This window comes from Ambystoma mexicanum, chromosome 3q, assembly GCF_040938575.1.
Source record: "Ambystoma mexicanum isolate Mex_15411 chromosome 3q, UKY_AmexF1_1, whole genome shotgun sequence".
Taxonomy (NCBI): Eukaryota; Metazoa; Chordata; class Amphibia; order Caudata; family Ambystomatidae; genus Ambystoma; species Ambystoma mexicanum.
This window is the reverse complement of record NC_090926.1, coordinates 482,609,755-483,186,470: the sequence shown is the minus strand read 5'-3', so window position 1 is coordinate 483,186,470 and position 576,716 is coordinate 482,609,755.

Genomic DNA, 576,716 nt, shown 5'->3' with positions numbered 1-576,716 from the left:
CATGTTTAACAACTTATTGGCAATAAGTGCTGTTGTTGCTGGGTTGCCCCAGGGGTTCCCCATTTAACTTTCTTGTGCTACCCTTGAGTGAACTACATTTCCCAAGGGTAGAAAGGATCCTTGGATCCCTTTTTACACTTTATTCTGTGAAACCAGCACACCCCACCTTATGTGGAGTTCTGGGGAGTTACAAGGTATCCCCTTTCACATCAAAACTGTAACAATTCTATTACAGTGACAAGCTTACCTTTAATGGCTGGTGGCAATGATACCTTTTACTAATTTGGTGCACCTTTAATGCGGGCTGTGATCACAGCTGCAGTAAAGGCACCTAAGTGTGCTCATTTGACCAAAATGGCCCCTGTCTTCTTTTTCTGGCAGTTTAGCATTTCTTGTCATTTCTTGTTCCTTTCCCTGACATACAGGTTGGGAAATTCCTTTGTGTGAGTTTTGTCTTCGGCGGGAGTCCCCTGGACACCCCACCCAGGCTCCAGTCAGTCTGTCAGCACAAGAAGTGGGGGAGGAGTCCAAAACGTCCCCATCCTTTGTCTTACGCCTTGCTTCAACTGGGACAAATCCCAGTGGGGCGCTGGCTGTCCTGATTGGACAACCAGACGCCCATTTCTTGTAAAATGCGGGGAGAGAATGCATAGATTGTGCTGTAATTCCTGATAAATACTGGAAACCTGGAAGCTGAAGTCATGTTGACCACTGGAGCAGAAAACTGAAGAGGGTGACAAAGGAAAAGCAGCAGAAATGATTGTCAGCAACCAGAGAGCCTTGTGTAACCAGAGTCTGTTGCAGCCCTTCCATCCAATTGACCTGGGGTCTCTGAAAACGATGACCCAAACCCAGAGCCTAATGTGTCCCACTAGACTTAAGAAGACCTGCATTTTGAACCATCCCACGAGTTGCTGCAACCTTGCGTTCTTGCAGTAACCCAATACCCTGGGACCTCCAGCCACTGTGCAGTGCATGTTCTTCCGAATTCCAAAACTTGCTGAAACTTCATGGGCATCTTGGTGTATCTCCAGAGACACAAATCAATCTTAAAAGTCCCCTCAGAAGAATGTTGAACCTTTTAAATGATGAGAATTCAACTGCGATTTTCTGTCTTCTTTTGTGCTCCGTGAAAAGGCGCCAAATCTGCAGAACTGCATTCAGCTGCAAGATATATCTTTCCTAGAGCCTTCGTCATCAATCCCTGCTGCAAAGTACCTTCTGAGGTCTTGTGTTCCATCTCCAGGACAAGGAATCCACTGACCAGGTATTTGGCTGTAGACCCGGAAGTTCTCCTGCTATAATCTCGTATTCATTGCTGAGGTACTGTGTTGGCTGGGGTATATACTTACCTTAATCCTTTTGGGATTTCTGTGTAGCCCTGGGGTGTTTTCTGTGATTGGAAGGTCCGTCATCCAGTGCACCCAGTCCCACTGCTAGAATTCTGCTGGGGTGTCTTCTGTGAAGCCCTTGGACCCTCTTTTAACTCTAAAAGTAAAGTACTCACCTGTTTGCCCAGTTTTCCCAAGGAACTCTGACTTTTGCTACTAAAGAGCTTATTCTAACACTACCTGTTGTTCACTAGTCCCAGTGACCCCCCTTCTGCCACTGAGAACACTCATGCTCCACGAATAAGGGAAAGACTTTGAAGGAATTGGGACTTCTGCCTAGAAAATAAATAAATAAATAAGTACTTTATTTACTTGTAACAAGTTGGTTGGTAACTGTAATTCTAAGAGTGAACAATTACAAAAGTTCTTACTGATCTTGACTGTGTGATGCACTATTCTTACAAATATGGTTAAAATCTGTTCTTCCTTAGCCACTGTTTTTCCAGTCTAATAGAAAGTAGATGTGGAGGTATTTTACTCTCCTGTGATTAGGTTGTGCCTCTTTACAAAAGTATTGTGTTGGTTTCACCAGATTATTCCTGTAGGGTAATTGTATGAGTATCCTCAAACTTTTGGTATCACCAGGTTAGTCCTGTTAGGATAACTGTATGAGTGTCCCCCAACTGGTTCTTGCTTCCCCTGACTTGCTGCTAGCCTGTCCTTAATAAGTCTACATTAGGTCGTTGCCTACCTAGAATAACTATTCTGTAAAGTGTGACATTGGGTTTTACTTTCCCCTTCATTGTGAAGTTAAAGCATGTAGGTTTCACTTACCTTGTGTTAGCTGTGTGCCATCCCAAATAAGTTGCCAGAGTTATTGCTTACCTCAATCTGGGGTTCCCTGATTTCAAAAGCATCTGTAATTGTATATTACATCCTTAGGTTTTACTCACCTGGTATAACGGTGTGTTATGACAAAAGTAGCTATAGGTTTTTACTGCACCTAGGATAAGTGTTTCAACAAAAGTATATTGTCCAGTTGACTGTTTATGTGATTTCTTCCAAGATTCACTGTACAACTGGAAGGGCTGACTGCCCTTGCATTACTGAATGTAATCTGAATGTAACCATTGGTTGTTTACTCCCAAAGAATAGGCTTGGCCTATACTAAACGTGTATAACAAGGTTTTGACTTCCCTAGAACTACTGTTAAGTGTTCCAAATAAGGTCTATTCTTGGGGCTGTGGATTTCAAGTATAGTGTTGTGTTTGTATACTGTGATTTCTTATAATGTTTTAGTACTTACTTACCCCTAGATTTATCTTGGCCTATCTGTATTTAAATAAATCCTTTATTTTTGCAATACATATGGCCTCATCACGAGTTGGGCGGTAATGCAGGCACTATTACCGCTGGCAATATTAGCCCAACCGCCAAACCCGGGTTAGGCGGAACGGTAGTGCCCATTCTCCATTGTGCCCATTCGGGAATTCCTCATTCCCTATTGGGCCCAATGGGAAAATTTGCGCTATTAGCGTCGGCGGATTTTTTGCCGACGGTAATAGCGCTGACAATCAGCAAATTTGCCGCAGATTTTTCCCCTAGCTCAGAGCTGGGGGGAAATCCGCCAAGGCCATGATCTGGCGGATGCTTAAATGCGGCATTAATAGTGCTACCGCTGCATTTAAGGGTTACCACCAGACTCGTGATGATGCCCATAGTGTTTCCGTGTTTCTTTGGATCACATGTATTACAATTTCTCTTGTACTGCATCTACTGCCCACTCCCCCTCCTAAGATAAGCCTGCCTGCTCTGTCTACGCTACCCTGAACTCAGGTGGTACAGCCTTATACTAAGAGTGGAGTCTTGTATTGCATCAGTTGAATGGTTTTACTAAACCCTTAGTTGGACTTCAGAAAAAACTGTCCTAACACTTCCAAAGTGATCCTAAGTTTCTATCCTTTTAGTGGTCTCTTTTTAGGGGCCCTCTCAGTGTCATACTGACTGTGGTTGAATGTGAGTGCACGGAATGTCCCTTCAGCATGATAATGGGTAAGTGTTACATGGTCCTTCACTGCATGCCACTCAGGGCGTAAGACAGTAAAGGTGTTGTGGGTGGGTATGGTGTCACTGTGTGGTGTGTTCATGTTTCACTGGCATGAGGTGGGTGGATCTGGCTGCATGGGTGTCGGAACACATGGTGATGGGTGGCTGGTGAGTTAATATTTGCATTTGTTAAATGACACTCAGGGGGGCACATGTTTCTGTATGTTTGGGTGCAGCCCTCACATTGTGTTGTCTTTCTTTACAGAGACATTTTGCATGTGAATATGGTTGCTGCAATTGAAGGCGATGTTGCTGCTGGATGCATGAACAGGACACAGCATCAGGGTTTGATGGTTTACATGCCAACAGAGGGGGACATCCATGGATTGCACAGTCCAGCTGGTGCAGGCACACAAGGGATAACATGAGATGTGCATATTTCTTGCCGTGCACTTGCATTTTCTGGATCTACATGACAGCTTTGATGTGACTGTGCATTGCGAGCATAGTTTTTGTCAGGAATGGTTTGGCCACTCAACCTTTTTCTTGTTGTGGGACACGCATACTGGGTCCAGGACTGTCCTCACATGTCTTTGTAGTTTGCATCCATTTTGTAATATGCCTTTCTACTATTATTCTCATGTGTATGGTTTGGCGTCTACGTGCACAACAGTTTTCCATTTAACGATGGCCAGGGAATTAGTTCATCATGGGTGTGCAACATGGACACTGTCATTTGAAGTTGCTATGACTGTATTGGTTATTTGTACACAGCCATACAGATTGGGGCATGATTCAAATAGTGTTTCCCTATTGGATGTCTCTATTTGTTGACACTTTTGTGAATCAGACCCTTGGAGTTTGTCAACCACTTTTGGTCACTTTCAAATTGGCTCATGCTCAGTGGTAATTTTAATATGTGATGTTGAGTCTCCTGATTCAAAGTATATATGTAACATGTGGAATCTTGTGTCCCTGCTTTTACACTCGCAGCAACATCGATAGGTTTGAGACTGTAGTGCATGCAGTATCACAGGCGTGCAATAGAATTTTGAGTGGCTGATTGGAATTAGTGAACTTGCTGCTTTTGATGGCCATGAATTACTAAGTGCAAAGAATTTAATGTTGACAAGTTGTTGCATTTTTTTGTTCCAACAATTTTTACTTAGTTATGTTTTTTTTAAAATGTGTTAATTTTGTCCAACACTAAAATAGCTCAATTTAAGGGACTCCAGACAACGCATAAAGCACCACAGAAACTGGAGATGCTGAAAGAACAAAGAAATATCGAGGCTGAGTACCACAAAGGAAATACACCAATCATGGGCTGAAAAGATTCACAGATATTTTATTACCGTACAGTTCAGAAAGTAAAACAGATAGCTATCTGGCTCCCAACACCTTGCAGTGTGTACCACCCGACAAGGAGAGGTGAGAGAGAGATGAACATCTAAACATTCATGCTTTTATACAATTTGTGTAATATTGTCCAGCCTCTCTTCATGTTAATAATTCGTGGTCTATAGTTTGTGCCTAGTTCACATACAGATGCAAGGATTACATAGGTTTGCATTTCAATGAAGACACAATAGCGATGTATGTTCTCGGATCCTACAGTAAGCCTTATACTAAGTTCCTTTTCAATGCAGTTCAGCTAACACATACGCTCGAGGTTTGTTCTTCATTGTCCCAATGTTTATACAAGTATGAGTCTTGTGAGCACAGACAACACTTGAATAAAAGTTCATATGAAGCACAATGCCTCATTGCTTAGTCTAAACAGTCGGCTCTCAGACAACCTAAACATTAACAGAACTCAAAGGTCGGAAGGCTTGATTGCAAGTCTAAAACATAGTCCACCATTTTAGAATGAAGAACATACGAGTAGAAATCAAAATGACGGATGAATCTTAAAATGGAGGCGAAGTTAACCTAAAAATCGGAACTTTGCAACGCGGTTTTCCTTGTAGCGTGAATAGGTTTAGGCCAGTATAAATACTAAGGAGGTACTATATAATTACCGTTTAACAAACCCTCCTTTTGGCCTAAGCCAAGAGCCTTACTAAAAATATTCGCTATACTCATAACTCCACGTTTCAATGTCCATACATCCTGAATCACATTCATCAGATATATCAATTGCCATCAGATCTTTGACAGTAATATCCTTCATTACAAAAACATTAGTCATTTTCTCAGGTGTGTGTATTTTCGGTCCTAATGTTCCTACAGTTTGCGCACAAGATCCCCCTAACATTGAATATATGACAGAAGACATTGTATGCAACAACAACAGAAAAACAGAATACCAAGGATTACCATTAAGACTGAAAGGAGTTTCCATCCCCAAAACCGTAAAAAGTCCCAGAACCAAGTACTAAGATCCTAGTTTCCCTCGGGAACATGCACTTCTGTACTTTGGAAATGCAGATTTTGTATTGCCTTGAATAAGGTTGGGGAGGAGTCAGGTACGAAAATGCAACAAGCAGATCCCACCAATTTACATACTCCACCACGCTCAGCCAGGATGACGTCTAACACCATCCAGATCTGAAGAGCCACTAATCTAATTGCTTTCTGTTCTAGTGTCATGTTGTAGAGTATATCAGTGGTCCGGTTGATGGTTCTCTCCAATACTCTTGCTAGTCTCCTAATATCCTCAGAATTCATGATCTTTCCCCAAAATGGCACAAAGGATTTTGCTACATCACCCATGACTTGTGAAGGAGTTTCACTGTTCTCATCCCACCTTGGATGAGCCCTAGAGACCTCAGAGGTGCTAGCAACATATACCCCCGGTAGCAAGATACCCAAATAAAGTACCCTGCCAATCCCTAGGTAGCCACAGATAAGCTTCATGACCACAAATGAAATAAACAGGATCCCCTACATACAAAGGTCTCTCCTCACTAGTCAAGTTTGCAAAATGTGTACAGCCCTCAAAAGTACCCATTGACTGAGAACCATTTCATTGTATGCAGAAGGAAACAGAGTTGGGGATGTCATTGATAGTATAGGAAGGAGGCGTAGCATTGCGGTTGCCTACGGGAGCAATCTTGAAAGAAATTAGCAATTGAAAAGGTCTAGAAAGTCTATCGGAAGGCCTAATAGAGGCAGCGTTAAGCTTGCTCCTATCCTAGAGGCGTCAGGACTCGCCTTTAAAAATCATTTAAATTAGTCACGTCAAAATTCGCTGAGATGCTGTCATTCCAATGACCAAAGAATAATGCCATTAAAGAGGCGTAGCATGCAATAGTTAGAGGTAAATGATGAATATACCAGCCCAACCCGTTTTCCCCGTGTTGTGGCAAATGTGAACAGATCCAGCAATTAGTTCTATTAAAGATCGGATGAGTCGCATTCATAATTAACAAAAGTGTATTGTTGTGATAGCTCTGTTTGTGCTGGGAATCCCTAGGAGATAGAGTGTACAGATGCACGAAAGGTGTAGACATAGTGGGAACACTTTCAGTAGGTAAACATGTTTCAAGTGGGCACACACCTTCAATGTACCAAAACCCAAGAGCAATTACTACTGTCAGACCGGTTAACATAATTACAAGGAAACAATACGTCCTCAAGGACCATGTATTTTTCTGTCCAATGTCTTTCTTAGCCACACAATCGATCGGTTGCTCTGTATGAGTAGAGCTAGCGACAGGCATTGTTCCTCGAAGCTCTTTCCAGAAAAAGTTTCTGCGATAAACACTGTATTTCCTTTGCTGGTGATCTCCTGACCACGTGATCTTGATTGAAGATAGCTTTTGCCGGACAGACGTTTCCTGTGGGCACAGCTGTGCTGCGCTGTAAATCTATTGCCATGGACGCAGATCATACCTTGAGACTCCAGGTACTGCGTGATCTGTGAACAGTGTGTCGTTGCTTCCTAATGGAAGTGGTGAAACAGAGGCAAGGTTGCTCAAGGGTGCCTAAAGATTAGAAGAATAATTCAGAGACAAAGCAGAAGTCTCCCCAGGCCCCACGGGCTCAGGAAGAGTCTCCAAAAAACCCTTGCTGTTGTTCAAGACCGATTGATCACCAGGAACAGAGCAAGTAGTTTTCTTCTTTTCTTCTCCGTCATGTGGCAAAGGGAAAGGTATCCTCTTGATGTGTGTCGCGTGTATCCATTGTCGTCTGCCATCTACTCGTACAGCAGTCTGTGTGGGTAACAGGACCTGAAACAGTCCTCTCCAGCACGGTGTGTGGCTGGATGCTCTCTCAAATGACTTTGTGAGCACCCAGTCACCCAGTCGAATTCTGTGACCTGGCCCCTTGTATTTAACTGGGAGGGCTTATGCACCTGTTGATAAATCAAATACAAGTTTTGAGTTAAATGGTCACAGTATTCAGAAAGAAGCAAATGCTCTACATCCTTCATTTCTTTTGGCTTTGGCAAACTCCAAAAGTTAGCTGACCTCCCAATAATAATTTTGTAGGGAGAGAGTCCAGTTCTAGTCTGTGGGGTTGTCCGCATGGACAGAAGTGCTATAGGTAAAGCGTCTGGCCATTTCAAATTACTGCTAGCACAGACCTTGGCAATTTTATTCTTCAAGATACCATTATGGCGCTCTACAAGTCCAACACTTTGAGCGTGTCTAGCTGAATGGACCGTTTATCGATCTGTAATCCTGCGCATAGTTGCAGAATAACAGCAGCGATAAAATGTGGGCCATTATCTGACCAGATGACCCTCGGCAAACCAAACCTAGGAAAATACTCCTTAAGCATGGTTTTCGCCATTGTCACTGCTGTAGCATCTTTCACAGGAAGGCTTCAACCCACTTGTTAAAGGCACAAATGACTACTAAAACATATTTGTAGTTATGACATTGCTCCATCTCGATGAAGTCGAAATGAATCACTTCAAAAGGCACAGAGGGGGGACCAAAACTACCCCTCAGTGTCGTCGTACACTTCCCCGTATTATGCTGTAAGCAAACCATACAATTCTGGACAAAACGCTCAGCAGTTTTTGCGATGTTAGCATTCACCCAGACAGATTCTAGCATTTTACAGATTTTCCTAGCACATATATGAGTGGGACCATTGGACATTTTGATCATGGCAGTGACATATGCATTGGGTAGCATCCATCTTCCTTTTGAATTGTCTACCCAACACCCTTCCTCATCCAACTTTGCCAAACCCTCGGCCCAATGTTTAGGTTCTTCTAGAGTGGCATCAACTTGAATATTCTTTATTGAGTCAATCACTTCATCTACTGTACAAGTGTTTGTGGTTTCCTTTGTAACATAAATTTCTGAGTATAAATCAGTAGCAGTCTGTTTAGTTATTCTGTCAGCAAAAGCGTTCCCTTTCCCTATGTCATCTACTATTTTCTGTTGTGCTGCGCACTTCATGATTGCTAGTTGAGTAGGAAGCGCTAGTGCCGAAAGTAGCTGAACTATCAAGGTGCCATGTTGGATTTTCGTTCTGTGTGAGGTCAAGAAACCTCGTTCTGCCCATAATCTACAGAAGTTGTGAACCACCCCAAAGGCATACTGACTGTCAGTAAATATGTTCACTCTAAGCCCTTCAGAAAGTTCACAAGCTCGAGTCAGTGCAATAATCACTGGGCCTGCGCAGAGTTATGCGAAATTCTCTTGGTTTACATGATCGTGCTTAGTGTAGTGATGGCATAAGCAGCGGTGGAGGTACCATCTGGAAGTATGAAGCAGGAGCCATCGCAAAACAGCCCCCCTTGTGGATAAGTCAGAGGTGTATCATTTAAATCAATCCTGCCTTTAGTTTCTTGTTCTGTGGTATAAAGGCAGTCATGTGACATTTTGTCACTGCAAGCAATATCTTGCGGAAGAGGTAACAATTCAGCCAGATTCAATACACAACACCTTTTAATTTGAATATGTGGTGCAAATAGGATCAGTTCATATCTTTTTAATTGTGGGGAAGTAGATTGTTGTGTTTGTGTTCTATTTAATAGAATGTCTACAGAGTGAGGTACCAACACGGTCAAAGTATGGCCTAAAACCATGCCCTCACTCTGCTTTACAGACACAGCAGCATCTCGGCAAAGCGCATGCAACAGGATCAAGTGCGGAGGAAAAATAACCGCATTGTCTATTCTTCCCCCCATGTTCCTGCGTTAACACAGCCAAAGCACATCCATCACGTTCATGCACATACAACTCGAAAGCCTAATCATAATTTGGTTCGCCCAAACTGGTGCTGAACACAGCGCAGTCTTGAGCAGATCAAAAGCTTTCTGGTGTTCTAAGTTCCACGGTAGTGCCAAAGAAATGCCCGTCTTTGTCAATGCCAACATTGGTTTGATCACTAGTGAGAAATTAGGGATCCACAGTCTACAGTAAGAAGCCATTCCTATCAAGGCTCTGACTTCCTTCTGTGTATTTGGGACAGACATGCTAGAAATGCTTTTAATTTGTTCAGGTGTCAATCTTCTTCCCTCCTTTGACAGGAGATAGCTTAAATAGGTGACCTCCTGTCGACAATACTGAAACTTTTTCAATGAAGATTTATGCCTATGCTTTGCTAGATGAATAAGCAATATCACAGTGCCTGCCTTGCAAGCACTTTCTGAGCCTGCAACTAAGAGAAGTTTGTCGACATACTGTAGCAGTGTACAAGTAGAAGGCAACTCAAGTGTATCGAGCTGCTCTTTCAAAGCCCTACTATAAATGCTCGGACTCGTACCCTTGTGGCGCACAGGTAAATGTAAACGAGCGTACCCCTTTGGCTGAACACAAACAAATATCTACTATCGACGTGTATGTGAATGCTAAGGAAGGCATTCTTAAAATCCACCATACTGAAATGAGTAGCAGAAGCTGGAATCATTGTCAGTATCATCGTTACATCAGGCACAATTGGAAATTGTGGGGCAACAATTTTATTGATATTGTGCAAATCGATAATGAAACGGAAAGGAATTTCATTATCCCCATTCTTATACACCGGTAAAATCGGGCTATTGCACAAACTTCCTGCAATTTCTTCAATTACACCACGATGCACAAAGTCGGAAACTATAACCTTCAAAGCTTGCTCACCATCAACTGAAATCTTATATTGTGAAATTTGTGGCAACTTAACTCCTGGTTTCAAAACAATTTGAACAGGCTCAATTTGCAAAATAACAACATCATTGTTGCAATCGCCCATAAACACGCCGAAACTTTATTAAATCCTGGTGGCAAAGGTCTAGTCATAAATTGTGAGGCAGAACATTTCTCTGGTGAAATCGTCAAACGCACTCCATCCAAAGAACAATGAAATACCGCATTTAACTCCTTCAACAGATTCAACCCCAACAAATTCTCTCCACAGTTCGTTGTGAGAAGATCCCTAAATGGACCCAGTGAAATCGGTACCAGCACAGAAACCGGACTAACCACTGGCGTACCAGAAAACCCTACTGAAACGTTATTCTGCCCTGACAGTGGAATGTCTGGAACCCGTAAATGATCAATGGAAAGCTTCTGTGCTTCTGTGTCTATCAAAAATAGATGCTTCCTATTCCCCACCATAATCTCAATGTAGGGACCTTTCTGATTAACGGTAATAGGCGTCGTTTCCAGACCCTGCTTCGGGCTGTCCAAACCAAACAATATTTCATCGAAGACAAAATCTTCAGAAAGATAGGCAGTTGAAGGATTATCAAAAATATTTCTGCTATCTACAGTAGGTTGCTGATTATCTTGTGAGAAAGACTGAGAATTTTGAGCGAACTGGCTTCTGCCAGGACCCCCTACCGCAGGGCAGCCCCTGGATCGTCTACCCATGACACCATATGTGTTATTCGACCTCTGCTGGAGGATCTGGCATTGTGCTTGCCAATGACCCTCTTCTCTGCAATAAGCACATTGGTTTGCATGTACAGGATCTAACGGTGCATTACTTTGTGGAACAAACTGACCTCGAAACTGTGCACTTCCACCTCTAGGCCCTTTGACCATCTGTTGCAGGAATACTTTGGTTTTTAGATCACCCCTTTTCTTTTCAATCCTTTCTTTCTTATTATTGACTCTATTCTCGTAATACTGAGCCACATGCAATACTTTGGACTGGGATTTAGCTTGCCAAGCACTCTCGGAAGTCATAATTTGTGACTGGATATCAGGCAACAATCCACACACAAACTTATCCAACAAACAATCTTTTTCCTGACTCAGTGCTTAAATCCTGTCCGCTAAAATCTGAGAATACTTGTTCGAACCAATTAAAGAATTCGGTAGCACCTACAGATTTTCCTTGGGTACAAGCAGTAAGTTTGTCCCAAACAATCCTTCTCTCTGGAATTAAAGTCTTCAATTTTGTTACTATTCTATATGGCAAAGTCAGTATCACCTGCGGTGGTCTTTCACCAGCTGTCCTTTCTCCATCTAACCTAACCAAGTTAATCCATGTGTCACCTAACCCCACTGGATCATCTACAGTCCTAATCTGTTTCCATAAATCCGCAGGTAGGAGCACCGGAAACAACAAATCTATATCACCCAAAGTGAAAATTGACGAATGCAAGACAGATTCTATTTCTTTATAAAACCCAGTTGGATTCTTCCTCATTTCTGGAATCGACTGTCTAATAGTATTCACTTCCTGTCTTGAGAACGGGACGTGAACAAACTGTGATACATAGTGAGCTGCAATATCATAGGCTGCTGCACCCGTTGCAACATTAGCCGGAATCTCAACCTTAGGAACGAATGTCGGAGGAACCTCTCTCATAGGCAACTGAGAAGTAGGCAGCTCCAAAAGTTTACTAAGCAACACCGCCAAATCGAGCACTAGAGTGGTGGAAGTAGTATCAGACGCAAAAGCTCTCTTATAAATATTCAATAATTCTGCGGGACCACACATCTTTTTCTTTATACATTTATCCTGCAAGTATTCTACCATTACCTGTAACACTTTCCTCTGCATTTCTGGAGTATACTGACTATACGTATCATAGACTTCTACGGGAGATATCAACATATCTGAAATCCATCTAGGCTCATCCCTCGTGCAAATTTGCGTTTCTTCACTCGTTGACTTACAAAGAGGAAGGAACCGTTTCAGCACATGAAAAGCATCCAAACTATCACCATCTACTTCATTATTCTGTAACCGCTATAACTCCCTTCTAAACTCAAAAACCCTCTCAATATGCTCATGTACTTTCTCCCCAGAATCCCCTGAATAAGCTAAAACATTCAAATCCCTCAACCTTTGAGGGACATTTGTGTCCGTCAATCTATTCCACATTACAGCCAAATGTATCCCCATCCCCTCAATAAAGACATTCTGATCGGGAATACTTTCTAGATTAAAGAGTGTAGCTAAGACAGTAGATTGTTCACCTTTCTCTATACATTGCTTAGCCCATGCATTCAAATCTTTCCTCTTCTCTTTGGAAACTGTGTTCCGTGTTATAACTTTTGATTCAGCATTCACTTTTTTATCAGCTACAAGCGGAGCAGAACCGCTTGGAAAGGAGAGAGTAGACAAATCCTAGTGGAGACACTACCACTGGCAAAGAAGGTGGATCTGTTGGAACATTAACAGTCAATGAAGGTACAGACGGAGGAACAACAACAGGAAGCGGAGCAATAACTGGTGGCGGAGGAGCAACAGGAAGAACAGGAATTGCTACGGGAGGAGGAATGACAGCAGGAAGAGGTAAGACAACGGGAAGAGGTACATAGGGAGGTGGTGCAGTGGCACCAGGCCTACGTTCATTTAAGAGTTTATCAATTAGTTTGTCTGAGGCATGAACATCTTTAGATGTATATATTTTCTGATTACCAAGTTGAAAAGCCCTATCCATGTTTCTAACAGACTCTGACTGTTTTTGTTGATCATACAATAATGCCTTTTCTGGGTTTGATATGTGACGACGTGCATGCTTCTCCTTACTCTTAAGATGCTGCATAGCTTCCTTTTTCCAATTTTGTATTACATCACATGCTGCAGTTCTAGCTTTTTTCTTTAACAATATGGATTCTAAATACTCTATTCGTGCAATCTCAAAACTACCATTGATTGTCCACTGAAGTTCGGAAGCATGTCTAGTTTGTCTGTGCCAAATATCACTGAATACTATACTACCAATGCTGTACTTACAGTACATAGTACATGCCGGCGACCCGTCCTGTGATGCCGGACAGCCAAATTCCAAAGATTGTCTGTCTCTGCGGAATAACGCCCTGAAACAGAAAGACAATTTCCCAGGCATGTAAGATTACTGGTGTTACCTGGCGTCGATTCTACTCACGAGTACAATAATACAACCAAATATCAGGATACTTAGGAATCGGGGCACAGCTCACCTGATTCAAAGGACAAAGGGAGGTCCAATTGGATTACAAAGGACAAAAAAGGACATTTGTGGTTGGTGATTTTGGCAAAACTGCCTGCCTCGATACATGGACCCTCATCAAGATGCCATCTCGGTCCGCTAGCTCACCGTCTAGGGATCGGATCATGCAGTACTGTTGAGGTGTCACATCTCATCCAAGAAGGGGCCCCCTTTTCTCACCTGCCGATCCCGGTCCGATAGCCGCGTCAACTCTTCAACGAGGTGGCATCAATCTTGAGGGCCCCTATTCGGGCGCCATCTGAAAGAACAAAGAAATATTGAGGCTGAGTACCACAAAGGAAATACACCAATCACAGGCTGAAAAGATTGACAGATCTTTTATTACTGTACAGATCACAAATCAAAACAGATAGCTATCTGGCTCCCAACACCTTGCAGTGTGTACCAGCCGACAAGGAGAGGTGTGAGAGAGATGAACATCTAAACATTCGTACTTTTATACAATATGTGTAATATTGTCCAGCCTCTCTTCACGTTAATAATTTGTGGTCTAGAGTTCGTGCCTAGTTCACATACAGATTATACAATATTATGCAAAGGATTACATAGGTTTGCATTTCCATGAAGACACAATAGCAATGTATGTTCTTGGATCCTACGGTAAACCTTATACTAAGTTCCTTTTCAATGCAGTTCAGCTAACGCATATGCTCGAGGCGTGTTCTTCATTGTCCCAATGTTTACACTAGAATGAGTCTTGTGAGCAGAGACAACACTTGAATAACAGTTCATACGAAGCACAAGGTCTCATTTCTTAGTCTAAACAGTCGGCTCTCGGACAACCTAAACATTAACAGAACTCAAAGGTCGGAAGGCTTGGTTGTAAGTCGAAAACATAGTCCACCATTTTAGAACGAAGAACATACGAGTAGAAATCAAAATGGCGGATGAATCTTAAAATGACAGCAAAGTTAACCCAAAAATCAGAACCTTGCAAAGCGGTTTTCCATGTAGCGTGAATAAGCTTAGGCCAATATAAATACTGAGGAGGTACTATATAATTACTGTTTAACAATGCCTTCAAACGTATGGTCCCTGGTTACAGAGATCGTTGCACAAATCTTTCTCAAGTTGGCCCTACCTGAGAAGATGCTGTAGTGAAAGAGTTGGTTAACATTGAGATCTGGAACACAAGGGGTCATAGATCTTTCAGCATGGAAAATAAGGGGCTTATATTTTTGGCAAATTTGACTTTATTATCTTCCAAGAGACATGGTTAAAAGTTGCATTTAGATTGGATGGCTTCTCAGTGTTTCACCAACTGGTCTTTGGGGGGGACTGGACGGCACTCGGGGGGGCTATGTATTGCCTGTAATAAGAACTTTTTTTCCAATCTGTCTACTGTCTGATGAGGTCACAGGTATTTTGCCGGTGAAAACTGAGCTTGGCTCAGAGAGGTCAAGTCTCAAAGGGATCATAGTTAATATTTACTGGAGCCCTCTGAGTCTTGATCTGCTTGTTGTCCATCAAACTCTATCAGAATTGTTTCTCCTTTGGTCAGTCCAATATCCTGACCATAAACTTCTGGTCATGGGTGATTTTAACTCACCATGTATAAAAGGGGGAGCCCAGGGGTCTTTGATGTATAAGCAACTAACAAAGAATGGGGTGCTATGGTGTAACTCTCTGCAAGAATGGGATTCATTAATGGCCAATGGGAATGGGGATTTTCCTCCCGAACCCACTTGGAACAGGGAGGAAAGCTTTTTAATAATAGATTATCTTTTCCTATCTAGAACTCTGTTTAAAAGATGTGCCGATTTTCCTGTTTCTAACGGGACCCCGAGTGATCATGCAATATTGGAAGCGGTCTTTGATATAAAGGTGGATATATCGGCGGACCTCTTTGAAGATGACTTGATCTTGAATAATGTTGGAAATAGGGTCATTAGATTCAAGAAGGGTGGCCGGGCCTTGGTGACAGCCCTGGCTAGGGCCTCTGGTCACCTGTCAAAGAAGATGTTATTATCATTATGTGAGCCAAATAGATGTGTTGAATGCTTATGGGATATTAACCCTCCTGCTGCGGTAGTTGCCCCAATGGCTCCTAAACATAGGCATCATTTGATGTCCAGATATGGAAAAAGAAAAGAGAAATGAGAAAAAACCCTAAAACAACTAAAAATACCTCTTAAAGATTCCCAAGATTTGGGGAGGGAGACCAGAATCCTAAAAAAACAACTATATGAACTTGTCAAGGTCTCTCAAATGCCACTGCTTAGGGAGAACATATGCTGCGGGGGATTTGTTTAAAGAAATCACATAATTTCTAGTCCATTATTGGCTGGCTAGACAAGTCTGTCAACGCAGCTCAGGATGGGGTGATAGAAGAACAAGTTTGGGTTGACCATTTTTCAAACCTCTATGGTGCGGAGAGCACGGTCAGCATCAAGACTGCTAATGATGTGGCGTGGTCACTCAATATCTCAAGAGGAGATACAAATATTGATAATGAAATATTTGTCTTCGAGAGCCTCAGGCCCTAATGGACTAAGTAATGAGATCCTAAAATGAGATCCGGATCCATGGGCCTGAATCTTGGCAGCTCTGTTTTCCAGAATATTAGATACTTAACAAATACCTGAGTCATGGAAAAGGGTGATTACTATACCTATTTACAAGAGAGGGGATCATCTGGCACCTTCAATCCATCGCCAAATCTCTCTGTTGGATGCCGATGGTAAAATCTTTGCTGGCTCAGTGTTGCGTGATCTGGAAACATGGGCAAACACAGAGGGTATCATCCCTAAACAGCAGATAGGCGTTAGGAGACGTCTTTCAACATCCCTTAATTATTGCCTTGTCTTAAGTAGTGTGAGAGGGGGGTCCTATTCGCAAGGTGGCTTACTGCTATTTGGTGCTTGGATAGTTTTATCCCAAGCCTTCAATACCATCAATAGGGATCACCTATGGGGTAAGCTAGGAGAGTGGGGCTTACCGGATAACCTCCTGGGCATTAGATAGATTTACATAAGAACTCAGAGCTTCAAGTTAGACGGAATAAGGCAGTGAAACTCTCTAAATCTATAGGGATTAAGAGGGGTGTACGCCAGGGGTGCTTAGTAGCTCGTTTCGTGTATAATCTGTACCTATCCAGTGTCGCCAGGTTGCTAAAAGAACCGGCCAGAGCAAGTCTCAGACTGGGTAGTACGAAAATCAACTGGTTGGCATACGCCAATGATATTGTTTTGCTAGATCACACCCAGATGGGTCTTCAACAGCTTCTTCTAGCTCTTCAAAACTATGCAGATTTGAATGACCTGAAGCTCAATCCTGAGAAATGTAAAGTCCTAGTATGTAAACATCCATTAAAGATCACTAAACCTTTCACTTGGCGTATAGACAACCATGTGATCCCATAACGAAAGAGGTACCTTACTTAGGCTCTTTGTTTAGATCTTTTCCCAATAAGGGGTTTGTATTATCAACTCTGGAGGCTAAAATATTACAACTAGGCTCACAAATGAAAAAAGAATAATAAGCAAATTTGGTAAATTATCCATTATCCCTATTATCAGATACTATATTGGTAATGTCATTTCAACATTACTATATGCTTTTGATACCAACCCCCAGGCACAACTAATAGACTGGGATAGATTGGAGGGAAAGTTATGGAGACCAGTCCAGGGCCTCCAGAACCGTGTCCCAATAGCATGCCTGTGATACGAGTTGGGACTCACATCTCTGAGAGCATGTCTTGAATGGAAGTGGATCTCTCTCTTTAGATTGATTTTGGCTCCACCTCTGGGTTCTCTCTAGGAGGAGGCCTTTGTTTTGATGCAAGGGTCGTTAAAGGTTTTTTAGAACAACTTGAAAGGACTATGCACTACAATCTTCTTGGAGTCGGAATGTTTGGAAGAGGTTCTGATCCAAAATCCCTTGAAGGTTAATGAACCTATGAAAAGAAGGGATTGGATCAGAACCATTGACACATTGAGATCCTCTAAGGTTTTTGCCTCCATGACCCCAACGGACCCCAACGGATAAACCAAGATCTTTTTTGTATTTGAAGAAATTTCCAGACCCAGTTACTTGAACAACATTTTTGAGATTTCACCTAAATTTATCGGCAACTCTCGAAATCCAAAACATTAGACATGGCGTAGAGTTAACTAACAACATCTGCCAGAAATGCGATAGGGCAGATTCACAGTGAGATATTTGCTGATGGTCTGTCTGGGAATTTTAGAACTGAGGGAATTAAGACTAGCAAGATGTGTTAGTCATAACTGGTCATTGGAAACAGATTGTTTTTGGAAGAGGCTAGCATCAAGTAATGAAGCCTTTTTAGCCTTTTTAACCTTTGAAGTGGTTAAACTTATAAAAGAATGGAGATTGCTGAGATCGTTTTAAGTGTTGATTAGGTGTTTCTTTAAAAGGGAAATGATGATTTGGAGCAGATAAAGCTGGATATTGTTATTGTTTTTTCTTTGGCTCATTTTTTTTTATCTTCAGATATGTCAACTGCAAAACTGTTTTTATAGAAATCTTTCTGATTTATTTTCTTTCAAATGTAAATTCTTTCTTTTTTTGAATTCTTGCAAATGAGATTTAATTTTACAAAAGGTTCTTTTTCTTTTTTATTTACTGTGATAAGTGTTTTGTTTTGTGAAAAGCCGAATTATGGTTTGACTGCTGTATCATTTTACTCCCATCTCTGCAAAGTGTGAGTAGTATACTCCCACTTACAGGTATTTTCTGGGGCTCGGTTTGTGCATGTTGTTTTCTGTCTAATGGATGCACACAATTGTGCCCTCCCAGGGGCACATTCTCACATTGTTGTTGTGGGCACGAAGAATAGGCCCCAATTCATCATTGAATGGCACCTGGGATGTGGCTTCAGTATGTGTGTGCTACACAGGGGATGTTATTTATGTGAGTGATGATTGTCCCAGCTGGGTGCGTGCAGCCTCTCCGTGTGCTATTTGTGTTGTATTGTATCTCACCTAAGCTAGTGTTGTGGGATTCTGGATTGGTGTCATCATGAATGTTGACAGGGGTAGGCACTGTCCCCTGTAAATGTGTACATGGTTGTCATTGTCATTTATTGTCAACGTCTATTGTTCAGTGTGTCAAATGCATGTATGTGCATGACCATACATACTCAATGATGAACCATGCATTTCCATGTTTTCCAGATGCCAGGGCCTGTTGCAGTCGTTACTGGCCGAAAATGTAGCTATCATGTGTGCTGCCCGGGAAATTGGCATACACTTCCATGATGATTCCATTGGGATCGTACACTACCTGCACATTACTGAAGGTCCAGTGCTTTCGATTCTGTAGATGTGCTCCGTCATTCATGGTGGGAAGGCGGATGTAGCGCAGCATGTGTGTGGTCAATTGTGCCAGCCCCACGATGCCCCAGAGCCACTTTGTGCACTTCATAAATTCAAAAAATAGAAAATAAAAATAAAATTGCACCTAGTACATGGGGGAAGTGTTCCACTGCATACAATTCCTGGATCAGTGCTTGCCTTTCCACCAGTGTTCGGGGCATGTATATGTGCCTGCGCACACATGCACAGGCTGTTATGGATGCCAATACCTGGCGTAGAGAGGGGGATTGGGTGGACTGCGATAACCCACCAACTATTTCAGTGGTTGGGCGGAAGGACCCAGTTGCAATGAAATGGAGTGCAGTCAGCATTTTTTCTAGGGGGGAAGGGCCTGGGAGCAGATGGTGGGTGATGCTAAGCCATCTTCCCTTTCCTTGATGAGATCTAGGAACATATGGGGGGACCTGTGCCTGGCATATACCTGGTCCTCTGATGCATGCTGTGAAAATCCAGGCCGTGAGCATCCTCCTCCTCCTGCCGTGTCCGTGCATGATAGCTTTGATGGTATTGTGGCTGTAGATATTGGTTTGTTGGGTGTTGCATTTTTCATACGCATTGCTTACTACGCAAGTTGAAGTTTACGCATACTATCATGTGGCAGATGAATCACATGGTTTGCGTGTGCTTTTTCTTGACTCAATGTATCTGGCAGAATCACATGCAGTACCCTTTGGGAACATTACATGTAATTAAGCCGACAAGTGGCAGTGCAATTTCACCTTTGGTACAAGCCTGTACTAAACAGTTAAGTGGTAGCCATGGCTGAGCAGCCAGACTTATCTCAAGAGCTGAGTGAGCAGTAGGACAAGTTACACATAGGGCCAACAAATAGTGATTCAAACATACACTTTACTCAAGGTTTGCTAGTTAACGGATATACATGTATTTACACAGTCAATTTGAAAACATTGCACTAGCAAGAGCAGCTCAATATCATATACTAATACACTACAAATAGACAACCAATAAGTATTGAACAAGTTCAGCTCCCCTGAAGTGGGAGCAAAATGGCACTTCAAATACTTAATAAAGGGGTAAAAAGACAAGGTTATCAGAACCAACAGCACACATACTTGCATAGTCAGGGCAAAGGGTTTCAGTAAACTACAACCCGCAATTCAATTCATGGGCCTGGACCAAAGTCAATGGTTCAGAGTCTTTGTATAGGGTAGCACAGTTCTGGTAGTAAACGGTTTAGTCTTTGCCACAGGGTTTAGAAGAATTTGGCTAGGCGAAAAGTTAGACAAATGTTTAGGGAAAGACAAGCCTTCGAAGTTGGGAAGGTTCCCAAACTTTCGCAATGACCGAAAAGATTTCCGGACAGCGTTTGCACAGTACGTTTGAATTGGAGAAGGGCTGTAGCTGAGGCAGTTGTTCCTGGCAGTTCGAGCAGATTTTGCTGTTCCTGAGCTTCAGTCGTGGACACAAGAAGGAGGATGTCAAGAGGTTCCTGCACTGCCCACGGATGATGCCACAATCTTAGCAAAACGTCAGTTTAAGGTGTGAGTGCCTTAAAGACCACAAACTGGTATCCTTCTCACTGGCTATCTGGTTTTCCACAGCACTCTGCAGAAAATTCGACCAGGAGGAGACGGTGTCCATGCGGCTTGCGAGTTGGTTGTTCCCACCAAAATCAAGGCAAGAAGTTAACCTTGAAGGGCTTCTCTGTCGATGGAGTTTCAGGCAATTCGGACTTGCAGCAGGGCTTCAATGGTCATCCAGGAGTTGCAGCAGTCCTCTTCCTTCAGCTTGTCTTCGGTTCTTTTGTTCCAGTGGTCGACTCTGCTTTCCAAGTCCCAGAGAACTGCTTTTAAACAGTTTTCCCCCATTCATTCCAGCCTGGCTGTCACTCACAAAGCAGGGTGGCTGTCCTTGCCGCATAGCCAGCTGGCCAATCATGCCAGAGTGCATTCAGGGCTCGTAGGAGACTAAGCACAGGGAGTTTCGGGCACCTCCCTCACATCCTGTCCACCCCAGACACTCAGGCTAAAGGCCAACAAACAAAGGGACCAAACCTTGTTTGGCGCGCAGAGACAAACACAAGAAGGACCTTCCCTAAAAGGAATGCCGAAAAAAGTCGACCAGAGTCTGTTTTTACAGATAGGTCTTGGGTGCCATATTGAAAATCATGGCTGACCTGATTTTTAGCTACCGTTGTTGGCGGTCGGGAAAAATCATGGTAGTTAGATCTAAACCACTGCCACCGGCCATTTATAGTAGGAAAGGGTCACATTTTATTGTTACAAGAGTGTTTTGACTCAGGGGATGCTAGGCAACCCCTCCAGCACTCTATAGGAAGATAGTGTGTGCTGGGTCTGTAATTTTTTAAAATGTTTTAATTCATTTATTTTCAAGATTTACAATAATCAAAATGTACATCACCAAATGTTCAAACAGAGCATAGAACGCAACACTCAATTTTACATAGGCATGGAAGCAAAAGAAGCCAAAGCATGTATAAATATTAAAACATTTCAGATAATACAAGACAAACTTCGTACCTTTCTCAAAATAAAACACCTAATCACAAAATAACTTGATAAAAACTGCAACACAGAACAGTACAAAAACATAAAGACAACACACCGACTACATAAAACAGAACAAAAACAAAACAGGGGGGATCCTCAGCTAACACACATATACAACAGCAGGTAGCCGGATCCAATAGGAACAACTAATCCTCAGATACACAGTCACCATATAAATCTGTAAATGGTTTCCAAAGAGCTTGATACTTGTTTTCCTTGCCTTGTCTCACACCCGCTCAAAGTTTGACAATACCAACAAATCATTAATCCAATTCTCCACTTTGGGCTTCTTCCTCGTCTTCCACACCATCAGTACCTGTTTCACTGCAACCACAAGAGCTTTATCAACCCAATGTCCGTACCGACGAGCAACCGCACAATGTCCCTTACCTGACAACAGCAACACCTGCATAGGCATCCTGGGAAAACTTATGGACAAGATCGCCTCCAGCCTATCCAACATTCCCACCCAAAATTCTAACACCCTAGGACAATACCATAACATGTGAATTAACGTTCCCTTTTCCTCCCCACATCCCCAACACAGGTCATCATCAGTTAATCCAAATTTATGCATACGCAATGGAGTCCAATACAGATGCCCTAATATTTTCAAATGAATCAATCTCAACCTGAGATCCAACCTACTTCTATAACCTACATTCCACATAGATTCCCATTCTTTTTCTGTAATGTCACAGCCCAACTCCTGTTTCCACCTCTCCAACACACTCCTGTCAGCATCAACAGCCTTAGAACATATCGGCATCAAACCATTATAAGTGCTTACCATTCGCGGTGATGACAGAAGAATCTGACCACCCGCCGACACCACTTCCAACGGTCCTGACAACATTGCCAATCTTTCACTAAATAGAGCTTTCAACTTGACAAACCTACTCAGTTCCCTCCCTGCCAAATGAAACGTCCTCTGCAACTCCTCGAATGACAATATACAGCCATCACGCACCACATCTCTGATAAATAGAACCCCTTTCGAGACCCAACGACTCCAACAAAAAAGGTTTATTGGCAAGTTGTAAACTTGGAATAAACCAAATAGATGCTCCATAGTGCAAGTACAAGTTCCCTTGAAAGAGACTCAACCACCACATCAAAACGTCTTTAGTCACCTTAAGAGTCGGAAGTTTACTACCCGTCCCAGGCAGACGTCCCATCGAAGTATTAACATGCAACGGAAATCCATTCAATTTATACCTCTCAATGGGCCTCATTACACGGTAGGTGCTAAAAAACGGGATTTACCGGCATGGCTCTATTAGCGTGTCCACCCTCACAGGAGACCGCCAATAGCGTACCATTACGAGTAAGCGGACACGCGCATAGGGCCATGCCGGTAAATGACCCTACCGCCATGCCGCAAAAGCACCTTACCGGGCCCACCCAAAGTGCTGATAGCACCTCCGCCCTCACTGTACATGCTATTAGCAGTCACCGCTATTAGCGGTGACCGCTATTAGCATCGACCGTTAAATTGCGGAACCGAAAATAGCATCATCGCACCGGAACGGGAAAGAGCACGGCGGCCATCTTTAAAAACACAATCCATTACCATCCTCTGCCCCCTGGACCATTTTGGAGTTGGGAGCTGTGTGAAATCATCCGTGACACCTGCATCATGCCCAAGGCCTTGAAGAAAACCTGTGACAGGTAGCGGAAGGAAAAGTATACTAACGAGGAACTGGTCATGTTGACACAGACCCTTGCAGAGCATGCAGAGGTAGTCTTTGCCAATGACATGCGCCGTGCCACCTTGCTGAAGAAGAAAGCCATCTGGGAGGAGGTGGCTGTCAAAGTCAGCGCCGTGGGCAGCAGCACGCGCACTGTGCGCGAATGAAGGAAGAGGTGGGACGACCTCAGGCTGCGGGTGAGGGGCATCCTGGCGGAGAACCACCGCATTGCCAGTGCCGGTGGAGATGGCTTCCCAATACGCCTGAAGGAATGGGAGAAGAATTGCGCCAACATGATTGCCACCGAAAGCATCGAGGGAGTGGGCAGCATGGAGATCGGCGTGGCTACCACTTCCGATGCAGGTGAGTGTACACATGACAGGATGCGGTGTGAATGTACAGTCACCCCCATATGTGAGCACAGACCCCACGCATGCATGGACACACATCCACACATGCATCCACCCATCACCATGTGAGTGTCAGACCCAAACACACACACATGCACACATCACCAGAGACAAGTCCCAAACTCAACCATGCATGGATGAGGCACTGAACTGGCACATCACCTGCATCCACAACTGCTAAGTCCCAATGGCCACAACTGCATCATTCCTGTAATTTACATTGAGTATATTGAAACGCAACCAATGCCATCCCCCTCCTCGTCCCTGACAGGCTCACATACAGATGGGGAGGATGCCGCTGATGCATCAAAGGCACCATCTACATCCAAGAGGCCAAGAGCACAGGAGCCGGAGGATACCCCTGCAACATCCAGGGGCAAGGGGGGAAGGCCACACCTGAAGAGTGGCAGCCTACGTCATAGTGCCACTGCCAGGGCAGCAGTAGCTGCACCACCAACTGTGGCCCCACCACCGGAGGCAAACCCACCGTCAACAATGCCAGACACCCAGGGCCCACTATCAGCTGCGGCAAGCTCTGCTGGTGAGGCAGCCGCCACTGGCCCCCTGTCCGATCCAGAGGACACCCTACTCCAGCACATGGAGATGCACACCCCAAGCCCCCCAGGAAGCCCAGAGGCAGTGGCATCCCAGGCCCCTGGTTCTGATGGGACTTTCGAGGACACCAACCCTGCAATCATGTCACCCATGCTACCATCACCTGTTGCATTGGAGCCATCTGAGGGCACGGCATCCAATGCACGGTCACCCGGCACTGACCTCCAAATTTCCGCCATCATGCAGCGCCAAAAGGAGCTGACCGTGCTGGTTGGCCAGCATGTCGCTGAGGCTGCCAATCTCACTGAGAACACAGTCCGGACGGTGAGGCACTCCACTGAGCGCATGGACGCCAACACAGACAGGATATGCAATGAAATTGCAAGTCTTAGGGAGGTGCTTGTCCGCATGGCAGACACAATGGACCGCCACTTTCACCAACAAGGCCAGTCTGCCCCATCCTCGTCTTCCGGGTTGACACAAACAAGCCCCCTCAGGCGCTCGATGCGAACCACCAGGCGCACGTCTGGCAACCCTCAAGATCCTTCCAAGGACAATTGAAATTAGGGGGTTGATGGGGATACCTCGGTGTGCATTGGCCATGGCAAAAATGGCAGAGACATGAGGGACTGTTGTGGGGAGTGGTGGGAAGGGTGTTATGGGTCTGTTGGGGGGGTGGTGGGAAGGGTGTTATGGGTCTGTTGTGGGGGGTGGTGGGAAGGGTGTTATGGGTCTGTTGGGGAGGGGTGGGAAGGGTGGTGGGATGTTGTGGGGCTTGCACTTCACCTTTATGTTAGTCAATACACTGGTTTCTGATGAAAACACAGCCTTGGACATCTTCATTGTGTGTGTGTGTGTGTACTTCATTGGCGACAGGGTCCATTGCGTGCTCTGAGACATACACCATTGCATTCCTCCCCATATCCATGTGACAGTACGAAAACATGTTCCGCAGATTGATTGGCTGATCAGATGCTGTCTCACAGCACGTGCTTCCTGGCCATCCCCTCTTGCAACACCTGCATCCCCTTCACCTCCGTCCACATCAACATCATCATCCTCATCATGTGCTTCTATTCCAACGTCAGGGGGCAGTGGGCTATTCCGTCTGTCACACATATTGTGCACATGACACATGCCATGGTGATCTTGGCCACCTTCTCATGTCCATACAGGAGAGCAGCACCAGACCTGGTAATGCACATTCGACATGACTTCAAAAGTCCAAAGGCCTGCTCAGTCACGATGCAGGTACGGGTATGTGCACGATTGATTACCTCCTCGTGCCTGTTATGTGGTCTCCGTACAGGTGTGAGGAGCCAGGTTTTCAGGGGATAGGCCGCATCACCTGTATGGGGGGATGAATGGGGTCCTGTTACTGTTCACCTCAAGGGCAGCCTGTTCACATCACACAAATTGACATAGCATTGTGTTGCAAGTGCTAAAATGAGCGCATACATGCAGATGGTCTGTGTGACGGCAACGTGCAAGTGTGTGGCCGACCCTGCAAGTAGAAATGGCACAATAATGCCTACAACAGTAATTTTCACACGTCCTGGGTGTGGCCAGGTCTTAGGTGTCCCTGGCCCAGGCAAATTTTGTAGCACACTGCTTGTGTACTGACATTCTGACACCAATGTTGCCATGCTGTGAAGCATCACTTCCGTGGTGCTATAGGTGTGTGGTTCAGTGCTATGTCTAGGGGTATTCCCTTTGCATGCATTCAAGGGTACATTGCTGGATTGATGCTGCGATGCGCTGATTCTGTATTACCATCTTGACGCCATGTTGCTGATTTGTGTAATATGTGGCGTGGCATGATGTGCAATGGGGATGGATGTGTAATATTTTGCAGCCTGCATTGTTCTCATAGTCGTGCACCTTCAAATTGCATGTGGATTCTTCTCAGGTACATCGTGGCCTTCCCTGAAGGACATTTGCGTACATCTGTATGTCCATTTTCCCTACGGACGCCAGACAACACCCAGTTGGAGTATGTATCTCCCCCCCCATTCACACCCAGTTGGAGTATGTATCCCCCCCCCATTCACTCCCAGTTGGAGTATGTATCTCACCCCCCAAATCACGCTGCCATGTGCTTGCCCTGCTACTCACCAAGTAGCCACGAACGTTGTCCGGTGTGTCGCTCCATGTAGCGTGGCATACTTGAGTCCCGCAGAACCATGGGATCATGTGTTGATCCTGGGAATCTGGCACAGCAATGTGTGATTATCTTGCTGGCGTCACATACCATTTGGACGTTGATAGAGTGGAATTGCTTCCTGTTTCGGTACACTGCTTCATTGTGATGTGGGACCACCAATTCCGCATGGGTACAGTCGATGGCCCCGATGCAACTTGGAATGCCTGCCAGTGAATAGAAGCCAACTTTTGTGTTTGCAATCTCCTGGGCAGTCTGTGGCATGGATATGTGTTCAGGTGCATGCTTCAGGAGTGCATTGAGTACCTGGTTCAGCGTGCGTGAGGATACTGGTTGTGGGATGCCATGCATCTGTCCCACTGTATGCTGATGGGTGCCTGTGGGCAGAAAGTGGAGCACACTCTCCACCTTCAGTAGCGGGGGGATAGCAGTTCTGATGTCTATGAGGCTTGCAATGTCGTTGTGGATCATGTCCACGATGCTGGTGATGGGAGCCCTGTCCAGACGGTACAGGGTGTGTATCTGCTCAGGGGTCAGGTTGAATGGACTGGCTCTGATCCTGGGTACTGGTGGGTGCCTCTGTGGTATGATTAGGTGCCGTTGTGGTGCCTGCTGTGCCTGTCTTGCCCTCCTCCTCCTCCTCCTCCTCCTGCATCTCCTTTGTGCTGCCTGTTGTTGTAGCAGCTGCGCTGCAATGAGGTCCTCCAGGCCATGTAATGCTGCCAGTATCGGAACCATCTTGGTGTGGGGAGGGGTGTGGGAAGGGGTGTGGTGTGCTCCTTTTGAGCTGCCACAGTCTCCATTGCCTTCACCTGTGCTGATTTGGTCCACCTGTGGCAGGTGGGAACACTGCCCATTTCCCTTAACGGGTGGTCCGCGATGCCGGTATTTGCACCATGGCGGTAAGGGGTTTGGGGGGATTTACCATGCCGCTATTAGCATGTGCACTGGCCTTGTGATGCTGTGCTAATAGCGGCATGGCGTAATTAATGGAATGGAGGGTCGCGCGCACGCGGCCTGCCCGCTATTAGTGGCACCGTAATTAGCGGTGCCGCTAATAGCGGTGTGCCGGGTCGTGATCCACATGAGGATTTAACATTACCGGTAATACATTACAGGTAACGTTAAATAAATACTGCCTTCCGTGTAATGAGGCCCACTGTGTACCCACAAGGGTTCTGGCCCATTCCCCACTGAAAAATAATATGCAGCCTTTTTCAAAAGAAACCCTCTATAGTAGCGTTCCAAATCTAGGTACCAAAATCCCTGTTTTTAGTACTACACGTCAAAATAAACTTAGGAATTTTAGGTCTCTTTTTATCCCCCCATAGAAAGTCTTGAAAAACACAATCGATACTGGCCAGCATCTTTTTCAAAAACTTCAGAGGCAAAGATTGCACAACATAAAGCACCTTTGGTAAAAGAGTCATCTTAATAGCGTTGACATTAGCCCAAATCCCCATCGGTAATCGTTCCCATCTCCTAACATCCTTACGCAAGGTAGCCACCAATTTTCCTACATTGAATTCCACCATTTTTTTGACATCGTTAGTCAGATAAATACCCAAATATTTCACGTGAGATGTAGTACATTTACAATGCAAGTCCAAAATAACCATGTACACAAGTAATAGTGATTGGAAACACCTATGTTTTGTCCCAATTAATTTTATGTCTCAACAACACACTCACCCTATCAAAGACATTTTTTAGAACTACACTACCTCGCTCAGGATCTGCCAAAACCACCACCATGTCATCTGCATATGAAAGGACCTTAACTTCTACACAACCAAACTTCAGACCCCCAATGCCTTGTTCCCCACGTATATAGGCCAACAATGGCTCCAAAGCAAGATTGAACAAGTAGGGTGACAAGGGGCACCCCTGCCTAGTTCCCCTAGACAACCCAAAAGCTTCAGACAAAACACTGTTTACCCAAATCCTAGCCTTGGCATCACTCTAAAGACAACTGATTATCCCTAGAAATCCATTCCCAAATCCCATCTGCCTCATTTCAAACTGCAAAAATCTCCAACTTACTCTATCAAATGCTTTCAAAGCATCCATAAAAATCAAGGCCGCTTCCGATAGATCTTCCTGTTTCAAACTCATTATATCATAACCAAATCTATACCGCAAAAACCCCACTTGGGATGTATGAATCAATTTACCCACACATTTTCCCAATCTATTAGCCATGATCTTAGCAAATATCTTAACATCCACATTCAGTAATGAAATGGGACGATAACTGTTACAATTCTTCCGATCCTTCCCCTCCTTCGGTAACAAGGTAATCATTGCTTCACATGTCGACTGGCACAGATCAAATTCATGAATAAACAGATTAAACAACCTACATAAGATAGGAGGCAAATAAGTCTCAAATTTCCTGTACAATTCCACAGGAATAGCATCCATTCCTGGAGATTTACCCACTCTTAGCTGCTTAATAGGCAGTAAAACATCATCCACCTCAATATCCATTTCTAAATCCCTGCTTTCCTCCAACGACAGCCTAGGATGGTTCAAATCCACAAAGCAACTTTCAATTCCTCCTGAGATGGGAACACATCCTCAGAATACAATTTCTCATGAAATTCTTTAAAACATTTACAAATATCAATATTTTTCATTTTCATATCACCATGTTCATCAACAAGACTTTGAACAAAAGGTTTCTCCGTCATACCCTTCAACCTACTAGCAAGCAGTTTTCCACTCTTATCACCACATTCCCAGAATTTCTGCTTCGTATAAAAAATACCCATCTCAGTCAATTGGTCATTCTTACTAGCCAACAACTTCCGAGCTTGTAACATCTCCTCCTGATCCTTAACCATACCCGACTGCGCATATCTTTGTTGCAAATCAGACAGCCTACTTTCCATATGTTTCAATTCATTCAAATGCTTAATCTTCAAGTGCGTGATTTTACTTATAAATTCCCCTCTTAATACAGCCTTAAAACCATCCCACACCATCCTGAAGTCTGTCGACCCTTCATTTTCTTCAAAATACCTCTCCATAAACTTCTGGATGCTTTCACAAACCTCACTATCATCCAAAACCCCTACTTTAAGACGCCACCTAAAAAACGTGGGACTCTCCCGTTCCATAACCACCTTCAAATCCATAAGAGCATGGTCCGAAATCTCCCTTTCCCTAATGCTCACATCAATTGTTTTATCCAACAATGATTCGGACACCAAAATGTAATCTATCCTAGAAAACGTATCATGCACTGGAGAAAAGAATGTAAATTCCCTCGAAGAAGGATGAACTTCAGACCAGATGTCCACTAACCGAACTTCTGTAGGAAGAAATCAAACTCCTCACAAACACCAAAATTAGTGAACCTACATTGAATAGTCCGGTCAATCTTATAATCTCTAACGCAATTAAAATCCCCCTAAAATAACCGTCTCACCGTGCATTTCACCGAGCAAACGTGATATATCCTCAAAGAAGCATTTGTTCGGCGAACACGGTCCATATATACACCCCAACGTGATCTTCTTACCACAACACTGGATATCAATAAAAATCATCCGACCCTCCCCATCCATCACCACTTTATCAACATTGAATTGTAAACCTTTCCTAAATAGGATGATGATTCCTCTCGATTTAGACAACTAAGAATCCAACAATCCAATTCACCACAACACCCAATTGAGGATCCCCCGCAACAAACAATCCACAAAGACAAAACAAAACAAACACATAAACACAAACTAACAAAGAACAACACCACTTTAGTATCTGGATAAAACCTCCAGATTGCACATGAGTGCACATCACACCCGCATATAGCGCATTCCAACCCATTTCCCCCAGGATCCTAGCCCATAAAATCAGTACCATCACTAAAAATCCTTCCCTTTAAACAAAACCCCCAATCCAGCTAACATATGGAACCCTCCAAAAAATCCCTCAACACCCTCCCAACATAATACATTCACATAGAGATATAAGCATTACATTCAATATGCAGCAACAAAGGCCAAACCAATTTGACTACTCTATACTAGAGCAAATACATTTCCCCACCACGCAAAAATAGATAATGACTAAACTAACAGCATAACAAATGTAAATTTCCGAATACATGCCCAAACAGTTCCACCAAATCCAAAACTCTTAAACATCTCTCACACCCATCTCAATCACCAAAGCCCTTAGCCAGGCCATTCCAAATAAAAGCCAGTATCCAAACATATTGAGTACTTGCACACAGAACCACCCGACATACATCTAGACCCCACAACCATGGCCCAAAATTGCATCAATGAATCCTCATAACCTCCTTTCACTTAAACTGAAGCCACCTCAATAAAGTAATAATAACCATCCATTCAAATCTACATCTCATTCATACATTGCCCAACAGTCAGACAGTCCATTGTATACATATATTGAACCATAGAATAAAGTCATCAACAGTAAGACTCAATGAGACCCATAAATAAATAAAACCACCATTATTACCCCTCTGTAACATCTTCACATATAACATAGATGTAAGAAACATCCAGTACTGTAGACCACTGCAATAACAAGGCCTCAGACATCAAGGGGGTAATTCATAGAATTCAGCGCACAAGTGGCGCATGCGGCTGGCGCACAGTGTGCGCATGCGAATCCCTGCGCCAGCCGCGTGCGCTAAAATACATTTACGCGCACAGCATATTCATGGATTCCAGCCACCAAAACCAGCCGTGGCGCACAGTGGCGCAGCGACCCTGCAGCAGCACCAGTTACGCCCCCAAGAACGCCCCATGCGCAGGGAAAAGCCATCAAAATCCCCAATCCAGCGCAAAGGGCTGCGCTAACCCTGTTCCAGCACGGCAAGCGGGGAACGCGTATCACTGGGGATCGCGGGAAGTTTCACACGCGATTGGCCTGTGCGAGCGAGGTACGTGTATTACTGGGGTGCGCGGGAAGTTTCACACGCGATTTCAGCAGGGTACGTGTATTAATGGGGTGCGTGGGAAGTTTCACACGCGTTTTCAGCTGGGTACGTGTATTACTGAGGTGCGCAGGAAGTTTCACACGCGATTGGCCCTGTGCGAGCGGGGTACGTGTATTACTGGGGTGCGCGGGAAGTTTCACACGCGATTCCAGCAGGGTATGTGTATTACTGGGGTGCGCAGGAAGTTTCACACGCAATTTCAGCTGGGTACGTGTATTACTGGGGTGCGCGGGAAGTTTCACACATGATTGGCCCTGTGCGAGCGGGGTACGTGTATTACTGGGGTGCGTGGGAAGTTTAACACGCAATTTCAGCAGTGTACGTTTGTTACTGGGGTGCGCGGGAAGTTCCACACGCGATTTCACCAGAGTACGTGAATTAGTGGGGTGCGCGGGAAGTTTCACATGCGATTTCAGCTGGGTACGTGTATTACTGGGGTGCGCAGGAAGTTTCACACGCGATTGTCCCTGTGCGAGCGGGGTGCGTGTATTACTGGGGTGCGCGGGGAAGTTTCACACGTGATTTCAGCAGGGTACATGTATTACTGGCCTGCGTGGGAAGTTTCACACGCGATTTCAGCTGGGTACGTGTATTACTGGGGTGCGTGGGAAGTTTCACACGCGATTTCAGCTGGGTACGTGTATTACTGGGGTGCGCGGGAAGTTTCACACGCGATTTCAGCAGGGTATGTGTATTTCGGGGGTGCCGGGGAGTCTCACACGTGATTTGGCAGTGTGGGTCCTCCCAGGTGTTACCTGTACACCCTCCACGGCCCCTGCAGGCAGCCCACATCACAGGGGACTACCCTTTATCCCTGGTCATGTCCCGCAGGCAGCCCACCCAACATGGCCATGCCCCCTAGCAAAGGCACATGTCTCCTTGCACTACTGATCACCAACTCATGTCCCCTTGCACCCCCACCCCCCAGCATTGCGAGGCACCTGCCAGCAGGCCCCCACTCATGTCCCACTCATGTCCCCCTGCACCCCCACCCCCCAGCATTGCGAGACACCTGCCAGCAGGCCCCCACTCATGTCCCCCTGCACCCCCACCCCCCAGCATTGCGTGGCACCTGCCAGCAGGCCCCCACTCATGTCCCACTCATCTCCCCCTGCACCCCCACCCCCCAGCATTGCGGGGCACCTGCCAGCAGGCCCCCACTCATGTCCCACTCATGTCCCCCTGCATCCCCACCCCCCAGCATTGTGGGGCACCTGCCAGCAGGCCCTGACACATGTCCCCCAGCCAACACGTCATCACAATCTAGATCCCTGGCCCTTATGGGCAGCCTCCACATGCCAAACACCCACCCAAGTATTGCATCCACCCACTCAGAAATGCCAATTACATGATACAACCCCAATGTCAAGTATGTAAATGAACACATGTCCCTCACATACACACAATGGGTGTAAGTGAATGTTCAAAACCCATATCATGATATGCATGAAACCAATGAGATGATACTACACTTTGAAGTTTGATGAAAAAAATGTATTAAAAGCAACATAAATGGGATTAAAAATAAACAAACGACAATGGGAATTAAAAACAAAAAGCAGCATGTCCGTAAAATAATGAAAAACCACAAATCATAATCCAAAGGAAAGGTGTCCAAAGTCACAGTTCAAAAAAGTACACCCAAGGGAAAAACAAAACCGAAAACCATTGCTCCATGGGTAAATCCAAAAAAAAAACATAATCCAACAGTCAACTATATACAGATAAACAATCCAGGGTCCATGATCCCAACTAAAGAAAGGAAACCTATCTAAAAATACTACCTAATAAAAAAACTATATACAAAAATGTGGTCCATTGTCCAAAAGGTCCAAAATCAATAAAAAAGCAAAGGAAACCTAACACTAGCTACATAACTATTTACAAGGGCAGCGGGCTAGTCCAACGGCTCACTGGATATTGTCATGGGCCAGGGCATCATCGAACTCCTGTTCAATGGCTTGGAGGCGGGCATGTTCCCTGGCCCCGAGGTCTCGCAGGGATAATGCAGTGTCCAGCTCCAACTCCCTGCGAATACCCTCGAGGCACTCAGCCCGCCTCAGCGCCCTCCGCATGGAGTTCTCCGCCCTGACCAATGTGAGCCGTTCCTCCTCTGCCCGTGCCGCTCCGCACCTATCTCCTGGCCCAACCACTCCCACACGGAAGCCACTCCCATTACAGGGTTCTCCTGCCCTCCGGCCGATGCCTGCACCCCTGATGTTGATGGCCCAGAGCCATGATGCCTCCCACGTCGAGCCTGCCGCTGCCTCCGATGCAACTGCCTGTGCCAGCACAACGGCATCCAGGCTGATGGAACCCACCGACGCCGTCGTGCACGTGCCCTGCCCGATGATGCCGTCACATCCTCCATCTGCTGGGGTCCAGTTGCTGGTGTGTCCACCCCTGCTGGACCTCCGACTCCCGACTGTGGCAGGGATGGCATCCCCACCGAGTTGGCTGCATTGGTCGGGGCAGGTCCACAGGGGGCCCTGGTGGCATCTGGGCCGGAAGACGGCATGGAGAATGACAGGCGCATAGCCTCCACAGAGGAGGAGAGGGTCACCAGAGTGCCCGACACATGTACGAGAACCCCGACCACGACCGCTCCCAACTGGGCCACGTTGGCACGGTGCTCTTCGTGATGACGTGCGTGCTCCCCCCAGGAAGCACGCACCTCATCACGAATGACACCCGTGCGCAATGCGACACCAATCAGGACCTTCTCCATACGGCCAGGGGTCCCCTCGTCCGCAGGTGGAGGGGAGTCAGATGACACGGACATCCCCCCTACCTGCGGACAGGCCTGGGATGGGGCATCCCTGCTGGTGCATGGTGGTGCAGTCACAGTGTCAGGGACAGTGACATGCACAGGCCCCTCCACGGCGGCCAGTTCTGCATCCTGCCCCTGGACTGCACCACTTGCACCAGCAGGGATGCCCCCACCAGGCCCCATGTGCGGCTCAGGAGCGGCCTCCTCCTCCTCTGTGGAAACCACCAACCTGGATGGCTCCACACCGTTTTCCGCCGTTGCAAGCCCCTGTGGGGGCTCACCCACCCCTTCCGCTGCAGCTGGGTGGGTATCCCCACCGCTTTTCTCCACAGCGCCCTCTCAACCCTCTTCTTCACTTTGCGCTGTGTAGAGGGAGACATAGAACACAAGCATCAGGGTACTGTACAATGGCCCCTAGACAGGAAGCAATAGCAGATGAGTGGCACTGTCAAAGATCACTTCCATCATGTCCCTCCACAACACATAGGTCAGTGCAGGCAAAACACATGCAGTAACAGGCATGGCGCATGCTATGGACATAAGCAAACATGTCCAAGGGACTCTTGAAACATACAATGTTGTTTTTGAACTCACATGCATCATGGGTCATGCCTATCACATTCACACACTTCACCGTACTTTCATCCATCTGGATGGACTCGTACACCCCAGACACAGTGGTTGCAAGGATAGCTAGGCTGCATCAGTGAATCTGAACATTGACACAGACATGTGTCATGCACCCATGGCATTCACAAGTCACAGACACGCGGGTCAGACACACAGACATGGACACCATACATGTACATGGCATCATCACCCATCCCTCACCCCCACCCATGTCCAGGAACAGAGACTGGCATGCTCTCATGTGTCCATTCCGCATAGGGCTCCCCAAGTAGCATTTAAACACATACACCAACCAGTGCTTCACACATTACTGGTCTCACATGCATGACCATGATGTCCAAGTTTGTTCGGATTGTGTATGTGTTCATGCAGGTAGTACATTTTCGTGCATTCCCTACTTTCATGTGTCATTCCTCCTCCCCTCTACTGCCACTCATTCCAGTTATCCAGTGTGCCAACGCCTGTCCCGACTGCATATCCCTGACCCTCCTTCCCCACCAGGGTCTCAGAGGCCTGTGTGAGTTTGACCTTGCAGGCACCCGGGCCACGGTGGGGGTGGTTGGTTTGTGCCACTCCTGCGCCTGTACACGGGACCTGTGACAGTACACATCCGTTCGTGGTGCATCATTCTATGTTATGTACCACACATGGTTCACATCCTGTTGTGACATTGTTTTACTGTGCTACCTTGGTTGTTACATCATTGTGGTAGTACTTGGCCTTTGTGAGGTACTGCTACGTCAAGTCATCTACTGGAGGGTGTTCTGGTTCGTTTTTCTGCCTTGGATTTTGTGATTTTGCAAATGAAGGTGGACTCCGAGGGTGCAGGCACCTTTTTACACACAAGGTGGGAGATGGTGACGAAGGGGAAGGGTGATCCTGTGGCCAGGTGAAATTGAGGGTTGAAGGCTCCATGACCCAGGTGCAGTTGTTCAGTGGGTCATGGTCATTTGTGAGGGAGGGGGGGGGGTGTTTTGTTGTTGATAGTTTCCTTGCCCTGCAGTGTGATGGGAACCCTGACATTGTAATTGTGATATCCTATGTACATGTTGTGTTCTGCTGATCAATGCCTGTTCATGTGTTGTGTTTACCTTTCAGGTGTGAGGGGATAGTTGTGGTTTAACATGCTGGGGTGTACACATGGTGAATGTTCACATGTGATGTGTAGAGGACACTGATGGTCACTTGATTGCACATGCATATGTTGAGTGCATGTCCTTACTGACCCACACACTTGCACTATGATGCACTACATGTACAACCACCCTTGGATATCCACGTGTACACTCTGTTTGCCTTCTGGTGCCCACTGTGTCCCTGCAACACATGTTCTGTGACCAATTATGGATCCTGTACATGCCTAATTTGCTTGTTGATGTGGTTTGTCGCTTAGATGTGATGCTCAGGGTGTGCATCACACACAATAGCTGTTCACTGTGCTGTGCGCTGAGCAGTGTGTTGCAGGAGTTGGACACAGCACACAGAAGCTGCAGTGTTGCTTTTGCAATGCACAATGTGCATGTAGACAAGCATTCATTGTTATGTTACGTCTACAACCTTTGTAATGCATTTGGGAATGACTTATTTTGGTTGGGGGGTTGTTGGTCAGTCATTTCATCTGATTCCGTGTGAGGCATCATTGTCTGATGCCACTGTACATTTTTGATATGGCAGTGTGTACCTTATTGGTACTGTGTTGGTGTATGGCTATTGCTTGCCATGTCATGTTGTGGTTTGGGAGGGTTTGAGTGACATAACAGTGATGGTCATGGCCTGTTTTGCAGGTGTGTGTGATTCACACCTTGCATGTTAGGGTCATCCGCTTCTCGAAGCAACTAGCTGGGGGTAGATCTCTCTGCGCAGCAGGGGCCTCCCTCTGGAACAGCCTTCCTGCCTCCCTGGAACTTGAGGAGAACCATCTCCGGTTCCGGAAGCACCTAAAGACCTTCCTCTTTGCTTCTGCTTTCTCTCTCCCTCTCCCTTGCTAAATTCTTCACTGAAACTGCACTGGATCTGCAACTGGGCCACTCTCACTGACCTCGGTCCCGGGCCCAGCCACTCTCCACTTGCACTGCCTCCCTGGCAACCCCTGCACTGCGGGACTGTCTCTCTATCCCTACAGCCCCCTCTTCCCAGCACTTGTCGGCACTTACCTTTGCAGTTGCCACCAGCTGGCCTATTTATTTGTTTTTTATTCTACGTACCCTGTACTGCACTCCCCCCTCCCCTTCCCCTTGCAATTTTCCCTTCCCCCTACCCCTGCACTTGCGCAATCTAAATGACACCTGGCCTAGTAGTATCGTTGTCTGTCTTCCCTTGTTCCCCCCTCCCTGCCTCGTCGCACCTTGAAACACTTGTGTATAGGCACGTTACAAATGCCATATCATGTCATGTCATATGTCATATGTGTGCCTTTTGGTCACACAGGATAGCTTGTGTTTAGGTAGCTAGGGATGCAGACAATGTGGCTCTTCCATGGCAACTATCTCAGGGTGGTAAGGTTCTGACAGTTTACTGTCTCTTTGTCATCAACGATTGTCACATGGTATGTGCCAGGCCTGTGTGCACTCCGCAAGAGTGGGAGTTTAGATGAAAAATGTGGCCACAAGCTGTGTCCAGGCTTCCTCGCCACGTGCCCTGTCCCCTCCCATGGGCAGCGCCTGTGCCTGTGGTTGGGGATGTGGGGGCACCACCATGTCCACTGGTACGCCCTGCTGTGTTGCAACATTGTGCAGGACACATGCTGCCACAATGATCCTGCACACTACTGGGGGTGCATAGAGTAGCTGCCCGCCAGAGCGGTCAAGGGAGCGGAAACGTGACTTCAGCACTCCGAATGTGCGCTCCACTATGGCCCTGGTTGCAATATGGGCGGCGTTGTATCTTACCTGGGGTGGTGTGGTGTGGTGGGGTTCCGGATTGGCGTCATCATGTGGTTGCTCAGAGGGTTGGCACTGTCCCCTGGGGAGGTGTAAATGGTTGTGATTATTGGGGTTTGTGTATTTGTGTGTGTGTGTGTGTGTGACATGCATGCATGTGTAAGGGCATTTGTACTCACCTAGGAGCCAGGTATTGCCATGCTGCCCAGCTTCCAGTGCCCGGCTCAGGGCGGACATTCTGTATATGGAAACTGTCATGGGTGGAGCCAGGGTAGTTTGCATAGACAGAGGTGATGATTCCCTTTGCATCGCATACCACCTGTACATTGATGGAATGCCAGTGCTTGCGGTTTCGGTAGATGTGCTCAGTGGCCCTAGGTGGACGTAGGGCCACATGGGAGCAATCTATGGCACCGAGCACTTTGGGGAAGTGTGCCACCCTTTAGAAATCCAGGACAACGGCCTGCCTTTCTGCGGGGGTTCTGGGCATGTATATGTGCCTGCGGACTGAGGGGCGCGCTGTCATGATTGCCAGTACCTGGTGTAGGCAGCGTGACTGCGTGGCCTGTGAGACCCCCCCCACTATGGCAGTAGTCCGCTGAAATGACCCAGTGGCCAAGAAATGCAGGACATTGAGCACCTTCTCCAAGGGGCTCAATGCTTGGGAGCAAAGGGTGGGGGATGTAAGGTAATCTTCTCACTCCCTGACCAGGTCAAGGATGATATGCGGGGGAAACCTATGCCTGCCGTAGACCTGGTCGTCAGGCATCCCAAAAAGGCTTGTCCGTGGTGCGAAAATGCGTGCCCTGGCTATTCTCCTCCTCCTGCGGTGTCCCACGATCAGTGCTGCGACAAATGGGGCATTCATCGTAGCTGTATATACGTGTTTGTTGTTTGCGCGCACTTTTATACTGTGCGTGGGGATGCTTCCGCCTGCCTTCCTGTGGCGGACACGTTGACGCCTGTGTGCGTCTTTTGCCGTGCGTGGGTTTCCCGTATTCGAATCCATGAGTACGGGTTGTTCGCGTGCGTGTGGGCGTTCCGTGTAGTTCCCTGCAGTACTTCCCCAGTTACGCCTTCTTTTTCACGCGTTATTCCCCATTCCGCATGTTATACCCACTGTTCTGCCCACTTTGGTTGTGTGCACCGTGCTATGTGCGCTTTTGCTGTGCGTGTAGCGCACGCCATGTGTGCCCGCGTGCGCCATGGCAGGATTTGGCGCACGGACAGCGGGAAACACGCACAGCGTCTTCCTTGAATCGCACACGTGCGCGTGCGCTGGGTTTCTCACGCTTGTGCCACCTTGCGCCTGCTTGCGCTGGGATTTTCGGCGCACGTTTGCTCCATGAATCGACCCCTAAATGTATGTACAGCTTGGAGATAAAGGACCTCATTACGACCAAGGCGGTAAATTACCGCCTGGGTCGTACCCTTACCACCATAGTGTAAACTATGTTTACACCATGGTGGATGGCGGATTTACCGCCCCATGAGTGGGGCGGTAAATCCCCATTTCCCATTTTACCCTTCCCCATTCCCATTTTTGCCCCTTAGGGCATAATGGGAGTGGGGAAGGCGCTAATTACGCCACCATAAATTATGGTGGCGTAATTAGCACAATGGTCCCTTAGCGCCATGGATTTTAACGCCTGCAAAAAGCAGGCGTTAAACTCACCATGGCGCAAAGGGACCTCGGAATCAGGCGTTAAGGGTCAGCGCCGTTTACGGCGCCGTTAACCCCGTAACGCCTGATTCGTAATGAGGCCCACAGAGTTCAAAATCAATCTGGAGAGCAAAAACTTCCAATAATAGTGGAGCCTGTAGGTGTACAAGCCGGGGTATGTGGCATGGAGGCCAGCAGACAGGGTACACCCCCAAGTAACCACAATGCACTAGATATAATGCCTGGAGCATGGTCACATCAACCCTCCCAACGCAGCCACATTCCCAAAAGAGTTAGTATCATAGTTCCAAGTGGAAGTTACTGACCAATAAGGCCCAAAACCACAGTAACACCTCAATTCAAATGACAGAGTGAAAGATGAATGAGTATGTGAAATGACACCGGGAAAACGGAGAAGTATCCAAGCAGGGACCGGTAGCATGTTATCCAAAGAAGAAGAATAGCATCCATCCAAGTATGGTCATGTGTCACTGTTGCAACGGCCAGTACCGAGTGCTCCGTAGTATAGGTAGACTCTCCACATGGTTCGTCACATTACACATTCCCAAGGGCAGAGAGCACTCCCTATACATATCTTCAATGCAGAGCTCATTCACTATGGCGTTGCCCTTGGAGAATATGCTTGAGGGGCAAAAGTTGGAACATCCATCAGTGGTGAAGAAGAGGACAATAAACGTCCTTGACTGTACAGTTCCCCAGTCTATCTTTTAAACATAAAGAATACATATAACACAGGACACCTTTGCCAACGCCTCAGACACCATTGATGAATAATTTGAGATGTGTTATTGATAATATTTCACCCGAGAAAATAAGATATTTCAACTATCAACTCCTGCCTCCGCCCGTCCAATTAATATTTAGGACAAAATGTCGCTTCTAACTGAAAACCTGCTCATTCTGAAATGACTTTCAAACCAAATTACATTCAATTATGACAGGGATCGTGCTTCTCATATGTCTACATTTGCATACTGTCAGTCGAGAGTGAAACCAAACTTAAGAGGTAAGAAAGCGGCTTCAGAAGTCATCTTCATCAGGCAGTTGTTGTGATATTCAGGTGGGGAGAATACGTGGGTAACATAATGATAAAATTACACTGGTGAAGTGTTTCGTAAATCCAGTATACCCTAATCCATACCACAACCACATTCCCACTGGCTCCACTCCAACACCCCCAAGGAAAGAGGAAAACAGCTGACAAAGTAGCGGGATAGGTCGTCCGAAGGAAAGTCCACAGTACCTTCACCGCCAGCTGACAATTAGAGCACCGCCTGAAATGGGTGCCGCGCAGCATCATTGGACGATGGATAAGGTATACAGATTCATGGCTGGCACAAATCAACCGACGTACGTCACAGGAGACCCAGTACCAGACCCACTCCTCACCTCAAGACGCATCGGCAGCGGGGAGGGTGTCGATGGCCAGCGTATGGATACAGAGCGGTGCAGATCGCTCGCCCACTCCTGCCAAAAGATAAAATTCCAGTTGCTCCACGCCAAACGACTGTACCCCGACTGCCACGCCCATTTCCGCCATAGTCATCGAGCGTAAGAATCATACTACGCTCAGATCCCGGCAAGCTTCCGCGTCTCCCTTCCTCGCAATGCACGTCACGCATATCACATTGTATCACGTTGTCTTTCCTCAATCAGGTCCTTTCCTCCAATGTTTCAGTTGAAAAGTTCTGTGCAATGAGTCACGAATCCAAAGAAAAACAAATTCCAATGGCATTTGCATTTGACTAAGGTGTAATGAATACTATGAATACAGTTAAAAAAAAATAAAAAATAAGGGTAGATGAAAAAAGAAATGTCAACTGTAGCAAACCACACGCCAAGGCTCATCTTTTCTTTTTTCCATGTAACCCACTTCTCTGTGCACTTGAATATTCCATGGGTTCAACTTCCAGATCAGAGAGAAAGGCTTCTGCACTACACAAGTCAGTGAATAAATGAGTTTGCCCATGTAATACCACTCGCAACACTGCTGGGAACAGCATACAATACTTCAGATGCTTACTTCTAGCTTTATCGTTGGCCACATTAAACACTCTCTTTTTCTCCACAACATCCTTACTAAGGTCCCCAAAGATCATAATTTTGTAACTTCCCCAGTTTAAGTCCTTCAACTCACAAGCTCTTCTCAGAATTAATTCTCTCACAGGAAACCTCAAAAATGTAACAATAAAGTGCCTGGGTCTGGTCTCTGTCCAAAAGCAGGCTTGGACCCCAAGGATCTGTTAGCCCTCTCAATTTCCAGTGGGGTTTTTGGATTTAATTTAAGCATCTTGAATAAAGCATTTTCCAAAAATTCAGCAGGGCATCCTTGTTCAACGTTCTCTGGAAAACCTGCTATGCGCACTTTATTTCTGCGTGAGAAATGTTCTTGTTCAGAACATTTCAAATTCAGTTTTTCTGTTAGTATTTGCAACTCTCTTATCTGTTCAGCCATCCTCCTTGAATCCTCATCCATTACAGTCAAGTGAGTCTCCAAAGATGTAACCTTGGAAGTTAGTTCACCATTTATTTCTTCTGAGGCAAACAACTTGGCTTTGATTTCAGCAATGTCAGCAGTCATTATGGTCAGCATCCCCAAAACGTTGTCTTCTCTGCTCTCCCCATCCACTTTGTCACCTTCCCCCTTCTGCCTCTTGGAAGGTTGTAGCTTCTCTGGTGTCTTCTCAGCCATTTTAAACAAAGAGATAAGTACAGGGCTCAGGAGCTCAGCCCTCAAGCTGCCATTCCCTGGAGCTGCAGGTTCTAGAATTGGTTCTAGAATTTTAAAGAGACTAGTAAAGTCAATGTAACTTTACATGCTCTGGGAGACAGTAGTCAGTCCCAGAGAAGGTATTTAAACCTTGGGACGTCTGAAAGACACCCCTGTGCCACTGCACTGAAGGTGCTGTGTGACACACAGAAAAAGATGATGCCTGTGGAGTTGTGTTAAAACTCCATAACAAAAGCACACAAAAGTAAAACACATTGAAAATGAAAAGTTCAAAGTCCCAAAATATAGCAAAAGAGCTGGAGGGCTCTAAGGTAGAGGAAATTAAGCACTTGTGTGAGAAATCCCCCTAACAGTACCTCATTGAAATCCATGAATTCGGTTGTATTTGCCTTGGAATGGGTGGGCGATTGCTTAGCCATGGACCGCCCCTCAACATGCCCAAATTTTCATGTGTTCTTCCTCATTCTGCATGTTCTGCTCCCTAGTTCGGTCGCTGTGTTTGCCCTCACCACACTCTGCTTGGAGTCTCGTGCTAGGCGCTCGACTACTCCCAGAGACGTGCTGGCCTGGTGCTAACTCCATGCAAGTTCTGGTAAAGTCCTGCGCAGTCAATTCCATAAATCGGCAAATGAGGTTTTGTGCGCAAAATGGCGCATGAAGCCCCAATTTTCTGTGCATAATATTCCATGAATCGGGCCCTCTGTGTAGTCCACTTCTACTAATAAATCGAGACTTTAATATGTTATTTATTGGAAAAAAGTGATTGTCGCTAAACTTGGTTTGTGAGCTGTATTGTCCCGTATTCACGCTGGAGAGAGAAAAGCAACATCATATTTGTAATCATACTTGGTTTCAAGTCAGTTTAGCTGTCAAGTGGAATGATGGAGACCTAAATTACTCTCTTGCATCTCACCAGTTTTTAATCTTAGCCAGAGACAGACTTACCATACCTAAGTCTTTTATGTCATGATTACACTGTTGTAGCCTATGAGGCCGAATAAAAGCCAGATCTTGTCTGTTAATAAATGTAATGAAGGGAAGGAAGAAACAAAAGTTGGTGAACATCAAACCCGGAAAGGCAGTGTTCGGAGAGGAGAAGATGTCAAAAGCACAATAGAGTGTGTGGCTGACGAAAGTGAGACGCGGCAGGTGATAAGTCTCAAGCACTTGTGTCAGCCAATGTGTGGGACGTGGGGAACCGTGACTGGTGCTCTGCTACGAAGCACATCAGATGAGTCTGTCAAGCAGCTTAAGAAACAAGGGAGATTCTTCTAGGCGCTTTTGTGTAGCTTGAATGCCATTGTCCGTGAGGGAAGCGTCAATGCAGGGAGGACGTTGGGGGGGGTTGAGTTGCCACTCAGAACCTGAGGTAAATGCTGCATGGTCCATTTACCAAACATATCTTTAGGGGAAATAGAAAGATGATGCACACCTTACATACCACTGATAAGCAGTGAAGAACACCGGGGGAATGGAGGATCAGAGACAGATCTGATGCTAGATAATACAGAAAAGGATGAGGAGTTTATGGGTGAACACACTGGTGCATAATCCAAGACAAAAAGGGACCAAAGGCTGAAAAATATGCATTATGGGATATGGAGTCCCTAAGCAATCTGTGGATGAGAAAGAGATTGCAAACACAAATACAATTCTACATTCTCTGAAATGGAGACACAAAACATTATGTCAATAAAATCGAAATTGCTTGTAGAGGAAACATGTTGCAGAGCCCTACATTACTCCTTGAATAAGAAACACATTTCACATATAGAGAACATGCTGCATCATGTAAATTGGAGGCAGAATCCCAAAGCATTCTGTGAATGAGACAAAACGTGCACATAGAAAGGAAACACTGCATCATGGCAGTGAGGGACTGCTACAAGAAGCGCAGAATGGGATCCTAATAGCCGGGTCAGAACATAGTGGGTACATTTGGCCTGAAGGTACTCAGCTCCCAGGCCGTAAAAGGCACAGTGCACCATACACATAGATTGAAAGAAGATCCGGTTAGCAACGGGGTTCAAGTGAAGGATTTTCAGAAGAGGGGATATGTGAGATCCAAAAGGGGGGCCAAATATGGAGGGAGCAGACACATTCTGCAATAGTTGGAGTCTGTTAATCAGATAGCACAGTTGTGTCCAATAAAGGGAGTTACAGTAATCAAGGATGCTTAAGGCCAGAGTCACCACCACTGGAGCCTGACACTCAACGGGAATGTATGGCAGGAATTACTGCAAGATGCAGAGTTTAAAGTGACCGGCCCTGCATACGGCGGCCACCTAGTCATCAAGGGCCAGAGAGGCAGAGAGTTTTACCCCCAGGTTCCTGACCAATTGAACCGGAATGCGGAGGGGGCCCAAGCTAGTCGGCCAGAATTCCGAGGTCCAGAACAGTTGGAGAGATTTAGTACCCATGACCAGGACCTTGGTCTTGGTGCCATTAAGCTTCAGTCAGTTTCTCATCATCCATCTCCCCAAATCCTCAAGACAGTTCTTCAACTGAACCGCAGTGTCGGCTTGTGTGAGGTCAAGATGTAAAATAATCTGGGTGTCGTCTGCATATTAATAATAGCGAAACCCATGTGCCCAGATAAGAAACAGAAGAGGTTGAATATAGACATTAAACAGAATGGGGCATAGTGCAGATCCCTGAGGACCACCACAAAGAAGTGAGACCAAAGCCGAACGGAAAGGAGGAAGAGAAATAGACTGGGACTGGTCAGAAAGGAAGGCTGTGAAGCAGTCGAGCACTCAGCCAGAAAGGCCGGCATCTGAGAGGCGGGAGATCAAGAAGTAGTGATCAACAATGTCCCTGATTATATGCCTGGCACTGGCTAAAACCTATATGTTGAGTAAGTGCTGCCCTTTCTTCCTATGTTTATATTGATGTGCCCCTTATTGTGGTGATTAGAACAAGACGTTGGGTTTGGATGACTGTAGCGGAGAACATATAAGTATCATCACAGTGCTCCAAGGAACAGGAGCGTACATTATTGTGTTTTCTTTCTTCAAACTTGGTCTCCTATTCTAATTTTGACCAGTCAATGACATCATAGACATGGTGCCGAATTTCTAGATTGTTATTGTTTTATTTTAAACAGCTTGTTTCCAATTTCTATATTTAGTGAATCTTCCTACCTCAGTTGTGTCCTCCTTTGAGGTCCTATCCTTTATTGGTACCTTGGTGAATTACCCTGGTAGTATGTGATGGTTTTTCCATGGGACGTTCCTTGTTGCTTCCAAAGGCTCTAGACCCTTGTTTGCTTATGGGGCTCCTGAGACAACCTCCTCTCTTGCCTTTTCACGATGTTGTGTTCTTTTACTTCAAGAAAATATGTAGTAGCTGTCCTCTATGCAGGGAAATGTCCCTGTTACCAACATAGATACAATTACTAATGTGAATTTATAACAAGTAACATTCCAATTACAAATAGTGAGGCAAATGACCCACGATGAATCATTATTAAAAATGATCCATATCAATATTTAATAAAGTGCAGGGGGCGACCTGAATCTATTCCCCCAAGTTCTTAGTGTGAATTAGCAGGGAGTACAGTTCCCCCTATCGATTCACACTAAGGACTTGGGGCACTTAGATGATTGACTCTAGAAAGTGAGCACTGAAAACTATTGAACTATGACTTGCAACTGAATGTTTTTCATGTCGATTGTATGTATTTTACATTGTATAAATTGTTATTGTCTTTACAAATGTATTACATGTAGCACTTGCACTTTAGGTGTACATTTTGAGGGGAAATATATTGAGTCATATCTGATGCAATATTGTAACTCATCCTCGGCATGCACCTTGTGACAATAGATTCAGGACACTCCTTGCATTTAAATAAATATTGATATGAATCATGTTTAATAATGATTGACTATGTGTTTGTCAGTTGCCTCGCTATTTGTAATAAGAATGTTACTTGTTGCCATAAATAGACTGTACTAATTGTATCTATGTGCGTAAGAAAACAATGGGCCTCATTACACGTTGTGCGGCAACCATGGCGCTATTAGCGCCCTGGTTTCCGCCGGTATTTTAATGTGTCCGCCTTGCTGGATGGCGGAATTACCGGTCTACTCCAAGGTGAGCGGGGCCGGTAATTCCCCATTCACCAAGGCCCTTCCCCATTCCCATTTTTCCCCCATAGGGCATAATGGGAATGGGTAAGGTGGTAATTACGGTACCGCAAATTGCGGTACCGTAATTAGCACCGAGGTCCCTTTGCGGCACTCTACTTTAACGGCTGGTAAAACCAGCCGTTAAGTTCGGGTCCCGCAAAGGGAACTCGTAGTAAGGCGGTAAGGGTTTACCGGTACCAGTGCTCTTACCTGTACCGGTAAACCCTTACCGTCTACCGTGTAATGAGGCCCAATGTCTTTACTACATACTACTTTTACTTCTAGCAGTTATTAATTGGAAGCTAGCCTGGGGAGATGCAAATGTGCTTTTCAGGATGTTCTATGTCCTAAGGCCACTCTGCAATTGTGATAAAATCTTATTATGGCCACAAGAAGTAATGCGAGGAACAATGGCATCTATGAAATATGCCCAAATGTATATCACAAATCATCTCAGAAATGTTTTTGACATAAAACTAAACTTTGGAAATAATAAGCAGTCCTCCTTAATTTCTTTATTAGTGGAATGTATTGTATTGTATTGGACATTTAATTGGCGCTCTTTCCCCATTTGTATTGCCCCAATGCACTTTGCGGTGGGAACGCCCTCGGAGACCAACGTCCGTGTGGGAGATTCTAAGAGTACATTTGAAAGAGGTCTAGGCTCCAGTAAGCAGCTCAGAGGTCAGACACACGGGCGGGTGCAGTTGGTGGTTTAGGATAGAGTGCCAATTCCGGAGATTGAATGTGTGCCCAGCTAGAGTGACATTGTTCATAGGCTGTCGCTGTACACTGATGGTAGTGGTGTTCAGGTGTGGCAGGGGTTTTAGTTACAACTGCTATTAGAGCTGCTGGACTGTATTTGCTCGATGCAGTTCAACTTCAGTGTCATTTTCCTAGGTCCAACGGGATTGGCTGGTCTCGCCCGTTGTGGTCTCCCTAGGTTGACGGCTTGCGCAGTTGGAAAGGGGCCCAGAGGGATGGGGAAGTGATGTGTGATCATCTGCTGTGAGACGGGTGCTGAATTTATCATGCTGCGATGTAACGAATGCTGCCAGAATCCGTGAAGGTTTGGGTGGATAGGTATGTTGTCGGGTTTGGGTCAGCTTTTCAGTGCGCATATCAAAAATATAGACTGTGAGAATATTTCAAGAGGAGGAAGGGAAAAGCCAGGTTTTGATGGCCTTTATGAATGCCAAGTGAGTATCAATGTTGCGGATGTGCAGGGCAGAGAGCTTCAGATGATTGGCACTTGGGCGGAGAAGGAAGATCCACCCATTCTTGTGCAGTTGTAGTGTGGGACAAGGAGGAGAGATGCTGTGTTGGATCTAAGTGTCCTTAGCAGGGTGTTAGCGAGTGAATATGTCTTGGAGGAATTCTATGTCGGTGTTGTGGATGGCACAGTGAGTGATGCACATGGCTTTATAGGTAGTGTGCCAACCAATAGGTAGCCAACGATCACTCTTGGTGTAGGGCTGATGTGTTCTCTGGAACAGAGGCTGATGAACAGACGGGCCACAGCGGTTTGAATTACTTTGCAGTTTCCATAGTTGAAACGCTAGTGTGCCTAGATAAAGGCAGTTTGCATAGTCCAAGTGGTAGAAGATGATGGAGATGATGGCAGAGAAACAGTAAGGATAGGTGATGTATGGGAAGATATGCCTGAGGATGAGTAGGTGGAAGAAGCAGGTTCTGGATGTAGAGTTGATTTGTTGGGATAGGGATAAATCAGTGTCCAGTGTGCATTCAAGGGTTTTCAACGAGGTAGAGGTTGCTTGGGAAGGGCCTAGGGAGTTAGGCCAGGGAATAGGTTGGGAAGGAGCACTGTTTTCCTGCAGACTAGGATTTCTGTGTTTCACAGATTTTGGATGAGGTGGTTGGTCGTCATCCAGTAGTCAATATCCGAGAGGCTTGATGACTGATCTGGACTGTAGGAGCCTGGCAATTTGGGGATTTTAAGGATGATCTGGGTATCATCAGCAGAGTTGAAGCAGGTGTGATTGTGTGAAAGGATCAGTGTGGGGAGTGGGTTCAAATAGATGTTGAAGATAGGAGATATGGATATGATATGATGACATTTATAATGCGCCTATACACAAGTGTTTCAAGGCGCGATGAGGCAAGGGTGGGGGAACAGAGGGAAGCCAGACAACGATCGTACTAGGCCAGGTGTCATTCAGATTGTGCAAGTGCAAGGGAAGAGGGAAAAAAAAGTGCATGGGGAGTTTAGGGTGGAAAGTGCAGTACATGGGATAATAAATAATAACATAAAATAAATAAGAACGGCCAGCTGGTGGCAAGTGCAGGTTGAGTGCAGACATAAGTGCTGGTTTGGGGACTGCAAGGATACAGAAAACAGTCCCCAGGTGCAGGGGTTGTCTGGGAGGCAGTGCAAGCATGTAACTGGCAGAGCTAGGGCCCGAGATTGGATGGGGGGCCAGGTAACCCGTGCAGTCTCATTATAAACCAGGACTTCAGCAGGGGAGAGGGGGAGAGAAAGCAGAAGCAAAGAGGAAGGTTTTTAGGTGCTTCCAGAACCAAAGGTTGTTCTCCTCAAGTTTCAGGGAGGCAGAGAGGCAGGGAGGATGTTCCAGAGGGAGGGCCCTGCTGATGAGAGAGATCTACCACCAACTCATTGCTTGGAGAAGTGAATGACCCTGAGGGAGTTGGAGGCGGATGAGCGAAGAGATATTAGGAAGAGAGAGTTGAAGGTATTGAGGCCCCGATTAAGTACAATACCCGATGCAGAGGGTATTGTACTTAATCCTCGCAGCCACTGGGAGCCAGTGCATAGATTTCAGTCCTGGAGAGATACGATCCCTGGGCTTGAGGCCAAGGGCAAGTCTCACAGACCTGTTCTGGATGAGTTGCAGAGGCATACAGTAGAAGCAGGCAGATATAGAAAGAGGCTGTTGCAATAGTGCAGCCTGGTGAGAACCAGGGCTCTGGAGACAGTGAGCTTCTGGGGGAAGGAGAGGAAAGGAAGAATACCTCTGATAAGGTGCAGCTGGTAGTGTGACTTCTCAGAGACATCAGAGATGTGAGGTGAGAAAGAGAGTGTGGAGTCGAAGATGACCCCCATGTTTTTAGCCTTACAGGTAGGAGCAGGAATCGGGCCAAGAGAGGCCGGCCAGAGAGCTACAGGAAAGGAGGGAGTGGGTGTGCCAATGAGGAGAATCTCAGTCTTAAGGCAGAGGTCATTGGTGACACACCACTCCTGGATAGCAGACTGACAGTCAGAGATAAGGTTCGGGGAAGAGGTGGCCGAAGGGAGCCTGGAAATGAGCCAAGTGTCATCCGCATAGCACTGAAATTTGGGGCAGAGAGTGGCAATGCGGTGGGAAAGGAGTGCCAGGTATTGGTTGAACAGCCAGGGAGAGAGGTTAGACCCCTGGGGGGACACCACAGGTATAGAAAAATATAGCAGAGAGGAAGGACCCAAGTTGGACTTTGGAGGGTCGGTCAGAGAGGAAGAAAGTCTGCCATGCCAGGGTCGGACCGGTGATACCTAGGTTATCATGGAGACACTTTAGCAGGATGGCATGGTTCCCTCTGGGACCTATTTTTGTACTGATAGAAATGTGGAGGAGTAAGGGGGGGAGTATCATGATTTATGAGTGTTTAGAGATGAAAGAGGAGATCCAAGTGAGGGCAGTTTTGTTGATTCCTAACAGTTTAGCCTGTCTAGGTGAATGGTGTGGTCTATGGTATCAAAGACAGCAGAGATGTCAAGCAGAATGAGTACAGCACATTCTTCTGTGTCGGATGTTCTTTTTTGTCATCTCAAATGGACACTGCAGAGGACTCCGTTCCTCAGAGTGGTCTGAAGCCAGATTGGTCAGGGTCAAATAGGTTGTTGGCTTCAGTGAAATGGCTGATTTGCTTGTTAACTGTGCAGTCCATGAGTTTGGCCATGAATCGGGTGTTGGAGATAGGCCATAGTTCTGGGGGACGAGTGGTAGAGCGTGTTTGTTTGAGGAGGGGTTTGATGTAGGAGGTTTTTAAGGATTCCGGGAAAGATCCCAAAATTAGGGAGCTGTTAAGGATGGAGTGTATGATGCTCCCTGCATAGGTTGAGGATAGGCTGCTTTTGAGGAGGGTTAGCAGGCAAGGGTCTTCAGGAGAACCTGACAGGCGGCTTTGTACTAGGAGCGAGAGGAACTCCTGGTGCAAGTTAGGAGAGAAAGAATAGAAGGTTTGACTTGGGAGAGAGTTTGGACGGGGGATGGGTGGTGACCCGGGTAATGGGCATGGGCATTAGTTCTAATTTAAAGATGATGGCTAGGTGTCTGTCAATAGGGATGTTGTGGAAGTGTTCTGTGAAGGAATTGAATAGTAATTGGTAGTTGGGTGGAGGAGGGGCAGAGAAGCTTGGAGAATGGAATTCATAAATAATTCTATGCAATTTCTTGCTTGGGTTGCAGGAGTTCAGGATTCTGTTCCCAAATAATGCTTTATTGGTTTTTGCAGTATGTAGGCCCTTGTTAGTCTCGTTAGGTGGGTTTTGTTTTGGGTGATTGGGTTGGCTCTCCAGGTCGGTTCCAGATGATATTTGAGGATTTTTATCAATTTGAGGTTGGCCGTGCACGACCAGAGTGTGGGGTGTGGGGGTGGTCTCTGAGAGCCATTTTGTTTCGGAGCAGCAGGAAGCATAGTACCATCAATGCAATTTCCCAATGTCCCCAGTCTTTGGACTGAAGTGGGCTTCTACTCCACAGGAAGCTCCTTCTGTGGTCAGGTGAGCACAATAAATAAATGCAGAGCACCTGGAGGATGACTGTTTGCCCAGCAGCTTGAGCAGGGACTAGAACAGCCAGTCGGATTGTGGTCTCCAGGTGATCCTCCCCTCCAGGAAGAACAGCAGCAACTAGTTGAAAGGATGCCTCACCCACAAGAATGGAGAAAATAAAGCATCAGTGGAGCACATCCAGGATCCAGCCCAGGAATTGTCACCACAGGGGGCCCAAGGGATGCCCCTGAAGTGAATAGGGCAATGTGCCTAGCTGTCCCTACCATGCAAGGAAGATAGCCCCATTGTAGGTTCCTTCTGGTTGAATCAGGAGCCTGGAACAGGAGATACCTTTGGTATGCAGAGCTTCCAGGAGTTATTCAGGATGCCTCCTCTCTGCAACATGACGAAATCCAGACTCAAGATAATGACATGGGGTCTGCATTACTATTCATACTCAAACCCAGATAGGAGCAAAGAGGGGTCTCCCTGTCCTCCAATCACATGCCATGCACCTGTCAAGTTTGGGATCGTTTTCTATTGGTGGAAGCATCCCACCAGAGAGCCAGGATTTGTTTTCAGTAGTGAATCCAGATCCCCAGTATAAACAGGTACATGCTGGTCATTTTCTCCTGTGCTCTCCCAAGCTGAGGATGCACGTATCCCATCGCCAAACATGGCCACTCCCTTTCTCCAATGCAAATGTTGCATTAGTATTGTGAAAGCCTCTCGGGACTTTGTGGATAAACAGTCAGGGGGCACCACTTTTTCCCCTCCAGGGTGCTCATAAATACCCACGTGGTGAGAAGGCTGGGTAGCCATTTTAGAGAAAGCAGCCTTCTGCCACGAGCCCTTTTACTTCCACCCATACCATGTACTCAACATGTACATTGGCACCTGGGGTGCCCTCACGCTTTTGTGCCTCATGGGCTCACTCACAAGGGTGCACATACGAAATTGCAAACAATAAAACATGTGTGAGTTGTGGTGCCAAATATGAATAGAAATGTAGTCTTATTGGTGATGAAAATATTTAGGACTGAGGAAAGGACATCAACAGCAGTGGCCCATGTGGTTCCGCAGCTCTACCCAGACTTCACAAAGTCCAGCAAAGTGGATACAAGTCACAACGTTTAAGAAATCAGGAAAAACAACATGAGGTTGGATTTGTGAAACCGTTTATAATGAGCACCACTCCACTCCCGTTTAACCATGCATTAATTGTATTTCTATGATTAAATGTGCTGCATCCTTAAGGGGTGGGAATCCATTTCAGCAGAACCAAACTATTTTCATATACGTTTTATAATGATTTTACTATCAGTAGTGTGTTGATCTGAATGCTTTCTTATAAATAGTTAGTACTTTGTTATACCCCTTCGCCCCCCGAAAATGCAGACCTCTGCCCCTTAGCAAACTTCTCTTGTTATCTACTTCAAACCAAGCCTATTGCCCCCCAAGCCCAATCGTTCGTTCGTTCATCCACCCTACCACTGAATTTGGTCAGATACTTGGTGTGAAACAGTTTAGCTCTTTTAACTGATGTAAAAAGGGAGCGTGAATAGCCCCAACCCTTGATTTCACCAAGTGAAGGATATCAAATGCCAGAATCGCATTCATGGAGCTGGAACCAAGAAACATTTATATGAATGCTTCTTAATCAGAGTGTTGCAGACAAACCCACTTCATAACACGATTACACACAGCTCTACAAAGTTTAACATGGGCACTGCCATGCAATTGATGATTTAATTACGACTAAACACCACACAACAAGGAGGGGCAACAGCAGAGAACCACTTTTGTGGCACGTTTATGGGGGAGACATTGCAGTACAGCAAGGCTCATTCTGAAAACGAATCTTTTGATATTCATTTCCCTGTTTTTCAAAATCCTGTAGGGCAGATTACACATAAAATAAATCTCATCCTCCTGTGGGCGTTGGGGCGTGGGGTGTTGTGGGTATTGGAGGCTTCATTCATACTTTTAGCCAGCTCCTCGTCTACAATGAGGACACCCCAATAATGGACTATGAGTTAATACAGTAAACGCTGTTGGGCATAGACGACCAACTTACAGCCCCCAGAGTTTAACACATTTCTAGTATGACGTTTCAAATGACATTTGCCTATTATCAACAAATAAACGGATTTGGAGTAACCTACCTTTCATTGCAACATCTGGATTCCACTCATCAACATCAGCCAAGTACCTAGCAAAAGAAAAAAACGGAATTGATATACGACAGATATTTTTCTGCAGGGTTGTGAAACAAAACGGAAGCTGCCATACAACCAAACAACTAAAAAGAGTGGTGAGTACCAAATTGAAAGGAATGTCCAAGCAAGGCTCGAGAAATAGAACAGTCTTTACTAAAAAACACAGAATCACTAAAAACACTAATCACACACCCCTTTTAGCGAAACAGGCACAGCACTAAGGTTTGAATGTAGACTTTCCTCAGACAGGTACACTGGTAAATATACTGCAGGAAGAATAACAACATGAGACACAGAGGCAGGGGTAAGAGACAGGGCTAATAGGAAAGCATGCAACTGGCTCCATATCATGTTATGTTATAAGGTGAGAATGTTGTAACTATTGTCGAAGGCCCACCTTAAAAACCATGCTGTGAAAGTACCTAGGATGACTAGAAAAGGGCAACTAATCAATAAGATCGCTACCTTAGACTGTGTTAAAGTCTTGACAGCATTGATGGTTTGAACAGTGGTTTGAAGGTGGTGAGCTGAATCTATGGAATTCTAGCAGCACATCATTTATATACAAATGGGAATAGCTCAAGCGTTTTTGGAGACTGATTACAATGGTTTGAGGCAACATGGCTCAATGGACTCAACTGTTGTCTCAGTTGTAGTAGAGGCATCTCGATGAGATGTGTGGCACCAAAATACTTGATCACCGGAAACAGGGCATACAGTTTCAAACAGGATTCCCAAGCTGCCTTCCAGGCTAACTCAACAAGCATGCAGGGAGAGCAGGTAGGAATGTGCTCTTTGAAGGACACATTCATGAGAATAGGGCCTGAGGTTTTGTGATGCCAAGAGGCCAGGCGAAGATTTAGAGTACTACTGCTCCCTCTCACCCCCAATGAGCGGCTGTCCCATTTGAATTACAAGTAGACAACCAAAGCAAATAAATCCCTGAAATTCAAAATCAAGAGCAGTGCCCTGGTCTCGTCATTACTGGGCACATGGGGATTGAAGAAGATAAGGGGGAGCTGTGTCTGGAATGCTCTGTGATTTGTGTTAGGAGGAACAGAGGTGATGGCAAGACATTTAGTACAAGGTCAGTGGTGCAACTTTTGTGTGCCACAGCATCTGGGAAATGAGAAGGCCTATTGTCTTATCAAAGCATATTTGGCCATGACAGTTTACTTTGATTGTGTCTGATTAGAGGGGTGCACATCACATGACGGTCACGATTAATTAGTGTGTCAAAATTTGAGTAACCAATCCCGTAACTGGATTCAATAGTGACAATGTAATGGGCCAAGTGTCTAGGCAAATGTGTTTATATAAGGTGTGGCCAATTGGTCCAGGGACTATGGGGGTTCATTGGCATCTTCAATAGGTGGTAGCCAACGAGGGTGGTGGGATAACTTTTTAACCTATACATGCAGATTTGCGGTTTGAAGCTATATAACCTATAACTTTTTTGGGGTGTGACCCACACTGTGTCAGTTCAGATATATGGGACCATCTGAGACTTTTTTGCATGTAATAAACCTTGTTTACCTTTGCAAAATGGTGCAGTGATCTTTTGTTTTCTTGAATTATTTGTATTGTTCAGGTATTGGGTTGCTATTCTCTTTACAAATTAGTGACCCCAATGTGATCTTAGACTCTCTGTGGGATCTGGGGTGTCCCCTCCATGCAGCCTGGGGTGCAGCAGCTAGCTGCAGTGCCCAGACTCCTGTGCAAGAATTGAAGAGTCTTGCTGGCATCATGTAGCCAAAATGCCTGCCTGCTCCTTGGAGCAGAAAGCTGCCCCCAGTTGTACAGACCCTTGATGGGACGCCATGTCCGAGGGGGTCGGGAGAAGACAAAGAGGTATGTGCACCTTTGCAGGAGAAAACAACGAGAGGAGAGTGTGAGTAGAGTGGGTTGATTGCGATTGTGTGGATTCTAAAAGAGCACATGGCAGTATATAGTTTTTATAAAAGCGGCCAGAGGGATCTCCTCCGCTGAGAGGAAAGGTGATGTCACGATAATGTAGAGTGAGAGAAAGAGAAGAGATAGGAAACAGGATCTCCTCCATTATGGAGGAAAAGCAGCACTGCAAGTAAAAGTAGAGGTACAGTATATAGAGGATCTGGTATCCCTTCACTCAGCAAAAGGGAGTGTGAGGAAGGGAAATTCACTCATCCCGAGGCATGGGAACAGAGGAAGGGTCTAAACCATTGTGTAAACCATTGTGTAAATAAGTGTGATTTTGTTGTCCAGGTCCCTTATATGGTAGACCTGAGATCGATTTGCCTGGCATAAGGGGGCGTAAAGAGAAACATTCCTTTGTCTTGAAGCAGAGACTGAGGAAGGGTCTAAACCATTGTGTATATATAATGTGTTTTGTTGATTTGTGTTTTACAGTGTTTTTGAAAGTTTTATGGTGTGGAGTGGTGATTGTTAAATTGTGTGAAGAGGTGTGGTTTAATAAGGGTGTGGGGTAAAGAGGAAGGGAAGGAATACAAGGATCGCAGGTAGTTTTGGGAGGGTGGGGTAGATTGGTGCTGCTGGATCGGTGTTCAGGAATCAAACGATTATTACAAGTATAGAATTATACGCAATCATGAGGACTCTTACCCCACTAAAATATATGTGTTCTGTCCTCCCGCTGTAATGGGAAAAGATAATGAAGTGCCATCATGAGTGGGTTACTGACATGAGAGGGGGATGGATAAATCCTGAATAAGGAACAAAAGATAAGTATGTTCTGGGACACATGTACATTTATCTAGCAGCACAATTTAAGGGGGAAGAAGATGAAGAATAGGTAGGGCATGCTCGAGCTTTTGAGGATGGTTGAGGATTTGGAAGATGCCCCAGAGGACCCTAAAGGGGGAGTAGTTGTGATACCAGTGCCCTGTGTTAATCCTATACCATGTGTGAACCCTGCCCCTTGGAATACATCTACAACCCCCACTGCCTCACATGGCTGATTTGGGTGTTATGTCATGCAAGCAGCCGCAGGTTACACTAATCGCAAATATGTACCAGAGGCAGACTTGTGACAGAGAGCCCTCACCGCCTATGAAAATGTCCCACAGCCATGAGCAGTGAATGCCACACGTGACCCATTGGTTATGAAAACGGAGAATAGGGCATGAAGAGACTTAGAGACAGCACTTCTAACGTCAGAGGCAGAGCTTGCGCAAGTAATGCAAGAATGGGGAGAAGGGTGCCAATAGGTACTGATGGATGGAGAGCGGGGGATATTTTCTTTCAAATTGATAGTACCACCATTAGGGTCTTGCCTGTTGAAATGAAAGGCGGTGGCCAAAATAATGAGAGATATGGAGAGGAACTACAACATGTGGTCAGTTTAGATTATGAGTTAATCAGGCCAGAAGTAGATGCATGAGTAGCAGAGGCGGAACAATAGGGAGATGCCACCCAGGACACAATACATGCCCTGGCCACACATGGATAGAGACAATTTGATGAAGCCACTGCCATTTCTTGCAGCAGGAGCAGGCAAGTGGATATATGCACTTGAAAAACAGATGGCATTACACTAGCATTAGGAGACATAAAAACCTTGTTTGCGGCATTGTAAGGAGATTAGACAGATGATATTTGGAATAAAGCGGGTTATATAGGGGTATGAATGGTGATGACAATCATAACAAAGCACATTTTAATGATTGGTGGGCTAAAGTGTGGTCTGCTTTAATGTTATGTTATGTTATGTTATCTGTTTTGTACCGAAGTACAGGGCAAAGGACACCTAAAAATCAACCTGGCGCTAATGGCTGAAACAAACCCTAAGTAGATGTGAATTAAAAAAGCAGGGTCTTTAAGGCATTTCTGAATTGCAGATGGACAGCCATGGAGCAAAGTGCGCCAGGTAGGACATTCCGCAGTTTTGCAGCTCTCACAGAGAAAGAGCGGCTGCCAAATTTAACACGATGGAATCTGGGCACAGCAAGTAGGAAACAATCCTTAGACCACAACAGGCGGGTGGGAACATAAGGCCAACATTTCCACTGCAAATTCTCAGGGCCCACTGAATGAAACACCCTGTGCACAAGACACAGGGATATAAAATGCACACATTTGACCACTGGTAGCCAATGCAGAGCACACAGAACTGAGAAGACATGATCCCTGAAGGAAGCGCTGGTAGCAAGCTGGGCAGCAGAATTAGGAAGAATCTGGAGGCAATGCAACAGATAGTCAGGTTGTGCCAGATAAAGAGAATTACAATAATCAATGTGGCTAAGGACGAAGGCAGCAACCACTGGAGCACGAAGATGGAAAGGAACAAACTGCAGTACCTTTCTAACAGTCATCAGCTGAAAATGACCAGCTTGACAAGCTGAGTTGATCTTGGATGACATAGACAGGGAAGCCGACAGTTCAACTCCTAGATTCTTAACCACAGGGACAGCAGGAGGAAAAGAACCAAACAAGGAAGGCCAGAGAGACGGGATGCAGGGGAACTTAGCAGGAGCAGAAGCAACAACCAAGACCTCCGATTTATCCCCATTCTATTTGAGCCAATTGTCGCTCATCCAGTTTCCCACAGCCTGCAGGCAATCTCCCAGCTGAGTGGCATGGGCAAGATGGAGAAGGTTCAGCCGAAACAAAATCTGCATATGATCAGCACAAGAGCAACATCTGAAGCTATGGGAGCAGATAAGAGTGACAAGGGGCTCGATGTAAATATTAAACAGGGTGGGGGAGAGAGCAGAACCCTGAGCGACCCCACATACCAAAGCAGAGACAGCAGAGAGAAAGGCTTGCAAAGAAAGCAGCTGTGAATGATCAGAAAGAAAAGAGTGAAACCATGAGAGAACAGAGCCAGAGATCCCTGAAGCAGAGAGATGGCTGATCAGGTTGGAATGATCTACTGTATATAAGGTGGCAGAAAGATCCAAAAGGACCAACGCCACCACTCCACCCTGAGTAGATATCATTGTTAGGTTTTCAAGTACTGAGATGTAAATAGTCTCTGTACCGCGACCCGGTCTAAAACCTAAATGAAACATGTCAAAACGTGCCTTAAGGGTAACCTATCCCGACACACCGGACATACATTTAATTATGGCACACACTATGAAAGCAGATGAAGACTTGGCATAATATATACTCTGGAGTCAGGAAATGTAGAGGACTGAGACCAGCGACTGAGACCACGGGATAAGACAATAGCAATATTCTATCAGATGTTAAAGAAAGCTCTTCCAAACAAAGTACAGAAAGATGTGTATAAAGTAGTTGTGACTGAGGCTAAGGTATGTTCAGAGGTCAAGCAATTATAGTACACCATTGCAGGCAACAGCAGGAGAACGAGAAGGAAATGGTGGATAATGCACAGAATGCTGCAGCACAATTAGTATAGAAATAATTAGAGTTGAGCATACAAGGAGAGGTGATTGCAGGAACATCTGTAGGGCAGGTAGAGCTGAGAATGGCACTGGTGGAAATGTGAATGGTACAGGAGTGGACAGAAGGGCATCAAGACTACCCAGATAATCAAGGTTATCAGGGAGGTTATCAGGGAAGTTACCCATGAGGGAGAGGGGGATTTCATAGAGGACAAGGGCGTAGAGGAGGAGGATTTGGAGGGAAGGGGCCGAGACTTGGTGGACCAGGATAGTGTTGTTCAAATGAGAGAATGGGACATTTTGCGCAAGAGTGTAAGAGCAGAAAAGTATATGCATATGATCGCCATGCATATTCCAGCGGACCAGTGGCCCTAATTGCATATAAAAGGCAATACAGAATTATTCCTCCAAGTGCCCCATATGGAACAGTCCTCGTGCAAGTACAACAGCCCCAGTATCAATACCAGGTGCCAGTACCACAACAGATGCAACTACAGCAGATGCATGGCCAATGCCCAATAGAACACCAGTGTATGAACAGCAACAAACACAACATCCAGCACCACAGGGATACAAATGACGTGCTGCATGGCACAGTGATGCAGTATCAAGGGGAGAGTGCGCTGGGTTGTAACCCTGTCATATTTAAAGGCTTGAACACACATCCAGATTATGACACCACAAAGAAAGCCCTGACATGCCCAGTTCTGTTGATTACATCTGACCAGGAAGAGCAACCCCTCGTAGGTGTGGAGATAGGCAACAAATCATTTCATTTTACAATAGATACAGGTGCAACTAAATCATGCTTAAAGGAAGGGCGTTTTCCTTTATCAGGATAATTAATGGACATATTGGGGTTCTCTGGGGCAATACAATCAGATCCTTTCACAGAAGATGTAACCATCTAGGAAAGTACTAAAGAGGCGTTATCTTGCTATTGTTTTAATCTGAAATGCCAGTGAACTTGTTAGGCAGGGACATGCTCAGCAAGTTAAACATGATTATCATGTCCACAGAATAAGGGGTGGTGCGCTCCACACCAGGAATGTGTTATGCTAGGGTTCTGGCAATAACACAGTACAGTGATGGCACTACTAGTGGAATAAACTTTCACCTGGATGTGTTCATTCATAGAGTTAGTGTGTTGTTGAGCGGAGAATTCTGTCCGAATTGTTGTTCTGCAAGACCATTCCCCAGGTACCATTGTCAAGCTAGATTTGGAGGGCGTGTAGATTGCTGAGTACAAAATATTGTTAATAGGGACTGACGAATAGGGAGATAGGTGAAGCATCATTTTGTGTATTGACCCCGCACAACCACTGAGTGATGATACTGGAAGTTTGTATCCCATGTCAAATAATGATCCAGCACAAAAATGTCCCTTGCCCTACACTTATTGTAAAATTCATGCCCGCATATTTACAGGAAGACTTGTTAAGGGTTCCCAGCACATTATGGCCGACAACCCCATTGATATACGGCTCTTGAAGAGCAAGCATAGGAGTAGTGCATATTAAGTTGAAAAAGAGAGTAGTGTTACCCAGAGTGTAGCAGTATCCATTGTCGAAAGAGTCAACTGAGGTAATACATGACACAATTGTTGTGATATGGCAGCAGGGCATCATAGTAACTTTGAATCCCTGTGTAACACAGCAATTATTCCTATAAAAAAGCAAAACTGTCAAGTTGGCGGATGAGACAGTCCTTACGCCCATTGAATAATATTGTAGAAGCTGAGTTCCCAGGAGTACTGAATCCCACCACATGTTTTGCAATATTCTCACTGTGGTCACATATTTCACTGTCATTGACTTGAAAAATGTGTTCTTCCCTTTTCCATTGCACCCTGATTCTCAATATCTCACTGCATTTGAGTACCATGTGTGAAGGTTCCAATACACTAGACTGCCTCAGGGGTACCGTGAGCCCCCCAGTATTGGATTTGGGTAACATACATGTACAGAGTATTGTCATTCAGTAGGTGGATGACCTCCTAGTGTGCAGCACAACAGAAGACCGGTGAAGAGCAGATTCAGTGACACTGCTATCACTGCTTGCATACAAAGGATATAAGGTGGACAAGGATAAAAACAATATTGTCAGAAGGAGGTTGTGAATTTGGGAAACATTTTATCATCTGCAGGAAAAAGAGAACCCCCAGAGAGAACATCTGCAGTACAAAACACACCACTGCCAACCACAGTTAAAGAAATGCAACAGTTCTTTGGTTTGTATAACTGTTGTAGGAGATGGATTTTCGACTATTCTAGCTACAAAAAGCCTATGCTACAGGGACTCAAGGAAGCACCGCAAAGGGGCACTCACATGGACAGGATACATGATTATATGTTTCCAGGAATTCAGAAATGCAATAAATAATGCATGAGTACTAGTAACCCCTGATTACAAAAAAACAAGTTGTATTTGTTTTACTATTCCAAAGGTCAGGTCATGCCTTCAGTATTGACCCAGCGCATATCCATGGGACACAATCACATGGCTTATTACAGTGCCATATTAAAATCAGTGGTGCAGGGTCAATTCCTTTGTGAAACAGGCACTGGCTGCAGCAGCCTTTGCAATTGAAAACAAATCCACGATCCCCATGGGTTGCTCAGTAGCATTACATGTAGTGTTTGCAATTCTTGAGTGATCCAAATCAATACTAACTACTGCATGAAAAGGATAGTTTTCAATGTCCTCAGATAGTAAACCATTGCATAACCCCAAATGTGCAACTGTTTACAAAAGTGTTTTAAACATTTTGCAAATGTAATGTTTACTTTGATTTTACACAACATTTGAATCCATGTACACTAAGTTAACACATCTTTTCCAGCAGTCTAAACTACACACAAAACGGTGTGTTTACAATAGTTTGTTTGTTTGTAAAACATACCCAATGCATGGTTTGAAATATTTACAAATGGTTTGTGAAAACTTTAAACAAAATGTACAGCATTTTACAACAATTTTGCAGAACATTTGTTTTAATGGTTCTCAAAAACGTGTAAATCTTTCAAACCATACTTTTGGTTAGGTTTACAAAAAAGCTAACATTTGTAAATACAAGGCATTGCAAGCAGTTTACATTTTTGTAAAAGGTTTCAAAATATAGTCTACACTCATGTAAATGTTGTGTAAACTCAAGTACACATTACATCTGGAAATGTTTAAAAGGGCTTTGCAAACTCTTGCAAAGTTGTGGTTATGCAATGCTTAACAAATCTGAGAACATTTATTGCAACACAATGTCTATTTTAGTTCTCTTAAACCAACTCTCAATCAGTGACATCATTCATATGCAAGACATGCATCCCCGTGTCTAATATCACACCTCTCATTCATGCATGTTGCATAGAAGCCTTAGAAAAACATTTGATGTGATATGTCAGTTATAACATGCCTGTACACAAGTGTTTCTAGGTGCGACAGGAGAAAAGAGGGAAGAAAGAGGGAGGCAAAGACAAACAATCTTACTATGCCATATGTCACTCAGATCGTGCAAGTGCAACAACGCCAAGTGCACGGGGAAGGGAGAGGGGGAGTGCCATGGAGAGGGAAGTGGGAAGCGCATTCAGGGCGGCATTGCTCTGAGTAAGTGCAGCCAGTGCAAGCACGGCTCTCGGTATGTGAAAGGAGGCAGGAGACAGCAGGGTTACAGTTACATTCCTTAAGTGTGTGGTAGACCTGGAGGCAGTGCAAGGGGGGCTGATCATGGAGGAGCCTGGTACCCGTTGAGACTCGGAGGGTAGCCAAGCAACCAGTCGGTGCAGCAGACAGCAGGTCAGCAGGGGGGAGAGAGAAAGAGAAAGAAGAGAAGAAAAGGAAGGTCTTGAGCTGCTTCTGGCAACCAGGTGGTCTGCCTCAAATTTGAGAGGGACAGGGATGCCATTCCAGAGGGAGGTACCTTGAGAGGAGAGAGATCTTCCCCCATGCTCTTACTGGAGAAGAAACAATTCTACTTTTATATGAAAAACAGTCGTGAATATGCTGTGTATGTGGGCAGCAATGAGGCTGCAGAATTTTCTGGTGTTCCCAGCGCAGTGCTGTTCACTTTGCATTTTCCTCAGAAATTATCCAGAGTTTTCCTGACACTACCAAAGAAATTCCTTTGGAAACAAATGACCAAGTAGATATGTCGAGGCTGATTTTCAAATGGTGATAACTGTTTTTCCTCCATGGTACAGTGTTCACATATTACAAACTGGTAATCTATGACAGCATAACATATATAACTTAAATTGTACACTGTTAAACAGACAACATGTACATTTCCACATGGCGTACATTTGTACCTTTCAACACAATAAAGGGTGTTCATCATATTAAAATATGTACCACTATCACAAGGCCATAAGTGACCCAATAATTATGTGATGTTATGTATGACATGAAACACACTACACTGATGCAATAGCCACACATAGAACACACATGTATCTCTATGATGCATTATTGAATCAAAATGTCCCACTTCAGTATTCAGCCATAATACAGTGTAGCATCTATAGAAGCATACAGGTCACTCCACACCCCGCCTTAAAACCAACAGTTACAGCACTTGAACAAGACTAAAATGTGACAAACCAAGCATACTAAGAAAAAACACTTTATACTATGCGCTTTGTCCGTCACCAAGATTTGTAAACATGTTGAGGGAATCCAGAACACATCATCGACAGAAGAGGTTGTGTTGAAGTCCCATGCTAGAGGCTAGGTGATGGGGCTCGGGTGATCCTGGGGCTAGTGAATGCCACCTGCTCTGTGATATAGGCCTGGAAAGACACCCATGGACAGCCTAACACGAATAGAGACACAGATCAGGGGGTCTGTGGAGGATGAAACTGCAGGTGTATGCAGAGTCAGTAAGGATATATGGCTTACTGAAAGATTATTCATTTTTCAAATAGTTGCTCACTTACATTTGCAAACTCCTGCATTTGTCAGAAACCAAAGCTCTTACTTGCTTATGACGAGATGAAAGGTTTACACTGAGAGTCAGTGATGACTGCTGCAGATTGTGTTGAAAATCTAAAATGGTAGACAAATGTGAAATAGCCCAGTTAGCAGAGATGCATTGGTTCCACATGATGAATCCTTAGTTCCTGTGCTCCTGCCCCAATCACCATGAACACTTCTGTTCTGCAAACCTGACAGTCCTCAAGCAATTACATGTCTTGTTGTCCATTCAGAATGAGGACACAATGAGACAGCAATCACAAGCAGTATCTGTATACATAGGTCGTGAGGGCCAATAGTGTCTCGTGGGGTCTCTCTCCTGCCATGGGTGGGAGGGGTGAGAAACAGTGGTCCGCAAGATCCTCATTCAGATTAAAAAGGCCCAAAATGATAAATGGAGAATGCTAACACCTCAACCAAAACAGGCCACACATGTCAAACAGAATTAGCATAGGCAATATCCTGAAATCATTTGATGATCATCAAACCACTTTAGAATTCATTCTCACTACATTGGAGATCATCAAGCAGCCACATTCATATGCAAGTAAGATAGCTTAATTGGTTGAGTGTCAGCTGCAGAGAGCTGTGTATAACCTGCATGTCACTAGTTCAACTCCGAATTAGATGGCTCACTGGGTTAATGAACAAGGTGTGGAGGTGTGTTTAGCCAGCAAGTCAAACCCACAGGTTTTGACCTAGCCTTAGGTGATGGCATTCCGACCTTGCAGATTTTGTTGTGAAACAATGAAGCAGGGATTCAAATGCAAGGAGGTATGCAAGTAGACCACAATAGGCTGCAATGGCATATAATTTAAAAAAAGAATGCAATGTACAGAAAGCAAATGTCATGCATGGCCCAATAAGTCCAGTTTTTGTCTTGCATTTTGAGACATGTAATCTAAAATGCAAAACTACGAGTGCAGCTATGCGAAGTAAAAAAAGAGGGCAAATTGACAACATCAGATTGACATTGGTATATTTGAGAGCTCAGTGTTATAGCTGAGGTTTTGATAACAGCATAGAGCCATCATCATGAAATACCTCTCCTTTTTGGTTTTGGTGAATATTTGTGGTGCAAGCCACAATTTTGACAAAATCATTGTTACAAAAAAGGGAGAGAGAGAGAGAGAGGGAAATTGATCTGTGAACTGAGAATAACTGGTTGGCAGAGCAACTACCAATGTCAAGTAATGAAATGGCCAACTCACTAAAATGTATTTTTCCAAACTCCTCTGCCATACAACCCAGAGAGGAGCTCCCTAACAAGATTTGCTCCAATTATCAGCTTTGCAAGAAGCAAGTCAGCCAAGCTTTCCATTTACCAGCCACCTAATGATTTGTCTAATTGGTCTGTTTTGGGCTATTTTCGTCGACTGTTGGCCTCAATCTCTGCACGCTTTAAATATCGTTATAGTCGATCGAGGACAACTGTATCTTCTCCATATTGTCACTCGGGTATGGTTTAAATTACTGTCTGAGTGAATACCTTTTCTTACATCTGTGATACATCAACGACGGTGAGGAAGGGCCTAGGAGTGATGTGCACCTCTCATTTCTCTGCCTTCGGGCTGTGAGTTAGGTGGGCATCACAAGGACCAAACTGGGGTCCCCCTATTCACTCCGGAAGGATTGTACCAATTTAAAGTACTCCCCTCTGGTCTCCATTGGGCACAGGCTACATTTCAGAGATTGATGGATCAGGTACTCCTTCCATTTTTGGCATTTCTTGGGGCCTACATTGATGAAATAGTCATCCACAGACCTAGAGTGAGCATATGTACCACCTTTACCAAGTATCAAAAGCCTTAAGGAAAGCCAGTCTCCTGGCCAACCCCAAAAAGTGTCAGCTTGCCCGATCAGCAGCGAAATACTTTATTTTTTATTGTGGGAAATGGTCTTGTACAACCTCAGGCAGAAAAAGTCAAATCTGTGCAAGAAACACTGACACCCAAGGCAAAGAGAGATTTAAAGGCATTCCTTGGCTTGGTATTTATTTTATTTATGTTATTTTGCATCTGTTAGGTGCTTATACAACAAGTAAATTGTGTTTCAAAGTGCCCATTTGGCAACAGGGAGGGAAAGATAGGATAGAAAACAATATATACACTGGAGGATAAAGAAGAACCTACTAGGCCTTATGAGTATTTAGAATGTGCAAGTGCAGAGAGAGAAGAGGGGAAGAGGGATCAAGGGATAAGTGCTGGAGTGTCTGTGCTCATGAGTGAACAGCAGATGTAAGTCCCAAGAATAGTAAGTGCTGGGGAGCGTTGAGCTGAAATCCATTGGGTAAGTTCAGGCGTACAGTAGCATAGGCCAGTGGGTCCGAGGCAAGTGATCTGTCTAGGCAGAAGCTGAGGCGATTGATTGTGGGAGGCCAGGACGCCGAGGACACATAAAGGCACTAATCACCAATCACAGTGATGGAGAGGTTAGCAGAGGATTGGAGAAGAGAAGGGGGAAATGAAGAGGAATGTTTTTAGGTGCTTCCAGAATTTGATGAGTTCTGGCGCAATACGAACAGGAAGGGGGAGGCTGTTCGATAAGAGGGAGTCTGCTAAAGCAAGAGATCGGCCTTTGGCCCTCTGTTTAGTGAAACACTTTACACAGTGGGAGTTGGTACCAGAGAAATGTAGAGGTCTAGAGTAAGAATATTTAGTAGTAGCAAGTTGCAGGAAGTACGGTTCCTGGTCCCAGACAGCCTTGTGGATGAAGCAGAGGGATTTGAATTTCATTTGTGCAGCAATTGGGAGCTAGTGAATAGTTTTAGGGCAGGAGAGATGCGGTTCCTGGGCTTGAAGCAAATGATAAGTCTTGCTGTTGTATTCTGGATTAGCTGGAGGGGTAGTACGGAGGAGGAAGGCAGATTGAAGAGAAGGCTATTACAATAGTCAAGCCTAGAGAGAACCAGAGCTCTGGCAGGGTTGAGTTTCTGGGGAAAAGTGTGAAGGAAGAGATGAAAGTAGCACTTCTTGGCAATGTCCTGAATGTGAGGAAGGAGAGAGAGAAGTCAAAGATGACTCCACAATGTCTGGCTTCAGGGAGAAGGGAGAGAACTCGTAGAGGAATGCCAGAGTGAGGGGAAGAAAGAGGGATTTGGGGTCCCGATAGGAAGGATCTCAGTCTTGCTGGCATTAAGGCAAAGATCTTTTGAAGTGCAGCATGACTGGATGGCTGATAGGCAGTCCAGGATGATGGAAGAGGCAAGGGGGTCAGCAGGAGTTTCAAAGAAGATCTGAGTATCATATGCATTGCACAGGATGTTGGGTGAGAAGGAAGAAGATGATATGTGCTAGCAGAGCAAAGTAAGTGTTAAAGTGCCAGGGGGAGAATTTGGAGCCCTGAGGGACACCACAGATAGAGAAGGAGGTAGGTGAGCAGAAGGTGCCCAGAATAACCTGCGATGGACAGTCAGTTAGGGAAGAGTTCAGCCAGTCCAGTGCCTGCTCCGAGATACCCAGGGTATCATGGAGCCGTTTTATGAGGATGGAGGGGTTGACCATGTCAAATGTAGAGGAAAGATCAAGTAGAGTGAGTAAAGCTGGAGAGTTAGAATACAGATGCAAGCAGTTCTTCATGGGTGTTCAGAAGAGCAGTTTTCTTGCCTTCGGAGACTGCCAACAAGTTCAGGTTGAGAGGTAAGTTACAGGAAGGCCAGTTCTCCAGGAGTTTACCAAGGGAGGGGGTGATAGAAATAGGGCAGTAGTTAGCTTGACAGGTAGGATCTGTTGAAGGTTTTTTGAGGAGAGGGTGCACAAGAGAGTGCTCGAGGGTGCCCTGGAAAGTTCCAGTAGCAAAAGAGTGATTTCAGAAATCAGCAAGAGTGGTGTCAAGAGAGCCAATGCTGTCCTTGATGGTTCTGAGGAGCAAGGGGAAACCTGTTTGAAGAAGAACTTCATAGAGCGGACAACTGTGGTGACCTCATCAGGTGTGACAGGGAGCAGGAGGAGAGAGAGGAAGAAGGAGGGTGGAAGGCCATACAAGGCAAGGGATGGGGGTGGGGGATAGGGTAGCAAGGGTGCTCAGGATGTCCAGTGTTTTAGTGGTGAATTGTGTGGCCAGTGCATTGCAGATGGCCTGGGACATAAGACTGCAGAAGGGTTGGCTAGTTCCCAACTGTGTTGTTCGATGCACCAGATATTCGTACCTTGATGTTGACTCTTTTCTTGGCACGGATGGAGAATCTGTATTGCCTTTGGAGCAGGCGGCAAGACCAGTTTGTCAGATGGTGAGCCTGAGGTTTGCCACTTCCATTCCACAGCTCTGCACTTGCATTTCAGGGATACAAGTTTGGAGTCGTAACAAGTATTACGCTTGGTGGCAGGTTTCAGGCAGATCTACATGACTAGGGAAAGAATGTCCAGGGTGTTAGTAATAGACAGATGGAGGTTGCTTACAGGATAATCAGTGGTTGAGTCAGGGGTGGGAGGAAAGGTGGGGATGGAGGTTGATGAGAAGGCAGCTGCTGACACTAGTTTCTTCAGATGAATGTACATTGATGAGGATGACAGGCTGGGGGAGGTGCAGTCAGAGGGCTCAGGTGGACCTAGGTAAGAAGAGGGGATTGAGTGGTCTGACCAGGATAGCAGTGTGATCAGAGGGTTTAGAGTAAAATATCTGAGTGGATGAGAGCATCAAGAGTGTGTCCTGCCGAGTGGGTTGGACCAGACAGGAGAATGGAGAGGGAGAGCAAGGTGCAGAGGTCAAGGAAGATGGTAGATGCTGCAATAGAGGAGTCCAAACGGATGTTGATGTCACCCAAGAGAAGGAGTTTAGATGTGGCAGTGAAGAGAGAGGAGCAGAAATCATCTCATTCAGAGAGGAACAGGGTGGTAGTGCCAGGGGGGCTGTAGATTGTGGCAATGGTCTAGAGATGGAGAGCGAGATTACCAATTTGCAGACCAAGCTCTAAAAGGAAGAGTAAGACTGGGTGGTTATGAGGGAGAAAGGGACCCACTCAGGAAAATCTGAGCAACCCCACTGCCAGCATGGTTAGGTCATGGCTTGGGAATGATATTGTATCAATCGGGGAGAAGGGAGTCAAAAGCAATGACTGTGCTGGCATTGATCCAAGTATCAGTAAGAGTGAGAATGTCAAGGTCAATGTCTTCAAGAAGGAGGCAGATGTCGCTGGCGTGTTTCTTGGCTGAACGGGCGTTAAGTGTGGCCAGGTGAAGGAGGTCTCCCCCTTTGAGGTTTTCTGAGGAGGAGTACAGGGGCATGGTACACCAGTCGGAGGGGGAGGGGCAGAGAGAGTGGTTGGGGGAAGGCAAGTGATTAAAGGAAGTTAATGAGGGATGGCATGTGCTGGTCAAAGAGAATGAGGTTGGGTTGAGGACCCTGAAAGAAGATGGTGCCAGTGTGGTAAACATTAATGATACAGCGTGAAGATTAGAAGCCCAGCAAGAGGACTTCCCACTTGGTGTCATCATTAATGGGAGAGGATGTAAAAGGAGAGAGAATGGAGATGAGATGAGGAGTCCATACATCTGGTGAGGGGACAGAGAAGAGGATATCAGTTAAGACATGTCTGGAAGTTGCGCTGACATAGGTGTCTGTGATGTGCAAGCCACAGTTTGCACTCAATGGGCCTCATTACGATTATGGAGGTAGCCATGGTGCTATTAGCGTCATGGCTGCCTCCATACCTGGCTCCAATACCGGGTTCCTTCAATGGGGAATTACCAGGTCATTCCATCATTGGAGTACCCTGTATTTCCTCCTTGAAGGAACCATTCCCCATTGGGAATGGGGAGGGAGGTAATAACGGGCACATTACAAATAGCCCATTATTAGCTTCCTCTTCTCCTCGCGGGACCAAGAAAGGATGTCTGGTTTTACAAGACGTCTGTTCCTGGTCCCGCAAAGGGAACTTCGTAATATGTGCTCCCGTAATGAAGGGTGCCGTCCCAAACCGGCACCCTTCATTACGGGACCGCCAGGGTCGTAATGAGGCCCAATGTCTTTTTCGTGCTTTTCTCTTTGAAACTTTGTGATAGAGGGAGGGTAGGTGATAGTGTAGCAGTCAGAGAAGATAGGAGAGATGTTGCGTGCCATTAGGGTGGCAGAGGATTGTTGAAGGAGAAAGGGATGGTTGCACTACACAGTCCTAGCACAAGCTACACATGGTCAAGTAGTTACAGGAGGACACAAAAAACAATGCAGCAGTGAGGTGCAATATGTTACAAATGCAGCAGTGGGGTGCAGGATGTTAAAAATGCACACACCCAAATTCGAAAATCAAAGCAGGGCACAGAATGCTAATGCAGCAGCAGGCTGCACAATGTTAAAAATGCACATACCCATATTCGAAAATTAAAGCAGGGAACAGAATGCAAATGCAGCAGTGGGGTGCAGGATGTTAAGAATGCACACATCCAAATTCGAAAAATCAAAGCAGGGCAGAGAATGCAAATGCAGCAGTTCAGTTCAGGATATAAAAAATGCACACACCCAATGTGTTTCGAGAATTTCTCTTCATCAGGGGCGTATCATATTTTTCAATTTTTCAACATTTTCTACAGAAAAAAAGTTCTGAAAAATATATATAACTATTCCATTACTTAATAACCATAGTACATAATTTCTTGATCAAATATACATAGAAGTAACAGAGTATGATGAATAAAAACGCGTTGGGCCACATGAAAATTAAAATGTTATGTGAAACATATAGTGAACTGTGATGTGTATTCCTTGAAACAAAGTTGTATAATCTACGTTATAAATTGAAATCATTAAGATCTAATGAGACCAGGTTCCTTTTATAAAAAGGACTAATATATTTTTTCTGAGCCATTTGATAGTGTGCAGGGGACGGGAGTTCCCTAACTGGGAACCTCTTTCTTCGGTTTTGATTTACAACCCATATGCCTGGGTTGATTCTCTTCTCCTCTGCACCTGAAGTTGAAAACTGATTGTCTAGAATACAGATAGAGACCTAAGTTTCAACTAATTATGTAAATTACCTAGGAGTGCTAGGTGCTTAGACATTTGAAGCAGTTAGGAGGTGGCCATGTTATAGGGGATGCAAACAGACAAACTCCAATGCATCACACCATTAGATCGTCAGGAATAATGGTTTTAAAGCACTCCTGGCTTTGGCAAAACACTGCAGGGCGGATTAAAAACAGCTCCCCCTTTTTATAGCAACTATAGAAATATTTTCTTTCAAAAAGTATAAATTGCTTATGGCGCTCTAATCAAGGTGGGGTATTATAGAAGGCTTATACCTAATTATCCTCTATAACAGCTTGCCTTACTGACAAACTTAAGAATGTTTAACCCCAAAAGATAAAATGGACCCAAGAAGATCAAGCCTGTTGTTCAACCCTCTAGTAAATTCTTTGTAATGAACCAATCATGAAAGGGGCTAATTTTAGCAAAGAATTTATCCTCCAGATGAATGCATCTCAAGTTGTATTGGGAGCAGCCCTCTCCCAGGAATATGATGGAATTTAACACCTGATTCTGTACATCAGTTGGAAACTCTTTTGTAGGGAGAATAACTATGCCACAATTGAACTCGAAGTGTTAGCTATTAAACAAGCTGTGACGAATTGCAATAATACCTCACAGGAAGACATTTCAGACTGGTAACTGATCATTCCCTCTAATCCTGGATCAGTCTCTGTAAGGATAATAACACCTCAGTAATGCAATGCTTTCTAGATTTACAAACATATTGTTTTACTATTGAACACAGGAAAGGAACAGATCAAGGCAACATAGATTACCTTTCCTGTTTTCCAATAGATATAGAAGAAACCAGCAGCTTTAGGGGAAGGGTATGCGATGGAGCTAGTAACATCATCACTGATTTCCAAGCTTCTCTTACGAGGTCAGGGAAAGGCAGAAGATACCTGACTTTGACAGTTCGGGTGGCTATCTGCGGGAGGACCATGTAGGGGAGGACAAACTCCATCAAGGCACAAAAATACTGGATCATAAAAATCCTTCAGCTATAATTGTTAAAGACACCATGAACCTTTAAATCGCTCCTATATGGCTTATTGCAATGTAAAAGGATGATTCCCAGGTTTACACAGCCAACAACCTTATGTACCTTCCTCCTCAATTTATAGTACTGAGAAGAGAAAGAGGAATGGAGTAATGAGGATGACCAGAAGGAGTAATCTAGTCTATGGAACAGGATAACCAATGCAGGGAATTTTAAAACTGACACAGCTGAACAGCACAGGAGGGAGCGGGTGATAGAGACACAGAGGGATAGAGAGAGAAAGAGAGAGAAAGAGAGAGGAAGAGGAAGAGGGAGAGACTGTAGCTGGAACCAAATTGTTCTGATGTTGGTTGGGACACTGGAGGTGGCACAGAAGCTGATGAGAACAGCACGTAGAGAGACCGAGCTGAGAGAAGTTTGCAACAATATTTCCATATGCAGCTGGTGCCACCAGAGGCCGAAGGCAGCAAAGCGGGAACCAAGTGGCTAACGGGATGGATGCTCAGTCAGCGAGTCAAGATCAGAGAAGACAGAAGGATGCAAGGAATACCAAAACCGTCAGTGAACACTGGTAAGACCAGGGAGAATGAATGAGATACCAGAGTGCTTCAGGATGAATACTGCATACAGTTGACAGCACAAGAGCGCCTCAGTAAAGCAACTGTAATAACTGATATAAATGCAAAAACTTTTAAGAAATGGTTGGTGACCCAATAATTGAAAGACATTATTTTGTGGTTGCAAGATAGAGTGAATGGAGAATGAAAAAGCCCTGGCAGGATAGTGCACCAGTCAAGCAGCAAGTCTGGGAATCACACCCATGAGAGGACATAAAAGGCCCTGGCATGAAAGCAAACCAGGCAGTGTGTGAGTATTGAACCATCACCCAAGTGTGATACCCAGGCAGTAGACTAAACCTGGGGTAAGAAGAGAAGTAAGAGAACCTAGACGTCAAAACCCCTCCTTGAAACTGCAAAACAGTGACCGTCAATATAAAAGGGAAGATCCGTACCACTTTGGAAGATAATTGAGATCCAGAAAACAAGACAAGTAATAAAGCTGCAAATACCCTAGCTGGAGAGTATACCAGGGTTAGGAAAAGGATTGAGAAAGCTTAGGGGGTCCAACCCCTCCTTGAAATTCTAAAACAGTGACAGTCAGATAGTCAAACGGAGAAGGGATGAACCATACCGCTTTAAGACTATTGGAGATCTAGAGAGAGAGAAACTGAATATATTTAAAAGAACTGTGTGTTAAAAGGAGACTCAAGGGAAGAGTGTTCCCCTTTGCAAAAACTGGAACTGTGATAAAGAAACATTTGAATCACTGAAGAAATCTAAGGGAAGGAAATACCCTTTTCCTGGTGGATCTGTATTCCTTTTCCTTTCTGCACCTTAAAACATTATGTTTGGATCTTTGAAAGACAACTAAAAGTTTTTAGCTTACAGAAATTCCCAAGTTGCACATTATACTGAGTTTAGCGTGTAAGGCTCAGTTTAGGTTTTGGACACAGGACAGAGGACGCTCTTTGGTTTATCATCGTGACACAGATTCTGTTTAGTTTTTTTGAAGTAGGTAAACCCCTTTTAAGATTAGAGATATGGACAGATAGTATTTCTCCAAACCCCTCTTAATATTATGTAGAAAATAAAAATCTGTAATGATCACTTAACATGCCTCTGTATTCGAGTCTTACTCTTGATCACTTACAGAGGTCAGATGGCACACCTGTGCCTCATGCAGCCTCGTTAGAGGGTGATTAATGACCTATCCTACACATCACAAGTGGCTGTGGTCAAATATGCCACCGAAACCCAAAACACAGACTCAGTTTCACTCTGCAAAGACACAGCAGAGAAGGCCGCCAAAGAAGCTGTGTATTTGCGGGAACCAGATGCCACAGCATATCCGAAGGTGTGAATTCAACAGCTGCATTTAGCAATACCTAATACAGCAGTACTGCTTAAACAAATAATTGAACTACAAGGTCAGGCACCCCAAGATCAGAAAGACCTATGGGCTAAAAGGGGTGCTCACTGTCACCAACTGACTTGAAATGAAGAAAACATGTTACAGGTAAAATAGGAACTTCTTATGGTTTCTCTTGAGCAACTGCACCACCCAGCACATACTTCTCAGCAGCATATTGCAGCAGATGTTCAGGAGGAGCAGTTTGTCCCCAATCTGCATGAATATCTCAACAAATTTGTTGCAAATTAAATTATTTACTACAGTATGGGAACAGCCTCAGGACGTTGTGTGGCACATTGTTGAACCAGCTGGATCCTTCTAGAAACTCCAAATTGATTATGTGCACATGCTAAATAGGTGCAGTCATTTATGTTAGCTTATTGTTTTGGTTTGCCCATACTCCAGTTGGATCGAGGCTGGCCCTTGCTCACAACCTGATGCTAAATCAGCAGCTACATTTCTAGCATGCAAGGACACAATGATTTGTTTAAGGGAATTGCATCCTTATTAGGGATTCAACACACACTGTGTTCAATATACCACCCTCAGGCCAACAAGTTTATGGAAAAATTGAACAGGCTGTTTAAATCAAAACCGTCAAAAAAGTGCACTATTTTAGGTAGGAATTGGCTGCATTGTCTCCCTCTTGCTCTGTTCAGCCTCAGGGCACAGTCAAGTACAGACCACCACTTGTCTCCACAAGAACATTTGATGGGAAGAAGAATGCACACACCTCTCACACCTGCACGCACAGCATTATACCCTCACAGGCCAGCAGAAATATTGGAGGAGGAGTTTCAGGAATATTTGAGGGAGCTAAAAAAAGCATAAAGTTCTTGTCCCCACAGATTGCTCCTAGAAGAGAAGAGACAGTGACAAAACCGTAGATGATCCAGTCAGCTTATTAGCGCCCCGCGCCCCGGTAAGTATCCTAGAGATCAATTGTACATCCAGAATTGTGTACAGCACTGGTACGACAGGTGATATCAGGGTCTCTTCACCACTGTGTATTCAAAACTGTTTGAAGTGCATGTGAAGGAGTTGTTGTACTGGGCCCACTTGTCTGATGTTAGAAAAGCATCCAGTATCACCCCACCCTCTTGCAAAAATGCAGACCGTAGTGCATGAAATAAAAGTGCACATAGCTTTCTGTCTCATTACAGTGCTGAACATGATGAGTACATATGATTTCATGAAAAATGATGATAGTTGTGAGCGTTCTTGTCTTTTTTATCCCTCTGCAGGGTCAAGATTTCAAACATTGTGCAATTTATAAACTGGTATAGGTTGTATTGCTTTTGGTTTTTCTCTACTGTCCCTCTTTGTGTATTTTATATGGTTCTGGAATATAAAAGGGGGTATGTAAATTATACATATGAGGAAAAGGGGTGAATAATGCGTACTAGTATGGAAAGTGAAACATAGATAGAGAACAATCATCATAAGGGGTCATTTTAGACACTGTGGCAAATGTGCACCACCCCAAAATGGACAACGTGTGGCATAATCACATGTGTGAGGTGGGAAGGGCAAGATCAAATGAGATCTGCTATGTATGCTCTTTAATACCTCATGTAACAGGTAAAGGCAAGCTGTTCATACATCAAGAAATGCCACCTATTATAGCCCAATGTTTAGTACTCCTGGCCTTTGAAGATTATGAAGCTTTTTTCAAGGATACATGGTCCAAGAGGTTATAATAGACAGAAATGATGAAGAGTGTGCCAAGAATAAACCATTGTTGAAACTGGACAGTGTTCTGTTTTCCAATGATAGATGGGTGACAGGAGTAGTGAGCTGTGCAGCGGGTTCTTACTGGAGTTATGGGGTGATTACGTACCGAAACTGACATGGATTGAGTTAAGCAATAAGCCAGCAAAAGATCAGGTAACGGTGGACTATTCTTTTTGCTTCAGAGTAAATTGCACTATATATGTAGTAATGAACATTTGCTGTAATAAAACATTATTTATTCCAGATTTGACGGAAGGCAAAGCAGCGTTAATGGATGTGTATTGATTGTGTGGGCAATATCCGTACCTCCACCTTTCACCATCTTCGGGATGTCTGTTCACTCACCACTTTACATTCAGCATTCCTGATTCACATCACATGGTTATAAGCATGCCACACTCAGTAGCAACTAAGCTCCTGACCAACGGGCGTGTCCGCGACTCTCTAAGGTGCTATCACCAGAAAAAGTCCAATAACTGGTCACTTGACTCATCTGACAAACTTGACGGTGACTGGACTAGTTTCATCTGTTCACTAAGACACGAAGACAGAGGCCTTTTTTACCTCCCTCCTCATGCCAAATATCCAGACATAACTTTAATGACATTTCATTGTTCAAAAAATGTCGAATTCAATTCAAATTATCTAATAGCTTTAAGCAATTAGCTCTTAATCTTCAAAAGGTTTTGGATTTGCAGGGTCAGTCTGCAATCATACACAAAAACATTTTGTTTCTATCTAAACAGCTTTATTGAATTGGCTGTTAGTTAACTTGTTTTACCATTTTATTTTTTTCAACTGTGTTTCAACTTTCTTTTATATAATGATACAGTGCAAAACAATGTACAAACTAATATGTTCCCTGCTACATACATACATTTAGACAAGCAGGTAATTAGTGCAATACAACCAGTAATGTATAAAGTGCAGAGAACATCAATATGAGTTGATGATGGTCTACTTTTTCTACTATTTTTAGTATTTGAAAGCAAAGAATTTTCAAAGCTACTTGGTTTTGCTCTGATTCTGTGGTTCTATGACACAGGGCCTATGTGTATCCTAGTTCAAAACCTAACATAACATGGAGCAAGAGATGACCAATCCATAGATCTACTCCTGGGGTTGTGCACCCTCAGTGTGTGGTGGACTTCTCAGCAACAGAGGTGCTAGTCCCAGTGGTGTTTTGGCACTTGGTGAATGGGCCTTCTTCCGGGCCTCGGATGGTGTCTCTCTGAGGAGAGGGAAACACATATACATAGTATTTTTAGGAGTATTAAAAACCAAACCCAAACCTAGGGAAATGGATCGCTAGGTGAGTGGGTGCAATAGAAGGAGAGACTCAACTAAATGTCTGTGTTCTCATTGGAGGGAAGGCACTAACCTCAGGTGTGTCCTGGGTGCCAGGTGGTGGCAGACGGGTCGGGGTCCAGTTTCTGTGTACTCCTCCTGGGTGGCTGCTGGTTGCATTGCAATACTGTGTGGCTTAAGTAACTGCACTGTAGGTCAGCTCTGTTTCAAAAGGCAAACGTTCTGCTAGAAAAAAAAAATATACATATATATGAGCATGTTCAGTTCTAATGCTAACAAAAGTCTGGGAGCGTCTGGAGCTGTATGAACAGACAATGGACTCTTTTTAACATCAAAAGTAGCTGGAATTGCATAGACTATGCCAAATGGACGTTCTCTCCGGAGTACTCCAGCTTCTTTGCTCGACTGGAAGACCAGAACCATTGCAGGTGATCCACCTATAAGGTGGCCATCTTGAAGCACTTTTCCGCCCACAGAAACCCCCAGGAGGCTCACAAAATGGCCTACAATCTGCAGTGCTGAGAGGATCAAGCCCCAAGAGAATGTGTGCAGGAACTAAAACGCTCCTTTCAACAAACAACCAGGCAGGAGTGCATGAATAGTAGAGTTTATAACCACCTATTTTCATGCGCTCCCAAAATATATAATGACCCAGCTGGTGAGGGATTTTCACGTCAACAGGACCCTGGACTGGGTAGTAGAGCAGGCTACCCAGATCTATGAGGTCCAAAAACCTGCAGAAAGCAAAAATCCAAACCAACCAACACCCCAGCTGCTGCTAAGGTGGCAGAGGTTCTAGGTTTTAGACCTAGAAATGGGGGAGGAGGGAGGCTAAAAATACACCTTCTCAAAACCAGCCAAATCAGAGGCAAAGAAGGCCATCTGATCAATCAGCTGTAGGTGGTGGTCTGGTAGGTAACCCCACCAATATGACCTCTAACTCTGCAAATTATATCAGTCCTAGATATAAGGGCAATAGACCTATCTTGTGATACATGTGGAATCCGCCAGCCTGAGGGTGAGGATCCAACCAGGTGAGTCCTGCGCCATTAAACATCCCTCCCAACTTCCCTCCTGAGGGAGGTAATCCTCCAAATTCTGGGTTTAGTTTCTTCCCCTGGGACCTTCCAAGCCCCAACATGCAGGATATCCCTTCCTACTCACCCTGCTTTCAGGAGTCCAGACCCCCCAATCCGGGAGAGGGGAGGCCAAGGGTGGAGAGTTCCCAAGGGAATCCCCAATACCCAGGGTACTCCGGGAGAAGGGATAGTTACACTTCCCGAGAACTACCAGCCGGATCGGGTGTCTCAAGTGGAGCGTCAAGTCCAGAACCTCACTCAGGATCTGAGTCCCGTGTTGAGGGCTCAGCAGAAACCTCAGATGAACATGGCACCTCAGAAACCTTCAAACCAAGGGTCTGGCACACCGGAGCAATGACGGGGAGAGAACCCTGACAACCCACCGGTTCCAGTGGAGGGGGCATGGGAGGAAGGGGGGTAAAAAGCCCTAGAGGAAGCTTCCTTCCTCACCCATGAAATGCCACTGGACATGCCAGAACCGGAACTAAAATCTCTTGCCCTGGATATCTGCAACCCAGGGAACAGAGGGTAGGTAGGAGAAACCAAGAAATCAAAAAGACCCATTTTGTGGAGGAAGTCAGTGTCCTCCAGTTTGAAGGGGAAGAATCCTTGGAGGATTCTGGCAAGAAAATCTTCTTCTTCAGGGATGGGGAATTCCTCTCAAAGGAAATGGGTCTCAAGAGACTAGAACTTGGACTGGGTAGGTGTGGGGACTGATGAAGAATCGCCCATCACTGAATCCCAGAATTGCCATCCAGAAAACAAAATATTGATGGAGGGTTCCTCCCAACAAACTGGTTCTAGTGACTGCCACCAAGTAAGAGGGGGCAGCACAGAGCTAAGGGAATAAGGGGATTCCGAAATACCACATATTTCAGGATGCCAAATTTTTGTTACAGATTCTCAGACCAAGGCACAGAAAACTGTCTAAAACTCCACCAGTCCAAAATAAAGAAATTGACTGCCCAGCTTGCCCAAAAAGCCAATTAACTTTGCCCCTGGAAGGAGAAAGAAGGTAGATTCTATGCCCCCGTCCGAGTGCAAGGACAATGTGCACTTTCAGCACTGGTAGACACTGGATCCCAAGCCACTCTTCTGTCAAAAAAGGGCCTTTGAGCAGCTACATTCAGGAAGGGGGGAGAGATACCAAATCCCTCTCACCCCTCTTCCTGGACAACTTCACAACTTCGATATAAATGAAATCCCTGTCGAGGGCACTTCAGATCTGGAAATTAAAGTGACATAAGGTGAAGCACCCGGTTATAGTTGTGACTCCAGAGGGGACCCCATGTCTATTAGGTAATGACCTCCTCTGGAGGTTGTCTCCCATGAAAGACTGTGTGAATAAGGTCCTCTGCACTAACCGGCCGATAAAATTAAAACAAAGTGTCAACCATGTCAGTTTAAATGGCACATTCCACATGGTTGAACAAAAATCTGATCAAATTGAGTTTAATTTCCAAAATAATGAAACACCTGACATTACAGTAATTGCTGTAGGACAACAATCTGGTGCTGGGAACTCCTCCTCTCCATTTCCAAATAATCAAACACCTGACATTACAGTATTTGCTGTAGGACAACAAAGTGGTGATGGGAACTCCTCTCCATTCCTGAAAATCAACCTTCCTCCCAGTTTCAAGTGCCGTTCCACACTGGAAGGAAATACTTAGAAAGGTTATACCAATTCACAATCTGAAGAAAATAAGAGAACGGTTGTTCCTCCCTATTCAATTAAATGAGGAGAAGGAGCCTGTTCTCGCCAGAGTGTGTTTGAACAATGGAAAGAGCTCCATCAGCGAAGCCATGTACAGGTAACTCCTAAAAGATCCAACCATTCCCACGCTTAAATTGATTGATAAGTGGGAAATAGGCCTGGAAACTTTGATGATTCTGAAAAGGCATTTTGGTCAGCTCATTTGCTGCTGTATGCAGTTGAAGTTCAAATTGGAGAGGAGGTCACCATCCCAGATGGACCCGACAATTCCCACTTGACTTAAAAATGAAAAGAGGACAGAACTACAAAATCCAGACGCATATGTACACCTCAATGACCATCTGCAACAGCAGGGGTTTGGGTTAATCCCAACACCATTAGTCAAGGTCAAACACAACACCATTCCAATAGTGGTGGATAACAGTGACCTCAGGAGTATCACTCTGGGTGCAGGCACCCTTATTGGAATGGCGCTTGATAACCAAAATGTTTCCATTGATCTAGGAAATGAACTGATAGTACCAATCCCCAATGACTGCTATGACAATAACAATGACATACCACCAAAAAAGATTTTCACACGGCAAGGGGGGAGTTTCCTGGTGTACTCTTCTTACCCTTATGGGGGGGGGAAGAGGTGACCTGTGACATCAGGAAGGATGAGGTGATCATCCAGGTCCACAATGATAGCCTCTCCTACCTGAAAACCTCTGTGCAGGTCAACACCCTAACCAGAGACCTCTCCACCCAGCAGGAGGAGGCCGCTGAGATAGCAAAACCCAAAGTCTTCCAGGCTTCAGGCAGATGGTTGAAGAGCGGGTCAACCTCACTGATGCCTGTGAGGCTGAGGAGCAAAAGCAAAAGTTGAAACAGGTGTTCCTAGATTTCCAAGATATCTTTGCTGTGGACTCGTATGACTGTGGGCGCACTGAGATATATACTACCTCAATTCCCACAGGCCATGGAATGACTCCTGTGTTGGTGAAGCAATATCGCTTGCCTCTCGCATCTATGGAGTCCCTGACGGAAATAATCATAAAGCTAGAGTCCCGTGGGATAATGCATCTAGCCCACAGCACCTTTAATAATCCGGTGCTGTGGATTCTAAAACCAAATGGCCAATGGAGACTTTGCGCAGACCTTAGGGAGCTGAACAAATGGGTCCACATGTCCCGATGGCCTCTTCCCTACATTGACCAGGGGCAGGCCCAGATCCAGGGATCAAAGGTGTACACCCCTATTTACCTGAGAAATGGATACTGGACTGAGCCCGTTAGTAGGGATGAGCAGTACAGGCTGGCCTTTACCTTCGGGAAGCAGCAGTACACATGGACCCGGACTCCCTTCGGATACATAAACATAGGCAACAAATTCAGCATCTTCTTACACAAGGCCATGCCCAACTTGTGATGTCTTGATGAAAAGCTCAACTGTGGAGGAACACATAGCAGAAATCCGCTATGTTCTGACCCGGTTGATGGTTGCCAGCACAAAACTGTCCTTCCAGAAGGCACAGTGTTGCAGGACCCGTGTCAAAGTCTTGGGACTTGAAATAACCCCTGAGGGTCTCTGTCCCCAGCAAAGAAAGTGGAAGCACTATTAAAACTAAAAGACGCCACAACTCTGCGTGAGCTAAGAAGTCTCCTTGGACTTACTAACTACAGCAGGAAGTTCATTGAGGATTATGCAGACATCACAAGACCCCTGGTCCATCTGTTGATGGGGGGGTCAAGTGGGAGTGGAGTCCAGAACAAGTTGAGGCAGTAAAACAACTCAAAATGAAGTCTCTCACAAGTGCATTGTCTAGCTTACACTGTCAAAAACAAGGAGTTCTTCTTGGAGACAGGTTTCTCGATTACATGCTTGACAGCAGTATTATACCAAAAGCATGACAAGGTCAATAAAGTCATCTTCTATGCAAGTTAGACTTTATCCTATGTGGGGGAAAAATTCAACGATTGTGAAAAGGCACTCCTGGCAACGGTGTGGGCATGCCAGAACCGGAACTAAAATTACTGCCCGTTCATCCAGGGGGTGCACGTCATAGTGGAGACTCCACACCAGCCTTTGCAATACCTCCAAAGTGACAGAATACGGGCAGAAAATGTAAGTAACTCCAGAATTACCTCCTGGATTCTGTCCATGCATGGATTTCCTGTGGAGGTCAGATATGGCCAAAACAAGAAGCCTCCCCTCGCGCAAGGTCTGGATAACTTGCATGATCGTGCCAGAGAAAACTGCCTTGTGGACGAAAGTCTCAAAACACAGGACAACATGGAGGCGTACCCGAATTCCTCGCACAAAGTCTATGAAGACGACAAGTGCAAGGGGATGCCCAAGTTTCTGCTTGTTCGCCAAATGGGTGCAATATCATCCCGGCCCCAAATTGCAAGGCAGAAACAGCAGCTGCCCTGATGATCAACCACATATTCTCGCGTTTTTGCCTACCCCACAGGATTGAGTCAGACCGAGGAAATCACTTCACCAGCGAAGTGATGTCAAAGATCTGGGAGATGCATGGGGTAAAAAGGAAACTTCATATTGCATACCGCAGTCCCCTAGTGGGGGAGTTGAGAGGTAAACTAAAACCATTGTGAGCATTCTAAAAATGTTTGTGGCAGATTCACGGCAGAGTTGGGACATCTGAATACGGCTTGTCCTTATGGCCATCAGATCTACACCATCTTCTGTTACCCAAATGTCTCCATTTGGGCTAATGACTGGATGAAAAATGATACTACCTCAGCATCTGCTCTACAGAACTCAAGCAGTCACTAATAAATGCCTCCACAACACATGAATATGTTGAGAATCTAAGAAAACACCTTCAGTATGTATTTGCATACGCTCAGTTGAATCTGGAGAAATCGGCAGAGGGGATGAAAACTCAATATGATTTAAAAACAACCAAAAAGGTATCCCAAGCATGAGACAGGGTCTACTTGAACAATTTTCAGAGGAAGCAAGGAGCGAACATTTCTCCCCTCCTGGCGGGGTCAATTTGAAATTGTAGACAAAATATCACCTGTCGCCTACTGAATCCGCATCCCCAAAGGGGAGCTGTTATAAGAGATATGGGTCCACATTAACCAGTTAAAAAGTTGTCACCCCAGATACACTCTGCAGCAGATTGAGGAGCCCAACGAAAGCCAAATAGAGGAGACATCTGGAGAATAAGAAGCAAGGAAAAGAGAAAGGTGAAGGGAATAGGTAGGTCCATAGGTATATCTTTGTAACAGGGAGTACTTTCCATTATTTTTATTGATCACAAAACTATGGTGTAAAAGTTCAATCATGACTTTGCATTGTCAAATAAATGTTTGCTGATATTGTTCAAGTACTTTAAGAAATTAAAATATATGTTTTGTCACACTGAAGTCAACCTTCTGGGAAGACTGTCAGAGCAAGATTCTAAAACCTGTCTTTATCTATCTCCTATTAGAGTACTAATTCCATTCCCTCTTAGACCGATGAGGACCTCCCCGGGGACCTGGAAAGGGAAGGAAGGAAAGGGGGTGTCACTCCACACTCTCCAATGAAAGACCAAAGGAAGATCTGGGTGTGTCGCTCCACACTTTCCAATGAAAGACCGAAGGAACATAGTGGCGTAGCGCTCCCCGATGAAAGAAGAACTGCACTGGATGAATCCCACTTTGCCCTACTCCCTCAATAAGAAGTCTCAGGAAAGCAGGGGGGTGGGAATATGTGGGGTACATTTACTAGCCCAGCAGAACTTCCCCTACATCACGAAACTGCATTTTCAGAAGTTACAAGAAGAATGGCTGAGCTGGCTCCGCAGAGCACTATTCCCATGCATCAAAACTGTGATTTGCAGTTACAAAAATAATGGCTGTGCTTGCTCTGTCGAGCACACATGGGCTGACATGGAACCGGGAACACCCCGAGAATGGTTGCCAATATTTTTTTCATGTTCACCAAAGAAAAGAAAAGAATTCAAAGGCAGCGGTGCTATGCTGCCAGCTCAAAACTTCCCACTGAAAAAGAAAATATTCTGTATTTAAAATAACAGTGCAATGATGCCATTTCAATTTTTTTCAACATTACACAGTTTGGTTGCTGATAAGACACATTCATGCCCATCTATCGTCAGTTTGTACACCGACAAAGGAGGGCAGTCCTCACTGAATGGCATGTGTGTCAAGTAAAATCTGGCAGAGGAATTCTCTCCAGGCCGTACAGCAAGTGTTTTACTTTTGCAACAAAGTGACACTGGCAAAACTCTTCACAAGAAGCTCCCTCCCTTTTGCTTATGTCAGTTTCAAAGAAAACCTGTTCTGAACCCATTCCTGTGTATTAGAAATTGACTAGGGCTATGGAAATTTTCAGAATAAATATGCACGGAAAAAATGCATTTGCAACGTGACATCCAAGAAGAATGAACCCATGTGTAAAATGTGTTTTTTGGCAACCAGGAAAATGCCTTTTGAAAGGGAAATGTTAAAATGATGCCCTGTGCTTGCACAAAAATGTGATGGAAGATGGGGGTTTGCTCTAAAATATACATGATAGTACTTCCAAAAAGACTTGATTTCTGTTTAAAGAAAGAATTTTAAAAAATTAAAAATGACTTTGAGACCAGCAGAATTGGTTTGGCAGGCACTGGCTTCAAAGGGCCTTGCCTCCCCTGGAACAAAATTACCTTCACCAAGTGGGCCAGCCCCGGGGCACATGAAAAGGGCCAATGTGTAGGATATGGCTACCTTGTCAGACTTTCTCCAGCCAAGAAAAATGGATCAGGGGAACTGGTCTTGTCACGGGCAACCTCTCTTCAGCTGCATCTGCCAGAATGAAAGGTTGCTATGGTAGCCCTGCTGCCCAGAGCTGACACGGGGGGGGGGGGGTGGGATGACTGGGGAAATCTTAAGGACCACCCTCCAGTGACAGATGCCATCCATTTGATTTAAAGGAGTTTTTGATGTGAAAGTATTTATTTCAGTAGCCTAAAGAAACAGTAAGGTGGAATTATGACAGTTTAAATGTAATTTTTGCACTATTACAATAAGACATTGTAGGTTCTTCTGACATGTTGTGGATGCAAACGCCAGTAGAATGTCATTACTGGGGAGAGCATACTTGGTACGGTTTTGAAAATGAATGATAACATGCCCAGTGATAGACAAATATAGAATTTTAGGTGGAATGTTTTCCTTGGAAATGGCGAAAGATTGACAGAATGACTAAACAATATTGCACAAACTGGGCGTTTGAACAGAAATGTCCCTTGTGAAATATGGATCTGCCCATATAATTTTCCTGATGATGACATTTGTAAATATAAGTGTTTTGTGTCATAACTGATTTTGGCAAAAGTAACTTTGGTAGAACAAAGCACATTGTAAAAAACACACACACTAAAATGAGTCACTGCCTTGAGTCCGATCTGCTGACAGGGAGGCGGAGACCTCCACAGGATGACCTATCTGATTCTTAGTGGTAGGTATAGCTTAGTTCTGCCCACATCATAAAAATCCTCTAATGTCATCCGGTCTTTATAATGAGGAAGCGTAGGGGGAGTCAGGAGATTCAAAAATACAAGATTCAAAAATCCAACTCCACATCCAGAGATCCAGAGATCCAACATTCACCCTGCAAGATTGCAGGTTCCAGTGCTAGGCCAGGGGTAGCTGAGAGCAGATCCAGTCAGAACCTCTTACCCTGGCTGAACCTCTAATCCAGAATTAAACCCTATAAAAATCCCAATAATTCAGGGAGAAAGGGGTAAGGTGGTGGAATCCTTTTTGGGATTATCCAGTGACCAGACCGGCTTTTGCCCCGCTAACTGTTTTGCACAGATGATGCACCTTGCTGTCTACAGTTACCAGACTAGGCCCAGCTGTCCCCTCCAGGAGAGCCCGCTGCTGCGCAGGACTGGATCTTGCCCTGCTGTCCAGAAACCAGGTTTGCTGTCAAAACTACCCCATTCAGGGCTCTTTGTATTTCCCTCCCCCAGTAACCAAAAAGCTGTATCCGTTGCTCTGTTACCTTGCCATTTGTCAAACCCTATAAGAAATCCTATAAGAAATCCCATAAATACCATAGTAAATTCTTAAATTCTTAAATTGTCAGAATCCTCTGTGTATCCTGTCCTTAGGAAAATCTGTGTTGATCTCCATGTGTTATCGCCATTTTTTCCTAATCATTACAGTCTGTTGTTTAAGTCCCTAGTACTATTTTAAATATTTTAATTAATTCCCATATAGAGCTGAACGCGGCATGGATTGGATTGCCATTGCAATTAACCACCTCACATACCTTGGGCCTCATTATGAGTCCAGCGGTAACCGTGGCGGTAAAACTGCCTGGTTACCGCCGGACTCGTATTACCATTCCGCCTCCGTGATTCCCGGAATTACCGGGGCATTACAACCCCAGTTTTCCAGGATTCACGGAGGAGGAATGGTGTTAATCCCCATTCCCATCTCGTAATGCTGCTGGTGTTTCCTCGTCCGCCTGCAGGCGGGCGGTGTTAAACCCGCCAGGTCAGACCTGACGGGAACATCACCTCCCGCCTGCAGGAGTCGGAATCAGGCGGTCCGGAAACAACGGTGGCGGCGGGTTTACCGCCACCGTTATTTCCGGACCGCCTGAGTTATAATGAGGCCCTAGTCTTTCTTTAACAATCTAGTCACTAAAATATAATTTCAGTAAAAGAAATCACTTTACTAACAAAACCGATTTGTCCTGTGAAATTGTTCCTGTTTAAAAACCGAATTTCCGTTCACTTTAAGAATTCCATACTGTCATCCATCCAGAGTTATCCTTTCTCTTTCATATCATACCTGTGATGTGCCTTTGTACCTTAGCATTAAAACCACATTCTCATTTTGTCTGTTTAGCTCAATTTCCAAGCTGTTTTGCTATGTTAAACCAGTGAAACTAAGAAATTGCAATCCTGCACTGTTTTTCCTTCCCAAAGTCAATTCTTAAACTTTATTCCTATTGTGTAGTACATTGCCTTGTAGCTTGTCAGTTTTCATGCTTCTTTAGTACAGCCACACTCATTCTTGTCTTATTCATTCAACCGCACCTGTAAAACCAACATTTCATAATTTCTGAGTGCCATCTTGTTCATTTTTCAAGGGAGCTCAATTCTGATTCATGCCTCCCATTTAGGGGTGGTAGGTCATATTTTTAATCCGATTTTTGCATAGTATACCTGACTCCTTGCTACTCCTCTCCACCCACACAACATTTGGTTAACAAGGGTTTGAAGGGGGTGTTGCAGCGGAAATGCTTAACTGTGGTGCCCTTTAAAAGCACTTCCCCAAAAGTAATTTTGCTTTCTTTCAATTGTGCATTGTGTATCCTGTGTAAGAAGGATAAACTAAGTGTATTCTATCATTTTCCTGTGCAATTAGCACCACACTGGTGATTTCTGCCATATATTGAAGGTGTTTGATTTTTTTTCAAAATTAAAATTAATAAAAATGTCATTATAACACACCGGCCTGGTTCATGGTCCATGTCGACACGGGGTGTACGTTAAGGGCGTGCGAGGCGGGTTGGCTACCTTCTCAAAGCAGAATCCAAATGAATAAAATTAAAAGCATTTTGATTGTGCACTGCATCTCTAGCCATTATAGAGAGTCCTGGTCTGGAGTGTGACGCCCCATTAAAATCCTTAACACCACACAGGATTGCAATGCAATCAGCAGCCACCCAGGAGGAGGACAAAGAAACTGGTCCCCAACCCGTCTGCCACCACTTGGCACCTGGGACACGCCAAAGGTTAGTGCCTTCCCTCTAATGAGGACACAGAGACATTGGCAGGCCGATTCATGGAATAATTAATGCGGCGCAAGTAGGCAAAAACGTGCGATTCGCAGTGCAAGTGCGAAAATCGCACGAAAAGCAGCACACATCGATTCATGGAAGTCCGTGCGCGAGAAAACCAGCGGATGTGCGATAAAAAAGTTCGCGGCGCACGTTGGCGCACAGGCCATCAAACAGCGTGCGCCAGGTCACAGCGAAAATCGCACAGGCCAGAGCGAAAATCGCACATAGCGCGGCGCACGCAACAAAAGTAGGCGGAACACGGGGCGTACCACTCGGAATGGGGAACAACTTGCCAAAATGTGGGCGTCACAGGGGAAGCACAGGGTACAAGTGCGCGGAACGCCCACACGCTCACCTACAACACGTATTCATGGAATAGAATAGGGCAAAAAAGTGCACGCTCAAACCAGCGCACAGGCACAAACACGACCGCCACAAGAAAGCAGGCGGTAGCGTCTCTGCGCCTGTAAGAAATGTGCGCCAAAAGGTGCGCCAACAAATAGCACCTATATACAGCCATGATGAATGCCCAATACTGTGGCCCTCCAGGACAAATGACGTGCAAAGGGGTACCCACAAACACAGACACGCGCTGACAGAAAAAAAAAGTGTGCGTGTATACCGGGGTGCGCGGGAAGTCTCACACGCAAATTGGCCAGGTACGTGGATTACAGGGGTGCGTGGGAAGTACCACACGCGATTTGTCAGGGTACATGGATTTCAGGGGTGCGCGGGAAGTTCCACACGCGATATGGCCGGGTACGTGGATTTCAGGGGTGCGCGGGAAGTTCCACACGAGATTAGGCAGGGTACGTGGATTTCGGGGGTGCGCGGGAAGTTCCACACGCGATTTGGCCGGGTACGTGGATTTCAGGGGTGCGCGGGAAGTTCCACACGTGATTTGGCCGGGTACGTGGATTTCAGGGGTGCGCGGGAAGTTCCACACTCGATTAGTCAGGGTACGTGGATTTCAGGGGTGCACGGGAAGTTCCACACGCGATTAGTCAGGGTAAGTGGATTTCAGGGGTGCGCGGGAAGTTCCACACGCGATTTGGCCGGGTACGTGGATTTCAGGGGTGCGCGGGAAGTTCCACACGCGATTAGGCAGGGTACGTGGATTGCAGGGGTGCGCGGGAAGTTCCACACGCGATTTGGCCGTGTACGTGGATTTCAGGGGTGCGCGGGAAGTACCACACGCGATTTGTCAGGGTATGTGGATTTCAGGGGTGCACGGGAAGTTCCACACGCGATTAGTCAGGGTACGTGGATTTCAGGGGTGCGCAGGAAGTTCCACACGCGATTTGGCCGGGTACGTGGATTTCAGGGGTGCGCGGGAAGTTCCACACGCGATTAGGCAGGGTACGTGGATTGCAGGGGTGCGCGGGAAGTTCCACACGCGATTTGGCCGTGTACGTGGATTTCAGGGGTGCGCGGGAAGTACCACACGCGATTTGTCAGGGTACGTGGATTTCAGGGGTGCGCGGGAAGTTACACACGCGATTTGGCCGGGTACGTGGATTTCAGGGGTGCGCGGGAAGTTCCACACGCGATTTGGCCGGGTACGTGGATTTCAGGGGTGCGCGGGAAGTTCCACACACGATTAGGCAGGGTACGTGGATTGCAGGGGTGCGCGGGAAGTTCCACACGCGATTTGGCTGTGTGCTCCCAGGTATTACCTGTACACCCTCCACGGCCCCTGCAGGCAGCACACACCACAGGGGACTACCCTGCACACCTGCTCATGTCACCCACCACCCCCACCCCCCAGCCACCAGGGGCACCCTCCACCAGGCCCCCACCCATGTCACCCACCACCCCCACCCCCCAGCCACCAGGGGCACCCTCCACCAGGCCCCCACCCATGTCACCCACCACCCCCACCCCCCAGCAGTGCAGGGGCATCCTCCACCAGGCCCCCACCCATGTCTCCCACCACCCCCACCCCCCAGCAGTGCAGGGGCATCCTCCACCAGGCCCCCACCCATGTCTCCCACCACCCCCACCCCCCAGCCACCAGGGGCAGCCTCCACCAGGCCCCCACCCATGTCTCCCACCACCCCCACCCCCCAGCACTGTGGGGCACCTGCCAGCAGGCCCCCACCCATGTCCAACCCATGTCTCCCACCACCCCCACCCCCCAGCCACCAGGGGCACCCTCCACCAGGCCCCCACCCATGTCTCCCACCACCCCCACCCCCCAGCCACCAGGGGCACCCTCCACCAGGCCCCCACCCATGTCTCCCACCACCCCCACCCCCCAGCCACCAGGGGCAGCCTCCACCAGGCCCCCACCCATGTCTCCCACCACCCCCACCCCCCAGCACTGTGGGGCACCTGCCAGCAGGCCCCCACCCATGTCCAACCCATGTCTCCCACCATCCCCACCCCCCAGCCACCAGGGGCACCCTCCACCAGGCCCCCACTCATGCCCAACTCATGTCACCCACCACCCCCACCCCCCAGCCACCAGGGGCACCCTCCACCAGGCCCCCACCCATGTCTCCCACCACCCCCACCCCCCAGCCACCAGGGGCAGCCTCCACCAGGCCCTCACCCATGTCCAACCCATGTCTCCCACCACCCCCACCCCCCAGCCACCAGGGGCAGCCTCCACCAGGCCCCCACCCATGTCTCCCACCACCCCCACCCCCCAGCACTGTGGGGCACCTGCCAGCAGGCCCCCACCCATGTCCAACCCATGTCTCCCACCACCCCCACCCCCCAGCCACCAGGGGCACCCTCCACCAGGCCCCCACTCATGCCCAACTCATGTCACCCACCACCCCCACCCCCCAGCCACCAGGGGCAGCCTCCACCAGGCCCCCACCCATGTCTCCCACCACCCCCACCCCCCAGCACTGTGGGGCACCTGCCAGCAGGCCCCCACCCATATCTCCCACCACCCGCACCCCCCAGCAGTGCAGGGGCAGCCTCCGCCAGGCACCCACACATGTCCCCCTGCCCCCAGGTCCTGACGATACTCAATCATGGCAGTAATGGGCAGCATACCCAGCACAAACACCCAGGCAAGGATTGCATCCACCCACATAGTGAATGCAATTACATGATACAACCCCAATGGCAAGTCTGTAAATGAACACATGTCCGTCACACACACATACACAATGGGTGCAAGTGAATGTCAAAACCCATATCATGACATGTATGAAACCAATGAGAAAATACCACAAGTGAAAGTTAAAAAAACATGTATTAAAGATGAAAAATAAGTAAACAAATCAAACATACAACAATGGGGATAACAAAATAAATGGTCCATGTCCGAGAACAAATGTAAAAATAAAAAAAACAAAGTAATCCAAAAACAAATGTTGTCCAAAGCAATATCATGTGGAAGGAAAATAATGAAAAACCATTTCCTCATGGTGAACACAATAATTAATAAAAAAAATGTTTCTTCAAAAAGCAAACTATATACACAAATATTCCAGGGTCCATGAGCCCAACACCATAAATGAAACCTACTACTACCTAATGAAAATAATATATACCAAAAAGTGTCCATTGTCCGAGCGGTCCAAAAAAATAAAAAATAATAAAGGAAACCTAACACTAACTAACTAAATAACTATATACAAAGGCAGCGGGCAAGTCCTGTGGCTCACTCGGTGATGTTGCTGGCCAGGGCATCATCGAACTCCATGTCGATGTCCTGGAGGCGGGACTCTGTCCTGGCCCCGAGGTCTCGCAGGGATAACCCCATGTCCAGCTCAAACTCCCTGCGAGCTTCCTCGAGGCACTGAGCCCGCCTCAACGCCCGACGCATGGAGAACTGCGCCCTTACCATGGTGAGCCGCTCCTCTTCCGCCCGCTGCCGCTCCGCACCTATCCGCTGGACCAACTGCTCCCACACGGAAGACACCACCATCCCAGGGTTGCCCTGCCCTCCGGCCGATGCCTGCCCCTCTGATCTTGATGGCCCCGAGCCATGATGCCTCCCACGTCGAGCCTGCTGCTGCCTCCGACGCCACTGCCTCTGCCAGCACGACGGCATCCAGGCTGATGGAAACCACCGACGCCGTCGTGCACGTGCCCTGCCCGATGATGCTGTCACATCTTCCATCTGCTGGGGTCCAGTTGCTGTGTTGTCCACCCCTGCTGGACCTCCGACTCCCAACTGTGGCAGGGATGGGATCCCCACCGAGCTGGCTGCATTGGTCGGGGCAGGTCCACAGGGGACCCTGGTGGCATCTGGGCCGGAAGACGGCAAGGAGAACGACTGGTGTATAGCCTGCACAGAGGAGGAGAGGGCCGCCAGATTGGTCAACACATGCAGGAAACCCCCGAACATGGCCGATCCCAATTGGGCCACGTCGGCACGGTGCACTTCGTGATGATGTGCGTGCTCCTCCCGGGAAGCACGCACGGCATCACGAATCACAGCCGTGCGCATCGCGACCCCAATCAGGACCTTCTCCACACGGCCAGGGGTTCCCACATCCGCAGGTGGAGGGGAGTCAGGTGACATGGACATCCCCTCTACCTGCGGACGGGCCTGGGACGGGGCATCCCTGCTGGTGCATGGTGGTGCACTCACAGGGTCAGGGACAGCGACATGCACAGGCCCCTCCACGGTGACCTGTGCTGCCTCCTGCCCCTGGCCCTGGACTGCACCACTTGCACCAGCAGGGATGCCCCCACCAGGCCCCATGTGTGCCCTAGTGGCGGCCTCCTCCTCCTCGGTGCAAACCACCAACCTGGATGGCTCCTCACCGTCTCCCACCGTAGCAGGCCCCTGTGGGGGCTCACCCACCCCTTCCGCTGCAGCCGTGGGGGCATCCCCGCCACCTTGCTCCACAGCGCCGTCTCCGCCCTCTTCTTCACTAGCCGCTGCGTAGAGGGAGACAAAGAACACAAGCATCAGGGCACTGTACAATGGTCCCCTAGACAGGAAGCAATAGCAGATGAGCACCACTGTCAAAGTACACTTCCATCATGTCCCTCCACAACACATGGGTCAGTCCAGGCAAAACACACACAGTAACAGGCATGGTGCATGCCATGGACATTTCCATGCATGTCCAATGGACTCTTGAAACATTCAATGATATGTAACTCACATGCATCATGGCTCATGCCTATCACATGCACACACTTCACCTCAGTCACATCCATCTGGCCCCAAACACACCAAACACAGCGGATACAAGGGTAATTTGGCTGCTTCACTGAATCTGTGCATTGTCACACACATGTGTCATGCATCCATGGCATGCACAAGTCACAGACACGCAGGTCAGGCACACAGACATGGCTACCATATATGTACCTGGCATCAGCACCCATCCCTCACCCCCACCCATGTCCAGAGACTGGCATGCTCTCATGTTCAAAATCTGCATAGGGCTCCCCATGCAGCATTTGAACACATGCAACAACCATGTGGGTCACACATCACTGGTCGCACATGCATTACCATGATGTCCCTGCACACATACATGCATACATGGCCTATGGCACACATACAGGCAAGTATCATAGAACCAGCACACCGCAACATGCCCTGTCTCACACAGTAATGCTTGGACACTTACCGCTCAACTCCAGACGGGCCTCCCTCTCAAGGATCTGGGCGTGGAGCGCTGGGCGTACGCGTTCCAGGACCCTCATCTGGATGGAACTCATGCGGCCCCGGCCCCCCTCCACGAGGCGCCGGGCCTTCACAAGGGTCCTGGACCTCAAGTCATCCCAGCGCTTCTTGATCTTCTGGACGTTGCGGGTTGCCACCCCCTCCGCGTTGATGGCAACCACACAGTCGGCCCAGATCCTCTCCCGTTGTCATGATCTCTGCTTCCAAAGGTCAGGGTTTTTCCCAACTCCCTTGGAAGCAGATCCATAACCCAGGTTCCGAGTGCCAACCAGTCCCAATTGGGACCTTTTGGACCCAGTCCTGGCGCCAGTGGCACCAGGCTCATAAATATGCCCAGTCCCAGCGCTGGAAGCGCCGGGCTCATAATGCTTGGGTGGACTTACCTGCAGCAGACCATGCTGCTTACTTGCCTGCCAGTTGAGCCTCTGATCCTCTTCTGTTTGGAACTACTTTTCCTGTTGGGTGGGGCAGGAGCCACTCCCTAGATTCAGAACACTGGAACTCTTCTGGAAAGCAGGAACTCTTTTCTTACCTAGGCGTGGCTGTGGAAGGAGACACCTAAGCACTACAGGAGGCTATTTAAACCACACCCGATGGATGAATCTTGCTTTGCGTTATTCTGCATCCTCTGCAGCAGAACGTTCATCGTGTCTTCTGCATCTGATCCTGGGCCTAAAGAAAAAGGCTTACCATCATGAATCCAGTCTTCAGCAACACCTATAAAGACAAGAAAGAACAGGTTAGCATTATTAGCATTACGGTCTTCAGTGACAGCTCTTCACTTACCTGATCCATCGGCTGTCACCAACGCCTCGCGCTGCCTTCTGGCATCTGAAAGACAAAGGCTTACCTACTCTTCGTGCGCTCCGGAGGTCTTCACACTGCATTCCGGCATCTGAAAGACAAAAGCTTACCAACTCTTCGCACGCTCCGGAGGCCTTCGGCGCTGCATCCCGCATCTGAAAGACAAAACAAGGTGCGTTTAAAGACATTGGGGAACTTTAATACTCACGTGCCATTACTCCTTTCCACATCTAACCCAGTGGGTATTCCGGCACCCTGCAGCCGCTCCGAACTTGTACCTGCAAAATAAAAAGACAGTTAGAGCGCATCGTGAAGCAGGCAACAAGCGCTTACTTACGTGCTTCCAGGCGCTTCTATTCATCACACGGGCTCCATCTTCAACTCACTTCAGCCCGTCATCCGCCATCGCCGGAACCCTGCAAAACAAGAAACATCATTACTAAAGACTTTAAAGACATTAGAATTACTCGAAACTTACCGTTCGTGCAGTAAACGACGGACAGCAGTCCTCTGAAGTCAAGAGGCCTGCTCCCCTTATCCAGTGAAGAAACTGGTTACAGCACCCTGCCCCGAGGCAGATGGAGAGCACGGCGTTCACTTACCTAAGGTGAGAGCGTTAACCTTTGGGGTTCTACAGGAGAAGAGAAAGGGAAGAAGAGAGAGACATTCAATAACCAAGTTCCTTAATCCCATATTTTCTATCTGCAGACATCTTACCCTTCAAGTCAGACATACAGTGCACAGAGGTCCAGCCCAAAGAGCCAGCCGTGTGTTACACATCACCTTTGCAGATACGGTATACGCCCAGTCAAGACCGGCGCCTCTACGGGAATCAGGTGAGCGTTACAGAACGCAAAGCCTACCACAAAACTCCCGTCCAGGCGCTATGGAAACCTCGGATACCGACCAGCTAGCCCAGATACTTGGGGAACTAAGGGCAGAAGTGCATGCAGCCCGTCAGGAAACGAACGCTCTAAGAAGGGAACTGATTATTTCCAAGGAGCGGACAGAGGATCTCGCTAGACAATTGCTACAGTCACAAGCCGGACTGACCCCGTTACCCGCATCTGGGGGAAATCTTCCTTCTACATCCTCTATGAATCCAGTGCAGATCAACCTACCTGGGAATGTACCTCTGGCTCCGCCCGAACGATTTTCTGGTGACCCAAAGAGGTTTGCAGTATTTATCAATCAGTGCCGGTTGCATTTCTTATGCCGGCCAGCAGCCTTTCCAACTGATCAAGCTAAAGTAGCTTTTGTGCTTTCGTACCTTAGTGGCAATGCGGCAGACTGGTCGATCCCTCTAGTAAATCAAGATGATCCGGTCCTCCATGATTTTCAAGCTTTTCAGCTCAGTATGGAAAAACTGTTCGCAAGACATTCACAGGGGCAGGCCTTGGACAATGAGCTTCTTTCGTTGCGACAAGGTAATCAAGACCTTTTGGCTAATATTGCGTCTTTCAACAGACTGATAGTGGAAACTCAATGGCCTGAGGACAAAAGGATTACGCTGTTTTATAGAGGTCTACGTGGAGAGCTCAAAGATGTGTTAGCCCAAGTAGTGAATCCCCCACAAGATTGTTCGGACTATATAGACTTAGTCGTTCAAATAGATCACAGACTGCAGAACAGGAAGGCCGATCGTTCCAAGTTTGATGCTCGAGTATTTTCCAAACCGCCAACTCCTTCCAAAGGAGTAGACCCCGGGGAACCCATGCAAATAGGGGGTCTGAAAGGTCCTCTAACACAAAAGGAGTGGGAAAGGAGAAAACAGTTGCAATTATGCCTCTATTGCGGAAACTCAGGGCACTTTCTTCGAGACTGTCCGGTGAAACCTGCCAAGAAGGCAGTAGGAGCTGCAGTTACCAAAGTTACAAACTCTGAGCAGGGAAACGACCTCGCCCGACAAGAATAGAGGTCCTCTTGCCGAGCGTGAAAACCAGTTCCGTGACCTTGCATTTCGTGATACCTATGGTCCTCATTAGTCCTGATAATCCGGATCAATTACATGCAATTGAAGCTTACGTCGACAGCGGTGCCATCGGCAATTATGTGGATCATGAAATGGTTTTGAGGATGAATCTAACTCTTTGTCCCAAGGCTGTAAAGGACGTCATTACTACGGTGGATGGTACGGAGATAGCCTCCGGGCCAGTAAGGCATACCACTCAAGAGGTGACGCTAGTAAGTCAAGATGGACACCATGAGAAGATTGTCTTCGATGTGATCAAGGCCCCTCAGTTTCAGATTATACTAGGAATACCTTGGTTAGAGAAACACAATCCTCTGATCGATTGGCGAGCAAGAACGGTCCAGTTTCCAGAATGTGTCTCTACTTGTCACCCTCCACCTGGTGTTGCACTGGCAGCAATTTCTTCATAGACTCCCCAGTTACCTCCCGAATACCTAGAATACCAAGATGTTTTCCGGAAGGATCAGGCTAACTCTCTACCTCCTCATAGGTCTTATGACTGCCAGATAGACCTGATACCTGGATCTACTCCTCCTTGTAGTAGAATTTATGCCCTCACCGAGCCTGAGAACCTTCACCTTCGACAATACCTGGATCAATACCTGGCAAATGGGTTTATTCATCCTTCCAAGTCCCCTGCTTCTTCAGCTTTGTTCTTCGTTCCAAAAAAGGAAGGAGACCTTAGAACTTGTATAGATTATCGCTCCCTGAACCAGATCACCGTTAAGAATAGATATCCGTTACCTTTGATCCCTGAACTCCTGGACCAAGTCAGAAAAGCATGCATATATACAAAGCTGGATCTTAGAGGAGCTTACCACTTGGTACGAGTAAAAGAGGGCGATGAATGGAAGACGGCCTTCCGCACCAAGTATGGACTATTTGAATATCAGGTCATGCCCTTCGGACTTTGCAATGCCCCGGCCGCCTTTCAATATTTTATGAACGATGTCCTCAGAGAGCTCATAGATGTGTGTGTTGTTGTTTACATTGACGACATCCTCGTTTATTCTTCATCGGAATCTGAACATCGGAAACACGTGAAAATGGTCCTCGAAAGATTGCGTCAACACAAACTTTTCGCTAAGTTGGAAAAATGTGTTTTCAATGTGACTGAAGTTGAATTCTTGGGATTCATATTATCACCTGGCGGAGTGCGTATGGATTCAAAGAAGGTCGATGCAGTTCTCAAATGGCCATCACCATCCTCCGTAAAGGGTGTGCAAAGCATGTTAGGCTTCGCTAACTTTTACCGCAGGTTTATCCCCGAATTCTCTCGAATAGTCCAGCCCATCACTGCCTTGTTAAAGAAAAACAAACGTTTTGAGTGGTCTACCGAGGCGGAACAAGCTTTCCAGGATTTGAAGACTAAATTTATCTCTGCACCAATCTTAAAACACCCTCGCCCCGAACTCCCCTACACCGTGGAAACTGATGCTTCAAGCCTTGCCATGGGGGCAGTTCTATCACAAAAGGACCCGGTAACCAATCAGTTGCATCCCGTGGCATTTTGGTCCCGCAAATTCTCACCTCCTGAAATCAATTACACGATTACTGACAAGGAACTTCTGGCTATCAAGTCTGCCTTTAAGGCTTGGCGGCATTATCTGCTGGGGGCCCGACACACCGTTACTGTGATTACGGATCACCGAAACCTGCAATATTTGAAAACCGCAAAAGCCCAATCCTCTAGACAACTCCGTTGGGCATTATTCTTTGCCGAGTTTGACTTCATAATTACCTATCGACCTGGTACAAAGAACGGTAAAGCTGATGCCCTTTCTCGGATGGGAGTGGAAGAACACTTGATCAACCCTAAACCTGTACCAATCATTCCCGAACAAAGAATTCTGGGTGTAATCGCCACAGAATCCATAGAGGAAGTTAAGGATAAGGCCAGGCAACTTGTAACTCCAGCAGACATACAGAATTGGCATCTGCAGGGAAAGGACTTTGCAGTAAAGGACAACTTATTGTATTTCCAAGAACGATTATACCTACCCAGCACAGATTTACAGAAAAAAGTAATCTCTTGTTTTCACGATTCTTTAATGGAAGGACATCCCGGTATGGCCAAGACCTCAGAAAAGATCAAGCTCTACTTCTGGTGGCCGTCTTGGAAAAAAGATATCAGAGACTTTATAATGTCCTGTGGAGTATGCGCCCAAAACAAGAGTCAAAAGGAAAGACCAGCAGGCCTCTTACGCCCTATTGACATCCCACCTCGCCCTTGGCATACGCTTTCTATGGACTTCATCACCGATCTACCTCCATGCTCCGGATACAATACGATTTTAGTAATCGTGGACTTATTCTCCAAGATGGCGCATTTCATTCCGCTCAAAGGCTTGCCAACAGCAGCAACTCTGGCCCGAGAATTTCTCGAAAACATCGTCCGACTGCACGGTTTTCCTTCGGTTCTAATTTCGGATCGAGGTAGTCAATTTATTTCGCATTTTTGGCGAAGTTGCTGTCGGTCGGCTCAAATTGATGTGAGACTATCGACCAGTCACCACCCTCAGACCGACGGACAAACCGAGAGGACCAATCAAACTCTGGAACAGTATTTACGCTGCATGCTGCAACAAACTGAAAAAACTTGGAAAGACATCCTTTGGATAGCCGAATATGCCTACAATAACTCTGTCCATTCGGGAACTGGGAAAACCCCGTTTTTTCTTTTGTACGGCAGTCACCCTCGAACCTCGGAGTTGGATCCCCTCCAGGATCTTGAAACACCAGCAGTAGACTACCTGCATTCTACAATCACCCAAGCCTTTAAGGAAGCTGTTTCTCACCTTCAAAGGGCTAAAGAACAATACAAGAAAGGAGCAGATCAACATCGGAAGGAAGCCCCTCAATATCAAGTAGGGGATCAAGTCTGGTTATCCACCAAATATCTACCTCTAACAGGGCCACGCACATTCAACCCAAGATACCTGGGTCCCTATTCCATCACTACCATAGTAAACCCAGTAGCGGTCAAGTTGGACTTGCCCCCGCACATGAAGATACATCCGGTCTTCCACGTCTCTCTATTAAAACCCGTGCAACCTCAAACCCGACTAACTAAATCTCCAAAACCTATCCTAGTTGATGGAGAACTCGAGTTTGAAGTCAAAAGCATTCTGGACTCCAAGATCTCCAAATCTAAACTATTTTACCTAATTGACTGGAAAGGCTACGGCCCCCAAGAGAGATCCTGGGAACCTGCTGAATATGTCCACGCTCCTCGCCTAATCAAAAGATTTCACCGAACATTTCCTGACAAGCCAAAACCCCGGGAGAAGCCTGGTTTGGGAGGGGCCTTGAGGGGGGGTACTGTCATGATCTCTGCTTCCAAAAGGTCAGGGTTTTCCCAACTCCCTTGGAAGCAGATCCATAATCCAGGTTCCGAGTGCCAACCAGTCCCAATTGGGACCTTTTGGACCCAGTCCTGGCGCCAGTGGCACCAGGCTCATAAATATGCCCAGTCCCAGCGCTGGAAGCGCCGGGCTCATAATGCTTGGGTGGACTTACCTGCAGCAGACCATGCTGCTTACTTGCCTGCCAGTTGAGCCTCTGATCCTCTTCTGTTTGGAACTACTTTTCCTGTTGGGTGGGGCAGGAGGCACTCCCTAGATTCAGAACACTGGAACTCTTCTGGAAAGCAGGAACTCTTTTCTTACCTAGGCGTGGCTGTGGAAGGAGACACCTAAGCACTACAGGAGGCTATTTAAACCACACCCGATGGATGAATCTTGCTTTGCGTTATTCTGCATCCTCGCAAGCAGAACGTTCATCGTGTCTTCTGCATCTGATCCTGGGCCTAAGGAAAAAGGCTTACCATCATGAATCCAGTCTTCAGCAACACCTATAAAGACAAGAAAGAACAGGTTAGCATTATTAGCATTACGGTCTTCAGTGACAGCTCTTCACTTACCTGATCCATCGGCTGTCACCAACGCCTCGCGCTGCCTTCCGGCATCTGAAAGACAAAGGCTTACCTACTCTTCGTGCGCTCCGGAGGTCTTCACACTGCATTCCGGCATCTGAAAGACAAAAGCTTACCAACTCTTCGCACGCTCCGGAGGCCTTCGGCGCTGCATCCCGCATCTGAAAGACAAAACAAGGTGCGTTTAAAGACATTGGGGAACTTTAATACTCACGTGCCATTACTCCTTTCCACATCTAACCCAGTGGGTATTCCGGAACCCTGCAGCCGCTCCGAACTTGTACCTGCAAAATAAAAAGACAGTTAGAGCGCATCGTGAAGCAGGCAACAAGCGCTTACTTACGTGCTTCCAGGCGCTTCTATTCATCACACGGGCTCCATCTTCAACTCACTTCAGCCCGTCATCCGCCATCGCCGGAACCCTGCAAAACAAGAAACATCATTACTAAAGACTTTAAAGACATTAGAATTACTCGAAACTTACCGTTTGTGCAGTAAACGACGGACAGCAGTCCTCTGAAGTCAAGAGGCCTGCTCCCCTTATCCAGTGAAGAAACTGGTTACAGCACCCTGCCCCGAGGCAGATGGAGAGCACGGCGTTCACTTACCTAAGGTGAGAGCGTTAACCTTTGGGGTTCTACAGGAGAAGAGAAAGGGAAGAAGAGAGAGACATTCAATAACCCAGTTCCTTAATCCCATATTTTCTATCTGCAGACATCTTACCCTTCAAGTCAGACATACAGTGCACAGAGGTCCAGCCCAAAGAGCCAGCCGTGTGTTACACATCACCTTTGCAGATACGGTATACGCCCAGTCAAGACCGGCGCCTCTACGGGAATCAGGTGAGCATTACACCCGTCCTTCCTTGCTGGCGCGGGACGATCCAAAGAGAGCATCATACTGCCCCAGGACATGCTCCACCAGGACACCAACTTCGGTGGCAGTGAAGCTGGTGCCCCTCTGCCCCTCTGGCCTGGGGTTGCCACTGGTGCCAGATGTGGAAGTGCCCGACATGGCAACCCCAGAGGCAGGTGTGGGTGGGCAACTGGGTCCTGGGGCTGGGCTGTGGAGCGATGTAATCCCAGTCGGGAGTCTTCAGTTCCAGCAGGGGTGGACACAGCAACTGGACCCCTGCAGATGGCTGATGTGCAGGCACCAAATGGCAGGGCACGGTGGCAGCAGGCAGGCAGGCAGGCAGCAGCAGATGGCACGTGGGAGGCTGCTCGGGGCACTGGGGGGCAGTAACTCGGCCTTCTGGGCAGGAGCGTGGTCTTCCGTGTGTTTTCCCCTGGCCAGCTTGATACGGAGTGATTTGGCACGTCCTGCACGTCAGCGTGAAATCCGAGGAAAGGCCCTTAGCGCGTAAGCGCGTCAGCACGCATACGCGATTCCATTGGACCAGAGTCCCTCAGCGCGTAAGCGCGTCTGTGACGTGACCCGCATGGGTGTTCCCCACTCAGCACGTGATGACGGAGCACACGTGCAAATACTGCACGTCAGAGTGTCATCACGTGTAATTGGACAAAAGTGCGCGTACACGCGATTGGCCTATGTATGTGTATTTCATGGGTGCGCGGGCACTTACACATGCAAGTACGTCAGCGCACCTGTATCCCGTGGTGCGTGGGAATTTCCACACGCTATTGGACTGGGAACTGGATTCCAGGGGTGCGCGGGTCACACGCTCGCCTAGAACACACGCAAAGCATAAATTTGCGCACTTTAACAATAACAAGCTCAGACGCCAGGATGAACATACCGTTCCTAGCAGCAGTGGCAGTGGGCTACCAAAGGAGGAGGAGGAGGATAGTCAGGGCCAGAATATTCACACCCAGAACCAGCCTTTTCGGGATGCCTGATGACCAGGTGTATGGGAGGTACAGGTTTCCACCACACATAATACTGGACCTGGTGAGTGAGTGGGAGGATGACCTCACATCACCCACCCTGTGCTCCCAAGCACTCAGCCCCCTGGAGAAGGTCCTCAATGTACTGCACTTCTTAGCCACTGGATCATTTCAGCGGACAAGTGCCATAGTGGGTGGGGTGTCACAGGCCACCCAGTCACGCTGCCTACACCAGGTCTTGAACATCATCACTGCACGCCCATCAGTCCGCAGGCACATATACCTGCCCAGAACACCTGCAGAAAGGCATGCTGCCGCCCTGGATTTTTACGGTGTGGCACGATTCCCCAAAGTGCTAGGTGCCATCGACTGCACCCATGTGGCTCTACGTCCCCCCAGGGCATCTGAGCACATCTATAGGAACCGCAAGCACTGGCATTCCATCAACGTGCAGGTAGCATGTAATGCCAAGGGAATCATCACCTCAGTATATGCCAACTATCACGGGTCCACCCACGACAGCTTCATTTACCGAATGTCCACCCTAAGCCGGGACCTAGAAGCTGGGCGGCATGGCGATACATAGCTGCTTGGTGAGTATGTATGCCACTGCACATGCATGCATGTTGGATACTGAGCAAGGTCACAACCCCACCAATGATACCAATCACCACCTCCACAGGGGACAGTGCCTACCCTCTCAGCCCCCACATGATGACGCCAATTCGGAACCCCACCACGCCACCCGAGGTAAGATATAACACAGCCCACATTACGACCCGGGGCATAATGGAGCGCACATTCGGAGTGCTAAAGTCACGCTTTCGCTCCCTTGACCGTTCTGGCTATTATCACCCTGTGCAGCTGCATCCGGGGGTGGTTGCACTATGGGAGGCAGCCCACGCAAGGCCCTACTCTGTTCCTCCATGGCTGCAAGCATGCGGGTGTGGTAGGTCTCGTTCTGGAGGATGAGGGTGCGGAGGTCCCCATGCAACAACTCACAGGATGCCCGGACCTCCGCCCTCGTTGCTTGCATCTCAGCTGAGAGCGTACGGGTGAGACGCTCCAGCTGCTGTTCTGTCCTTTGGTGTGTTGAAGCCTCAAGCTCAACAAGAGTCGTCCTGAGTTGATGGAGCTCCTGCCTCAGGGCTTCCCTGTGGCCCTGGGACTCTATGGAGATGGCCTCCTGCAGAGTCGCCAGTGCCGCCCGCCTGTCCCTTTTGGACGCCAACATGTCCTCCCTGTGTGACTGGCAGATGGAGTTGGTTGCCTGCTCTAGTCGCTCCATCAGCCTTTCAGGGGGGACAATGGAAGTGGCCACCCTATCCATGGCCTGAGCCATCAACTCGGATGATGCTGCTGTTGGGTAGCCATACCGTAAATGGATTGCTCCCATGCGGTATTGCCAGGTGGCGTACGCCCACCACGTCGGCGGGCACCACACCTGTCTGGGGCAAGGCGGACTGCGCCTTGCTGTGCCGGCACTGCCTGAGGCTGCAGGACTGCATTCCCCCTCTGATCTGCTGGCCCAGGAACAGGATCAGATGTCGCGGAGTGTGACCCTGCATCTGTAACCACCAAAGGCCTAGCTGCCAACACTGACATCCCCATTGAGGGTTCTGACCCTGGTGCAGGTGGGTGGGACAGAACAGAATCCCTCCCTGGAACACTCACCTGCGACGGCACGTAGGTCTCATCATCCGAATCAACAGCTGAGTACAGCTCGGGGGAGGTGCAGCCAGAGACACCCCTTGAGAGCACGACCTGCAGCACTTGTGGGTTCTCACCCACCAGCACACCACGTCCCTCACTGGTGGTTGGTCGGCCCTCGGACCCCTCCTGGCTCTGCACCATCTCCACAACCCCAGCAGTATCAGGTGCGTCTTCCCCTGCAAAGACATAATAACAAAGAAATGGAAACAGGCATTAGCACCATGGCACACAATGAGGGCTGAGAAGCAAGAGAACCAGTACTTGATTGACACATGTCCCACATGACTAAGACCCTCCCATGCATGCACCCTCACTGCGTATGAAGGGCAGGCAAATGGCACACACTGATGACACAAAGATGGAAGATGAACACATTTCCTGCATGCTGCCTGGCAGTGGCATCACACATTGGCCTGTGATTGCCAGGTGACACACACATGCCATCACACAGATGGCATGTACCATTGCTATTGAGGCAAGATGGAGAGGAGGGCAGCACTTATTCATTCAGTCCAGTTCCCGCATGTAATAGCTTTTCTAATTCAAACAGGTCTGATTTTCACCTGGAGCTGCCAGTCCTAAATGGTCCAATTGCACAGGGACATGTGTGAACATATGATATCCAGGTAACAAAGTCACTCCACTTTACCATAGCCATGCCAGACATGTGACTAGAGGACTGAGAAATGCCTAGTATAAGTGGTGGAATGCAAACAATCTGTCTGAATGAACAGAGAAAAATAAGCAACAATGTTGTGGCAAGGTGACACTTCAAGGGCAACTGGCGTGCTGTTGGGCTAGATGTCTACTGTTGGCAGAAGGGATACTGCAATGGCCAAATGCAGCTGCGCAGGATGTATTGAATGAAGCACATGGCTGACCCATACGACTCAGGCGCACACACTCTCACCTGGCACACAAACAGAAGCCCTCCCACACACACCATGCACATGGATGACACACACATGCATGTGCACTCACCGGACAATGCCTCGTAATCAGGCAGATCTCCCACGCCTTGGATCTGTTCCTCCGTGACGTAGGTCCCAGCGACTGACTCATGTGGAGTGAGTTCCATGTCTACTACTGGAGACCCACCTCCAGTCACTAGAGTTGCGGCATGACTTGAGGCCAGCTTCTTCTTTGCCCTGCGCTTTAGGTCATTCCAGCGCTTATAGCAATCATTGGCTGTGCGCCTCACGATTCCAAGAGCTCTTACGATGTCCGCAACGGTCTGCCAGTGTGCCTGGCGTTGTGCAGGTGTGGTCTTGGATCCTGCAACAATGACCATCTCGTTATCATGTCCGGACACATACTCGACAAGTGCATTCAGTTCGTCATCCGTGAAGCTGGGCTTCCTCAACGGGCCGGACTGTGTAGCCGTGTCTGGGGCATCAGCCTGTGCCGGACGAGCACTCTTCCTCTTCCGCTTGGAAGGTGGTGGTGATCCTGAGTGTCCTGCGCCGCTCTGGACACTAGGGGCAGGAGCCCTGGTGGGCTCTGTATCAGGTGTGTGGGATTGCACACTCAGCATGGGAGTTGGTGCAGGCATTGGCTCAAGTGTAATGGTGTCAGGGGGAATGTCAGCAGGATGGACTAGGACCGACACTGTCCTGGCTGGGTGTGTGAGAGCTGGGGTGGATGGAGCCGCAGCTGCCCCTGCAGCCTCTCCGCCCTGCCTACTTGGGGCAGCAGATGACCTTGCTGCCCCAGATCCACGTGGCATGATGGCATCAACGTGCACCAGCGCACTTGTCGTAGCCCTGCTGACCTGGAAGTCAGCCATGGAGTCAGCCAGGTCTGGTGCCACAATGGGCTGGTCCAACAAGGGCTGAGCATGGATGGTGTCAGCCACATCAGCTTCAACGGGAGGGGGGGGGGGGATTATGGGTGCCCTTGACTGGTCCTCCACACATGGGGGGACAGGCTCACCCTACAAGTTCCGACCACGTCCCCTACCGGATCCACCACGGCCACCACTTGTGGCTCTTCCACCTTTGCCACCCTTACGGAATCCTCGCCTCCCAGCCATGGCACTGATATTAATGTGCATATGGGAGTGGCTGTAGACTATTGTCCTGGGCAATTGGGGGTCAAAGGGGTTGGGTACCAGATGGTAATTGTACCCTAGTGCTCTAGCAAGGCTGAATGTAACCCCTGGGGAAAGATGACGGGTCACGCAACGCACAGGAGGCCCAAAAAAGGGAGATGACGTGCACGCAACCCCTCCTAGACCACGTGTGCAGAAAGAAAAACCTGCACTACGCTGTGGCACCCAGTAACACAAGAATGAACGTATGCGTGTCACACGCAGCCTAGAATGACCTCTGAAGGGGTAGGCTACACACGGGGCAAGCACAGATGTTAGATACGTGCATGACTCACCGTCTGCCAGGTAAAAGAGCATGAAAAATGAGCGCGTTTGGTTGGCAACACCCCCGCCAAAAGAAGATATGTACGCTGTCTGAGGAGACAGGACAACAGTAGAAGGGAACACTGTTTGAGGGAACAGGCCCAGGTAAACCAGTACAAGAGAAAAAATAGAAAAAGCTGTCAGAGGTAACAGGGAGTACGAACTTGAAACGCCGTGAAGTAAATCGCGTGTGAAACGACAAGAAGTACAGAATTCACCCACTCGCTCTCCACGAAAAGCACGTACAAGGAATTGGTGTTCTACACATACCTTATATGCAGGCCCACACGTACAGCGTCACTTACGCGGCGTGTACGTGCTAGGCCCATTCCCACCAATTACACGCTTTGACACTTCTGCGTGTAGGTCCATTTGCACCAATTACACGCTTTGACACTTCTGCGTGTAGGTCCATTTTCACCAATTACACGCTTTGTGACTTCTGCGTGTAGGGCTATTTCCACCAATAACACGCTTTGACACTCGGACGTGTCATTAAACTTTTTCCTACGCGTGCACGTGACTTCATAGACGCGCATACGCTAGTGACGCGTTTACGCGCTAAGGGCCTTTCATCGATTTACACGCAGACGTGTGGGATTTTCACGTGCAAAATCACTCCGTATCAAGCTGTCCACGCGTTCACACACGAAAGACCACGCTCCTGGCCAGGAGGCCAAATTACTGCCCCCCAGAGCCCTGAGCACGCTCCCACCTGCCATCTGCTGCTGCCTGACTGCCTGCTGCCCACGTGCCCTGCCATTTGCTGCCTGCACATCAGCCAGGGGTGCTGTTGCTGTGACCACCCCTGCTGGAACCAAAGGCTCCCGACTGCTTTTCCGTCGCCCCACAGCCCAGCCCCAGGACCCAGTTGCCCACCCACTCCTGCCTCTGGGGTTGCCATGTCGGGCACTACAACATCTGGCACCAGTGGCAACCCCCGGCCAAGGAGGCAGAGGGGCACCAGCTTCAGTGCCAGGGAAGTTGGTGTCCTGGTGGAGCATGTCCTGGGGCAGTATGATGCCCTCTTCGGAAGGTTGCGCGCCGACAAGGAAGGATGGACTCGGATCTGGATGGACATCGTGACTGCCATCAACGCGGAGGAGGTGGCAGTCCGCGACTACGAACGTGTCAGGAAGCGCTGGGAGGACTTCAGGTCCAGGACCCTCAACAAGGCCCGGCGCCTCATGATGGCAGCAGATGCTAAGGGGCGGGCGGGGCCACTTGTCGGAAGATCAGATGAGTGTCCTGGAACGCATATCCCCAGCGCTCCACATCCAGGTCCTTGAGAAGCAGACTCGTCTGGAGTCGAGCGGTAAGTGTACATGCATACTGATTGTAAGCTGTGCGTGTGGTGGTGTGCCAGGAGTGTGCAGGTTGAACATGTATTTTTATGTGGCCAAGTAGGGGGGTTGTACAGGGCTGTGAGGGTGACACATGCGAGGGGTCTCATGTGTGACACATGGATGGTGCTTGTGTGTGTGGGCTTGCATGGCACAGGATGTGGAGGAATGATTGTCAGGTGTGACATGGATGTCGATCGAGAAACTGCGACAGTTGGCGGAGGTGTACACATGCATGCAGGTTTGGTGTTGTGTGTGCATGTGTAGTGTACTCCCTATGTTGCATGTGATGCGTGGATGACCTTTGGCTGCCCATGCTGCTGTATGTGAATGGATGGTGCTGGCTGTTGCATTATGGCTGTGGTATGGCTCATGTGTGCAAGTTGAAATGACATGTGTGTTGGGGATTGTGATGCCATGTGTGAGGTTTACCAATGCCACTCATGTATAACTGTCATGTGTGTATGAGTCCATTTTACAGTGCCCTGATGCCTGTGTTTTCTTTCTCCCTGTCTGCAGCGTCAACTGTTGAAGAGGGCGGAGAAGGTGCTGTGGAGCACAGCGGCAGGGGTCGCACCACCAGCCGGAGACGCAAGGCCCGGATCCCCTCCCAAGTTGTGATCTCGTCGGGGAGTGAGGAGTCTGGTGCGGCTTCCCAGCCCGCAGCTGGCGAGGGGAGGTCCAAGAGGCAGAGGTCAGAGTTGGACTCCTCGGCAGCAGAAGGGGCAGCTGGGACCCCACAGGGCCCAACGGGGGAAGATGGCACAGAGTCATCCAGGTTGGTGGGGTGTTTGGTGAGGCTGCCCCTGCACTGCTGGTGGGTTGGGGTGGTGGGAGACATGGGTGGGGCCTGGTGGAGGCTGCCCCTGGTGGCTGGGGGGTGGGGGTGGTGGGAGACATGGGTGGGGGCCTGGTGGAGGCTGCCCCTGGTGGCTGGGGGGTGGGGGTGGTGGGAGACATGAGTTGGGCATGAGTGGGGGCCTGGTGGAGGCTGCCCCTGGTGGCTGGGGGGGTGGGGGTGGTGGGAGACATGAGTTGGGCATGAGTGGGGGCCTGGTGGAGGCTGCCCCTGGTGGCTGGGGGGTGGGGGTGGTGGGAGACATGGGTGGGGGCCTGGTGGAGGCTGCCCCTGCACTGCTGGTGGGTGGGGGTGGTGGGAGACATGGGTGGGGGCCTGGTGGAGGCTGCCCCTGGTGGCTGGGGGGTGGGGGTGGTGGGAGACATGGGTGGGGGCCTGGTGGAGGCTGCCCCTGGTGGCTGGGGGGTGGGGGTGGTGGGAGACATGGGTGGGGGCCTGGTATAGGCTGCCCCTGGTGGCTGGGGGATGGGGGTGGTGGGAGACATGGGTGGGGGCCTGGTGGAGGCTGCCCCTGCACTGCTGGTGGGTGGGGGTGGGTGGGGGAGACATGGGTGGGGGCCTGGTGGAGGCTGCCCCTGCACTGCTGGTGGGTGGGGGTGGTGGCAGACATGGGTGGGGGCCTGGTGGAGGGTGCCCCTGGTGGCTGGGGGGTGGGGGTGGTGGGAGACATGGGTGGGGGCCTGGTGGAGGCTGCCCCTGGTGGCTGGGGGGTGGGGGTGGTGGGAGACATGGGTGGGGGCCTGGTGGAGGCTGCCCCTGGTGGCTGGGGGGTGGGGGTGGTGGGAGACATGAGTTGGGCATGAGTGGGGGCCTGGTGGAGGCTGCCCCTGGTGGCTGGTGGGTGGGGGTGGTGGGAGACATGGGTGGGGGCCTGGTGGAGGCTGCCCCTGCACTGCAGGTGGGTGGGGGTGGTGGGAGACATGGGTGGGGGCCTGGTATAGGCTGCCCCTGGTGGCTGGGGGATGGGGGTGGTGGGAGACATGGGTGGGGGCCTGGTGGAAGCTGCCCCTGCACTGCTGGTGGGTGGGGGTGGTGGGAGACATGGGTGGGGGCCTGGTGGAGGCTGCCCCTGGTGGCTGGGGGGTGGGGGTGGTGGGAGACATGGGTGGGGGCCTGGTGGAGGCTGCCCCTGCACTGCTGGTGGGTGGGGGTGGTGGGAGACATGGGTGGGGGCCTGGTGGAGGGTGCCCCTGGTGGCTGGGGGGTGGGGGTGGTGGGAGACATGGGTGGGGGCCTGGTGGAGGCTGCCCCTGCACTGCTGGTGGGTGGGGGTGGTGGGAGACATGGGTGGGGGCCTGGTGGAGGCTGCCCCTGGTGGCTGGGGGGTGGGGGTGGTGGGAGACATGGGTGGGGGCCTGGTGGAGGCTGCCCCTGGTGGCTGGGGGGTGGGGGTGGTGGGAGACATGAGTTGGGCATGAGTGGGGGCCTGGGGGAGGCTGCCCCTGGTGGCTGGGGGGTGGGGGTGGTGGGAGACATGAGTTTGGCATGAGTGGGGGCCTGGTGGAGGCTGCCCCTGGTGGCTGGGGGTGGGGGTGGTGGGAGACATGAGTTGGGCATGAGTGGGGGCCTGGTGGAGGCTGCCCCTGGTGGCTGGGGGGTGGGGGTGGTGGGAGACATGGGTGGGGGCCTGGTGGAGGCTGCCCCTGCACTGCTGGTGGGTGGGGGTGGTGGGAGACATGGGTGGGGGCCTGGTGAGGCTGCCTCTGGTGGCTGGGGGGTGGGGCTGGTGGGAGACATAGGTGGGGGCCTGGTGGAGGCTGCCCCTGGTTGCTGGGGGGTGGGGGTGGTGGGAGACATGGGTGGGGGCCTGGTGGAGGCTGCCCCTGGTGGCTGGGGGGTGGGGGTGGTGGGAGACATGGGTGGGGGCCTGGTGGAGGCTGCCCCTGCACTGCTGGTGGGTGGGGGTGGTGGGAGACATGGGTGGGGGCCTGGTGGAGGGTGCCCCTGGTGGCTGGGGGGTGGGGGTGGTGGGAGACATGGGTGGGGGCCTGGTGGAGGCTGCCCCTGCACTGCTGGTGGGTGGGGGTGGTGGGAGACATGGGTGGGGGCCTGGTGGAGGCTGCCCCTGGTGGCTGGGGGATGGGGGTGGTGGGAGACATGGGTGGGGGCCTGGTGGAGGCTGCCCCTGGTGGCTGGGGGGTGGGGGTGGTGGGAGACATGAGTTGGGCATGAGTGGGGGCCTGGTGGAGGCTGCCCCTGGTGGCTGGTGGGTGGGGGTGGTGGGAGACATGGGTGGGGGCCTGGTGGAGGCTGCCCCTGCACTGCTGGTGGGTGGGGGTGGTGGGAGACATGGGTGGGGGCCTGGTGGAGGCTGCCCCTGGAGGCTGGGGGGTGGGGGTGGTGGGAGACATGGGTGGGGGCCTGGTGGAGGCTGCCCCTGCACTGCTGGTGGGTGGGGGTGGTGGGAGACATGGGTGGGGGCCTGGTGGAGGCTGCCCCTGCACTGCTGGGGGGTGGGGGTGGTGGGAGACATGGGTGGGGGCCGGGTGGAGGGTGCCCCTGGTGGCTGGGGGGTGGGGGTGGTGGGAGACATGGGTGGGGTCCTGGTGGAGGCTGCCCCTGCACTGCTGGTGGGTGGGGGTGGTGGGAGACATGGGTGGGGGCCTGGTGGAGGCTGCCCCTGGTGGCTGGGGGGTGGGGGTGGTGGGAGACATGGGTGGGGGCCTGGTGGAGGCTGCCCGTGGTGGCTGGGGGGTGGGGGTGGTGGGAGACATGAGTTGGGCATGAGTGGGGGCCTGGTGGAGGCTGCCCCTGGTGGCTGGGGGGTGGGGGTGGTGGGAGACATGGGTGGGGGCCTGGTGGAGGCTGCCCCTGGTGGCTGGGGGGTGGGGGTGGTGGGAGACATGGGTGGGGGCCTGGTGGAGGCTGCCCCTGCACTGCTGGTGGGTGGGGGTGGTGGGAGACATGGGTGGGGGCCTGGTGGAGGCTGCCCCTGGTGGCTGGTGGGTGGGGGTGGTGGGAGACATGGGTGGGGGCCTGGTGGAGGGTGCCCCTGGTGGCTGGGGGGTGGGGGTGGTGGGAGACATGGGTGGGGGCCTGGTGGAGGCTGCCCCTGGTGGCTGGGGGGTGGGGGTGCAGGGGGACATGAGCAGGTGTGCAGGGTAGTCCCCTGTTTTGTGGGCTGCCTGCAGGGGCCGTGGAGGGTTTACAGGGAACACCTGTGAGGATAATTCCCACGCACCCCTGTAATACACGTACCCAGCAAAATGGCTTGTGATAATTCCCACGCACCCCTGTAATTCACGTACCCTGCCAAATCGCGTGTGATAATTCCCGCGTACCCCTGTATTACACGTGCCCTGGCTAATCGCATGTAAGACTTCACGCGTACCCCTGTTATACACGTTCCCTGGACAATCGCGTGTTGAACTTCCCGCGTACCCCTGTAATACACGTACCCTGGCTAATCGCGTGTAAAACTTCCCGCGTACTCCTGATATGAAGGTTGCCCGCTTTGCGTTCCTTGTTTGGCAGCCCTGTAAACTGGTCCAGGGTTAGCGCAGCCCTTTGTGATGATTTAGCGATTTTGATGGCTTTTCCTTGCGCGAGGGCGTTCTTGGGGGCGTTACTGGCACTGCTGCAGGCTCACTGCGATACTCTGCGCCACGGCTGGTTTGGGTGCATGAAATCCATGAATACGCTGTGCGCGGAAATCGGTTTTAGCGCACGTGCCTGGCGCACACAATCGCACGCGGACACTCTGCGCCAGCCGCTTGCGACACTTTTCTGCGAAATTCTATGAATTACCCTGTGAGTTGAGTCTCTTCTTTTATTTCACCCACTCACCTAGCGATCCATTCCCTTAGGTCTGGTTTTTGGTCTTTAATACTCTTAAAAAGACTTTCTATATATTTTACCCTCCCCTTAGAGAGACAGTTTCCGAGGCCCGGAAGAAGGCGCATTCACCAAGAGCCAAGACGCCACTGGACCTAGCACCTCCTTTGCTGAGAAGTCCACCACACACTGAGGGCACACACCCCCACGTGCAGACCTACGGATTGGTCATCTCTTACTTCCATTTTATGTTAGGCTTTGAACTAGGACACACACATAGGTCCTGTGTCATAGAACCACAGAATCAGAGAAAAACCAAGTAGCTTTAAAAATGTGTTGCTTTCAAATGCAAGAAATGTTTGAAGTAGACCATCTTCAACTCATATTGACAGTCTCTGCACTTTATATTTTACTGTTTGTACTGCACTAATTACCTGCTTGTCTGTATGCATGTTTGTAGCAAGGAACATGTTAGTTTGTACATTGTTTTGCACTCTATCTTTATACAAAACAAAGTTGAGAATAATTAAATAATAATACAAGTTAACTAACAGCCAATTCAATAAAGCTGTTTAGATAGAAACAAAATGTTTTTTGTATGATTGTAGACTGACCCTGTAAATCCAAAACACTTTTGAGAATGGGAGACAATAGCTAATTATTTAAAGCTATTAGATCATTTGAATTGAATTCCACATTTTTTGAACAATGAAATGTCATTAAAGTTATGTCGTAGGATCCCCCCCTTGTTGCATATACCTTGAGCCCTTAATCCTTCCACATAGAAGGCAGTCTCTCTCGTTACCTCAAATATCCAGACTGCAGCAAATGCCAAGTTGTCGCAAATTTCCAGGTGGGAGATACTCCAGTTAGTGAATCAAACAGAGCAGGGTCTTGATTAAATATAGACTGAATTACGACCTATATGGCTCATGACCCTCTAGAACCGATATATTCTAGATTTACTTATGGCTATGGGAGTGGGCTTGTGCAAGAAAATTGGTCCATCTTGATGCATGTACATCCCCCAAAAGAATACGATGCAGATAATGGGTCCCATGTGATAGGGGCCCTCCGCAAGTCGAGGATTGCCGTGGAGAAAAAAAACAGATGTAAATGTTGATGACTGGTTCGAATTTGATGTTCTCATGGGTCTGTTGTGGCTGCAGATAACAGTGAAGTTGCTGGTTCATAGTGTGGTTTTTCTGCTCGTGAATTTTTTCTCATGCAAGATTATTTAAAGATGTTGTTTGAAGACCCTGCAAAGAGCACAACTATGATGGTGCCTATTCCAATGGGTAAAGTCCTCCCCTCACAAGACATGTATACACGCAGACTGATAAGTGGGATGGTGTTGTAAAGCCAAGAATATTGAAAGTAGAGCAGGATTTGGGCCGCAGGGGACATTGGCCCCCTCTCCGACTTGACCCGGAGAATTACGTAGAGCTCTGGTTGGATTTCGAAGGTTATAGGGGGTGTTGTTTCATGATGCGTACTTTGGAGGAATGTGCCCAAAGTGGGGGAAGCTTTCCCGCTCTGTGTAGAGCATGGGTACCCAAAGATGATGACTGAACAAGAAGAGAAACAGCTGGGTTAGGTAAAGGAGTATTAACTAAAGGGTAGAATATTGGGATGCAAACAATGCATCCCAAACAGGCAAAGAGGTTAATTCTGAGAAAGACCTATTAGTAAGTGCAGTAGTGTGAGCAGTTTGAGGTTTGCGCAGCAGAAGGTGCATGTATCACTTGCAGCTAGTTTTGACACACATTAGATGTATCACACGGAAAGCGGACCACATGTATTAATATTGTGGTTGCAGAAGTCATAAATAGAGCAGTCTATTTTAGGCTCGGTGTTAAGGAGCAGTACACAAGGTAATTTCTTGAGGAAGGTGCAAGAAGGTCGTGGAGGTGCGAGGAGAGAAAGAGCGAGAACATGGAGTCAGAAAGGTTATGCAGTAAATGCAAAGTCAGCGGGTCCACATGACAAGTGTGTCAACGTATGGGATTTTTAGTCATGGCACATGAAGGCACGCCCCTGAATGCTCACACCAGAACAAATACAACCCGCTAGGGAAGAAAGGCCCACATAGATCTAGTAAGGATAAGGAGTTTTAATCTCACACACAGATGAGAGCAACAGCAATGTACTCTTCTGCTAATAACATTCTCCCAAAAAAGGGTACAAGCAGAGGCTTAAGAGGAGACACATTGTCATTGTGATGTAATACATACAGTAAAAACCTGCATGGCTTGTGGGTGTGTGTCTATACAGGATCTGCCAGCCCCATAAGGGATGCCAGGTCATTTGTTCCAGCCCAAGTCCATCCGTCTTCCATCACGTGGGTGCTGCAAAGATCATCTTCATCTCACAGAGGAAGTTCAAAGAACAAATTAACTACACTCCTAACACAATGCAACTTTTTCATTATACTGTGAACCATGGCAAGCTCTAAGACTGGCACAAAGGAGGTTCTGGGGCACTCTCAATTCAACACACACATTTCACTCACTTTCTTCCGTGCCATCCGGCTCCAAGGTCTCCACCCTCATTTTGAAATATAATGTATCCATCCCAGCACCTTGCAATACAAATTACATGATTGTAGCTTAAAGACGTGCAATGTCCATCCTCTTTGGACATTTCAGGAATTGTTTCTTTGAGGTTGGTGGTCAAAGGACACATGGTGCCATGCAATTCAGGGATCTTGGGGTTTAGTCAGTTATATGGGCTATAACTCGTGGTCACGTGGGGATGGGCCGGGTCATGCTTTGGCCAGTGTGAGATAACATGCACACAAGGTGCCGATCTATGATCGCAGCCTTGTAGGGCACATTCCTTGTGGATAGAAAAATGCAGCAGTGTACTTGCGCACCAGTCATTTATTAGCATTCAGTAGTGACAATGTAGTGGGACGTGGCAAACTCCATGTCAGTTTTGTTCTACGGGACCATCTGACACATTTTCCATGTAATAAACTTTGTTTTCGCTTGCAAAATGGTGCAGTGGTTATGGTGCCTGGATTGCTTGTGTTAAGCGGGTTTTGGCCCACGTCGTTTTTACACTACCCTTGAAACATGGCTGATGGGGTCAACGATATACCGTTTATTATGCAAGTGAATTTCCCTACTGAGTTCCTTTCTCTTGCGCTCTTATTATGTGAATTGATCAATGTTAAATGTGTGTTTTATGATTTCAGTTGATAAATGAGGTGATTTTGACAGTTAACATTGTTAGATCTTGGGTAGGAATTGCTAACGCCTATGAATTGCTTTCTGGGTGACAGCTATTATTCCTACACAAGTTAGATTTCTTCATACTTTAGTTTTACTTTTTCAGAACTTATCAAATCTACATGATCTTCTAGTCATTAGTCTCTGGTTGTGATGCCCTATATGACATGTTGTTTTGAGAACTCAGCGCTGCCTCATCTCCGATTAATGTGTCTTTCTATTTATTTAACTCAATACATTCATGGTAGAACTTTTTTCAGTGAGAAGAATGTGTAACCCCCTGTGTGAAAAAGGGCACCTTTCTGCTTCTTTTTTATTTATATTTTATTTTGTGGGACAAACCATCAAATTGAAAGTGCTGCAATACACATTATTTCTTGTCTTGGCCGGAACCGTTTCAGAAATAATGTTAACACCACAACTGTGAGTGCTGGCACAGCTGCTCATGCGATCTTTGCATGTCTTTTTTAGATTAATGGCATACACTGGTCCTGTCGTTGCTTGCTCCTGAATTGCCTATCTCGTGATCCACTGCATGCAATGTGAGTCTTCTTGTTGGAGACACAACCCTGGGTGAAACTTCTTCTGGCGAGCATGCTTCTTGAGTTATACCGGTCTGTGGTAGAGCTGCAGGTTAAAGGAGGAAAATTACACTGGCCCTCATTACGACCCTGGCGGAAATCGAAAAACGATGGCGGAAATGCAATACCGCCATCGAATACCGCTCGGTGCGATTATGACCCGTCACCGTAAAGTACGATGCCATCAGCGACACCGTAGTGAACGCCAACGCAAACTGCACCAAGTACGCGCACGCGCGCCATGCCAAACGGTAATTACCACCATGGCGCAACGGTACGCGAATGCTGACCCTAGCGGACATTCACTTAACGCCATCAAGCATGGTGAGAATTACGGCATTGTGAACCAACCGTAAATGGCCCTACTGAGTGCCTGTACACCACTCCCTGTCCACATTGCACAACACCTCGTAGGTGCAATGAAGTTACACAATGCAACCAGTGAAATGTACAAGTCACCCATGCATGCCAACGAACAAATGAATGTAGGGGCTCCAAGTGCCTTGTGAGTGGCCATCCATATTTGGCATGGCACCATTGCCGTACTGATGCAGCACAGGCACGTGAAGGTTCAAGTACAGCAATATGAACTGAAACATGAGACAAAACAACAACAGGCCCCCATTGCTTGACACCAGTGTAAGGCAACATTCAAAGCAGTATCCTGAGGGAGACTGCACCAGCCCTGTACCCTTGCCAGTAAACAAACCAACCATCAGCATAAGCATGTACCACACAAGTTGGCAGAGTGACTGAGCAGCCAGGCTCATCTCAAGAGGGGCCAATGGGAGCTGCAGGGCACAGATGGCACGAATACAGAAGCTATTCCAATGGACATGACCTCAGTCTCCCTCCAAGAAACGCATGCAAACACAGGCACCTGTGACCAGCCATTTTCTGATAATCACATCATTCCACCAATCCACCTGGCTGACCGGCATCTGTTACACAAAGCTAATCCCCCGCCCCTGAGCATGACATCATCAAAACAGTCATAATGGCAGGCCCCATCCCTGACCTTACTGGGCTTCGTAGGCAAACGCGGCCAGTACAGTACCACGCAACTATACTCAGAAGGCGGAACCCAATGCAGATCTCCTCACAATACACCGCTCCACAAATAGGAATATGCTACATTACTTGCAAAGAATAACGCTACACGGTTGAAATCATAATCAAATTTTAATGCACATCAAATTCACCAAGCCCATACAGCTATTAGGTCATAAACGCCAAAATATTTTTCATTACTGTGGGCTGCATCCGCAATAAATGACCAGCTTCTTCTTGTGTGACGCCCTGTTCCTTCATGGTACACAGGGGCTACATTCACGTTCAAAAAGGCAACATGGAAGTGCCGAGAACCGCAGGGCCGTCCCATTAGGTAGGCACTAGTCCAGCTGAAAGGCTGATATGTAGCTCCTAGCCACTAGTACTGCGTAAGGGCATGTGGCCCATTGGTGATCGTCCCATAAGATCGTAATGGTGCTCCACTGATTAACTCGAAGCAGCAGGTGTCGGGAGTAAAAGCCATCTGCAGGAGTGGCATACAGATGGCAGCGGCAAAAGGGGAGGAGATACCTGTCACCCAAATGTCACCCAAATGAAATGAAAAAGAATATCATGGGCATCAGAACTTCATTTGTATTACTCACTTCAATGATCACACTAAATCCACAGCCATATGCATGCTAGCCCACTCAAAAGGATTATTTCCACCCAAAAATCACTTGCGAATCATAACTATATAAATCGAGGTGAAAACATTATTACAAACGAGTGTTTGTGTGCATGCGTCTGTTAAGACAGAATCCATTAGATGGGATTCGTAACGTGCATAGACACAAGTGTTTGAAGGCGCGTCGAGACAGGGAGGGTTCAACAAGGGCAGATAGACGATGGTCCCACTATGGCAGCTCTGCATCACATAGCGCAGGGGAAGGGGATAGATCCCGAAAAGCCATGTACATGGCAAACTCTCAATTAAATCATCTGTCCATGCATCCATACATCATTCCCTCATCCCGGTATGAAAACGCCTGATTATTTACTCACATCACATTTGAAACTTCCATTGAGTCTGTGCGTAATGCAGTCTGCAAAATCCACTGTGCTCCAGCCCGGAATTCTAGTGTTGTGAAGTAACATGTATTTGGGAACGTCCTGCCTTATCGTCCACTACGCTATTGCGCATCCCATACTCTTCATATCAATCATTGCATTCTCGCCATGGCCCCTGTCCCAAGGACATTAAACAATAGAACGTTATATTTGCAGTCAGACCTGTGGGCGTCTCCTCGCCGCTAGCTGAAAACCGAAAGCGCTGTCCTTCGAATTCCTCATTTGCAACATCACGTCGATAAGGCATCTGTGACCGCTTGAAATCACAAATTCATCCATGTAGTGCGGCAGTGTGTGAAAATGGCAACTGGCTTCACTCACAAATGGGACGCCCCGCCCGTCGGTGAACCTCGGTACAGTGCTGCATGAGGGTCCAGCGTTAATCGAGTACTACATTCCACTGACCCTTCACAAATTTGTTCGCGACTGCAAAGATAGTATGTGAAACAATGGGACCATAGCAGAATGAACATATAAACCAATATTTCACTGCCATTGGGGTTAAATACATGATTGTAATAGCAAGATGCCATGCGTCACATTGCAGCGTTGTGTGCGGGACGTGCTCGCCCAAAGGGGATTGCAGCTGGCACAGGTGGAATGAATCACCACAGGTGGAGACTATACAGCCTGAAAACACATAAATTGCACACCCAACCCCCTCCCACAACCACACCCACTACAAAATGCTACCGGCAGGACTAGCGATGTTGGCCCTGGGGGACCTGATAGCACTGCAAGTACTACAACTTCAAGAAGAAGACGAACACCAACTACTACAACAACCGGCCGCACAGAGGAGACGCAGGAGGAGGAGGAGGGCAAGGCAGGGCCAGCAAGGCCCACCAGCACAGCCACTACCACCACGCAGGCAGCCCGCAATCCCACGCCTCCGAGCTCATCCGTTCAACCTCACTGCTGAGCAGATCCACACCCTCTACCGTTTGGATCGGGACACCATAACCGCCATTGTGGACATGACACACGCTGACCTTGTCAGCATGATAGATAGCCCAACCGCCATCCCACCCCTACTGAAGGTGGTGTCTGTACTCCACTTCCTGGCCACAGGCACCTACCAGCACACAGTCGGACAGTTGCATGGCATTTCACAGCCACTGTTGTCACGGACACTATCGCAAGTGCTCGATGCCCTCCTGAAGCACGCAGACGACTACATCTCTTTACCACGCTCGGAGCAGGAGATTACAAACACAAAAGTTGGATTCCATGCACTGGCCAGCATACCGGGTTGCATTGGTGCCATCGACTGCACCCATGTGGAATTGGTTGTCCCACATGCCATGGAGGCCCAGTACCGCAACCGGAAACAATATCATTCTCTTAATGTACAGATGGTGTGTGACTCCAACAGGATCTTTACACATTGTTGTGCCCGATTTCCTGGATCAGCCCATGATTCTATGGTCTTGAGGAACTCTACAATACCACGCTACATGGAGCGACACGCAGGGAACAGATCCTGGCTACTCGGTGAGTCTCATTTCATGCATGATAATGTGGGGTATGTGATGCGGCAATGACCTGGCAGGAAGGGGGGGGGTGGGGGGGATGCGTACGTAGCAATGTCATTCCACAAACATCATTTATTGTCCACATACAGGTGATGCCGGGTATCCACTGAAGAGATGGCTCCTTACACCACTCCGGAACCCACAGAACCAGCATGAGGAGGACTACAACCATGCCCACTCACGTACCCGTGTAGTCATTGAACAGGCATTCGGCCTACTGAAGGGTCGTTTCCGCTGCCTCAGCAGGTCTGGCGGGGCACTCCTGTACCGCCATGAGAAGGTTGCAAAGATGGTCATGGCATGTGTCATGCTACACAACATGTGCGTACGTAGAAATGTGGCCATGCCCCCTGACGCAGAACTGAAAGCACCTGAAGATGGTCATGATGAGGGTGGGGATGTGGCAGCACCTCAAGGAGTCCGCGAGGCACAGGAGGCCCGTGAAATTCGTCAGAATATCATAGATTCATGCTTCTAGCACTCACGCCTGGTGGCTGATACATGGACACGGGACTTGCGGCACTGTGTGTGTCTGGAACATGCACAATGTGGACTGTACGCCAATAATGGCCTCGTACACAAAGATCAATGTCCACACATCTCATTGGGTGATTATATAATGTTTATAGCATATGTGAAATTATGTTACACACCCCATCGACCCGCCACCCAAGAAAGGCAAACACCCCCCCTCCACCCTCCTACCTCCCCCCCGAACACCAGTGTCCAAAGATGCTCATTGTCAGTGGGCAGACGCTATTGCAAGCCCCCTCTCCGGGTATCAGGGGCACCCCTGCCTGTGGAGCGCAGGTTCCTCCCATATCTACGTTGGGGGCTGCCCTGGACGGAACTTGCAACGGATGATGTCTCTGCCTGCTCACGTCCATGCATGTCCCTAAGGGTTTGTGAGAGCTCAGTGAGCACACGGCGCACAGCGGCAAGTTCACCACATACGTCTTTGGACGTCACATGCAGTTCCCCCCTCAGGCTCTCGGTGCTTCTCTCCATTTGTACCCTTAGTGTCTCTGTACTTCTCTCCATTTGTACCCTTAGTGTCTCTGTACTTCTCTCCATTTGTGCCCTAAGTGTCTCAGTAGATGTTTCTATGACTGCCTTAGAACCCCCACATTCATCAGCATGCTCCTTGAGGAGCGTGGCCAGTTGCTGCTGTTGCACGATCACCTGGTCGAGGGACTGTTGCCTCTGCTGGGCCATGGCCATTTGCGGTGGTGTCACAGAGGGGCTGATCACCTCATGTTGCCTTGCCACAGGGCTTGTGGGGGATGGCCAGTCGTCGTCTTGTGGGTGCCCCTGCGTGGTATCCTCATGGTGTACGGGATGAAACAAACAGGGGGATTGAGACAGGTCATGGATGGGTCCTACATCGACAGCACCGTTTTCTGTGTCGGAGCATGCTGCCATTAATGCAGTGTCACCTATGGTGCTGCTGCCACCAGAAGCAGTGCCTTCTGTGGCATCCATTGGGGGGACCTGTGGTGCTGCTGTTGTGGGCATGCTGGCTGCTGGGGTGCCTGTTGAAGTTCCCTCCTGTGTGCTGCCACTTGATTTGTGCTGCTGCCGTGTCTTGATCCGTTCAGCTGAGGTGGAGGGTCTTTGGCCGTTGGTCTTGGCCCTCTTTGCAGGTGTGCTGGTAGGGGTGTCCTGGAGCTCGTCGTTTGAATCGGACCCTGTGGTGGAGTAAAGGAGGGCGAGCGTTATTTATGGGTCTGTGGAAATTGGAATGGCAATGTATCACATGCATTGGGGTGGTACCTGAGGGTGATTTGGGTCAGGGCCTTGGAGGTGGTTTCATTTTTGTGTGGATTGAGGATGCAGTTGTTTTGCAGCCTGCAGTTAGGGTGTGCATGCTGCACGTGTAGAGGGTGTTTTTAGGATTTTTAATTATTTATGTATTTAATGTGAGTTTTAAAGTGCGCTATCAGGCCAATGTATGTGGACGTTCTCCTGGACATGTGTTTCTGTTGCACTATGTGGACACATTGTACTTCACATGATTGGACATTGTGGATTTAGCATTGTTTTATTTGGCCCACCTACCTGATTCTTCGGATGTCTGCACTCCTTTCTCCATCCCTCCAACTCCCTCTATACTCTCCATTCCAAAGGTGGAGGCACAGATTTCTTCCCAGGGGGTCAACTTGATGGGTGATTCCGATCCTCCCCCGGTAGCTGTGGCAATGTTACGGTTGGCAGATAGTATGCTCCGTACGCGTATCCGCAAGTCGTCCCATCGCTTTCTGCATTGCTGTGGGTTGCGGGGTGCAGTCCCCACCGCACTTACCCGCTGTGCCACCAGGGCCCATATGGCCTTCTTGTTCGCAAGTGCCGTCCTGGTCATTTGCGTCGAGAAGACGACGGCAGCACTCTCCTGGAGGGTCTCTGTGAGCACGGTGAGTTCCTCGTGGGAGAAGTGGACCTGCCGCTTGCGGTCGCACGCTTTTTTAGCAACTTTTCCCATTTTGATTGTTTTAACTAGGGTGGCTAACGGGTTGGGATGTGTCTCAGGGTCGGATTTTAATGGTTGTGTTGGGATTCTGATTTTATAGGTGTACGGCGTGCTGTTTCCCGTTCCGGCCCCATGTTTTTACTTCCGTTTCCGTATATTTACGGTCACCGTATTTTGCGATTACCGCTCATTACGGTGACTGCTATGATGGGTGGCGGAATTGCACCTAGGGCGCCGTACGACGGCGGTGAGGGGCGTTTTGGGGACATTTCCGCCATCGCGGACTTTGCACTTCCGCCATGGCGTAATGCTCGTGCCCGATGGGTCGGAATTAGCCGCACTTTCCTCCATCGTGCAATGGCGGAAACGCTATTTACGCTATGGCGGTCAGGTCAGTTACTTTCAGCCAGGGTCGTAATGAGGGCCACTGTCACTAACGGTGCTTGCTGCCTGTCCATTCAGTGCACCTGAGTGAAAGCTCCCGGGTCTTCCTCATCCCTTCTGGTTTGCTGGTGCATATTGTGAGATCCCCTACACCTGAAACGTGGGTGACCATTCAAGCGATTTCTCAAATAATAGGGCAAACGGGTAGGGCAACCGAATTCGGGGTTGCAGCTGTTGATACTAGCAGATAGTCTATGGTGCACCACGATGTTTGATACATCATGGGCCTGTTTGGTGCAGCAGAATTTCTTTGAAACAAATGAGGATTTGGAGAACTTTGCCTGATGAGAGCCTCTACACTTGCAATGGTCACATTGTATGGCACGGCATGTAGGTTACTTTTTAGGCACTTTTCTTTACATTTATTTTATCTCGCAGTAAGAAACAAGTGACACATTTTTGCCAAACTATTGCTCCCACAATCCCACCCAGTGCCCCCAATTCATTGGGGATCATTCCAAGCTGGGCGGTAAGGGATACCGGGCACCAGTAAGGAGACCGGTGCCGGTAATCCCTTACCCCCCAATTCCGAGGGCCTTAGCGGGAACCGTAAAGGACGTGTGGTCTGACCACACGTCCTTTACAGGCTCCGCTAAGGGACCAGTGCGCTAATAATGAGCCTGCTATTCGCGGGCCCGTTATTAGCGCCTTCCCCATTCCCATTGAGCCCTATGGGGGCTCAAATGGGAATGGGGAATGGTTAGTTGAATGGGGACTTACCGGGTCCTCCAGGGTGGGAATGACCCGGTAAGTCCCCATTCAGCCACACCGGACCGGGACCCGGTATGGGAGGCAGCCATGGTGCTAATAGCACCATGGCTACCACCCAACTCGGAGGACCCCCATTGTGTTCGATCCCATTTCAGTGAGTACCTATTTAGCCTCTAGTTGCAGCAGGACATCCACTCTTCTTATTGCTCCAATCTAAAATGATGAGTATTACCCTCTCTTTTATAGTGAATGTATATATAAGTAAGTTATGCAGTTAAAGTCACGTTAGTTTGATGATCATACTTATGCCACTATGTACACCATACTGATAGTCCATTATTTTGACAATATGCTTGTCACTGTTTTTTAGAACAGCTTACTATTAGGCTGAATGGAAATCTAGGTACAGCAGAGGTAGACCTGCCTTGCTCTCACTACAGCAGGTTCTGAGATTAGCAAACATTCAAGGCAGCCAGTCTTGTTTCAGATGCACTGTTGTAGGATATCCCATTTGCTTAGGGTAAGAGCAGAGCAGCTGAGTAACTTTGTGCAGCAGGATGTGGCAAGGGCAGCAGCATTCTGCTTTAGGTGACTAAAGCAATCCACTCTGTAGAACTGTTGAGTATTTTTTTGGGAGCAAGACAGGGATGTGGTGCAGGACCAGAGTTCAGGCCCAAGCGCATTGTGTGCCTCAGCTCGAGCAAGCACCAGCAGTAACTGCGAATCATTTGGTACATTATGGTACAGCTAAATTGCTCAACTGAAACATGTTTCTGTCAGTCCATTGCAGAACATAAGGAATGGACTTACTTTGATGTCGGGGTCGGGGTGTTTCAGTGAAGGGGCAAGTAGGGAGAACGTGTGGAGGAATGAGGGTTTATGGTGGTGCAGAAAGTTTAAGGAGGGAGGGCAATCATAGGGAGTGAGAGCGTGAAAGAGATGCTTTTAGCAAGGAAAGGCGGCAAGACTGTGAATACCTTTAGAAAGGAAATGGCCCAAAATGTCGCCCTCACAATTGCGACGGATGAAATCCCCGACTTTTTTTTTTAAACATATATATGTGGGGATATTATATTAATATAGGGGGGGCATATCTATGTGGTGTAAAGGGGGTTTAATTAAAAAAAAATGTGCGTGGTCGCAGTGATCACATAGATCCTTTAAAAACGCAAGGTAAGCATTTACAGAGAGAGCAATTTTGCATTTTGAGCCATCCATCATGGAGGCAATGTCCAGAGGGGAAAACACTAGAGGCAGGTTGGAGAGGGTGCATGGGGTGTATTTGAGGATTTGATGAAGGGAGAGAAAGAGGGGGGGACTGTGAGGAATATGCTTGATCAGTAATTATGTTTTTTTGTTATCACTAGAGAGCTCACTAGAGAGCAGATGAACATTTTCTCAGAGTGCTGTGTCTGATGTGTACAGATTCTTCTGATATTGGAAGGCTAAGTCGTTCAGATGTGGAAGTAGTTGGAATGAACTGTTGCAGTCTAACGTTGCTGTCAAAGAGAATTGCAAGTTTGAAAGCCTTGGTTTAGCGAGTGGGGAATTTCAGGGCAAAATAAAGAGATGAAGGGTGGTGTTGGGTTTAGAAGCAGGACAAAATGTGATTTCACTTTAGTATGAATTAAGGCTCAGGCAGTGTAGTTATATCCTGTGGCAAATGAATGCTAAGCAGCTGATGATACGTTTACATAAGTCAGTGGTGAAGTAGGGAAAGGAAAAGCAGATTTAGTGGGAGATCCTCACGTTTGTCCCAATTGATTTCATGAACTGAGAAGGTAGTACATGTATGAACTATTTTCACTAGCTCTTCTACTGACTATGATATTGATGATATTGTGTGCTGTCTTAAGTCAGAACAAGGACTTGGACAATGAGGCAAAGTGTATTGGTTTCTATTCTTCTCAAGTTCAAAACAATGTTTCCTTAAGTCTATCCACTCAACCCTATTCTTTTAAAGAAAGTCAAAAACATGCTCGTCAGGATGTCCTTTGTCCAGAATCCTACTCTAACCTATCATTGTCTCTACTTTCCCAATAAAATATCAACATCAAATTGTGTACCATTTTACCAACAAGGAATATTAATATCAAAAGAACACAAATACCAGTCGAAAGACTTTGTGGAATTATTTGGTCACAGGAATGGCTGCCGGCTCCTGACTCCGACCTTGCCCATAGTAGTAAACATCTTTGCCCATGGATACAGTTTTGAACACAGTTCCTGAGGTGCTGGAAGGTTATCCAAGTTTTCTAGCCCGGGACTCCCTCCGTCTCTTCCCCCCCCCCTGCAAATTGTTCAGCCTTTCTTCCTGTCTACTGGGGTTCTCTTATGCTCTCCCCATTTGGGGCTCCTCTCTTTCTTAATCTCCACTCTGGGGCTCCCCACCTTTTTGCTTCTCACTCAATGCCCTTTGAAGTCTCTCACCACTAAAAGGGCTCTGTTCCATCTCCATCTGCACTCTGGCATCTCTGCTTTCTCTCCCCACTATGAGGTTTCTTTCCTTCTCACGCCCCACTCTCCAGTTTTCTCTTTCTCTCCCCACTCCGGTGTATTCACTCGCAGGAATATTTCTTTCCACTCTCCCCTCTGAGGTATGCTTCCTCTTACCCTCCCTGTTGCCTGCCTCCCTTTCCAGTGGAACCACCATGTACCTGACTGCCTATAGCAGTGGTCTGGGGAAGGGGCATTGTGTCAAGTCAGTTCTCTGGCATTTGCAGAGATGCTTATGCGACTTTCCAGCTGGGTTCCACTTCTGCATCACAAGGCTTTTCTTGCACCAGTTAGTAGCTTCTCTGTTGATTAGGTGTTGCTTATGAAACTTTTCAGAGGGCCTCTGCTTTGGTCTTTGAGGCCCTCTTGCCTTGTTTTCATGGCTTCTCTGACTGAGAGAAGTCGCTTATGCGACCTTTCAGCATGGCTGTGCATCAGCCTTTGTTGACCCTGCGACCTCACTCTCACAAACCTCTCGCAGCTGCTCCAGCTGTCCTTCTGTTGCAACTCTTTGCACTCTGGTGTCCATCCTGGTTCCTACCACTGACCCCCTACATTCTCTCGCCATTGCTGGGCACACCCTCTTTGGTCCTGTTTAGGGTTGTTACTTTCAGATGGAGTGACTGAGCCACCTCTGTGATTGGTTGTCTGCAGGATGCACCTCCAGGGTTCTGGTTCAATCATCTCTCGGTAGTCTTTGTAGGATATCGGGCCCATGTGAGATCAGAAGACAAGTTATCAATTACAAAGGGGTGCGTATGGTTACTATTAAACCTAGCGCCTATATAAAAGGTGATGGTGCCTGAGGGGATGGAAGGTGACTTATACCCCTCTTTGGGTGCCTATCCCCTAAGGGGCAGTCATAACCAGAGGCAGCCTGCTTACCCTGTCCTTTAGGGGATTTTAAGCAAAGCTGGTTCATCCCCCTAGTCCCAAATGTGGTGGCTCCCCATTGGGGAGAGGAGATAATATCTCTTGAATCGTCATGTAGCATATAATAGTGATTCCAGCTGACCAAATGATACATCTACACCTCTAATTTGCACATTATGTGTTACTACAATTGAAAATCACTTCAGGGGTAGCATAAAAAAGCAATGGGGACCATGGACATCCATCATTGAATTTTAAAATAACTTGACCCAATGAGGGAGGAAGTATAGCTCAGGGGCAACGTGTTTGCCATGGAAGCAAAACAATGCAGCGCAAAACAGGTTTGAATCCCGATCTCACGTTTAGAAACCACTCACTGGTATTAAGCGTGTTATACAAGAACAATTATAATATTAATTAAACTGGTTGCAGTGATGGGCTGGTAGGTGCTGCCATTAAATGCTTCCACCACTTCCACCTTGGGATCTATGAGGTGTCACCAAGATAGTGTCAAGAGGGCTAGTGTGTTGGGATGGCATTTCTATACTCTGACCATGTGCAGGATGTGTGGTGGTAGTAGGTGCCCTTTCAGGTTGTGTGGGCTTCAACTCAGTTGCTGTGCGTGTAGCCATAAACACTGTTGCCAGTCTTCTCTTGCGAGAAGAGGGTATGTGGTTTAAGTCCTTTTCATCTTCTTCATCACCTTTATCATCCACCAGGGACCTCATAAAAATCATGGGCCAAATGAGCAATGGAATATGCGAGTCTCAGATACATCCTGTATCTAACATGGGAAATTGGGGATGTTTCTTCTGGCCCTGGCCTATTGTTGAAAGCTGCAACTCAAAACTTTCCTCAAGAAAATCTGCTCCTTAAGCCACAGATTCAGTGGCAGTCTGTTTAGCAAGCACCTCAACATATGCCTGCAGAACTTGGAGATGCATGGCAGAGTGTTGCAACAAGGAAACCTGGGATACATCCCCACTTGTGCTAGACTCTTATCCTTGGAAACTTGGAGTTCATGCTGGCTGCAATGAAGTGGCAGAAACAGCTTAACCTGATATGACTTTGAAAGGAATAGTTTCCACCCTACATAGTTTGAATGCTTCCAGTACTTGTTGTAACAGCGGAGGATGTACAACTTGTGGTTTGTGACTTAGATTATACTACTTACGTTAACCCGACCTAGTCAATTCCCTGAATATGAGTAAAACCATAGGCCCCAGTGTATCCTACTTACACTCAGTCTCTTTGCTATAATGGTCCTTGCTATTATCTCAACATGCCCACCTAAGGAGAGAAACACGATACTTAGATTAAGACTGCACCGTATCTACAAACCTAAAATAAATAGCAAAAAGAACTGTCCTCTGCAAAATGCCACCCAAGCCTATGAACTCCCGACTAGGCGAGTGCAGGAGAACAGACTTAACAATCTGAACTCAGCACATGTCTCTAAGACACCTAAAAATCCTAGGAGATCCAATGATCCTGCTAAAGATTGCTAAATAATGCCCTAAGAGCAGCTCTGAATATTCCTAATAGAGAGCATGTCTCTAAATTTAGAAGAGATATCCACTGGTTAAAAATAAATGACAGGATCCTCCTAAAACAGTCTCACTCACATCTAAGTGCCTGAACAACCTAGCACCACCATATCTCTCAGAAAGAATAAGTAGGAGAAATGCTACTCACTCTTCGAGATCTGCCAATGCCCACACTCAAGAGATCCCCAGATTCAAACGAATCACAGCTGGTGGTTCCAGTTTCCCGGTCAAGGCAGCGCAATCTTGGAATGCTCAGATCTCCGAAAGGAACAACTTATCCTAAATTTAGACGCAATGTACTAAAATGGATACAAACAAATGACTCCTAACCTAAGGGTTTTCCTGCTCTAATCAATTTGCACGTATAAGCAGTGGTAGATGCCATTCCTTTAACCTGTTTCTTGAAGGAGAGGGTGGAATCCAGGTAAGCCCAGGGTTTTCACCTCAGTCGCAACCGTGATGAGGTTGTTGTCAATGTTAAATGAAGCGTAGTTGGGTCCCAGTTTTGTAAGGGTTCAGATGGTCCCCAGGATGATGATCTCAGTCTTATTATCATTCAAGCATAGTCCATGGGTAGCCATGCATGCTTGGATGATGAGATAAACCTTATTCACCAAGGCCAAATCCTTTTTTCTAATCCCCAGTAAGTGGTATGAGAATCTGAGTATCATCTGCATAGTTAGTGTAGGTGATACCCAGACTATCCAGATCATAGAAAAGGGGCTTTGTGAAAATGTTACATAGAGCGGGTGAAACACATGAACCCTGGGGGACTCCGCAAGTAATGGGGACGGGGTCTGCCACTGCTATAGGGGAGAAGACCCTTGTGGTTCTATTATTTAGAAATGATTGGCTTCCTTGGAGATGTGTGTGGCCAAGTCCAAGTGACTGCAGAGGACCTTTGTGGCGCCACAGAGTCAATCATCATGCCACTTATTGCCCCCCAATGATTCCAACAATTTTTCAAACAATCCCTATTTGTATATGTTTCCACAACATTGTGGCAAATAAATGCATCCCAACTGTTTGTGTGGGAGCACATGTTCAATCAAGCAGCCCAGTTCATATCTGCAAAGGAAATGGCCAAGTTGCCTGGCAGAGAAATTGAAAACTCTCAAATAAATCCCAAAGGTTAGCCTGCATTTCAGTGAAAGACAGATTTATTTTAAGTGGTGTTGAACACTGCTTGAATCTCCTTGCCAAAGGTGTCTCCTGTTATATTAAACACACAACATGGAATACATTTTTGTTTCAAAGTCCTAGATGGCCTATTTGAAAATAAAAGTAAAATGCTACGGCTCTCAACCAGGGACACCCAAACCTTTCTTTCCAGTTAAATGTTCCTTCTTCGATCTCGCCCAATCAATATATTAAACCTATAAGGCCGAAAAGCTCTACCTAGAAATGAAAATTAAATGTTCCAACCTTCAGACAGAAACGACAACTAGTCCACACCACACTCCTTCCTCTCTGAATGCTTCCCAGTGATTGCTGAAGGGGCTCCCAGAAGCATCCTTCTTTATATCCAGGTGAATCTTCAAGCCCAAACTAATTTTCACCAAATCTCTTAAAGTTCATGAAGTTTAGCAGGTCCCAAATATGGTAAAGATTTGATGATTCAGGATTCAGCTAAATAATTTGCCCTGGGCTTAATGCAAAGAGCATAGTGCCTGTTGTAGATTTTGTCTTTAGGGCTAATTCCTGATTTGGCAGTAATTTTGTATTGTGGTATGTTGGCAGTATTTTGGCGTTAATGGGCCTTACCATTGGTGGCAGTTCAGTATTACCCTATTTTGATAATAGCTCAGAACTACTTATCCTGGTGGTAATTTTTAGTGTTATCTTATTTTTGTGGTATAGTGGTAATTTTATCTTCCATCATACAGCCCCATAATAAGACAAACCTTCCCTCTTTATAATTATGACCCACCTTTAGATGACAATAAAGAACCTTTGGACCTGGTTCACATTTAGGGAACCCTGTAAAATTATACAAAATGCAACGTATTGAATGTAGCTCATGTTACTGATTTATTTACATCAGTAACCTACGTGCCTTAGCAGGCACCACTTTCTCTTCAGCATGCAAAGAAAGCCCATCTACATCCACATACATACACTCTACCTGGCTCATCTGTATGTATTTACTTTTTTCCCTCACATTGTCCAGGTGGTAAATGAGGTAGCACATTTTTACCACAGTGGTATAACACTAGGATCATCCACTGATTTTTCCCCCTAACACAGTGATCATCAGAGGCAGAAAGTAAAACAGAAAAACCAAGCAATAACCTTGTTCTGTTTTCTTTTTTTATATGCTATGTTGCACTAACAGAAGAATAAAACAATACATTACATGATATTACAGATATTACAGTTATATGTTCTTACCAACAGCGAGCCCAGCTCCGACTCTCTGAGAGATAAAAAAGAAAACAACACATGGCAACATGGAATAGATAATAAACATGGTATGTAATTGTTTTTCTTAAACAAGTGCAGAAAGAAAGAGACAAAAATGAAACACTTTGGTTTCAAACGTATTACCCTATGCTGACTGATACCATGTCATCCATCCCATGCGCTCCTCACTTGGAAACCTACAATAATATGCGAGGCTCCTGTCTTTCGCCTGGTTTATCTCTTGCTGTAGTCGATATCTGCATGGGATTCCCCAGCCTTGCACTGCCTCGGCAAGGCTTCCAAGCCAGGCGTAACCCCATCTGCCATGTCTTCAAGACTGCAGCCACGGAGCTCACATCCCGGGAGGCACCGATCTCACTCTAATCTCAGGAAGCACTGACTACACCCCTCTCTCAGCTGCTTAAATTTCCTCTGGCTGTCCATCAACATTAGATCGTCCTCCCCTGACGTAGTTCTGACACCTCCAGAATTGCCGACCACATTAGCCAATCATTTTACATGGGCATATATTTAACACGTTATTTCCTGCGAGGACAACGGAAGTTTTCAGCCTGCACAAAGACAGCCCTTCTGTTTTTTCTACTATGCATCTCCCCATGAAAAAACACAAAATGAAATGAATTTCAAACTGTGCCTACCAAACTGCATTATAAAGTTAATTGGGACAGTTAATTGGTTACTGGGCTTTTATTAATAAGGTTAGTCGGTTATATAGTTCTAATGCAGTTCCACACAGATCGAAAAGCATTCAATTTGTAAATATGCATGTTTCTGCATTTTGAAAGGAGTGCGCATTCTGATGGATATTTTTTGTAATAATCATCCCTTTGTTGGCTTGAATGCTTTTAAAACAACACTCATTTTACTGGCTTGTTGCTGGGAAAAGATGTCATTTGCACCAATTTCGAAGTGGCTGCTTTTAAACACTGCCAATGAACACCCATATTGCTTCCCTTGGAATCTGTACACATGTGCTGTTATTTGCATGAATCCGAATCCAAATATCCCTTCTTGCCAACACCCACATTGTTGTTGTGATCAGATAGCTCCCTTGAATACTGTGGAAATGTAGCTATACCTTTAACTGTAAAACCAACAGTGCTATTTAAGTAACATCTTAATCCAAACAAAAAGACCAATGGGACCATCCCCAGTGCCATGGGCCCCTGTGGATATCACTATTTGCTAGTTAGGTTCTGTTCCCACAATACAAATAATGAGTCCTAAAATATCCAACTATCTAATAATTCAATTCCAAAATTAATCAAATTCCAAGTGTGTACAGTCTAAGGCCCCAATTATATTTGGAATTTGGGCAACATCTTAGAAGTGTTCTTCCATGGTATGTATGGCCTCTTGGGTCCTTGGAAGGGACATGCCTGCTTAATACATGATGTAGTAGGGCAGCTAACAACTGTGTCAGTATTCTTCTTAATGTGGGCTGACCTATGCCATGCAGCATGCTGATAGTGTGATGATAACTACCTGGAGAAAGAACATGTTGAACCACAGCTAACATAAGTAACATAGTTAAAGGGGGAGGGGGAATTAAGTATGTATTCCAATTTAACACTCAAAGCCACTCTGAATGGTCTGAAGTACACTACATACAGTAGCTCTTTACATCGCTCAGGATGTGTCTTTCTTATAGAGCCCATGGGATTGTTCTGATCCTAGGTATTCCTGCCCTCAGTCTCCTCATCATTCCTTGTTTGAGCCCATGCTGCATGATTGCTGCATTCCTCTGAGAATCATATAGCAGGCACAGCTCCCCAAGGTAAATTGTCAGCGTTCCATGAGTTGCATTTTTCAGTTTTGTTTGGGAGTAGTTTGAGAACATCTTTTTTATATTGGGAGGGGTGAGTATGTGCACCTGTGATCGATTGCGTACAGCTTCCCCTCATGTTTGCCTAACGTTTCATGAAGAACAGTGTTTCATGTATTATGTTTCCCAGTAATCGTTGTCAGAATTGTGAAGTAAAATCCGGTATTTTTCTAGTGAGTTGAGGCATGGTTAACGCATCCATTCTTTCTGGAAGCTTTGCATCTGGAGATATCATGGGTCGGGATTAACACGTACTTGCACTGTGTGGCAAATCATCCAGTGTTTTCCTATATCACATATTGTACCGTTAATCCCACACTTGTAATTAGGCCCTTAGTTAGACATAACAGAACCACTAGGGGTTTTCCAAAAGCCTATTTTTCATACACCAGCACAGATGCCAGGAGGACAGCACAGGGGCAACACGCTTGCCTTGGAAGCAAGACGACGCAGGGCAACACACGTTTCAATCCTTGGTCTGTGCTTAGAAACCTCTGGGCATTAAGTGCATTATAAATAACCAATTACAATGCACATTTTTTGGTGGTCTATCTATGAATTGTTGGAGCTCGGATGTGTTGAATACTCTTACATGACGTTACCTCTGACGTACCAGAGAACTCTGAAAATGCACTCGGTTTTGATCCACCTACGGCCCAACAGATGTTAAAATTGAGGTTTACCCAGAGTAATGCCAGAAGTTATGATTCCTTCAAACCCTTCCAGCCATCACTCTTGTTTTTCTAAAGTCACCGTGAATTGGACGAGTATGACTAGATGAGGGCCTTGACCTGACCACTGCTATAGAGCCAAACTGCAATGAAGCTTTGCTTGCAGTTTCATGCAGCAGGGATGTGACCTAGCGGTACAGGCTGGACTGCACATTTGAGGTGGAGACCAATCCTGATTTGCAAAGCGCCTTACCCTGTCTGTAAGGGTATGGCCAACTCCAAAAGGATCTTGGAGGGTTGCCTGTTACAATTGCAGAGGTTATAATTCATTAAACGTCTTCCAATGGAGGACCACTAGGGGGTGCAGGAGAAGATGGCCACCTAGGCTTGCAGCTCCCATCCCCTTCAGCAACAAGGAAAGGATATTGTGCATCCATGCCCAAGATTTTGCAATCCACGATCATCAGAGTATAGAAGATAGCCCTTAGAATCTCGTGACTGCCGGAGGCCGAGCGCTATGCACAGCTCACACACACCGTACCGAATGAGTGAAAGACACGCGAGCAGCCGGGAAGGTCTGAAAGACCTCTGGTTGAAATAGATTAAGTAAATGGTCCCCCCCACGGACTGCCCTACAGTGTGCCGGAGAGGCAGCCATTGGGGAGCCACGAGCATGGAGAGGGAACAGCGTGCCCTGGATGAGCAAAGGACAAGCCTGGGAAGTGATAGCTCCATTAGACCCTGGCAGCTGCAGCAACATCCAGCTACATGAGCAGCAAATACAGGGCTGGCAGAGAGCAAGCCAGAGAAGTGGTTGCCCATCCAAACCCATCAACAGTGGGCTGAGAATCAGGGCCGGCTGAGGACATGCCAGAGAAGCAGCCGCCCACCTAACACCTGCAACTGTGGCAGCTGAGGCGGGAGGACACCCCAGAGGTAGAGCGGCCATTCAACAGGCAGAGCAGAGGAAACACCAATAACGGGCCACGGAGCAGGAAAGAAACACCCCACTCAGTGAACAATGTTTATGTGTATACATTTGTAATGCGTGACCCGGTCCCCAAGGGCTTAAGGGTGCAGACAGAGAACAAACGCAACACAAAAACATAATCTGATTTTATTCTGTGGAGATAAACTATCATGGGTAAATCCTAAAACAAATGAACACAAACTAGTGGAACAATAAGGTTTTCAGTTTTTTCATAAAAACTTCTGTAGAATCAATGCGTCTGAAGCATACTCGTGCCTCGACTGGTCACCAATGTAGGCTTCTTTTGGCGTCCGAGACTTGATCCCTATGCCCGAGTTCTTTCAACGATCTCACCACTCCATTTGGAATCACCTGGAGTCGGTGGAGGTCCTTTTGTGCAAAGCCCACAAAAAGGCAACAGCCATAATCCAATTTAGAGCCAATAATGGCTCAGGCAAGAATCTGAGTTCTTCTCAGAAATAAATGGGCAAAGCTACCTGAGCAATTTAATGAAATATGAAGATGATGAAACTATACTATTAACCTGGGCCTTCATGGACACATTCTTGTCCAAATAGACGCCCAGTGTCTTCACTTCCATCATGACCTTGATTGTACAGGTGTCTAGACTGAGGGTTTTGTATGCTGTATCAAGTTTGGCCAATCTTGGATTAGTCCCCACTAGCAGATAAGAGAACAGAATCATACAGTTGTTATAAATACAAGGAGATATACATGCTCCCTGTGGAACTCCAAATAGCAGAGGAATGGGTTTAGCCTTGGCTGTCTCGCTTGCTACCCTTATGTGTCTGTCCGACAGAAAAGAATTCACCCATTCAGCAGCCTGGGTTGAGAAGTGGGCGTACTGCTTTAACCTGGTGGACAAGATGGCATGGTCCACCAGGTCAAATGCAGCTGAAAGGTCCAGTATCATTAACAAAGATATTGACCATCATCCATCATTTGGAGCAATTCCAATTTTAAAGATACCAGGGAAGTCTCGGTCCCATGGGCCTGTCGAAAACCTGATGGAAATTTGTGAAGAATGTGGACATTATTGAGGTGCTGAGAGATTTGGTTATGTGCCACTCTGTCCAAAATCATCAACAGGAATGTAGTATTGGTTATCAGTTTGTAGTTTACTGGAGTCTTGGGTCAGAGATTAGGCTTTTTCAATAACAGAGTAATCCATTCTGATTTAATGTTATTAGGTACACGGTTTTGTTTGAAAGATACATTAACACATGTTGTAATAGCTGATATTAGTACCAGCAAGTATTCCTTAATAATCACAGCAGAGCAAGGATTCCCTTTGCAGCTTGTGATTTAATTTGCACAATTATTTTGGCTAATTCAGCCTCTGAAATGGGGAGAAATCAAAGGCCACAGCCTTTGAATCCCTCCTATCAGTCGAAGGGGTCATAACCTCTGAATGATTCAAGCTTAAAAGCAACTCTTTTACTTCAATGGACTCTTTGATCTTAAATAGTTTACTAGACAAGGCTTCCTGGATGCTTGTGCACCATGTTCCATCTTTTTGAATAGGGTCTTGAGTAGGACCTATAGGATGTTCCTGCTCTTTTGGAATTTTGAAGAGCTCTTTACTATTAGAAGATGCCTTGGCAATTCTAGCATTCAGTGAGTCTTTTAAAGCTTAGATAGTAGCTGATTTGTAAATCTGATCTGCTTCCTTGGTAGTGTCTAAGCTATGAGAGTCCCTATTGTGCTGCCAGGAGTAGAAGAGTTTCATTTTCTTTGCTTTCAGCTCTACAAGGACATCATTAAACCAAGTGTGACTTTGATTTTTCCTCTTGTAAACCATCTTGCGAGGGGCTAGATTCTCCGTAACTTTCTTTAATGAGTTCATCAGCATGACTGATATCTCATCCAGTCCTGTTATATCAGAAATGTCTATGTTCAGGTGGAACGCCCAAGTACCAAGATTCTCCAAGGTTCATTTTTTGGAGCTTTGTATCAGAAGGAGAACTTTGGGCTTAACCCATCTTCGAGAAATTTAATTTATGCAACTCTGGAAACACAGAACGGTCTGACCATCGGCAAGGTGTAACTGCCACGTCCGTTACTTCAAGATTATGTGTTGCAACCCAATCCAGGGTATGTCCCTTTATATGAGTCAGTTCTCTTATGGCCTGGGCAAAGCCCAAGGCTTCCAATGCGGTCACCATAGACTCTGCTGAGTCCAAATCGCTGCCTAGCCAAAGGTTGAAATATCTTAAAAGAATCAACTTTGTCTTAGGTTTAAGGAGAGAAGTAACATAGTTACAAAGTTGAGATGAGAAAGTAGATGATGGTGATGGAGCCCTTTACAGGGGAAGAATGATGAGCATTGCTTCAACACTTATCCCTACATTCAGCAGTACGGATTCCATTCCTGGAATAACCTCTGTTTTATATTCCCAAACTTTCAGATTCAATCTAATGATCAAAGCCACTCCTCCTCTAGACTCAGCTCTGCCCTGTCTAATCATGAAGTAACCTTCTGGTAGCTCTAATAAAGGTCCAGCTGCCTCATTAGCCCATGTTTCGGTGATATCGCAAATATCAAGCTTGTGCTCCTCAATATGCTCAATATGACTAACTACTTCCATAGCGTTTTTTAATAGTGATCTTGTGTTTAGCAGCATACATTTCAAGTTACAGGTGGGAGAGGTTTCAGCTGGTATGCTCACTTGAGAGGATTGAGTTATATTTAAACCAAAATGAGTCACTACTAGCCCATCTTTCATATGTTCTTTATCGTCTGTCCTACCAACAGGAGAGGGAGATTTAAAGTTATCAGATCACTGCTTGACTACAGTATTCATAGCTAAATCTACTACGGTAGGCATGTGAGCATTAGGCAAGATTTTGTTTTCTGGGACTCCAGGGGTGAAGATTTACAAGCATTCCTCCTAGGAGAGGCTCCCCTCTGGTTGTATTGATCTAAGAAGGTCAGGCTATTGGATACTGATTTGTCTCTGGCACTCTGAATTGCTGCCAAGACATACTTAATGCCCATTGTAAGACCTTAAAACTTACCGAAGTGAATAACACAGGATGGTGGCCTGCTTCCTGTGACACGGAGCAAACCGGCCCCTACACGCCGGTGCTTACACGCCTGACGTGTAACTAAATATGCAAGAAATTACAAATATCTTGGGAGTTGTAGTTTTCTGGCGATACAATGCTAACACAATTCATAGAATGCAGCAAAACCGTGGATTGTTACTTAGGTACTAGACACCCCAATATTACAAAGCAGTTTCCTCGATATGAACTGGGTAGTATATAGGCCACAATTAACTAAAAAACTGCTAAATTGAATTAGAATAAGGCGCAAATAAAAGTAAGCAAATGCAGTCTAAAAATACTACCGAGCTAAAATTGCAATGCAGCATAGAGATTTCAAGCAGACAAAGTTCTAAAATTAAGGTAATCACCTGAGAAACTCACCGGCGGTTTAAATACTCCAAGCAAACCGGCCCCTACGCACCAGCGCTTATGCTCCTGATGTGTAACTAAATATGCCAGAAAACTACAAATATTTTGGGAGTTGTAGTTTTATGGTGATAGAATACTGACATGGTTCGTAGAATGCAGCGAAACCATGGATTGTTACTTAGCTACTTGACACCCCAATATTACAAAACAGCTTCCTTGATGTACAATGTGTAATATGTTGGCCAAAATGTACAAAAAAACAACTAAACTGAATTAGAATACGGCGCAAATAAAAGCAAGCAAGCACAGTCTAAAAGTACTAAGAAGCTTAAATTGCAATGCAGCTAAAAGATTTTAAGCACACACAGTTCTAAAATTAAGGTACATCCAGGCCCCCAGAGACACTCATGCAACGCAGGCGGAGAGGGCAGTAACCAGAGGAGACACGGGTAGAGCTGGGGCCGGGGAGCAGAGGTGTGTGGACATAATCCGTACAGTGAACATACCATCGCTAAACAAATGAGAGCAGAGACATAGGAGGCGGACACGGTCGTACACCTGCTGTGGGCATTCTCCCTCAGCACCACAGGCTATACCAGGCGAACTAGCCATGCAAGCCACCACAAGCCCCACAAGCCCCACACTGGTGAATGCAATAACATAGGATGAGGAGACAGGGACAGGCCAGAAACTGATATTAAGCCTGGTTGGAACTGGGGAAACGTGCACTTATGGTGCAGCGACCCGAGCTATGAAAGGTTGGTGGGAACTCCCTGCTACGGTGCAGAGTAAGCAGGATTCATGGGAACAAGCGGCCACGCAGCAGCGGAGGCAGCAGGAGACTCCATTAAACCAGGGAATCATTGTGCTTGAACCTGTGATGGTGGCCACTGCCTAGAAGTGCACAGGAGAGTGGAAAAGCCCCACATTGAGGCCGGACTGTCAGGCATGAGACCAGCGAAAGTGAGAAGGGAGCTGCCCAGTGCCGAGGTCAAAGGGGTTAAGGTGGACAGCTTCACACTGGATGAGAAATAGAAGGGGACTCGACATGGGAACATGCCCCTAGGCCTTCACTGCTGAAGTGAGGACATAAAACAGTACTCGAGAAACATCTAGAGGAGGCCCTAGGGAAGGGCACCGTAGCAGCACCAACTTTGCTGCTCCCATGGAATATTGGTAAGGTGAGGACTGTGAACAGAAAGGGATGACACACTAGGCACAGAGAGCCGCTGAGCACTCAGGACACAGGGAGCGTTGCCTCAGGGTGGACCAAGTGAAGTGGAAACCGGGGAGTGGGACGCTCAGATAGGAGAGATAAAGCAAACATATTAAAGAAGGCTGTGGAACGGAGTGTTGTAACAGGATGTTTGCTGCCTGCAAGAAGTGCAAAAACAGAACGCAGGAGGGAGGACCGGAACATAGGTAGGGTAAGAACTGGACTGCATGAGGCTCAGACAGAAAAGAGCTGTTATCAAGGCGAGAGGCACAAAAACAAAGGCATGTGAGGAAGGATGCTCTAAGAAAGAAGAGGCAATAACAGAGAATGGCCAGGTGGCACAAATGGCCACATGAATGGATATGTCCAAGTTCTCCACAAAATAAGATACGGGACACATTCTGGCAGAGATCAAAGCCCTCAGAGGGGACATACAGGCCTCTCTGGCAGACAAAATTGGCAGAATGACAGCAGTGGAAGATAAAGTAGAAGGACTTTAGCACAATCATCTGAATGTGGATATGGTGGAAATGAGGCTGGACGCGAGGATGACCGAACTGGAGCTCAGGGAGGAAGAGGTAATGCTGAAAATGGATGATAAGGAAAACAGAGAAAGATAGAACAACATAAGGATACTGAGGCTGAAGGAGTCGGAAAGGGAAACCCTGAGACAAGTGGAGGAGAAAGTCATTGCGCTAATACACCAACTCTTTGAAGCATAAGGGGGCAAGATAGTGCAACTTGAGAGAGGGCACAGAGGAGGCAGACCCTACGGAAAAGGCCCCATTTCCATAGTGGCCAAATTCCTGAGCTACAAAGACAGAATGGAGGTTCTGAACAGGGCGAAACAACAATGTGAAGTGGCTTTTGACGGCTCTAAAGTCACAATATATCAGGACCTTTCAAATCTCACACTAGCGCAGCAAAGAAGTTGCAGACCCCTCACAACGTGGCTGTGGAAAAGAAAATTTGATACAGATGGGGCTACCCATTCTCTCTGCAGTTAGAGATGGAAGGAGTGGAAGCCCTCACCCCGAATGTCACCTACCACGTAGGAGCAATGGCCGTAGCGAGATTCCAGGGACTAGACTGTAAGTAATTGACAATGTGAAAACTGAAACCGGACGGATGCCCAGAGAGTTACTAAACATTTCCTGGAGGGGAGCCATTTTACTTGCTCCAAAGTGGCCCCTTGTGAGAGAGGGAGCATCTCCAAGACTAATTTTCTACACACTAGGTTGGGGACCCGAACAGTTAAAAAGTTAAGTTACAAGTTAAACAAGCGGGTTGGCATCAGCACAACATGTATTAAGGATGATGAGCAAGGTATCCAGTCTACTGAAGGAATGGGAAGAATAAGGTCCAAAAGTGGATGCAAAGGCAATAGAGGGGCGGGGAGATGCACCTGCAATGGGGAAAGGTGATGAGATGAAGGGTCTAACCATGGGCACACTTAAAGTGAAAGGTCTCTAACTGTGAGGGAATTCCGGAAAGCCTCATTAGATATACTCTTCTTAGAGGAAATGTGCCTAATACTTGAGGAAGAACGGGCGTTGAAAGGGGGGGGGTAGGACAGGTACACTGGGCTTCAGGGAACGCCAAAAGGGGTGGAGTTGGCATAATCCTCCATAAACAATGCAGGCTGCAGAACTGTGTGGCCACGAGCCTGTTAGAAGGTAGAATGTTAATCCTGCAGGGTAACTAGAATATTACAGACGGCAATATATGCCTCCAACCAGGGCCGAGAAAGATTTATATGGGAGGCATTTGACAAAATACAAGGGTTTGAGGCAGACCTATATATTGTGGGTGGGGATCTTAATTCATGGGCAAACAAAACCTGGGACAGGAAATGGATGGAGGAGAAAGACAATGGAAGGGCAGAAAGGCTGGATCACCTGGGATTGGAGATTGAGAGGCAAGGTTTGGTGGATGTATGGAGGAGCACTCACATGAAGAGGTTTACACATTCTACTCAGTCCACCATAAAACATACTCAAGAAAAGCTACCGATAAAGAGAATGCAGTGGGGGCATACCTCCATGGGGTGAACATGACTAGATTTACGCACCTGGAGATAGAACACCTAGAGAGTCCAATCACAGTTGAGAAAATCCAAGATGCCATTGAACGCCTCCCAAACTGTAAGGCCCCAGATGAGAATGGCTACACCAGAGGATTTTATAAAAAACATGCAAGAATCCTGACACAACATATGGCAAAGTTCTACAATCATGTATTGGACACAGGGAAGGCGCCTGCAACATTTATCAAAGCACTGATATCAGTGATCCCGAAGGAGGGGAGAGACCCGACCCAATGCCTGTCATACTGCCCAATTTCACTCCTAAACATAGATGAAAAAATATTTACGAGAATCCTTGCAACGAGATTAGTGGGAAAGTTACATTGCATAGTGCACCCCGATCAAATGGGGTTTATAGCAGGGAGACAAAGCCCAGACGTGATAAGAAAGACACTGGACCTCATGGAACATGCAAAGCGAAGTCTGGGAGACCAGGCACTACTGAGTCCGAACACCGAAGAGGCCTTTGATAGAGTGGGGCTTCCTCTTTGCTATATTACGTACATTAGTGGTAGGGGACAGAATGTGCCAGGTGATAGGTGCAATCTACTATGGACCAACGGCAAGGATGGTTGTGAATGGGATGAGATCGAGGGAGTTTAAGCTCGGTAGGGGCACTGCTATTCGCATTGATAATGGAGCCACTAGGGGAGAGGAAGCAACATGATGACCAGATAAAGGGGATACAAATAGGGATGCAACGCACAAGTTGCGCATGTGTGCTGATGACATACTGTTATATCTCTCGGCACAACAGGTTCAATACAGAGGGTGCTTAGAACTCTGGAGGAATACGGGGAAGTGCCAGGTTTTAAGGTAAATGTCATCAAGTCGATCCTCCTCCCACTTCGGGAAGGTTCTGAAGATCAATTTAGGAAATGGGCAGACCTAGGGATCCCAGAGGAGAGGGACATTGTAAGGTAACTAGGGGTGCGGATACTTAGGAATTTGAACAACCTATACAAATGCAAATTCCCCCCACTACTACACAGAATGTTTGGTGACCTGGAAGTTTGGTCAAAACTAACGGACTTGTGGCTCAGAAGAGTGAATGCGATCAAAATGATGTTCCTACCTAGAGTACTATAACTATATCAGGCACTCCCGATGGCACTCCCTGAGTCCCACTTCGCAGAAATAATACATGGAATAGTGAGATTCCTCTGGCAAAGGGGAAAACAAAGGGTAGGCTATAGGCTTTCAGTGCAGGCCAAAGAAAAAAGGGGGATGGGCATGCCAGAGATGCGAACATACTACAGAGTGGCCCAGTTCAGAGGCCTTATATCTCAATTATGCATGGAAGGCGACAAACAATGGGTGGGGATAACAATGTCCTGTTCCGACCGTAACTCTAGTAGAAAGGAATTTTGTTACCGGCAGATGCAGCACCTAGCAGTGTGCACACACACAGAGTCATGGGCCACTTCTGGAGGTTGTGGAGGGTCAGAAGGGAGATGGCTGGGGTCACAACCTGGCCCTCTCCATTAAGCCACATATGGGCCCCCAATACGGGATCCTATAGCAGATCATGGAAGGTTTCAGGAATGGTTTGAGGCGGGGCTGTAAAGTGTAGGACAGGTTCTAAAGAAGGATAGATTCATAGAGATGGCTGATCCGGAAAGAACTTTGGGGATAGGGAGCATATCTGCCTTTAAATACCTACAGCTTAAGCGGGTGCTAATATCAGATGATTGGAATATGGAATTACAGAGGGGGCTTGCACGAACATAAAATCTGTTAGACACAGAGCGAGGGACCAGGGTGTTATAACCAGAATGTACCAAGCGTTGCTATAAGCGAAAGGAGAAGACATTAGTGCACTTAGGAGGAAATGGGACCGAGACCTGGGGATGGAAATGGAGCTGGAACCTTGAAGGTCCTAATATTTAAACGCCCACTGCACATCAGTGGCATGTCAATCATGTCAATACAAACTGCACAGACTGAAACTCCTATATATGTGGTGTTGGGATCCAGAGAGGATAGCTAAATGTTCCCGGGGGCAGACCCTAGCTGTTGGAGAAAATGAGGACAGCCAACTACTAGCACATGTGGTGGGACTGTGGGAAGGTGCAGCAGTACTGGAAGGAGGTCCTGGGGTGGATAAAGGGATTGGAGGGAATTGATGGGAGCATGGACAAAATACTGGTGCTATTTGGTATGGACACAGTTGAAGGGGATTGGACGAAACTCCCACATATGCTGCACTATCTTCTCCTGGCAGCCAGAGCGTGCCTGGCAGGAGAATGGAAGAGAGAGAGGCTCCCGCCTGAGAAGGAGTGGGCACTAAAAGCAATAGATCTATACAGAATGGAAGAACTCACTAGATGACTACATTATCAGACCCCAACACAGCCCATAGAATGGGCGGCATTCCTGGCAAAATATGACCCAGAGAGACCTCAAGTGGAAGGTGCAAGGGAAGACACAGGGGAAGTAGGGTACAGAGCAGGAATGGAAGAAACAGAGCTCCCCCCGGGTAAACGGAGAGAGCAGAGATGCTAGGAGGAGAGGCCTAGCTTGTATATGTTGTTGGGGGGTAGGGCAAAAATGTTCAAACATGTACACAGTGAATTGGTGTATGAATTTGCAAGATGATGATTTGATAAGCTGTAACTATGCTGTTTCCCAAATAAACTAAATTTGAAGAAAAAAAAAAGTCTTCATTGTACTGCTCTTTTTATTTACATGAGCATATCTGAGTATACCTCTAATATTTACGTTGTCAGGACACAAATAAAAGTATTTAATCGTGAGCAGACCTCCTACGAGTATCTCACAACCATAGGATGCAGCCGATTGACAAAATCAGAGGCCCTCCTACAAACAACATTCCTATGTAAGTGGTTCTCCCTGGCAGACTGACTATTCTTTTAACTAATGCATGGCTACCTTGGTACATTGAGCCCCTTACTTAGCATCTTTCAGAAGCAATTCTGGCCCTGACCAGCGATCTAGAAAAAGATGCCAAATGCCCATTGCCGGTTAAACATTGCCAGCATTCTGGAATATGTCCTTAGAACTCTGTTGTTTCCTACCAATTAGCATGTTTTGCCCAGAATTCACCTAAAAGGCACTGAAATTAAGGTGGGCATTTTTAGTGATAGCGTTGTACATGATTGTTTGTGATTGGCATATATGCTTCTTGTTCGCTCGATGCAAAACAGGAAGGGTGCTGCGAACTTTAAGAGGGTATTTTGTCTTCCAGTCTGCAGCCATGGAAATAACCATAATGTTCAAAAACATGTCTGCATGGTTTTGAAAACAGAATGTCCACCATTAATTGTACGTTCTGCTGCAGTTGATTCTGTAAAGATGAACACTCTAATACATTCTCAGGTCACTGTGTGCCCTTCCTATCACCAATGCTCTTTTAAGAGACTTTTCTTTTTAATTTCTTATGCGAGTTTTCAGATCATACTCTGCATTAAAATGCAAAATCAAACGTCAAGCTGAATGCGCATTAGAATAAAACATATTAAACCTTCAAACATTCAATTCTAAAACGCAATCATATATAACTGCCTCTTGACTATAAAGCAGAGTTCATTAAAATACATCAAGAAGCGAAACGGAAGGCAAGGGAATAGAGAAAGGGGCTGCTATATTTCCCAGGCTCGGATTAGCACATGAAGGTGCAGGGTTACAGAACAAAGGACTCGACCTAGAAATGGCACAATACATTAGAAGAGGTTGAATTCCTTCATCCTCGGATTATAAAGACTCTGGGAGAGCTATCTGTTTGACTGACTCACATTTCTCCCTCAGCATTAACAGATAGTGTAGGGCCTACCTTGTTTATTTCCAGCTAACAAAAAGTTCGTATCTGCATTCCAAAATCATATTGATAACTGATTAATTGCAAGAGTTGATGCCCTTGCATTTATAGACCTACTCCAGTTGGTGGGTTAAAACGTGCGTGTGATATAAGTGCACAGAGTACATTTACTTACAACTACTCTAATTCGTAGTGTGAGTGTTTGAGAGGCTGTTGTTGCGACTAATTACCATGTCTTTTGTTGTCTGTTAAATATGTGTCAATGGGAACATATTCAATGGGGTATGCAGAGCTTTTAGGCAGGGACGTCATTGAAAAAAAATGCCAGGGGTAGCGGTAGTGACATCACACGACCCTTGACCCCTGGTGACATCACAGGAAGCGATGTAATTTGACCCCACTCCAAAGTGATATCATGGGATGCGATGGAACGCAACCTTTCACCCGTTGACAAAACAGGAAGTGCTATCACATAGCATTGTACACTACATAAAATAAGGTTACGATATCGCCATAATGTGATGTACATTTCATACAATAATGTGATGTACATTTCATACAAGAATGGATCGCCATATGTATCGTTAAGATCAGTGTATATAGGCCCATATTACTAAATTACTGTGAATGCTAGCAGACGTCCACAACCAAATGATAATGTGTTATTATATAGCACTTACGCTTAAGCGCTTTATATAGAAAAAATATACACCCAATATCACCCAGCCTGTGTTGGTACTCATTTATCGAAACTCGGAAGGATTAAAGGCTGAGTTGAGGCGTTTAAGAGCAGACTATTTCAGTGACTCACACCCTGAAGTGTGCCTGAAATAAAGTGAGTCTAGCAATTATTGTATAGAATTCCAGAAAGACAAATGTTTTGGTATTCCTAATCTTTCTTATTTAGGGTCAGTGCTGAAAGTGTTAGACTTGTGTCACTCCTTTCTTCTTTTTTTTTTTTTTTTTTAAGGGGCTTTAACAAGAAAGCCAGCCACTCCAGAACTAAAGAGCCACATGGTGCTGGCCACAGCCCATGAGCTTACATTACATTACACCTCCTCAATTGACGCCATGCAAAGTCATTCCCAGCAAGCATCTAATGTAGAAGGTCCCTGAAAGGGATTGATTATTGAGTGGTTAGCTAGAGAGTCAATTTGTTAATATGTGACAATCTCGAAAACCATTTAGTATAATTAGCACATGGGGCGTGTGCGTCCGTCGATCGTGATTGTGATTGTGAAGAATGGAGGCTTTACTTCCTGTCCAAGGCAAGCTTCTCCCAGGTATCAACCAGTGGCCCTTGTCTTGACCATTTTCTCCAGGGGATGGATACTGGATAGAGTGTCACCAGCTACCACCCGAAAGGGCTGCTGCTTGCTCCCAGGAAAATCAGATGAGCATGACTCTCTCACACAATGCCCCTGTGATTCCCATTTCCTCTCACTTCTCCTCTCAATGATACATGTCTCGTCCATTCACTTCAAGAGATCGTATGATGATGAAGAAACAGTATTGTTAACATCAGTTATGAGTCTAGAAAAACACCAATAGGTTTGACTGGTGTGTCACCCACTGCCAACCAGAATCTCTGTTGTGCCCTCCAAAACAAAAACTTTGGAGAGCGACTCTCCCTTAAATTGCCTTTAGGGTTTGCCAGCTCATCTGCACCACCTCCCAGGTGTCCTCTGATGGCATGTATCTCATCCACTAGCTTCAACACTTACTGGGGTGTCCTCCACCTCCACAAATCTCTGAAGATGATACATGTTGTTCATTTAATCCAATTCAGTGAAAGTGTCACACACTGCTGTGTAAATCAAAATAGCGCATTTTTGACTGGCTGAAGTAATGATTATTATTAGTATCGTTATTATTAGTATTATTATTATTATTATTATTATTATTATTATTATTATTATTATTATTATTATTATTAATAATAATCATCATTTTGTATTTGTATTTATTAACTTTTATATAGCGCTTTACGCCAAAGATCTTTACCTAAACCAACAAGAATACAATACATTAGAAGCAGTAAATTACAATTCATGAGTCAAATAAACAGGAACAGTGTGTAGAACGATTTGCCAAGGTCTGAGGAGGAAGAGCAGAAGGGCTGTCAGGAGTGAGGTTGAACAAGGTGTGATTTTAAGGAGGAGTGGAAGGAGGAGAATGAGGAGATGGAACAGATGGGGAGAGGTAAAGAGTTCCAGTAAAGTGGAGCGAGGAGCTGAAAGGAACGGAAGCGAGATGAGGCACAAGGAGAGGGGGGGCCAGCGAGTAGCAAGAGGTCAGCGGAACTGGGGGCAAGAAGGAGAGTAGAAAGAGAGGCGGGAGGGGCAAGATTATAAAGAGATTTAAAGACAAGACAGAGGAAGTTGAATTTAAGTTGAGAGTGAAAAGAGAGCCAGCCGAGTGAGGAAAGCGAAGAGGAGATGGAGTCATAAGGAGAGAGGGAGCATTGAGTGTGGATTGTAGAGTGGTAGAGGGATTTGAGGGGGGCTAGATGAGAGGCAGGGAGGCCAAAGAGGAGAGCTGAACAGTAGAAGAGACGGGAAAAGATAAGGGAGGAAATTAAGAGCTTGGTGGTGTGGAAGGTGAGTGAGGAACGGATTTTGCAAACATTAAAGAGATGATAGCGACAGGCACGGGAGGTAAGAGAGATATGGTGAGTAAAGGAAAGGTTAGAATCAAAGTGAAGGCCGAGATTCTGGGCAGTAGCAGAGATGGGGAGATGACTGGGGGGGGCGGAGGGAGGGGGTAAGTGGGGAGGAAGAGTATTGGCAGGAAGGAATAAAACTTCAATTTTGTCAGTGTTAAGGGTGAGAAAGTGATAAGACTCCAAATTTTGATAGCAGTGAGACAGGAAGAGAGTTTGAGGTGAATGTCGGGAGTGAAGGAAGAGAAGGAAAGGAAGAGCTGGGTGTCATCATTGTAGAAATGGTGAGATATACCAAAGGAAGAGATGACTGGGACAAGAAGTGAGGTGTAGAGTGAGAAGAGGAAGGGGCCAAGCACAGAGCCTTAGGGTACACGGAAGTTGAGGGCGTGAGTAGGGGAGGAACGGCCACCCCAAGAGATGGCAAAGGAGAGGTTGGAAAGGTAGGAGGAAAACCTGTTGAGAACAGAGCCTTTGAGACCAAATGAGGAAAGAGTGTTGAGGAGTAAGGGGTGATCAACAGTGTCAAAGGCAACAGAGAGGTCCAGGAGAATGAGAATAGAAGAGTGTTTGGAGTAGTAAGCAGTGAGGAGGGAGTTAAGAATGGAGGGCAGAGCAGTTTTGGTGGAATGCTTGGGTGAAAACCTGATTGAGTAGGGCGGAGCAGGTTGGAGACAAAAGCTGAGAGTTGGGAGTAGACTATTCATTTAAGGAGTTTGGAGAGGAATGGTAAGAGAGAGATGGGGCGAAAGTTGGAGGCCTAGAAGAGGGTTAGCTGAGGGTTTTTTCAGTATGGGAATTATAATAGCATGCTTGAAGGCTGAAGGAAAGGTAGTGGTGGTGAGACATATGTTGAAGAAAGAAGTGATGTAAGGTATGAGAAGAGGGTAGATTTTGGGAATTAGAGGAGAAGGAAGTAGATGAGAAGGGGCAGCAGTAGGGTGAGTTTTGGACAAGAGGAGGGAAATATCAGCATCAGAGACAGGGGTGAAGTTAGACATGTAGGAGGATGGGTGGAGTGAGAAGGTACAGGTGGAGAGTAAGAGGGTGAGATTAGAATGTTTTGGCGTAAGGTGAGTATTTTAGAGGAGAAGACGTCTACAAAGTCTCAGGGAGAGGGAGGAGAGGCAGAAGAGTGGTCAGGGGTGGGTGGGAAGAGACGATGAGTTAGGGTTTGGAACATACGCCTGGGATGAGAAGATTGGAGAGTGAAGAAGGTTAGAGAAATAGGAACGTTTAGTAGAGCTAAGACAGGAGTCATAAAGGGAGTGGTAAGAGAAGTAGGAAGCTTGGTTGGCTGGTGAGCAATGTTTGAGCCAGCGTATTTCAAGGTGTCTGAGAAAACGGTTCATTGACAGAAGGTGAGAGGAAAGCAAGGGTTGGGTGGGCTTGCGGGAGAGGTGGAAGGAGGAAAGAGAGTAAAGTTGGTCAAGACTGAAGGATAGAGAAGAGGTTAGAGTAGAAAGAGCACCATTAGCAGCAAGAGAAGTGAATTGAGATGGAGGGGGAGGGTGGAGGAGCAGGTTTTATAGAAATGAGAAGGGATACAGGTACGGAGGAAGAGGGGGGAGGAAGAGGAAGAGGAGAGACATGGGGAGTGAGTGAGAAGGAGAGTAGAGAGTAGAGAGTGGTCAAACAGATAGGTGCGGAGGGTGGAGACCAAGGAAGGGGTCAAGGAGGAGATGCAGGAGATGCAGATAAGGTTGAGAGTGGACCCAGAAGAGTGAGTAGGTGAGGTAGGGAGAGGAGTAAGAAGAAAGGAGTCGAGTATAGATAAAAGGGGGAGGATTGGTGGGAGGAGGAATGAATAATATATATTCCATTTGTATTAAGCTGTTAATCGCCCATCGGCCTAAGTGTGCTACAACAGGCGAAACAAACAATATAACAGAAAATATCAATATGGACAGCCAGAAATACAGAATGAGAAACATCTTAAACAAGTGATATGGGCAACCAGAAATACTGAATATTTAAGCTAGTCCATCAGTAACAATTCTTAAACTCTTGGGAGATGTCAGTTTGTCCAGTTTGTTACAATGACTCTAAATAGATGGGAGATTACTATGACCACAGCCGATGACAATGCAGTCTATGTTATTCATCGGAGAACATTCTTTAATTTGGACCCTCTGCAAAAGTCTGAAACCCTGGGTCCTAATACAGCTTTCTCCAGCTTTAGACCATAGCCACGCCAAGAGTTTGTTCTGAATGGCATCTCTCAGCTCTGGTCTTTCAGGTTTAATGACATTTACAATAACCATATTACTTTGATCCACAATCAATCTGTAACGCTCACCTGATTCCCACGGAGGCGCGGGTCTTGGCAGGAAGGTGTCTGTAACACGAAACGTGATGTGCAGGATTCGGTTGGCTTCTGGGGTCGACCCTCTCCGCACTGTGTGTCGAACTCGAAGGGTGAGGTTTCTGCAGGTGAAATAATATGGGGATTAAAGGTCTGGGTTGCTGAATGTCCCTATCTCTCTCCTCCCAGCTTGTCTGTTGAACCCCCCTCCCAGGTCAACGTGCTCACCTTAGATAGGTGAATGCTGGGCTCTCCATCTGCGTCTAGTGCAGGGTGCCGTTGCCAGTTCCTTCACTGGTGAAACGTGGGCCTCTTGACTTCAGAGGATGGGTACCGTCGTTGACTGCACGACCGGTAAGTTTCTGGACACCTTTAGTCTTTATAGTCTTTTATGCGTGGCACTGAAGCGCCTGGAGTTGCGTAAATATGGTAGCGCTCTTACTGTCTCTTTCTTTGTCTTTGCAGGAGACGATGCAGAATGAAGAAATCCGGAATTCGCCACTTGCCGGTAAGTGTGACACTGCTATTGTCTTTGCAGGTGAAGATGCGGCGTGAAGAATCCGGAATGCACTGCGTGCCAGTAAGTAGAACAATGCTGTTTATCTTTGCAGGTGCAGATGCGGCGTGAAGAATCCGGAATGCACGGCGTGCCGGTAAGTAAAATAATGCTGTTTGTCTTTGCACAGATGTAGCGTGAAGAATCCGGAATGCACGGCGTGCCGGTAAGTAAAATAATGCTGTTTGTCTTTGCAGGCGAAGGAGCAGCATGAGACACGGCCGCTGCCGATGGATCAGGTAAGCAAACACTGCGTGTGAAAGTTAATTCTGCTAACCTGTGGTTTCTTATCTTTTGCAGGTGCTGATGTTGCTCGGATACCGGAATGGTGAGTATAATTCTTGCAGGTTCAGGATCCAAAGAAGAAAAGCTGGAGCAGACTCGGTGAGCGTTCTGCTGCAGATGCAGAATAACGCGAAGCACGTTTCTTCAATCGGGTGTGGTTTAAATAGCCTTGGAGTGATGAGGCATCTCCTTCCGCGGCCCCGCCTAGGTCAGAAAAGAGTTCCTGCTTCCAGAAGAGTTCCAGTGGAGTTGTGCTGCCCCACCCAGGTAAGAAAAGTAGTCCCAGTTCACAGAGGACTTTTAAGAGTCTGGCAAGTCAGCAGCATGGTCTGTCGCAGGTAAGTCCACCCAAGCATCTTCACACCCATGATGAGCCCGGCGCTTCCAGTGCCGGGACCGAGGCTTCTGATGAGCCTGGTGCCACTGGCGCCAGGACAAGGTCCAAAAGGTCCCTGTGGGGACCTGCTGGTGCCTAGGATCAGGGTTAGGGGCCTGCTTCCAAGGACGTTGGGCTGATCCTGGCTCCTTGGAAGCAGTGATCATGACAGTATCCCCCCTCAAGGCCCCTCCTAAGTGTGTCTTCTCCGGGGGCTTTGGCTTGTCGGGGTGATTCAGATGGAATCTCTTGACCAGACGAGGTGCGTGGACGTGTTCTGAGGGTTCCCAAGACCTTTCCTGGGGACCGTATCCTTTCCAATCAACCAGATAGTATAATTTAGACCTGGAAATTTTGGAGTCTAGGATGTTCTTCACTTCAAATTCGAGTTCTCCGTCTACCAAAACGGGTTCCGGGAGTTCGGTCAATCGGGTTTCTGGTTGTACTGGTTTTAATAAGGAGACATGGAATACTGGATGTATTTTCATATGCGTAGGTAATTCCAATTTGGCAGCCACCGGATTAATTATGGCAGATATGAGGTAGGGCCCAAGGTATCTCGGGATGAAAGTGCGGGGTCCTTTTAAAGGCAGGTGCTTAGTGGATAACCAGACTTGATCTCCTACAGCGTAGTGAGGGGCCTCTTTACGGTGCCGATCGGCTGCCTTTTTGAATTGAGCTTTAGCTCTTTGCAGATGGGCAGTGGCTTCCTTAAAAGCACAGGTGATCTCCGAATGCAAGTGATCCACAGCAGGTGCTTCAATTTCTTGGGGAGGATCCAGGTGGGAGGTTCTAGGATGGTGTCCATATAACAAGAAAAAGGGAGTCTTCCCAGTTCCAGAATGAGTCGAATTGTTGTACGCGTATTCAGCGATCCAAAGAATGTCCTTCCAGGGGTTTTCTGTTTGTTGGAGCATGCAGCGTAGATATTGTTCTAGTGTCTGGTTTGTCCTTTCGGTTTGTCCGTCAGTTTGGGGATGGTGACTGGTCGAAAGTCTTACATCAACTTGGGCGAGACGACAGCAACTGCGCCAGAAGTGGGAGATGAATTGACTTCCCCTATCGGAGACTAAAACCGAAGGAAAACCGTGTAAGCGAACAATGTTTGCCAAGAATTCCCGGGCCAATACTGAGGCTGAAGGCAGACCCTTCAAGGGTATGAAGTGAGCCATTTTCGAAAATAGATCCACGACTACTAAGATGGTAGTATATCCCAAGCATGGAGGTGAGTCCGTGATAAAATCCATGGACAGGGTATGCCATGGACAGGGAGGGATGTCAAGTGGCTGTAATAGGCCGGCTGGTCTTTGCTTTTGACTTTTATTCTGGGCACACACACCGCAGGAGATTACAAAGTCTCTAATATCCCTTTTCCACGATGGCCACCAGAAATGTCTTTTGATCTTTTCCATAGTTTTGGTAATGCCAGGGTGCCCCTCCATTAGAGAATCATGATAACCGGAGATTACTTGTTTTTGTAGTTTCTCACAGGGCAAGTGCAATCGTCCTCGGAAATATGGTAGGTCTTGATCTACTGAGAAATCTTTTCCCTTTGATTGCCAGTCCTGCAAATCGGTCGGAGTTAGGAGCGATTTCACCGTGGTCTTGATGTCTTCAAAAGATTGAGTGCTGACCAAACCCAAAATCCTTTGTTCTGGGATTATGGGTATTGGATCTGGATTGATCAAATGTTCATCTACTCCCATCCGGGAGAGGGCATCCGCTTTTCCGTTCTTACTGCCTGGTCGATAAGTAATTATAAAGTCAAATTCTGCTAGAAACAGAGCCCAACGAAGTTGTCTGGAAGACTGAGCTTTGGCTGTCTTTAGGTATTGTAAATTGCGGTGGTCAGTCATTACGGTGACTGTGTGTCTGGCTCCTAGAAGATAATGCCGCCAGGCTTTAAAGGCCGATCTGATGGCCAAAAGTTCCTTGTCTGTAATTGAATAGTTGATCTCAGGAGGCGAAAACTTGCGGGACCAAAAAGCAACCGGATGTAGTTGGTTTGTGACCGAATCTCTTTGTGATAACACTGCTCCCATAGCAAGACTAGAAGCATCCGTTTCCATGATGTAAGGTAGTTCTGGGCGAGGATGTTTTAAAACAGGTGCAGAAATGAATTTAGCTTTTAAGTCTTGAAAAGCTTGTTCCGCTTCAGAAGACCACTCAAAATGTTTGTTCTTTTTCAACAGAGCGGTGATGGGCTGGACTATCCGGGAAAATTCAGGAATGAATCTGCGGTAAAAGTTAGCGAATCCTAACATGCTTTGAACTCCTTTTACAGAGGTTGGTGATGGCCACTTGATAATTGCATCAACCTTCTTTGAATCCATATGGACTCCGTTAGGTGACAATATGAATCCCAGGAACTCGACTTCTGTTGCGTTGAAGACGCATTTCTCAAGCTTAGCAAAAAGACTATGTTGACGCAATCTCTCGAGAACCTTTTTAACATGTCTCTGGTGTTCTTCTTCCGATGATGAATAGACGAGGATGTCGTCAATGTAGACAACTACACACACGTCAATGAGTTCCCTAAGGACATTGTTCATAAAATATTGGAAAGCAGCAGGAGCATTACACAGTCCAAAGGGCATCACTTGATATTCGAATAGCCCGTACTTGGTGCGAAAGGCCGTTTTCCATTCATCGCCCTCTTTGATCCTTACCAAGTGGTAGGCTCCTCTGAGATCCAGCTTTGTGTATATACGGGCATCTTTGACTTGGTCCAGGAGTTCAGGGATCAAAGGTAACGGGTATCTGTTTTTAACAGTGATCTGATTCAGGGCGCGGTAATCTATGCAAGTTCTAAGGTCTCCTTCCTTTTTCGGAACGAAGAACAAAGCCGATGAAGCTGGAGATTTGGAAGGACGGATAAACCTGTTAGCTAGGTATTGGTCCAGGTACTGTCTGAGGTGAAGGTTCTCTGGCTCGGTGAGGGCATAGATCCTGCTGCAAGGAGGAGTTGTTCCAGGTATCAGATCTATTTGACAGTCGTAAGACCTATGAGGGGGTAGGGTGTTAGCTTGATCCTTCTGGAAGACGTCTTGGAACTCCTGGTATTCGGGAGGTAATTTGAGAATCTCCTCAGAAGAGATCGCCGCCAGTGAAACATCAGGTCGAGGATAACAAGTGGTAGAACACTCTGGAAACTGAACCGTCTTTGCTCGCCAATCAATCTGAGGATTGTGCTTCTCCAACCAAGGGATTCCCAGAATGATCTGGAACTGAGGGGCCTTGATTACATCGAACACTATTCTCTCCCGGTGTCCATTATGACTCAACAGCGTCACTTCTTGGGTGGCATGCGTTACTGGTCCGGAGGCTATCTCCGTGCCATCCACAGTAGTGATGACGTCTTTTACTGCCTTAGGGACAAGGGGTAGATTCATCCTTGACACCATTTCACGGTCCACATAGTTAACGATTGCTCCGCTGTCAATGTAAGCTTCAATTGCGTGCAAACGATCCGGACGTTCAGGACTAATGAGGACCATGGGTATCACGAAATGCGAGGTCACGGGACAGATCTTAACGCTCGGCAAGAGGACCTCTACTCTTGTCGGGCGAGGTCGTTTCCCTGCTCAGGGTTTGTGGTACAGGTATCCGCGGCTCCTACAGTCTTCTTAGCTGGTTTCACGGGACAGTCCCGAAGAAAGTGTCCTGAATTACCGCAATAGAGGCATAATTGCAGCTGCCTTCTTCTTTCCCGCTCTTTCTGGGTTAAAGGTCCTCTCATGCCCCCTATTTGCATGGGTTCCGCAGTGTCAGCTCCCTTATTCGAGGTCTGTGGTTTGGAAAACACTCGGGTATCAAATCTGGAGCGATATGCCTTCCTGTTCTGTAGTCTATGGTCTAGTTGGACAACTAAGTCAATATAGTCTGAACATTCTTGTGGAGGATTCACAACCTGCGCTAGCACATCCTTGAGCTCTCCACGCAGACCTCTGTAGAAAAGCGTTATTCTCTTGTCCTCGGGCAATTGTGTTTCCACTATGAGTCTATTGAAAGAGGCTATATAAGTCAAGAGGTCTTGGTTACCCTGTCGTAATGAGAGAAGTTCATTGTCCAAGGCCTGCCCTTGTGCATGTCTTGCGAACAGTTTCTCCATGCTGGCCTGGAAGGCTTGAAAATTGTGTAAAACCGGATCATCCTGGGTGACTAAAGGGATCGACCAATCTGCAGCGCTGCCACTGAGATAAGAAAGCCCGAAAGCCACCTTGGCCTGATCAGTTGGGAATGCAGCTGGTCGACATAAGAAGTGCAGGCGGCACTGGTTGATGAACACTGCGAATTTCTTTGGATCACCAGCAAAGCGTTCGGGCGGAGCCAAGGGCACATTACCGGGCAGATTGATTTGCACTGGATTTGAAGCTGAGGCAGAAGGGTAACTTCCTCCTGGAACGGGCAAAGGTGTCTGTCCTGCCTGCGTTTGTAACAACTGCCTAGCAAGGTCCTCTGTTCGCTCCTTAGAAATTATCAGTTCTCTTCTTAGAGAGCTCGTTTCCTGGCGAGCTGCATGTACTTCTGCTCTTAATTCCCCAAGCAACTGGGCTAGTTGATCAGTATCTGAAGTTTCCATTGCGCCTGGGTAGGAGTTTAGTGGTCGGCTTCGCGTTCTGTAACGCTCACCTGATTCCCACGGAGGCGCGGGTCTTGGCAGGAAGGTGTCTGTAACACGAAACGTGATGTGCAGGATTCGGTTGGCTTCTGGGGTCGACCCTCTCCGCACTGTGTGTCGAACTCGAAGGGTGAGGTTTCTGCAGGTGAAATAATATGGGGATTAAAGGTCTGGGTTGCTGAATGTCCCTATCTCTCTCCTCCCAGCTTGTCTGTTGAACCCCCCTCCCAGGTCAACGTGCTCACCTTAGATAGGTGAATGCTGGGCTCTCCATCTGCGTCTAGTGCAGGGTGCCGTTGCCAGTTCCTTCACTGGTGAAACGTGGGCCTCTTGACTTCAGAGGATGGGTACCGTCGTTGACTGCACGACCGGTAAGTTTCTGGACACCTTTAGTCTTTATAGTCTTTTATGCGTGGCACTGAAGCGCCTGGAGTTGCGTAAATATGGTAGCGCTCTTACTGTCTCTTTCTTTGTCTTTGCAGGAGACGATGCAGAATGAAGAAATCCGGAATTCGCCACGTGCCGGTAAGTGTGACACTGCTATTGTCTTTGCAGGTGAAGATGCGGCGTGAAGAATCCGGAATGCACTGCGTGCCAGTAAGTAGAACAATGCTGTTTATCTTTGCAGGTGCAGATGCGGCGTGAAGAATCCGGAATGCACGGCGTGCCGGTAAGTAAAATAATGCTGTTTGTCTTTGCACAGATGTAGCGTGAAGAATCCGGAATGCACGGCGTGCCGGTAAGTAAAATAATGCTGTTTGTCTTTGCAGGCGAAGGAGCAGCATGAGACACGGCCGCTGCCGATGGATCAGGTAAGCAAACACTGCGTGTGAAAGTTAATTCTGCTAACCTGTGGTTTCTTATCTTTTGCAGGTGCTGATGTTGCTCGGATACCGGAATGGTGAGTATAATTCTTGCAGGTTCAGGATCCAAAGAAGAAAAGCTGGAGCAGACTCAGTGAGCGTTCTGCTGCAGATGCAGAATAACGCGAAGCACGTTTCTTCAATCGGGTGTGGTTTAAATAGCCTTGGAGTGATGAGGCATCTCCTTCCACGGCCCCGCCTAGGTCAGAAAAGAGTTCCTGCTTCCAGAAGAGTTCCAGTGGAGTTGTGCTGCCCCACCCAGGTAAGAAAAGTAGTCCCAGTTCACAGAGGACTTTTAAGAGTCTGGCAAGTCAGCAGCATGGTCTGCCGCAGGTAAGTCCACCCAAGCATCTTCACACCCATGATGAGCCCGGCGCTTCCAGTGCCGGGACCGAGGCTTCTGATGAGCCTGGTGCCACCGGCGCCAGGACAAGGTCCAAAAGGTCCCTGTGGGGACCGGCTGGTGCCTAGGATCAGGGTTAGGGGCCTGCTTCCAAGGACGTTGGGCTGATCCTGGCTCCTTGGAAGCAGTGATCATGACACAATCCTTTTAAATATGGGTCCATAATCTCTGGCCTTGAAGTTTTTTTAATACATATGTCTTTCCCAAAAGGGGGTCATATAGAGTTAATTGTGGACCATCTAAATACCAGTGGTTTTAGCCGGTGTTTGGCAACGTTATAGGTTGAGGCAGTAGAACCGTTCGATCTGGCTTTGCTAAGTGGTGAGTCCAGCAGCTTAATGGACTAATAGTTGACTTCGGTTTATAGTCAAAAAGACGAAAAAAAAAATCGAACAGCAAAAAAGTCGAAAAAATAATGTTGAATGCAAAAATTTTGAGAACAAGTCATTCATTCGAAAATAAAATGTCGAAAAAAAAATCGAAAAACCAATGCTAAAATAACAATGTAAAATGTCACAAATACTAACGTTTTTTATGGGGGGGTGGGGGGGGGTCCCGCCCAAACCCCCCCATCCCAAACCCCTACCCCAACCCCCCACCCCCTCCTCCCCATCCACCCCCCATGGATATACCTTTAATTATTTAAAAAATAATGTTTAATAAAATATTAATTAATTAATTATGAAAACCCCCCATCCCAAACCCCTACCCCAACCCCCCCCCATAGGGGGGGCCCTATGGATATACCTTTAATTATTTTTAAAAAATGTTTAATACAATATTTATTAATTAATTATTAAAACATTAATTCGAAAAATTATTATTTTCGAATAAATATTTTCGACATTTTGACTTTCGAAAATATTGTATTCGAAAATATGACTGGACACCGTTAACTTCAAATCAGTTTGGCAGCTTGCCTCCATTTTACAAGGAACTACATGTATTATACATTGATCTGTTGGACATTGCCTGTCTACACTATCTAACTGAGGTATTATCTAGTCAAAGTAAACTACCCGGGCATGAAAGTTCATGACGTTCTCACATTTAATCAAATCAGAGATAATTCTCCCCTTAACATTCTGCCAAATACTGGTGGCGTTCATTGCCCACTCCCACCGGTTAGAGTTTACCTGGGCTTCAATAACACACTAGTAGGAAAATTAAACCACTGCCATCAGCCATTTAAAATAGTCAGAAAGCATAACAATGTTACATGAGAATGTAGATAAAGGGGCTACTAAGTAACCCCCCAGCTCTCCACATAAGATGGTGTGTGCTGGACCTACAAAAAGAAGAGGTACGTAAAGTCAGTTTCACTTTACTATTCTTGGGAACTGTGGTTCACCCAAGAAAAGGTATTTAAACCTTATGGGAAATCTAAAGGATTTCTCTGTGACACTGCACTGAAAGTGTTGTGTGTAACCATACACAAAGTAGATGCCTATGCAGTTTGTTAGACTTCAAAAACAGTAAAACCACATAATCCAAATCAGGCCAAAACACATGAGAGAGTTGGAAAAAGGTCTCACTCACTCCAGGGTTAAAAAGCTGGGGGTCTCTAAGGTGGGAGGAATTAAGCACTAAAATGAAAATGCTCCCTAACAATGCGGCAATGAGATTTTGATTGCATTGTGGTCACATGACCGGTCATCTGCATGTCACCTTGTGCTTTCGGCTATGGTGATGCTGCAGATTGGAGTGGCACATAGAAGCTAAAATACCAACTTCAGTGAAACAGAGAAACCTTGTTGTGTGAAGCACAGGAGTTTGGTGGCCATTTCCCCCAGCTGACATCAATGCAAGACAAACAATTTACAAATGAGGAATGAGACCTCCCCATCCTCTGCATTAGCAACAATATAAGTATGTACAAGCACCGGATGTAACAACTAGTGGGGTCAAATTAGAGGATATGTGAATGAGAAACACCTGGATTCAAACTAAACCCAGATGATGATTGCCCACATCCCTGGCCACGGACCAGAAATAAAACTGTAACAAGACTAAGGGACCAAAGAGTACAAATTCAACTGTACACACATCTGGGAATCATTAAAAGAAGACATCATGTACCCAGATTAAGAGTTAAACATTTCTCAGACCACAAAATAGAATGTAACTGTACCTACGGGAGAAGCAAGCATGTGTATAGTAGTGGTTCTTTGCTCACACACAATGTTTCGATTCAAATCAGCTTTATTTCGGCTGTACACCATAAAGGCAGAGCAGCAGACAATTATACATGGAAATACATACAATCACAAACATTTTTACACAGTTCCATACAGTTAGAGTAGGTATTGGTTATTCCCAGCAATATCAATAATTTAGATTTTCCACTTCAAATGTCATACAATCTTGGCTACAAATGTCTAAAAACAGACAAGCAGAACAGACAAACATTTGTGCGAGCAAGGACCCCTTCTTTTTCCCAAAAACCTTTATCTAAACATTATTTAGAGATCTCTCCCTCATTTTAAAAGCATTAAATAGGAACATAGAGACTGCATTGAAAGAAACAGATGTTGACCATAATTTAATGCTTGCCAGAGGCTCTTGCCTAGTATTATTTACACATGAGCTTAATAATGGCTTCAGCTACTTGTGTCTCACATTGCTATACAATGGACAGAAAATAAAGTGCAATTCTACTTCAACTAGAGGAGAACATAGTGGACAAAACACAGTTGATTCCTTCCTCCATTGTCATGTAAATGTGGGAAGGATACCCAAGCAGAATTTAATAAAGATAGATTGTCTTGTCATTCCCTATGGGCAGTCTAGCTATAGCTCCATGCCCAAGTCGGATTTAATCAATAGAATGTTTTATGGCATTGGACCAACATAGCAAACATCTAGTCTAGTTTCCAAGACCCAATCATGGAATTTCCCCTTGAAAACAGCTTTGGGTTGTGAATTTATGTTAGACATATCAGACCACAAAAAATCAAGGTCCAGCACTGTGAGCAGAGTTTTGACATGTTTCAGCAGGTTAGTGCCTTTGCGCCATTCATGGCAAGAACATCTACCAGACCTTCTGTATATGTGGCAAGTTCATCAAAGTCCCACATCCTCAGCCAGTACATCAGGGATTTGATTATCACCTTGTATTTGATTTCTACATCCATTATTTCAAAAGTCAATGGTGCAGAGGGAGTACTGCCCGGAAGGCCCAGGAGACAATTCAGAAATGTGTTCTCTGTTATCTGAAGAGAGACAGATGAAATGTGGTCCCACAATGCTGTTCCATAGATTATGGTTCAGAATAGATTGGGTCTTATGTACCATCATGGCTGAGGAAATGTAGCTGTCTCCAAAACATGCTGAGAAGCCAACCACCATACCCGCCTGTCTGGCACTCTTCTCAATCAGCTAAGCCCATTTCAAACTGTTGGAAAATGTTATTCCCGGGCACTCAAACTGTCAACAAACCTCACCTGGAGGTTTTTCAGATAAAATGTAGGGTTTGCTTGTAGTGGGCAAGTTGTAGGGTAACACATCATAACCTTCATTTTCTGATGTATTTATAGTTAGGCAATTGGCCTCACAGAATGAGTCAAAGGTCGTCAATTGATGTTTTAAACCTACTGGGCTCTTTGACAGGAGCACTGCATTGTCTGCAAAAAGTAGAATGCTCCATTTAGTGGGGACCAATCTCAAACATTCAGGGACAACATAGACATGTTGTGAGCTAGACTGTTAATAAATAATAGAAACAGGAGAGGGGCCAATACACATACCTGTCTTACGCCTATTCAAACTTTGAATGCAGTTGGTAGTTCTCACCCTTTATTGCATCTAACTCACGAATAGGTGTAGGAGTATGTTAGGGAGAATTCTCCAGAGTGGCTAATTTCTCTTACCTACTAAGTCCCTCAGCAGCTTTGCTTGATTTCTAGGATTTATTTTTTCACCTGGTAAGAGTGTGAGCCTTTTTTCCCTCTCTTACATGTGTTTTTGCTGTGTGTGTTTAACATGTTTGTGTTCATAGACTGTGGAGCCTCACCTGCTCCACAGCATCATCTTTTTACTGTGTGTTACACAGCACCTTCAGTGCAGTGACACAGGGTTGTCCTTTAGACTTCCCAACTCAGACTCCATTTTCTGGGACTGACTACTGTCTCCCAGAACACATAAAGTTGCCATTAACTTTATTAGCCTCTGTAAAACCACAGACCCAGTACAAACCATCTTACACGGAGTACTGGAAAGGGTTAATACTTATCCCTTTTTGTCTGTTTCTCTTGGAGAATTGTTTCGCTCTCTTTTCATCAAGACTTGGCTGGCGGCAGTGGTAACTATCCTATTTTTCCTGCCTCGGTTATCTTATATAACCTTGGTATTGTTTTAGGCTATCTTGGTAGCCTCGAACTTAAACCCGCTAGACCATATATGTTTTATTACGGTTCCGGCTGGAATTATTCACCATATCTTTTTGTAAAAGTCTTTCTCGCGCCAAACCATGTTTGATTCCTTTGTTCAATGTCTTTTCGCGGGCTTCTACGCAGAAGCCCTCCTTAGGCGCCTGTATGTTGGGGGGGACAGGATGTGAGGGAGGGGTTTAGGACTCCCTGTGCAGGGTCTGCTTGGAGACCCATCTCACACTCTGAAATGATTGGCTGTGGTGACTGACCCGGCAGGACAGCCACCCTGCTTTGTGATTGACAGCCAGGCTGTGTGAATGGGGGAAAACTGCCTAAAAAGCAGGTCTCTGGATCTGGAAAGGCAGAGTTTCCACTGGAACGAAAGAACTGATAAGGAACTGATGGAAGAGGACCCCTACCACGACTGAACCACCCGGTGAAGCCATGTTGCAGGTCTGAATCCTCGAACTCCAACGACGGAGAAGATCCTCCAGGAATCTTCTTCCCCTGAGCTGGTGGGACCAACCAGTTCGCCCAAACTGCAAGCCAGGACTCCCTCCTCTGGTCGAATTCGCTGTACAGATCTACAGCGGCCCGGATAGCCAGGAAGTTCGGACCCTGCTTGGGTTTTAAGGAGCGCACCTTTTATTTGTTGCATTGCTCTGCTGCTGGTTTCTTCCCTGGGTGGTGCAGGACCCTCCAGTCTTCATACTTCATGTCAGACCAACAGTCGCTTCAGGAACCATGAGCCTGCTGCAACTACCAGGAATGTCTGCCTCAGCTGCAGCTTCTTCTCCATTTAAAGGTACTGTGCAAGTCTGGTTGTGTGTGTGTGTGTGAAACGTTACGCCAACTCAAGTGCTTGTCCTTCTCTTCTCTTTAAACGAACATTTCTGCTGACCAACTTTGTCCAGAACTCTTGGCAAAGACTTAACCGCGAACTACCCTGAACTGTGTGATCTTGAGCAAAAGACCTTTGTCCTATTAACTTTGGCCCTAAGCCTATTTGATTTGGTTCCATCACTGTAGTTCCTCTTTCTAGATTGTCCTGCTTACTTACCTGTTGGTGCTGTTCAATTTCTGTGTAACTTTGTCTTTCCCTCCCTTTTTAATTACTAGAGTGCCATGTTCCTCCCACTTCATTTTGTGAGCTTTTCTCTGGAAACTATTGGGTGTGGTGTATTAGTAACATAGTAACATAGTTTTTCAACTGCTTTACTTTAGTGAAATGTTATACACTGATATGTAAATAAATGCATATTCTTTTACCCAGAAACCTTGAGTCAGTGTTTGTTTGAATCATAGTAATTGCTGTCCTTTGTGTAACTATTTGATACTGCTCACTTACTCTTGAGATAAGTCTGGCTGCTCAGCCATCGCTACCACTTTTACTGTGTAGTACAGGCTTGTACCAAAGATGAATTTGTACTGTCACTTGTAGTCTTAATTATGTGTGGTGTTCCCAAAGGGTACTGCATATAATTCTGCCTAACAGAGTACAGAGCCTTAATGGGTTTACTAAGAGAAGTGGGAACCTGCAAATCAGCCAAGACCTTCCACAGTTTGATCCTGGGTACAGTTTCGAAGACTGTTGGAGGTGGACAAGCGCCAGGTAGATAGGCTGGGATTGAAGTGTAACACATGTTTGCAAAATAGTATACAACCTAAAAACCTGGTTGATAGTCAATACTTCCTTCATAAACCTTACCTGGGCTTCGGATTGGATGTGATTTTCTTTAGCCCATCTTTCCAAGGATCACAATATCACTTTTGCAAACATTTATGCTAGTGAGTCGATCAGGGATATAGGTCTGTAGTTCAGTGGTAGTTCCAACTCTAATTTTTTTTTAGGAGGGAGGACCAGGAAGCTGTTGATTGTATTAAAGAATGTAGGAAAAAAGGGGACTCATATACCCAAGTTGCTCTTGGAAAGATAAGATGGAATAAAGTCGGGTCCCGGGGCTTTGCCATAGTGTTGAGACAGACTTGCGATCTCACTAGGGCTAGTACCCTCTTTCTCCATCAGGGTTAAACTTTGGTTAACAGATTACAGTGATCCAAAGTGATTAACCAATGCATCTGGCGTGATATCATATCGGTATAGGTCAGTCCAGATCTTACTAAACGCCAAGACTCTTTAGTGTTTGTGTCTGTGTTGCACAATGCAATGGTGCCCATTGTTCCTCCACATACTTTGCCTTTTTTGTACTTAATAGGGCCCTATTTTCAAATCTCAGTTGGCTCACTTGATCTTTGCTCATGCCATCCTGACTACTAAGAGCTTGCACAAGGGCAGATTTATCTCTTCTACACTCTTGGTGTATTTTATTTTCTCTAGTCATAAAATTGGACAACCTATCCACTAGATGATTGTAAAAGTCAATGAGGGTGAGGCTGAATTTGACATCAGCATATTGTTCTGAAAGTGGGATTGTAGATAGATACACACTGGAAAGCGCTTTAGGCAAGAGTTGGGGCCATCTAACTGATTTCAATGTTCACACATTGCTTGTTGCAGGGCAACATTGAGGAAGTCATATGCAAACCTTTACAAACTTCCCTAAATTGCAAAGAGTTTTGCATATGCCAATATTAATGCAATAACATTTTTTGGTGGATAGTATTTATGCACGATGCACATTGTGGGTAAAATATTTCTATGAAGGTGTTGTATTCATTTCCTGTGCAAGCAGATTTAGCTCACAAACTTGCCGCTAACGTACATGTTATTCATTTATCTTCTGAACACAGGGAGTGTTTGCCAATTAAATATTAAGGCCAAGAACTGCATTGAACAGAGTGTTATGTGCTGGCAGGCTGGAATAATCCATTTCCTTGTTGTCCATTTCGGACAAAGTAGGATCCTTGGGGACTGGAATTAACGTACAGATGTATTTACATGTTATTAGAAATTATAGAAAAATTAAACACATGCTGTATTTGTTTACACATTTCCGAACTATTCAACCATGTAAAAGAAACACAAGCGTAAACCATGTGCATGCATAATTGTAATACTGTGAAGTAGGGTGAACATTCTGTGCATTTCTGTAAAGAAATAATACATGAAACACACTCACCTTTTATTTATTTGACACACTACGGTTACTACTCGGTGACTGAAGTGGACGCAGCAACAGGAAATCAAAATGGAGATTGGCAATAGATTATGGAGTGCTAAATCAAAAGTGAAAAAGAAGAAACAAAAGGAGCCTGACGCATTGATCTATGGCGCAGGTAGTCATCACCGGCACTGTGGCACTGGTAGCAAGGTATACGTTGTATAAAAGCATGCAATTAAAAGGAATGACAGCTATGCATCAGAGTTTTTTCTTTTCATTTTTTTAAACGTATCCCAAAAAACGGTAATATGTCTGTGGCTTACATTTGTGTACTGCTTGCATGGCAGTTTGTTTTTTATAAGAATGAGGTCCTCATTGCGAGTTTACCGGCAAAGCCATTTATCGTTACTGCATGCAGTGTGCGGTATCAGGAAGGGTCTGCTTGAGTATGTAGAACCTTAAGCTAGGCATGCACTCTCCATTGAGGGCACGCTGACCCATGCACTAATGCAGCATGGGTAATACGACACGCAGTATCACTTATAAGTGGTAGGAATTCTCTCTGCGTAAAACATTTGGTTTTGAAAAGATTCAATTGTAAGACTTGGCAGGGAGGTAAAACCTTCAGTATTAAAACATATTGGAGGTTTACCCACTCTACCTAAACTCATAACGAGGCAAGATACTTCAACAATGGGAGCCCTCAACCAGTCAGCATTGGATACATAATTGAGGACAAAAATAAAGAAAAAATTAAACAAATGTGAAATATGTTCCTCTTAACACTGAGAAGAAATTCAAATAAAACATAGCTCTTTTACATAATTTCGAGTCTTCCTTACAGTCATTTCACAAAATGGTGCCAATTTTGTCAAATTGACTGTATTGCACACTGCGCACTTTCACAAAATAGGAGCAATCTACATTGTTAATATACAGCTTTCGCTCAATCATTATTCCCAGTCATCAGCCTAGGCAGACGCACTACATTTATAAACACAATTTCAACATACACATCCGCCTCAACATTTAAATATTTCCTAACAAAGCTCAAAGACTCAATAGTCCACATTACATTTAATTCTCTAAGGACGTCTTTACGTTGGGGGATAGGCATTCTCACAGCCCATACACACAGACATCTTTCCCAAGAGACCCGCATTTCCCTCTGTGGTACTCTTCATCGAAAAATCAATGAGGCTACCTATTTATGCTAGCAGAAATATTATCTCTTCAGGACAGTCCTCGCATGGGCATCATTTTAGTGAGGGACAAGAGTGTGTGCCAGCTGCGTAATTGGCAATAGACCTTGTAACTTATTGCAAGCCAACAGGAGTACGATCCAATAAAATAAAATCCTCCACATATGCTAACCAGTTTGGGCGCCAAGTACCCAATCTCAGTGGGACAACAGATGTGTGGTCAATAAAATCAACAATATCCAAAACATACATGTTAAAAAGTCATGGGGTCAATATGCACCCTTGTCTTAATCCATTAATGGTCTACATTTTCCTGGATAATTTCCCTTCTTTAGTAAGACATACCTGTACATTGAATTAGAACAAAATCCAACGATAAGGCTCACGAGTACACCCGGTATGCCCCAATTGCGCTATTTCTGCCATAGTAACTCCCAACTAACTAAATCGTAGGTAGATGATATGTCAAGTCCAGCCACATATATTGCCTCAGCTTTTTAGACCAAACTGGCTACTGGCAACACCTCAGCACAAATCCATTTATGTTGGTACTTTGACATTTTCGAAAGCCTACCTCAACTCTCCAGATGTTTTAACATTAATGACGCAAATATGTTGCTATTCACTCTGAGAATAGTTATGGAGCGATAGTTCTGTGGATCCCTTATAAGGCCCTTTTTAAAGATAGAATAGGATTTATATAGGCTGTGTTCCAAGTGGGTGGAGAAAGTCCTGAAGGCAAAATGTCTAAAAAAAAGTAAGTACCGAACGGTTGCCCATAGATCTGGATTGCCCTTGAAGAGTCTATTTGATAAATTGCTCAGCCCCAGTTCATTTGAATTACTTTCACAACTAATAGCTTTGAGCACTGTCTCGTGGAAGATTTCAATAGCCCAATATCAAACTGAGGAGCATCCCTATGGCAATTTCCAATAGCCCCAATGGGAGACTGAGGGGCGACCCTATGGCAATTTTCCAAGTTACTGGCCTTCTCCAGAGAATACAAAGCCTCCAAATGATTTACCCAAGCCTCCCCAGAGAGGGCATTAATCTGCATGTTTTCTTGACTAGGATATTTTAAATTGATTAGATGCCAGAAGATCCAAATATACTTTGTTTCATGGAATTTGAGCATGCGTCTCTCTGCTGCAACTTGGCTCGATGTCTTCTATTCCAGATTGTATACCTTAACCTCAGTTGGAAAAGCCCCCCATTCAGTGCCAAGGCATTTAAGTTCTATTTATTAAGGTGCCTAATGTCGCCTCTCAATTCCTTTTTCTTATCACCCACTTCCTGATCAAACCTAGGTGTCTTTTTACTTGTGCTACTGGACTGGACAGCCATAGATTTGTTTTGCACCAAATATGTCAGTAATATTCTATGTAATGAAAGTTCAAAACAATCCACAGTAAAGGTATTCAACTTCCAATGATGTATTGTGTTATTCATAATCTATAAAATCTTAGTATTGAACTTGTCTATAGAGACCATATTCCAAGACACTCTGTTTCTACCATTATTCACTTCAACATTCGAAATATCCCACGCTGGGTTAGTAATTGCTTGAAGGATACAAATGCACTGCAGCATACTGTGATCACGTCAAGGGCTGTTTACCACCTGGACGTGAGAATACTCTTTAAACAGGAACACGTGTGTAAAAATGTAGTGGACGACAGATTGGCTTGAACCATGCTGCCAGGTTGGACAACCAGGAATATTGCCCTCAACTGCACCATTTCATTTGACAAAACTTAAGGAATACAAAGAGGAATGCCACTGTTGTCCCTTTATAACTTAACTTTCCACTGAAGGCCACCCCATATTGGCATAATAACCGTACCATCCACAAACTCATCCTCCTACTGGCAGGATGAATTAAAATCCCTGAGCACAATTGCGTGCCCATTGTTGTTACTACTGATCCAACCACCAGAGAGGAATTCAATCTGTCCAAGAAACGATCTAAAAAACAAATTCGCATGTGCCAATAGATGTTAACAATTATAATACTAGGCAAAGATGCATACTCAGAAGTAACACATTCCACTACTAATGCACTCACCTGTATATTAACCTCCTTAATAGCAGAAATACCATATACAGCCTTAATCATAGTGACCAGAACCCCCGCTCAACGTTCCACACACTAAGTGCAGCCTGGAAACAAGGCATGTAACCATCCGATGTTGGGCGATTAACAAGCCAAGATTCTTGTATACATATAACATTGAACTTTTTAATTATGGTGGGCACTTCCAAATAAGAATTTACATTTCAGTGACCCCTTTAGTTCCAAGATAATACATCAACTTCAAATGTAGGTGCAAGAACCTTTTTGGGCCTTGACAGTATCTCCTGGTGTTGTTCAAAGCCCCTACCCACCATGACCAGTTTTGGTCCTTTTTATGGGAGTGACTAGCTTCTCGAGAAAATTGGTCCCCTCCCACACCAGACCTATCATTACTAGCTGATAAAGAAAGGAGTTTTCCTAACTCCAAATTCAGCACTCCCCCAAAACTATTAGTCATTTCCACAATCCTGGAGTCATTGTGAGTAATAACATAGCCCAGTTGCTTGAGGGATTGCACTTTTAAATTATGTCGGATACGAGTTTAGTTCCAATACGAAGCAGTACTCTGTTCATACGATCAAGATCTACCAACTCGACCCTATCTATATCTGTGGTGAAAATTGGACAGAGATTTGGCACTTCCGTTAAAAGGGCTAATATATTTAACCTATTCAATACAAATCCCAGTGTCATCCTTTAAATTACATTCCACCAGTATTTTACGGTGCAGTGTCTGCAAATGCTTAGCTTTCAGCTTCTTTGATAACCACTCCATGTTCAACCATCATGCTCTATAACAGGGAACTTATCTTCATTGTGACCTTCAGTAGTATTCTTTCCTGTGCCTCTCAGAATACTACAAGTATAAAACACACTATTCCAAGCAGACATGTTTTCCATTGGGTCCCCATTTTCTCTCAGTGGACACCTTAGCTTATCTAAAAGGACTGATCTATGAATAACCTGGGGCCTCATTCCGAGGTTGGAGGTAGTCATGGCGCTATTAGCGCCATGACTACCTCCAAAACCGGTACCGAGTCCGCCCTTGTTCAATGGGGACTTACCAGTCTATTCCGACCTTTGCTGGACAGGTAAGTCCCCATTGAAAAAGCCATTCCCCATTCCCATTTCAGCCCTCATAGGGCTCAATGGGAAGGGGGAAGGCGCTAATAACGGTACCGCAAATTGCGGTACCGTTATTAGCTCTAAAGTCCCTTAATGGGCCCCGTCCATAACGCCTGGTAAAACCAGGCGTTAAGGAAGGGACCCGCTAAGGGACCACGGAATAGGGCGCAAAGGGATTACTGGTACCGATGTCCTTAAGGGTGCCCGGTATCCCTTTGCGCCCACTTCGTAATGAGGCCCCTAGTGTTCCTCTGTAGGCCTCTCAAGTGTCAAAACAGGCCAATAAGAACAAGATATTGTTGAGTTGCCAGAAGATTCCCCCACTAAATTAATCAGCAAGAGCATTTGCACAGCCATAGATGAAATTGCCTTAACAGGTTGCTTTTCAAAAATACACAGTCTTGTCTCTGGGGCATCTAGCCCCTCTGATGGAATTATGGATCTTGCCTCCACTGATAAAAATGTCGCTTCCGTTTGAACCACAGTGGATGTTGTTACCTTAGCAATTACATGACCGTGGGCTCCAGGTCCTTTTTTTTTACAGCTACAGAGTCCAGGGGCAAAACCCCAGTTCTTAACTGTATGTCTGAAGTACTAGAGATCAGAGCACGGCACATTGACTGCTGGATTCCATGTATTTTCGTTGCTAACTGCACATTCATCCTCTTCGGAAAAGCTGTCAATGACAATGTTTCCTTTAGGCCCCTTAGATGCTTCAACAGTTTGAGTGCCTTGTTTTGTACATTTCCGAGTGGCTCATGAGCGGTAAGGTTCTGAACAAACTGCCTCAAAGATCTCCTACAGTTATTTTCCCCCTTGTGTTTTTGATTTTCCTCACTTATGTTGTGGAGACATGCTTTCATTTCTGTGAGTGTTTTGCCTCTGGGGGCTACATCAGCACCCTGTAGAACATGTGAATGCTTAGAAGCTCCAGGTGGTTTTGTACTATCAGAAACTAATCCTGCGAGTATCATAGCATCTTCAATAACCTCAGGAGCGCTAGAAACATTCTGATTACCACATTCATCGTGTTGCTGGCCAGCTGAATTTTGCAAAAGTGTGATCGCATGTGATTGATCTGATGTTCATGATTGTTATCCAGCTGCAACATAGCACTTACATCTGCTTCTTTCGAAGCGTTCTCCAATCTACTCTGAATGGGGTTTATAATGATGGTATGCGTTCTGATCTCCACGCACATAACTGAGAGCAGCAAGAGCAGCTTGTGCGTTATTCCTGTTCTCAGAACCAGATGATTGATCAGGGGGCCTAGGTCATTTACATTTCCTAGGCTGAGGCGTGGAGACATTAGAGGACAATTAAAAAATGGTGGCCCCCGAGGTGTCCTCAGCAAAAAATAATAGGCAAGTGTTCATCAACTCTTTCAAACGCTTCCACACTGCCATTGTGAACTGCCAGCACCTCTCTTCATCTGGGATAGCCGAATTCACAGTTTCCATGATGTCCCTTGTGGAGACCCCCTCCATGACTGCCTGTGGCCGTTGCCTTCTCCTTAGCTACAGGACTGAATAATTCAGTAATCTTGGCATCTTTTATTTGTTGCACTTGCGGCAGGGAGGTCAATTGTCCACACAGACTTACTTAGGCTGCCCCTCCCCCTTGCCTGGGGATACTGTAAGTGATCGATTATAGTGCCATCTCAAACATGTGTTCACCAATATTTTGATTTGTGGGCTTTTAAAGTCTTGTAAGAGCATATGTATTAACACGTGATTGATAATATCCTGTCGATTCAAACCGCCTGAGATTATAATCAATCGTGACTCAGAGAAAATACCACTTGGGTAGTTCTTTCAATATAATTTCAAACAATTACCTCTACTCCTCTGCGAACTGTGCACTTAGTTTTTGCAGCTGGCTCCTCCAGGCAAGTGCAATGAGTGTCGATCCACTAGACCACCAGGGAAAATAATTGATTGTAGATTGCTGACTTCACTGATCAGTTATTCAGCGAGCAGCACACCATGCAGACCAGAACTGCGAACTGTACTTAGGTGCACTTGTGAAGCACGCAGTGATGTGCCTGGGTGTTCTGAGCCCAACTCCTCCAGCTAATTGCAATGAGTGTCGATCCACTAGACCACAAGGGACAATAATTAATAGTAGAGTGCTGAATTCAGAGATCTGTTTCCATGGAACAGCACATTTTGTGAGTGGACAGTGGGGAGCTACTACATGTTGTTCACCATGACCACATTTCGGTGATTTGCATGGCAGAGTGCAAAAGTGCATAGTAAAAAAGTGGTGTCCAAGTATTAGTTCCCTAAATTCTAATATTATCAACCTCAACGTTTCTCAATGTGTCGACCTCTGAATGATGAAAACCTGACCAAGGTATGACAGACAACAACCGTTCTACTGGTCTGGCATGCAAAATCACAATTGCACACTTTTACTAATCTTATCAACTTCAGAAGGTTGCAACGTTAAGTTCTTCTAACCTAAATTCAAAGCTATTACCTGCCGGTTACCCATAGATATCAGAAGTATCTGTGGAGACATATTGCTGCAGGGTTTAATGCGCTGCCTCATGGATAACATTCCCAGATGCAAAGAAATACATATCCACTTGCTAACCCCCTGCCATGCTCACCACAACCCTTCCTTTGCCCTAACATTTCTTTTAAAGCTATTTGTGCATGCTTTTACCACACGAATTAGCCCGTACCTGTCTAAACTTCTCCTGGCATTCCCTGAAGTATTATAGCCCACAATGGAGATTCATGTAGATTTTTCAAAGAAGAAAAATATGTGGAACCCACAAACCTACCCTAATCTCACTAGGAGATTCTGGAGAACCAGCATATCACTTTTGAACAGGTTCATCCAGGCTTACATGTCATATAGACACTAGCACTTATCAAGTACCTGCCATCGATGACCCTTTATTTCCCTCTCCCTCTCCCTCTCATCATCTACCTCCTTACCAGCGCCACCTCACACATCTCCCTCCCACTGCACAAACCCACCCTTTATCCCACCTCTCAGAGCCACCCTTTCTACTTCTCGACCTCTCCTTCCCAGACAACCATCGTTAAGTCGCCCCCCAACCTCACTTTGGGGAATTGGCACAATCGCATTTCTACATACTCCCAATAACATTTTAGAATGTTTGCGCTTGTCCATTCTGAATGTCCCAATGACTATTAAGAATGCTACATCCTGTATTCCCTCCCTGCGTTGGAGCGCTTTGAAACGCTTTTTTGCCAAGTGTATAGGTAGGCGCTATACAAATCACCAATAAAATAAATACATGCATATTTTTTGGGCTAAGAAAACTTTGCTTTTAAGAACCTGCTTTGCATATGTCATACAAGCATAACATACTAAGAAATAACCATATATGCCGTACCAATATCTGACAGGGTGGTAATGCTGCAAGTTGTATTGTGAATGGTTGTGGTGTGGCGTGTTCCGGGCAGTGCCCGAAACTAAGGCTCAATAGATTTGTTGCAGGTCGCCAGCCTGGGTGGCACTATAGTAGGACTTATTTGAGTTATTGCATTGGGACAGCAGTATTTGGCTCCTAACCAAATGACTATAGGTGGTGGGCAGTATATTTACTGCATGTATTGTAATAAACATTAGAAAAGGAACAAAAGCATCACACTACCAACAGAGATGAATGTGTATCGTAAGCTCGAGTCCCCTGCACCGTGCTGAAACTGAAGTTTTACATGACACCAGGCATCTAATATGTGATTTTGCAAGGATGTCTGTGCTTTGGGGATGGGGTCTGTGAAGTACACCATACACAGAGACAATTTTACCATTCAACCTCTAAGATTCAGCATGCCTCCTGGTTAAGGTGCGAGGAAACACTATTTCTGGATAGGAGTTCTGATCACAATGAAGTAAGAGCTGCCACAGACATTTTATTCAGACATTCACATTTTGAGGCTGTCCAAAAGGTATATCTGGTTCATGATTACAAGCTCGTTCTAGTAAGTAAATGTGACAAATTAAATGAGCAAAATGCCCAGTGTGCTTCATGCACTTCGTGACTCAAGAATTCAAAATAATGTGTATTGTTTCCTAGATATTCTTAATGTCCTTTCACTGTGACAAGGGCGACATTTAATCTTGCCTACAATTTGTGGTGGAAACAATCATTAGAAACGAAAATTGTACAATTTTGAAAGGGTGAAGATCAGCAGAATTGCAAGCCCCAGAGGTAGGGTGAATAGTCGAGGTAGGGAAAGGAATGGGTGGAAAGACCTCAGAAAGAAGAAAGTGTTACAAAACTTTGACAAAAGAAAAGTTTACCCCATAATAGTGAAAGTGAAGTGAAAGGAAGGCATGACAGAAAAATCTAGTATGGGGCAAAGAGGTCCTAAGGAGGAGAAAAGTAAAGGAGAAGGAAAGAGTAAGCAGAAAGAAAGTGCAGGATAACACAGCACTAAGGGTGGAGAGCAAAAACGACAGGTGGGGGAGCAAAGTGGTCAGAGGTTGTTGCGAGTCCAGAAAATGAAGAAATCCAATGGGAATAGCATAGACAAAGGACAATAATTATGCAGAAATATACCACGAATGTTGGCTAAATATGAGGGACAAAAGAGGAATGAAGGACTGTTCAAACTAGAGGGGAAGAGGAATATCCCCTGAGAGGGAGGGACATAGCCACAAGCTGGGACAGGGCAGCTCAGGACTTTCAAGACGATGAGAAAGGAAGAGTTGGAGAACAATTCATCAAGTGTGAACATAGTTGCAAGATATCCACAGAAGAGGAGAAGAAGAAAGGAACTTAATTGTTTTGAGAAACCATGGAAGGGAAATGCTGAAAGAGCGCACAAACACAAAGGGCAGTTAAAGAGGGAACAGAAACTGTTACCAAGGACAAAGTAGGAGGAACAGGAGAAGAGAACCGAGGTCAGAGAGGAGAAAGATAGAGAACGGTGCGTGTCCTTCATCCAGGAACCATAGAGAAATAGAAGGTTGAAGACTTTTGCCAAGAAAGAGAAATGGCACAGACCTAGAATACGGAAATGAGAAAGCAATCTAGGCGAAGATAGGTGAAGATAGGAAATAAAGTACCATGCATGAGAACATCATCTCTTTGTCATGTATACATTGTTGGTATTGGTATCTTCAGTATCCAAGAAATAAGGCCAAGACACTCGTCCCAGACATATTTGCTTTACAATGATAGAATGTGGTGACGACTAAAGAAATGGTGGTTTTGGAGCTTGGTAAACTCTCAACCAGATATGATCAATGGATGGGTAGAGACTACATTGTGCCATCATGAACTAAGGAGGGAAGGTGACATCAATGTCTATGGTGAGGCCATCTAAAAACCAGGCTTCTGTAATGCCAAGGGCCAGCCTGCCAAAGGGGGCAAGCAGCAGTTTGTAGATGTTTTTTGTTGTGTGAATGTTGGTTAGTCATTGATTAGTGTGAGTTCAAGCTGATTAGCATCAGGTTTGAGGTGTACGCTTTGGCTCAGTGATGACAGTCTCCAGAGGTCTGAGGAGTGGGGATTGGCTATTGGGATGAAAAGAGCACGTGAGGGTGTGGTGTAGTGGGCTTATTATCAGTGATGAGTCTCATGTGGAGCTGGGCTATGCGTATAGAGTTCATAGACCTCATCACATTGCTCTGGTTTAGTGTCTGCCTGAGTGACGAGGGATGTATGTGTTTTTTTAATTATTTTGTGATATAGGTTTTATGGGCCCCTGTGCTTGTTAGCTCAGTAGGGACAGCTTTTGTGAGTGTAATGTATTTGAATGAGGGGTGCCATGGTTAAGTCATGTGTTGTTCGATTTGAAGATGGGAGTGGTAAAGGCTGGCAGAAATCGTTCTCAGTACTTTCTCAGTAGAGGTCATTCTTTAAACTTTGGAGGTCGAATGTAGTTAGTAATAGATTAGTTTGCCATGTGTCCATATAATATGTGGACAGGATATCAGTGATCCTTTTCCCTGAGTTAATACGATGTACTTATCTGCAAACAGATTGTCTTGGAGGCTGAGTAACAGAATTGCTCAAATAATGTTGTTCTAATTTCAATTTATTTTAAATTTATTTTTTTATATAGGATGGTCAATGATTGAATGACTATTCCAGGTCCAGCATATATCATCTGAGCATCTGTGAGTAACAGTATGGTGAGAGAACAATGGAGTTCTTCAGATAATAATAATGTGTTATATATGTATATAGGGCTTTAAAGTGCTGTGTATAGAATATAGAAACTTTTTATATGCAATCATTCCCCAACGAAGCTTGGCTAGCCTACATGGGTGAAGAATTTGTGTGAAAGTTTGATCTCTTAGCCTAAACAATAGAGTCGCTATAGAGTCCTTACGGGTGACTTCATCACTAGATGGTGTTGCAGTGGGCAGAGGAATTACTCCACTGAGAAGTGGCTTAGGGCTGAACAGCAGGTATGAAGTGCAGGAGGCCGTTGTTCATAATATAGTACTGGTGATACTAGCCAAGACGGTGCTATCAACGAGTGTTGACCCTGTGCAATACACGTTTCTCTCATTCAGTGATGGTTCTCCCTATTATAGTTGGGACCTGTAGGAATGGGTACTACATAGGTGGAGTCATTATAAGTATGGTAGTGTGGAAAACAAGTGGTGATAATGGAATTACTGCCAATTTGATTGCACTGCCATACGAGATTAAAGGTGATGTGGAGAACAAACTCAGTGTTTGCCTGTTTGTTGTCCACCACATTGCCACCAAACAATGGGAAGAAATGTGTGGGACTGGTTGGGGAAAGGCTTCCCTGGTAGACATGCAAAGGGGGCAGGGAGCATATGCCAGATGCAGGAAATGACCGGAGACATAGAGTGAACTAATGGATAGAAGACTAATGTTAAAGGGATGATTATGTTGAGGAGAAGCAAGTTGAAGAGTCCCTAGACCTCCAGTCAACAAAATAGAGTGGCCAGACTCCACAATGGGGACAGTACCTAAACAGGTATCTTGGGGGAGTGACAATGTGACAGGTGTTTGGGGGGAGAATCAGTGATTTAAATGAGGGAATCAACTGATGAGGTAATTGGACACATGCTAGCATACAAAAAGTACTTATCTGACATGTATAACTGCTGCAGAACTAGGAGTGGGTGGTGTATGTGGAGGGGAGGGCTAGCTGTGTGAAGAGTAACAATGCCTTTCCCTTGACCCCTTTGTCGGTCAGCCCACAACCTGGATGTCTATGCAAGACAATGGAAATTGAGTAAGAACTGACTGGTCACATGTGTGGCATCAACCAATCCAGAGTGGCCGACGTGTTCAAGGCCACAAGGGGGCCTGGGTGAAGGTATGGGACACTAACAGCCCATATACAGATGATGTTCCTGGGCAGTGGGGGCACTGGTTGGGCCTGTTGATGTCGATGCCCAAAACAGTCTGCAAATGTAATTTTATTTGATTGCACACTAGAGAAGCTCAGCTGGTTCACCTATGAGGAGGCTGGAAAAGCAGGATTTCTCCTTCATTTGATGATTGGATAGAGGAAATGCACAAGATTTCAAGAATTGAAAAATTGATTTATAAATTGAAATGCAAACTGTCTTTTTATGATAAAATATGGGGGAAATGTAATGATCATTTTTAAGGTTGTTTTTTTATATTGTAAATACCTGTAAATATATACATTTAAAAAAAAAGTATGAGGAGGCCTTGCCTGAGCAAAGTCACAGAGGCAGCAATGATATGTATGGCCTGCGAGCGGAACTGGGAGTGGGTCAAGTAATGAAAGGCCTTACAGGCATGTTATCTCTGGGGGTCGCGGGGTGTTGGTGAGTTATCTTGATGTAGTTGACCAAAAAAGACACATTCCACACTTAAAAAAATAATAATTACTAGACCATCCCTTAGCAAACCTGTGCACGATGTCTGCGTGGCAAAAAAAAGTACAAAGAAATGTGCACGTGGCTATTTTCGTTAAGTGTTTTTCATAAAAGGCAAAAATGTTTGCTAGATGTGCATTTCTTTTGCCTCTTTACCTAAGCACATATGTATTTACTTCTTTTTGCTTTACCTTCACACGATTACATGTTTAGCTGTAACATTATGATGCAATAAATTACACTAAAAATACATAACATAGTAAAATATTTCCTAGCACTGACATGAATGCCTATCTACAGTCAGAACAGCGTTTTGGGGTGGCGTGTATAATTATTGTATTGCAGCATAGCCTAACAAAATCCTTTCATTTGGGGACACTGACAACAATAAAATAAATACATACATATACTAGCTTTCACCTGTTTCTATACCGTTAAGCACGGTGGTAGTTTTGGGCAAGTTTGACTGCCAAGCAGCAATGTGAAGTTGTATTGTTGGACCCGGGCTCATTGCTCTATAAATCCTTAGCACCGGGTGCCTCTGAACGCTTCCTTTCACTTTACGCCATGATATACCTCTATTGTTCGATGTAAAGGATATTTTGAGGTCTGGGAATACAACTAGAACATAATTCGTGGTCTGGGGTACAGATATGTAATTGTCTTTGTTTACGACGGCCCTAAATCCTCATGATGTCTCAGCTAAACTGCGCTCCTTCTCCAGCTCGCTGAGGTGATACAAGCTCTGCAGAGACAGGTAGATGGCAGCTTGTTTGGTGATCGCATGTGCTCATGGCTCCTATAATGGCGCACCTCAGTACGTCCATGTGTCTACTTAAGCAGTTGTCTTTAAATTGATTATGTTTCCTACTTTTTGTTGTATTAAACGAGCCTTTTCATAGGGTCTACGTCACAAGTATGATAGTTATAGATCTGTAGCATTTGATACCCAACAGAAATTATGTATGCGCACTTTGGTTAACAGGTCCTCTAAACCAATGTTCTGAAAGAATGTCCCAGAATGAAACAGTGTCATTTACTAAGAGGTTATGCCATAAAGGAGAAGCTATTTAATGAGGAAGGCCCTGTATTGGATTAGTTATTTTAAATAAGGAACAGTACAACCAAGTGGCAAGCGATGAAGAGCGTGAGTTTTTACCTTATTTGCCAATATTATCATATCATATTAGCTCTCTGTTGCGAACAGAGTGTGGTGATGAAGGAAAGACTGGCTAAGGGGTCCAGATACACATGAGGAGGTATGTCCAGCAAACACTGCCTGTGATGCCACTGCAGGATGCTAATTTAAGACTGAGAAACATAGAATAATACAACTAGTTCGTCGAAAATGCATCGTTTTAATTAGGGATGGGAAACACTTTCAAGTTTAATAGTGGGGGATCAAATCTTGATTGATTCTAACCATTTGGATTTCGATGATCAATCCCCCATGCAAGCAGCTTAACATAGTGGGGTGCCTGTTCGTTTGGCTAGGCTCAAGATTTTTCTAGCTTTTTCTGTTCCTAATGAATGCATTCCATTTTTTTTTTTAATTGAGTTTGTGTTTTCTTTATTTTTATTTTATTCAGGTATTAGTCCTTTTTAAGGTCTCCAGTGAAATCTATAGGATAAACACCACCTTTTGTGTGAAAATGATCAAAGCGATTTGAAGCTCAGACACAGCATTTTAATGCTGCATTCAAATGGCCGTGTGAGTATGTCTCCAGGATGCGCCAGACATTCAAAAACATGTTGTCAGAACAATGGTTGAATGCGACCAAAGATTACATGTATTGTAGGTAAGAGCAGACACGTATTACGTTGTCATAAGTGCCCATCACATTATCCCCATATGTTAACACGTGTTTCGGCCTTACTGTGGACTTTCTCAAAACAGGGCTAATGGTAATATTCCCACATAATTTGCGTACTACATGAGAAAATACATCAGGCCCTCATTCCGAGTTGAGCGCAAAGGGATACCGGGCACCGTTAAGGACATCGATGCCGGTAACCCTTTGGGCCCTATTCTGAGGTCCCTCAGCGGGTCCCTTCCTTAACGCCTGGTTTTACCAGGCGTTATGGACGGGGCCCGTTAAGGGACTTCAGAGCTAATAAGGGTACCGCAATTTGCGGTACCGCTATTAGCGCCTTCCCCCTTCCCATTTTGCCCTATGGGGTCTGAAATGGGAATGGGCAATGGCTTTTTCAATGGGGACTTACCAGTCCCGCAAAGGTCGGAATAGACAGGTAAGTTCCCCATTGAACCAGGGCGGACTCGGTACCGGTATTGGAGGTAGTCATGGCGCAAATAGCGCCATAACTACCTCCAAACTCGGAATGAGGGCCAATGTCTCTTAATTTCCATTTAGAAATGTGTCTGGCCACGATCACTAGGCGTTTCTCCTGTTGTACATGTATTAGTCAAGGATAAAAACAGGGAGATCCTATAGTGAGGTATTACTCTCTACTGGTAATATTCTGCCGTACACTACTCTGCATGCATGCAAACCTTGTATATTGAACACGGTCCTAAAATGGTTGTAGTGCAAATGCACAGCCTGCAAATATATCAGGGATTGTTCCCTTCCCCTAAAAAGAGCAAGAGTCACAGTGCTTTGTAGTTAAACCCTCTACCTTCTTAAAAAATGCTGCCACTCTGACCCATCCTATTTGAAAGAGGGAACAGAATGCACAACTCTGTATGTGTGGTTCCCAGGGGGATACATACAAAGAAAACACCATAACCCATTTCTTTGGCCTAACTATATCACACGGTTGGGAAATTATACAATGGTATATAGTCAGTTTCAGCTCAGTGGAACCATGCCTACGCAATGTGGTGAGCTCAGCCTCCCTGCCTCACAAACAGCTTGCCACCATATTTTAAGTGAATTAATTACATTGTGCCCAAATGTGTGAAAAGACCAATAAACCATACCAGGGTTTTCATTCACATTTTTAGACCTAATCCATACCAATTCGAGTTAGAGTAACTGCAATGTTATATTGTACTCACCTTCCTAAATCAAAACAATCCCTCTTAGTGGTGATCGGCACGTGTGTTAGCATGTGATTGCCATTTTGTGTTCCAATTAAATAGTATAAACAGTGGCTGACGTCATGCGCCGTGCGGGTGACGTAAGACGCAATGTTGTCTACTGCTATTGTCCCATTATAGTCAGGAAAATGACCCCCGTGACTCACGTTAGCATCAAACTGTCTTACGTCCCATAGCTTTGAAACGTGATCATGTGTGTCGAAATGTTAAATGTGTATATATCACATACTTGGAATGGAATATGACTATATTTATTCTGCTTCCCCAATTATGTGGGTAATTTTGAATATGCCCTGGATGCTGATGTAGCATTTATCTAGAACTGGGATGACCATATTGGAGTGATACATGCTGAAGTAATCTAAAACATAATTTCAAAAAGCTACCTATTCTCCAATAAAAATCAAAATATTGTATCAGATATTTGGAAAGTGCCTGTGTGCTGCATATATGGTTGGTGCTCAGGTCATTTGGACTGCCCCTTAGCAGTGCAAAAGCAATTCAGGTTCATTCCATTGATAAATCATTAATGACATTACAATCCTTCAAAGGAAAATCCCCATCTAATGGTCTGTGTTCAACCAATTTTAGTTGCTCATAGTTTACAGATCATCTTGGCCTCCATTTGTCTGATCTTCAATTCTTTGTTGCATACCATTTTGCCCAGAGAGATCATTTTGAGATCGATGAAAGCCACATTGTTTTTATCTTCCATTTGATGGGTTGTTTGCAAGTGTACGGCCAAAGGTAATCTTGGATCCTGCTCCCAATAGATGCCAGGTGTTCCTGTTTCCATGTTCTAAGTTCTCTTATAGTGCTGCCTTTGTAAGTCCTTCGGCACACACTTTTAATTCCATAAATCACTAATTTAGATCTGCAATTTATGTTTCCTGATATTCGAATTGTGGTGCCTCCTGAGTCGAATTCTTGTGTGTCTGAATGTGTGTATTTGCACATGCTGCAAGCCCACCATTTGGCAAAACCCTTCATCGGGGAACTGCAGCCAAGTGACCGCAAGTTCTCGTGTGATGTTTGGTAAGAACGAGGGGCTAAGCTTGTTCTTCAAAGTGTGTGCACAAGTAAAGATAATTTGTGGTTTAGGATCAAGATGCTCTGTCAGATGTTTGTCCAAGTTAAATAGGTGCCAGTGTTTGTTCAATATTTTGATGACACATTTATGATCTTTACAGAATTTGCTTATCAGTTGGCCTTATCAAGGACTATGTGATCTTCCCTGGTCCTCTGCAATAGGATTGTATTCCTTTCCAGATTCAAAGCTATCTTGTACTCTCTCGCAATACATTGTGGGGAGTACCCCCTTTCTCGAAATCTGGAGGAAAGAAGGTCTCACACTTGCGTGAAAGCCATTTCATCCTCACAATTGCGTCTGGCTTGAATACCTTCCCCGGTGTGTATTTTGGTTATGACCGATTGATAGTGGCAAAGAGGGTTGAATTCACCTCCGGCAGTTTCCTATATGTATGTGTTTTTCGTTTTGCATCAGCCACGTAGATTGTAAGATCAAGGAAGTCGATTTCCTCATCATGAAGGTTGAAAATAAATGAGATGTCAAAATCAATGTAATTCAAGTTGGATACAAATTGCTCCAAACTGGCGGAGGGTCGATGAGTCAGTTCAAAAGGACTTCAAATGATTCATAATAACTCTAGCAATTATTTTTGTGATTTGAACTTCGAAGCTGAGCACTTTAACACTTTCTCTTCCCTTAAAATAAGATTCTAATTCCCGCCACTTCTCTATTTCAATGGATATCTTCATAGTCCATACTTCTACTAAATAAAATTAGCAGGCCCTGATAATCCTTTAGACAACATACTGTGACAAGACCTTCTGACATAATCTTGGTGGCTTTACTGGGTTGTCCAAGGGGGTTATGGATTAATGACCCCTGCAAAATATGTACAGGCTACCCTGATTAAGATCAGTCGCCATCACTGGACAGGGTCACGTCGCGTCCATGAGGACAATTCTACTGGCCTTTTGAGGTACCTTTTCATTGTCTTACAATCTTGTGGGAGGTCAACCATCACTTCCCAAGTCACTGGATGCATGATGCAGTAGCTGACTCTTATCAAAGTTAAGACAATAACCTGCAGTTCTCACCACTGATGCTGCTTTGGATGGAAAGAGTTAATGGGCCTCATCACGACTAGTGCGGAATGGGTTTAACGGCACCGGTAATGGTGCCGGCGCCGTTAAACCCACTCCGCACTATTATGAGGTCCCCTCGCGGGACCCACTCTGGATGTCTGGTTTTTCCAGACGTCCATAGCGGGTCCTGTGATGGGACCCGGGAGCTAACAACGGGCCCGAAATTGACAGCCCATTGTTAGCTCGCTCCCCATTCCCATTGAGCCCTATGGGGGCTCGAATGGGTATGGGGAAGGACCGGGACCGGGTTCCCTGAAGGAGGAAATACCGGGCCTTCCAAAGTCGGAATGGGCCGGTATTTCCCCATTCAGGGAACCCGGATCCGGATGCGATTTTGGAGGCAGCCGTGCTGCCAATAGCACTATGGCTACCTCCATAGTCGTAATGAGTCCCAATCTCTCGACAGATCTGACTCTGGAACAACAGGAGGTGTGCAATGTTCTGTTGAATCAGTTTGCCTCCCTGTTTTCACTGACACCAAGCTTGACCCCTTGGGGCCAGCATGATATTCTCACTGGTGACTGTCTCCCTGTCAAAAGCAGGGGTTATAGAATGTCAGACCATGTGCGAACCCACATAAAGGAGGAGGTCAAGAAGATGCTTGACCTTGTGCTAACAGAGCCATCTACAAGTCCATGGGCTAGTCCTATTGTACTAGTACCAAAGGCAGAATTCAAGGAATTGAGATTCAGTGTGGATTGTAGAGCTCTTAATGCAGTCACCACAAATGATGCCCATCATTTACCTAGGACAGATGAGCTGGTGGACAAACGTGGTTTAGCCAAGTTGCTCACTACATATGATTTAATATCAGGCTATTTGCAAATAGCTCTGACAGACCATACCAAGGAGAAAACTGCATTTTCTACCCCAGGAGGTGTCTACCAGTTTAAGGTTATGCCTTTTGGATTCAAAAATGCACTTGATACATTCCAGAGGATGGTGAATCAAGTTCTGCATGGGGTGGAGAACCTCTGCATGGCATACTTGGATGACATTGCAGTGTGCAGCCCCACTTGGGAAGAGCATCTTGACCACATTGGATATGTTTTGTAGGCTCTGGAACAGGCTTATCTGCAATAAAGGCTAGAAAATGTCAGATTAGTCAGAGCAAAGTGGTCTACGTTGGTCATGAGGTGGGAGGAGGTGAAAAAAGGCCATTGGCTAGCAAGGTACAAGCTGTCCAAGACTGGCCCAGCCCTACTACTCAAATCCAAGTGAGAGCCTTTCTAAGTCTCACTGGTTACTATAGGAACTTCATTGAGAACTATGGGACCATAGCTTCTTCCTTGAATGTGATCTCCTCACCCACATTCCCCAAGAAGGTCAGGTGGAATGAGGAGTACACTAAAGCATTTGAAGGACTTAAGAAAGCCCTTTGTTAAGTTCCACACTGGAGAGCTCTTGACTACACCCAATCCTCTAATGTACAAACTGATGATTCTAATACAGTAATGTGTGCAGTTTTGAGTCAGCTGGATAAGAAAGGATGAAACATCCTATCTGCTTCATCAGTAGGAAACTGAAGGGCAGTGAAACAAGGTGGGCAACTATTGAACGTGAGTGTTTTGCCATTGTGTGGTCTCTGAAGACATTTAGACCATACTTGTATGGATCTACTTTTAGAATTCAGACAGACCTCCAACCCTTGGGATGGTGAATGCAGATGAAGGGGGAACATCCCAAATTGTTAAGATGGTCAATCAGCATCCAGGGGTTGGATTTCACCATAGAACACAGGTCAGGGTGTAATCTCCAAAATGCTGATGGTCTCTCCAGAAAGTATGACCGACTGGATTAGGAGATTCATCCAGGGGTGGATTAAATCCTTCTGCTCCTTAGTCTGGGAGGGGCAATGAGTGCTAGGGAGAATTCTCATTTATGTGCTGATTCCCTTCTACCTTAGAGACACTCACCACTTTGGCTGGACTTTAGGACTTTTAATGTATATCCTGGAGTGAGTGAGTCCTTTTTCTCACTTGCTCATTTATTTTCTGCTGATTTGAACACTGTGTTTCTTTTGGTGTTAGAGTCAGATAAACTCCATAGGCATCATCTTTATTGTATTGTGACACACAGCACCCTCAGTGCAGTGTCATATAGACGTCCTTTGGATTTCTGCTAGGGTTTCAATATCTTTTCTTGGATAAACTACTGCTTCCAAGAGTAGTAAAGTGAAATTGACTTTACTTGCCCTTTTCTCTCAGTAGACCCAGGACACACTATCTTGCATAGTGTGTTGGAGGGGTTACTTAGTGTCCCCTTTGTCTAACTTCTCATATAAAAAAATGTATGTTACCCTTACTACAGTCAGTCGCTGGCGGCAGGGGTTTAATGTTCCTATCATTGTGTGTTTTTTTCGCAGGCTGAATCCTCAGCTGCAGTATTGCACCCATGGGTGCCCATTTTGTCAAAATTGCCCCAGTCTTTTTTCGCCATTTCTTGTTTGTAAGGTAATTCTTGAAATTTACTCTGTGTGCCAAACCTGGCTTGGTCCCTTTGTTTGTTTTGTCTTTGGTGAGATTCACTGGTGAGGCCGCCTCTGGCTCCAGCATGTCTGGCAGGGCAGGAAGCACAGGAGTTTACCAAAGCTCCCTTTGCCTAGTCTCCTTGGTAACAGGAATGCACCCAAAGGTGATTGGCTGGCTTGCTGTCCTTGGAGGTGTGTGAGAGCTAGGCTGCAAATAAATGGGAGAAACTGCCATAAAAGGCGAGGGCTTTTGCAAGGAAGGTGGAGTCGGCCACTGGATGAAGGAACCAAAGAAGAAACTGGAAGTGAAGATTGCTGCACCCTCCTGGACCGTTGGTTTGCCCGGTGAAGCCCTGCTGCAGTGCTGAATATTGCACCATATTTTGAATTGACTAGAGAAGCCAGGAAGAGACAACTTCTCCCCTTGTGTTGGTGGGACCAACTGACCCCAAGACAAACTTGACTGGAACCCCTCTCCCTGCTGGCTATACTTCTTTGCCACTACTGTAAACGAGTGGCAGGGGACAGGAACACCAGAATCGAGTGCATTGTTTTTAAGCCGGACCCGAGCTCCAGGAAGATCCCTCAGATTCCCTCGAAGCAGGACTAAGCAAGTCTGAGCCAACTCAACAGAGTGCTGAATCCCAGAAGCAAGGAAAGTCCACAAGTTGTCCAAAATCTGCGGTGGTGCTATTTGCGAGCAGCTGAAACTGCGAAGTGCAGCTGATCTAAATTGTGTGCATTGCTGCCACCGACCTTCAAACCGTAGTGCGGGAGTCCCCAGACGTCTTCCTTCTTTTCCCCACAATTGAGGCCCAGGAACAATACAATATGCAGCACTACAACAGGAACAAAAACCCACTGGACCCTTTCTTCAGACTCAAGGTACTGTGTAACTAGGGGTACTTTCCTCTGGTTGTGTGTAGCTTGTGTGTTCTCACTGGAGACTTGCATTGGCTGCCTTTTGCAGAGTTGCTGGCATCTTTGCTTCTCACAAGCCTCCCAGCTTGTGGCCCAACAATGATTGTTTTTGCTACTTTCTTTAACAATGTGCAATACTTTTGTGCTATCTTCAAGAAGTGCCTCCACTCTCCTAAACTTTGCTCAACTGACATTTGCTGGCCTGCTTCCTGTAGACTCTTCTTACCCTCTGACTTTGTGTTTATCTGTCCCTCAAAAAGCCATACATAGCGTACTTATATATCTAGGAAAGGGTTAACCTATATTTCATTGAGGGATTGTAAAATATTTACCTGTTTGAAAAACATGTTAACCATTGTTTCCTTCTCTAACCTTTCCCCTTTTCCATAACCCCAGTATTGCACTTAAGTGAAAAGGGATATATCAATGTCCACAGCTATTGTAGTCAGCTCAGGGTGTAGGAAGTGTGTGTCTGACATCCCAAAAGGGTATCTAAGTACTTAACTGAAACTGAATAGTGTTATTTTGAAGTGTATTTTATATTTGCCAATTGCTCCCCTTCTAAAGAAGGCTTAGACTGTTACATTATCAAACATTTATTTTAATAAAGAAACCTTGAGTATAAGTGTTATTTGAATACATGTCACTGTTAATCTCTGTGTTGCAACCCTATGGCTCACATTGACCCCTCTTGCGATAAGCCTGGCTGCTCAGTCACTCTACCAACTTGTGTAGTACAGGCATATACCAAAGGTTGGGTTACCTTTTACCAAGAGGACAAGGCTGGTGTAGTCTCCCAAATGGTTACTACATACAATCTTGCCTAACAAGGGGTATGCAGTTGTATGGGCCGTAAATAAGCTAAAATCCAACATCTTTGGGTTTCACTTTACGATCCACAAGGACCACAGGCCTCTGCAATGCTTAATGGGCTTGCACGGGGAGAACACTAAGCTTTTGCGTTGGGCCATATCCCTACAGGAATTAGATATGGACATCCAGCACAAACCAGACTCCTTGCATGGAAATGAAGATGGCCTCAGCTGGTACTTTCACCTTGATGATGAACCAGACCCTCAGTAGGGTGGTCATTCACATGTTGAGTCTGAGGGTCATGTGAGGAATTCGACCATCCGCACGGGGAGAGTGTGCTTGCCTGGGCATTTTTGATTTTTTTAATAATGAAAATGAATGAGGGGAGATCAGCCTCTGAGAAATGTGCCAGGCCATTCTGCCCACATTTCATCTGCTTCCCGCACAAAATGCATAGTCACGTGTACTCCGGGAAGACACAACCTATTCAGCCGGAATGTGACAGCCACATTTACATCAAAGCATCTCAAGAAGGGGGAAGGCCATCAGTAGCCTAATTTAAATGTCAAAGGCCCCATGGAGCTGCACTCGTTTTGTCTATTCCGGCTGGTGGCAGTGCATACTAATGAGATAATTGATGCAAGCCTGAGAGGCTTGATTGCTGGACAGACAACAGGAAGACAGGACTAATGCCCTTTTGGTACGCAATGTGTCAATTTGAAGCTAATTCCCACCTCTCTATATGAAAGGTAGTGAATGGCCTGTTTGGGTTCAGCTGTTACACAGGTGTCCCTGCAGAGCAAACCCCTTTCAGAGGGACACAGGATGTAATATAGGGGAGACAGGGAGTCTGCTCCCATCACATACTTCAAGGGAGACCTGTGCTTTAATCAAGAGTCACAGAGGGCTCATTTAACCAGAGATACACGTTGATCTACAACAGACAGGAAGGTAGGTGGGACTTAGATATGTATATTCACCCCTTGTCTGTCCTGTTGCAGAGCACTCTGGTCCTGACCTCATGCATGGCAGACGATTTTTAGTGGGGACCCAGGAGTGCTTCATTAAGGTAGGCCTAGCCTGCACCAATCACTGGGGCCCATTTAGATTTAAGAGAGGGCTGAACCCATCACTTGAGAGATCATCCGATGGCTTTGAAAGGAGTAAGAAGAAGGACTCATTTGGACCCGTGCTGAAGGTACAGTCTACCTTACATCTTCCGTCAGTGAAGGAAGGCCATATGTTCCAAGAGGGAAGCAATATCTCTCCCCTAAACATCTCCCAGGGAACAGAGCGAGCTACCACACTCAGAGGACCCATCCGGCAGCCCCAGAACTGCTACCCAGCCAGCACACAGCATGCCCTGCTAGGTTCTGCCAGCAAGCTTCCAAGGAGGGATGTCCTGGACAGTTTCTGAACAAAGGACAAGGCTGTTGCCTGCAATCACGCTCCTGAGCTTTGGGCCGTCCACCTTGAAAGGATGATACGAGCCCTGTGAAGAAGCTAGGAGGAGTGCCATACAAGCATCATTCAGCTTCCATCTTTTAAGGACTTTTTTAAGATGGTTGAGTCCTCAAACCTCATTCAGCTGCACCGCTGACTGTTGTCACTCCTCTGTCACCAGAGCCATCCGAGCCGCCTCGACCAGCATTCCAGATCTGCCAACCAGCACAGAGACAGCGATTCTTTGCCCTGAGCCGCCGTGCCGGACAGCCTGAAGTTGTCTGTCCAGCCTTGCTTGCCGAACTGCCTGCTGCCTGGTACCTGCAGCTGTCTACTGCCACTAACTCTGTCTCAAGGGCTTCGAAGTACCTTCAAACTGCCTTGATGCAGGTGAGCACCAATAACTTCTTCAGTAGCAAGTACATTGTGATTCTGCCCCACTGGTCCTTCTCCAAAGGCCCAAAGAGACAGTTATGACTCTTTGCCCCCTTAGTGCTGGAACCGAATAACCTTGAACAGTAAGACCAATTACTTAACCAACTACCCTCCTGTCAGTATCCAGAGTACACCAATTTCCTTCTTGAAACTGTCATTCCTTTGTGTTGCTTTACAGGGTGGGTTTTATTTTTAGTGTGCTTAGAACTGTCTGTGATAGTAATAATAAAGTAGATATTTTCATACAACCTTGACTGGACAGTCCCTTTTATCGTTGGCTAATAATTGTATTTTCTCTGTGTTACAACTAACCAATGATCCACAACCTTGTGGAGATAAGCCAGCCATTCTATCCATGTTACCAAAATTGGACGAGGAGGATTTATAATTATTCACTTGTATTACAATCTGTTTGATTGATGGTTCGGAAACCGATATTCATCCCTGGACCACCGGTGTCCCGGAGGTTGATTCTTCACACTGGCATGAATGCACAAACTCATGCAAACAATTAATCCAAAATGGCCAGCTGGCTTTTTATAGTCACAGTCCATCTGGTAATTGATTCTTGTACAGGAACATATGCTATACCTGAGAGAGAAAAACAATTGCATCATAATCAATCATCCACCAGCAACCATGCTTCTTCACTGTATCTGATTCGTCCACTCATACCTACTCCAGGTAAGCAGTTTCCAAAATATAAAAGGGATCTCAATGGGCATGGAATGGAAGGTGTAAGGGGGAGGTTATGGAAGTGATATGGTGAGAGCTTATGGTTTTTTAAGGAGGCTATGAAAGTAGTTTGGAAGGATAGATATGTGACAGCAGAGGTTGCAGTACTCTAGAGGGGGAGAAGATACATCAGGAGGCGGTGGAGCGAGACATCCAAGAGTAGTTGGAGGGAGACACCATGAGGTGATAGGGAGAAGAAACCAGGAGGCTGCAGGATGGAGACATAATAATATGGTCAATGGGAGGTATCAGGAGGTGGCCGAATGATTTCATAAAGAGGTGGATGGAGGAAGTCACAAAGAGTTTGTAGGAGGGAGAACTCAGTATGTGTTAGGAGTGAGAATTGTTGGTAGGAGAAGATATCAGTACATGGTAGAAGGAAGATACCATGATGAGACATCAAGAGGTGGTAGAAGAATGATCACAAGAGCTGGCAGGACAATGTAATCAGCAGTAGGAAGGAACAAGAGGGCACACTTAACCCAAGACTTGGGTTGGGTTTGAAATCCTGATGAAAAGTGGTTAAACCCCTGAGGGGTGGAGGAACGAGCATGTTAGTTGGTGTCCTGAAATAGTAGGTTCAGATCGGGGTAGAATGGTGGTGAATAGGGAAGACATCAACATCCCAGGAAGGAGAGATGATATGGCTCTCTTAAGACAAATGGTTACTACAAGCAAGCCAAACCTTATTAGTTGTAAAATGAAAGAGATTCTCCATTTACTTCTCCAGCTCATGGCAGAAACTCATTGACATATATGGTACTTTCTAGTTGACAGAAGTTGCAGCCATACCCCAATCCTTACCAACTTTACATACATATGATTGAAATTGCAAATTGGCTCCTTTATTGAACCTGAACTTTGTGATTTTAGGTGCATACTCTGGAGTGAGAGACACTGCATTGCCACTTAGATTCCAGTGACCATTTCTAAAATGACATTTGTTTTATGTTGTTGTGAAGCTGTTGATTATCTCCAAAACTGATATTACACAGTTTTGTGGGGAAAGAAATCTGGCAAATCAAAGACAATTACAGGAAAAGGTGGCTAGGTAAGGAGTCTTTCTAAAACTATTTACTTAATATATTTCTGAGGATCAGAAGAGAAGAAACAAAGCACCAAGGACTGTATGACCAGCTTTATCCAATCTTTAATTCATGTCCATGTTATGACAAGTTCAATCAAACTCTGCTCCACCACTCCAATGTCTTCAGAGAGTTGACTTTAACTGCTTTGTCAACTACATTGAGATGCATGTACACTATTGCAACCCTACCCAATCTGGACTTTCAAATGAAGCACTCCAATGAAACCAATCTCACTGATGTCTCCAACTTTCTGAACGCTCTCCATCACCATTGCCTCTCCTCAACCTCATTCTATCTAATCTCTCTCCTTCTGACAATATTATAGATAACTCATTCCTCCACCAAACTCTTTCCTCACCTGGTTTCAAGCCACCATCATTGAAAGGGTGGCTTCCTATCACCATGAAAGCTCCATTTACATCTCATGGAACACTAAATCTTTTATCTGCACACCACTTTCCAAGTGAGTCCATCACTAAATCTCCTCCTGGGTAAACGTTTTTTAAACCTTTGTTTTTTACTACCACCTCTTGTTGTTGATACTCATATGTTCTCTCTGTTCTGTCCTTTACCACGACTATCTAGGATTGCATCACCAGTTGCTGTTCTGCCATCCATCACTTCAGAAGTGTTTTATGCTTAATTCCTCCTAGATTGATGTCATTTTTCTACCAAGCCCTGATGCCAACCCCATTCTCCCATCCTCTTGCACCTTTTATCCTGACCTCATCACTTAATCTCCAGCCCATCAGTAGCCTCTCGTAGCCCATCCCACTGAGATTGCCAACCTCATCACTGCCAACAGCCTTGACTTTCTGGCTATTACAGAAACCAGGCTACACCATGCAGCAGGCCCAGCACACTCTCTAGCCCTACCAGAAGTCTACACCATTATCAGGGCAGACAGAAATACAGGCAAAGGTGGAGGAGTGGCCTTCATTGCCAAATCCCATCTGACCCTCAGACCCACTCCTCCGACCAGCTTCCCCTCTGCAGAGATCTTATTGGTGAAATTGACACTGTCTCCCACTCAAACAATACTCTTGCACCTGATCTATTGACCCCCTGGCCCTTCCCCCACCTTTGAAGAAGACATCACTAATCTCATATTTACCAACACCAAATTTGGAACCCAAACTATCCTACTAGGAGATCTCAAACTCGGCCTTCAAGACCCCAATGATGTTCATGCCCTAGCGGTGGAAAATTCCATCACACATCTAGGCTTCAATCATAGAGTGACAACACCAACTCATTCCAAAGGTCGCATCCTGGACTGGGTTGGCGGACCTCAACTGTTCTATAGGCATTCTCCAAAACGGCCCAGTAGCCTGGTCGCATCATCACCTTATCCTGTTCTCCATCCCAGGATCCTGCCCCTCCAAGGCCACTGCAGCCCCCCTTCACTGTCTAGAAAGTTTTGCAACATCTCCATTGATAGCCTCCAGCCCCTTATCAACAACATTCTTGACAAGCCCAATTTTAAGAGCCTAGACCCAAACAAACTAGTTGACCTTTACAACAACACACTTGAATCAGCATTAGATATCGCAGCCCCATTCAAACTTAGGAAATCTAAACCCATCGCACACCTCAAGAAGTGGTTTACCTCAGAACTAAAATTCCTCAGAAACAACAAAAGATAAGCAGAAACCACCTGGCATAAAGCACCCACCAACACCGACAAAACAGCTTTCATGTCAGCCTCTGCAACATACAAAGCCACTATCTTCTCCGCTAAAAAAGAAGCACACAATTCCAGAATCCTTAATGCTAACTCTAGTACTAAGGAGCTCTTCTGTATTCTAAAAGAGCTAGAATCACCAGCACCTCCTTCTCGGTACTGTATCAAAGATGCAGAATGGTTTTAAAAAATTCAGCAAACTCTTGTTGATAAAATCACCCTATCACAAAACAAGATAAAAGCCAAAAAGGCGAGTCTCCCAAATGACTCCATCTCCTCACAAGCCCCTGCAAATACTCCACATACGTGCACCCCTTCTCATTCTCGGAAGTAACTCCAAAGGAAGTAGAGGAAATTATAGCAAGTCTAAAACCCTCTCACTGTCAAGGAGACATTTGCCCAGCCTCCATCATCAAGGAAGCAGCAAAAAACCTAGCCCCCTTCATCACCACTTTGATAAACTCTTCCTTCTCGTCCAACCGAGTACCGAACAACCTCAAGGAAGCCTGGGTGAGGCCCCTCCTAAATAAACCCAACCTTGAACCCAACATCCCCACAAACTACAGGCCCATCACCACCGTCCCCTTCCTCTTAACAATACTGGACCGGGTGGCCTATTTACAAATTCAGAAACACTTAGAGGGAAACAAACTCTTAGGCCTCATACAATCGGGCTTCAGGCCCAGACACGGCACTGAAAAAGCTCTCCTTGATCTTAACATCCAAATGGACGAGGCTAAGGACAAAGGTAAGCTAGCGATCCTTTTTCTCATAGACCAATTGGCAGCCTTCAACCTCGTCGACCACCAAATACACACAAAACACCTTACTTCAGCTGCAGCATTCTCCTCGAATGCATCTGAATGGGTCAAATCCTTCCTCTCAAATCGGACCACCAGAGTCTTTTCTCCATCAGCCAGAGCATATCCGAAGCCCATACTCTCTGGAGTTCCTCAAGGCTCATGTGTTTCACCCACACTCTACAACATATTTACAAAGTTGTTATTCGACCGCTTGGACAATCTGGGTGTCATCTACACCAACTATGCAGATGACACCCAGATCCACACCCCTCTCACTGGCTGCTATGACCAAGACTCTCAACTATTGAACAATATCTATCTTGAAATCCAAGCATGGATGGCCAACAATAGTTTATGTCTTAATGACGATAAGACCGAGCAAATGATCGTAGGTACACAATCACGCCTGAATAAAGTCGACTCGAGGTACTCATCCTTCAATATCGATGGCAATGCCATTATAGTATCCAAAGAAATGAAAACCTTGGGGGTCTATCTAGGTTCTACACCGTCCCTTAAAAAACAAGTTAGTAGTTTAGCATCCTCCACCGCATACACCAATAAACTGATTTACAGCTGTAAATCATACCTATCAACTAGCAGCTTTCTAATGCTAGCCAGAGCTCTTGCACTGTCTAAACTAGACTACTGCAACACTCTATTCTTGGGCTCCTCTGAACTCAATTTATACAGACTCCAGGTCCTGCAGAACAATTCTCTGAGAGCGGCTGTCAGTCTACCCAGATCCAGCCGAATCTCCACTTTGCGACACAATGCCAATTGGCTGCCCATTTGGGATAGAATCACACTACGCACCTTGGCTATCACACATAAATGTCTCACCAACACATCCCCTAAATACCTATCTGACAAAATATGCATTCACCAATCCTCACGCACCACCAGATCGACTCAGTCTCTCAGCCTGGAGGTACCAAGGTATAAGCTAAAGACTGTGGGAGGAGCCAGCTTCCCAGTACAAGCTTCCAAACGCTGGAACTCCATCCCCATCCAATTCAGACAAGAACCCTCCTTCCTCAACTTCAAATCTAAAATAAAGTACTGGCTCAGTAAAAAGTTGCCTCAGTAAGATGCTATCTACCGCATCCTGAAAAATCACAGCACCTCCACCTCTGGATGCTCTCCCGTTATTTGTCCTTTCTACGACAAAAATGCATTATTGCCAGTTCACATGACCCATCCGTAACCGATTATGACTCTGTTCAAATGCCTTTGTTGCCTATCCACTCTTAAAGACTCACCAGAACCCTGCTAGTATCAAGCCCCTTCCCACCACCCAGATTCCATCAACATGTGGTGCCTATGGCCAGAAACATTTTCCGTCTGGATTATGCGCATTATTACTATCCAAAGGGGTGTTTTTCTGACAGTGTGCATACTTGTAGTTTGTTTAAACTTACAAGAAATGCAGTTGGCATTGTCCCAACAGCTATTTCAGTTGCAGCAAACGTGTATTGAGCATCAAAGTTCCCCTGATTAATGTAAACACTTAATGGCAGAGACCGACAAGGGGGCCTGCAAAGTGAATCCGCTGCCACACAATCCTACTGTTCATTGTTAAAAGACATTCCGCATCGGTATCACATCAGAAAGGCTATATATTACTTCACCAAGAGGACTGGCAGACTTGCAGGAAATGTTTCCACCTGACTGCATGGACAATGCATGGCCATGTTGTTGAAGAGAACAATATCCAGGGATGGCTCATCCATAATGGGTGAGGGGGCAAATCGTCCCACCGGGTCTTTGCCCCTTCTCACCCATTATAGAGGATCCAGCCCAGTGAAATACGAGCACTCCCTGAGCTGTTTTAATCAGCTGAGGACGAACTCTTAACTGTCAAAGCGAAACACCATTTCACTTTAACAGTTAAAATACCCTAGCCATGCAAAGCTGGGGGTGTTTGCTTCCCCAGCCTTGCATGGCTCATTAGAAATGTTGGCTGGAGAACTGTATGTCTGTATGTGCATGGGGGCACACACAGACAGAGTAGGCTGGAGTGGGGCATCTTGTCATCCACTCTCAGGCCCCTCTACACATGAGCACAAATCAGGAAGCTTCCTGATTCATGTTAATGCTAACAGGGGCTTGAGCGCTGGTGAGGATAGACCTGCAGCAGAAGGTAACTCTGTTTATGTTCTGATATTTTTATTTAAAATATGTGTATGGATGCATGATTGTGTTAGGTGAATTAATATATGATGATGAATTCTGGTGTGCATGAGATCATGATTGCTGTGTGCATGTCGTGTAAATGTGTGTGTTAGTATGTGCATGTATTTATTATTTAAATATGTGTATGGATGTGTGTATGCTGTTGTTATGAGTACATGATGGTTACGCGTGTGAATGAGACAGAGTGCTTGCAGTGTGTTTGTTGTGTACATGTGTGCATTTGTATGCTCATTTATTTATATAAATGTGTGTATGGAGGTGTGTATGCTTGTGCTATGAATGAGTACATGATGCATGTTCATTTGCTGGAAACAGAGAGTGCTTGCTGTGTGTATGTTGTGTAAATGGGTGTGTTTGTATGTTCAATTATTTATAATTTAAATGTGTGGATGGATGCATGTGTGCTTGTGTCATGAGTGAGTGCATGATGGGTGCTCGTGTGAATGAGACAGAGAGTTCTTGCTATGTGTTTGTTGTGTAAATGTGTGTGTTTGTATGATCTGATTTGATTTGATTTTTTTATTTATATAGCACATAGCCAAAGAAGCCAAAGCAATGAAATTGCATCTGGACGCAGTTGATATGGAAGTACGGAGTAGAAAGCCATATTCTTTGTGGACAGTTATTCAAAAAGAAAGGTCTTCCATTTTTTCCAAAATGTGGCCAAAGTTTCAATTATCTGAAGATCAAGTGGCAGGGAATTCCAGGCTCAGGGACCTGTGCAGGAAAAGGACCTGTCACTCCAGGAAACCTACATTGATGTAAGAATCGCCAAGAGGTGTTGTCCTGAAGATAGTAGGCGATGGTCTTGGTGGTAGGGGACCATCTTTGAGGGAATATAAATAGGGACAGTTCCTCTAAGGCACTTAAAGACCAAGTAAAGAACCTTAAACAGAACTCTTTGCTGTACCAGTAGACAGTGAAGATTGTTCCTAAACGGTGATAAGGGTGACCGTTTCGGCAGGGAGTAGATCAGCCTTACGGCTGCATTTTGAGCAACATGCAGACGCTGGGTTCGGCCTGGGTTCGGCCTTTTTGGGATACTCAGTAACAGGTCATTTCAATAAATGAGTCTGGAGTTTAGCAGTGCACCAACTACCAAAGGAAAATCTTTATCTAGAGCAAGTGCCAGCAAAGGTTTCAACAGTTTAAGGTGGTAGTACACAGATTTTACGATATTGTTTACCTGTAAATTACAGCCTATATTCATCTGCCAGGTTCAACCAAGGTTCTTTACCTTGGATGCAAAAGGTACTGGGACATCAAAAAGTTCAGGGCAAGGTGTATGCCATGTAATTCTGGCCATTTTTGTCTTAGATCCAAATAGTATAATTTCTGTTTTAGCTGGGTTGGTGTGAAGCTTATTGGCCAGCATCCAACTTATAATTTTACGGGCACAGGCCAGCACTCTGTCCACTGCTTCCTAGGGTTCTATTTGCCACACATAGATCTGTGTATCATCGGCATAGGGGTGATATTGTTTGTTTGTTTGTTTGTTTTTGTTTTTATTTATTATGCGCTACGAACCCGGGGGTAGCTGTGAGCAGATTACAAGGATATGCATTTTCTTGCAAGCCGAATTACCCAAAAATGTGCAACAGGGTGAACTGGATATCCCAACACCTTTGATGAGTAGCAATTACCCTTGAGATGGATGGGGATGCAGATTTTATTCATAGATCAAAAATCGAAATGACTGTTTTAATATCAACTATCTAAAACTGGGAATACAACAAACATCAGCACTCGCTCGATCCTCTTACTTAATGAATCTTACAAAAAAACTGAGGTTATATATCATCATCAGTATATATATATATATATATAGGTGTTTGCCACAATCTATTTATTATAAAGCTAGCCTCAAGATTACTTTTTCTGCTTGAGTTTCTTTTTGCATCTGTACACATGTAAAATGACTTGATATTTCCTCTATCTGCTTTCTCTGGTCTCTGCATCTCTTCTACAGACATCAGCTTGATTCTGTGTGACGTCACCATTCATCTTTGCCCTTCATTTGCTCTGCTTCTTCAGGAATCTCATTGAAATGGCCATCATATTTTCTTGTATGTAGGTATGGTTCTCTCAATGGGTACCTTGCCTCCCAGATCTTCTTAGGTATTGGTACTTTCACTGGTACTGTGCAGAGTCCATACTCTGCTCTTTGTCTGTTCAACTGCTCTGTGTATTTCTTATACTCTGGTTTCCAACAGACAGATAATATGGGTGGGGCAGTTGGAGTAGGGGTACTTGGCTCCTCTTCTACAATCCCCCCTCTGGGCGATTCAACGACCACTTTCTCATCATCCTTTAAATCCAGGCATCCTGCTCTGAAAAAGAGTTTTTTAGGGACCCATATCGGTTAGAGCCCAAGGCCTAAATCCAGTTTTTATGGCTTGACACATTGAGACGCAATTTGGTCTCTCTGACAATATACCCCTCAAGAGTACAAAAGGACAGATTGAGGTGAGTATTGCCTGAACATTTTTTTACATCCTGGTACTCAGACAGCTGGCTGCAAGAAAAAGTAACCAAGCATTAACATTTGACTAGAGGTACTGTTATCTCAAAACAAGATGAAGAACAGATACTCACAAGCAAGAAACTCAAAATGGGACTGAATACTTCCGAACTAGATGGGTGAGTACCCTAAAACAAGAAATGCAACAATTACCGGAAGGACAGTAGTGGGAGGGAACAAAGCATGAACCAAAGTGTATGTGCTTACCAATTGAGTGGACAGGTGACAAATAGCAGTTGAATTCTGATGAATGAGGCGGTAGTCCTGGAAACCCAATGGCCTGTTTCCTATTCCTGCCGGCACGAGGACCCCTAAAGAGTCATTTGATCCTTGCGCCATTGCGCTGATGTTCTTTGATCCTTGCGCCGAAGCGCGACAGTTCTTTATGTTCCTTAAAAGTCTTTAAGCAGAAGAACGGAGGATGAAGAAATGACTGTAGCTGGAATAATCCAAATGGCTTTGGCAAGTGAGTAAAACGTGAAGAGATGATGCAAATGTAGTCCGTGGCCGTTCCAGGTCTGTAATGAGCAGGCAAGACTTGTGGGATAAGGCGATGCAGTCTGTGGACGTTCTGGGTCTAGTAATGAGCAGGTAAGACTTGTGGGAGGAGCCGATGCAGTCCGTGGACGTTCTGGGTCTAGTAATGAGCAGGTAAGACTTATGGGACGAGACGAGGCAGTCCGTGGATGTTCCGGGTCTAACAATGGGCAGGTAAGACGAAGGCAATAGACAAGAACCATGCAAGAAGTCACGTAGAAAAACAAGGTGTTGAGGAACCAGGAGACAGAGTAACAAGATGCGTAGCTTAAGAGTTTTTCCAAATTCAGAAGCATGGTTATGCGCGGGGGTGGGACTTAAATACTGGTCAGTTGACCACACGTGCAGCGTGGCGTGGTAGGCCTGACAGCCTACGCAAATGCAAAGGGCACCAGCATCTCCACGGCAACCCATAACGTTTCCTGAAAGGGAGCGTGTAAACAAACGAACCATGATTCCGAGGAGTTACAGAGCGTCCCGCTTTGGAGTGAGAACCGTTCACTCTACTGTGTATTCTGGAATGTTTGCATTTACGCGGAACTTCTTTATGATCATATGCAGAGCCATCTAGTGGAACCCTGACAATATCTTTATGACTCCTTTCAGGCATCCTGCTGATTTCACATGCTCATCCTTACTCCATGTCATGAGCATGCATTGTCCACTTGGACTGCAAAAGATCCATCTTCCCACATACTTATTATGGTTCTTTGGATAGAAGAACTTTGTTCCCTCAGGTGCATGAATACTAGCCTTTACACATTCTTTGATTTCTCCATCTGTCAGATCTCTGGCTTTCCATCCTTGCTCAACCTCAATCACGAACTTCATTCCTATAGCTTTCTTTGCTGTCTTCTTGCACTGTGAGATTATTATCTTGATCACATAGAATCCAAGCAATATCAACACTATCAGGGCTCCAAGAAACTTAAACATGATGACATCCACTGTGGAACCCAAGGGAAGAGTGATCCAAACCAGCTATCATCAACAATGTCTTCCACTTCGTCTATCATCTATCCATGGAGTTTCATCAGCATATATATGACCTCTGTCAAGGTTTCATTCTCGTCATCATGAGAAGGTATAACTGTGCATCATGACTCTCCATTTTTTGCACAAACACCTCCATCCATAGCTGTGATTGTTAAGTGTGAAGGTTCCACACATTTGTTGATGTTTTATATGTCTTTGTCAAGCAAATATATAATAAAAGACCCCCAGTAGTGCCAACACAACACAGCCCTGGGCAAATCAAACCAACTGACATAGAATGGAACATAAGTAAAAATAAACACATACATCATAAACACAGCATATCTATTTTAGAGTCATATGACCTGCTGATGAAATAACACAGTTCCAGCTATCAGCATCATAGTTATAACAATACATGAAGAGTGGCTTAGCAAGCAAGCTACATCATAACAGTGATCATGTCCAAGATGTATCTATTCTGGAGAGTCATCAGTCTTATGATTCTCATCTCTTCTCTAATTGAGTTGAATACCTTTATTGTAGTGTTAATTGTCTACTGCAATTCCCACCTGGTTATCTGCAACCACTTGGTGTCTGCTCCACACTGGATTCTCGGCATGAAGATCAACATGAACACTGAAGAAGTCTGGCTAAAAGGTCTGTTATCATATGGGATAGAGTCAATAGCTTCTATTGATTTGGCAGCAAAATAATTCTCTCTCTATTCATCCTCCTTATCAGCTCCACAGATCTGTTCTTCCTCAGGTGAGCATCTGCTTTTGGGAAACTGTCAAGGCTCAGATCACTCTTTGGGATCACTATTGCCGGAACATGGACATTCACCAATGATCATATTCCCTCCCCCCCCCAGTCCATTACTGGTGCTTCAAATATTCAACCACATTTCTGGTTCTCTCCCATTTTTCTAGTTCCATTATTTCTGAAACACAGCTTTGCATTCTCTAAAGGCAAAGTGTGCAAGGTTCTTCCTTTGTCTTTAACCCATGGAAGTAGCTTTGCAGGTTTCGGCCATAAAGGTTTACACGACATGTGTGCATGTTCAATCGTTGGCTGGTATGGAAGACCAAAGAAATATCAAGGCTTAGTACCACAAAATGAAATACGCCAATCACAGGTCGAAAGATACAAGTATCTTTATTTCTGTACAGATTTCAAAGCAAAATAGATAGCTATCTGGCTTCCAACACCTCGCAGTGTGTAACAGCAGACAAAGTGAGGGATGAGAGTGCTGGACATCTCAATGCAGGCTATTTTTTACATTAATTAAATCATTGTCCAGCCCTTCTCCAAACTAATAATTTACATGCTAGGGTTCGTGCCCAGTTCACATGACAAATATGACAATATTGTTTAACATATTTAACAAGTTTGCTTGTCCATGAAGATTCAATGGTAACATTGGTTCTCCAATCCACAGTTAGCCTTGTTTCAAGAATGAACACAATGCAGTTCATCAAAAACACAAGGTCTGAGTTTGTTCTACATTGTTTCGTTGTTTATATGAGGATGAGGCCTGTGAGCTAAGACAACACTCAGATTGCAGTTCACAAGGTTTCTTTGCACAGAACAAACATCCCGCTCTCAGCAGCCTAAATGTTGACATAGCTCAAAGGTCATTCGGCTCGGCTGAGTTGAAAACACAGTTCACAATATTAGGACACAAAGCAAGAGTTAAAATCAAAATGGCGGATGATTCTTAAAATGACGGCGAAGTCGATTTGAATCGGAGCATTTCAAATGCTTTTTTTGTACAACACAAATGGGCTTACGCCAATATTCATAACAAGACGGTATTATACGAATATGGTTTAACAAACCCTCCTTTTGGCCTAAGCAAAGAGAATTACTCAAACATTTGCTTTATTCAAAAACCCATGCCTCAATGTCTGTACATCCTGAATCACATTCTTCAGATATATCGATCGCCATGTGTTCCTTGATGGCAATATCCTCCATACTAAAGCATTAGCAGTGTTCCTGGACATATGTACCTTAAGTCCTAGTGTACCTATAGTTTGTGCACAATATCCTAATAACATCAAACATATGACAGGAAGACATTGTACACAGCAACAACAAAACAGTAGAATACCAATAACTATCATTAGGACTACAAAGATTTTCCAACCTCATGATCGTAACAAGTCCCAAAACCAAACACTAAGATTCCAGTTTCCCTCTGGGACATGTACTTCAGTACTCAAGTTATGTAGATTTTGAATTGCCTTGAATATGGTAGGGGAGAAGTCAGGTACAAAAAAACTACACGCGAATCCCACCAATTTACATACCCCACCATGCTCAGCTAGGATGGCGTCTAACACCATCCTATTTTGGAGGGCCACTAATGTAATTAACTTTTGCTCCAGCGTCATGTTGTACAGAATATCAGTGCTCCTATTGATGGTCTTTTCCAGCAACCTTGCTAGTCTTCTAATATCCTCGGAGTTCATTATCTGTCCCCAAAATGGCACAAAGGATTGTCCTACATCACCCATGACTTGTGAAGGTGTGTCACCATTCTCATCCCCCCATGGACGAGCTCTAGAGACTTCAGTGGTGGTAGCCACGTATACCCCTGGTAACAAGATACCCAAGTAATAAGTACCCTGCCAATCTCTGGGTAACCAAGGCTAGCCCTCATTGCCACAGAAAAAGTAAACAGGGTCTCCTACACTGGTTAGATTTGCAATGTTAGTACAACCCTCAAATGTACCCATTGGCTGACAATCTTCTCTTTGTATACAGAAAGAAACAGAGTTGGGGCTATGATTAATAGTATAGGAAGGAGGCATGGCATTCCGGTTGCCTACGGGAGCCATCTTGAAGGAAATCAATGACTGAAAAGGTCTAGAGAGCCTATCAGAAGGCCTAATAGAAGCAACATTGAGTTTACTTCTATTTTCAAAGAGAGAACATCCCAGAGGTGTTAAGACTCGCTTTTCAAATTCATTTAGATTAGTTCCATCAAAGTTCCTAGAAATACTATCATTCCAACGGCCAAAGAATAGTGCCCTGAGCGAGGCATAGCATGCAGTAGTTAAGGGAAGAGGATGAATATACCAGCCCAGTCCCTTTTCTCCATGTTGTGGCAAATGTGAACACACCCAGCAATTTGTTCTGTTCAGAATCGCATGGGTCACATTCATGATCATTAAGAGAGTGTTATTATGGTAACCCTGTCTATGTTGGGAATCTCGAGGAGAAAGAGTGTGCAGATGCACGAAAGGTGAGACACAGTGGGGATTATTTCAGTGGGTAACAGATAATCAAGTGGATGCACCTGTTCTATGTACCAGAACCCAAGCGTAAATTTAACTATGAAACATATCATTACTATGATTAGAAAACAGTGAGTCCTCAATGACCATGATCTTCGGTGAACAGATTCTTTATCAGCCAAGAGACCAATTGCTTTCTCTGCACGAGTGCATTTAGGAAAGGACATTGTTTCTCAGAGTCTGTTTAGAAGCCTCTCCGTCATGCTCTTTTAGTTCATCCATAGGTAGCTTCTGACCACGTGGCCTATCTTGTTTGAAGGTAATTTTGCCGGTCCCTGTCTCCTGATTCCTTGTAGGCATAGCAGATGCTGCGCTGTAAGTCTGATGTCTTGGATGCAGATTGTACCTCAAGACTCCAGGTACGGTGTGATCTGCGAACAGAGTGTCGGTGCTTCCTGAAGGAAGTGATGAAGTGGAAGCAAGGTTGCTCAACCGTGCAGAAAGATCAAAAGAATAACTTTAAGGCAAAGCAGCAGTCTTCCCAGACCTCATGGGCTCAGGAAGGATTTCCGTAGACAAAACAGGCTTGTGAAGAGCATCAAAGTGAACAATCTCATTCTCTTCCCCTTTGTCGTGGGGCAGAGGAAAAGGAATCTTCTTGATGTGTGTTGCATGTATCAGTGTCTTTTCCCTTCCACTTGTACGGCAGTCTGTGTGGCCAAGAGGACTTGGTGTGGTCCTCTCCTGCGAGGTGTGAGACAGGAGGCTCTTTCAAACGACTTAATGAGCACCCAGTCACCAGGTCGGAGTCGATGACCTGGACCCTCGTACTTTACTGGGAGGGCTTCTCGCACCTGTTGATAAATCAAACACAAGTTTTGAGTTAACTGGTCACAGTACTCGGAAAAGAGAAAATGCTCTACATCTTTTAGCAGCTTGGGTTTAGGTACATTCCGAATATTGGCTGGTCTCCCCATGATTATTTCATAAGGAGCGAGCCCTGTCTTTGATTGTGCGGTCATCCGCATTGACAATAAAGCTATTTGTAAGGCATCTGGCCATTTCAAATTGCTGTTCACACACACTTTGGCTATCTTATTCTTCGGTATACCGTTATGGCGTTCTACAAGTCCGGCACTCTGAGCGTGTCTGGCAGAATGGAACATTTATCGATCTGTAATCCCGCGCATACTTGCAGGATAACATCAGTGATAAAATGTGGACCATTGTCCGACCAAATGACTCTCGACAAACCAAACCTAGGAAAATATTCCTTCAGCGTGGTTTCCGCCGTCATCATTGCTGTGGCATCTTTTAGAGGAAAAGCTTAGACCCATTTACTGAAAGCACAAATAACTACCAGAACATATTTGTAATTCTGACAATGCTCCATTTCGATAAAATCAAAGTGTATAACCTCAAAAGGCATAGAGGGGGGACCAAAACTACCCTTTGGTGTTGATGTACCTTTCCCAACATTATGCTGTAAGCATACCATGCAATTTTGAACAAAATGCTAAGCAGTTTTTGAAATATCTACATTAACCAGGAAAAGGTTCTAACAATTTTCAAATCTTTTTGGCACATATGTGAGTTGGACCATGAGCCTTCGTAACCATAGTGGTGACATAATCATCGGGCAACATCCATTTTTGTTTTCCATTATCTAGCCAACAACCTTCATCATCTAAATTTGCTGAACCCTCAGCTCACTGTTAAAGTTCATCTGGAGTGGCATCAGCCTGAATTTCTTTCATGCAAAACATTTCTACGTCTATCACACAAGTGTTAGTGACCTCTTTCATTATTTTGGAATGCAAATCGGCGGCTGTCTGTTTGGCTATTCTGTCAGAAAATGCATTTCCTTTCCCCACATCATCTGTTACTTTCTGGTGTGCTGCGCACTTCATTATTGCTAACTGAGTAGGAAGCGCAAGTGCTGAAAGTAGCTGAACTATTAGAGTACCATGTTGTATCTTAGTTCCATGCAAGGTCAAGAAATCTCTCTCTGACCATAATCGACCAAAGTTGTGAACCACCCCAAAGGCATACTGACTGTCCGTAAATATATTCACGCTAAACCTTTCAGAAAGTTCACAAGCTCGGGTCAATGCAATAATCTCTGTGGCCTCCGCAGAGTTATGCAGAATTCTTTTGGTTTCCACAATAGTGCTTAATGAAGTGATTGTGAAAGCAGCAGTGGATGTACCATCAGAAGGTTTGAAGCAGGAACCATCGCAAAACAGCTCCCCTTATGGATATTTTAAGGGTGTATCGTTTAGATCAATTCTGCCCTTAGTCTCTTGTTCTGTGGTATAGAGGCAGTCATGTGACATTTTGTCACTGCAATCAATTTCTTGAGGTAGAGGCAATAGTTTGGACGGATTTAATGAGCAACATCTCTTAATTTGGATATGTGGTGCAAAATTAATCAGCTTGTACATTGTTATTCGTGCTGATGTGAGATGTTGTGTCTGTGTTCTGTTTAATTTAACGTATACAGAGTGAGGTACCATCACGGTCAAGGAGTGACGCAGAACCATACCCTCACTTTGTTTTAAAGATGCAGCAGCAGCAGCAACAGCTCTCAAACATCTTGGCAAAGCGCATGTAACAGGGTGTAGCGTGGAGGAAAGAGAACTGCACAGTCTATTTTTTCCCCCATGTTCCTACGATAACACAGGCAAAGCGCATCGATCACATTCATGCAGATACAATATAAAGGCCTGGTGGTGATTTGTTGTACCCAAAACTGGTGCTGAACACAACGCAGGCTTGAGAAGATCAAAAGCTTTCTGGCAATCCATGTTCCATGGTAAAGGCATGGAAATGCCCTTCTTTGTCAATGCCAACATTGTTTTTTATCATTAATGAAGAGTTAGGGGTCCAATGTCTACAGTATGCCTATGAAGGCTCTGACCTTTTTCTGTGTATTTGGGACAGGCATGCTAGAGATGCTTTGTATCTCTTCAGGAGTCAGTCTTCTCCCCTCCTTTGACAGGAGATAGCCTAGAAAGGCGACCTCATGTCGCCAATATTGAAACATTTTTAAAGATGCCTTATGCCCATGTTCTGCTAGATGGATAAGCAGCAAAACGGTGCCCTCCTTGAAAGCAACTTCAGAATCTGCAGCTAAAAGAAGATTGTCAAGATACTGCAACAGTGTGCAGGTGGGAGGCAACTCGAGTATATCAAGCTGTTCCTTCAATGCTCTACTATAAATGCTTGTATTCTCAGTGTACCCTTGTGGCACACGAGTAAATGTAAACGAGCGCCCCCCAAAGGTGAACGCGAACAAATATCCACTGTCAACATGTACAGGAATACTAAAGAAAGCATTCTTTAAATCCACAACACTAAAATGAGTACCTGAAGCCGGAATCATTGTCAATATTGTAGTCACATCAGGCACATTCGGAAATTGTGAAGCAACAATCTTATTAATAGTGCGCAAATCAATAATGAAAAGGAAAGGAATTGCATTATCCCCTTTCTTATACACTGGGAGGATCGGACTATTACACAAACTTCCTGCAATTTCCTCAATCACTCCTCAATATACAAAATCAGAAACTATATTCTACAAAGCTTTTTCACCATCAAGTGAAAGCTTATACTGTGGAATACGTGGTAGTTTAACACCTGGTTTCAACACAATTTTAACAGGCTCAATTTGTAAAATACCAATGTCATTATCATCAACCACCCATAAACATGTCAGAACTTTATCGAATTCAGTCGATTAAGGCCTAGTCAAACAGAAGTTTGTTGCAGTGAAATCGTTAAATGCACTCCATCCAGAGAACAGTAAATTACAGCATTCAATTCTTTCAACAGATTCAACCCCAACAACAACCCCAACAAGTTCTCGCCACAATTTGTTGCCAAAAGAAATGCACATGAATCAGTAAATGGTTCCAGTGAAATCGGTACTGGCTGAGAAACCGGAGTAACCACTGGCGTACCAGAGTACCCTACAAAAACGTTGTTCTGCCTTGATAATGGAATATCTGGAACCCGTGAATGAACAACGGAACACTTCTGTGCTCCTGTAACTATCAGCAATAGATGCTTCCTATTTCCCACCTTCATCTCAAAGTAGAGCCCTTTCTGATCAACGGGAATAGGTACTGGTTCCAGACTCTGCTTCGGGCTGTCCTAGTGGAATAATACATCATCAAATGCAAGCTCCTCAGAAAAATAGACAGTCGAATGATTATCAAAAATGTTCCCATTATTAGCACTATGCTGCTAATTATCCTGTGGAAATGACTGTTGATTCTGAGCGAACTGACTTCTACCAGCACTCCCTATCCCAGGACGATCGAATAACACATATGATACCATGGGTAGGCACCCATGGTATCATATGTGTTATTCGATCGTTGCTGAAGGATCGGGCATTGTGCTCGCCAATAGGCACATTGGTTCATGTGTACAGGACCCATTTGAGTATTACTCTGTGGTGCAAATTGTCCTCTAAACTGTGTATTCCCACCTCTGGTTCCTCTTACTATTTGCTGCAACAACACTTTTGTCTTCAAGTCTCCCTTCTTCTTTTCTATCTTCTCTTTTTCAGTATTGACCCTATTCTCATAATACTGAGCCATATGCAATACTTCAGACTGCGATTTTGCTTGCCAGGCACTTTCAGAAGTCATAAATTGTGATTGGATTTTCAGACAGCAATCCACGCACAAATTTGTCTACAAACAGCCTTTTTTTCCTGACTTGGTACTTAAGTTCTGACCGCTGAAATCTGAAAACACTTGTTTGAACCGATGAAAAAATGTGGTAGCACCTTCAGATTTCTCCTGGATGCAAGCTGTGAGCTTGTCCCAAACTATTCTTCTCTCTGGAACCAAAGTTTTCAATTTAGTTACTATTTTGTCTGGCAGTGTCAATATCACTTGCGGCGGTTTCTCAGCAGCATTCCTTTCTCCATCTATCCATGCCAAGTTAACCTTTGTGTCACTCAGTCCTGCCTGATCATCTGCAGTTCTAATCTGTTTCCATAAATCAGCAGGTAGGATCATAATGAACATCAAGTCTATATCACCCAGCGTGAAAACTGACGAATGCAAGACACATTCAATTTCTTTATAAAATCCTGTTGGATTTTTCCTAATATCTGGAATCGTCTGTCTGATGGTATTCACTTCCTGTCTAGAAAATGGGACATGAACAAACTGTGAGACATAGTGTGCCTCAATAGTAGTGGCTGCTTCTCCTGTTACGACATTAGCTGGAATTTCTACTTTAGGAACAAATGTCAGAGGAACCTCCCTCATTGGCAATTGGGAAGTAGGCAATTCTGAATGTTCATTAAACAGCAAACCTAAATGAAGTGACAAAGTAGCCAAAGCAGTATCGGGCAAAAATGCTCTCTTATAAATGACCATCAAATCTGCGGGACAACAAACCTTTTTCTTCATAAACTCATCCTGTAGATACTCTACCATTACCTGTAACACTTTCCTTTGCATAGCCGGAGCATACTGTCTAAACGTGTTATACACTTCAATGGGAGAAATTGAAACATCCGTAATCCATCTAAGCGCGTCTCTTGTGCAAATACACGTCGCTTCACTCATTGGTTTACATGAAGGAAGAAATTGTTTCTGCACATGTGAGGCTTCCAATCTATTACCATCTATTTCATCATTCTGTAACCGTACAAACTCCCTCTTAAACTCAAATACCCTCTCAACATGCTCATGTACTTTTTCCGCAATGTCACTTGAACGAGCTAGGACATTCATATCCCTCAACTTAAGTGGGACATTCATGTCAGTCAAATCACTCCAAATATCAACCAAATGCATTCCCATCCCCTCTTTCAAAATATTCTGTTCGGGAATACTTTCTTGGTCACAAATCACAGCTAAGACAGCTGCTTTTTCACCTTCTTCTATATATTTCTTAGCCCATGCATAATATTCTCTTTTCTAGCTTTACATACTGTACTACGAGTCACTATTCTTCAATCAGCACTCGCCCCTTCAATCACTACAAGTGGAGCAGAGCCACTTGGAAAAGAAAATTCAGACAAATCTTGTTCAATAGGCAGCAGAGACACTACCGCTGGCGGTGAAGGTGGAATTAAGGGAACAGCAACTGTCGGTAAGGGCGAGGATGCAGAAGTGACTGATATATATTCTGTACTCCAAGTTGAAAAGCCCTATCCATACTTCTAATAGATTCTGATTGTTTCTGTTGATCATACAATGATGCTTTTTCAGTATTAGACATATGTCGACGTGCGTGTCTCTCTTTGCTCTTAAGTTGCTGCATAGCTTCCTTTCTCCAAGCCTTAATTACATCAAATGCTGCAGGCCTAGCTTTTTTCCTCAACAAAATAGACTCTAAGGGGCCGATTCATGGAACAAACGTGCGCCGAAAATCTTCGCGCAAGCCGGCGCAAGCAGGCGCAAGCAGGCGCAAGCGGAAAAAAAGAGGCGCACGTGCACGCGTGCGATTCATGGAAGTCCCTGCGCGTGTTTACCACGGGATGTGCGTCAAACCCGTGCATGGCGCACACGTCACTGCAACATCCCAAAAGACGTGCGCGATGCGCACAGTGAAAGCGCACAACCTCTGCGCATACACTAGAAAGTGGGCGGAACACGGGGCGTAACGTGCAGAATGGGGAACAACTCGCGAAAACAAGGGCGTAACTGGGGATGTACTGCAGGGAAGCAGATGGAACGCCCACACGCATCAGAACCACACGTATTCATGGAACCGAATAGGGCAAAGCCACGCACAGCGAAAGACACGCACAAGCCGATACACGTCCGCCACACGAAGGCAGGCGGTAGCGTCCCTGCGCATTACAAAAGTGGCAACATACAGCAATTGTGCGAGCGGGGCACGTGTATTTCGGGGGTTCGCGTGAACATACTCACGCGATCGGGCCTGGGGGAGCGGGCTACGTGTATTTCAGGGGTTCGCGTGAACTTTTTCACGCGATCGGGCCTGGGGGAGCAGGCTACGTGTATTTCAGGGGTTCGCGTGAAGTTTCTCACGCGATCGGGCCTGGGGGAGCGGGCTACGTATATTTCAGGGGTTCGCGTGAACTTTTTCACGCGATCGGGCCTGGGGGAGCGGGCTACGTGTATTTCAGGGGTCTGCGTGAAGTTTTACACGCGATCGGGCCTGGGGGAGCGGGCTACGTGTATTTCAGGGGTTCGCGTGAAGTTTCTCACGCGATCGGGCCTGGGGGAGCGGGCTACGTGTATTACAGGGGTTCGCGTGAACTTTTTACCGCGATCGGGCCTGGGGGAGCGGGCTACGTGTATTTCAGGGGTTCGCGTGAACTTTCTCACGCGATCGGGCCTGGGGGAGCGGGCTACGTGTATTTCAGGGGTTCGCGTGAAGTTTCTCACGCGATCGGGCCTGGGGGAGCGGGCTACGTGTATTTCAGGGGTTCGCGTGAAGTTTCTCACGCGATCGGGCCTGGGGGAGCGGGCTATGTGTATTTCAGGGGTTCGCGTGAAGTTTCTCACGCGATCGGGCCTGGGGGAGCGGGCTACGTGTATTACAGGGGTTCGCGTGAAGTTACACACGCAATTCCATCAGGGTACGTGTATTACAAGTGTGCGCGATATCAACAGAGTACGTGTATTACAGGGGTGCGCGGGGAGCAGCACACTTGAATTGCACGTGTGGGTCCTCCCAGGTGTTCCCTCTACACCCTCCACGGCCCCTACAGGTGGCTCACACCACAGGGGCCTACCCAGCACATGTCATGCAGGCACCCCACCCACCATGCCCATGCCCACCAGCCAACCCACATGTCAACTTGCACTACTCCCCCCCAACGCATGTCCCCCTGCACCCCCAGCCACCAGGGGCAGCCTCCACCAGGCCCCCACTCATGTCCCCTATCACCCCCACCCCCCAGCCACCATGGGCAGCCTCCACCAGGTCCTCACAATCCCCAACACACATGCACGTCAGCGTGTAATACGAGGAAAGGGCCATGCGCGTAAGCGCACATGGAAACTGCACGTCCGCGTGTAATACGAGGAAAGGGCCTATGCGCGTAAGTGACGTGACGCGCGCGTGCGTTTCCCTCAGCACGGGTTAAAGGTGAGCGGGCCCAGCAGTTCGCTGTACGTGCCTTTCGTGGAGACCGACGTGTGTTGCTGCTTCCTGTTGTTTCGCGCGCCATGACAACTTCACAGCTCTCAAGGACGTATCTCTTCTTTTGGCGGGGGTATTGGCTACGCGTGTTTTTCTGCATCGCGCTAGTCAGACGGTGAGTCACACACGCTCTTTTTCCCACTGCGGGTGCCCCTGTGTATCGCACCCATTTTTGATGTCATAGTAGCCTGCGTGTCCCACGCGTACGCGTTATTCGTGTTACTGGGTGCCACCGCGTACTGCGGGAGGTTCAATCCACGCACGTAGGCTGCAGGGTTGCGTGCACCGTTTTACTGCAGTTTTGGGGTGCCTGAGCGTTGCGTGACCCGTCACCACATCACCGGGGTCACATATAGCCTTGCAGGTGCAGGGGGGCTGTTAACATCTTGCTTCCCACCCCCTTCACCCCAATTGCCCAGGTCAATTGTGGTGTACACCTCCCATTGGCACCACTCCATCTGTGCCAGCACTACTACATCTGTGCCATGGTTGGGAGGCCACCAAAGGTGAGGGGCGCCTCAGCTGGGCGTACTCCTCGTGGCGGGCGTGGTCGGGGACGTGGCCGTGGTGACCAGGTCGTAGGGGGACTCCAGGGTGTCCAGGGCAGCCACAGAGGGGCAAGAGGCAGGGGTGCGCCACTTGAGCACAATGTTGTGCCATGTGTCGGTGCAGCCATGCCACCACCCCCTGTGGTTCCGGGGGATGCAGCTCCTGCATCTGGCACTGGCACCCATATGACCCGGCAGTCCGTTCCATCGACTGCCACGGGCCCAAGTGTGGTGGTAGCTGCAGGTGCAGCTGTGGACACCGCCACCCAGGCTCAGGGTCTGCCAGCGCAGGCTGCGTTGGCACTTGAAGAGCCCTTGGTAGATCGCCAACAGGCCAGGGGGGAAACCATAGGGGCACGCCGGGCTGCTCAGACCAAGACACGTGTCCCTGGGGCAGTCATGTCATCTGCTGCCCCGAACAGCCGGGTGTTGGCAAGTGCAGGGGCAGATGCACCCAACAGCATCCCGGTTGTGAGTCTGCCAACCAGGACCGTTGCGGCCAACCACCCTGCCACAGCTGATGTTGCTGCGCAGGGTCCATCAGTGGGCACCCAGCTGCCACTGACACAAGTCAGGCCTCTGGTCACCCCTCCACCTGCCACTCCCTTGTCTCAATCCACCGAACCCACTGGCCATGCTGGTCAGGGCGTCATTAGCCAGCCAGGGTCTGTGCCACAGTCCAAGAGGAGGAAGGTTGCACCTGCAGCACAGGCTGGGACCCCACACACAGTCACGACCTCCTGCACGTCGAGGAAGAAGCCTTTCTGTAAGCAGGAACTGGACTTCCTCGTGGACTACGTGCGGGGCCACAGCCGTGACATGCTAGTGGGTGCCAATAGTCAGACCACGGCTGCCCAACGTGACACCCACTGGAAGCATGTTGCGGAACATGTCAGTTCATTCGGCCATGAGGTGCGCACGGAATGACATCAAGCGCAGCACTAAGGCCAAGCGTGCCTCAAATTACAACTTGACTCTGGTGACTGGTGGTGGGCCTGCACCAGAGGAGGAAGAACTCACTCCGCATGAGGCTCTCGTTGCGGAGTTCATACCACCTGAATTGGTCGAAGGAGTGGGAGAGAAGCTGGACTTTGATGCCCAGTCCAGTGAGTGTTGATGCGTGTTTGTTGAGGACGTGTGTGGTTCACTTGTGGGATGTGTTGTGCATGATTGCTGCTACATTTGACGTGTACATGGTTCTGATGTGTAAGTAATGCAATGCTACCGTCATGCATGTCTCCTCTGCCTGCATGCGAGACTCCATGTAGGCATGCTCCCTTGCCCCTCCTCCGCCACTCTGCACCCCAGTTCCACCTTTGCACTGGTCTGCTCCAATCTTGCCAATGTGTAGTTTCTTGTCCATGTGTCCTGTGTAGATGCTAACTTCCAGCGTAGAATCTGCCAGACATATGCCATGTCGTACAGCCTTAGTACTCGACGCAGGGTATCTCACTTGTACTGTGCATGGGTCAGATGTCCCGCAGGGACATGAGTGCCCATTCATGCTCCATGTGCATTGCACGCATGCCCCTATGTGTCCTTGACTGGATGATCACTGTAATATCAGTCCTTGGTTACATACATTGCCTGCCATCTCATCAGCCTTCCCATGTCAACTGTGCCTCAGTCCTGCGTTGCACACATGTTTAGGGTCTGACAATCTGTGTGGCTCACAGGCCTCAGCCTGTTCAATGGCCAATGACTCTGTCCAACTCTTGTTGTGTCTTCTTCACACGTGGGCGGCCTCCGGAGTTCCCATCATGTGTCCTGCCCACTGTCCCAGCATGATTTGCAGTGTTGTCATTTGAATCACATGAAGCTGTTGATGCCAGTCAACACTGCCTGTCAATACACAGGTGTATGGTCAGCCTTTTGATACCATGATAGGCATCCCTGCTTTGGTACTGGGGTGGAGGGGTGCTTGGTTTCTGGACATGGTACACATTGAATGCACAATGCACGTGATGTCTGATTTTGACATTGCACTGCCTTCACATTTCCTGGCACACACCATGTAGTGCTTGTACATGTAGGTAGTGAGTGGCGTACACATTTTCTGCACTGCATAGACCCACTTCCATGGAAACTGCCACCTTTCAACAGGTCTGATCACAGAAGCTATTCAAAGTAGACCCAGCATGCATGCCAGGTCATATGTTGTGTGTCACATGTCTGCCTGATGCCTTTGCTGTCGATGTGTGTGTTTGTCGTGTGCTTCTGACATGTGTATTGACCTTTTCCCCTCTATTTTTCAGGTGATGACGCAATGGAGGCAGAGGATGGTGTTGTCATGCCAGACACAGGGTTGGTAACGCCACATCAACCCGGCACTAGTGGGGGTCGTGGGGTGGTAGGCCACGAAACCCCCCAAGTGCTGCAGTCCATCTTGTCTCTGGCTGCCTATGAGTCCAGCCTTGATGACGACTCTGACGTCCATGTTGAGTTGGATGACCATCAAGTCCATGTGTCAGGGGTAAGTGATTCTGATGTGGACACTCCTCTGTCTGCGACACCTGCACTGAGGGATCAGACAGTCTTGGTTCCTCCGCCCGTGGTGGATCGGGACGCAGGGTCACCCTCCACACCAGTCACTGATGTGCCTGGGACATCACGTCGACGGGGGCATGTAGTCGTGCAACCGCAGGCGGTGCCAACACAGCGAGGACCCCCGGTCCTTGGGTCCCGCAGGGGTCAAGCCCGGCAACGCGGTCGCCGCGCGCAACCACTGTATACTGAGTGGGAGCAAGGCATGACTGCCAATTCCGAACGGCAGGGGGCAGCAATGGAGAACATCGCTGAGAGCATGGAGCGTGTGGCCCGATCTGTGCTCCCCCCTGCTAGGCAGGTGCTTCTCCAGCAGCAGGTGGCACAGTCCACGGCCCGCTCGCTCAGGCTGGGCATGGCGGCCTCAGACAGGGCGCGCCAGGCTGAAATGTCGTCTCTGCGTCAAGCAATTGCTGCTCACGCAGAGGCGCACATGGATGCCTTGAGGGAGGAGTATGCTTCCCTCAGATCCACTCTGGGTGTCCTTATGATGTCCCAGAGGCAGCGGGCAGAGGAGAGGTTTGCACAGCTTGAGTGTACCATCTCGGCTGAGCTACAGGCTTGCCAGGAGGTGCAGCGGTTGTCCAGCCAGGCCTTGCAGGAGGAACTCCGTGTTACACGTGCTACCTTGCAAGAGGAAGCACGTGTATCACGGGAGGTTCTGCATGCAGACCTACGTCACATCGCCACACAGAACCAGGCTCACCCGTCCGGCAGACTTGCTGCCGACGAGGGGCAAGCTGCGGCTAGGCGTGGCCAGGCTACTGTGCCACGTCCTCCTTTCCAGGATGAGCCAGACTCGGACGACCATCTATCTCCCACATAGGTCGTGCTGTGCAGGCGTTGAGCCCATGGAGGAATTTTTTTTTGGCTCAGCATCATCGCATGTGGATGTTGAGCAGCACCCTGTACCTCCCCCCTCCTGGGTGCCTCCCCTCCCCCCCGGGTCGTATGTGGCCATTTTTGATTTTTCTTCTAGTTTAGTTAGTTAAGTTTCTGTTTGATAGTTAGTTTAAATAGGTAATGTAGGTTTTCCATAGTTAGTGTAATTAGTTCATAGTTGAGTTAGTTTAAAATTGCTAGTCTATTGTGCTTTCATGTGACGGTGCAGTGCTTTGTGGCTTTTGAAGGCATCCACTGTCTGTTCCAGCTGGGCCCTTCATGGTTGTCTTGTGTATGTGTTTGCTGCTTGGGTTCCTTGACTCACATATGCCACTCCTGCCTCCCTTATCCATGGGCTCACAAGGATGGTTCGGTGTTACAGCATTTTACACAAGGGCATTGGACTGTCATATCTGTGGCATGTCTGGTGCTGTGTGACTTGTGTTGACACCCCTAGTGGGGATGATTTAGGTGTCATTGTCCACTGTTCAGCTTTTGCTAGATGGGGTGTATCATGATTAATGTGGACATTGATTGCTATGCATTGTGTAGTATGTTTCATTTCTTTCCTGTACATGTGCTTGTTGCAATTCATGCTGTAGATAGTGTTCCACACTTTGTAGGTGAAAGACGGACTGATGGTGTGATTTGTGATGTGACTCTCTGACATGGTCAAGTAATGAGATGCCTGATGAGACACACACAGATGACTTTGAAGCATTAATCATGTGTTACATGCCCTTTCTGCAGGGGGATGAGCCTCCAGAGCACCTCTGCCAGCAGACATGTCCCATTGGACGACGGAATTCTGGACCCGTTTGTTGGTGCCCACATGCACATGTGTGCAGAAGCAGAGGCACAGTGATTGCAGACCCACATCCTAGTACTGCTGACATGTTCCAAGGAACTCCAGGCAAGGTGAGCATCACAGGGGGGCCACGACACAGCAAAGCTTGCACCAGGCGAGTTGCACATGCAGGCTTAGTCACAGCACTGAGGGTGAGCTTAGACGAATATTGGTGTTGAAGCACACAATGCAGCTCAGATGTGTTTGTGGACTGATGGCTGCTGATAGTAGGGTTGTCTGGGACACATGCAGGGGCAGTGGCACATACCCTCCGGTACACCAAGGTCCATTGAGCCACTTGTATCAACCATGTAGCCTTCCGAGACATGGAAAGGGGCAGCTCACAGGGACATGCAGCAAGGGACATACTCGGGTGCAGTGCATGTCTTTTCCACGTACTTCATGATAAATGCACTGCCAACTTTGTTTCGGTCATTTTGGTACACAACTTGCTCTGTAGTCATGGCTTGCAATATGGGTCTGTCTGCTTACCCAGGGAACATTGCATGTTGTGTGAATTGTGACACATTGGTGTTCCATTTGCCACCCACCCAGCAGCGGCTGCCTTACTGCATTGACTGTGTATGACCCGTCACAGGGGTGATGTTATATATGGGTACGAAGCATCAACCACAGATTGTCTGTTTGTAGAGTAGTCTGTTGCTATGGGGCATGTTTGGTGTTGTGTTTTTGTGCAATTGGCACGTACAGGTTGTTCACTGTGTCTCTCTTTGCAGCATTGCAGTGCTCCTGTAACCGGACCTGAGAGTGCGCAGGCAGGAGGCCAGCACTCAAAACCAGAGCTAAGTGTCTTGTTGTTTTTCTTTCAAACTGCTCTGCATAGGCTTGCTGGGGAGTGTACTGATGCATGGATGTATGTGTGGTTCAATTTGGTATGTTATTTTCTCCCTAATCACCCGTGATCCTATGCAATTTTGAAACCTGTACCCTCTACCCGGTGTTCCTGCTTCCCGTGCCTATCCAAGCAACGTTCCCTGACCCTCTTTCCCCACTGGGGTTGCGGATGCCTGTGTAAGCCCCGAACTTGCAGGCGCCAAAACCCTAGAGGGGGTGGTTGGTTCGTACCACTCCTGAGCCTGGACTACAGAAGGCCATGACAATGATGTCCAAGTCTGTTTGGATTGTGTATGTGTTCATGCAGGTTGTACATTTTCGTGCATTCCCTAGTTTCATGTGTCATTCCACCTCCCCTCTCCTGCCGCTCATTCCAGTCATCCAGTGTGTCAACACCTGTCCCGACTGCATATCCCTGAACCTCCTTCCCCACCAGGGTCTCAGGGGCCTGTGTGAGTTTGACCTTGCAGGCACCCGGGACATGGTGGGGGTGGTTGTTTCGTGGCACTCCCGCGCCTGTACAGGGGACCTGTGACAGTACACATCCATTCATGGTGCATCATCCTATGTCATGTACCACACATGTCTCACATCATGTTGTGACATTGTTTTGCTGTGCTACCTTGGTTGTTGCATCATTGTGGTAGTACTTGGCCTTTGTGAGGTACTGCTACGTCAAGTCATCTACTGGAGGGTGTTTGGGTTCGTTTTTATGCCTTGGATTTTGTGTTACGGAAATGAGTGTGTATTCTGAGGGTTCAGGCATCTTTTTACACACAAGGTGGGAGATGGTGACGAAGGGTAAAGGTGATCCTGTGGCCAGGTGGAATTGAGGTTTGGGGGCTCCATGACCCAGGTGCAGTTGTTCAGTGGGTCATGGTCATTTGTGAGGGAGGAGGGGTTGTTGTTGATTGTTGCCTTGCCCTGCAGTGTGATGGGAACTCTGACATAGTAATGGTGGTATCCCATGTACATGTTGTGTTCTGCTGATCAATGCCTGTTCATGTGTTGTGTTTTCCTTTCAGGTGCGAGGGGATAGTTGTGGTTTGACATGCTGGGGTGTACACATGGTGGATGTTCACATGTGATGTGTAGGGAACACTGATGGTCACTTGAGTGCACATGCATATGTGGAGTGCATGTCCTTGCAGAACCACACACTTGCACTCTGATGCACTACATGTACTCCCACCCTTGCATATACACATGTACACTGTTTGCCTTCTGGTGCCCACTGTGTCCCGGCAGCACATGTTCTATGACCGATCATGGATCCAGTACATGCCTGATTTGATGTTCGACGTGGTCTGTCACTTAGATGTGATGCTCAGGGTGTGCATCACACACAATGGGTGTTCACTGTGCTGTGCGCTGAGCAGTGTGATGCAGGAGTAGGACACTGCACACATGAGCTGCAGTGTTGATTTTGAAATGCATGATGTGCATGTAGACAGGCATTCATTGTGATGTTACGTCTACGACTGTTGTAATGCATTTTGAAATGACTTATTTTGGGTGGGAGGTTGTTGGTCTGTCATTTCATCTGATTCCGGGTCAGGCAGCAGTGTCCGATGCCACTGTGCATTTAGGACATGGCAATGTGTACCTTATCGTTACTGCATTGGTGTATGGGTATTGCGTGCCATGACATGTTGATGTTTGGGAGGGTTTGTGTGACATGACAGTGATGGCCATGGCCTGGTTTGCAGGTGTCTGTGATGCACACCTTGCATGTCCGTGTCATCTGCTTCTCAGAGCAACTAGCTGGGGGTAGATTTCTCTCCGCAGCAGGGCCCTCCCCCTGGAACAGACTTCCGGCCTGACTTGAACTTGAGGGGAATCATCTCCAGTTCTGGAAGCACCTCATGTCCTTCCTCTTTGCTTCTGCTTACTGTCTGCCTCTCCCTTGCAGAATTCTCCACTGGAACTGCACAGGAGCTGCAACTGGGCCACTCTCACCGACCTTGGTCCCTGGCCCAGCCACTCTCCACTTGCACTGCCTGCCTGGCAACCCCTGCACTGCAGTACTGTCTCTCTATCCCTACAGCCCTCCCTTCCCAGCACTTGACTGCACTCACCTTTGTAGTTGCCACCAGGTGACCTATGTATTATTTTTTCGGGCTACTTCCCCTGTACCGGACTCCCCCCCACCCTTCCCCTTGCACTTTTCCCATTCCCCCTACCCCTGCACTTGCACGATCCCAATGGCACCTGGCCTAGTAGTACCGTTCTCTGTGTTCCCTTGTTCCCCCCTCCCTGCCTCATTGCGCCTTGGAATACTTGTGTATGGCCCATATCATGTCATATGTCATATGTGTGCCTTTTGGTCACACAGGATAGCTTGTGTTTAAGTAGCTAGGGATGCAGACGATGTGGCACTTCCATGGCAACTATCTCAGGGTGGTAAGGTTGTGACAGTTGACTGTCTCTTTGTCATCATCGATTGTCACCTGGTATGTGCCAGGCCTGTGTGCACTCCGCAGGGGTGGGAGTTTAGGTGAAAAATGTGGCCACAAGCTGGGTCCGGGCTTCCTCACCACGTGCCCTGTCCCCTCCCATGGGCAGCGCCTGTGATTGGGGATGTGGGGGCACCACCATGTCCACCGGGACGCCCTGCCGTGTTGCAACATTGTGCAGGACACATGCTGCCACAATGATCCTGCACACTACTGGTGGTGCATAGAGTAGTTGCCCACCAGAGCGGTCAAGGGAGCGGAAACGTGACTTGAGCACTCCGAATGTGCGCTCCACTATGCCCCTGGTTGCAATATGGGCGGTGTTGTATCTTACCTGGGGTGGTGTGGTGGGGTTCCGGATTGGCGTCATCATGTGGTTGCTCAGAGGGTAGGCACTGTCCCCTGGGGAGATGATAATAATTGAGATAATTAGGGTTTGGATATTTGTCTGTGTGTGACTTGCATGCATGTGCAAGGGCATTTGTACTGACCTAGGAGCCATCTGTCGCCATGCTGCCCAGCTTCCAGGGCCCGGCTCAGGGCGGACATTCTGTATATGAAACTGTCATGGGTGGAGCCAGGGTAGTTTGCATAGACAGAGGTGATGATTCCCTTTGCATCACATACAACCTGTACATTGATGGAATGCCAGTGCTTGCGGTTTCGGTAGATGTGCTCAATGGCCCTAGGTGGACGTAGGGCCACATGGGTGCAATCTATGGCACCGAGCACTTTGGGGAAGTGTGCCACCCTGAAAAAATCCAGGACAACGGCCTGCCTTTCTGCGGGTGTTCTGGGCATGTATATGTGCCTGCGGACTGAGGGGTGCGCTGTCATGATTGCCAGTACCTGGTGTAGGCAGCATGACTGCGTGGCCTGTGAGACCCCCTCCACTATGGCAGTGGTCCGCTGAAATGACCCAGTGGCCAAAAAATGCAGGACATTGAGCACCTTCTCCAAGGGGCTCAATGCTTGGGAGCAAAGGGTGGGGGATGTGCGGTCATCTTCCCACTCCCTGACCAGGTCTAGGATGATATGGGGTGGAAACCTATACCTGCCATAGACCTGGTCGTCAGGCATCCCAAAAAGGCTTGTCCGTGTTGCGAAAATGCGTGCCCTGGCTATTCTCCTCCTCCTGCGGTGTCCCACGATCAGTGCAGTGACAAATGGGGCATTCATCGTGGCTGTATATACGCGTTTGTTGTTTGCACGCACTTTTATGCTGTGCGCGGGGACGCTTCCGCCTGCCTTCGTGTGGCAGACGCGTTGACGCCTGTGCACGTCTTTTGCCGTGCGCGTGCTTCCCCTGTTCGGATACGGTCTGAGTTTCATCGCGTGTGATCGGAGGGGAGTGTGCGTACACGCAAGTGGCCTGGGTACGTGTGTTCCGGGGTGCCGGGAACTTTCACACGCGATTGGTGGAAATCCACGTGTGTTCTGTCATCATGTGCAATGAGGGAAACACCTGCGCGCGTCACGTCACTTACGCGCATAGGCCCTTTCCTCATATTACACGCGGAAGTGCAGTTTCCACGCGCGCTTACACGCATGGCCCTTTCCTCGTATTACACGCGGACGTGCATGTGTGTTGGGGATTGTGAGGACCTGGTGGAGGCTGCCCATGGTGGCTGGGGGGTGGGGGTGATAGGGGACATGAGTGGGGGCCTGGTGGGGGCTGGCCATGGTGGCTGGGGGGTGGGGGTGGTGGGAGACATGGGTGGGGGCCTGGTGGAGGCTGCCCCTGCACTGCTGGGGGGTGGGGGTGGTGTGAGGCATGGGTGTGGGCCTGGTGGATGCTGCCCCTGGTGGCTGGGGGGTGGGGGTGCTGGGAGACATGAGTTGGACATGGGTGGGGGCTTGCTGGCAGGTGCCCCACAGTGCTGGGGGGTGGGGGTGGTGGGGAACATGAGTTGGACATGGGTGGGGGCCTGGTGGAGGCTGCCCCTGGTGACTGGGGGGGTGGGGGTGCTGGGAGACATGGGTGGGGGCCTGCTGGCAGGTGCCCCGCAATGCTGGGGGTGGGGGTGCAAGGGGACATTAGTTGGTGATCATTGGTGCAAGGAGACATGTGCCTTTGCTGGGGGGCATGCCCATGTTGGGTGGGCCGCCTGCGGGACATGACCAGGGATGCAGGGTAGTCCCCTGTGGTGTGGGCTGCCTGCAGGGGCCGTGGAGGGTGTACAGGGAACACCTGGGAGGACCCACACTGGCAAATCACATGTAGGACTCCCCGGCACTCCTGAAATACACGTACCCTGCTGAAATCGCGTGTAAAACTTTGTGCGCACCCCTGTAATACCCGCACGCAGCCCAATCGCGTGTGAAACTTTGCGCGCACCCCTAATACCTGCATGCAGCCCAATCGCGTGTAAAACTTCGTGCGCACCCCTGGAATACACGCGCCAAGGCCAATCGCGTGTGGAACTTCCCACGCACCCCTGAAATACACGCGCCCAGGCCAATCGCGTGTGGAACTTCTCACGCACCCCTGAAATACACGCGCCCAGGCCAATCGCGTGTGGTACTTCCCGCGCACCCCTGAAATACACGCGCCCAGGCCAACCGCGTGTGGAACTTCCCACGCACCCCTGAAATACACGCGCCCAGGCCAATCGCATGTGGAACTTCTCACGCACCCCTGAAATACACGCGCCCAGGCCAATCGCGTGTGGAACTTCCCGCGCACCCCTGGAATACACGCGCCCAGGCCAATCGCGTGTGGAACTTCCCACGCACCCCTGAAATACACGCGCCCAGGCCAATCGTGTGTGGAACTTCCCGCGCACCCCTGAAATACACGCGGCCAGGCCAATCGCGTGTGGAACTTCTCACGCACCCCTGAAATACACGCGGCCAGGCCAATCGCGTGTGGAACTTCTCATGCACCCCTGAAATACACGCGCCCAGGCCAATCGCGTGTGGAACTTCCCGCGCACCCCTGGAATACACGCGCCCAGGCCAATCGCGTGTGGAACTTCCCACGCACCCCTGAAATACACGCACCCAGGCCAATCGCATGTGGAACTTCCCGCGCACCCCTGAAATACATGCGGCCAGGCCAATCGCGTGTGGAACTTCTCACGCACCCCTGAAATACACATAGCCCGCTCCCCCAGGCCCGATCGTGTGAGAAAGTTCAAGCGAACCCCTGGAATACACGTAGCCCGCTCCCCCAGGCCCGATCGCGTGACAAACTTCACGCGAACCCCTGAAATACACATAGCCCGCTCCCCCAGGCCCGATCGCGTGAAAAAGTTCACGCGAACCCCTGAAATACACGTAGCACGCTCCCCCAGGCCCGATCGCGTGAATAAGTTCACGCGAACCCATGAAATACACGTAGCCCGCTCCCCCAGGACCGATCGTGTGAGAAACTTCACGTGAACCCCTGAAATACACGTAGCCCGCTTGCCGTGCTGGTACAGGGTTAGCGCAGCCCTTTGCGCTGGATTGGGGATTTTGATGGCTGTTCCCTGCGCGGAAGGCGTTCTTGGGGGCGTAACTGGCGCTGCTGCAAGGTCGCTGCGCCACTGTGCGCCACGGCTGGTTTTGGTGGCTGGAATCCATGAATACGCTGTGCGCGGAAATGGGTTTTGGCGCACGCGGCTGGCGCAGGGATTCGCACGCGCACACTGTGCGCCAGCCGCGTGCGCCACTTGTGCGCTGAATTCTATGAATTAGCCCCTAAATACTCTATACGGGTAATTTCAAAATTACCATGAACTGGCCACTGAAATTCAGAAGCATGTCTAGTTTGTCTGTGCCAAATATTGTTACATGCAATACTATTTAGGCCGTACTTACAGTACATTAAACAACCCGGTGAGCCAACAGGTGACGCTGGTTGGCCTCATCCGAAAGATTGTCTGTCTCTGCAGAATAAACCCCTGAAACAGGCAGATAAATTCCCAGGCATGTCAGATTACTGGTGTTATCGTTTGTACTCACAAGTGCAAAACTGCAACCAATATCAGGATTCTCAGGAATCGGGGAACGACTCACCTGATTTCTGCTCACCTTCCAGGGATCGGATTGTGCAATACTGTTGAGGCGTCGTGTCTCATACAAAGGGGCCCCCTTTTCAACTCTCCGATCCCGGTCTGATAACCGCGTCTTTTTTTCAGCGAGGTGACATCAATCTTTAGGGTCCCTATACAGGCGCCTTCTGAAAGACCAAAAAAATATTGATACTTAGTACCACAAAGATGAAATACGCCAATCATGTGTTGAAAGATACAAGTATCTTTATTTCTGTACAGATTTCAAAGCAAAACAGATAGCTATCTGGCTCCCACCACCTTGCATGTGTGTACCAGCAGACACGAGGGGTGAGAGTGCTGGACATCTCAATGCAGGCTATTTTATACATTACTTGAATCATTGTCCAGCCCCTCTCCAAACTAATAATTTACATGCTAGGGTTCATGCCCAGTTCACATGACAAATATGACAATATTGTTTAATATATTTAACAAGTTTGCTTGTCCATGAAGATTCAATGGTAACGTTGGTTCTCCAATCCACAGTAAGCCTTGTTTCAAGAATGAACACAATGCAGTTCAGCAAAAACACACAGTCTGAGTTTGTTCTACATTGTTTTATTGTTTATATGAGAATGAGGCTTGTGAGCGCAGACAACACTCAGATTGCAGTTGACTAGGTTTCTTTGCACAGAACAAACATTCTGCTCTCGGCAGCTTAAATCTTGACATAGCTCGAAGGTCGTTCGGCTCGGCTGCAGTTGAAAACACAGTCCACCATTTTAGGACACAAAGCAAGAGTTAAAATCAAAATGGTGGATCATTCTTAAAATGGCGGCAAAGTCGATTTGAATCAGAGCATTTCAAGCGCGTTTTCTTATACAACCCAAAATGGCTTAGGCCAATATTCATAACAAGACGGTATTATACAAATACGGTTTAACAGGTAGTGACACATTATTACCCAGTCTCTGCAAATCACCACACCTACTTCCCAGCCATCTGGTGATAGGACAGTTCCCCAAATCTGCATCTGGCCTCTCTTTTTCCATCTATGAATGTCTTCTGCAGACTCTCCTGCAACTTTCAGTCTTTTATTTACTTCTCATCTGATTCCAGTTCATTTTACTCCACACTTCTCATATCTGATCACACAATTCATAGTCTGGGCTTTATTCCTTGTCTTTTATATTATTATTTTTTTGTGTTTGGTTGTCAAAACCTTTACAAATATATTCATTGAGTTTTACATGAATCTTTTACAGTACAAATATATATATATATATATATATATATATATATATATATATATATATATATATATATATATATATTACTGAGTTATTAAGCAAGACTGTTATCAAGATGTACAGCTTAAAATTATGTGCAATTGAAGGTTACATATACATTCAATGGTTAAGCAGATACTTAACAAACAGCAAGCTGTGCAAAAACTGCAATGTGCAAATGTTCTAGTGTGCAATATGCAATATTCGTAAACAGTATAGATCTCAGAATGTATGTCAATAAACATTGTGCAAAATTTGCAATGTGTAGAGTAAAATTTCTCTTAAAAACAATGCTATCCACAAAGTAAAAGAAACATTTTAAAAATAAAAATATATATCAACATACTGTTCTTTTTCAGAATTATTTTCAGTTCACAAACTCTTTAAAACTCAAGACATCACTTCTACTTCTTCACATTTTCTTAGTTATTACAAAACAGTTTTTGTTTTACGTAAAACTGAAAAAAACATACAATTTAACAGTGCTTATTCTAAAAGTCAACTTATTCAATCACAGGTTTCCAGAGATCAATTTCTTTTTCAATCCCTTTAAGAAAAGCTACCAGTGCAAAGATGAGTGTTTTACTATGACCTAACATTAGATGTTCCCAAAGAGATTCTGTGCACTCCGCATAGATAATGTTTACAAATTTCATTAAAAAATGTGATCTTACGTCTCTAAAAAATACACATTCAAGAATGAGGTGTTTTAGTGTCTAATGGGGTTTACACAATTATCAAACCTACAAGCCATAGATACCCTAGAATGTTTGTTGTGTGAGCCCCAATAATATGTCTGTTCCATTGTATGTATTTGGTTTAGTCTGAACCTCATAAAATATCTATGCACAATCCTACAGGGAAATGTTGAAATATAAGGACAACATCCTTCACGCTTTCTTGTAAATTTGGCATATTCACAATATGTTTTATATTTTACTAGATCGCTAATAGTTTTGCACCAATCATGCTGAAATAACTTTTTTTCACATAACTAGGGCGTATAGATAGATCATACTCTTCTACACCCAGATCTTCTAGGATTGTGTACATCGTTCTAGTGTAGGACATAAATGAGCTCAAACTACATCCCTTGATCAGTTCTTGATCAAGTTCTTAACAGGGGACAGCATTCTGAAGAAATTAGCTAGATCTCTCCATTCCTTCCGACAAGATAGAGAGATCAACCCCTATTAGTGCCCTATCATACAATTAGGAATTGCTAGTGACAATTTAAATGCTGATTTTAGTATACACCCTTGTAACACGTCCAAATGAACATGTACGTTTAGTGTACAGTATTACCAGTTCTACCTTTAAAGTAAGGAAATCCAATAAAGGAATTACAGAAAATGTACAATACTTACCATATATAAGTTTCATCTGACTAGCTAATGGTCTAATTTTTAGGTTGATGTGGTCGGACCAGGATTTAATGGTGGACACCTTACTAAGACGGTACCCTAAATAGACAAAGTCCTGTACCTGAGATATTATCACATCCTCTATTTTACTGACAAATTTCCTGGCCTTCTTACCTGCATCAAGTGTCATAATATTAGTTTTTCCTAAGTTCGGTGTTAAATTGTGATTATAAACAAATTCTGAAAATAACTGTAATTGAACTTGTAATCCCGTTGGAGCAAGATCAAACAATACAACATCATCAGCAAACGCGATCCAATGAAACCTCAATGGACACAACCTTGCAGCAAACATGTTCATGTCTTTCCAAATTTCATCCAAGTCAGAGAGATTGATGTTAAATAGACTTGCTGCCTAGTTACAGCCTTGTTTCAAACCCAGAAAGGATTTAATTGATTCAGTGATTGCTCCTCCTTTGGTAATTCTTATACTATAGGAAGTGTTTGTATGGAATTTCCTAATCCAATATATTAAATGACCTGGTATGTTTAAAGCTTCCATATTATGCCATAGAATGTTTCGCACAACCGTGTCAAAGGCACAAGTCATGTCTATTGATGCTAAATAAATAGTACTAAGTTCTTTATTTCTGGTGCCAGCTATCAGATGCAACATTATTGTGCCTCCAAGAGTGGTTGAACCCATTTTCTGAAACCAATTTGATACTTTGAATATATATGGTGAGTACTAAAAAACATTTCTAGATCAGAAATTATAAGATTGGAAAATATTTAGCTGCTGCATCCATTAAGGAGATGGGCCTCTAGTTTTCTGGTTTGTTAGGGTCACCTTTCTTAAAAATCGGAATGACAATCGATGTTAACCATGTCTCAGGCAAAGTCCCAGAATTTAATATATAATTAAACTTTATTTTCAAAATACCAGACCAAAATTGACTATCAGCTTTGTAGAGACATGATGGAATCCGATCAGGACCTGGTGCTTGAGAATTTGAAAGTTTCTTAATGGCCCATTCAATTTCTGAAGTAGTCCAATTAAATTGGAAAGCAGGGCGTTCACGACAGCTGCTGCAATAATTTGATCCATATAAGGAGGAGCAAATGTCATATAAATAATATGACCTTTATGAAGTAGTTCAAGTTAAATTTTTTCCACAAGTTGGTTACACAATAATGGATTCCATCTCAGGGAATTGAAGGGGCCCCTGAGGGACCCTCGTTTGTGGAAACAAGGCACAATCACCACACACAAACTGATACGCCAGTTTTATTGCAAAGCAAATAGTCTCAATTTGCCAACTGGTCCCACGCCCCGCGACGTGTGTCTACCAGACCTTGGGGGACGCGAGAGAGCGAAATTCATACAACAGTTACATATATATAAAACAAGCATCTAGTAATCAGTAGTGTCACAATTTATACCGCCCCTATTGCATTTCCTTTGAACTAGGCATGATGATTGACAATGGTGACCTGTTTGACACCTTCAAACATTCATTGTGTAACAGTTTGCAATTTTGTAAGCCCACAGACATTAAGTCTGTGTTTTAAAGAACACAATGCTTCTGTTTTCTGCAAGCAAGCTGTATGTAGACAGATTCCAGGCCTTGCTATCACCTAGTTTCTATTTCTGCGCCAGGGGGTCAACTTGCTCTCCAGTGCTGTACCGGGCTCAGGGAAGGGGGGCCGCAAAGAAGAGCATAATTCAAGTAATTTAATGTTTGCTCCGGCGTTTCTACTGTGCTTACCGAGACTAGCTGGCACCTGCTGTACTGATTAAGATGCCTTGTTGCTCGCTCTCCAAGGATATGCAAGGGAGGGGACCGGACATTTCTGTCTGAGTTACTGGGTTATATTTCAACATGCCACTCGCGGCCTTGCATTGTGCACCAGTGAAGCAGAATAACATTTCAGCAAAGCAGTTTTACATGAGGCAAAAAGCAAATGTTAGAGAAAAAACAAAATGGCGATTTCAGTCGCTTCAAAATGGTCGCACCTTAGTCAAGCTTATGGCTATCTATTTCTAATACTAGATGCATGAGACGGTTGGTCTTCGGCCAACCTAATACATAGCCTTCCGATCGAGGGTTGTCTATTTTTTCAAGATCGACAGAACAGGCATCACGTTTAATTTCAGGCACAGACAAGAAGTCATCAATAATAAGGCTATTATGTAATATCATCAAACAGGTGTGAATCGGTGCATGGTCACTATATCCAATTGGATTTATATTGACTGGCTCCACACAGAATAACAAAGAATTTGATACGCTAAAATAATCAATCTTTGAGTGCAAGTTGCCACGTCTCCATGTAGAATCTGGCAAATTCACTGCATACTCAACAAATGACATGTCCCAATCTTTGAAGTAAGAGTTCCACATTTTACCTCTATTGCATGTACCTTTTCTTGTTGTATTACTAGGGTATGTGTTTACAGTACTATCAGATCAACATATTGAATTAAAATCACCGCCAATGACGATATTTGTATCTGGAAAGTTAATGTATATGTTTTCCAAACAAACATCCAAATCATCCAACATAACCAAAATATAGTATTTTAGTGGATTCCAATATAAACATATTAGAAGTATGGTTGCATTAATACTCAATTTTAGGGTTACAAGCACTGCTATTAGATGTTTAGAAGAGTGCACTTTTTTGCCGTAAAATCAAGCAAATTCTTAATTGATATAGTAAGACCCCCAAATGGAGGACCTTCTACACCTCTTTCTGCATATGAGCAGCAAGTACAGTAATCTGGAAGTGCAGAGTCATCTTGTTTCATAGTCTCTTGAAGGAATAGTGTGTTTGTTTGTTTATTTATTTATAGCACGTGCCAGACCTGAAGGTATCCGGGCGCGTGTTCAAGAATACTTTAAGCTTACATGTTACAGTTACACATTTCAAGTAGTTACATGATGGATTGGCATCAAAAGGATGACACTATACATTGTTATATACACAGGTAATTGTACACAGAGGTGTATACACAGTATACAATGAAGGTCAAGGTGCAAGGTGTAGTAAGCGGGGGAGATGAACATGGAAGTACGCGTTCAGCCGCAGATTAACAGGCGGGTCAGACGTGAGTAGTCCTAGTGTTGTCAGTTATAGGTAATTTTCTTTGAGCCATTTAATACAATTAAGTCTGAAGTGTGGATAGTATTGGTCAGACCTTTAAGAGGATGGGAGGGAGTTCCACAGCTGGGCCGCTTTGACAGGGAAGCTGATGCCTCTGGCTGTGCTCAACTTAAATGGGGGCACAACTAGCTATATAATATTATATCAGGTAAAGCACTTGAAGGAAAAGCAGCCAACCAACACAATATATTCCGATATCCACAGGAATTCCATGAACATTTAACAAGTTTATGTACATTCTATGTGTTTCCTTTCCCTACTTTGGCAGCAAAAAAGGTTTTAAGCAATGGTTTAATCCATGACATCTCATTATTACTTTTTGCAATGCTAAGTAATTGAGAAATACAACGTTTTTCATGATTAGTGCTATTTCTGGTATTTTCATCACAGCCTATTTCATTTTTTGTTCCATTATTCGATAGTTTAAGAATTCATCAGCAGTGTTCACATTGTTAAATGTATGTTAAGTGAAGCCTAATTCAAAGAGTTCCTGCTGAATGACCATATAAGCTTTAGTACTTGTTCAGAATATAAATGACAGGTCATTCTATAATTGTTTTGAGATGCAAGTGATATTTCATCAAAGTAATTTGTAGTAAGCAAGCGCAACAGTGTTAATGAGTACAGTAGGCTTAAAACTTAAGTACGATTAATTTGAGCTTCCCCTACAATGTCAGCTCTTCCTTCAAGACCAATTATATTAATACCATTACCATCAGAGTCTAATTCTTGATGTTTGACTTCATCAGATATTTTGAGCATATTGTGTATATCTTCATTTCACCTCATATCATTCTCCTCTTTATTACCATCAATAGTATTAACCAGCTTTGTTTCTGTACCCATTTCCAGAACAGTACTGACAGGGCAGGTGGATATTGTATCAATTTCTTTGGCAGCAATACATTTTGAAGTACAGTTTAACAATTTTACAATAGTTTCCGGAGACAGTTGTCCACATTTCATAGCCATCTCTAGATCTGCCAGCTCAAAATGCATAGGCGTTATGTTACTTTCCCCCTTATAGGTGGTACATACATTACTCATAGACTGGGTTTTAATCTCTTTGTCTATTATCTTCACATCTTTGTTAGCGTCATGTAAATCAATGCCTATTACACATTTACCGTCCCCAAGATTTCCGTTAGCGGAAGTACATACATCTCTCATAGACTGGGTTTTAATCTGTTTGTCTGTTAGCTTCACCTCTTTCTTAGCAACATTCATATCACTACCTATTACAGAACATTTACCTGCCCCAATACGAACAACAGCGTACTCACTAGATACATTCTGTGCCCGCATTACCTCCTTAATTGGTTTAGTACATATTTCAGAGTACGTTTCTATATGTTCGCTGTGATTGGAACCACTGCCTGCATTAGATACAATAGGCGTAGTATCATTTTCACTTAAGATGCTTAAGATATACTTGGCTGTGGAAAATTAGCGGTTCATTTCCTAACATCACTAGGAAAGTAAGTCACAAGTTTTCTTTGCACTTTTCCCTCCCTGTTTATTACAGCGTTGTTTTTTATTTCAATGATTTTAGGATTTTTAATTCCTTTTTGTTCAATCTGGGGCATATCATTGCAGTTTATACTTGGAGATTGTACACCACCTGCTGCTATATTTATCAAGTTTTCAACATCAGATTTAGTATTGTTGTCTCACGGTTTCAAATGTAGTTGGCTTTCTTTAGAAAGTTGTTTAAGATCGATATTATTATCATCCATATTTGAACTATTATGTGGTATATCAGAGTTTCCGATTCCTAATTCAGTGCTTTGTTTTTTTATTATTATTATTATTATTTTCATTGGCAGAATGCCTCTTTTTTTCAGCTCTCTTAATAGACCGGTGTTGCTGCTTACGGCAACGCCTAGACATGAATATATGTTTGTTGATCGCTAATTCATCTAAAGTATTCATTTGTGATTCCATTTCAATGATGTTAGTCAGCACAGTGGGACTATCAGGTGAATCCGCTTCTACAACATTGGGTTTCATAAGGAGGGATCTTTAATGATTTTAAGATCATCTCTGAGCTGATTTACTATCACCTTAGTTAGCAATAACTCCTTCAACAAATCACTTGGCATACCATTCGTGTTGTCTTTATTACTAACCACTTCACCACGTTGCTTAACATCATGGTCGCTCTTATATTGGGAACCTTGCTCGCGTTTTATTACAACCTTTGATTAAAGTGGTAGAGAATTAGCATTCAAAAAGGATTCTCTTGCCACCATAAATCCTTCCAATTTACCCATTTTATTTTTTATTTCCATGATGTTGTATTTGACGTCACATAACTCTAAGTGACATCATTCCCCTTATCAAGCAGATCTAGAATCCTAATAATGACTAGAACTATAAGGTTCTTGTCTCTCAAAATTGTACATAGGTGATGGATTTCCCTCACTAATTATTGATATATTCTCACCTCACCCTTCACCATTTTGTGAAGTAGGCGAGCTGGAACCCGCAATCCCATTTTTATACCCAGTGTTTCTGGTATTCAATGAGGCATTCAATTTGTCGACGACTAACATTAACATTGTTCCGCAATCCTAGTGGAGGTAGTACATTTATCAAATTAATCACTTTCTTTTTCAAATCTTCCATATATTTTAAGTCGCACTCCCCATTTTGTATGTCAATAGAAGATCTACCAAAGATAGGCCTATGTATGTTCTGATCATCTACACATTCAAGAGGAGGGCTAAGTAGCATACTTGTCTCAGTTTCCTTATTTGTACATGTTTGTTGTCCAGCCGTGTCTCCAACTTCATCATAATCACTATGCAGATTTTGTTCAGTACTCATAATATCTAAATTCAAAACTTCATTTTTATAAAAAAAAACATCAGGCCTCTTAATACCCATACTGTTAACCGGATATGTAGGGCAATACAACTCTTTAGGAGTGGAATCTACATTGTCTATGATGTCCGTAATTAAACCCTTACCACTTCTCAGTCCACTAGCCATAATTTTTCAAAACAAATTTCAGGTCACCTAAGAAAATGTACTATAATGGACTATGAAACTGACAATGTTCAATTACTTTCAACAAGAAACATTGGCAACTATGTAATGAGTCACATACGAGTTTCACGGATGAGTCTCAGCCGAGCTCCCGTACACACGTATCCATGCACACCCAAAGACCTCAAAACCATACAATTGTCACACTTGATGCACACGCTAATACGTGTGCACAGGGGGTAATAAGGCTTTCTGGGAAATGAGAAGGAGGGGCATACAGTCGCTCTGAATCTAAAGAAAAAGAAAACACACTAACGTTACGTTCCAATGTACGTACGTATGCTTATGTTTATTGCAAGTTTCAAAGGAGTATAAGCATGCCCATTCACTCAGCCAGGCCCACAGACCAGCCCACTACAAAGGGCCAGCCCAGAGCAAGAAAGGTACTCGTAACAGTACCCAAGTAAGTTGTGAAAGCAAAAAATAATTATTTTGGGAATGTAGTCCTCCTTGCAGCGTTTCGCCACGTGTTGAAGCTAGTTCTTCCTCTTTTCCATACAAGGGTCCACAAATCTCGAGTTGAGTTCAGAGGCAGCAACTCCAATGGCGAAGCAAGTCTCCTCTCCACCTCAACACCTTACACTTGTCACACTTGAAGCACGCCTTGAATATAGTCATCTTCATCTGGATCTGTCCATTCAGTTGCCCATTTGAAAGAGTCTGTTTTACCTATGAACTGGCCTCTTGTACTAGAGAATGCTAAATGCACTATGCAGTGTGCAGTTAGGACATCTGTTTCAATGGCTTTGAAGATTTTCGACTTCCCCATGCTGTAGGACAGGAGTGCACATACAAAGCATTCCTCCTTTGAAGTCTTCTCCCATTTTCTTTCATATGTTGATAACCTCTGTTATTTTCCAAGTGTGCCGTGCTGTCCAGGAAATCATTTAATTCATAACTATCTTCCTGGGTGCTTCTTTTAGGCCTCATTCTTTTCATGTGAGCTTCCATAATCAGATCATGAAGTGTACCAGCATAGCCTATTCCAGCTGGCCTTATTACAGGAACATCCATCAGTGCTCCCTGTACAGGAGAAGTTTCAGCAAATTTCCTCCGTTCAGCATACCTTTTAGGCATGTGTGACTTTCTTTTGGGGATTATCTTTGGGTCATTTAATAGAGAACAAGGTGTATTTGCATGCATTACTGGTCTAGGCCCACCCTCTAACAACCCCTTGTCTTGCCTGTCTTGCCAAGCCTGTCACTGGCATCCAAAAATAATGTCTATGACACCTTTTGTATGTGAATGATTAGTAGTGGCACTTGTCGCAGATTTAGGCAATTTGTCATCTTTCTTTGGGACAGGAATGACTACATAGGGTCTGGGCTTCCTAGTAGTTTCCATGTTTACATTTTCCTTCTGCTCTGGAGCATGTACAGGAGTCGTAGCTCCATTTGCACCAATGTAGAATGCTGTGCATACAGTCAGTGAAATCAGCAAGATTATGAACACAATGCAAGTGTAAATACACAAAGGTAAGTTACTTTACAGCATCTGCTTTGTGAGCGTCTCTCTGTGTTAGGCATGATGATACAACTGTTGATGATACCCATCTTTATTGCCTAAGGAAGGAAAAACTCAAACTTTAATACGTCAGCATTGTGAACTACCTTTGGAAGCTGCAGTTTGGATTCAGCAAATCGTCCTCAATCAGCTATCCGCTTTTTGGATGATCAGAACACATTTTTTTTTAACTGTATTTCTGTAACCATGTTCGCCAGCCGAAATGTAAATGCCTCTCCAGTATGAAAAAACAACCTCAGTAAGTCTAAATGAGCTCAACGACATAGATTAGCTCCAGTCAATGTCTCAAATATGCTTCAGCCCAGACGACATGTCAAATTTCTTTCAGCATGAAACAAGAGTTTTTATCAGCAACCTCTCGATCTCTGTCCATTGTAGGAAAGTTTCACATCGATCTGTGATTTTGCTCATAATATATGCTCACTTGGATTATAATGCCTTCCAAGATCACATTCAAATGTGCAGCGTTTCTAGGATCCCTCAGAAAGGTGAGCACACCAGTGTGCCTTCCAACAAGATGTGGGTATTCCTCAACCAGACGAAAGAACACCACACCGACTAGTCTGTGAGCTGCATCAGTTGATAGGGGCATTTGTGCTTTCCTCGCTGTCCTCAAGCAGTTGCAAAATGTGTTCAATGATAACTATAAGCAATCTTCTAATAACTTGGCCATTCTTAGGATCTTGTAAGAAAGCAGGAATGTGATTATTTCTCCCACCCAGTGAAGGGAAAGAGCGCAACACCAACTCTAAATAAGTAAGAACCAGCGAGAAATGTCATCACTGGGTAACACCATAGGTAGATCCAAACAGGAACTCAGTGTTAAATGAATCTGGGTACTGCACCCTTTTCCAATTGCTGTAACCACAATCAGAATCTTATTATCAATGCTTAAGCATGGCTCAGTCCAAAGTTTGAAAAGCTCCTGTGGCTTTAAGAACAAACAATTTTTCTTTCACCTGAAATGACAGCACAGAGAGTTTGCATCAGCTTTCCTTAACCCTTTCAGAGATGCTAAAATAGTGCCCCGAACCAAGCCACAGTCCAATAAAATGTTATTTCTTTTATTTAACAGCTTCTGTGCCCTTCTTCCTCGTCATAGACCTTGTCTGAACATGCTGTGATTCTTCCCTGATGCTTACACTTGCTTCCTGTAGGGGTGTGGGCAGAGGGGTTTATCCAGCAAAGATCTTTACATTGCCTAGGAATGTCCTAAGCACGCCTTCCCTGCACTTTGACAGCAGATGGTGTGACGTCTTCCACGATGAACGGATGTTGAAACAGGGTTCATCCCACTTCTTCCTTGTATGATTGAGGACTAGGACCGGATCTCTTGGGAATATTTGGGGAACACATAATTCTTGAGATTCACTTTTTGAAGCATCTCCTTCTGTGTTCTGTACTGCCCTACACCCTTGTCACTGTGGCTGCCCTGAAATGACAGAGATACTCGAAGTCATACAGTTCAAATAGTCACGCAATTCCATTCCTAACAAATTTGCAGTTGGCTGAGCATCACTTCTAACTCTGGATGGAGGCATTAAAGGTGTCCTCGTTTGTCTCCCTGTCACTATCTCGTGGGGCGTGAGATGGTGGTCAGAACCTGGCTGGTTCCTTAAAGCATATAATGCCACTGGTAGGTAATGCAACCACCCTTTCTTCAAGGTAAGATTCAACTTGGTGATTCTTTCTTTAAGCAAGCCGATGAGCCTCTCACAGATCCCATTTCCTTGTGGATGATTAGCAGAAAAAAACTGTATTTTTATACCAAGCAACAAGCTGATCTGTTCAAATGTTTGATTCACAAAATGTGGGCCATTGTCTGACTTCATTATCTCACATACTCGCCATCTAGGAAATACTTCCTGCATTAAGAATTTGGCTGCACAGGTGGAGTCTGGGTGTATACAGGAACCTGCTTCAATCAACCTTGAAAAGGGATACACTACTATGATCAGGTATCTATATCCATTACATACTTGTATCATGTCGACATGGTCAATATGCATATGCTGGAAAGGGCTTTTAGGTCTCGGAATAACTCCCCTAAATGTGCGCAGTGTATGTCCAGCCATGAATTTCTTACAAACTATACAATTTGTCATAAAGAATGCAACATGCTCTGATAGATTTGGTACAAACCAACCCTCAGCAATAGTTGCAGTGAGATTCTCCCTTGTTATGTGCGTGGTGTGATGTAACTGTTCTAGCACCACCCTTAATAAGGCTACAGGCATCACAGGTTTACCAGTGCTGTCTTGTCACCACAATGCTTCAGAGTGTTTTAAAGTACACCCTCTTTGTTTCCACAAATTCTTTTCCTCTTGATGTGCCTCTCCCTGGACCTCTACCAACTGCATTTTTGACAAGTTATTATAACTTTCAGATACAGTCATAATACCAACCATTTTTTCATTTACATTAGGGGTTTCAACATTCATTATTTCTATATCTGTATTTGCTAAACGATTGGCTTCAACATCTGCTGTTTGCTTTCCACGTGAGATACAATCCACCCTTTTAGTGTGAGCGGCACACTTGACGACTGCAATGCTTACAGGGAGTTGTAGTGTTTTAATAAGCCTGTCCAATAAGGCAACATGCCCTACACGTGGAGGTAGCCCCTCCTTTTCCAATGTCCTAAACCTGCGTGCACTGTCGACGTCACATAGGTGGAGTCACTGTACACTGTTGTAGTATCAACACCAATAATTCTGCAGCCAGTGCTGAATAATGAGAAGGCAATCGAGTACTTTTGATCACCTGAAATACACCATTAGCCATGTGCTTTATCACAGCTACACCTGTATCTGTCCATCATCTTGATCGATCCTTAAAGAACCATCAAAGAAAACAATCTCTCCTCCTACTAATGCGTTCTCTTTTATTCTACGGATTTCATCATAGAATTCTTCATAGTTTGCAAAATCGTGTTCAGGCTCTCCTTCTGTCATTGGCTCAGCTATCAACATGGCAGGATTCATGATCTTACATTGAAATATTTTAATCGCTGGATTCGATATGACTACCTCATAAGCAGAAGCTCTTTGGGATGTCAATGTGCACTTTGGTCTCTCTAAAATAGCAAATAATGCATGCTCAAGGAGTAACATCATGAAACATCCCATCATTATGCTTGCAGCTTTTGTTATGGCAAACACAGTGGCTGCTAAACTCTGTTTTTTTAATGGAAAATGACCTCTGATTACTGGGTCTAAGATTCCACTGTAATAATGCAAGGGGCTTGTACCCAAACGTGGTTCTCTGCGTGAGTACTACTTTCATGACAGTGCCATCTGTGTGTGAGAACAACATTATTTCTCAGTATAATTAGGAATCCCTAAAACTGGAGCTGTGCAAATTGCCCTTTTCAATTTGTCAAACACTTCTTCCATTTCTTCAGTCCACATGATTCTTTCCTGTGTTGCCTGTGTTTTCTTTAAAGCCTGTAATAAAGGCCTTATATACGAGCTGTAGTCAAAGACCCATGCTCTGACATAATTGCACAATCCCAAAAATCTCTGCATGTGTGGTTTTGCAGTTTTCAAAATAGCCTCAGCTCTTTCAGGGGTAACCTTCTTTCCTTCATGCAAAATCAATTGGCATATGTACAGCACTTCTTGTTGACAATATTGTAACTTTTCTTTGTCAACTTTATATCCTTTGTCAGCGAATATAATCATCAGCTGAACAGAATCGTGTCTGCACTCTTCCTCTGTGGTGCTGCAAACTAAAATGTAATCTACGTATTGCAACACAACACTTTCTAAAACAATATTGCTCAAGTTCATCTGCAGAACTCTATTGAAAATCAATGGGTACTCACAGTACCCCTGTGGTAAACGAGTGCTTTTCAGGTGAGTCTGTCTGAACGTAAATGACATCAGATCCTGTGAGTCTTTGTGCAATGGGATTGAGAAAAACACATTTTTTCAAATCAATCACAGTGAAATATCGTTCTCCAACATGTATATCACATCAGATTGAAGATGGGTTAGGAACTAGAGAGAACTCAGCCTCCATACTCTGGTTTATCAGCCAAAGATCTTGAATTAAACTCCACGACCCCACTTTAGATTTTTTGATAAGGTACACTGCAGTATAACATGGTGACTCTGACATAACAAAGATGCCTTGATCCATCATGGCGGAAATCATCTTAAAAATACCTTCATCTGCCTCTTGTGACTGTCATTCTCAAGGTGAAATTTCTCCTGGTTTCAATTTAATCTTCACTTCTCCAAACCCCTTCAGTAGGCCTACATCATAGAGGCCAGTGGTCCATGATGAAACGGGTACTTTTTCATTGTCTTCATCAAAATACTTCTGAGGAACTTCTCTTTTAATTGCTCTCACCCAATAAGTGATGTCTATGTCATACATTACTTTGTCATCAGATGGATGATCTCCAAACAGATCTTCATCAGTGACGTCAGTCAATCTGTAACCCTCCCCAATGGCAATTACTGTGCACCATTGTCTGCCTTCATCATCATTTCCATCAAGCAAAACCATTTCTCCTCGCACTATGGCTGTGTGTAGCTTTAAGGGAAAGACTCATCCCTCCTCTTCAAGCATTGGTATTCTAGGTCTGAACAGAAATTCATCTAGTGTTCTCATTGCTCTGCCTGTTAGGCCTGGTAGCCATGAAAACAGAATGCATACTCCATAATGAAAAACCTCTGGTTCTAACGGTATGGCTCTTGCAGCTATCTGTCTGGAGAAAGCCATAATAATGTCACATATGTTTAAATAATACATTCCTGGTGTTGAACACACTATGCCTTCATCAGTTAATGAAATGGTCATATTGAACTTTGTCATCAAATCTCGTCCTAATATATTAACAGGTGTTTGCCTTGATTATAGAAATGGCACCTTCATGTCACATTCTCCTATAGAGACTGGTAATTCTTCAGTGAATGGAACTCTGCTTGTAGCTCCTGTGAATCCCTGAGCATCCATGGCATTGCCAGACATTGAAAATGTTCCCTCTCATATACATGAGTGCGTTGCACCCGTGTCTACTAAAAATGAAAAACTTTTGCTCCCTATACAGATGTCTACCCTTGGTTCCTCGTGAGGATTCAGCATCACTGATAGGATTGAACACATCAGGTCTCCCAGTGACCTATCCTATTGCTGGTACAGACTCATTCCGTTACCTGTAAAAGGATTCCCTCCATCGACAGTGACACCCCTACTCTAGGAGTCATTAACTGTCCAGTGATTGTGTTTTGCTGAAGCAGAATATGTGACTGCTGTGACTGTCCTTGTGGCGGATTAACTGCTACCTGCTGTGGTTGCAAGCCTTGCTGCACTCTCGGCGCTTGCTGCTGCAGAATCTGATTCTAAGCAAATCCATTGCCATTCTGCTGCCAATATGCAGGTGGATTTGACATCCCCCTCTCAAAAACTGGCCATTTTGCACTAACCCTTGACTTCTACACATGCCAGCAAAGTACCCTGTCATTCCACACGTATTATTTTTGTGCTTTTTACATGTTTGTTTTTTACCTGCTTGTGAACCACCTTTTTAGTTTTTTCTCTTTGTATGCCTTTCTGTTTGCTTCGACTCCTTCATTTTTTACTGAATTAAGAGCAACTCTTCGTGCACATTGTAAAAGACAATGGTAGTGCCAATGACGGTCAAAGAAATGCCATTTGCATGAAAGCAGTGTATGTTTTGGAAATTCATGCTCTCAAAGTGGGTGGACAACATGCCATCAGGACACATAAATGCAGATATGCTTCTGTTCATAAGACACCTTCCGAGCTGTGGCTGGCGGCAAATTACAACAGCATGGTCCCATACTCCTTTTGGGGGAATGGGTGCGAAAACAACCTTGGCAGTGGGAAAAGTCCACATCACTGCAGTCATCAACTTCTTCAGGTGATGGGGCAAACATCCATGCGACATGTAACCCAAATGTAGACCTCCATAATGCCCCTCAACTTCTTCACCAGTTATGATGGAGGCCACATATCTGCAAAGGTGCACCATCCCACCAAAACTGCATGCATGGAGATTGGCCCACAAACCGTCTACTCCTTCCAACTGGAAGTTAGCAGCAATGCCTCTTTGCACGGCATACCTGTACAGATCTTGTACACATGTATCACCCACGATCAGCACTGTACGTCTCTCCACGTCCACCAACCTCATTACACAGAGAGTATTGGGTGAAAGTAGTACTGCCCCGTCCTGTGAATCACACCTTCGACACATGATTCCATAATGCCCACAGTTCCATTGGCATGTTCACCTTGATCTGAATGGCAGGATGTGAAGTCAGTGGTTTACCAGCTACAGCAAAGCCTGTACCCCAGTAAAGCAGGGGCAGTCCTTCTCCCCTCTCCACTGTTCTTCTTCCCGCACTCCCTCATTGAGGATTGTGAAATATTCACACATACATGCACCAATCACAGCCTACAGGTCTGCATCCAACACTATCATTTCTGTACAGCACTCCATATTTACTGTTCAACACTCCGAGTACGCGTCACGTGTGCTCCCAAAGCACCTTCCATACAAAGGTGTGGGGAAAAAAACACAATGTCAGCATTCAAAATCAACCAGAGTGGAACCCATCACGCCTTTGACCATGCATAGAAAAGTCTACAGCTTGCTGACACACATCACAACATAATGGAGCCATGCATGAGAACATGTGGCCATAAACCACAATACACAAATGTAACATAGCCAGTGGCACTTCTACCCAACCCCAAGACCATAACACAGCGATGCAATGAAAAATGTTACAGTTTAGCAGATTCCACAAACATGCCACTGTCTCCACACCCCTACACAATTGTAGGCACAAAGTATTATGTCACTGGCAACCAAACCACACAATCCCCACAACATCAGGCCTACTCCCAGGAAGCTGCACAAACCAGAATGTCCAAGCACATCACACATTCACTTCAACCCTACCCTCTTGTATACTGACAGTGTTCCAACAGTGCATCCGGTGGGCACACTGCAAGACTTTTCATTGCACCATCTCCAGCCATACACCGAAAACCATAGGATGTTCCAACAATGACTGCACCCATGGAACCAACACTGTATGCATGTCAGCACACTTCTGGTGCTCTGTGAAGAGTAAAATGTGTTCCACAACCATTCTGTGAAGGTGACCACCCTCTGAGAGATTCAGTTAAAACTACATTGCTGCAGTGGGTTTGGTGAAGGCCTTTCCTTTCAGGTGCATGGCCTACAGCCTATGGCATTTGGCCATGCACCCAATAGTCTAGGCCTAGGCCACACTCACTGCAACATAATGCAGCCATGCATGGCAACATGTCATCAAGTACCACAATGCACACACATACCACAGCCACCGGCACTCCTACCCAAACTCGGCACCATCATATGGCTATGCATAGAACCAATCACCTTTTACAGAATCTACAAACTTAAAACAGCCTCTGGCACCCCTACCGACTTTCATTCACATACAATGCTGTTACTGCCAAACCAACCAGCCAACTGTATGTTCATGCCAGCTGACATCTGGTGCTCTATCTAGTGTACAATATGCTCCAAAACCATTCTGTAAAGGTGAGGCTTTTGTGACAGATGCAGTGTAAGCTGCATTGTTGCGGGGCCTGTGGGCAAGGCCTATACTATTGGGTGCATGGCCTACGGCCTTTGGCCATGCACCCAATAGTCTAGGCCTTGCCCATACCCACCACAACATAATGCAGGCATGCATACCATCATGTGCACACGTACCAAACTGCACACATGTACCACAGCCACCACCATTACTACCAAACCTCCACACCGTAATACAGCTATTCATGGAAACAGAACACAGCCTCCGGCACCCATAACCACTTTCATTCACATAGTACATCTCCCAGCTCTCTATTCAGTACAGAAAAGCAATACATCTTACTGCAGTAAAGAAGTCACCACTCCGCGCAATGGACACTTTCCGATGCGATATGCAGTTTAGTCCGTCTCCACTCACTACACTAGCTGCAGCCATGGATTAAACACTGTAAGATGTGCTAAGGAGCACCACACCCATGTAATCAACCATCTATGCAATGCTGACATACCACATACAGAAGGGAACAATGTGAAACTTACTTCCAGCCAGGAAGGCCTCCATCCCTGCAACACACCACAGTACATATATCTTATAATGTGCATGTCATGTGCAATGCACTCCCCATCTGCAATTGAGCTCCCACCAGTCACCACGGAAATGGGACTCTGCACCAGTTATCGTGCCGTAATGATGCCTGCCTGAATGCAGCACACATGGGAGGGGGCTCTGCAGAGACCCGCAATGTGGCACTGTATGCAAGGACACTGCAGGCACATGAACATCTTCGACCACCTAGTGACATTTCTCAGATGATTCACTTCTCACTCCCCCACCCTTTCCATCCCCTCTTCCCGCCACCACATGGCATAATATATGTTTTGCACTCCCTGTCTGCTATTCAGGTACCACCAGGCAGCATGGTAAGAGGTCGCGGCACGAGCTATCGGGCCATAATGAAGGCTGCCTGCATTCACCACACATGATTGGGGCCTGTGGAAGGACTGGTGAATTGGCACAGTATGCACAGATACTGCAGCTACACCACCATCTTCGTCCACCTAATAATCACATATCTCTGATAAACCACTTCTCTCTCCCAATGGAACACGCCCATCACAACGTAATGCCCACATGCATGTCACCATGTCACCAACTACTACAATCCACATACACACCACTGCCACCAGCACTCCTACCCAACCTGTGCACCGCCATGGTACTATGCAGCAATAAATTGCAACAGTTACCATAATGCAAAAAGAAAACACTGTCCCCTGCATCCCTGTGCACTTTCATTCACATACTATGGGCTTACCCACTTCCATTCACAGAATACTGTCCCACTGCCAACCTACCCACATACTGTTCGCAACATTGGCCCTACTCCAACCAATCTGCACACACCACACTATGCAAGCACGACCCTCAACCAGATGCAGAGTCAGACATGCATTGCTGAGGTGGGTGTGCTGAAGCCCTAGGCTCTTGAGTGCATTCCCTACAGCCTACGGCCTTCGGCCATGCACCCAATAGTCTAATCCTTCAACAGACCCACTGCTACTAATTGCACCCATGCATGCCACCATGTGCCCAACAACTGCAATCTATTCACAGAGTACAGTCACCCGCTCTCCCACCTGACCTATGTCATGTGCAATTCACTCCCCTTCTGAAATTCACTTGCCACCACACACCACAAAAAGACGTTGTCAAAACAGGTTGTGGCACAAGCTTTCAGGCCGTTACAACAGCTTCCTCCAATCACCACACAAAGTAGTCGCCTGTCCAGGTACCCACAAAGTGGCGCAGTATGCACAAATACTGCAGGCACTCCTCCGTCTTCTTCCACCTATTTACATATGTTACATGAACCACTTCTCACTCCACCACCCTTTCCCTCCCTTCTTGCCACCAACACATGGCGTACGGCATATCTTCCAGACACTTCCACTGGCACACTGTCCTCTGATACACCATGGCGGTGTTAGCCAAAAAATGTTTGCACACAGCATGCTTCCCTCCAGCCAACTACCGGTGTTGTCCAAAGTTCTACGTCAGCATGCCATTCTGCAAGCCAATGACACCTCTGTCCACGGAGACCCATATATCACTAATTTTTAGAGATGCACACTTCAATTGTTTGCAACAAAAGTACTGATCGGATTCTTACCAAACACACAAAAGCACATTTTCTGACCCAAGCCCCTGCTGCAAATTTGGTGCAAATCCATCCAGCCGTTTGGGCTGCAGCGTGCACAAAGTTTTTGCCCATTTAGTCTATGGAAATATATATATTTTGCATTTGAGCTTTTAGACCAATCACTCTCAGATATTACACCAATAGATCCGATTAACTGACACTCACTATCTGTTTTAACCATTAAAACAATGTCAGATAGACATTTATTCTCAATTAATTTTACTTCTCCATTAAACATACATTTAATCTGGTGTTACCTTATATTCATCTCAATAGAAATATATATATATATATATATATATATATATATATATATATATATATATATATATATATATATATATATATATATATATATATTACATGGCCACAGTAGTGGCCATGTAGTTATGGTTAAGTTATGGATAGGAAGAGCACTTTTTGGGTCGCTTATAACTTTGCTCCCCCTGGACGAATCCTCACCAAACTTGGCAAAAAGTATAAGGCCCACTCTGAATTGTTTTTGCAAAGTAAGTTATAGGGGGGGGTCCCAAAACTTTTTTTTTCCCATAGACTGAATGGGAAACATTTTTTGCTTGCGCCTACAGCCCAAACCGCTGGACGGATTTTCACCAAATTTGGACCAGGAGCAGCGGCTTGGTCCCGAAAGCGTGCTTTTGCAAATTGATATCTGTATTCGGTCTGCGGACACACTTCCCTGTTTGCTCCGCGGACAGTGTCCTGATTGGCCATTCGGCTTGCGTGATGTCCGCGGACATGCAACATGTTTGCTGATTGGACGGTGTTATGCATGAAGTGCGTCAGATTTTTGGTAGCGCCCGCCGTCTTGGATTTGCGGACGTCTGCGGACTGCGCGGTGAAAGTTTGTTCAAAATGTGTATTTAGTAGAGTGTGTTGGTGTGTAGGAGTGTTTGGGGAGGATGGAAGGGTATGAGATAGGTTAAATGTTGTGCTTTTTTATGTGGTAGATGTTCTTTTTGTGTTCGATTTGTCTGCGGACATCACGGGTGTTCTGAAATGTAATAAATAAACTGAATGGGGGGTGTTCTGAGGCCTCAATATATGTCCGTTTTGTTTGCAAGCAAGCTGAAACTGTTCTAAGAACACTCGCGGTGTCCTGAAATATTCGCAAATAAACAATATCGGGGTGTTCTGGGGACGCTATCCGTATTGTTCTGTGACAAGTTGAATGTGTTCTAAGAACACTCAGGGTGTCCTGAAATGTTTGCAAATAAACAAAATGGGGGTGTTCTGGGGACGCTGTCCGTATTGTTCTGTGGCAAGTTGAATGTGTTCTAAGAACACTCGGGGTGTCCTGAAATGTTCGCAAATAAACAAAATGGGGGTGTTCTGATGACGCTGTCCGTATTGTTCGTTGTCAAGTTGAAAGTGTTCTAGGAACACACGCGTTGTCCTGAAGTGTTCTAAGAACTGTCGAGGTGTCCTGAAATGTTCGCAAATAAACAAAATGGGGATGTTCTGGGGACGCTGTCCGTATTGTTATGTGGCAAGTTGAATGTGTTCTAAGAACACTCGGGGTGTCCTGAAATGTTCACAAAATAATCAAAATGGGGGTGTTCTGATGACGCTGTCCGTATTGTTCATTGTCAAGTTGAAAGTGTTCGAAGAACTCTCACGTTGTCCTGAAATGTTCGTAGGGGGTGTCCTGAAGACGCTGTCCGTATTATTCGATGGCAAGTTGAAAGTGTTCTAAGAACTGTCTCGGTGTCCTGAAATGTTCGCAGGGGGTGTCCTGAAGACGCTGTCCGTATTGTTCGATGGCAAGTTGAAAGTGTTCTAAGAACACTTGGGGTGTCCTAAAATGTTCGCAAATAAACAAAATGGGGATGTTCTGAGGACGCTGTCCGTATTGTTCGTTGTCAAGTTGAAAGTGTTCTAAGAACTCTCGCATTGTCTTGAAATGTTCGTAAATAATCAAAATGGGGGTGTGTTCTAAGAACTCACGCGTTGTCCTGAAATGTTCGTAGGGGGTGTCCTGAGGACGCTGTCCGTATTGTTCGTTGTCGAGTTGAAAGTGTTCTAAGAACTCTCGTGGTGTCCTGAAATGTTCGCAGGTGGTGTCCTGAAGACGCTGTCCATATTGTTTGATGGCAAGTTGAAAGTGTTCTAAGAACACTCGGGGTGTCCGGAAATGTTTGCAAATAAACAAAATGTGGGTGTTCTGAGGACGCTGTCCGTATTGTTTGTTGTCAAGTTGAAAGTGTTCTAAGAACTCTCGGGTTGTCCTGAAATGTTCGCACTTAAACAAAATGGGGGGGTGTTCTAAGAACACACGCGTTGTCGTGAAATGTTTGTAGGGGATGTCCTGAGGACGCTGTCCGTATTGTTCGTTGTTGAGTTGAAAGTGTTCTAAGAACTCTTGCAGTGTCCTGAAATGTTCGTAGGGGGTGTCCTGAAGACGCTGTCTGTATTGTTCGATGGCAAGTTGAAAGTGTTCTAAGAACTTTAGCGTTGTCCTGAAATGTTCGTAGGGGGTGTTCTGAAGACGCTGTCCGTATTGTTCGCTGGCAAATTGAAAGTGTTCTAAGAACACTGGTAATGTCTGCGGACATTTAAAGTTTCCATAGGCCATAGGTGAAATGTTTTACTCTATGGGCGTGATATGCTGCAGTGGTTGTGGCCAGGGCATAGAGTGTTGGGTGCATGGCCATTTGGTCAACAACCACTGCACCATATCACATTTATAGTTGCTTATAACTTTGGGTCAAAAACAAATTTATAAGGAACAAAGTTATAAGATACTATGGGTGTGATATTCTGTGATGGTTGTGGCCAGGGCATAGAGTGAATAATATACTTACTGTTTCGTTTAGTAACTGGAGTACATGTATTTCTTGTTAATTTCTGTGATAAAAGAAAATAGCATGTTAGTATTAGTATTTTGTATTGACTTTTTACATTATAATCAACATTTTTTTTTTTTGGACCCTCATATTTAGTAGATTACAAACCAGAGTACTGTGCAATTTGCTCAGTTTCTGTGTTCATTGCTAAAACCATTGGGTCTGTGGGAGAAAAAAATCCATGTTGGATTAAAAAAAAAACTTTTTCTGTTATGCTACAGTTTATTTGTGTGTTTGTTTTCAGTGTTCATTTGTTGTTTCTGGCTAATGCTTTATACATTGGGTTGTTGCATTTTTTTTGGAGCAGTAACATATTATTTATTTGTTTGGATATTATGAAATTTTTGAGCAGTTAGATACCAGTAGGCATATTCTAATTGTCTATTTTTTTTATATATTTTAGTGGTATTGATTTATCTGTTTGGATATTGTTAGATTTTGGGACAGTTAGATACCAATTGGTGTATTCTAATTGTCTATTTTTTGCTCTAATTTAGTGGTATTCATTTATGTGATTAATTATTGTGAATCTTTGGGCAGTTAGATAGCTTTTGGAATATTCTAACAGTTTATATTTTTTACTACAAGTTTAATTGAGGTTTAAGTACAGTTAGTTATCAAATTTTGGTTTTAAGAACATTAAATAGGCGTTTGTAAGATTTGCTGGTAATCTCTGCTTTAGATTAATAGTACTATCATTACATTGAAACCATCCACATTTCTTTCTTATATATGCAGTGTAGTGCCCTGAATTGGTTGTGGCTCCTGCATGTTAGATTATACCTATTGTTGTGAAGGTTTTGATACCAAGTGATATTTGACCATGTGTGAATCCAGTCAGCTTGCAGTTGTTTTTGGTACCATCTGCATTGTAACGTAGGAACATTAGTATTACGTATTTACTATGTGTTTGTATTACTAACGTGGAGCGATTATCTGAATTGCAGCTAGAACATAATCTACCATGGTTTGCATTTTGTACAACAAGTTGCTGAAATGGAATGGATTCACAATTAGGTATTGATATATATACGAAGCGTTCATTGGGGATTTCTTCTTGTGTCACAGTGTTGCAGAGAGTGCATGTATGTTTCCACATGTATGAAATCTGGAAGATTTCATTTATAGGTATGTTTTTGTTTTCAAGTACTTGTAGTAAGTACATTAGATGGATGTAGATCTTCCTGTGAGTTTATAGTGTATTTCACCATTCTAGCACAGTAGTCCAATTGTTGTCTTATTCCATAAACACTATACGTGTTGTCAGGATTATTTGCTGCATTTCTGTGAAGTATTAACATTTGCAAACACAATGGGTCTGTACTGTGTAAGTAAATGTTGTCAACAATTGGTGGTAATTGAAATAGAATATTCATTGCTACATTTGCGTAGCAACTTACACCAACTATATTTGAGAATTTAAATGGACCAGGTAGTTCTGTATCTGACTGCTTTTTTTGGAGTTTGTCTTCCTTCTTTGAAGAAGTACCTGGTTTACTTTCCCTAATTGATTCCTTTTTGCTTGTGGTACTTGATGAAGTATTACTTTCTTTTACTCCCTTTGGAGGATTTGCTGTGACATCCTGTTGCTTTTCTGTTTGATTTATTTTTCTTTTTTTAATGTTTTACTTTTTGTGGAACAGAATATGTGTTTAATGGAGAGTGTATAGTGAGCAAAGTCTATTGTATTCTAAAATGCAAGGAATATCAGCGTTTATTTTACTTGCATAAAAGTTGATTAGAAATAGACCGTCAAGTGTACGTAAGCATGATAGTGCTACGTAGCTCATGCCTTCTTTAAAGACTGTGTTACCAATATCTATCATTGCTCTGTCTAAGGGAAGACTTGTGATTTATGAATCGTGACTGCGTATGCAAGAGGTAGAGAAAATTGTTCTCTGCGTACATACATGTCTTTGAAGAGAAGGAATCGAGCTGTTGAGCGTCCTATCCTTTTAACTTCTGAAAGTTTGTCAAAGAGTATATTGACAAACTGAATTTTGTTGTCACGTGGGTATGTTTGAAATCCAACAACTGTACCCAGTGCTCCATTAACTAGTCCTTGGTCCACGTCAAGGTTACGTTTAAGCATTACTCTGCAATTCAAGGATAATTTTAATATCTTTTCTAAGCCTGCTGTGTTTGAGCTTGATTTTTCTAAACTATTTAGTCTTCTTGTGGCTTGCTCACACATAGGTAGTGTCTTACCATGTACATCTTGTTTATCTGTGGCGCTAATTTCCATTATTGTTTGCATTTTATTACTTTACATTATTTCATTGAATTTGAAACAGTTTGCAAGAGTTGGCATTAAGGCCATGCAATTTACATTTGTGTGGGCTAATTGCTACATAACATCTGTAGCACATGCATTATCGCCATAAAGTGCATTCATTTGCCGGGTTTTCAATATTGTTTCTGCTTCTTTAGAGAGTATACCAAATCTGATACTTTTTAAGATGTTGGCATAAGTGAGATCTGCAGATTGTCGCATGTTTTCTGTTAATTCTCTGCATTGGAAATGTTGCCAAAGGTTGACATTTCCAATGTTGCCAACAGTTTTACGGCAGAGTTTGTGTCCTAATGTTTTAAAACTGGTGTCAATTGAAGAAGATCTCTGAAAACAATAACGTGTTTTCCTTCAAAGAGCTCTTCATAGTTTGTTTTCAGTACTTCTTGTAATCTGAGGTGAATCAAAGCCAACATTAGGTTGGAGACCATGCTCACTTCATCTATTAGTAGCCTTTTCATTAGTTTCAATACTCTGTGTAGTTCCATTGCAGCTTCTGCAGAAAGTTTGTAATAGTCTAATTTGTTATGGTGTTCTACTGGTAATAGTAGTAATCGGTGTAAAGTGACACCACCTATGTTGTAGGCAGCTAAACCTGTGGGGGCAGTGACAACAGCTGACAGTTGTTGTTTGTCAATTGTTGAAGGAATTTACTGATGATTTTGATTAGGAATGTTTTGCCAGAACCAGCTTCACCACTGACGTACAGTAGTATAGGTTTATAATTATGGCAGAACATTGTTTATTTTAATGTTGTACACCATGTGAAATTTGTTTTGTTACTTCTTCAAAAATACTACATTGTTCGTTGTTTAGTTTTGATTGTAGTATAGTTAAGTATCTTCATACGGACACATGGTGTTTTCCCCTGCTATCATAGCTAATTCTGCCTCATTTATTATTAGTGGTTCTCCCAGTGGTTCTTGGCTTCCCGTTACAGAAGGTTGACTACTGTCAGGAGTGTCTTTTTCTAGTTGGGCCTGGAGTTCTTCTTCGTGTTGCTGTTCATTGTGCAACATTGTTTTGTATTGTGTAAAGTTTACAACAATTATAGTGCTTTCATTTGCTTTGAAAGCATCTTCATATGAGTCATAGTTTTCAAGTATTTCTTCTTCTTTTCTCCATAGTTTAAAGATTTGTAGCAGGGACATGTAATATATTTCTTTATGTTGAGGAGTCTTCAATGACAATTTGGTATGATTAATTAAATGTGGTTTAGTGAGTTTAACTAAGCTGCCTTCACAGTTTGTCACTCTGTATTTACCTTTTTTTTCATCAGGTTTTATATTATTTTTGTATGTGTAGTTTTGGGCTATGTGGTATAGACACATGGTTTCCAAAGTATTACTTCTGTTTGGGTAGTATGTGTCCAATAAATTGTTTTTTTAAAATGTCTTGGCTGTTGGGATCATGTTTGGCTATTGTTTGTATATCTTCATATGTTTTTAGAACTCTTTTTCTAGATTTAGCTGGACCAAGACTTAGCCATACTATATTTTCAGATTTACCATTCAATGCAGTACCAGTTAAACGATCAGCTGCTTCATATGATCCACATTCTCTATGGGAGAGCATTTTTATGCCCAAGCTGTATAATTTCTGAGACACTGTTTTATCTGATGACAGGTCATTCCAGAGGTCTTGGAGCTCTGTCTTTTCTGCTTTGTTTAAGTATGCTGTGACATATCGTGCAACTGCAGTAGAATTGTCTGCAATGTACTGCACATCTATGTTTGCATTCCATAAGTGGGCAATGATTGCATTATAATCATTGATATATTTTTCTTCTTCTTTTCTTTTTATGTAATATGTATTTTTAGGTGACTTACCTTTAACACTATGTCTAACTGAAGGCATGAGGTTGTTCACTTAACCTGTATTTGTAACTGGTCTAGGGAAACCAAATCGGTATTTCCCTTTGTTTTTGTATTTGCGACAACAATATTTGCCACATTTATGTCTTTGAAATTGTAGAATTTGTGCATGAAGATCACTATTTGTGGATTCTGATGAAATTTCACAAGTGAGATATTTTTCAATAAACTGTAAAACAGTGGCATCACTGTCTTGACCAAATTTAGGAGCATCTTTAATCCATAAAAGCATGTGGATATGTGGTACTCCTCTGGCTTGGTATTCTTTTCTCCAAAAGAAGTGTTGTACTTCTCCAAGGGGAGGAACAGTTTTATTACAAATAAAATGTAGCATAGCAATGAAGCGATGGTGAAAATATCTTGAAACATTAACAGGATCCAAAGAACAAAGTTCTCCTGGTGTTAGTATGTCTATGTTTGTTTTGTTTTTATTTGATATGCGTAGGAAATCATGTAAATCTTCCCATGCATATTATGCACAACTTAATGTAACAAACCAAGTGGGTGGGCCAAGGTTTCTGATCATACACGTACATCTCCATGACGTTGAAACCAGTACTCTTTAGTACCACACATATTTGCTAATAGATTTGTAATATTTGATTGTAAAACCTCATCCTTTTGTTGCACTTTTTGTAATAATTGTGTCGCTGTCATATTCTGAAAGTGGGATCCTGATTTTAATATGTGTGTAACTCCATAACATAAAGTTGCTAGTTCACTTTCAAAGAGTAGTGGAATATGTATTCCACATTTTGTATAAAATCTGGGATCTTCAGAATACATCCGTAATGAGCGGTATTCTGAAGCTGATATTTGAATAGGTCTATCATCATAACTTCCTCCTTTGCCAGTAGGAAAGAGTAGAGGAAAAGCAGGTGCTTCTATACTTTTTTCCCATATGCTGATTGGTGATCCTTTTGTTTGACACATTTGGTATGTTTCCAGTGCATCTTCTATGGTGTCATTAGAGTGCAAAGGATGAATTGTATAATGGTCTAAAGTATTTGATATTGTAGCAGGATCTAGTAGCTCAAATTGACCAGCTTCTTGTGTCTCTTGAATTATTTCAGTTGTATCTTTCAAGTTTTCTTCAATATTAATTTCTTTGTAATATTCATTATTCTCTTTAAGATATTGGAAGGCTTGTCTAACTTTATGTAAATCTACCAGCTGTTGCCATATGTTTTTGTCTTTTGTAGGTACTCCATTTACTAAGATAATTAAAGATTGCTGCATTGGACGTTGCACCCCTAGAGTATGCACATTTTCTTTTAGATCTAATGGTAAATAAACTACAATTAAGTTGTTGTAGGGGTTTTGGTAGTGGGTATAATTCCAAATTATTTGTGATAGCACGTGAAGGAGTTTGGTTGTTGTCAAGTTTTGTAGTGCAGTAACTGCAAAGTATTAAGAGGTCACTTATTTCGTATTTGTTTTCTGCTACAAGGTAGAGAGCTAATTCAAACCATTTAGAATCTTCATTGTCTTCTATTTTATATGATAGGTCTACAGTTTTCGTGGTACGTTTATAAAAAGTTCTGCGGCAACATACACATACATGGTTTGGTAATTCAGCTGATGTACTTTTAAATTTTAGTATTTCTTTTTTGTATGTGTTTAGCAAAAGGTTGCCATGTGTAGAATTATTGCTAATTTGGTTTAAAGCTATTTCATTCTGTAAATGGCTTTCACTTCCAAAATATTTTTTCTGGATATAGTCAATTTCTTGAAGTAGGTCTTTCGCTGTACCATGTAGAAGAATGTTATTCAAATTTGCTAGTGCTAAAGCAGGACTTTTAGCATAGTACAGTTTATAGACTAGATTTCTTATAGTTGAATGATGTGTTGATATTCTTTTGATATCATGGAAGGTGGTTTTACAAGTAGGTCCTGTAATGCAGGCCAATGAATGTCCTTGTAGTCCTGTGTATTTGCGCACTGGACAGGTATCCATATTTTGCAGTAGTTTAATTTTGATTTTGTCTTTGCTTTTTACATACTGATTGAGGAATTGGCGTAAAGACTTGAAAAATTGTTTAGGAATGTTACATATTGACGTGCATGGCAATTTGTACACTAGACGTTCTGATTCAGTTGAATGGAGGGGTAATTCTAAGTTTTCAGGGCATATTTGTGCAAGGAGTACTTCTTGTTCCATTATGGTATTATTAACTTTTTCATAACCTCGACCACTGCTATGTATGGCAATTGTATTTGTTTGGTTTTGTTTGTACGCTTCTTCATTAAAGTGCTCGTAGTGTGACTCCATTCACCTCCGCAGATACTTAAGAAGTTCTTTCTGTTGACATTTCGTTTATTGAGAAGTCTTTTTTGTAATTTAGTTATTAGTTTTGTTAGTGGCTTCATTTTGTTTAACACTAAAATAAATAACTTTCTTTTGAGAAGAATTGCACTATATATCATCGCTTCTAAAATTAATTTCCTACTATAGATTTTAAGCATTGAACCTGATTTCTCTCCTGTTTTTATAAGATTTTGAAGGACTTTGTCACGGAACATTTTGGCTAAAATGCTTTTCCTGGTAATCTTACTTTGCACTATATTAACATTTAAAGAAGTAGTTTTATCTGTAGTGATAGCTGATTTTCTGTTAATTGTTTTTTGGTTTGTTTTACATTTTGATAGAGGAGGCAATGTTTTTGTACTTGAAACTTCTTGTGTTTCATTAAATGACTGTATTAGCTGTTTTGTTTCAATTTTTTTTTACAAATTCTGCTAGAGATGGATGCTTATGTTGGACACGTTTATTTTCATTTGCTCTACTTCTGCGTTGCTTTCTAAGGACTTGACCTTTGGTAGGCATTCTTTAGGGTCTGTTGAAAAAAATAAAGAAGGTATGGGTTTGGGTGCTCTGCAAAGTATGTGTGCTGTGTGCATTAGTGTTTGAGTAACATAATGTATGTAACGGTGTCTGATTGTGCATTGGGAAGTACAACTAGTAGGGATGTGTATTGTTTAATTAATATGTTACTAAACTCAGGTACAGATGACAGAAAAAAATAAGCTAGTGGTGTGGAGAAGTACAAATAGTAAATCTAATGTATACAATAAAAACAATATGTTCTATAATATGAAAATTCTAGCGGTTGAGTTGGGTAATTTGTGTGTCCAAAAGTAGTAATTTGTGTGCCATTCTGGCTGTAAATCGCTGTTTAAGACATGGGGATTTTTGGACAGAATGGTGCACAATCTCTATTTTTAGGCACAGAAATAGCATGAATTAACTTTACAGTATGTTTGAGTAATAATACAAATATTATGGTGATATTCTACTTATTTTTTTCTAAAATGAGCAGTTTAATTCTTAGTTCTTCTTTGTTCTTGAAATTTGGCTGCTTCTTTTCAGGAGAATGGTCTTCACTGCAATTGTAAAAGAAACAAATTAGTAATTTTGTTTGTATATAGCATTGTTTTTAATTTAGATATTGATTTTTTAATTGAAATCCTCAGTGCCTTCCTTAAAACCATTAAAACTATCTTATTCATATAAGATATTTCGCACCAGTTCAATACATATGACATGTTCTTAATGAACAAATTGTATTGCAATGAGTAACTGTAACAAACAAAATATCTTTAGTATGTCTTGTGAAATTCATAATGTACCACTGAATACCACCATTTATGTAACTAAGCTGTTCTAGGTAATAGTGCCTTAATGTCATGCTTAAATTAAAGTAATCAAATAAATAAATACATAAATACATGTCATTGCATAAGTATTATATTTTGAGATTGGAACATAGAGTGTGCATGAATGCAATTTTGTTTGAATATATGTAGTCTATAAATTTCATTTAAAAAATGTTAGTTTAACATGATTTGATAGTGTGTGTACAAAGAAAGTAAATAGTATAAAGGTTTATAAGTGATAGTTGATTTTAGGAAATTGGAAAAAAGACAGTAGATTCATTTTACAGATTACACGAGCTAAAAGTCAGTTTGAAAATGTGTTCATGTACTGTACAGAAAATATGCATACCTGTAGTTTGCGTTCATGCATATGGATATGCATGGAGCTGCACGTAGAAATCTTGGAGACTTGTACAGTATTTCTTGTAGATGGTGCTTGCCAATGATATGACACTTGTACTCAGAGAGATTCACAGTACATTTACATTGCTGATCTATGATGATGCAGTTAGATGTAGAGGTCTTGAATGTGATTGGTGCATGGTCATGTGATTTCTTAGCTACATCCAATGAGGAAATGGCACAGAGAGTGAAGTGGAAATGGTAGAAGGGCTGTTCATGTTACGATATGTCCGCGGACATGGCGGTAGTTCGCGGACATCGGGAGTTACATGCAGGGATTTTTGGGTTCAGAAGTCATGCAAATGAGAATGTGCAGTGAAAGGGATTGGTCAGAAAAGTTTAGTGGGTGTGTTGTGCCAGGAGAGAGTTTCTCAGATACTCTTTTCGCTGAGAGAACAACAGATAGCTATGGCTGTGTGTTTCAGAAAACAGTTTGTTTGGATTTTGGGAGATTCGTGGATACATTGGTTGAAGGTGCATGCAGAAAGCTGTGGAGTAGCTGTAGATCTTGGATTTCCACATGTGGAAGTACACTGGCATGGAGTACGTGGAATTAAGTGGTTGGACTTGCTACCTCTTTGTGCTACTTCAGAAACAAAGCAACATTCAGACATAATTGTAATTCATTGTGGAGGGAACAGTTTAGGACATGTGTCTGGAATTTCTTTGCAATTTGCTATGTAAGAAGGACTTGGGAAAGTCATGGACATGTTTCCTAACACTCAAGTAATATGTTCACGTATTGCGCAGAGACAAATGTGGCTTCGTTCTTCTTCATTTGGTCCACAAATGGAAAAAGCAAGGTGCAATGTTAATAAGGCTGTTTGTGCATTTCTAAGAGATTTTGGCATGTCCTCTTTTCACAATGAAAATATTATGTTTCGTAGTACATACATTTTTTGCAGAGATGGAGTTCATCTTACTTATGCTGACAATGAGAGAAACGTAAAAAATGCATTGCAACCTTTTTTAGAAATACAGCATCCATTTTGAAGTAGGTGTTAAGTATTTATAATTTTTGACATACAAACACCTCCCAAGGGCTCCTTTCAGAGCCACCACTTCCTACCGGAGAAAATTTCAATGGTTATGATAGGGTATCAACCCAATTTTTTTGATGTCCGCAGACTGTCCGCGGACTTCTAAAAAATACAAAGGGCCCTGCTTCATTTATTTTCACTTCTATGTTTTAACTGTGAAAGCCGGCTCTGAAAAGAGCCTTATTTTTTTTTGATTTTTGTAATTTTGTATTTTTTTGGGTTTTTTATACACAACACACTAGGAGAGGAGGGGAAAGGAGGGTAAAGGGGGGACACCAACCACAGGGATAAGAAAGGGCGAGCTGAGAGAGGAAGATGTAGAGTGGGTTTTATTTAGGTAGTGAGCAGGTCTTCTCATGCTCTGAGACAATAGTCTCAAAAGCACTGCGAAGTCGCTCTCCCCTGCAGAGTACTGTGTCACAGTACATACATACAACTGTGACCCTCGAAAAGTAAGGGTCATCAGAATTCTGTATGGCCTGTGAGGCATCTTGAGGAAGACGCTGTCCCACAGAGGTAGACCTTGTGGTGACAGGATCAGAAACAGATGATGAAGTTGAGGAAATCAACCTACTATGTTCTTCGCAAGGTACAACCTTGTGAATAGCCCCAGAGTGAAATGACCTCAGGTGTTGCTTCATGGTAGTGGTCCCAAAGCTGTACGAACCATGCCTCCTTTGACTGAGTATCATTTTGCACTCATTGCAGGTGACACGGTTTGCAAAAGCCTTAGGATAATTCCCATGAATGGTAAGCAACCGCCACACCCAAGACTCACGCCTAGTGCGGGTAGTAGGGATTTCCCCTCTACCTCATTCTCCTCATCCTCTTCTTCCTCCTCTGCATCCTCACCTCTGTTCCCCTCTTCAGGCCCTTGGGGAGGTGGTGGTGATGGAGGGGGTCGGGGTGGTGCTGAAGCAGGTGCAGCACCAGGTGGCAGTAGTGCAGCCATGGATGCCATCAAAGATGAGATGGAAATCTGCAGTTCGCAGTTGGCAGCAAAATTTGCTGTGCTCTGTACAAAAGGCAGAAACACAATGAGAATAAGCTCTAGTGCGTGGTCTTTTATAGGGGTGCTTGTACGCCGTTCGCGGACATGCACGCTGTCCGCGGACAGATCGAACACAAATAAAGGTTCCAAAAGTTTCAAAAAGTATGTAGAAACTCAGGATTACTATGTGGGACTTGTGCCATGGTGAGTTTTTATGGAAAAAGATTGTGGATTACTTGAAAATGTACTTTTAAATTGTTCGGGGACATGAACAGTGTCCGCATTCATAACACGCGATCAGCATGGGCGCGGTCACATGATCGGTTCGCGAACATGTTCACGAAGGAAGCGGCTGTCCGCAGGACACCAAATGCACGGACATTGGTTTGCGCATGCACGTTGATGTTCTACGGACACTGTTCGGGTCCTGAAGTAATTAAAAGTGCGTCACACGTCAAACGAACAGTTATGGACAGGCGTTTGTTCATAGAACAGTTTCAATTTGCTTGCGAACAATACGGATAGACATAGCGTCCTCAGGACACCTCCATTTTTGCTTCTTTACGAACATTTCAGGACACCGCGTGTGTTTTTAGAACAGTTTCAACTTGCTATCGAAAAGTACGGACAGGTATAGTGTTCTTCAGGACACCTACATTTTCATTTATTTACGAACATTTCAGGACACCAATTGTGTTCTCAGAACAGTTTCAACTTGCTAGCGAACAGTACAGACAGGTATAGTGTTCTTCTGGACACCTCGATTTTTGTTTATTTACGAACATTTCAGGACACCAATTGTGTTCTCAGAACAGTTTCAACTTGCTAGCAAACAGTACGGACAGGTATAGTGTTCTTCAGGACACCTACATTTTTGTTTATTTACAAACATTTCAGGACACCAATTGTGTTCTAAGAACAGTTTCAACTTGCAAGCAAACAGTACGGACAGGTATACTGTTCTTCAGCACACCTCCATTTTCGTTTATTTATGAACATTTCAGAACACCAATTGTGTTCTCAGAACAGTTTCAACTTGCTAGCGAACAGTACGGACAGGTATAGTGTTCTTCAGAACACCTCCATTTTCGTTTTTTTACGAACATTTCAGGACACCAATTGTGTTCTCAGTACAGTTTCAACTTGCTAGCGAACAGTACTTGACAGGTATAGTGTTCTTCAGGACAGCTCCATTTTTGTTTATTTATGAACATTTCAGAACACCCGCGTTGTCCGCGGACAACTACATTGTTTTTTATTAAAAAAGAAACGGAAACTAATTACAACTCAATTTAAAATGTTACTTTATTTAACATATATTAATAATTTATGACAGAGAAGGTGAGGCAGAAACAGAAACAAAAACAGGAGAATTAGAGGTTTCAACATGATTGGTGTCAGGTGAAGAAGGGATGGAAGTCTCATCAAAACGTTTTGGGTTATGGAGAGGGTTTGGGGATAATTGACTGGGATATGGTGTGGGGGACAAGTACATGTCGGGCAATGGTCTGACGTTTTTGTTTTAAAATGATCTTCAACAAAAGTTTTCAAATTATTGTAATTGGTCAACAATGAATCAATGTTTTCTTTTATGCTGTCAAGCATGTTTTCCATAACAGCTTCTTCAGAGGTATTTTCAGGACTACAAGGACATTCATTGGCCTGCATTACAGGACCTACTTGTAAAACCACCTTCCATGATATCAAAAGGATATCAACACATCATTCAACTATAAGAAATCTAGTCTATAAACTGTACTATGCTAAAAGTCCTGCTTTAGCACTAGCAGATTTAAATAGCATTCTTCTACATGGTACAGCAAAAGACCTACTTTAACAAATTGACTATATCCAGAAAAAAAATATTTTGGAAGTGAAAGCTACTTACAGAATGAAATAGCTTTAAACCAAATTAGCAACAATTCTACACATGGCAACCTTTTACTAAACACATACAAAAAAGAAATAATAAAATTTAAAAGTACATCAGCTGAAGTAGCAAACCATGTGTGTGTATGTTGCCGCAGAACATTTTATAAAAGTAACACAAAAACTGTAGACCTATCATACAAAATAGAAGACAATGAAGATTCTAAATGGTTTGAATTAGCTCTCTACCTTGTAGCAGAAAACAAATACGAAATAAGTGACCCCTTAATTGCAGTTACTGCACTACAAAACTTGACAACAACCAAACTCCTTCACGTGCCATCACAAATAATTTGGAATTATACCCACTACCAAAACCCCTACAACAACTTATTTTATATGAGAGCATCATAATTCAAACAGTGCACCCATTTCAAGCAATAATACGCCTTCAACCAAAAACAGCAAAATTACCTCCCTCTGAATTGGTAAAAGGCATTCGTGGAAAAGTAGTTTATTTACCATTAGATCTAAAAGAAAATGTTCATACTCTAGGAGTACAACGTTCAATGCAGCAATCTTTAATTATCTTAGTAAATGGAGTACCTACAAAAGACAAAAAAATATGGCAACAGCTGGTAGATTTACATAAAGTTAGACAAGCCTTGCAATATCTTAAAGAGAATAATGAATATTACAAAGAAATTAATATTAAAGAAAACGTGAAGGATACAACTGAAATAATTCAAGAAACACAAGAAACTGGTCAATTGGAGCTCCTAGATCCTGCTACAATATCAAATACTTTAGACCATTATACAATTCATCCTTTGCACTCTAATGAGACCATAGGAGATGCACTGGAAACATACCAAATGCGTCAAACAAAAGGATCACCAATCAGCATATGTGAAAAAAGTATAGAAGCACGTGCTTTTCCTCTACTCTTTCCTACTGGCAAAGGAGGAAGGTACGATGATAGACCTATTCAAATATCAGCATCAGAATACCGTTCATTACGGATGTATTCAGAAGATACCAGATTTAGACAAAATGTGGAATACATATTCCACTACTCTTTGAAAGTGAACTAGCAACTTTATTTTACGGAGTTGCACACATATTAAAATCAGGATCACACTTTCAAAATATGACAGCTACACAATTGTTATAAAAAGTGCAACAAAAGAATGAGGTTTTACAATCAAATATTACAAATCTATTTGCAAATATGCGTGGTACTAAAGAGTCCTGGTTTCAACGTCATGGAGATGAACGTTGTATGATCAGAAACCTTGGCCCTCCCACTTGGTTTGTTACATTAAGTTGTGCAGAATATGCATGAGAAGATTTACATGATTTCCTACGCATATCAAACAAAAACAAAACAAACATAGACATACTAACACCTGGAGAACTTTGTTCTTTGGATCCTGTTAATGTTTCAAGATATTTTCACCATCGCTTCATTGCTATGCTACATTTTATTTGTAATACAACTGTTCCTCCCCTTGGAGAAGTGCAACACTTCTCTTGGAGAAAAGAATACCAAGCCAGAGGAGCACCGCATATCCACATGCTTTTATGGATTAAAGATGCTCCTAAATTTGGTCAAGACAGTGATGCCACTGTTTTACAGTTTATTGAAAAATATGTCACTTGTGAAATTCCATTGGAAGCAACAAATAGTGATCTTCATGCACAAATTTTACTATTTCAAAGACACAAATGTGGAAAATATTGTCGTCGCAAATACAAAAACAAAAGGAAATACTACACCAAATGCCGATTTGGTTTCCCTAGACCAGTTACAAATACAGGTCAAGTGAACAACCTCATGCCTTCAGTTAGACATAGTGTTAAAGGTAAGTCACCTAAAAATACATATTACATAAAAAGAAAAGAAGAAGAAAAATATATCAATGATTATAATGCAATCATTGCCCACTTATGGAATGCAAACATAGATGTGCAGTACATTGCAGGCAATTCTACTGCAGTTGCACAATATGTCACAGCATACTTAACCAAAGCAGAAAAGACAGAGCTCCAAGAACTCTGGAATGACCCGTCATCAGATAAAACTGTGTCTCAGAAATTATACAGCTTGGACATAAAAATGCTCTCCCATAGAGAATGTGGATCATATGACGCAGCTGATCATTTAACTGGTACTGCATTGTATGGTAAATCTGAAAATATAGTATGGCTAAGTCTGGGTCCAGCTAAATCTAGAAAAATAGTTCTAAAATCATACAAAGATATAGAAACAATAGCAAAACGTGATCCCAACAGCCAAGACATTTTAAAAAACAATGTATTGAACACATACTACCCAAAAAGAAGTAATACTTTGGAAACCATGTGTCTATACCACATAGCCCAAAACTACACACACAAAAATAATATAAAACATGATGAAAAAAAGGTAAATACAGAGTGAAAAACTGTGAAGGCAGCTTAGTTAAACTCAACAAACCAAATTTAATTAATCATATCAAATTGTCATTAAAGACTCCTCAACATAAAGAAGTATATTACAAGTCCCTGCTACAACTCTTTAAACCACGGAGAAAAGAAGAAGAAATACTAGATAACTATGACTCATATGAAGATGCTTTCAAAGCAAATGAAAGCACTATAACTGATGTAAACTTTACATAGTACAAAACAATGTTGCACAATGAACAGCAACACGAAGAAGAACTCCAGGCCCAACTAGATAAAGAAACTCCTGACAGTAGTCCACCTTCTGTAACAGGAATCCAAGAACCACTAGGAGAACCACTAATAATAAATGAGGCAGAATTAGCTATGATAGAAGTAGAAACCACCATGGGGGTAATTCATAAAATTTAACGCACAAGTGGTGCACGCGGCTGGCGCACAGTGTGCGTGTGCGATTGTCTGCGCCAGACACGTGCACTAAAATCCATTTCTGCGCACAGCGTATTCATGGATTTTAGCAATCAAAACCAGCTGTGGTGCACAGTGGCGCAGCGACCCTGCAGCAGTGCCAGTTACGCCCCCAAAAACACCCCTAGTGCGGGGAAAAGCCATCAAAATCCCCAATCCAGCGCAAAGGGCTGCGCTAACCCTGTACCAGTATAAATGGCCGCCACACAGCACACGGCAAGTGGGGAACGTGTATTACTGGGGTGCGCGGGAAGTTTCACACACGAAAGGGCCCTGTGCGAGTGGGGTACATGTATTACTGGGGTTTGTCGGAAGTTTCACACGCGATTGTCCCTGAACGAGTGGGGTACGTGTATTACTGGGGTGCGCAGGAAGTTTTACACGCGAAGGGCCCTGTGCGAGTGGGGTACGTGTATTACTGGGGTTCGCGGGAAGTTTCACACGTGATTGGCCCTGTGCGAGTGGGGTATGTGTATTACTGGAGTGCGCGTGAAGTTTCACACGTAATTGGCCTTGTGCGAGTGGGGTACGTGTATTACTGGGGTTTGCGGGAAGTTTTACACGCAAAGGGCCCTGTGCGAGTGGGGTATGTGTATTACTGGGGTTCGTGGGAAGTTTTACATGCGAAAGGGCCCTGTGCGAGTGGGGTACGTGTATTACTGGGGTTCGTGGGAAGTTTTATGCGCGAAAGGGCCCTGTGCGAGTGGGGTACATGTATTACTGGGGTTCGTGGGAAGTTTCACTCGTGATTGGCCCTGTGCGAGTGGTGTACGTGTATTAATGGGGTGCACAGGAAGTTTCACAAGCGATTGGCCCTGTGCGAGTGCGGTACGTGTATTACTGGGGTGTGTGGGAAGTTTCACACGTGATTGGCCCTGTGCGAGTGGGGTACGTGTATTACTGGGGTTCGCGGGAAGTTTTACACACGAAAGGGCCCTGTGCGAGTGGGGTACGTGTATTACTGGGGTTTGCGGGAAGTTTCACACGCGATTGGCCCTGTGCGAGTGGGTTACGTGTATTACTGGGGTGCACGGGAAGTTTCACACACGAAGGGTCCTGCGCGAGTGGGGTACGTGTATTACTGGGGTTTGCGGGAAGTTTTACACGCGAAAGGGCCTTGTGCGAGTGGGGTACGTGTATTCCTGGGGTTCACAGGAAGTTTTACACGTGAAAGGGCCCTTTGCGAGTGGGGTACGTGTATTACTGGGGTTCACGGGAAGTTTCACACGCGATTGGCCCTGTGCGAGTGGGGTACGTGTATTACTGGGGTTTGCGGGAAGTTTTACACGCGAAAGGGCCCTGTGTGAGTGGGGTACATGTATTACTGGGGTTCGCAGGAAGTTTCACACGCGATTGGCCCTGTGCGAGTGGGGTATGTGTATTACTGGGGTGCGCAGGAACTTTCACACGCGATTGGCCCTGTCCGAGTGGGGTACTTGTATTACTGGGGTTCGCGGGAAGTTTTACACGCAAATGGGCCCTGTGCGAGTGGGGTACGTGTATTACTGGGGTTCGCAAGAAGTTTCACACGCGATTGGCCCTGTGCGATTGTGGTATATGTATTACTGGGGTGTGCGGGAAGTTTCACACGCGATTGGCACTGTCCGAGTGGGGTACTTGTATTACTGGGCTGCGCAGGAAGTTTCACACACGATTGGCCTTGTGCGAGTGGGGTACGTGTATTACTGGGGTTCACAGGAAGTTTTACACGTGAAAGGGCCCTTTGCGAGTGGGGTACGTGTATTACTGGGGTTCACGGGAAGTTTCACACGCGATTGGCTCTGTGCGAGTGGGGTACGTGTATTACTGGGGTTTGCGGGAAGTTTTACACGCGAAAGGGCCCTGTGTGAGTGGGGTACGTGTATTACTGGGGTTCGCAGGAAGTTTCACACGCGATTGGCCCTGTGCGAGTGGGGTATGTGTATTACTGGGGTGCGCAGGAACTTTCACACGCGATTGGCCCTGTCCGAGTGGGGTACTTGTATTACTGGGGTTCGCGGGAAGTTTTACACGCAAATGGGCCCTGTGCGAGTGGGGTACGTGTATTACTGGGGTTCGCAAGAAGTTTCACACGCGATTGGCCCTGTGCGAGTGTGGTATATGTATTACTGGGGTGTGCGGGAAGTTTCACACGCGATTGGCACTGTCCGAGTGGGGTACTTGTATTACTGGGCTGCGCAGGAAGTTTCACACACGATTGGCCCTGTGCGAGTGGGGTACGTGTATTACTGGGGTGCGCGGGAAGTTTCACACGCGATTAGCCCTGTGTGAGTGGGGTACGTGTACTACTGGGGTTCGTGGGAAGTTTCACACGTGAAGGGCCCTGTGCGAGTAGGGTACGTGTATTACTGGGGTGCGCAGGAAGTTTCACATGCGTTTGGCCCTGTGCGAGTGGGGTACATGTATTACCGGGGTTCACAGGAAGTTTTACACGCGATTCTGCTATCAGAGCGGGTACGTGTATCTAGTGGCGTGCTCGGGGAGTCCCACACTTGAATTGGCAGTGTGGGTCCTCCCGGGTGTGCCCTCCACCCCATCCACGGCCCCTGCAGGCAACCCACAACACAGGGGACTATCCTGCACCCCTGGCCATGCCCCCCAGCCAGCACACATGTCACCTTCCACTAGTGATCACCAACTCATGTCCCCCTGCACCCCCACCCCCCTTTCAGTCAGGGGCACTTGCCAGCAGGCCCCCACTCATGTCCCACACATGTCCCCCTGCACCCTCACCCCCCAGCAGTGAGGGGCACCTGCCAGCAGGCTCGCACTCATGTCCCACTCATGTCCCCCTGTGCCCCCACCCCCCAGCAGTGAGGGGCACCTGCCAGCAGGCCCCCACTCATGTCCCACACATGTCCCCCTGCGCCCCCACCCCCCAGCAGTGAGGGGCACCTGCCAGCAGGCCCCCACACATGTCCCACTCATGTCCCCCTGCGCCCCCACCTCCCAAAAGTGAGGGGCACCTGCCAGCAGGCCCCCAATCATGTCCCCCTGCACCCCCACCCCCCAGCAGTGAGGGGCACCTGCCAGAAGGCCGCCACTCATGTCCCACACATGTCCCACTGAGCCCCCACCCCCCAGCAGTGAGGGGCACCTGCCAGCAGGCCCCCACTCATGTCCCCCCACCCACTCACCCACCCAGCAGTGACATGCCCATCTCATGACACAAACCAAAAGTCAACTATGTACATCAACACATGTCTGTCACACACACACACACACAGGTTGCCATTGATTGAGTACACGCACATGTCAACATGCATGAACCCAATGAGTGAATCCCACACATTGAAGTAAAAGATCAAAATGTTTTAACATGAAATCCAATTGAAAGTACTTAAAGCATAAAATAATGCCAAACATGAAATGAAATGCATGTCCAAATAAAAAATGGCCAGACCGCTCTGTCCACCAAAGCAAATCCAAATGAAACGCAAAAAGGTAAATCCATTGATCCATGTTGCAATAAAATTAAAATGTCCAAATAAATCCAACAGCCAACGATGTACAATACAATTTTCAAGGGTCCATGAGCCCAACGAAAAAAATGAAACCTATCTAATAACCTACCTAACAAAAAAACTATTTACAAAAGTGTGGGGCATAGTCCAAAAGCCCCAAAATAAAAAATAAATAAAAGGAAACCTAACACTATAAACTATTTACAATGGCGACGGGCAAGTCCTGTGGCTCACGCATTGATGTTTTCGTCCAGGGCATCATCGAACTCCATGTCTATTTGCTGGAGACGGGCCTCTGTCCTGGCCCCGAGGTGTTGCAGGGAGGCACTCATGGCCTGTTCCAACTACCTGCGAGTCGCCTCGAGGCACTCTGCCCGCCTCAATGCCCGACGCATGGAGAACTCCGCCCTGACCATGGAGAGCCGCGCCTCTTCCGCCCGCCGCCGCTACGCACCTATACGCTGGCCCAACTGCAGCCACACGGAAGACACATCCATTCCAGGGTCCTCCTGCCCTCTGGCCGATGCCTGCCCCCCTGATGTCGATGGCCCCGAGCCATCATTGCTCCCACCTAGAGCCTGCTCCTGCTGCTGCTGCTGTCCATGTGCCCTGTCCGATGATGCCTGCACATCCTCCATCAGCTGGTCTAAAGTTGTGGTGTCCACCTATGCTGGACTGCCGACTCCCATCTGTGGCAGGGATGGGATCTCCACCAAGCTGGCTGTGCTGGTCAGGCCAGGTCCACAGGGGGCCCTGGTGGGATCTGGGCCGTAAGACGGCAGGGAGAACGACTGGCGCATAGTCTCCACAGAGGAGGAGAGGTCCGCCAGAGTGCGCGTCACATGTAGGATCCCACCAACCAGGGCCCCTCCCAACAGTGCCACGTCGCAATGCTGCTCTTCATGATGGCGTGCGTTCTCTGCCCAGGAAGAACGCACGTCATCATGAATGTCACCCGTGCGCAACGCGACACCAATCAGGATGGAACCCATACGTTCATGGGACCCTCTCGTCCGCAGGTAGTGGAGAGGCAGATGACATGGCACTCTCCCCTACCTGCGGACGGGCCTGGGACGGGGCCTCCCTGCTGGTGCATGGTGGTGCAGTGACAGGGTCAAGGACAGGGACATGCACAGGCCCCTCCGTGGTGACCTGTGCTGCCTCCTGACCCTGGCCCTGGACTGCACCACTTGCACCAGTGGTACTACCCCCACCAGGCCGCATGTGCGGCTCAGTAGCGGGATCCTCCTCCTCTGTGGAGACCACCAACCTGGATATCTCCGTACCGTCTTCCGCCATTGCACCCCGCCCTTCCACCACAGCCATAGTGGCAGACGCGGCACCAGCCTCCTCCTTCCCGGATGATGGCAAGTCGCCGGAGGGTCATGCATCATGCTTTGTACACCACAGACACAGTGGCTAGACACAGTGCACACAACGTTGACCACACTGCATGAGTGATCTACACATCATCACGGACATGTTTCATGAATCCATGGCGTATCGAAGTCACAGACACACTTCTCAGACACACACACATGTGCACCATACATGTACATGACAGCAGCAGCCATCCCTCACACCCCCACCATGTGCATGAACAGACAATGGCATGCTTTCATGTGTGCATTTGCCATACAGCTCCCCATGTGGCATTGGAACTCATGCACCAACCATGTGGTTCGCACATTACTGGTCTCACATGCATGACCATGATGTCCCTGCACACACACATCCATACATGGCCCATGTCACACATACAGGCAAGTATCAGACTACCAGCACACTCAACATGCCCTGGCTCGCAAACCAATGCTTGGCCACTTACCGCTCAACTCCAGACGGGTCTTCCTCTGGAGGATCTGGCCGTGGAGCATGGGGCATACGTGTTCCAGGACCCTTATCTGGATGTCACTCATGCTGACCCGGCCCCCCTCCGCGAAGTGCCGGGTCTTGTGGAGGGTCCTGGACCTGAGATCCTCCCAGCGCTTCTTGACGTGCTTGATGTCACGGGTGGCCACCCCCTCTGCATTGATGACAACCATTACTTCGTCCCAGATCCTCTCCCGTCCTTCCTTGTTGGTGCGTGATGTTCCGAAGAGGGCATCATAATGCCCTAGGACATGTTCCACCAGGACACCAACTTCCTTCACACTGAAGCTGGTGGCCCTCTGCCTCTCTGGCTGGGGGTCGCCAATGGTCTTTGATGGTGTTTGCCCCGACATGGAGACCCCAGAGGCAGGAGTGGATGGGAAACTGAGTCCTGGGGCTGGGCTGTGGAGCGATGGTATCCCAGTCGGGAGTCTTCTGTTCCAGCAGGGGTGGACACAGCAACTGGAACCCTGGCTGACGTGAAGACACCAAATAGCAGGGCACGTGGGCAGCAGGCAGGCAGGCAGCAGCAGATTGCAGGTGGGAGCATGCTCGGGGCTCTGGGGGGCAGTAATTCGGCCTGCTGGGCAGGAGCGTGGTCTTCCATGTTTTTTCGCGTGGCCAGCTTGATACGGAGTGATTTTGCACGTGAAAAAATTGCACGTCAGCGTGTAATTGGAGGAAAGGCCCTTAGCGCGTAAGCGCATCAGCACACGTATGCATTTTCATTGGACCAAAGGCCCTTAGCGCATAAGCGCTTCTCTGATGTTACGCGCACGGGCGTTTCCCTCATGACGTGGGCATAGTGGTTCAGCGCGCGTGAAAAAACTGCACGTCTGCGTGTGAATGCGTGTAATCCAGGAAAGGGCCTATGCGCGTAAGTGACGTGACGCGTGTGGGCATTTCCTTCAGCGGGGGTTAAAGGGGAGTGGGGCCAGCGGTTCGCTGTACGTGCCTTTCGTGGAGGCCGACGTGTGTAGCTGCTTCGTGTTGTTTCACGCGCTATCACATCTTCACAGCGATCAAGGACGTATCTCTTCTTTTGGCGGGGGTATTGGCTATGCGTGTTTTTCTGCATCACGCTAGTCAGACGGTGAGTCGCGCATGCTATTTTTCCCACTGCGGGTGCCCCTGTGTATCGCATCCATTTTCGAGGTCATAGTAGCCTGCGTGTTCCACGCGTACGCGTTTTTCGTGTTACTGGGTGCCACCGCGTACTGCGGGAGGTCCACACACGTAGGCTGCAGGGTTGCGTGCATGGTTTTACTGCAGTTTTGGGGTGCCTGAGCATAGCGTGACCCATCACTACATCACCGGGGTCACATACAGCCTTGCAGGTGCACGGGGGCTGTTAACATCTTGCATCCCACCCCCTTCACCCCAATTGCCCAGGTCAATTGTGGTGTACACCTCCCATTGGCACTACTCCATCTGTGCCGGCACTATTCCATATGTGCTATGGTTGGGAGGCCACCAAAGGTGAGGGGCGCCTCAGCTGGGCATACTCCTCGTGGTGGGCGTGGTCAGGGACATGGCCGGGGTGACCAGGGAGTCGGGGGACTCCAGGGTGTCCAGGGTGGCCGCAGAGGGGGAACAGGCAGGGGTGCGCCACTTGAGCACGATGTTGTGCCATGTGTTGGTGCAGTCATGCCACCACCCCCTGTGGTTCCGGGAGATGCACCTTCTGCATCTGGCACTGGCGCCCGTGTGACCCGGCAGTCTGTTTCATCGACTGCCACAGGCCCAAGGGTAGTGGTAGCGGCAGGTGCAGCTGTGGACACCACCACCCAGGCTCAGGGTCTGCCAGCGCAGGCTGCATTGGTGATTGAAGAGCCCTTGGAAGATTTCCAACAGGCCAGGAGGGAAACCGTAGGGGCACGCAGGGCTGCCCTGACCAAGACAGATGTCCCTGGGGCAGTTATGTCATCTGCTGCCCCGAACAGACGGGTGTTGGCAAGTTCAGGGGCAGATGCACCCCACAACACCCCGGTTCTGAGTCTGCCAACCAGGACAGTTGCGGTCAATGACCCTGCCACAGCGGATGTTGATGTGCAGGGTCCATTAGAAGGCACCCAGCTGCCTTTGACACAGGTCAGGCCTTTGGTCGTCCCTCCATCTGCCACTCCCTTGGCTCAATCCACCAAGCCCACTGGCCATACTGATCAGGGCGGCATCAGCCAGCCAGGGTCTGCGCCACAATCCAAGAGGAGGAAGGTTGCACCTGCAGCACAGGCTGGGACCCCACACACAGCCACGACCTCCTGCACGTTGAGGAAGAAGCCTTTCTGCAAACAGGAACTGGACTTCCTCATGGGCTATGTGCGGAAACACAGCCGTGACATGCTAGTGGGTGCTAATTGTCAGACTACGGCTGCCCACCGTGATACTCACTGGAAGCAAGTTGCGGAACATGTGAGTGCATTCGGCCATGAGGTGCGCACGGTGCAAGAGTGCAAAAAGTGTTGGAATGACCTCAAACGCAGTGCTAAGGCTAAGTGTGCCTCAAATTACAACTTGACTCTGGTGACTGGCGGTGGGCTTGCACCGCAGAAGGAAGACTTCACTCTGCATGAGTCACTTGTTGCGGAGTTCATACCATCTGAATTGGTCGAAGGAGTGGGAGAGATGCCGGACTTTGATGCCCAGTCCAGTGAGTGTTGATGCGTGTTTGTCGAGGACGTGTATGTTTTACTTGTGTGATGTGTTGTGCATGACTGCCACTACATGTCACGTGTACATGGTTAGGATGTGCGAGTAATGCAATGCTTCCCTGATGCATGTCTACTCTGCTGGATGGTGGACATGTGGAGCAGACGGGGACTGTCCACATCACCACTTTTGCACCCTAGTCACATGCTGGTTACCAGTATGCCCCTCAGGTCCATGTTCCAGCTCACTGGCACTTCTGTAGTGTGGGGTGACCTTCCTCTCAGCCCTGGAACTATGCATAGCATGACTGACGTGCATGTGTCCTCTGCCTGCAAAGGGGTAGCCAATGTAGGCATGCTCCCTTGCCCCTCAACCCCCTGCTCTGCACCCCAATTCCATCTTAGCATAGGTCTGCTACAATATTGCCCTTGGTTACTTCCCTGGTCATGCCTCCTGCGTACATTCAAACATCCAGCGGCCAATCTGCCAGACATATCCATTGAGGTGCATCCTTAGTACTTGATGCAGGGTTTCTCACTTGGACTGTGCAGAGGTCAGATACCCCGCAGGGACATGAGTGTCCATTCATGCTCCACGTGCATTTCACGCATGCCCATATGTGTCCATGACTGGATGATCACTGTTACACAAGTCCAGGATGACCCAAATTGCATGGCATTTCATCTGCCTTCCCATGTAAACTGTGGCTCACTACTGCGTTGCACACATGTTTAGGGTCTGACAATCTGTGTGGGTCACAGGCCTCAGCCTGTTTAATGGCCAATGACTCTGTCCAACTGGTGTATTGTCGTCTTCACATGTGGGTGTACTCCAGAGGTTTCATCATGTGTCATGGTTACTGTCCCATCATCACATGATGCTGTTGATGCTGGTCAACACTGTCTGTCAATACACAGGTCTATGGTCAGCCTTCTGATAACATGCTAGGCATCCCTGCTTTTGCACTTGGGGGGAGGGGTGGTTTGCTTGTAGATATGCTACCCATTGAATGCACATTGCACGTGATGCCTGAAGTTGACCTTGCACTGCCTTCACATTTTCTGACACACACTATGAAGTCCTTGCACATGTAGATAGTGAGTAACATACATATTTGCTGCACTGCATAGAACCACTTCTGTGCAAACTGCCACCTTTCCACAGGTCTAATCACAGAATCATTTTCAAGTTTACCCAGCATGCATGCCAGGTTCTATTTTGTGTGTCACACGTCTGCCTGATGTGTTTGGTGTCGATGTGTGTTTGTGCAGTGTGCTTCTAACATGTGTAGTGACCTTTTTCCTCTCTATTTTTCAGGTGATGACGCAACGGAGCCGGAGGATGGTGTTGTCATGCCAGGCACAGGGGTGTTATCACTACATCAACCCAGCACAAGTGGGGGTCATGGGGTGGTAGGCCACGAAAACCCCTAAGTGCTACAGTCCATCTTGTCTCTGGCTGCCTATGAGTCGAGCCCTGATGAACACTCTGACGACCATGTCGAGTTGGATAAGTATCAGGTCCATATGTCAGGGGTGAGTGATTCTGATATGGACACTCCTCTGTCCGCGACACATGCACTGAGGGGTAGACAGCCTTGGAACCTCTGCCTGTGGTGGATCGGGACTCAGGGTCACCCTCCACACCAGTCACTGATGTGCCTGGGACATCACGCCGACGGGGGCATGTAGTTGTGCAGCCGCGGGCCGTGCCAACACAACGAGGACACCCAGTCCTTGGGTCCCGCAGCGGTCAAGCCCAGCAACGCGGTCGCCGCGTGCAACCGCTGTATACTGAGTGGGAGCAAGACATGACTGCCAATTCTGAACGGCAGGGGGCAGCAATGGAGAACATCGCTGAGAGCATGGAGCGTGTGGCCTGATCTGTGCTCCCCCCTGCTAGGCAGGTGCTTCTCCAGCAGCAGACAGCACGGTCCAAGGCCCGCTCGCTCAGGCTGGTCATGGCGGCCTCAGACAGGGCACGCCAGGCTGAAATGTTGTCTCTGCGTGAAGCAATTGCTGCTCACGCAGAGGCATACATGGAGGCCCTGAGTGAGGAGTATGCTTCCCTCAGATCCACTCTGGGTGTCCTTCTGATGTCCCAGAGGGAGCGGGCAGAGGAGAGGTTTGCACAGCCTGAGCGTACAATCTCGGCTGAGCTACATGCTTGCCGGGAGGAGCAGCGGTTGTCAAGCCAGGCCTTGCAGGAGGAACTCCGTGTTACACATGCTACCTTGCAAGAGGAAGCACATGTATCACGGGAGGTTCTGCATGCAGACCTACATGTCATCACCACACAGAGCCAGGCTCACCCGTCCGGCAGACCTGCTGCTGACGAGGGGCAAGCTGCGGCTAGGCGTGATCATGCTTCTCTGCCACGTCCTCCTTTATAGGAAGAGCCAGACTCGGAGGGCAATCTATCTCCCACATAGGTCGGGCTGTGCAGGCGTTGAGCCCATAGAGGTTTATTTTTTTCCTCAGCATTATCGCATGTGGGTGTTGAGCAGCACCCTTTACCTCCCCGCTCCTGGGTGCCTCCCCTCCCCCCGGGTCGTATGTGGCCATTTTTGATTTTTCTTTTAGTTTAGTTAGTTAAGTTTCTGTTTGATAGCTAGTTTAAATAGGTAAAGTAGGTTTTTCATAGTTAGTGTAATTAGTTAATATAGTTTAAAATTGCTAGTCTATTGTGCTTTCATGTGATGGTGTGGTGCTTTGTGGCTTTTGAAAGCATCCACTGTCTGTTCCAGCTGGGCCCTTCAAGCTTGTCTTGTGTATGTGTTTGCTGCTTGGGGTCCTTTTTTTATTTATATATTATTATTTATATATTTATAACATGCCACAGCTCGCAAGCATCAGGGCGCGACAGAAACACAAAGGCTGAAGAGATCACAGGACTACGTAAAACAGAGAAGAGAAGGACTCAACATGAGTCCGAAGCTGAGTTTGTAACAGATTACCGAAAGAGTAATGTTTTTCAGCTACTTCCTAAAGGAAAGATAGTTACTTTCCAGCCTAAGATTAGCCGGAAGCTCATTCCAGAGAGCAATTGCCTTGGTGGGAAAGGCCCTCCCAAGTCTGGTGGCTTTTACTCTGGTATGGCTGGATTTGAGTAGCCCTTGTTTAGCTGATCTTAAACATCGGATACTTTCGTACCAGTTGAATTTCTTTTTGAGGTATGAAGGAGCCGAGCCGTATAAGCAGCGATGGGCCAATGTCAAGGATTTGAATTTAATGCGCTCCTCTATGGCGAGCCAATGAAGGCCTATTCTGTCTTGGGTAATATGGTCATGCTTGGGTTTCCTAGTGATGGATCTAACAGCGTTGTTTTGAATAATTTGGCATTGTTTAATGCAGTTGTTGCTAGACCCAAGCATCAATGCATTTCCATAGTCGAGTCGGGACAGGATGGTGGCTCTAGCGATGGTGGCGCTATTTTTGGCATTGAGGAATGGCCTAATACGCCATAGTAGTCTATGATAGTACTGGCAGTTTCTTTTAAGGTATGAGACCTGTGCCTTCGATCCCAGAGAGGACTCACATATGCCACTCCTGCTTCCCTTATCCATGGGCTCGCAAAGAATGGTTTGGTGTAACAGCCTATTACACAAGGGCAATGGACTGTCATATCTGTGGCATGTCTGCTGCTGTGGAACTTGTGTTAACACCCCTAGTGGGGATGATTGGGGTGTAATTGTCCACTGTACTTCTTTTGCTAGATGCAGTGTTTAATGATTCATGTGTACATTCATTGCTATGCATTGTGTAGTATGTTTCTTATCTTTAATGAACATGTGCTTGTTGCAAATCATGCCGTAGATAGTATATTCCACACTGTTGCTGTGAAAGACGGACTGATGGTGTGATTTCTGATGTACGTCTCTGACATGGTCCAGTCATGTAATGCCTGAAGAGACACACACAGATGAATATTAAGCATTAATCATGTGTTTCATGCACTTTCTGCAGGGGGATGAGCCTCAAGACCACCTTTGCCAGCAGACATGGGCCATTGGACGTCTGGAATCAGGACACGTTTGGTGCTGCCGACATGCGCATGTGTGCGCAAGCAGAGGTACAGGGATTGCGATCATACATCCAAAAATCGATGATGTGTTTCAAGGGACTCCAGGCAAGGTGAGCAGCACAGGGGGGTCACAACACAGCAAACCTTCCACCTGGCCAGTTGAACATGCATGCTTAGTAGCTGCAATGACGGTGAACTTGGACAAATATTGGTGTAGAAGTCCACAATACAGCTCAGATGTGTTAGTGGACTGATGGCTAGTTGATGTGAAAGTTGCCTGGGGCACCTGCAGGAGCAGTGGCACATACCCTCCGGTCCACCATTGTCCATTGAGGCACTTGTATTAGCCATATAGAGTTCTGAGACATGGAATGAAGCAGCTCACAGGGACAGACAGCAAGGGACAGACTCGGGTGCAGTGCATTTCATTTCCAAGTAGAAATTGATACATGCACTGGTTACTTTATTTTGGTCATGATGGTACAGGACTTGTTCTGAAGTCAGACCTTGCTATATGCGTGTGTCTGCTCAAACAGTCAACATTGCATGTTGTGTGAATCGTGACACATTGGTGTTCCATTTGCCACGCACCCACCGGTGCCTGACTTACTGCATTGACTGTGTATGAACCATCAGAGGGGTAATGTTACCTATGGGTATGAAGCATCCACACACGTTTGTCTGTTTGTAGTGTATTTTGTTCCTTTGGGGCATATTTGGTGGTGTGTTTGTGTGTTTTGGGCATGCACAGATTATTAACTGTGGCTCTCTTTGCAGCATTGAAATGCTCCTGTTACCGGACCTGAGAGTGTGCAGGCAGGAGGTCAGCACTCACCCCAGAGATAAGCTTCTCTTTGACTTACATTTGAGTAATTTGGTGCTATATGCATGTGAACATGTTTGATCTAATTGTGTATGTGTTAATGTGTGTTCTACATTTTGGTGCATTCCCTACTTTCCCGTGTCAATCCTACTCCCCTCTCCTGCCCCTCATTCCGGTTATCCAGTATGCCAATGCCTGTCCCGACTGCATATCCCTGACCCTCCTTCCCCACCGGGGTTTCAGAGGCCTGTGTGAGTTAGAACTTGCAGGCACCCAGACCACGGTGGGGGTGGTTGTTTCGTGCCACTCCTGTGCCTGTACACAGGAGTTGTGACAGTAGACATCCGTTTGTGGTGCATCATTCTATGTTATGTGCCACACATGGTTCAGATCCTGTTGTGACATTGTTTTACTGTGCTACCTTGGTTGTTAACATCTTTGTGGTAGTACTTGGCCTTTGTGGTGTACTGCTACTTCAAGTCATCTACTGGAGGCTGTTCTGGTTTGTTTTACTGCCTGCAGGCTATTTGCTTGGCTTCTGTGTTGTCCTGCTTTGAGTTCTCTTTGGATTTTGTGCTTTTGCAAATTGAGGTGGACTCTGAGGGTGCTAGCAACTTTTTACACACAAGGTGGGAGATGGTGACAAAGGGGAAGGGTGATCCTGTGGCCAGGTGGAATTCAAGGATGTCGGATGAATAACCCAGATGCAGTTGTTCAGTGGGTTGTGGTGATTTGTGAGGGGGGGGGGTGTTTTGTTGTTGATAGTTGCCTTGCCCTGCAGTGTGATGGGCACCCTGAAATTGTAATTGTGCTTTCCTATTTACATGATGTATTCTGCTGATCAATGCCTGTTCATGTGTTGTGTTTACCTTTCAGGTGTGAGGGGATAGTTGTGATTTGACATGCTGGGGTATATACATGGTGAATGTTCACATGTGATGTGTAGAGGACACTGATGGTCACTTGATTTCACATGCATATGTTGAGTGCATGTCCCTACTGACCCACACACTCGCACTATGATCCACTACATGTACAACCACACTTCCATGTCCACGTGTACACTCTGTTTGCCTTCTGGTACCCACTGTGTCCCTGCAGCACATGTTCTATGACCATCTGTGGATCTTGTACATGCCTATTTTGTTTTTTTTTATGTAGTTTGTCACTTAGATGTGATGCTCAGGGTGTGCATCACACACAATGGCTGTTCACTGTGCTGTCCGCTGAGCAGTGTGTTGCAGGAGGTGGACACAACACACAGTAGCTGCAGTGTTGATTTTGCAATGCACATTGTGCATGTGGACAGGCATTAATTGTTATGTTTAAAATACAACTTTTGGAATGCATTTAGGTATGACTTATTTTGGGTGGGAGGTTTTGGTCAGTCATTTCATCTGATTCCATGTCTGGCATCATTGTCTGATGCCCATTTACATTTTTCACATGGCAATGTGTACCTTTTTAATACTGTGTTGGTGTATGGCTATTGCTTGCCATGTCATGTTGTGGTTTTGGAGGGTTTGAGTGACATACCAGTGATAGTCATGTCCTGTTTTGCAGGTCTGTGTGATTCACACCTTGCATGTGTGCCTTTTGGTCAACAGGATTGCTTGTGTTTAAGTAGCTAGGGATGCACACAATGTGGCAATTCCATGGCAACAATCTCAGGCTGGTAAGGTTGTAACAGTTGTCTGTCTCTTTGTCATCATCGATTGTCACCTGGTATGTGCCAGGCCTGTGTGCACTCCACAGGGTTGGGAGTTTAGGTGAAAAATCTGCCCACAAGCTGGGTCCGGGCTTCCTCGCCACGTGCCCTATCCCCTTCCATGGGCAGCGCCTGTGCCTGTGGTTGGAGATGTGGGGGCACCACCATGTCCACCGGTACGCCCTGCCGTGTTGAAACATTGTGCAGGTCACATGCTGCCACAATGATCCTGCACTCTACTGGGGGTGCATAGAGTAGCTGCCCGCCAGAGCGGTCAAGGGAGCGGAAGCGTGACTTGAGCACTCCGGATGTGGGCTCCACTATGGCCCTGGTTGCAATATGGGCCTCGTTGTATCTTACCTGGGGTGGTATGGTGGGGTTCCGGATCGGCGTCATCATGTGGTTGCTCAGAGGGTAGGCACTGTCCCCTGGGGAGGTGATAATAGTTGAGATTATTAGGGTTTGGGTATTTGTCTGTGTGTGACTTGCATGCATGTGCACAGGCATTTGTACTCACCTAGGAGCCATGTGTCACCATGCTGCCCAGCTTCCAGGGCCCGGCTCAGGGCGGACATTCTGTATATGAAACTGTTGTGAGTGGAGCCAGGGTAGTTTGCATAGACAGAGGTGATGATTCCCTTTGCATCACATACCACATGTACATTGATGAATGCCAGTGCTTGCGGTTTCGGTAGATGTGCTCAGTGGCCCTAGGTGGACGTAGGGCCACATGGGTGCAATCTATGGCACCGAGCACTTTGGGGAAGTGTGCCACCCTGTAAAAGTCCTGGACAACGGCCTGCCTTTCTGCAGGTGTTCTGGGCATGTATATGTGCCTGCGGACTGAGGGGCGCGCTGTCATGATTGCCAATACCTGGTGTAGGCAACATGACTGCGTGGCCTGTGAGACCCCCCCCACTATGGCAGTAGTCCTCTGAAAAGACCTAGTGGCCAAAAAATGAAGGACATTGAGCACCTTCTCCAAGGGGCTCAATGCTTGTGAGCAGAGGGTGGGGGTTGTTAGGTCATCTTCCCACTCTCTGACCAGGTCTAGGATGATATGGGGTGGAAACCTATACCTGCCATAGACCTGGTCGTCAGGCATCCCAAAAAGGCTTGTCCGTGGTGAAAAACTGTGTGCCCTGGCTATTCTCCTCCTCCTGCGGTGTCCCACGATCAGTGCTGCGACAAATGGGGCATTCATCGTAGCTGTATATACGTGTTTGTTGTTTGCGCGCACTTTTATGCTGTGCGCGGGGACACTTCCGCCTGCCTTCGTGTGGCAGACGCGTTGACTCCTGTGCGCGTCTTTTGCCGTGCACGGTTTTCCCGTATTCGAATCCATGAATACGGGTTGTTTGCGTGCGTGTGGGCGTTCTGTGTAGTCCCTGCAGTACTTCCCCAGTTACGCCTTCTTTTTCACGCGTTATTCCCCATTCCGCGTGTTACGCCCACTGTTCCGCCCAATTTTGTTGTGTGCGCTGCGCTATGTGCGCCTTCGCTGTGCGCTTAGTGCACACTGTCTGGAGACGTGTGCGCCAGCGTGCGCCATGCACGGATTTGGCGCACAACCATTGGGAAAGTAGTGCAGCGCTTCCTTGAATCGCACGTGTGCGCGTGCGCTTGCTTTCTTCCTCTTGCGCCTCCTTGCGCCTGCTTGCACTGGGATTTTCGGCGCACGTTTGTTCCATGAATCGGCCCCCATGTGTCAGTATGAAGATAAAGAAGACTTAACTATACTACAATCAAAACTAAACAATGAGCAACGTAGCATTTTTCAAGAAGTAACAAAACAAATTGCACATGGTGTACAACATGGAAATAAAGAATGTTCCTGCCATAACTATAAACCTATACTACTGTACGTCAGTGGTGAAGCTGGTTCAGGCAAAACATTCCTAATCAAAATCATCAGTAAGTTCCTTCAACAATTGACAAACAACAAACTGTCAGCTGTTGACATGGCCCCCACTGTTTTAGCTGCCTACAACATAGGTGGTGTCACTTTACACCGATTACTACTATTGCCAGTAGAACAACAAAACAAATTAGACTATTACAAACTTTCTGCAGAAGCTGCAATGGAACTACGCAGAGTATTGAAACAAATGACAATGCTACTAATAGATGAAGTGAGCATGGTCTCCAACCGAATGTTGGCTTTGATTCACCTCAGATTACAAGAAGTACTCAAACCAAACTATGAAGAGCTCTTTGCAGGAAAACACATTATTGTTTTCGGAGATCTTCTTCAATTGACACCAGTAAAAGGTGAGCCTATTTTTAAAACATTAGGACACAAACTCTGCCGTAAAACTGTTGGCAGCATTGGAAATGTCAACCTTTGGCAACATTTCCAATACAGAGAATTAACTGAAAACATGCAGCAATCTGCAGATCTCACTTATGCCAACATCTTAAAATGTATCAGAGTTGGTATACTTTCTAAAGAAGCAGAAGCAATATTGAAAACCCGGCACATTCATGCACTTCATGGCGATAATGCATGTGCTACAGATGTTATGGAACAATTAGCCCACAAAAATGTCAATTGTATGGCCTTAATGCCAACTCTTGCAAGCTGTTTCAAATTCAATTAAATAATGTTAAGTAAAGAAATGCAACCAATAATGGAAATTAGTGCCACAGACAAACTAGATGTACATGGTATGACACTACCCATGTGTGATCAAGCCACAACAAGACTAAATAGTTTAGAAAAATCAATCGCAAACAGAGCAGGCTTAGAAAAGGTATTAAAATTATCCCTAAATTACGGAGTAATGCTTAAACGTAACCTTGACGTGGACCAAGGACTAGTTAATGGAGCACTGGGTACAGTTGTTGGCTTTCAAACATACCCACCTGACAACAAAATTCAGTTTGTCAATATTCTCTTTGACAAACTTTCAGAAGTAAAAGGGATAGGAAGCTCAACAGCTTGATTCCTTCTCTTCAAAGACATGTATGTACGCAGAGAACAATTTTCTCTAACTCTTGCATACACAGTCACGATTCATAAATCACAAGGTCTTACCCTAGACAAAGCAATGATAGATATTGGCAACACATTCTTTAAAGAAGGCATGAGCTACGTAGCACTATCACGCTTACGTACACTTGACAGTCTACTTCTAATCAACTTTGATGCAAGTAAAGTAAATGCTGATATTCCATGCATTTTATAATACAATAGACTTCGCTCACTATACACCCCCATCTAAACACATATTTTGATCCACAAAAAGTAAAAGTTATAAAAGAAAAATAAATCAAACAGAAATGCAACAGGATGTCACTACAAATCCTCCAAAGAGAGTAAAAGAAACTAATACATCTCCATGATGTCGGACCCAGTACTCTTTAGTATCACGCATGTTTGCTAATAGATTTGTAATACTTGATTGTAAATCCTCATCTTTTTCTTGCACTTTTTGTAATAATTGTGTAGCTAACATATTTTGAGTGTGGGTTCCTGATTTTAATGTGTGTGCAACTCCGTAACCTAGAGTTGCTAGTTCACTTTCAAAGAGTAGGTGGAATATGTATTCCACATTTTGTCTAAATCTGGGATCTTCAGAATACATCCATAATGAGCGGTATTCTGCTGCTGTTATTTGAATAGGTCTATCATCGTACCTCCCTCCTTTGCCAGTAGGAAAGAGTAGAGGAAACGCATGTGCTTCTATACTTTTTTCCCGTATGCTGATTGGTGATCCTTTTGTTTGTCGCATTTGGTACGTTTCTAGTTCATCTTCTACGGTGTCATTAGAGTGCAATGGATGAATTGTAAAATGGTCTAAAGTATTGGATACTGTAGCATGATCTAGAAGCTCAAATTGTCCAGTTTCTGTAGACTCTTGAATTATTTAAGTGGTTTCCTTCAGGTTTTCTTCAATATAAATTTGTTTATAGTATTCATTATTGCCATTTAGATATTGCAAGGCTTTTCTAACTTTATGTAAGTCTACCAGTTGTTGCCAAATTGTTTTGTCTTTTGTAGGTACACCATTTACTAAGATAATTAAAGATTGCTCCAATGGACGTTGCACTCCCAGAGTTTGCACATTTTGTTTTAGATCTAATGGTAAATACACTACTTTGCCACAAATGCCTTTCACCAATTCAGAGGGAGGTAAGGTTGCTGTTTTTGGTTGAAGGCGTATTATTGCTTGAAAGTGGTGCACTGTTTGAATTATGATGCTCTCAAATAAACTGAGTTGTTGTAGGGGTTTTGGTAGTGGGAATAACTCCAGATTATTTGTGATATCACGTGAAGTAGTTTGGTTGTTGTCAAGTTTTATAGTGCAGTAACTGCAAAGTATTAAAGGGTCAGTTATTTCGTATTTGTTTTCTGCTATAAGGTAGTGAGCAAATTCAAACCCTTTAGAATCTTCATTTTCTTCTATTTTGTATGTTAGGTCTACAGTTTTTGTGTTACTTTTATAAAAAGTTCTGCGGCAACATACACACACATGGTTTGGTACTTCAGCGGATGTACTTTTAAATTTCAGTATTTCTTTTTTGTATGTGTGTAGTAGAAGGTTGCCATACGTAGAATTGTTGCTAGTCTGTTGTAAAGCTATTGCATTTTGTAAGTGGCTTTCACTTCCAAAATATTTTTTCTGGATATAGTCGATTTCTTCAAGTAGGTCTTTGCCTGTACCATGTAGAAGAATGTTATTTAAATTGGCTAGTGCTAAAGCAGAACTTTTAGCATAGTACAGTTTATAGACTAGCAGGCTGATTCATGGAATAATTAGCGCGGCGCAAGTGGGCAAAAACGTGCGAATCGCAGTGGAATAGCGAAAATCGCAGTGCAAGTGCGAAAATCGCACGAAAAGCAGCGCACGTCGATTCATGGAAGGCCGTGCGCGAGAAAACCAGCGGATGTGCGATAAAAAAGTGCGCGGCGCACGTTGGCGCACAGGCCATCTAACAGCGTGCGCCAGGTCACAGCGAAAATCGCACAGGCCACAGCGAAATTCGCACATAGCGCGGCGCACGCAACAAAAGTAGGCGGAACACGGGCGTAACACTCGGAATGGGGAACAACTTGCCAAAACGTGGGCGTCACGGGGGAAGTACAGGGCACAAGTGCGCGGAACGCCCACACGCTCGCCTACAACATGTATTCATGGAATAGAATAGGGGAAAAAAGCGCACGCTCAAACCAGCGCACAGGCACAAACACGACCGCCACAAGAAAGCAGGCGGTAGCGTCTCTGCGGCTGTAAGATATGTGCGCCAAAAGGTGCGCCAACAAATAGCACCTAAATACTGCCATGATGAATGTCCCATACTGTGGCCCTCCAGGAAAAATGACGTGCAAAGGGGTACCCACAAACACGGACACCCGCTGACAAAAAATACGTGTGCGTGTATACCGGGGTGCGCGGGAAGTCTCACACGCGATTTCAGCAGGGTACGTGCATCACAGGGGTTCGCGTGAAGTTATTCACGCGATCGGGCCTGGGGGAGCGGGCTACGTGTATTTCAGGGGTTTGCGTGAAGTTTCCCACGCGATCGGGCCTGGGGGAGCGTGCTACGTGTATTTCAGGGGTTCGTGTGAAGTTTCACACGCGATCGGGCCTGGGGGAGCGGGCTATGTGTATTACAGGGGTTCGCGTGAAGTTCCTCACGCGATCGGGCCTGGGGGAGCGTGCTACGTGTATTTCAGGGGTTCGCGTGAAGTTTCACACGCGATCGGGCCTGGGGGAGCGGGCTACGTGTATTACAGGGGTTCGCGTGAAGTTCCTCACGCGATCGGGCCTGGGGGAGCGGGCTACGTGTATTCCAGGGGTGCGTGAGAAGTTCCACACGCGAATAGCCTGGGCGCGTGTATTTGAGGGGTGCGCGGGAAGTTCCACACGCGAATAGCCTGGGCGCGTGTATTTCAGGGGTGCGCGGGAAGTTCCACACGCAAATAGCCTGGGCGCGTGTATTTCAGGGGTGCGCGGGAAGTTCCACACGCGAATAGCCTGGGCGCGTGTATTTCAGGGGTGCGCGGGAAGTTCCACACGCGAATAGCCTGGGCGCGTGTATTTCAGGGGTGCGCGGGAAGTTCCACACGCGAATAGCCTGGGCGCGTGTACTTCAGGGGTGCGCGGGAAGTTTTACACGCGAATAGCCTGGGCGCGTGTATTTCAGGGGTGCGCGGGAAGTCCCACACGCGACTAGCCTGTGCGCGTGTATTTCAGGGGTGCGCGGGAAGTTTTACACGCGATTTCTGCACGGTACGTGTATTTCAGGGGTGCCGGGGAGTCCCACAGGTGATTTGACAGTGTGGGTCCTCCCAGGTGTACCCTGTACACCCTCCACGGCCCCTGCAGGCAGCCCACACCACAGGGGACTATCCTGCATCCCTGGTCATGTCCCGCAGGCAGCCCACCCAACATGGGCATGCCCCCCAGCAAAGGCACATGTCTCCTTGAACTAATGAACACCAACTCATGTCCCCCACCACCCCCACCCCCCAGCACTGTGGGGCACCTGCCAGCAGGCCCCCACCCATGTCCAACTCATGTCCCCCACCACCCCCACCCCCCTGCACTGTGGGGCACCTGCCCGCAGGCCCCCACCCATGTCCAACTCATGTCCCCCACCACCCCCACCCTCCAGCACTGTGGTACACCTGCCAGCAGGCCCCCCCCCATGTCCAACTCATGTCTCCCACCACCCCCACCCCCCAGCCACCAGGGTCACCCTCCACCAGGCCCCCACTCATGTCACCCACCACCCCCACTCCCCAGCCACCAGGGTCACCCTCCACCAGGCCCCCACCCATGTCTCCCACCACCCCCACCCCCCAGCCACCAGGGTCAACCTCCACCAGGCCCCCACTCATGTCACCCACCACCCCCACCCCCCAGCCACCAGGGTCACCCTCCACCAGGCCCCCACCCATGTCCCCTATCACCCCCACCCCCCAGCCACCAGGGGCACCCTCCACCAGGCCCCCACCTATGTCCCCTATCACACCCACCCCCCAGCCACCAGGGGCACCCTCCACCAGGCCCCCACTCATGTCTCCCACCACCCCCACCCCCCAGCCACCAGGGGCACCCTCCACCAGGCCCCCACTCATGTCACCCACCACCCCCACCCCCCAGCCACCAGGGTCACCCTCCACCAGGCCCCCACCCATGTCTCCCACCACCCCCACCCCCCAGCCACCAGGGTCACCCTCCACCAGGCCCCCACTCATGTCACCCACCACCCCCACCCCCCAGCCACCAGGGTCACCCTCCACCAGGCCCCCACTCATGTCTCCCACCACCCCCACACCCAGCAGTGCAGGGGCACCCTCCACCAGGCCCCCACTCATGTCTACCCCCACCCCCACCCCCCAGCCACCAGGGTCACCCTCCACCAGGCCCCCACTCATGTCTCCCACCACCCCCACACCCCAGCAGTGCAGGGGCACCCTCCACCAGGCCCCCACTCATGTCTACCACCACCCCCACCCCCCCAGCCACCAGGGGCACCCTCCACCAGGCCCCCACCCATGTCCCCTATCACCCCCACCCCCCAGCCACCAGGGGCACCCTCCACCAGGCCCCCACTCATGTCTCCCACCATCCCCACCCCCCAGCCACCAGGGGCACCCTCCACCAGGCCCCCACCCATGTCTCCCACCACCCCCACCCCCCACCCACCAGGGGCACCCTCCACCAGGCCCCCACTCATGTCTACCACCACCCCACCCCCCCCAGACACCAGGGGCACCCTCCACCAGGCCCCCACCCATGTCCCCTATCACCCCCACCCCCCAGCCACCAGGGGCACCCTCCACCAGGCCCCCACTCATGTCTCCCACCACCCCCACCCCCCAGCCACCAGGGGCACCCTCCACCAGGCCCCCACCCATGTCTCCCACCACCCCCACCCCCCACCCACCAGGGGCACCCTCCACTAGGCCCCCACCCATGTCTCCCACCACCCCCACCCCCCAGCCACCAGGGTCACCCTCCACCAGGCCCCAACTCATGTCTCCCACCACCCCCACACCCCAGCAGTGCAGGGGCACCCTCCACCAGGCCCCCACTCATGTCTACCACCACCCCCACCCCCCCAGCCACCAGGGGCACCCTCCACCAGGCCCCCACTCATGTCTCCCACCACCCCCACACCCCAGCACTGTGGGGCACCTGCCAGCAGGCCCCCACCCATGTCCAACTCATGTCCCCCACCACCCCCACCCCCCAGCACTGTGGGTCACCTGCCAGCAGGCCCCCACCCATGTTCAACTCATGTCCCCCACCACCCCCACCCCCCAGCACTGTGGGGCACCTGCCAGCAGGCCCCCACCCATGTCCAACTCATGTCTCCCACCACCCCCACCCCCCAGCCACCAGGGTCACCCTCCACCAGGCCCCCACTCATGTCACCCACCACCCCCACCCCCCAGCCACCAGGGTCACCCTCCACCAGGCCCCCACCCATGTCTCCCACCACCCCCACCCCCCAGCCACCAGGGTCACCCTCCACCAGGCCCCCACTCATGTCACCCACCACCTCCACCCCCCAGCCACCAGGGTCACCCTCCACCAGGCCCCCACTCATGTCTCCCACCACCCCCACACCCCAGCAGTGCAGGGTCACCCTCCACCAGGCCCCCACTCATGTCTCCCACCACCCCCACACCCCAGCAGTGCAGGGGCACCCTCCACCAGGCCCCCACCCATGTCCCCTATCACCCCCACCCCCCAGCCACCATGGGGCACCCTCCACCAGGCCCCCACTCATGTCTCCCACCACCCCCACCCCCCAGCCACCAGGGGCACCCTCCACCAGGCCCCCACCCATGTCTCCCACCACCCCCACCCCCCACCCACCAGGGGCACCCTCCACCAGGCCCCCACTCATGTCTACTACCACCCCCACCCCCCCAGCCACCAGGGGCACCCTCCACCAGGCCCCCACTCATGTCTCCCACCACCCCCACCCCCCAGCAGTGCAGGGGCACCCTCCACCAGGCCCCCACCCATGTCCCCTATCACCCCCACCCCCCAGCCACCAGGGGCACCCTCCACCAGGCCCCCACTCATGTCTCCCACCACCCCCACCCCCCAGCCACCAGGGGCACCCTCCACCAGGCCCCCACCCATGTCTCCCACCACCCCCACCCCCCACCCACCAGGGGCACCCTCCACCAGGCCCCCACTCATGTCTACCACCACCCCCACACCCCAGCCACCAGGGGCACCCTCCACCAGGCCCCCACTCATGTCTACCACCACCCCCACCCCCCCAGCCACCGGAGGCACCCTCCACCAGGCCCCCACTCATGTCTCCCACCACCCCCACACCCCAGCAGTGCAGGGGCACCCTCCACCAGGCCCCCACTCATGTCTACCACCACCCCCACACCCCAGCAGTGCAGGGGCACCCTCCACCAGGCCCCCACTCATGTCTACCACCACCCCCACCCCCCAGCACTGTGGGGCACCTGCCAGCAGGCCCCCACCCATGTCCAACTCATGTCTCCCACCACCCCCACCCCCCAGCCACCAGGGTCACTCTCCACCAGGCCCCCACTCATGTCTCCCACCACCCCCACACCCCAGCAGTGCAGGGGCACCCTCCACCAGGCCCCCACTCATGTCTCCCACCACCCCCACACCCCAGCAGTGCAGGGGCACCCTCCACCAGGCCCCCACTCATGTCTCCCACCACCCCCACACCCAGCAGTGCAGGGGCACCCTCCACCAGGCCCCCACTCATGTCTACCACCACCCCCACCCCCCCAGCCACCAGGGGCACCCTCCATCAGGCCCCCACTCATGTCTCCCACCACCCCCACACCCCAGCAGTGCAGGGGCACCCTCCACCAGGCCCCCACTCATGTCTACCACCACCCCCACACCCCAGCAGTGCAGGGGCACCCTCCACCAGGCCCCCACTCATGTCTCCCACCACCCCCACACCCCAGCAGTGCAGGGGCACCCTCCACCAGGCCCCCACTCATGTCTCCCACCACCCCCACACCCCAGCAGTGCAGGGGCACCCTCCACCAGGCCCCCACTCATGTCTACCACCACCCCCACCCCCCCAGCCACCAGGGGCACCCTCCACCAGGCCCCCACTCATGTCTCCCACCACCCCCACACCCCAGCAGTGCAGGGGCACCCTCCACCAGGCCCCCACTCATGTCTACCACCACCCCCACACCCCAGCAGTGCAGGGGCACCCTCCACCAGGCCCCCACTCATGTCACCCACCACCCCCACCCCCCAGCCACCAGGGTCACCCTCCACCAGGCCCCCACTCATGTCTCCCACCACCCCCACACCCCAGCAGTGCAGGGGCACCCTCCACCAGGCCCCCACTCATGTCTATCACCACCCCCACCCCCCCAGCCACCAGGGGCACCCTCCACCAGGCCCCCACCCATGTCCCCTATCACCCCCACCCCCCAGCCACCAGGGGCACCCTCCACCAGGCCCCCACTCATGTCTCCCACCACCCCCACCCCCCAGCCACCAGGGGCACCCTCCACCAGGCCCCCACCCATGTCTCCCACCACCCCCACCCCCCACCCACCAGGGGCACCCTCCACCAGGCCCCCACTCATGTCTACCACCACCCCCAGCCCCCCAGCCACCAGGGGCACCCTCCACCAGGCCCCCACTCATGTCTCCCACCACCCCCACACCCCAGCAGTGCAGGTGCACCCTCCACCAGGCCCCCACCCATGTCCCCTATCACCCCACCCCCCAGCCACCAGGGGCACCCTCCACCAGGCCCCCACTCATGTCTACCACCACCCCCACACCCCAGCAGTGCAGGGGCACCCTCCACCAGGCCCCCACTCATGTCTACCACCACCCCCACCCCCCCAGCCGCCAGGGGCACCCTCCACCAGACCCCCACTCATGTCTCCCACCACCCCCACACCCCAGCAGTGCAGGGTCACCCTCCACCAGGCCCCCACTCATGTCACCCACCACCCCCACACCCCAGCAGTGCAGGGGCACCCTCCACCAGGCCCCCACTCATGTCTCCCACCACCCCCACACCCCAGCAGTGCAGGGGCACCCTCCACCAGGCCCCCACTCATGTCTCCCACCACCCCCACACCCCAGCAGTGCAGGGCACCCTCCACCAGGCCCCCACTCATGTCTACCACCACCCCCACCCCCCCAGCCACCAGGGGCACCCTCCACCAGGCCCCCACTCATGTCTCCCACCACCCCCACACCCCAGCAGTGCAGGGGCACCCTCCACCAGGCCCCCACTCATGTCTACCACCACCCCCACACCCCAGCAGTGCAGGGGCACCCTCCACCAGGCCCCCACTCATGTCACCCACCACCCCCACCCCCCAGCCACCAGGGTCACCCTCCACCAGGCCCCCACTCATGTCTCCCACCACCCCCACACCCCAGCAGTGCAGGGGCACCCTCCACCAGGCCCCCACTCATGTCTACCACCACCCCCACCCCCCAAGCCACCAGGGGCACCCTCCACCAGGCCCCCACCCATGTCTCCCACCACCCCCACCCCCCAGCCACCAGGGTCACCCTCCACCAGGCCCCCACTCATGTCTACCACCACCCCCACACCCCAGCAGTGCAGGGGCACCCTCCACCAGGCCCCCACTCATGTCTACCACCACCCCCACCCCCCAGCACTGTGGGGCACCTGCCAGCAGGCCCCCACCCATGTCCAACTCATGTCTCCCACCACCCCCACCCCCCAGCCACCAGGGTCACCCTCCACCAGGCCCCCACTCATGTCTCCCACCACCCCCACACCCCAGCAGTGCAGGGGCACCCTCCACCAGGCCCCCACTCATGTCTACCACCACCCCCACCCCCCCAGCCACCAGGGGCACCCTCCACCAGGCCCCCACTCATGTCTCCCACCACCCCCACACCCCAGCAGTGCAGGGTCACCCTCCACCAGGCCCCCACTCATGTCACCCACCACCCCCACACCCCAGCAGTGCAGGGGCACCCTCCACCAGGCCCCCACTCATGTCACCCACCACCCCCACCCCCCAGCAGTGCAGGGGCATCCTCCACCAGGCACCCACACATGTCCCCCTGCCCCCAGGTCCTGACGATACTCAATCATGGCAGTAATGGGCAGCATACCTAGCACAAACACCCAGGCAAGGATTGCATCCACCCACATAGTGAATGCATTTACATGATACAACCCCAATGGCAAGTCTGTAAATGAACACATGTCCGTCACACACACATACACAATGGGTGCAAGTGAATGTCAAAACCCATATCATGACATGTATGAAACCAATGAGAAAATACCACAAGTGAAAGTTAAAAAAACATGTATTAAAGATGAAAAATAAGTGAACAAATAAAACATACAACAATGGGGATAACAAAATAAATGGTCCATGTCCGAGAACAAATGTAAAAATAAAAAAAACAAAGTAATCCAAAAACAAATGTTGTCCAAAGCAAAATCATGTGGAAGTAAAATAAAGAAAAACCATTTCCTCATGGTGAACACAATAATTAATAAAAAAAATGTTTCTTCAAAAAGCAAACTATATACACGAATATTCCAGGGTCCATGAGCCCAACACCATGAATGAAACCTACTACTACCTAATGAAAATAATATATACAAAAAAGTGGCCATTGTCCGAGCGGTCCAAAAAAACAAAAATTAATAAAGGAAACCTAACACTAACTAACTAAATAACTATATACAAAGGCAGCGGGCAAGTCCTGCGGCTCACTCGGTGATGTTGCTGGCCAGGGCATCATCGAACTCCATGTCGATGTCCTGGAGGCGGGACTCTGTCCTGGCCCCGAGGTCTCGCAGGGATAACCCCATGTCCAGCTCAAACTCCCTGCGAGCTTCCTCGAGGTACTCAGCCCGCCTCAACGCCCGACGCATGGAGAACTCCGCCCTGACCATGGTGAGCCGCTCCTCTTCCGCCCGCTGCCGCTCCGCACCTATCCGCTGGACCAACTGCTCCCACACGGAAGACACCACCATCCCAGGGTTGCCCTGCCCTCCGGCCGATGCCTGCCCCTCTGATCTTGAAGGCCCCGAGCCATGATGCCTCCCACGTCGAGCCTGCTGCTGCCTCCGACGCCACTGCCTCTGCCAGCACGACGGCATCCAGGCTGATGGAAACCACCGACGCCGTCGTGCACGTGCCCTGCCTGATGATGCTGTCACATCTTCCATCTGCTGGGGTCCAGTTGCTGTGTTGTCCACCCCTGCTGGACCTCCGACTCCCAACTGTGGCAGGGATGGGATCCCCACCGAGCTGGCTGCATTGGTCGGGGCAGGTCCACAGGGGGCCCTGGTGGCATCTAGGCCGGAAGACGGCAAGGAGAACGACTGGTGTATAGCCTGCACAGAGGAGGAGAGGGCCGCCAGATTGGACAACACATGCAGGAAACCCCCGAACATGGCCGATCCCAATTGGGCCACGTCGGCACGGTGCACTTCGTGATGACGTGCGTCCTCCTCCCGGGAAGCACGCACGGCATCACGAATCACAGCTGTGCGCATCGCGACCCCAATCAGGACCTTCTCCACACGGCCAGGGGTTCCCACGTCCGCAGGTGGAGGGGAGTCAGGTGACATGGACATCCCCTCTACCTGCGGACGGGCCTGGGACGGGGCATCCCTGCTGGTGCATGGTGGTGCACTCACAGGGTCAGGGACAGCGACATGCACAGGCCCCTCCACGGTGACCTGTGCTGCCTCCTGCCCCTGGCCCTGGACTGCACCACTTGCACCAGCAGGGATGCCCCCACCAGGCCCCATGTGTGCCCCAGTGGCGGCCTCCTCCTCCTCTGTGCAAACCACCAACCTGGATGGCTCCTCACCGTCTCCCACCGTAGCAGGCCCCTGTGGGGGCTCACCCACCCCTTCCGCTGCAGCCATGGGGGCATCCCCACCGCGTTGCTCCACAGCGCCGTCTCCGCCCTCTTCTTCACTAGCCGCTGCGTAGAGGGAGACAAAGAACACAAGCATCAGGGCACTGTACAATGGTCCCCTAGACAGGAAGCAATAGCAGATGAGCACCACTGTCAAAGTACACTTCCATCATGTCCCTCCACAACACATGGGTCAGTCCAGGCAAAACACACACAGTAACAGGCATGGTGCATGCCATGGACATTTCCATGCATGTCCAATGGACTCTTGAAACATTCAATGATATGTAACTCACATGCATCATGGCTCATGCCTATCACATGCACACACTTCACCTCAGTCACATCCATCTGGGCCCAAACACACCAAACACAGCGGATACAAGGGTAATTTGCCTGCTTCACTCAATCTGTGCACTGTCACACACATGTGTCATGCATCCATGGCATGCACAAGTCACAGACACGCAGGTCAGGCACACAGACATGGCTACCATATATGTAGCTGGCATCAGCACCCATCCTCACCCCCACCCATGTCCAGGTACAGAGACTGGCATGCTCTCATGTCCAAAATCTGCATAGGGCTCCCCAAGCGGCATTTGAACACATGCAACAACCATGTGGGTCACACATCACTGGTCGCACATGCATTACCATGATGTCCCTGCACACATACATGCATACATGGCCTATGGCACACATACAGGCAAGTATCATAGAACCAGCACACCGCAACATGCCCTGTCTCACACAGTAATGCTTGGACACTTACCGCTCAACTCCAGACGGGCCTCCCTCTCAAGGATCTGGGCGTGGAGCGCTGGGCGTACGCGTTCCAGGACCCTCATCTGGATGGAACTCATGCGGCCCCGGCCCCCCTCCATGAGGCGCCGGGCCTTCACAAGGGTCCTGGACCTCAAGTCCTCCCAGCGCTTCTTGATCTTCAGGACGTTGCGGGTTGCCACCCCCTCCGCGTTGATGGCAACCACACAGTCGGCCCAGATCCTCTCCCGTCCTTCCTTGCTGGCGCGGGACGATCCAAAGAGGGCATCATACTGCCCCAGGACATGCTCCACCAGGACACCAACTTCGGTGTCAGTGAAGCTGGTGCCCCTCTGCCCCTCTGGCCTGGGGTTGCCACTGGTGCCAGATGTGGAAGTGCCCGACATGGCAACCCCAGAGGCAGGTGTGGGTGGGCAACTGGGTCCTGGGGCTGGGCTGTGGAGCGATGTAATCCCAGTCGGGAGTCTTCAGTTCCAGCAGGGGTGGACACAGCAACTGGACCCCTGCAGATGGCTGATGTGCAGGCACCAAATGGCAGGGCACGGTGGCAGCAGGCAGGCAGGCAGGCAGGCAGGCAGCAGCAGATGGCACGTGGGAGGCTGCTCGGGGCAGTGGGGGCAGTAACTCGGCCTTCTGGGCAGGAGCGTGGTCTTCCGTGTGTTTTCGTGTGGCCAGCTTGATACGGAGTGATTTGGCACGTGAAAATCCTGCACGTCAGCGTGAAATCCGAGGAAAGGCCCTTAGCGCGTAAGCGCGTCAGCACGCATACGCGATTCTATTGGACCAGAGTCCCTCAGCGCGTAAGCGCGTCTGTGACGTGACCCGCACGGGTGTTCCCCACTCAGCACGTGATGACGGAGCACACGTGGAAATACTGCACGTCAGAGTGTCATCGCGTGTAATTGGACAAAAGTGCGCATACACGCGATTGGCCTATGTACGTGTATTTCATGGGTGCGCGGGCACTTACACACGCAAGTACGTCAGCGAACCTGTATCCCGTGGTCCGTGTGAATTTCCACACGCTATTGGACTGGGAACTGGATTCCAGGGGTGTGCGGGTCACACGCTCACCTAGAACACGCGCAAAGCATACATTTGCGCACTTTAACAATAACAAGCTCAGACGCCAGGATGAACATACCGTTCCTAGCAGCAGTGGCAGTGGGCTACCAAAGGAGGAGGAGGAGGATAGTCAGGGCCAGAATATTCACACCCAGAACCAGCCTTTTCGGGATGCCTGATGACCAGGTGTATGGGAGGTACAGGTTTCCACCACACATTATACTGGACCTGGTGAGTGAGTGGGAGGATGACCTCACATCACCCACCCTGTGCTCCCAAGCACTCAGCCCCCTGGAGAAGGTCCTCAATGTACTGCACTTCTTAGCCACTGGATCATTTCAGCGGACAAGTGCCATAGTGGGTGGGGTGTCACAGGCCACCCAGTCTCGCTGCCTACACCAGGTCTTGAACATCATCACTGCACGCCCATCAGTCCGCAGGCACATATACCTGCCCAGAACACCTGCAGAAAGGCATGCTGGCGCCCTGGATTTTTACGGTGTGGCACGATTCCCCAAAGTGCTAGGTGCCATCGACTGCACCCATGTGGCTCTACGTCCCCCCAGGGCATCTGAGCACATCTATAGGAACCGCAAGCACTGGCATTCCATCAACGTGCAGGTAGCATGTAATGCCAAGGGAATCATCACCTCAGTATATGCCAACTATCCCGGCTCCACCCACGACAGCTTCATTTACCGAATGTCCACCCTAAGCCGGGACCTAGAAGCTGGGCGGCATGGCGATACATGGCTGCTTGGTGAGTATGTATGCCACTGCACATGCATGCATGTTGGATACTGAGCAAGGTCACAACCCCACCAATGATACCAATCACCACCTCCACAGGGGACAGTGCCTACCCTCTCAGCCCCCACATGATGACGCCAATTCGGAACCCCACCACGCCACCCGAGGTAAGATATAACACAGCCCACATTACGACCCGGGGCATAGTGGAGCGCACATTCGGAGTGCTAAAGTCACGCTTTCGCTCCCTTGACCGTTCTGGCGGGCAGCTGTTATACGCTCCCCCAGTAGTGTGCAGGATCATAGTGGCAGCATGTGTCCTGCACAACGTTGCAACACGCCGGGGCCTGGCCGTGGACATGGTGGTGGCCCCACATCCCCAACCACATGCACAGCCGCTGCGCATGGGAGGGGAAAGGGCACGGGGGGAGGCAGCCCGTACACAGCTAGTGGCTAATTACTTCACATAGAAATCACACCCCTGTGGAGTGCACACTGCCCTGGCACATTCCATCTGACAATCAATGATGACTCAACCTGACACTGATCATGAATGTCTGGAGAATGAACCGTGAATACCATATCAGCCTGAGATTGTTCACCTGGAAGTGTCAAAATGTGTGCATCCCTACCCACACAGACACCACCAATGCAGTTTTGTGAAGTTACACATTCAAGCAGCTAAAATGAATACCCACTTGCAAAATGCAACAAGAGGACAGTGCCATGTCAGCCAACCCAACCCCAGCACCGCCACACGACACACCGTGCCATGTCATGCTAATTGCAGGTAAACAAAGTAATCCCCACAACATGACACTAGTGTCACTATGTACAGTGTCCCTATTAGAAACCTGCAACACCTGAAATGCTCACAGCAATGCCGGACCAACAACATACTTGAGCACGTACTACCATTAACATGACATCACAAATGTTACATATTAGTAGTCTCACCACCTGGAAATGCCTGCACTCCCACCACTACCAACTGTGCAGTGTTGGCGCCATGTAGAGTTGTAGGTGCACTACTTCCAACATGGACCCCATCTCCAGACTAGAGGTCCTTGTGTAGACATGAGGAAGGGACCTGCAAATTGGGAGGTAGACACAGAAGAAGAGTTACACATCAATGCAACATGCAGTGTACAACACAACAGCAATATGCACTAGGAATGTATACACAGTATTGACTACAGACTGCCCACACAGCTCATGGGAGTCCAACGTCACTGTGTAATTCACTGTCACTTGGGCACACCCTTTGCAAGCCCATGGAAACGGGAAGCAGGAGGGGTGTGTGTGACTCAAACCCAAGCATCTGAACCAAATACATTACAAGCCTGCATGTGCCCAGCCACAATGCAGCGTATGCCCACAGGAACCACGGAAGCCAACAAATCGTCCCAAAAAAATTGGGAATAAAAGAAATCAAAATAAAAATAAAAATAAGAAACAATCAAAAATGGCCATTGATGGGCCCGGGGGGGTTGGGGAGGCCACCCAAGAGCTCCGAGGACAGGATGCACACCAGAACCCACCTGCGTGGATCCTGGGAAGATAAAACACCTCCATGGGCTCATGGCCCACACGGCTACCCTATTGTGGGAGTATCACTGCTGTCGCTATTCTCACCCTGTGCAGCTGCATCCGGAGGTGGTTGCACTATGGGAGGCAGCCCACGCAAGGCCCTAGTCTGCTCCTCCATGGCTGCAAGCATGCGGGTGTGGTAGGTCTGGTTCTGGAGGATGAGTGTGCGGAGGTCCCCATGCAACAACTCACGGGATGCCCGGACCTCCGCCCTCGTTGCCTGCATCTCAGCTGAGAGCGTACGGGTGAGACGCTCCAGCTGCTGTTCTGTCCTTTGGTGTGTTGAAGCCTCAAGCTCAACAAGAGTCGTCCTGAGGTGAAGGAGCTCCTGCCTCAGGGCTTCCCTGTGGCCCTGGGACTCAATGGAGATGGCCTCCTGCAGAGTCGCCAGTGCCACCCGCCTGTCCCTGTTGGACCACAACATGTCCTCCCTGTGTGACTGGCAGATGGAGTCGGTTGCCTGCTCTAGTCGCTCCATCAGCCTTTCTGGGGGGACAATGGAAGTGGCCACCCTATCCATGGCCTGAGCCATCATCTCGGATGATGCAGCCTGTTGGGTTGCCATACCGTAAATGGATTGCTCCCATGCTGTATTGCCGGGTGGCGTACGGCCACCACGTCGGCGGGCACCACACCTGTCTGGGGCAAGGCGAACTGCGCCTTGCTGTGCCGGCACTGCCTGAGGCTGCAGGACTGCATTCCCCCTCTGATCTGCTGGCCCAGGAACAGGATCAGATGTCGCGGAGTGTGACCCTGCATCCGTAACCACCGAAGGCGTAGCTGCCAACACTGACATCCCCATGGAGGGTTCTGACCCTGGTGCAGGTGGGTGAGACAGAACAGAATCCCTCCCTGGAACACTCACCTGCGACGGCACGTAGGTCTCATCCGAATCAACACCTGAGTACAGCTCGGGGGAGGTGCAGCCAGAGACACCCCTTGAGAGCACGACCTGCAGCACTTGTGGGTTCTCCCCCACCACCACACCACGTCCCTCACTGGTGGTTGGTCGGCCCTCGGACCCCTCCTGGGTCTGCACCATCTCCACAACCCCAGCAGTATCAGGTGCGTCTTCCCCTGCAAAGACATGAAAACAAAGAAATGGAAACAGGCATTAGCACCATGGCACACAATGAGGGCTGAGAAGCAAGAGAACCAGTACTTGATTGACACATGTCCCACATGACTAAAACCCTCCCATGCATGCACCCTCACTGCGTATGAAGTGCAGGCAAATGGCACACACTGATGACACCAAGATGGAAGATGAACACATTTTCTGCATGCTGCCTGGCAGTGGCATCACACATTGGCCTGTGATTGCCAGGTGAAACACACATGCCATCACACAGATGGCATGTACCATTGCTATTGAGTGAAGATGGAGAGGAGGGCAGCACCTATTCATTCAGTCCAGTTCCCGCATGTAATCGCTTTTCTAATTCTAACAGGTCAGATTTTTCACCTGGAGCTGCCAGTCTGAAATGGTCCAATTGCACAGGGACATGTGTGTACAAATGATATCCAGGTAACAAAGTCACTCCACTTTACCATAGCCATGTCAGACATGTGACTAGTGGACAGCGACATGCCTAGTAAAAGTGGTGGAATGCAAACAAACTGACTGAATGAACAGTGAAAAATAAGCAACTATGTTGTGGCAAGGTGACACTTCAAGGGCAACTGGCGTGCAGTTGGGCTAGATGTCTACTGTTGGCAGAAGGGATACTGCTATGGCCAAATGCAGCTGCGCAGGAAGTATTGCATGAAGCACATGGCTGACCCATACGACTCAGGCACACACACTCTCACCTGGCACACAAACAGAAGCCCTCACACACACACCATGCACATGGATGACACACACATGCATGTGCACTCACCGGACAATGCCTCATAATCAGCCAGATCTCACACGCCTTGGATCTGTTCCTCCGTGACGTAGGTCCCAGCGACTGACTCATGTGGAGTGAGTTCCATGTCTACTACTGGAGACCCACCTCCAGTCACTAGAGTTGCGGCATGACTTGAGGCCAGCTTACTCTTTGCCCTGCGCTTTAGGTCATTCCAGCGCTTATAGCAATCATTGGCTGTGCGCATCACGATTCCAAGGGCACTTACGATGTCCGCAACGGTCTGCCAGTGTGCCTGGCGTTGTGCAGGTGTGGTCTTGGATCCTGCAACAATGACCATCTCGTTGTCATGTCCGGACACATACTCGACAAGTGCATTCAGTTCGTCATCCGTGAAGCTGGGCTTCCTGGATGGGCCGGACTGTGTAGCCGTGTCTGGGGCATTAGCCTGTGCCGGACGAGCACTCTTCCTCTTCCGCTTGGAAGGTGGTAGTGATCCTGAGTGTCCTGCGCCGCTCTGGACACTAGGGGCAGGAGCCCTGGTGGATTCTGTATCAGGAGTGTGGGATTGCACACTCAGCATGGGAGTTGGTGCAGGCATTGGCTCTAGTGTGATGGTGTCAGGGGGAATGTCAGCAGCATGGACTAGGACCGACACTGTCCTGGCTGGGTGTGTGAGGGCTGGGGTGGATGGAGCCGCAGCTGCCCCTGCAGCCTCTCCGCCCTGCCTCCTTGGTGCAGCAGATGACCTTGCTGGCCCAGATGCACGTGGCATGGTGACATCAACGTGCACCAGCGCACGTGTCATAGGCCTGCTGACCTGGAAGTCAGCCATGGAGTCAGACAGATCTGGTGCCACAATGGGCTGGTCCAACAAGGGCTGAGCATGGATGGTGTCAGCCACATCAGCCTCAACGGGAGGAGGGGGGGGGATTATGGGTGCCCTTGACTGGTCCTCCACACATGGGGGGACAGGCTCACCCTGCAAGTAACGACCATGTCCCCTACCGGATCCACCACGGCCACCACTTGTGGCTCTTCCACCTTTGCCACCCTTACGGAATCCTCGCCTCCCAGCCATGGCACTGATGTAAATGTGCGTATGGGAGTGGCTGGAAACTATTGTCCTGGGCAATTGGGGGTCAAAGGGGTTGGGTACCAGATGGTAATTGTACCCTAGTGCTCTTGCAAGGCTGATTGTAACCCCTGGGGAAAGATGACGGTCACGCTACGCACAGGAGCCCCAAAAAAGGGAGATGACGTGCACGCAACCCCTCCTAGACCACGTGTGCAGAAAGAAAAACCTGCACTACGCTGTGGCACCCAGTAACACAAGAATGAACGTATGCGTGTCACACGCAGCCTAGAATGACCTCTGAAGGGGTAGGCTACACACGGGGCAAGCACAGATGTTCGATACGTGCCTGACTCACCGTCTGCCAGGTAAACGAGCGTGTAAAAGGAGCACGTTTGGTTGGCAACACCCCCGCCAAAAGAAGATTTGTACGCTGTCTGAGGAGACAGGACAACAGTAGAAGGGAACACTGTTTGAGGGAACAGGCCCAGGTAAACCAGTAAAAGCGAAAAAAGAGAAAAAGCTGTCAGAGGTAACAGGGAATACGAACTTGAAACGCCGTGAAGTAAATCGCGTGTGAAACGACAAGAAGTACAGAATTCACCCACTCGCTCTCCACGAAAAGCACGTACAAGGAAAACGTGTTCTACACATTCCTTTTATACAGGGCCACACGTCCAGCGTCACTTACGCGGCGTGTACGCGCTAGGGCCATTTCCACCAATTACACGCTTTGTCACTTCTGCGTGTAGGGACATTTCCACCAATTACACGCTTTGTCACTTCTGCGTGTCTGGCCATTTCCACCAATCACACGCTTTGTCACTTCTGCGTGTAGGGCCATTTCCACCAATCACACGCGATTACACTCTGACGTGCAGTCTTTCCACGTGTGCTCTGTCATCACGTGCTGTGTGGGAAACACCCGTGCGGGTCACGTCACAGACGCGCTTACGCGTTGAGGGCCTTTCCTCGGTTTTCACGCTGACATGCAGGATTTTCACGTGCCAAATCACTCCGTACCAAGCTGGCCATGCCTACGCACACGGAATACCACGCTCCTGCCCGGAAGGCCGAACTACTGCCCCCCAGAGCCCCGAGCACGCTCCCACCTGCTGCTGCCTGACTGCCTGCTGCCCCTGCACTGCTGGGGGGTGGGGGTGGTGGGAGACATGGGTGGGGGCCTGGTGGAGGGTGCCCCTGGTGGCTGGGGGGTGGTGGTGATAGGGGACATGGGTGGGGGCCTGGTGGAGGGTGCCCCTGGTGGGTGGGGGGTGGGGGTGGTGGGAGACATGGGTGGGGGCCTGGTGGAGGGTGCCCCTGGTGGCTGGGGGGTGGGGGTGGTGGGAGACATGGGTGGGAGCCTGGTGGAGGGTGCCCCTGGTGGCTGGGGGGTGGGGGTGGTGGGAGACATGAGTGGGGGCCTGGTGGAGGGTGCCCCTGGTGGCTGGGGGGTGGGGGTGATAGGGGACATGGGTGGGGGCCTGGTGGAGGGTGCCCCTGGTGGCGGGGGGGTGGGGGTGATAGGGGACATGAGTGGGGGCCTGGTGGAGGGTGCCACTGCACTGCTGGGGGGTGGGGATGATAGGGGACATGAGTGGGGGCCTGGTGGAGGGTGCCCCTGTACTGCTGGGGGGTGGGGGTGATAGGGGACATGGGTGGGGGCCTGGTGGAGGCTGCCCCTGCACTAATGGGGGGTGGGGGTGTTGGGAGACATGGGTGGGGGCCTGGTGGAGGGTGCCCCTGGTGGCTGGGGGGTGGTGGTGGTGGGAGACATGGGTGGGGGCCTGGTGGAGGGTGCCCCTGGTGGCTGGGGGGTGGGGGTGATAGGGGACATGGGTGGGGGCCTGGTGGAGGGTGCCCCTGGTGGCTGGGGGGTGGGGGTGATAGGGGACATGGGTGGGGGCCTGGTGGAGGGTGCCCCTGGTGGCGGGGGGGTGGGGGTGATAGGGGACATGGGTGGGGGCCTAGTGGAGGCTGCCCCTGCACTGCTGGGGGGTGGGGGTGTTGGGAGACATGGGTGGGGGCATGGTGGAGGGTGCCCCTGGTGGCTGGGGGGTGGTGGTGATAGGGGACATGGGTGGGGGCCTGGTGGAGGGTGCCCCTGGTGGGTGGGGGGTGGGGGTGGTGGGAGACATGGGTGGGGGCCTGGTGGAGGGTGCCCCTGGTGGTTGGGGGGTGGTGGTGATAGGGGACATGGGTGGGGGCCTGGTGGAGGGTGCCCCTGGTGGGTGGGGGTGGGGGTGGTGGGAGACATGGGTGGGGAGCTGGTGGAGGGTGCCCCTGGTGGCTGGGGGGTGGGGGTGGTGGGAGACATGGGTGGGGGCCTGGTGGAGGGTGCCCCTGGTGGCTGGGGGGTGGGGGTGGTGGGAGACATGAGTGGGGGCCTGGTGGAGGGTGCCCCTGGTGGCTGGGGGGTGGGGGTGATAGGGGACATGGGTGGGGGCCTGGTGGAGGGTGCACCTGGTGGCTGGGGGTGGTGGTGGTGGGAGACATGGGTGGGGGCCTGGTGGAGGGTGCCCCTGGTGGCTGGGGGGTGGGGGTGATAGGGGACATGGGTGGGGGCCTGGTGGAGGGTGCCCCTGGTGGCGGGGGGGTGGGGGTGATGGGGGACATGAGTGGGGGCCTGGTGGAGGGTGCCCCTGCACTGCTGGGGGGTGGGGGTGATAGGGGACATGAGTGGGGGCCTGGTGGAGGGTGCCCCTGCACTGTGGGGGGTGGGGGTGATAGGGGACATGGGTGGAGGCCTGGTGGAGTCTGCCCCTGCACTGCTGGGGGGTGGGGGTGTTGGGAGACATGGGTGGGGGCCTGGTGGAGGGTGCCCCTGGTGGCTGGGGGGTGGTGGTGGTGGGAGACATGGGTGGGGGCCTGGTGGAGGGTGCCCCTGGTGGGTGGGGGTGGTGGGAGACATGGGTGGGGGCCTGGTGGAGGGTGCCCCTGGTGGCTGGGGGGTGGGGGTGGTGGGAGACATGAGTGGGGGCCTGGTGGAGGGTGCCCCTGGTGGCTGGGGGGTGGGGGTGATAGGGGACATGGGTGGGGGCCTGGTGGAGGGTGCCCCTGCACTGCTGGGGGGTGGGGGTGATAGGGGACATGGGTGGGGGCCTGGTGGAGGCTGCCCCTGCACTGCTGGGGGGTGGGGGTGTTGGGAGACATGGGTGGGGGCCTGGTGGAGGGTGCCCCTGGTGGCTGGGGGTGGTGGTGGCGGGAGACATGGGTGGGGGCCTGGTGGAGGGTGCCCCTGGTGGGTGGGGGGTGGGGGTGGTGGGAGACATGGGTGGGGGCCTGGTGGAGGGTGCCCCTGGTGGCTGGGGGGTGGGGGTGGTGGGAGACATGAGTGGGGGCCTGGTGGAGGGTGCCCCTGCACTGCTGGGGGGTGGGGGTGATAGGGGACATGTGTGGGGGCCTGGTGGAGGGTGCCCCTGGTGGCGGGGGGGTGGGGGTGATAGGGGACATGAGTGGGGGCCTGGTGGAGGGTGCCCCTGCACTGCTGGGGGGTGGGGGTGATAGGGGACATGAGTGGGGGCCTGGTGGAGGGTGCCCCTGCACTGCTGGGGGGTGGGGGTGATAGGGGACATGGGTGGGGGCCTGGTGGAGGCTGCCCCTGCACTGCGGGGGGTGGGGGTGTTGGGAGACATGGGTGGGGGCCTGGTGGAGGGTGCCCCTGGTGGCTGGGGGGTGGTGGTGGTGGGAGACATGGGTGGGGGCCTGGTGGAGGGTGCCCCTGGTGGGTGGGGGTGGTGGGAGACATGGGTGGGGGCCTGGTGGAGGGTGCCCCTGGTGGCTGGGGGGTGGGGGGGTGGGAGACATGAGTGGGGGCCTGGTGGAGGGTGCCCCTGGTGGCTGGGGGGTGGGGGTGATAGGAGACATGGGTGGGGGCCTGGTGGAGGGTGCCCCTGGTGGCGGGGGGGTGGGGGTGATGGGGGACATGAGTGGGGGCCTGGTGGAGGGTGCCCCTGCACTGCTGGGGGGTGGGGGTGATAGGGGACATGAGTGGGGGCCTGGTGGAGGGTGCCCCTGCACTGCTGGGAGGTGGGGGTGATAGGGGACATGGGTGGGGGCCTGGTGGAGGCTGCCCCTGCACTGCTGGGGGGTGGGGGTGTTGGGAGACATGGGTGGGGGCCTGGTGGAGGGTGCCCCTGGTGGCTGGGGGGTGGGGGTTGTGGGAGACATGGGTGGGGGCCTGGTGGAGGGTGCCCCTGGTGGGTGGGGGGTGGGGGTGGTGGGAGACATGGGTGGGGGCCTGGTGGAGGGTGCCCCTGGTGGCTGGGGGGTGGGGGTGGTGGGAGACATGAGTGGGGGCCTGGTGGAGGGTGCCCCTGGTGGCTGGGGGGTGGGGGTGATAGGGGACATGGGTGGGGGCCTGGTGGAGGGTGCCCCTGGTGGGTGGGGGGTGGGGGTGGTGGGAGACATGGGTGGGGGCCTGGTGGAGGATGCCCCTGGTGGCTGGGGGGTGGGGGTGGTGGGAGACATGAGTGGGGGCCTGGTGGAGGGTGCCCCTGCACTGCTGGGGGGTGGGGGTGATAGGGGACATGGTTGGGGGCCTGGTGGAGGCTGCCCCTGCACTGCTGGGGGGTGGGGGTGCAGGGGGACATGAGCATGTGTGCAGGGTAGTCCCCTGTTTTGTGGGCTGCCTGCAAGGGCCGTGGAGGGTGTACAGGGAACACCTGTGAGGACCCACCCAGCCTAATTGCGTGTGATAATTCCCGCACACCCCTGTAATACACGTACCTGGCCAAATCGCATGTGAGAATTCCCGTGCACCCCTGTAATACACGTACCCTGGCCAATCGCGTGTAGAACTTCCCACGCACCCCTGTAATACACGTACCAGGCCAAATCGCGTGTGATAATTCCCGCGCACCCCTGTAATACACGTACCTGGCCAAATCGCATGTGAGAATTCCCGCGCACCCCTGTAATACACGTACCCAGCCGAATCGCATGTAGAACTTCCCGCACACCCCTGTAATACACGTACCTGGCCAAATCGCATGTGAGAATTCCCGCGCACCCCTGTTATACACGTACCCTGGCCAATCGCGTGTAGAACTTCCCGCACACCCCTGTAATACACGTACCCTGGCCAACCGCGTGTAGAACTTCCCGCGTACCCCTGTAATACACGTACCCTGGCTAATCGCGTGTATGACTTCACGCGTACCCCTGATATGCACGTTACCCGCTTTGCGTTCCTTGTTTGGCAGCCCTGAAGACTGGTCCAGGGTTAGCGCAGCCCTTTGCGATGATTTAGCGATTTTGATGGCTTTTCCTTGCGCGAGGGCGTTCTTGGGGGCGTTACTGGCGCTGCTGCAGGGTCGCTGCGATACTCTGCGCCACGGCTGGTTTGGGAGCCTGAAATCCATGAATACGCTGTGCGCGGAAATCGGTTTTAGCGCACGTGCCTGGTGCAGACAATCGCACGTGGACACTCTGCGCCAGCCGCTTGCGACACTTTTCTGCGAAATTCTATGAATTACCCTGTAGATTTCTTATAGTTGAATGATGTGTTGATATCATTTTGATATGATGGAAGGTGGTTTTGCAAATAGGTCCTGAAATGCAGGCTAATGAATGTCCTTGTAGTCCTGTGTACTTGCGCACTAGACAGGTATCCATATTTTGCAGTACTTTCATTTTGGTTTTTATCTTTGCCTTTCACATACTGATTGAGGAAGTGGCGTAATGACTTGAAAGATTTTTTGGGAATGTTACACATTGACGTGCATGGCCATTTGTATAGTAGATGTTCTGGTTCAGTTGAATGGAGAGGTAATTCTAAGTTTTCTGGGGATATATTTGTAAGCAGTATTTCTTGTTCCATTATGGTATTATTAACTTTTTCATAACCTCGTCTACTGCTATGTATGGCAATTGTATTTGTTTGCTTTTGTGTGTATGCTTCTTCATTGAAATGCTTGTGGTGTGACTCCACTCACCTCCACAGATATTTAAGAAGTAATTTTTGTTGACATTTCGTTTATTGAGATGTCTTTTTTGTAATTGAGTAATTTTTTTTTTTTATTTTTTTTTTTATTTATTTGAACTTTACTCAGTAAAGACTGAGTTTTGTCAAAAAACTTCTCTATCTTGCATATCATAAAAGAAGGCGAACCCACAAAGGGTAGCTTCTCCCAAAAACCTCCCCTAGAGGCTGGCAAACCAGGCCACAGTCCAAGTCCTAAACCCTGTTCGGGAAGCTAAAAGGCATCATTCAGCAGGGTCAGAGACCGTCACCGAAGTACTTTCAGTCCGAAGACTGTTAATTTGTTCAAATACTAAATCGATGAGTTTGGCCAGAGCCAGGGTCCATCTTGTCTTCTCGCCCGATATCAGTCTATTCCATAGTTCATCTACTTGGAAAATCCACATATTTTCGGCCAGGCAGGGGAGGTATAGCCTTCTGTTTTCCATTGTGTTGGGACACTCGACCACGAGGTGTTTTAAAGTCTCAATAGCGGACTCGTTTTTACATAAACGGCAGCGACTTTTGGTTCCATTTCTTCTTAAAGTTATGATCTCTCTCGTAGGGAGGAGGTTGATTTTTTTTTTTTAGTCATTAGTTTTGTTAGTGGTTTCATTTTGTTTAACACTAAAATAAATAACTTTCTTTTGAGAAGGATTGCACTGTCTATCAAAGCTTCTAAGATTACTTTTCTACGGTAGGTTTTAAGGGTTGTGCATGATTTCTCTCCTGTTTTTATAAGATTTTGAAGGACTCTGTGGCGGAACATTTTTGCTAACATACTTTTTTGGTATGCTTACTTGGCACTATATCAAGATTTATAGGAACAGTTTTAGCAGTAGTGGTAGCTGAATTCTTGTTAATCGTTTTCTGTTTCGTTTTACATTTTGATAGAGGAGGCAAAGTTTCTGTACTTGAAGCTTGTTTTGTTTCGCTAAATGACTGTATTAGCTGTTTTGCTTGAACTTCTTGTACAAATTCTGCTAGAGATGGATGCTTATTTTGGACACTTCTATTTTCATTTGCTCTACTTCTGCGTTGCTTTCTATGGACTTGATTTTTGCTAGGCATTCTTTAGGGTCTGTTAAAAAAATAAAAAAGGTATGGGTTGGGGTGTTCTGCAATGTATGTGTGCTGTGTGCATGAGGGTTTGAGTATGATGATAAAGATGTATGTGATGGTGTGTGATTGTGCATTGGGCAACTACAACTAGTTGGGATGGGTATTCTTGAATTTATGTGCTACTAAACTGGGGTTCAGATGACAGTAGAAAGTAAGCTAGTGGTGAGGAGAAGCACAAATAGTAAATCTAATGGTATTGAATTAAAACAGCTCTTTGTTCTATAATATTAAAATTCTAGGGGCTGAGTTATGTTATTTGTGCGTCGTAAAATGGGGATTTGTGCGCCATTCTGCCTGCAAATCCCTGTTTAACAAATGGGGATTTGTGGACAGAATGGTGCACAATCTCTGTTTTTATGCGCAGAAATTCCATGAATGAACCCCCTAGTTTGTTTGAGTAATAGGAAAAATATTATGTTGGTATTTAACTTACTTTTTTGTGGAATGAGCAGTTTTCCTCTGAGTTGTTGTTTGTACTTCAGATTCTGCTGCTGCTTTTCAGGAGAGTGGTCTTCACTGCAATTGTAAAGGAAAGAAATTGGTAATTTTGTGTGTTTATAGCACTGATGTTAATTTAGACATTGATTTTTATGTTTTTGTACAAGTATTCTTGTTTGATATCTGAACATAGTGTGTGCATGCAATTTCGTTTGACTATGTGCAGTCTTTATATTTTACTTTAAATATGTTAGTTCAACATGCTTTGCAAATGTGTGTGTAAAAAGAAATGAACTAGCAGATAGCTTTGGAAGTGACAGGTCATTATCGAAGATGGGAAAAATGACAGTAAGTTAATTTTATAGGTTATACAGGTTAAAAGACAGTTAATCTGTTTATATGCATTTATAAGAATTGTACATGTACTATACAGAAAATAATCATACTTGTAGTTTGTGTTCATGCATATGGATATGCATGCAGCTGCAAGTAGAAATATTGGAGACGTGTACAGTAGTTCTTGTAGTAGGTGCTTTCCAATGACATGACACTTGTCCTCAGAGTGATTAACAGTACATTTGAAGTGCTTATCTATGATGATGTAGTTAGATGTAGAGGTCTTGGATGTGATTGGTGGATGGTTGTGTGACTGCTTAACTGTATCCAATGAAGGAATGGCAGAAAATGTGAAGTGGAAATGGTAGAAGGGCTGTCCGTTTTACGATATGTCCGCGGAAATGGCGGTAGTCTGCGGACATCGCATGTTACATACAGGGATTACATACAGGGATTTTGGGGTGGGGAGGCATGCAAATGAGAATGAGCAGAGCAAGGGCTTGGTCAATAAAGTTTAGTGGGTGTGTTGTGTCAGGAGAGAGTTTGTCAGAAAATATTTTTCCTGAGAGAAAAACAGATAGCTATGGCTGTGTGTTTCAGAAAACAGATTGTCTGGATTTTGGGAGACTCGTGGATACATTGGTTGAAGGTGCATGCAGAAATCTGTGGAGTAGCTGTAGATCTTGGATTCCCACATGTGGAAGTGCACTGGCATGGAGTGCGTGGAATGAAGTGGCTGGACTTGCTACCTCTCTGTGCTACTTTGGAGACAAAGCATCATCCAGACATAATGATAATTAATTGTGGAGGGAATAGCTTAGGACATGTGTCTGGAATTTCTTTGCAATGAAAGAAGGACTTGGGAAGGTCATGGACATGTTGTCAAATTCTCAAGGAATTTTTTCTCGGATTGTGCAAAGACAAATGTGGCTGTGTTCTTCTTCATATGGTCCACAAATGGAGAAAGCGAGGCGCAATGTCAATAAGGCTGTTTGTGCCTTTCTAAGTGATGTTGGCATGTCCTCTTTTCACAATGAAAATATTATGTTTCATAGCACATACATTTTTCGCAGAGATGGCGTCCATCTTACTTATGCTGGCAATCACATTTTTCTCAGAAATGCACAAAATGCATTGCAACCTTTTTTGAATTTCAGCCATCCATTTTGCAGTAGGTGTTGACCATTTCAAGTTTTTCAAACACAAACAAACACCACCAAAAGACTCTTTTCAGAGCCACCACTTCCTCCCAGAGAAAAGTGCTATGGTTATGATAGGGCAGCCCCCCAAAATTTTAGATGTCCGTGAACTGTTTGCAGACTTCTAAAAAATACACAGGGCCCTGCTCCATTTATTTGACACTTCTATTTTTAAACTGTGAAAGGTGGCTCTGAAAAGAGCCTTTTTTATTTTTGTTGATTTATATTTTTTTGTTTTTTACACATGACACACTAGGAGAGGAGGGGAAAGGAGGGTAAGGGGGGACACCAACCACGGAGATAAGAAAGGGTGGGTGGAGAGAGGAAGATGTAGGGTGGGCCTTACTTAGGTAGAGGGCAGGTCTTCTCGTGTTCTGAGACCGTAGTCTCAAAAGCACTACGAAGTCTCTCCCCCCTGCAGAGTACTATACACATAACTGTGACCCATGAAAGGTAAGGGTCATCAGCATTGTGAATGGCCTTTGAGGTAGCAGGAGGGATACGCTCTCCGACAGGAGTGTTCCTTGTGGTGACAGGATCAGAAACGGAGGATGTAGTAGAGGATCTCAACCTACTACGCTCCTCGCAATGTACAACCTTGCGAATGGCCACACCGTGCAACGTCCTTAGGTGTCGCTTCATAGTTGTCGTAACAAAGCTGTACGAACCAAGCCTTCCGTGACTGAGCACCATTTTGCACTCGTTGCAGGTGACTTTGTTCGCAATCGCCTTGGGTACGTTACCATGAATGGTAAATAACCGCCACACCCAAAAGACACAGTGAGTGCTTTTAGTAGGGACTTCCACTACCTCATCCTCTTCATCCTCTTCATCCTCCTCTACATCTTCACTCCTGTTCCCCTCTTCAGGCCCTTGGGGAGGTGGTGGTGGAGGGGGTGGTTGTGGTGCTGAGGAAGATGTAGCACCAGGTTGAAGCAGAGGAGCCATGGTTGCCATCAGGTTTCTGAAAAATCAGGAAGATTGGCAGCCAAAGTACAGTGTTCTGTCAGGTAGCCAGAAACACAATGAGGATGAGCTCTGGGGAGTGGCCTTTTATAGGGGTGCTGGTGCGCGCTTCGCAGACACCCACGCTGTCCGCGGACAGATCGAACACCAAAAAAAGGCTCAAAAAGTCCCAAAAAGTATGTAGAAAGTCATGATTATTGTATGGGACTTGTGCTATGGTGATTTATTATTATAAAATATTGTGGATTGCCTGAAAAGGTAGTTTTAAATTGTTCTGGGACACGAACAGTGTCCACAGTCAAAACACACGCTCAGCATGGGTGCGGTCACATGATGGTGTCGCTAACATGTCCACGAAGGGAACGGGTGTCCGCAGGACACGAAATGCACTGAAACAGTTTTGCGCATGCGCGTTGGTGTTCTACGGACACTGTTCGGGTCCTGAAACTAATTAAAAGTGCGACACAAGTGGAACGAACTGTTACGACAGGTGATTGTTCTTAGAACAGTTTCAACCCGCCTACGAACAGTACGGACAGGCATAGTGTCCTCAGGATACCCCCTTTTCGTTTATTTACGAACATCCCAGGACACTTGATGTGTTCTTAGAACAGTTTCAACCTGCCTACGAACAGTACGGACAGGTAAAGCGTCCTCAGGACACCCCCATTTTGTTTATTTACAAACATTTCAGGACACCGCCTGTGTTCTTAGAACAGTTTCAACTTGCCTTCAAACAATACGGACAGGCATAGCATCCTTAGGACACCCCCATTTTGTTTATTTACAAACATTTCAGAACACTGCGTGTGTTCTTAGAACAGTTTCAACTTGCCTACGGACAATACGGACAGGTATAGCGTCCTCAGGACACCCCAATTTTGTTTATTTACGAACATCCCAGGACTCTTGATGAGTTCTTGGAACAATTTCAACTCGCCCACGAACAATACGGACAGCGTCCTCAGGACACCCCCATTTCGTTTATTTATGAACATTTCAGGACACCGCGTGTGTTCTTAGGACAGTTTCAACTTGCTTGCGAACAATACGGAATGGCATAGCATCCTCAGAACACCCCCATTTTGTTTATTTATGACATTTCAGAACAACGCGTGTGTTCTTAGAACAGTTTCAACTCGCCTGCGAACAATACAGACAGGCATAGCGTCCTGAGGACACCCTCATTTTGTTTATTTACGAAATTCCCGGGACACTTGATGTGTTCTTAGAACAGTTTCAACCTGCCTATGAACAGTACGGACAGGTATAGCGTCCTCAGGACACCCTCATTTTGTTTATTTACGAACTTTTCAGGACAGCGCATGTGTTTGCAGAACAGTTTCAACTCGCCTGCGAACAATACGACAGGTATAGTGTCCTCAGGACACCCCCATTTCGTTTATTTACGAACATTTCAGGACACCTGTGTTGTCCGCGGCCACAAAAACTGGCTATTTAAAAGAAAAACACAAAGGACTAAATTAACCCACACATGACATTTATTTTTCATTATATTATATATATGTACAATTTATGATAGAGAAGGGGTAGCAGAAACGGACAAAGACACAGGGGAATTGGGGTTTTCAAGAGGATTGATAGGAGGTGAGGGTTTGGGGATAATTGACTGGGATATGGAGAGGGGGGACAGGTACATGTTGCACAATGGTATCTAATTTTTTCTTTTATATGGTCCTCCACAAAATCTTTCAAAAGGTGGAAATTTGTCATGAGCTTGTTCATTTTTTCTTCCATGCACTGGAGAGTTTGTTCTATAGTATCTTCTTGTGTATTGTTTTCATTGTTTGTATGGTCTGTTAAAAAATATATATATATATATGTATATATATATATATATATGTTAAGTGTACATAAAGTAATGCTTATTAATTTGGATATTTAGAGAAGTGTCTACCATTAGTTTCAATATTTTCAGACATTTCACCATGTGGGAAATTCTCCTCAAGCCATTCTGAAGTATTTGACATTTCTGTGAGGAAAAAAAATATATATATCACTTTTATTGTATTTAATATAGATATTTTAGAAAAAAAAAAAGTTTACTTACTAGATTGTGGTAAATTGTCTTCTCACTGTTCTGTAGATCTGCTGCTGCTCCTAGTTGTGCAGTTTCTGTGAGGTAATTAAGTTAGAAGCATACCTTTCTTGTTTTGGTATATTCCATTTTACTATATATGGTATTTAAATGGATGTTTGATGTGTTAGATATAAAGTTCTAATTCTTATAAAGTTCTAATTCTTATTTATTACTATATATAATGTGTTTGTGTGTTGGTTTTTCAACTTGTACAGTGTTCATATGGCATGATATAACAATTTAAGATACCCCTGAGTTTTTGGGTAGTATTGGTGTTGTCTGCGTCCGTCCGCGGACATTCGCACAGTCAGCGGACATCAAAATCACTAGCTAGGGGTTCAGTATGTTCTATGTTACATGTATATAAAGAAAGGGAATCCTAATGAACATCTATCAAATTTACACTATGAATATGTATATTCAGTCAAATAAAATTTGATAAACGCACGTTATGGTGAAGTTACGCCAATAAAAACCTATGAAATTCAGTAAAAAAACTTTGTTAAAGGGACGTTATGGTTAAGTTGTGCTACTAAAAACCTATGAAATTCAGTAAAAAAAACTTTGTTAAACAGACGTTATGGTTCAAAGTAAAACCGAAAAACCCCTGAAGTTTGCCAGTTATGGTAAGCTAAGCAACCTTAACTCGCGCCACCATGCACTGCTAACATTAACATCCAGGACATCAAAGATGACATCACAAATGTAATTTGTTTAAAGGAATAGTGCGCTGAAAAATGTTATTGTCCCGAGCGTTCGTGCATGTGGTTTTAAGCAAGCTGTGATCGATCGAAAATACATTAACTATGCACCTTACCTTTCCTTACCTTTCCTCACTTGTACACATGCAAAATCAATGAGCCGGGTGCGCCCATCTTGTGATAATCTTATCCGTTGCTGCATCACACTAAGTTCAACTGCCCTCGTGGCACTAAATCATATTACCCGCCCGTGAAGCTGACATCACTATTCCTAGCGGTATTCTCCACCTATTCTCATGACGTTAGTGGGCAGCGTAGCCAAACGTGCCCAGTAATCACCTACGTCTTAACGTCAGTTGATGCAGAACTTGTAATATTAACACACACATGATCTCACAGCACAGTGAGCCTCAAATCGGAATAGAAAACACTTTTTTTTAAAGGAAACATCAATATTCTGCAATTTACTTTTATTTCATGAAAAAACACTCAGAGAACATCCTATGATTTCAATTTACCACCAATTATTGAAAGTCATTGGGTTATAGTATCAAAACTTTATCATGAAGTACACACTGTTCCTTTCGGGACAAGATGCACATTCAACGCACCATGAATCACACGTCTTCGGCATCAGTTTCTTGCTAGACCACCGTAAATGATGACAGGTTGCCCTTTGTTGCTGGTACCGCCAAAGGGCATATCGGTCCCTAGGCGATTGTCCGATATCAGAGTAATCAAAACCATCCATTTAAGCATATCTGACACTGATGGCTAAATAAACCATCACTCGGTATCTGGAAATGATGACATTCACGGAAAGGAAGAATGCAGCTGTGTAGAAAACATAATAAAAATATATTTCAGTAGCCGTTCTTTATTAAAATGTATCATTTTACCCTTTAATTCTGCACCGGGTGAAACCTAATAACAAACACAAACCACAAACAATAGAAACACACAGAAAATATTGGGTAAAGTTGGAGTCACAATGTGCTTGAGAGGTAAGCGGTCTGGAGTATCTTTAGCTCCCAATGTGATGTGTGAGCTGATGAAAAAATTCAAACAAAATATGGGCGGCATTATAACGGAATATTTGCGATGAACTTGGGGTTGGTGGAACCTAGGGGAACCCCAAGGTGGACTCCATGCTCACTGTGCTAAGAGAGACACAGCTCCACCTCACTGATGAGGCACAACAAGGCTGAAACATGTATGGGGTTGCTCTAGGTACTATAGTTCAGGAGGAAATTGCCATAGCATTTCGATGCTGGACTGCCCATGTGGGCGGGACAATGCCTGATATGCAAACAGATATTAACCATCTATAAAACGTACAGTGAGCCAAAAGAAATGGATTCAGACTATCAAAGTGGGAACCACAGAACAGTTATCATGCCATGTTCTTTCTAGAGAGGGGCACCCGCTATCTTTTTTAAAAATGTAACGGAACTGGCAACTCCAAATTTTGATGAGCAAACCCCTTAGGAAAATGTCCCCTTGGAAAAATGTCCTGCACCCGGCTCACCCAATAATACAACATTGATAGCACACACTGATATGACATGGGATGAAGTGGTTTAGACATCACTAGCCTGCATACAGGTTGAGTTTGTGTTTTTTCACAATATGCCCCAACCAACAACCCATAACAATGTATGCAAGCAATACTGGTCAGAAAATGAAACCTTTACACGTTCGTCTATAAACTCGTATTCAGTCAAGCTTACATTACATTTGGTATTTCCATTCTCTTGGCGTAATTCAGAGTGTCCGCTTAGAACAACGTTTTTCATAGAATTAAAATAATTGTTCCATTGTCAAGTTTTAAAATAGTGAAACTGATAATTTTTGAGGGTATTGAACACCTTCCGTGCTTCAATCCATAGCGAATCCTCCCTTTCTTCCAAGGTCGAACAACAATTGAACCTTTGTTGTGATCGTGTATGTCTGGTAAATTTTGTTTATGTGAGGGAAAGCCACAAATCAAAAACATACTGTAGAAGATGTGTCAGTGTGAACTCCCTACAAGCACCATCAAACGAAGTGACCTTCACTCCATGAGAGTGATTAACCTGGCCATCCAATGTGGCATTTGAAGTATGTTCGAAAAATAAACAAATTGTTTTCTGGCATCTACCAATGCCGCGCTATTGTGAATACTTGTTTACCCATCAATAGTGCTAGTGATTTAGATATTTTTGGACAACAATTACAGTTAGGGTAAGTAAAACAGATAATTAGTAAATGATTTTCAAATAGGCCGAATTATGTTTTCCTACTAGGCTGGAAAATCCATCTCTCTGTACAAATGCAGCTCTCCCATGCCCAGCGCCTAGCTCAGCCAGCCCACACCATCTCCTCCCCATTGCCACATCTGCGCGCGTCTTCTTCTCGCAGAGGAATGTGCACTGGGGATAACTTGAGACACTGTTCAAGTGCCCATTCAACTCCACTGAAATTCCCGTGCACTCCACCCCGCCAGGCCTGAGCCCACCAGCTCAGATTCCGCAGTTCCTTTCATGCTGATATCCATCTGACCCTTCCGTGTCCTGATCATTCAAGGACCCACAAGTGTGGGCCGAAAGCAGGAGGGGGCAAGACACAGAGTTACACTGTATGGCATCCTACAACAGGTACTTAAAAAAAAAAAGTTGATAAAGAGGATACATTTGAAAGACAATTTGGGCGCTATGGCCACCTATGTCGAGCTTTACAGACACCAAGCAACCACAGACATGCATGTTATCATTCGAGATATAAATTAATGAATCATAAACTGGATTAAATCTGTATAATAGGATACTTCTTAATATTTTTAATAGCTTTGAAATTCAAGTTTAATAGCATTCCATCGTTCATGTGCAATGTACAAAAATTGGGGAACATATCCCAACAGTTATAGTGAGCACATTAAGAACACTGCGGAAATCATTTATACCGGAAAGTCAACTGTTCAACGAGTTCCGCTTAAGTTGGACAGGGCTCGTTTGCAATGTTTGTGGCAATGTATGTGTCCTAGGAACAATATCAGGATTGATTCCATGAGCTTGCATGGCCAACACAGTCAAAGTGAGATCTTTAACAAAATAGAATTCCATTTCCCATTATATTGGCTTGGCCATCCAGGCACAGGTGTAACAAAGCATCCCAAAGTTTCCTATAGTTCTCGATTGTTCTCTCATCACGTTCTCATTATGCGCTAATACAGCTAGTAATGTTCTAGCTTGCATAGTCTCTATGCCGAAATGCAACAATTTGGGTCTGTACTTTAGGCACATATTGTGGAGGACCTCCAAATCTCTGGTGTGACAGAATTCTGTGAGTCCCTTTAGGTCTCTTGAAAGAGTTTTATCAAGCAAAATCTTCTGCAGAGCTTTGCGTGGAGGTGAAGGTGGAACTAAACACTTCTTCTTGCGTTTATGTTCCTCTGATAAATATCAATGTGCACATTTGTGAAAATGCTAGTTTTCTGTCCCTGAGTGAACGTTGGAAGAGTGGTGCATCAATGAGCACCATTTTTCAAGTAGAATTTCCAAAAACCCATCACAAGTTTTAGAGCTCGACCAAAGATGGCTGCTGAAAAATTGAGACCACTGTCAAATATTTTCAGAATCCTTTTTTTTGCAAGCAGCTGTAATTTTTTTATTGACTGATTTGGCAACGTGCAGTACATCAAATTGATGATGAATGTTTGAAAACTGCTCTCGCATGGCTTTGGCTATTGAAACATGTCTGTCAGTGGCTATGAGGTCTATTTGCATTCCCCTCGATTGAAGATGTTCGAGGGAATTGATGAAACCATGTTTCTCCATGGCCACAGAGGATTTACATTGGGACACCTGCACAATCTTCGAGCTCACAATTCTTTTAGTTTCCATGTCTTGAAAGTGGTATGTGCAGTACTTTACTGAAAAACCGGGTCTATCACACTGTCCATCACCAGCTAGCCTGGACCTTTTGCCAGAAAATGTGCTTTCAATTAACATTTGTTCAATTTTCCAGGCTTGACTAATAGCGGGGAATACAATTTCTCTTTGATATTTGTAGTACTGTGTTTGGCAAGCGGCATCTTTGGTTTCAGGTGTTGTCTGTGTTTTTGTACTTCTTTTCCTTCTGAGCCTCTAGGATGTTAAACCATATTTGCATAAATACCGTTTGATTATGAACATTGGCCTAAGCACATTCGCATTGTACATAAAACCACGTCTAAAATGCCCTGAACTGAATTGACTAAAGCCTCCATTTTAGAAACGTCCGCCATTTTGATTAGTTTCTGTTTCTGTCTCAAACTGGACTATGTGTTTTCCAGCCTCAGCTGAGCTAAACAAACTTTGGACTATGTCAACATGCTGAGGCTGCCTAAAGCAGAATGTTTTTTCTATGCAAAGAAACTGTGTAGCCAAGATGAACTGCAATTTAGGTGTTGTCTGCACCCACAGCTTCATCCTCATTCAAACAATGCAACAGAATGCAAAATAACTAAAGCTGTGTGCTTTGGCAGAAACCCTGTGTTTTAATCTCTTGAAACTGTACTTAAGCTTAAGAACAAGGAAGAATCTATATAGCCGAACAGAACAAAGTTTATCATCATCATCATTGTATTCCATGTGTAGAGAATTATGTCTTAAACCTGGAAACAACGTTGCTATATTTGCTATGTGAACTGGGCATGAACTATATCAACTGTGTAACTTGAAGAGGGGCTGGAAAATGTAACCGGGGCTAGGGAAGAAAGCATAAAAACTGTGAGCTTTGTGATGTCCAGAACTCACTCCCCTCACGGTGTCTGCTGGTACACACTGCAAGGTGTTGGGAGCCCAGATAGCTATCTGATTCTGCCTTTGAATATGTACAAAAATAAAAATACTTGTATCTTTGAACCCGTGATTGGTGTATTTAATTTTGATGGTACTAAGCCTCGATATTTCTTTGGTCTACAAGATGGCACCCGGATTAAAACCACCAAGATGTATGTCTCCTCGCTGATCAAGGAGACGCGGCTACTGGACTGGGAACGGAGAATGAAGGGGCCCCTTGTTTGAGACTCAACACCTCGACATTACTGCACGATCCGATCCCTGGATGGTGAGCAAGCGGCTTGAGAGGGCATCTTGACGAAGGTCCCCATATCGAGGCAGACATTTTTGCCAAAACACGACTTTCCTTTGTAATCCAATCAGACCTCCTTTGAATTTGAAATCAGGTGAGTCGTGCCCCGATTCCTAAGAATCCTGATATTGGTTGCAGTTTCGTTCTCATGAGTACAAACGACACCAGGTAACACCAGTGATCTGACCTGCTTGGGAAATTGTGTTCCTGTTTCAGGGTTTTATTCCACATAGACAATCTTTGGGACTAGGCCAATCAGCTCCACCCATTGGGTCACCAGCTTGTTTAATGTACTGTAAGTACGACCTACATATTATTGTATTTAATGATATTTGGCACATACAAACTAGACATGTTTCTGAACTTCAATGGCCAGTTCATGGTAGTTTTGAAATTGCTCGTTTAGAATATTTATAGTCTATATTGTTAATGAAAAAGGCTAGGTCCCCAGCATTTGATGTAATTAAAGATTGGAGAAAGGAAGCTATGCAGCAACTCAGAAGTAAAGAAAAACATGCACGTAGACACATGACTAATACTGAAAAAACATTATTGTATGATCAGCAGAAGCAGTCAGAATCTATTAGAAGTATGGATAGAGCTTTTCAACTTGGAGTGCAGAAAATATATCCATCTCAGGATTTTCATACATCAGATGAGCTGATTAATAAACTGCTAAATGAACGTAAAAATGTTTCCACTGCACCTCCTCCTTATGTGCCTCCTCTGGCTGTTGTGTTTCCACCCTATGTTCCTCCTCCTCCTGCTGCTGTTCCACCTCCTCTTGTTGTTCCTCCTCCTGCACTTCCACTCTTACCGACAGTTGTCGTTCCCTTAATTCTGTCTCCACCGCCAGCAGTAGTGCCTCTTACATATTGAACAAGATTTGTCTGAACTTTCTTTTCCAAGTGGTTCTGCTCCACTTGTAGTGATTGAGGGGCAGGAACTGATTCAAGAATAGTGACCCATAGCACAGTATCTAAACCTAGACAACGAGAATTGTTTACATGGGCTAAGAATTATATAGAAGAAGGTGAAGAATCAGCTGTTTTAGTTGCCATTTCTGTCCAAGAAAGTATTCCTGAACAGACTATTTTTGATAGAGGGGATGGGAACGCATTTAGCTGATATTTGGAGTGATTTGACGGATATGAATGTCCCACAGGGGTTGAGGGATTTGAATATCCTTGACTGCTCAAGGGACACTGCAGAGAAAGTATTTGAGCATCAGTGGTGGCTGCTATCATAGGGTGGCCGGGCGCCGCCCCCCCAGAAAAGAAAGAGAGAAGCTAAAAGAGATTCAATCAGAGAAGTTCTCTGATTGAATCTCTTTTAGCTTCTAGAAGGTGCATTTCCTTTGCCAACAGCACGGGGGCACTGTGGCAAGGCTAGGCTATGTGTATGTCTCTGACTGTGTGGGGCCGGGTGCGTCCCAATTTCCTCTTCTTTTTTAATAGTAGAGTGCATGGAGCTCATAGCTCCACTCACTCTACGTAGCCCCTTTAATAAGCAGGCTGGCGGGGCGCTTCAGTGGTGGCCCCGCCAGCATAAAATGTGCGCAAACAGCGCACTGAAGATTCCTTTCCCCTAGCTACAGTAATGTCATTGGCTGTTTTCCAGCCAATGACAAACCTTGCATTGGCTGGCAAAGAGCCAATGACATTACTGTATCTATGCAGGTGGTGCAGGGTGTGTACGTGCGCCTGCACCACCTTCACACTTCTTTTCCCGACTAGAGTGACTAGTGGACAAGACGACCGGACCTTCTGAGACCAGAGAGAGACAGCTCTGGGCCCTTGCCTGTGGTAAGTTACTAGTACCCACTGTTTTGGGCGTGTGTGTCACACAGCCCCTACACTGTCAGCACTGAAAGACATGCAACCCAGGGCCTACACGTCTTTCAGTGCTGACTGTAGGGGCCGTGTAGGCAATGTGGGCCTTGTGTCACTAAGGCCACATGCATTAGAAGCAAGGCTTCTTTCTGAGTCGAGCAGGGCCCTTCTCTCGTCTTTGACAAGAGAGGTGCCCAGCCTGACTCAGAAAGGAGCCTGTTGTGCTATGCATGGTGCGACCGTGCTAGAGAGGTGCCCGACTGCTTGCGGATCCCAAGGTGTCTCCAGCAACATCCGGTGCTGGAGACACCTTGGGGCCTGTGGTGCAGGTGGCAGCCCTGGGCCCTGATTCAGGGATAGGCCTTACTGGGCCTGTCCTGCTGCATTAGAACCTGGTAGGCCTGGCCAGCCTGCCCTGCTGCATCGGCGCGTGCACAGAATAAAAAATGATTTTTTATTCAGTTACTTAACTGAATAAAAATCATCTATTTGGGTGTGCGCGTCGCATGCACTACAGCGGCATGCATGCAGCCAGGCCAGGCAGCAAGCCAGCTTTCCCATACGCTTCAGCATAGCACGGTGCTTTGTTTGCGATAAGTGTAGGATTCCCAGGGCTGATCAATTTCTGTGTTTTTATGGCACTGTGCATTGTTGCCAAATAACTATGATAATAATTTCGAAGTGGGTTTTGTGAATTTATGTGATGTCTGGATTCGATTAAATATGGTTGTCAATAAAGGTTGCAATTGGTTTACATTGGGATTTCATAATTGCGTGTGGAGTTAATATTTTGTGTAAACATGCTTTGTTGGTAACTGAAATGTACATCCCGCCTGAACGGGATCCCGTCCGGTTTTGGAGCCTGCACATGGTCTGACGTAGCTTTTATTTACGGCAGGTAAAGGGAGTGAATTTCGTAAGACAAGCACACGTTTTTATTTCTTGAAAGCATTCTGGTTCTGTGCAGCATATTGAGAAGGAATGCAATGTTATATGTAGCTAACAAACTTGCTGTTTTACTATGTATTATTAATGAAGGTTGGTTATTAAAAAGGTACATTCCCAGTGACCTTTTGTGGATAATTATTCTTAAATTATATGTACATATACTAATGGGAAAACTAGGTGTTTGGGTGAATACACGCAGAGTTTAGTATTAGACTACATTAATATAAGTGTGTAAATGATTTTGCTTTAAATCTATGAAGTTTGACTAGCCTACAGGTCTGTAAAATGACAATAAGGATAACAATGTGAGGACGATTAGGAAAGGTTTGATTGGCATGCGGCCACGTATGAAGCAAGCAGGGTCTGTTTGGGTTGTTCATTGGATGGGAGACTGCACAGTTCTTGGCACGTTATGGGTTGAGCTCCTTTAAAGTCAGGGCTGTTGCACGGGCATAACTCCCCCGTGCTTTGGATGTACTGGTGCATTACCAGCACCCCTCATTATCACACAGGCACTGTGCATGTTTAGGACACTCGTGTCACGAGAGTTGGAGAACTTTTTCAACTCTCAATTAAGGGTCACCCGTGGCACAATGGCAATACCAATGGAAAGGGTGAGTTGCACATATAAAGGTGCTGGCAAGCACAAGCAGAGAGGGAGCATAGGGGTAAAAGCTTACTGGGGTGATATTTGTAATCAACAGTTATTGTCTTTCCTGAGGAGTTTCACCTCTTTGCATGGTGAAGCTCCTCACACAAGTAAATACACACAAAGTACATGTTTCCAGAGTCACTGTCAGTCCCATCCTCTCTCCATAAATTCCTATCCCTATTAAACATGAGGCATCTGTTTAACAGTCGCCACACAAACTTGCTAAAATATGATTTAAAATGTCTTTCCAAAATGTGCAATTATCAGGAGAGCGCAGCTGCCCTGTAAAGAATTATAGTTGTACATTGCGCATTCAGAGAGTGAGGAGATTTTCTTCTGTGCCCTGTACCTGCATCCATTCCAGTTTTCAAATTCACTTTAACCTCTGATTCAACGCCACAGGGGTGTTGCTAGGTCTGGCAAAGATCTGGGGCTACACTAATGTCGGGATTGTCAGGACTCGGGGCTAGCTAGCATTTTGGTTGAAGCCCCTGCGATTCTATCTGGGGCTACAACCAAAAGACACGGGGCTATAGCTACCCCCGCCCCCCCAGCAATGCCTCTGGTGCCCAAGGGTCCAACGCTATCCAAGGGAGATGTGCAGGGCTGCTTTGCCTTTGATTGTCCTCATAAATGTATTCACCAGTCACTGACTATGAGTCCCAGAACCTAATTTACAAAAGTGTTTTACAATTGCACAATTCCATTGGAAAACGTTTTGTAAATCAGGCCTTCAGTTTCTCTTCATATGTCGCTCTTTTCCCGTGTGCTGAAAGAGCCATCTTTCCTCTATCTTGAGAACATTTCTCAAGAGTGGACAAGCAGAGCTAACGCTCACAATGGGTAACTGAGCCAGCACCATTTTCCCTTTTTCTCTCATGGTCACGTGAGAGAGATGGAAAACTTGCCACTGCTCGCTATCTACTTGTAGTTATGCGAGGCAAATATGCGTGCAGTGATGGTGCGTGCTATAAAAAACAAAGATGATTTAAGTAACTTACTTTCTTATATCACTGCCCCAGAACTATGCACTCTCCGAGAGCTGTTTTCATGCGTTCCTCCTCTGCCATCCGACCCCTCCCTGAATATGCTCCACATTGTCTTCAAATCCATCTATGGTCGCACACCTCTGAGCACAGTCCATCTCCTAGCCCCTAATCCTACATGAGCCCATTCACGAAACCACTTCTAGCACCTTTGCTAGACAAATAATTCTGTACTATCCATCCCCAATCTCCTCTGAGCACGTGGCATCTACTACCATAAATGTATGTCAACAATGTAAGTAGAAGCTGGGTGGAGGGATGGCGAGTGGCGATGAATGTAGGAAGGAGATCCCGCTGCAATAGCAAAGGACCTTCATGGACATATGCATGGCAGGGCACCTAGCCCGATTACACTATAATGTTGGACATTGGACTTTATCGTTGGAACTTGAAGTACCATTTCGGTACTGCAAGTTCCAGAGAAAACATTTTTATAGGTTCGAGGAGTTTAAAACATGCACACCTTTTAATGTTTTCAAAAACACTATTAGAAGCAAATATCCTCTCTTGGTTTTGTGTGTGTGTTGATTTTATGAAAGACAAATGCCATTCGTCATGTGCAATTTGGGTGGTTAATTTATGCAAAGCCAATTTAATGAAATGTGCATATTTCACCTTGATATGCTAATTTCTAGCAACAGCATAACCCATTGCATTTGCTGATGAGTCCCCCCACTTCTATTTTTAGGACTTGACCCCTTCTGTCACTTCTTGTACACGGGAATCAAAAGCCACATCACTCTGTCGAGAGGTGGGTCACTGCCAGCGCCCATGATTGGGAGGCATGCTTTGCAGAGGAATTTGCTGAGACTCTCTCATCCATCTTGTTACAGTACACGGGAAACCCCTACAGGTAAGAGACCACCTTTATGCAGAACATAATTCATCCATACGTAGACAATGACTGAGTGATGTCACGTCTGCATGGCATTTGCGGCATAATCCGCATTGTATGAACTGGTGGCCTTATTAGTTTGGGCTATTTGCGCCACCTATTAGGCAAAACGTGTGCATTAGCGTACAGATAGGGAGAAATGGCACATGTGGAGGGACACACAGCTTGTTGGTGCTGTTTGGTTATTTGCCCACCCATTGACTTCCCATGGCCATGGTAATCTCTATGGCCATTTCCTCGTAGTACCTTCCCTTCCCCGCCCATAACTCCTCTTCATGGGAATTCTATGAGCTCGACTCGATTCATTCAAGCCTTACCATTAAACTTCGTGCTTTAAGGCCTGACCGTGTTTTTAAAGCAGTCTTCTAAGAGTTAATGGGCCTCATTACAACCCTGGCGTTAAGGGGTTAACGGCGCCGTAAAAGGCTGCGGCGCTGTTAAACCCTTAACGCCCAATTCACACTTTAACACCTGCTTTTTGCAGGCGTTAAAGTCCAACCCGCTAAGGGACCTTGGTGCTAATTACGGCACCGTAATTTACGGTGCCGTAATTAGCGCCTTCCACATTCCCATTGAGCCCTATGGGCCAAAAATGGGAATGGGGAAGGGGCCATGGTGAATGGGGATTTACCGCCCCGCCAACCTTGGAATGGGGCGGTAAATCCGCCATCCATCATGGCGGAATCCGGCATGGACCATGGTGCTAATACCACCATGGTCCAACACCAGGGTTGTAATGAGGCCCAATGACTTGATGGAGCTGTAGACCTACTTCTGATGTAATAAAAATGTCTTAACCAGGTTTGCTTTCCGCCACTCGATTTGTAAGCGCTATACATGTCTTTCACTAAAGGACTGTTAAAAACAAGCATTGGCAAAGCCAACAGCATTGGCCCGTGTATAATTATTAGGCATTTGCCAGCCACTGCTATTATATGCCCAGGCAATTGCACCATTTTGCAGCTGCTGCCATTAATGATGAATTTCTTTATGTATATACCATAGTACCAGCTATTCTCAAATGTACAAGCTGCTGTAAAATACACCACCACACTTGCACACGTTTTAATAATGTACCACCGTTAGTATGTAAAACCTAATGCTTTTTATGTCATATTTCGGTGGGTTTTGGACAGTAAATAGCATATTTTGGAGGCCAGTTTCAAAAAAATGTGCGGGGGAGAACCACCCCACTTGGGTGGTGTGGGCTTGCACGCTGCGCGCTCTCGCTCTGAAAATTCACACGGGGATCTTTGCACCCCACCAGCTTTCAAACTCACCAGCCGCCACTGATGAGCATGTTGAGAAGGTATTTGAATCGATTCAGAAAGATAAATTAGATGGTAATAGACTGGAAGCCTCATATGTGCAGAAACAATTTCTGCCTTCATTGAAACCAATAAATGAAGAAACATGCATTTGCACAAGAGACGCTCTTAGGTGGATTTTGGATGTTTCAATTTCTCCCATTGAAGTGCATGACACTTTTAGTCAGCATGCTCCGGCCATGCAAAGGAGAGTGTTACAGTTAATAGTAGAGTATCTACAAGATGAGCTTGTGAAGAGAAAGGTTTATTGTCCCACAGATTTGATGGTCATTTATAAAAGAGCATTTTCGCCCAATAGTGCTTTGACTACTTTGTCACTTGATTTAGCTTTGTTGCTCAATAAGCGTTCAGATTTACCTACTTTACAATTGCCGATAATAGAGGTTCCTCCGACATTTGTCCCCAAAGTAGAAAGTGCAGCTAATGCCGCAGCAGGCACACCTGCTACCACTTTTGAAGCACATTACACATGAACCAGTGTGCATATTGTAGACAGGAAGGTCATTGGCGAGCACAATGACGTTCCTTCAGCAGCAATTAAATAACATGTATGGTAACAGGGGTAGATGATTCAGAGGCCGTCCTGGGATAGGGGGTCCTGGTAGAAGTCAGTTTGCTCAAAATCAACAGACACATTCACAAGATATTCAGCCACCAAATGTCAATAGTGGGAAATGTTTTGATAATCCTTCAACTGTTTATTTTTCTGAGGATCTTGCATTTGATGATGTATTGATGATGTTGTTTCATAAGGACAGCCCGAAGCAGAGTCTAGAACCGGTACCTATTCCCATTGATCAGAAAGGGCCCTACGTTGAGATGAAAGTGGGGAATAGGAGGCATCTATTATTGATAGACACAGGAGCACAGAAGTGTTCTATTGATCATTCATGGGTTCCAGAAATTCTACTGTCAGGGCAGAACAACATTTTGGTAGGGTTCTCTGGTACACCAGTGGTTAGTCTGGTCTCTCAGCCGGCTACTCATTTTAGTGTTGTGGATTTAAATAATTGCTTTTTCAGCATTCCTGTACATGTTGACAGTAGATATGTTTTCAATTTAGGAGGATGCTCGTTTACATTCACATGTGTGCCACAAGGGTACACTGAGAGTCCAAGCATTTATAGTAGAGCATTGAAAGAACAGCTTGATACGCTTGAGTTACCTTCTACCTGCATGCTGTTGCAGTATGTAGATGATTTGCTTTTAGCTGATGATTCTGAAGTTGCTTACAAGGAGTGCACTGTGTTGCTGCTTATTCATTTAGCGGACCATGCCTATAAGGCTTCATTGAAAAGGTTTCAGTATTGTCAACAGGAGTTTGCCTATCTAGGCTACCCCCTGTCGAAGGAGGGAATAAGATTGACATCTGAAAAGATACAAAGCATCTCTAGCATGTCAGTCCCAAACACACAGAAAGAGGTCAGAGCCGTAATAGGTATGGCTTCATACTGTAGACAGTGGATCCCAAACTTTCATTAATGATAAAACCAATAATGGCATTGACAGAGAAGGACATTTATTGCCTTTACCGTGGAACATGGATTGGCAGAATTATTTTGATCTGCTCAAGGCTGCGCTGTGTTCAGAACTGGTTTTGGGCACACCAAATTACAAAAAAATCTTTGTGTTATATGTGCCTGAATATGAAGGATGTGCTTTGGATATTTTAAATGCAGGAACATGGGGGAAAAAATCGACTGTGCAGTTATTTTTCCTCCAAGTTAGACCCTGTTGCATGCGCTTTGCTGAGATGTTTGAGAGCTGTTGCTGCTGCCGATGCATCTGTAAAACAAAGTGAGGGTATGGTTCTGGGTCACTCCTTAACTGTGATGGTACCTCACTCTGTAGACGTTCTATTAAACAGAACGCAGCCGCAACATCTCACATCAGCACGATTAACAAGATACAAGCTGATTTTGTTTGCACCACATATCCAAATTAAGAGATGTTTTTCATAAATTCTGTCCAAACTATTGCCTCTTCCAAAAGAAATTGATTGTAGTGGCGAAATGTCACATGACTGCCTCTATTCCACAGAGCAAGAAACAAAGGGCAGAATTGATTTAAATGATACACCCTTAAAAGACCCACAAGGGGAGCTGTTTTGCGATGGCTTCTGCTTTAAACTTCCAGATGGTACATCCACTGCTGCTTACGCAATCACTACATTAAACACTATTGTGGAAACCAAAAGAATTCCACATACTTCTGTGCAGGCCGCAGAGATTATAGCGTTGACAAGAAGAGCCTGTGAAATTTCTAGTGGCCTTAATGTAAATATATTTACGGACAGCCAATATGCATTCGGTTAGTGCACAACTTTGGACGATTATGGGCTGAGAGAGGTTTCTTGACCTTGCATGGTACAAAAATACAGCACGGTACTCTGATAGTTAGATTACTTTGAGCACCTCCGCTTCCTACGTGGTTAGCAATAATGAAATGTACCGCACACCAAAAGGTGACAGACGATGTCGGAAAAGGAAATGCCTTTGCTGAAAGAATAGCTAAGCAGACTGCCACTGATTTGCATTAAAAAATAAATGTGTTGGATCCATCAAAAGTGGTGACTAACACTTGTATAATACAAGAAGGAATTGATTGTATAAAAGAAATTGAGACAGATGCTACTCTTGATGAAACTAAAAAGTGGGCTGAGGGTATAGAAAGTTTGGATGATGAGGGTTGTTGGGAAGACACTGAAAGACAAAGATGGATGCTGCCCGATGCTTATGTCACCGATATGGTTAAAATGGCTCATGGTCCGACTCACATATGTACCAAAAAGATTTGTACATTTTTAGAACCTGTCTGGGTTAATGTAAACAGTCCAAAAACTGCTGAGCATCTTGTCAAAAATTGCATGGTATGCTTACAGCATAATATTGGCAAAGGTACATCAATACCAAAGGGTAGTTTTGGCCCCCCCTCCATGACGTTTTTAGGTCAAACATTTTAATTTTATCGAAATGGTGGACAACTGCACAATCAAAGACAGGGCTCTCTCCTTATTAGATAGTCATGGGGAGAACAGCCAACATTTGGAGTCTAACGAAACCGAAATTGTTAAAAAAATGTGGAGCATTTGCTTCTTTCTGACTACTGTGACCAGTTAACTCAAAACTTGTATTTGATTCATCAACAGGTGCGAGAAATCCTCCCAGTGAAATATGAGGGTCCAGGTCATTGACCTGGAGACTGGGTGCTTGTAAAATCATTTGAAAGAGCCTCCTGTCTCGCACCTCGCCATGCAGATCCCCGTACAAGTGTCAGGGAAGAAACATTGGATTCACGCAACGCACGTCAAGAAAATACATTTTTCTCTGCCCCACAACAAAGGAGAGGAAAAGGCGATTGTTCACTTTGATGCACACAACGAGTCTGTCTTGTCTACGGAAATTCTTTCTAAGCCTGTGGGGCCTGGGGAGACTGCTGCCTTGTCTACAAAAATCCTTCCTGAGCGTGTGTGGCCTGGGGAAACTGCTGCTTTGTCTTCAAGTTCTTCTTCTATTTTTTCTTCACTGTTGAGCAATCTTGCTTCTGCTCCATCATTGTCTTCATTGCCTTCATGAAACGACAACCCTCTGTTTGCAGATCATACCGTACCTGGAGACTCAAGGTACGATCTGCGACCACAAACCTGAATTTACAGTACAGCATCGGCTGTACCTACATGGAGATCATCGTTGAGTCAGTCCCCTGTCATTCCTCTGCAGCATCAAATAAGAGGAAGGGACCAACAAAGCCACATACAATCAACATAAGCCACGTGGCCTGGGGCCACCGACAGATGAACTAAAAGTGCCAAATGGAGAGGCTTCTGAACAGACTCTGAAAAACAATGCCCATTCTTGAATCTACTCGTACGGAAAAAGATGTTGGTCACTTGTTTAATGATGAATCTGCCCATTGAAGGTCATAGTCCCTGAGGACCCAATGTTTGCTGGTCATAATAGTAACTTGTTTAATAATTATAATTACATTCTGGTTTTGGTACCTGGAAAAAGTGCATCAGCTTGATATTCTGCTACCCACTGCACAAATCCCCACTGTGTCTCCACCCTTCGTGCATTTGCACACTCTTCCTCCTCGAGACTTTCAACATAGAAAGGGTTACCATAATAATACTCTTCTGATGATTATGAACGCAACCCATGCGATTCTAAACAAAACAAACTTCTGAGTGTGTTCACACTTGCCGCAACATGGGGAAAAGGGATTGGGCTGGTATATTTATCCTCTTCCTTTAACCACAGCTTGCTATGCCTCACTTAGAGCACTATTCTTTGCTCGTTGGATGGATAGTATTACTGGGAATTTTGATGGGACTAATCTTAATGAATTTGAAAAACAAATCTTAACACCTCTGGGATGTTCTTTCTTTGCGAATAGGAGCAAGCTCAATGTTGCTTCTATTAGGCCTTCTGATAGACTCTCCAGACCTTTTCAATCATTGATTTCCTTCAAAATGGCTCCCGCAGGCAACTGGGATGCCATGCCTCCTTCCTATACTATCAATGATAGTCCCAACTCTGTTCCCTTCTGCATACAAAGAGAAGGTTCTCAGGCAATGGGTACATTTGAGGGTTGTACTAGCATTGTGAATCTAACTAGTGAGGACAGATCTTTGTATGTAGGAGACCCTGTTTACTTTGTTTGCAGCAATAAGGCATATGCATGGTTACCCAGAGATGAACAGGGTATATGTTACTTGGGTATTTTGTTTCCAGGCGTACATGTTGCTACCACTGTTGACATCTCTAAAGCTCATCCCTGGTGGGATGAGACTAATGATACACCTTCACAAGTCTTGGGTGATGTAGCTAAATGCTTCATGCTATTCTGGGGACATATAATGAATTCTGAGGATATCAGAAGACTAGCAAGGGTACTGGAAAAGACCATCAATAGGACTACCAGTATTTTGTACAACATGGTGCTAGAGCAAAAGGCAATTAGACTAGTAGCCCTCCAAAATAGGATGGTGTTAGACATCATTCTAGCTGAGCGTGGTGGGATATGCAAAATGGTGGGTTCTGCATGTTGTGTTTTTGCACCCGACTCCTCCCCTACTATATTCAAGGCATTTCTATATCTACATACCTTGAGTACTGAAGTACATGTCCCAGAGGGAAAATGGAATCTTAGTACTTGGTTTTGGGACTTGTTGTGATCATGGGGTTCAAAATTCTTTGCAGTCCTTCTGATAATACGTGGCATTATATTGTTTTGTTGTTGTTGTGTACGATGTCTCCCTGTCATATGTTCCATGATAGGAGGATGTTGTGCACAAACAATAGGTACACTAGGACCTGAGATACATATGCCTCAGAAAGCTACTAATGCTTTAGTAATGCAGGATATTACCATCAAAGAGTTAATGGTGATTGATGTTCTTGAAACCAGTGACTCAGAATGTTCTGACTATGACACATGGTCATTGTACAGTCAAAATGTTTGAGTAATGCTCTTGGCTTAGGCCAAAAGGAGGGTTTGTTGAACCATATTCACATAAATACCGTCTGATTATGAACATTGGCCTAAGCACATTCGCATTGTACAGAAAAACGCGTCTAAAATGCCCTGAATTGAATTGACTAAAGCCGCCATTTTAGAAACGTCCACCATTTTGATTAGTTTGTGTTTCTGTGTCAAACTGGCCTATATGTTTTCCAGCCTCAGCTGAGCTAAACAAACTTCGGACTATGTCAACATGCTGAGGCTGTCTAAAGCAAAATGTTTGTTCTATGCAAAGAAACCTTGCCAAGATGAACTGCAATTTAGGTGTTGTTTGCACCCACAGCTTCATGCTCATTCAAACAATGGAACAGATTGCAAAACAACTAAAAGCGTGTGCTTTGGCAGAAACCCTTTGTGTACATCTCTTGAAACTGGACTTACTTTAAGCTCAAGAACATGGAAAGATATACAATGCCGAACAGAACAAAGTTTATCATCACTGTATTCCGTGTGTAGAGAATTATGTCTTAAACCTGGAAACAACATTGCAGTATTTGCCATGTGAACTGGGCATGAACTCTAGCAACTGTGTAATTTGAAGAGGGTTTGGACAATGTAAACGGGTCTGGGGAAGAAAGTATAAAAACTGTGCGCTTTGTTATGTCCAGCACTCACTCCCCTCACAATGTCTGCTGGTACACACTGCAAGGTGTTGGGAGCCCAGATAGGTATCTGATTCTGCCTTTGAACCTGTACAGAAATAAAGATACTTGTATCTTTGAACCCGTGATTGGCATATTTCATTTTGATGGTACTAAGCCTTGATATTTCTTTGGTCTACAAGGAGATGGGTTGTAAAAACATATTCAATGCACGCATACAGTAGATAGCAATTTAAATACAAAACCATGTGATGAAGAAAACACCAGCCCAAAACACTTTTAGAAAACAAAATTGTTTGTTAGTTACCCTTGTTGTTTTGATTTTCTGTGAAACCTTGGTCTTCTCTGTAACGGCCGCACCAGCAAGCTGATCCACTACCTCTGACCATGTTCTCCACTTCTAATTCCACAACTTGTGAACATTCCTTGAATAGAATATTCATTAAAAAAAATAAAAGTCAATCGTGTTGGAAATTAAAATCTATCATCGCACAGATCGCTTACACACATATACTCGCAAACAGTGTACATCATTTAGGGGCCGATTCATGGAACAAACATGTGCCGAAAATCTTTGCGCAAGCAGGGGCAAGCAGGCGCAAGCAGGTGCAAGCGCAAAAAAACAGGCGCACGCGTGCGATTCATGGAAGTCCCTGCGCGTGTTTACCTCGGGATGTGCGCCAAACCCGTGCATGGCGCACAAGTCACTGCAACATCTTGAAAGACGTGCGCGACGCGCACAGTGAAAGCACACAACCTCGGCGCATACACCAGAAAGTGGGCGGGACACGGGGCGTAACGCGCGGAATGGGGAACAACGCGCGAAAATAAGGGCGTAACTGGGGATGTACTGCAGGGAAGCAGATGGAACGCCCACACGCACTTGAACGACACGTTTTCATGGAATCGAATAGGGCAAAGCCACGCACAGCCAAAGACACGCACAAGCTGAAACACGTCCGCCACACGAAGGCAGGCGGTAGAGTCCCAGCGCATCACAAAAGTGGCAACATACAGCAATTGGGCCTGTGCGAGCGGGGCACGTGTATTGCGGGGATGCGTGGGAAGTAACACACGCGATCGAGCGGGGTACGTGTATTTCGGGGGTGCGCGGGAAGTTACACACGCGATTGAGCGGGGTACGTGTACATCGGGGGTGCGCGGGAAGTTACACACGCGATTGAGCGGGGTACGTGTATTTTGGGGCGCGCGGGAAGTTACACACGCGATTGAGCGGGGTACGTGTATTTCGGGGGTGCGTGGAAAGTTACACACGCGATTGAGCGGGGTACGTGTATTTCGGGGGTGCGCGGGAAGTTCCACACGCGATCTCATCAGGGTACGTGTATTACAGGGGTGCGCGGGGAGCACCACACGTGAATTGCACGTGTGGGTCATCCCAGGTGTTCCCTCTACACCCTCCACGGCCCCTGCAGGTGGCTCACACCACAGGGGCCTACCCTGCACATGTCCTGCAGGCACCCCATCCACCATGGCCATGCCGCCCAGCCAACCCACATGTCAACTTGCACTACTGCCCACCAACGCATGTCCCCCTGCACCCCCAGCCACCAGGGGCACCCTCCACCAGGCCCCCACCCATGTCTCCCACCACCCCCAGCAGTGCAGGGGCACCCTCCACCAGGCCCCCACCCATGTCTCCCACCACCCCCACCCCCCAGCAGTGCAGGGGCTCCCTCCACCAGGCCCCCACCCATGTCTCCCACCACCCCCACCCCCCAGCCACCAGGGGCAGCCTCCACCAGGCCCCCACCCATGTCTCCCACCACCCCCACCCCCCAGCAGTGCAGGGGCAGCCTCCACCAGGCCCCCACCCATGTCTCCCACCACCCCCACCCCCCAGCCACCAGGGGCAGCCTCCACCAGGCCCCCACCCATGTCTCCCACCACCCCCACCCCCCAGCCACCAGGGGCAGCCTCCACCAGGCCCCCACCCATGTCTGCCACCACCCCACCCCCCCCAGCACTGTGGGGCACCTGCCAGCAGACCCCCACCCATGTCCAACTCATGTTCCCCACCACCCCCAACCCACAGCACTGTGGGGCACCTGCCAGCAGGCCCCCACCCATGTCCAACTCATGTTCCCCACCACCCCCACCCCCCAGCACTATGGGGCACCTGCCAGCAGGCCCCCACCCATGTCCAACTCATGTTCCCCACCACCCCCACCCCCCAGCACTGTGGGGCACCTGCCAGCAGGCCCCCACCCATTTCTCCCACCACCCCCAGCCACCAGGGGCAGCCTCCACCAGGCCCCCACCCATGTCTCCCACCACCCCCAGCAGTGCAGGGGCACCCTCCACCAGGCCCCCACCCATGTCTCCCACCACCCCCACCCCCCAGCAGTGCAGGGGCTCCCTCCACCAGGCCCCCAACCATGTCTCCCACCACCCCCACCCCCCAGCCACCAGGAGCAGCCTCCGTCAGGCCCCCACCCATGTCTCCCACCACCCCCACCCCCCAGCAGTGCAGGGGCACCCTCCACCAGGCCCCCACCCATGTCTCCCACCACCCCACCCCCAAGCCACCAGGGGCAGCCTCCACCAGGCCCCCACCCATGTCTCCCACCACCCCCACCCCCCAGCCACCAGGGGCAGCCTCCACCAGGCCCCCACCCATGTCTCCCAACACCCCCACCCCCCAGCAGTGCAGTGGCAGCCTCCACCAGGCCCCCACCCATGTCTCCCATCACCCCCACCCCCTAGCAGTGCAGGGGCACCCTCTACCAGGCCCCCACCCATGTCTCCCAGCACCCCCACCCCCCAGCCACCAGGGGCACCCTCCACCAGGCCCCCACCCATGTCTCCCACCACCCCCACCCCCCAGCAGTGCAGGGGCACCCTCCACCACGCCCCCACCCATGTCTCCCACCACCCCCACCCCCCAGCCACCAGGGGCAGCCTCCACCAGGCCCCCACCCATGTCTCCCACCACCCCCACCCCCAGCCACCAGGGGCAGCCTCCACCAGGCCCCCACCCATGTCTCCCAGCACCCCGACCCCCAGCCACCAGGGGCAGCCTCCACCAGGCCCCCACCCACGTCTCCCACCACCCCCAGCAGTGCAGGGGCACCCTCCACCAAGCCCCCACCCATGTCTCCCACCACCCCCACCCCTAGCAGTGCAGGGGCACCCTCCACCAGGCCCCCACCCATGTCTCCCACCACCTCCACCCCCTAGCAGTGCAGGGGCACCCTCCACCAGGCCCCCACCCATGTCTCCCACCACCCCCACCCACCAGCCACCAGGGGCAGCCTCCACCAGGCCCCCACCCATGTGTCCCACCACCCCCACCCCCCCAGCACTGTGGGGCACCTGCCAGCAGGCCCCCACCCATGTCCAACTCATGTTCCCCACCACCCCCACCCCCCAGCACTGTGGGGCACCTGCCAGCAGGCCCCCACCCATGTCCAACTCATGTTCCCCACCACCCCACCCCCCAGCACTGTGGGGCACCTGCCAGCAGGCCCCCACCCATGTCTGCCACCACCCCCACCGCCTAGCAGTGCAGGGGCAGCCTCCACCAGGCCCCCACCCATGTCTCCCACCAACCCCACCCCCCAGCAGTGCAGGGGCAGCCTCCACCAGGCCCCCACCCATGTCTCCCACCACCCCCACCTCCCAGCAGTGCAGGGGCACCCACCACCAGGCCCCCACCCATGTCTCCCACCACCCCCACCCCCCAGCCACCAGGGGCACCCACCACCAGGCCCCCACCCATGTGCAACTCATGTTCCCCAGCCAACATGTCATCACAATCTAGATCCCTGGTCCCTATGGTCAGCCTCCAAATGCAAAACACCCACCCGAGTATTGCATCCACGCACTCATAATTTGCAATTACATCACAGAACACCAATTGCAAGTTCTGAAACAAACACATTTCCCTCACATAAACCCAATGGGTGTCAGTGAATCTCAAAACCCATATCATGAAATGCATGAAACCAATGAGATACCACACATTGAAGTTCAACAAAAAAAATATGTATTAAAGGAAACATAAATAGAATCAAAAATGAAGAAACAGAAATGTGAATGTACAAAAATCAAAAGAAGCATGTCCGTGAAAAAAAGCAAAACCAAAAATAAAATTCCAAAGTAATGGTGTCCAAACTCAATGTCCACAAAACAAAATCCAATGGAAAATAAAAAAGAAAGCCATTGCTGCATGGTCAAAATGTGAAAAAAAAATACAATCCAACAGTGAACTATGTACATGGGAACAAGCCAGGGTCCATTATCCCAACAAAAGAAAGGAAACCTATCTAACTACACTAACTAATAAAATAAACTATATACAAAAATGTGGCCAATGTCCGAAAGGTTCAAATAAAATCAAAACAAAAATGAAACCTAACACTACCTACATAACTATGTACAAGGGCAGCGGGCTAGTTTCACGGCTCACTTGTGGATGTCCCGGGCCAGGGCATCATCGAACTCCTGCTCAATGTCCCGGAGGCGGTCCTCCTCCATGGCCCCGAGGGTCCGCAGGGCCGTCGACGTGTCCACCTCCAAACCCCTGCGGATTGCCTCGAGGCACTCGGCCCGCCTCAGGGCCCTCTGCATGGAGTTCTCCGCCCTGACCATTGTGAGCCGTGCCTCTTCCGCCCGCTGCCGCTCTGCATCTATGGCGTGGCCCAACCGCTGCCACACGGAAGACGCTCTCTGTCCTGGGTCCTCCTGCCCTCCGGCCGATGCCTGCCCCTCCGATGTTGAAGGCCCCGAGCCTTCATGGCTCCCACCACGTTGCTGCTGCTGCTGTGCCTCTGCTCGTGCACTACCTCCTGCTGCCTGCACATCCTCCACCGGCTGGGGTGCAGTCGTAGATGTGGCCACCCCTGCTGGACGTCCGACTCCCGACTGTGGCAGGGATGCCTCCTCCACCAGCCTGGCCGCACCGTCAGAGCCAGCTCCACAGGGCACCCAGGTGACTGATGGGTGGGAAGATGGCATGGAGGACGACTGGCGCGTAGGGGGTCCAGTTGAGGAGGGGGTCGTAGCAAGCCCCATCAGACGGAGGAATCCGGCCTGGGTGACCTGTCCCAGCAGGCTGACGTGGTCAACGAGCCATTCGAGATGACGTGCAGTCTCCTCATGAAAAGACTGCAGGTCACCTCGCATGGCCCGTTGACGCAACCCGACACCAGTCAGGACAGGCTCAACCCGGACCCGGATAGCCACGTCCGCAGGCAGAGGAAGGCCAGTTGACGTGAGCTCATCCCCTGCCTGAAAACGGGTCTGGACGTAGGCATCCCTGCTGGTGCAAGATGATGCAGGGACAGGATCAGGGACAGGATTGCACACAGGCACCTCTGCGGCGGCCTGTGCTGCCTCCTGTCCCTGGTCCTGCACTGCACCACTAGCACCAGTGGGATCCCCACCTCCAGACCCCGTCTCTGGTGCTTGCACGGCCTCCTCCTCCACCAAAACCCCCACAAACCTGAATGACTCCGTGTCATCTTCCCCTGTTGGGCCCTGTGGGGTCCCAGCTGCCCCTTCTGCTGCCGAGGAGTCCAACTCCAACCTCCGCCTCTTGGACCTCCCCCCGGCAGCTGCAGCCTGGGACGTGGCACTGGACTCCTCACTCCCCGACGAGATGACAACATGGGAGGGGAGCCGGGCCTTGCGTCTCCGGCTGGCGGTGGGATCCCCGCCGCTGTGCTCCACAGCACCTTCTCCGCCCTCTTCATCAGTTGACGCTGCAGACAGGGAGAAACAAAACACAGGCATCAGGGCACTGTACAATGGGCACATACACACATGACAGTTGTACATGAGTGGCATTGGCAAACCGCAGACATGTCATCAGAATCCCCAACACACATGTCATTTCAACTCGCACACATGAGCCATACCACAGCCATATCGCAACTGCCAGCACCATCCATACACATACAACAGCATGAGCAGGCAAAGGTGAGCCAGACATCACATGCAACACAGGAAGTGCACCACACATGTACACACACCACCACACTTGCATGCATGTGTACACCCCTGCCAAGTGTCGCAGTGTTCAGACGGGCATCCATGTCACATCTGCCAATCAGGCTTCCACATACCGCTGTCACATGCATCCATGTTGCATCACTGTTGTCAAATACACACACATGCACATGTACACAGTGCTGATACATGCAGCCGAAAACAACATACATGCGTGACATCACGGACATGTCTACTTACATACACATTCATCCAAACATGTGTGCCCACACAACTGCATTTGGCATGCAAGCCTACACACACAAGCACCATCCATGTCTCACACATTCCAGCCCTCACATGTGTTAGCCCCACGGCCCTGTACACCCCCACCCATACTCGACCCCATACAAACAGATGTGCAACCTGCACACTACTGAAAAATCACCACACGCACTGTTCACAATCAGGATGCATGTACACTTACCGCTCGACTCCAGACGGGTCTGCCTCTCAAGAACCTGGACGTGGAGCGCTGGGGATATGCGTTCCAGGACCCTCATCTGTTCTTCCGACAAGTGGGTCCGGCGCCCCTTGGCATCCGCTGCCTTCAAGAGGCGCCGGGCCTTGTTCAGGGTCCTGGACCTGAAGTCCTCCCAGTGCTTCTTGACATGTTGTAAGTCGCGGACTGCCACCCCCTCCGCGTTGATGGCAGTCACGATGTCAGTCCAGATCCGAGTCCGTCCTTCCTTGTCGGCGCAGGAACTTCCGAAGAGGGCATCATACTGCCCCAGGACTTGCTCCACCAGGACACCAACTTCGGTGGCACTGAAGCTGGTGCCCCTCTGCCTCTTTGGCCGGGGGTTGTCAGTGGTCTCAGATGGTGTTTGCCCCGGCATGACAACCCCAGAGGCAGGAGTGGGTGGGCAACTGGGTCCTCGGGCTGGGCTGTGGAGCGATGGAATCCCAGTCGGGAGTCTTCAGTTCCAGCAGGGGTGGTCACAGCAACAGCACCCCTGGCTGATGTGCAGGCAGCAAATGGCAGGGCACGTGGGCAGCAGGCAGTCAGGCAGCAGCAGATGCCAGGTGGGAGCGTGCTCGGGGCTCTGGGGGGCAGTAGTTCGGCCTTCTGGGCTGGAGCGTGGTCTTCCGTGTGCTTACGCGTGGCCAGCTTGATACCGAGTGATTTGGCACGTGAAAAATCTGCACGTCAGCGTGTAATTCGAGGAAAGGCCCTTAGCGCGTATGCACGGCAGCACGCATATGCGATTTCATTGGACCAAAGGCCCTTAGCGCCTGAGCGCGTCTGTGACGTGACGCGCGCGGGTGTTTCCCTCATTGCACGTGATGACAGAACACACGTGGATTTCCACCAATCGCGTGTGAAAGTTCCCGCGCACCCCGGAAAACACGTACCCAGGCTAATCGCATGTGGAACTTCCCGCGCACCCCGAAACACACGTACCCAGGCCAATCGCGTGTACGCTCACTCCCCTCCGATCACACGCGATGACACTCGGACTTACAGTCTTACCACATATCCGAATACGGGAAACCCGCGCACGGCAAAAGACGTGCAAATGCGTCATCGCGTCCGCCCACACGAAGGCAGGCAGAAGCGTCCCAGCGCACAGCATAAAAGTGCGCGCAAACAACAAACGCGTATATACTGCTACGATGAATGCCCCATTTGTCGCTGCACTGATCATGGGACACCGCAGGAGGAGGAGAATAGCCAGAGCACGCATTTTCGCACCACGGACAAGCCTTTTTTAGTGTAGTTAGATAGGTTTCCTGCTGGGGGGGTGGTGGGAGACATGGGTGGGGGCCTGGTGGAGGGTGCCCCTGCACTGCTGGGGGGTGGGGGTGGTGGGAGACATGGGTGGGGGCCTGGTGGTGGGTGCCCTTGTGGCTGGGGGGTGGGGGTGGTGGGAGACATGGGTGGGGGCCTGGTGGAGGCTGCCCCTGGTGGCTGGGGGGGTGGGGGTGGTGGGAGACATGAGTGGGGGCCTGGTGGAGGGTGCCCCTGCACTGCTGGGGGTGGGGGTGGTGGGAGACATGGGTGGGGGCCTGGTGGAGGGTGCCCCTGCACTGCTGGGGGGTGGGGGTGGTGGGAGACATGGGTGGGGGCCTGGTGGAGGGTGCCCCTGGTGGCTGGGGGGTGGGGGTGGTGGGAGACATGGGTGGGGGCCTGGTGGAGGGTGCCCCTGCACTGCTGGGGGGTGGGGGTGGTGGGAGACATGGGTGGGGGCCTGGTGGAGGGTGCCCCTGCACTGCTGGGGGTGGTGGGAGACATGGGTGGGGGCCTGGTGGAGGCTGCCCCTGGTGGCTGGGGGGGGGTGGTGGGAGACATGGGTGGGGGCCTGGTGGAGGGTGCCCCTGCACTGCTGGGTGTTGGGGGTGGTGGGAGACATGGTTGGGGGCCTGGTGGAGGCTGCCCCTGGTGGCTGGGGGGTGGGGGTGTTGGAAGACATGGGTGGGGGCCTGGTGGAGGGTGCCCCTGCACTGCTGGGGGGTGGGGGTGGTGGGAGACATGGGTGGGGGCCTGGTGGAGTCTTCCCCTGGTGGCTGGGTGGTGGGGGTGGTGGGAGACATGGGTGGGGGCCTGGTGGAGGGGGCCCCTGCACTGCTGGGGGTTGTGGGAGACATGGGTGGGGGCCTGGTGGAGGCTGCCCCTGGTGGCTGGGGGGTGGGGGTGCTGGGAGACATGGGTGGGGGCCTGGTGGAGGCTGCCCCTGGTGGCTGGGGGGTGGGGGTGGTGGGAGACATGGGTGGGGGCCTGGTGGAGGCTGCCCCTGGTGGCTGGGGGGTGGGGGTGGTGGGAGACATGTGTGGGGGCCTGGTGGAGGGTGCCCCTGCACTGCTGGGGGGTGGGGGTGGTGGGAGACATGGGTGGGGGCCTGGTGGTGGGTGCCCTTGCACTGCTGGGGGGGTGGGGGTGGTGGGAGACATGGGTGGGGGCCTGGTGGAGGCTGCCCCTGGTGGCTGGGGGGTGGGGGTGGTGGGAGACATGGGTGGGGGCCTGGTGGAGGCTGCCCCTGGTGGCTGGGGGGTGGGGGTGGTATGAGACATGGGTGGGGGCCTGCTGGCAGGTGCCCCACAGTGCTGGGGGGTGGGGGTGGTGGGGAACATGAGTTGGACATGGGTGGGGGCCGGCTGGCAGGTGCCCCACAGTGCTGGGGGTGGGGGTGGTGGGGAACATGAGTTGGACATGGGTGGGGGCCTGCTGGCAGGTGCCCCACAGTGCTGGGGGGCGGGGGTGGTGGGGAACATGAGTTGGACATGGGTGGGGGCCTGCTGGCAGGTGCCCCACAGTGCTGTGAGGTAGGGGTGGTGGGGAATATGAGTTGGACATGGGTGGGGGCCTGCTGGCAGGTGCCCCACAGTGCTGGGGGGTGGGGGGGTGGGGAACATGAGTTGGACATGGGTGGGGGCCTGCTGGCAGGTGCCCCACAGTGCTGGGGGGTGGGGGTGGTGGGGAACATGAGTTGGACATGGGTGGGGGCCTGCTGGCAGGTGCCCCACAGTGCTGGGGGGTAGGGGTGGTGGGAGACATGGGTGGGGGCCTGGTGGAGGCTGCCCCTGCACTGCTGGGGGGTGGGGGTGGTGGGAGACATGGGTGGGGGCTGGTGGAGGCTGCCCCTGCACTGCTGGGGGGTGGGGGTAGTGGGAGACATGGGTGGGGGCCTGGTGGAGGCTGCCCCTGGTGGCTGGGGGGTGGGGGTGGTGGGAGACATGGGTGGGGGCCTGGTGGAGGCTGCCCCTGGTGGCTGGGGGGTGGGGATGGTGGGAGACATGGGTGGGGGCCTGGTGGAGGGTGCCCCTGCACTGCTGGGGGGTGGGGGTGGTGGGAGACATGGGTGGGGGCCTGGTGGAGGCTGCCCCTGGTGGCTGGGGGGTGGGGGTGGTGGGAGACATGGGTGGGGGCCTGGTGGAGGGTGCCCCTGCACTGCTGGGGGGTGGTGGTGGTGGGAGACATGGGTGGGGGCCTGGTGGAGGGTGCCCCTGCACTTCTGGGGGTGGTGGGAGACATGGGTGGGGGCCTGGTGGAGGCTGCCCCTGGTGGCTGGGGGGTGGGGGTGCTGGGAGACATGGGTGGGGGCCTGGTGGAGGCTGCCCCTGGTGGCTGGGGGGTGGGGGTGGTGGGAGACATGGGTGGGGGCCTGGTGGAGGCTGCCCCTGGTGGCTGGGGGGTGGGGGTGGTGGGAGACATGGGTGGGGGCCTGGTGGAGGCTGCCCCTGGTGGCTGGGGGGTGGGGGTGGTGGGAGACATGGGTGGGGGCCTGGTGGAGGGTGCCCCTGCACTGCTGGGGGGTGGGTGAGGTGGGAGACATGGGTGGGGGCCTGGTGGAGGGTGCCCCTGGTGGCTGGGGGGTGGGGGTGGTGGGAGACATGGGTGGTGGCCTGGTGGAGGCTGCCCCTGGTGGCTGGGGGGTGGGGGGGTGGGAGACATGGGTGGGGGCCTGCTGGCAGGTGCCCCACAGTGCTGGGGAGTGGGGGTGGTGGGGAACATGAGTTGGACATGGGTGGGGGCCTGCTGGCAGGGGCCCCACAGTGCTGGGGGGTGGGGGTGGTGGGGAACATGAGTTGGACATGGGTGGGGGCCTGCTGGCAGGTGCCCCACAGTACCTGGGGGAGGGGGTGGTGGGGAACATGAGTTGGACATGGGTGGGGGCCTGCTGGCAGGTGCCCCACAGTGCTGGGGGGTGGTGGGGAACATGAGTTGGACATGGGTGGGGGCCTGCTGGCAGGTGTCCCACAGTGCTGGGGGGTGGGGGTGGTGGGAGACATGGGTGGGGGCCTGGTGGAGGCTGCCCCTGGTGGCTGGGGGGTGGGGGTGGTGGGAGACATGGGTGGGGGCCTGGTGGAGGCTGCCCCTGGTGGCTGGGGGGTGGGGGTGGTGGGAGACATGGGTGGGGGCCTGGTGGAGGGTGCCCCTGCACTGCTGGGGGGTGGGGTGGTGGGAGACATGGGTGGGGGCCTGGTGGAGGGTGCCCCTGCACTGCTGGGGGTGGTGGGAGACATGGGTGGGGGCCTGGTGGAGGCTGCCCCTGGTGGCTGGGGGGTGGGGGTGCTGGGAGACATGGGTGGGGGCCTGGTGGAGGCTGCCCCTGGTGGCTGGGGGGTGGGGGTGGTGGGAGACATGGGTGGGGGCCTGGTGGAGGCTGCCCCTGGTGGCTGGGGGGTGGGGGTGGTGGGAGACATGGGTGGGGGCCTGGTGGAGGGTGCCCCTGCACTGCTGGGGGGTGGGGGTGGTGGGAGACATGGGTGGGGGCCTGGTGGAGGGTGCCCCTGGTGGCTGGGGGGTGGGGGTGGTGGGAGACATGGGTGGGAGCCTGGTGGAGGCTGCCCCTGGTGGCTGGGGGGTGGGGGTGGTGGGAGACATGGGTGGGGGCCTGCTGGCAGGTGCCCCACAGTGCTGGGGGGTGGGGGTGGGGGGGAACATGAGTTGGACATGGGTGGGGGCCTGCTGGCAGGTGCCCCACAGTGCTGGGGGGTGGGGGTGGTGGGGAACATGAGTTGGACATGGGTGGGAGCCTGCTGGCAGGTGCCCCACAGTGCTGGGGGGTGGTGGGGAACATGAGTTGGACATGGGTGGGGGCCTGCTGGCAGGTGCCCCACAGTGCTGGGGGGTGGGGGTGGTGGGGAACATGAGTTGGACATGGGTGGGGGCCTGCTGGCAGGTGTCCCACAGTGCTCGGGGGTGGGGGTGGTGGGGAACATGAGTTGGACATGGGTGGGGGCCTGCTGGCAGGTGCTCCACAGTGCTGGGGGATGGGGGTGGTGGGAGACATGGGTGGGGGCCTGGTGGAGGCTGCCCCTGCACTGCTGGGGGGTGGGGGAGTGGGAGACATGGGTGGGGGCCTGGTGGTGGGTGCCCCTGCACTGCTGGGGGGTGGGGTTGGTGGGAGACATGGGTGGGGGCCTGGTGGAGGGTGCCCCTGCACTGCTGGGGGGAGGGGGGTGGGAGACATGGGTGGGGGCCTGGTGGTGGGTGCCCCTGCACTGCTGGGGGTTGGGGGTGGTGGGAGACATGGGTGGGGGCCTGGTGGAGGCTGCCCCTGCACTGCTGAGAAGGTGGGGTGGTGGGAGACATGGGTGGGGGCCTGGTGGAGGCTGCCCCTGGTGGCTGGGGGGTGCTGGGAGACATGGGTGGGGGCCTGGTGGAGGCTGCCCCTGGTGGCTGGGGGGTGTGGGTGGTGGGAGACATGAGTGGGGGCCTGGTGGAGGCTGCCCCTGCACTGCTGGGGGGTGGGGGGGTGGGAGACTTGGGTGGGGGCCTGGTGGTGGGTGCCCCTGCACTGCTGGGGGGTGGGGTTGGTGGGAGACATGGGTGGGGGCCTGGTGGAGTGTGCCCCTGCACTGCTGGGGGGTGGGGGTGGGAGACATGGGTGGGGGCCTGGTGGTGGGTGCCCCTGCACTGCTGGGGGGTGGGGGTGGTGGGAGACATGGGTGGGGGCCTGGTGGAGGCTGCCCCTGGTGGCTGGGGGGGTGGTGGGAGACATGGGTGGGGGCCTGCTGGCAGGTGCCCCACAGTGCTGGGGGGTGGGGGTGGTGGGGAACATGAGTTGGACATGGGTGGGGGCCTGCTGGCAGGTGCCCCACAGTGCTGGGGGGTGGGGGTGGTGGGGAACATGAGTTGGACATGGGTGGGGGCCTGCTGGCAGGTGCCCCACAGTGCCTGGGGGTGGGGGTGGTGGGGAACATGAGTTGGACATGGGTGGGGGCCTGCTGGCAGGTGCCCCACAGGGGTGGGGGGGTGTTGGGAGACATGGGTGGGGGCCTGGTGGTGGGTGCCCCTGCACTGCTGGGGGGGTGGGGGTGGTGGGAGACATGGCTGGGGGCCTGGTGGAGGCTGCCCCTGGTGGCTGGGGGGTGGGGGTGGTGGGAGACATGGGTGGGGGCCTGGTGGAGGCTGCCCCTGGTGGCTGGGGGGTGGGGGTGGTGGGAGACATGGGTGGGGGCCTGGTGGAGGCTGACCCTGCACTGCTGGGGGGGTGGGGGTGGTGGGAGACATGGGTAGGGGCCTGGTGGAGGCTGCCCCTGGTGGCTGGGGGGTGGGGGTGGTGGGAGACATGCGTGGGGGCCTGGTGGAGGCTGCCCCTGCACTGCTGGGGGGGTGGGGGTGGTGGGAGACATGGGTGGGGGCATGGTGGAGGCTGCCCCTTGTGGCTGGGGGGTGGGGGTGGTGGTCGACATGGGTGGGGGCCTGGTGGAGGCTGCCCCTGGTGGCTGGGGGGTGGGTGTGCTGGGAGACATGGGTGGGGGCCTGCTGGCAGGTGCCCCACAGTGCTGGGGGGTGGGAGGGTGGGGAACATGCGTTGGACATGGGTGGGGGCCTGCTGGCAGGTGCCCCACAGTGCTGGGGGGTGGGGGTGGTGGGAGACATGAGTTGAACATGGGTGGGGGCCTGCTGGCAGGTGCCCCACAGTGCTGGGGGGTGTGGGTGGTGGTAGACATGGGTAGGGGCCTGGTGGAGGGTGCCCCACAGTGCTGGGGGGTGGGGGTGGTGGGAGACATGAGTTGGACATTTGTGGGGGCCTGCTGGCAGGTGCCCCACAGTGCTGGGGGGTGGGGGTGGTGGGAGACATGGGTGGGGGCCTGGTGGAGGGTGCCCCTGCACTGTTGGGGGGTGGGGGTGGTGGGAGACATGGGTGGGGGCCTGGTGGAGGGTGCCCCTGGTGGCTGGGGGTGCAGGGGGACATGCGTTGGTGGGCAGTAGTGCAAGTTGACATGTGGGTTGGCTGGGGGTCATGGCCATGGTGGATGGTGTGCCTGCAGGACATGTGCACGGTAGGCCCCTGTGGTGTGAGCCACCTGCAAGGACCGTGGAGGGTGTAGAGGGAACACCTGGGAGGACCCACACGTGCAATTCACATGTGGTGCTCCCCGCGCACCCCTGTAATACACGTACCCTGATGGAATCGAGTGTGGAACTTCCTACGCACCCCTGAAATGTGCGTACCCAGCTCACACGGGCCCAATCGCGTGTGGAACTTCCCGCGCACCCCTGAAATACACGTACCCTGATGGAATCGCGTGTGGAACTTCCCGGTCACCCCTGGAATACACGTACCCTGCTGATGTCGCGTGTGAAACTTCCCCCGCACCACGAAATACACGTACCCTCATGAAATCGCGTGTGGAACTTCCCGCGCACCCCTGAAATACATGTGCCCTGCTGATGTCGCGTGTGAGACTTCCCCCGCACCCCAAAATACACGTACAATGATGAAATCGCGTGTGGAAATTCCCGCGCACCCCTGAAATACACGTACCCTGCTAAAATCACGTGTGAAACTTGCCCCGCATCCCGAAATACACGTACCCTGCTGAAATCGCGTGTGGCACTTCCCGCGCACCCCTGAGATACGCGTACCCTGTGGAAATCGTGTGTGGAACTTCCTGCGCACCCCTGAAATACGCGTACCCTGCTCGCACGGGGCCAATAGCGTGAGGTACTTCCCGCGCACCCCAGTGATACATGTAGCCCGCTTGCCGTGCTGGTACAGGGTTAGCGCAGCCCTTTGCGCTGGATTGGGTATATTGATGGCTTTTCCCTGCGCGAGAGATGTTCTTGGGGGCGTAACTGGCGCTGCTGCAGGGTCGCTGCGCCACTGTGCGCCACGGCTGGTTTTGGTGGCTGGAATCCATGAATACGCTGTGCGCAGAAATGGATTTTAGCGCACGCGGCTGGCGCAGGGATTCGCACGTGCACACTGCGCACCAGCCGCGTGCGCCACTTGTGCGCTGAATTCTATGAATTACCCCCTGAGTCAAAATATACATTTCAAATTTCACCCTGATTGATTGCAAGTGTACTTGATCAGAGATCACCGGAGATAGAACATACTGTTGTAATGTTGCCCTTAAAGATGTTACAATCTATTCTGCATTAGGGAGGAAGTGTAACGTTAGAACTGAAATCAGAAAAGTTTGAAACACTGCACGTTTATATGAATGTCACTGTCTAATACTATCCTATGTAGGATTTACTTTCTTTCATTCAAGAGAAATGTAAGTACCCATACCCCATACTCTGGACCAGCTGCAAAGGACGATGTCATTGTATGCAAAGTACCAGCATCCCCCTGAAACACAGTACCTGTTTTATTACAGAAGAAAACAGCATAACGGAACAGAGACGATGGGATGCAGACAATGAAACATATAAAGAGAAACCCATAAGTGACACATATGCTATTAGCGCCATGGCTGCCTCCAAACTCGTGTCTGGCTCCGGGTTCTTTGAATGGGGACTTACCGGGTCATTCCAACCTTGGAGGACCCGGTATGTCCCCATTCAAAATACCCATCCCCATTCCCATTCAAGTCCCCATAGGGCTTAATGGGAATGTGGGGGAGATAATAAAGGGTTGTTAATAAATGGACCGTTATTAGCTCCCTGGACCCCTTGCAGGACCCACAAAGGACGTCTGGTCTGACCAGAAATTCTGAGTGGGTTCCGCGAGGGAACCTCGTAATGCAGCGGTAAGGGGTTAACGATACAGGCATCCTTACCGGTGCCGTTAACCCCTTACCGCCGCACTCGTAATGACCCCCATAGTGTAAACAACCAACCGGATACATAAACAATTTAATATTATTTGAAATTCCAAGCATAATATATTCTCATGATTGAAAAGTGAAATAAAATTTGCTGATAGGCGCTTGAAGTTGTTGTATTGTCATGAAGTGGTAAAAAGGAAAATTAGATATGCATTAGATATGTGGGGAAAATCCAACTGTCGAAAATATAAACCTCTGCAGGTCTGTAGGGCTCACCATTGGTATACTGGACGTGTCGGTGACTTCGTCACTTGCGAGGGTCTGTGCTTCCATCAGTATGCTTTCCTAAAGAAATTTACAGGTCAAGCAACTGATAACGAAAACATTATGCTTCTTGTGAAGGGCACTATGGCATTGTTTTCCATGGTCATAATTACTTCATTTGAGGCTCCATGAACCAGGGACAGATGTATAGTAAAATGTGGTATAGTTAAAATGAAATACAATCTGGTACATATGCAAACTTTAGTAAGACACATTTACAGCAAAAGCACCCATCCATTCATGGAGTAACCTGTTCAGTGCCCCACCGCCTACAGCTAATTCATCATCCGGGACTCACCTGAGGCAGCGTGTGCATCTATAGAGTTGGAATTGCATTTGGAAGCAATTTACGAAACATTCTGGCCCGACTCTTTTTTGTATACTTTGATTGGTCGTACATATCATCTGTAAAGTGCAGACTGCAGAGGCGGAATTGATTGTCCCTCAAGTCTCCCAAGACAGCCTTGACTCTACTTTCAATCTCATCCACCACAAAATCGCAATATTGAATCCATCTTCTAATGCAATCAATATCCTTCGGGAATGTATGCATGATTTTTCCCCGAGATTTTGACATGGCTCCTAGAATGGCAACCCAAAACCATACAAGCAGGCATTCTTGAAAAATCTATAAGATCTGTATTAAAAAAGTATAAATAATTACAAAAGAATTGTACTGAAAGCATGATATTGATGGAATTCTATCACGTTTTTCTGTGCAATATTTGTTTTGGTCAAAGAATAAAAACCTGTGGAGCGTAGTAGAATATTCACTGAGCTAACTATCGTACAGAATTGATTGATGTGACACAAATCATAATGTGTTACTCGTCCGTTGAATGTACTTTCATGCATCAAAAGGAAACATGGTTATAGACATGTTCTGAGAAAGATGCAATTCTATTACAATTGACACTGATGATATTTTCTATAAATCGAGATCAGAACACTTGAATCATTAGACAATGGTAAAGTCATTGAGATTAATGAACATTACACTACTGTAGGTGGAAATAGATAGACATTTTGAGATCAGAAAGAGATGAATATAGTCAAGTTAATAGGTGACCTGCCCTTACCTTGACTAACAAACAATTAGATTCAGCAAGCAGGGGCGTTAGTAGCAGGAGAACAGGTAGCACTATCAAGAGTTGACTTCCAGTGTTCACAGATGTTCACGGGTAGCCCAATAAAGAGTTGACTTCCAGTGCTCCGAGATGTTCTCCAGATAAATATCAAGGGGTTTATAAAGGATTAGAAATGTGGGTGTGTATGTGAATGTGCGACATGTTTCTAGCGGGGTCTGCTTCAGGGGAGCCTGGAGACACAGGGTATAGGGAGGCCATGCGTACAATGGCCCCCGTGCAATAGATACCTTTGAAGTGTACATGGTGTTTGCCACCTTGGCCGTTCCCACCCTGTCAGCCCCCTTGGGAGGGCACGGCCAAAGGTGTGAACTGCCATTGATAGTGGAGGGGGGATGGATGGGCATGGGGCATGCAGAAAAGGCCCGGAACACTGCTGAAGGGAGACACACTTATGTGGATTGTAGGGGCGGGGTCTGCAAGAGGGGAAACTGGAGACATGGGGTCTGGGGAGGCCATGTGTACAATGGCCCCTGCACAGAAGATACCTTTGAAGTGTACGTCGTGTTTGGCACCTTGGCAGTTTATAATGGAGGGTGGTTGGATTGTTGCAGAGGAGGTGAGCGTAAAAGGGCACCAACCATTGTTGCATATCACTCATAGACAAGTGAACGTGTCCTTGATTCACTGAACAATTGAAACTACTATTAATAAATTTGTATTTTATTTTGTCGCTGATGTTGATAGTACACATATCCTACAAATTGTATACTTTGGGTTTCAGCACAGTGTGGAAAATCCCCTGTACTGTCCGCTGTCACCGGAGAATTTGGCACAAATGGCTCCAATGACACAAGCAGGTATTACTCATCGAACGAGGTATCCAAGCCTCCCATGAAGCCACCATGTAAAGGAACGATAGGCCACCATCCTCTACCACCTGTGGAAGAGAAACATACATACTGGGGCTCATTATGACCCGGGCGCAAAGGGATACTGGGCACCGCCGGTAATCCCTTTGCGCCCTATTCTAAGGTCCCTTTGTGGGTCCTTCCTTAACACCTGGTTTTAGCAGGCGTTAAGGACGGGACTCGCAAAGGGATACCGGGGTCAATAACGGTACCACAATTTGCGGTAACGTTATTGCCGCCTTCCCATTGAGCCCTATGGGGGCTCAAATGGGAATGGGGAATGGCATTTCAAATGGGATCTCACCGGTCCCGCAAAGGGTGGAATGGACCGGTAAGTCCCCATACCACCACGTCGGTGGCAGTACTAGTATTGGTGCTAGTCATGGCGCTAACAGCGCCATGACTAGCACCAACATCGGAATGAGGGCCACTGTATTTACAGGAACCTAAGTGTACAAACTTTACTTGAAAATGCATCCTGTATCCTATGGCATAGTTGCCTGTACAAATATTACTTCATGGATCAATCAACCTGTGCTTTAAAGTTTAGACACATTACAAAAGTGAACCCCCACGCAATCCATAACGTTTGGGGCACCGAGAAATATTGTTTCTTAGTTAAAATTGAAAGACACATAAGGTGCCCATTATGATTTCCCCAAAGAGTGCGAGAAGTATTGAATTGCCAGATTACATTCATTTGGCAGTGATAGATCAAAGATACGACAATATATAAATATATATGTAGGAGACAAACAAGAAATGTTTTTGGCCTCGGAGGTCAAAGTGACATCAAATCTAGACTACCCTTATTCCTTATTTGGATTGCGAGGGCGAGCTGTTGCGCAAAGTTTGTGCATAAGCACCATCATAATCCTCAACACGGACCTTGTAGGCTTGCTGCCCTGAGGTCATGGAGCTCGGTAACGCATAGAGTAGGTGTGTCTTCTTCCGATATGTAGGCCAGGCATCCAGAGTTTTCTCTGCAGCAGTTCTCCTCCACGGGTGGCATGACCTCGCACTGATTGCAGGTACACGAGGTGGAAACATCTTCCATGCGACTAGGCTCTGGCTCAGGATCCAGTGATTCGTCTTCCCAACTGTCGTCCGATGACCCATCAGTTCCGCATCTTTCCCTATCAGCTTATTCCGCCTTTGAATACTCTGGCTCATACTGGTAGGGCTGTATTGTTGCCATTATACAACAAAATTAAAATTAATAGTAATGCTCGTACAAGTATCTGTTTGCATGACCTCTGAGCAACCAAGATAGCTGAACAGAGCAGAAACGAGTCACAGGCTATACAAAAAAAGCAGTGAAATGATTGAAACTCTGATGTTGTCTGATGAGAAGCGGTCTAGTTATACTTATTGGGGAAAGAGGCGTCCAGCCATTTCCATGGAGACAAATCATTAGCTGGCGCACAGAGAACGTTGACACGAGACGTGCATTCGCCTTGTGGAATGGGCCGTACACGTCTAGCGATGTCAGTTGATATGATTTAGTGCCGCGAGGGCAGTTGAATTTAGGGCGATGCAGCAATGGATAAGATTAGCACAAGATGGCCGCGCATGCTCGTTGATTTCACATGCGTAAAAGTGAGATAACTAAGGTAAGGTGCATAGGAAATGTCTTTACGATCAATCACATTTTGCTGAAAACCTCATGCCGAAACCTTGGGACAATACATTTTTTGAGTGCACTATTTTCCAACAATTAGAAACATAATATCATGGATGACTGAATATATTCTGATATTATTGAATGTTGGTATTCATAATTGGTTCTTTTCACACTTTTTATTTTTTTTCAAAAACAACAGGAGGGTGGAGGAGATCACACAGGTATGTTCCCCAGCTGACAATGTTATGTTTGTGTAGAATGCTCATGAGATAGGCTAGGAAAGCAGCAGCCAGGCAACGTGTTAAAATGTGCAACCTCAATGTGAACCCAGCCAGATGGTGATTTCTGATGAGGGAAAATCTCAATCTGCTTGTTATCCACTGCCTCACACGCCACCGAGGGCTCAGCGGGATACGCTTTCTTCTGTATAGCATTAAGAATGAGCCCTCAGGTAAGATAATAACATCATGATAGGCATGGTTCTCAACAGGCATGCTACCTATAATCAAGTCATCGCCCTGGTACGGGATTGGCAGCATTGTTAAGCGGGAGCTGTAATGCTATCTGACTGATTAAATTCAATATTGTTCAAAACAAGTGCTTTCTTTTCAGTCGTTCAGAGAAAAGTTGAATCAAAGTAATAACGCCGCTCTGTAGGATAAATTACGATCCGCTGTGAAATTCTCTAGAACTCTACATCACTATATGTAATGGCACACACTGTAATAAGACATACAGCCAACACATTCCGGTGGCGTGTCTTCTGATTCGTTTATGCTTTCTATCAACAGCTGTATGTGGTCTGATGGGCCGGCTGGCCAGGCCTAGAATGTCAGTTTCAGCTGGAATGAAGTCACGAGGAAACTGTCCCTGCCCAAGAGGTGGTAGGTACATCGCCCAGGAAATGAGTGCGTGATGGTCAGGGAATATATAGGGTCCCTTTAGTTTACAAAATGAGCCTGTGTTTAAGACAATTGGTGTGACATCACCCCCGTATTAACAAATCACTCGAAGAAAAAACAGAACACCAAGTGCTGAAAAGCAGAGGCTAGCAGAGACGTGTTTATGGGAGGGCAACAGGGGCACTTGCCCCGGGCCCCCACCCTGCAGAGGGCCCCACAAGGCTGCCTGATCTAAGAAGCAAGATTCCATTGTTCACCAGACTTGAATAGCACACGTCAGGTTATTTTATGACATGCTGCTGAGGCTCTAAGCCTATTGCCTATCATTGTTTGACAAGTACATTCTGCCTTGATAAATTCATCATGTAATGCTTTCTGTGTTCACTGTGGTATACGTAGTTTGGGTGTTGCTTAAAGTACAACTCTGTAGCATAATTTCCTTCCTGTGGGAATTATGGCAATCATGTGCAATAGCCAAAGTTGAAATGCATATAGATAAATTAGAGTGTCACAATGGTTCAGATGTTAGCTCATTGTGTTAAGCACTAATTACAGAGAAATGTGTTCATATGCAAAATTAGAATAGCACATTGCAGCAAGGCTGGCAAAGCCTTTTCCTATGTCTTAAGTGTATAAACCTGCCTGCATATGTACCTGGTATTGCAGCATAACAGGTCCTACGATCAGAAATGCACCTGCACCAGATAGGGTTTGCTATCAAAACTAACATGTCATCCATATGGTGAAGGTCTAGAAATTGGTTTGTTCAGGTGTGGTGTTGTAAAACCTAGGCAATCAACTCCAACGATGAGCATGAACTGATAGTCCAAAGGTGAATAAGTATCCAAATTCAAGACTGTGGAACCAAATCATTCATATGTGTATCCTGGCTTTGCCAGCAGAAGATACAGTGAACCTGGTCAAATCATCTAATATCTCTGTGCTGTCTTCTGTGAGGTTTGCCTTCTCACATGCTGGTGGCACCACTCATTACTTGATCTTTCTTCTTATGTATACTATTTGTTTGGGGGGGTGGTAGACAGAAGAGAGCGCACCAGATGTTGCAAGCCTCAGGCAAGCGTATTTTAAGGTCTGCTCGTTTGACAAAAAAAACGGTTTGCTTTTTTTTCTGCACGTTTATAAATGACAATTTCATAAACCAGTGTTATGGAAGTATTTAAAGCTTTAAAATACAAAACATAAAGCCAGATTAAGGGCCTCATTACGCGTAGTGCGGTAAGGGTTGACCGGTACCAGTAAGGGCACCGGTACCGGTAAACCCTTACCGACTTACTACGAGGTCCCTTTGCGGGTTGCTACTTTAACACCTGCTGTTTAGCAGGCGTTAAAAACCAACCCGCAAAGGGACCAGGGTGCTAATTACGGTACCGCAATTTGCGGCACCGTAATTAGCGCCTTCCCCATTCTCATAAAGCCCTATGGGGCAAAAATGGGAATGGGGAAGGGCAATGGGGGAAGGGGGAATTACCGCCCAGCCAACCTTGGAATAGGGCGGTAATTCCCCTTTCCTCCAAGGCGGTGCCGGTATTTTACCAGCATGGACCAAGGTGCTAATACCACCTTGGTCCTCCGCCTACCGTGTAATGAGGCCCTAAATCTGTTAAATCACATTGATTGGTATGCTGGTACTTATATACTGCCCTTGAGGATGGAGAGAATGAAGCTAGAATCATTCCCCTTTTGCGTAACACCCTTCTATAATATTTTGTTTTTAAAAATTGTCGTGTTTGGTAATGTGATTTGTGTACTTTCCAAGTCAGTTTTATAAAATGAGATTATTTTAGTTTATGGTAAGAACTGGAAAAGAAAGTCTTCAAATGCTGAATGTGTAGAGTTGGCACAAATTCTTCACTCCTTAACAAATATGTGATCCTGGGTATCTCATTTAAGCTTTTATTGCCTAACCTCTCAAAATTGCCAGTCCACAAATCTTTCAAAATTGTCAACCCTTCAAAATGATTTCCTTCACATGGTATTATCTTCAAAAAAGCCTCACTCATGGTTTCACTGGCTATAGTGTTGTTTCCACTATAATAGTGAGCATTGATACATTACACACCACAGGCACTTGTTCCTTTGATCTCTAATGGCAACACTATTTAAAAACCATGTCCCACTTCTAATCTCAGTCTGTCTGAAGACACACACCTTCCTGGTAGCTTCTAATCTGCATCCACTATCCATGCTACGGTGCGTGTAGCTTTCTACTTCCTTCCAATTGGTCTCCTCTATTTATGGTTGAACACTTTTGCATGTGTGAGGCAGCTAATGTGAGTTCTCTGTCTATTCTGGGTTACATGTACCTTTTCATATGGTCCTGCATCAATGCTACAGGCTGCATACGTTTTTGGATGCTATTGAGAAAAAGTATCATGTATAACGAGAGCAAGGAGACTTAAAGGGAATAAACATGCTTATTATGAAAGCTGCAAGGCAGCATATCAACCTATATGTTGTGATTGTGACAAGGGGGTGGTGTGGGGGTGACCAGATATTCTTGATCACTGAATTTCCTTGGTTGGGTGGAGGGGGGCCCCATGGATTTCCGTGCCCAGGGCCCCAAAAGTGTTTAAGATGGCCCTGGAGGCTAGTGACCCCTCCCGTATTTTATTCATAAAGTGCAAATAAAACATGTGTTCATGGAGCTCGTGTTATCTATAAAAGACACTGCCACACGAAATTGTCAATTGGTTTCTTCTGTCAGGTGACTCAAAATATTCATCAGGATAAAGTGCCCATGAATGGTCTGGCTTACATTGCAGACAGAAAGACTGCTCGTTGGCCCACAGCTGCTTGACTGCTGGTTCCTAAAACACATATCCAAAGCGAAGCAAGGCATATTTTTTTCCAGTGCAATACATATATGATGCCAAGTCAAGAGACATTGGGGTTATTACAAGTTTGGAGGTAGCCTTACCGGCTACCAGGTCCGGGTTCCTCGAATGAGGAATTACCGGGCCATTCCAACCTTGGAGGACCCAGTAATTCCTCATTCAAGGAACCCGGACCCGGTAAATCCCCATTCCCATTCGAGCCCCCATAGGGCTCAATGGGAATGGGGAGATGGCTAACAACGGGCCGTTAATAATGGGACCGTTGTTAGTACCCTTGTCTGCTCGTGGTTTTACCAGGCGCCCTTAGCAGGTTCCTGCAAGCAGACTTGTAATGAGGCATTAAGGGGTTGAAGGCGCCGGCACCTTTACCGGCACTGTTAACCCCTTAATGCCTCACTCGTATTGACCCCCATTCAGATTAGTAAGGCTTCTTACAGGAGTGATATGTCAATATCAGCTCCGATGTGTCCACTATATGCCTGTGCACACTATATGGTAAGGTATTATAGCATGGTAGGAAATATTCACCTTCAAGTGCCTTACAAATATAAATACCAAATAGAGGGCATTTTCTCAATTTAAGCAGTTTGACTGCCATGCTCCTTCAGGTTAGGCGTGGAAAAATGCCTCTGTATGAGCAACCATCCGCATGTGCAATGCATATATATTCCTGTCATGCGGGAGATATTTGCTGACAAAGAGGCCAGACGTGGGAACATACTCAAGAGAGGCGTTATTAAGAAATGCGCACGAGTAGCAGTCACAAAAATAATAATGATTTAAAAAAAACACCATTAAATTAAAAGTTATCAGGAAGGGTATTCTCCCGGGTGAGTGTAGTGATCTGTTACCTGAGGATAAAAGAATGTGTTTCGCAGGGAGGTAAACTGTGCTCAAACACAAGTTCTTTCAGTACCAAAACTCCACTGGCAAATCGAACCAATAACCAATGAAATACGTTATTTGCTTTAGGAATTCCTAAATCCTCCTTCTAGTTCTCCTCCTTATGGATTTTTGTGGGGTGCCGGAACCCTTTGCCAACAGTTTCCCGGGGTATCTTCTCCCTGGTTCTTTTTCCCTGGTTTAAGGAGTCCCACACATTACATCCCACAGTGAATCCTTCCTTCATGCTGCAGAGTCAACCACAGCCCCAGATCTGTATTACAGCTTCATTGGTGTACTCTATAATGGGTGGCACTCCTTCCATCTCAGAATGAGCCATAGGAGGACAGGAGACAGCCCTGAATCTCTGACTGGATTTTTACTATGTCCCTTGCTGACTTTCTCTCTTCCAGGTTATTGATCCTACAGCCAATTGTCCAAATCTATCTGTTCCCTGGTGTCACTGCACATGTATCGCTCCCAGAAAGCATTGCAAATCTTTATTCCACCTCCTCCTTCAATTCCTCCACCTCTTTCAGCGACTCTTCCACCAACGATGCTTCTCTTTCTTCTCTCTCCTATTATTGTCTTACCCAAACGTCATCAGTGTTTTTAAGGCTGCATTCACTCTTTCCCACCTTCTTTACCCCTTTGGACCCCTTATAGATTTTGCTGGGCACCCAATATGTGACAGTAAGGGTTATCTAATTCTTCAGTATCACTCCCACGTTCTTCACCAATGTGTACCCCTTCTCCACTTCTTTGTGCGCCTCATATGTAATGGTCAATGGTCAGGGATCTGTAACTCTTTACTATCATTGCTTTATTCTTCTCCCTTGTTGGCCCCTTCTTCTCCCCTTTTTAAAAACCTCACATGAAATGGCCAGGTCTCTGTTCTGTAGTTCTTTACTATCAATCCCAGCAACGGAGTCTTTCCTTACCCAACCACTTGGGTTTTTCTTTCCCCAGGACACTGAGTCATGTAACTTCGTACAACCTCCTATCACTTCCTCACATCAGTTTTGGGCCTCTCTTCCAGCCTTTTCTCTCGAGCTCTCCCAAGCCCCAGTGGCTTTGCTTCAGTCGCATGTCTGCTACTCCTTGGGGGTCATTACATGTTTGGAGTAGCCATGCTGCTATTAGCGGCATGGCTATCCCCTTACCGGCTACCGAGTCCAGGTTCCTCGAATGAGAAATTACCGGGCCATTCCAACCTTGGAGGACCCGGTAATTCCTCATTCAAGTAACCCGGAACCGGTACATCCCCATTCACATTAAAGCCCCCATAGGCCTCAATGGGAATGGGGAGGGTGCTAACAACGGGCCCGTTAATAATGGGCCCGTTGTTAGCACCCTGTTCTGCTCACGGGATCCGTTAAGGGCGTCTGGTAAAACCAGGCGCCCTTAGCGGGTTCCTGTGAGCAGGCTCGTAATGAGGCGTTAAGGGGTTGACAGCGCTGGCACCTTTACCAGCGCTGTTAACCCCTTAACAACTAACTCGTAATTACCCCCCTTGTCTATAGATTACTCTTTAACTTCTTTGGTTCTCCTCGAGCCTCTTTGCCAACTAGATGTCTCCAGTCTACTCTGAATATGCTCTTCCTACAAACTCCACCAACTATTGTTTTTAGGGCGTTGGAGCCTCCTTCCAGCCTCTATGAGGTTTTGAACTCAGGTATGGGAGATGGGATGGGGATTGACTGTCAGTCTTTAAGCCTGTCTGATGGTGTTACAGACCTGGTGTCGGAGTTGGGATTGGCATGTCTCTCCACATAGGCAGTCCTCCTTATACCTGCCACAACCTGGCTCTGCCTCACACACGCTATGTCTGGGTTAAGTGAACTCAACTGTGCAGGTTTCATATAGAGAACATGAACCTGGGTAGGTCTGTAGTGTCTGCTGAGCTGCAGTTTCAAGAACCCCTTATGCCATCTTGTAGTTCCTAAGTCGCTCTTGCTCTTTCAATCGCTGGCATGGGGACCAGCTAGTTGGTCTTACTACTGCGCATGGCTTCCATTTCTGAGGTTGTACTTGGATATTTCCAGTCCTTTAAATTGGTTGGTCTTCCCTCTGGTGGTCATATGCTGGCCCTGAAATTATAGTAAACTTCCTTGGTCTATTTGTTCTTACCTGTATGAGGGTCAAAGCCTTGTGTGAGCATAGGCTCAATATGTCAGAGATTGCCTGTTCCAGGTAGCAAGGTGTGTGCTCAAGGCTAAGTCTCAGGAGGGGTGAGCCTCTTAAGGAGCACTCAATGAGTACACACAGTGAAAAGTTAAGGAACACACTAAGACAAACAGTTATACAAATATGTATGCCATATCACACTATGACAAATGACTACTAGCATGTCATATCATCTCACAAGACTAAATAAAAGATACATATATGAAATCACTTGAGTAGGGCAACATACATAACAACCCCCTGCAAAGTGAGGTAAATATTAGTATGCAATAATACGGGTCCACAGAGAAAAAAACAAAACATTTAAAAGTCCATCCTTAAGATGTATGGGGCCTTGTGCCCAAAAGTGCACCAAACATCCACACAGTTTTGTGAGATGAGAAAAAGTTAGTGAAAGACTTCTGGGGTCCAATGAAGAGTTCCAAGGGGTAGAGGACAAGTTCTTCTACTTAATACAAGTATCCTTCATTTTTGGAATTCTTGCACAAGCAAGCAATGGTAAAGCCAAACTGTTACAAGGGAGTTAGGGGTTCAGGTATGTACTGTAACAACTCACCCCCCACACTCCAATTCTTATTAGGACTTGACAGGTCTTCAGAAGAGGATTGAAGGTCACTTTTACCGCAATCATATCCGGTCCTTGATGCCCAGGTGTTGCCAGTTTCAGCACTTCTCCAGTTAGCGACAAATGCTGGTGCAAGGTCTTCATGATGGAGAATTCAGAAGAACTCACTGCAAAGCCCCTATCGGCACAAGACTGGATGCAGGAAAGCTGTTTTGGATGACGGCCACAGCTACACGGTGACGCAGGGGGACACACTTGTCACGGTCAGACCTAGCCTCCTAACTCGGGTCCCTTCAAGGCTTGAACAACAACATTTGGCAGAGATGCCTCCTGTAGCACAAACTGTGGTTCCCCAAAATGTTAGGCTTCAAAGCAGAATGGCAACATCTGCAGCACAGTAGCCCACTCTGAGCTGGGCAGCCACTCAGTGATCCAGGGACACTTCCCAGGGGTCCTCTTCACAGGACTCTAAGCTGACATCGAGGATGGATGTTCCCTCCACTTCAAGATTCAAAGCTCTCGCACAGGACTTCCGAAGATCACCTACAAGAGAGGGATCTTCCAGGACAGCAGCAGAAGTGGGTTGCCAGCCCTTCTTTCAATGGTTACACTGTCTCCTTACATGTTTTGCAGCTGGACTGGGTACTTGGCTCCTTCGGGGTTCTTCCAGGATCCGTGAAGAATGTGTGTGGGGGTCCTCTTCTTATTTAAATGGAAAGTAAGTGCCAAAACTCCCACTAGCCAATCAAAGATCTTGTCCACACACCCACACCCAAGCAGTGGTCCATTCAAGACGACCGGTGGCAGAGTTCATGCATACCAGTTTTTGGATTGGGAACAGACAGTCCTGACCCACTTCTTGGCAGAAAGCACACATGGCCCTGCAGTAGCCCACAAAAAGCCTCAGCTTTCCTGGGCTCTGGAAGTTCATCTGAGGATGTTCCTCTCCTCATAGGTCAGGAAGAAAGGTTAGATAAAAGCTGGCTAAGGGACAAATGAAAAATCTTGTGGCACGACCAAGTTTGTACACTATCCAGAATAAGTAGCCAAATACGGTAAACACAGTGGGCCTCATTACGAGGTAGGAGGTAGCCATGGTGCTACTAGCACCATGGCTACCCCCTTACCGCATTCCGGGTCCGGGTTCTCGAAATAGGGACTTACCGGGTCATTCCAACCTTGGAGGACCCGGTAAATCCCCATTCCGAGAACCATTCCCCATTCCCATTCGAGCCCCCATAGGGCTCAATGGGAATGGGGATGGAGCTAATATTATTAGCTCCCTGTCCCTTAGTGGCACCTGCTAAGGGTGCCTGGTAAAACCAGGCGCCCGTAGTGGGACCCGCTAAGGGACCTCGGAATAGGGCGGTAAGCATTTACCGCCACCGGTCTCCTTACCTGTGCCCGTTAACCCTCCGCCCACCTCGTAATGAGGCCCAGTAAGTCTAAAACAAAATTCCCTAATAAATAGCAAAAGGTAACTGCTGCCACCAGCTTGTCCCTTAGACACACCTAAAGTAACCAAAAATCCTCTGAGTGCAAGTCTAAGGCAAAACATTGTAAGATGTATTGTACAATAATAAAGAGTTACCAAAAGTCATAACAATGTAACACCACTAAGGGGAACAATGTTTCTCAGCATTGACAGCCTGAAGGACATGTCAGTTTCCCAATGACAAATTAGTAAAAGCCAGTGTAGTGAAGCTTGAGACTTCACTGTACTGCAAAAAAAGCAGGTCAGATTAAAAAATAAAAGCACAACGTTTGAGTGTCTATAAAAATGGAGGGAAAGGTGCTGTAAAGAGAAATATTTCCTAACTCTCGCCACCCTCCCCAAACGTGTGACAGGGGGGAGGGGGGTAATCCACCCCGGGATTGGTACTCTGTTCCAGTTGGTTATCCCATTTGAACAGCCCATCAGCATTGCTAAAGATGGAATCTGACCTAGGCCCAGTAGTGAAGTGTAAGGTCTGTAGACTCATGAACCACATGCGCCACTATGGATCACTCCCTTAATATACAACAACCACTTCAAATGCTTAGGGTGAGCATACACAGTGAAGTGAGTCCCATGGAGGTGAGACTTCAGCTTCATAAGGCACAAAATCATGGAAAAACATTGCTTCTCTATCTGGGCCAACTGAATTCTCCACTCCTAAACTGGTAGCTGATGTGACATATAGGTCGTTACTCCTCATCTTTATCATTAAGCTGTGATAGTTTTCCTATGGCCCCAGTGTCATAGGCATCTGACTGCACTATGAAAGGTCTCTTCCAATCAGGTGCCTGGTGATCAGGGTCGTGACCTACGGATACTTTCAGGACAATAAAGACCTTCTCACACTGCAGGGTCCATAAGAGTTCTTTAGATCCCCCTGAAGTAGTGAGGGCAGTCAGAGAGGCATTTATATGGCTATAGTCCGCCACTTTACTCCTGTGTTTCGCAGTGAGGCTCAGGAAAGACTTCACTTAGGTTTTCGTAATGGGGGTTGCCCAGTTCTGTACATCATGTACTTTACTGACAAGAGGTTGCATCTTGCCTCCACATATAACAATGTTATGCTCTAGGAAGGCCAATGACTCCTGTTCAGTCTGACACTTGTTTGTTTTTCTAAGCAAGTCGGCCTGATGAAGGTCCTAAATCAAAGTTTTCTGAGTTATTCCCAGTTCCTTCCAAGTAGGGTCAGAATTGTCTATATCACCAAGATATATATCTATTGCAGAGATCCTCCCCCCACATTCATAACAGGGTCTAATCTCATTTGACAGATATCAGTTGCAGCCACCAATTCAGATGTCAATACACTGAAGTAGGGCTCGGAAAGGTTGAAACAGATGTCTCCTCCTTAGCATAAACTGACAGGGATATGCTGCCATACCATGCATTAAGATCAATTATGCCACTGTATTTTTCAGTACAGAACTGAGCCACCAATTTGTCACCACTTGGTGGGAAGTGTGCATCAGTCCAGTGAACCGCATACAGAGCTATAGTGTCCACACAGAATCTCAAATTGGATATACCCGTATGTTGCTCCAGATCCGCAGAACTGGACCCATGACATCTAAATGGCGTAAAGACTCCATGTTCCAAAACAGGGTTGATCTCACACCATCTGTTAAAACCTCTTGTTTGTGGGCCTGAACCACCACAAACCCAGGATTGTTGGTTTCACCAATTCCAATAATACAGCTCACAACAATCTGTTATAGTGGGTCTTAGTGGAACCTAGGGGGAAGAGTGTGGGTTGCAATTTAATATGAGGCTGTGCTGCTCAATCAGGAGGCTGGGTAACAGTATGGGGTCACAGGCCCTTCCTATCTGGTCTCCCTGCAGATGTGAGAGTGCATAGACTAGAAAAGAAGTGTGTGATGTCTGTAATGTTGTTTCCAGTTTCATTATCTTAGTCATCCTGTTTCCCATCCATCTTCTCATCTTTCAGTTGATGGCTCTGCAATGTGTCATTTGGATCTTTTAGTCCCTTTATCTTTTATTTGTTCTCACTAAATGTTGCTTCCTTCAAATAGCCCCCACTGCCTGGTGCTCACCTTTTCTTTCTTCTTCACCAAAGCACGTCTCTAAGTCCCCAGTTTGTACAAATTAAAATCCCTTCCACTGGAAACTGATTATACCAGTTACCCTGTGCCAGCAGAGGCCAAAATGTCAAAACGTGAACCTAGCACTGTTGAAATTGGTGTACATAAAGTGAGCAGGGGTTCCCCGCAAAAATATCACCACCCAATTTGATTGTTCTCTGCCCATCTCTGTCCCTTGCATTATTATCAAATGCCCATGAACAATTTCTGAACCATCTAACTTGTAGCACACAAACATCTACTCCACTTCTTCTCAGTCCTGATAAAGGAGGTGGTTTAACAAAGACTCAGCAGAGTGGTCCTGAAAAGGCTCATGGGAAACTTGCACACACTCCTTTGCCTATTTATGTTGTGGCAATTTGTCTCCTCCTTTTTTCTTTATCGCCAAAGTATTCCCCAGTTACATCAGAGATCAAAACAGAAAAAGGCCCCCTCAAAAGTGCCCAACCAGACCAGATTAAAAGTAGAAAACCAGAGCCAGAAGACATTGAAAACCCACCAACTCTTTCCAGATCAGCCGAACTAAATAACCACTGCCAGTGAAAATACAATGCAATTGTCAATGCCGCAGAAATAAAGCAAGCAAAAGGTGAACCACAATGAAATACCCAACCCAAAACTGCCACCCCATATTTGCATATCCCTGAAACCAGCCTTCCTTTTGTTTCATCACCTACACAAAAACATTGCCTCTACTGAGCAGCTAGTGGGGGTGCACCACCTGCAGTCTTCATCATCCCGATTACCCTTAGGAGTTTTTAACTAAGACTCCTTGTAGCTTTCAGTCTTGCACTTGGGGAATTCGAGAGGAAGTTGTCCAAAGGTATGGTGCACATACATTGCAGGACAGGACTGAGTTGCAGCACGAACTGTCAGAGAAATCAGACTCTCCTTTGGAATGTTGGTGAAGGTAAAGAGAGGAGGTTTATTAGTTTGCTTGCAAGACGAACAAACACATTCTCACTCATTAACTCACTCCCAGTTGACGTCTCAAACCACTCGCTAGACCCATACCTTTCATAATGGACTGACCACCTGATGATTGAATGTTTGGGAAGGTGTAGATTATGATGCCTGGCACGCTATTACCACCTACCACCATACACAATTGCACCATTTAAGAAACATATCACTCCTACTTCATTGCTAGCGGTGAACATGATGTACGATTTTAGTGCTTTCAGTTCAACATGGCCACCAGGGAGGAGTTCCTGTCTCGCCTCACAGGTGAGGTTGTTGGGGCATCCACCTTCATGATTGCTTCTGGTCTTGCTGAATGGTCCCTTGTTTATTCAAGTCAAGTCAGTGTGATCCACTGGCCTTATTCAAGTGTCCTTGTCCCAGTGAACCAGAAGGGTAGGAAATGCTCATTGTCAGCAGTTCTGCTGCACATGTGCAGTCCAGTTCATATGGGACAGTGCTTGTCCATCACAAACAGGGAAACAGGATTTACCTAGCCAAAGTCCACTAGCACATAACAATAAAGTGATGTGAACTGCGGTGAGACTAATACCAAAGGAGAAAGATAGCAGTACAGTACATAGGAAATATTCCTGAAATGAAAAATCACATCCCTCCTCACACTGCCAGATTGTTTGCTTCCTTATTGTTTATGTATTAGTGTAGCGAGGGAGGGACTGCACCCTACTACATCATTGACACTCCCAATAATCTTCCACTTTATTTGGATTGTTCCAATGTATTGTCCCATCTGACAAGGGTTCTCTTCCCAAATATGGAGTTATGATCATATTGGAATAAAATCTGTTTTTCTCTTATAAATTCTTTTATGAACATCTATCATTATTGAGACCTATGTATTTTAAATCACAAGACATATCTGAATCCCTGTACATGCTTTATGTTCCAGTTACTGGCTATGCTAGTGCTAATAAGGTGGAACACCAGGTCTGAAGGCGACATTCACAATCTTATTAGACACTTTCAGATAGTGTGCTTGGTCTTCAAATGCATTTCTCCCCATTAGCTAGAGAGGAAAATTGATTCTACAGATCTATTAGTATCCTTCATTCACAAAATGGTCTTTTTTCTGAACATTGCCAACATCAGGTGTAGTGAAACAACTGACCAAAGATTTTCAGTGCTTGGTCTTCACCTTGGAATGTGCTCTACATCAGTATACACAACCTTTGCTCACTACCCTCCTTTCTCAGACATTGAAACATCACCATGTCTAGTTATTGTTCTCTGTCCTCCCTTTGCACAGTTTTTATAATCCACATTTTCTGAAAATTACTTGTTCTTTGAGAGTGATCATCCAGGACCTGTGCCTAACCACAATTTGATTTGCTTGGTGTGTACAGCTTAAAAAACTTCAAAATCAAAATCCAATCAAGGGGGTCCTGGTAGGGTGAATAAATACCTTAAGCACTGGACGATTTTGTGATAATTGAAAATGGAAGAATGGATGGAAGACTTGATTAGGCAAGCCTCTATATGATATGATATGATATGACATGGCATTTATAATGCGCCTAAGCACAAGTGCTTCAAGGCACGATGAGGCAAGGGAGGGGAACAAAGGGAGGACAGACAGCAATCCTACTATGCCAGGCGTCATTCAGATCACGCAATTGTATGTTTCGGGGGGGGGGGGGGCAGTGGGATACAAGAAGATAGAAATAAGTAAGTAGCAGTCAGCAAGTGGCAAGTGCAATGGTAAGTGTGGACATCAGGTGTCAGGGGCTGGTAGGGGGACTGTAGGGATACAGAAACAGTCCCCAAGTGCGGAGGTTGCCAGGGGGGCAGTGCAGGTGTGAGACGCTGGCAGGGGAGGGACCTGGGCCCGAGATCAGGTGGTGTCCAGGTAGCCAGTGTAGTTCAGGTTTCAGCCAGGAGGTCAGCAGAGGAGAGGAGGAGAAAAGGCAGACGCATAGAGAAAGGTTTTTAGGTACTTCCGGACCGGAGATGGTTCTCCTCAAGTTTAAGGGAGGAGGCTGTTCCAGAGGGAGGCAACAGCCAAAGAAAGAGATCTACCACCAACTTGTTGCTTGGAGAAGCGACTGACCCTGAGGGAGTTGGAGGCGGATGAGAGAAGAGCTCGAAAAGGAAGATAGTTAGGGAGAGAGAGCTGAAGGTATTGAGGGCCCAGGCCCCAAAAGGCGTTTTGGACAATGCAGAGAGTTTTGAACGTAATCCTCGCAGCCACTGGGAGCCAGTGCAGAGATTTCAGTCCTGAGAGATACGATCCCTGGGCTTGAGGCCAAAGACAAGTCTCCAGTCCTGTTTTGGATAAGTTGCAGAGGGCAGAGAGTAGAAGCAGGCAGATTTAGAAAGAGGATGTTGCTATAGTCCAGCCTAGCGAGAACCAGATCTCTGGAGACAGTGAGCTTATGGGGCAAGGAGAGGAAGGGAAGAATACCTCTGAGGTGGTGCAGCTGGTAGTGTGACTTCTTAGAGATGTCTGAATTTGAGGAGAGAAGGAGTGTGTGGAGTCGAAGATGACCCTGAGGTTTTAAGCCTTGCAGGTGGGAACAGGAAGACGGCCAAGAGAGGCAGGCCAGAGAGCTATAGGGAAGGAGGGAGCGGGTTCGCCGATGAGGAGAATCTCAGTCTTACTGGCATTAAAGCAGAGGTCATTGGAGGCACACCACTCCTGGATAGCAGACAGACAGTCAGAGATGACGGAAGGAGAGGAGGAGGCTGAGGGTAGCCTGAAAGTTGGGGCAGAGAGAGGCGATGTGGTGGGCAAGGAGTGCCAGGTATTGGTTGAACAGCCAGGACGAGAGGTTAGACCCCTCGGGGACACCACAAGTAGAGAAAAAGATAGCAGAGAGGAAGGACCCAAGCTGGACCTGAGAGGGTCAGTCAGAGAGGAAAGAAGTCAGCCATGCCAGAGCCTGACCAGTGATACCCAGGTTATCAAGGATTCCAATTTCATAGAGGTCCAGAAACCAGTATTTCGTGACATCTGTGTCCCATTTCTGGAATTGTAATCAGATTGATGGTTGCCTTAACTAATAAAACCTCTGATGCCATGGGTTGGGGTTGGGGAGCTGGAGGTATTTTAGGGCACTAAGGTCACCTAATTTGTCATATATTCTACACTTTTGCTTTAGACATGATCTACACATATGCATGCTAATTATCAACTAGATCATGCTATTGTTTTTAATAATTCCACTTCATGGACTCTGCATAAGAAGATTATTTGCATCTGGAAAAAAGTGACACTTTTAAACAATGGCAGCAGGAGATCATGGATGCATACCTCAAAAATAATACCTAGTCTCCTTGTGTTAATCAATGCGATGAAGGCCTGCTAGATCAATCATTCACTGATTGGATATCCTTGTTGTCTCAGAAGTATAGCAACAATAGGTTTGAACTTATATTCCACAATTTTCCATGTGGGGTATGTCAGTGATCATGTATCATACTGTAATATTTCCATGTGGTCATGGAACCAATGTTATCTTGCATCTGCCTCTAATTCTAAAGTTGGGATGTTTAATGTTATGCACCGTCTTGCCCTGTAGATATATATTATAAATGTTTAACATGTAAAGGAATTGAGTGCACTCAATAGATGAGTGTAGTGGGGAGGATAGCTCAGGGGCAACGTGTTTGTTTTGTAGGCAAAACAAAGCAGTTCAACATAGGCTCAGATCCTGGCCCAGCACTTTTAGACTGGTCTCTGCTACTAAGTGTGTTATAAAAGATGAATTCATCCTTTGTGATAATGGATTACCCTATTTCCTGAACCATGAAACGTCACTCATGAGAATTATGACTGGCCACTGAAATATTACTACCAGCAAATATAAAAGGAGTGTCAGAGTTTATGTGAAGGCCCGCCTGTTGACTCCGCTCTACTTGTCTGCAGCCATCAATATGCTGGAATATAGCTTCTTCTCCGTTATCTCAGTATTGAACCATCTGCCCATGACAACGTGTTTCTTATTTTTCTTCCATACATCAGATAATAGCTTTTTCTTTTGCCTCCGCAGGAATCACTGCAAAAGCTGAGAACATTTGGGTGAAACCTGTTGCCTGGCTTCTTCACCAGTTGCCTCCCATCCAGTGGTACACGCCTTTCCAACTACCAATTCGTTTAATGCATGCAGACAGAAGACTCTTAGATGTGCATTCCACTGCAATCAATGTCCTTGATATGTCAGGTGAAATCCACTTTACACTCTTCATCTACAACTTGCATCCGTTTCTTTTGGATTCCCCACTGTTTGTGGTGCTGCACAGAACTACACTAAAGGGAAAGTCTCACCTTGATTATAAGAAGTGCACATTCCCCGCCAAAACAAACACCTTATAGAGTATCCTCAGTAATGGTATGTGCCTCACTCTTTCTGATCATATCTCATACACATTGAAATCCATTGCCTGGCTTTCACAATGCTTACATTGACATGTGCTTGACTACACGCGAAGAAGAACCTACAAAGAATATGCTAGCATTCTGTCAGGTGAGGAGCACACATTCCACATGGAAGGTCCTTGGCACTGATGGTACTCACCACCTTTAAATCTTCACTTGAAGTTTGACTCCATGTTCTTCTACTACATGCTTTAAATGTACATTTGCTTCTCTTCTTTAAGACCATATATGGAGCCCTTCTTCATCCTTCTTTGTCCATTGCTTGCTCCACTAGCCTTCACCCCTTTGTACTCTTCCCTACATCCAGCTACGTTTGCATGCATTGATATACAAAACAAGATAAACGCATGACAAAATAATTGTAAATAATAGGCTGGTGATTATAGTGAAAGACACCATTGAAGCATATAATGCACCACTCTGTGACAGACACAAGGAATCTTAGTATGAACAGTGTAAATGTTAACATTTCAGAAGAAGATCACTATGTCCATGGACTTAGGACAAAGCAGTGATATTTGCCCAAATACAGGTAGGGGTCTGCTCCAGTTATACCAAAGAGTGCACTACATCCTTAAACCACATGAAGGAAATGGAATGAGTTCCCAACCTGTTAATCCATTGAGGCTGTACCCACACCCGTGTCATGGCCAACCTACATTTAGTTAATACTGCCGCAAGTTGCATTTAATGTTTGCAGGATGGCCACCATACCACAGAAGGTGTCAAAGGGATTTTGAGAATGGTGTTCATTATTTTGGCTGCAAATTCTCCCAGCAGCTAAGCATGAACTAACATTGGTAGCACTGGTAGATATTTGGTAGATGAAAAAGCATTTTTTTATTGTGGTTTTCATATAGCCATACATGTATTTATGCATTGTATGTATGCATTTCTTTAATTGGGGTTAGAAAGCAAAACACAGAACCTACGTGCATTGGAGCATTTGTTGCTCACATTAATCAGAACATAGCTTACAGATGCCTTTTAAAGAGACAGATGAAATGATGTCTTTCAAATAAGGCCTACCCAAACACTTTATCTTGTTAGTCAAATATTTGGTGACGAAAATGTGTATGATTTTACTTGTAAAACGTATCATATTACATACAATCCCTGACTGCAAAGGTAATTTATGCAGATCCTTTCATTTCAATATTCCTATGATCCACCTCTGGCAAGCAAGCAGACGCCACCACAAAACACTGCTTTCATGGGGGCGGAGAAGGACGTTGACAAACCACTAAATACAGACCTCAAGAAATGATAATTGAAATCACCAAGTCAATGATAAATGAATAGAAATCAGCCTATGGAAAGCAGGGTTGTTTGCTCCACCAAGAACATAGTATCTGTAGCTTTATGGTCAAGTGAGACACGAAATTGAAATTTGGGGATATCACAAAAAAGAATAAAGTAAGAACAGTTCTACAAACTAAACATGTGCTCAATTGTGAGTGAATTAGACTGTATGTGTTCAGACAATATCAGAATTCGAGTCTTTCACGTAGGAGCATAGTCTCACAACTGGGTCTCACTCTTTCTAAACACGTCTTTAAAATGACTGATATCCTCAACTGTGGCCCAAGGCAACATTCAGACACTGTTCAGATACAGGCCAACAAACGGGAAAGTGATGTTGGATTTTTTGAGGATTTAAACCTATTGTTACAAATTCAGAGCTCAATGCAAGCAATCTGATTTTAACTCAACCCTCTGAAAATTAAATACTTACTCTTCTGGCCCGTGGGATGACCTCTCAATCTATCAGTTCACTGATATCCGTGGATCCTCATTGATGCCAAAGTTGAAAGGAGCAATTCATGATAAATATATCCCATCCAATGGGATTGCATTGGTTTTTGAAGTATACATATACAATGTTGTCTACTTCAATGAAAATAACAAGGAACTCACCATCCAAACAACGATCAAATTAGACATTCCCCAATTCTATACTCTCCAACATATCTTTATTGTGAATCGTTCACTTTACAAATGTGAGCATAAAATCTCTTTGAAAGCTACCACTGGCAGAGCTTTCAGTAATTCAAACATCTATGTCTAACTCACGAGTGCTTCTTGGCCTCGCCAAGAATACTTCACCAGATCAACCCTAGTAGCATGAAGATACCAAATATAAACAACAGGTTAGTCAGTCAAGCTTTATTTTGGCACAAATGGCCTCATTACACGGTAGACGGTGGACCAAGGTGCTATTAGCAAAAAGCAGGCATTAAATTCCCCAACCCGCAAAGGGACGGTGACTGTTAACTCTTACCGCCGTCCGTGTAATGAGGCCCATAGACTTGAAAGCATATAAGAATACAATTTCATAAGACAGCTTAAAATCTTATATACGAATTTAATCTACAGCCATTTAAAAACACCACCAACAGCAAACCATTAGAGTATAGAGATTAAAAGTACAATTCTATTTAAAACATGTACTTAAAATACCTCGAGTTATACTGTGCTAAAAACTAATGTAGGGTCACAATAAATAGCGGAAATAAAAACTCCTCAGTGCATTACAAAAAATGTATACGTCTGCTGGTCTATCATTGATGTACTTCTGGCTTTTGGGTCTGAGTTTCCTACTTCTATTGATGTAACCCGCAATGGCAAATACCACATGGAAGAAAGTAGACATTTTACAGAAGCTCAATGCTTCACTGGTCCAACAGATCCTTGCTGTTATGAAAATCCTACTTCCACAGGAACGGCCACTTCTAGGACCTTGAAAATCCTCCAGTGTACTGCTGACACTGCCACTCCCTGAGCCACTGTGCTCCGAAGTTCCGGTAAGCACCGGTCCTTCATGTATTCATACCTCTACCTGTGCTAGTTTTCAACTAATGTGCCCACTCCTATAACACCCCGTCTGTTTATTTCAACAGACCTCACAAGATACTTCCCGCCTTGGAATATCTCGTCCTGATGAAGGCCACACCATCAGAGCTCATCCAAGCTCACTTTCTGGCCGAAACACTGTCGTGTTGACTGTTATATTGCCTGCGTTGTCCTTGTTCAACCCCTCATTGTTTTGATGTATATGTGCTGACTATCACATGCTATCACCTCACTAACTCCACTGGTTTCCTTCCCAAGGACCACTCAGTGGATGTGTAAGCATTGAAAATACGTTACAAGTATTTGAAATTTGTCACTCACAAACTGGTTACTATACCTTCAAAATGTGTAAATACTGTTGTATCTTGTGTTACTCTCAATCAAGTGTATCTAAAAACACGTAAACTGCATTTTTATTAAAAATCTAACTGCAGTACCCAGAACTGTCCTGATATATTTTTGTCAGAAGTCATTCACAGTTACTTGTGCACACTCACCAAGGTGTAACCCCCATAGGTGTGGGTTCACCCTTCGTTAATCAGCCAGGTGTCCTATGACCTTGCTCAATTTTGCTCTTTAAAACCTGACTACCCACCCGAGTAGAGCAAGGCATCAACCAGGTGCCCTTTTTGATAAACATGTTATGAAAATCAGACATAAATACAGTTGTCTTAAATTTGAGGGACTTTGGATAAATCAGAAAAAATGAGTGACTGATTCAAATATAGCCCCACAAAGCAGGCATTCTTCGCTCTTATTTAGCCGCAATAGTTTAGTAAGTGGCGCCAAAGGTAGTATCCACAGCCTAAACCATACATACATTGCCTGTTCAAATGGTAGGCTGATCTGATCTAGATAGTTTTCAAAGCCTACTACCATTTTATGGGAAAGCTATTCCAGGCCCACCTGTAATCTGTTCACTGCTTCTACCACGTGGCTCCTGGATGACACTCACATAGTTTGCTTAATTCTAGAATGAGCCTGATTGTTCAAACTTAAGGGTGAGTCCCATACGATGCATTCGCCTGAAGTCAGTACAGTATCCTTTACATGCCTTACCCAGTTAAACTTCTAGCCCCCCTCCAGTGACATCAAATCAACCAAAGCCTCCCTTTGCAGCTCGATACTCTCCGTGTGCCACTTTCTTAACCAATACAATACTGGTTTCAATTAGATAGAGTTGACACTGGCATGACATCGAGCTCAATGTGTACACACTCTGAGGGAGCTCTTAGAGGGAGTGTCATCAGTTTTTTTAAACTTTTACAGTTGTAATATCCAGTGCCCTAATGTTTCCACAGACCCAGATTCCCACCCCACATATTGAGATTGGTATAGCCAGTGTTTTGTGCAAAATGAAAGCTGGAGAGACTACAGAGTGTTTGTTAAAATAGGACTTGACTGCGCTGCTATATTTACTCAGATTTGGATTAGACTTCTCTATCGGTACTGTTCATTCCTCATTTTCCTGGAAATAGACCCCTAAATTGTCAACAAACCTCACTTACAAAAGTGTGGTGCCATTTATTTCCAGTGGTAGAGAGGAATGTTTGGAGCGTTTTAGTCTGAAAACCATTGCTTTAGTCTTCTCAGTATTTACCACCAAGTGGAGTTATTTACATTTAATTTTGAAGACATTTAGGGCCTCATTACACGGTATGCGTTAAGGGATTACCGGCACCTGTAAGGGCACCGGTGCCGGTAATCCCTTACTGCCCCACTACGAGGTCCCTTAGCGGATCCCCTCCTTAATGCCTGGTTTTACCAGGTTTTAAGGAAGGGACCCATTGAGGGGCTTCAGAGCTAATAACGGGCCTGCTAATATGGTGGCTGTATGGGGGCTCAAATAGGAATGGGGAATGGTTCCCGGAATGGGGACTTAGCGGTCCCGCCAGGGTCGGGTTGACCTGGTAAGTCCCCATTCCGGGAACACAGACCTGGAATGCGGTAAGGGGGTAGCCATGGCGCTAATAGCACCATGGCTACCGCCTACCGTGTAATGAGGCCCTTAGAGAGGTTCTCGGACCTTGGGGTGAGGTTGTCAGGATCACAGTGTCATTGGCATAAAAGAGGGGTGGGAACCTTTCCTTGCCTAGCTTTGGGCAGTCCAGCCAACCCTCTCTTAATGCTTCTTTACCTCGTGGATGTACTGGCAGAACAGAAGCAGGGCAATCACACATCCTTATCTTACTTGCCTTACAACATCAAAGTCCGCTTTTATTCCCCCATCTCTGAGACCAAACCTCAGTGCTGCAGTGTTCCCTGAGCAATGTTGTTGCGCTAATAATATCGGAGAGGGTGGGGCTTTTTTTTCATGCAGCATTTGTCAAAGGAGCTTTCTCGAGACACTGGCAAATGCAGTTCTTAAGTCTAAAAAGACAGCGTAAATTTTAAACTTAAGTAGCATTATGTATTTCTGTATTAAACGAAGCAGAATGAAACATTGGTCCATGGTCCCGTTTTTCCTCCGGAAACCTGCCAAAGGTGGTGATTATAAAATTATCATCTGCCCCCTCCTGCAATGCATTAAAAAAAATCTCTATGAATATTTTTCCTGAGCTGCCGAGTAAGGAAATCAGGCGGTACTTAGCCGGTGAATCCCTGCCTCCCTTTTTCGTATATTGCTAATAGCAGAGCCTGTTGCCAGGAAAGGGGTACTTTTTCTAGCCTAATTATGCGATTAAAGATTGTACACAGTATAAGCGCCCAGATCATAATTTCATCTTTATATAGGTTAGTTGGAACAGAGTTGGGGCCCGCTGCCTTGCCACTTTTCTGTGATGTTATAGCTTGTTCGACGTCCCTGACACTGACACTAAACTCTGCTGGACTCATTAAGGAGGGTTCTATACACTGGCCAGCAACAAGATGATTGTGGGCCCAATCTTTATACAAACTGCTGAAGTGACACCACCAATCCCCTCCTATAATACTACAAATTAAATCTTGGTCTTCCACCTGGTCCTTTCCAGATGCAAATTTGCAGAAAAGGACATTATCTCTCTCAACACTAGCCCTATGCAACCTGCTCCACTGTTCAGAAACAAACTCTGAGGGTCATTACGAGTTGGGCGGTAAGGGTTAACGGTCACCGGTAATGATACCGGTGCTGGTAAACGCTTACCGCCCTATTCCGAGGTCCCTTAGCGGGTCCCCGCCAGAACGGTTGTAAAAACTTTTTGTAAAAGTTCTTTTAGAACTATATACAAAGAAATAGATAAATAAATACATTGGAGCTTATTCACCTTAAGGCTCCCTTTGATACTGTAAACTTTTTGCACGAGAGCATTCTGCATCATACCTGCCGCATTTTGTGATTGCTCTCTTTTTTACACAACGGCTGGAGTGGGTGACAAAATGTTCTAATTTATCCTTAAGAGCCTCCAATTCAGACAGGATTTCGGTGTCAGAGATGAATTCCTTACAGATGCTCTCTAGACACTCCTGAATTGCCACATATGTGCTTGTTTTTAGGTCTGACCAGCTGTTCTCTGCGGGTCCCGTTAAGAGACCTTGGAGCTAATAACGGGCCCACAACGGGCCAGTTATTAGGTCCTTCCCCATTCCCATTGAGCCCTATCGGGGCTCAAGTGGGAATGGGGAATGGTCAACTGAATGGGGATTTACCGGGTCTGCATAGGTCGGAATGTCCCGGTAAGTCCCCCATTCAGCCAGACCGGATCCAGACCCGGGTTTGGAGGCAGCCATGGCGCTAATAGCGCCATGGCTACCTCCAAACTCGTAATGACCCCCTCTGTCTTTTTTATGGTCACCAATATTTTGTATTTGAATCTCAGTGATATTAATTGGAGCTTATTCACCTTGCTGGGGGAAACAAAATAATAATGGAAGACTACTAGATGTTAGCTACTTTTTTAATGTAATTTTTATATGTATTGTATTTATTATTTTATGGAAAGTTGTATGATAAACTGTAATAGACCATTTGTGATAGGACCTAAACACAAATCTATCTTTAATTTCCCTCGTCAAGAGCTATCTTATTTAATGTTCGACAGCACCTGACAAGTTTTATTACCTTTTTAACATAAGTGGGGCACCCTCAATCATGGACCTCTATGGGATGACTTAGAAGAATACGATGCCTGTGTTTAAAAAGCTAAAGCCAAAATTGAAATTGAAAGCAAATGATGTTATTGTAGTAATTGTAATAATTGTTAACATTTTGAAATTGTATATGTATTGTATGCCATTCAATTGCATTGCATTTTTGTAAAAGTTCTTTCAGAACTATATACAAAGAAATAGATAAATTAATACATCGGAGCTTATTAACCTTAAGGGTCTCTTTGGTACTGTAAACTTTTTTGCACGAGAGCATTCTGCATCATACCTGCCGTATTTTGTGATTGCTCTCTTTTTTACAGAACGGCTGGAGTGGGTGACAAAATGTTCTAATTTATCCTTAAGAGCCTCCAATTCAGACAGGATTTCGGTGTCAGAGATTAATTCCTTACAGATGCTCCCTGGACACTCCTGAATTGCCACATATGTGCTTGTTTTTAGGTCTGCTTCCATTAGCTTTACCCATTTCACAGCCTTCTGGGCATCTACCGAGAGTGCTATTTCCTGTGACCTAGTCTCTATCCTACTGCCACTTCCCTCAAAATCTAGAACCTTGGCCCAGTCTTTCCCTGTTATTAAAATATAATCAATTATTGACTGAGCATTGCATCCCTTAGATGTATATTTGGATGGTTGATCTTTTCTGAGTCTGCTATTGCAGGCCCTAAGATTCAGGTTGAATAATATTGGAGCTGTTTCCAGCATACGGCAATGGATTCTTTGAGGGGACTAGTTTAGCTTCCACAGTTGGAATATCCCAGGCCACATCCTGGTCTTCCTAGATCCCTTCTAGCTGTCGTATGGGTTTGAGCTGAAGATTAAAATCACCTACAACCAGAATAAGAGTTTCACTGCCCAAATGGTAGCACCTCTCCTTTCCTTGGGTGTGTAGTATTTCCATTGTACCTATGCCCCTAATTCCTGTGGGTATGTTGTAAATATTAAACAGTGACAGTTCCTCTCTTTCATGAGTTTGAATTATGAGATATTGAATGTCAGACAAACCTGTTTCAAGACTGATATCACTCAGTTCAATGTTATATCTATCCAAATCAGAAAACCACCATACCACTTTCCTTTGAGACCTTTTTGGCTAATAGTGAACAAGGTATATCACACATCAAGCATGATGGCTGCAACGCTAATCTCTCCCACCCTCCCAGCATATTTCATTTCGCTCCAGATGGGCGCCAGTCACTTAGGTGAGCCGTTCTTGTGGTGAGCAGAACACTGATGCCTCGTTTGGTCGAGCAGGCGTTCATGAACATCTGAGCACATCGCATGCTCGAGGATGTTACCAGCTGACTACAGGGCCTAATGGCCTAAAATTGAACAAAGAAAAATGTGCGAAGCAGTGCATAGCGGCAACTTCACATTCACAACATGGCTGCCCTCTTCACCTGCACCTGTGCGCCTCTGAGGGTTTTCATGGATACAGTGTCGCATTGTCTCTGACTGGCTCACAGCATCCTTAATCTGCCAATCCGGTCCCGGCAGACGTGTAACTCCACTTCCAAACACCCCGCTCCTAATGCCCTTGTCTGAGCCTGTCTGCCCAGAGGAGGGCCAGGGGCGCACCACCGTTTTCCACATGTCGAACTAAGAAGCAGCCCCATGATGCACAGCCGGCTCCCCCGCAAACCTGGCCCCTGCACATCCATGATCTCCGTAGATCTGTCAGTGAGTGATGGCTGAACTTTTTCTTGCCTCCTCCACTAACTAAATTGATACATAAATGTGCCTTTCTCAGTCTGCTTTCCTGACTCACCTAACATACCTCTCCTTCATTGCATTCTTTGCCCCTTGTTTGATTTTCGAATGTAGGTGTATGTGGTTTTTTAATCATCTTGCACTCCATTTCTGCATTGCATTCTTGACCCTTGTATGCTTTTCTAATTTAGGTGTGTGTGTCTTTAACATCTTGCACTCCATTTCTGCATTGCATTCTTGCCCCTTGTTTGATTTTCAAATGTTGGAGTGTGTGTCTTTAACATCTTCACTCCATTTCTGCATTGCATTCTTGCCCCTTGTTCGATTTTCGAACATAGGTGTGTGTGTGTGTGTGTGTGTGTGTTTTTAAATTCTTGCAACTCACATCTTGCATTGCATTTTGTATCCTTTTTGCCCCTCTGTAACTACAAGGTCGCCTTGTGAGCTTGGGCTTGGACAGTGCATTGCAACCACTCCTCTTTCCTTCAACTATCCTCTGCCAACCTGATGGCACTCACCATCTCCCCTATCTTCTCTCACTGCTACACTATCACCTACCTTCCCTCTCTCCTGAAGTCTAGAAGAAAAAAGACCAAAAAGACATCCTAACTGCCAACCCTGGCGTACCCATCACAGACACCTATGTCAGTGCAACTTACAGACAGGTCTTCACATATATCCTCTTCTCTGTCCCCTACCCAGATCTATGTATTCCCCATCTCATCTCTATTCTCTCCCCTTTCACATCCTCTCCCAGTATTGGTGGCACCAAGTGGGAAGTCCTCTTGGCGGACTTCTCATCATCCCAGTTTATCATCAATGTTTACCTCACTAGTGTTATCTTGGTTCAGGGAACTCAACCCAACCTCCTTTTCTTTGACCGGCATCTCCATCCCTCATTAACTTCCTTGCATCAACTGGCTCTCACCCTACTACTCTCTCTGTCCTCCCCTTCCGACTGGTATTCCACACCCCTGTACTACTCCTTGGAAAACCTTCAAAGGATGGAAACCTCCTTCTTCTAGCGACACTTAATGCTCGATCAGCCAACAAACACTCTGCCGACATCTGCCTCCTTCTTGAAGACATTGACCTTGACATTCTTGCACTCACTGAGACGTGGTTCAATGCCAGATCAGTCACTGCTTTTCACTCCGTATTCCTGATGGCTACAAGATCATTCCCAAGCCCTGCCTTATCCATGCTGGTGGTGGGGTTGCCTTAATTTTCCCCAAATGTGTCAATTCCTCCCTCATACCTATCAAGTATTACTCTTCCATTGAGTGCTTGGTGTGCAAGTTGGTCACCTCTCACTCATCCTCTCTGACCATTGCCACCATCTACAGGCGTCCTGGGTCTAGCCCATTGTGCCTCTCTGAATGGGCTGATTTATGCTCCTCTCTCCTCTCAACCACCTCTAAACTTCTTCTCATGGGTGATTTCAACATCCACCTGGGCTCCTCAATCATGCCATCAACTCTCTTCTGTGACCTTTGCACCTTGCTCTCCCTCTCCGTTCCCTCTTCTGGCCCAACCCATTCAGCTGGACACACTCCAGATGCCCTCCTCCACTCTGATCATTCCCCCTCCTCCCCACCGATAACACCTCTCTCCTGGTTAGACCACTCTCTCCTCTCCTCCCACCTGGGGCCCCTAGGCCCTCTGACCACACCCCCTCCAACCCTGCCAAACTTGCTCATGAACATCCATCTGATGAATTGCGTGTCAGCTGCTGCCTTCACATCCACCGTCATCCCCTCCTCTCCCTCCACCGCGAACTCAACCGCTGACTCTGCTCTCAGCAACCTCCATCTGGCCATTACTAACACTCCGGACATTCTTGCCCCAGTCATAAGGATCTGCCTGAAAACTGCGACTAAGCATAATACCTGGTATGACTCTGAACTTGCAGCCCTGAAACGCAAGTGCAGAGCTGCAGAACGGAAGTGGCAGACCTCTGGCTCACCCTCTGTCGGCTGCTCCAAAGACAATACAGACTCCCCACCTGTGCCACAAAAAGGGCACACATCTCACGGCTGAACTCTTTAAAATCTGCAGGGAATTAGTCAACCCTTCTGCAGTCTCCTCCTCACCACTCCATTCCCATGCCCTCTGCAACACACTGGCCACAAACTCTGGACATCCTGAGCTCCCTTTCTTCTCTCTCCCTCAACCACTCCTTCACTCCTTTGCCTCTTATGGCCTCACACACTTCTCCTTCGTCTCTCTCCTCCTTTGCCCCTGTCACACCTGATGAGATCACTAGAGTTGTCCACCCCATGAAAGTCTCCAAACAGGTCTCCCATTGCTCCTTCAGAACCATTAAGGACACCATTGGCTCTCTTACCTCTGCACTTGCTGATTTCTGAAAGCACTATTTTTCCCCTGGATCATTACCCTACTCCCTCAAGCACTTCCTTGTGCACCTACTCCTGAAAATAACTTCATCAGATCCCATGTGCCCAGCCAACTACCACCCGATTTCTATCCCCCCTTCCTCTGGAAACTCCTGGAGTAGCTGGCCTTCCCCCAACTTACCTCACACACTGTACTTGTTGGCGGTCTTCATGACCATCACCTGGATTCTGAGCATCCACAGGCATGGAAACTGCTCTTCTGAACACCTGTGAAGAATTGCTCTCAACTCTGGATTCTAACTCTCCAGCTGTCCTCATCCTACTTGATATCTCCTCTGCCTTTGACACTGCCAACTACTCCATCCTCATAAAATGGCTCCATGATACCCTCGGTTTTCATGGAAGTGTGAACTGTCTAAATAACAGTTTTATTACAGTTTTATTCCAGCTGTTCTAGACCGTCCATGGAAATGGGCTAACACAGGAGAAGTTGCAAAACAAGGAGTTTTCAAGTAATAGTCAAGTAATAGTCAGTATTGGCACTTCAGAGTTATTGGAGTAATAGACTCACGTATTAGGAGAGAGGCACTCTTCTCGCTATTGCAAATGAAAAACCCACAATCTCTGAACATCCTGCGGCTCCAAACAGCAACTTACCGTTATATGTGTAGGCTTTCTTGGCAAGGGTGCAGCAGGACACATTTCAACATTGGGGGCATGACCAAACCCTGTCACACATCAGGAAACAACCATAACCCTAATGTCCCTCTGAACGATGTAATTAAATCATGTGATGGGAGATATCTTCAGACCCATAATTCCACATGCTGGAACTTCCTTTCTCTTTCTCATTGCCTTGAACTTGATTAAACACAGATTTAAAGAGCTTGTTGTTAGGGAGAATTCTCTGTTTAGGCTGAATTTCCTAACCTAGTGAGTCCCCCAGCAGCTTTGCTGGATTTCTGGAGTTTGTGTTTTCCATCCTGCCAAGAATGAGACTCTTTTTCTCCCACTCTTGGACATAAATGTGTGTAATTCCTTTGAATGTCAATGTGTTCTATGGGCTATGGGGTCTTTTACTCCATAGGGTCTCATGTGTTTTTCTATGTGTGTTACACCGCACCCTATGTGCCGTAACACGGGGCGTCCTAGCGGACCTCCGTCATAGACTCCATACCCGGGGACTGACTACCGTCTCCCCGGGCATGTAAAGTCACCATTGGCTTCACTAGACCTAAATTTACTAACAGAACTAGTACCAACCATCTTATTGTGGACGTACTAGTAGGGGTAATTCGATTACCCCTGGATCTGTTATTCGAGGGGGCACTGTCCCGTCCCCCCTCGTAGAGTTTTGGCTGGTGGCAGTGGAAACTACTTGTTATGTTCGACCCCGGACATAACCCGATGGGATTCGTACCATTGTCGGAGATTGATACTTTTTCTCGTTAATCTCTAACGTACCACTGATCTACTTATCTTAAATAAGTTTGTCGGCTGGTATTTTCTGCCAGAACTCGGTTTGTAAAATGGCGTCTGTGTTCGTCTCTGTGACTCCTAAACCAAAGGTCGAGCCCTTTGTCCCACTTTTGGCGGGCTCTGTACAGAGCCCCTCCAAAAGTGGTGCCATTCTGTCTGGGTTACCACAGGGGTGTGGGAGGGGGTTTAGGCACCCTGGACCGAGTTGCCTTGCCAACCCCGGTCGCACTCTGGAGTGATTGGCCCAAGTGGTGAGCCTCCCCACTCACCACTTAGCATGTGCTGATTGACAGCTAGGCTGAATGAATGGGGGTTTTCTGCATAAAAGCAGGGCTTTTGGGACTGGATCTTCAGAAATCGCCACAGGACCTAAGAATCCGACGAGGGTAACGCTGAGCCGACCTGCACGACGACACCTCCGGTGGAGCCCTGCGGAACCGACTCACCACTTCCCGACGACAGAGGAGATCTCCCTGCCGGAGAGTCTCTTCCCCTGGCTGGTGGGAACAACCAGTCCCCTTTGCTTTTTATTGGCCTCAGGACGCAGTGGTCGAATTGCCCGTGCAGAGCACCTCGGCAACCGGATAGCCACTACCCCTGTACCGCAACCAAAAGGTGGTGCCTTGTGACGGAGCACTCCGCGGCTGGTCTCTTCCCTGGTGGTGCACCGGACTTCACTTTTCTTCGACAACAAGATCATCTCTACTCTTGGCAAAGACCCGACGTGCATCCACCACCAGGAACAATTACCCCCGCCGGAGCTGCCCTCCACAACAAGGTACCGTGTCCGCCTGGCTTCCCTTTCGATCGGTTCGAGTGAGGTGTCTTAATCCTCTCCGTTCCGTTGGGTCGCCTACAAGCTTTTCTCATTTATTGTTCTGAACTAGTTCAATCTGCCGATAAACATTTGCTACAAAGACTCGAATGCATTTCCACTAAGAGACTTTTGGAACATCGCGCCTTGCCTCTCTCCGAGTGGGCCTGGCCTCTGAACTTTATGATCTATTGTGGTTCTTGTCTGCTTGCCTTGCATTTTTCTCGTACCGTATTGAACTGCGTTGACTTTGTAACCTGCCTATTTTTCTCTCCCAATCCTACACTAATATTAGAGTACCATCTAGGTTGAGGCATACACCTCTGTCTGTAAATAAGTGGTGCCGGAATAACCTAGACTTGTCGACATATTGTTAGGGGGATTGATCGTTTCTTCTTCGTAGAGTATTTGTGATTGATTTGTTTTCAGTGATAGTGTCATAGTGTTTTTTATAGATGTTCCGTTATAAATAAATGCCTTAATATTTTTACACTAAGTCTCGTTGCGTGTTTGCTTGCCTTACTGTGAAGAATTGCCCTATCTTGTATACTCCACATACTGCTTAACTCTTCTTGAGGGAAGTCTGACTGCTCAGCCACAGCTACCAACAGTGAATCTGTGTGGTGCAGACTGCTACCAAGTGGGTTTACTGCCAACACCTGTAGTCCTAAATCTTTTGCAGTGGTCCCAGAGGGAACTGCACAGGTTTCCGCCTAACACTTGTAAATCCATCTGCTTTAATTAGCCTTTGGGTCTCAACCCCCAGCAGGTTTGATTCCTGGAAAGATCTGTATTCCCTCATCTTTGAAGAACCATTCAACTGTTCTACCATGCATGATGGTGTATGGGCTAATCCAGTTTTATACAACTGAGTGATACAACGCGGCCAGTTGACCCATGCCATGACTTGAAGAATGCAGTGAGAAGTATCAAATCCCTATTCAGTGTCAGTTCCTATGCTGCAATGGTGGTGGAAAATATGGGACTAGGAATTTTATGAACCCATTATACAGCTACAATACATTTGATATTCATGGGTCCAATAAATGCCCATTATCAAGGTAAGAAGTGAGCACAAGTATGTAATGGAGCTGTAACTCCAGCAGGGGATGGGTTAGGTTGGAGGGAGCAATGTGCAACACATTTCAAGGTATTGTGAATCACCATGTTGACAGCCAAGTGGGTGGAACAGGCAGAAGCAGGGGACCTCATTATTGTTTTTCATTGACTTCTCTCAGTTGCTTAGTCATTTGGAACATTTATATATGGGTTTGTTAACTCATTTGCCTGCCTCATCTCACTGGTCTTAACTCTGCTGGAGCCCATACTTAACACCTACCTGAAGAGCAGCTGTTTCAACACGGGCACCTAGAAATATGTGTGTCATCATGAAAAGAATCTGGTAGTTTATTACAAGCCTGGATGTGAAGTCTGAAAATCTTGTATCTCCTCCGTTCTGAATAAGTCCAAAAGATGCATAATCTATGGTTCTGTGGTATCCCAGAGGCGTGCATTACAGTATCATGATGGGGCAAATCACATGTAGCCACCGAATGCTACAATAAAATCCTGTGGAAATGACCTGAACCTTCATCAACAGTAACATCTAAACATTTAACCAGAGATAACAACATGAACAATGTTCCAAAAATCAATGGAGCTGGGGTTTTCAGAGAGATGGTTTCTTAATCTTAGCAGAACCTCCTCCAACGTCCAATAGTTAAGCCAGATAGAGTACATCCAAGCTGAGATATCATTCAGTCTTTGTGACTCAACGATGAAACAGATTTCAGTTAGGTGTAACTGCAGTAGATTGGTAAAATTAAGTGGTATGTTTTAACCTCAAAAAGAACTGTTTCACAATGGTGAAAATGGTTGTAAAAAGTAGTGGAACTGTTAACAGTAAAAAATACAAGAAGTAGTCTTCCGCTCCCCATAGTTCCCAATCACTTCGACCACTGCCCATTATAAACAACATTCACTTTTGGAAGGAATAATCACCTGAAATGGGAAATGGTTTTCGTTTTCCACTGCAGCGACATCAGTCCATGCCTCATTCACTTCATTAAAGGTGTGCCATCCTCAATCACTTCATTAAAGGTGTGCCATCCTCAATCACTTCATTAAAGGTGTGCCATTGACACACCTGCATTCGTGTCCTCAAAGGTTTATAACCGTACCAGCAAAAGCTCCTCCCAAACCTTTCGTGCTTGTGATCACCCAGAAGGCACAACTTAATGAAATATCTTTCCTCACTGCAGCTCTTGCCAGTCTGCACCTGACATGTACACACAGTTGTCAAGGCTTCTAAACCAACGGGAAAAATTAACATTGCAGGAAACACTTATTGACTATGAGGTCAGGCCCAGACAACACACCAGATGCAGCACAGAAAGAAAAAAAACAGCTAAAGAGTCATCAATTTCAACTTAGTGACCAAAATGGAAGTGCACGCAATAAAATGCATCGCGTCAAATACTGGCCCTCGAATGGTAAATTATTGGCTAGAGAATTGCTGAATGTCTGCGAAAGTGCCTTCCAAAATACAATTGTCTTCAGGGGATGGCTGGTTGTTGATGTAATCCCCAAAGTGGCCTTCAAACTATGGAGGCCCGTAGGGGTTTCCAGTGTAAAGGGTATTATGGTGACTGATTTTAGTAGCAGGTAAAGCTTGTCGGGAAATAAATAATAGTGTTACTCAAGGGAGGGGAACAGTATTACAACGTTTAAATACCACTGCCATAAAGAGATGAACATTGAAGAGGGTTTTTCACATGATACTGCTTCAATATGACACGGTGCACATAATACAGAAATCATTGATCCTAGTACACAATCGGAATGGAGAAAGGACACCAGAAAAGACTTTGTAGCAAATAAAATAGAACCCTGTGTTCGCAGAAACAATGCATGTTTCTTTCGGTGCTTTCATTTATTGCTAATCTTAGTCCCATGATGGCCTTCCTTTGAGAAATCGCGCATGAATAGTCAGGTGTTATTTAGGTACATAGATCGTATGTGAGATGTATTGCCATTCAAGGGTTTAGATCTGCAGGGCAACCCTCTAACCTTTGTTGGTTGTGTTGCAGTTCCCTCTCGTTAAACATTGTGCTTTGGATAGAGGTCGTGAGCAGCTGCTGAGCAGATGCGCCTCTGCACCCACATCCAGCCTTACACGTCATTTCATACTGAACTAAGATGGGAAGCTTAGGCTATTGAGACAGCTTATGTCATCAGGCACATGATGGTGGCAGAGGCCAGCAACAAGGAAAGGGGCATGGAAACTAAAAGCAAATATAGCAATGGTGCTGAAAGAATGACAAGAATGCAGCTAACCCAATCTGAAGTCACTTGAAAGCTCGACTCGTTATGTATTGTTTGTCTTACTGGGCCAATGATTGGACTCTGTGACTGGCAAGACCACGGAAGATGCTGAGAAATGCATGGAATGGGAGAGCACACAGGAGACGACGTACCAGAGAGGGTTACAACAACTAGGGAGCATCAGGCACAGGCTCAAACGCACAATCTAAATTAGGAAGTGAGATGCAGATGAAACTGCATGCCACTCCAATGAGAAGTGATGGGTGGAGCGACTCAGTGCTGCACTTCCTATCTTCTGTGCATCGGTTATTGTCATGGTTGTGGCAAAACAACACTGACCTAGATTCATATACAGCACTATGAGGTATTGCCATCTATTTATTTTGAGTACATAAAATGATGTGGGTGATTCATTCTCGAAAGGGGTTATCTGCTAACCAGACAAGCTTGGTCTGTCTATAGGGAAACAGGGCAATGCCCGAACCAAAAATGCAAAATGCTAGTGTGGGAAAGTTGTTTTGGCCAATGTGGGCCAGTTTGATAAGTTACTTCACTGTCTGGCTAGTAGGTTTGATCGTAGGGAGTATAGCTCTGGGGCAACGTGCTTGCTTTGGAAACAAAATGACACAGAGCAACAATGGTTCGATCCCTGCGCTTAGAAACCTCTGGGTATTAAGTGCATTTTAAATAACCTATTGTAACATCATTGTTAGTACATATTCATTAAAAGTCACAATTTGCATCCCATTTTATCAAAAGTCTCTCTCTTTGGTATTACTCAAATTGGCTTTTACAAAAGGAATGAATTCCCATTTGCAACATTGGGCCACTTTTCCATTGGTGCCCGCGTCAATTTTATGCACCACTCTGACCCTCTCAATAATCCCTCTTTGTGGCAAATCATTGGCAAAAACATAGTGCTCTTCTGCCCTACTGTATCAGTATTTTGATCCGCAGCACTTGCTCTACACATGGCGCAGAGCAGGTTCAAAGGTCAAAAGCTGCCTACTCAACCGCAGCATTGACAGCAAAGTCACTGCAGCACACGGGCAACAAATGTCACCTGTACCCAAACTACGATGATCATGAGTCCCCCATGCTAGTGGCAGGGCAACATCTAAGACTAATCTACACCTGAGTTTAGGCATAGTGCATGGTGATACTTATGATCATGGCTGCCACTTCCCAATTGGTATTACACAAGTGTCAGATCCTGTGAGTCAGCTCTGCTGTGGAAGGGACTGTGGATTGATACTGTCACATGGCAGGACAGAAACCCAGCGGACTCAGCATCTCTTTGAATCTCTTTGTGAGGGACAGTAACTCCCTACCACAAAGACAGCTGCACAGTAGGCAGTTGTCCTGTGCCCGGGTATCGAAGAAGCATGTAAATTCTGGAGGGGTAGCCTCACACCAGGGTGCTGTATATCCAAGGGTCTTTGTTCCCAGTAGGAGGAAAGGGGGATTCAGACTGGAGAGCTCTGGACACTGGAAGAAGCCTTCCAACATCCTGTTACTCACTGTCTCTCTTTCCCTTTCCTGTCTCCTCAACATCCTATGGAGCAAAGCATGTTGCGTGCAAGATCAACAGGGCAAAGTCCACTCCATCCAGGAGCAGGGATTAGTTCCCTAAAGCAGGGTAGCGTTAGACCAATCACCGGAGGACTTGTGCCTTTAAAGGAAGGAGGTTTGCACCCCTTCAACAGAATTCCCTCAGTTCCTCGAGAATTCTTTAAGCCTGAAAGATGTTTTGAAGTTTCTCACCTGGTCTTCATTTGGGACAGTTGCACTGTCGAAACCTTCCACCAGAGGTGAAGGAAGAGCTGTCCGGTATTGTTGACCAGGACCAAACATTCTGTAACAGATCTTCTGTGCCGGAGGAGCAGACTCTGAATTGGAGTATCCTGTCCTCTACTACTGTGCAAATGCTTCACAGCAGCCACAGGACCAGACTAACTCAAGCTCTGTGTTCTCTTGCACCAAACTAGTCGCTCTGTATTTTCCTGCATTTAAATAATAGGGAAGGTGCTGGTGTCTGTGTTCATCTAACCAGCCAAACCAAAATGCTGCTTCTGAACCAGCGTAACACTGCATCATATCCTAGCAAAGCATGTCACCTGCTAGGCCTGAAGTGTCTGCTAAATGCTTGAAACTGAACCGACTCTCTGGATGGTCACTTGCTGACTCTAATTTGGGGTTATATTCATGGCTCGGACCAGCTAACCAAGAACCGCTCGCTCAATAACTGGACATCGACTCACCTTCGATAAGCACTTCATGACCATCTTGAGCCAATTTGAACCACTGGAGCATTACTTGTCAATTTCTCCCAGTGGCCCAAGTCCAACGCAGCCTTGCATCTCTTGAACCACAGCCGTTTCACCGCACAGAGCAGCCACATTTGACCCTTCATGCCCGCTTGCTACCAGGGCCTCTGCAATCCTATATGCCTGACTCAGACTGCGTGAGCCCACCAAGAACTGAATCCGGATACTGTGACACTGAACTGTCCCTACTGTCCACTGGGACTCTAGAGATTAGTTAGGTCATGATTGCACCTGTTTTCAACCCAATATTCTTGTATGGTAGTAAATTACCTACCACACCTGAAACTACACTCATAGTTCTACTTTCTCTTTTGCATGTTTTTGTTCTTTTCCTTGGGGTGGATTTTTGCACAGTAATTTTGTTTAATTTTGCTCTACATGCAGATGGTGTGTTTATATTTTTATAGCATCTTGATTGGACATTCCCTTTATTGTGATACTGTGTTCTTTAGGTCACTACTGGTTCACCTTCACACACCTCTTAAGAGTATAGCCTTCCCTCGACATGTGTTACCACAAAAGGCAAAGGGCGTTGCACATTGATAGTACATTCATGATTACATTGTATTTTGGTTTGTGGAAGTGTGAGGGCTAAACGGGCCATTTTAACCCTGCACAACCTTGTACACCTTTGAGGCAGAATCCAATTCATCCCAATGATGGCAGCAGCGGCATCTGAAACAGGCTGTGTGCCTCATTAAGAGGTTGGCAGTAAGGCAAAAATGATGCTGGTATGGTAATACCCGCATCGTTTACTGTTCCGTTGTATTCCGACCCGTAAAGCCGGTATTAGCAGCACCCTAAATAATGGTGCAGCTAATAGTGGCATAGGCGCGTACATGTGCCCCTTCAGGAAGCAAATACCGGCATGCCGGTAATAGGGGGAAATCCCAACCCACGCAGACATGCAAATACCGGCATCGCAAAGCCGGTAATCATGGGCTGCACGATGCTGGCCATACAGGCATCGCGGACCACCCACAAACAGCAATCAGGATACAAGGGAACTGCTACACAGGTGGAGTCAATGGAGGCTGGGCCAGTATAAAATGAGCACACGAACACACCGCACCCCTTCCAACACCAAAATGCTACCACTAGCTGTTGCAATCATGGCGCTGGAGGACATGCCCATACTGCTACAACTACAGCAACAACAGCAACAACAACTACAGCAGCAACAACAGGCAGCACAGAGGAGATGCAGGAGGAGAAGGAGGGTGAGACAGGCCCAGCAATTACCACCAGTGCAGGCAGCAGTGTCTCATAGGCAACCACCAATCCCTCGCACCGGACCCAGCCCTTTCAACCTAACCCCTGAGCAGATCCACACCCTCTACCGGTTGGACCATATACACCATCACCACCATAGTGGACATGATCCAAAACGACATTGCCAGCCTCATTGAAATACGCACTGCCATCCCCCCTCTACTAAAGGTGGTGTCTGTGCTACACTTCGTGGCCAAAGGCACCTACAAATACACAGTGGGCCAGCTGCATGGCATTTCACAGCCACTATTTTCATGCATGTTGAACCAAGTGCTGGATGCCCTCCTGAAGCACGCAAGCAGCCACATATTCCTACCACGGACTGCCCAGGAAATAGCAGACACCAAAGTAGGCTTTCATGCACTGGCAGGCATGCCCAATTGTTTTGGTGCTCTCGACTGCACCCATGTGGAATTGGTAGTCCCCCATGCCATAGAGGCGGTGTACCGCAATCGCAAGCAATACCACTCCATGAATGTAAAAATGGTATGTGACTCCAGCAAGATCATCACACATTACTGTGCCCGATTTCCTGGATCAACACATGATGCCATGGTACTGCGTAACTATCGTTACTCCATCACATGGAGCGACATGCTGGACCACGTGCCTGGCTGCTTGGTGAGTTACACAACCGTCCCATGGCAGTGCTTCGGGGCACTGATGTGTGGGGATGCATAAGGGGGAATACTGCACCCGGGTGGGACAGGGGGGGAATACTGCACCTGGGTTGGAAAGGAGGGGGGATACTGCACCTGGGTGGCAATAGCCGGTGATTGGAGAATGCATGCAGAGCTAAACACTCCTGACCTGAACCATTCAAACGGAACATGACACATCACTGGGCCACATATCACAAATAATGCATATCGATGTCAACAAGTAAGAGGCACAACCAGGCCACCATGGTGATGGCAAGCAATGCATGAATGAACAGGATGGCAACTGTGGCAATGTGGTCAGTGTAGAAAAATAAGTGGGCACCACTTTGTATAAATAAGTATTTCTTAGAGTATTACTTCATACACGTTTGAATACGGGAGGGAGGTTTAGAAAAAGATTCACAGGAGCTGGCTGCGATGAGTCTGGAGACACCCTGACTCGTGTAGCAAAAAAGTCCAAGTAGACCAGGTAAAACAACCTGATCACGTAGCCGCTCTCCGTATATAGTCCCAACTAAAGGGTAATGTAATTCACAAGGATGGTACTGTTATCAGTATTAAAAATTCTTTTTGTAGAAGTATATTTTGGTAACGTAGAATGAATCACTGGTCTGAATCAAAGTTCCATTTATTTTTAGAGCAAAAAAGGATTGAAAATGATGACTAATATAATCTTAGTCGGTATGCGGCTACCATCTCATATAGTTGTAATCAAACAATAGTGCCAATGCATTTCGGAGCATAACGCTCCTTCATCAGGGCAAGTCTCTGATTGCATCATGTAACATAATAAACCGAGGTATTAATAAAATCACATAATTAACAAAACGGGGAAACATTGAGTTTAGTGACATATAACGCATTTGTGCATGAATAAATTCAAAATTAAGGACATAATCATCAAAATATAATCATAATATATAATGTGTCACATACCCGAACAGGTTTGATTGCAGGTTGCAATAGTAAGATGGTTGAAAAAGAGATGGAGAAAAAGGCAAAATAAGTGAAATGAATGGTGGGTTAACCAAATGATTAATCTATGAACTATAAAGAAGAGAGTTTGAAGTTACCTATAGAGATCGGGGTAGCCAGTGGTAAAAAATGGGACAAATGTCCGGTTCACGATGGATCAGCAGTCGCTGGACTCAATTCGATCAGACGAGAACCTGAAAATGTAATAGTGTATCAGGAGGATAACCAAAGCGTTACATAGGAATGTCAGATGGACGGGTAGTGATGTGCTTACCTGCGCTCGCGGGGTTGCAAGTGCACAGAGGATAGAAACGCGAGTGGCAGTATGGCGCCGGTTCGCATCGTCAGTTTACAGCGTTACCTAGGGAACTGTAACTTAAATAGACACGTGACATCGCCAGTTTACAGCTGCTACCTACTGGGACTAGTGTCCATAGAAATATTACAGCCTTTATACATCTGCGCAACACTATAACTGCTTCTGACATTTATAAGCTACTTGTGCACACATAATTGTGTCATTTTACATTGCTCCATTTATTTCTACTTTACCTTTTTTCTGTGTACATAGTATGTTTTCTATGTTCATTGATTACTTCTAACGTTTATTTCTCTATGTTCCACAATAGCTGATTCACACTCATCAATACTTAAAATTAGTTTGTTTGTTTTTTATGGCCTCTTAATCTCACAACACAAGACACAATCTATACCGCGCTTTTTACTTGACTGATACGTCACAATCTACTGTCACGTGTCTAAGTTACAGTTCCCTAGGTAACGCTGTAAACTGGCGATGTCACGTGTCTTTGTTTTCTATTTTCATTGATTACTTCTAACGTTTATTTCTCTATGTTCCACAATAGCTGATTCACACTCATCAATATTTAAAATTAGTTTGTTTGTTTTTTATGGCCTCTTAATCTCACAACACAACACACAATCTATACCGCGCTTTTTACTTGACTGATACGTCACAATCTACTGTCACGTGTCTAAGTTACAGTTTCCTAGGTAACGCTGTAAACTGGCGATGTCACGTGTCTATTTAAGTTACAGTTCCATCGGCAGTTTACAGCGTTACCTAGGGAACTGTAACTTAAATAGACTTTGGTTTGGTACCCAAGGTAGCACGGTTGCTGCTACCTACTGGGACTAGTGTCCATAGAAATATTACAGCCTTTATACATCTGCGCAACACTATAACTGCTTCTGACATTTATAAGCTACTTGTGCACACATAATTGTGTCATTTTACATTGCTCCATTTATTTCTACTTTACTTTTTTTCTGTGTACATATAATGTTTTCTATGTTCATTGATTACTTCTAACGTTTATTTCTCTATGTTCCACAATAGCTGATTCACACTCATCAATACTTAAAATTAGTTTGTTTGTTTTTTATGGCCTCTTTATCTCACAACACAACACACAATCTATACCGCGCTTTTTACTTGACTGATACGTCACAATCTACTGTCACGTGTCTAAGTTACAGTTCCCTAGGTAACGCTGTAAACTGGCGATGTCACGTGTCTATTTAAGTTACAGTTCCCTAGGTAACGCTGTAAACTGACGATGCGAACCGGCGCCATACTGCCACTCGCGTTTCTATCCTCTGTGCACTTGCAACCCCGCGAGCGCAGGTAAGCACAGCACTACCCGTCCATCTGACATTCCTATGTAACGCTTTGGTTATCCTCCTGATACACTATTACATTTTCAGGTTCTCGTCTGATCGAATTGAGTCCAGCGACTGCCGATCCTTCGTGAACCGGACATTTGTCCGCTTTTTTACCACTGGCTACCCCGATCTCTATAGGTAACTTCAAACTCTCTTCCTTATCGTTCATAGATTTATCATTTGGTTAACCCACCATTCATTTCACTTATTTTGCCTTTTTCTCCATCTCTTTTTCCACCATCTTACTATTGCAACCTGCAATCAAACCTGTTCGGGTATGTGACACATTATATATTATGATTATATTTTGATGATTATGTCCTTAATTTTGAATTTATTCATGCACAAATGCGTTATATGTCACTAAACTCAATGTTTCCCCGTTTTGTTAATTATGTGATTTTATTAATACCTCGTTTTATTATGTTACATGATGCAATCAGAGACTTGCCCTGATGAAGGAGCGTTATGCTCCGAAATGCATTGGCACTATTGTTTGATTACAACTATATGAGATGGTAGCCGCATACCGACTAAGATTATATTAGTCATCATTTTCAATCCTTTTTTGCTCTAAAAATAAATGAAACTTTGATTCAGACCAGTGATTCATTCTACGTTACCAAAATATACTTCTACAAAAAGAATTTTTAATACTGATAACAGTACCATCCTTGTGTATTACATTACCCTTTATTTGGGACTATATACGGAGAGCGGCTACGTGATCAGGTTGTTTTACCTGGTCTACTTGGACTTTTTTACTAATGTGGTCAGTGTGACCATGCATAGTGGAGAATGAACAGCATGCATTGGGGGCTAAACATTGTTGCAATAGCCCTGCACATCTGCCTCAGCATGCATGATTACACCCTGCATCATGTATTGAACGCCATCCAGACTACCACACCTTATGACAGTATATATTGCATCTAGGTAACATCTTTGCATGCGTACAGGGACATGTGCATGCCCACACCAAATAGCTGCCGCCATGAGTGTGCTCCCTGAAGGTGGCAGTTCAGAGTGACACACGCCTATTTTTGTCTGCTTGCAGGTGATGGAGGATATCCCTTGAGGCCGTGGTCACTCACCCCTGTTTGGAACCCGCAGAACAGCCATGAGGAGGAGTACAATCATGTGCACACCCGTACCCGTGTTGTGATTGAGCAGACATTTGGCCTGTTGAAGGCGCGGTTCCTCTGCCTCAGCAGGTCTGATGGGGCACTCCTATACAGGCCTGAGAAGATGGCAAAGATCACCATGGCCTGTGTCATGCTGCACAACATGTGCGTCCAGAGGAATGTACCACTGCCACCTGACATTGACATGCATGGGCCGGGTGAGGATGAAGGGGGTGGAGAAGGAGGCGAAGGAGCCCCCCTGCCAGTACGTGATGCACGGGATGGCCATGCTGTACGCCAAGCACTAATCCGCGAATACTTCTGAAACGCAGGGACCATGAAAGTCATGTGCCAGTGACACACTGGCTGCATGTGGACATGCACGCTTGTTTTGTTTGAAGTTCGCCACTGTACACCATCACACATTAAATGCACATGAACAAAATGAAGTATGTCAAGCCATTGATTTTCTTGCACACAACGGGTGTATTTTTCAGACACGTAATAATGTAAACATTCCCCTCACAACCCCCAGTGAACTCCCTCACCCACCCTACAAACCCCAAAAATACCCCAGTGAACTCCCTCACCCACCCTCAAACCCCAGAAATACCCCAGTGAACTCCCTCACCCACCCTACAAACCCCAAAAATACCGCAGTGAACTCCCTCATCCACCCTACAAACCCCAAATGTCCCCAAATGTACACCAAAGATTGTTCCCTTGACCAATGTCCATTTGTCCAACAGCATTGTCTGGCCACTCTACTTCTTCGCCTTTTTGCTTTTTGGGATCCGGGGGTGGCATGTCCAAGTGCTGTGCACTCCTCCGGGTCATCTGGACGGTCATAGTAGGGACGTGTCAGTGGCCGGTCCCATGCCTGCTCCAAGGTGTGGGCGCTGCATTTGAGGCAGGTTGGACATCAGGGCTTGCGTAACTGCCCCCAGACACTCCCTTATGGCAGTTGTGGACGCCTAAACGGCAGCAGTGTTAGCAGCGATTGCTGTAGCGATGGCCCTCATGGAGTCCTTCCCATCGGCAATATGTTGCTGCAGTAGGTCTAGCATTGACTCCTGTCGTGTCTCCACCCTCGACAGGCGAGCCTCAAAGGAGTCGTTCGTAGCGGGAGTGCTGGTGGCCGGGGTGGTGGTACCCGGGGTGGTGGTAGCCAGGGTGGTGTTAGCCAGGGTGGTGGTAGCCAGGGTGGTGGATGGCACTTGCGTGGGGCCCATGTCCAGGGAACTGTCCTCCTCAAAGGGGCATATGTCGGACTCTCTGAGGTCGGAGTCGTGGAGGCAGGGATTGTCGCTTCTGTCGGCCTCTGTATGGGGGGGAGGGTGGTAATGAGGCTTGGGGTGGGTGTGGTGGACACGACTGTGTCACCCTCGGTGTCCACATCAGCATCCGCAATGTCCGCGGTTGTTGGCGGTGCGGGAACGGAAACACCTCCCACTGTTGTGAGAGGCTGCTGCTGGACTCCATGTGTGTGGCCCACACTGGCTGCAGGTGTTTCCTGCTGGGTTTCTGCCCGGTCTGGCACACTGCCTGTTGGTCTGGGCAGTTTCTCGGGCTGGAGGGTGGGGTTGGCGGTGGCCCTTGTCCCTTGCCGTGATGTAGATGCCCTTGTTCCCCTGTCCTGCCTGCCATCTTCCTCATCGGTGCCTGGGGGATAGAAGAGATGCAGGTCATCAGTGATGGTGTCACATGGCAGCGATATTCTATAGCACTGTCATATGTTCATACATTCATGCATCCAATTATTACAGGGATGTGGCATTTGTTGTTCTGAGGGGGCATGTGGGCAATCAATGCATGGCTAGTGGCATGGCATTGATATGGTGTCTGTGTGGTGAGTTACATGGGCACGGTCGAGTCATGTTGCCCGTGTGTTGGGATTGGGATTGGCACTCAGCATGCATTTGTGTGTGGCAGGGTGTGGCACGCATTCTTGACTGGATATGTTGATATGGGCCTGGGACATACATTGCCTTGCCTAGTCTCACTTCCACGTCAATTGTGCCAGATCATGGTTTACCCTACAGGGATGTGCTGGGTCACTCACCTTCTTCTGGGGTTCATGCAGCGCCCATCTCCATCTCTCCGAATCCCTCTATAGACTCGGGTTCAATAAATGAACTGGCTGTCTCCTCCCATGGCATCAGCTTCGCTGTTGAGTGTGGCCCCCCGCCTGTCGCCATGGCGGCCCTTCTGTTGACTGCCAGGATGTTCCTCACCCTGAGGCGGAGGTTGTCCCATCGCTTGCGACAGTCGCGCACAGTCCGTGGGGTGGTTCCCACAGCCGACACCCTCTGGGCAACCTCATGCTAGATTTGCTTCTTTTTCATCTGGGCAGCATGCTTCATGTCGTGAGACCTGATGATGTCTGCATGCTGGGCCAGGGTGTCTGGCAGCATATTAAGCTCAGCATCAGAGAAACGCTGTTTCCGCTTCCGGGGGGTCATCTTCCTGGTTGCCTTGGACATCCTGAGTATTTTCTGGCACAGCACAACACAAATGGACTGGTGGTTGTGGCGGATGGCAATGGATTGTGTTTTTAAAGATGGCCACCGGCCCATTTCCCATTCCTGCGCGATGATGTAGTTTCCGGGTCCGTTTTTTGCGAACACGGTATTACCATGTTGGTATTACCATGCTGGTATTTTGGGGTTGGTATGAGGCGGTACCGCTATCGGCGGGTCCCGCGATGCCGGTATAGGGGGGTTGGAGGGCTTTTAGCGTCATGGCGGTATTGCCATTATCGGCATGGGGGAACGCGTGTGCTTGCGCACTCGTAATCACCCGCTATTAGCGGGTTCATACGAGCACGGACCCGCTCATTCCGGCATGCCGGTAATGAACCCCCTTTTACCGGCCTACTCGTAATGAGGCCCTGTGTCTATATCTCAGCTAGCCAAAATAAGTGTTTGCAGTTAACATTCATTTTTACTGCCATGGTGGTTTTACAACCATGGATCTCGACACAACACAAGCATTGTAGAGACCTTGACAGCAAGTGTCTTGTGCAACCCCAGTCAAGAGAGGGGACTCACTCATGGCAGTATGGATAAAAAGGCTGAAATTCTGAAAAACCTCAAATCTTTAGAGGAAGCTGAGGTGATGGAAGGCTGTCTGGGGACCATTGATGAGCTGGAGGGGATGGAACTCACCTTGGGGGGATGGAAACTGCTGAGGAGGGTGACAGCAATAGCGCTTCTCAGCCTTCCTCCCAGTGGGTGGGCACAGTAGTATCCCACCGGTCACAAGCCTCCTGTACATCGCACCCATTCGTGGGTTACCGGACATTGGAAAGGCAAACCGTGCATCTTGCTGTGCTGGACCCTGACAGACTGTACCTCCTGGTAGGGAAGGAGAATAGCCCTGGAGGATTGATGCCGAAACCCTTGCTAAGAAAAAGAAAACAGACTTTCTGATGCTGTGTAACATGGAACTTGAAGCCCAGAACGAGACCACCAAATCTTCCAGTTTAGAAGGAAATATCTTCAGCTGTGGCTCCCCAGAAAAGCCTAGCCGCCACCTCCCCAAGGACTTAGGCTAACTGTATGAGGAGGGGAATGATAGTTTCGACTCGTTTGAAAATCATTCCACCTCCAGGCGGTAGAAGAGGAGTTGTTGGGTGCAGCCCTTATGAGCCATCTCTGATGGTTGGAACTGATGTTAATTTTCAATCTAGGCCTATCTACTAGAAAAAAGAATATCTTTGACAGCCTTTGATAAAGAAGTAATTCCTTGGCGACTGCTTTTTCTCTTAGTAGAAAAAATAGGTCTTAGTAGTTATGTTGGGTTATCTGCATGAGAATTTCCCAATTATGTGTGGCTGCTGCACAGATGTAACATTGAAAAAAGAAAAGAAATTTGGGAAAATAGACTCAAATGCGCTAGCCCCTTAAATAAATGTATACAGGCGAGTCTTTACAGTCTTTTAAATTTTATTAGTGTTTTTTTCACACTAATAATTTTTATTTTTCATAAAAGGTTTCAAAAAAACTTTCCAGATAAAGAGACATTTCTGTTAGATGTCACTTTTTTCATTTGTTTTTGCTTCACACCAATATATTCTAATTCAAGTGTTTTTCTCTCTCAGATGTCACTTTTTTCATTTGTTTTTGCTTCACACCAATATATTCTAATTCAAGTGTTTCTCTCTCTCGACACATGTTTCCCCATTGACTCTCTCAATGGTTCTTCAGGAGAGGAAGTGTTTGTACTAAAAGGAAAAAGCCAAATTCTCATTATGAGTAATGCCTTAAAAATTTTTTCAATGGAAGTAAATATAATATTTGCTACAATGACTCACCCTTCTAATTATCTTGTTGTTAGCATGTATCCTGCTTGTTTTACCAAATTTTATATACTCGAGTCTCGCTAATATTCATCAGGATATTTTTCCTAATTTAATTTTTAGGAAAGGTTCCAAGTTAAAGCTATAAGGGGGAGAATAAAGGAAAAAGACAAGATAATACTTCTTGTTAATAGTCTATAAAAAAGGAAAACATGGTCATAGTTTAAATACCAGTTCTAGTAAAGCTTAATCCAGGGAGAGTACAGGCTTCTCATTCGCTTACCTTGTTTTCTTTTATATTTTTGATCCTATGCCGTGATAAGCATCCAAGTGTAAGGATGTCTTTCTTTGGCTGATTCCAACTATTTATGCTGCGATCGTGCCGTGATGACGTCATCACGCCGCGCCCACGTGATTTTACGTGACGCGATGACGTCATCACGCACATATTTACGACCCGGCGGCCATTTTGGGATGAGTTAAAATAAGTCCAACAACTCCATTCTAACTTTTTTGTTAAATGAACCAAATTAGAAGTACAGCATAAAACGATAAACGATATAGTTAATCTAAAGCCAATTATACATTTCCGTGTCACAGTTCAGACCTGTAATACATGTGTCCATTTTGCAAATCCATCTGCATTCCTTTTTTCTTAATAGGTCTTCCTTATTTCCTCCTCTTGGAGATAACATTACTTTCTCTAGACCAAAGATTCTCAATTTGGAGATATCAAAGTCAGGATGGTTCATAATAACATGTACTGAGATGGGAGATCTCAAGTCTTTATTTCTAATAGCTCTAATATGCTCAAATATCCTTATTTTCAATTTTCTGACAGTACTCCCAATATATAACTTCTTGCAAATACATTCCATTCCATAGATGACAAAAGTTGAGTTGCAATTAATCATTTGATTAATATGGTTTATTTCACCATTTGGTAGTGTGATTACTTTAATTCCTTGTTTTATGAACGGGCATAATTTACAGTGCCCACATTTGAAGGTACCATTGTTTGCCATATGAAAAAAGATTTTCCTTTCATCGGATAGTGGACCCATGAAGCTTGGGCTAATCATATTCTTGATTGTTGGTGCTTTTCTAAAGCAAATGTTAGGATGATTATCCAAATGTTTTTGTAGACTTGAATCTGTCAAAAGAATGTTCCAATGCTTTCTGAGTATTTGTTTGATCCTGCAAGTTTTTGTGCTGAAAGTGGTGACGAATGGAGTTTTGGGATTTGTCTTTACTGATTTTGGCTTGTCTTCCAATAGAGAATCTCTTGATACCAATTCCGCTTTAGTAATTGCTTTTTTGATAGTTTTCATTCCATACCCTCTCTGTAAAAATTTTTGATTGATTCGATGAAGATTGTCTTGAAAGGTTGAAATAGTGCTACAATTTCTTTTTATTCTTAGTATTTCTCCATATGGAATACTGTGAATAGTATGTTTAGGATGATAGGATGTTGCATGAAGAAGACTGTTTCCGGCTGTAGGTTTTGTGAATAATTTAGTTTGTATTTGTGAATTTTCAACAAAAAGTTCAAGATCCAAATATTCTATATTTATGGCACTGGCTGATTTGGTAAATGATAGGTTGAAAGAATTGTTATTAAGATGATTAACATAAATGTCCAGATCTTGTAAGTTACCTTCCCAGATTATTAAAATATCATCTATGAATCGTCCCCAAAATCTGATATTTTGTTCAAAAAAAGGATGTTTCCAAGCATGCTGTAGTTCAAAAAAACCCATAAAAAGATTTGCATAGGAAGGGGCACATTTTGACCCCATAGCGGTTCCTTGAAGTTGTTTATAAATGTTGTTATTGAAGATGAATATGTTATTGTACAAACAAAAATGTAACATTTCAATTATCATTTTGTTTTGTTCAAGAAATGAAACAGATCGAGTTTTGAGAAAAAACATTGTGCTTTCCAAACCTTTTTGATGTTGTATACTTGTGTATAATTGAACTACATCCAATGTAACAAAGTAGTAGTTTAATTCCCATGGTATTGAGTTTAGTTGCTGAATGATATGTTTTGAATCTTTAACGTATGAGGCTAAATTTGCTACCAATGGTTGTAGGTGGGAGTCGATGTATTGTGAGGTTCTTTCTGTTATTGAGCCAATGCCATTAATGATAGGTCGAAGTGGTGGAAAGTCTTTATAGCTTTTGTGGATTTTTGGTAGAAAATATATTGTTGCCATTATGGAATTTTTGCTGATTAAGCTTTGAGATTCCTTATCACCTAGAAGGCTAAGTTCATACCAGGCTTTAATCTTTGCATTCCACAAGATTTCCAAATTGGGGATAGGGTTGTTGTTCATCTTCTCATAACATTCTTTCACATTCAGTTGTTTTAATCCTTCTCTTATGTAGTCAATTCTATTAAAGAGGACAATTTTGCCTCCTTTATCTGCAGCTTTTATTATTATTGATTTGTCTTTAGATAATTCTTTTATTGCCTGTTTTTCTTCTTTTGTTAGATTATAACTTGTCTTGATGTGTTTTTTGTTTAAGTAGTCTTTCCGTAAACTGTTGCTGACTGTTTTATGAAATACATCAATGACATTTTCCGAAGATAGAGTTGGCATAAATGTTGATTTTGGTTTTAAGCTGGTTTCTTCCATTAAATCTGTTTGAATACCTTGTTCCTCCAGAAAAGTTTCTTGGGTATAGTATTCTTCTTCTTCAATATTCAGTAAATCCACTGTATCTTCGACCATTTTGACTGTGAGTTTAGATGGCATACTATTTTGATGAATAGATTTTTTAAAAGTTGTTTCTTCAAAGTGTTTTTTCAACTTTAATTTTCTACAAAATTTGTACAAATCAAGTTGTTGCTGGAAATAATCTCCTTTGTATGTCGGACTAAACGAAAGTCCTTTGCTTAAAGCTGTGGTAAGCGCTGGTGTAATTTCATATTTCGATAAATTTATGATAAGGTTCATCTTCTCCTCCCTTGTCTTTGTGCTCTTGTTTCTACGCCTTGATTTTTTTCTCCTATTTTTTCTTCCTCCTCGACTGCCTCTATGGTGTTTAAATGGGAAATATTTTGAGATCCCAATTGTTTTGGTGCTCCACGAAACATGGGTGTGTTTGTTCTCGAATTGATCCTGTATCTTTTCAATTCCTCCAAAAAAGGACATATTTTGTTTTTTGAAATTTGCTGTTTTTCAGTAGCGGTAACTAGTGTGGGAATGGGTGTCACCACTGGTATATCTTTTTTGCTTGATGTTTCAACATCAGAGGTAGATGGAGTAGAGAGGTTATCTTTTAGCGATGTTTTACTTTTGTAAGGTTGTTTTTTTCATCCAATATCATATTTTCTTTGAAAAGTGAAAATTCTATTGTTTATGTAATCATTTTCATCTCTGATGAAAGTTCTTTGTTTCTTGAGCTTTAGTTCTTTTTCATAGTTTCCCAAAAAATCGTCCAAGATCTGATAATTTTTAAATGTAATCTCTGGGCATTGAGCTTGCTTAATTGCCTCTTTTGTCTCTTCTATGTCTTTCATTATTCTTTCATGAGTTAATGCTGCTTGATTTATGAGCCGCATCATCATTTCCTTTGAAGTGTTATGCAATAGTTCTACCCAATCATTAAGCGCTGATATGTCTTCATCTTCAAAGGACGGAAAGATGCAAATCCTGAGTCCTCTGGGAATTCTGTTGACCTCCAAATACATTTTCAAAGTTTTGATTTCCCACAATTTATTTAGTTCTTGTTTACTCAGATTTTCTAATTGTTCAAAAAGATACTTAAGTGAATTTTTGTTTGATTGTTTTGAGGCAGTAGAGCTAGTTTGTCCATGTCTTAAAAAAAGTTCATTTGCTTGCGTTTCTCTTATGTTAAATGCTTCTTCCATTTTATTTTTTTATTATTTTTGTTAAAGCGTCTGCCTGGAGCCTTCTTTAATACCTTGTAGAAAAAAGAATATCTTTGACAGCCTTTGATAAAGAAGTAATTCCTTGGCGACTGCTTTTTCTCTTAGTAGAAAAAATAGGTCTTAGTAGTTATGTTGGGTTATCTGCATGAGAATTTCCCAATTCTGTGTGGCTGCTGCACAGATGTAACATTGAAAAAAGAAAAGAAATTTGGGAAAATAGACTCAAATGAACTAGCCCCTTAAATAAATGTATACAGGCGAGTCTTTACAGTCTTTTAAATTTTATTAGTGTTTTTTTCACACTAATAATTTTTATTTTTCATAAAAGGTTTCAAAAAAACTTTCCAGATAAAGAGACATTTCTGTTAGATGTCACTTTTTTCATTTGTTTTTGCTTCACACCAATATATTCTAATTCAAGTGTTTTTCTCTCTCAGATGTCACTTTTTTCATTTGTTTTTGCTTCACACCAATATATTCTAATTCAAGTGTTTCTCTCTCTCGACACATGTTTCCCCATTGACTCTCTCAATGGTTCTTCAGGAGAGGAAGTGTTTGTACTAAAAGGAAAAAGCCAAATTCTCATTATGAGTAATGTCTCGCTAATATTTAACTTGGAACCTTTCCTAAAAATTAAATTAGGAAAAATATCCTGATGAATATTAGCGAGACTCGAGTATATAAAATTTGGTAAAACAAGCAGGATACATGCTAACAACAAGATAATTAGAAGGGTGAGTCATTGTAGCAAATATTATATTTACTTCCATTGAACATTTTTTTAAGGCATTACTCATAATGAGAATTTGGCTTTTTCCTTTTAGTACAAACACTTCCTCTCCTGAAGAACCATTGAGAGAGTCGATGGGGAAACACGTGTCGAGAGAGAGAAACACTTGAATTAGAATATATTGGTGTGAAGCAAAAACAAATGGAAAAAGTGACATCTGAGAGAGAAAAACACTTGAATTAGAATATATTGGTGTGAAGGAAAAACAAATGAAAAAAGTGACATCTAACAGAAATGTCTCTTTATCTGGAAAGTTTTTTTGAAACCTTTTATGAAAAATAAAAATTATTAGTGTGAAAAAAACACTAATAAAATTTAAAAGACTGTAAAGACTCGCCTGTATACATTTATTTAAGGGGCTAGCGCATTTAGGCCTATCTAGGTCGAGATGATGGCTGCGGTCCTCTGGATGTTCTGCAAGCAGGGACATTATTTTAGGGTCACCAGGAGTCACAGCTGTGACCCCTGTTTTCTCCCTTGCTACCCCTGCAATCGCCCTTGCTACTCCTGTAAAAAACAAAAAAAATATATTCAGGTCAGAGGGTGCCCTGGTAGAAGGCTGCGCCAGAGCTTGCAGCAGAAGAAGGAAGCGCCCAGTAGGTGTTGGAGCTGACCATGGCATGTGGCATGTGTCACTTGCCACGTTCAGCTCCAACCCCTTCTCCTCTGGCTTCCTCACGGCTCATATATAGGAATCAGAAATCTCTCACAGCTTCCTGGTTCCTGTATGTGAGCTGCACGGATGAGCCGAGGATGGCCTGGAGTGATGAACCAAAGCTGGAAAAAGAGGCAAGAATGTTTTTTTCAATGTGATGTGTATTTTGCATGTATGAAGTGCATGTCAGATGTATGTATTTTCCATGGGTCAATGAGTTGTGGGTGAATTTATATGAACGGTGATACCATTAGCGTTTAATTTTCTGGGTGGGTGGGTGTGTGCCTGTGTAGACAAAGCAGTGTGAGTGGATGTAAGAGAAAGTATATGAGCGAGTGACTGGTGGGTGAATGAGTATGAATGAGATAGTGTGTGTTTGAATGCTCTAGGTGGGTGGGTTTCTGGCACCCAAGTGACTTCCCGTGATGTCACTTGTGGGTGGGGTCAAATGACATTTCTTTGTGTGATGCCATGATAGGTCAAGGGCTGTGTGATGTCACTTCCGCTATCCATGGAGTTTTGGTGAAATGACATCCCAGTCTGCAAGACTCCAGAACAGTACCTTAAGAGCTTGAAATAACTCATGAAGTGGCAGGGACACTAGAGGCATAGCTGCAACACTGAACGTGGGGAGAAGGCTATTCAGGCGAGGGTGGTGTTTCCATGTGGCTAGTGCAAAAGGAAAGAAAATGACTCAAGATGGAGGACTGGGCTTGGTCTCAAGTCAACATAGTGCTGTGTCATAACTTTTATTCTCTATAGAATGTTAAAGGCATGTTTGAAATGCATTCCTACTCCAACTGCCTTTCATAATTTTCTTTTGAGGAGATAGGACATTTTGATGAGGTCTTTCCAGTAAGGGGCCTATACTTTTAGGAATTCAGAAGAAACTAAAGAACTTCAACTCTGAACATGTTCAAGCTGACCACAGGAGAAAAACATACGTTCTGGTGCGAGCACAAATGTAAATGTTTGTATATAGTAAATATTTGATCCTTTTCACTTCAGACCTTCCTCTCTATTTATTACTCCAAGAGGGAGTCCAGAATATAGTCTATGAACAGATTTGGGAGCTGAGGATTTTGAGGCAGCGTACTTCCTAACAAATTAAGTTTTATTTTCAATCTTCATTACGGTGCATCAATGCTGAAGGACAATAATCCAGTTCTAATCAATTACGTTATTTTGCACTTACCTGATCATATCTGTTGTCAAGGACCCCAAGCTCATCAGCTTCAAGTAGATGTGCAGTCAGCAACTGGCTCCAGCTCCAACGTTAGTCTTGAATGCTCCTGGCAGCTCCAGCAGCCATCTTGTTTCTCCGAGATTCTCAATAGTTTATATAGTGCATCTATAATGTTAGAGTAAAACTGTAACAAAGACCGAAATAACAGAACTAACTAAGAGTTAAGGACTTGCAGGAAGAATGGTAAAGAAACTGATGGTTTGGACAACAATGGTAACGTTTGTTTTGAAATAGGAGAATACACTTTCAAGGTCAGGATGTTGAAAGAAAGAAACTGTTGTTAAAACTTGAAACCTTTTCGAGATAATTGTTTCCTGATTTTTGAACTGCTAATTCAGCATTTTAAAAGGCGTCAAAAGTTAAAAGAAATATTTTAACTGAAGATAGTAAAAGTAAAGAAATGTGCAGTTTACTTGGTTCAAATACCGAAGATAACATAGAATCCTCTAGACAAGTGGCAGAGGATGCGCAAGTGTGAAGTATTGGTGAATGTATAATCCAGATAAGTAAATAAAGTAAAATATTGTTGTTAAGTAATCTTTATTCCTGTGCGGAAGGCTGAACACTAAAGACTGAAGAGATCCTGTGTAGTTTGTTGTTTTATTCAAATCCCCCTCTCCCCCTCGCTGGACTGACTTGCTCCCTTTAGTCATTGTAAACTTAGCAAGCAGCGCAGTTTGAGGGGAACTGTGGTGTTCAAGAGCTCATACAAAAGATGAGATAATAAACTGGATCCTAGAATCAAGAAGGGGAGTCAAACCTTTGATGCATTTATGCACCGGTCTCTAAAATATCTCAGTGTTTGGCATACAGGTAACAAAGTTGAAACATGTATGACCATGTTTAATCTGATTACATGTGAGAGTATGCTTAAGCAATGCAAGATGGAGTTACATCATAATTTAGTGGACAAGAATATCCCAGACCCTCAGGAGCTTACAGAGGTTGCCGATCGGTTTGTGGCTGCTTGCATCCAGAAAAAGGCAGTGGTTAGTATATTCAAACATATTACACTCAGACCAAAAAACATAAACTGAAAGCTGGTAAGGACAAAGGCTTGCACCCTCTTGCCAAGAAAGGGCCCTAAAAGTTAGAGGGGAGAAACCCGTCACCTACATATTCCACTCTGAAGGAGAAGCACTACGGCAACAGCACTCACAGCACCTCAAGACTGCTTTACCTGCAGAAACCGGAAACATAGGAAGGGAGATCCCACCTGTAAGGGTAGACCCAAGCTGGCCATAGTTTGTGCCATGCTCATGGAGGAGGAAGAAGAGGAAGACATAGGGCCTCATTACGAGTATGGAGGTAGCCATGCCCTAAATAAGGGCATGGCTGCCTCCATACTGGGTTCCAATTCCGGGTTCCTTCAATGAGGAATAACCGGGTCATTCCAACATTGGAGGACCCGGTAATTCCTTCTTGAAGGAAACGATCCCCATTCCCATTTGAGCCCCCATAGGGCTCAATGGGAATGGGGATGGAGCTAATAACGGGCCCGTATAAAATGGGCCCGTTATTAGCTCCGTGGTCCACTCACGGGAACCGGAAAGGATGTCTGGTTTTACCAGATGTCTGTTCCGGGTCCCGCGAGGGCACCTCGTAATTGCGCATCCCGTAATGAACGGTGCCGTTCCTGTGCCGGCACCCTTCATTACGAGAGCGCAAGCCTCGTAATGAGGCCCATAGTCAACATCGGCATCTTAGATTATGAATTCCCACTTGGTCTGGGGTTGGTCAAATTCACCCTGGTATCCCTGAGCGGGAAAGGTACTGGGTCTCACACCGAGACTCCAGTTCACACTAATATAGAGATATTTTGGGACTACATGTTCATTAACAGGAGCAGAGCCCTACAAGTTCCCCACAGCCTTTCACCCACTAATGAACAGGTTTGTTGAACAATTCAACAAAAACATCTAGGTCATGATAGGTGGCTTGCAGAGCCATTCAGGAGAAAATTAGATAGTCTCCTGACATGCCTCCTGTTCTCCTACCGGGAGGTTCCACAGAGTGAAGTTGCATTATGTCCCTTCAAGTTTCTGTTTGGCCATCCCGTTAGAGGTCCACTGGTGGTGGAAAGATGGGAGGGCAATCCCCAAACTCCTTCCCACGACATAATGGACTTTGTGCATGGCCTCTGATCCCGGATGGTGAAGTACAGGGAACAGAGCATCCAGAAACCGAAGCCCAGCCAGGAGCTCATGAAGCACTGGCATGACCAGAAGGTGACCATGACGGAGTACACGCCGGGTCAGATGGTCTGCATCATGGAACACATCAAGCCTAGTACCTTACATGAACTGGGCCATGCGTGGTGATGGAAAGTGTCAGTAAGGTTAACTACATCATTGACATGAAGACCCCGCTGCAGACGCATCAGGTCTTTCACATCAACTGTCTAAAACCCCATTACAGCCAGGATGACTTGGTGATGGTTCTAGTCACAGATGACGAGATGGAGGAGGAGACAGATCCCCCCCCCCAACATGTTACATGCAGAGCCCACCAACGGGTCTCTCGACGGAGTTTAACTCTCTCCAGAACTCACTGAACAGCAGAGTCAAGAGTGCCAATGGTTGCTGGATCAGTATGTTGGCTTGTTCTACCTGCCTCCTGGGAAGATCGATTGGTGCGTCCATGGCAACAACACCAGCGCCAGTAAGTCGGTGATGAGTAGGATTCACAGGATGTCAGACAACGTTAAATATACCATTAATGAGGAGGTCTCAAAGAAGTTACCCTTGGGGGTTATTGAGCCTCCCTGCATCCCCTGGGCTAGCCTGGTGGTGCTGGTATCTAAAAGGTCCAGTAGCGGTAAGACTGAGGTCCGCTTTTGCATGGACTATTGGGGGCTCAACTCTGCCATGATGACAGATACACACCCCATCACTCGGGCAGATGAGCTAATTGACTGGTTAGGCGCTGCCCTGTTCATGAGTACCTTCAACCTCATGGCCGGGTACAGGCAGGTTGGTCTGACCAATCCTGCAGAAGAGAGGTTTGCATTCTCTACCACAGATGAACATTATCATTTCACTGTTATGCTGTTCGGACTAAATTGTCCAACTTCTAGAGGATGCTAAACCAGATACTAATTGGGCGGGAAGACTTCAGCGTTACCTACCTCGATGACATTGCTGTATTTAGCAACACCTGGGAAGACCACCTATCCCACCTGGAACAAATGCTTCAAGCAATGCGGAAAGTTGGATTGACTATCAAGGTATCTATAGCTAGATTGCACAGGACACTGTAACTTACCTAGCTGGTGGTAAGAAACACTGTCTCCAGGCCAAAGTCCAGGGTGTGATGAATTGGGATGTCTCCACCCCAAACTCAATTGAAGGCCATCATGGGCCTTACAGGATATTCATGGCCTTTCATTAAGGGGTATAGGACTCTTGCTCTTCCCCTGAACGATGCAACCTCATAGAAGCTGCCCCAAAAGGTTACGTGGTCCCCTACCTGTCAGTCATCCTTCCAGAGTTTGAAGAATGTCCTGTGCTAGGCCCCCATTCTGAATATCCCTGATTTCATCCAAGAGTTTATCACACAGATAGATGCTTGTGTATTTGGCATCAGTGCAGTGTTATCAGAACTGAACTCTGAAATGGTAGATCAATCATGTGCGTATCTAATCAGACGCTTGACCTGTCAAAAGGGAAATCATATTGTACCTCTTATTGCAAAAAATATATGTATATTGGCCTACGCCAAGCTGCTTGTAAGCAACTTGCGAAGAAATCCATGTTACAAGGTCCTGACCTTAGAATCATTGTAATCCGCCATTTCAGGTTCTCTCTGTAAAGTCACCCTGTGAGTTAAAATGGTGGGGGATGTCATTCAGAAATACAACATGGCCGTCTTGACCTCTGTGTGTAATGAATATGTAACTTGCCTGCAGGCTACTTGTTGGGGTCGTGAACTGAGACCTTGTCCTTCGCTGACCTGTATGTGAAGGATTACTCGCACCAATTAAACTAATCCGCAAGCATATGTTAAGAACAATGTATCCAAATACTGAACTAAGAACACTTGTTTAACAACATTGTATTAACGTTTGAGAAGACCTTTATGAGAAATCCTAAAATACACTGTTGCCGTGTAGGCTTGTTGACGTATGTATTAAAGTCAAACCTGTTGCATGTAGATGTGTGAACTCGGCATGAACCCTAGATCAGTAATGTATTAGAGGAATATTAACCCGTAGTAGGGTTGGACATCATGTTCGCAAATGGTATAAAAGAGCAACAAATTCTAATGTACAGCGCCACTCACTGAGCACACCGAACTACGCTGCGCTGGAGTCTGTTGTGTTGTACTGAGGGCCGATCGCTATCTGATTTTGTTTTGTTCTTCGTAACTGTTCAGTATAAAATAAAGATCTTTGTATGTTCCTTTGTAACCCGTGTTCGGTATATTTTCCTTTAGGGTATCAGCCTCGATATTTTAACTTTGTTTTCACAGTTGGCGCCCGAATAGGGACCCTCAAGATTGATGGCGGGTTGACGAGGGTCCACTTATCGAGGCGGGCAGATTTGCCGAAATCACCAAACACGAGGTAAGATTAGTTAGGTAAGATTCTTTGTAATCCGATCGGACCTCCATAGGATTGATCAGGTGAGTCGTGACCCGCTTCTAAAAACCCTGATAACTTGATTTTGGTGTATTGTATCTGCAGTCACAATTATTGACCAGGTAACACCAATAAATTGATATGCCTGGGAAATTGTCTACCTGCTTCAGGGCGTTGTTCCGCAGCAATAGACAATCTTTGGAATTTAGCCGTCCAGCACCACAGGAGGGGTCGCCGGCATGTACTATGTACTATAAGCATGGCATTGGAAGTATAGTGTTTAATGATATTTGGCACAGACAAAGCAGAAATGCCTCCAAATTTCAGTGGCCAATCAATGGTAGTTTTGAAATCCCTCGTATTGAATATTTAGAGTCAATTCTATTAAAGAAAAAGGCTAGACCTGCAGCATTCGATGCTTTGCAGAGCTGGAAAAAAGAAGCGTTACAGCAGCGTAAGAGTAGGGAAAAACATGTGCGTCGTCATAAGACGAATGACGAAAAAGCATTGTTGTATGACCAAGATAAAAAAGTCTGAGTCAGCTAGGAATATGGATAGGGCTTTCTCACTTGGCATTCAGAAAATCTATCCTTCTAAAGATCTTCATGTTTCCGATAAATTCATTGACAAATTGTTAAATGAACAAAGGCCTGGTGCCTCTGCGCCAACTCTGTATGTTCCTCTTCCTGCTGCTTTGCCTCTTCCTGTTGTTCCTGCTCCTCCTAATGTTCCTCTTCCTCCAGTTGCTGTTCCTCCACCTATTCCTCCGCCTCTTCCTATTGCACCAGTAACAGTACCTTCATTGAATTTGCCTGCTCCCCCTCTTCCAAGTGGTCCTGTACCGCTTGTAGCCGATCAGGGTGCAGGGTCAAGGGTTGTCACTCGCAATACTGTACCGCCAGAGAAGAAACGTGATTTGTTTGCATGGGCTAAGCATTGTATGGAGAGAGATGATCAAGCTAATGTATTTTCCACACTTTTTAATATGGTTAATTTTCCTGAGAAAGATGTTTTTATTGAAGGTTTCGGAATTCATTTATGTGTAATGTGGGGTAAATTAAATAATACAGATCTCCCGCAAGGGTTAAGGGATCTAAACACTTTAGCGTTTTCAAGAGACACTGTGGAGAAAGTAAATGAGCATGTCAAGACGTTATTTGAGTATAGAAATGAGTTGGAAAGGTTGCAGAATGAGGATGATGAGGGGGAAAGTATGTATGTACAGAAACGGTTCCTTCCTTGTCGAAAATCGATATCTGAGGAAGCACGAATTTGTACAAAAGACACGCTTAGATGGATTTCAGATATGTCGATAACTCCATTTGAGGTATATGACACATACAGTCAGTGTACACCAGAAATGCAGAGGAAAGTGATACAGGTAATGATAGAGTACCTACAGGATGATTGTGTGAAGAAAAAGATTAGTTGTCCCACAGAGTTATTGAGTATTTATAAGAGAGCTTTTTCACTTGACACTTCTTCGACTGCTTTAGCGCTCGACTTAGCTCTGTTGCTTTGTAAGCGTTCGGAGTTGCCTATTTCTCAGTTGCCTATGAGAGATGTTCCTCCGACATTTGTCCCGAAGGTTGAGATGTGGCCGATGCTGCGGCGTGTATAGTTGCTGTGGACATTCCTGCACATTATGTATCACAGTTTGTTCACGTCCTGTTCTCAAGAAGGAAGTGAATACTATTAGACAAACTATTCCTGATATTAGGAAAAATCAGACAGGATTCTATAAAGAAATAGAGCATGTCCTGCAGTCCTCAGTATTCACTCTAGGTGATATTGATTTCTTATTTCCTGTACTCCTGCCCGTAGATTTGTGAAAACAAGTTAGGACTATAGACAACGTGCCAGGGTTGGGAGATACATGGGCTAACATAACTAGATTCGATGGAGAAAGGCCAGCTGGTGAAAGACCGCCCGAGGTGATACTAACTTTGGCTGATAGAATCATTGCAAAATTGAAAATTATAATTCCCAAAAAGAGAATTATTTGGGACAAGCTTACGGCCTGTATCCAAGGGAAGTCTGAGGGTGCTACCGAGTTCTTTAATCGGTTCAAACAGGTATTCTCGGATTTCAGTGGACAAAACTTAGGCACAGAGGGCCTCATTACACGTAGTGCGGTAATGGTTTACCGGTACCGGTAAGGGCACCGGTACCGGTAAACCCTTACCACCTTACTACGAGGTCCCTTTGCGGGTTGGTACTTTAACGCCTGCTTTTTAACAGGCATTAAAAACCAACCCGCAAAGGGACCAGGGTGCTAATTACGGTACCGCAATTTGCGGCACCATAATTAGCGCCTTCCCCATTCCCATTGAGCCCTATGGGGCAAAAATGGGAATGGGGAAGGGCAATGGGGGAAGGGGGAATTACCGCCCCACCAATCTTGGAATAGGGTGGTAATTCCCCTTTCCTCCAAGGCGGTGCCGGTATTTTACCGGCATGAACCAAGTGCTAATAGCACCTTGGTCCACCGCCTACTGTGTAATGAGGCCCAGAGTCTGGGAAAAGGTTATTTGTGGACAAATTTGTGCATGGATTGCTCCCTGACATCCAGTCACAAATTATGTCTTCCGAGAGCGCTTGGCAAGTGAAGTCCCAATCAGAAGTACTGCACATGTCTCAGTACTACGAGAATCGTGTCAACAATGAAAATGATAGAGTTGAAAAGCAAAAAGGTGATTTAAAGACTAAAGTATTATTACAGCAAATTGTTAGAGGCCACAGAGGGGGTAGTTCACAGATTAGAGGTCAGTATGTTCCACAAGGGAATGTGCCCTTGGGTCCTGTGAACATTAACCAGTGTGGCTATTGTCGACAAGAGGGTCATTGGCATGCACAATGCCCCGTCCTTCGACAGAGGACAAATAACACATTTGGGAATATGGGTAGACGATCCAGAGGTCGCCCGGGTGTAGGGGGCCCTGGTAGAGGTCAGTTTGCACAGGATCCTCAGAAACCCTTTTCACAGGATAATCAGACTTTGAATGTGGATACCAGAAATACATTTGATCATCCTTCTGCTGCATATCTATCTGAAGAGCTTCCTTTTGATGATATTCTGTTTCGTTAGGATTGCCCAAAGCAGGGTTTGGAACCTATTCACATCAATCAGAAAGGTACCTATGTTGAAATGGTAGTGGGAAATAGGAAACAACAGTTTTTGATAGATACTGGATCACAGAAGTGTTCCATTGATCATTCTTGGGTTCCAAACATTGCACTGTCAGGGCAAACCCATGTTTCTGTAGGGTTTTCTGGCACACCCGTTGTTTGTCCAGTTTCTTCTTCGGTACCTATTTCTCTGGGTCCCTTTACGGACCGCTGTCCATTCCTTTTGACTTCGAATTGTGGAGAGAATTTGCTGGGGTTGAATCTATTGAAAGAATTAAATGCAGTAATTTATTGTTCTTCTGATGGAGTGCATTTGACGATTTCACCACAGCAACTTTCTGTCTCTCAATTCCTGACTAGACCTTTTCCACCAGAATTCATTGATGTACCAGAGTGCTTATGGGCATTGACGACAATGATGTTGGTGTTTTACAGATTGAGCCTGTTAAGATAGTCATGAAACATGGAATTGAGCTGCAACGCATTCCACAGTATAAGATCTCAGTTGAGGGCGAGCAAGCTTTGAAATGTATTGTTTCCGATTTTGTGCATCGTGGGGTGATTGAGGAAATTTAAGGAAGTTTGTGCAATAGTCCGATTTTACCTGTGTACAAAAAAGGCGATAATGCAATTCCATTCCTTTTCATAATTGATTTACGTGCCATTAATAAAGTCGTCGCTCCGCAATTTCCAATTGTGCCTGATGTGACGACAATACTGATCATGATTCCAGCTACAGCTACTTACTTTAGTGTTGTGGATATTAAGAATGTTTTTTTAGTATTACTATACACAAGGATTGTAGATACTTGTTCACGTTCACCTTAGGGGGACGCTCGATCACATTTACTTGTGCACGTCAAGGTTACACAGAGAGTCCTAGCATCTACAGTAGGGCTTTCAAATAACAGCTTGATACCCTTGAATTGCCATCTACTTGTACATTGCTTCAGTATGTTGATGACTTGCTTTTAGCTGCAGACTCTGAGAGAACCTGTAAGGAGGGCACTGTGTTGTTGCTTATTCATCTAGCTAAACATGGTCACAAAGCATTGCTTAAAAAGTTTCAATATTGTTGCCAGGAGGTCGCCTATTTAGGCTATCTCCTGTCAAAGGAGGGAAGAAGATTGACACCTGAAAGAATAAAGCACATTTCTGGCATGTCTGTCCCAAATACACAGAAGGAAGTTAGAGCCTTGATAGGTATGGCTTCTTACTGTAGGTTGTGGATCCCCTACTTCTCACTAGTGATCAAACCGATGTTGGCCTTGACAAAGAAGGGCATTTCTTCGCCATTGCCATGGAGCACAGAGCACCAGCAGTCATTTGATTTGCTCAAAACTGCATTATGCTCGGCACCGGTTTTGGGCACACCAAACTATGAAAAGGCCTTTGTGTTGTTTGTGCATGAATGTGATGGATGTGCTTTGGCTGTATTAACGCAGGAACATAGAGGGAAGAATAGGCCGTGCGGTTACTTTTCTTCCGCCCTTGATCCTGTAGCATGTGCTTTGCCAAGATGTTTGCGAGCTGTCGCTGCTGCTGCTGCGTCTGTAAAACAGAGTGATCGAATGGTCCTAGGCCATGATCTAACCTGATGGTGCTTCACTCTGTAGATGTTCTACTGAACCAAACCCAAACGCAACATCTCACTTCTGCACGGTTGACGAGATAAGAATTTATCTTGTTTGCTCCTCACATCCAAATTAAGAGATGTTGTGTTCTTAATCCGGCTGAGCTCCTACCTTTCCCGCAAGATACTGCTTGCGGCGACGAAGAGTCACATGACTGTATACTACCGAACAAGACACAAAGGGTAGAATTGATTTAAAAGACACTCCTTTGAACAATCCGCAAGGAGAGCATTTTTGTGATGGCTCCTGCTTCAAACTTCCGGATGGTACATCCACAGATGCTTATGCAATCACCACATTAAGCACGGTCGTGGAAACCAAGAGAATCATGCATAACTCCACGCAGGCCGCATAGATTATAGCATTGACCCGAGCTTGTGAACTTTACGAAGGGCTTACAGTAAATATATATACTGATGGTCAGTATGCCTTTGGGGTGGTTCACAACTTTGGCAGACTTTGGTCAGAGAGAGGGTTCTTAATTTCACATGGCACAAAGATCCAACATGGCTCCCTAATAGTACAACTGCTCTCAGCGCTTGCACTCCCTACTCACTTAGCTGTCATAAAATGTGCAGCACATCGAAAGATTATAGATGATATAGGAAAAGGGAATGCTTTCGCTGATCGGATAGCTAGACAAACTGCTACCGATCTCTTTACGGAGATGTATATGCCTATGCAATGGACGTTGGTGTTGGGTCTGTATGGTATATCCAAGCCGATGCCACATTAGAAGAATCCAAGAGGTGGGCTGAAGGCTTGGGGAAACTCGATGATGATGGGTGTTGGGTGGACATGGTCAAAGGGAAATGGCTACTCCCTGACGCTTTTATAATGATGATAGTTGTCATGGCCCATGGTCCTATGCATATATATATGCCCAGAAAGTCACGAAAATGTTAGAGAAAGTTTGGGCAAATGACAAAATTTCGAAAATTGCCCAGCGCTATGTTCAGGACTGCATGATTTGCCTGCAACACAATGAGGGAAAGGGTACATCAACTCCAAGGGGAAGTTTGTGGCCACCCTCTGTCCCCTTCAAAATCATTCACTTTGATTTTATTGAAATGGAAGGGTGCAATAATATGAAGTATCTATTAGTTGTCATCTGTGCTTTTAGTAAATGGGTGGAGGCTTTCCATGTCAAAGATGCTACAGCCATGACTACTGCGAAACCATGTTAAAGGAGTATTTTCCGCAGTTCGGGCTACCAAGAGTCATCTCGTCGGACAATGGTCCACATTTTGTCACTGCTGTAATTCTGCAGATATGTGCGGCATTACAGATCGACAAACGGTTCCATTTGGCCAGACACGCTCAGAGCGCCGGACTAGTAGAAAGACACAATGGTATCATCAGGAACAAGCTCACTAAGACGTGTGCCGGCACTAAATTAAAATGGCCAGGCGCCTTTCCGATCGTGCTATTAGCCATGCGTACAACCCCTCAAACTAAGACTGGGCTCTCTCCGTTTGAGGTGGTAATGGGTAGACCTGCCAATATTTGGAATCTTCCTAAATGTAGATCCTTGGAAAATGTTGAAAATGTACTTCTTTCAGATTATTGCAGCCAGTTGACTAAAAACCTATATTTGATTTATCACCAGGTGCGAGAGGATTTACCTGTGTGATACGAGGGCCCGGGCCACAACATACGGCCTGAGAACTGGGTGCTCATCAAGGCATTTGAGCGTTCTTCCTGCCTTGCACCCCATTGGTAGGGTCCATTCCAGGTCCTGTTGGTCACACAAACGGCGGTGCGGGTCTCTGGCAGAAAAAACTGGATCATGCGTCACATGTCAAGAGACTTCCTCACCCAGTGCCACACGATACAGAAGAAACAGAACCCCTCGCTCATGCTGCAACCAACAATCCCAAAGCAGTAAATAGCGTTGAGAGTGCATCGGAGAATCTTTCTGAGCCCGTGAGGTTTGGGGAACCTGCCATTCTCTCTCCACACTCTCTAAAATGTTTGCTTCCGGAAACTGTCATTTCAAATTTGGCATCTTCACTTGCTCCTGATACGTTGCTTCTAACGGAAGTGACGACACATTGTTTCTGGATCAATCAGTACCGGGAAAATTAAGGTACAATCTGCGTCCAAGAAGATAGACTTATGGCATGGTTTTGCTGTGCATCTGATAGACTTACGGGATGGTTCGGCTGTGCATTCGGAGAAGGAAAGGATCATCGAGGGCTTGTTTTTGCCCAAATTTGAGAAAGGGGATTCTGTTGGCTAGGGTGGTGGAAGGACTAAGAAGTCGTGCGGCCGGCTGGTCGCCAGCTAATAACATTGGGGTTTGTCGTTTGAAGACTACAATGCCTGCCACCGCTACCGCTCGTATGGGACTTGTAAATGATCGTGTGACCAGCCGGGATAATGGACAAAGCACTTGGGCCCCGAAAACGCATTGCTGTGTTTTTATAATAATATTTGGTTTTATAATAGTCACTGTCTTAGGCCTATGGTACCTCGAGGAAACTCATCCTTTAGAGTCCTTATTACCGACTGAAAATGTACCTACTGTTCCTACTCCCTTTGTACATTTGCATACTTTGTCCCCTAGGGACTCCCAGCATAGACAAAGGTACCATAACAATACTCTGTTACCTATTGTGAATGCGACGCATGCCATTTTTAATAGGTCAAAATGTTGGGTCTGTTCTCATTTATCGCAACACGGGGATAAGGGGCTAGGTTGGTATATTCATCCTTTAGCTTTGACAACTGCTTGTTATGCTTCTCTTAGAGCACTGTTCTTTGGCCGTTGGAACAATAGCATCTCAGGGAATTTTGATGGTACTAATCTGAATAATTTTGAGAAACGTGTTCTGACTCCCCTGGGATGCTCGCTTTTCACAAATAGGAGTAAGCTCAATGTTGCTTCTATTAGGCCTTGTGATAGACTGTCTCGTCCTTTTCAATCTTTGATTTCCTTTAAAATGGCTCTGATAGGCAACAAGGATGCCATGCCTCCTTCTAACACTGTTAACCATAGCCCCGATTCAGTTTCTTTCTGCATACCGAGGAATGGTACTCAGTCAATGGGTGATTTTAGAGGTTGTGCCAACGTTGCAAATTTGACTGGGGAAGACAGACCTTTGTATGTAGGCGAACCTGTCTACTTTGTTTGCGGTAATGTAGCATTTCCATGGTTGCCCAGGGATTGGCAGGGAACCTGTTATTTAGGGATCCTGTTACCTGGGGTGTTTATAGCTAGTACAGTAGAGGTTTCAAAGGCTCGTCCATGGCGGGACGAGAATGGTGACACTCCAGCACAGGTCTTGAGAGATGTAGCAAAATCATTTGTGCCATTTTGGGGGCAGATAGCGAATTCCAAAGATATCAGAAGACTAGCGAGAGTACTGGAGAGAACCATCAACCGGACCACGGATATACTCTATAATATGACATTAGAACAGAAAGCGATAAGACTAGTAGCGCTCCAGAACCGGATGTCATTAGATGTCATTCTGGCTGAACGTGGTGGAGTGTGTAAATTAGTGGGGTCCGCTTGCTGTGTCTTCGTGCCAGATTCCTCCCCAACTATCTTCAAGGCAATACAGAATCTGCACGTGCTTAGTTCAGAAGTGCGGTTGGTTCTCGGACTTCTTGCGATCTTGGGGTTGCAAGGTACTTTCAGTCTTACTGATCATTTTGGGAATTCTGTTGTTCCTTTGTTGTTGTATCCAGTGTTTACCTAGTATATGTCCGATGCTAGGGGATGTTGTGCACAAGCGATAGGTACAATAGGACATAAAGTGTATAACCCAGATAAAACCTCGAAGGAATACGTGTTAAAAGAAATTTTAGCGAATGATCAGATGGCAATAGATATTTCTGACAGCGATTCAGGGTGCATGGACGATGATGCATGGAATTATTTGCAAGGAGATCAGAAGTAGTTTAGCACTTGGCATAGGCCAAAAGGAGGGTTTGTCAAACGGGAAATTATATCGTACCTCCTATTGCAACGAACATATGTATATTGGCCTACGCCAAGCTGCTTGTAAGCCACTTGCAAACAAATCCATGTTACAAGGTCCTGACCTTAGAATCAATATAATCTGCCATTTTAGTTTCTCTCTGTAAAGTCACCCTGTGAGTTAAAATGGTGGACGATGTCATTCCGAAATACAACGTGGCCATCTTGACCTCTGTGTGTAATTAATATGTAACTTGCCTGCAGGATACTTGTTGGGGTCGTGAACTGAGACCTTGTCCTTCGCTGACCTGTATGTAAAGGATTACTCACACCAATTAAACTAATCCGCAAGCATATGAGCATATGTTAAGAACAATGTATCCAAATACTGAACTAAGAACACTTGTTTAACTACATTGTATTAATGTTTGAGAAGACCTTTATGAGAAATCCTAAAATACACAGTTGCCGTGTAGGCTTGTTGACTTATGTATCAAAGGCAAATCTATTGCATGCAGATGTGTGAACTCGGCATGAACCCTAAATCAGTAATGTATTAGAGGAATATTAACCCGTAGTAGGGTTGGACATCATGTTCGCAAATGGTATAAAAGAACAACACATTCTAAAGTACAGCGCCACTCTCTGAGCACACCGAACCACGCTGGAGTTTGTTGTGTTCTACTGAGGGCCGATAGCTATCTGATTTTGTTTTGTTCTTTGTAACTGTTCAGTATAAAATAAAGATCTTTGTATGTTCCTTTGTAACCCGTGTTCGGTGTATTTTCCTTTTGGGGTACTCAGCCTCGATATTTTAACTTTGTTTTCACAGACTAATCAAAAATGCAACTCAGCAACCTATGAAATGGAGGCATTAGCGGTAATTTGGCCAGTACATAAGCTGAAACCCTACATTTCTTGTACTTATTTTACTCCCCAAAGTGTCCACAGATATCTAAGGTGGCCTATGGCCATGCAGGAAGAGAACACCAAGTTACTGCATGGGGCTATATCCTTAGAGGGATTGGACATGGACATCCAATACAAACCAGGGGCGCAGCACTCCAATGCAGATGGCGTGAGAGGTACCTTTGCCAGGAGGATGAGCCAGACCCTTAGAAGGGTGTGTCTCAACCTTTTTGGCTAGGGGTGTGTGAGGGATTGCCGTAATGGATGGGAGCAAAGACCCGGCTTTTTAAATTGTGGTTACATAACATGATGTGGGTTACTTATTCTCCAAAAGGGTAATCTTCTAGCCAGATCCCCCTTTGTTGAAACTCCATAACAAAAGTATAATGCACGTGTGCCCTGCTGTATTAGTAGCCTGATCTGCATCAACCGCTTTGCTCATGGTGTAGAACAGGTTCAACGGTCACAAGCTGCCCACTCGGCTGCCATAATTACAGCAAAGTCACTGCAGCACAGGGGCGACATTTAAGATATGTCCCCTGTACCCAAACTATGATGAGTACCCCATTCTGGTGGCAGGGTAATTTTCCTGAGTTTAGGCATAGAGCATGGCAATACTTATGATCATGGCTGCCACGTCCCAATTGGTATTGCACATGTGTCAGCTCCTGTGAGTCAGCTCTGCTGTAGAAGGGACTGTCTATTTGGGTTATACAGGTCGATACTGTCACACGACAGAAACACAGAGGACCCAGCCTCTCCTTCATTCACTTTGTGAAAGATGGTACACCCCTGCCCCAGAGACAACCACACAGCAGGCAGCTGTCCTTGGTCCAGGTTTCAAAGGAGCACACCAATTCAGGATGGGTAGCCTCACACCAGGGTGCTGAATATCCAAAGGTCTTTGTTGCCAGTAGGAGGGAAGGGGCATGGGTAGGTTAGGCAGGAGTCCTCTGTACACTGGAAGAAGCCTTTCACCATCTTGTTTCTCACTGTCTCTCTTTCCCTTTCTTGTCTCAACCACTTCCTCTAGAGCAAAGCATGTTGGGTGCAAGATCAACAGGGCAATGTCCACTCCAGCCAGGAGCAGGAATAGATTTCCTAAATAAAGCTAGATTTAGACCAATCACCTAAGGACGTGTGCCTTTAAAGGAAGTAGTATAGCACTCCTTCAACCAAATTTCCTCAGTTCCTCATGGGTCCTTTAAATCAGAAGAGACATTCTGAAGGTTGCACTGTCCAAAGCACTCTTCCAGGGGTGAAGGGGCCATCCAAGAAAGAAGGAAGATCTGTCCCCTAACCACTCCCAGAGAGCATCAGTAGTGACAAGTGCTGTGAACCAGGATGAAACATTCTGCAGTGGATCTTTTGTAACTGAAGAGCAGACACTGAACTGAACTGGGGTATCCTGTCCTTGGGTCATTTGTAAAGGCCACACAGCAGCTGGAGGGCCAAACCAGCTGGAGTTCCCTGTTCTCTCGCATCAAACCGATCACTCCATGTTCCCCACATCCTCAACAATAAGGAAGGTGCTGGTGTCTGTGTTCCTCCAACCAGCCAAACTTTTGCACTGCATGCAAACTAGCTTGACACTGCATTGTGACCTAGCGAAGCACGTCACCTGCTATGCCCGAAGTATCTGCTCAACACTGGAAATCAAAGTGAATCTCTTGAGGATCACTTGTCAACTTGACTGCCTATTATAACACCCCGATCACCATTTCACGACCATCGCCCGCCAACTCGAACTGCTGGAACATCACCCTCCAAGTTCTCCCAGCAGCACAAGCCCAACTCAGCCTGACAACTGTGACGCATTTTTGGGACCACACCAACCTGCACCACTTGAACTACCATGGTTCAACTACACAGAGCACCGCCATTCGAGCCTATTTGATGCCGCTTGCTGCCAGGTCCACGACAATCCTGCACGGCAACTGACACATATCAGCTTGCATCAATGTTCAAACCCAGGTCTGATACATCAGCCCACCAAGAACTGAATCTAGGTACTGCAACACTGAACTGCCCCAACGGTCCACTGGGAACCCAGAGACTGGTTAGGTCAAGATCGCTCATGTTTTCAACCCAGTATCCTTTTATGCTAGTTCCTTACCTACCAAACGTGGGACTACACTCACTACAGTATGTTGCGTCTTTTCTTGGTTCTTTCCTTTGGGGTTGGTTTCATTCACTTGCAGATGGTGTGTTTTATAAAAGTGTTTGTATTTTATAGAACCTTTTTTGGACATTCTTATTATTTTGAACTGTGATACTGTGTTGTTTCGGTCACTACTGGTTCACCTTAACACCCCCCTTAAGAGTGTACCCTTCCATCGATCTGCATTACCACAAAAGGCGAAGAAGCTATAACTCTTGATTGTCCCTTTTGACCCTTTGTGATTGTGTTGTGTTTTGGTTTGTAGAGGTGTGAGGGCTGAGTTGGCCATTTTAGCTCTACTCATCCTTCTACTCCTGCAAGGCAGAATGCAATTTGCCCCAAACACTGTATAGGTCCTAAGGGGGAAACCTTGATGCAAATGATGATGATGATGACATTATATGTTTTCATTGTTCTTTATTGGCCCTGAAAAATACCATCCAATCAGACACAATGACGTTCTTTAAACCTCCTCTGCCTGCCTGTCAAACCCAACCTGATAGGAAGCAGCAATAAGGAGTGATGTGAGACAACAGATACCTTACACATGCCTTGTTCATATGTAACCAACCTGCCACTAAGAAGAGCCATAACCAGAGGGACAGAGAAAACCATCACTGTGAGAAAGGTACAAGCAAATCAAATAAAATAGGTGTGTGTGATCTATGGTTGTGAGAGACTGAACGTGAATGTGCATGGGTGCAAATATGTTAGTGCGTGGGAATGGTGGGCAGTGAGACCTGATGGAGCATGTGAGCGTTCATTCGGTACAGCCAGAAGTAAAGTGTTTTTAAAGTGACATACTGCATATATTTTCCCAGCCAGCATTAACATGTGTTTTTACAGCAGCATGATGGCTTATATTGTGCATATAGAGCAAAAACATGTTATTATTATAATTATAATATAATTATTATTATTATTATTATTATTATTATTATTATTATTATTATTATTTATTTGATTATGATTCTAAACATATCTTTACAATAAATTATAAGGCATTACTTTTAAAATGTTTTAACATATCATTATACATACATTTCTTAAATAGGTACTTAGCCTAACACTTGGTTAATACTAACTTAAAATGTATTTGAATAAAATAAACACACAAGTATGAACAGGTGCATGTAAAGTGCAAATGTGAACACTAATTCAATTTCCAACTAACACCTATACGTTAAAACATACATTCAAAATAATGTCAATCAATATTACAATATTTAAAATTCCTAAACTTCCAACACAATTATTTCAATTTACATTAATGCACCTGCCCAATCTTTGTTTATACATCAAAACCATATCAACATTAGAATACCAGCATCATGGTTTCATAAACGTATTCTACTAGAAAGCTACTACATTTTTACAAGCAAGTTTGATTATTCCTCACAGTCCTCTTCAGCTAGGGGTTTCACTTCATCAAAAAGTAGACGCTTAGCAATATTGCACCAAAGCCAGCAAAGGCTGATATGGAGGCTTTCTAGGTCTGAGTTAAGACAATATGGATTCCTTTGACTCATCCAGAGTCATCATTAATATCTACCTAAATGGCACTGTCATCATGCAAGGCTCTCAGGCCAATCTCCGTCTCTTTGATAGGCGGTTCCCTCGCCTCATCAACTTCCTCTCCTCTCCTGCTGTCCCATACTCCCCTTCTTTGGCTACCTTGCCCTTTTCTCCTTCCTCCTCTGCCCCATCTCATACTCCCTTCACACCTCCGCAGGGCGTACCTCTGATATGTACCCCTCACCAGAATGTCTTTAAGGCTGGCAACCTTCTTCATCTTGCCACCCTCAATCCTCGCTCCGCTGTCAAACACCCCTCTGACATCTGCCAACTCCTTGAAGAACTTGACCGCAATGTCCTTGGTCTTACTGCGACATGGTTCACGGCCAGCTCTGTCACAAGCTTTGACACTCTCCTCCCTGACAACTGCAAGATCCTCTCCGCTCCCAGATTCACCCGACCTGGAGGGGGTGTAGCCCTGATCTTCCCTCAGTGGATTCCTGCCTCCATCATCACCACTCAGACTTTCTCCTCTTTTGAATGTCTGTAGGCTTTGTCTCTCTCCTAGCCACTCCCTTACTGTTGCAACTCTCTACCGGCTCCCTGGTCAATTCACCTCTTTTCTCTCTGAGTGGGACGACCTCTCCCCCACCCTTCCGGCCTCTACCTCTGAACTCCTCCTCCTTGGTGACCTTAACAACCATCTTGATTCTCCCTGTTCCTCATCTGCGCTCTTTTGCAACCTCTGCGATTTACTCTCCCTTTCTATACTCCCCTCCGGCCCGACTCATACTGCTGGCCACACACTTGATGTCTTGATCTCCTCTGGCCTCCCACATCTACTCCCCTCACCACTCCTAGTTCCTGGAGCGATCACTGCCCCTTCTCCTCTCATCTTCCCATCTCCTCCCCTCAAGCCAAGCCTATCCCAAGACTGCCACCCACCTTCTCGGACATCCAGCGCACGAAACGTGTGTCAGTCGAGGCTTTTGCTGCCACCTTCTCAGCCCTTCCTCCACTCCAGGCTGACTCACACCCTGACACAGCCCTGTCTCTCCTCTACTCCGCTATTTCTGCTTCTCTTGATGCTCTTGCCCCTGTCATGAGGATCTGTTTGAAGCTCAAAATCAAGTGCAATTCTTGGTATGACTCTGACCTAGCTACACTTAAACGTAAGTGTAGGGTGGCCAAGAGGAAATGGAGGGCCTCTTTCTCATCCTCTGACAAACTGCCTGCCGCCTACTCCAACGACAATACCATCTCTCTGTATGCACCAAGAAGCGAGTCCAATATTCAGTGTCTCTGCGGCATCTAACAATTCAGAAAAACTCTTCGAAATCTGCAAGTGCTGGCCAACTCTGCTGCAGTATCTACCCCTCCTCTCGCCTCTCAGGCTCTTTGCAATCACCTTGCCTCACACTTTATCTCTAAAACCCAGGACATCTTGTCCACACGCTCCTCCTCTCCCGCTCCTCTCCCCCCTCCTTCTCTGCTTGTTGACCCAACCTCCGCTACCCCACTCCCTCTTTCTCTGCCTTTCCTCTTTTCTCACCTGATGAGGTTGCTAGACAAGTTGTCTGAAAGCCTCCTCAAGACAGGCCCATCCCTGCTCCTCCAATTCCATTAAGTACGCAATTGATACCCTTGCTACGGCCCTGGCCGATTTCTGCAACTTCTCCTTTGCCTCTGGATCTTTCCCCTCCCCTCTGAAGCACTCCCTTGTGCACCCTCTCCTCAAGAAACCCACAGCTGATCCCTCTTGTCCGGCTAACTATCACCCAATTACCATTACTCCCTTTTTGGGTAAGCTCCTAGAAAAGCTTAACTTTCATTCTGACTCGGTTGGCTCTCTCCATGACCACCAATCTGGCTTCAGAGCTGCCAGAAGTACGGAAACTGCTCTCCTGAACATCCGTGAAGACCTGCTCTCCAATCTTGACTCTAACATTCCCTCTGTCCTCATTCTACCTGATCTCTCCTCTGCTTTTGACATGGCCAACCATGCTACAATGCTCAATCATCTCTGTGACAACCAGGGTATCACTGATCAGGTGCTGGCCTGGCTGAACTCTTTTCTCTCTGATCGACTATCCCAGGTACAACTTGGATCCTTCCTATCCTCTATCTCCCTCTCTACCTGTTGTGTTCCCCAGGGGTCTAACCTCTCACCCTGACTTTTCAACCAATACCTGGCAAAACTCGCCTACTGAATTTCCATTTTCTGCTCAAATTTCCAGTGCTATGCTGACGACAGCCAACTCATTTTCAGGCTTCTCTCAGCCACCTCCTCTCCTTCTCTCATCTCTGATTGCCTAATCGCCATTCAAAATTGGTGTGCCGCAAATGATCTGTGTTTAAATGCCAACAAGACTGAGATCCTCCTCATTGGTACACCCCCTCCATCCTTTCCCCTGATTCTCGGGCCGGATTCCCTTGGCCCTCCTCCTGCATCTACCTGCGAAGCTAAGAAACTTGGGGTCATCTTTGACTCCACACTTTCCTTCTCTGCACACATCTATGATGTCTCCAAAAAGTCAAACTTTTTACTGCACCTCCTTAAAGGCACTCTTCCGTTCCTCTCCTTCCCTTAGAAGCTCCTTCTCTCCCAAGTTCTGATTCTCTCTAGGTTGGACTACTGTAACACCCTCCTTCTAAATCTACCTGCCTCCACTCTCCACCATTTACAACTAATCCAGAACAGGACTTTGAGACTCGTCCTTGGCCTCAAGCCCTGGGATCATATCTCTTCAGCACTGAAATCCCTTCATTGGCTCACTGTGGTTGCAAGGATTACATTTAAAACCCTTTACATTGTCCACAAGGCTTTCTGAGGCCTGGGTCCATATTACCTTGAACTATCCGTCAGTAAATACCTCCCCTCTAGAGCCCTTTGCTACTCTACCTCTAACTCTGTCAGGGTCAGTAATTTTTCCAAAAAAATAGCTGGTGGTAGATCTCTGTCTTCGGTGGTGGCCTCCCTCTGGAACTGCCTACCTGCCACCTTGAAACTTGACGCGAACTATCTACGGTTCCAGGAGCTCCTCAAGACCTTCCTCTTCACCTCTGCCTTTGCCCCTCCTCTCCCCTGCTGATCTGCTTTCTCTCTCAGCACTGGGGCCTGTATCTGCACCCATACAGGCCCCCCCACTCTTTTTCTGCACTTATACAATACTCCCTATCTGACTAACCTTTGCACTTGGCTACTCACAGGCGGCACTACCACTGTTTTTGGATCACCTTATTTATTTATTTACCTATTATTTATCTTCACCTCTCTTAAGCTCTGCACTTTCCAATTTCTGCCCCCTCCCATGCACTTTCCCCCTTTTCCCTTCCCCATGCACTTGCGCGTTCTCAATGTCACTGGGCCTAGTAAAATCGTTGTTTTTGGTTTCTCCCCTGTTCCCCTCCCTTTGCCTGGTCACGCTCTGAAACACCTTTGTACGAGCACGATATAAATAAAATATCATATCATATCATATCAATAAATCCAGAATTCCTTGCTCTTTATGGACTTGTAATTATGGACATATATGCCAAAGATAGACATTTATTTGTTGCCGATGATTTGACATTGGGTGAATACATGTTTTGGAGTCTCCCTGGCTGCTGGCATTTAGCACCTATGGCATACTCTTTCTTCTGTGGGTATTTTCACTCATGCGCCTACAAAGACTACCAGGGGCCGCTGGTTAATGCAAAGTCTCAAAATAAGGTTTCGTACTGCTGAGGTAAGGTTGCAAGCGTAAGTACATGTTCAACACTTTTGCCACATGTACATAGGACTTTAACTTAGCTAGCCAAATATAATTACTGGTCCAGTCCGACTGTGCCAGTTTGTTTCCAAACACTGATCTTAGTATTTCGTATTTGGTTGTCCATTCAAATTTAAGGTACCATCCTACGTCCTTGTGTGTGCAGTCACTTATTTGTGGTGGTTCATTTGTCATTACCTATTTTCCTATTGTCGCCACTATCTGATCCCACAAGGGCTAACAATTTACATTGGGGTTTTGAGTTTGCCCTTATGTGCAAGCCACCCTGACGAGTGAGTAGTTGTCCCTGGAGTGGTACCAGACCCAGTTCTAATCTTATATATTCTACCGAGGTATACTTTTTCCAAAATGACCCTCCAATAGATCATGCCATTTTAAGTCTGTCATGGCTAAGGCTTCTAGTTCATATAGGATCATAGGACAAAAGCTTTTCTGGTATAGTACCAATAAGCCTTCCAAGGACTAGCCAGCAGTCTGGCGAGCAAATTGTTCTACCATATTTGATAATCTATGTCCTTTGATGGTTTTAGTGTTGATGACATGTTTATACGACAGGTCTTGGCTCATATCGAGGCCCAAATAGTGATATTTACTCATGTATTTGTTAGGTGGAAACCTGTGCAGTTCCCTCTGGGACCACTGCAAAAGATTTAGGACTACAGGTGTTTAGCAGTAAACCCACTTGGTAGCAGTCTGTTCCACACAGATTCACTTGGTAGCTGTGGCTGAGCAGTCAGACTTCCCTCAAGAAGAGTTAGGCAGTATGTGGAGTATACAAAATAGGGCAATCTACCCAGTGGAACAAGAAAACACGGAACAAGGCTTCGGTGTAAAGATATAAAGGTATTTATTTATAACAACACATCTATGGAAAACACTCTGGCACTAATACGGCAAACAACTTCACTCACAATTACTGTACGAAGAAAAAGATCAATCCCCCTAACAATAGTCCGACAAGTCTAGGTTTACCGGCATCACTTATTTGCAGACAGAGGCGTATGCTTTATCCTAGATGGCACTCTAGTATTCGTTAGGTCGGGAGAGAAAAAATAATAAGGCAGGTTATGAAGTCAACTCGGTACCAATACTTTTTGGACAAATGCAAGGCAAGTAAGGCAAGGTCTACTGCAGATCACAAAGTTCAGAGGCCAGACCCACTCGGAGAGAGGCAAGGCGATATGTCCCAAAAGTGTCTCAGTGGAAATGCGCTTTGAGTCTTTATCGCAAAATTTGTATGGAAAGATTGGACCAGTTCAGAACAACACGTTAAAGAAAGCTTGGAGGCGACCCAATGGAAAGGCGAGGATTAAGACACCTCACTCGATCCGGCAGAAAGAGAAGCCAGGCAGACACGGTACCTTGTTTGTGGGGAGACAGCTCCGGCGGGGGCAGTTGTTCATGGTGGTGGATGCACGTCGGGTCTTTGCCAAGAGTAGAGATGATCTCGTCGTCGAAGAAAAGTGAAGCCCGGTGCACCACCAGGGAAGAGACCAGCCGCGGAGTGCTCCGTCACAAGGCACCACCTTTTTGGTCGCGGTATAGGGGTCATGGCTATCCGGTTGCCGAGGTGCTCTGCATGGGCAATTCTACCACTGCGTCCTGGAGCGAAGAAAAAGCAAAGGGGACTGGTTGTTCCCACCAGTCAGGGGAAGAGACTCTCCGGCAGGGAGATCTCCTCTGTCGTCGGGAAGTGGTGAGTCAGTTCCGCAGGGCTCCACCGGAGGTGTCGTCGTTGCAGGTCGGCTCAGCGTTACCCTCGTCGGATTGTTAGGTCCTGTGGCGACTTCTGAAGATCCAGTCCCAAAAGCCCTGCTTTTATGCAGAAAACCCCCATTCATTCAGCCTAGCTGTCAATCACAACACGCTAAGTGGTGAGCGGGGTGGCTCACCACTTGGGCCAATCACATCAGAGTGCGACCAGAGTTGGCAAGGCAACTCGGTCCAGGGTGCCTAAACCCCCTCCCACACCCCTGTGGTAACCCAGACAGAATGGCACCACTTTGGAGGGTCTCTGTACAGAAGCCCGCCAAAAGTGGAACAAAGGGGTCAACCTTTTGGTTTAGGAGTCACAGAGACGAACACAGACGCCATTTTAAAAAACGAGTTCTGGCAGAAAATACCATCCGATAGACTTATTTAAGATAAGTAAATCGGTGGTATGCTAGAGATTAACGAGAGAAAAAGTATTAATCTCCACCAATGGGAAGAATCCCATAGGGTTATGTTTGGGGTCGAACATAACAGTAGTTTCCACTGCCACCAGCCAAAACTCGACGAGGGGGGACGGGACAGTTCCCCCTCGAATAACAGACTTAGGAGTAATCATATTACCCCTACTAGCACGTCCACACTAAGATGGTGTGTACTAGTTCTGTTAGTAAATTTAGGTCTAGTAAAGCCAATGGTGACTTTACATGCCCGGGGAGACAGTAGTCAGTCCCCGGGTATGGAGTCTATGATGGAGGTCCGCTAGGACGCCCCAGTGCTACGGCACGGAGGGTGCGTTGTAACACACATAGCAAAACATATGAGACCCTATGGAGTAAAAGACCCCATAGCCCATAGAACACATTGACATTCAAAGGAATTACACACATTCATGTCCAAGAGTGGGAGAAAAAGAGTCTCACTCTTGGCAGGATGGAAAAAAACAAACTCCAGAAATCCAGCAAAGCTGCTGGGGGACTCACTAGGTTAGGAAATTCAGCCTAAACAGAGAATTCTCCCTAACACTCGCCCCCCCCCCAAACTAAGGGACAGGAGGATTTAATCCACTCCTGGATGAATCTCATACCTCTAGTCGATGACATACATCCTAGAGAGACCATCAGCATTTTGGTGGTGACACCTTGACCTATGTTCTATGGTCAAATCAAAGGTTTTCCTTTGTAAGCTATATGACCTACAAACCCTTTGAGAGACATCAGTCTTTTTAAAGTTATAGGGGATCTGGTTGACCAGTCCCACAGAAGTTGTTACAACTTTTGAACCTGCGTTAGGCTTTTTCAAGGGATCCTTATAAAGGATTCCCTTAGATCTAGAGGGGCCTCCAGAGGTCCTCACCACCTCTCGGTTGGGAGAAGGTTGGGTTTTAGGCCTCTTGATTGGAGGGGATGGAGATAAGCAAGGTACATGCTTCTCCTCCCTCTTAGATCTACCTTTACCTACTGTAGGAGTTTCCCCCTTAAGTCTAGGAATTGAGTTGGAGTCTTCTGTGGAAGGTCCAACAGTCTGAAGGTTTTTGGCCTTAGACTTTTCTTTTCTGGTTTTCCACCAGCACTGAGAATTACCAGTTCTCTTAGGCCTAGTTTGGGTTCCAGTAGGTCTATACACCTCTTCCTCAGAAGCAGGGGGAGTCACAGACTCTATAACAGGGGGAACAATGATGGGGCTAGGTTGGGGCTCCCATTTCCCTAACATGTTAGCCTGAAATGTGCCCCGGTCAGAGGTCAACTTACCAACACCAGGGCGTGTAGTGGGGTTCTCAGGAGAGGTTCCCACAGGCTTAGAGTGGTTCCTTAAGGTGGCCTCTCTAGCCAATTTGGTTTGGTTCTGGGTCTCCATACTGGGAGGCCTGGGGGTACTGGATACTACTCCTAGAGTTTTTAGATCATTCCCCAACAGGACTCTCCCATGCACTTCAGTCTGAACACTGACAGGAATCAACACTGTCATGTCATTACACTGAATGAGGGCTGGTAGAATTGGAACCATTTGGGCAGGGCCTCCAGACATCTTAGTGGGACCTTTGCATGCCTTAGCAACATCCTCAGGCCTTAAAAAGCTTTTGTCCACTACAGTTCTGCTGGCCCCAGAGTCTCGCTTGGCAGGAGTATCCTGGCCATTGACAAGAACACTGTCCACATAATAACACTTAGAGTTTTCTGGTATAGAGTCATACACACTCCTATTCTGATTACTAACCAGGTCCATTGACTCTACTGATACACTTGCTTGAAAAACCCAAGGTTCGTCAGCAAAGACTTCAAAGTGAGCACTAGTCATTTGGACTTACTCCTCAGGAGTGAAGGCTAAGGAGACTGTGCTGATCCCAGTAAGTTTACCCTTACATTTTGGATCTCCTTTGATATGGTCAGTTGCCCCACAGAGATAGCATGTTCCAAATGCTCTCTGGAATGGTGGCTCTTTCTGACCTCCTTCTGGTTTGTGGCCAGAAGGAACACTATTCTGCTGTGGTTTCCCCTGGGGCTTACCCTGGTTATTTTGTTGTTTGGGGCCCTCTTTGGGTTGGGAGGTATTATAATTCTCTTTGGAGTCTTTGTTAGGCTGTTTTCCCTCATCCTTTTTCTGAGTTGCCCCAGAATCCTTATGAGTAGCCCTGTTGGCAACCCACAAGTCAGCAGCCTTAGCTAGGTTCCGGGAATCCAATTCCTTTGAATCAGCCAAGTGCTGTCTGAGCTCAGGAGAACAGGCATCATAAATCGACTCCAACATAAAAAGATTCTTCATACCCTCATAAGTGTTCATTTTGTAACACTTAATCCATCCCTCTAAGTTTTTCAACCCTTCACTCACCCAGGTAGCCCAAGGGGTACCATCATGCTTTTTGAGGGTTCTAAACCTCTTAAGATACTGGGAAGGGGTCTTCCCAAATCTAGCTATCAAAGTTAGTTTCACACTTTCGTAATCCGTCTTATCCGCCTCTCCCAACTCCATTAACACATCAGTCGCAACAGGGGGGAGCCTAGAGAACAACCAGGGAAGTAAATCATTCCCGGTGATGTCCTGGAGCCCATGATTGTACTCAAACAGTTTTAACGAATCCAACACATCCAATCTCGGTTCATACATACCCACTAATTCCTTCGGCATCCGGGGTCTTTTGGGACTGGAGCTCCTAGAGGAACCAGAGGAGAGAGAAGCATTTTCCACAGACACTTTTTCATCTCTAACTCGTGATTAAGTTCTATTTCCCTGAGTCTTAACTCAGCTTGCTTCTGCTCAGCCTGGGCATTCATCCGTCTGAACTCAAGCTCTTGGTTTCGTTCAGATTGAGCCAAGAACCGTTTGTATTCTAATTCGAGCTTCATTTTTTCAAGTTCAAAATAAGCAGGGTTACATGTGGGACCTGGTATGGGCCCCGTAGGTTCAGCTGGTAAGGCAGGTAGAGGAGCAGGGGAGACAGTTTCGTTAGCCTCTCCTTCCTCATCAGCCTCTTCATCACTATCGTCAGAATTACGATTTAGATCAACACCATCACTGTTATCTACATCTGCTGGAGAAGTTGGTTCCTCTGAACCAGTACCCAGACTTTGGTTTTCCAGCAATCTCGCTATCATTTCTAACTTCTTGCCTCTTACAGAAAGATTCTCTTGCCTACAGAGAGCTTGTAAACCCTCAGTATTTTCACCTGACAAGGATTCTTGACTGTAAGCTTCCATAGTAGACATGTTTTTGAAAGTTGCTATTTAGTGCTAAGCTTTGTGGTTAGTTATCCTAAAGTGTCGAAAAGCACTCTAAGCTGTATACTCGATACAAATCCCACCGCTGTACACCAGTGTTAGGCGGAAACCTGTGCAGTTCCCTCTGGGACCACTGCAAAAGATTTAGGACTACAGGTGTTTAGCAGTAAACCCACTTGGTAGCAGTCTGTACCACACAGATTCACTTGGTAGCTGTGGCTGAGCAGTCAGACTTCCCTCAAGAAGAGTTAGGCAGTATGTGGAGTATACAAAATAGGGCAATCTACACAGTAGAACAAGCAAACACGGAACAAGGCTTTGGTGTAAAGATATAAAGGTAGTTATTTATAACAACACATCTATGGAAAACACTCTGGCACTAATACGGCAAACAACTTCACTCACAATTACTATACGAAGAAAAAGATCAATCCCCCTAACAATAGATCAACAAGTCTAGGTTTACCGGCATCACTTATTTGCAGACAGAGGTGTATGCTTTAACCTAAATGGCACTCTAGTATTCGTTAGGTCGGGAGAGAAAAAATAAGGCAGGTTATGAAGTCAACTCGGTAACAATACTTTTTGGACAAATGCAAGGCAAGTAAGGCAAGGTCTACTGCAGATCACAAAGTTCAGAGGCCAGGCCCACTCGGAGAGAGGCAAGGCGATATGTCCGAAAAGTGTCTCAGTGGAAATGCGCTTCGAGTCTTTATCGCAAAATTGTTATGGAAAGATTGGACCAGTTCAGAACAACACGTTAAAGAAAGCTTGGAGGCGACCCAATGGAAAGGCAAGGATTAAGACACCTCACTCGATCCGGCAGAAAGGGAAGCCAGGCGGACACGGTACCTTGTTTGTGGGGAGACAGCTCCGGCGGGGGCAGTTGTTCCTGGTGGTGGATGCACGTCGGGTCTTTGCCAAGAGTAGAGATGATCTTGTCATCGAAGAAAAGTGAAGTCCGGTGCACCACCAGGGAAGACACCAGCTGCGGAGTGCTCCGTCACAAGGCACCTCCTTTTGGTCGCGGTACAGCGGTAGTGGCTATCAGGTTGCCGAGGTGCTCTGCACGGGCAATTTGACCACTGCGTCCTGGAGCGAAGAACAAGCAAAGGAGACTGGTTGTTCCCACCAGTCAGGGGAAGAGACTCTCCGGCAGGGAGATCTCCTCTGTCGTCGGGAAGTGGTGAGTCGGTTCCGCAGGGCTCCACCAGAGGTGTCGTCGTTGCAGGTCGGCTCAGCGTTACCCTCGTCGGATTCTTAGGTCCTGTGGCGACTTCTGAAGATCCAGTCCCAAAAGCCCTGCTTTTATGCAGAAAACCCCCATTCATTCAGCCTAGCTGTCAATCACAACACACAAAGTGGTGAGCGGGGTGGCTCACCACTTGGGCCAATCACACCAGAGTGCGACCGGAGTTGGCAAGGCAACTAGGTCCAGGGTGCCTAAACCCCCTCCCACACCCCTGTGGTAACCCAGACAGAATGGCACCACTTTGGAGGGTCTCTGTACAGAAGCCCGCCAAAAGTGGAACAAAGGGCTCAACCTTTTGGTTTAGGAGTCACAGAGACGAAAACAGACGCCATTTTAAAAAACGAGTTCTGGGAGAAAATACCATCCGATAGACTTATTTAAGATAAGTAAATCGGTGGTATGCTAGAGATTAACGAGAGAAAAAGTATTAATCTCCAACAATGGGAGTCGAACATAACAGTAGTTTCCACTGCCACCAGCCAAAACTCGACGAGGGGGGACGGGACAGTGCCCCCTCGAATAACAGACTTAGGAGTAATTGAATTACCCCTACTAGCACGTCCACAATAAGATGGTGTGTACTAGTTCTGTTAGTAAATTTAGGTCTAGTAAAGCCAATGGTGACTTTACATGCTCGGGGAGACAGTAGTCAGTCCCCGGGTATGGAGTCTATGAATGAGGTTTGCTAGGACGCCCCAGTGTTACGGCACGGAGGGTGCGTTGTAACACACATAGCAAAACATATGAGACCCTATGGAGTAAAAGACCCCATAGCCCATAGAAGACATTGACATTCAAAGGAATTACACACATTCATGTCCAAGAGTGGGAGAAAAAGAGTCTCACTCTTGGCAGGATGGAAGAAAACAAACTCCAGAAATCCAGCAAAGCTGCTGGGGGACTCACTAGGTTAGGAAATTCAGCCTAAACGGAGAATTCTCCCTAACAGTATTCAATCTGGCTCAAGCTTGTGTTTATCTGGTGTTGATTTATCTTTTTTGCATACATCAGCATAGCCTTTGTTTTTGTCATATTGATGATAAACTCGTTTTTGGAAGCAAAATCAACTAGGATTTCGAACATATTTTTTATTCCGCTTAATGTATGACTAACATGACCAAGTCATCTGTGTAGATCAGTCCTGGAAGATTAATCCCATTTATTTTTTGGGCAACAACCAGTGGTCTGAGCTAAGGGCATGGGCAAGTTGATCATGTAGAGGTTGTATAATAGGGGAGCCAAGATGCAACCTTGCTTGACTCCCTTGACTCCCCTATTCAGACTCAGCGATGCAAATGGTAATCCTGCATCGTTCATCCTAACTCGTCCAGATGTGCCCACATGGAACTTTCCCAAAACATTTAAGAGCCAGTTAGGACATTCCCAATTCGCCAGCGTAGTGCAATTTACCCCATCAAAAGCTGTTCTTAAATCTATATGAAAATAACATATAAAGCGGGAGCTGCAATTGAGGCTGCTCTAATTAATCTATCCAGGGCTCTCAAGTTGTGCTATGTCGAGTAGCCCTATTGAAACCCTGTTTGAGTAAAATGTAACAGCTCCTTTTCCTCAACCCATGATTGAAGATGTCACAAAACCAATATAAAGACAATATTGCTGATTATGTCCAGCAAAGATAATAGCCTATGATTTGAGGGCAGCTGTCTATCGCCTCTCTTAACGATAGGTAGGAGGATAGACTGCCACTAAGATTCAAGGATTTGTCCCTGTTCACAAACTCTACTAAACAACACAAAGAGGAATTGTAACCAACCATTTGGTTTCCCTCTTAGTACTGTGCTGGCTAGACCATTTGGGCCTGGTGCTTGAGATCCCTTGAGGTTCTTGATAATATGCTCAATAGACTCTATTGTAAACGTCAGTGGCCACTCAACAGCACCCTAACTTTCCCCTGGTTGGGATTCGTCTTTTCTTACTTTTCCCCCCAAATAGAGAAGCCAAGCTATTTCCTATATGGGATTTTTCAGAGTGTCTCTGCCTATTCCCTTTTGCACGAGATAAGATCTTCCATACATGGCCACTCTTTTTGCTTTGCAAAGCGCCGAACATATCTTGCCAAAGAATGTTTCTACTTGAGGTACGCCGATGTTTTAGCCATCCCCCATATTCAACTTTTATTACTTTGGCCTGATGTCTTTTATAGCTCTGTGCAGAGCCACCAATATAGAGTTTTCGTTTGGCATCCCGAATAGCTATATCAACTTTATTGTCATGATTTTCAATTATAACCAGGTTTTCTCTCTGGTCCTTTCCGGCATAAGACGCCAAGTTTTTTCACCCAATTTTCTATTTCATTTCCATTTGCCTCTGCCAACCACCCCTTATCTTGGGCAATTGCCTTATTAAAAAGCTGATTAGCCCTTGTGACATGTTTTGCAGCCCAGCTAATTTGGTTTCCCGCATGATTAACGGAAATCGCACTACAACAGGTTTTTTCCTTAACTGTTTTGTGAAGAAACAGGATCAATTTTAAAATGGCATGGTCACTGAAGCTTCTTTGCTCTATTTTAAGTTCTCTAGTTTTCAACAAGCAGGCAATATTGAAATACATACTCTAATGTGTCGCTACTCTTATTTGAGCACAGGGGTATATTTTCCCAGCATGTCTTGTGTGTGCATGTGCAGGAAACTGGGCTTTGGTACATGTTGTCTCCCCTACAATTGTCTCGTTGTGTACATTTGCCGACACGTTGAGATCCTTAGGTTTCAATTTCACAGTTTGCTGTGGCAACTCACATTGATGAGTCATTAGTCAGAGATACCAAGCTGACTTAAATCAGGATAAGCCCAGCAAATTTACCCCTCATGCCCCTGTCGAATTTGGTCACATGGCCCCCCTGAAGTTGTAAAATCTCCAGTTGGAACGCAAGAGGATATGCCCACATTGCAGGTAAGGAAGGCTCTGCCAAACTACTTGCAAGAGTGGGCATTTACCTGCTACAGGAGACATGGCTAGAGTACCCCCTGGGTGTAGAGGGATAAAAAAAGAGCTATAGAGTGGGAATTCCGTCATCGGGCAATTACACTAACAAATGACTCTATGATGGGAGTGGAGACAACCCTCCAGGTGGCAGAAAAGGAATTTAAAATGGTGATTGTGAATATGTATGTTACGCCCGATATAAATTACCTTGAAGACATACAGGAAGAATTGGGTGAGCTACTGACCATTTGCTCAGGACAGGGGGATGAACAGATCATTTTAGTAGCAGTGGACCGTAACGCTAGATGTACAGATGACAAAGAAAGCCCCCTTCAAGACATGTAATGAAAACATGCCACATGACTCAAAAAGGGGGCAATCCTAAAGGGAACCAATGGGTAAAATTCCTCAGAACCTGGGAGTTCACCATGTTAAATGGGAGAACAGTTTCCTGCACTTGACCATGTACAAAGGTCAATTTGGAGCATATCTTTGCTGCTAAAAGATGACAAACTCGGAATGATAGACCAAAGGCGAAGGAGCGCCGTGCGGTTTAGAAAATAACTATCCACAGAAGGCTTCAGTTTTTGAAGTTGTATCAATGAGCCCCAGTCGACCACTCTTTACACACAAAAGTGGAAGGTGGTAAATTGGACGTGGGGGGAAGGTAGTGGTGAGGCGAGGGTTTCACGATCATTACCGATTTTTGTAAAACAAGGCAGGGGTTTGGCTCTATTGGGACATAGTAACATATGGGTAAACTGATGGACTACTCGTCGCCCCAGTCTCCCTTCCACACCTTTTGTGACTATGTGTGAAGATTGGTTTCCTAACTTGAGTTAATAATAGGTTGTTCATACTAGACACCTCCCGACACCTCATACAGGGCCCCCATTTCTTTGTTTCAACAATGGCCACTTGGGTGGGGGCACAACAGATATTTAAAGGCACGGCAACATGTACGTTGGTTTTGCTGGTCCATTTGTCCAGTGGGCCAGTCAGAACTGCTTGTCTTCCAGACCCGTCTCGATGGTCTATGCTGACAAACTTTGAGCTTGTATTATGACTCTTCTGGATTTTGACTTAATTTCTGGCCGGTTTAGAAGGTAGAAGGGGCACATTCGGCAAAGTACCCGTTTTGCAGAATACCTTGTCCTTATTTTCTTCTCTTTCCATCATTGATAATGAATTGTATAATGCATCCAATGCTTCGTTTTCTGCAGAAATGGTCAAGGAATCGGAGTTGGGGTCAATGGCTGTTTGAGGAGAAATAAAGCCTTCCAATGGCATATCCTTTCCAGGGTGTTTTTTTATTTTGTTTTTGCCTGTGGCTTCTCAAAGGTTCTTTTGCCATCTGTATTCCTGAACACCCGAGTTGCCTCTTGCGTGGTTTTTAAAACTTCAGGATGTGAGTCCAATATGAAGTCCGCAATTTTGTCTGTCGGAGATTTCAACTGTAGTTGGTCAGTCGCCATATCAATGCAAAGGGTGTGTAGACTTTCGATTTTTACTAACAAAGTTCCCATTTTTTGCATGATAATTTCCATATCTCAGTCCCTGTTGTGATCTGATGCAAGACTCCAAATGGTAATTTCCAACACGTCATTGGTCACGTCGTTGGTTTTTGTCCTTTTTACCAAATCAGGCATATTTGGAGTGTTTGATAGTCTGGCTCTAATAGGATTTTCATTTAAATACAAATTTGGCCCCTAAGAGTTTTGCTTAAAGGATCTGCAAATTTTTAACAATGAGCCATTTGGCCTCATTACGACCCTGGCGGTAAGGCAACAACGGCGTCGTTGTTGCCTCACCGCCTCATTACGTGTTCTGCTCGTGGGGCCACCCTGTATGCCTGGTCAGACCAGACGTGCAGTGCGGCACCCGCTAGCAGAACAGGATGCTAACAACAGTCCCGTCATTAACGGGACCGTTGTTAGCATCCTCCCCATTCCCATTGAGCCCTATGGGGGCTTAAATGGGAATGGGGATGTACCGGGTCCGGGTTACACAAATGGGAATTACCAGGCCCGCAAAGGTCAGAATGGCCCGGTAATTCCCATTTTTCGGGACCCGGACCCGAGTTTGGGGGTAGTCATGCTGCTAAAAACTGCATGGCTACCTCCAAACTCGTAATGAGGCCCATTGTTATCAATTGATGAACTAGGGCTCAAAATGTGTTTGTCGATTTCTTCAGAGTTCGCACAGTCGGAGATTTTACAGGGACATTTCTATTCATTAGGGCTCATCTTTTGTGCTTCTGTTTGATTAAGCACTGTAGTAGGTAGAGAAACGGATTGCACATTTGGCACCAGAGATGATGGTAAAGAGATTCTTCTTCTATTCATTACTTCATAGAAACCCATGAGTAATGGTTGGTTATGGCTCAGGTATAGCAAACTAGGCAGTTGTTTGCCCTTTGATCCCTTCTCCTGTTAGTAAGGAGATAGGCAGAATTTCACAGTAGTCATCCGGCTGCGAGTGGTTTTGTCGAGGTTTTTTTTACCACTATGTAGACCCGGTCAACACTGGTTTGTGGCTTTCTCCGTGAGGCGATGACGACCCATGTTGCAGGATTTCAAGTGCATGTAAAGAAGGTAAAGGAAGTAGAGAGAAGGAAAGGGAATCTTAAGAACATAGGACCAGAAAAAAAGATTAAATAAGGAAGCTCAAAGTCACCAAGGCCCACAGTCACCTCCCTAATTACGGCACACAAGGGGTTTTTGTGCCGAAAGCGCAACAATTTAAGTTCAACCAGCCTCCTGCACTCTCGTTTTGTACTGGAGGCACAGCTGTCCAACTCCCACGGGCCTCCTACACTCTCATTTAGGGGAGGGGGGATTCAAAGGCTCTACGGCCCACAGTCGCCTTCCTCCAGGTGTAGTTCATAGTGGTTTATGACTTGGCTACAGTCAATCAGACTCACCAATTTTAGATCTCTAAGGAAGCAGTTTTCACTCTTGGCGAAAATGGGCAGCTGTGAGCACTTTACTGCAAGGCACCTCACATTCTTACAGCTGTGTAGTGTTCAAATCTTCTTCCATAGCATGAGAGGTCCCAGTCCACCTCCTGCCCATGTCTGCACCAGTCTGCACGGGCTGCAAAGAATGCCTCTCTGCCGCCTCTCTGCCTCTGCTGCCCAGTGTTGAAAACGTCCCCACACGGCCGAAGACCGCCAAACACTCTGACTCTGCAGCGCTCCGCTTGGAGTTAGGGTCTATGTAAGGACAGGCTCCTCCTCCCCTCTCTGTCAGCCGAGTGAACACAGCAAACAGACTCTGCTTTCACTAGTATGCCGCCAAAGACTATGCTTTACCCCCGAACTCTTAGACTTGTACTCTCTAACATATTCTTACGAGAGGTACTATTCCCATACATTGGGCACATCTAGCATGAACATGTTTTTACACTAGCATTCTGACATAAATTGGGTGCACACAGCATGGACATCTTATTACTAGTAGCAACACTGTCATATATTGGGCACTATCAGCAATGTGTGTGTACACTCTTCTGGAACATATATTGAACACAAGCAGCATGGACATGTCCATTTAGAGTGGCATTTGGCATAGTTTGGGTTCCTCCAGCATTACGAGCAAACATGCACATGTTCATACAGTGGCAATACTGTCATATTCTACACCAGTCAGAATGAACACGTTTGTTTATAGTGATATGCTTGCATATATTGGAGAGAGAATGCATGAGCATAGTTTTACAGTAATTTACTGTCATATTACGGGCACATGCAGTATGAAACTGTTATTGCATTAGCAATGCTATGATATATGTTGCATAGCCAGGCTGAAAAGGATTTCTTACATTCGAATCAGCTTCATTATAATCCTATGGCTGCATCCTCTCTATACAGCTATCCGTTGTTTCCCAGTTAAGTTCACACCTTATGCGTCTCATACTTAAATACAAGTCTTACAGTGGCATGCTGGTTTCTATTATTCACAACAAAAAAAAAAAAAACACGTTTTGGACTTGTTGGCGGGTTCACACCTGCCGATTCCCTCATATTTATATCACACGATAAAATCTCAGGTTATGATTCACAATTACTTTTAATTTTGACCATTACCAATCGTGTAACACTCACCTAACTTGCTCTCCAACAGATCTAACTAAACCCTTGTGAGATGGCTAACCCTAGGTTGCACTGATGGGCCACTTACCTAGGGTGAGAGGATAGGTCAAGAGACTATCCCTATCACTATTCTATTTAGAGAAATCAACAAATAAAATACCTTTTTTTACCAACCCTATGGTCCATTCCTTTGCAGAGAATGGTCAGATCGGGCCTACCGGTTTCAGTGGTATGTAATGTTTTCCTACTTTCTTCAGGGCCACAGCACTGTCTTGACGATCTCGAGTATCAAGAGCCGAAAGGCGAACAGTGAGTGCATTGAAGGATGTGGCAAACAGATGTGAGAAATGTGAGAACTGGGGATTGTAATGATAGTGAACTGTAATGGGGGTCGATTGAGTACATACATATATATATATATATATGTGATGAGGAGTGTCAGAGACGAAGAGCGTCTGAGATAAAGTCCAGTGTCCTGCACTTAAGAAGTGTCTAGAAGGAGTTGTCTCAAAACCCAAGTGGGTAAACTAGGCTGCGTATAGATAGATCTACAAGAGGAGATGATTCACACTCCTATCGGAGTAATTAGGGGCACCACGAAATAGCATAGAAGAGCGCTGAGGAAGTATATGTTGGAAAGTCGACTAGTTTGTCTGTTTGTGTATTTTGTGTATAGGAGAGGTGAAGTGTTGAAGAACAACAAGGACAGGTTATGTTGGGTAGAGATCAAAATGTTGTTATTTATCTGCTTAAGTTATTATCGGCGCTGATTGAAATATGTAGATCGAAGTAAAATTGTAGACTAGAGGCTTTGAGAGTGGTCACTGTTGGTGCGGGCTCATATTTATTGTTTTTCTGAAAACGTATATTTTGTAAAATAACGGTAAATATTGACAGTCAATTGAGATTTGTCACAATGGGGGATGTTACTCCATTAATGCATTTGTGCAAGTAACTAACAAAACTCACACCCAAGCTTAAACAATACAATGCAGAATGGGTTATGGGTACGGCAGTCAAAATGTTCATGCCATGGCCACAAGGGGGATTGTTGTCTAAATCAGTTTTACAACACATGACCACATACTTGCACACCACAAACACAGGGAACAAATTGTAGAAAAGGTTAGCCAGCTTAGAGCTTTGGGAAATGTACCAGGAAGAATGTGAAGATCCGCCTCCTGAGGATGGGATGCTTAACCAGTGCAGGAACGAGGGTGTGGAGCCTTCTGCTCCCCCTACCACTCCTCAATTAAATGGCGATAATACGAAAGGTGACGGGTTGTACCCCTTGAGGGAACTAGAAGCGGTGATCGGATATAGTAATCCGATATCTGAACCACCTGCTTATAGCAGAGAGTTCAGAAAGAGAAAGGGTCACAGAAAAGGAGGAGACCTCTAAGGTCCTGCAAGAGAAAGAGGAGAAGAGTGACTGACAGAATGTATCTCTAGATATAGAACAAGAGATTAAGAGATGGAAAGGGAAAGGGATAGTACTGACCAGGTTACGCTTGTACAGAAGAAATGGATCAGCGGATAGATATTGCTCAAACTTGATGGGAAGGGCATCAAGGAAGTAAGGCAAGGGGAAGATCAAGGTGCATGAGATTGAAAAGACAGGGAATGAGAGAAACCATTGAAAGAGGATGAGCATAAGCGGAAGAATAGACAAAGGAGAGAACAAATATATCAAGATGAGCAACTCAGAAAGGAAGAAAGGGCAAAAGAACAGAGAAAGCATGACAACAGGCAGAGAGCAATTGAAGAACAAGGCAGGTTAGAGAAGAAGAGAGAAGAAGAGGAAGAACAGAAATTATGAGATAAAAGAATGCAAAGATGAAGAGACAAAAAAGTGCATAGGAGCAAACGAAAGAAGGGAAGAGAAAAGGCAGGAAGAAGATAGAGCTAGATGGGAAGCAAGAAAACAACGGGAATTAGATGAACGATTAAAACAAAAGAGGAGACAGGGAGCATGCGATATTGATCGAATTGAGAAAGAACTGATGGAACCGAGTCCTGTAATATCATAGGGCGACATAGAGGAGTTTCTCCCATCACAAGGAGCAATGGCAGGACCATCTAGGGTACACCTAGAGGAGAATTTTGAAATAGAAAGTATCAGAGATAGAATTGATAAAGCTTATCAACAGATGAGGAAAGGAAATGAGTTGAGAAGTAAGGGAAAGGAAAATTGACTCACAGGTGCCCAGTCATGAGGCAAAGAGGGAAGACCATTTAATTTCGAGCACAGAGCCTTGTCTTTGGCCAGGTTAACATTAAACAGAGTTGAGAACGATGAAATCCACACTAGTTGGGGACTAGAAATGTCAGATGAAGAAAGGGACACCTCCTGTGGAGAAGAGGGAGAAAGTGCATGCAATCCTGAGGGATATCTGCAGACAGATGAGGGAGTAAGATGGTCAGATTTAGGCCGACCTAAAGATAGGATGCCAGACCCCATGGCATACCCAGAGCGACCTAAAGGGTGGTCATATAGCGAGAGGGGAGAATCGCCACCATATGTGAACAGGTTGAGGTCATTGCCAGGTAGAAGCCAATCAGGAACCATTGTGACCACTATGAGTAGGCAGACGATGGGAGCGGATTGCAGATTTAGGTTTTTGAAATTTCCCCTACTAGAGAAAGGAGGGGCTAGAGCACAGTATATTCCTTGGCCCCAAATGAACAAGGACAATTTAAGATGTAAAGTCCCCAGCTTAACGACGGGTGTGTGGAAATGGATTTATGAATTAGAAAAGATGACAAGAGGAAACACGTTAGCTATAGGGGACGTTAAAGGTCTCCTAGCAGCCATTCTTGAGGAAAGAGCTGTAGACATTTGGACAAGAGCAGGATATTCGAGTGTCACAGAACACAGCTCATGATGGAGCGCTGTTTAATAAATTTAGGGTGGCTGTCTGGAAAGCGCTTAGAGTACAGTATGATGATATGTCAGATATGGGTGCAATTATGGCACGTAAGATGAAAGAAAATGAAGATCCGACTGCTTATATTGAACACTTTCAGGAATGGTGGATCTTGGAAACTCGAGAGCCTTGGGGGAAATCAGTGCCAGTATTTTACCATATTCTGTGTCAGGGGTTGCCAGAATAGGTACCGAGACAGCACAAGAAGTTAGTGGGAATGGAAGCAAAGCCTTGGGCAGAGATTCAATTGACTATCGTGCATCATTGCCGATTGTTGCAAGACAAAAATAAGAAAAGGGAGGATGATAGGAAACCTGAGGAAGCTAAGTTAGTCCAGAAGAAATTATCAAAGTACGCTATAGAAGGAGCAGTATTGACAAGCAGAGAGGGGCTGGTAACGCAGCAGGTAGCAGGTGTGCAACAGGCGATTAATCCAAGCCAGTTTGATCAAGGAGGAAATTGGTTTAGGCCACGAGGCAGAGATACAGGTTTTAGAGTAAGAAGTGGCTTTCAGAATAATCAGGGTGGTTTTCAAAATAAACAAGGCAGGTTACAGAATCTGCAGAATGATTACCAAAATGTGTAGGGGAGGGCACTTGAGGAGGTTCCCTCCTATATGTTGGACATGTGGCTTGACAGGGCATATTGCATGAACATGTGGGAGCCAAGGATATTTACAGAATGGGCAATTATCAAGAGGGGGGACAGCTTATCCTCCAGAATACAGCCGACAAGGTAGGGACGGGTTTGCCCAAGATCAGACAGTGTATCAAACACGAGTGCCGCAAATGCAACAGGCTTTACTACCACTGCAAGCACCACTGAATCCGCTGCAAGGGCAAACATAGCATGCACGCATGCAGATACAGCAGAGAGCAAACACAGGACAGTTATTGACTCCTAGAGTAGGGGGTGTCACTATTGGGGGAGGAAGTCCTTTTATGAACACGGGAATAAGCATTTACCCACAATAGGACAGCTCACAGAGTGACTTGATGTATTCAGAACTATCTGTGACACCAAGTCCTCAAGAGGAACCAAGGTTCAATGTTACCAGAGGAGGCAAATCTTTTTCTTTTTTAGTAGACACTGGGGCAACCCGCTTATGTATACGAGGGGGAATGTTTTAGTTATCAGGAAATGCCATGAATGGTCAAGGTTTCTCTGGAGCTACAAGTAGAGTTCCTTTTACTGATGAATTAACAGTTTCTACAGGAGAGTGTGATATGTCTGTACCTTTATTGTTTTCAAGGCAGACACCATTTAATATTCTGGGCAGAGATTTAATGACAAAATTAAATATGACAATTTCCTTCACTGATGAGGGAATAGTGTGCTCCACTCCAGGGATACATTATTTAAACATGGGTGAATTTATTATGGCATTTGCAGTGCAGATAGCTCTGCGAGGAGTGCCAATAGAGCCAGAAGTTTTTCTTTATGGGGTGCAGATTTTGCTGACATGTTTACCTGGCTTATTGGAAAGGATTAAGAGAATACCTGATTAATTTTTTTTCAGGCCACAGATACCTATGGATGAAGAGGGGGGACAGAGGTTTCCTTTACAGCTGCAGACAGCTATAGTCTGAGGTGAATTAGCCATGCTTGAAGGATTTGATGATGAAACCAGACCATGGAGAACAGTAAGTGCCATTGGGGAAGGGAATAGATTGACTGACGTCACAGATGAAGACATGTTTAGTGATGGTCCATCAGATAATGAAGTAATAAAGTAGTACTCGAGATGAGTATTACATATTGGGTCAGAATAGAAAGAAGGGATATCCCACAGCAAATGGTGATTGTGCAGCAACACCCCACATTGTTCGATAAGTACATGGAAAAGGTGCCAAACTCTATCTGGACTACAGGCCCTTATGATGTAGGCTTATTGAGGGGGGTGGGAGAAATTAAGATTAGACTGAAACCAGGAGCAATTTTACCTTGAGTAATGCAGTATCCAATGTCTCGAGAGGCAGATGAATCTATTGTTAAAACTATGGGCCTCATTACGAGTTGCCCGGTAAAACCAGGTTCATTACCGGCATGCTGGAATGAGCGAGTCCGTGCTCATATGAACCCGCTAATAGCGGGTGATTACGAGTGCGCGAGCATGCGTGTTACCCCATGCCGGTAGTGGCAAAACCGCCATGCCGGTAACGGGCCACCAACCCCCCTATACCGGCATTGCAGGTACCGCCCATTCCGTAACCGCGTCATAAAAACCACTAAACACTGGCACGGTAATACCAGCACGATATTACCGTGGTCGCAAAAAAGGACCCGTAAATTAAGTCATCGCGCCGGAACGGGAAATGAGCCGGCGGCCAACTTTAAAAGCACAATCCATTGCCATCCTCCATAACCACCACTACACTCGTGTTGTTGTGTGCAAGAACTGAAGCAGGATGTCGAAGGCCACCAGTAAATCCTCCCAAAGGAAGAGGAAGCAGCGTTTTTCTGATGCTGAACTGACTATGCTTTCTAACACCCTCGAACAGTATGCAGACACAATCAGGAGCACAGACCTCAAGCATGCGGCACAAACAAAAAAAAAACAGGTCTGGCAGGAGGTCGCTCAGAGGGTGTCGGCAGTGGGGAGCACCCCAAGGAGTGTACGTGACTGCCGGAAGCGCTGGGACGACCTCCGCCTCCGAGTCAGGAAGATCCTGGCGGAGAGCAGGAGGGCCGCAATGGCGACAGGCGGTGGTCCACACTTCCCTGTGAAGCTCACTGCATGGGAGGAGACCGCAAGTGCATTCATTGACCCGGAATCCATAGAGGGAATAGGAGATCAGGAGTTCGGCGCTGCAACTACCACAGAGGAAGGTGAGTGAACCATCACATCCACGTATACCAAAACATGATGTGGCACAAGTGATGTGGAAGTTAGACTAGGCAAGGCAATGCATGTTCCAAGGCTACATCAACACATCCATAGAATAATGAGTGCCACACCCTGCACCACTCGCATTCTGAGTGAAAATCCCAATCCCAACAGAGGTGCAACATGACCCAACCATGCGCATGGGACCCACCACACAGACACCAAACCAATGCTATGCCACCAGCCATGCATTGATTGCCAACATGTCCCCTCAGTACACCAAATGCCACACACCAGAAATGAAATGATGCCTGAATGTATGAACATATCACACCGCAATACATCATAGCTGCCATTTGACAACATCACTGGTGACCTGCATCTCTTCTATCTCCCAGGCACCGATGAGGAAGGTGGAACACAGGACAGGGGTGCGAGTACATCCAGTGCACGCAAAGGGACCATGGCCACCGCCACCCCCGTCCAAGAAAATGCCTGCAGCAACACCCAGCGTGCCACACAAGGCATCAACCCTGCAGGGTGCACCTGCAGCGACAGAACAGCAGCAGGCACCCACAACAGTGGGAGCCGTTCCACCAGCCACCACGGACGTTGTGTCCACAGAGGTATCATGTCTGGAATACCCACCCCAAGCCCCATTGCCAGCCCCCACCCACATGCGGAGTCTGAGAGCCTGGACGATCCGTGTCTCCATGACTCGGAGCTTGGAGAATCAGACATTGGGATCTTCCAGGAGGACAGTGCCCAGGATGAGGAGCCCACGCAGGTGCCTTCCACCACCCTGCCAGCCACGACCTTGCCAGCCACCACCCTGCCAGCCACCACCCTGCCAGCCACCAGTACACCTGCGGCCGACACCTCCTTCGAGGCTCGCCTGGCAAGGGTAGAGGCCCGCCAAGAGTCAGTGCTGCAAATCATGCATCGACAGGTCGACGCTGGGAATGAGGCCATGATGGCCATAGCCACGGCCATTGCAGCCAATACAGCTGCTGTGGAGGCATCTACGTGTGCATTCAGGGAGTGCATGGGGTCACTGACACAGGCCCTTCTTGCCAACATCCCGCAAATGCTGCGTCAACACCTTGGCCCAGCCATGGGACTGACAATAGACACCTCCACTACAACAACCCCTTCAACCTCGGTGCAATCGAGCCCGGTGCGGTTAACGCGCAGGAGCGCACGGCGCTCGGCCATGGCACCCCAGACCCAAAAGTCTCAAAGAAATAACAGTATGGCCAATGACAATGTGAAGAACTACATTGGTGAAGGGAACACTGTTTGTTGCACACATGGGGACATTTGGGATCTGTGGGGTGGGTGAGGGAGTTTGTTGGGGTATTTTCTGGGGTTTGTGGGGTGGGTGAGGGAGTTTGTTGGGGTATTTTCTGGGTTTTGTGGGGTGGGTGAGGGAGTTTGTTGGGGTATTTTCTGGGGTTTGTGGGGTGGGTGAGGGAGTTTGTTGGGGTATTTTCTGGGGTTTGTGGGGTGTGTGAGGGAGTTTGTTGGGGTATTTTCTGGGTTTTGTGGGGTGGGTGAGGGAGTTTGTTGGGGTATTTTCTGGGGTTTGTGGGGTGGGTGAGGGAGTTTGTTGGGGTATTTTCTGGGGTTTGTGGGGTGGGTGAGGGAGTTTGTTGGGGTATTTTCTGGGGTTTGTGGGGTGGGTGAGGGAGTTTGTTGGGGTATTTTCTGGGTTTTGTGGGGTGGGTGAGGGAGTTTGTTGGGGTATTTTCTGGGGTTTGTGGGGTGGGTGAGGGAGTTTGTTGGGGTATTTTCTGGGGTTTGTGGGGTGTGTGAGGGAGTTTGTTGGGGGGTTCTGGGAGGGGGGAGTGGGCACATTTTTGCAGTTTTAAATAATACACAAGTTGTGAGAAGAAAAATCCATGGCTGGACATTGTTATTTTTCGTGTGCATCCATTTAATGTGTTACGGTGTTCAGTGCCCAACTCCCAACATTCCCTGTGTGCATGTTCATATTGGCCCAGTGTCTGACTGACACAAGTCTTTCATAGTCCCTGTGTTTCAGAAGTATACTTGAATTCGTGCTTGCCGTACAGCATGGCCATCCCGTGCATCACGTACTGGCAGTGGGGCTACTTCACCTCCGTCTCCGTCCTCATCATCCTCACCCGGCCCATTCATGTCAATGTCAGGTGACAATGGTACATTTCTCCGGACGCACATGTCTTGCAGCATGGCACAGGCCATGGTGATCTTTGCCACCTTCTCAGGCCTATATAGGAGTGCCCCACCAGACCTGCTGAGGCAGCGGAACCACCACTTCGACAGGCCAAAGGTCTGCTCAATGACAACACGGGTACGGGTGTACACACGATTGTACTCCTCCTCATGGCCATTCTGCAGGTTAGGCACAGGGGTGTGTAGCCACGGCCTCAAGGGATATCCTCCATCACCAGCAAGCAGATTCAAATAGGTGTGTGTCACTCTGAACTCCCGTAATTCAGGGAGCACAGTCATGCCGCCAGCTATTTGGTGTGGCCATGCACATGTCCCTGTAAGCATGAAAAAATGTTATCTAGGTGAAATCTGTACTGTCATGAGGTGTGGTAGTCTGGTTGGCATTCAATAGATGATGCAGGGTGTAATCATGCATGCTGAGGCAGATATGCAGATATGTAGTGCAACAATGTTTTGACTCCAATTCATGCTGTTCATTATTTACTATGCATGGTCACACTGCCCACATAGCCACACTTGCCATCCTGTTCATTCATGCATTGCTTGCCATAAACATGGTGGCCTGGTTGTGCCTCTTACTTGTTCTCATTGATATGCATTATTTGTGATATGTGGCCCAGTGAAGTGTCATGTACCGTTTGACTGGTTCAGCTCAGGAGTGTTTGGCTCTGCATGCATTCTCCAATCACCGGCTATTCCGACCCATGTTCAGTATTGCCCCCCCCCCTCATGCATCCCCACACATCAGTACCCCAAAGCACTGCCATGGGACGGTTGTGCAACTCACCAAGCAGCCAAGCACGTGGTCCTGCGTGTCGCTCCATTTGATGGGGTACCGTGGATGTACCTAGTAACATGGCATCATGTGTTGATCCAGGAAATCGGGCGCAGCAATGGGTGAAGATCTTCCTGGAGTCACATACCATTTGCACATTGATGGAGTGGTGTTGTTTGTGATTGCGGTACACGGCCTCTATGGCATGGGGGACTATCAATTCCACATGGGTGCAGTCGATGGCACTGACACAATTGAGCATGCCTGGTAGTGCATGGGAGCCTACTTTGGTTTTGTCTATCTCCTGGGCAGTCCGTGGTAGGGATATGTGGGTGCTTGCGTGCTTCAGGAGGGCATCCAGCACTTGGTTCAGCATGCGTGAAAATAGTGGTTGTGAAATGCCTTGCAGCTGGCCCACTGTGTGTTGGTAGGTGCCTGTGGCCAGGAAGTGTGGCACAGACACCACCTTTAGTAGTGGCGGGATGGCAGTGCATAGTTGTATGTGGCTAGCAATGTCATTCTGTATCATGTGCACTATGGTGGTGATGGTGTCACGGTCCAACCGGTACAGGGTGTGGATCTGCTCAGAGGTAGGGTTGCATGGGCTAGGTCTGGTGCGAGGTATTGCTGGCTGCCTACGAGGCTCTGGTGGCTGCACTGGTGGTAATGGATGGGCCTGTCTCAACCTCCTTATCCTCCTGTATCTCCTCTGTGCTGCCTGTTCTTGCTGCTGTTGTTGTTGTTGTTGTTGTTGTTGCAGTTGTTGCTGTAGTTGTATCAGTATAGGCATTTACTCCTGCGGCATGTTTGCAAAAGCTAGTGGTCGGATTTTGGTATAGGAAGGGGTGTGGTGTTTAGTTGTGCTCCTTTTGTAGTGGGCAACTCTGCATTGCCTACACCGGGGGGGGGGTTTGTGGTGTGTGGGTGTGCTCAGTTCATACTGGCACAGCCTCCTTTGACTCCACCTGTGGGGATTGTGTGCACCTGTGGCAGCTGCCTTGTATCTTGCTTGCTGTTTGCGGGTGGTCTGAGATGCCTGTTTGGCCGGCATTGCGCTGTCCTTGATTACTGGCTTTGCGATGCCGGTATTTACATGTATGCATGGGTTGGAATTACCCCCTATTACTGGCATGCCGGTATTTGCTCCCTGAAGGGGCGCGTGTACGCGCCTATGCCGCTATTAGCGGCACTGTTGTTTGGTATGCCGCTAATACCGGGTTTGTGGGTCGGAATGCTACGGAATGGTAAATGATGCCGGCATTTACATACCGGCATCGTTTTTCTGTTACCGGCATACCTCGTAATGAGGCCCTATATCTGCAATCATGGAAAAAGGCATTTTGGTGACGTCAGAGTCACTGTGCAATATGGCTGTGTATCCTGCGAAAAAATCGAAGGGAGGGTAATGGTGTTCAATTCAGGAAATGAGGATGATTAACCAGATTGTAGAGGCAGAGTTTCCTTTAGTTCTGAATCCTGTGATGATTTTATGTAGTATTCCTACAGAGGCACGATATTCCATGGTGACTGACCGGCAAAATGTGTTTTTCTCAATTCAGTTGCATAAGGACTCTCAAGACCTCACATCATTTATGTTACTCCAGACTAAGCAGAAGAGTACCCGTTTTCACCAGGGGTACTGTGGGTCCCATGGATCTTTAATAGAGTCCTGCAGATGGCCTAAGCAATATTGATTTGCCAAGTGTTGTGCTGCAGCACATAGATTATATTTTAGTTTGTGGCACGACAGAAGATGAGTGTAGGCAAGATTCAATCGGATTGATGAATATTTTGGCAGACAAAGGATATAAAGTAAATAAGGAGAAGCTACAATATTGCCAGGAAGAGGTGTTGTACATAGGTCAGTTGATTTCACATGAAGGAAAAAAGGATACAACTGAAAGAGCTGAGGCGATTATGAAAACGTCAAAACCACACACGATAAAGTAAATGCAGCAGTTTTTGGGATTATGTAACTATGTTATAGCATGGGTATTTGATTATAGTTCATGTACGAGACCTTTTTTGCAAGCATCAATGTAAGTCCAAGTGAAACATGAGAAAGTAGAATGGACTGAGGAAATGGTGAAAGGGATAGAGGAGTTGAAGAAAGCAATTTGTACAGCTGCAGTTTTGGGAATTCCCAATTATTCTGAGGAGTTCTTTTTGTCCTCGAAAACAAATGGAACAGTTATGACAGCAGTACTCGCACAGAGAACCACACTTGGCTATAAACCCATAGCATATAATAGCTGGATTAAAGATCCAGTTATGAGAGGACACTTCCCTTGCGAATAATCCGTGGCTGTAGCCGCGTTCTATTGAGAAATCTGCAAGCATCGTGATGCGCTTATTTGCCATCGCCTGAATCCCAGGCATAACGATAATTGTAAAAACTGAAGCAGTCTTGCTGAATAATCTGTGTTCATATGGAATAGCAGCAAAAGTTTCTATGGATTTAGCTGAGAAGTAATTCTCCCTTTTCATTCGATCAAGGAGTTCAACAGATCTTTTCTTTCTTAGGTGAACATCTGCTTTTGGAACCTCACCAATGTTTAGGTCACTCTTTGGAATCACTAATGCTGGAACAGGGATAGTAACCATCAACATAATTCTCCCCAATCTCTGGGCAGCTTCATATATGCTCTGAATCTACAGGCACGGTAGTGGTCCATTATCACTACTGTCCCATCCTTCATTCCTGGTACATCGAAGATTTGACATAATTGTTGGTTTTCTCCAACTTTCCTTGTATTCTGTATTATTTCTGAAGCACAATTGTGCACTAGCCAGAGGCACTATCTGCAACATCTCTGTCTTCGACCCATGTTAGCAGCTTTGCAAGCCTCGGCCAGAGAAGTTTGCATCCTTTTTCTACTCAATCTATATCTGGTTTATGATGTCCAGCTACTGCCACAGCTCTGCATACAACTAGGCCTTCTCCCCAGCCATCTAGAGAAAGTACGGTTCCCAGATCTGCATCTGTCCTCTTACCTTGCATTTTTGTATTTCTTCATCAGTCTTTCCTTGGTAATTGAGATTTTTTATTTATCTCCCATCAGACTCCTGCTCCTTTCATGCCTCTGGTGCTGCCCATTCAGTTGCCTAGACTTAACATGCTGTTCGACCCTGGAATTTACCTCTTGTATTGCCCTGGGAGGATAGCTCAGCGACAACAGGCTTTCCTTGGAAGCAAGACAACACGAAGCAACACAGGTTTGATCCCCGGGTCCACGCTTAAAAACCTCTGGGTAGTTAAGCACATTATAAATGCACAACTAAAAAACAAGCAATTCCTGTAACAGCGCCTCGATGCCCGCGGGCTGTGTGAGCATATTAAAAATGCAAAAATAAATAAAATAGTGCAAGGTGAGTTAAGCGATGAGCTGTTTGGACATCTCTTCATATAGCTATGAATATCTTACTTTCCCATATCATAAGGTAGGAGAGCACAAACATAGCAATCCTCCTCAGAGGTTCTCTTTCCAACCTCTTTCATGTGTTGATACCACATGTTGTTCCACAAATGTGATGTGCTGTCTAAATAATCATTTAACTCATAGTCGTCCTTGCTTGTACTTCTCTTAGGCCTTTTTCTTGCCAGGTGAGCACTTATACGCATCTCACTAAATACATCAGTATACATTCTTCCTACAGGGGGGATGATAGGAACACTTGTCCGTGAAATAGGTGACCTTACATATGTCTCTGGTGTAGGGATGATCACATATGGTCTTGGCTTAGTTGCAACCTCTAACTCTGCAAAGATCACTGGAGTGGGGAGAATCAAAGGGATTCAAAGGGACTTCTATCCTTTTAGAACCAACAAGATATGCAGCGTGAATTAGCAGAAATAAAAAGACAATAACAGATGCTGTGCATATATAAATTATGCACCAATTCATGAAGCCCCACCATTGATGTCTCTCCACATGTCATTGAGTTTACTCACTTTCTGGAACAGATTCAGTAATCCAAGTAGACTAAATAATCATGAGGCTGGCTACGTAGTGAATAGACTGCAGTGATGCGCCAATGTATACACATATTAATATATAGAATCTGGATGTTCCACAAACGCACTTTAACAAACTTGGATCCCGTGAAGTGTGGAGCAGCAGAATAACAGCAGAATAACAGCTGACGGCAAAGGAAGATTCGAGAAAGGCTTGCCTGGATGAGAGTCAAGAGTACTTTACATGTACTCGAGAGATACAAAAACATCAGCTTCGGTATGAGGTATAATGAAAATCATCGAGGGTGCCAAGATTTCTACATATGATGGTATTAAAATACAACAAAGAGCTTGAAAATGTGGTCTCCTGTCACATGATCAGATGAGAATAGACTTTGGGTCGAGCTACACCGAGACCAGAAGATAAGACCAAGCTTTACTCCCTTCTATTCCCAGGCGCAGTGATCCTCTGTAAGGCCAAGTTCGAAGGTATTCATTGAATGGCGGACCACAGGAGTGATGATGGATGTTGGGCTAATTGGGTGGGCAGGCATGACCAGGCCAAACCCCCAGCACCTAGCGTCCCAGTTGTGTGCTGCCGGCATGTGGAATCTTCCAGAAGGGTACAAGTGTGCCAACCGATTATAGAGGGCAACATAGCAAAGAGCCCTATAGTTGATAAGCCAATAGTATGTTGCATATTTTCATGACACAAAGGTGGCTTGGGATAGGCTTAGTTGCCCACCTGACCTTAGAGATCCAATAACATCCTTGTATCCCATAGAAAGTATATGTAGATGTTCCCCGATAACCAACCACAACCCCTGGTAGGTTTTCTCATTTTGCCATATATCCTGATGTCACACATGATGAATATTTAGTATAAAAGCAATGTTTTTTATGAACTATGTTGGGATAAGTCTGTGCAGCATCTGTTGATGTCTGTTGTACTCCCTATTTTAAGGACTTGTTATTAAAACAGCTTTGACTTCTGCCAACTTCTTGAATCGGTCCGATTATTGATGTTTGTGTAAGATCTGCATCCCCATCCATATCAGATACTGTTACCTCGTCTTAAAATACCCATTTTCCAGGTTCAGAACCACATCACCTATGGAATTCAGTGTAATGAGGATTGGAATATATTGAGAACTGTAGTTTAGTTACCTAATTATATGCTATCCCATTTTTCGAGTGGGTTAAGGTGTAAACAGTGAAGAAGACTATAACCCCTGAAGAATTTCCTGATATTTAGAACATAGAATTAAGAAATAAACATGTTACCTTATCATTTACACACCTACTAGGAGTATGTCACTATTAGTCATTCAATTGACACAGGTTGTTTAGAATAACAACTAAAAAAGAAGCACAACCGGTCTATAGTTTTGTATATGTATTTCTAGTTTTATGTATGTATTGTAGTCTTTGTATGTATTGCTGTTTTCTAAACTGTATGGATGTATTGTTTTAATTGATTCATGACATGTTTAACGTTTTAGTAAACACGTGTCACTTTTCGGATTGCACTTTTAGGTCGTATTCTTTTCATTGTGGATAATAATAAATTGAATTTATAATTTGCATTTAGAGTGGGTTAATTGAATGTTTTATCCTCCTCGAGTATTGCTACTTCCATCATCATACATAGTTATCTACACACACATACTCAAGGCATGTCTAATTCGTGTTGTAGGTAGTGAATCAGCAACATTATAGCAATGTTGCCATCAAATCCATGCACCTGGAACCCATGCCCTCATTCCACCTAACACAATTCATTTTTAGGACATTGGACACCTTATTGTGTTCCGTGCCAGCACTCTGGCACCCAAATGGTACCACAATGCCACTTACAGTATCACTCCATGCACCTGGCACCCATTCCAGCACTCTCATGTGCTCTGCTCCATAATACATATTTTCAAAATTTGACACTTCATCATGGCTTCATGCCAGCATCTTTGTGTGCTTGGCTCCACACTCTTCCAAAAACGTGCACACCACAATCCATCCCACCACTCCACAATCTGCATATGTCAACACTATTCCAAAACACAAATGCTCCAATAAGACACATCCAAAACATCGGGAACTCCACCATGCAAGCATCAAACTAACCATTATATATCCATAACATTTGCCTTACGCCATACTACCTCATTACGCCCTACAATACATCCACAACACATCTAATCATGACACACTAATGCAAGGTCGCTATACCTTTGCATGTTGACTGACACGCGAACATTCTTGTTACTAATTGAAACAAAAGAAAACAAAGAGATGCTGTAACAATGATGATCTATTTAATGCCACACACACATACTCATCAAGCATATGTGCAGATCTTCAACTCCACTACTCTAGCACAGTCAGTGTGCCATTAGATAATCCCTCAGTTTCTAGTCACCAGTTCCAGCAACTTCCGGACTGGATATGTCTCAGTCACGCATTCCCACAACGGGTATAATTTCCCCACCGCTGCTCCTTGCCGTGTTTCACAGCACTCCACTGTCAGGCACCACTGCCTCACATCGTCCGCCATGCTCCTCGTTCTAACTGATGGTCGGAGTTCCCTCACATCCTCCATTGAGGGATTAGTTTGTTTTGTTTTCTTTTATTCCTGCTCCAGATCCATGCAATGCGGATTGTGTAGTTTCTTGTCTCCTTACTACGCATATGGTCCATCTGGACTGTGTTGTTATGCCAACCAACAGGTCTTTACGTTTCACTAATTCACACAGATGACACCTTGCACGTAATCACTTCTCAATGGTTAGCTGGGCAAAGCAGACCTCTAGCAGCTGCCACACGATGGTCCTCTCTTGTTGCCCAGTCTCGTACTCCCAGAGGAGCGTGGATGCTTCCAGGTGCTCCCACGACATCTCCTTTCTCCAGCACACTCACAGACTGTGTGCGGGTCCTTTAACAGTCCAAAAGTCCACTAGGGAATTATCACTTGAGCTACTCCAGGCATTTTAACCAATTTGTCTTGCAGGCACAGTCCACTGCTTCTTTTATCCTTGTGGGAATCCTTGGGAGGTCCATTCCATGTTTGTTCACACTATATATCCAACTTTTCCATCATGCCACCCAATTCACTTACTCTCCTTTCGACTAGGCCTACCTCATCATACAGGCTGCCCTGGGTAGTGTGACCTCTCTTGGGGGTAGTGGGTTCTTTGCTGGCTAGCCCCCACAGCTCCTTACATGGATTATTTTTACCTTCCTTCCAGCATTTCTTTGGCCATATGTCCACCTCGTTACCATTGTTGTAACGACACTTCTGGATCCTTTGGCCCTGATTCACAAAGGGTTTTCCAATTGGGTTTTTCCATTATACAATGCATCTGCGACTTGGACCTGGGGCCTTTAGGTAAGTTACCATACAGTTCCTTTACTACAGTTACACATACGTACATAGGATCACAAGAGAGAAACCCCCTGGCTCCCACCACCCAGGCTACATGTTTCCAACTGCCTGTGGTGGGATGCCAGTGACACAACATTCTCTCACTCAGATATAAACATTGTCACATTCCAAACACTCTCCCTGACCTCATGCATTCAAGACTACCATGCATCCACCATACAGCAAATCAGCTCAAAACATTACCCTTGCTTGAAAGTTTGAACAGGCATATGTTGTTACAAGTTAACATAACAAAACACTTTATGGTAGAGAAAAACCACTGTTTACCAGGAACCAAGTCACTATCCACTATGTCCTCCCTCAAAAACTATAATTTCTGGAAATTGAGGGTCATATTCTCAAAACATGTTTGATGTAAGTGACGGGATGAGCTAACACATCACTTTCACTCGCAACAGACAAAGTTCAGAGAGTATTTCACATTGGACGTGCTTTAAAATATTCACAAAACAAGCACATTCCCCTGAACTTTCTAGAAACAGGCACAGGGTGATGTACAATGCATCAAAGACATTTTCTGACGTTTTTGTGCACTTTGTTGTAACGTGTAACTCTAGCAGTCTGAACCTCTGCTGTCACACTGAAATGATATCCCTCAAAAGGAACAGAAATACAAAACAAAAAAGAAAATACATTCCCATTGATGAGCCCTTGATGCACATGGGAATTTAACATGACTCTTAGCCCGTGCAACAGATGGGAACATTGCATTTAGTATTGTTTAGAGTGCAATCCCGATACTAACGGAAGCCTTGGGCCTGACCAGTACACCATGTGCACTGCAGCCATGCCCCCCCCTCTGGAATGTGCAGGTCACCTTTAGAAACTAGGTGACCTGCACATTTCAGGCAGTCTTTATAGCAGTACACTAACACAACACACTGGGCATTTTTATATGCATTAGGTTTTGAGAATATCCCCCGTATGTTTGTCTACAGCCACCATGGTGCAAAATGTAAGACAGGTAGATCAGTGTCTATTCGGACATCACATTTGCCTTTCAGAGAGAGCCTGAAAGCAAGTTCCCACGGTACACGAGGTCTTAAGAGACAGTGATGTGATGATTCTTCGAGGCATGGTAAGGGACCTCCCCAAGATGCTGACAGTGCAAGGTAATCATACATGTGACATATGTAACGGGATTGTGGGAGTATTGCTAGATGGTCGAACAGAGTTTGACTAGAAGCATTGTGAAGGTTGTGGCCTGTTGTATCTATGCAACAGATCTGCAACACTGTGTTGATGTTTGGTGACATGTAGACATGCTGCAAGGTCTCCTTGTTGTATTCTGCAATTGAGCCACCTTTTTGTACAGTTCACCCCGTCTAGAAATCTGGGTACAGCTGTCTCGATGGCTGAAAGTGCATTATCCACTGTATCCTACCTATATGTTATGTGACATAGCATTCACCCATCCTGCAAGGAGCATATGAGCATGTGCCATTGCTAAACATGTCTGATCAGACATTGCCAGAGTTGGATAATATTCTGCTTAGGACCTGATGTATATATGTGTTTATTTTGCTGTACAACGTAGATTAAAAAAACGAAAACATAAAAAAACAAAGGCACAGTGCACAAATGCATGTGATATGGGGGGAGGGACATATGTTTGATGGAAAACTACTCATCGACAGGGTTCAGTCACATAGCAGTGTGGTACAGATAAAAAGCAGATTCTGGAATGTGTGGGCCTTGATAATCCTATTATGCAGAGAAAAATCACAGCATACAGAACATTCATTAAATAAAATAATGATGCAAGAGAAACAATTTGGGAAACTAGTAGGAGTGCCATATTGCATTAGTATTACATCTCTGGCACCAGAGGGAGGTGACATTATACATAAGAGCAATGTGTTTTGTCTAATCGAGTTTGGGCATCAACATTTTCTATCATTCATGCATTAGGTGGGCCGGCAATCTATTCTCTCACTCGAGGGTAGTGGTCCTACCAGAGTTGGCATTTTAATGCGGCACCTTTTATTGATCATAGGTTTTAAAAAAATGAATAAAAAATGAGCATGCTATTTCATCTACTCCAACACATGCCTCTCACATCAATGTGCAAGATTGAACAAGTAAGCATAACAAGACTGGCCTGTCATTCTCTTAGAGCCCTTCTGCATCCAAAGGCCTTGTTGTTCTAAGCTCAGATGTGTGATGTTAATGTATTGAAACTAGTCTCAAAATTAACACAGGTGAATGTCCATGGCATGTACATTGGGTTACGTATATGTCTGTACTGTATTATACACAAGAGTTGGATTACTTGAATAAACTGCAGGTTAAGAAATGTAGAAAGAAAAACGATACCTTCCGTTTTGCAGAATGGAAACAAGCATTGACAAAGCTAATAGCTTGTATTGCTGGCTGGTGAACATGTTTTCGAATTCCTAAACACAATAATGCTTAGTGACATGGAGCCTATTTCATTTCAGTGGCCGCTGATGTACATTTTCAATCAATCAATCAATCGTCAATTTTATTTTGGAGAATGTTATCCATACAAACATACATAAAACAATGTTAAAACTATCAGAGTATTCGTACAATATATCCAAAAACGACATTCTAAAACCATACACAAACTCACAATTAAAATACATTTAATCAGATGTAAAGTGCTGAAACATGTTTCGCTTATTCCAGCCCCCCATATCAAAATAAAATGATTTCTCCTTTTCCATGTCTTCTTTAACAAGCTTGCCAAAGTAAAATTGATCAGCACATTGGATAAGGACATCACACACATCATTGCTGGCAAATGGTGCCTCAAGCCACTAGCTCTAAGAATCACCAATAAAAACGATGTTCTCATCTGACAATATGATAAAAAGCCAGATGTATGTTTGTCCTGTATGCTTGTCCGATGCCGTAACACCACCTGTTATCACCACTAGAGGGGGCTGTTGCCTTAGGATATATAGAGACAATGCCAATTTTTCATAGCCTTGACTGTTGTCACAGCTAGAGGGAGCTGTTGTCTTAGGATCTATATAGTGATCTTACTATGTTAATGAAAGACTCAACTTTGGTCTGTTTGCACAGGTTCTTACAATAGTATCTTATTAAAAAAAAAACAAGGGAATACCAAATGAATCAAAGTCTCAATTTAATCCTTCAATTGGTTTCTTCAGCCATTTAAACAAAAATGCATTAACTGGTAGGGCTTTAAATCTATCTCTTGTAATGAAAAACCTATGCTGGTTTATATAAACTTGCAAAAGATAGGCTGCAGGGCCTTCAGCAGGCACAAAAATATGGGCCTGTTTCATAGAATCCAGCGCAGAAAAGGTGCAAGCGCCGCGTGCCGAAAAGGAGCGTGTGCCAGCCATGGCGCAAAGAACCAATTGTGCGGCACACATATTCATGGATTTCCAGAGGCATCAGTAGCCGTGGCGCAAGGAACAGCAAGCAGCGCCAGTCACGCCCCCAACACGCCCCCATGTGCAGTAAAAAGCAAGTAAAATGCCAAACACGGCACAAGCCCATGTGCCATCCTTGGACCAGCATACAACCCCCCCCCACCAGCCAAATAGCGTGAAAACTTCAGTGAGGACGGGGTATGCTTTGAGTTTCCATGCAATTTGGCTGGTGTGCGGACGGGGTATGTGCTGAGTTCCCACACAATTTGGATGGGGTGCAGACATGGTATGTGCTGCGTGTCCATGCAATTTGACTGGGGTGCGGACAGGGTACGCAATGTGTTTCCACAAGATTTGACTGGGGTGTGTAAGGGGTATGTGCTGAGTTTCCACTTGATTTGGCTGGGGTTCGGGCGGTGTACACATTCAGTTTCCATGTGATTTGGCTGGGGTGCGGATGGGGTACATGCTGATTCTCCATGGAATTTGGCTGGGGTGCGGACCTGGTACGCAATGAGGTTCCATGCAATTTGGCCGGGGTGCAGATGGGGTACATGCTGATTTTCCATGGAATTTGGCTGGGGTGCAGACCTGGTATGCAATGAGGTTCCATGCAATTTGGCCGGGGTGCAGATGGGGTACGCACTGAGTTTCCATGAGATTTGGCTGGGGTGCGGACGGGGTACATGCTCAATTTCCATGCGATTTGGCTGGGGTGCGGACGGGGTACGCAATGAGTTTCCATGCGATTTGGCTAGGCTGTGGACAGGGTATGTGCTGTGTTTCCACATGAATTGGCTGGGGTTTGGACGGGGTACACGCTGAGTTTCCACGCAATCTGGCTGCGGTGCGGGCGGGGTAAGCAATGAGTTTCCACGTAATTTGGTTGGGGTGTGGGCGGGGTACGCAATGGGTTTCCACTCTATTTGGCTGGGGTGGGGACGGGGTACGCAATGAGTTTTCACGCAATTTCACTGGGGTGCAGACGGGCTACGTGCTGAGTATCCATGCAATTTGGCTGGTGTGCAGACAAGGTAATCGCAGGAAAACTCAGCGCGTACCCCATCTGCACCCTATTTGCTCCAAAACAACACGCAAACCCGCACAAATCCACAGGAAGCAGACCCCTCCTGATGGGAAACCCACACCCCAGTCCCCATCACCGCACCCTGCAGGCAGACCCCACTACATGGGGCCCCCATTACCCCAGCCTGCACGCAGCCCCCACTACATGGGACCCACCCAGCCCCATCATCCCAGCCTGCAGGCAGCCCACAACACCTGTGACACCCCAGCCCCCATCACCCCAGCATGCAGGCAGCCCCCACTACATGGGACACCCCACCCCCCATCACCCCAGCCTTCAGGCATCCCCCAGTACATGGGACCCCCTCAGCTCCGATCACCCCAGCCTGCAGGCAGCCCCCACTACATGGGACACCTCAGCCCTCATCACCCTAGCCTGCAGGCAGCCCACACCATCTGTGACACCCCAGCCCCCATCACCCTAGCCTGCAGGCAGCCCCCACTACATGGGACCCCCGATCCCCCATCACCCCAGCCTGCAGGCAGCCCACAACACCTGTGACAACCCAGCCTGCATCACCCCAGTCTGCAGGCAGCCCACAACACCTGTGACACCCCAGCCGCCATCACCCCATCCTGCAGGCAACCCCCACTACATGGGAGCCCCCGGCCCCCATCACCCCAGCCTGCAGGCAGTCCCCACTACATGGGACACCCCAGCACCCATCACCCCAGCCTGCAGGCAGCCCCCACTACATGGGACCTCCCAGCCCCCATCACCCCAGTCTGCAGGCAGCCCCCACAACATGGGACAACCCAGCCCCCATCAACCTGGCCTGCAGGCAGCCCCCACTACATGGGACACTCCCAGCTTCCATCACCCGTGATGGCAACCTGCAGGCAGCCACCTCCAGACAGGACAACACCTGCATGCTGGATGCTGACAAAGTGACACACGTTAACTCCGTCAATGGCGTGTTCAGGAACTTGCTTGCTGTGTAGTGACACCACCCTTATCCTCCTGTTCATAACATATCCGGCAAACACCAGAAAAAACATACACCTGGCCCAAAAGCTTCAATGTCCCAGCTGATCATACGCAATTGCTGACTGCAACCATATACCAACATACACATCACAAAAGTGTATGTCAACGTGAGGCCCTGCATGCCATTTGACAAAGTAATGTCAACAATCCACATGTACAAATAATCACACAGTGACAGAATGCAAAGCACCCTCCATTTGTGTCACCGGAAGACACATTGGCCTGGCGTGTCACGACATCAGCCTCAATGAGCATGCATCACCTGTACCGATAACCTCATTAACACACGAGTGACCATCTCATGTGTGAACGACATGACATGACATACAATCAAATGACATGTCATTCAGAATGCACATGTATGCAAGTGTCCAAAGGGCTAAAGAGTCCCGGGAGGGGGAAGAGAGTGAAGACAGACACAATAAACTTGTTAGGGCAGTTGACATTGAGACGGTGCCAGTGCATGGGAAGTGGTGATTGATGAAATGTGGTTGTGGATGTGCCAGTTCAGCACATGTGAAGGACATCATAACAAACACATCTAAAAACACAACACGGAATATCTGCCCAGCTGGTGTCAAGTCCAAGCCTAAGTGCACTCAGGAAGTGCAAACTGCCGGTAGGTGTCTGATGGCATACATAAAAACAGTCTAAAGATTGGGCATGCCTGGGAGCCAGTGGCATGCGAGGGGACCATTTGCCAAGTTCAGAGGGTAGCCAGCTGACCATACCATATTCCCACAGGACCTCATCAGGGCAGAGAAGTACGAAAAGCACAAGCACAAAGGAAGACTTAAGTCATGATTGAGTACATGGCAATCATACCATGCCCTATCCACCAATACTGCAGCATTGTTCTGATTATGTGTAAAACCATACCAATTGAAAAAAGCTATTGTAAAGAAAGATGTCCAACTACACGAGAGACAATGAAATAAGCACAAAGACATGCAGGTGAAGGACAATGCATGACATGTGCATTACACTGAACCAAGGAAATCCTGGCCCAAAATAGAAAACATTTTACAATCCCATCACTCACCACACCCACCACCTACCCAAACACTGTGAGGAACAATACACATTGATGCTGCACATGGGAAATCAAACGCCACCACACCGTGCACATTCCAACTCCACCTTCATACCCATCCACAGGTCATGCACACCAGAATATTCCCAATGTACATGGATGTAAAACATGACACATGCATGCAAGTGTGTACACACATGACCGACAATAGTCCTTAGCAGGGACACATAAGAGAGTAAAAATGAAAGATCAAACATCACTGGGAGTAAAATAAAATGACATATATTAAAAAGTAGTATTAATGTCATACACATATTTAAAAAAATAAAAAGGAGCATGAACAAATAAATCAAATGTAAGAATGTCCAAATGAAAATCCAGTGTATGTAAACAAAAGATGGAAAAGTCACAAATAAAGTCCATGTCCATAAATGATTTCCAGAAAGCTAATCCAAATGAAGAAAAAAAACATCCAGACGTGGTGAATAAAAAAGTAGTGAAAACAATTAGAACTATGTACAAATGAAAGAGGTCCAATGTCACAAATGCACCCCAAACCATGAAAAAAAAGAAAAATGACACACCAAAACAACTATGTAAAAAAAGCGGAGCACAGTCCAAACACTCTAATAAATTCAAAATGAAAAGGAAACTGATAGCTAAAGAACTATATACAATGGCATAGGGCTAGTCCTTCTCCTCATCATGCTCCCTCAATGTCTCAGAAGGGTATCATCGATCACTGCATCCAATTCCCCTAGGCAGGCCTCAGCTCTCACCTGGAGGGCTTTCAGGGACTCCAACATGCTTGTCTCCCACTCCCTGCAAGTCTCCTCGAGGCTATCAGCCTGCCTCTCTGCCCGACACAGTGAAATCCCTGCCCTGGCCATGGTGAGTCTTGCCTCTCGTGCCCGCTGCCGCTCTGCCCTGATCTGCTGCCCCAAACACTTCAACACGGAAGACATCCTTTGGGTAAGGTCCATGTTTGCCTCCTGCCAGATGGCCAATTCCTGCCTCCCTGATATGACATGCCCCGAGTACTGTTGCCTCCTACTCCTAGCCTGCTGCTGCCAAATAGCCCAGTGCCTGCTCCTTAAGGACAGCCTCCGGGATGATGACAAACCCTGAGGCCATCTCCATGGTTCCGGCTCTCCCTCCATTGCCACAGCTCCTGTCGCCGGCTGGATCTGCGTGGTGACAACCTCGGATGATCCAACTTCGACTCCCAACTCTCGCAGGGATGTGATCTCCACCAGACTGGCTGCCGGGGTCTGGACAGGTACACAGGGTGCCTGGTGGTATCTGGGCTGGAAGGCGGCAGGGAGGACAACTGGCGCACAGAGCAGGAATGCGAGGAGGGGGTTCCATAAGTGGCCAGCCCATGAACCCATTGCGAGACCAAGAACTGAGCTAGCCAGTTCAGGAGACGCCAGACCTCATTGCAATGACGTACAAGCCCCAGATTTAAAGCCTGCACATAATCACGAATGGTCACTGTATGGCTCGAGATACCGGCTAGGAATGGTTCCACCCTGTCCCGAATGGTGACAACCGCAGGTATTGCTTTATCCGTTTGCGTGGAAATATCTGCCACCTGCGGATGGGTCTGGCCTGGGGCATGCCGGCAGGTAGATACTGGCACAGGCGCAGACACAGGGGCAGGATTAGGCAGATGCACCTACTTGGCGACCTGCACTGCCTCCTGCCCCTGATTCTGGACTGAACCAATCACACCCACCTCATCACCCCTGCCGGACCCCATAGACTGGACTGATGCAGCCTCCTCCTCCTCTTCCCCCGCCAACCTGGATGCCTCCTCTCTGTCTTCTGCATTGGATTGCCCCTGTGCATGCTCACCTGTTCCTCCCAGTGCCGAGGAGTCCACAATCAACTTTAGCCTCTTAAACCTCCCCTCAGCAGCTGTGGCTGTTGTCTCTGAAGATGAAATGACCAGGGAGCATGACTGGGCCTTGCCTCTGGGCCTGGTGGATTTATCCCCGCTGCCTGACTCCACAACACCTTCTCTGCCCTCTTCTTCCAACGTCGCTGTGGATAGGGAGACATAGAACATAATCATCAAGGTTCTGAACATGTCTGTTTGATACAAAACAAATGATATGATAGGTTATTTATGACTCGCTTAATACCCAGAGGTTTCTAAGCGCGGACCCGGGGATCGAACCTGTGTTGCTCCGTGTCGTCTTGCTTCCAAGGCGAGCACGCTGCCACTAAGCTATCCTCCCGAGACAAGGAGTTGCACATGAGTTGCACTGGCAAAGGTCACAACCATCATCACCCTCCACAACACACAGGTACGTGCAATTAACACACATGCACAATCATGTCTGTCCTTCACAACAGACAATCACATCCTTGGACAAGGCACTGTCAGCACCACAAAATCATGCATGCCCCTCACATGCATCATAGGACATACACATTTCATCCACACACATCACCTGACAGCCCTGAAGCAGGGCATGGAGCCATCACATCAAAGTCCACACAATGTCAATTTGCCAGCAAGAGTCAAGCACACATTCAAATTCTCCAGTAACATCCATCCAGGAGTGTTGGCCAGTCACACACTCACTTCTCAGACACATGCACATGTACATGTACACCATGCATGTCCATGATGTTGCTGGCAGCACCCATGTGTCACACGTCTCACATGGCCACGTCCATACACATGTATGCAACCATGTGCACGTCATTACATTCTGCAGTGCATCACACATTGCAACTGAAACACTGTTGATGTCACACATGCTTGAATGGGCACACATGCAGACCTCTATGGGACATGCACACAGACATCCGTAAAAGAGGCATGCCGGATATAAGGTCAAGGTGCACACTCCAACCACACATCAACATGCACATGCACTGTGGAGGCAACAACACATGGACATTTACCAGTCAACTCCAGACGGAGCTGCAATTCCATGACCTGGGCGTGCAGTGCTGGGTAGAAACTCTCCAGGACCTGCATGTTGTCGGTGTTCAACCGGCCCCGGTGCCCCCCTTGGTTCACAGCAGCCTGGAGGAAGCGATGAGCCTTGTTGTGAGTCCTGGCTTTGAAGTCCTCCCAGCGCTAGTGGACATGGCAGAAGTCCCGGGATGCTACCCCCTCTGCGTTGATGGCACCCACGATGTTGGCCCAGATCATCTTCCGTCCTTACTTGTAGACTTGCGTTGGTCCTGGAAGAGGGCATCATAATGCCGCAGGACTTGCTCTTCCAGGATGTGTAATTCCCTTGCGGTGAAGCTGACAGCCCTCTGCCTCGCTGCCTGGGGGATGCCACTTGCCTCCGATGATGTTGGTTCAGACATGACAACCCCTAAGGCAGGTTTGGGTGGGCAATGTAGTCCTGCGGCTCAGCTGTGGAGTGGTGGTCTGCCGTGTCGGGAGTCTCCTGGATCAGCAGAGATGGTCACAGGTTGGACGACAAGAGCTCTAGCAATGGCTGTACAACAGCACCAAAATTGCAGAGCATGTGGGCATCAGGCATACAAAGTGGGCAGGCAGCAGCAGATGGCCTATAGAAGGCTGCTCAGGGCACTTGGAGGCAGGTAAATTGGTTGGTAGATAGGAGCATGGGTCTTCTGTGTTACCTGCGTAGGCAGCTGAAAACAGAGTCACTCGCATGTGCAGAAACAGTGCGTTAGCGTGAAATCAGAGGAAAGGGTCTAAGCGTGTAAATTACATGACACCCGCTGAACGTGGGGCGTGGCGTTCAGGATCAGGATAAAGTAGTGCGTCGGAGAACATCACACGCTTGTGCGAGTTATAGCAGATGAACGTGTGGACTTTGTTTCCACGCGATCTCTTCACAACTACGACCATGCAAGCCTCTTGTTTTAGTGGGGGATTGCCTCTGCACACATGCACGTGTACTTTTGAGGCTGGCGGTGAGTTGCGTACACATTTTGCATACTTTTGGTGCCCCTGTGTGTCACGTACCCCCTTTCTTAATATCACAGTAGCTTACGTGTCCTTCCCGTACGTATTTTTTGTGTTGCTGGGTGCCACAGCATACTGCATAATGTTTGTTTGTCTTTTCACGTGGGCTTCCGAGGGGTCGCGTACACGTTTATTTCATTTCTGGGGTGCCTGTGCGTTACGAGGCCCATTTTTCATCCACCAGGGTTTACATTGACCCTTGCAGTAGCACACTGGTATGCTTAACATCATGTACACTGCCCCCTCAATGAATTGCCCAGGACCATTCATAGCTTTGTCTCCCATTGCACCATTTCCATCAGTGCCATGGTTGGCAGGGCAACAAGTTGGAAGGGTGGCCGAGGGGGCCAAGGTGACCGAGGCCATGTAGGGAGAGACATGCCCCCCACCCAACTGGGTCGGGGAGATGCAGCTGATGTGAGGGCCCCCTCACCCGGGGTCCAGGAGCAGCATTGCTGTCTGCTGTCCACACCGGGCAAGGTCAGGAAGCTGCAGGGCAGCTGCAGCAACCACCACCCAGGCTCAGGGTCACCCTGCCAGGCCTGTAGTGGTGCCGGCCCAAGCCTGCAGAGTCCCAGGGGCGGATGTCCTTGTCTCCAAGGGCAAGAGACGTGCGTATAAGGGTCCTGGCACCAGCACCTGGGTACAGATGCCTGCAAGGCTGCCTACAGTCCCAGCCTCAGCCGGTGATGCCACAGCCCAGTTCACCAGTGCTCTAGCCCCTACTGACCCAAGTGGTCCCAGCCACTCACGGTCTGCAAGATGGCAAAGCGCGCAGTAGGCGATCAGGCTGTTTGAGAAAGAGGAGCTTCAGTGATGAGGAACTCCAGATCCTCGTGGACTACGTGTGGGAACATGAAGGTGACATGCTCGTGCGGGCAGGGAGCACACATACACCTGCCCAGCGTATGGTCCACTGGCAGCGCATCACCGATCGTATCAACGCCTTGGGCATGAGAGGCGCACACCTGCTGAGGCAATGAAGCATTGGAATGACCTCTGGCGCTGAGCCAAAGATAAGCTGGGTGCCAACTATGCCTCAACTCTGATGACTGGGGGTGGGACACCACGAAACAAAGAACTCACTCCACATAAAGAGATCATTAGTAATATGATTGATGTGGAGCAGATCCAAGGCGTGGGAGACCTGCCAATTAATGAGGGAATGGGCCTCATTACGACCCTGGCGTTGGACCATGGTGCTATTAGCACCATGGTCCATGCCGGATTCCGCCATGGTGGATGGCGGAATTACCGCCCCATTACAAGGTTGGTGGGGCGGTAATTCCCCATTCACCATGGCCCCTTCCCCATTCCCATTTTTGGCAGATCAGATAGGGCACAATGGGAATGGGGAAGGCGCTAATTAGGGCACCGTAAATTACGGTGCCGTAATTAGCACCAAGGTCGCTTAGCGCCTTCGACTTTAACGCCTGCAAAAAGCAGGCGTTAAAGTGGGAATCTGGCATTAAGGGTTTAACGGCGCCGCAGCCTTTTACGGCGCTGTTAACCCCTTAACGCCAGTGTTGTAATGAGGCCCAATGTCTGGTAAGCGCTTATTTGTGTGTGTCTAGGACATGTGTATGTTGCTTGGATGAAGTGTAATGATTGTCTGGCAGCACTGCCTGCATTTACATGAGACATGGACACTTTGTTTATTTTTTATTTTCTATCTATTTACATGACTGCCATGGGTGAACCATGTCATGGTGGACTGACACATGCTTGTCCTGCAGACTGCATACGCACAATGTGCTGCACACCGTGACAATCCTCATCACCACACCTGCTCAATTCATTTCACTCGCAGTCCAGCCTCTCTTGGCCCTCTTCCTGCTCCAACCTGTGATGGCGGTCAGCATGTGATAATCTTCCATTCCACACTCGCCTTCTCTCCGCACATCTCCGATATCTCTGATAGGTCACCCTGCCAGCTGCACCCGCTCAGAGGTATTCTTCCTTCCCGATCCTTCCCCCAGCAGCTCACTGTCTCCAGAGGACTGGTCATTCCTATGGTAGGGTACTGCAACGGCCTCTACCAAGATTCCTGTGCTTCTACCCTCTTCCCTCTGCAACTCATCCAGAACTGGACTGTGGGAATTGTCCTTTTGTCTTGGGGCCAGGTATTGTATCTCCCTAGGACTGTGTTGATGGCACTGGCTCCCAGTGGCTCTGACTGTTCATTTCCAAACCCTGTGCATTGTCCACAATCCCTTATGGGTCCTGGGGCTGCAGTTCCTTCAACTCCATCTTCCACATTTGCTTCCTTCTCATGGTCTTTGATCATCCCTTTCTTACACCTTCAGGGTCAGTTACTTCTCATAGTAATTCATTGGTGGTTAATGTCTATCTTCGACTGGGGCCTCCCTCTGGTACAGCGTCCCTGCCTCAATGGAACTGGACGTGAACCTTCTCCAGGCCTGGAGGCACTTCTGATGCTTCCTCATGTGTTTTGCATTCTCTCCTCATCTCCACTGCTGGAGTCCTGGATGACTGAGAGAATGCACTAGTCACCTGCCCACACTCTATTCTCGGGCACGGGCCTCTGAGCCACCAGTTCAACCCATGCACTGCCTCCCTGCCATCCCCCACACTCGGTGGATGTTTACTGTATCCCTGCAACCCTCTACCAGCAATTGACACCTGATGTCTGCACTTCCACTTCCACTAGCCTGCCGCATTTTCATTACTGATTAAATAGTTGTATTTTATTTGGATGCCGTTCACATGTACTGCAATGGCCTCTCCCACTTCCAACCCCAGGTCTAACCTTCACCGTGCCTATTCACTTGCGTGATGTCAATGTGACATGGCCTCATGGGCTGGGTGTGTCTGGCTTCTCTCCATTCCACTACCCTTGCATCGTAGCACCGTGTGACACTTGTGTGTATTAAGTTTGTGAATTACATGTCATGTCATGTTACATCCATTGTACATGGCTCTCGGACAGTAGTCAGCAAGTTCCATTTCATGCAATGTAACAGTTCAGGCAAGGCTCTGCTACGTAGCATATGTGTATTTACATCAGTGATGTTGGTGACAGAACTATGCCAGTCAGGTGCTCGTGTGTACAGCAGGTGCTATGCACCATGCACTACATATGGCTGCTTTCATGCTACCCTTCACTTGCATTGACACTGCGTACGTGCAGGAGTTTGTGACATGGCAGATTAAAGTGTTGCATGATGACACTGTGATGCCTATGTATGTGCTTTGCTATTAACAACATGGGTCTTCATGTATTTTTCTGTCCATGGACAGGTGATGAGGCACTGGAGGCAGAAGAGGAGGTGGAGGAGGTACAGTATACTGATCCGCAAACAGCAACAGTAGAGGACGTGGTGTGGCAGCCCGTGATGAACCACTGGTGCTACAGTCCATCCCGGCCCTGACTCAGTATGAGTCTGCCTCTGATGATTCCTATGGTTCTGGTGGACAACCGGAATGTGATTCCTCTGTGCTGTTGTTAAGGTGAGAGCATCGAGTGTGGGTGCTGTTATTTCCCAAAAGTCTGAAGGGAGGGCAACCCCTTACAGGGCCGGTCAGTGTTGGTACGTCTATCGCTGGTGAGATGGCTGCAGGTTCACGCTCTACAGTATTGACTCCTGGTCCTGGGCCAGCTACTCAAGGGAGGAATGCAGTCCTGCAGCCACAGAGAGCACCATCACATCAAGGGCTGCCAACGTGGTGGACGTGTGTTAACTGGCGATACTGTGTGGGAGCAGTCCATGTATGCTGTTGCACAGCAACAGGCTGCTTCATATGAGATGTTGGCTTAGGGCATGGATAGGGTGGCCAATTCCATGATAGCCACAGCACGACAGATGGAGCACCAGCAGCAGGCATTGCAGTCCACATGCCGCTCACACAGACTTAACATGGTGGCAAGCAACAGGAGCCGACGGGCTGAATAGCAACAAACAATGCCAAGTCTTGGATATGCCAATTCACTAAAGTTTCTTTTTCCAAACTCCTCCACCATACTTACTAATGAGGGATTTGTTAAAAATATGTGCTCCAATCAGAAGCTTTGTAAGAAACATCCCAGTTCCTAGCTTTTCATTTCTCAGCTACGCAGTGATTTCTAAGGTTGCAATGTTGGCCTATTCTGGGCTACATATCTGTTTTTGTAGTCCTCCCGAGGCTTCCTCTTTACCAACATGCCCCCCACATGCTCACTCTCTCTACCCCTACCCCCACTCTCTCTACCCCAACACCACAAACAACACCCACCCACCCATCCCACATTCTCTCTACCCCCAGCCACCCACCCTACTCCAGTGCATGTGCTGGTTGGGATTTGGTTGGGCTATTTTGGGCTACTTTCAATGAGTCCTCCTTAGACTGCTTTGTACTTCATGTTTTCTAGCCCCAACCAACTACCACCACCCACCCACACAACCCCATTCTATGTACCCCCACAATACGCCCACCCTACCCCAGCTTCTCTACACCCACCTACTCTCACTTCTACCACCCACCCACCCCTTCACTCTTTTTAGCCCTAACCACACAGCCTATCCCCACTGTCACTAAACCTAAACCCCCACTCACCCTACCCCCACTCTCCCTAACCCCAACCCACCCACCATACCCCCACTCCCCCTAACCCCAACCCACCCACCCTACCCCCACTCCCCCTACCTCCACCCACCCTCCCTACGCCCACTCACCCTACCCCCACCCACCCGCCCTACCCCCATGCTCTCTACCCCACTTTAGCCCTACTCTCTCCACTCTCACTTTTCTACCCCATTTTAGCACCACTCTCTCTACATACCCTACCTCTCTTTCATTGTACCCCCTCTGTCTACCCCCACTCACTCTGCCCCCACCCACTGTATCCTACTTCTCTCTACCCCAAACCACATTGCCTCATCTCTCTCTATTCCACCCTAACCCCTTCTCTCTACTGCTACCTACACTAGCCCATCTCTCTCTACTCAGCCCTAAACCCTCTTTCTTTACCCTCACCAATGTGGGCTAATACCTCTATGCCTCCCCCACCCAACACCTTATTTTCCCCCACCCATACTACCCCCTTTATTCCAACACCCACTCACCCTACCCCCATCTCTATCACCTATCATCTTTCCCTTTTCCACTCTCCCTTTATTTCTTGCCCTTTCATGCTCACCCTTTCTCGCTTGTTGTACGTTTTGATCATCATCAATGGCACCCTCTATCAATGTGCTCCTCCCTTGCTCTATTCCCATTCTCAATCTCATTTTGTTCCACACCTGCAGCCCTTAACATGTCCTCCTTTGAAACTTTGCTCTCTCCTCCTTGTACCCTGATGCCTGTAAATACAAAATGCAAAGAACAGCAGTAAACAACAACATTATTGGTTTTACCAATGCTTGTTTTATTAATGTATTCAAATCGTGCATTTTACATCACACTTGATTAAAATAAAAACATTTAAAAAAACATGAAAAAGTCAATCAATCTACAGTCACTTCCAGGATAGTATCCAATAGACTCCAGGTCACCAACATTACACAGGATCATTTTACAATATGTTCCTAATACATTCAACCACCATATAAGATAGCATTGCCACTGTAACCCAATATATGGCTGCATTTCGAGTGTTAAGCCTTTTCGCAATGTTTGTGCTAAAAACAAATCTTTCCAATTGGAAAACATTCTGAATGGCTTAGGTGCTGAGAGAATATATCATCATTGTCATTGTTAATCTTTCACGATGCGCATCTACACTCTCACTATATGCCAGTATTGGAAACAAGATATCCCAATACTTGTTTTAAAACTTTGATGCTGTATAGAAGGGAAATGCAAGTGCTTGCATTATATACAGAATGTGGGATTCATCAGGGGCCTTGGCAGTATCCCAGCGGTAATTGCGCTGGGATACCGCCAACACACATAGGCCCTCATTACGACCCTGGCGGAAATCGAAAAACGATGGCGGAAATGCAATACCGCCATCGAATAGCGCTCGGTGCGACTATGACCCGTCACCGCAAAGTACGATGCCATTAGCGACACCGTAGTGAACGCCAACGCTAACTGCACCAAGCACGCGCGCGCGCGCCATGCCAAACCGTAAACACCACCATGGCGCAAGGGTACGCCAATTCCGACCCTAGCGGACATGTACCTAACGCCATCAAGCATGGCGGAATGCACCATTCCGCCATGGTGAGAAGTACGGCATCGCGAATCAACCGTAAACGGCCCCACTGAGTGCCCGTACACCGCTCCCTGCCCACAAAGTACAACTCCCCGTAGGTGCAATGAAGTCACAATGCAACCATTGAAATGTACAAGTCACCCATGCATGCCAACGAACAAAAGAAACACAACAGGGGCCAATGGGAGCTGCAGGGCACAGATGGCACGAATACAGAAGCCATCCCAATGGACATGACCACAGTCCCCCACCAAGAAACGCACGCAAACACAGGCACCTGTGACCAGCAATATTCCGAAAATCACATCATTCCACCAGTCCACCTGGCTGACCGGCATCTGGCACACAAAACCCAATCCCCCGCCCCTGAGCATGACAACATTCAAACTGTCATATTGGCAGCCCCCATCCCTGACCTCACGGGCTTCGTAGGCAAACGCGCCCAGTACAGTACCACGCAACTAAACTCCGAAGCTGGAACCCAGTGCAGATCTCCTCACAATACATCGCCCCCCAAATAGGCATATGCCACATCACTTGCAAAGAAGAACGCTACACGGGCCAAATCAGAATAGAAATTTAATGCACATCAAAATCACCAAGCCCATACAGCCATCAGGCCATGAACTCCAAAACACATTTCACCATTGTGGGCTGCATCCGCAAGAAATGACCAGCCACTACTTGTGTGACGCCCTGTTCCCTCATGGTACACAGAGCCACATTCACGTACGAAAAGGCAACATGGAAGCGCACAGAACCGCAGGGCCGTCCCAATGGGGAGGCACTAGTCCAGCTGAAAGGCCGAAATGTTGCTCCGAGCCACCAGTACTGCGTAAGGGCATGTGGCCCATTGGCGATCGTCCCATAAGATCGTAATGCTGCTCCACTGATTAACACGAAGCAGCAGGTGTCGGGAGTAAAACCCATCTGCAGGAGTGGCATACAGATGGCAGTGGCAAAAGGGGAGGAGATACCTGTCAACCAAAACAAAAGAAAAAGAACAGAATGGCCATCAGTACTACATTCCAACAACTCACTGCAATGATCACACTAAATCCACAGCCACATGCATGCTAGCCCACTCCAAAGGTCCATCACCACCCAAAAACCACTTGCGACTCATAACTATCTATATCGAGGTGTAAACACCATCACAAACGAGTGTACCTGTGCATGCGCCTGTGAAAACAGAATCCATCTGATGGGATTGGTAACGTGCATGGACACAAGTGTCTGAGGGCGCGTCGAGACAGGGAGGGCTCAACAAGGCCAGATAGACGATGGTCCCACTATGGCAGCCCTGCATCACATAGCGTTGGGGAGGCGGATAGATCCCAAGAAGCCCTGTACATGGCAAACTCTGTATCAAATCACCTGCCCATGCATCCATTCAACATTCCCTCATCCCGGGAATAAAACGCCTGAATATTTACTCACATAACATTAGAAATATCCATTGAGTCTGTGCGTTATGCAGCCTGCAAAATCCACAGTGCCCCAGCCCGTAATTCCAGTGTAGTGAAGTAACATGTATATGGGAACGTCCGGCCTCATCGCCCACGTCGCTATTGCGCATCCCAAACCATTCATATCAATCATTGCATTCTCGCCATGGCCCCTGTCCCAAGGACATTGAACAATAGAACGTTATATTTGCAGTCAGACCTGTGGGCATCTCCTCGCCGCTAGCTGAAAACCGAAAGCGCCGCCCTACGAATTCCTCATTTGCAACATCACGTCGAAGAGGCATCTGTGGCCGTTTGAATACACTAATTAATCCATCGAGTGCGGCTGTGTGTGAAAATGGCAACTGCCTTCACCCACGAATGGGACGCCCCGCCCGTCGTTGCAACTCGGTACAGTGATGAATGAGGGCCCACCGTTACTCGAGTACTACGTTCCACTGACCCTTCACAACTCTGTTCGCGACTGCACAGATAGTATGTGAACCAATGGGACCACAGCAGAATGAACATATCAACCAATGTTACACGGCCATCGGGTACAAATACATGATTGCAATAGCAAGATGCCATTCCACGAATTGCAGCGTTGTGCGCGGGACGTGCTCGGCCAAAGGGGAGAGCAGTTTGCACAGGTGGAATGAATCACCACAGGTGGAGGCCATTCAGCCTGAAAACACATAAATTGCACAGCCAGTCTCCTCCCACAACCACACCGAAATGCTACCGGCAGGACTCGCGATGTTGGCCCTGGGGGACCTGATAGCACTGCAAGTACTCCAACTCCAAGAAGAAGACGAACACCAACTACAACCGGCCGCACGGAGGAGACGCAGGAGGAGGAGGAGGCCAAGGCAGGGCCAGCAAGGGCCGCCAGCACAGCCACTACCACCACGCAGGCAGCCCGCAATCCCACGCCTCCGAGCACATCCGTTCAACCTCACTGATGAGCAGATCCACACCCTCTACCGTCTGGACCGGGACACCATAGCCGCCATTGTGGACATGACACAGGCTGACCTTGTCAGCATGATAGATAGCCCAACCGCCATCCCACCCCTACTGAAGGTGGTGTCTGTACTCCACTTCCTGGCCACAGGCACCTACCAGCACACAGTCGGACAGTTGCATGGCATTTCTCAGCCACTGTTCTCACGGACACTATTGCAAGTGCTCGATGCCCTCCTGCAGCACGCAGACGACTACATCTCCCTACCACGCTCGGAGCAGGAAATTACCAACACAAAAGTGGGATTCCATGCACTTGGCGGCATACCGGGTTGCATTGGTGCCATCGACTGCACCCATGTGGAATTGGTCGTCCCACATGCCATGGAGGCCCAGTACCGCAACCGAAAACAATTTCATTCTCTGAATGTACAAATGGTGTGTGACTCCAACAGGATCATTACACATTGTTGTGCCCGATTCCCTGGATCAACCCATGATTCTATGGTCTTGAGGAACTCTACAATACCACGCTACATGGAGCGACACGCAGGGAACAGATCCTGGCTACTCGGTGAGTCTCATTTCATGCATGATAATGTGGGGTATGTGATTCGGCAATGACCTGGCAGGAAGGGGGGGGGGGGGTGTGCGTACGTAGCAATGGCATTCCACATCATACGTTTCTCGTCCACATACAGGTGATGCTGGATATCCACTGAAGAGATGGCTCCTCACACCAGTCCGGAACCCACGGGACCAGCATGAGGAGGACTACAAACATGCCCACTCACGTACCCGTGTAGTCATTGAACAGGCATTCGGCCTACTGAAGGGTCGTTTCCACTGCCTCAGCAGGTCTGGCGGGGCACTCCTGTACCGCCATGAGAAGGTTGCAAAGATGGTGATGGCATGTGTCATGCTCCACAACATGTGCGTACGTAGAAATGTGCCCATGCCCCCTGACGCAGAACTGCAAGCACCTGATGATGGTCATGATGAGGGTGGGGATGTGGCAGCACCTCAAGGAGTCTGCGAGGCACCGGAGGGCCGTGACATTCGTCAGCATCTCATTGATGTATGCTTCTAGCACTCACGCCTGGTGGCTGATACATGGACACGGGACTCGTGGCACTGTGTGTGTCTGGGACATGCACAATATGGACTGTACGTCTATGATGGCCTAGTACACAAAGATCAATGTCCACACATCTCATTGGTTGATCGTGCACTTTTTATGGCATATGTGATATCATGTTGTACACCCTATCGACCCGCCACCCAAGTGAGCCCAACACACCCCCTCCACCCTCCTACCTCCCCCCCCGAACACCAGTGTCCAAAGATGCTCATTGTCAGTGGGCAGTCGCTATTGCAAGCCCCCTCTGCGGGTATCAGGGGCACCCCTGCCTGTGGAGCGCAGGTTCCTCCCAGATCTACGTTGGGGGCTGCCCTGGACGGAACTTGCAACGGATGATGTCTCTGCCTGCTCACGTCCATGCATGTCCCTAAGGGTTTGCGAGAGCTCAGTGAGCACACGGCGCACTGCGGCAAGTTCGGCACATACGTCCTTGGACGTCGCATGCAGTTCCCCCCTCAGGCTCTCGGTGCTTCTCTCCATTTGTGCCCTTAGTGTCTCTGTACCTCTCTCCATTTCTGCCCTAAGTGTCTCAGTTGATGTTTCTATGTCTGCCTTAGTGCCCCCACATTCATCGGCATGGTCCTTGAGGAGCGTGGCCAGTTGCTGCTGTTGCACGATTAACTGGTCGAGGGACTGTTGCCTCTGCTGGGCCATGGCCATTTGCGGGGGTGTCACAGAGGGGCTGTTGTCCTCATGTTGCCTTGCCACAGGGCTTGTGGGGGATGGCCAGTCGTCGTCTTGTGGGTGCCCCTGCGTGGTATCCTCATGTTGTACGGGATGGGACAGACAGGGGGATTGGGACAGGCCATGGATGGATCTGACTTCGACATCCCCGTCTTCTGTGTCGGAGCATTCTGCCATCAATGGGGTGTCACCTATGGTGCTGCTGCCACCAGAGGCAGTGCCTTCTGTGGCATCCGTTGGGGGGACCTGTGGTGGTGGTGTTGTGGGCATGCTGGCTGCTGGGGTGCCTGTTGATGTTCCCTCCTCTGTGCTGCCACCTGATTTGTGCTGCTGCCGTGTCTTGATGCGTGCAGCTGAGGTGGAGGGTCTTTGGCCGTTGGTCTTGGCCCTCTTTGCAGGTGTGCTGGTAGGGGTGTCCTGAAGCTCGTCGTTTGGATCGGACCCTGTGGTGGAGTAAAGGAGGGCGAGGGTTATTGATGGGTCTGTGGGAATTGGAATGGCATTGTATCACATGCATTGGGGTGGTACCTGAGGGTGATTTGGGTCGGGGCCTTGGAGGTGCTTTCATTTGTGTGTGGAGTGAGGGTGCAGTTGTTTGGCAGCCTGCAGTTAGGGTGTGCCTGCTGCACGTGTAGTGCGTGTTTTAGGGGTTTTTAATTATTTATGCATTTATTGTGGGTTTTAACGTGCGCTATCAGGCCGATGTGTGTGGACGTTCTCCTGGACATGTGTTTCTGTTGCACTATGTGGACGCATGGTACTTCACATGGATGGACTTTGTGGATTTGGCATTGTTTTATTTGGGCCACCTACCTGAATCTTCGGATGTCTGCACTCCTTTCTCCATCCCTCCGACTCCCTCTATGCTCTCCATTCCGATGGTGGAGGCACAGATTTCTTCCCAGGGGGTCAACTTGATGGGTGATTCAGGATCTCCCCCGGTGGCTGTGGCAATGTTGCGGTTGGCAGAGAGTATGCTGCGGACGCGTATCCGCAGGTCGTCCCATCGCTTACGGCATTGCTGTGGGGTGCGGGGTGCGGTCCCCACCGCACTTACCCGCTGTGCCACCAGAGCCCATATGGCCTTCTTGTTTGCAAGTGCCGTCCTGGTCATTTGCGTGCAGAAGACGACGGCAGCATTCTCCTGGAGGGTCTCTGTTAGCACGGTGAGTTCCTCACGGGAGAAGTGGACCTGCCGCTTGCGGTCGCACGCTTTCTTCGCTACTTTTCCCATTTTTCTTGGTTTCGCTAGGGTGGATGACGGGTTGGGGTGTGTCTCAGGGTAGTGATTTTAGTGGTTGTGTGGTTTTAGTGGTTTTATAGGTGTACGGCGGGATGTTTCCCGTTCCGGGCCCATGTTTTAACTTCCGTTTCCGTATATTTCCGGTCACCGTACTTTCCGGTAGGCGCACACTGCGGTGTCCGCTGTGATGGGTGGCGGTATTGCACCTAGGGCGCCGTACGGCGGCGGTGTGGGCCGTTTTGGGGTCATTTCCGCCATCGCGGACTTTGCACTTCCGCCATGCCGTGGTGCTCGTGCCCGATGGGTCGGAATGGGCCGCACTTTGCTCCTTCGTGCAATGGCGGAAACGCTATTTACGCTGTGGCGGTCCGGTCAGTCACTTTCCGCCAGGGTCGTAATGAGGGCCATAGTGTTACTGCTACTCGATTCAGCGCTATTAGTGCTGGATCCTGAGCAGTGGTTAGGCAGTAATTCGCCATTTTGTTGAGAGTCCATAGGACTCTATGGGGATTTTTGGCACTATTACCACTCGCGGTTATGATGCTAGTGGTAATAGTGCCAAAAACAGGCATAAACCTGGAGATTTACCTCCAGCTCATAGCTGGAGGAAAATCTCCAGCTTTCCGCCCAAACTCGGGATTGGGCGGAGCACTAGTGCAGTGGTAATATCGTTATCACCACATTTTTCCTGCTACGCCCAACCGCTGATGAAGCCCTTTGAAGGAGTTGAGAAAGTGGTCATCTATGATATTGACCCTCTCAACACCTTTCACAGAAAAAAGGATCAGAATTTGTCTTTTGTGCATAAAAAAAAAGGACAGTACTTTTATTAACCACTATTAAGATGAGGGTGGCAATGGATACAAACAATTAAATTACATCACATCATACTGCCAAGTGGCACTTCCATTATCATTGGGCAGATGTTTTTTCTGTAGTTGGGTGGAATTTCTTTTAATACCACTGAAAAAAGTAGCAATTTCCAACACTGATATTTCATTTAGAAATCTGCCTAAAAATCATGAGGCACTAATGAATCTTGCATGAGATAAGCATTTTCTATGAAGCCAAATTGCATGTGCACCATATGTTAGAAAATAAATGAAGTTCCTCTATATTCAGAAAGCAATCACATTTAAATTCAACTGGGCCCTTTTCTCTCCCCTATCACCACTGGTCTGTCATTGGACTGGTTGTCCTAATTCCTCTACGTCCAACCTTCCGAAGTTCAACTGGGCCTTTTTCTCCTTCCTATCACACTCTCCATCTGTGGCATCCCTCAAGGCTCTATCTTCTTGCCATGGCTCTTCAAAATCTACCTTGCACCTCTGACCCACCTCTTTCTCTCCTCACTTCCAATGCTATGCAGATGACACAGAGCTCTCCTTCAGTCTGCCCTCCACTGCCTCCTATTCCTCCTCTCTCATCGCTGACTGTCTGACTGCTATTCAGCCATGGTGTGCCAGCAATGTTGTCTGCCTTAATGCCAGTAAGACTGGAATCCTTCTCATTGGGACCCCAGCTCCCTCTTTCCCTTCTACCCTCTGGCCACCCTCTATGGGTCCGCTCCCCTCACCTTCCTGCTAGGCAAAAAAATCTTAGTGTCATCTTTGACTCCTCTCTCTCTTTCTCTCCTCACACCGTTGACCTTGCCAAGAACGCCCACTATCAGCTGCACCTCCTCTGAGGCATTCTCTCTTTCCTCACCTTCCCCCAGAAACTCAATGTCGCCAGAGCGGTGGCCCTCTCTAGGCTGGACTACTACAACAGCCTCTTTCTTATTCTTGGCCTCAAGCCCAGGAACCACACTTCTCCATCCCTAATTTTTCTCAACTGGCTCCCGGTTGCTGGTAGGATCAATTTCAAGACCCTCTGCATCATGCACAAGGCTTTATGAGGCCTGGCACTCGGCTTCACCCAACTCTCTCTCCCTAAATACCTCCCTGCTGGAGCCCTTCAGTCTTCTAGCTCCAACTCTCAGCAGATCAGATGCGTTTTCTAAGCAGAGAGTTGGAACTCTCTCCTCCGCAGGAGCCTCCATCTGGAATGATCTCCTTGACACTCTCTGGTTTGAGCCAGATCTCTTTAAGTTCCAGAGCTCATTAAGACCCTCCTTTGTTCTTCTCCCTTCCCTCTCCCCGTCCCTGGCTAACGCCCCATCTGCCACATTGACTGGCTGCCTGGTCTCCCTCAGAGATTTACAGGGCACCAGCCCCCCTGCCCAGTCTTTCCTCACGCTTAGCATGTGGTCACTCACCTCCTGCACCCAATGCAATCCTGGCACTTGCCCACCTGGCCTCCCCTTAACATCCGTCTAATTCCTTTGGCCCGCTCCCCTCCTTATCTCCCCCTTCAATTGCACTCTCTCCTCCTTGCCCTGCACTTCCCGTCCCACCCTAGCACTTCACATTCACGCAGAACGGCACCTCCCCCCTCCCTCGCACTTATTGTTACTGCACTTGCATGATCCGAATGTCACAAGGCATAGTAGCACCAATATTGTTATCTTTATACCTTGTCCCCCCCCCCCCTCTTTTTTGTCTTGTGGCTCCTTGAAACAACATTTGTTCTATAGGCGCTTTACAAATATCCAATACATAAAAACAGAGCTCGAGAAAGGGGTGAAGAGGAACAGAGGAGCTTGGAGGTAGAATACACAGCAAAGGAGCAGTAGGGTGAGGTAAAAGGAGGAGCATAGACGCATTGCAGAAAGTAATATCTGAGGAAGAGGTGTTAGTAAAAGGAGGAGTGGGGCAGCATGAGGAGGATATAAGAACTTAGGAAGAGCAAGTAGGTCTATTACAATTAGCTTATATCGTAATGATGGAGATGCAAGTGATATTGGTTTGGGTTCATAGAGCCAGGCCCTTGAACAAAACGTGACTGGGATAGCAAAGAACAACCTAAAAAAAATAAAATAATTCTGCCTCACCTGTGGGAGAAACTGTAGGTCATTTGGATGGGCCGGCAAACCCTCCAACAAGAGCTGAATCCACCACCGAGGTAACCAATAACCAACAAAAGAACCTGATGCACGACGAGAAGAATGGCGACAACATTGCAAGGACCATGAGTGACACTGGGGAAAGAACCTGGCAGATTTGTCCAGAGTCGCTGATCTTGATTATGGGAAAGGAGCTGTTTGTATTTGATTTTCTAATCAGCCCAAACTTTGTGTTCACTCCTTATGAATATTATGTTAAAACTCAAAGGGGTCGATTCATGGAACAAACGTGCGCCGAAAATCCCAGCGCAACCATGCGCAAGGTTGCGCAAGCGCGAGAAACGCAGCGCACGCGCACGTGTGCGATTCAAGGAAGACGCTGCGCGTGTTTCCCGCTGTCCGTGCGCCCAATCCAGCCATGGTGTACGCGGGCATACACGGCATGCGCTACGTGCACAGCAAAAGCACACATAGCGCGGCGCACACAACCAAAGTGGGCGGAACAGTGGGTGTAACACGCAGAATGGGGAATAACGCGTGAAAAAGAAGGCGTAACTGGGCAAGTACTGCAGGGAACTACACGGAACGCCCACACGCATGCGAACAACCCGTATTCATGTCTTCGAATACGGGAAACCCGCGCACGGCAAAAGACGCACACAGGCGTCAACTCGTCCGCCACATGAAGTCAGGTTGAAGCGTCCCCGCACACAGTATAAAAGTGCGCGCAAACAACAAACACGTATATACAGCTACAATGAATGCCCCATTTGTCGCAGCACTGATCGTGGGACACTGCAGGAGGAGGAGAATAGCCAGGGCACGCATTTTCAGACCACGGACAAGCCTTTTTGGGATGCCTGACGACCAGGTCTACGGCAGGTATAGGTTTCCACCCCACATCATCCTAGACCTGGTCAGGGAGTGGGAAGATGACCTTTCATCCCCCACCCTTTTCTCCCAAGCATTGAGCCCCTTGGAGAAGGTGCTCAATGTCCTGCATTTTTTGGCCACTGGGTCATTTCAGCGGACTACTGCCATAGTGGGGGGATCTCACAGGTCACGCAGTCACGTAGCCTACACCAGGTACTGGCAATCATGACAGCGCGCCCCTCAGTCCGCAGGCACATATACATGCCCAGAACACCTGCAGAAAGGCAGGCCGTTGTCCTGGATTTTTTCAGGGTGGCACACTTCCCCAAAGTGCTCGGTGCCATAGATTGCACCCATGTGGCCCCACGTCCACTTAGGGCCACTGAGCACATCTACCGAAACCGCAAGCACTGGCATTCCATCAATGTACAGGTGGTATGCGATGCAAAGGGAATCATCACCTCTGTCTATGCAAACTACCCTGGCTCCACCCATGACAGTTTCATATACAGAATGTCCGCCCTGAGCCGGGCCCTGGAAGCTGGGCAGCATGGCGACACATGGCTCCTAGGTGAGTACAAATACCCTTGCACATGCATGCATGTCACACACACACACACACACAAATAAACAAACCACAATAATCACAACCATTTACACCTCCCCAGGGGACAGTGCCTACCCTCTGAGCAACCACATGATGATGCCAATCCAGAACCCCACCACACCACCCCAGGTAAGATACAACGCCGCCCATATTGCAACCAGGGCCATAGTGGAGCGCACATTCGGAGTGCTCAAGTCACGGTTCCGCTCCCTTGACCGCTCTGGTGGGCAGCTACTCTATGCACCACCAGTAGTGTGCAGGATCATTGTGGCAGCATGTGTCCTGCACAATGTTGCAACACGGCAGGGCGTCCCGGTGGACATGGTGGTGCCCCCACATCCCCAACCACAGGCACAGGTGCTGCCCATGGGAGGGGACAGGGCACGTGGCGAGGAAGCCCGGACCCAGCTTGTGGCCACATTTTTCACCTAAACTCCCACCCCTGCGGAGTTCACACAGGCCTGGCACATACCAGGTGACAATCGATGATGACAAAGAGACAGTCAACTGTCACAACCCTACCACCCTGAGATAGTTGCCATGGAAGTGCCACATTGTCTGCATCCCTAGCTACTTAAACACAAGCTATCCTGTGTGACCAAAAGGCACACATATGACATGACATGATATGGCCTATACACAAGTATTTCAAGGTGCGATGAGGCAGGGAGGGGGGAACAAGGGAAGACAGACAACGGTACTACTAGGCCAGGTGTCATTTAGATTGTGCAAGTGCAGGGTTAGGGGGGAGGGAAAAGTGTAAGGGGAAGGGGAGGGAGGGGGAGTGCAGTACAGGGTAAGTAGACCAAAAAACAAATACATAGGCCAGCTGGTGGCAACTGCAAAGTTAAGTGCAGACAAGTGCTGGGAAGGGGGGCTGTAGGGATAGAGATACAGTACCGCAGTGCAGGGGTTGCCAGGGAGGCAGTGCAAGTGGAGAGTGGCTGGGCCAGAGACCGAGGTCGGTGAGAGTGGCCCAGTTGCAGATCCAGTGCAGTTCCAGTGAAGAATTTAGCAAGGGAGAGGCAGAGAGAAAGCAGAAGCAAAGAGGAAGGTCTTGAGGTGCTTCCCGAACCGGAGATGGTTCTCCTCAAGTTCCAGTGAGACAGGAAGGCTGTTCCAGAGGGAGGGCCCTGCCGCGGAGAGAGATCTACCCCCAGCTAGTTGCTTTGAGAAGCGGATGACCCTGACATGCAAGGTGTGAATCACACACACCTGCAAAACAGGCCATGGCCATCACTGTTATGTCACTCAAACCCTCCCAAACCACAACATGATATGGCAAGCAATACCCATACACCAACACAGTAACAATAAGGTACACATTGCCATGTCCAAAATTTACAGTGGCATCCGACAATGATGCCTGACCTGGAATCAGATGAAATGATTGACCAACAACCTCCCACCCAAAATAAGTCATTTCCAAATGCATTACAAGAGTCAAAGACGTAACATAACAATGAATGCCTGTCTACATGCACATTGTGCATTGCAAAATCAACACTGCAGCTTCTGTGTGCTGTGTCCTACTCCTGCAACACACTGCTCAGTGCACAGCACCGTGAACAGCCATTGTGTGTGATGCACACCCTGAGCATCACATCTAAGCGACAGACCACATCAAAAAGCAAATTAGGCATGTACAGGATCCATAATTGGTCACAGAACATGTGCTGCAGGGACACAGTGGGCACCAGAAGGCAAACAGTGTACACGTGGGTATGCAAGGGTGGTAGTACATGTAGTGTATCAGAGTGCAAGTGTGTGGGTCAGCATGGACATGCACTCAACATATGCATGTGCAATCAAGTGACCATCAGTGTTCTCTACACATCACATGTGAACATTCACTATGTGTACACCCCAGCATGTCAAACCACAACTATCCCCTCGCATCTGAAAGGTAAACACAACACATGAACAGGCATTGATCATCAGAACACAACATGTACATAGGATACCACCATTACAATGTCAGGGTTCCCATCACACTGCAGGGCAAGGCAACTATCCACAACAACCCCCCCCTCCCTCACAAATGACCATGACCCACTGAACAACTGCACCTGGGTCATGGAGCCTTCAACCCTCAATTCCACCTGGCCACAGGATCACCTTTCTCCTTCGTCACCATCTCCCACCTTGTGTGTAAAAAGGTGTCTGCACCCTCAGAATCAACACTCATTTCCAAAATATCAAAATCCAAGGCATAAAAACGAACCAGAACACCCTCCAGTAGATGACTTGACATAGCAGTACCTCACAAAGGCCAAATACTACCACAATGATGCAACAACCAAGGTAGCACAGTAAAACAATGTCACAACAGGATGTGAACCATGTGTGGTACATAACATAGAATGATGCACCATGAACGGATGTGTACTGTCACAGGTCCCGTGTACAGGCGCGGGAGTGTCACAAAACAACCACCCCCACCGTGTCCCGGGTGCCTGCAAGGTCAAACTTACATAGGCCCCTGAGACCCTGGTGGGGAAGGAGGGTCAGGGTTATGCAGTCGGGACAGGTGTTGGCACACTGGATAACTGGAATGAGTGGCAGGAGAGGGGAGGAGGAATGATACATGAAAGTAGGGAATGCACGAAAATGTACTACCTGCATGAACACATACACAATCCAAACAAACTTGGACATCATTGTCATAACCTTCTGTAGTCCAGGCTTAGGAGTGGCATGAACCAACAACCCCTCTAGGGTTTTGGTGCCTGCAAGTTTTGGGCTTACACAGGCATCCGCAACCCCAGCGGGGAAAGAGGGTTAGGGAACGTTGCATGGATAGGTACGGGAAGCAGGAACACTGGGTAGAGGGTACAGGGTTCAAAATTGCATAGGATTCCGGGTGATTAGGGGGAAAAAAACATACCAAATTGAATTACACATTCATCCATGCATCAGTGCACCCCCCAGCAAGCCTATGCAGATCAGTTTGCAAGGAAAACAGCAAGACACTTAGCTCTGGTTTTGAGTGCTGGCCTCCTGCCTGCGCACTCTCAGGTCCGGTTACAGGAGCACTGCAATGCTGCAAAGAGAGCCACAGTCAAAAACCTGCACGTGCCCATTACACAAAAACACACCACCAAACATGCCTCATAGCAACAAACTACTCTACAAACAGACAATCTGGTGTAGATGCTTCGTACCCATATAGAACATTACCCCTGTGATGGGTCATACACAGTCAATGCGGTAAGTCAGCCGCCGGTGGGTGCATGGCAAATGGAACATCAATGTGTCACAATTCACACAACATGCAATGTTCCCTGGGTAAGCAGACATACCCATATAGCAAGCCATGACTTCAGAGCAAGTTGTGTACCACCATGACCGAAACAAAGTTGGCAGTGAATTTATCATAATGTACATGGAAATGAAATGCACTGCACCCGAGTATGTCCCTTGCTGTATGTCCCTGTGAGCTGCCCCTTTCCATGTCTCGGAAGGCTACATGGTTGATACAAGTGCCTCGATGGACCTTGGGTACCGGAGGGTATGTGCCACTGCCCCTGTAGGTGTCTCAGATGACCTTACAATCAACAGCCATCAGTCCACCAACACATCTGAGCTGCATTGTGTGCTTCAACACCAATATTCGTCCAAGCTCACCCTCAGTGCTGTGACTAAGCATGCATGTGCAACTCGCCTGGTGCAAGCTTTGCTGTGTTGTGGCCCCCCTGTGCTGCTCACCTTGCCTGGAGTTCCTTGGAACATGTCAGCAGTTCCAGGATGTAGGTCTGCAATCCCTGTGCCTCTGCTTGTGCACAAATGTGCATCTGGGCACCAACAAACGTGTCCAGAATTCCGTCATCCAATGGGCCATGTCTGCTGGCAAAGGTGCTCTGGAGGCTCATCCCCCTGCAGAAAGGGCATGAAACACATGATTAATGCTTCAAAGTCATCTGTGTGTGTCTCTTCCGGCATCTCATTACTTGACCATGTCAGAGAGTCACATCATAAATCACACCATCAGTCCGTCTTTCACATCCAAAGTATGGAACACTATCTACAGCATGAATTGCAACACGCACGTGTACAGTAAAGATAAGAAACATACTACACAATGCATAGCAATGAATGTACACATTAATCATGAAACATCCCATCCAGCAAAAGCTGAACAGTGGACAATAACACCAAAATCATCCCCACTAGGGGTGTAAACAAAAGTCACACAGCACCAGACATGCCACAGATATGACAGTCCAAAGCCCTTGTGTAAAAGGTTGTGACACTGAACCATCCTTGCGAGCCCATGGATAAGGGAGGCAGTAGTGGCATATGTGAGTCAAGGACCCCAAGCAGCAAACACATACACAAGACAAGCCTGAAGGGCCCAGCTGGAACAGACAGTGGATGCCTTCAAAAGCCACAAAGCACCGCACTGTCACATGAACGCACAATAGACAAGCAATTTTAAACTATATTAACTAATTACACTAACTATGGAAAACCTACATTACCTAATTAAACTAACTATCAAACAGAAACTTAACTAACTAAACTAAAAGAAAAATCAAAAATGGCCACATACGACCCGGGGGGGAGGGGAGGTACCCAGGAGGGGGGAGGTACAGGGTGCTGCTCAGCATCCACATGCGATGATGCTGAGCCAAAAAAAAAAACCTCCATGGGCTCAACGCCTGCACAGCCCGACCTATGTGGGAGATAGATGGTCGTCCGAGTCTGGCTCATCCTGGAAAGGAGGACGTGGCACAGTAGCCTGGCCACGCCTAGCCGCAGCTTGCCCCTCGTCGGCAGCAAGTCTGCCGGAAGGGTGAGCCTGGTTCTGTGTGGCGATGTGACGTAGGTCTGGATGCAGAACCTCACGTGATACACATGCTTCCTCTTGCAAGGTAACACGTGTAACACAGAGTTCCTCCTGCAAGGCCTGGCTGGACAACCGCTGCACCTCCCGGCAAGCCTGTAGCTCAGCCGAGATGGTATGCTCAAGCTGTGCAAACCTCTCCTCTGCCCGCTGCCTCTGGGACATCATAAGGACACCCATAGTGGATTTGAGGGAAGCATACTCCTCCCTCAGGGCATCCATGTGCGCCTCTGCGTGAGCAGCAATTGCTTGACGCAGAGACGACATTTCAGCCTGGCGTTTCCTGTCTGAGGCCGCCATGCCCAGCCTGAGCGAGCGGGCCGTGGACCTTGCCGCCTGCTGCTGGAGAAGCACCTGCCTAGCAGGGGGGAGCACAGATCGGGCCACACGCTCCATGCTCTCAGCGATGTTCTCCATTGCTGCCCCCTGCCGTTCTGAATTGGCAGTCATGTCTTGCTCCCACTCAGTATACTGCGGTTGCGCGCGGTGACCGCGTTGCCGGGCTTGACCCATGCGGGACCCAAGGACCGGGGGTCCTCGCTGTGTTGGCACCGCCCGCGGCTGCACGACTACATGCCCCCCTCTACGTGATGTCCCAGGCACATCAGTGACTGGTGTGGAGGGTGACCCTGCATCCCGATCCACCACGGGCGGAGGAAACTAGACTGTCTGATCCCTCAGTGCAGGTGTCACAGACAGAGGAGTGTCCACATCAGAATCACTCACCCCTGACACATGGACTTGATGCTCATCCAACTCAACATGGACGTCAGAGTCGTCATCAAGGCTGGACTCATAGGCAGCCAGAGACAAGATGGACTGTAGCACTTGGGGGTTTTCGTGGCCTACCACCCCACAACCCCCACTAGTGCCGGGTTTATGTAGTGGTAACAACCCTGTGTCTGGCATGACAACACCATCCTCCACCTCCATTGCGTCATCACCTGAAAAATAGAGAGAAAAAAGATCACTACACATGTCAGAAGCACACAACACACACACACACTGACAGCAAACGCATCAGGCAGACATGTGACACACAACATATAACCTGGCATGCATGCTGGGTCAACTTTGAATTGCTTCTGTGATCAGACCTGTTGTAAGGTGGCAGTTTCCATGGAAGTGGGACTATGCAGTGCAGAAAATGTGTACGCCACTCACTACCTACATTTACAAGGACTCTGTGGTGTGTGCCAGGAAATGTGAAGGCAGTGCAATGTCAAATTCAGACATCACGTGCATTGTGCATTCAATGTGTACCATATCTAGAAGGCAAGAACCCCTCCACCCCAGTAACAAAGCAGGGATGCCTAGCATGGTATCAAAAGGCTGACCATACACCTGTGTATTGACAGGCAGTGTTGACTGGCATCAACAGCTCAATGTGATTCAAGTGACAACACTGCAAATGATGCTGGGACAGTAAGCAGGACACATAATAAAAACTCTGGATGCCGCCCATGTGTGAAGAAGACACAACAACAGTTGGACACAGTCATTGGCCATTGAACAGGCTGAGGCCTGTGAGCCACACAGATTGCCAGACCCTAAACATGTGTGCAACGCAGGACTGAGCCACAGTTGACATGGGAAGGCTGATGAGATGGCAGGCAATGTATGTAACCAAGGACTTGTATTACAGTGATCATCCAGTCAAGGACACATAGAGGCATGCGTGCAATGCACATGGAGCATGAATGGGCACTCATGTCCTTGCGGGACATCTGACCTATGCACAGTACAAGTGAGATACCCTGCATCAAGTACTAAGGCTGTACCACACGGCATATGTCTGGCAGATTCTACGCTGGAAGTTTGCATCTAAACAGGACGCATTAACAAGAAAATACACATTGGCAAGATTGAAGAACACCAGTGCAAAGGTGGAACTGGGGTGCAGATTGGAGGAGGAGGGGCAAGGGAGCATGCCTACATGGAGTCCCCGCATGCAGGCAGAGGAGACATGCATGACGGAAGGATTGCATTACTTACACATCAGAACCATGTACACGTCACATGTAGTGGCAATCATGCACAACACATCCCACAAGTGAAACACACACGTCCTCAACAAACACACATCAACACTCACTGGACTGGGCATCAAAGTCCAGCATCTCTCCCACTCCTTTGACCAATTCAGGTGGTATGAACTTCGCAACAAGTGCCTCATGCGGAGTGAGCACTTCCTCCTCTGGTGCAGGCCCACCGCCAGTCACCAGAGTCAAGTTGTAATTAGAGGCACGCTTAGCCTAAGTGCTGCGTTTGATGTCATTCCAATGCTTTTTGCACTCTTGCGCCGTGCGCACCTCATGGCCGAATGAACTGACATGTTCCGCAACATGCTTCCAGTGGGTGTCACGTTGGGCAGCCGTAGTCTGACTATTGGCACCCACTAGCATGTCACAGCTGTGGCCACGCACGTAGTCCACGAGGAAGTCGTCCAGTTCCTGCTTGCAGAAAGGCTTCTTCCTCGACGTGCAGGAGGTTGTGGCTGTGTGTGGGGTCCCAGCCTGTGCTGCAGGTGCAACCTTCCTCCTCTTGGACTGTGGCGCAGACCCTGGCTGGCTAATGCCGCCCTGACCAGTATGGCCAGTGGGTTTGGTGGATTGAGCCAAGGGAGTGGCAGGTGGCGGGACGACCAAAGGCCTGACTTGTGTCATGGCAGCTGGGTGCCCTCTAATGGACCCTACTCAGCAACATCAGCTGTGGCAGGGTCATTGACCGCAACGGTCCTGGTTGGCAGACTCACAACCGGGGTGTTGTTGGGTGCATCTGCCCCTGCACTTGCCAACACCCGGCTGTTCGGGGCAGCAGATGACATGACTGCCCCAGGGACACGTGTCTTGGTCTGAGCAGCCCGGCCTGCCCCTATGGTTTCCCTCCTGGCCTGTTGGAGATCTACCAAGGGCTCCTCAAGTGCCAACGCAGCCTGCGCTGGCAGACCCTGAGCCTGGGTGGCGGTGTCCACAGCTGTACCTGCAGCTACCACTACCCTTGGGCCCGTGGCAGTCGATGGAACAGACTGCCGGGTCACACGGGCGCCAGTGCCAGATGCAGAAGCTGCATCCCCCGGAACCACAGGGGGTGGTGGCATGACTGCACCGACACATGGCACAACATTGTGCTCAAGTGGCGCACCCCTGCCTCTTCCCCCTTCTGTGGCCGCCCTGGACACCCGGGAGTCCCCCTACTCCCTGGTCACCACGGCCATGTCCCCGACCACGCCCGCCATGAGGAGTATGCCGAGCTGAGGCGCCCCTCACCTTTGGTAGCCTCCCAACCATGGCACAGATGTAGTAGTGCCAGCACAGATGGAGTGGTGCCATTGGGAGGTGTAGACCGCAATTGACCTGGGCAATTGCGGTGAAGGGGGTGGGAAGCAAGATGTTAACAGCCCCCCTGCACCTGCAAGGCTGTATGTGACCCCGGTGATGTAGTGACGGGTCAAGCAATGCTCAGGCACCCCAAAACTGCAGTAAAACCATGCACGCAACCCTGCAGCCTACGTGCGTGGATTCAACCTCCCGCAGTACGCGGTGGCACCCAGTAACACGAATAACGCGTACGCGTGGGACACGCAGGCTACTATGACATCGAAAATGGGTGCGATACACAGGGGCACCCGCAGTGGGAAAAAGAGCGCGTGCGACTCACCGTCTGACTAGCGCAATGCAGAAAAACACGCGTAGCCAATACCCCCGCCAAAAGAAGAGATACGTCCTTGATAGCTGTGAATTTGAGATGGCGCGCGAAACAACAGGAAGCAGCAACACACGTCGGTCTCCACGAAAGGCACGTACAGCGAACTGCTGGGCCCGCTCACCTTTAACCCGTGTTGAAGGAAACGCCCGCGCGCGTCACGTCACTTACGCGCATGGGCCCTTTCCTCGGATTACACGCCGACGTGCAGTTTTTCACACGCGCTGAAATGCCCATGCACGCCTGCGCGCGTCACGTCACAGGGGCGCTTGCGCTTGACGGGCCTTCTGTCCAATGAAATTGCGTATGCGTGCAGACGCGCTTACGCGCTAAGGGCCTTTCCTCGAATTACACGCTGACGTGCAGAATTTTCACGTGCCAAATCACTCCGTATCAAGCTGGCCACGCGTAAGCACACGGAAGACTACGCTCCTGCCCAGAAGTCCGAATTACTGCCCCCCAGAGCCCCGAGCACGCTCCCACCTGCCATCTGCTGCTGCCTGACTGCCTGCTGCCCACGTGCCCTGCCATTTGCTGCCTGCACATAAGCCAGGGGCGCTGTTGCTGTGACCACCCCTGCTGGAACCAAAGACTCCCGACTGGGATTCCATCGCTCCACAGCCCAGCCCCAGGACCCAGTTGCCCACCCACTCCTGCCTCTGGGGTTGTCATGTCGGGCACTGCAACATCTGGCACCACTGACAACCCCCGGCCAGAGAGCCAGAGGGGCACCAGCTTCAGTGCCAGGGAAGTTGGTGTCCTGGTGGAGCAAATCCTGGGGCAGTATGATGCCCTCTTCGGAAGTTCCCGCGCCGACAAGGAAGGACGGACTCGGATCTGCGCGGACATCGTGACTGCCATCAATGCGGAGGGGGTGGCAGTCCGCGACTTCCAACATGTCAAGAAGCGCTGGGAGGACTTCAGGTCCAGGACCCTGAACAAGGCCCAGCGCCTCTTGAAGGCAGCGGATGCTAAGGGGCGCCGGGGCCACTTGTCGGAAGATCAGATGAGGGTCCTAGAACGCATATCCCCAGCGCTCCACGTCCAGGTCCTTGAGAGGCAGACCCGTCTGGAGTTGAGCGGTAAGTGTACATGTATCCTGATTGTGAGCTGTGCGTGTGGTGATGTTTCAGTAGTGTGCAGGTTGCACATCTGTTTGTATGGGGTCGAGTATGGGTGAGGGTGTACAGGGCCGTGAGGCTAACACATGCGAGGGCTGTAATGTGTGAGACATGGATGGTGCTTGTGTGTGTAGGCTTGCATGCCAAATGCAGTTGTGTGGACACACATGTTTGGATGAATGTGTATGTAAGTGGACATGTTCGTGATGTCACGCATGTATGTTGTTTTCAGCTGCATGTATCAGCACTGTGTTCATGTGCATTTGTGTGTATTTGACAAGGGTGCAACAGTGATGCAACATGGATGCATGTGACAGCAGGATGTGGAAGCCTGATTGGCAGATGTGACATGGATGCCCATCTGAACGCTGCGACACTTGGCAGAGGTGTGCACATGCATGCAAGTGTGGTGGTGTGTGTACATGTGTAGTGCACTTCCTGTGTTGAATGTGATGTCTGGCTCAGCTTTGCCTGCTCATGCTGTTGTATGTGTATGGATGGTGCTGGCAGTTGCGATATGGCTGTGGTATGGCTCATGTGTGCGAGTTGAAATGACATGTGTGTTGGGGATTGTGATGGCATGTCTGAGGTTTGCCAATGCCACTCATGTACAACTGTCATGTTTGTATGTGTCCATTGTACTGTGCCCTGATGCCTGTCTGCAGCGTCAACTGATGAAGAGGGCGGAGAAGGTGCTGTGGAGCACAGCGGCGGGGATCCCACCGCCAGCCGGAGACGCAAGGCCCGGCTCCCCTTCCAGGTTGTGATCTCGTCGGGGAGTGAGGAGTCCGGTGCCGCGTTCCAGTCCGCAGCTGCCGGGGGGAGGTCCAAGAGGCGGAGGTTGGAGTTGGACTCCTCGGCAGCAGAAGGGGCAGCTGGGACCCCACAGGGCCCAACGGGGGAATATGGCACGGAGTCATCCAGGTTGGTGGGGGGTTTGGTGGAGAAGGAGGCCGTGCAAGCAACAGAGACGGGCTCTGGAGGTGGGGATTCCACTGGTGCTAGTGGTGCAGTGCAGGACCAGGGACAGGAGGCAGCACAGGCCGCCGCGGAGGTGCCTGTGTGCGATCCTGTACCTGATCCTGTCCCTGCATCATCTTGCACCAGCAGGGATGCCTACGTCCAGACCCGTTTTCAGGCAGGGGATGAGCTCACGACAACTGGCCTTCCTCTGCCTGCGGACGTGGCTATCCGGGTCCGGGTTGAGCCTGTCCTGACTGGTGTGGCATTGCGTCAACGGGCCATGCGAGGTGACCTGCAGTCTTTTCATGAGGAGACTGCACGTCATCTTGAATGGCTCGTTGACCGCGTCGGCCTACTTGGACAGGTCACCCAGGCCGGATTCCTCCGTTTGATGGGGCTTGCTGCGACCTCCTCCTCAACTGAACCCCCAATGCACCAGTCGTCCTCCGTGCCATCTTCCCACCCATCAGGCACCTGGGTGCCCTGTGGAGCTGCCTCTGATGGTGCGGCCAGGCTGGTGGAGGAGGCATCCCTGCCACAGTCGGGAGTCGGACGTCCAGCAGGGGTGGCCACATCAACGACTGCACCCCAGCCAGCAGAGGATGTGCAGGCAGCAGGAGGCAGTGCACGGGCAGAAGCACAGCAGCAGCAGCAACGTGGTGGGAGCCATGAAGGCTCGGGGCCTTCAACATCTGGGGGGCAGGCATCGGCCGGAGGGCAAGAGGACCCAGGACAGAAAGTGTCTTCCATGTGGCAGCGGTTGGGCCACGCCATAGATGCGGCGCGGCAGCGGGCGGAAGAGGCACGGCTCACGATGGTCAGGGCAGAGAACTCCATGCGCAGGGCCCTGAGGCGGGCCAAGTGCCTCGAGGCAATCCGCAGGGGGTTGGAGGTGGACACGTCGACGGTCCTGCGGACCCTCGGGGCCATGGAGGAGGACCGCCTCCGGGACATTGAGCAGGAGTTCGATGATGCCCTGGCCCGGGACATCCAAAAGTGAGCCGTCGGACTAGCCCGCTGACCTTGTACATAGTTCTGTAGTTAGTGTTGGGTTTCCTTTGTTTTTGCCTTTTTTTTTGGACCTTTTGGACAATGGGCCACATTTTTGTATATAGTTTTTTTTTTATTAGGTAGTGTTGTTAGATAGGTTTCATTTCTTTTGTTGGGATCATGGACCCTGGCTTGTTCATCTGTACATAGTTCACTGTTGGATTTTCTTTTTATTTTACAATTTACCCATGGAGCAATGGCTTTCAATTATAATTTTCCTTTGGATTTTCTTTTGTGGACTGTGACTTTGGACACCATTACTTTGGATTATGATTTTCGGTTTTGCATTTTTTCACAGACATGCTTCTTTTTATTTTTTTACATTCCCATTTCTGTTTGTTTATTTTTGATTCAATTTATGATTCCTTTAATACATATTTTTTTATCAAACTTCAATGTGTAGTATCATCTCATTGGTTTCATGCATATCATGATATGGGTTTTGAGATTCACTGACACCCATTGGGTGTATGTGAGGGACATGTGTTCATTTCCAAACTTGCAATTGGTGTTCTATCATGTTGTTGCCATTTCTAAGTGGGTGGATGCAATAGGGTGGGTGTTTTGCATTTGGAGGCTGACCAGAGGGACCAGGGACCTACATTGTGATGACATGTTGGCTGGGGAACATGATTTGGGGCCTTGTGGAGGGTGCACCACATTGCTGGGAGGTGGGGGTGCAGGGGAACATGAGTGGGAGCCTGGTGGAGGGTGCACCACAGTGCTGGGGGATGGGGGTGCAGGGGAACATGATTTGGACATGAGTGGGGGCCTGGTGGAGGGTGCACCACAGTGCTGGGGGGTGGGGGTGCAGGGGAACATGAGTTGGGGCCTGGTGGAGGGTGCACCACAGTGCTGGGGGGTGGGGGTGCAGGGGAACATGAGTGGGTGCCTGGTGGAGGGTGCACCACAGTGCTGGGGGGTGGGGGTGCAGGGGAACATGAGTTGGGGCCTGGTGGAGGGTGCACCACAGTGCTGGGGGTGGGGGTGCAGGGGAACATGATTTGGACATGAGTGGGGGCCTGGTGGAGGGTGCACCACAGTGCTGGGGGGTGGGGGTGCAGGGGGACATGAGTGGGAGCCTGGTGAAGGGTGCAGCACAGTGCTGGGGGTGGGGGTGCAGGGAGACATGAGTTGGGGCCTGGTGGAGGGTGCACCACAGTGCTGGGGGGCGGGGGTGCACGGGAACATGAGTGGGTGCCTCGTGGAGGGTGCACCACAGTGCTGGGGGGTGGGGGTGCAGGGGAACATGAGTTGGACATGAGTGGGGGCCTGGTGGAGGGTGCATCACAGTGCTAGGGGGTGGGGGTGCAGGGGAACATGAGTTGGGGCCTGGTGGAGGGTGCACCACAGTGCTGGGGGGTGGGGGTGCAGGGGAACATGAGTTGGGGCCTGGTGGAGGGTGCACCACAGTGCTGGGGGGTGGGGGTGCAGGGGAACATGAGTGGGTGCCTGGTGGAGGGTGCACCACAGTGCTGGGGGTGGGGGTGCAGGGGAACATGAGTGGGTGCCTGGTGGAGGGTGCACCACAGTGCTGGGGGTGGGGGTGCAGGGGAACATGAGTTGGGGCCTGGTGGAGGGTGTACCACAGTGCTGGGGGGTGGGGGTGCAGGGGAACATGAGTTGGACATGAGTGGGGGCCTGGTGGAGGGTGCACCACAGTGCTGGGGGGTGGGGGTGCAGGGGAACATGAGTGGGAGCCTGGTGAAGGGTGCACCACAGTGCTGGGGGTGGGGGTGCAGGGAGATATGAGTTGGGGCCTGGTGGAGGGTGCACCACAGTGCTGGGGGGTCGGGGTGCAGGGGAACATGAGTTGGACATCAGTGGGGGCCTGGTGGAGGGTGCACCACAGTGCTGGGGGGTGGGGGTGCAGGTTAACATGAGTGGGAGCCTGGTGGAGGGTGCACCACAGTACTGGGGGGTGGGGGTGCAGGGGAACATGAGTTGGACATGAGTGGGGGCCTGCTGGCAGGTGCCCCACAGTGCTGGGGGGTGGGGGTGCAGGGGAACATGAGTGGGAGCCTGGTGGAGGGTGCACCACGGTGCTGGGCGGTGGGGGTGCAGGGGAACATGAGTGGGAGCCTGGTGGAGGGTGCACCACTGTGCTGGAGGTTGGGGGTGCAGGGGAACATGAGTGGGTGCCTGGTGGAGGGTGCACCACAGTGCTGGGGGGTGGGGGTGATGGGAGACATGAGTTGGGGCCTGGTGGAGGCTGCACCACAGTGCTGGGGGGTGGGGGTGCAGGGGAACATGTGTGGGTGCCTGGTGGAGGGTGCACCACAGTGCTGGGGGGTGGGGGTACAGGGGAACATGAGTGGGTGCCTCGTGGAGGGTGCACCACAGAGCTGGGGGGTGGGGGTGCAGGGGAACATGAGTTGGACATGAGTGGGGGCCTGGTGGAGGGTGCATCACAGTGCTAGGGGGTGGGGGTGCAGGGGAACATGAGTTGGGGCCTGGTGGAGGGTGCACCACAGTGCTGGGGGGTGGGGGTGCAGGGGAACATGAGTTGGGGCCTGGTGGAGGGTGCACCACAGTGCTGGGGGGTGGGGGTGCAGGGGAACATGAGTGGGTGCCTGGTGGAGGGTGCACCACAGTGCTGGGGGGTGGGGGTGCAGGGGAACATGAGTGGGTGGCTGGTGGAGGGTGAACCACATTGCTGGGGGTGGGGGTGCAGGGGAACACGAGTTGGGGCCTGGTGGAGGGTGCACCACAGTGCTGAGGGGTGGGGGTGCAGGGGAACATGAGTTGGACATGAGTGGGGGCCTGGTGGAGGGTGCACTACAGTGCTGGGGTGTGGGGGTGCAGGGGAACATGAATGGGAGCCTGGTGAAGAGTGCACCACAGTGCTGGGGTTGGGGGTGCAGGGAGGCATGAGTTGGGGCCTGGTGGAGGGTGCACCACAGTGCTGGGGGGTGGGGGTGCAGGGGAACATGAGTTGGACATGAGTGGGGGCCTGGTGGAGGGTGCACCACAGTGCTGGGGGGTGGGGGTGCAGGTTAACATGAGTGGGAGCCTGGTGGAGGGTGCACCACAGTGCTGGGGGGTGGGGGTGCAGGGGAACATGAGTTGGACATGAGTGGGGGCCTGCTGGCAGGTGCCCACAGTGCTGGGGGGTGGGGGTGCAGGGGAACATGAGTGGGAGCCTGGTGGAGGGTGCACCACGGTGCTGGGGGGTGGGGGTGCAGGGGAACATGAGTGGGAGCCTGGTGGAGGGTGCACCACAGTGCTGGGGGGTGGGGGTGCAGGGGAACATGAATGGGTGCCTGGTGGAGGGTGCACCACAGTGCTGGGGGGTGGGGGTGATGGGAGACATGAGTTGGGGCCTGGTGGAGGGTGCACCACAGTGCTGGGTGGTGGGGGTGCAGGGGAACATGAGTGGGTGCCTGGTGGAGGGTGCACCACAGTGCTGGGGGGTGGGGGTGCAGGGGAACATGAGTTGGACATGAGTGGGGGCCTGGTGGAGGGTGCACCACAGTGCTGGGTGGTGGGGGTGCAGGGGAACATGAGTGGGTGCCTCGTGGAGGGTGCACCACAGTGCTGGGGGGTGGGGGTGCAGGGGAACATGAGTTGGACATGAGTGGGGGCCTGGTGGAGGGTGCATCACAGTGCTAGGGGGTGGGGGTGCAGGGGAACATGAGTTGGGGCCTGGTGGAGGGTGCACCACAGTGCTGGGGGGTGGGGGTGCAGGGGAACATGAGTTGGGGCCTGGTGGAGGGTGCACCACAGTGCTGGGGGTGGGGGTGCAGGGGAACATGAGTGGGTGCCTGGTGGAGGGTGCACCACAGTGTTGGGGGGTGGGGGTGCAGGGGAACATGAGTGGGTGCCTGGTGGAGGGTGCACCACAGTGCTGGGGGAGGGGGTGCAGGGGAACATGAGTTGGGGCCTGGTGGAGGGTGCACCACAGTGCTGGGGGGTGGGGGTGCAGGGGAACATGAGTTGGACATGAGTGGGGGCCTGGTGGAGGGTGCACCACAGTGCTGGGGGGTGGGGGTGCAGGGGAACATGAGTGGGAGCCTGGTGAAGGGTGCACCACAGTGCTGGGGGTGGGGGTGCAGGGAGACATGAGTTGGGGCCTGGTGGAGGGTGCACCACAGTGCTGGGGGGTGGTGGTGCAGGGGAACATGAGTTGGGGCCCGGTGGAGGGTGCACCACAGTGCTGGGGGGTGGGGGTGCAGGGAGACATGAGTTAGGGCCTGGTGGAGGGTGCACCACAGTGCTGGGGGGTGGGGGTGATGGGAGACATGAGTTGGGGCCTGGTGGAGGGTGCATCACAGTGTTGAGGGGTGGGGGTGCAGGGGAACATGAGTTGGGGCCTGGTGGAGGGTGCACCACAGTGCTGGGCGGTGGGGGTGCAGGGGAACATGAGTTGGGGCATGGTGGAGGGTGCACCACAGTGCTGGGGGGTGGGGGTGCAGGGGAACATGAGTGGGTGCCTGGTGGAGGGTGCACCACAGTGCTGGGGGGTGGGGGTGCAGGGGAACATGAGTGGGTGCCTGGTGGAGGGTGCACCACAGTGCTGGGGGTTGGGGTGCAGGGGAACATGAGTTGGGGCCTGGTGGAGGGTGCACCACAGTGCTGGGGGGTGGGGGTGCAGGGGTACATGAGTTGGACATGAGTGGGGGCCTGGTGGAGGGTGCACCACAGTGCTGGGGGGTGGGGGTGCAGGGGAACATGAGTGGGAGCCTGATGAAGGGTGCACCACAGTGCTGGGGGTGGGGGTGCAGGGAGACATGAGTTGGGGCCTGGTGGAGGGTGCACCACAGTGCTGGGGGGTGGGGGTGCAGGGGAACATGAGTTGGACATGAGTGAGGGCCTGGTGGAGGGTGCACCACAGTGCTGGGGGGTGGGGATGCAGGGGAACATGAGTTGGGGCCTAGTGGAGGGTGCACCACAGTGCTGGGGGGTGGGGGTGCAGGGAGACATGAGTTGGGGCCTGGTGGATGGTGCACCACAGTGCTGGGGGGTGGGGGTGCAGGGGAACATGAGTTGGACATGAGTGGGGGCCTGGTGGAGGGTGCACCACAGTGCTGGGGGGTGGGGTGCAGGTTAACATGAGTGGGAGACTGGTGGAGGGTGCACCACAGTGCTGGGGGGTGGGGGTGCAGGGGAACATGAGTTGGACATGAGTGGGGGCCTGCTGGCAGGTGCCCCACAGTGCTGGGGGGTGGGGGTGCAGGGGAACATGAGTGGGAGCCTGGTGGAGGGTGCACCACGGTGCTGGGGGGTGGGGGTGCAGGGGAACATGAGTGGGAGCCTGGTGGAGGGTGCACCACAGTGCTGGGGGGTGGGGGTGATGGGAGACATGAATTGGGGCCTGGTGGAGGGTGCACCACAGTGCTGGGGGTGGGGGTGCAGGGGAACATGAGTGGGTGCCTGGTGGAGGGTGCACCACAGTGCTGGGGGGTGGGGGTGCAGGGGAACATGAGTGGGTGCCTGGTGGAGGGTGCACCACAGTGCTGGGGGGTGGGGGTGCAGGGGAACATGAGTTGGACATGAGTGGGGGCCTGGTGGAGGGTGCATCACAGTGCTGGGGGGTGGGGGTGCAGGGGAACATGAGTTGGGGCCTGGTGGAGGGTGCACCACAGTGCTGGGGGGTGGAGGTGCAGGGGGACGAGTGGGGGTGCAGGCTAGTCCCCCGTGGTGTGGGCTGCCTGCAGGGGCCGTGGAGGTTGTGGAGCGAACACCTGGGAGGACCCACACGGCCAATTCACGTGTAGTACTCCACGGAACCCCTGAAATACACATACCCTGCTGATGTCATGTGTGAAACTTCCCGCACACCCCAAGATACACGTAGCCAGGACATTCGCGTGTGGAACTTCCCGGGCACCCCTGATATACACGTACCCTGCTGATATCGCGTGTGAAACTTCCCACGCACCCCAAGATACACGTAGCCAGGACATTTGCGTGTGGAACTTCCAGCGCACCCCTGGAATACACGTACCCTGCTGATATCGCGTGTGAAACTTCCCGCGCACCCCTAAATACACGTAGCCAGGACATTCATGTGTGGAACTTCCTGCGCACCCCTGATATACAAGTACCCTGCTGATATCGCGTGTGAAACTTCCCGCGCACCCCAAGATACACATAGCCAGGACATTCGCGTGTGGAACTTCCAGCGCACCCCTGGAATATACGTACCGTGCTGATATCGCGTGTGAAACTTCCCGCGCACCCCCAAATACACATACCCAGGACATTTGCGTGTGGAACTTCCCGCGCACCCCTGATATACACGTACCCTGCTGAATTCACGTGTGAAACTTCCTGTGCACCCCTGATGTACACGTACCCTGATGGAATCGCGTGTGGAACTTCCAGCGCACCCCTGAAATACACGTACCCAGCTGAAATGACGTGAGGTACTTCCCGCGCACCCCAGTTATACACGTAGCCCGCTTGCCGTGCTGGTACAGGGTTAGCGCAGCCCTTTGCGCTGGATTGGGGATTTTGATGGCTTTTCCCTGCACGAGAGGCGTTCTTGGGGGCGTAACTGGCGCTGCTGCAGGGTCGCTGCGCCACTGTGCGCCACAGCTGGTTTTGGTAGCTGGAATCCATGAATACGCTGTGCGCGGAAATGGATTTTAGCGCACGTGGCTGGCGAAGGGATTTGCACGCGCACACTGTGCGCCAGCCGCGTGCACCACTTGTGCGCTGAATTCTATGAATTACCCTAAAAATGTCCTTAGTCTTTTTGAGACCATTCAGCGGTGTGACAAATGCATGCGCATGTATCGATGTGCATCATTGCATATGAAATTGCAAAAAAAACCCTGTAGGGTGTTCCAAAATGCTACGCAAATTGAGGCAGAGAATTGTCAAGGAGGCTGAACATTCTAAGATGGGGCACTGAAGGCAGTTAGAAATCAAGAGTTCACAGAGTTCCGGCACTTTGCTGTTGCATACTGTGTGAAATTGGTTGCAAAGCTTCTCAGAGGTGGCGTTAAATACTCACACATTGGGTTTTGCATGCGTTTTTACATGCATACGCTATTTAGCGTACATGCATGTTTCCCTCCCGCAAGCAGGTGAAATGAAGAAGAAATTCCACTAACATAATATAATGACTGGACCAGTTTTTAGTGGTGGCGTGGGAGTTTTGCCTCCAGCACTTTGCTTGTGGTAACGGCCCCCCACCCCCCACTACCACATCTTGGCTGTGAACTAAATCTGGCTGTAACTCTCCTACTGCCAGACAATCAATAGTAACGGATTTACAACCAAAAGGTAATTCAGGGCCAAGCCTGGAGCAACCCATATATTCTGAAATAATGTACTGCACACTATTTAATTGCTGCTAGGTCAACTCCCCTAAGTGACGATATATTATTTGTTTTATTATTTGTTTTATTTGTTTTATTTAGGCAACACGGAATTGTGAAAGGAGAAGAGTGTTTGAAAAAATAACTTCAATTTAGCGTTACATGTTTCTAAAGCACGATACCTTGAAGGTTAGTTACTTAGGCCATAATCCAAAATTATTAGTTTTGAGATGAGTACCACTAGGAACTTCGACTAACATAGGTTATTACTATTAATTACAGATACACAGATGAAACAGAACGTATGTAACGCCTGTATGTCATTATTTAAACAGGCCCTGAAGAAGGATTTGATATCCGTAACGTAGGCCAGAAACTGAACGCTGGAACCCTGACAGAGACCAGCAATGGTCACACAATTATATCAAGCAAAGAATCATGTTGATTTAATGTAAACAAAATTTGCGAATGTTATATTAATGAGAAACCCTTAGTTCGAATGAATTTTGATAAATGGTCTGTTATGGTGAAATTCGAACTATGACGTCTGATTGTAATGTTTCTTACATGCTATTTTATATGTGTTTTTGAGTTTGAGTAAATATTACTTTATGAAATTTGAAGAATTGTTGTGCAGCGTTTTTGATCTGCGCAACCAAAAGATATCTCTGGTGAAAAGACTGAAATAGTTAACAGAAGCACTAAGTACAGAGTGGTTGTAGCTAACATTTAAATTTAGGAGGTTTGTTAACCCCGCAAGAGTGCATAGGGTTGCCTGTTGGTAACAACGGGTGAAATGGGTTTTTTGTTCTAGTTAGATTTCCAAGGGCCAGGAGACAATAACCCATTACACCAGAAATAATTGATATTTACACACATTTTTTTTAACAAGCTCACTTAGGTATTAAGATATACGAAGTGGCCCTCCACGTTTCATTACGTTACCCCTCTTTGATTGTAATTCTCCTACTGCCAGAAAATCAGCAGTAACGGATTTACAACCAAAATGTAAAGCAGTGCCAAGGCTGGAGCAACCCATATATTCTGAAATAATTGACTCACACTATTTAATTGCTGGTTGAAAGGGTGACACAGATACCACATACTGCAGGCAGCACGTTGAATAGATAGTATATGTTAGGGAGAATTCTCCAGAATGGCTAATTTCCCTTACCTGTTGAGTCCCTCAGCAGCTTTGCTGGATTTCTAGGATTTATTGGTAAGAGTGTGAGCCTTTTTCCCACTCTTACATGTGTTTTGCTATGTGTTGTACATTTTGTGCTCATGGACTATGGAGTCTCACCCGCTCAATAGGCATCATCTTTTTGTTGTGTGTCACACAGCACCTTTAGTGCAGTGACAAATAGTTGTCTTTTTAGACTTCCCACTGTTAAACTCCATTTTCTGGGACTGACTCCTGTCTCCCAGAACATGTAAAGTTGCCATTGACTTTACTCGTTTTTTAAATGTACAGATCCAGTACAAACTATCTTCCATAGAGTACTGGAAGGGTTAATAGTTATCCCTTTTTGTCTGTTTCTCATGGAACATTATTTTGTTCCCCTTTCTCTAAGATTTGGCTGGTGGCAGTGATATCTACCATTTTTATTCTACTGCGAGCTGTGGAAATAGCCTCGGTACTGTTAGAGGTTATGGTGTTAGCCTCAAACTCTAACCCGCTGGACCCCATTGATTTTATTTTGGTTCCGGTCAGGTTTATTCGCCATTTCTTTTTGTAAAGGTCTTTCTCGTGTTTTACTCTGTGCGCCAAACCAGGTTTGGTTCCTTTGTTTGCCGTCCTTTGGCAGGCTTCTGCACAGAAGCCCTCCTTAGGCACCTGTAAGTCTGGGTTGACAGGATGTGAGGGAGGGGTTTTAGGCCCCCTGCACAGGGTCTCCTTAGAGACCCAAGTCACACTCTAGTTTGATTGGCTAGGTGGCTGTCCTTCTAGGACAGCCACCCTGCTGTGTGATTGACAGCCGGGCTGTGTGAATGGGGGAAAACTGCTTAAAATCAGGTCTCTGGGACTTGGAAGGCAGAGTCGCTAATGAAACGAGAGAACCAACGAGAAGCTGAAGGAAGACGACTGCTGCAACTACTGGACTTCCCGGTGAAGCCCTACTGCAGGACCGATTCGCCCGAAACTCCGACGACAGAGAAGATCTGCAAGGAATCTTCTTCCCTTGAGCTTGGTGGGACCAACCAGCTCGCCAAACACCAAACGCTGGCCTTCCTCTACTGGTCAAATTTTCTGTGCATCGCCGCAGTGAACCAGATAGCCAGGAGGAACGGAACCTGTTTTGGATTTAAGGAGCGCACCTTTTATTTGACGCTTTGCTCTGCTGCTGCCTTCTTCCGTGGGTAGTGCAGGACCCTCCAGTCTTCCTCCTTCTTGTCACCATGACAGTCGCTTCAGGAACCGTGAGCCTGCAGTAACTGCCAGGAACAACCGCCTCAGCTACAGAATTATTGTTCATTTAAGGTACTCTTCAAATTCGGTCGTTCGTTCCGTCCGACCGCGGTGAAAGTGTTTGAAATCTTTCGCCTCTCTGAAGTCTTGTCCTTCTCTTCTCTATTGAATAATTTATCCTCCAACCGACTTTGTTTTGAACTCTTGGCAAAGACTTAACTGCAAACTACTCTGAACTGTGTGATCCTCTGCAAAGACTGTGAACCATTAACATTGGCCCAGGCCTATTGATTTGAATCCTAGTTGTAGTACGCCTTTTCTAGATTGCCCTGCCTATCACGTGTTGGTGTTGTTGATTTTGGATAACCTTGTCTTTTTCTCCCTTTTAAATTGCTGCAGTGCCATTTTGCTTACACTTCATTGTGAGCCGAACTTGTCCAGAATTGACTGGAGGTTATTTTAGTGTATTAAGATTGTGATTTTTTTGCTGCTTTACATTAGTGAACTGTTTTATAACTGATGGTGTAAATAAATGTATATTCTTTTACTCAGAAACCTTGAATCAGTGTTTGCTTGAACCATAGCAATTGCTGTCCTTTGTGTAACTTCTGATACTGCTCACTTTACTCTTGAAATAAGTCTGGCTGCTCAGCCATCACTACCACTTTACTGTGTAGTATGGGCTTGTACCAAAGGTGAATTTGTACTTACACTTGTAGTCTTAATTGTGTTTGGTGTTCCCCAAGGGTACTGCACATGATTCTGCCTAACAGTATACAACGTCACTCATGACTGCCCTGGGAGTGGCTAGTGAATTCATCCTTGAGATAGGCAGAATGAGGTTCCTTTGCTCAGCTGTGTGAGCCTCACATTTTTTTCATACTAAAACATAGGTAATTACATTTATAATATACAAATTAGAAGTAATTATGTACATTTATTTTACTTTTTTAGGAAGCATTATGGTGGGGTTGGAGGAGGAAGCACAGATATGCTGATGCAATCTTTTCATGTTCTCACAGATGTTGTGCATGTTTTCTTTTTCCAGTGAATAAACTTTAGCAAACAAACTTCACAACTTAGGTTTGCAGTAATGCTCCTCAGTTCTCACTTAGCACTTAAAATATTTGCAAGGTCAGGAAGTTCACTAATTCATACTGAATGAAAAATAAAACAAAAAAACATTTGCAGAGAAAAATAGGTAATGTCCTCCATAATATGCTATATTATGTGCATAGGTTGTTCCTGTTTACAAAGCCCAAATATATTATATTAGACGCCTGCGGGCGAGGCAACCAATCAGGTGGCTAGAAATGCAGGCTGAAACTGATGATCTCAGCCCGCAGTCCAAGCTGCCTTATAGCCTGTTCGCCTACCCGCCATTTAGACCCCACACCATTCCCTTTCATAAAATATCCCCCTCCTCCCCACGTACCTCATTTTTGCGGCGGCAAGTGCTGCCGCTGCAGATGCGGCTCCTTCCTCTCTGGTCTGGATGGCCGCCATTGAAAGGAAAGAGGGGCTCCGTACCGAGCCCTGACGTCCCATTCCATGGTGGCCATCTTTGAACAGTCTTTTCCCTTCGTGAACGGGATGCCGTGAGGTGATCCATTCACAGAACGAAAATACTTTGCATTAGCCCCATCTTAGCCTTTGGAATGTGTGATAATAGCTTTAACCACCCATTCCAATAGCTGGAACAGGTGGAATTGTCCCAGGGCTCCCGTTAAAAGCCGTCACTTCGCTCATGGCTTTAACTTGGACCCCGGCAAGTTGAAGCGCTTGAAACAGGTGGTAAACACCATAGTGATGACTGTTAGGCCAGATCAGGCAGAGGGCCCAGTTATGAAGGCTAAAATAGCCCCCAGAGTGGGCAATATTTAAGTAAATGATTTTGAATAACACATTTTTCATCAATATAAAATGTTGTCATGCCCTTTTCACATTATGGCGTTGCTTCATCAACAATATTTGTGTATTTTCTGGAAAGGGAAAAGAAAAAAAATACAATGGATCCATCAACGGAAACTAAAGTTGAGATTTGTCTCCGTTGCTGACAACCAGAAACATTGTTGGGATGTTATGATATGTGCATTGAATGCAGTCCTTAAGGCGAGGCCCTTCAACAAAAGTAAAACGAACACAAAAAAACCAATGGATACCAATACAGCAATTTGTTACTGAGGTTTGATAGCTATCATCGAAAATCTCTTCCACAAAGCAGAGACGAAACATTTAACCAAAAAAGGCGCATCCAAATAAGTTGATCATGTGAACAAGCAGACTGGCTGCCAACAACAACAGTTCAGCTTCACTAAACGTTCCACACAAAAAAGAAAACAAGAACCACGGTTTTTAAAAAACATTTTTGTTAACACCTTATTTGATATGTAGCCTCAGCCAAAAACTACTATTTTGAAACATTAACAATTCCTAAAAAAAGCCTGCAATATCAACGTTTTCACATAAGAACAGCAGAAGTACATACAGACACAAAGACACAATTGTGAGCACCAGCTAAAAATTAGACAACCCACGTTTAGGGCTGGTAAAGGTTAGAAGGCATTACTCATGTAGCTAGTGTATGGTGTGTAGCTTCACAAAACTCACAAAGGAAATAAATATAGAATTAACGAAACATGTTAACACACTGTAACACGTCTCACGTGCACCACTGTTTAACATATGCATGTGGCAAACGGTATATTAGAAAGATAATACATTCAATAAAGACAAGAGCCACAGAACAGAGGAGTTGAATTATTGCTCCAATCGAGCAACTCAGGGAAGCGTGCCACAATGAGGACACCCTTTAATGTGCAGTCTTTTGCAAAGCGAAAAAGGACCTGGCATTCAATATAAATTGGTCCTACTTGGTTGAACTATGATGGATTTATAAAACCTTGCCATATTAGAGGTCTAAATGCTGAAATGAAACTGAGACAGAGATGTTGGTTAATATATGATATACATCACACAACTCATTAATAAGGTAAGACTCTGGAAGAGTAGGGGAGCAAATTGGGTGGCTTCATTATGTGCGATCAACAAAATGATCTGTGAACGCAGAGATTACAGCACCAGTAATTAATGTTAATAAGGAGTTCAATGCTCTGAGATTGTGTCACAAAACATTTTTCATAACATTTTGCATACAATATAGAGCATGACGAACACTGTGCATTAACAAACGTGGTTGGATGTAACATTACAGAGTTGGAATAGAGAATGTTTGAAATAGCTAAGCGTTAATAGGGCAGTGTATTGGTAGAGAACGTGCGACTATATGTCTTTTTCGATGTGTGAATAACGAAATGATATGATGTGAACCTGGACATATTCCAAAAACAAGATGCAGCTTATTTGCCACTTTTCATTGTTAAGGATAATGATCTGTTAGGAGAGGTGAATTTAACATGGCCGGCAAAGTCTCTCGACCGTGAAAGATGAAGAACATGAACTGGTGTGATTGCATCTAATGCTCTGGAGCTAATATATATTGTATATTTGATACACAAGAAGCCACACTGCGCAAATAACAATGTCAATGTATGATCAATGTACAAATGTGAATGTAGACAACACGTGTTTCGACCAGCATGTCTTTGTCCAGGTTGATGGTGTATTTTGAGAAGCCAACTTGAAATAAGTATATGGGCCTTTAGATTGCATTAACTTCACAGGTGCGCAGAGTAAGTTTGAGATCGCCCCCACATTCACCACAATTGGCTTTCATGAGTCCAATGAATTTTAAATCTCTTTTATTGTGCATCTGGTGGCATTCTTGCCAATGGTGTGCCAGTAATAACCTGGGGTCCTGACTATTCAAGCTGGCTGGCAAAATGCTCCCTGATGCAAATTCTAAGTTGCCTGATGGTGCTGCCAATGTATGTTTTATTGCACAAAGCAAAAATAAGGTGTGGTGGCTGGAAGGATTAGAATGAATCTTAACCCCTGTCATTGATCTGGGCAACCCTCCAGACCACTGTTCTTCACCTGTCACGCCATTACAGAAGGTAAAAGACCATATACAAATCAGGATGGCCCCACCCCAAAAGGAGCAGTCCAGCCCAAACTGCTTTTTTCGGGTCTTTTTGAAGATTTCTAACACACACCAAACAGACTCAACGGTATTTGAGCACAGATGATAACTATCAACCAAATTAGATTGTGCAGATACTGTATACAATCTGTGGCTGACTAACTCATTTGAACAAGAAGGTTTTTAACATCCTTCTGAACAGACCCAAGGTCTGACGTGTTCTGATTACCATTGGGAGGTTCCACAGTTTGGGACCAAACACAGAAAATGTACTGTCCCCCCTAAAAACCAGTTTGGAGCGAGGTACACACATCAGCAATGTGTCCTCAGAACGGAGATCTCTTTTTGGACAATATCAGCAGACCATAGCAGTGAGGTAATCCGTTGCAAGTCCATTGAGACATCTGTACATCAGACAGGAAACATTGAATTTGATTAGGTCTTCCACCATTCACCAATGTAGGGATCTGCGTAAGGCCGAGACATGGTCACTCTTCCTCAGATGTCCGATCAGCCTAATTGCTGTATTCTGGGCCCTCTGCAGTCTGATAACCTGACTTGCTAGAATCCCCGCCATCAGACTATTAAAATAGTCAAGATGCGGGTTGTTCATTGCCCCCCCAGCACCACTACACGGTCTTCCATTGGAATAAATGGGAGAACAGTCCTCGGCAAACGCAGTGAGTGGTACACTGCCTTCACCTTGGCCCCTACCTGGGCATCACTGCCCATGTTTTCCTGCCATATTCTCCCAAGGTGTTTACCTTTCTTGGAATATTGGAGTTCCTCACCTAAAATCGGGTGGGGGGGGTGCATTTGTCTTTCCACAATCATTTTTCCTTCTAGCGCAAACAGTATTACCTCAGTCTTTGCTGCATTCGGCTGCAGCTGGTTACATGCCGTCCATCTCTTGATCTCACCCATGCTTTGATTGATCTTCTCAAATGCATCTTCAATATCTTTTGTCTCAATGTAGATTTTTGTATCGTCGGCATAGGAGTGAAACCTCAACCCATGTGTACTCAATGTATTAAGTGCTGGGAAAATATACACATTAAAGATCAGTGGAGAGAGTGAAGAACCCTGTGGGACTCCACACTTTAACAACAATATCTCTGAGATATTGGGTGCTGTCCTTAATGAAGGAACTAAACCATTCCACAACTGGTTTGTAGGCTTTCCCAACTTTTTTATTACGTTGGAGCATGATCTAGTTGTCCAAAGTATTGAGGGCTGCGGACATATCCAGCATCAGCAATACTGTAGATCCCACCTCCATCTGCCATCCGCAGCCTCCAACAGATCATCCTGGACAGCCAGCAGTGCTCTCTCCATCCCATGTTTCAGAAGAAAACCAGATTGAAGTTCATCCAATAGACCCTTGTTGTCCACAAAGTCTGGAACTGAGTACCCACCACCTTCTCCAGGATCTTAGTGGGCCAACACAAATTGGCTGCCGGGCGGTAGTTTTTTAAAACTGCTTGGATCCAGGTTATTTTTTTAGCAGAGGTTTGCCAGTGCTCAATTTAGAGCACTGGGGATCTGGCCCTCCAGTCGTGATTTGTTTACGAAAGCTGTTATAAAGGATGCAATGTTAGTAGCCAGGCGCTTAGCAGTACATGCTGGAATAGGAAATGCCAGGTCATTGGTTGGCTTCAGTTGGAGTATCAGGGATTGGAGAATTTCCTCATTCACACACTGGAAGTGGAAACCCTCTCAATCTTCCTCATTCTCTTCTGAGTCATTCTCTTCTGTTGGCTCCTTCCATTTTTCTTAGCCCGTCACGTTAGCAATACTTTGTTGAATGTCCACAATCTTTTCCTCAAAGCAACTATTAAACTTGTTTGCTTGAGCCTATGTGGAAACAATAGACACTGCCATGCATACTGGATTCCTAAACCTCGAGACCACAGCGAACAGCACCCTTGCTTGGTTCCCTGCCTGTCCAATAACCTTATGTAGGAACTCTTTTTTTGGTCTCAAATAGGTCTATCTTGTAAAGTTTTAGTACTCCTTTAGCCTTTACTGCATCACTATCCAGTTTGGTGGACCTCCACAGTTTGTTTGCCTTTCGCACCTCTTTACGCAGTAGGGCCAATGCAGGTCCAAACCATGATTTAAACTGTTGTGTCACATCCCTTCTGCACAAGACCACAAGCATCTCCAGACATGTTTCGACCTTGTTCAGCCTCATCAGTTAGGAGTAACTTGGGTCTCTGGCACAGCAGGCACAGGACCCACGACTGGGCATACCCATCCCACTCGGGTGACAAAGCAAAAACAAGGAGTGATGGCTGGAAGGATTAGAATGAATCTGAACATCTGCCATTCCTCTGGGCAACCCTGCAGACCAATGTTCTTTGCCTGTTAAGCCATTACAGAAGGGGAAAGTCCATAGGCAAATCAGGCTTTGTCCCACCTGAAAAGGGGCAGTCCAGCCCAAACTGCTGGGTCACATCTCTTCTGCAGGAGACCACAAGCATCCCCAGACAGGTTTTGTACTTGTTCGGCCTCATCAGTGATGAGATGCTTGGGTCCCTAGCAGTTTGTGCTGCATTGCCCCTTTTGGGGTAGGACCAATCCTGATTTCCATATGTTTTTCCCCTTCTGTAATGGCTTGGCAGGCTGAAAAACGATGGTCTGGAGGATTGCCCAAAGCTGTGCCCGTAGTAATGATTCATTCAAAACCTTCCAACCATCACCTTTTTGTTTTTCTAAAGTCACCCTAAATGGGACGGGTATGCCCAGACTTGGGTCCAGAGTCTGATGGGTCTAGAGACCCAAGCTACTCCTCACTGATGATGCCCAACAAGGCTGAAACATGTCTGTGTAAGCTTGTGGTCTCATGCTGAAGGGATTTGACCTAGATGTTTGGGCTGGACTGCCCCTTTTGAGTAGGAGCAAGCCTGATTTGCATATGGTTTTTCCCCTTCTGTAATGGCTTGGCAGGCTATAAAATGATGTTCTGGAGGGTTGCCCAGAGGTGTGCCTGTGGTTATGATTTATTCAAAACCTTCCAGCCATCACCTTTTCATTTTTTTATTGTACATGCATATTATGGCATATACGACATGTATGGTTTTGCAGTTAATAAAATCTCTGATGGTAATCTCTCAGATAAAGGAACAGTTGTTACTCGCTGAAGCACTAGTAACAGTACTATGGGTTCGTGTTCATATGATCATTTCACTGAGTCTAGATTGATACAGCATCAATCTTTTAGGACCAACAATATTTTATCAATCCAATATTGTCCACAGGAAAGACTAATTTGACACAAATGGAAAGTTTATTTATTTACATACACATCATGGTGTACCTCGGATAGGCACAACTGTGGAAATCAATTTGGCTGATAATTATTATTCTATATACGGTAAGATACACATTTTATTTTGTGTCACTAGCACAATGCATGGGTGCATCACCAATGGCACTAGTAAACCATCCAATAGTATATTAAAGAACAGGGATTTTGGGTGATTTGCCTTATCAACACAAAAGATACCAAATGTCTATTATTTGTCACCTATAGTACTAGACTGGGTGGACTTAAAGAATGATGGATATTGGCCATGACAACTAGTCAGATTATGCTGATTTTTTGGACATTATTTTCATTTTCTTAAATACATGTGTATTCCTTGTTTTTATTTGGTTCCTATCTTTCTTGTCTTGCTTTCCAAAACAATCATAAACCTGGTATGTACTTATACATTTCAATGTATGTAATTGTCAACATAAACTGGTACAACAGTCATGATCACATTTGTATAACAGCCACGAGAAAGACACATGTTGGCTGTTAATCAGAAGACAATTGGATCCTAATAAATCCAAATTCTTTGGATATTTAATTTGTCTGTAGACTATTTTTGCTGCTCTGATAATTTCAGGGGCAAGCACAATTAACTAGTATAATTAGTTAACTGTATTTGTCGTATGAGGCTAAGGGTTGATCCTCACTATACTAGTGTTGCAGCACGCCACACTGTAACCAATTAGGGCCTAAGTGCACCAAGAGTCAATCATACCCTCATTTGATACCTTAATCAAATTAGACTTTGCAAATGTTTGGGGTGGTTAATTGGAAGCTTCCATTTGCAATAGCTTAAAATAGGAAACACAGTGGACTTTTTTAATGTCCTTCTTACTCTATTGTTACTTGACACAGATATACTGTTTGCTGTCAGTGATAGTATACTGGGCACATCGGTTCTTCAATGGAGTTAAGGTGAATATTTAGCATACCCATGCACACCTTCATAACTTTCTTTTGTTGCTTTTTCCTCTATGTGCTGAGCATTTTCCTGTAAGATTTAAGCAAGTGATTAGCAAATTTCCGGAGAAAGTGACAAAGTCCAAAGCAACTTAGATATATCATTGGTCTTTATTTTATTCATATTTTATGTATTTATTTATTCATTTCATTTTTTAAAGCGTGCAAACAACCCAGAGACACCGAGACACTGTTAAAGGTGCAAGTCAGGTACAAATCAAGGAGGTACACTGAGTTTTACATTGGTTAAATAGAGACATGGGGATTTCATACATACTAGTCATATTGTACATGTTGAGGTTCGAGAAAAGAGCCGTATTGCTGGTGGCGGTGGGGGAGTTAGGAGAAGAGCTGGGTCTTGAGGGCTCTGTGAAAGACCCAGTAGGATTTCTCAGCTCTCAGGGATGGGGGAGTTCATTCCAGAGTTTGGCTGCACAGTAGGGGAAGCTGGAGCCTTCAGATTTTCATCTTCTCACTTTTGGCACAAGGATTCTGCCCGAGTAGGGGGTCCTAGTGGGTCTAATGGAGTGGGCTTTAATGATACTTTGTGTGAGGTAAGGGGTGCCCAATATTGGAGAGGCTCTTGTGGGCAATGGACAATATTTTCAAATGGATCTGTTCCTGGATGGGCAGCCATTGAGCTTCCCTTCTGGCATTGGTGATGTGTTCTCATTTTGTAATATTCGGGGATGCTCTTAGGGCGTTATTTTGTATAACTTGCAGTTTCTTAATATTTCCTTTGGAGGTGCCTGTAAATAGGACATTACAATAGTCTAACTTAGAGCCAATGATGGCCCTGGCAATGGTGAGACCATTGTTTTTTGTGAGGTAGGGTCTGGCTGCATTGAGAACTTTGGTTGCATATGCTGCGGAGGAGGCAATGACACTAATTTTCTGGATATGATGAGTGAGGCATTGAGGTAGACTCTGAGTGTCTTTACTGTGGTTGAGACGGGTATCCCACATTGGTCAATCTGGAAAGATGTGTATTGAGTGTTCAGCGACTTGCAGGCATTGGGTGTGCCGACAAATAGGATTTTTGTTTTGTCGTTGTTTATGCAGAGGTGGTTCACTGCCATCCATGCCTGAATAGTAAAGTAAATATTGTTCAGAGTATTGGAGTCTTCTGTGTACTTTAATGAGAGTGGGATCAGAATTTGAGTACCATCAGCATAGTTGGTGTAGGCTATGCTGAGGGAGTCTAAGATGTTGAAGATTGGCCTGGTGAAGATGTTGTAGAGGGTGGTGGCAATGCAGGACTCTTGGAGGACACCACAGGTGATGAGGGAGGGAAAGGCATTGGCCATGTCCGAGAAGACTCTCATGTATCTGCCTTCCAAAAAAGATGCAATCCAGGCAACCGCCTGTGGGGAGAAGATGGTGTGAGTGGTGAACTGTTGACATAGGATTTGATGGTTGACCAAGTCAAAATTGGCAGATAGATCTAGGTGGAGGAGCAGGGCACAGTTTTCTTTGTCCCTGAACTCATAAAGCTGATTCTTGAGGTCTAGAAGGGCATACTCCGTTCCATGGCCTGGGTGAATCCCAATTGGTGCATCCCTATGATTTTATTGCTTTCCAAGAATTCATGAACCTGCAGGTAGGCTGCACGGTCGAGAATTTTAAGTACAAATTGGACTGTTGTAATTGGCCTATAGATGGATGCTGTGGATGGGTTAAGTGAGCTTTTCTTCAGGAGGGGGAGCACCATGCTTCTTTAAGTTTGGCTGGTATGGTACTGTTGGTGAATGAATCCTGGATCCATGCAATGGCTTCATTTGAATAGTGGGCAGTGGAGGAGAAATGGTTGCATAAAATGTTTTGGTCCACCAAATCAAAGGCAGCGGAGAGGTCCAGAAGGAGAAGCAAGGCTAATTCTCCCTTATTCTTACGTTCATCCATTTGATTTTTTAGAACAATGAGGGCAGATTCTGTTCCGTGTCTTGGTCAAAAATCTGATTGCTGGGTGCCGAGTAAGTTATTGGTCTCCAGATAGGTTTCAATCTGGAGGTAAACTGCCTTGTCCAATATTTTTAGAAGAAACGGGACGGGAGTTATTGGTCTGTATTTGGTGGGTATGCTATGGTGTAGGTTGGGTTTCTTTAAAAGGGGAAGAACCCAGGCGTCCTTAAGATTTGTCAGGACTGTCCACGTGTCAAATGAGGAGTTGATTAAGGTAGCAACAAAATGAGCTAGGCCCCGAGCTGCCTCTTTAATTGTTAATGCAAGGCAGGAGTCTACTATACATCTAGATGGTTTGAGTGAGGGGAAGATCTTTTCCACCTCATGGGTGGAGACTGGTGCAAATTTAAACCAGTTGAGCGGTTCCATTTGGTTGTCATGGACTTCCTGTACTGAGCCTTTGGGACATTCTGAAGAAGTGATTTTTTTTAGCAGCTATTTTATCTTGGATCATGGATATTTTGTTGCATAAAGCATCTGGGATGTTAGTGCACCTAGTTTTATTTTTGATGTACGTGTCACTAGGGGTATCCGGAGATTCCAATTCTCTTAGGATAGAGAAACATTCTCTGGTATTCTTTTGTATCTAGTAGTTAGGACAGTAAGATTGTCCTCTGAGGGGTTGTTTCTCCAGAGGGCTTCAGCATGTCTTTTTTCATTACGTGTCACTTTAAGGCTCGGAGTAAACGATGAGTTCATGTGAGCTCGAGGTTTCCTTTCCTAAGTTTTAACGGTGCGATTGTGTCAATGGCTTGGATAAGGGTCGTGTTATATAGGTCAACTAGCTCAGTAGGGTCAGTGTTAAGGTTAAGGTAGGCCAGGTTAGTGTTAGGACTGAGGAGGGATAAAAGATTATTGACAGTGATATTTTGTTTATTTCTTGTTTGAGCTGGGGGGTATAGGAATGTCTTTTTTTGCTTTTCAGGTTATCTTGAATATTAAAGGAGATCTGGTAATGATCCGTTCAGGCGCATGGTTCAATAGAGGTAATGGACGTCGAACAATTGAAGTCGGCAATCCAATCCAAGATGCAACCTTTGATATGAGTCGGCGTGTTGATCTTGATAGTGAGACAGGCCTCAGAGATGGAGTTGGCTAGGGTAGTCGCATTTGCGTCATTTGGGTCATTCAAGCCAATTTTGAAGTCGCCTAGTAATATGATTTGAGAGCCCGGCTTGGAATCAGTGTTAATTAAGACAGTTATGTCTTCCTCGATTGATGCAATGGGGCCGGGTGGCCTGTATACGAGGTGCATGGTGATGGTGCAGGAAGCTGATGGAGGTAGCTTAACTGGAAGGAGTTCACTGAAATAGAAAGGGATGTTCTGTATAGTTCTCATTCCTAAATTAGATTTGGTGATGAAGGTGATGGCCCCACCTATAGAGTTTACTCTATCTTGTCTAAGGATCGAGAGGTTCTCAGGAATTGCTAGGGACAGGGCATGGCCAGCTGCAGGATATAGCCTATAGCCAGGTCTCTGTGATGGCTATAAAGTCTAGCTTGTTAGCCATGATGAGATCGGCAGTGTCACTAGCGTGAGTAACTAAAGGTCTAGCGTTGATGAGAGCTAATTAATTATTGGTGTTTCTTTTATCTATGATGTGGTGAGACTGTAGTAATGGGGAGCATGGTGACATTAGATTTAGGTTTGGTGCTCCTTTTGCATGGCTTAGACGGATACACGGTGTCGCAGAGTTGGTTGGTAGGTGAAGGGTGTACGTTAAGTCTGGATCTTAGCCTAAGATTTATAAGAATGGTAGAGCACGGTTAGTTAGGTTTAGGTCTAGTGGCGAAATGCTGAATCCAAATGGGTTGGATATTGTTTCAATTGTACCTCTCACTTTTGTCTCTTAATCCTGTGGAAGGACAAGTGGCGGCAGGAAGTAGGTAGGTCTGATTTGGTGGGATTACGGTAAGGATTTCAGGAAGGGGCAAGGTTTGTTATTCATATTGTCAGAGGATCTTAGTCCAAGTAAGCGTATTAGCAGTTTAATCTTGTGATGTGCTGAATGACCCGCTGACTGAAGTGCAATGAGATTGCAGAGTATTAATGGAATGGCAATGAACTTAGTGTGAGACTGTGTCATGACTAAGATTATTCGCTACTGAACTGGGACATAAGGAGCCCAGTGGACAATAGCGGGAGTACAGTATAGGAGGTGAACAATTTGGAGGGCAAGCTAAGTGAGCATCATATCACAACACCATGAAGCGTCTTTGGTGATGGCAGAAGGTAGGGATGTGGGGGATTCTAATTCCCTGTATATGGTAAAGATTTCTTTGGTTTTGGAGGAGGCAGTGCTAATTCTTGAATTAAAGGAGTTGGATTTGGCTGCAATTATGGCTGCCTTATATTGTTTGGATATTGTGTTGAACTCGTTTTTCAGAAGGTTGGCGGGGCCCTTTAGCCAGGTGAGCTGGGCTGGATGTTTCATTGAGTGGAGTTCCATGAGGTCCGGTGTGAACCAGGAGTTGGCATGTCTTACTGTCTTGGATTTGTGTGGGGCTGGTGGAGCTAAGGTATTCACTGCTTTATGGAGGATTGAGGTATATGTTGCCAATAGTGTGTCGGGGTTGGATGCAAATGGGTGCTGGAGCTCTAGAGTATCAAGCAGGAGCAGGATGTGGGTTCTAGTGAGCTTACATTAGGTGTGTTTTATTGCAGGGGGTTTGAGGTTGTTTGGACTTTGGGGGGCTGCAGGATAGAGAAGAAGATGATGTTATGGTCAGACCAGGGACAGGGAGTGATGGCAATGGTAGTGATCTTACAGTTGTGGTCAGTGATCCAGTCTAGTGTGTGTCCTTTAGAATGTGTGGGAGAGGTAATGCATTGAGAGAATCCTAGGGCGTTGGATAGTGAGGATGCCTGTGGTTCATAAGGGTCATGGAGGCCCAGGTTGAGGTCTCCTAGTAGGATAATTGCAGAGGAGGCTTTCAGGTTGTCCTGTAAAAGGTTATGTAAATTTTGCTCGAAGTTGTGGGGTGTCCAGGTGGGCAGTAGAGGAGGTGGATGGTGATAGTGCATGTAGTTGTGGATAGAATTTGAGTGAGAAGATGTCAGAGGGATCCTCAAGGGTTGAAATGCAGCTTCTGAAAGGGAGGGATTCTCTGGCTATAAGGGCAGCGCCGCCTACCCTGGCAGAGGTTATTTAATTCCGCAAGATGGTGTAGCCCTGGTGTATAGCTTGGGAGAGTGCGCATCTGCAGGCCTTGTGAAGCCATGTCTCTGATATGGCTAAAGTGTCAAGGTTGTGTTCAGAGATAAGGTCATTGAGGTCCAATGCATGAAAGAGTGAATGCACTTCATATCCTCTTCCCTGGCAACATTGTTTCTTTCTTTTTTCAGTAGTGAACTGTCTTGCAACCAGATAAAGACACTATATGCACCCTGGTCTAATGGCCCAGAGTACTAATAGCAATAAGCCCCAAGCTAGAGGGGGCATCACTACATCAGGTAACGCCCCAGCGTCTATGTCCCCAATCAATCACCACCCAGGAAGAAACCCACAGGAATAAAAAACCCTGCAGACAGTTATAGATATTTCAAGGTCAAAGAACACTGCTCTAAAAAGGAGGCAGAGGATGTTCAGTGCATATTGTGCATGAAGACTGTGCATGAAGTCTCAATCATCTGGTGAGAGTGCATTGGGATGATGTGGATGAGTTATATCATAAATCACACAAACACCCCAAAACTAAAATGCAAGGGACTCATGCATTACGTGCATGGAAATCAGATCCTCGTCCAGCACCTAATTCCAACAGTGCGACACCAGCAACACTGATTAAACCCTTGACTTTAGCAGCACTGTCAACTCCACATGTTCCAATCTACTGGCTCCCAATGTCTAAGTTATGAGAGTCATGTGTGATCTATGCCACCAATGGGTAGCCATTGGAGGTGCGTCAATTAAGGATTGGGAAAGTTAATAGCTGAAAGCCAGAATAATTGTTACTTTTTTAAGTGTCAATTTTATTTACCCATTTTCTTGGGAGAAAATCCATAACATAAGGAATTGGTGAAACCACATTCAAATAAATAATTCCTCTTAAGACTTAAAAACTACACATGCAAAAATAAAACTTTCAAACTGAAGAATAGGGTAATATGTGTTTAATGTAAAACACAAGATACAGACCCTCCACGATATTGCGGTATGAAATGGCAAATTTTGTGGCACAAAACATTATTTATTGCACCATTTTTATGGCACATATTTTATTGACTGGTGTAAGATTGGCATATTGCAGGAAAGAGGCAGTGTCCAAGGCTAAAAGAGAGCCAGGGTGTCTGTCACACATCCTAGCCTCCCTCCCTCCTGTTTAACTTTGTCATAGCTCTTACTCTATCCGAATTGATCTGTCCTAGTATGATAGTAGCAGTCCTTCTTACTCCCCATCCCTCCTTGTTCTTCTGTCCCTCCAACTCTACTCGAAATGACAACAGGCCTAGTTCTATAGTCACTTGTTTTGTTCCTCTCCTCCTCCCTCTTGCCCGTGCCCCGTACCTTTTGTCAACTCTCCGGCTCTATCAGAAATGTTGTCAGGCGTAGTCCAATAGTTGCTTGTCTGTCTCACTTCTTACTTCCTCTGTCTCACCGCCCCCTGTTTCTTTATCTTTGTCATAGATCTTGCACTATCTGAAATGTAACCGCCTAGTAGGATAGTTATTTCACATTCTGAATGTCTCAAGGCCTTCTAAGAAACTTCATTGTATTTTCCCTTGTTCCCTTCCTTGATTTGAAGCGCTTTGAAACACATTGTGTACAGGTGCTATATAATATGCCTATTTAATATTGTTGACGGTATTGATCATTATCAGATGTAATGCAGAAAATATTCCCCTTCTATGTTCTCCAAACCCCAACCACCCTCACACCTCTCTCACCAACACACTTCACACGTCTCACTAATTCCCCATCACACCTTGTGTTCCCGAAACTCTCACTCTGTCATACACATAGTCATGTGCTGTGTCTGGCTAACTGCCAAATCACAATTTGCCCTCCTCAGTTCCTGCCATGCTGCTAACTCACACCTTACACTCCCCAATTCCTCCCACAGTATACAGTGCTTCTACTACTGCCTCTTGCATTCTTTCTCCCATTCTATAGCTCCCTTCCTTCATCCTTTCTCCCAATCTGCCGTTCACTGCCTCTTTTCGGCCAACTGCGCCCTCTCTGCTTTTTGGCCCACTGCCCCCCCCTGAGCCCATGTTTACCTCTAGTTTCTGTACCTCTGCTCCCCCTCTGATTTCTGACCTGCTGCTCCCTTTCTGCTCTCTTGCCCACCGTTTCCCCCTCTAACCCACTGTTCTGCCTCTGCTTTCTAGCCTACCACGTCACATCTCACCCATCACCCCCATCCCTTCTCTCTCCTGTCCCTCTCATATGCTGACCATTTAAAAAAAAAAATGCAGATTTAGGCACAGATCCTCAAAAAATGGGGCATCCAAAAATAGAGCAGAGGATATGCTATTTTTAGGTAAACAATTTTTGGGGAAATTATCAGGTCACCTTATTCTCAAAGGTGACCTGCACATTTCCATAAGGCTGAGCTGTGGCACAAATGATATGCTGAGCACTGGCCAGCTGCCTTGAATATGTTTGTGTTGAAATAGCTCTCCCGACAATGTTCTAGAGCAAGGGTGCACAACATTCGGCATGTGGGCCAAATGGGGTCCTTCACCGTCCAGGCCAGAGGAGTTCAAGAACAAGGTACAGTCCTTTTATTTTAATTTCTGCACCAAACAAAGCAGCACAGAAATAAGAGGCAGACAACTTAATTCTTGTTGATTTTTATACATCTGAGAGAACAAAATCACTGAGTGAAACTAAATAAATTCTTCAATGTAGCCATTGCTTAATTTGTACAATGAAAAATAAATTTGCCATTGGATTTTGATCAAAAAACCGGTTGCAAATTACTGTAACTTACTTTTTAAAGGTACTGCATACCAAACAAAATATGGTGTTTTTCTTCAGATTATAGTATTTCATGTTTGGTATTGTAGTTATGATATAGCATGACAGTTGGCATGGCACATGTTATTGGGTAAGTGAAATGACAATGTAATTTGTTTTCTTCCTTTAAAAGCCTCCCAAAATAAAACACAATAACAGTTAGGCAACCAATTAACCTCAGCCTGGGGTGGTTATTTTGTCAGCATCCTCGTTTTGTTAACTACAGTCCTCAAGTTCTTTCTTCTAACAAACATGCCATTATGTTACCATGAAAATATAGAGGACTTTCTCAGAGCATAAACAAATAGAACAAAAATGTTAACAAGTTTATTTCAGAAGGTGCCTTTCTCTCAGTTCATTTTGACATTTTATGACACAAAACGCCTGCAGCAACCCCTTACATAGTTCGGCCCACCATAGAAGGTTTGCAACAGTGGTGCACCCCTGTCCTAAAGGCTCCCAGACAATGTCTCTGTGACTGGCCTTTAAGGGGCCAGCTCAGTGAAAAATGCGCCCCAGAAAACACATGTCTAGCCTATTTCAGGAACAGAAATACAAGTGAGATAACAGCGGTTCATAACTATGCTGTCACAAAAAAACAAAAAAAGAATGACCAGGTCAGGAAGAACCTATCATGCAGGGTCACCCACTGTGTCCCTATTCAAAGCATGCACATAGGGTTTGTAAATTTGGGATGTGCTTTTAAAAGTGCAGATACAGACCCTCATTTGCACAAAGGGGTGAAAAAGCCATCTGAGTGGGCACATTTTATATGTGCCCCTTCAGATGCCATAGTGGATTGGGCTGCTCTTTTTTTTGGCACAAGTGATGAGATTTGATTGAGCATTCCATTTCTTGCATCAAAACATTTTTTGAGAATCTTGCCCCGTGTGACTCTTTTTAATGGTAGTTTTTGCAAAAAAAAGCAGTTTTTCACAGGTGTTTTTGCAGAAACAGCAGTTTTTCACAGTTTTTGGCAGCATTTTGCAAGATGGCAAAATTGCTATAAAATAAATGATATCTAACTACTAATAAGAGTTTTAGGGAAGGATTTAGAAACATTGTATCTTACTTGTTATGTGTGTGTGCAACCAGAATAAGGATGCACACATTGTTTCTAAACAGTATTCCAATTCAATTCATCAATTCAAATAGCCTTGTTTAAGTGTTAGTTTGTTCAATGTTTAAATATGTGTTATCTGCAGTGTTAAAATTCATTTTCTGTAGCATATTGATCTGTCTTTGAACATTATTATTGAAAATAGATGACTGTGAAAAAAACACTGGGTGACTCTCTAGCTTGTCTTGATAAACAGTCAATTTCATCATATACAAATGTCGGCTGCACATCATACTACAATGAGACACCTTTTTAGTGAAAATGCATGTCTCTTGCACTTTTAAATCAAAGATTTCTACCTGGATCTGTAGACAGTTTAGTTTCTACAGTGCAAATGCTAAATATTAAGCATTTAAAAGATTATGTATACGTAGATAAAACACAGGAAGTGGAAATGATGATCCTGTGCTTTCTAATGATCTGATTATTCAACAGTATAAAAAAAAGTATTACAATGTTTCAGTTGTCTTCTACTGAAAGACCTGACATTGTTTGCATATCTTGTTGGTGCACTTTTTATGAGTCTCAAGTGCAACTAGTGTACATTGAGGAGAACATTAAACACAGTCTAGAAGATGTTTGGGAAGAACCTTATCTGTATTTCATTTTCTAGATGAAACATGTGACACAAGTGAGGCACTTTTTGTTTGTAGACACTGTGTTGTATTTTTCAAACAAGTATTCCTCCAAGAAGTCTCTGAATGACCTTGTGGTGCCTGATATACATGTTGTGCTTCAAAAATTGAACATGTTTGAGTGATTGCATTGCAATCTGTTCATCCTTTCCAATTTAGTTTTAGATTGCATACAAAGCTGTCAGATTTGCCTAGAAAATCATTAGTGCAAGGTGTGAGAGGCAAAGTTGTGTTTACCTCTCAATTTGGAAGAAAATGTGAACACTTTAGGAGTGAAGCATGACAGTGAAGATTCTTTGTTTGTTTTAGAAAATGATGTTGCCACAAAAGAAAAACATTTGGCAACAGTTTATAGATATTCCAAAGGTGAAAAACACATTGGTGTTTCTATTGGAGCACAATGATTTATACTAAGGCAGACTGACTGTACCAGACTGGTTGATGCTTTATGCTGAGTCAACAAACAGATGCAGTGAAGGTCAGTTACAACGTCGACATGTTGCAGAAGGGAATAGTTTGTATGAACATTGAACTGTTCATACTCTACACTCACGTGAAGTCATGGGTGGCATTTTAGAATTGTATGAAATGAAAGCAATGAAAGGTGCACCAATCAGTGTCTGGGGAAAGACGTTTCACAGGAACTCATGTGGTAAGTACTGTCAGAGAAAAAAGGAAAGTAAAGACAGGTAATAATACACTGATAGCAATGATCAACAGATACATATTTGTTGTGGGTGGGGTGATTATTTGCATTTACGCACTGCTGCATGCCCTGATTGGTCACTTTTACACATTTGGATATCATCATACGGCATGCGTGTAGCTGTGTCAATATATCGCAACGTGTGATTGGGCCATTTGTTGATGCGACTAGGAGTCATGTGTAGGCGCACAGCTGCAGGGCATGATAAGATTGGCTGGCGTATCATGCATGGAGATGCTTAGCAATGTCAATGAAGCTCGACGTCCTGTTGGGTTACGTCACATATGCGAATTTCATCATACGGCATGGGTGTAGTCACGTCAATACAACGCAACGTGTGATTGATCCATTTGTTTACATGGCCAGGGGTAATTTGTAGGTCGGCAACCACAACGCGTAAAATAATTGGCTTGCACAACAGGTGTGAAGACTTGTAGCCCACATTGACGAAGCATGACGTCCTATCTGGTAATTTTGGGTGATTTCGTAATACAGCATGGGCATAGCTGCGTCAATGCACTGCAGTGTGTGATTGCTTCGTACATTGAAGAGGCTAGGCGGGTGACTGCAGCCAATGATCCGATTGGCTGTTTAAAACAGGAGCACAGATGTGCAGCCGTGTCAATACAGCTTTTAAAGTGATTGGGCCTTTCCCTGACTCGGCTAAAGCCACTTGCAAGTGCGTCTTCGCGTTGATCTAGCCAATTGGTCAATAATTTAGGTGCAAACATTTCATTGCGCTTGGGCATACCATAAGGTCTTACATGGAAAACACATTCCAGTTGGTATATTGTATAACTGTGGTTATACCACACTGCCAAGCAACACTTTCTTTTTTCTATCATTGCTTTTTGTCTCTTGGTGGGTGAACCTCTTGGAAAGCCTCCAGGAACTTTTAAAAACCAGTACCTTGATTTATCCATTCCCTTTTTATCTATTTTCTTCCTCTAACGTTGTCCTTTGTGTTGTGCTTGTAGTTTCACATTGATATTTTAGTTTATTATATTTTTTTAAGTGTTTTGATATTAAGTGGCAGGGTCCTTTTTGTGTTGTGTATTTTTAAAGTTTTCATTTTTCTCCATGGTCTTGCATTTTTAAAATGACTACGACCAGCAGTGATGATGTGGTGGTGCAGGTGGTTTCGGCTTTACCTCCATAGAAGAAGCAATGTGCACAAAATAAATGTGCTGACAGTTGGTAATACTTCTGGGTAAAGGACCACACAATGAAAGAAGGAGATCTAATAAGTCATGTGCAATTTCTGTGGTAAAGCTTTGCAGAGGGGCCCTTAACACAAGCCATTTCAAAGTTTGGAAACATCAATGTTAATTCAATATCTTGTCCACTTACAATGGGATGAAGTGGATGAATCGTATAGGAAGGTTCATGTGAAACATAAGGTCAAAGCACATGGAGCAAGATCTGCACATCAGTATTTATCATCTGCATCACAGAGTTCCAATACGATCACTAGTTATTTTCCAACAATTAACACCCAACCTCAGTCCATCCTGCCTGTACCTGATTTTTCAAACTTTGTGGTGATGTGCAAAACCCACCACAGCTTGATCAAGGTAGGAAGTGGCACCATAGATGCTTGTTCAAGGCTATTTCAGAACATATATCCAATTGCCAATGCTAGGAATATTTTTAAGTGACAATGAAGATTGCCAAAGTGCATAGCGCAGGAATTTTTGATTCTATTAAAGACACGGAGGCAAGCATTATACTTAAACTTCTTTAATACTGCTCCAACACAGCACTTCAAATATGTTTCCATTTTCATTTTTATTTTTCTTCAACAGTTAATAAAAAACCAAAACTAACAAACTTGGAGCTGTGATTCCGCTTGGCAAGCCTGGGTCGTATGGTGCAGGGGGAGGAGTATTTCTCCCGTTTCAGCACCTATAGAACATGTTCTGAATTTTCTAGCATCGCTGATGGCTAGTGGCAAGGCTTTCAGGACAGTAGGAGTTTATAGATCCGCCATTTCAGAAGGGCACCAGCTGATAGACGGAACCCCGGTAGAAGAGCACCCAGCAGTAACTCGACTTCTGAAGGGAGTGAAGATTACTAGACCCCAATTACCTAAATATTCAATGCTCTGGGATGTCAACAGAGTTTTACAATTATTTGATCAGTGGCCAAGAAATGAGCTCTTATCGAACAGACGACTGTCAGGAAAGTTAGCCACATTACTCTGTTTAGTTTCCTGAATGAGAGTATCAGACGTTAAGGCATTAGAGATTAACAGAAAGATGTTTTATCCAGAGGGCATAGCATTTAACCTTGCGCAGCGCACTAAGACAAATTCAAAGGTCATTAATTACCAGACAATAGCAATTTCTGCGTAGTTCGGTGCATTAAATGTTATGAAGCAGCAACAGCGGCAGTTAGACACCATAATGTCACGCAGCTCCTCATTGCGCGAAGGAAGCCTTACAAGGCAGTGGCCCCAGCTACTATTGCGAGATGGGTGAAAGAGATTATGGAGCAGGCGGGAATAGACATTTCTGTCTTCGGAGCCCATTCGGCCAGGGGATCCATGGCTTCAGGAGCTTTTGCAGCCAGAGTTCTGCTGCAGGAGATCTTGAAGGCAGCAGACTGGACTAGTGACTCAGTTTTCAGAACCTTCTATTTTAAGCCCGTAGAGAATATTGCATCAGCAGTAGTTCAAAGCTTTGAACAAGCATAATGCTCGCCTCCGGTCTTGTCATAGAATGAAGATTGCCAAAGTGCATAGTGCAGGAAGTCTTGATTCTATTAAAGACACGGAGGCGAGCATTATCCCTCCCAGAGGGAATATCGCTATATGAACATTTTGCACAGTAAAGTTAATGTTATATTCCTGTGGAAATAAATCAGCGAATTCCCCACCCTAACATATCGATTTTGTTTTTGCTTAAGGGGAAGAGCAGACAAATTCAAGAGAATGACTCAAAGTTGTATCCAAGAGAGTGCAGAGCCCTTCACTGTTTATAAAGACAGGAGGAAATGTGCCAGCCAATAAGAGATAGACTTGTAAGGCGAGAGCAGCCAGTTTCAACAAAAAAGAAGAGGAAAGCACCTGGTCAAGGGAGGATTTATACTCAGGAAGGGAGTCCTATTGGAGGTTGAGACTGAGGCTAGGACTACAGGACACCAGAGGCCTCATGAGCAATGTAGTGGGGGCATTTCTTGGACTAGTTCAAAAGATCCATGTTGGATGAAAGTTTGTTAGTTTTGTTTTTTTATAAACTGTTGAAGGAAAAAAAATGAAAATGAAAACACATTTGAAGTGCCGTGTTGGAGCAGTATTGAAGAAGTTTAAGCATAGTGCTCGCCTCCGTTCTTGTCATAGAATTAAAAAAAACACAAAAAGATTTGCAAAATAAAAAAGGCAACAAATAAATAAATGGTTTGCTCAACTAGTACCCATTTTATAGACAATTCAACTGCAATTTAATGAATAAATTTATGCAAATTTATTTTTAGAATTGAATGCCAGAGTAATGCAGCAATGGTGTAGTTTGCATTGCCTAAGAGACAAACTGGTCATTTTGCCTACCAAATACTAGGTATTCTGTTTCGGCTGAATACCTTTGTGAATACTCACCTGGAGCCGAATATCTTCTTTGTATGATTATCTATCTCTCTGTGTTTGCAAGAGGTAGGCAATCATAGAAAGCGGATGATAGTCTGCAGCATCCAATGAGGTCTTTCCTTATTGCTTTATCCAGCCTGCCCAAGGAACCATGCCGGTGTGGTCTGGGCACAGCTGGCAATGAGAACTGTGAGTGGAACATGTACCCCCACTTTTCCCAAACCAGCTATGCCCAAACCACACCAGGAAAAGAGGATGACCTCATCTGCACACCAAAGTAAGCACAGCTATTTGGCAATGCGCCAACGTACACTGATGCTGTATTTTTTGGTTTTCAACTGTAATTACATTGTATATAACAGATTACAACAATGATGGCATTAGACATAATATTATTCATACATTCGCTTAAAAGAAATGTTGAATTTCTTAACAGCAATTTAGGCTCTGATTGTAGAGGTCACACCGTGAACATGGTGACTCTGTTGCTGATCTTTTGGATAAGCAGATAGTGTTGAAAATATTTACAGCTTTATTTGCAGTGGAAACTCTGAGAGTGCATTTGTTGTGTTCTTCAGAGCTTGCTCTATGATAAACTATTGTTTAACCTCTTACAGATTTCTATTTGAATATTCAAGAAGATCTATTTTTTTAACTCATTATTTTTTCTATGCATGCATATTATTTTTCAATAAAAAAAGAAGAACATGTAAAGAAAACAATTGACACATGGGTTTGGGTAATTACTGGGCCTCATTATGAGTTTGCTGGTCTGGATACAACGGTACCAGTAAGCTTATCGGTACCGTTGTTTCGAGACCGGCAGTCTCCGAGTTGTGCATTGTTTCGAGAACGGCAGTCTCCGAGTTGTGCTTGCATGTGTCTTTAATTCCGCCAGGTATGACCTGGCGGAATGAAAGACACCCGTGAGCAGAGCCAGCCTGTAGCACTGGCACGGTAATAAACCGTGCGGGTGCTACAGGCATCTACATTCCCATTGAGCCCTATAGGGCTCAAACAGGAATGGGGATCTATCAGCTCTGGCACCTGCGAAAGGGCAATTACTGGGTCCAGCGGGGCCGGAATACCCTGTTAATTGCCCATTCGCGGGTACCGTATTTTCTTGCCAGTTTGGAGAACCGCTGTATTTTTAGTATAAGTGTGTAGTACTACATCTGTGTTTCAGAAAATTATTATTTATTAATGAGCCCTGAGCCTGGGGGGGATTACTGTGTCAGGTTATGCCCCGGGGCCCAGAGTTACAGGCTAGAGTGAAGCGGGTGCCTTGACGAAGACCCTATGCAATTTCACGATGCTGTAATGCCCCAGTGGCTCAGGGTTTATTGCTAATTGTACTCTGGCCCATTAGACCGTGGTATTTAGTTGTAAGACACTCAGGCATTTCGCAACTGAATAAAGAAGAAAAACATAAAAATGGCCGGCAGGAATGGGATATGAAATCTGTTCACGCTTTCAATGGTGGCCATTTAAAACAGTAAAAAACAAAATAAACAAAGAAGAATGCTGCCATGGAACAGGAAAAGGGACTACATATATGTCAACCCTTCCCAGACAGATGGGTGTCTGGTCAACCTCACAGAACAGTTTCAGTTCCTCTTCATGTTCTCTGCACAGATTCTCCTCCTGAGGGGTCACACTGGATACATGAAGCTATTTTGCTATTTCCACAACGTCTGCCAGTTGCCAGTTGGGTTGGAGGGTTTTGTTCTGCAACTCCAGAGGAGGAGGAGAATAATAATAATAATAATAATAATAATTAGGCTTTTATATAGCGCTACAAACCCTCAGGTATCTGAGCGCTGCTTATTATTACCCACGGTGTGTGGTGCTCATTTATCGACCTCGGAAGGATGAAAGGCTGAGTTTGGCCCCGCCGGGATTCGAACCTGCGTTAACAGGCTCTGCACGGGTGTCAAAGCGGGCGCTCTACTCGCTGTGCCACTTGACCGGCTTATGTAAAGAAGAACATGAAGAGAAACTTAAACTGTTCTGTGAGGATGACCAGAGACCCATCTGTGTAGGAAGGGTTAGGGTTAGACTATATGTAGTCCCTTCTCCTGTTTCAATTTTACTGACTCCCAATGTCTCAGTTATGAGAGTCATGTGTGTACTATGCCACCAATGGGTAGCCGTGGGAGGTGCCGCAACTAAGTATTGGGGAGAATAAATAGCTCAATCACAGATTAATTGTCATCCTTAGTTTTACTTTTAAGTGGCCATGCCCCACTCCTTTTTAATTTTTTTTAATAAAAACAAAGAAATTACCCCAAAAATATATGTTCCTTTTTATGTTAATTCCCTTTGTTATATGTTTTATCCTTATGTCTTTTCTTTCCTGGTTCAACGCTCTTTCCTTCCCCCAAAATGGCCCTTTTAAGCGCCACCCTTTAAGTTGCAAAAATAGATGAAATTGTACACAGACTACAAAAATATCTTACAATATTTATTTTATGTAGTTTGTGTGTATTCACTTGTTTAAATATATATCTATATATTACATGGACACGGTAGCGTCCATGTAGTTATGGTTAAATTGGTGCTTCCATAGGAAGAGCACTTTTTGGGTGGCTTATAACTTCGCTCCCTCTGGACGAATCCTCGCCAAACTTTGCAAAAAAAGTATATGGCTCACTCTGGACTTTTATGTACAGTTTTGGAGAGGTTTGGTCGAGGGGGGGCAAAGTTATAGGGGGGATCCCAAAACTTTTGTTTTTTCCTATAGACATAATGGGAAAAAACTTTGCGCATGGCTACAGCCCAAACAGCTGGACGAATTTACAACAAATTTGCGGCAGGAGCGGCGGCTTGATCCCGAAAGCGTGCTTTTGCAAATTTGGTGTAAATCCGTCCAGGAGTTTTTTTTTAAATGACCAAAATGTAAGGCAAACAAATTAGTGATATATGTGTTCGCTTCGCTGATGACATCACATGTGCATTTACTTTTCATGAAATTTGTGTACCAGGGATTTTTATTATAATGTTGCGAAAAAAGTGTCAAGGATCATTGCAAGGATCATTGGATTATCTTCATGCACAGAAAGGATTGCTCTCTTTCAAGCCTGTGTCTTCCGCTATGTATCTGTTTCATATGATGTGACTTGACCCTAAGTCTACAAATATAGTACCTTTTCAATTTTTACTTCCTGACTGTTACTGAAGAAAACTATGTGGCCTAGATATGTCAGTAAAGGGAAGAAAGGGTGAGACAGACATGTGATGTCATCAGTGATGTCATCAATGACATTTGTGACGTCATCTTTGATGTCCTGGGTGTTAGTGTTAGCAGTGCACAGTGGCGCGAGTTATGGTTGCTTATCTTACCATAACTGCCGAATTTCAGGGGTTTTTCGGTTTTACTTTGAACCATAACATCCCTTTAACAATGTTTTTTTTACTGAATTTCATAGGTTTTTAGTAGCGAAACTTAACCATAACGTCCCTTTAACAAAGTTTTTTTACTGAATTTCATAGGTTTTTAGTAGCGCAACTTAACCATAACGTCCCTTTAACAAAGTTTTTTTACTGAATTTCATAGGTTTTTAGTAGCACAACTTATCCATAATGTCTCTTTAACAAAGTTTTTTTACTGAATTTCATAGGTTTTTATTAATGCAACTTAACCATAAAGTCACTTTAACACATTTTTTTTTACTGAATTTCATAGTTTTTTATTAGTGCAACATAATCATAACGTCCTTTTCAATGGAGGAAGACCACTAGCATCCTAGGTTCTCAAAGTGGGAACCCGGGGTGGTAAAAAAAAGATTTTTCTTCCAAACTGGGACGCCGCAAGCAGGCGTCCCGGTGTAGGAAGGAAAATCTTTTACCAAGATGGACACCAGGGAAAGGGAAGGCAGGGTGTATAAAGAGAACACAACAGGGCATCGGCGGGCGGTCGGGAAGACCAGGAGAGAGACACGGGGCATGAGCAGGGGGTGGAAAGAAGGGAGACACGGGGCATGAGCGGGGGGTGGGGGGAACAGGAGACAGACATGGGGCATGAGCAGGGGGTGGGGGGGGGGGAAGAGACACATGGGGCATGAGCGGGGGTGGGGGGAAGGAAGAGATACACGGGGCATGAGCGGGGGGTGGAGGAGGGAGAGAGACACACGGGGCATGAGCGGCGGGTGGGGGGGTTGATCGAGAGACACAGGGGCATGAGCGGGGGGTGGGGGGGAGGGAGAGAGACAGACGGACCATGAGCAGGGGGTGGGGGGGAGAGGAGAGACACACGGGGCATGAGCTGGGGATGGGGGGAAGGGAAGAGACACACGGGGTATGAGCGGGGGGAGGGAGAGAGACACACGTGGCATGAGCGGGGGGTGGGGGGGTTTGTATGTCAGGAGACAAACAAAAACACGGACATGAGTTTGTGCGGCAGATCCCGCTCCTCGGCCCTCCGCTGGCCACCGTGTGCGATGGCGTGAGCAGGGGGCTGGAGGAACAGGGGAGACAGGGAGCATGAGCGGGGATGGGGGGACAGGAAGGACAGGAAGGACACACGGGGCATGAGCGGGGGTGGGGGGGACAGAAAGGACACACGGGGCATGAGCGGGGGGTGGGGCAGACATGGGGCATGAGTGGGGGTGGGAGGAACAGGAGACAGACACGCTCCTGCTGACCTGACAAAGCCTCTCATGCGGGAAAGAAATAGGGCGGGCGTCTCTGAAGCCAGACGCACGGCACGCTTTCACCGCATCCAATGAGAGAGCACGTCAGATGTCCGCGGACATCACGTAAGCTGCTTGCCCAATCACCGAATACAGATATCACTAATTTTTTTTTTTAACAGGAGACAGACACGGGGCATGAGCGGGGGGGGCAACAGGAGAGAGACACGGGGCATGAGCGGGTGGGGGGAACAGGAAACAGACACGGGGCATGAGCGGGGGGATGGGGGGTACAGGAGACAGACACGGGGCATGAGCGGGGGGTGGGGGGCAACAGGAGAGAGACGCGGGGGTGGGGGGAACAGGAGAGAGACACGGGGCATGAGGGGGTGGTGTGGGGAACAACAGAGACAGACACGGGGCATGAGCGGGGAGTGGGGGCCAACAGGAGACAGGCACTGGGCATGAGCGGGGGTGGGGGGCAACAGGAGACAGACACGGGGCATGAGCAGGGGTGGGGGGAACAGGAGACAGACACGGGGCATGAGCGGGGGGGTGGGGGAACAGGAGACAGACACGGGTCATGAGCGGGGCGTGGGGGGAACAACAGACATGGGGCATGAGCGGGGGGTGGAGAGAACAGGAGACAGACACAGGGCATGAGCGGGGAGGTGGGGGGCAACAGAAGACAGACACGGGGAATGAGCCAGGGGTGGGGGGCAACAGAAGACAGACACGGGGCATGAGCGGGGGGTGGGAGCAACAGGAGACAGACACGGGGCATGAGCAGGGGGTGGGGGAACAGAAGACAGACACGGGGCATGAGCGGGGGGTGGGGGGAAACAGGAGAGAGACACGGGGCATGAGCAGGGGGTGGGGGGTACAGGAGACAGACACGGGGCATGAGCAGGGGGTGGGGGGCAACAGGAGAGAGACACGGGGCATGAGCGGGGGGGTACAGGAGACAGACACGGGGCATGAGCGGGTGGGGGGAACAGTAGACAGACACAGGGCATGAGCGGGGGTGGGGGGTACAGGAGACAGACACGGGGAATGAGCGGGGGGTGGGGGGCAACAGGAGAGAGATACGGGGCATGAGCGGGTGGGGGGAACACTAGACAGACACAGGGCATGAGCGGGGGGTGGGGGGTACAGGAGACAGACACGGGGAATGAGCGGGGGGTGGGGGGCAACAGGAGAGAGACACAGGGCATGAGCAGGGGGTGGGGTGACAGGAGACAGACACGGGGCATGAGCGGGGGTGGGGGGAACAACAGAGACATACACGGGGCATGAGCGGGGGGTGGGGGGCAACAGGAGAGAGACACGGGGCATGAGCAGGGGGTGTGGGGTACAGGAGACAGACACGGGGCATATGCGGGGGGTGGGGGGCAACAGGAGAGAGACACGGGGAATGAGCAGGGGGTGTGGGGAACAGGAGACAGACACGGGGCATGAGCGGGGGGTGGGGGGAACAACAGAGACAGACACGGGGCATGAGTGGTGGTGTGGGGCAACAGGAGACAGACACGGGGCATGAGCGGGGGGTGGGGGGAGGGAGAGACACACGGGGCATGAGCGGGGGTGGGGGGAGGGAGAGAAACACTGGGGCAGGGGGTGGGGGAGAGGGAGAGAGACAGACGGGCCATGAGCAGGGGGTGGGGGGAGGGGAGAGACACACGGGGCATGAGCGTGGGTTGGGTGGAGGGAAGAGACACACGGGGCATGAGCGGGGACTGGGGGGGAGGGAGAGAGACACACGGGGCCTGAGCGGGGGGTGGGGGGGTTTGTATGTCAGGAGACGAACAAAAACACGGACATGAGTTTGTGCGGCAGATCCCGCTCCTCGGCCCTCCGCTGGCCACCGTGTGCGATGGCGTGAGCAGGGGCTGGAGGAACAGGGGAGACACGGAGCATGAGCGGGGATGGGGGGACAGGAAGGACACACGGGGCATGAGCGGGGGTGGGGGGGACAGAAAGGACACACGGGGCATGAGCGGGGGGTGGGGCAGAGACGGGGCATGAGCGGGGGTGGGAGGAACAGGAGACAGACACGCTCCTGCTTACCTGACAAAGCCTCTCCTGCGGGAAAGAAAGATGGCGGGCGTCTCTGAAGCCAGACGCACTGCACGCTTTCCGCATCCAATGAGAGAGCACGTCAGATGTCCACGGACATCACGTAAGCTGCTTGCCCAATCACCGTCCTGTCCGCGGAGCGAACAGGGAAGTGTGTCCTCAAAGCGAACACAGATATCACTATTTTTTTTTACCTACTTTTTGGTCATTTCTTAAAAAACTACTGGACGGATTTTCACCAAACTTGCAAAAGCACGCTTTCGGGACCAAGCCGCTGCTCCTGGTCCAAATTTGGTGAAAATCCGTCCAGCGGTTTGGACTGTAGGCTTTTATTGCATCTTGCTGGAACTGCTTTTAATGTATTTGCTAATGCTGATCCCTTCATCACAAATATTGCCTGGCCGCGAGGACCTTGTAAGTACTTTATTCTTGAAGGTAAGAGAATATGTGCTGCTCCTCACTATGCAGACGTTCTTGATGCAGGGAAACCTTATGTGTGTGTGTGTGTGTGCCAATATCTCACGTATACTAGATATTTGCCACCACCATCATTGACTGAAGGTGTAGTGCTATGTTGGTGTGTTTCTCTCTCTCCTTAGTCCTGCTGGTTATTTTGTCGATTTTTTCTGCCTGGTCGCCTTCTTACTACTTACTCCTAGACATATTGTGGGTCTTTGCTGCAGCATCTGTTTTGTGTGACCTTGTGGATGTGTGTAGCGCAGTTATTGCTGAAGTTCCACTTTCCATCCATTTGGTGGCATAGGAATGGACCAGTATCACCTGGAACTACATGTCTGTGCATCTGTTGTGGGTCCTGCTAAGTCTCTCTCTGACTTTCTTTGACTAATGCATTTTTGAAGGGCTGTATATATGTGCACTGTCTCGCTCCTTTTTGGGCAAGGTTTTCTGACCATCAAGATTATGCTGTGGACGCTATTCAAGTTGCCACCAAAGATAACCATTAGCATAAATGCGTATTTGTCTAATGTCCTTCAAATTGATAACCACGTTGAGTCAATTCTCAAAATAATGGGTAATACAGGTTGACTATCCATTAACATCACAGAATACTACTATTGGTGATGTTAGCACTGCTTTGAGTTCTTAAGAAGAAAGGTCGTTTGAGCGTTATAAAACTGACCTCCATCAAAACCATTGTAGGCATTGACCCAAAGCTTGGCGTTAACATGCATGTCAGTGACAGTCATATTGGTTGTCATTCTATCTGCTCACTCGGTCACTCGTGTAGTGTATACATTTTTTTATTTTTTTTATTTTATTGTAAATCTACAGTTTAATACATGTATCAAACTTTTGTTACAAGAGTTTCCCACTTTGGCTGTTATACACCAAGTAAAGCTAAGTTGACATTGTCATTTCCACTTCTTTTATTTCTTTATCCTTTTTCCTCACGCATGATGAGGTATTGTCTTGTGTCCTCAGGTTTGATCTGTGGTCAGGATTGCGTCTAGGAAGTTTATTATACTGCATGTGAGTTTGATGTTTTGCCCGGCCGCAACTGTTTCCCACCACTCATCTGCGTCATATAAAATGGGTTTGTAAGAGTGCAGGTGTAGTTCTCGGGTAGTGGTAAGCTCTGTACAGGATGTTATTAGATGTTTTAGTGATTCCACTTCTCCAGAGTTACAAAACCTGCATTTATCTGAAGGAGTGACTTTAGATCGACGCTGATATAATGATTCTCTGTTGTTCAGAACATTTAGTCTGAATTTCAGGAATTGATTCCTGTGGTAACGAGATGGACACGTTGTAAGATACTTCGGGGGGAGTGTAGTTTCAGCATACTCGTCAAGTCTGGGAGAGTGGCTTTCCGAGTTACACGAAGCTCGTGAGTTGATATCCAGTCCCAGATTTCGAGTTTTTTCTTTGCGTGCTGAGGTCGGTTGATCAGCTCATTTATAGAGATGTTAGCGGCTTCCATGATGGTTTTTATTTTACGCTTCCATGTTTGTTGAAGTATGTTTGATTGTGAATGTTCTGCCTCCTTTGCAAAAATTCTATATGCTGGAATTTGTGAACCAAGTAGTGTTTTCCTCATGAATGATAGGGATTGCCATATTATTGTCATGTAGAGAGAGTTCTGCGTCAATTCGTATCTCAGAGCTATAGTTGAAATATATTTTGGAAGACTCAGAGCTCGTCTCCAGAACTTCCCTTCGAGCTGTTGCCACAGGGAATGCTCGATGTTCCAGCCTGTCGCCCCGCCAAAAGTTATGGTTGGAATAAATTTCTGCAGGTAGAATGTTAGTAGTGGGGCTATTGAAAATTTTCCAAAGTCTTTGTTGATTTTGGCTCCTTGGCGACCTAGTTTATCTGCTCTTTCTAGACGATCGCATGTCCATGCAGATTCACAGATGGAATTATTAACCAGGATGCCCAGGTATCTAATAGATGATACAATGTTTAATTCTGCTTTTTCAATTACCCATTTAAAGTTGTTATCTTTTCTTGATAAATTTTTTCCAATACACATGATCTTTGTTTTGTCTGTATTTAGTTGCAGGTCGTTGGCCTCTAAGTACTTGTTCAAACTAAGTAGTAGATGTTGTAGGCCAATCTGAGTTAGGTCGATCAACACGATGTCGTCGGCATATACGAGGCATTTAATGGAAGTTCCGTTTATTCTTGGAGAGAAACAGTGGACAGTTTCAAGCCAATGCGGTAAATCAGAGATGAAAAGTTTGAATAATTCAGCAGCAAGGGGGCAACCTTGCTTGACTCCTTTGTGCGTGGGGATCAGCTCTGTGAGTGTACCTTGAGAGTTCACCTTCACTTGTATTGTTGTATTAGTGTGCAACGCTATAAGGGGGTCAAGAAGTTGTGCTGGGCAGTTCCACCCTCGTAATTTAGACCAAAGTTTGCCGCGGTTTATTGCGTCAAACGCTTGTCTGAGGTCGACAAATGCAAAAAAGATTTTTTTTTTCGCTTTTAGGGCTTCTAGTTTTAAGATAGATAACAGGGTGAGATTTACATCAACCCCGACTTGTTCGACAAAACCTGTTTGTCGACAGTCTGTTTGTTTTTCTTTGGCAGCCCAAGCCGTCAGTTTCAAGCGGAGGAACGATCCGAATATTTTCCCCATCGTATCCAGCAGGGCAATAGGCCGGTAATTCGAGGGTTCGTCACGACTTCCTTTCTTATAGATTGGTACCACTATGGCCTTGGCCCAAGATGCAGGCGTTTTTCTAGACTTTGAGATTTGTCGAAATAGAGTTTCCATAAATTTGGCCCAATGATGTTTATGTTTTTTTAGTGTAATGTTGGAGATGTGATCAGGTCCGGCAGCACTTGAGTTCTTTAGGTTTCCAATTGCTATTGCCAGGTCTTCCTGTGAGGGTGTTATTTCCCAGGCTTTGGAGGAGGCAAAGAAGATGTCTTGGGTGTCTTGGAGCGGCTGTTCATATGCTTTTGTGAAATAGTCGACCCACTTCGCGCTAGGAATTTCATTTGACATATTTGGGTTGGTTTTTGTTATTCCTTTATTTAGTATGGCCCATATGTCACGAGAATTTTTGGTGATTATTAATTTTAACATAATTTCAGCTCTGTCTTGTTCGATGATCGCAGAGTGAGATTTAAGCCAGTTTCTATAGGCTTGGCGGCGCGTTTTTATCTCCTTTTGTATGTCGTTTTGATCGTGTTTGGACTTTCTTATCAGCCGTATGTCTTTTCTTAATGATTTTTTTGCTGCAACTATTTTATTGCTGTAGAGGTGTTTTGTAGTGTTGCCATAGAATCTTAAGTTTGAGTGTTTTGGCAGGAATGCGGCCAGCAGGGGAACATATTCAACATCATTAGACTCATCAAGGTCGGAGACTAGTTTCATGATTTTCGGGCCGTTGGTTTTAAGCCGGTTTCCAGCAGCGTTTATCGACAAAGGTATTTCATAAGTCTCAGACAAAAAGGGGGTCTCGTGATGTAATAATAAACATAGCATGTCGTGGTCACTAGCGGACTTCGGGATTACCTCGAGTGATTCCACCCTTTCGAATATGTTTCGAGAAGACCAAATATAGTCCAGGGTTTTCCTGCATTGGAGTCGCTTCCAGGTTGTGTTGCAGGGCTGGTCGCCCTTTGTGTTTCCGTTGACCATCTGACAGTTTCGTGAGGCAAGTGCTCGAGACCACAACTTGCCTCGTTCAGAGACTTCGGCTTCAGGTATGGGGTTGTTCTCCATGTTGTGAGGATTGAATTGAAACCAGCTGCAGTTCAAGTCGCCGCATATAATTACCGATAGGTCAGTAAAATTTAGGAAGGCATCGTCAATTAGAGTTGTGACTGAAACAATAAAGTTTGTGGTGGAGATCTTTGCTGGGTTCCAATAACTGTTGATTACAAGTAAATGACTGTGGGTCTTTGGGATTTTCGTGTCACATCGGATAATCGTTCCTTGCACAAAAGGATTCGGATTTATTGTAACAATTGGGGTCATCCAGTTATAGATTTTAACCAGAGTTAGTAGGCCTGAGAAAGGGCGGCCTTTGGAGTTTTTTTTCGCGGGGTTCAAAAAAACACTGAATCCGTCTTTAGATGGTGCTTCGCGAAGCCATGTTTCTTGGAGGCAGATCATGAAGACCTCGTCTGAAGGTTCTACAAAATCATTGAACAGGTGCGTAAAGCCACGGGTATTCCAGGAGATCAGACAGAGCTGTGTCTGTGTTGCTCATTGTCAGTGGTTTTGGTCGTCTCTTCTGCTGACTTCTTGTCTGCTCCCATCAATTCTTGTTTTGAGAACCAGCTCTTGTCGAGATCTAGATGGAAGTGATAATGATTTCCGTAAGGACGTTCGACTGATGTTTCTTTCAGGTTTATTTACGTTGTGCTTCCTGGTCGGGTTTCGGTTTTGATTTGTCAGATCTGGTTCCAAGGAAATGTCAAACCCAAACACTAGTAACTCTTCAGCAGCTTGCAGTAAGATGTTTTTTGCAGTACAAGAGGTTAAATGTAGTAGCACTTGATCGGTGGATTTTTCAGTTGCATATTCAACAATTTTGATGTCGTCTGTCTTTATGGACCGAAGTTGAGGAACACAGGTAAACAGTTTTAGAACGTTAGTTCTATTTAAGTTTAATTCGTGTTCGTCAGATAAGATGTTTTGAAGTCGGAGTTTCCATGAGGTTGCTGCAAGTTTTGACATGTCGCCATGTGCTCTAGAACGAAAGTGTGAATCGATTTTTCTCTGGTTTGTTGTTAGCTTTGGATTTAATCTTGAGCTGACAGAAACAGGCAAGGTCTTTTCAGCATTTGAAAAATCCTTTTTTGGAGTGTCACAAGGACGTCGATTGTGCGGTTTTTCGTTCGCTGAAGTTTGTTTTGATGCCAGGTTGTTAGCAACTTTTGCTGGCGTGGCTTCGTAAGAGGAGAAGTTGTTTATTTCACTTCCAGTTAAATATGTAGAGAGATCGCATAGGTCTACGGAAGATTCATTTGCCGAACGGACCGGGCTCTCAATAGTCGAGTCTATGCGTCGGCGTTTTGCTGTTTGTTTAGGCATGACTTTGTTCTGATCTTTTGGCCAGGCAGGTACTTGGGTTTGTGAAGAGTTCGGTTGTTGATGAACATTTTTACGTTCAAACAAACCAGTTTTTTTTGGAGTGGTCAGAGTTCTTATAATTTTTTTTACAGTATGACGTGTATTTTTTTTTTGTTGGGATTCCTTTTGACCACCTTCAGAACGTTTCTGTTTGTCTGTAGTTGAGCCTTTCTTAGTTGGATTCGCTATGGCAATTGTTTTAGCAGGAGCGCTAAAAATGTTAAATGAGGAAGGTCGGAAGCTCACTGAAGCAAGTGAATCCTCAGAGTTTGCTACAAGATTCGTCAGGGGAGAGGCATTTTTTCCTAGAGGGTTTGTATGACAAGTGAGTCTTGGTTGATCACTCTGTTGCTCATGAGCAGGTTGCGCCAATTGGGTTGGAGCAACGGCAGAGATGTCAGGTTTTGAAAGGGCGTTTGCATTAGTTGTCTCAAGGATTAGCACGTCGGGCTGGTGTCCGGTATCCTTTAAGACTGAAGGGGAACATTTTGAACACGATGGTGTTGCATGCAAAGTGGAGTTCGAGTTGACGTTTTTCCTCATCCATTTCACTGCATCTAGCAGGCCTTCTGTAAGTGTGTCGTTTTGGCAGTGGTGTCTGGCGGCCAAGTCACCAAGCCGCTCTTGCCATCTTGTTGTCTGGTCAGCATTTTTTTCCATTTGCGTTTGGAGAAAGCCTGTAAAGCGATCGAATTTGTCTAATTGATTGACCAGAGTCTGAATCATAGCACCTTGGTCAGATAATTGGCCTTGTAGAGTTTCATATAGTTTGGTAAAGGGCGCCAAAGCAACAGCAGAAGCTGCAAGGACGTTGTTATGGATTTGCGTGATGACTTCAGATAGGGTGCTTGCTTGCAAGGTGTTTGCTAAGGAGGCGTCTTGTTCGTTTGAAGATGAAGTGGAACAATCCAGATGAAACTTCGAATTAATGGGTGACAGGGTTCGAGGTAAGGTAGACTGTAAGGTTTCGCCATGGGAAGACTTGTTTGTGGCAGATGGGGTGCTTGCTTGGGCAGTTTGTTGATCTTGTAATGGTACCAGTTGTTGAAAGTTTGACTTTAATTCTGCAATTCGTTGTAGGCGTCTTGCTCTAGCAAGCGTGCTACACTCCAAGGTGGATGGCTTGTGTATTGTTACTGGTAAAGACGAGGTTAGGTGAAGTCCGTTCGGAGGTCTCAGCGTTTCTTGATCTTCAGGGGCTTGGCATGCATAGCTACTACAGTTTCCTTGACCTGGGTGCTCTAATGAGTGTTTAGCAGACATCGCTGCCAAATTGGGTGAGGGCAAAGAGATTAAAAGGCTAGATGCAGGTCTTGAGGGGTGTAGAGTTTGAGGGGGGTTTTTTGTTGAGACCGTTGTTGAAGATTTCTCCTGTGTAGATAGAGCTGTTGGATTCATAGCGTGTGTGCAAGATGAAGAGCGTGGCGCTGCCTCATCATTTAGCAGATTTAGAAGTTCGTCGTCGCTCACCATGGAGTGCTGCCGGGGTTGGGAAGCTGGTGCGTCAGGCGCTGTTGGAGCTAGATGATTCGAGGGGTCACAAGTCGTGTCCGAGATTGAGTGTGCTGTGGCCGAAGCTAGGCTCAGCGTAGAGTGTGCTATCACGACAAGAGGAGCACTGTCAGGCTGAGCTGCCATATCTTCGCCCCTGTTGTTGGTTGGTTGAGAAGGCAGCAAAGTGACAACAGGGACGGAAGGAGAGGTAGCTGGCACGGGAACTTCTAGAACATCGTTACTAGTGGCGTTAAGAGAATCTTGACTCAGTGAGTGGACTAGTTGCCCGTGCCCTTCCTGATGAATTTGCGTCACAAGTAGGTTTACTGCAGTGACAGTGGCTAAATTAGTATTTAAGATGTGGTCTTTGGGACAGGAGCGCCTGGGAGGTCGATCTTCGATTGTGCATTCGTGTCTCAAAGCTTTATGACATGTGTTAGGTAGTTGACAGACAGAGGGCTGCTCTGAATGGGCCTCGGATAGCGCAGCTGGTAGAGTAAGAGATGCGAGCAAGACTCGGCCAGCAGTTTTGCTTACCTTTGTGCTGGCTGTTGATTTCATCCCTGTCCATGGATTGAGCATGCGACGATGTTGGAGAGTTTTCTTTCTCGTCTGGGGTCCTTCTGCTGTTAGCGTCATTTGTTGATAGATGGTGTCCGAACTGAAATTGGTCCTTTGAGGCGCTGGAGCGTCGGAGCGGGTCCCGGTGCAAGTAGGACTCGCCGCGGGCTGGGATCAAAGAGGCAACGCCTCCGCAGTCTCCCACCCACTTACACGCCACCAGCGTACAACAGCCGTATAACAGCCAGTGGGCTTATTTCCACCGGGCTTACAGCCACAAGGGTGGTAGCCTCCGGCCTTTCAAGTTGCACCAAGTCACGTGATGTAGGACACGCCTCCTCCAGGAAGCGTGTAGGGAGTCCGTGGGTGTAAGAGCCTCAGGCGGCTCGTATTGCACGTAGGAACGAGTAGAAATGAGGGCTAAATGGCTGCTGCTGCACGGGTCACAGGCACGAGAGTGTTTCCACAGATAGACTCTCACACTGAGCGGGCGGCAGCCTCCGGCCTTTCAAGTTGCACCAAGTCACGTGATGTAGGACACTCCTCCTCCAGGAAACGTGTAGGGAGTCCGTGGGTGTAAGAGCCTCAGGCGGCTCGTATTGCACGTAGGAACGAGTAGAAATGAGGGCTAAATGGCTGCTGCTGCACGGGTCACAGGCACGAGAGTGTTTCCACAGATAGACTCTCACACTGAGCGGGCGGCAGCCTCCGGCCTTTCAAGTTGCACCAAGTCACGTGATGTAGGACACGCCTCCTCCAGGAAGCGTGTAGGGAGTCCGTGGGTGTAAGAGCCTCAGGCGGCTCGTATTGCACGTAGGAACGAGTAGAAATGAGGGCTAAATGGCTGCTGCTGCACGGGTCACAGGCACGAGAGTGTTTCCACAGATAGACTCTCAGTGTATAAATTAAAGGTTGCTCTGACTCTTGGACTGCCTGACATGGAAGCTCTGAAATTTCCACCACAAGCCATATCTGCCAATAAGAATACTTTTTAATTCACGTGCAGGCAGGTCAGCCAAACACTGCTTGTCCCTAATCTGCATAGCAGGGCCCGTGCAAGGATGTTTGCAACCTTATGGGAATAAGTAAATGTGCCAACTGCTCAAAGCATGTTCCCTTGACTACAACATAACGTGCCCCAACAATGCCCCTGCCTCTTCAGATGCTTGCCCAGCTCATCGTGTGACATATGGACACACTTCGTATTCGCCCCTGGCCCCAACACACTCAGGCAGAACAAGTGCAAACATCAATCACACATCTAAATTCTAACAGGCATCATATAGGCAGTTTCGGTGTAAGCTTCCTTTGCAAAAGGCTGCACCTTGGGCAGGGCATGCCCACTGAAGAGTAACTTTCAAATAGGTACAGTTGCGGTAAATTCAAAACCAGAGGAAGCCTGGCTCACATACACACTGGCAGGGCTAGTGCACGCTTTCTTCAAACAGTATGGCAAGTCCAGTGTTAGCTTTCTATGCATAAACCTACAGTTATAGGACGGGCAAGGAAATGACAATCTTACATGACAAAGAAGTGCATGTTTAACATGGATGAAATCAGTGCAACCAAACGCTCAATAACACAACTAGCACAACGCAGACCGAGTCAGTGCAAGTTTCGCTTGCAAAGAGGCTTACGCTGACTAGCTTTGTTAAGGGCTTAAGCTGCTATGCAGCACGAAAGCTCTCACAAGTGCTTTGCAATCTGCTTTATCATTTGTCCACCCCATTATCACTTATCAGTAGAAGTGGCAGAGGCGGAAAGGGAAAGTGCAGGAACACATTGCACAGGAGAACTTCCAGCACTAGGTCTCGCAGCTCGGAGCAGGTCTTGGTTCTTGCTTGAAGTCAAGGGGATGCTGGTGGCTGGGTAATAGCTAGGATTGGGCATGCCGGAACAGCTGTTTTTGGGCCTGGGCTGCATGTGCTCTTGGTCTTCCTGAAAGGAGCCACAGATCGGGTACATGTCTCAATGCAGCAAACGCCTCCACCAAGTCTATCTTCTTCTGTGTAAAGAACAATCACTCGACACAATCTCAGCGCAGCAGATAAAATGCCCAGTTATTTTGCAGACAGACACTTTATTTAATTGGTTCTTCTTCAAGGTAGTCCTGGCTATCTGGGCCGTACACTACACAGTGATACTATACTGCTTGCATCGCTCTTCCGCACAGGCAGGGTTAAGCAACACATAATACCCAGGGACGTCATTCAGGGGTCGTGGTCTCCCTTGCGACCTCTAACAAAAAAAAGTTTTTTTTAAAAAGTGTCTGTTTTTTTTTTGTTTTTTTTTGTAATGCAAGCTCCACCATGTGGCTCTTTACTTCTGAGATGGCTGGCTTTCTTGTTCAGGTCCATTAACAAAAGAAGAAAAATCAGAACAGGAGTGCCACACGTCTAACACTTTCAGCACTGACCCTAAATAGGAAAGAATAGGAATACCAAATAACGTGTCTTTCTGGAATTCTATGCAATAATTGCTAGAATCATTAAAGGTTTATTTTAGGCACACTTCAGGGGGTGAGTCACTGATTTAGTCTGTTCTTAAACGCCTCAACTCAGCCTTTCATCCTTCTGAGGTCGATAAATGAGTACCAAGACAGGTTGGGTGATATTGGGTGTATATTTTTTCTATATGAACGCTAAGTGCTATATAATAACACATCATTATCATTTGGCCATGGGTGTCTGCTTGCATTCTCAATAATTTGGAAATATGGGCCTATACACACTGATCTTAAGGGTACATATGGCGATCCATTCTTGTATGAAATGTACATCAAGTTATAGTGATATCGTAACCATATTTGTCATAGTGTACAATGCTATGTCATGCCACTTCCTGTTTTGTCAACGGGTGAAAGGACGTGTTCCATCGCTTCCCGCGATATCACTTCGGGGTGGGGTCAAAGACATCACATCCTATAATGTCATCAGGGGGTCAAGGGTCGTGTGATGTCACTTCTGATACCCCTGGCATTTTGGTGAAATGACGTCCCTGATAATACCCTGATTCCTACTTAGAGAGGCAGGACGTAGAATAACACAAGTATGAGTGCAATAAAAGAGGTCTCTGGGACTCCACACATTCCTATATTGTACATCTAATAGTGTCAGAGAGTCTATTGGAGGAACGGGCACACGTCCTGACTCCTCAGACACAAAGAGGACCTGGGTGGCTTGACACTTCAAGCCTCGTATAAGCGATGATCACACAAGAGTCCCTATTAGGAGAAGCTTCATGCCATTAAGCAGCAGAGCATCTGTTATACGATCCCTGTGTCTGCAGAAGCATCTGAAGCTTGAAAGAGTATATTGGAAGACATTGCCGTAGAGCAGGTGTGACATAATGTGTATGCTATTCCACTTAAGAAAATGCAATGTGCTTTCATAAGACATAGGCTGTGAAAAATGCTTACTGGAGTGAGTTATCACATTACTGAATTCCAGATGGGCACTGACATATTTGAAGACTTAGATAATTTGTTGTAATCATGAGCAATTGTTTCTTCCATTCACCCCGGGTTTCTTCTTGGTCTCTTGCTAAACAGTGATAGCATAAATGAGCAGCTGTTGACATTTTGCATGTTGCTACGAAAAGAATGATGATGTTTATTCCACCATGAGAGGGTAACTCATGATGTGAGTTATCATATTTTCCCAGATGAGTGCACATGCGAGGATAGGTATTGGACAAACCTAGATTTGCAGTATCCCACGTTTCTCCAATATGAAATAAGACATTTTTGAGACATATACACAGGCATTAATACAACAATCTCATCACAATTGCGTCATCATGTAATTCAGACTAAATATCCAAACACACAAACAATCTGAATTTTTAAAGTACATTTGTTATTTGTTCCCCCTGCTTTAGGCAATTAGAGACTTCCAAATACGATCCGGATATTCCTGAGTCACACTAGGTTTAATTTGATTTAATAATCTTATCTCTTATAGAGAGACAGGGCCCTTTCATGGTGGGCTACCCGAGACAACCTCTGTGGGCATGAATACTAATAATAAAATAAATAAAACCTGGTGGAAATCTGGAAGAGATCTGAGTATTGGGAAGGATAGTAGTGTTGCCTGGTCTCTTCATGAACCCGGCTGTTGTTAGTTAAACGCATACTTTACTTCAGCATGACAGGAATAATTTAGGGGAATGTAATTACTTACTGTAGAGCCACATCATTCCATTGCATTAGATACTTTGGTGTGAGCACTACATCACTACTGGGCGAAGTCCTTCTGGATGAAGCGCTAGTACCTGTTAGTTGTCCTTACTAGAAGCAGTTTGTTCCTTCTAATACCTCGCACACATCACAGCTCAGGACACTCTGCAGTTGTTGATGAGTCCAACAGTTGCCAAGGGTGGGAACACATGCCATACCCCCTAAACCTCTTCTGCTGCAGGTTAGGAGCTGTGGCTACCGTCAGGAATAGAATGCTTTCTCCTGTGCAGTGATTGCCCTCTGTTATACAGTAATACGACTGCTTTCCTGGGTCACCACTAAAATAGACAACCCATGAAATGCCACCCATGTAAGACCACAGCATGAAAGGAGGAGGGACAGAGAGGAGTGGCACTTCATGAATCTGGGATGGAACAAGGAAGTAGGCAGAGCAGGTCAGTGTATTTTTGCAGTCCTGGTCTTGGTTGGAAGGCTGAAGGTGGTTGAGGAAAAGAGTGGGGATGTCTGGTTGGGTTGAGGACTGTATGAGGATTTAGGGTGGGCACATAAACATGGAGGTGAGCACTGTTTTTGGGCAGTTGGAGGGACTTGGATCAGGTCAGGGGTGGCAGAGGTGTTGGTCATGGGCTCTGGCAGTAAAAACCCCCAATGTTGAACAAAAGTTGGTCTTTGTTGGAGTAGCCTCCAAAGGACTGTCACAAGACAGAGAACCTAACTATACTGTGATGGATACGTTGTTGCATATGGTCGTCGATGCACCCTTTTCCCGAATCCTTTAAGGGTGGTCCCTCCTCCCTAGCTCAGGCTCCCTACCCATACCTTCTAGATTAGCCCTCTTATAGGGAGGCCTAATAGGGGAAGTCATATCTATCTAACTCCCTTAGGAACTTCCTATGTGACCTAGTAGGGTATCCTGTTTTACTCTGGTACCCTTACTCAAAAAGATAGTCTCTCAACCTTTATTGCACTCTGTCCTGTCAACTCTGTCTCTCTCCACAATCGGCCTCCTGCCCCCCACTTCTCTCTCTCTCTCTCTCTCTCTCTCTCTCTCTCTCTCTCTCTCTCTCTCTCTCTCTCTCCCTCTCTCTCTCTCTCTCTCTTTCTCTCTCTCTCTCTATTTCTATCTCTCTCTCTCTCTCTCTCTCTCTCTCTCTCTGTCTCTCTCTCTCTCATTTCTCCTGCCCTCACCTTCGTGTGCACTGTCCTCTGTACACTCCATCTCCTGGTCTAAGCTCTGTATTTTATTACTCTTAATATACCCCTCTGCTCAATCTCCTCCCCACAATTCCCCTTCCACTACTCTCTTACATCAGTCAGCCCCTCACTTTCTGTTACCTCTGATCTCCCTTTTCTCTCACTATCTCGCTTTCCCTCTCTCTCTCTATCCCTCTCTCTGCCTCTCTCTTTCAATGTGTTGCTACTTGTAACCACCTCAATATACCTCCAAGATTGCTTTGAATCACTCTCTCACACATATACTGCCAAATGTGCACAACCCTCTCAGTCCTCCGAACACCTTGCCTTGACTCTGTCAAAATGTGCTGAAAGTCTCCTTCAAGTCCTCCTCCACCTACTGAACACTCGTCACTGGTCTCTTGGTCGCCTACCTTCCACACCCAAACATCTCTTAATGCAAACAAATTCTGCTGGCTTTTTATAGTCCCCCCTATCTTCTCTGAAGGTTTTCTCTACTCCCATTGGCTAGCTGAGTCAGCTTCATCCCTATGACAATGTGTAGCAAAGCTACTCAACTACCCCATTTCTTCCCTGTGGGAACAAGGATTTTACCATTAAGTCTTCGTAAGGGTGCTTAGCCCCACCTCATTTTCATTTTCCATTTCTTCCATCCAGCGATGACTGTTTGTTTCATGACTCTCCCCTATATCAAGTAAGTTAATGTCCACAGATGTTTTGGGGAGGACTCCCGGGTCTCCTATAGGGCTTTGCCACTCTCTCGTGGGTCCAGCCCTGCTGCTCCCCTGCACCCTTGTAGCATGTCAGGGAAAACTGTAGTGGGTGTTTTAATCCCTCATTCGGCTCCAGAATGTGCAAACCTATCACATTCTGCTTAATCCATGTTGACTCATGTCTGTTGGACACAGGTCTCTTGTGGCACGTGTAGCTGTATGGATGGTGCTACTTCCCAGGAATCGTTATCAGAATCGTCATCCATCCCAGGAGTCTGAGAGAAAGAGAAGAAACATGGCAAATAGCCAACTTCCAAATGTGACTGCATGAAAAAAGAAAATCGTAAATTTGATCAAATCTGAAATTACCTACAACCAGCAGAACATTTCTGCAAGCCCGAACTCATCAAAGCCGAGCAAGAGTACTACTCTGTACACATAGATCTGGCATAAGACAGCCAAATGGAAATGTTTATAGTAATTCAAGCATGCAAAGAGCTGGCAGCATGTAACACAAACCCCAACACTGACTGGAGACGTTTGCATCCATGTCACCATGCACATCAGCAACACGATCTTACAAATTCAAGATCACCTAGATAGTAAATGACCAGAAACACCCTGCTCAACCAGGGAATCTACGCTGTCTTCCCCAACCAGCCCCTCTCTAACATCATTCTACCTCTTCTCTATACAGGACATACAATTTACTATCCACTCATGCAACCTAGCAGTATCTCCAGAAGACCCTTATCTCCCATCTTATACAAAACAGCCATGAAATATCCAGAATTGACTGCAAACCATATTCCGAAGAGCAGCAGAACATGCTTGTTTTACTTTTCTGGCAGTCATTTGGTTAAAAGAATTCCTCTGGACACGTTGGGCTAGCTGATCAATTTGACACCACATCTCTGTTGTCATATGACTAAGAAATAGGCATAACAACAAAAAAAAGACACAGGGAAAATATGGGACGTTGGAACCAATCCCTGAATAGACCTACCAATAACATACAAAGTAGATCCAAACAACTCTATACTGTTTCTTAGACTTCAAACCATGTTATAAATCCCATAAATGTACAGTAATTCGAATTCACAGAATACATCTTGCAAGAGCAAACTAAACAATCATTGTCAATAGATGGCTATAGCGTCATAAAATAGAAATAAAAAATGAAATTTGGAAATTGCTAGCATAAATGTAAAGAAAAAATTATAATCAAGGGATATGGTCGGTAATCAATGGAACAAAAAAGAAAACTCTTCCCATAAATAGTGTATGCGAACAAGATTGGATTGAAAAAAAAAATAAGAAAAGTAAAAAAGTCAGGTATTTGTGAAGTGAATGAGGAGACAGAAGAAGAAGAAAGGAGTGAATGGGAAAATTAAGTCTGTCGTGAACTTGACAACAATGATTCAAACCCTACATGCTTCACAAGCTACAGGCCCAGATGGGACCTGTAATGCTCTATTAAAATTAGCTCTGGTGAAATGTGCTGAAGCTCTACATAAACTGTCTACACGGATTGGCAAACATTAAAAGGTAGCAAAATCATGGTAGGAAATCTTGATACTGCCGATATATACAAAAGGATGCTGGAAAAATCCAGCTAACTATAGATTACTCTCAATTCTGGATATTTCGGCAAAGGTGTTTGCAAACGTATTGCTTAAAGAATTAAATCTATGGATACTAGAGAATAATATATTGCCTCCCAATCCATCAGGATTACGAGCTAAATCGTCAACAAAACATACTAATAGTATTCTGGTATCAACAATAAAGTATGTGTGGTACAGGCGTGAGTTGTCAGTTTATGGAGCTTTCATTGATTTCTCTGCAGCATTTGATACTCTACTTAGAAATAAGATATGGAGAAAAGTAAAAGAATGGGGAATTCCAGCAGGATTATTGACTATTATAAGATTATTATACTCAAATACCACAGTTAGAGTAAGGTTTGCTTTTGAAGGGAACGTTTCCACGCTGATTCCAACCAACCGACGAGTTAAGCAAGACTGTAATTTAGCTGCAACACTTTATAATTTGCATCTGGCAGATTTACCTGTAGCATTAGGAGCAACAGTTTCTAACAATGTGAAAATTGGAACACTCAAAATAAATTGGCTAGGTTATGCGGATGACCTCCTGATATTGGATTATACACCAGTGGGTCTCCAACAAAAATTAACCACATTACGCAAGTTTGCATCAGATAATGGCTTGAAAATTAATATTGGAAAAACTAAGGTGATAGCTTTTTTAGAGAAAACCAGCCGATAAAAACTAAAGAAACTGAAATGGCAAATAGCAGACCAGGAAATAGAAGTAGTAGATTCATATAGATACTTGGGGGTCATCATTGATCACAAACTAACCTGGCAACAACAATGGCCTGAGATCAAAAGTAAATGTATGAGTATGATAATGACCTTAAGTCATTTTATAGGAAGACAAGGTGGTTATTCCCTAAAGACAATAGTAATGCTATACAAAGCAAAAGTGACACCTTGCTTGTAATAAGGTGCTGAGATCTGGGGGGAAAGTTCATAGGTGATTTAGCAAGATTTGAGGGAAAAATGCTGAAATGCCTCTCAACTCAATATGTTTAATTAGAATGTGATTTGATGCGTGTAACTCATATATTGGAATAAACAATTGGTATGTTATACATAAACCTGTACTGACTAAATAATGCAACATGTATAGTGGAATTAATTAGAATATTTGACACAATGGAGAAAAGATGGGTGATGAATTCCTTAATCTATCTGAGGAAAATGTTTCTAAAATAGATAAAAGAGAATGAAAATATATGGATAACATACTCTATTGTGAGAATGAAGCATCAACTGAAAAATGCAATCTATTAAGTCAGTCAAGAAATAGATATTATACAACTAGCAACCAAAGTAAACAGTGGAATGTTTATCCAATACTGGAATGTAAGAACTGAAATACCTAGGTATCAATATGCATATCCCGATAGTAAAACTGTAAGACATTATTTGTTATTTAAATTCAATGTAGCGGATACTCTGGAAATTTTAGGAGCAAAATGTGAAATACTGCCACCACGCAATTTGGGTTCACCTCTCCTGCCGCCTCGCCCATACAGGCGAACAGCCTAATTTGCTACAATTTGAACACTCAGCAGTGCGGATAATCCACCTGGAACACATGTACTTGCACTGATCTGATGTGCAACGTTTCTAACTATGCTTGTTTTACTTTTCTGGCAGTCATTTGGTTAAAAGAATTCCTCTGGACACGTTGGGCTAGCTGATCAATTTGACACCACATCTCTGTTGTCATATGACTAAGAAATAGGCGTAACAAGCAAAAAAAGACACAGGGAAAATTTGGGACGTTGGAACCAATCCCTGAATAGACCTACCAATAACATACAAAGTAGATCCAAACAACTCTATACTGTTTCTTAGACTTCAAACCATGTTATAAATCCCATAAATGTACAGTAATTCGAATTCACAGAATACATCTTGCAAGAGCAAACTAAACATTCATTGTCAATAGATGGCTATAGTGACATCAAATAGAAATAAAAAATGAAATTTGGAAATTGCTAGCATAAATGTAAAGAAAAAATAATAATCAAGGGATATGGTCGGTAATCAATGGAACAAAAAAGAAAACTCTTCCCATATATAGTGTATGCAAACAAGATTGGATTGAAAAAAAAAAAGAAAAGTCAGATATTTGTGAAGTGAATGAGGAGACAGAAGAAGAAGAAAGGAGTGAATGGGAAAATTAAGTCTGTCGTAAACTTGACAACAATGATTCAAACCCTACATGCTTCACAAGCTACAGGCCCAGATGGGACCTGTAATGCTCTATTAAAATTATCTCTGGTGAAATGTGCCGAAGCTCTACATTAACTGTCTACATGGATTGGTAAACATTCAAAGGTAGCAAAATCATGGTAGGAAATCTTGATACTGCCGATATATACAAAAGGATGCTGGAAAGATCCAGCTAACTATAGATTACTATCAATTCTGGATATTTCAGCAAAGGTGTTTGCAAACGTATTGCTTAAAGAATTAAATCTATGGATACTAGAGAATAATATATTGCCTCCCAATCAATCAGGATTACGAGCTAAATCGTCAACAAAACATAATATTACTATTCTGGTATCAACAATAAAGTATGTGTGGTACAGGCGTGAGTTGTCAGTTTATGGAGCTTTCATTGATTTCTCTGCAGCATTTGATACTCTACTTAGAAATAAGATATGGAGAAAAGTAAAAGAATGGGGAATTCCAGCAGGATTTTTGACTGTTATAAGATTATTATACTCAAATACCACAGTTAGAGTAAGGTTTGCTTTTGAAGGGAAAGTTTCCACGCTGATTCCAACCAACCGACGAGTTAAGCAAGACTGTAATTTAGCTGCAACACTTTATAATTTGCAACTGGCAGATTTACCTGTAGCATTAGGAGCAACAGTTTCTAACAATGTGAACATTGGAACACTCAAAATAAAATTGGCAAGGTTATGCGGATGACCTCCTGATATTGGATTATACACCAGTGGGTCTCCAACAAAAATTAACCACATTACGCAAGTTTGCATCAGATAATGGCTTGAAAATTAATATTGGAATAACTAAGGTGATAGCTTTTTTAGAGAAAACCAGCCGAGAAAAACTAAAGAAACTGAAATGGCAAATAGCAGACCAGGAAATAGAAGTAGTAGATTCATATAGATACTTGGGGGTCATTATTGATCACAAACTAACCTGGCAACAACAATGGCCTGAGATCAAAAGTAAATGTATGAGTATGATAATGACCTTAAGTCATTTTATAGGAAGACAAGGTGGTTATTCCCTAAAGACAATAGTAATGCTATACAAAGCAAAAGTGACACCTTGCTTGTAATAAGGTGCTGAGATCTGGGGGGAAAGTTCATAGGTGATTTAGCAAGATTTGAGGGAAAAATGCTGAAATGCCTCTCAACTCAATATGTTTAATTAGAATGTGATTTGATGTATGTAACTCATATATTGGAATACACAATTGGTATGTTGTACATAAACCTGTACTGACTAAATAATGCAACATGTATAGTGGAATTAATTAGAATATTTGACACAATGGAGAAAAGATGGGTGATGAATACCTTAATCTATCTGAGGAAAATGTTTCTAAAATAGATAAAAGAGAAAGAAAATATATGGATAACATACTCTATTGTGAGAATGAAGCATTAACTGAAAAATGCAATCTATTAAGTCAGTCAAGAAATAGATATTATACAACTAGCAACCAAAGTAAACAGTGGAATGTTTATCCAATACTGGAATGTAAGAACTGAAATACCTAAGTATAAATATGCATATCCCGATAGTAAAACTGTAAGACATTATTTGTTATTTAAATTCAATGTAGCGGATACTCTGGAAATTTTAGGAGCAAAATGTGAAATACTGCCACCACGCAATTTGGGTTCACCTCTCCTGCCGCCTCGCCCATAAAGGCTTACAGCCTAATTTGCTACAATTTGAACACTCAGCAGTGCGGATAATCCACCTGGAACACATGTACTTGCACTGATCTGATGTGCAACGTTTCTAACTATGCTTGTTTTACTTTTCTGGCAGTCATTTGGTTAAAAGAATTCCTCTGGACACGTTGGGCTAGCTGATCAATTTGACACCACATCTCTGTTGTCATATGACTAAGAAATAGGCGTAACAACCAAAAAAAGACACAGGGAAAATTTGGGACGTTGGAACCAATCCCTGAATAGACCTACCAATAACATACAAAGTAGATCCAAACAACTCTATACTGTTTCTTAGACTTCAAACCATGTTATAAATCCCATAAATGTACAGTAATTCGAATTCACAGAATACATCTTGCAAGAGCAAACTAAACATTCATTGTCAATAGATGGCTATAGCGACATAAAATAGAAATAAAAAATGAAATTTGGAAATTGCTAGCATAAATGTAAAGAAAAAATAATAATCAAGGGATATGGTCGGTAACCAATGGAACAAAAAAGAAAACTCTTCCCATATATAGTGTATGCAAACAAGATTGGATTGAAAAAAAAAAAAGAAAAGTCAGGTATTTGTGAAGTGAATGAGGAGACAGAAGAAGAAGAAAGGAGTGAATGGGAAAATTAAGTCTGTCGTAAACTTGACAACAATGATTCAAACCCTACATGCTTCACAAGCTACAGGCCCAGATGGGACCTGTAATGCTCTATTAAAATTAGCTCTGGTGAAATGTGCTGAAGCTCTACATAAACTGTCTACATGGATTGGCAAACATTCAAAGGTAGCAAAATCATGGTAGGAAATCTTGATACTGCCGATATATACAAAGGGATGCTGGAAAGATCCAACTAACTATAGATTACTATCAATTCTGGATATTTCGGCAAAGGTGTTTGCAAACGTATTGCTTAAAGAATTAAATCTACGGATACTAGAGAATAATATATTGCCTCCCAATCAATCAGGATTACGAGCTAAATTGTCAACAAAACATAATATTACTATTCTGGTATCAACAATAAAGTATGTGTGGTACAGGCGTGAGTTGTCAGTTTATGGAGCTTTCATTGATTTCTCTGCAGCATTTGATACTCTACTTAGAAATAAGATATGGAGAAAAGTAAAAGAATGGGGAATTCCAGCAGGATTATTGACTATTATAAGATTATTATACTCAAATACCACAGTTAGAGTAAGGTTTGCTTTTGAAAGGAAAGTTTCCACGATGATTCCAACCAACCGACGAGTTAAGCAAGACTGTAATTTAGCTGCAACACTTTATAATTTGCATCTGGCAGATTTACCTGTAGCATTAGGAGCAACAGTTTTTAACAATGTGAAAATTGGAACACTCAAAATAAATTGGCTAGGTTATGCGGATGACCTCCTGATATTGGATTATACACCAGTGGGTCTCCAACAAAAATTAACCACATTACGCAAGTTTGCATCAGATAATGGCTTGAAAATTAATATTGGAGAAACTAAGGTGATAGCTTTTTTAGAGAAAACCAGCCGAGAAAAACTAAAGAAACTGAAATGGCAAATAGCAGACCAGGAAATAGAAGTAGTAGATTCATATAGATACTTGGGGGTCATCATTGATCACAAACTAACCTGGCAACAACAATGGCCTGAGATCAAAAGTAAATGTATGAGTATGATATTGACCTTAAGTCATTTTATAGGAATACAAGGTGGTTATTCCCTAAAGACAATAGTAATGCTATACAAAGCAAAAGTGACACCTTGCTTGTAAAAAGGTGCTGAGATCTGGGTGGAAAGTTCATAGGTGATTTAGCAAGATTTAAGGGAAAAATGCTGAAATGCCTCTCAACTCAATATGTTTAATTAGAATGTGATTTGATGTGTGTAACTCATATATTGGAATAAACAATTGGTATGTTATACATAAACCTGTACTTACTAAATAATGCAACATGTATAGTGGAATTAATTAGAATATTTGACACAATGGAGAAAAGATGGGTGATGAATACCTTAATCTATCTTAGGAAAATGTTTCTAAAATAGATAAAAGAGAATGAAAATATATGGATAACATACTCTATTGTGAGAATGAAGCATCAACTGAAAAATGCAATCTATTAAGTCAGTCAAGAAATAGATATTATACAACTAGCAACCAAAGTAAACAATGGAATGTTTATCCAATACTGGAATGTAAGAACTGAAATACCTAAGTATCAATATGCATATCCCGATAGTAAAACTGTAAGACATTATTTGTTATTTAAATTCAATGTAGCGGATACTCTGGAAATTTTAGGAGCAAAATGTGAAATACTGCCACCACGCAATTTGGGTTCACCTCTCCTGCCGCCTCGCCCATACAGGCGAACAGCCTAATTTGCTACAATTTGAACACTCAGCAGTGCGGATAATCCACCTGGAACACATGTACTTGCACTGATCTGATGTGCAACGTTTCTAACTATGAGCCGACTAAAATCACCCAAAACTGCTCCTGCACCCCCCAGCCGACCACCCAGTTGAAAAATATGTAACAGTAGAAATGTTAACTGTGATTGCATTATCAATGTTGCTAACTCCACCTGTGTTACCACTGATTAAATTAATGTTACTCTTAGCTGCCCTGACATCCACTATAAGCCAGCCACTTGCCCAAAATGTGACCTTATTGATGCCAATTGGAATTACGCTACGAACATTGTTAACTTTACTTCTGCTATTGCTGATTATGCAAATGCTACCCCAAGCATTTGTTTACTTCCTCCAAACTGAACACTTATGAAAAATGCGACTCTAATGTTGATCACTATGTTTGCAATGCTACTACTGCTAATGCCGCTTATGTTGATGATGAAGATACTGATGGCACCTCAAGCTGCCCGGGTACTTTCTCTAAGTTGTCAACATGGGCCAAATGGCACATTAATGACGCTTATTATGCTTGCAATACCATTACTGCAGACATTAACAGTGCCATTGGGGAAGACGCTATTGCCACCGTAAATTGTCCTTGCACCCCTTTTAAGCCACCTACCTGCCTAAAAGATTACACTGATGTTTTGCTTAATTGTGCACCACTCCTCCCCTTAGACACCTCCCTTAAAAGAGACTCTTGCAGATCCTGTCCCAGACACCTTACACCACACCAGAAAATACACCCAAGGACCTCACCTCCTCTCCTCTCCTTCCCCCTTTCTACCCATCCTAAAATGGAAAGGAGTACAATGGAATGGGTTAAACCAAGTTTAAAGCACTAACAATCCACGCTTAATGCAGAGAATGCCAAGCTCTCGGCCAAGACTTACCCACATTCTGCGTGCAATCACCAGTAGACACTTATTCCAAAGATCCTTGCAAACCTGACTACCCGCAACCGCCCACCACTCACCATGACATGGTAGGCAGCACACATCACCTGGCACCACCGCCGACTAAAACCCCAGTCACAGGCCAATCAAGCCCATGCCTAGGTGAACCTCGCTTCCACAGATTGCATTCCAGAAGGCACACGAGTCACACCACTTCACTCATACACCAAGAAGCCCTGAATTGACACCTAAGGCCAGGTCTCTCCCCCCACAACCCACTGACTCACCCAAGGCACAACCATTGACACACACAAGCACGCCCACCAACATGTACTCCATGGACTCGGTCACGTGTGCCCTCATCAATGCTAGATCACTAGGTGCCCATGCAGTCGAAATCCACAACCTCATCTTGGAGGAGCAACCCGATGGGCCTCATTATAGGTTTGCCGGTCTGGGAACTACGGTACCCGTAAGTTTGCGGGTACCATTGCTCCCGGACTGGCAAACTACAAGCTGTGCTCGCGGGTGCCTTTCTGCCCGCCAGGTTGGTCCTGGCAGACAGAAAGGCATCCGCGAGCACAGCATGTCGGATGCACCGGCACCGTTATAAATGGTGTTGGTGCAGCCAACCTCCCCATTCCCATTCAGCCATATGGGTCCGAATGGGAATGGGGAGCATCTTTTTTCTGGTGCCCACAAATGGCCAATTACCAGGTCTGGCAGGGCCTTAATGACCCAGTAATTGCCCATTTGCGGGTGCTGGAAACAAAATGACACTGGCGGCAGGCACCGGCAACCATGTATTACAGGCATGGTTGCCGGTGATGTCATAATAATGACCAATATGTAAGCTTTCATGGAATCATGGCTCCACAAGGCTTCATTACTCTTCTACCCCTATCCCCCCCAAATAAACGATCTACAGAGCTGATAGTTCAGAAGCCATAGGAGATGTAGTTGTTCTCAAAGCAAAAGCTTTGCTACAGATCAGGACCTGTCCCTTGCCCACCACCCGGTTTATGAAATACTACTCCTCAAGCTGACCACATACTCAGAACCCATGTTCAATGTGATTTTGCTGTACTGGCAACCCAACATTTCAAGTCACCCAGTGTTTGACATCCCACTTCTGGTTACCCCCTTTCTGAAACCTGCAACAAAATGCATCATTCTTGGAGATATCAACCTTGGATGTAATGATGTCAACGACACCAAGGCAACAGCCTTAGCTGATGCCATGAATAACATGTGCTTCACCAATCGGACACCAATGTGACCCATTCCAAAGGATGCATCTAGGATTGGATATTCTTCACCAATGCACTCGTTAAAATCACAGCCATTGGACCAGTAGCCCAATTTACCTTCTCTCTTACCAATCTCCACAAAACCCTGCCTATACCAATGAGCCCCAGATTAGTCCATATTACCCACAAATTGATACACAAGGACTGAAAATCATGCCTCCTCTCTGCACTCAGCACCTATGTATTACCCCTGAACCACTCAGCGCAGGAACTGTCCTCCCAAAATGATGCATGACTATTAAAGGCCATTGATACACATGCACTGTTCCAACTAAAAACACAAGGTCAACAGCTCCTGGTTCGCCAAAGGGTAAAAACACCTACAAAGTGAAGAAGATCCCATGAAGAACTCTGGAAAAAAAAAAAGAAAAAAAAATCCCCCACAAATCGTGTGGTCCTTACCACACTGGCCCTCAAATACAAGAAAGAGGTTTTCAAGGCCAAAGCTAATTGCCTTAATGACACAATCGCCAATGCCACCTCCAACAGCAAAGAACTATTTGCTTTCCTCCATGAGTTGCATACATACATCCCTCAAATCACCAGCACACAAGCTTACAAAGCTTGGTGCACCACAATTCAGGACGCCCTCACTCACAAAATGGAGTTGCTAATCATCAAAATGAATGACAAAAGGGAATCCTCGCCAATAAAACTCTGATGTCAAACTTGGTCATCCTCCAAAAGAGGTAACCCTACCAAAGATCACCTTGTTTGCTTTCTCTCCAGTTACACTGGAGCAAGTAGCAGCAACCATGATAGCACTTAACCATCCAATTGTAAGGGTGACTCTTGCCCAGCCCATATGCCTGCCCTCACTTTTGCCCATCATCACTTAGATCGCAAAAGCCTCCTTTGCAATGAGCAAAGTGCCCTCCTCAATGAAAACAGCCTGGATCATACCATTACTAAAAGAAAACAAACCTTGATCCAAACACATTTTCACCCCAACATTTCTAGGAAAAACCCTGGATTGACTAGCTTATTCCAGTCCAGAAATTCCTAGAAAACAACCACCTGCTAGGCAATCTGGTTTCCACCCTACTCACAGCAGAGAAACCGATACAGGTGGATACTATCAGGGAGTCCAGCAATATAGCCATCCTCCTGCAATATAGCCACCTTCCTGCTACACAATCTATCCACGGCCTTTGACTTGGTTGATCATAATATCCTCTGCCTTTCTCAGTGGAAGGACCACACAAGTGGTCATAGGCGATCCTGCAACCAACGCCATCCGAGCAGCATTAGGTGTTCCCCAAGGGTCTTGACTTTCACCCACCCTGTATAACACTTATACAAAACCTCTCTTTTATTTACTGGGTGACGGTGGTATCATTTATACCAACTTCGTGGACGACACTCAAATTCTCGTCCCACTTTCAGGTGATCATGTTGTGGATACCACTAAAATCAATGCAGTCTACAGCACCATCCAAAACTGGATTGCCATCCACCACCTCTGCCTAAATGACGAGAAAACTGAGCTCCTCGTCATTGGCTCACCGCACCTTATTAAACACCTTGTTTCCACATTCTCCTACTTCTGCATTGATGGCACACCCGTCCCAGTCTATAAGCAAATAAAGACATATGAGTCTATATTGAAGCTGATCACTCCATGAACAGACAAATCAACGCCCTATCATCACCCATGCTCTATACAGACAGACTCATTGCGCTGTGTAGGCAGTTCCTCTCGCCAAGCAACTGCATCATTCTCGTTAGAGCGGTGATCCTTGCTAAACTAGACTATTGCAATGTACTACTATGGGTACCTCAAAAGCTAACTTGTGAAAACTTCAATTACTCCAAAAGAAAGCTCTTCACGCTGCCCTTGGACTCAAAATATCAGAACACATTTTGGCCTTTAGACGTGAATCACACTGGCTCACATCAAAGCCTGTCTGGATTTCAAAACTCTAACTATCGCTCATCACAGCTTTCACAAAGACGTCCCCCAGTACCTAAATAACTTCATTAACCAAACTGTCTCAACACTCTCGCTGATCCAGCTCCAGCATCTCACTGGTCAGTGGTCACCCCCCGCCTTAAGAGAAAAATAGCTGCTGGAGCAAGCTCCTGAGTCAGGGCACCCACACTATGGAATGCTCTATCAGCGCACATTCGCAATGAACATTCATTCCCTGTCTTTAACAAAAATTGCCAAGACTTGGCTGTTTGATAAGTATGAGTAACAATGTGTCCCATTTATTGTACTTAACTACAATGTTTACACTGTGAATTACCCTTTTCCACCTGTTCGACCTGTTAGCCTAAGTAAATAAGGACGTGACACCAGAGGAGATTGGAACATCTTATTGAATCACATTCCAACTGCGTACTAAGTTTTCCCCTATCCCTCCTCCCCTATACCACGTCATCCCCTGCGGGGTCTCTCTACCTCTTAAGGAGACAGATCTTCGTAACACCACCCAATTGTAACATGCTCCTACCATTATGCGGTACTAACGCTGAGATACCCCAGGGTTTTGTCGTTGCCACAAATGCAAAAATAAATAAATTCATAAATACATAAAATACATATATACCTCAGGTGTTTTTTCACTTATTTAGTTCAGGTGATTGCTGTCAGCCTTCATTTTACTACACAATCTCTATCTCTAACACCCTGGTTTGCTCGTGGTGGTAAATAGCAATATTCGATTTAGAGACGACATTGCAGGCATTCTGATTCAAATAACTCATGTAAACAATGCATCAATGATTTACGTACTTACTACAAAAGCCAACGTGCAATGGTTCTGTATGAACCGATGAAGTATTCTTTCATACTTCCTGATGAGCACCTGGCACAAATGTGAACATATATATGTTGATATAAAGATAGGTCCTAGAGGGCACAAATGCTGAGCTGTGTTGAAAGTTCTTGTACCTTCTCCATGAGAGAGAGACTGGTATTTGGCTATTGGAGAAGAAAATGGAGAGATTAAGCATACTGCTGTTTTTTAGCCTATTACCAGCTGCAATGTTTTTTCTATCATAGTTGTTGGCCAGAAGATGCCAAATCACTTCCTTTTGAAAGACGATTTTACTTCTGTAAAGACGTAGGGATGACAGGCCGCGGGTGTTTTTAATGCATTCCTTACCTGATTGGATTGAATGGTCACCTGAAACCTTAATGTTCTCACCTCTATATCCAGAACGTGCAGTCTTCTGTTTTACTTGTTTCCATCCATTTCATAATCCTTATTTTGTCTACTTCTTGTTACTTTTTACCCATGTCATTCTCTTATTTTACTTTGCTTTCCTCAGAGCCCAGGACTCATGCATAGTGAAAATAAGCATACATCCATGGGGTCAATGTGGAGGACCCAAGTGGCCCCACTCAGTAGAATGAAGAATCTCTTCTCAATCTCGCCTGGAGATTCATCTGGGAGGCTGAAACCTTCAAATGAGTCTTTAACCAAGAGGCATCCTCAGTGTCCAGGTTATATTGAAGAGAGGCTCACCTCCCACATTTCTAACATGCATTCAGGGCCTCACAACTCCTGACCATCCCCGAGCATCTCAAGTACTCACCCTATCACACTTTGCCAAACTTCTTCACCTGGACATGACCACCAAATATGGTACCAATGTCCTCTCTCCCCGCAACCTCTCTAACACGCCGACAACCTCTGCAGGAACATGTTTTATATCCTGATTGGGGTGTAGTGCCATTGTAACATGATACCACATCTCTCTAAACTGAATAGCCCGTGTATGCTTCATGATACTCCTCCACAAAAATGGCCAGTGTTCCACCGTTATCTCCTCATTCAAAATATGTTTCAATGCTGCCATATATGGCCATGCAGCATTCGGTCACCCCTCTGTGAATAACTTGTAGAGTGAGGAGATCATTTTCTTGTTACCAGAATGGGACACCATGAAGTACTCAAATGTTGTGAGTGGTCTCATGGGCGCTTGTATGTTGGTGCGGGCCAATGGTGACCCAAACAGTTCTCCAGTTCTTCACATTGAAGCTCAAGGTTTCTAGTCAGGTTGGCCAACCTTTCAAGGACTTTTTTCAGGAGTTGCTGTGGGTCCATGGTTGTTGAGGGAGTGTTATCCCCTAACTCAGGGCCCAAAATCCAGCAACATTGCAGGCTTCCCCTTGAGGAGGGGTGTTGGGTTTAGGGCAGCAAGGGTCTCTCTACCTTTCCCTTTAGACATCAGGTCTCTGCTTCCTGCTTTCGTCTACTGCCTGTTGAATCTGCAGGTCCAACTAGGCTCATTCCTTTGTTTGGCATGGTGATGCTTCTGGAGAATGGCTGAACGGTCCATCTCAGAATGTTTTCGTAAGGGAGCTGATTGTCCCAGTCACAGGAGACGAACTCCGGGGAACACACTGTAAGCAATGGCGCAGCCAAGACTTCTTTAGTGTGGCTCTTCTCTGCTCTGATTCATGTGTCAGGCCTCTCAAACCAGTCCTGAGAACCAGGCCCACCAGCGACAGGAGAGCACCTCTCTGTGGGGTGCTGCTATGAAGCTCCCCCTGGGCTTCTCCGTGGGTGATGCATATATGGAAGGAGTCCTGGATGTTGCTGCACTCCCCACACACGGATCCAGGGGAGGTGGTGCTTCTCCTTGTCTATGCTGGTGTGCGGGTGGATTGCCTGTCCTGAGTCACACCTACACACCTTTGGTACTTCGACTCCACATACACCAGGCACTGATTAACTTTCCAGCGCTGCCAGTTCCTGCAGCCACACCAGTCCCCTGCAATGCTTCTCACCAGTGCGGCATGAAACACTTACTGCAGAGGCCTCAGCACCTCGGGTCACCTTGTTGATGTGCAGCAGTTTTCAGAGGTCCTCCGATCGGAGCCCAGCTGCTCACATCCTCCGCTCTTGAAATGCAATAACTACAATTTTAAGGAGAATCAGGGATCAGTCAAAAACAACATAACGTGATTTGTCTAATTTAATTGAATTCAGAATCGAAAATTGGGTCACAATGGTCTTGGTTTTTAAAGGACAGTGTATTGTTGATCAGGATCGAACTGCAGATAATGATTGTGAGGTAATGGGAAGGATGTGTGTGGTCCGTGTATTGGATCTCCAGGGGGTGCCCCTGGGAACACAGTTGCAGTGGGGGTTCTGTGAATGGATACCAAAGTTTACATTAATGGGGTGCTGAAGAATGGACTGATCTGTAAATGACACATCCAAAATGAGGTTAGGAAAAAATGGAACTGCAGACAGAACTGATGTACAATGGCAGAGTCTGTGAGGGGGAAGCCATGCTGGAACTGTCGTTTAATACTTAACTATGCAGTCCTGGTTTATCACTTGGCTTCAGAGTCAATTTTAATTGCGTCATTAAAATGCAAGCCAAATTTCAAAGAAGAAAAAGTAATTCATGAGGTTGGCATACCTCTCAAAGCGCAGTTTTATTTCTGCGATTTGTAAAGGAATCTTTGCACATACTAAGTCATAAAAGCCTATGGCTTGGTGCCACACTTGTTTAATTTGCTGCATTGCTATCTCCTAGCAGCTCCTCTGATGCCCAACTCTCACCCACTCCCCTTCTCCACTCCCTCCATCACCTCTGCCAAGTATGCAGTCGATGACAGAAGACAGCTAAACAGTTATTGGACCCCTGTGTCCTGTGCATTATGAGGCTCTATTCTAGTTCTGCTCAGAGACATGCGCTTCAGGTTATGCTCTTTGTCACCATGTGTTTAATATTTGAGTGTAGATGTGAAGATGTTCTGTTTATTGTTTATTGATCAACGTTATCCAATGAAACTCTAAGCGTGTATATCATGTTCGTGAGATGTTGAGAATGTTGCAAGGAGGATGGAAAGTGAGCTATGAGGAGTGAGGAAAATGATTAGTGAAGAAGAGTGAAGAAGAGTAGTGAGCCATAGGAATTAGGAGTGAAGTGGGAGGAGTGTGGTTGGTGTCCGATGGCTGAGGATTAGGAATGTGGAGTCAGGAAGGAAAGTGAGAAATAAGGAAGAACAGTACTGACTTAGGGGAAGTGATGTGTTGATGTTAAGATTGTTTTCTGAGGAGTGAAGGGGATGTCTGATGACTGAACAGGAACATTGACAATTATTGTGGATGATTGAGGGGCATAATTAGGAGTAATGAGGGGAGTGAAATATGGGGTATGGTTGAAGACTATGGAAGAGAATGAAGAGGTGATGAGGTTAAGTGGGGATTTGGGTATACATGACAACTGAGGAGGAGATATCAAGATTCAGGAGGGAGATGGAGGACGGGTAGGGAGACATGAAACATGAGATTTGATAAACCAAGAGGATGACTGAAGGCTGTGGTTACATAATGAATGAAGAGGCAAACTAAGGTGAGGGAAATTATTGGGATCTGGCAAAGAGGACTGCAAACCGGGGATAGAGATTGATGAAGAGAAGGCAGGAGTAAGGACAAAGGAGTTGTTCTGAAGTTGGCGGCATGATTGACCAATCAAAAAGGAGAAGAAATAACGAGTGGTGAGGTGAAGTGAAGAATGAATTGCAACAAGTGAAATTAGGTCTGAGATATTACTGATGATTGCTGAGGAAGAATGAAGAGTGATGAGGAGAATTGATGGTTTAGAACACAATATTTAAAAAAAAATATATGATGTCAGAGGGATGCTGAGGAGATTGAACACTAGAGTTGTCTCATGGAGCTCTGGCAATGCTGACAGAGCTTTGCTGCTTAAGGAGGCTATTGGACAGTGGCCCATCGTTTGGATTTGCAGCTTCAGATTCCTGATAAATAGGGTGGGAGCAAGTCAAAGGGCCTGATTATGAGTTGGGCGGTATCCCAGCGGTAATACATTCATTGAATTAACACCACCTGGTCCGGTGCCACTAGCAGCGGATCAAGGGTTGGCGATAACGGAAATCCTCATTCCCCATTGGATCCATTGGACCCAATGTGGCATTTTCGGCGCAATTACATGTGCTAATATAATATCTGCAGTAATTGTGCCGAAAACGGGGTGCTAAATGGGATTTTCACCTCCAGCTGAAGGCAACACAGCCCATTTAGAGCTCAATTTGTGATCAGGCAAGCCCTTAAATGCGGCCCCATTTAAGGGCTACCGCCCAACTCGTGATCAGGTCCTGCACTCTGAGAGTTTGTCTACTGTGGCTGAGGGGCCAGACAACACACACAAACAAACAAACACATGCACGCGACTCGCAGGATGGCATATATTTTACAAACTGATTACTGAACATCATTTTCAGAAGGAGCAGTGACGCCTACTGAGGTAAAGAACCAGTCAACAACGTACCTGCTGCAGGCCTCCCACACCATGCTGAGAAAAGGTTGCTGACCGTAGAATTCACTAGTAGGGTGGGTTGTACTCTTCATAACCTTCCACTACACGATCAGGGTTTGAGACCCATTTCTCCCCTTATAAAGCACCCTTGAAATGGGTAAAATATAAACTTTCCTTCTTCGAATGCACTATAACACGGAAGAGTGACATGTTCTGCATGAACCCCCAATAACACTGAGGAGTGATATGTACTGCATGAAACCACTATAACAAACAAGAATTGATAAAACCAACAGATTTTGGCTTTTGTGCAGCCATGGGATAAGTGTGATACTTGGCCATGAAATGACAATTGCTGCAAAATGGTGTGACCACCTGGGCATATGATACCAGGGCTTGTCAAACACCTATACCTATTCACAACCCAACACTTTTGGCTTTGAGAATGCTTGTTTTTCATAGGACTTCAGTGCAAGGAAGAGATGCAAGGATACACACACTGCTTATAAATCAAGTGACACACTTGGTTAAGACATGTTCTATTACACCAGTAGCACAATTACAGCTGCAATTATTTTTTTCCATTATTATTATTAGGGTATTTATTGAGCACAGACCATGTATCCGGAAGCAACAGAGCACTTTACAAGTCTTAGGAGAAAGTAGACAGCGATGAAAAAAACAGATACAAGGGTGCGTGCAGTGAAGAATGGGGGAGCAGGGGTAGACTGTTTGGCAACAAGCAATATGCAAGCAAAAAGGGGAAGAATCAGGAAGGGGCATATCACGCTGTCTCAGGATAGGGGTGTAGTTGAGCCATTAACTCTCAGAAGAATGCTCTGAAATAACACTGTACGGCCCTCTACTGCACACAGTTTGATGTTACTTTTTGATATAGATTGCTCAAAAAGTTCTAATGAGGATATGTTTTGGTTAGGAAAATGCAGGTAGTAGGTTGGTATGGAGATAGGGATTAGCAATAGGGGTAGTCAATGTGTAGGTAAATGACCAAACAATACCCACATGCTGTGCCCCTTCCTGATATCCTATATCTCTTCTATATGTAATCCAGTGTAATCGTTTGGGCTTATAGGTGGAGCTTAGGCATCACCAAACAGCCAAAACTAATAAAGTGTGCCACACTGCAACAGAGGGAAAAGTCCACATATTGCATTAAGAACACTGATACTGAAATTAGCCAATAAAGTTCCACCATAGCAGCAAATTTGAAAATGTGAAAGGTGCTTGCGTCAAGCCTCCCAGGCACCTCACTGTGTGATCCACTCTGAGAACAATCAAATATGGACTGGCCTAATAATAAATATATTGAAAGCACCATACCTCTAAAAGACTTCTAGGGCTGTTTCAGAGTCTGTCAGTGGTTAGTCCAAGCTTGATGTGAGCCTGGCAGAGTCTATGGCAACCATGCTTACCTTTCAGAGGCACAGACCCTTTGAAAAATGACCCACGGTTTTCAAGCAAAGGGGGAGACAGCCTGCCCCCACACTGGGCTCCAGAGTGCAGAAAACCTCCATGGCCATGCTCATCGCTATGGCAATACCCAAACAGCTCCTGCCTGCCCCCACCCAAAACACCTCCTGATTGCACTCTTTGAGCTGGCTTCAATCAGGCCTTACCATCAAACTTTGCCCTCAAAGTCTCTGCAAGTGGTTTCTCAAACTGAGTTATTTTCTTAATTGGAGTTGTAAACATGCTACTGGTGTAATAAAAATGTATTGACAAGGTCTGCTTTCAGCCACTTGATTTAAAATGACCACATGTCTTTCACTGAAGTCCTGTTAAAAACAAGCATTAGGAAAGCCAACATCTATGACTTGTGCATAACTACTAGGCATTTTCCAGGCACTGCTATTAGATGCTCGGGTACTCAAACCATTATGCACCTGCTACTATCAACGTCCAGTTAATACCAATGCAGCAGTGCCTTTCGCATGCCTAAATGAAAGCCCAAACAGTTAGCATTGTCAATGCTTGTTTTGCTTTACCCTTGATTTACAGGACCATGCATCAAGGGTAAAGCAAACATACTAATTGTCTAATTGAACCACATTGAATATAGGCCAATCTAGTCAGTAATAACACAGTCAGCCTGGACATACTTTCTGCAGCATGGCATTTTACTGGCTGGAAGTCTTTGTGCCTCATTACGAGGCTGGCGCAAAGGATGCCGGTAAACCCATTCCAGCCTATTGCGGGACCCACACAGAACGTCTGGTCAGACAAGACGTCCTTTGCGGGTCCCGCAAGGGGACCAAGGAGCTAACAGGCCCGTTATTAGCTCCATCGCCATTCCCATTGAGGCCTATGGGGGCTCAAATGGGAATGGGGATTGCTTTTGTGAATGAGGAGGACCCGGTAAATCCTCATTCACAGAACCGGGACATGATTTTGGAGGCAGTCGTGGCGCTAATAGCACCATGGCTACCTCCAAACTCGTAATGAGGCCCTTTATATTGTAATAATGGCATTTATTGGTGCAGCCTACATGGACATACATGGAACAACCAGCATGAATATATTTTTTTATTAGCATATGTTGTGGACAATGGCATGACATGTATTGGAACATGTTTCTATGCACGGTTGGTGACTTGCAACTATTTGGTTTTTCCATGTGCTTCCATACAAAAGCAATTGCAAACTGTATGGATTTCTACTCCATTTTGCAAATACAGTGCTGTAAAATGCATTGTTTTAACCAATGTTTCAAATATTTTCTTGGGAGTGAGAAACCGTCTCAACCACCCTTTGCTTGGTTTGGGCTCCCTCACTGTGCTCATTCGATCCCACACAATTGGCACAAACATTTAAGTATCTTCACTTCAGAAATTCACCAACCTCCACTTTACATCATCTCTCTGTCACTGTTTATGATGTGTGTTTTAATGCGCACGGAGGGGTAGGGTGCTACTTAATGCTGGTGTTAGCCACCACATGCCGTCATGTGATCCTATGTATATTTATACATATGATACAAAAGTTAATCTGGCATAAACCTTTCATCAGTAGAGACATCTAACTCTGCTTTTTTAGTTGATTAACAGTTGTAATAATAAACCATATTTGGGTTCCTCCACACAAACTCAAAGGGAGATTTTTAGTGTCTCCTGTTCGCGGCAGTGCCACTACTGTCCCAGTGCAAAAAATTGTAAGGGGGCCTCACCCAATTTCTTGAACTGGACCTCACAACACCTTGTGACAGCCCTGTAGTATGGTCAAAATGAGGAGTTTGGTGGATGAGTGAGAAGTTGGTGGTGATGATTCATTGAATTGTGAAGAGTGGTTGTGAGGTATGATAAGAGGGGAGAAAAACCAATAACTGAGACGGATGAATAAGTCAAATGTAAGAGTGAGGACTGAGATGTGAGAAGGACAACCGATAAACATGGGTTACAAGTGAAGCGTGGGAAGGAGAAAAGAGTGCAAGCCAAAAGAATGAATGTAGAATCGGCATATGTGGGGGTGTATCATGATACATGGTAATGTCTTCAAATGTACAATATGTGACGTGTTGAGGACTGTTAAGATGGGGAAGTGTGTTGTGAGGATGGAAAAAGTGTGATCACTGATGAGAATGGCACATAAGAGAGAGGTGAGAAGGACACGTGATAAAGGAAGAGTGAAGATGAGAATGAAGCATGATCTAAAATGTGCATTCTATGTTTGTATATACCAAGCAATACGCTAGACAAACACATCATTGGGTTCAGTTGTTAAGTTGGTTACATGATGGAATGTATTAATATCATAGTGCTTTCCTACCAATTAATTGTAGCCCTGTTCTGCCTCCAGACATGTTAAATTCACAGCAAATCTAACAACTGTTTGAAGATAAAATGTACTTTTTTACTTAACACACAGACCAACTGAAGTAGACAAAATATATTGAGTACCTTGATGAACTCCGGGTCTACCAATGAAAGTTGTCATGAAGTTTTGTATGCTGTAAAAGAGAACATTCATTGCTGTCGTTCCTTGTGTCATTTACATGTATTTTATATTCCAAAAGATTAATTTGGTAACATTGTATCAGATCTTATTCGTAGAAAAGAAGGAATAAGCACGCATATGCGTTATATGCCCACTCATTCTTAACTCGGTCACCTAAGTCTATATACAATCAACTTAGCAGCATGGGCCTCACGATGATTGGCATGTTTACTTTAGGCGACGACATGTTTCTAACCTAGCATGAGTTGAAAGCCACCATTTTGCAGTTGTCACAAAGGCATTTGCAGTGTGTAATGCACGGCTCTATGTGTGAACTGGAAGTTGGCAGGCATTGGTTAGTCTGTGAGAAGGTGTGGGAGAAAGAATCAGGACAATAAATGGTTTCAGGACTGGAAGTTACATTGTTGAAGTGATAATTAAACACGTTAAAACAGGTATATTTTAGACACAAGGTTCTATTTTGAGAGGCAGCAACTTCAATTATAATAAAAATGCCAAGATTTTAGAAAATGCGAATGGGAGGGAAAGTAAATGCTTTGATCTTTGCTTGTAAAAGAATGATGCAGGATTACAATTCATTTTGTTTTTAAACTTGTCATTGTATTATTAATTTCTTTTCATAGGGAATCCTTAAGAACATATTGCAAATGATTCAAGCAAGACCTTATCATCTTCAAGCCTTTCTTCCCTTTGGATTCTCTACCTTTATAAATCGTTTACAATTCATGCTTTTGTAATCAAAATGCAAGTTCAGCGCGTTATGAAGGAACATACTTATCAGCTGTGAGAGTAGCACTGTAAAATGGGATGGGGCTCTTTCTGAGGCTATTGAAATTAAATGCTTAATAAAAACACATCCATAAATACTGGGGCACAGGTAAGAATAATCAAACTTAGTGTTAGAAAGAAATGCAGTAAATAGGCCTTACAAGCTTGCTTTTTACTTTAAAGGTATGTCTGCAATTGTGTGCGCGACAAAGGCTGATGGGATTGTTGATTTAGTGCAGAGTCTGAAATCCCAGGCAAGCGCTGAGAAGAAGTACACAGTGGTTGCTATTTCTCGAGGTCACAAATTAGAGCTCACAGATTTCTCAAACAAATAAATAATACATAACCATTTTATAATTCAAAACTATTTATGAAATACAATGTTCTAATTGAGTCGAAAAAAACACTGCAGTTTCAAATTGACCGGTAGGACATTTGCCCTGGGAAACAGGTTAGGGCGTCCCCGGTATGCAACAATTGTATGTTAATAAGTCCGAGGTCCAAGGCTCTGATGGCTTCATGGTAAAGGGCCCTTCTCCTGGGAATCAGGATGAGGCGACCAAGGCAGTTGAATAAAGTTCAGCTGGTTGTCTCAAATGTTTCAATAATTTAACTTTGTGCTGTGAGAATTGGGGGAGGGTTGTGATGTCACAGGGGGTAAATGGAGCATTGTGGGAAGGTCCGTGGACCCAATCATTGATTGTAATGTATCCTTTTCTATAAGGGTTGAAAGTGTGAAGTCCAATCAGATTTGTGGGGGGAGATATTTTCATCTCGCACGGTTACAAATAACTTACTACTTGCATTGTGTAAATATTCTAACCTTAGGGGCATTTCTTTGACAGCACCTTTTCATGCAGTTCTGTTCCTCGTTATGTTTGAATTTGCTGTCCCAGCTGTGTCTCGTGCGCCTGAATAAAACTTTGTTACTTCTTGCACTTGCTTACACTCCTTTTTTGACAACTTTTGTAATTTTCCGGTGAGTTGTAAGAGGCAGCCTCAGATACATTTTTGGAGGCCCCTACGAGATATCTCTGCCATTCGATGGGCCGTCCAGCCGTACTCCCAGAAGAGTGTGAGAGAGAGTGCATTGGTCAATAATAAGAGGTTGAGACAGGAGATGTCGGCGGATGCCAATTCCCAAAGATATGCCTGGTCCGGCGCTGCCTTCACTCCGACTGAGGTACAGGCCTTGAAAGGGCGACTCCAAGGTTGTGAGAAGTGAAGAATCTCTAAAAGGATACATGAGTGTACCCATGCATGAAAAGCACTAGAGTCGGGAGGGACTCCAGAGAATGTCGCAAAGAGACGAAACACCATGAACAAGGATATCGTGAACCTAAAGTGAAAGGACGATGTCAAAATGTATGAAGTTTAAGCTGTTAGCATGGTAAAGATATTTGGCCAGTTTACACCTGTAGATATGCTTGGAACCGCAAGAAAGCTAAGAAAACAGTGTGGCTGCTATGCTTAGTAGAAGAATAGTGAGGCAAGCGCCACTATACATAATCTACCTCAAACAAAGCACCTTATTATAAGTATATTTCCACTTTGCACAAGAAGCAGAATCAACCCAGGTTACTAAAGGCCACACGAGAAAAAGCTTCATATTTAGCAAAAACGAGAAGAGACGCCTGAAATGAAAATCAGCAGAGGCAGCTCATGCCAGGAAAGCCAAGGTCATACCAATAGAAGAGACGAACAGTAGTTACATTTAATTGAAACAAAGAACAGAATATTCTGCCTCTGAAAGGTCGAGATAAGAAGACGAAGGCAGGTGGTGGGTGAAACAGGAATCAAATACCCAAATTGATGGAAAAGAGGCAAATTCACAGTATCTGAACCACATGACCAGCTGAGCCGGACGAAAACGAGAGCTCACACCTATGCATGGTACAAGGCCAGGCGAAGGTATCAGAACCTTTCCAGACAGAAGATGCAGTCTCGAGGCCAACCACAGTGAAATAATTGACACATGGCTACAGAAGTGATTGATTGTAACAATAATTGGAGGAAGGCCGGGTAACTGAGGGGCATCCTGCACCTGGCCGACCATTCTGCGTGATGCTAAGCAAAGTAGAAAAGTCTGCATGGGGTTGGTACCAACCCAATCACAGTGGGCCAAATAATCTACGGTCCTGTACTTAGTAGAACCAATCAGACATCGTACTTTTAATGATGTCTGCAGTAGTCATTTTTGAAGGAACGGCTTAGATGCCCACCTGATAGCGTTTACCCAATCCCCTCACTCTGTTACCATATACAGATGTAGTACCTATATTAAAGTTACCTTTTCCTAACCAATAGAATTGCGTGCTAACCTTTGAGTGTTACACGTCAATGATGATGAGTTTTTAGTATTTAATTGTTACTAATTTATGAAGTTCACGGGAGTTGAAGCAAGAATGAAGATCACACCATTGCTGATATTCATAACTCCCCGTTTTTTGTACTTGTATTTAAACAGACTAATTTTGCCAAACCGTTTGAGTTGTCCTTATTGATTGGTGTTGAAGTATAAATCTGCACCCCCATCCATCCCACGGGTGCTGCTATCTTGTTTAAAAGTGCTTCTGAGCAAACTCTGACTCTATGGGCCGGTCGGGGGTCTCGGAGCACAATTGTTTGGAGAGGTTTAAAGAATAAGGGGAAGGAAGAAGTATGGAGAGAAGAATATTACAATAGAAAAGAAAAAGGGGGAGACAATAATGTCCTATTGGACGGATGCTCCTCTTAATGACATGTGTAGGAAATTTCCCCAATATCGCAATACAATATCGAAGTACCATTTTGAGTGGGTACGAGACACAGTGGGCACGTGATATAAAAAGTGGCCAGGAGAGGATATGTTTGATAAAGACATTATAGAAAGTAGGTATTCTTATTTGGCAGCTACATACAAAGAAGCAAAGTCTAAAATGAGACAGCGATTTCTGGGGCTATGGAAATTGTATGAAGAGAAGGAAAAAGAGACAGAGAAAAGGATAGAGGAGGAGGGAAGTGCACCATCCCCTCCCTATACATTATACCCATTGTTAAAACCAGCTGCAGAGTATACAAATCCTAAACAAGTATCTCAAGACAAGGAAGGTACACATAAAAGAAAGAAGAGCCAGACACAAGCATTATTAACAAGGACGAGAAAAAGAAGAGGAAATATTTAAATGACAAAAAAGAATGCAAAGCAGCACCCTGACCGTGTGTTCATGGAGGCAGAAAAGCAATGGAAAGAGAAATAGTGAAGAAAGGAAAGGAACATGTTAGGGAGAATTCTCATCTCTGTGCTATTTCCTTTCAACCTTAGAGACCACCAGCTCTTTTGCTGGACTTTAGGACTTTTTCATGTTAACCCTGAAGTGAGTGAGCCCTTTTTCTCACTCTCTCATGTGTTTTGATCTGATTGGGATTTTAAATTGCATTTGTTTTGGAGTCTGACAAACTCCATAGCCATCTACTTTTTTATTTTTTATGGTGACTCATAGCACCTTCAGTGCAGTGACACAGAGACATCCTTTATATTGCTCTTAATTTTTAATTACATTTTCTTGGGTGAACTACAGTTCCCAAGAATAGTGAAGTGAAATTCACTTTACTTACCTTTTCTCTTTGGAGGTCCAGCACACCCCATCCTATGTGGAGTGCTGCAGGGTTACTTAGCAGTACCTTTTCCTACTTACTCATGTAATATGTTTTAAGTTACCCCCATACCCTCACTACATTACATTGGCTGGTGGCAGTGGTTTAATGTTCCTGCCATTGTGCTTTTCTACCAGAACTGAATCCTCAGCTACAATATAGCACCCATGGGAGACCATTTTGTCAAAATGTCCCTGGTCTTCTTTTTGTGCCATTTTCTGTTTATGAGGTCTTTCTTGGGTTTTAATCTGTGTTCCAAACTAGGTTTCGCCACTTTGTTCATTTTGTCTTTGGCAGGCTTCAGTACTGAATCCCCCCTCTGGCTCCAGTGAGTGTGAAAGGGCATGCTGTGTGGGAGGTGCCCAAAACTCCTGTGCCCTTTGTATCCATAGTTACCTGAATGCACCTAGTCCTGATTGGCTGGCTGGCTGTCCTTGCTGTGTGAGTGATATTTAGGCTGTGCATGAATGGGAGAAACATTCTTAAAAGGTGAGTCTTCTTGGACTGAAGACAGAGTCGACCACTGGGAAGGACATCCTGAAAAAGAAACCGTGAACAAATCTTGCTGCATGCTCCTGGACTGCTGAACTGCCCAGTGAAGCCCTGCTGCTCTGCTGAAACTCCATTTTCTGATTGACAAGAGAAGCTCTGGAAAAGAGGACTTCTTCCATTGAGTAAGTGGGACCAACTAACCCTGAGACGAACTTTGCTGAAAGACTTTCCCCAATTGGCTGTACTTCTTTGCTGCTGCAGGAACCAAGTGCCAGTGGTTGAGAAATCCGTGGTCGTGTGCAATGTCTGTAAACTGGACAAAAGCGCCAGGAGTCTCCTAAAGACCCTCCCGATGCAGGACGACCCAATCTCATGTCACCTCACCAGAGTGCTGGACTCAAGGATCTGCGGTGGTGCTATTTACCCAGTGCTGAAACCGCAAAGTGCTGCTGATTCGAAAAGAGCCAGTACCTGCCGCCGACCATCGAATTGCTGCCGCAGGAGTCCCCAGATGTCCTCCCTCTTGTGCCCATGACTGAGGCCCAGGAACACAGGATCTCCATTACTGCAACCAGACAGAAGCCAGCTGGACCTGCTTCTTCTTACCAAGGGTACTGTTCCGACTTTGGGGTACTTACCCCATTGTCTGTAGCTTGCTCTTCTCAGTTGAGACTAGCAGTAGCTGCATTTTCTAGAGTTGATCTCAACTCTAACTTTCACAAGTGTAACAGCTTGAGACCCTACAGTGATTTTCCTTCAACAAACTCTCTAACTTCGTGCAAGACATTTGCTATCTAAGAAGTGCCTCAGCTCCATAGACTTTGCTCCAATTGTCCTGGATCCCTGCAGACTCTTCTATTCAATTGACTTTGATTTGTACTGTCCCTCATAGGTGATGCATTGGTTTTAAACTAATATTGCTGGGAAATGTTTTTATCTAGACTTCATTGGAAGATATAAAATGCTCACATGCTCTGAGAACCTTTTTAACCGTTTTCTTTCATTTAACCTTTCCTTTCTGCCAAACTCATAATTTACAAAGTGTACAAGTGATATACAAATGCCATTACTGTCCTTGATAGTGAAGTCACATGAGGTTGTACGAAGTGTGTATAAAGCATCTCTAAAAAGTATCTACTTGCTTTGGGTTGATTCTGGGAAAGTACTTTGAAGTGTATTTCAATTGTTGCACATTGCCCTTTTTAAAAAATGCTTATTTAAAAATAACCGGTAAATATATAAATAATCATTGTAACTAAAAACCTTGAATGTAAGTGTTATTTGGATACTTGTAATGCGGGATTTAATTGCTACAGCTCGACAGCTCACTTTTACCCCTCTTGAGATAAGTCTGGATGCTCAGTCACACTACCAACTTGTCTAGTACATACCTATACAAATTGGTGGGATACCTAGTACCAAGAAGACAAGGATGGTGTAGTCTCCCACAGGGTTACTACATCAATTCTTGCCTAACACTGGTGGCAGGTGGTGCAATAAGCGTAGAGTGATTATATTGACTATTTGCTGTACGTGTGCTCAACTAAACCAGCCACAAGGCTAAGCTCCATCAAAAGGTGAAGCAATAGTAACATACCAAATATGGATGACTTCAATGCAGCAGCCCTGATTGTTCAGACAGTAGATCAACTGAAAGATATGTGTAAATACTGACTCTGAAAGGAAGAAAATGTGAATTGATTACAAGATTGTTAAATCACCAAAATGTGGGTAGTAAGCCCGTAACACCTACTAACCCAAGTAATGTGGAAAATGATGAGGATGACCGTTTAGAATTCATATCCAATCTGCAAGAAGAGTCAGAGGAGGTGGAGGAGTCCCCGGAAGAGGGACCCTCTTTTCGACAGCCTGCCATTATGTCTCAGCCTATTTCCATTGGGACCCCACAAGGTCCACAGTTAAGCACAGAATATGTTTCTCTTGAAAGAATGAGATGAGACTTGGAGTTCAAAAAGTTAAATCCCCAAGCCGAAGCCAAACATCAAGAGGTGAAACTTAGAGAAAGAGAAATTCAGCATGATATGGACATCAAAAGACTGTCCCTTGATTCTGCTTCCCTTTCAGGGTCCTCAAGGTCTGCCAGAGCCAAGAGGTGTTGCCTGCCCAAAGAAGTAGTGATTATGTATGAGCCTAAACTTGATCTGTTGGATTGGCTGGGTATGTTTGAATACACCTCTGCTCTTTAAGGAATCAGTGGAAATGATTTACTTCAATGGCTCATGTCTAGGCTCCCCCTGAATGGCTGTGATGCTGTAATGGAGTTGTCTGACAATGAGAGAAAGGATTGGGGTCCATGCCAGTGTTTCGTTAGTGTACCTGGGTTTGTGGGAACAACAGAATGTGGATGTGTACAACTCCATACCAGATAACACCAAAGAATATTATAAGGACAGTGTATTTGTAAATGGTCAGGAGACCCCTGCCATTAGAGACACTGGGGCAAGCATTACAGTAGTTGATGAATGTTTTTTTTCAAATCTGAGGATGTGGCTAAGGCAACCAAAGTTTCCACTAAACTTGCAGGTATCCCTAGCCAAAGTGTTCCTATTCTGCCAGCTCTCATCCAGTGCAATAATATGACTGTTAGAATACCTGTCAGTGTACAGAATGAAGTGCCAGGGAGAGTCCTGTTGGGAAATGATTTGAAAACTCTAGTACCACCAGCCCTCCCAGCAAAAGGAAGCAGAAGAAAACAAGATTGCCCAGCGAGGAAACCTTGAGAGACTCTCAGTGGGTGGTTGAGGAGATTTCCAATACCCCCAGTCCGCAGGCAGGCCACCCTTCAATTTCCAAGCCAAAGAAAGAGACAAAGGTGAAACCCAAGGTCTCTGAGAAAAAGAAAGGTCTTAAACCTAAACCTGTTCACAGCACAATGGCATCCCAAGAGGACAGTCCCAGGTCACCCCAGTGACCCCTTCCCCAGTTGAGGCTGAATGGGAGGACCAACCAAACTCAGAAGAGACAGCTACTGGTGACATAGAGCTGGACGACAACCTTCCCTGAGTCTGAGATCTGGATCCTAAGGACCATCCTGAGCTGCAGACTTTACTTGAAGAAGGGGAACCCTCTAGGGCAGACTTCAGCAGAGGTCAAAGAGAGTGTCCCACTCTAGAAGGTATACACCAGCAGACAGCTTCCCAGCAAGAGCCAGGGAAGCATTGGGTTTACTAGGAGGATGAACTCCTCTACAGTGAACCTACTGAGCCTACCCGAGGGGGCTACAGGAGATTGGTAATGCCCCCAGGAGGTGAGACAGAAGTTCTTACAGTTAGCACCACCTCTTTACTTCTACTGGCCTCAGATGGGGGCTGATATAGACACATTCTGAAAGAGCTGCCACACTTGTTAGACTTCTGGCAGAAGTGGAGCCAAGAATGTAGTACCTTTAGTGCCCCTCCTTATGGTGGGAGTCCCTTTTGAGAGTGTGGGGATTGACATTGTTAGTCCCCTATGCTAACCTCCAACTTCCTCAGGCAATTGATTTATATTGGTTGTGATAGGCCATGCTACCAGGTATCCTGAAACCATACCTTTGAGAAATGTTACTGCTCAGGCAGTGGCTACGACCCTCCTTGGTATCTTTACCAGGGTAGGTTTTTTACTAAAGAGGTCATATCTGATATCTGACATGGGGTCAAATTGTATGTCCCTCTACATGTAGACCATGTGGAAAAACTGTCGTGTTACCTAAAAGTTCTCAACAGACTACCATCCCCAGACAAATGGGTGGTGGAGATGTTTAACATTGAGGAAAGTGGGACCTTCTACTACCATGCCTTCTCGTTGCTTATAAGGAAGACCCTCAAGCAGCCCCTTTTAACCTCTCTCTGATTATCTGGTCAGAGGCCATTTGGCCCTGATAAAGGAAGGGTTGGAGAGTGTTCCTTCCCTACAGTCAGTGGGAGTCACTGACTATGTGCTAGGCCTTAGGAAGAGGATTGCACTCATGATGACAGAAGCTTCAGATAACCTGAAAGCAGGTCATGCTCTAGTCAAACATTGGCATGACCAGAATGCCAACATGGTGGAGTTACTCCAGACCAGCTTGTTTTGCTTATGGTATCTACAAGGCAGAGAGCCTTGCAGAACAAATGGATCAGACCCTTCAAGATTGTGGGTAAACCTGGAGAGGTCAATTATTTAGTGAACTTGGGTAATCCCAAAGAGGCCCCTAGCATCTATCACACTAACCGTCTGAAGGCTTATGTTTCCAGACCAGCACTAGGAGCTTTGCTTCTAGCCTCTGATTAATTATTTGCTTTATTTAAAATGCATAATGCGCAACTAAGGCCCAAGGGCGTCTAGGCGCTGACAGGAGAGAGGGGCCAACTCAGTGTACACCAATAGCAAAGCTCAACATAGAGGAAAAGACAGAAAAAAAACAAATGTGTCTTCAGTGCTTTCCTGAAGAGGAAAACATCGTCTAAAATTCTTAAGCCCAGGGGAAGGGCGTTCCATAGGCCAGGCGCCAGAACCCAAAAGGAGTAGCTACCAAGGTGTTCCCAGTGAAATTTGGGAATCCTGAGCAGCTGGTGGAGTCCGATCGAAGATTCCTAGTGGGGCAGTACCTTTCCAGTTTATTTTTCACAAAGTGGGGGCATACATTATGCAGGGCATGGTGGACAATACACAAGATCTTAAACTCAATGCGAGCTGCAATCGGAAGCCAATGGAAGCGATGCAGCAGGGTTGAAGATCAAGAAAAACAAGGTGCCCTAAGTGCCAGCCAGGCTGCAGTGTTTTGCAAAACTTGCATCTGCTGGATCTGATATTTAGGTGGACCCAGATAGATATCACTGGATTAATCTAACAAGCTAATTATGATGGATGTCACCAAGGTAGTCCTATTTTCGGCAGACGCAGAGGAAGAATTTTCCTTAAGGCATTCAGTCTTCCAAACCCGGCACTACAGATGGCAGAGATCTGAGCCTCTAGTGAGCCGTTAGGTAGGAGTTTAACTCACAGACTTTTCACTGATGCACAGGGGGATGGGCAGGGACCAAGTGACTCTGACCAATACTACGAATTCAAGAGGTGGTTTCTTTCCGGGGGCCCAACCACCAGGATCTCTGTCTTTCCACCATTTAGCTGCATTTAGCTGCAACCCATTTGCTGCCATGCAATTTGCCACTTTTTGTAGACAATCCCACAGCTTCCCAGGTGGGTTAGCTTGGGAAGAATCCTGGTGAAATATAAGATGAATATCATCTGCCTAGGAGTAAAAAAGCTCCACACAGTGGGGAGAGGGCAGATCCCTGAAGGAGGAATGGCAGGTCTGAAACGATACTGTCCAGCCAGTGAGAAAAGATTGAAAACAAATGAAGACAAGGCCAGTTATGCCTGCCTGCTCAAGCCTAGATAGTAAGATATTGTGAACAACAGTGTTAAAGAAAGTGGAGAGATCAAGGAGGATAAGGACTGCAGTCTCTCGGCAGTACTTTAGCAATGCAAGATCACCGTACAGGGAGATCATGAAAGACTCAGTCCTCATCTTGGGGTATAACTCAGATTGAAATGGATGCAGGCAATCATTCTCTTCTAGAAAAGAAGAGACTTGCAGAGTAACCATTGTCTCTCCCTCTCCAATGATCAAGAGGAGGAGGAGAGTGAGAATCTCCCTGATCGCCTCAGGGGACAACTCTCAGATGAAACAATTGAAGGGGTAAAACACTCTTCAGATTTGCCGCTGCAACAGCATGATGAGTGCAAGTCTCTGATAAATCAGTTTACCTCCTTGTTCTCACTGACACTAGACTTGACCCCTTGGGCCAGAATGATATTGTCACTGATGACAGTCTCCGTGTCAATAGCAGGGGTTACAGAATGTCGGATCATGTAAGATCCCACATGAAGGAAGATGTCAAGAAGATGCTTGATCTCAGGGTTATTGAGCCATCTACAAGTCCAAGAGCTAGTCCAGTTGTACCAGTGCCAAAAGCAGGAACCAAAGAATTAAGATTCTGTGTGAATTATAGAGCTCGTAATGCAGTCACCATGACTGATGCCCTTTCTTTGCCCAGGGTAGATGAGCTGGTGGACAAACTTGGTTAAATCAGGTTCCTCAGTACATTTGACCTAACCTTAGGCTATTGGCAGATAGCTCTGACAAACCATGCCATGGAGAGCACTGTATTTTCCACCCCAGGAGGCCTCTATCAATTTAAGGATATGCCTTTTGGACTAAAAAAGGCAATGACTACATTTCAGAGAATGGTGAATCAAGTTCCGAATGGGTTAGAGGACTTCTGCATGGCATACTTGGATGACAATGCAGTTTTCAGCCCAGTTGGGAAGAGCATCTTCACCACCTCGGATATGATTTGCAGGCTCTGGAACAGGCCCATCTGACCATAACGACTAGTAAATGTCATTTTGGGAATTTTTGTTTGGGAATTTGGGAATGTGGGAGTTGAGATTGTGGGAATGTGGATATTGGGAATATGGGAATTTTTGACATTTTTCATATTTTGCATAAACAAACCCACTTATTGTACAGGCAGGGCAGCAACAGCAGACATGCATGCAGCAGACCCCTCAATAGATACAGGTCATGCCACAGAAACAACAGACAATCTTGCAGCAAACTCCACAGCATGTGCAGGTAAAGCTGCAACAACATCAATTACAGATACAGCCCGCACAAACACATGGTATTGCTACCCAGGTACACTGCATGTACGTGGGGAAATGGCAGGAACTCAAGGTGCCTTGAGCATACTTCAGGCACCTGTACATACACAAATCCCAGAAGGGGTAACAATATTGGGACAGAATACCTGCCCCAATACACTGGAGTGACAGTGGTGGGCGGTAGCCCATGTATGTCACCCACAAACACATTTTCCCAATAGGGCTGCCCACGGAGAGTGTCAGTCCATCCTGTTCTAGCAGTAACTGAAGACCCTGAGGAGGAACCAGAGGTAGCAGTTCAGATAGGACAGTGGGGATTTTATTTTCCTATAGATACTGGAGTAACTAGATCATGCATCAAGGAAAAAGGGTTTCCATTATCTAATAAAAGTTTGGACACACAAGGCTTTTTGGGAACAGTTTTGAATGTTCCACTGACAAAAGATTTACCATTGACAATAGGAACATAGCACATGTTAGCACTGTTGCTGTATTCAAAATACACTAACATCAGCATTCTAGGCAGGGACCTACTCAGCAAATTTCAGTTTCAGAGAAGGGGATGGTGTGCACCACACCCGGGATGTATCCAGCTCGGGTGGCAGTACTGATTCGGGTATACTAGGCACACAGCACAATGAGAGGGATACCATCACACATCTACGGGGTACATGTGCTGTTGGGATGGTTGCCTCTGTGTCCCTCTACAGTTAGCTCAGGCACACACACTTTACTGTACTGGGAGGAAGTAGTGGTATGAAAAGATATGATTATAGTAGTTGCCACTGACAACATGGAATGGTCCTCAATATTATGCATTGACCCCACACTGACATTGACTGGAGTAAATGACACAGAGTTGTTTGCAACAAAAGACAATGAAGAAGAAGTAGTGTTCAAACTGAGCCTACCTTGCCCAGTACACACACAAGAAATGGCAGTGGCCCAGATGACACATATAACAAAACAGAAAACACAGTATTTGCAGAAAAAAATTTGTGGACAATAGGACCCATGATGTAGGAATACTTAAAGGGCCAGGGGTGGTACACATCAAGTTAAAAGAGGGAGCACTATTGCCAAAAGTAGAACAGCACCAACCTTCTCCAGAAGCAGATTAAGGTATATGTGAGACACTGCATGCCCTGAATGACACTACGACCAAAAACAGTGAAAACAAATCCAGCAATTTTTAAGCTTGTGCAACTATTCGTGAGCATGGCCTTTTTGATTATTCTTCATATACCATGCCATTGTTGCAAGCACTAAAAGAAGCACAGAAAAACAAAACACACATAAAATGGACAGCTGATATAGGCAAAAGCTTTGATGAGCTAAAACACAGCTAGCGCATGGACCAGTGTTAGAATCTCCCAATTACAAAGAAAAGTTTCACTTGTTTTCACATTCAGTTAGAAAAGTAATGACAGCAGGACTGACACAAAAAAAAAAAGGGACAGGGGCATAAGCCACTTGTATATTACAGCGGTTCACTGGATGCAGTCATGCAGAGACATTTCTCATGTGAGCAGGCACTTACTGCTGCTGAATTTGCTATTGAGAATGCTTCTACAATAACGATGGTGTGTCCAGTAGTTTTGTATGTGGAACATGCATTGTTTGTCATACTGGAGTAAACAATACAACACTGACAACTCAGAGGTCTTCTGGGCACGAGGTAATAATAACCAAGCCAGCAATAGAAGTAGTGAGGTGCAAGACAATAAACCCAACAGAGATAATTGCAGAGAAATTAGAAGAAGGGGATTATGTGCATGACTGTGTAGCATGCATGGACAGGAGCAAAGGTAACCCCCTAGTTAATGAAGAAGTAATCAAAGGGGGGAAATGCTTTTCTTTGACACAAATTCCAGCATTGACCAGACCCCGGGGCAAAGGCACTCAGGGTGCACAATGGTGGAGTATTGACGTGGAGTATAGAAAGGGGAGGAGTTGATAGTGTACTCAGGGACACGACTACCAAACCATTAGTCTACACAAGCAGCAGAGCCAGTAGCCTTGATTGACACACTCAACATGTCAGAAGGCCAAGCAGTAAGGCTATGTAACCTCTACAGTGCACTTAGGATTAGCAAGATGAGAAAGGAGAGGGTTTAAAAGAAGAGATGGCACTTCCGTTCAGCCTGCAGCATTGTAAGTGATTTCAACCCGGCACTCCACCTGCACAGCTGGAACCCTTAATATTATATTTGTGTCTATAAGTTCTTTTATTTCTGAATGATGTACCCTTATATCACGCCCCTCTCTTTGAATCCCCCCGGTCTCACTGAACCAGGAAGCAGGCTGTTTTGCAAAGTTAAAAGATTTATTTCATGAATTTGAACACAATATATATCACACTTTTATGAATGTGAACAATATATATATATATCACACTATTAATATTTATACAATGATCACCGTGGGTGGTATCACAACCATCAACAATCTCTTTAATCAGAATGAGTATCGATAAGAAAAATAATGCCGCACAGAATAATACTTGATATGGGTTCAATCAAATGCAATGTCACTCTTTCCCCTTGATACTACTCAATTCCCCCCAACATGCAATATAGAGATGGAAGTAGAGAACACAGGTTTCAGGAATAAACACACAACAAATCACTGCATGAAAATCAGGTTTACAAATTTGGTAAACTGTATGCAAACCTATGGAAACAATAAGTTCACAAAGGTTTACGAGTGTTTGAAACATTTTTGTAAACCTTTGAGTTACATTGCATTTACACATAAGTACACCCTGTAGTTATGCAAGTCCATTTGGACTTAATGTTCCAGAGATTTGTAAACGCTAAGTTTGCCATGGTTTACAAATCATGAATACTTTGTAAACCTGATTGTACACTTAATGTGTCCTGCACAATTGGACATTTCATTTACAAAGGAAACTTATTTGTAAACCTTTGCAAACCTAGTGTACACATAAAATTGGTCAATATTAGTAAACATTTGGTTTACAACATTTACTATTATTTGTAAACCTAGTGTACACCACAAATCCGTCATTATAAGTAAACATTTGGTTTACAGAATTTGCAATAGTGTTTATTTCTGTCTTTTGAGTGAACTTTTACTTTATTAAATAGTAATGTTATATACCCCTTAAAACACAATGTTTTAAAGGTTGTGTTTTAGGAGTTTACTAACAAAACTGCGTAAATACAGACCTGGAATCTACTGCAGTAGCTGTTTTCCCCTCTCTGCAGTGACTTAGAAAAGGCACACATGATTTGAAGAAAACAGCTTGATTGTGCATCACTGGCAGCACACCTGAAAAAGGATTATACACATATTTAAAGCTTTTCCGCCATGTGATTGCATTCCAACATTAAACTGCAGACATCACATAAGATGTTGATCCATACAAAAAAATGCAAAACAATAACATAGTTTGAAATTGCCAGGAGCTAGGAGCTATTTAGCTCCTGGTTACAGCCAAGGAGAGCCTGATTAGCTCGAAACCAGGAGCTACTTGTGACGCCCCATGCAAGTGGTGCTATACAAACATGGTTATGGAATATTAACTGAGTAGGTTTGGGTATGTGTATAAACGGGAATCATGGACATACTTAAGAGACATTGGAAGCATTTTGGATAATATATAAATGGACAAAAATTCAGATTGTGGGCCTCATCACGACTTGGGCGGTAACTGTAACGCTATTAGCGCGGGGGCTATTAGCGCGACCACCATAGCCCCCGGCGCTAATAGCGCGGGATCACGACTTTGGCGGTCTTGGGAGTCCCCATTCCCCATTGAGCCCATTCGGGAATGCCCCATTCCCCATTGGGCTCAATGGGGAAAAATTGCGCTCTTACAGCCGGCGGATTTCCCGCCAGCGGTAATAGCGCGAATCTTCGGCGGATTTCCCCCCAGCTAAGGGCTGGGGGGAAATCCACCGAAGTCCTGATTTGGCGAACCCTTAAATCCGGCGGTAATAGCGCTACCGCCAGATTTAAGGGTTACCGCCAAAGTCGTGATGAGGCCCACAGTGGCCCTCATTACGACCCTGGCGGTAAGGGGTTTACGCCAGCGTTAGCTGCGCCGACCCCTTACCGCCAGCTACGAGTTCCCAGAGCGCCATGGTCACTTTTACGCCCGCTTTTTGCGGGCGTAAAAATCCATGGCGCTATGGGACCTCGGTGTTAATTACGCCACCGTAGTGTACGGTGGCGTAATTAACACCTTCCCCACTCCCATTGAGCCCTATGGGGCCGAAATGGGAATGGGGAAGGGTAAATGGGTCAATGGGGACTTACCGCCCCGCCAACCTCGGAATGGGGCGGTAAGTCCGCCATCCGCCATGGCGTAAAGGGACTTTGCGCCATGGCGGAAAAGTCCGCCGATGGCGGAAAAAATCCGCCAGGGTCGTAATGAGGGCCAGTGTGTCTTACGCAAAGGTTAAACTTGCTGTGCTCTATGCACAAGCTCCTGCCTAATTGGTGATGCCTGATACACAGGAGTTGAATTTTGCTCCTTGTCAAGAAATTCTAATTTTGACCTCTGCAACTGTAACCAGCAATTTTCTCTAGGGCGCTAGACTCTTGCTACACCACACCTACATCAACAACATGTCTTATGAATTGTTGGTAAATCCTCTGGTTATGGCTCTTTGCTTGTATTTTTTAATCTAAATTCAGCAGTAGCTCAAATGTCATGAATGTCCTCAGTGTGCCAGAGTACCACAAATAACTTTCACAAGCAAATTAATGTAAGCAACAGCTACAAATCATGTTTACAGCCATGTGAATCAATAGGTTAGTGGGTTTTATAGTTCAATAAACTGTTGTATGCTGGCCATTAGGCATATAGTGGCCACCAGCAAATGTAATAAAAAAACACTGATGAAGCCAGATGAGGTCCTATAGCACATAGAAGAGAACTATAGGTGAAGCTAATGTATGCTACATTGGAAACCCACAATAAAAGCATTTTTTTTAAAAAAAGGTCCTATATTTAGACAAGTGCAGCATTTGCTTCTCCTAGCCTGCTAAAGTGCTGCACCTCAACCCTGCTTCGATGCAGAGCACCAGCTCTCACCTCCCAGAGGTTTCATCAAACTCACAATTCTAATCCCAGACAGTATCCTACGTGATTTCACATCCTTTGATTGGAGAAGGGGAATTTGACTAAAACACAAGCAATTTACAAGGTACATGCGTTCAAAACAGAATAATGGCAATTAAAATGTGTGTGACTGTGGTCAAGAAG